At 41.7% G+C, this 549,304-nt stretch overlaps 2 protein-coding genes across 2 annotated transcripts; both read right to left on the bottom strand.

Annotated features, from left to right (window-relative positions):
- Window positions 1–71,468: 71,468 nt before the first annotated feature.
- LOC140198693 (uncharacterized) lies at window positions 71,469–73,132 on the bottom strand (the record flags this gene model as incomplete). The annotated part of the gene is made up of 1 exon (XM_072259709.1): window positions 71,469–73,132. A coding segment is annotated over one exon (1,356 nt), but the record flags the coding sequence as incomplete, so codon positions are not given.
- frmpd4 (FERM and PDZ domain containing 4) lies at window positions 73,080–545,368 on the bottom strand. The gene is made up of 17 exons (XM_072262320.1): window positions 544,836–545,368; window positions 415,982–416,098; window positions 235,801–235,961; window positions 234,213–234,315; window positions 193,516–193,561; window positions 179,159–179,263; window positions 174,039–174,146; window positions 126,112–126,243; window positions 115,921–116,040; window positions 113,742–113,878; window positions 101,040–101,166; window positions 100,094–100,183; window positions 96,480–96,662; window positions 95,726–95,864; window positions 75,526–76,593; window positions 73,921–75,231; window positions 73,080–73,139 (listed from the first exon to the last, which is right to left on the bottom strand). Exons 2-17 carry the CDS (start codon window positions 416,017–416,019, stop codon window positions 73,135–73,137), a joined length of 3,873 nt encoding a protein of 1,290 aa, XP_072118421.1. The 5' UTR covers window positions 416,020–416,098; window positions 544,836–545,368; the 3' UTR covers window positions 73,080–73,134.
- Window positions 545,369–549,304: the final 3,936 nt, after the last annotated feature.

Genomic DNA, 549,304 nt, shown 5'->3' with positions numbered 1-549,304 from the left:
TCAGTAAGGCATTTGATTAGGTCCCTTATTATAGATTGATTCAGAAGGTCAATATACATGAGATTTTTATTTACTGAGATACAGCACAGAGAAGGCCCTTCCAGTACTTCAAGCCAGATTGCGCAGCAATCCCCTGATTAATCTCAGTCTAATCATGGGGCAGTTCACACTGACCAGTTAACCTACCAACTGGTAGGTCTTTGGACTGTGGGAGGAAACCGGAGTACCTGGAGGGAACCCATGCAGTGACAGGGAAAACGTACAAACTCCTTACAGGAAGCGGTGGGAATTGAACCCACGTTGCCGGTACTGTAAAGCGTTGCGCTAACCACTATGCCACCAGGCTGTCCCAGGGTGAATTGCAAGTTTGGATTGAGAATTGGCTTGGCTATCGAAGACAGGGTGTGGGGATGGAAGGCTCTTACCAAATAAAGTGGCCATCTTATTCTACAAACGTATATTAATGATTTAAATGAAAATGTAGATAGGTGGATTAGCAAGTTTGTGGATGACACCAAGACTGGTGGAGTTATGGACAATGTAAAGAACTATCAAAGAATACTGTAGGATATAGATCAGTTGTAGATATGGACATAGAAGTGGCAGATAGAAGGAGAGGGTATACAGTTAATGGTAGACCCCTTAAAAGCAGCAAGGTACAGGAAGATCTTAGATTCTAGGTCCATATTTCACTGGAGATAGCTACGCAAGTAGATAAAGTGTTAAGGAAAGTGTACAGAGTGCTTGCACTGATTGGTAGGGGTGAAGAGTGTAAGAGTAAGTCATGGTGCAGTTACCTAAAACCTCAGTCATACTGCATTTGGAGTATTGTGTACAGGTTTGATCACAACATTATACGAAGAATGTGGAGAAGATTCAGAAGAAGTTTCTTTACCAAGATGCTACCTAGATTAAAGGGTACAAGGATCATCAGCAGCTGAAGGGAGATCTGACAGAGGTTTTTAAAATTACGTGGAGCATGGATAGTTGTAGACAGTCAGAACCTTTTCGACAGGGTAGAAATGTCAAACACCAGAGGACCTTTTTTAAAAGGTTAGAGTGGGAAATTTTAAAGGTGGCATGGGAGGTAAGTTTTTTTTTAATGCAGAGTGGTAGTTGCCTGGAATAGGTTACTGGGGTAGTAGTGGAAGTAGGCCGTTTGGTGGACTTTAAGAGGCTTTCTTATAGACACATAAATATAAAGGGAATGAAGGGATATGGAGTACACATGGGAGGAGAACACGGTATAAATTGGCATTTAGATCAGCACAACATTGTAAACTGAATGACTTGTCTAATTCTGTTCTATCTTCAATGTTCAAATACGAATCATCTTTGCCTCTCTGCTTAGCCATGCCCAAGTGCTCTGGACGACTTGCTTCATCTGTGGTTCTGCCAGTTCTGAGATAACTCATAGCATTGGTGCAGACTGTGTACAGATGTCAGATGATTTTGACAGATATCTGGATATTGGACTAGTTGTTTGGGAAAACCCTTGCTCCAACTGTGAGAGCCATGCAGCAAACCCTCTCCCGTATGAAACAGAGTTTACAACATTTGTCTCTGGAAACACATTCTATTTATCTGCTTCGTCCACACCACTACTTCTCATTGTCATTGGACAATCAGTATCAAGGGGGTGAGTTAACGGAGCTACCTTTTAACCAGGATGGCGGCTGTGATTTGAAAGACAGAGTTTCGCAGCAGTTTTTCTGAGTTGAGAAGTGACCAATCAGGAAGAGGCAGTGCATAAAAAAAGTTACCATTCAGTCAGGTCTGCGTTCAAAATTCAAAAAGCAGACTTTTTCAGCAGTTTCTCAGGGTTGGAGAGCAATATTCATTTATTTGAGGGGTCCAAAAAAATAACTCAAGTGCAAGCAGAACTGCCATTCTTTTGAGTGTGCCAGTTTTTAGACTAGCTTTGGCTCATCAGACCGAGATGAGATCAGGCTTGGGCGACATAAAGTATCTTGTAAGATTCTCTCTCTCTATTCTGAATTGTTCATTCCTCATCTGATAGTGCATTGTAGTTTAGTGTGAATGGCTCTGGGGCAGTGTTTTGTACTGTGTGTGGGATGTCTGCACCAGGTGCACCGAGTTGCAGCTCTTAAGAGAATGTACTAAGGAACTGGAGCTGCAGCTCCATGACCTTTGACCCAAATGGGAAAGTGAAGAGGTTATAGACTGGAACTACAGGGAGGTAGTTGCCCCTAGATTGCAGGAGACAGGTAACTGGGTGTCTGTGAGGAGGAGGGGAAGTGTACAGTCCATACAGAGTACACTTATGGCCGTTCTGCTCAGTAATAATTATACAACTTCAGATACTATGGAGGGGGACGACCTGCTGGGAGGTGGGGGGCACAGCGACCAGATATCTGGCATTCCAAAGGGCGAGGGTGAGCAGCCAGAAGTTTTGGTACCTATTGGCATCAGTGACATAGGTTGACAAGGGGAGGAGATTTTAGGGAGCTAGGTAGAAAGTTGAGAAACAGGACCTCCAGGGTAGTAATCTCTGGATTTCTGCCTATACCATATGAAAGTGAGGGTAAAAATAGGATGATTTGGCAGGTGAATGCGGGGCTGAAGAGCTGGTGCAGGGAGCAGGAGTTACAGATTTATGCATTATTGGGATCTCTTCTGCGGAAGGAACGGTCAGACAAAAAAAAATGGGTTACACCTGAATAGGAGGAGGTCCAATATCTTTGTGGACAGGTTGGCTGGAGTTGGTTAGGTGGGTTTAAGCTTATTTGGCAGGGGAATGGGAACTGGAGTGATAGTGCTGAAGATGAGGTAGCTGGTTCACAAAGACAAATAATCTGTAGGAAGACTCCTAGCAAGAAGCGGCTGATGATAACCCTAACCCTAACTCTAATGCAAAATTGCAGTCAACAGGATGAGTTGCAATGTAAAAGGCAGACAAGATCAAAAAGAGTGAATACAGGACTGAAGGTGTTGTATTTGAATGTGCACAGTATACAGAATAAAGCAGATAAACTTGTAGAACAGCTACAGATCGGCATGTATGATGTTGTAGGCATCATTGGATCATGGCTGAAAGATAATTATAGTGGGAGATTAATGTCCAACACTTAACATTGTATTGAAGGGACAGGCAGGAAGAAGGAAGGTGTGGCCTTGCTCTGTTGGTAAGAAATGAAATCAAATCATTAGAAAGAGGTGTCATGGTGTTGGAAGGTGTTGAGTTATTATAGGTAGATAGATAGATATACTTTATTAATCCCGAGGGAAATTTGGTTTCGTTGGGGATTGTGGATAGAGCTAAGGAAATGCAAAAGTAAAAACACACTGATGCGAATTATATACATACTCCCAAACAGTAGTGAGGATGTAGTCCACATATTATAACAGGAGATAGAAAATGCATGCCAAAAAGGCAATGGGAGATTTCAATATGCAGGTAGATTGGGAAAATCAGGTTGGTGCTGAATTCCAAGGGGGCAAATTTCTAGAATGCCTACAAGATGCCTTTTTAGAGCATCTGGTGGTTGAGCCCACTAGAGGTTCCATTATTCTGGACTGGGTGTTGTGCAATGAACTGGAATTGATTAGAGAGCTTAAAGTAAAAGAACCCTTAGGGAAAGTGATCATAATATGACCAAATTCACCCTGAAATTTGAGAAGAAGAAGCTAATGTAAGATATATCAGTACTACAGTAGAGTAAGATAGGTGGAGGGGCCAGTAGTGCTGAGGAAACAGAGAGTCTGCAGAGAGACTTGGATAGATTGGAAGAATGGGCAGAGAAGTGGCAAATGAAATACAATGTTGGAAAGTGTATGTTTATGCACTTTGGCAGAAGAAATAATTGGGCAGACTATTATTTAAGTGGGGAGAGAATTCAAAGTACTGAAGTGCAACAGGACTTGGGAGTCCTCGTACAGGATACCCTTAAGGTTAACCTCCAGGTTGAGTTGGTGGTGAAGAAGGTGAATGCAATGTTGGCATTCATTTCTAGAGGAATAGAGTATAGGAGCAGGGATGTGATGTTGAGGCTCTATAAGGCACTGGTAAGACCTCACTTGGAGTACTATGGGCAGTTTTGGGCTCCTTATTTAAGAAAGGATGTGCTGACTTTGGAGAGGGTTCAGAGAAAATTCACTAGAATGATTCCAGGAATGAGAGGGTTAACATATGAGGAATGTTTGTCCGCTATTGGACTGTATTCCTTGGAGTTTAGAAGAATGAGGGGGGACCTCATAGAAACATTTCAAATGTTGAAAGGCATGGACAGAGTGTATGTGGCAAAATTGTTCCCCATGATGGGGGAGTCCAGTACGAGAGGGCATGACTTAAGGATTGAAGGGTGCCCATTCAGAACAGAGATGCAGTAGGACTAAATGGGAGAATGGATCAGATCATGATAAAATGGTGGAGCAGACGCGGTAGGACGAATGGCCGACTTCTGCTCCTTTGTCTAATGGTAAAGGGAATTACAGTGGCATGAGAGAGGAGATGGCCAGAATAGATTGGAGAAGAAAACTGGCAGGGATGATGACAGAGGAACAATGGCTGGAATTTCTAGAAGCAATTCAATATACGTCGCAAAGAGGAAGAAGTATTCTACAAGTAAGATGACACAGCTGTGGCTAACAAGAGAAGTCAAAGCCAACATAAAAACTAAAGAGAGGCAATATAATAGAGCAAAAATTAGTGGGAAGTTAGAGGATTGGGAAACTTTTAAAAACCAAAAGAAGGCAACTACAAAATCATTAAGAAGGTAAAGATGGAATACAAAAATAAGCTAGCCAATAATATTAAAAAGGACACCAAAAGCTTCTTCAGATACATGAAGTGTAAAAGAGAGATGAGAGTGGATATCAGACCACTGGAAAACAATGCTGGAGAGGTAGTAATGGAGGACAAGGGAATGGCAGATGAACTGAATAAGTATTTTGCATCAGTCTTCACTGTGGAAGAAACTAGCAGTATGGTGGACATTCCAGGTATCAGTGATCATGAAGTGTGTGAAGTTACCATTACTAAGGAGAAAGTTCTTGAGAAATTGAGAGGTCTGAAGGTAAATAAGTCTCCTGGACCCAAGGTGACTGAAGAGATTGTGGAGGCATTAGTAATGATCCTTCAAGAGTCACTGGATTCTGAAATGGTTCTGGAAGAGTGGAAAATTGCAAATGTCACTCCACTCCTTGAGAAGGAAGAGAGACAGAAGAAAGGAAATTATAGGTCAGTTAGTGTGACCTCAATGGTTGTGAAGATATTGGAGTCAATTGTTAAGCACATAGTTTTGGCATATTTGGAGGGACATGATAAAATAAGCTGTAGTCAGCACAGTTTCCTCAAGGGAAGACCTTGTTTGACAAATCTGTTGGAATTCTTTGAAGAAATAACAAGCAGGATAGTCAAACCAGAATCAGTTGACGTTGTGTACTTGGATCCTCAGAAGGCTTTTGACAAGGTGCCACACATGATAAAAGCCCATGATATTACAGGAAAGATTCTAACATGGATAAAGCAGTGGTTGATGGGCAGGAGGCAAAGAGTGGGAATAAACAGACTTCTGGTTGGATGCTGGTCACTAGTGGTGTTCCACAGGGGTCTGCTTCTTTTTATATTAGATATTAATAATTTGGATGATGGAATTGATGGCTTTGTTGCAAAGTTTGCAGATGATACGAAGATAGGTGGAGGGGAAGGTTGTTTTGAGGAAGTAGAGAGGCTACAGAAGGACTTAGACAGATTAGGAGAATAGGAAATGAAGTGGCAGGTGGAACACAGTTTTGGCAAGTATCTGTTCGTGCACTTCGGTAGAAGAAATGAAAAGGTTGACTATTTTCTAAATGGAAGGAAAATACAAAAATCAGAGATGCAAAGGGACTTGGGAGTCCTTGTGCAAGATTCCCTAAAGGTTAATTTGCAGGTCGAGGAAGGCAAATGCAATGTTAGCATTTATTTCAAGAGGACAAGAATATAAAAGCAAAGATATAAAGTTGAGACTTTATAAAGCACTGGTGAGGCCTCACTTAGAGTACTATGAGCAGTTTTGGGCCTCTTATCTTAGAAAGGATGTGTTGAAACTGGATATGATTCAAAGGAGGTTCATAAAAATGATTCCACATTGGATGGCTTGTTGCATGAAGAGTGTTTGATGGCTCTGGACCTGCACTCACTGGAATCCAAAAGAATCAGGTATGACCTCATTGAAACCTACCACATGGTGAAGGGCCATGATAGGGTGGATGTGGAGAGGATGTTTTCTTCTGGAAGGAGAGTCTAAGACTAGCGGACACAGCCTCAGAATAGAGGGTGTGATTTTAGAATGAAAATGAAGGGGAATTTCTTTAGCCAGAGAGAGGTGAATCCGTGGAATCTTTGCCATAGTCAACTGTGGAGGCTAGGTCTTTATGTATATTTAAGGCAGAGATTGATAGATTCTTGATTGATCAGGGCATGAAGGGATATGGGGAGAAGGCAGGAGATTGGGGCTGAGAGAAAAATAGATCAGCCATGTTGAAATGGCAGAAAAGACTTGATGGGCCAAATAGACTAATTCTGCTCCTATATCTTATGGTCTCCTACCTTCCAATCCATTGTGGATTTTCCTTGCATTCTTTCTTCTTTTCTTGTTTGTCCCATACCTTAAAATTTGCTAGATCTCCTGGGGAATTAATTTCAGATAATTTTGGGGCTGTCACAATGGCGGGGGCATTGGGAGCAAGGGTGGACCCAAATGCAAGACACATCTTGTGAGGTTACTTAGATTTAGTTTATTGTTCGATACCAGGAGAGCTAGGCAGGAGCAGGAGTAGCGAACTGGACAAGGACTCAGGACTACTACTAGGCTGGGACTAGGGATCTGGGCTAGGACTCGGAATTGGATCCCAGAACTAGAGGACACATGAAGAGGCTAGGGTATGGACTCCGAGCCAGAGACTGGACAAGGACCCAGTACCTGGGTCTTGCCTCTGGTTTGGACCCCAGAACCAGTCAAGGACATGACATAGGCTAGGGAGAGGAGGAACATGGGAACACAGAGCCTCGGTCTCTGGAGAGCAGGTACATGGAACCATGGACACATACACAGAACACAGAGTCGGGACCCCTCCTTAGGTACAGGACATAGGGCCAGGACTCACACACAGAACAGAGAGCCGGGACCCCTCCTTGGGTACAGGACATAGGGCCAGGACTCATGACCCTCCGTGGGGCAACGGCAAGATGGCCAGACTTACCCCACGGAGGCAAGGACCAGACAGGACATGATCCCCCCGTGGGGCAACGGCAAGATGGCCTGACTTACCCCACAGAGGCGAGGACAAGACAAGACCAACACGAAAACACACCAGACAGTACCTATCTAGCTCCGGCGATAGAACTAGACCGAAGTGCAGGCGAGGGCTACAGATGAGGGCTAGAGGCGAGGGGGGCAGAGAAGGGATACAGACAGGGGGGATAGGTCAGGAATCACAGACCGCCAGGGCCAGGACTCGACTCAGAACTTGGATGCCGCCAGGGCCAGGACTCGACTCGGAACTTGGATGCCGCCGGAGCCAAGACTTGACTCCGTACTTGAATGCCACTGGAGCCAGGACTTCACTTGGAACCTCTGGGTAATGGCGAGCTCTCGACTCGGCCCGGGAACAGGAGACAGCGGTTCTTGATTCCCTCCGGCGGGTTAACTAACGGACCCATCTCCGTGAGGAAACTTTGCAGGCTCGCTTTGGTGAGGTAACTGGACAGGGTTGCTCCGGTGAGGAGAGGCGAATTACCGGCACTCGCTTCGGGCGGAGACTAGACTTGCTCCGGCCAGATGACATTGGCACACCGTACCTTTGGTGACTTTGCAGATGCTCCCGCCCGAACGACTGAAAGCTGGAGACTATAAACTACCGGTTCAGCCGAGTGTTAATTGCCTCTAATCACCAAAGCCGAGGGACACGGGAAAACAGGGAATCAATGGTCCGGATCGTAACATAAACAAGGTAAATTTAAAGGGACCCCGATCCGGACCATGACAGGGGTAGCACAGAGGTGGAGCTAGTAGAGGCGCTGCCTTACAACGTCACTGACCTCAAGTGTTGTCTCAGTGGAGACTGGACTTTCTTCCAGTGACTATGTGAATTTCTTGCAGATATTCTAGTTTTTTCCCACATCTCAAAAAGGACTGCTGATTGACCACTGCATATTGGCCCTGGTACAAGGGGGTTGTGGCATCTGGGGTAAGTTGAAGGGGAGAATGAAATGGGATTACTGTAAGTCTGGAGTAAATGGGTCCTTAATGCACAATGTTATATGATTCTCAGCCTGATGTTTCTTGTTGTGATGCCCTGCAATTGGCTATAACTATGAACTATTTCCTTTTCCACAGAAACTCACTGGACTTTTCAAATGACTTCTGTTTGCTACTCATTTCAGTTCAGTCCATTAATATTAAAAAATGTTTAACTTCCATATTGATGAATACTTTAAGGCATATAATATTATTCTTTCAAGAACATCAAGAAATAATTCACAAGGGATTGATGGACTGATCTGGACTTAGTTTACTTTGCCGGAAATGTCATGAACCAGGAGTCCGAGTCTAAAAGTAATGGGTCCAACATTCAGGAAGTGAGATGAACATAAAATTTCCTCAGCTATTGGATGGTGAATTGTTGGAATTTATTACCAAAGAGTGTCAATGCTGATTTTATTTAAGACAGATTGCTAGATTAGATCATCAAATGGCAGAGATTGTACAAGGAGCTGAATTGTCTGTTCCTGTTCTTATGTAAAATGGAACAGATATTTTGACTGAGCATTTGTGCTCTGTGGAACCTAACTTCTTCACTTAAGTCCCAAAGTCCACCACTAGCATGATTTAAGCCTGTAATGGCATCTTCTGCCTGAGTTGCTTTCTGCCCCTGTAGAATAGCTTGAATCAAATCAATTGCAATGGAATGATGTAATATTCCAGATCTCTTCAAAGGTCAAATGTCAAAGGTTCATTTATTATCAAAGTATACGATTCTGAAATTCTTCTTCTCCAGATAGCCACGGAACCAAGAAAGAAAAGAATGACAGCACAATCATCAACCCCCAAATCCCCCGTCCCTGCACAAAAAGAAAACAAAACTGGAACAGACACATCGACCCACAACTTCGATCGACCCATGTCTTTGATTACATCGACCCACAGTTTGATCGAGGCATGACTGCGCAAGCGCATGCATGTCAGCCAGTTTGAACAGCGAGAAGAATTTTAAAAGAAGACAGCTTTATAGAGCAGGTGTGAGAGTAGAGGGAGAAAGAGTAGGAGGGTTTTGGCTCAACAGGACTTCAGCAATAAAGGGTCGAGGCAAGGTAGGTTGCCTGTGTAGAATACAGACAGAAAGGATGTATGTGATACCGGTGTTCTGTACTGGGTGTCAGATGTGGGAAGTCCCAAAGACTCCCAGCCACACTGATGGCCACATCTGTGCCAGGTGCATCGAGCTGCAGCTCCTTAGGGGCCGGGTTAGGGAACTGGAAATGCAGCTCGCTGACCTTCATCTGGTCTGGGAAAGTGAGGAGGTGATAGGGAGGAACTACAGGCAAGTAGTCACACCGGGGCCTCGGGAGACAGATAAGTGGGTAACAGCCAGGAGAGGGTAGGACAAGAGTCAGATACTAGAGAGTACACCTGTGGCTGTCCCCCTTAACAATAAGTACTCCAGTTTGAGTACTACTTTGGGGGGGGGGGTAGTGACGGCCTACCTGGGGGAAGCAACAGTGGCCGCACCTCTGGTACGGAGTCTGGCCCTGTGGCTCAGAAGGGTAGGGTAAGGAAGAGGATGGCAGCAGTGATAGGGGACTCTATAGTTAGGGGTCAGACAGGCAATTCTGTGGACGCAGGAAAGAAACATGGATAGTAGTTTGCCTCCCAGGTGCAGGGGTCTGGGATGTTTTTTGATCGCGTCCACGATATCCTGAAGTGGGAGGGAGAACAGCCAGAGGTCATGGTACATATTGGTACCAACGACATAGGTAGGAAAAGGGAGAAGGTCCTGAAAAGCAGACTACAGGGAGTTAGGAAGGAAGTTGAGAAGCAGGACCTGAAAGGTAGTAATCTCGGGATTACTGCCTGTGCCACGTGACAGTGAGTATAGGAATAGAATGAGGTGGAGGATAAATGCGTGGCTGAGGGATTGGAGCAGGGGGCAGGGATTCAGATTTCTGGATCATTGGGACCTTTCTTGCGGCAGGTGTGACCTGTACAAAAAGGACGGGTTGCACTTGAATCCGAGGGGGACCAATATTCCCTCTGGGAGGTTTGATAAGGCTATTGGGCAGAGTTTAAACTAGAATTGCTGGGGGGTGGGAACCGAACTGAAGGAGGACGGGGTGGTTGGCTCACAAATAGAGAAAGCTTGTGGACAGTGTGAGAGAGAAAATAGGCAGGTGATAGAGAAGGAATGCGCTCAGACCTATGGTTTGATTTGTGTCTATTTTAATACAAGGATCATTATGAACAAAGTGGATGAGCTTATAGGGTGGATCAGCACTTGGAACGATGATGTTGTGGCCATTACAGAGACTTGGATGGCTCAGGGACAGGAATGGTTACTTAGACTGCCAGGCTTTAGATGTTACAGAAAGGACAGGGAGGGAGGCAAAAGAAGTGGGGGCATGGCACTGTTGATCAGAGATAATGTCATGGCTGCAGAAAAGGAGGAAGCCTCTGTGGGTGAAAGTTAGGAACAGGAAAGGGTCAATAACCCTACTGGGTGTTTTTTATAGACCACCCAATAGTAACAGGGACATCGAGGAGCAGATAGGGAGACAGATTCTGGAAAGGTGTAATAATAACAGGGTTGTTGTGGTGGGAGATTTTAATTTCCCAAATATTGATCTGCATCTCCCTGGAGCAAGGAGTTTAGATGGGGTGGAATTTGTTAGGTGTGTTCAGGAAGGTTTCTTGACACAATATGTAGATAAGCCTACAAGAGGATTCATCTGGTATTGGGAAATGAACCTGGTCAGGTGTCAGGTCTCTCAGTGGGAGAGAATTTTGGAGATAGTGATCACAATTCTATCTCCTTTGCCATAGCATTGGAGAAGATAGGAACAGACAAGTTAAGGAAATGTTTAATTGGAGTAAGGGGAAATATGAGACTATCAGGCAGGAACTTGGAAGCATATATTGGAAACAAATGTTCTCAGGGAAACGTATGGAAGAAATGTGGCAAATGTTCAGGGGATATTTCCGTGGGGTTCTGAGTAGGTACGTTCCAATGAGACATGGAAAGGATGGTAGGATACAAGATCCATGGTGTACAAAGGCTGTTGTAAATCTGGTCAAGAAAAAAAGAAAAGCTGATGAAAGGTTCAAAAAACTAGGTAATGATATGAAACTAGAAGATTATAAGGCTAGCAGGAAGGATCTTAAGAATAAAATTAGGAGAGTCAGAAGGGGCCATGAGAAGGCCTTGGTGAACAGGATTAAGGGAAACCCCCAGGCATTCTACAAGTATGTGAAGAACAAGAGGATAAGACGTGAGAGAATAGGACCAATCAAGTGTGACAGTGGAAAAATGTGTATGGAACTGGAAGAGATGGCAGAGGTATTTAATGAATACTTTGCTTCAGTATTCACTATGGAAAAGGATCTTGGCGATTGTAGAGATGACTTACAGCAGACTGAAAAGCTTGAGCATATAGATATTAAGAAAGAGGATGTGCTGCAACTTTTGGAAAGCTGGATAGGTCACCGGGACTGGACAAGATGTACCCCAGGCTACTCTGGGAGGTGAGGGAGGAGATTGCTGAGCCTCTGGCAATGATCTTTGCATCATCAATGGGGACAGAAGAGGTTCCGCAGGATTGGAGGGTTGCGAATGTTGTTTCCTTATTCAAGAAAGGGATAAATTATCCTTTGAAATGACCAAATTAGCAAAACATTGGGACAGGGCTGATGTTGATTTAGATGGGGTAACTGTAGAATGGAGCACGGCCGCACCATATTCTCCCCTAAACATCCTGCCACAACATGTGGAAAACAAGACTAATCTAAATCCTATACTATTGCACTCAAGGAGTGTGTGGAGTACAATTCATAAAGCTTGTAGAATTTAAAAACGCAAATACCAGGAAATCTGCAGATGCTGGAATTTCAAGCAACACACATAAAAGTTGCTGGTGAACACCCACGCTCTGTTCGCCAGGATCTCCCAGTGGCCACACATTTTAATTCCACGTACCATTCCCATTCTGATAGGTCTATCCACGGCCTCCTCTACTGTAAAGATGAAGCCACACTCAGGTTGGAGGAACAACACCTTATATTCCGTCTGGGTAGCTTCCAACCTGATGGCATGAACATTGACTTCTCTAACTTCCGTTAATGCCCCACCTCCCCCTCGTACCCCATCTGTTATTTATTTATATACACACATTCTTTTTCTCTCTCTCTTTTTTCTCCCTCTGTCCCTCTCACTATACCCCTTGCCCATCCTCTGGGTTTTTCCCCCCCTCCCCACTTTCTTTCTCCCTAGGCCTCCTGTGCCATGATCCTCTCATATCCCTTTTGCCAATCAACTGTCCAGCTCTTGGCTCCATCCCTCCCCCTCCTGTCTTCTCCTATCATTTCGGATCTCCCCCTCCCCCTCCCACTTTCAAATCTCTTACTAGCTCTTCTTTCAGTTAGTCCTGACGAAGGGTCTCGGCCTGAAACGTCGACTGTACCTCTTCCTAGAGACGCTGCCTGGCCTGCTGCGTTCACCAGCATCTTTTGTGTGTGAAACTTGTAGAATGTCACATTTAAACCAGTTATACTCCTCGCTCTGGAATAACCCTGAGATATGCATTGGGAAAAGAATGGGGTACTGGAATGAATGGAAGATTAAAGGTGTAAATACAGTAGGTGATCTCTATGAGAATGGGATTTTTATGTCATATGTGGATTTGCAAAGGAAATATAACTTTGTAGATAAAGGGAAATTTTGGAAAGATTTACAAATAAGACATTGCATTAGTAGCGTATACAAGAACGGTGATGCACAAATTAACCTTTTAACTGAATACTTCACATTACCATAGGAAGTTCATAAAGCATCAGTGTTTTATAAAATATTCAAGCGCTCTGGGTGAATCCTGTAACAATATCAAAGTAGTATGGCAGAAGGATCTTGGAAGCGATATTGAAGATAATGAGTGGTCAAATATTTTATCAAATTTGGGTAGACATGTTAAGGAAACGAGAGGGAAATTTATTCAGTTTAAGATAGTATACAGATATTGTTGGACACTAACTAGACTCTACAAAATGGGGATTGTTGATAATCATTTATGCTCGAAATGTAAAAATGAGGTGGGCACATGTTTTCACATGATTTGGGAGTGTTCCATGGTTTGTCCATTTTGGTGTAAAGTTCTTGATCTGCTGGGGAGTTGATCGGGTTCCACACTGCCCTTGTGACCATGGCTTTGTCTCCTGGGTGATAGGACAATGATACCTAATGTAAACAATGACAAATTTACTATTTTAAAGGTGAGTCTCATCACAGTTGCAAGAATTATGCTGCAAAACTGGAAAAAACCCAGATATCCCACTGTGAAGGAATGGACTGAGGAAATGATTAAGATTTCATCATATGAACACATGTTGGGAAGAATTAACAGTGAGGAAAAAGTGCAAGACGTGTGGGATCAATTTTGGTTGTACGTTAATTTAAACTTAAATTAGAACTTCTTTCTGATTCTAAGTTTTATTTGTTTTCCTGTCATGGGATGGCTGTGTAAATATGCTGTTCTGTATCTGCTCTATGATATGTTGTGCTGCTTTGTTAAATAAGAATAAATAATAATAAAAATTTGAATTACAAAAAAGAAAGGGAGTAAGGATAGCCCAGGAAATTATAGACCAGTGAGTCTTATTTCAGTGGTTGGTAAGTTGATAGAAAGATCCTGAGAGGCAGGACTTATGAACATTTGGAGAAGCATAATATGATTAGAAATAGACAGCATGGGTTTGTCAAAGGCAGGTCGTGCCTTATGAGCCTGATTAAATTTTTTTATGATGTGTCTAAACACATTGATGAGGGTAGAACAGTAGATGTAGTGTATATGGATTTCAGCAGGGCATTTAATAAGGTACCCCATACAAGGCTTATTGAGAAAATAAGGAGGCATGGGATCCAAGGGAACGTTGCTTTGTGGATTCAGAATTGGCTTGCCCACAGAAGGCAAAGAGTGATTGCAGAGAGGTCATGTACTGCGTGGAGGCCGGTGACCAGTGGTGTGCCACAGGGATCTGTTTTGCGACCCCTTCACATCGTGATTTTTATAAATGACCTGGATGAGGAAGAGGAGGGATGGGTTAGTAAATCTGCTGATGACACAAAGGTTGGGGGTGTTGTGGATCGTGAGGAGGGCTGTCAGAGGTTACAGTGGGACATTGATAGGATGCAAAACTGGGCTGAGAAATGGCAGATGGAGTTCGACCCAAATAAATGTGAGGTGGTTCATTTTGGTAGATTAAATATGATGACAGAATATAGCATTAATGATAAGACTCTTGGCAGTGTGGAGGATCAGTAGGATCTTGGGGTCTGAGTCCATAGGACACTGAAAGCTGTTACGCAGGTTGACTGTGTGGTTAAGAAGGCATATGGTGCATTGGCCTTCATCAATCGTGGGATTGAGTTTAACAGCCGAGAGGTAATGTTGCAGCTATATAAGACCCTGGTCAGACCCCACTTGGAGTACTGTGCTCAATTCTGGTCACCTCACTGCAGGAGGGATGTGGAAACCATAGAAAGGGTTCAGAGGAGATTTACAAGGATGTTGCCTTGATTGGGGAGCATGCCTTATGAGAATAGTTTGAGTGAACTAGGCCTTTTCTCCTTGGAGTGACAGAGGATGAGAGGTGACCTGATAGAGGTGTACAAGATGATGAGAGGCATTGATCGTGAGGATAGTCAGAGGCTTTTTCCCAGGGCTGAAATGGCTAACATGAGACGGCACAGTTTTAAGGTGTTTGGAAGTTGGTAGAGGGGAGATGTCAGGGGTAAGTTTTTTATGCAGAGAGTGGTGTGTGAGTGGAATGGGCTGCTGGCGACGGTGGTGGAGGTGGAAACAGTAGGGTCTTTTAAGAGACTCCTTGATAGGTACATGGAGCTTAGAAAAATAGAGGGCTATGTGTAACCCTAAGTAATTTCTAAAGTAAGTAGCTGTTCAGCACAGCATTGTGGACTGAAGGGCCTGTATTCTGCTGTAGGTCTTCTATGTTTTCTATGCCCCCGCACATAAAACAAGCAAGAAATATTGGGTGAAAAATGCAGGAATAAAAAACTATTAGACTGGAAAAAAGAAGTCCATAGTCCAAATCCATATCCAAAATGCAGAAAACTTGGGTAACATTCTCTGGGCAGAGCTGCAGTCTCTCCCCTCACTGGCAGCAGAGCGATCCCACCAGTGATCAACAGGCAGTCTCCCCTCTCCAGTAGCAGTGCGATCCTACCAGTGATCAACAGGCAGGCAGCTGGTGCTCATCTTCTGCATTTGCCTCAATGTTTCAATCTCCCTCTTTGCTTTAATCAGTGAACAATGGAAGCTTTAATCAATGAAGTGGATTCCAACGTTGGCTCGCGCTCATCCCACAGCCTTCTCGCCACGAAGTTTGTGCATGCTGCCCTGTGTCCCGAAATTCCCTTGGAGACTGCAGAGCTATGAAACACCCAAATGATCTCCTAACTGCAAATCACATGCTCCAACAGTTCCAGAATCACATTCGAGATGAAAAACAAACATAAAAGGCATAAAAGAAGTGAAGTACATGGCTTATCCAGAAGATGTTGACCATGAGAGTGTTCTACACAGGCTCCATTTTGACCAGAATTCTTGGCTCTGACACTGGAAAACGTGTCTGGTGTCCCATCTCAGGAATCTCACTGCATAGCTGGTTCATTAATATACCTCCTTCTGTCAGATGGTCAGAAGTGGAAATGCTTGTTGATTGCACTATGTTCCATTGCAATCATAAATTCTTAGCAAATAAAGTAGTCTTCACCTGTGTATAACCTGGCAGTGACAATTCCAAGCACAGGCTGATAGCACCAAATAACATTCAGAACTTAGAAGTCGCTAGCAATGATCATCTCCAATAATGAGTGAGTTTAACTAACTAACCTTGCTATCCACTGGTATTTATATTGACCAGTTTCTCACCATAAACATAGTGGTCACTGATAACTCAGCTGGACCAGCCAATTAAATATTGTGGCTACAAGAACACGTCAGAGGTCAGAGGCAGCAAGCGACTCATCTCCTGACTTTCCAACACCTTTCCACCATCTACAAAGCACAGGTCAGGAGCAGGACTGAATATTCTCTACTTGCCAAGATGATTACAGCTCCAACAATACTCAGGACACCTGACACCATCCAGAACATTGCAGCCCACTTAACTGGAATGACGGCAACAACTCTATATATTCATCCCTTTCGTCGTCATTGTACTATGGTTGACTGCTTACCATTTACTGTGATTACTCACCTAGGCTACTCTTACAGAGCCTCCCACATTCATGAGCTCTGTCAAGCTGGTTAACAAATTACACCATTATGTAGTAAAACAACTCAAATAATTTCTTCATCGCATCACCCAACAAAAATCAAATTTGATTCACGTATGGAGGTGCAAGAACCGATGACAAAAGACTTCGACAAAGAGGTTGTTCTTAAGGAGCATTGTAAAGGTGAGATAGAAATAGGAGAACAGAGAGATTTGGGGAGAGGTGCCAGAGCCTCTGTGACTCAGCAGTCAAAGGCAAGGCAGCCTGTGGTGAAGTAATTTAAATTTCAGATGGTTGGTTGGCTAGAATTAGACAAGCATAAATATCTTGTCATAGTGAAATTATATAGCCACTCATAAATATTATGTACAAGCCTGTCTCCCCACTAATAAAAAAATAAAGAGAATGCAATAAAAATTCACTCGATTGATTCCTGAATTTATGGACGTGGGGACTGAGAAGAGATTGAGCAGGCTCCCCTATACAGAGTAACACATACAAAACACTGGAGGAACTCAGCAGCATAAAAGGAATAAACAATCAATGTTTCAGGACGAGACCCTTCATCGGGAGAGGAAGAAGGTGGAGGGGCAAGCGATACAAGCTAGAAGGTGATAGGTGCCGCCAGGTGGGTTGGGAGAGGGGGGGATGAAGTGAGAAGCTGGCAGCTGATAGGTGGAAAAGGCTGTAGAAGGAGGAATCTGATAGGAGAGGAGAGTGGACCTTGGGAGAAAGGGAAGAAGGAGGGGCACCAGGTACAGTTATAGGTAGGTAAGGAGTAGAGAAGGGAAGAGAGGAGCCAGAGTGAGAAACAGAAGAGGAGGGCAGGGGTAGGAGCAACAATTACTGGAAGTTAGAAAAATCGATATTCAGGCCTTCAGGTTGATGGCTACCCAGACGAAGTGAGGTGTTGCTCTTCCAAGCTGAGAGTGGTCTCCTTGTGGGAGTAGAGGAGGCCATGATTTGACATGTTGAAATGGGAATGGGGATTGGAGTTAAAATGGTTGGCCACCAGGAAATCCTGCTTGTTGTAGCTGGAGTGAAGGGACTCGACAAAGCGGTCCCCCAATCTGCATCAAGTCTCATCAAAGTAGATCAGGTCACATTGGGAGCAACGGATACAGTAGATAGACCCTAAAAGATTCACCGTGGAAGTGTTGCCTCACCTGGAAGGACTGTTTGAGGCCTTGAATGGAGGTAAGGGAAGAGGTGAATGGGCAGGTGTAGCACTTCTGTTTGGAAAGATAAGTACCAGAAAGGAGATCAGTGGGAAGGGATGAGTGGACAAAGGAATCATGGACAGAGCGATCCCTGCAGAAAGCGAAGAGTAGGAGGGAAGTAGAGATGTGTTTGGTGGTAGGATCGTGTTGTAGGTGGCGGAAGTTGTGGAAACGATGTGCTGCATGTGGAGGCTCATGGAGTGGTAGATAAGGACAAAAGGAAGTCTATTCCTGCTGGGGTGGTGGGAAGATGGGGTGAGTGTGGATATCTTGGAAATGGAGGAGAAGCAGATGAGGGCAGCATCAATAGTGGAGGAAGGAGCACATTCTTTGAAGGAAGCTCTGCAAAGGAGAAGCCTCATCATGGGAACAGATGCAGCAGAGATGAAGGAACTGAGAAAATAGATTGGGATTTTTACAGGAGACAGGGTGGTAAGGGGGATAGTCAAGATAGTTGTGAAAGTTGCTAGGTTGATAAAAGATATCGGTAGATAGTTTGTCCCTAGAGATAGGGAAAGAGAGCTCAAGGAAAGGGAGGAACAGGTCAGAAATGGACCAAGTGAACTTAAGGGCTGTGTGGAATTTAGAGTAAAAGTTAATTAAATTAATCAGCTCAGCATGAGTACATGAAGAAGATTCATGTTGGCCCATGAGCTCAGTCACTCAGTGAAATCACTTTTTGAATGTCAAAGGATTTCACTCTATTATTACTGTATATACAGAAAAAACATGTGTAATGTATGGATCTATTTCTTTTAGGGTAATAATCCACCCTCCCCCCCACCTTAGCACTACATATTGATCTGTTGTCTGTGCATGGACATTGATCTGTTGTCTGAGCCTATCCTGTTGTCTAATCACACGCATTTCTCTCGCTCGCTGCAATGTGAATACACAGGTGAAAGCCATCTCCTGCATTTTATCTAATACATACATAGTTGTGCACAGACACAACAAATTGGCGATAATGGACGGATCTGAGCACCGCATGGCAAATCCTCCCATGATGTGATTGACTGTGGTTTCGAAGAAGAAGGAGGTGTATGGGCTGTCAGGGAGGGGTAGCATCTCTGGTGGGGGAACATGTCGTGTCCTTTTCAAGGCGGTTAGTCCTCCTTTGGTCCCCACCTGGCACTCAGCTCTCACCCGTGGCTCCTTGTAGCTGTTTGCATGCGACAGCGGCCACACCCCGGGCAACGGCTTCGACAAGCCAGCTAAACCAGGTGAGGGTAGCCAACGGGTCTCAAACCCTCAGTGAGATAGGAAGTTGTCTATCCCAGCATGTGAAAACAGACTCCGGTGGATTGAGTGGACGAGACCAATGGAAGGTCCAACGGTCAAGAAGGCGGTCTTTGTAAGTGTCGTGGAACGTGTAGAGAATGACAAGACATAGAAGACGTCCTGGTCGTCCACTGCACCTAGTTCCATCTCCAGCCGTCTCGACTCTTGTCTTGCCACTGGATCCAGATGGGAATTGGGAAGAGAGAGTGAGGCTGATGCTGCGCAACTCTCCCTCACTTAAATCCAAATTCAGGCATGAACATTGACTTCTCTAACTTCCACCAATGCCCCACCTCCCCCTTGTACCCCATCCGTTATTTATTTTTATACACATATTCTTTCTCTCACTCTCCTTTTTCTCCCTCTGTCCCTCTGACTATACCCCTTGCCCATCCTCTGGGTCCCCCCCCCCTTTTGTCTTTCTCCCTGGGCCTCCTATCCCATGATCCTCTCATATCCCCTTTCCCAATCACCTGTCCAGCTCTTGGCTCCATCCCTCCCCCTCCTGTCTTCTCCTATCATTTTGGATCTCCCCCTCCCCCTCCCACTTTCAAATCTCTTACTAGTTCTTCTTTCAGTTAGTCCTGACGAAGGGTCTCGGCCCAAAACGTCGACTGTACCTCTTCTTAGAGATGCTGCCTGGCCTGCTGCGTTCACCAGCAACTTTGATGTGTGGTGCCCTAAACATTGCCTGCTTCATTACACCCTGGTCAGTTTACCATGGCTGGCGGGGATCCTATCTTGGCGGTTGAACAAACACAGCAAAACGCAAGGTGACACCGCTCACCATTGGCACTTGGTACGTGCGCACGCTATTGGACAACCCTAAGGCAAACAGACTAGAGAGAAGAACAGCCTTAGTTGCCAGAGAGCCTGCAAGATACAACATTGACATTGCAGCCCTGAGTGAGACTACAGCTCATGACACTACAGCTTCCGCTACAGAACAGAGGTCAAGCCACCCTGATCAGCACCTATGCCCCCACAATGACCAACCCGGATGTGACAAAAGACAGTTTCTATGAAGAACTAGACGCCCTACTATCAGCAGTGAGCAGCACTGACAAGCTGATCTCGCTCGGCGATTTTAATGCAAGAGTAGGGTGCAACTCTGCAGCCTGGCAGGGAGTCGTTGGGAGTCATGGAGTGGGCAAATGTAACAGTAATAGCCTACCCTTACTGAAGACCTGTGCAGTACACGACCTCCTCATCACCGACACAACTTTCTGCCTGCCTACCTGTAACAAGACCTCCTGGATGCACCTCGGCTCTAAGCATTGGCATCTTATTGACTATGTCATTGTCAGGAGAAAAGACAGGCAAGATGTCAGAGTGACCAAGGCCATGTGTGGCGCTGACTGCTGGACAGATCACAGGCTCATCGTCTCCAAAATGAAGCTCCGCATCAGACCCAAGAGGCGATCACAAGGAAGCAAGGCTATGAAAAGAATCAATGTGGCCAGGCTGAAGAACCCCAGCATTGCTTCAGCACTGGTTGAAAGTTTAGAGACCAAGTTTGCTGACCTACACCTCTCAGGCAGTGCTGTGGACGACTGGGATCGCTTCAGGGATGCTGTCCATTCATCAGCACTGAAGATGCTAGGGCTCCCTACCCGCAAGCAGCATGACTGATTCGATGAGAATGATGAGGAGATACAGGCTCTACTTGTTGAAAAGCACCACCATCATCGTGCCCATCAGAACGACCCATCATCAGCTGCCAAGAAAAACGCCTTTACCAGTGCTCGCAGGCTAGTTCAGAATCAACTGCATAAAATGCAAGATGCCTGGCTAAGCGCCAAGGCAGATGAAATACAGGGATACGCTGACAGAAGTGACTTGAAGCGATTCTGTGAAGCTCTCAACACACTCTACGGACCTCAGTCTCTCAGGAGATCCCACCTCCTGAGTACAGATGGTACAACTCTCATTACAGAGAAGGCTCAGATCCTGCAGAGATGGGCTGAACACTTTGAAGCCGTCATCTATTAATGATGAGGCGATAGACAGGGTTCCCCAGGTTGACATCAATAGCGCCATGGATGACCCACCGGTAGTAGCTGAAGTCACAAAAGCTGTCAACCAGCTATACAGTGGCAAAGCCCCAGGGGCAGACGCCATACCTGCAGAGATCTACAAAGCCGGTGGTCCTGTACTTATAGAGAAGCTCACCAAGTTGTTCTAGTCTTTTTGGAAGCAAGGTTCCATGCCTCAGGAACTTAAATATGCATCCATCATACACCTCTACAAGAGGAAGGGCAATCGACAAGTATGCGACAACCACTGAGGAATCTCCCTGCTCTCCATCGCAGGAAAAACCCTTGCAAGAGTCCTGCTAAATCGTCTGGTCACTCAGCTGGAGCTGGGCCTGCTGCCAGAGTCACAGTGTGGCTTTTGCAAAGGTCGTGGGACTATTGACATGACTTTTGCCGCGCGCCAACTTCAGAAGAAGTGTCTGGAGCAGAATCGCAAACTCTACACAACTGTGTTGACCTCACGAAAGCCTTCGACACTGTCTGCCCTCCAGGCCTGTGGAGGATCATATCAAAGTTTGGCTGCCCCACCAATTTCATTTGGATAGTACGGCAGTTCCATGATGGCATGATGGCCAGAGTGCTGGACAGGGGAGAATCCTCTGAGGCGTTCCCAGTCACCAATGGCGTCAAACAGGGCTGTGTGCTCACATCCACACTGTTCAGCATGATGTTTTCTGCCATGCTGAATGATGTCTTCCAGGACAGTGATGCTGGAATCAGCCTCAAGTACAGAGTGGATGGGAAGCTCTTCAACCTGAGGAGACCTCAAGCTATTACCAAAGTGAAGGAGACTGTTCTGAGAGACTTCCTCTTTGCTGATGACTGCGCCCTGTATGCTGGCTCGGAGCCAGAGATGCAAGTCAATATGGACAAGTTCTCCATGGCTTGTGACAGCTTTGGACTCACCATCAACATCAAAAAGACCAAAGTCATGCACCAGCCTGCCCCTCATGCACCGTACATGGAACCGAAAATCACAATCAAAGGACAGAAACTACAGGCAGTGGACCAGTTTACCTACCTTGGCAGCACCCTCTCCCGAGCAGTGACTATTGATACAGAAGTTAACTGCAGAATAGCGAAGGCAAGTTCTGCTTTCGGTAGACTGCGCTTAACTGTATGGGAACACCGAGGAATCAGTCCAGCAACAAGATGGAAGGTCTATAGAGCTGTGGTACTCACTACCCTCCTGTATGCATGTGAAATGTGGACTGTGTATCGACGGCATGCAAGACAGCTCAGCCATTTCCACATGACTTGTCTTCGCAGAATATTAGGCATCAGATGGCTGATAAAGTACCAGTCACTGAAGTTCTCTCTAGAGCAAGTCCACCATCAGTCCACACACTGCTGATGAGAGCACAGACCCGGTGGGCAGGTCATGTCATCCGCATGCCGGACGAGCACATACCCAAGCAGCTCCTTTTTGGGGAAATCTCTGCTGGAAGACGCTGGCTTGGAGGACAAAAGAAACATTACAAAGACACACTAAAGGCCTCCTGAAGTCGCTTGACATAGACACGACCACCTGGGAAACGCTGGCACAAAACTGCCCTACCTGGCACAGCCTCATCCACAAGGGCTGTCAAGCTTATGAAGCAAGGCGCTTGCTGAAGCACAACATAAGCACGAGCTGCACAAGTCCAGAGCCACCAGCACAACAACTGCAGTGCCTACACATGTCTGCCCAACATGTGCCAGGACATTCCTTGCCTGAATTGGCCTGACCAGTCATATTCGGACACACCACATCCAGTCTCAAAGTGACTCATGGCGTCGAGGTCTTCATCGACGATGGACAAACAGCAACAGCAGCAAAGAAGAAGTCTGCAGGAAGTGTCACAGATAAGGTCATATAGAGAGAGTGAAAGGCAGGCAAAAAGCACAACCGAGTGAAAAGTCCCAAACAGAAAACTAAACAAATGCAAAAAGGTACTGAATGTAAAACAGAATCTGACAAAATAAGAGTCTGACAGGTGACCTGTTATGCCTATAAATGAAGCAGATCACAAAATCATCTGAAGCACCACAGATGTGCCTGGTGTAAAACTGAAAATGAAGCTGAATACAGGGTCATCTTTCACCATAATTCCAGAAGCAGGGATATTTTTGAAGATACCATTAGAGAAGACGTCAGTGGTCCCAAAGACTTACACAGGTGAAAAAGTGTCTCCCATTGGCAAACTGAAAGTAAAATATGATGTATGGAGACCCAACACAAGAATTAGAGCTTTATGTATTGAAAAGTGGTAGGCCAGCACTTTTTGGATGGAAATGGTTGAGAAAAATCCAACTAGACTGGTACTCAAAGCTCCCATCAAGAGGCAATGGTAGCCCAAATGGTAGCACTAAGCAGAGACTGTCACAGCTGCTTAATGCTAATAAGAACGTGTTTGAGAAGGGGATTGGTAAACTCAAAGGCATGAAGACCAGAATTGAACTGAATGAAGCAGCAACACCAAGATTCCATAAAAACATATCCAGTGGTTTATGCACTACATCCTAAAGTGGATGCTGAACTGCAGAGCTCGGAGACATCTGGAACTCTCTCCAAGGTTGAGTGGAGTGATTAGGGCATGTCCATTGTTCCAGTGATCAAGAAAGGGAAGGCCAGAGCCATTTGATGCTGCATACTGTGAATAGAAGATGTTGTTTCATCTTTGGCAGGTGGGGATTGGTTTACAAAGATTGACTTGTCATAAGCCTATCTACAAATAGAGATTGAAGAGTCAAGCAGGAAGTTCCTCACAGTCAACACTCACAAGGGACTGTTCCAGTATAATCATCTCATATTTGGTGTCGCATCAGCTCCAGCAATTTGGCAAAGAGCAATGGACCAAAGTGTTCTAAGATATCCCAGAACACAATGTTACCCTGATGACTTCATCGTGACTGGCAAAAATGATGAAGAGCACCTCCAGAACCTTGGTAAAATGCTTACCATGCTGAGTGAGTATGGTCTGCATACAAGGAGTGAGAAATATAAGTTTTTCAAGAATGAAATCTCATATTGTGGACATGTCATTGACAAGCATGGCTTATATAAGTCACAAGAGAAGAATGAAACAGTGCTACAGGCACCCAAACCGGAAAATGTATCACAGCTCAGGTCATACCACTGGTTTCTCCCAAACATTGCTACAGTGCTGCACCCATTGAACACACTGTTGCAGATGGGAGCAAAGTGGGAATGGTCAGAAAGATGTGAAAGAGCATTCAAAGAAACAAAGAGACGAATAACATCAGATGAATTGCTCACCTATTATAACCCATCGCTGCCCATCAGACTGGTGTATGATGTGTCCCCTTATGGCATTGGAACCGTTTTGTCACACATTATGAAAGATAGATCTGAATGCCCGATTGTGTTTGCTTCAAGATCACTGACGAGCACAGAACGCTACTATGACCCAGAGGCCCTTAGACAAGTATGGGGAATAAAGAAGTTCCATCACTACCTGTAAATAGTTTATGCTAGTTTGCACTAGTGACAGATCACCAGCCCCTTGTGTCCATTTTCAATCCCAGGAAGCGAATTCCAGTGATGACTACTACCCGGTTACAATGTTGGACACCGGACTCCTAGGAACCTGCTCTTATGACATAGAGTTCAAGGGCACCAAACAACACAGCAATGCTGACGGCTTGTCATATCTTCCACCATTGGCAGATGAAGAAGAAAAGTCTTCATACTCTGACCCAGCGAAAATGTTCCACACAGGATTGGTGGACCAGTTGCTGGCAGCAAATTCCGAAATTCAAAGGGAAACAAGGAATGACCTGACATTGTCAAAAGTCTATGAAATCACCATGCAAGGATGGCCAGCTCATGGTAACCCTATGTTTCCAGAGTTCTCAGTGAGACGAGACCAACTGTTGGTACGTTTAAGAATGCTGATTTGTGGACTTCGTCTTGTGGTTCCCTGTAAACTGCATACCAGAGTGTTAGCAAATCTGCATGAAAGATACCTGTGTACAGTCAAGATGAAGAGTTTTGCCCGGAACTACGTGTGTTGGCCGAAAATTGATAAACACATTGAAGATTTGTCCGAAAGCTGTTTGGGATGCCAAGAAGTTCAAAATGCACTCCCGCAGGCACCGTTATGCCTATGGAAGTGGCTGTCTTCAATATGGCAAAGAGTATATATTGACTTTGGGCCATTCATGGACTCCACGTTTCTGATTGCTGTGGATGCTAATTCGAAGTGGCTGGAGGTCATACCAATGAAGTCAACCACCTCAGCAAAGACTGTCTCCACCTTGAAGATTACCTTCACCAGTAATGGCTTTTCAAAACAAATTGTGAGTGACAACAGACCACAATGGATGTCAGAAGAATTCCGACTGTTCATGAAGAAAAATGGCATCAAACATTTCAAGTCAGCTTCTCACCAGCCAACAACGAATGGATTAGCTGAAAGGTTTATTCAGACCTTCAAGAAGTCCTTTAAAATGATGGACAAGGAAGACATTTCTGTACAGCATCTTCCTTTTTGTGTATCAGAACTGTTCATGCAATGACAAATCAAACATCTGCAATGCTGTTCATGAACAGGAATCTGAGATCTCGCACAGACCTCCTGAAACCAGACCTACGGAAGGAAGTGCTGAATAAATAGTTCAGCCAGTTTCCAAGTGAGGCAGCAAGGAGCTTCGAGATTGGGCAGGAAATTATAACGCGTGATTACCGAGAAGACAAGCGGACACCTGGTAGGTTAGCTGCACGAACTGGGTGACTGATGTAAACAGTCCTCCATACATGTGACATGTCCTGTCTATTGGAGCTGGGCTTTCAGGATCATGGGCTTGATGCTTCTGGTCTCCACTCTGTCAAAGTCTTCTGGGTTTATGATTCAGCCCTGCCAGTGGACACCTCAGATCAACCTCAGGCTATGCACATGGAAGCGCTCTAGCTGTTTGAGTTGTTTTCTGTAAACAGTCATGTTTCAGAGCCATAAAGGAGGCAGCTAACAATGACAGCATTGTACACCTTGACCTTCTTGGATAGTTGAATGTTGTGCTGCTTCAACACGTGTATGCAGGCAGCCCTGATTCTGGGTGGCATTGCAAATCCTGGGATTGACTTCCTTGGCCAGAGAGCCATCGTTAGAGATGATGTTGCCGAGTTTCAGTACCTGAACTCGTAGACCGTATTCAATATTGTTTCCTCAATGATGATGAAAGGAGGGGCAATAGCAGATCCAGGAGCAGGGTGAAATAGGACTTCCACTTTTACCAGTCAGATGGTGAGGCCAAAAAACTGTTGATAACGAGTTGGACATCAGACTCTGTGCGGGTTATGAGGGCACAGTTATTTGCATAAGACACTTCAAAGACAAACTTTTCAGTCTGGCATTCAGATAACGTAGGTCAAAGCAGTATCAACCAACCCTGTTTAAGGTCTGTGATGATATGGTTTAGCATGTGTGTGAAGAATACGTTAAAAATGCAGGGGCAAGCACACACCCTTGTTTCACACCATTTGAAATGTTGAAGGGTTCTGATACTTCTCCATCTTACAGGACAACGGAAGTCATATTGTCATGAAAGAGGCAAATGAGGTTGACAAATCTGCAGGGGTTCCCACGCACAGTGCTTGTCTGTTGACTGTGTGGGATGCTTTGGTTAGGACTATGATAATGGCATACATGTTTAAATTTATTCTATGCACTTTTTCTGAATCTGACAAACAGCAAAACCCATATCAATAGTGCTGCAACTCGAGTGAAAACCACACTGTGCAGTTGAGAATTATACGGGCCAGAACCTTCCCGACAATGGACAAGAGGGAGATGCCTTGGCAGTTACCACAGTCAGCTTTTCTTCCCTTGCTTTTGAAGTGCAGGACCATCATGGCATCCTTCATGTTTTCAGGCATGTCTCCTACTTCTCAGGTGCTCATAAGAATGCTATGGAAGGTTTTGATTGCAAATGGACCTGCTGACTTGAAGATCTCAATGTGTCCTGGCCAGGGTTTTTTTTTTCAGAACTTGTTTGAGCAGTGGCTTTCTTGACAAAAGATATCTGCAGGATCTGGTCAGATGTAGCCTGGTCTACTGTAAAAGGCCTTTTGAGCAGTTTGCTGAAATGGTCCTTCCACCTGGCATTGATGCTGCATTTCTTGAGCATGGTTGTGCTGTCTGATGACAGGAGACGCATGGTGCTTGGTGTACGCAGTCTGTAGATTGCCTGAACAGCACTAAAGAACAATATGACGTTCTTGGTGCCAGTGTAGGGCTGTACTTCTGCTTTCTTCTCCCACCGCTCATCCTGCATTTTAGCCAGGGCAGCCTGTGGCTGGCTCTGGAGGTGTCTGAAGTGATCACATTTTAATTTGGACGATATGTCATTCTGCTCTGAAGCGATCACATTTTAATTTGGAGAACATGTCATTCTGCCATGCGATGGAAGCCCTTTGCTTCACTGTCAGTATCTTGGTGATGCTTTCATCATTTTCATTGAGCCGGCCTTGGAGATACCTCCTTTTCAAACTGAGAGCGTGTATTGCTGATTCCGTCACCGCAGTTTTAAACAAGTCCCACTTTTGTGTTGTGCTTCCAGCGAGAGGTCCATGGGACGTCAGCTTGTCACTAAGGCTGGCTGCAAATTGCTCACGTTGTTCAATTTTCTTCAGCTTCCCAATGTTGAGAGACTGTCTAATGGTTTTTGGCTTCTTGTAACGCAATGGAACAATGTGTAGTGTGACGATGGATTTGACCAGTCGATGATCAGTTCAGCACTCCGCACCACACATAGTCCTAGTGATCTTGAAATCATAAAGGTCCCACTTGTGACTCATGATCTCATTGATCTAGTGCCACTGTTTCGGCCTGGGGTGCATCCATGCTGTTTTGTGTTTGTCGGCTTGCCTGAAGAATGTGTTTGTGACTGACAGGCTGGTTTCAGCACTAAAGCTTAGCAATAGCAGTCCATTGGTGTTCATTTTACCAATGCCATGATGACTAGAATGATGTTTTTGGGAGTCCTTGTGCAAAGGTTAACTTGGGGGTTGAGTCGGTGGTGAGGAAGGCAAATGCAATGTTAGCATTCATTTCAAGAGGTCTAGAATACAAAAGCAGGGATGTGATGCTGAAGGTTTATAAAGGCATTGGTGAGGCCTCACCTTGAATATTGTGAACAGTTTTGGGCTCCTTATTTAAGAAAAGATGTGCTGGCATTAGAGAGGGTTCAGAGGAGGTTCACAAGGATGATTCCAGGAATGGAAGTGTTATCAAATGAGGAACTTTTAATGGGTCTGGTTCTATACTCACTGGAATTTAGAACAATGAGGGAGGATCTCATTGAAACCTTTTGAACGTTGAAAGGCCTAGACAGAGTAGATGTGGAAAGGATGCTTCCGATGGTGGGGGATCCTAGGACAAGAGGGCACAAACTCAGGATAGAGAGGTGTCCATTTAAACAGAGATGCAGAGAAATTTCTTTAGCCAGAGGGTGGTGAATTTGTGGAATTTGTTATCACAAGCAGCTGTGGAGGCCAGACTATCGGGTGTATTTATGGCAGAGCCCGATAGGTTCTTGATTGGACTCAATATCAAAGGTTACAGGGAGAAGTCTGGGGAGTGGGGCTGAGGAGGGGAAAAAGGATCAGCGATGATTGAAAGGTGGAGCAGAATCAATGCGCCAAATGGCCTAATTCTGCTCCTATGTCCTATGGTTTCATGTTCTAATCTCTGAAGTCACTTAAAGTCACGTATCAGGAGAAGCTTGTCATCAGGCGGTATTGCTTTGATAATGCAGTCAAGATTGCTACAGAAGTTCTCTTTAGCTTTGTCACTACAGCTCATAGTAGGTGCATAAGCACTGATGAGCGTGACTTGATGAGAAGAATTAAGGGGAAAGTGAAGCTTAATTAGCCGTTCATTAATGCAGGTTGGAAGAATATGTATGGTGAAGTAGTGAATTTTTAAATAGCAAGACCAACTCCATGGGTTTGCTACTTTCTCTTTGCTTTTCCCTTCCAGAAAAAAAGCTTGTGCCTCGGAAATGGATTTTTCTTCTACGAGTCTGGTCTCACTCAGTGCAGTCAGATGTTGATGTTGTATTGCGCTGGCTCTCGTGTTGAGAGGGCTGTTCTCCTCTCAGGTCTCCTGCTGTTGTTGTTGTCCATGGTGGTTCAAACATTCCATGCTCTAAATATCATCATGCTGGCCAATTCTGGGACAAGCAATGCTTAGAACACTTTTTCTAATCCCTCCCCTCGTTAGAGTTTGAGCAGTGCTGATCCTGAAAAGGGCTGCTCAGTCACCTGGGATGTGCCAAACTCTTCTGTTGTCCCAGGGTCAGTGTTGGACAACCAATGTTCAAGGGCCGCCAATGTGCAGGATTGGAGCAGCGGTTATCTTCACCTGTTGTTCCACCCCTCCCCCACCACCTCAGGTCTTGACGAAATTAGGTGATAGCTACACAAGGAACTGGTGCAGGACAGCTTTAAAAGTGGAAATACTGGGGCAGTCCCAATCTCTTGACCTCAGAAGCCATGGTCCAGTGGTACAAAGAGTCAACATGACCTGGGACTTCCTTGGTTGTAGTGGATGGCCATGATGCTCTGTGTTCTTCATCGTACCCTACACTTTCCACAAGGTGTTGCAGGACCGCCTTCCTGGCCATTGGATCGCACTGTTGATCACCTGCAGCCTGTACACTGGAGATGACTTTACATTGCTTGGTTACTACAGTGATGAGGTCCCAGCTGCACGACCTGCCATGTTTGTTCAAGGAGTCACCTCTAGCCTTAGCACAATCAAGTACAATGTGCGAGGCAGCACGAGCAGATTGTAGCAGCAGGCTGCCAATTCTGAACTGGTATGGGAGCCGTTGACACAGAGAAACTGGCCCTCCACCCTCCGGATGTTGAAATTGAATCCTCATCCACCCCTTCTGCAGGCAGCTCTTTCCACATTCTCACCACTCTCTGAGTGAAGAAGTTCCCCCTCATGTTCCTCTTAAATATTTCACCTTTCACATTTAACCTGTGACCTTTAGTTTTGGCCTCACCCAACCTCAGTAGAAAAAGCCTGCTTCCATTTACCTTTTCTATACCTTCATAATTTCGCACACTTCTCCCCTCATTCTCCTACTCTCTAGGGAATAAAGGGGTAACCTCCAACATCCTAGTAAACTTTATCAGCACTTCTTCAATCTTATTGATACCTTTCCTGTAAGTAGGTGAAAGGAACTGCACACAATACTTTTCATGAGACCTCACCAATGCCTTATACAACTTTAAGATAACATCCAAAATCCCTTTACCTTGGCATCCTTGTCCTTCCTTCCTTCTTCTTCTGGTAAAGTTTAGTGGTGGCTGGCATTACCACTGCCTAGTGAGTTGGAGTGTGGAGCAAAGAGACAGGGAGTATGCCCACTAAATACCCCCTCCAAAAAAAAATCTCAAACATTATCAAAAAGTCTAATACTTTACAGAAAGTCAAATATACACTTACCTATATATATTGTGATTGCTGTGGTAGCCAAACAAACTTTGCATGTTAAATCATATCTGTCTCAAAGATCTCAATTTAGCCATTAGATGTTTCCTTTGCTCGTCATAGGAACTTCATTCAAACAATAAATGCGGCACCATCTTTTGACAAGTGCACTCCCTACAAAAGCCTGTATCATGCATATTAATTCTGAACAAGGAATTATTCAGCCGAGCATACCCAATACATAAATATTCACATATAACTACTTCTCTCCTTTTCGACCCATCTCCCAGTTGAGTTTCCATCATCCTCTGAAATTTATATTAATGCTGTCCTTTCTTTGTTTTATCCCAACTTTGTTGCCATAGTGATTAAATAGACTTTCTAATTATGGCTACCACCTTCCCTTTATGCAAAGGCACCACTATATTTACATCCTTAATTTTAAGTGATTGCTTCGTGAGAATGTCTGCCACCTCAATTCCTTCAACCACATAAGAACTGAATACACAAGCCTAGACTCCGCAGCCTCAAAGGATGTTGTCCAATCGCAAGAGAAGTATCCGGCTTACAATTCGATATACTTGTTTTAATAGATGTCAAAACTGAGAATGTAACAGAACACAGAAGTACATAATCAGGGTGTAGTTCTTTGATCCATTCCAAAGCTAAAATGATAACAGCCACCTCTGACGTGAACACTGATATGTTGTCTGATAGCTTTCTCTTATAGTCACCTGAAACTTTGGAACATAAATATAAACACCTGAATGACCTGTCACTGGATCTTCTGAATCACCTGTATAGATACTGTATGTAAAAATCCATGATATCTGCCTTGCATATTTGCTGAACATCCTGTGTCCAGTAGTAAACAATCACTCCTCATCCTGACCTTTTCCTGAAGGCTCAAATCCACTGCAGGCAAAGGGAAAATCATGGAAGAGCAACAGAAAGGCATACACTGGGACCATATTCCCCATTAAACGACCCAAGGTTTTGTGTTTCTTTATTTCCCACTCATCTAAAACTGAAAACTTTATGAATGCAATGTTCTCAACACTCTACTAATGTTGCCAATATTGGATGACCAGCTTTACATCGTTTTACATTAACCTAATAAACCATTGCTAACTGTACCCTACATAGCTGTAAAGGTACTTCACCAACTTCTACCAATAAAGCCAAAATTGAGGGTGATTTAATAGAACCACAATGTAATCACGATACTTGAACTTTACCTAGGGACTTTAAGACCACTGGTGAGGCTGACCTATATGCAACATATCCATAATCGAAGATAGATCTGATTAAAGCAATATATATTGTCCGTTCTCCTTACTGGCGAAACCCCTCTGGTTTTCTCACTTGCGTAAGTCTAGGGAAGACACACGCCAGCCCTGCCAAACCCATGAGGTTGAGTTGGCTCTCCTACCCCAAACACCGGTCTGTGCAGATGTTGTGTAATTTGCTACCCTATCACAAATTAGTGCCATGAAATAACAGACAGCACACTGCATACATTTAAAGCAATTATATTTATGAATTTGAACTTAACTAAAGGGTTCGTAAAGAAAAACAAAAAATAAAGGCCCATTAAAATTAAACAGTCAAATGTGCACAAGATGGATCTCAATGCTTCACTGATATTCACCGATCCTCAGTCGATCTCGGCACCTGGCTCCATCGAATCACAGTCTCCCTGCCAGGTCAAATCCTATGACCAGTTCTCTCCAGCGTCTTCTCTCTTCATCTCCTACCAAACAAAAAAAAACCAAGCCCAATCATAGTGTCCCTCACAAGACCTCTCCCCCTAGTGTTCTCTCGAACCTTCTCCCAGTTCCACCATCCTCATTCCTCATCATCCCGATTCTTCAACAATATCCCAAACAGGCTGAAAGCAGAACAGACTGCTCTTACAGAGCCGCTAAAGTTAAGTACCTATAGCATAGCAGTAAAAACGTGAACCAAGGTTTTATACTACAATATACCTGTCTTATACTTGGTGCAGTTGGTCTTTAAACACCTTCTAAATGTCAGGTGAGGACTTGCACAAAAACAGCTGCTGCCAATTAACTCTCTCTAATTCCCACCTAATACTCTCAAAATTTCTCTGATTTAACATTCTCGTACAAGGTCCATGCTTATCTTTATCTATAGCTATCTAAAACTTAAGGAGTTGAGATCTCTATTCCTTGACTGTTCTTCCACTGAAAGAAAGGTCAGTCACCTGGCAGGCACATTACCCAACACCAGGTCCAGTATGGCACCTCCATACATATCTTGTTGGTTACATATCTTGGATGCACCTAACAAATTCTGCCCCACCTAAACCTCTTGCACTTAGATGGCCGCAGTCTATATTGGGGAAGTTGAAGTCCAGCTTCCTGTTGTTTACAAATATAAATACACAATTTTTGATCTGATTCAATGAATGAATTGACTTTATTTCTTACATCCTTCACATACATAAGGAGTAAAAATCTTTACGTTACGTCTCCATCTAAGTGTGCAATCTGCAATCATAATAATTTATAATAAATAGAATAGTCTATAATAAATGCTTGTATCATTATCACCAGCAGTCTGAAGTTTCTTTTGTCAGAACTCTAATCTCACTTACTCTGAAAGTACTTCCATTAAAGGATAAATCCTCTAATGGTCATTTGTTGCACAATTTATTTTGGGACATAAAGTTTTGAGATTTGTTTTTATACCCTTCCTCCGCACTTCTTGAATCCCTTAAGGTACACTGGAGAAATTCCAAAGGAAGTGTAAATTGGTGCTTGGCTCTTCACGTGTTAGATAATGGAATTAGAAACAGGAGAGCATAGTAGGTTTCTACAGACAAGGATCAAATGTGTAGGGGAAGAGATGTGACTTCATATATTCATCTAGGGCTCTATTCTCATGTTATTAGACGTATTGCCTTAAGGTGGCCAAATGTTGTTAGTGCATTGGTTGCAGCTGAGTTGTTTTTGGATCCATTGTGCTACTATATTAATAATGAGAGAAATAGATTGTTTTCTCTGGAGTGATAAGATCTGATAGAAGTTTATACAATTATTCATGCTATAGACAAGGTAGATAGCCAGTATCTTTTTCCAAGGGTTGAAATATCTAATATTAGAGGCTTACAGTACATTTAAGATGAGAGGAAGTAAGTTCAAAGGGTATGTGCGGGGCATTTCTTTCCCTCCACAGATGTTGGTGGGTGCCTCGAATGGACATGGAGGCAAATACATTAGAGACATCCAAGAGGCTCTTAGAGAGACTCATGGACGTGCATGAAGTGGAAGAAGTAGGACATTGTGTAGGCAGAGGAATTAGTTTAATTGAGCATTTGATTACTTTTTTTACTTTGTTTGGCGCAGCATTGTAGCTCAAAAGACCTGTTCCTGTGCTGTACTGTTCTATGTTCTATGAATAGTTTTGCTGTTTAAATTCTTCTGCATTTAGCCTTGCCTAAGAAAAAGCAAATCTGGAACAAGTGCCAACCAATGATTTATTGGGAAGTCAGTGATATTCAGTAGATACACATATTCCTATTACTGAGGAATACTTTTGATGGAAAGCATTTCATCCATGGGTAGCATCATTGTGCAGCTGATAGAGCTGCTACCTCACTGCTACAGAGAGCCGGGTTCAATCCTAACCTCAGGTACTGCGTGTGTGGAACTTGCCTGTTCTTCCTGTGACCCCATTGGTTTCCTTTAGGTAATCTAGCTTCCTCACACATAAAAAGATATGCCAGTGATGTAATCAGCTGCTGTAAATTACTCTCAGTCTATAGGTAAGTGGTAGAATCTGGGGTGAGCTGGTGGGAATTTTGGGAGAATAAAAAACGGGTTAATGTAGGATTAGTGTAAAAGACATAGGATGCTTGATGGTTGGCACAGACTTGATGTTCAGGAGGGCCTGTACGCTTGCAATATCTCTCGGTCTCTGTCTATCAGTGACTTGTGAAGATGCCACCTCACTTCTCCCTGTTCTCTGTTTCCATTGTATCTGCGCTGACAATGATTTTCCATCTGTCTTCCTTCTACTCCTCTGTCATAGTTTACCACATCTCATCTACTTCCTGCACCTCTGCCCTTTCTCCTTCATCTCTAGAGCAGAATAAGTGTTGAGTTCCTCTGCTCCTTACTTTCCAATCCATTAGCCTCCACATTCAATTGATTGTCCTTCACAGTTTCTGTCAGGTATAACAAGATTCCACTACCAGACACATTTTCCTTTCTCCCTGCCCCCCTTTCCCCCTTTTCCTCCCCCTCCCCCTCCCCTCTCATTCCCCTCTCCCCCCCCCCCCCCAAGTGGATTGCAGGGCAGAGTGGCTCATTGGACCGGAAGGGACTATTACACACTGTATCTCTAAAATTTAAAAAAATGCCCTGCTTTCCCCCATCTCACTTGGATATAATTCCCAATGACTGCATTTATTTCTTTAACATAGCTTACTGCCATCTGGGTAGAGCCTATTGCAATGATCCAATTTAAATGAAACATCCACTTTCTACCTGTAGCCTTCTATTTAAATAAGGTTTGGGCTTTACATAGCTTCCTTTGCTTGCTGCCAGAATGCTGTGTGCTCCAAGAATTTACCTCAAAATAGCCACCCAACATCACAAGCATTGTGCAGCTTAAAGACAAGCCTAATTTTGAGATAAAATCCATACCCGTGTTAATCCATAAAATGAGCTCTGCACAATGAGAAAGCTAAAGATTTTTTTGTAAAATTTTGAGATTCCCTTATCTAAGTTAAAGGTATTGGCCTAGAATTCCTGAATGAGATTCTTTTACTTGAGTGAAAGTCATTGGCCTGGAATTCAGTATGAAATCCAGGGGAGACAAAGCTGACCTTGACAGTGTTTTGGATTCAGCTAACTGGACTACTGCGAGTGGAACACACAAAGGAAACCACCAGTGAGGGATACACCAGAGGATCACAGGAAGTTCACAAAAGGGATGGAGCTCAAGCACAATACAGGTATTTAAGTCTCCATGCAATTAAAGGATTAAGCAGGCTACTAGAACGAGCTTCTAACGTTTCAAATGTTCACAGTCCTGACGGAGGGTTCCGGCCGGAAACGTCGACCGATCTTTTCCACAGATGCTGCCCAACCTGCTGAATTCCTCCAGCGTGTTGTGAGTGTTGCTTTGACCCTAGCATCTGCAGATTATTTTATGTTAACGTTTCAGATGTTGTTGGCACCAAGTAGAGGCCTGCGTGATGTTATTATAGGAAACTAAGGAGGTGTTAGCTCCAGATGTGATTATCACTTGCACTCCTTAATAGTCCCTATCTAATTCTGCTGCTCCACATCCAAGAACTGCAATTACAGTGAAAGGGGGAGCTCATGGTCTGCCCACTGTTTGTGGGCTAACCATGCACATTACAGGATGTCAGGAGATTTCCATTATGCCCATCAGTAGAGGGATGTATAATTTTGCTCAGTAGGTGTGAGAAAGAGAACCAGGGTTCCAATGTTGTAATGAAAGAGATGTAGTGATCTCATAAGATCAGCAAGGGTAGAGAATTTATTGATGACAAGCAGCACATATATTTCATTGACAATAAAGTGTAGGCTCATTGACCATTTCCTTTGGCGTTAAGACTATCATGTGTGTTTTTAGTCCCAGAAGCATTGTTGCTTGGCAGAATTCAGTTTGAGACCCACAACTTCTAAAGTACTGAATTTTCTCTTTCTAGTCATTGTACCTAACAGCAACAGTGAAATGCAAGAGGGTAGATGAGAAGTTGGTATAACTCCATAATTATTCTATCTGAAAACTTAATAGGGCACTTTTTGTCGGATATCCTTATATGTGAAACCCCTCTTGATCAAGCTTCTCTAGAGATGTCGCTTACTAGCCCCTCAACCACCTTTTACAAACCTTGTACATCTAGAGTTGGTATGACTTGGGTATCACCAAAACTGGGAAACTGGGATGTCTCAAGTACCCAAAGCCTGATCTGTACAAATACTGCCCCCATGCAATTATCTATCGGCAAGAGTTAACAGATCGTACACTGCATACAATTATAAAGAAATTATATTTACAAATTTCAGCTTTATGGAACAATTAGTAGGAAAAAAAAATGGGCCCATTACAGTTAACCCAGTCCAAATGTGCACACAAGTTGGAGCTCATCTTGAAGTTGGCTTTAACTCGTGCACCAGACCCTTGGTTTGCGTGAAAGCACACAGCACCTTCTGAATGTAGCTCAAAATCCGTCTCGAACAAATATGCTCTCCAATGGGAGTATTGGTCCTTCCCTCTTGAAGCCATTCATCTGCACAAAGCACCTTGTACAACGGTGACAGCATCCTCAGCCATCTTGCCTCCTGTCTCTTCCCAAAAAGACCTCAACCTACGCTAGTGTCCATAACAAAAACCTTTCCCAATTCCACCATCCTGATTGGCTGAAACAACATTCCTAAGTTGACCAACATAGCCCCTTATCTCTAGCTCAAACCCAAACATGCTAAAAGCAGAACAGGCTGCTCTTACAGAACTGCAAAAATGAAATACCTGCAGCATAGCAGTAAAAATCTTAACCAAGGTGTTACATATATATCTAAGCGGTCAATTCATTCACTGCCAATATATTAAAATTTGCTTTTCTATAAGCTAGTTTTCAAGGCATAATAATTTCTTATCCTCATCTATCCAAGTTGTGTAAGATCTGGTGCTTTTTTTGATCCATCAGTTCCATTAATGATGACTGGCTCACCGTGACTGAATTGTACCAACACAAGTGTGTGTATTTTTTATTGGCAGCCGTTATGTGCAAAGACCAGGAAGAAAGACAGAGGTTTAGAAGATGTGAGACTTAAACTGAATTCTGATAATTCTGGGACAAACAACAGTGTGTGATTATCTTAATGCCAATGGTTAAATATGTGTCAAGGGAAACACCATGCACATTTCTTTGTCCATCAATTATATGTAACGCTGTTCATCAATAATACAATATGGGAGTGTATTATTTTCAAAGACTCACTGACTGCTTGTTCCAGCATTACTCCTGGGGCTTTAAGGCTCCAATTGATTTAAGTCTATCAAGGTGGAGCTGAAAAATCAAGATCAAGAGCCCAAAGCGTTGTTGAGGATCCGCTCCACCCATTCTACAATCTCCTTGACCCATTACCATCACTAAGGGGGTACAGGAACATCAGGACTAGGACCACCAGACTGTAACAACTTCTTCCCTCAGGCTGTGAGACTACTGAAAACCCAACCACTACTGAGATCTTGTCATGAGGACAGCAAGCTTTTTACTGTTTTCCTCTGCTGCACACTACCTGCACTTTGAATAATATTTTATTAATAATTTGTAGTAACATTTTGGTATGGGAACTGTACTTCCCTCAATCTCAGGGCTCTACAGAGAGTGGTGTGGACAGCCCAGCGCATCTGTAGGTGTGAACTTCCCTCTATTTAGGACATTTACAAAGGCAGGTGTGTAAAAAGGGCCCAAAAGATCATTAAGGACCTGTCACCCCAACCACAAACTGTTCTAGCTGCTACCATCAGGAAAATGGTACCGCAACATAGAAGCCAGGAACAACAGGCTTTTTCCACCGGCCATCAGACTGATTAATTCATGCTGATACAATTGTATTTCTATGTTATATTGACTGTCCTGTTAGACATACAATATACTGTAATTTACTATAAATTGCAGATTGCACATTTAGATAGAGACATAACATAAAGATTTTTACTCCTCATATATATAAAGGATTTAAGAAATAGTCAATTCAATTCAATTCAATGTGTTGTGTGTGATATATGTTTTGTGGTTCACCATAGTCCGGAGGAACGTTGTTTCATTTGGTTGTATATATGTACAGTCAGATTACAATAAGCTTGAACTTGAAACTTGGTACCACTATAGGCGAGTTGGTATGGCTGTGGGTTGCAGAAGTCCTATGGTAACCGTGGGCCATAACTACCAAATGGCCCAAAGCAAGGGAGCAAACTTGCTCCATCAGGACCCAAAGCAAGCTGTGAGAAATTTTTGAACTCACTTGGGTCTGCACGGTGCCATCTTCAATTCAAAATTATGATCAATTTTCTATTGATATTATCGGATTTTTGGTTTGCACATTAACAGTTGTTAACTTCCTTCACAAGGCAGACACTTTTGACTTTAGAAATGAGACTCCTTTCATTATACAGATCCTACTGCTAATGGTGCTGGGATTTTCGACTGAATTCCCCAACTTTTTGCATCATTTTTCACTGGGCTATTAAAACCTGACAATCTGAATTGAGGATTTTTAATACCAGATTATTGTTTTGTTTTTCTGAAATATGTTAAAATGTGTTCTACCAGAAAATTAATTCCACTAAAGAAATTGCTATCAATAAGGACATTATTTCAATATAGTAGCTTTTCCCAAGTTAACATGCAACAGGCTGGCATTCTACTATGTATGTAGCCTTGCTGGGAATTCTGGAGAAGTCACCCTCTGTCCAATTGTACCTTGAAACATAACTGCTGTAGAAGAATGGGATTAGTCTGTGTTGGTTCGGAGGTGGGGAGGAAGAACACAAACTCACCACATCAAGGAGAAGTTACTCTACAGCATAAGAGTGCTTGTCAGAAACCCTACTCCTCACCTTTTCATCTCCAGACCCGCTGAAGGGTCTCGGCCCAAATGTCGACTGTTTACTCTTTTCCATAGTTGCTGCCCGGCCTGCTGAGTTCCTTCAGCATTTTGTGTGTGCGTTGCTTGGATTTCCAGCATCTGCAGATTTTCTCTTGTTTGTGATTTGATTACTGAACTGCCTTTTTGCTGGGGCAGCAGAAACCTGATGTGTCGTGAGGGTGAATCTGTAGATCTAATTATCATGTGCTGTTGCGTTGTAGAGGTGGTGGGTGTTGCGTTCATTTTACGAAGTGTGGGCTACTAAGAACAAACCATATTCTGGAAGAATAAGAACTAGAACTTTTATTTACAACAGGAAACAGCAGCCACGTTTTCACCGTACAAGTTTCTCGATCATTCTGTGATTTCTGCGCATGCTCAGAACTCTGTCCAATCATGTTCTTACACGTGACACGTGATATCACAACATTTTCCTTTCCTTAAAAAGAAAAACAATTAACAACATTGATCAGAACAAATTCATATTTTAACATGCCTATCGGTCTCTCTGGGGGTTTAGGAACACGAATAGACCTTCTAAGTGGTTCACACTGTTCTTGTGTTTCGTTGTTATTTTCATTATTTTTTTCTAATATGTTTCTGCTTTACATCATCTACACAGCTCTCAATAAAAAGCTCTTTTGCCTGTGACATCACAGTTTCCAAAGCTTTGCACAGCCTCAAAGTTTTTTCCAGGTCGATGTCTTGTTCTCCTAACAGTCTTTCTCTCAGACCATTATCCAAAATGCCGCAAACAATTCCGTCTTTAACGAGAGAGTCTGTGAGCTCTACAAACTGGCAAGTTTTACTGTGGTGTCTCAACTCCGTAACAAACTGATCAATCGTTTGACCAGGTCTCTGCTGACATTTGGAAAATTTGTACCGTTCATACATCACATTGCATTTCGGTATACAAAATGTGTCAAATTTGTCCATTATCGCTTTTAGATTCAAATTATCTCCATTTTCAAAAGTAAAATGGTTATATACCTCAAATGCGTCATCACTCATTATGAGGAGTAGAATTGCAGCTTTCGTTTTTTCCATTTTTTCATCTGCTCCGATCGCCGATAAATAAATTTCAAAACGCTGTTTAAATCTTTTCCAGTTTTCAGCTATGTTTCCAGTCAGCCGAAGCGTTGATGGGGATTGAAAAACTTCCATTTTTTAAACTGTTAGTCCACCAAAACAATTCGCACTCTTTTTTTCCAATGATCTTCGCTTCTCCCATGTTAGCGGAACGCATTATTCTTCCAGACCGACTTCTGACATCATGTTGTGTTCTTTATATGTACCGTGGGTTACTAAGAACAAACCATATTCTGGAAGAATAAGAACTAGAAATTTTATTTACAACAGCAAACAGCAACCATGTTTTCACCATACAAGTTTCTAGATCATTCTGTCATTTCTGCGCATGCTCAGAACTCTGTCCAATCACGTTGTTACACGTGACACGTGATATCACCACAGTGGGGATGGACATTGCTAGTGGGTTGTCTTCTCCATCTGGTCGCCCGTCTTGCACAATACTGAACCTATTTACATGTTGCTGCCAGGATCAGTGTCCCCGGTAGCAAATCTGTTAACTCACCTCATGCAGTTGTACAGGAACAGTTGGAGTCCCACTTGTTTGCCTACAGGGTCAGCTTTGTATCAACATACTGAGAATTCTTATGGGGCAGCACAGTGACACAGGGACGAGTGCTCCATTCCTGATTCCAGGTGTTGCCTTTGTGAAGTTTGTACTTCATACTTTCTGCTGAGTGTTGTTAGGGTCACCCACTGTGAAATGCAACGGGTATCTAGTTTAGCAGAAGAACCTAGGAGATGTTTATGGGAACGGAGAGAGAATGAAACGGGATTAATTTCATTATTTCATTCTCCCAAAAATTCCCATCAATTTATTTAGCATTCTGCCACTAACCTCGAACCTCTTGCAAGATTGAAAAGAAGTTTTGTTCCCTATGCAGTCGCTCATAAATGGACATTTGTCACTAATCCAGCCACTTTGCTTTGTTCAATGGCTAACTGTATGGTATGCAGACTATTGCCAAACTGAAAAGCAACGTTTATGCTCAGGCAAGCCTGGAGGAGGAAGGAAGGAAGAGCTCTCCACCAAATGAGGAGAATAACGGAGCTAGAGATAACATGCAGAAAAAGCACATTGGGATACAAATGCTATACACCTTATACGTTCGCTTGTGAAAGACAGATTCTTATCTCATTCTACAATTGTTTTAATTTGATAAATGAAAGCACCTGCAGACTGATAATACAAATACCTTTGAAAGAATGCTGTTCATTGATGGCATTTAACACCATCGTTCCTACAGTCCTGATCAAAAAGATACAGAACCTGGACCTCTGTACCTCCCTCTAACTGGATCCTTGACTTCCTAACCAGAAGACCACAATCTGCGGGGGTTGGTAAGAACACTTCCACCTTGCTGATGATCAACATAGCCGCACATCAGGGATAGGGGTGTGTGATTAGCTCACTGCTCTACCCATGACTGTGTGGATAGGCATAGCTCAAATGCCATCTTAAATTTGCTGATGATACAACTGCTGTTGGCAGAACCTCAGATGGTGATGAGAGGGGGTGCTGGAGTGTGATATGCCGACTGGTGGAGTGGTGTCGCAGTAACAACCTTGCACTCAACATCAGAAAGACCAAAAAGCTGATTGTGGACTTCAGGAAGGGTAAGATGAGGGAACACAAACTGGGTGAAAATGTGTGGGGAAATCTTATGTCAGAGAAGGTAAAGTGCATATATTCCTAAGCAGAAGAGAAAGCTGTACCCATATTCATCCAGCACATCAGTGGAGGTTGAGGGGGTGTTTGAATGTGAAGTAAGTATTGGACACAGAACAGATCGGGCAGGGTTCATCATGATAGAAGGCAATGGTGAACCACACCTAGGTAGAGAAGCAGCTACAAAATTGGGCGTGTTAAAGATTGGAGGAAAGGTGTCAGTAATGACAGATGTTAAAGAGTCACGTAGGCTGCCGTACCCAGAAGTGTTTGATGGGGTAGGAAAGCTGAATCCTAAGCAGATCAGCCTGTACATTGATCCAAAGGTAAAGCCTGTGGCCCAGCCACTCAGACACAGGCCTTACAACTTAAGAGAGGCTGTTGTGAAAAAAATTGAATAGTTAATCAAAACGGACATTGTTGAGAAAAGTAATGTCCCAAAACTCTTGGGTTAACCTGGTAGTAACTTTACCAAACCTGACAACTATGTCAGAACATACCTGGACACGAGGAGGGCAAATGAAGCAATTGTGAGGGAGAGATATCCCATTCCAACTGTAGATGAGATACTACAGGGTATGAATGGAGCTGCAGTGTTTGGAAAACTAGACTTGAAATGGGGCTACCACCAGCTAGAACTAACTCCAGAATCTAGAGAGATAACCACATTTGCTGTGCATAATGGTGTGTATAGGTACAAGAGAGTGATATTTGGTGCATCATCAGCCAGTGAGCTGTACCAGCATGAGAGAGAAAATGCTTTAGCTGGAATCAAAGTAGTTGAGAACTTCTCAGATGATGTGATTGTACATGGGACTAACCAAAAACCGCAGGTCTCTTTAAGAGTGTGGACTGACACTGAACCTAGAGAAATGTCAGTTCAACGTGGACAAACTGGTTTTCATCCGAACTCTCTTGTCGCAGAAAGTCATCGGACCAACTGAGGAGAGAGTGCAGGCAGTAATGGAGGCTTGTAAACCACAAAACACAGCAGAAGTGAGGAGTTTCTTAGATCTTGTTGGCTACAGCAGCAGATTCATACCACAGTTTGCAACTTTGCCCGAACTACTGAGATGATAGACCAGGAAGGGCATCCAGTTCAAGTTTGGAGAACAGAAATAAACTTTCAAAGCTCTGAAAGTGGAGCTAGTACAGTGGCCTATTTTGATAAAGATGTGCCAACTAAGTAATAACAGATGTCAGCCCAGTCGGACTGGGGTCAGTACTCATACAAAAACAAAATGAAGAAATGTTTGCTATGTGAGCCGTAATCTCACAGACTGAACAAAAGTACTCAAGCAGAGCGGGAAGCATTAGCACTAATATGGGCCTGTGAAAGACTTCATCCTTATTTTGTATGGGAGAAAATTTGACCTGGTCACAGATCACAAACCTTTGGAGATGATTTATAGCCTAAGATCTAAACCATGCGCATGCACAGAGTGGTGGGTTTTGAAGTTGCAAACATATGAATACAGAGTCATACACGTGCCAGGAGAGCAGAACATTGCAGACCCACTGTCGAGGCCACTGAGAGAGACTGCTCAAAAACAGAGACACAAGCACGATTCAGAAGAATATGCCAGGGTCATAGCTATGAGTGCCACACCTAAAGTCCTGACAACACGAGAAGTAGAGAGAGCCTCAGCCCACAGATCCAGAGCTGCAGGAAGTGCGAAAAGCCATTAGGGATAGACACTTTGAGAACTGTAAGGCATATGCACCCATTGCAAATGAGCTGTGTGTAATGGGTCACCCAGCGGGAGGAGAGAGAGCAGCGTGCCACGTGTGCGCAGCCCTCCGGTGAAAAATGATATTGTATCCATTAAATAGCGGCCGTGGACAATTCTGATTTGATGGAGACAGCCGTGAAAGCACAGGGGAACATCTGGAGAAATTTCTGAAACACCAGTTCGCTGCTGTTGTTACTGCGCGGTCGGGAATCTTCTGGAGGAAGGCCTCAAAATCCCCGGCTTTGCCAGCTGTTGGCGACTGGGATTAAGGTCAAATCGTTCTGACAGAGATGGTGCTCAGTATTCGGTGTCGGCGAGCTGAGCGGAGGCTCGACGTTTTCGGATGGCTCAGAGTGCTCGGGCATGGCAGGGAGAGTTTTTCTTCCTTCTCCCGTCTGCGTGAGATGTGGGACATTTGAGAGACTTTGAACTTTTTACTGTGCTCATGGACTTCTTCATCAAGTTATGGTATTGTTGCACTGTTGTAACTATATGTTATAATTATGTGATTTTGTTAGTTTTTTCAGTCTTGGTCTGTCCTGTGTTTTGTGATATCACACCGGAGGAAATATTGTATCATTTCTTAATACATGCATTACTAGATGAAGATAAAAGAGGACTGCGTGTCTTCATAATTTAATCTAATCTTACCCTCAGAGGGACATTGATTGTGTTACCTTGCACACACAGGCACTCGCCTGAGCTTATGAAGGACACTTGGGAATAGTTGGTACAAAACAGCATCTCAAAACCAAGACTTGGTGGCCTGGTATGGATAAAGCAGCTCAGAAATACTGCAAAACTTGTACAGCTGCCAAACTATCTAGACCCGACCCTCCAGAACCACTAAAACTAACACAGTTACCAGATTTTTCTTGAAATTTAACCACTTAGCATTGAAGTAAAATTTTAAGTTGTGGGTTTTGAAACAATGAAAACTGTTGTAAGTTGAAAATGAAGTTTTCAGTTCCAGAGTTATCATTAAGTTGAAACAGAAAATGTGTTGGTTATAGTCATACTTATCAGAGAATATGTGTTGAATTGAAATGGTTAAATCTGTGAATTGAATGTGTTCTAAATCCTTGAAGTTCATTTCTCAGGAAAGAAGGGATGTCATATATTGAAATGGTCAGGTAGTTTGACACTCGTCAACTACGGTGATTTTGTCATCAGTCTGGGACAGAGCACATGCGATGTGAGGGAGCATGGAAGCGAGAATGAGAAATAAAGACACGTTCAGAACATGAAGCGTCAGTCATGATTTTTGCACTATCTAATTAAGTACCTAGGCTGCAAATACACAACATGAAGTATCCAAGACATCTTCAAGGGCAGTACCTTAGGAAGGTGGCTTCCATCATCAAGGACCCCCACCACCCCGGACATGCCCCCTTCGCATTGTTACCATTAGGTAGGAGGTACAGAAGCCTGAAGGCACACACTCAGCGATTCAGGAACAGCTTCTTCCCCTCTACCATCTGATTTTTAAATGGACATTAACATGGAATATATATACACACTTAATGTAATTCAGTTTTTTCTATACTTATCATTCATTGTACTGCCGTTGCAAAGTTAAAAAATTTCACGACATACGCTGGTGATATGAAATCTGACTCTGATTTTGACTCTGACATAAGACTGTAAGACCTAGGAGCTGAATTAGACTATTCAGCCCATCGAGTCTGCTCTGCTATTCCTTCATGACTAATTTATTTCCCCTCAACTCCATTCTCATGCCTTCTCCCTGTAGCCTTTGACATCCTTACTAATTGATAAGCTATCAACCTCTGCTTTTAATATACACAATGACTTGGTCTCTACAGCTGACTGTGGCAAAGAATTCCATAGATTCGCCACTCGCTGGCTAAAGAAATTCCTCCACATCTCTGTTCTAAAGGGACATCCTGCTATTCTTAGGATGTGCACTTTGCTTCGAGAATTCCCCAACTACAGGAAACATCCTCTCCACATCCACTCTGCCTAGGCCTTTCAATATTTGATAGGTTTCAATGAGATCCCACCTTATTCTTTTAAAGTCCTATGAATAAAAATGCAGAGCCATCAAATGTTCCTCATGTTAACCCTTTCATTCCCAGGATCATTCTCACAAACCTCCTCTGGACCCTCTCCAATGTCAGCACATCCTTTCTTAAATAAGGCGACCAAAACATGCTCACAATACTCCCTGTGTGGTCTGACCAGTGCCTTATTAAGCCCCAACACTACCTGCTTGTTTTTATAATCTAGTTCTCTCAAAATGAATGCTAATATTCCACTTACCTTCCTCACCACTGACTCAACCTGCAAATTAAACTTTAGAGAATCCTGCACGAGGACTCCCAAGTCATTTTGCATCTTTGCATTCTGAATCTTCCACCCATTTAAAAAAAATTTCCCCTTTATTTCTTCTACCAAAGTGCATCACCATACCCTTCCCTATATTATATCTCATCTCTTAGTTACCAAAATGAAATATTGTTGCAGAAATGAGTGTTGGATTGCAACACAGGATCAGATTAAATTTAGTTCAATGCAAAGTATTTCACAATTTTAAACATACACTCCCTTTACTAATAATATAAATTTAATCCTTGATTACATTTCTCAAACAAACTGTTTGAGAAATGTAATCAAGGTTAGCCTGCAGGGCTCTGTTAAGGGAAAGTCTGACTAATGGTTGAATTGTTTTGAGCAGGAAGCATGATTACTATGGTCCACTTAGATTTTAATAAAACATTAGACTACATCCTACATGGCAGATTAATCAAAAAATAAATAAAAGTTACTAATTTAGACTTTTCACAATAAAGGAATTTGTATTTGAAATTAAAATTGTTGGCGTTGTTGATTGAGTGGGGAGAGAAATTGTAAGCTGCAGAAAAATATCAATGTATTGGTCAAGTGTCAAATGTGGTGAAATGTGGTGAGGTCAGATATTTAGGCAGAAAAACAAGGCAAAGAGTTGCATGATTAACCATGGGTTAGTGAGAAATATAAAAGCAAGGGGGATCTTGAACGGCACAGAATAATAAGTAGAAATGGTGGCATGTAGAATATATGCACACAGGAGATTTGTCTAAACTTTATAAAACACAAACAGGCCCACGGGTTCTGTACAGTATACAGTTCTGAATCTGACAATACAAGAAGTAAGTGACTGCACCTGAAAGTACTCAGATTAGATTTGTGAGAATGTTGCCAGGACGGGATAATTTTTGTTCGGTTGGGATTGTTTATCTTTTGGAACAAAATTTGAGTGGAGATACAATTAAAAACTAACATTCTGGGGTCTATTTAGGAATGGGCACTTTTCACTTATGGAGAGAACAATGAATGAAGACATATTTAAGATAGTTAGTTGAAGGATTAGAGAATGTGTTGAGGAAAAACATTATTTCACCCAGGAACTGCTAACTATCTGAATCACCCTGCTTGCAAGAGTCGGGCAGACTTCAATTCTCCTCACAAAGTACCTGGAAGAACATTCAATATACATAATATACAAAATAAGTAGTAAGATCACTCCTTGTTTCGGCTGCCATATGATGTCTAGACCTCCTTCCATTCCATAAATTCCTATGAAACCCTTCTGAGTCTTTTATAACAGCAATAATGCAGTTCTTCAGTAAATGAACCATCTTTGATTTTCTGCCATACTCAGCTGTCCAATGGCATAGGCCAGTTTTCCAGACACAAAGCTATTGCCCATTCCGGAAAAAAAAGACTTGCTTTAGCCAGTGCTCATTCGGTCAACTTCCTCATTGACTGGGCACTTACTAAAATGTGCTGTCTCGCCCTCATGTGGTAAATTTAGGCACTGCAATAATTGTCAGCATTTGCACCAGTTAAACCAGTTTCAATACAAAAGTATCCACTGTCAATGTGTAGATCAGAAAGCAACTTTGGAGAAGTTGGTGTGAACTGCAAAACTTCATAAGTTACTGATGACTTGTGGTACTCCATGGAGATATTTCACTATTGATCACCCAGAAAAGTTTCGAGAACACAGCTACTCTCCAAGACTACCAATCTCTGGCCCAGAAAAAGACTAGTTAAACACATGGAATCTCATTCCACCGGGTGATAGCTTATTGTCTGAATTTTAGTGTGGATAAAGAAATCCACTGTCCGGCCTTGGTTGAATCTAGTTCACGATGGATTCTGCAAAGTTTCATTTGTTATGGATAGAGCTGGATCTGGCTGGCATTTGACTTGAAGGAGAATATTACAATATTCCAGTTATAGTGTAGGAAGTTGGAGACGGAAGAAGTCCAAGTGCTTATCTATTTTAATTCATCTTTGGGATCCGAATGTTGCCAGAAAAGCCAGCATTTAGTACCCACCCCTAACTGCTCTTGAGAAGGTGGCAGAGAGTCAGCTTCTTGAACTGTTTCAGTGCATCTGATGAAGATACTCCCACACAGTGCTGATGGAGAGAAGGTCCCAGGAGTCCGACCCATCAATGATAAGTGATTATATTTCCAAGTTGGCATGGTGCATGACATGCAGAGGAACTACAGGTGCACCCACTGCCTTATCGTGCTCGGCGGCCGAAGTTCTGGGAATGGCACGTGCTGATGGAGGGGGAGCTTGTGCAAGTAACAGCAGTCCACTGTGTAGGTGGCGCACGATGCAGCCGCAATGTATTGAAGACGGGAGAATTGAATGTTTAAGGCGATGGATGACTTGCTTTGTTTTGGGAGCTATTGATGCTGCACTCATCCAGGCACATTAAGAGCATTCCAACACTGGACCGTAATGCAGCTTTAGAAGGCAGTGAAGCTTTGAGGGGGATGTGGGAATAGGAAGGAATATTTCAGAGCAATGACAGTTACTATCTTCCTAATGGCTGCTAGCCTGTGGTGAGTATTACAAATATGGCCAGTGCTGTGCCCCTCATGTATATATACTTATTCCTGTTCATTTAACCCCTGTCTCTGGCTGTATGTCACCTGTCCTGCAATAGAGAGGGATATTGGCCACTGAGTCTACAACCTTCTGTTTGGATGAAGTGGCCTGTCAGGATTGCATGTGTGGCTTTTTGTGCTAGAGATTGGTGGGATTCCTGCAGTCACATTAACTGCGTGCACATGGGAATATTAGGTATTAGTCCTGACAGGGTTGGTATAGAAGTCATAGAGCACCACAATTCAGTAGCCCATCCAGTCCATGCCAAACTATTATGCTGCCTAATGCCATCAACCTGCAACCAGACCATAACCCTCCATACCCCTCCCTTCCATGTACCTATCCAAATTTCTCTTAAGTGTTGAAATTGAACTCGCATTCACTAGTTCTGCTGGCATCTCAGTCCACACTCACACCTACATCTGAGTGAAGGCGTTCATGTTCCCCTTAATCATTTTACCTGTCACCCTTAACCCATGACCTCTGGCTGTAGTTTCATCCAACCTCAGTGGAAAAAAGCCTGCTGGCATCTACCCTATCATAATATCTATAGCTTTAGCAAATCTCCTCTCATTCTCCCATGCTCCAGGGAATAGAATCCTAACCTATTTGACCTTTCTCTTTATCTGCAGTCCTCAAGTTCTGGCAATGTCCCTGTAAATTTTCTCTGCACTCTTTCAATTTTGTTGCTATCTTTCCTGTAGGCAAGTACCAGAATTACACACAATACTCCAAATTAGGTTTTACCAATGTCTTATACAACATCAACATAACATCCCAATTCCTGTACTCAGGACTCTGATTAATGAAGGCCGATATGCCAAAAGCTTTCTTTATGACCCTATCTATCTGCACTCCACTTTCAGGGAATCTATATTCCTACATTCCTACATCTCTCTGTTCTACCATAGTCCTCAATGCCCTACCGCTCACCATGCAAGTCCTACCCTGGTTTGATTTCCCAAAGTGAACTTGTCAGCAGTAAATTTTATCGGCCATTTTTCCATCTGGTCTAGAACCTGCTGCAAGCTTTGATACCTTCCTCACTGCCCATTATGCCTCCAAACTTGCTGATCCAGTTAACAGACAGTCCAAGCAGATGAAGCAGGATTTGAAGGTTAAAGCTGACAGTGGGAATTAATACCAATCAAATGTTATAGTCATTGTGTCCTCTTGCAGCATAGTGTTGATCAGGAACCATAATCTAGAAGTGCTACTGTAATTATCTTCATGCAGATTTCCATACTTGGAGTCTTACAGTTGGCTGATTTTTTAAATGCATATCAGATTTTGTACAAAGTTAATTTCTGAAAAAAAAGGGTAGTGTTTATATGGAATGAGCTCTGATTTCCTTTGGCAGATTATTCCAGATAACCACCATCCTTTGCATGAAAAAGTTGCCTCTCAGGTTCCTTTTAAATCTTCCACTTTTCTTTTTTTTTTCTTATCTCAACTCAGAATTCTCATAATTCAAAACTCAATCATTTCAAGTTGTCACTCATCCAGGAACTGAGTGAACTGAATAGAGAGTTCTGATTTATAAAATATATGTTCATATATATCTCACCATATAGTCCCTTCACAGAATGGCCATATTTAGACACACTCATCTGTTCAATACCTTTTCTCTTGGTCAACTCACCTGGCTAGAAAGCTGGCTTAGCTGTGCTCTCACAAAGTGTCAATCATCTCACCTTCCTCCACTGAACCTTTTTTCTGTGGTTCCCAGCATCATTCCTCTTCTCTCTTTGTAGCTCGAATAGTGTCCTTTCAGATCCCATTGAGACTCTTGACATCCTGTTTCTGGCCACAGATCAAATCCCACTGCTAAGACAGAAGCAAACTACCGTCCAGATGAAGGAACTTCACCTGAAGCATCAACTGTGCATTTCCTACTAAAGATCCACCTGATCTTCTGAATTCCTGCAGCATCATGTTCTTCTTTGTGATCCAGATTCCAGCGCCTGCAGTCTCCCGTTTCTTCATTTTGTTACTCCACTGTGATTTTTGTTCTCCTGTTCTCTGACTGTGTTCTCACCCAGACTTGCTTCTACACCCCTGTCTCCTTCCTCAGTACTTGCCTTTGCCACCATCTTGTCCTCCATGGTTTCCAGCTCCATTTCTAGCCCCCCCCCCCAGTTTGATCGCAGCCAGGATCTCACAGATTTACACCCTATTCATGCTTCATCCCTTTCTGCCATGCATTTTCAAGTAGTCCAGATGAAAAATCTTGACCCGAAACATTCATTATCCATTTCTCTCCACCAATCTGCCTGGCCTGGTGAGTTCCACCTGCAGTTTGCATTTTGTTTCTGATAATAAATGCCTACACTGCCCCATCCATTTCCTCTCTATCCATTCTGTTTGAGTCCAATCCGAAGTTCAGCTGGTGCAGGTCATTACTCCTGGCGGTTAACAAGTTATCACGATTATGAACTGTACTGATGGAATGTTACTCATCTGCTTTGCCATGATAAGCCTCGAACTGCCTGAACATACCGTTAATCACATGAGCATGTGATCATCAGTTTGAACCTGTAGCTCGATACAGATACTTACACTGATTTGTAGTCATACTTGTGAGTAACTGAATAAAATCCTAAGAGTAATTAGGCACAAGAATTTTCACAGAGAACCACAATGGGTGTATAAATGCATAGGCACTCTATCATATTTACTTGTTGTACCTATATAGGGCGGTTGTTGCTAGGCAACTCTGGCTGACAGCTAATTAAAATGGTTCACATGATTCTTGTAATGTTGATCTGTTTTACCCATTTCAGCCACATATTGCTGCAACTTCTGATTTAATACAGAATTGCATGTAGTTTGGTTTCCATAGTAACTTCGGCTTCTTCAGACTAAAGCACATACCTAAAATGTAAGGACAATATCCTAGCTTACTAAGATAGCAAATTCTTGGTACAATTAGATTATGCTTCATTAAAATTCAGGTTTAATTCTTTTCTCGTTAATCTACTGGTATTTGTGGAAACATAAAAAGGTTCCCAGAATTCTGTCAAACTCCCCTGCATTGTGTAGTTGATAAATAATGTTATTCTACTGAACAATTTGAAATTTCTTATTTCCTTGTGATACAGAAATGAGCTGTTGGCCCAGCTACTTGACAGATGAATCCCATTGATACATTAATTCTCTCACTGTAATCTCTTCTCCCCGCATTACCATTAATTCTCAGCTTCTATCATTCACCCGCATCCTAGGGGCAATTTAGGGTAAACATTGAACCTAACAACCTACACATCTTTGGGATGAGGGAGAAAACTGGAACACTTGGAGGAAACCCACATAGTTATATACATAATTGCAAACTCAACATTGGCAGCACCCAGGGTCAGGAATGAACCAGGGTCACTGGAGCTGTGAGACAGCCACTCTTCTACCTGCACCATCTCACTGCCCTTGGACTTTGAAGTTTCAGTTTTCATTTTTGGTTCAGTCCATTTTTATTCATATTTGTGAAAATTACTTAACCCCAGGTATCAAAAACTTCATTTAAGAGACACATCAGTTTTTGGTCTCAGTCTTCAAGTCTTCATTTCTCGAGTACAACGCATTGAGAAATCATCTCTAATATGCCATGTTGCTTGATAGTGAAAACTTTCTGTGTAAGTATTCCTTACATTCTTATTCTTGCCCTTGTAGAATATGAACATGATACTTCCAACTGCATTGCTGAATGTCTTATTGCTTTGACCAGGTGCAATGTTATTTTAACAAAAATACTTACCATCTTCACAAAGCACTGCAAATCATTTCTAAAGAATCAATTTTCATCAACTAGACAAGGATGTCCATTATCACCTGCTTTATTTGTATCGGCGATAGAACCATTAGCAGAATTAATTAGAATTGATTCAGATATTAAGGGTTTTAGAGTTAATCAAGAGAAATATAAGATTAATTTATTTGCTGATGATGTTTTGATTTATTTAACAAACCCTCTGCATTCGTTGCCTGAACTATCTTCTAGATTGGAAGAATATGGGAAAGTATCAGGGTATAAAATAAGCAACACACATCAAAGTTGCTGGTGAACGCAGCAGGCCAGGCAGCATCTCTAGGAAGAGGTACAGTCAATGTTTCAGGCCGAGACCTTTCGTCAGGACTAACTGAAGGAAGAGTTAGTAAGAGATTTGAAAGTGGGAGGGGGAGGGGGAGATCCAAAATGATAGGAGAAGACAGGAGGGGGAGGGATGGACCCAAGAGCTGGGCAGGTGATTGGCAAAGGGGATATGAGAGAATCATGGGACAGGAGGTCCATGGAGAAAGACGGGGGGGGGGAAACACGAGGATGAGCAAGGGGTATAGTCAGAGGGGCAGAGGGAGAAAAAGGAGAGTGAGAGAAAGAATTGTGTATAAAAATAAATAACGGATGGGGTACAAGGGGGAGGTGGGGCATTGGTGGAAGTTAGAGAAGTCAATGTTCATGCCATCAGGTTGGAGGCTGGTTCCCCCCCCCCCCCCTTGTCTTTCTCCCTGGGCCTCCTGTCCCATGATCCTCTCATATCCCCTTTGCCAATCACCTGTCCAGCTCTTGGCTCCATCCCTCCTCCTCCTGTCTTCTCCTATCATTTTGGATCTCCCCCTCCCCCTCCCACTTTCAAATCTCTTACTAACTCTTCCTTCAGTTAGTCCTGACGAAGGGTCTCGGCCTGAAACGTCGACTGTACCTCTTCCTAGAGATGCTGTCTGGCCTGCTGTGTTCACCAGCAACTTTGATGTGTGTTGCTTGAATTTCCAGCATCTGCAGAATTCCTGTTGTTTGTAGGGTATAAAATAAATTGGGATAAAGGTGAAATCTTACCCCTTACAAAAGGAGATTATAGTCGTTTAGCAACCCAATTTAGATGGCCGATAAATGGTATAAAGTATTTAGGTATAAGAGTTGATAATGATATAAAGAATATATATAAATTAAATTATTTATCACTATTGAAAAAATTTCAAGAAGATCTTGAGAAATGGATGATATTACCAATAACATTAGTGGGTAGAGTCAATGCTGTAAAAATGAATATATTTCCTAGATGACAGCATTTACTTCAAACACTACCAGCACAACTGCCGCAGAAATTTTTTCAAGAGTTAAATAAATGTGTGAGGAAATTTCTTTGGAAAGGTAAGATGTTAAGAACATCGTTGGAAAAATTGACATGGAAATTTGACTTAGGAGGGTTACAACTTCCAAATTTTAAGCATTATTATAAAGCAAATCAACTTAGATTTATTGCATCTTTTTTTGACGAACGAAAACCGGCATGGATTAGAATAGAATTAGATAAGATAGGAGAAAATACACCCGAAGATTTTATATATAAATGGGAATCTAAATGGCTACAGGAAAAGAAAGAATCTTCTATATTAAAACATTTGATTGATCTATGGAATAAGATAAATGTTGATAATGAAATAAAGAAATCTTTATTAGCAAGGAGACCTTTGAATCAAAACAGATTTATCCCTTTTACAACGGATAATCAACTTTTATATAATTGGTACCAAAAAGGGATTAGATGCATAGGAGACTGTTATGAAGGAGGTATATTGATGTCATTTGAACAATTAAAGAATAAATATAAAATATCAAATAACACTTCCTTTTATTACTTTCAATTAAGGGCTTATTTAAGAGATAAACTGGGTCAAACAATGTTATTGCTGAAACCTAATGAAATTGAAACTTTAATTCAAAAAAAAAATTAAAAAAAATATTTCTTTTATGTATAACCTGATTCAAAGACAGACACTTAAACAAGGAATCCATAAGTCAAGAGAAAAATGGGAAATGGATTTGAATATTAATATTGATGAAACAAGTTGGTCAAGACTATGTCTTGACAGTATGACAAATACAATAAATGTTCAACTCAGATTAGTACAATATAATTTTTTACATCAATTATATGTTACACCACAAAAAATAAATAGATTAAATTCAAACTTATCTGATCAATGTTTTCGGTGTAATCAAGAAATTGGTATTTTTTTACATTCAACTTGGTCCTGTTCCAAAATTCAACCTTTTTGGATAAATTTAAGAGTTTTATTGGAACAAATTATTGGAACTCAACTTCCACATAACCCTATATTATTTTTATTATGTGACATTGAAGGGATAAAACCAGAACTTAAATTGAATAAATATCAGAAAGAATTTATAAAAATTGCATTGGCAGTAGCCAAGAAGGCTATTGCAGTTACTTGGAAATCAGAATCGTATTTAAGTATGGATTGTTGGAATAATGAAATTTTTAGCTGTATTCCACTTGAAAAAATTGCTTATAATTTAAGAAATAAATATGATACATTTTTGAATATTTGGCACCCTTATTTACAAAAGATATGATTGTATATATAGGTGCTCTGATGATAAAGATGTTGGTCCTTTGGGGAAAGAAACAAATACATATATTAAATTTATTTCGAATCCCATGGAGCATGTGGAATCCTTCCAATATCCAGGCAGTCTTTCTGTCTTTTTTTTCTTTTTCTTTCTTTTCTTTTAGGTAGGGGTATGTATCCGGGGGAAGGGATAAGGGGAGGGGGGAGGGTAGATATTATTATTCCATGTAACCAAGTTTGAAAATTGAATTAAAAAATTATTTAAAAAAAGAATCAATTTTCTTGCTTCTTGGTTCTGGTTGCTTCTTTTTGTTTGTTATTTTGGGTGATTTTGTATCGGGGCAGCCTGTAGATAATGAACACTGAGCTGAACTGAAATATGCCTGGACTCTTTTTGATTTTGTTTTTTTATATTCCGTGTTTTTCACTCATTTTTTTGTTGCTATTTGCATATTTTTTTTGCATATATGGGGGTTTGATGCTTTTTTCTTTGTACGGGTTGCATGGTTTTCTTTTTTTGTAGCTGTCTGTGGGGACGACAAATCACAGGGTTGTATACTACATACATACTTTGATAATAAATGTACTTTGAATCTTTGCTCACCAAGAATTCTATGTGACCTTTAGGGACCTCTATTCTCTATCAAGATGACGAGGGACTTCTCTGCCTCATATTTCTTATGCAGTTTAGATTCAGCACCTTTTAGTGACGTCTACACTGTTCCAAAGGCTGAGATTGCTAGTTTAATATCAAGTATGATATACTGTGTGTGAATGCTCTGAAATCTGATTGCTGGTTGCACACAGAAATGACACTGTACAATGTTTACAGATTGGTTTAGGTTTTCCCATCATTATTTCCTTTAAAACATTTCTTTTCTTTCACATAATTGTACATACCTTAACTGGCCCCATTTCCACATGAGCATTCTTTCACCAGCATCAGATCATTGAGCAATGGATGACTCTACAGTGTAAGTACAAACGTTTGTACCATTTTGAAAGTCACTTTCAACACTGAAACCAAAAGGTATGTTCTGCATGGTTGACATTTATTGCCCTCACAGATTTTCACTGGAAAAAAAACAAACTTGACTTTAAAAATCAGAAAGTATTTTTTAACAGTTAAAACTTAAAAATTCAATGCTTTTTATACTCCTCACATTTTCCTCAGCTCTCTCAAAATTCTTCTCCTAACCTATACAGTAGGGTCAATTTTCAGTGACCAATTGTCAGGTCTTTGGGATGTGAGAGGGAACTGAAGCACCTGGTGGAAACTCATGTGGTCACAGGGAAAGAATGCAAATTTCACACAGACAGCGCCAGAGGTCAAGATTGTTCTGTTTTATCCTGCCATCCACCCATAGAAGCCTGACATGTTTAAGCAATATAATGATGTATTGTTCCATTGCCAAGAGTCCGAATCCGGAACCTTGTGAAACAAATCACAACTGACTGGTCATCAAAGTGTAAGCTGCTGATTTCACAGAATTTCTACAATTAATCACCAAATTAAAGTTGCTGTCTCCACATCATTTCTCTTATAAATACATACAAATAAAAAGTAGCTGCATTTAACCGAAGCAGGCAAGAACACAAATAACATATTATAACCTGAAATGCAAACACAGTTTCTTCTGCCAATAGCCTCCACCTGACTTTCTGATGATTTTCTGCATTTTCTGCTAAAACAGATTTTTAATAAGCACAGTATTTTGTTCTTGAAGGATGCTTATAAATTTGACTGAGGCGTATTCAGGTTAGAAAGAAATGAATATTTTGGCGGTGAAGGATAAGGTTGAACAAATGTAAGGCAAGTGGAGACAAAATATTCGCCGATTAGAAATTGAGAGCCATTTATATTGATGTTTTCTCAGAGGTGATGCTTGTCCATCTCTTTTCTGAGATGTGGCGATCACATTGTTTGATCAAAGGTTGACACATTTGATTACCATTTATTCTCCCTTGGCCTGGTGCTGCACATGCAATTTTTTGCAAAGGATCCTCTGCCTCAGTAGCTCAGGACTGTGCAGATGGCATAGCTGGCAGGAAAAGCCTGCATTGGATTCTGTTTCCTGGCACAGAACCTGATTGCTTGAAAACAGCAGGCTTATAGGCACAGCCAAGTGCTTAACTAATTCAACTGTAGGTAGTGTCTGAGGTCAACTCTTGATTTCTAACCTGGGCATTGCTTGCTTTATGATACTGCAGATAAATGTGTAGTTATGTATTTTATTGCTTCATCATGAGCATTGTTACTTCCTTATCTTTGTTACTTTACCATAGTTTCAGTTGTTGATCTGTTAGGACCATAAAGCCATAAGAGCAGAATTAGGCCACTCGGCCCATCTGGTCTGCTCCACCGTTCCATCATGGCTGACTTGTTATTCCTTTTCATTGCCCATTCTTCTGCCTTTTTCCCGTACTTCGACAACCTGTGCCATTGACCAATGCCTTACTAAAAGCCTCAACAACACATTCTTTCTCTTATATTCTAGTCCTCTTGAAATGAAAGCTGACATTGCATTTGCCTTCCCTACCACCAACTTAACCTGCAAGTTAACCTTTAGGGAATCCTGCACAGGGATTCCAAAGTTCCTCTGTATCTCTCATTTTTGAATTTTCTCCCCATTAAGAAAATAGTGTATGCCTTCATTCCTTCTACTTAGGTGCATGATCATACATTTCCTTATATTCCATCTGGCACTTCTTTGCCCATTCTCCCATTCTGTCTAAGTCCTTCTGCAGACTCCCTGCTTCCTGACCACTACCTGATCCCCATGGCCTGCCCCCCCCCCCAAACTTATATTTGTTTCGCTACAGAGTCGGCCACAAAGCCATCAACACCATCAAATCATCTTACAAATAGTTGACGTCTAACATGAAAAGAAATGGTTCCTTTTCTGGTTGGCTGCTGGTGACTAGTACATCATTAGTCACCAGCAACCAAGCAGAAAAGGATCCCTTTATTTTCATTCCTTGCTTCCTGCCAGTCAGCCAAACTGATATAAATGGTTGTATCTTTCCTGTAATACCATGGGCTCTTAGCTTCTTAAGCAGCCTCATGTGCAGCATGCTGACAAGGGCCTTCAGAAAATCCAAGTAAACAGCATCCATTGACTCTCCTTTGTCTATCCTGCCTGTTATTTCATCAAAGATTTCTAAAAGATCTGTCAGGCATGATTTCCTCTTTAGAAAGCCTTGCTGACCTTGATTTGTTTTATGATGTGTCTCTAAGTATACCAAAGCAACATCCTTAATAATGAACTCCAACATCTTCTCAAACACTGAAACCAGGCTAACTGGCCTACAATTTCCGTGCTTTGCCACCCACCCTTCTTAGAGGACTGAAGGTGTTATACTTGGATGCACACAGTATGCAGAATAAGGTAAATGAACTTGTAGCATAGTTACAGATTGGTATATATAATGTTGTTGGCATCACTGAATCATGGCTGAAAGAAGATTATAGCTGGGAGCTTAACATCCAAGGATACACATTGTATTGAAAGGACAGGCAGGAAGGTGGAGGGAGTGGTGTGGTTCTATTGGTAAAAACAAAATCAATTCTTTAGAAAGAGCTGACATAGGGTCATACGGTGTTGTATCATTGTGGGTAAAGGTAAGGAACTGCAAGAGTAAAAAGACCCTGATGGGAATTATATACAGAAATAAGGATGTGATCTACAAATTACAATGGGAGATAGAAAATACATGCCAGAAAGGCAACGTTACAATAGAAATGGGGCATTTCAATATGCAGGTAGATTGGGAAAATCAGGTTGGTGCTGCAACTCAAGAGGGAGAATTTCTAGAGTGCCTATGAGATGGCTTTTTAAAGTAGCTTGTGGCTGAGTCCACTAGGGCACCAGTTATTCTGGATTGGGTGCTGTGCAATGAACTGGAATTGATTAGAGAGCTTAAGGTAAAAGAACCCTTAGGAGAAAGTAATCATAATATGATCAAATTCATCCTGAAATTTGAGAGGGAGAAACTAAGGACAGATGTATCAGTATTACAGTGGATTAAAGGGAATTACAGAGCCACAAGAGTGGAGTTGGCCAGAATTGATTGGAGAAGAACACTGGCAGGGATGATGGCACAACAGCAATGTTCAGAACCTCTAGAAGCAAATCGGAAGGCACAGGATATACACATCCCAAAAGAAATATTCTAAAGGCAAGATGACACAGCCATGGCTAACAAGAGAAGTCAGAGCCAACATAAAAGCGAAAGAAAAGGCAAATAATAGTGCAAAAATTAGTGGGACATTAGAGGATTGGAAAGCTTTTAAAAACCAACAGAAGGCATTAAGAAGGAAAAGATGGCATATGAAAGTAAACTAACCAATAATATTAATGAGGTTACCAAATGTTTCTTCAGCTACACAAAGTGTAAAAGAGAGGCGAGAGTGGATATTGGATGGCTGGAAAATTATGTTGGAGATGTAGTAATTGGAAACAAGGAAATGGAGGAAAAACTGAGTAAGTATTTTGCATCAGTCTTCACTGTGGAAGAAAACGGTGGTATAATAGAAGTTGGAGAGTATTAGGGACAGAAGTGACTGCAGTCGCTATTACTAGGGAGAAGGTTCTTGGGAAACTGAAAGCTCTGAAGGTTGATAAGTCACCTGAAACAGATGGTGTACACCCCAGGGTTCTGAAAGAGGTGGCTGAAGAGATTGTGGAGGCATTAGTAATAATCATTTTGGAATGGTTCCGGAAGAGTGGAAAGTTGCAAATGTCACTTCACTTTTCAAGAAGGAAGAGAGGTAGAAGAAAGTAACTTATTACCAGACACTAGACATAAGAATACTACAGCACAGTACAGGCCTTTCACCCCTCAATGTTGTGCCGACCCATATATTCCTTAAAAAAAGTACTAAACCCACACTACCCCATAACCCCCTATTTCTCTTTTATCCATGTGCCCGTCCAAGAGGCTCTTAAATACCCTTAATGTGTCAGTTATATGTCAGTTAGCCTGACCTCAGTGGTTGGGAAGTTATTGGATTTGATTGTTAGGGATGTGGTTTTGGGGAACCTGGAGACACATGATAAAATGGGCTGTATCAGCATGAATTCCTCAAGGGAAAATCTTGCTTGACAGGCAAATGTGATGTTAGCATTCATTTCAATAGGACTAGAATACAAAAGCAAACATGTAATGTTGAGGCTTTATAAAGCGCTGGTGAGGCCGTACTTAGAGTATTGTGAGCAGTTTTGGGCCCCTCATCTTAGAAAGGATGCGCTGACGTTGGAGAGGGTTCAAAGGAGGTTGACAAAAATGATTCCGGAATTGAACAGCTTTTCATATGAAGAGCATTTGATGGTTCTGGGCCTCTATTCACTGGAATTCAGAAGAATGTGTACTGACCTTATTGAAACCTATCAAAAACCTCAATAGGGTGGATGTGGAGAGATGCTTCCTATGGTGAGGGACTCTAGGACCAGAGGACAGAGCCTCAGATTAGAGTGGTGTCCTTTTACAGCAGCTATGAGGAGGAATTTCTGTAGTCAGAGAGTGGTGAATCTGTATAATTCATTGCCACAAGAACCTATGGAAATCAAGTCTTTATGTATATTTAAAGCAGAGATTGACAGATTCTTGATTGGTCAGGGCATGAAGGGATTTGGGGAGAAGTCAGGAGAATGGGACTGAGAAGGAAATGGATTAGCCATGATGAAAAGGCAGAGCAGTCTCGATGGGCCAAATGGCCTAATTCTGCTACTATATCTTATGGTCTTATGGTTTTAAAGAGCAGAGGACCTTTGCAATTTTCCAGTCCTCTGGAGCCATTTCAAAACCTAGTGATTCTTGATAGATCACTACTAATGTCTCCACAATCTCTTCAGCTATCTCTTTCATAACCCTAGTTAACTAGCTACCCATCTAGCCCAGATAACTTACCTACCTTCAGACTGTTCAGCTTGCAATGTATCTTCTCCATAATAATAGCAAGTACACTCACTTCTGGCCTCTGACACACTCAAATTTCTGGCATACTACTAGTATCTTCCACAGTGAAGACTGATGCAAAATATTTATTAAATTTGTCCAGCGTAATTTTTCAGTAGTCAAATATCCACTCTTGCCTCTCTTTTACTCTTTACATATCTGAAAATATATTTTGTATTCTCTTTTATATTATTGGCTAGCTTACCTTCATATTTCATCTTTTCCCCACAAATGGTATTTGTAGTTGTCTTCTGTTTGTTTTTAAAAGCTTCCCAATCCTTTGACTTATCACTAATTTGTTCTATATTACATGTTCTCTCTTTTGTTTTTATAGGTCTTTGACTTTCCTTCTCAGCCATGGTTGCCCCATCCTCCCTTTAGAATACTTCTTCATTTTTTTTGGATATATCTACACTGTGCCTTCGAAATTGTTCCAGAAGCTCCAGGCATTGCTGTTCTGCCATCATTCCTGTTATTGTCCCCTTCCAATCAACTTTGGCCAGCTTCTCTCTCATGCATCCGTATTTCCCTTTACTCCACTGTAATACTGATATATCTGAGTTTATCTTCTCCCTTTCAAACTGCAGGGTGAATTCTATCATATTATGGTTACTGTCTCCTAAGGGTTCCTTTACCTTCAGCTCCCTAATCAAATCTGGTTCATTACACAGCACCCAATCCAGAATTATCTTTCTCCTAGTGGACTCAACCACAAGATGCTTCAAACAGCCATCTTGTAGGCATCCTACAAATCCCTCTCTTCAGATCCAGTACCAATCATATTTTCACAATCTACCTGTATATTGAAATTCTTTATCATAACATTGCCCTTATCATATGTTTTTTCTATCTCTCGTTGCAATTTGTATCAAACATCCTGGTTATTGTTTGGTGCCCAGTATATAATTCCCATCAGGGTCTTTTTACCCTTGCAGTTTCTCGACTCTACCCACAGGGTTTCAATATCTTCCGATCTTATGTCACTTTTTTCTCAGGATTTGATTTCATTTTTTACCAACAAAGCCATCACACCTCCTCTACCTACATGCCTGTCCTTTCAATACAAGGTGTATCCTTGGATGTTGAGCACCCAACTTTGATCATCTTTTAGGCACATCTCAGTGATGCCCACAATGTCATACCTGCCAATCTCTAACTGTGCTACAAGATAATCTACCTTATTCTGTACAGGTGGCCCCCATTTTCCGAATAGTTGCTTTATGACACCTTGCTGTTATGAAAGACCTACATTAGTTACCTGTTTTTGCTAACAGGAGGTGTTTTCACTGTTACGAAAAAAGAGAGCGCGCGAAAAAAGGCAGCGCATGCCCGAACAGCCAAACTCCTCCCCTGAACTGAATTCTAGCCACCATTGCTTAAACACGTGCTTTATCTCGATTTATTTTGTGCATCCGTTAGCAAGATGAGTTCGAAGGTATCGGAAAAGTCTAAAAGAGCTCGTAAGGGTGTTACACTTAGTGTAAAACTATTCATAATTAAGCATTTCGATCGTGGTGAACTAAGTAAGGACATTGTCTGTGCGTTGAACTTGCCTGTGTCCACCATTCGCACTACTTATACACAGAGGGGAAGAATTTTGAAAGCTGCCGATGTTACTGTTGGTGCTGCTCGTAGCAAAGTGGTCTCTCTTAGTTGGCATCCAATAATGGATAAAATGGAAAGTCTATTGCTTGAGTGGATTGGTGGGTGTACAAAGCGTGGTGTTCCGTTAAGTTTTCTTATACTTAAGGAGAAATCAGTCAGTCTTTTTAATAAACTGAAACAGAAAGCACTGGATGATGGTGATGAAAGTGTTGCGAGAGTGGAATTTAAAGGTAGTCATGGGTGGTTTGATCTGTTTCTGAGGTGAGGGCAGCTTCATAGTTTAATGTTTACCAGAGAGAGTGTTTCGGCTGATACTGAAGCTGCTGAACCAGAACTGAAGAAAATAATTACAGGAGTTGGTTATTCATATAAGCAAGTGTTTAACTGTGACGAAACTGCAAATTTATTGGAAAAAATTGCCGAGCAAGACATTTATTTCGATAGAAGAAAAACAGGCTAAGGGACACAAGGCATCGAAGGACAGGTTTACCCTAATGCCTATTATTAACACCACTGGTGATGCTGTCCTTAAGCCTCTACTAGTGTACCATTCAGAAAATCCGAGGGCACTTAAAGGCGTTGATAAGAAAACACTTCCCGTTGTGTTCTGTTCACATCCAAGTGGTTGGAATACCCAAGTGCTTTTTTCTGAGTACATGAGTGGATATGTTAGTCCCTTTGTTGAAAAATACTGTAGAGAAAATAACCTCAATAATAGGTGTCTTGTGATTGTCAATAATTGTGCTGCTCATCCACCTGGCATTACCGAGTATGGCGGTAATATTCGTGTTGCGTTCTTACCGCCAAATACAACATCGTTGCTGCAGCCGTGCAACCAAGGCCTAATAGCCACAATTAAGGCTTACTATATGCAAAATGTGATGCATTTTATTGTAAGTACCATTGACAGAGAGGGCAACTCTGAAGTGTCTTTGTGAGAGATCTGAAAAGAATACAATATAAAATTGGCAATCGCCAACATTGGAGATGCTCTCAATAGGCTAATAGTCTCGATGAGAAATGGCATTTGGAGGAAACTGTGTCCCGAAGCAGTGAACAATTTTAAAGGCTTCGAACCATCAACAATAAATACGGCAATAGTGAGTTTGGCTACTGTACATACATTATTTCTACTTTATATAGGCTGTGTATTTTTATGCATTATTTGGTATGATTTGGCAGCTTCATAACTTAAAGGTTACTGGAGAGAGTGTTTCTGCCGAGAGCACTTGCGCCGTGTTTCTGCCGAGAGCACTTCTGGAGTACCTGGAGGCACATGACAAGATAGGCAGAACTCAGCATGAAAGGAAAATCCTGCCTGACAAACCTATTACAATTTTTTTGAGGAAATTACAAATAGGCTAGACAATGGAGATGCAGTGGATGTTATATATTTGGATTTTCAGAAGGCCTTTGACAAGGTACCACACATGAGGCTGCTTAACGAGATAAGAGTCCATGGAATTACGGAAAAGTCACATACATGGATAGGGCATTGGCTGACTGGCAGGAAACAGAGAGTGGGAATAAAAGGATTCTATTCTGATTGGCTGCCGGTTACCAGTGGTGTTCCACAGGGGTCCGTGTTGGGGCCGCTTCTTTTTACATTGTACATCAACGATTTGGATTATGGAATAGATGGCTTTGTGTCTAAATTTGCTGATGATACAAAGATTGGTGGAGGGGCTGGTAGTGCTGAGGAAACTGCGAGTCTGCAGAGAGACTTGGATAGATTGGAAGAATGGACAAAGAAGTGGCAAATGAAACACAATGTTGGAAAGTGTATGGTTATGCACTTTGGCAGAAGAAATAAACGGGCAGACTATTATTTAAATGGGGAGAGAATTTAAAGTTCTGAGACGCAACGGGACTTGGGAATCCTCGTGCAGGATACCTTTAAGGTTAACCTCCAGGTTGAGTCGGTGGTGAAGAAGGCGAATGCAATGTTGGCATTCATTTCTAGAGGAATAGAGTATAGGAGCAGGGATGTGATGTTGAGGCTCTATAAAGTGCTGGTAAGACCTCATTTGGAGCACTGTGGGCAGATTTGGTCTCCTTATTTAAGAAAGGATGTGCTAACGTTGGAGAGGGTACAGAGAAGATTCACTAAAATGATTCCCGGAATGAGAGGGTTAACATATGAGGAACGTTTGTCCCCTCTTGGAGTGTATTCCTTGGAGTTTAGAAGAATGAGGGGGGGCATCATAGAAACATTTTGAATGCTGAAAGGCATGGACAGAGTGGATGTGGCAAAATTGTTTCCCATGATGGGGGAGTCTAGTACGAGAGGGCACGACTTAAGGATTGAAGGGCGCCCATTCAGAACAGGGATGCGAAGAAATTTTTTTAGCCAGAGGGTGGTGAATCTATGGAATTTGTTGCCACGGGTGGCAGTGGAGGCCAAGTCATTGGATGTATTTAAGGCAGAGATTGATAGGTATCTGAATAGCCAGGGCATCAGAGGTTATGGTGAGAAGGCAGGGGAGTGGGACTAAATGAGAGAATGGATCAGCTCAAGATAAAATTGTGGAGCAGACTCAATGGGCCGAATGGCTGACTTCTGCTCCTTTGTCTTATGGTCATTTCACCCCCCCTCCACAGCAGTATACAAAAGGGTTAAAGCTCTATCCAAAGTGCTCCTTTTCAGCAAAGTCACAAATGAGAGATTTCATAGGTTTCTGCTTGTCTGTATTTTTGTTAGATAATTTTATTTGGCCTTGAAGAGAAGAAGGGCAAGGAAGGATGCTATCTTCAAGGGAGGAGACTGTGAGAAGATTGAGTGGGATACTGGGTGTGCAGGAAGTTAAATTCAATATGGAATGTGTAGGAAGGAGCACGTGTCTGAGGGAACATCATGGATGCACCAAATGGAGGGAGGGAGGGAGGGAGGACATACATAATGGAGGGAGGGAGGCAGTGTATATAGGAAGGAGGAAGCATTTATGTTGAGGATCTGGGTGGGAATGATGGAAAATGAGTAGGCTCTTCCATTGGCTTCAGCTGAGAAAGAAAGAGAGAACATATGAAAGGGAGGAAGAAGACATACGAATAAGGGAAGACAAGCTGGAGGATGTGTCGAGACCTTGACATACATTCAGTTTATCTATTCTACAGCAATTCCATAGCACCATCTACATGAGCATTGAACCAGGTGATGGAATTTCTGACCCTTACACCAAGCAATATTTTGTTGGTTATTGCTACAGTGTTAGGTTGTCAATGGGCTAATTTCTGCTTTCAGCAACATGAATGATTCCACACACACTGTAATTCTGTCTCATATGTCGCCATCTTGCAAGAGTCCGAGATGAATTAAAGGACTGAAACCAGCATCCTCTTCCTTGGAACAAAAGTCCTGAGCTGAGATGAAGAGTTGAAAAAGTTCTTAATTTTGATTAAAAATATAAGTGAGTGAATTAGTTTGTTTTTGTTTTTCTACCAGTTCAATTTTATTACATTTTTAGTAAGAATATTTAACTGTATTTTTGATCCATTTTTAAATGCTTCTTGTCAAAGATGCTTACAAACATTTCAAAGGGTCATTCACTATAGAGACCAGTCAAAAAGCCATCGGGGCGTTACAGATTATAGCAGTGATGATTTCTGAATGGAAATGAAAATACCCCTGTTGGGAAGTTGGAACAGGCACTTCCACTTACAACTGACGTGAGCCTGCCTGACGTGCTTCTGGCATCAGGTAGACACCTCATGATATCCAAACACTGTCAGAGCATTCTAGGGCAGATGCTGCACCACTTGAGGTCCAGTCTGGTCCTCCTTGTAGGGGAGGCTACAGTTATATGTTCCCTTCTTTTCTGGTGTAAGTAAAAGTATTTCAGTGCAATCTGTAATCATTGTTAAATATTTAGAGTACAGCATTTATGTCTGTTTAAAGGAATTCTCTGTTTGAAGTGTCAGAAAGAACTGTGCCCTGTGTAAACAGCTTCCAATGTGTTCAGATTAATAGGGAATCCTTTTTTTCAGCATTTACCTGATGAGATTTTCATACCAGGGGTGCCTTTGTGATGACGCACTGACAACATCCTTGTATTCATTTTGGGCAGTTCAAGTGGATCAAGAATCCCCTGGAGGTGGTAAACCACCTGCTTCCTTGGGACCTTCTTGAACTCTCTGTCCTATCTGAACCTCCTGAATGAACTCGGTCACTGGCTCAGGTTTGCCAAAACTGTCAACAGTGAAGTGTGTGAAATACTGTGAAAGGTCTCCAACAGCTCTCTTTATATCTTTAATGTCCTTGCTAGAGTATCTTTCCAAGTGGCTGTCACAGACCTTTGGTTTGTCCCACAATGTGCTATTCAGCACTGGATGAGAGTAATCAGTCACGAAGGACACATGATGTATTCATCACAAAGGAGCCCAAACTGTCAGGTGTATTCTTAGCCAGAAGGAAACAGGTTCTGGAGGGAAATTACTGTCAGCAATTTCTTTATTCTTTGGACCAAGTTGCTGTTCTATCACTGTTGCTGAGTACCATTGCAACTGGAGAAACTTTAGTACACTGCTGATCTTCTGAAAGGGAGATCCCAGTGCATCAGACCAGGGAAACACTGCAGTACAAGCTTGGCAAGTGCAGAGAATTCTGTGCTGTGTGCTGTATCTCCTCTAGCCTAACGATACAAAGGCAGCAGCGTGTGTCAGAGGAAGAGTCGTCCTGTAGCCTTAACAACATGAGACGCGGCGGAAGAGCAACGGAAGCAGGAGGAGTAGACTACCGCGTGGAATCCCAGCAGACAGCATTCAGCCTCATATCCTAGAGTGTAGATATCATCTCATATTCCAGCCTTCCCAAGTCCCAGCAGAACCCCATTATCCTCATTTCTGCAGTGCAGGTAAGAGCTTCCCTGATAGAAAAAGGATCTTCATACAGAGCCTCCAAGATCATATGCTGCAACACCCAATCTCTGATCCTTCTCACCAACATGGTCAACCAATAATCAGCTGAAGAAGCCTCTGCTGACACAATAACAAGTTAAAATCAAAGTCAAACTATATTTATTCTCTATGTACATACTGTACATACAACCATACAGTACCTTGAAGCTTATTTTCTAACAGGCATTGACAGGAAATTAAAGAAATACAATAGAATTTATGGAAAACTACACAAAAGTAAACACTGACAACCAACCAATTTGTATAAGAAGACAAATTGTGCAACAAACAAACAAATAAATAAACAAGTAATTAACTAATTAATACTGAGAGCCGTGGGCTTGTAGAGTCCTTGAAATTGAGTCTGTGGGTTGGGGAGTCAATTAAAAGTTGAGGAGAGTGAAGTTATCTACACCGGTTCAGGAGCCTGTTGGCTGAAGAGTTATAACTGTTCCTGAACATGTTGTTACGTTCCTGTACCTTCTACCCAATGGTAGTAGTGAGAAGAGAGCGTGGCCTGAATGATGGATGCTGCTTTCTTGTGACAGCACTCTTTGTAAATGTGTTCAATGGTAGGTTGGGCTTTGCCTCGGATGGTCTGGGCTGCTACCGCCACATTTTGTGGACTTTTCCATTCCTGAGTACTTCTGTTTCCATACCAGGCATGATAAAACCAGGTATAAAACCCTCCAGTTTCTATCTATAGAAGTTTGTCAAAGTTTTAGATAATATTCCAATTCTACACCAACTTCTAAGGAAGTCGAGCCACTGTCATGCCTTCTTTGTAATGGCACTTACATGCTGATCTCAGGACAGATCCTCTGAAGTGATCACACCAAAAATTTAAAGCTACTGACCTTCTCCACTTCTGTTCTCCTAATGAGGACTAACTTATGGACCTCCAACTTCTTCATCCTGTGGAAAATAGTCAACTCTTTGGTTTTGCTGACATTGAGTGGGAGGTTGTTATCGTGCACCATTCAACCAGATTTTCAATTTCTCTCCTATATGCCAATTCATCACCATCTTTGATTTGGCCAACAACAGTGGTGACATCAGCAAACTTAAATATGGCATTGGAGCTGTACTTATCCACACGATTATAGTCATAAAATGAGTAGAGCAGCAGGCTAAGCACGCAGCCCTGTGGTGCACCTATGCTGGTGATGATTGTGGAGGAGATGCTGCTGCCAATCTAACTGACTGGGGTCAGCACATGAGGAAATCTGCATGAGAGGTATCGAAGCCCAGGTTTAGAAGGTTTTGGGCTAACAGTCTCAAACGGAATTAGCTTTGATGGGGCACCATGGTCGGCTTGCTGTATGAACTCTATGAGCCAAATTTCTCAGTAAGAGAGAAAAAACCTGAAAAGAAGAGAACCTTACCAAAGTTGTCAGATAAGCAATTCCTCAAGTGTCATTGTTAAGAGAATTGTGCTGTGCTAATGATTGAAAGTCATCTTTGGCTTTTGTCAACCAGAAACCTGCCTGAAAATGAAAGTGTAATTGAAAAATTTAGTACTGCACAGTTCTTCAGTTATATGAAAACATTATAATCATGCAATCATTTAAATGTTAACCCTTTGAGAGTGACTTTCATGGATATTTGTGACCTCAAAAATCAGCCAAGTAAACATCTGAGGAGAGGCACTGATTCTGTTGGAAATATTTGTAAGTGTGAGGCAAGAAATAGATCAGCCTACCTTAAAAAGCTGGAACTCCACAAGTGGTCAGATGATCCAGGTTAAAAACTGTTGATAAGTCATGTCTGAGGACACTGACTAACCTGTAACATTAACTCCGTTTCTCTCTACAATTCTGTGTTTTCCAGCATATTTTATTTCAGATTTGCAGCAGGTTGCTTTTATTGTGACAAATAATGAATATGCTAACATGGTATTTTTTGTATAGAAAATAATGAGTATTCCAGGCTTGCTGTGAGTCACTCCGTATGATTTCCCTAATGATTCACTATTGCTGTAACATAAGCATTGATTAATTGTCATAATTCCAAGTCAATGAACACTGGAGAATGAACAACTGTGGAAAACATAAATGATCATGGCTCAAAGCTCCCAAAAATAGAAAATCTTGGAAACAAAATGGTCACTTCACTTCTAAATAAATTACCAAAATACTTCTGTCTCTGAAAAGCAACCAAAGGGAAGTGGATTAGAGTGTATCAGCTACAAGGATAAGTTGGACAAACTTGGAAAGCTGTCTCTGGAACGTCTGAGGCCGAGGACCTGAGGGGAGTATATGAAGTCACGAGAAGCTTGGATTGGATAGAGAGTCTTTATCCAATGATGGAAATGTCTAATATTGGAAGGCATAGATTTAAGGTGAGAAGGGGAAGGTTTTAAGATTTGTGAGTTAAGTCTTTTTTACACAGAGAATGACAAGGCAGGTGGTGGAAACAGATATGCTAGTGATGGCTAAGAGGCATTTAGATAGACACATGAACAGACACCTAGAAAAGTAGAGAATGGAGAGGTAGAGATCATGTGCATGCAGATGAGATCAGTTAAAATTATCTTCACGGTTGGCACAGACATCGAGGGCCAAAGGGCCTGTTTCTAACCTTTACTGTTCCATGTTCTTTGTAAAATAAATGATTGATGATCTGTTTATTGATACTATTCACTGAAGAAATTATTTTAATCTTGTTAGTATGTCCTTTGAGATACTTCATGGCTATCTGAATAGGGCAGACATGAACCAATTTGCCTTATTACCTGAAGAAGTGTTGAGAATTGACTTAAGCATTCTTTTTACAGTTGTTTGACAGTTGTGCAATTTTAACAGTCTCAAAAGACCTTAAAATCAGGTTAATGGACATAAAACCCAACTATCCACCAAGCTGGCTGTTGCCAAAGTAATAGTGGTCTGCAAGTACTCTGCCTGCTTCAGCTAGCAGGCCTACTTCACTGTGCAACGCCAGCAGAAGCACACCAGTGCAAATAGCTTACAGGATGTCTTTCAGCAACTCACTCAGACTCCTGGAGACAACCTTACCTTACAAACCCACCAGCCTGAAGGACAAGGGCAGCAAGAGCACAGGAATACCACCCCATTGAAGTTGCCATCCAAGCCACAGGCCATCCTGAGATATCATCATTCCTTCATGGTCACTGGATGCAAGTTGTGGACTTTCTGCTGGGATCGCTGGTCTACGCACACATGAGGGATTTCAGCAGTACAAGTAAGTTACTCACACCACTTTTTCAGAGGCATTTAGGGGTGGGCACTAAAATGAATACCCAGCCTCCGAAGCCCATATTCCTTGAATGAATAAGAAGTGGGAGACGTTGGCACTGATTATTTCCACTGGTGATTGCATCAAAGAGCTCACATATGTTTGATATTTATTTTTCATTGAAAATCATTTGGATCATTGCCTCCTGAGGACATCTGCGATCCTATCCTGTTTCTGCATTAGCCTTAACTAATATCGTACAACCAAAAGCTGTCAAAATGAGACAAGTCGTGCAATATTAATGGATACCGGGACATCCTCTCCCTTTGTACAGTAAACACCTTGTCTTCCTTATTTGTTGCAGCTACTCTGCTGTATAAATTCCTGCCAAAGGGGAGGTTTTGACATGTCTGGAATGGAACAATTTACAATGGTTCAGCTGCTTAATAAAAATATAGCTAATTGCCCTTTATATGTCAGCTGACTTTCAAGAATAAGACAGGCCTTCAGCTAAAAATGAATTCTATGTAATTATGCATTTAAGTAAATCACAAAGTCTAAAAATATTTCCCCTAATTATGTAGTTTCAACATTCCTATTAGATGAGAATAATTCCCAATGATTCTTCTTGTAAGAAGTCAAAGGAAATGCCATTATATAAAAGTTCAAGATTTGTTCCCAACATCCCGCCCCAAAAATAAGACATAATGAATTGTTTTGTTTGTTTATTGTTTATATAGTTTGCATCAGTTAAAAAGCATACTTTAAAATTTTAGATAATACTTTATTATTTACAGAGTGATGCAGTATCACATGGGAGACCAGTATAGTTCTCCTCCCACCACCCTCAACCCTAACCCCTCCCCCCCAACCCACTCCATGGCAGTTACAGTTGTAGGGGACCTTGACACGTCTGATTTGGGCACTAAGTCATTCTGGAGTACGGGTATCATATGAAAAATAACTAAATTTTTTTACCATTGCTTTCTATATTTCCTTGCCATTACAAAGGGTTTTTCAATTGCATTTCAATCCTAATAGATAGAGCTGTATAACATCTTAATACTGTATCCCACAGGCTCATCGTATAAAACATACTGTATGTACACAAAACCAAGTTTCTTTAATAGCAGTTCCATGTGGTGTCCCACACTTACAGTAAACTCTATGTATGGCTTTACAAGGGTACATTTTAAAGTACAATTTGCATGTTATTTATTTAAAAGCGTTTTAAGTGAACGGGTTAGTGTGCTTACGATAGCTGTCATGGTATTTGAATGTCGTGCTAAAACCTTAACATGAGGGTCAATGGGGACTGCCCCAGATACTGCTTCAGCAGCTCTCAGTAGACAAATATAGTTCATTACAACTTCGTCTACCTTAGCAACGATTTCCTGTTGCTGTGTTTCAGAATTCATTACTTTAACTAATCGCATGCAGGCTTCTGTTAAGCAACACAGTACTTGAAAGCTGGAAGTCATAGCTAAGAGCATTTCCTCTGGACTCTTCTCCACTGCAGCCATTTTTCTGCAAGCACTTCCCAACTCTCTTGATTCAATTGACAACAGTTGCTTGTACTGGTTAAACCGAAGCTGGTAGTGGTCTGGTTTCGCCTGTTCTTTCTCCCCAATGCTTGCTTGCAGGAGAGACAGCAGCTCATTGGCATCTTTCTGCGCTGCCAGAAATCCACCTGGCATCGAGTACACCTTCTCCTTCAGGGTGTTAATTCTGGTGATCTTCCTGTCAAGTTCCACCTCACCAAGGCTGGCACCGTTCAGCTGAGGCTCTTTGTTGCTACCAGACTCCCCGTAAGGTGCGGCAGTCAGTCCCACATCTCTTCCAGCAATGGCAGGGCGAGAAGTGGTGCAGGTTTCTGTGGATGAACTGGGGTACTGGGGAGCTTGGTCGAAGTAAGTTAATTGGTCCTTACTGCTATAACCACCATCACCATCATCATCAGCATCAACGTCCTTATTGAGGAAACAGTAGGTGAAAGGCCCATGACACTTCCAGTTGCTCATCTCCACCTTCAGGAAAGGCAATTGTCTGGGCTGCCTTAAATCCTTTTGCACCGAAAATATCTGCGATGGTCTCCGACTCTCTTTTCTGTTTGCAGTGGTGGAACTGCATGATGAATTTGTTGTCACTGATCCTTGAGAGTGGCACTCGGATATGCTCTCACCCAGAGGAAGCTCTACTCTCTTCTGTACAAGCTGGGGATTGGGTACCTCGAGGAGATCGGAATATTGGAATCCTATGGAACTCCTTGATTTTTCTAGTTGGGTTTCTGCACTTCTCATTCGTGGTGTAATGCTACTGCTGCAACGCCTCAGAACCTTCTTTCTGGGAGGAATTTTAAGGCTTCCTCCTCTGCCCTCAAGGTTATTCCTATTAAGTGATGTTGAATGCCCTTGTCCTTCTTTGAGAAGATTAGGTGACTCTTGGCAGGTAGTTGGCACCTTTGTATCATTGCAAATGTTTGATGGCAGGGGAATGTTGTCGCCTTTGAACTGATTACTGAAAGCTGAAGTTGCACCTCCTCTTCCTCCTTGCTCAGGCTCTGTGCAAGCTACACTAGGGGTGGCAGAAAAACACAGAGAATCATTAAGCATCTCCTCGACAACATGCTGCAATTTACAATCTGGGTTGCACTGCTTGTCGTTAGCAGAGAGCTGCTTCTCCTGAAAACCTCCAGGCAGAGCTTTATCATTCTCACTGGCAGCTCCTTTACTCAGAATGGGACACTGCTCAGAATGCGGGTCTTGTCTTACCTGTCTCTTAGAACAGGCAACTTGTCTCCTTTCCTTGTTAATTCTTTCCTCCATCTCCCTATCCTTCTGAGTCCTCTGTTTAGCTAACTCATTGTCCCTCCTCAATTTGGATGGTAAAGATGCAAACAAAATATTTCTAAAGTTACATCGTGAACTTTTAAGTAACTTACTTTGACCCATTGTAAACAATTCCTGGTGTTTAAATTGATCTATGTCGTCTGACGCTGAGGCTAATAATGGAAATGTTAATGTGTTAGATCTACGAAGCTTAGAAAAATTCTGATTAACTTTAACACAGTTATTTTCATTTGGGAAAGTGATTGATGTGCTTTTAAGATGAGGAAATGTGCTGAAAGTAATTTCTTGAGATGAGTTACTACTGTCATCAACTTTGGGTTTACATGCCTCTTTCAGTACATCTTTATTACATTCTGCAGAGCTAACTTCATGAAATGGACCTGACAAAAGAGGACTGGCTTCTTGATCTTGAACATAATCATTTCCTTTACCCACTACCTTACTTTCAAAGCCAAAATTATTCAGTTCAACACCTGTGTAAATAATATCGCCGTTTACTGAGGTACCTGTGGTTTCTTTAATCTTGGGTACTCGGTGGCACCCGTCACGTATGGTACCAAATATAGGCTCAGCATTTGAAGGTGCATGCGTGTTATGGGTTGTTCTTCTGTGACACACGGCTTCAGCTTGGGGATGCAGGTCTTTATAGGACGTTCCATGGCTTTGAAGCAAAAGTGTTCGCTGATCTTCTGAAATGTAACCAAGACTTTTTAGAGAAGACTCTGATAGTATGTGTTTAATTTCAGTTGTACAATGGGGAGAGTCCACTGGGGTGGCGCATGTACTACTACTCGTACTGCAGGGTGCATCTACTGAAGAGCACTGGGAGCTCTGCAAAGAATAATGGCCCTCACTTTGTAAAGAAGACATTCTTTTTGTCATATGATATTCACAAAGTCGAGTCACACTCTGTTCAGCTTCGGGAAGCTCTGAAGAGTGATCGTCAGGGAAAAGCTCAGTATCTTCTGAATCAGTCAGGTGCTTGGCTGAAGACCCATAGGTGGTATCAGAAAGAAAGCTTTCATCACGCCCAAGCCCTGAAGTGCTGGCCAGGGAGCAGCGGTCATCCACTTCAGCATCAGATTCTTTCTCATCAAGTTCTGTTCTAGAAACTAGGCAAGCCTTGTGAAAGTTTTTACCATTAATTAACCCTGGGATGTGCTTATCATTCATTTTTTCTCCTGACACTTGAAACCACCTTTGTGTCTCTTTTCGGAAAGTAGTGCTCTCTAGGTCATAGGTGGTTGTGCGTTGGCTATTCTTTCCGACCAGCGTGTTGTACTTGCTGTTAGTTGACAAGTCGTCACCCACTTCCATCTTTTTGTTTCCATGTTGCCTCTTCATTGATACACTACCATCAACTGCTATCTTGATGCTAGTATCACCCACCTTGCACTTTTGCTTACTTGAACATGAGTACATCAGAGACCCCACCTGCAGCTTGCTGAAAAAGTCCGTGACAGATTTTGTCTCCATTGTTTCTGGTTCCATTTCGATTTCCTCGGAAGGAAGAATTTGCTTCGAAGGCACAGTTTTGGACTTTGCACTGCTTCCTCGCTGAGTGCTCAAGCAATGCGTGACTTTTGGAATCACTTTGGAAGTGGGCCCTATGTTCTCGTTCTGAGAAATCGGGAACTCAGTTTGCTCTTCTTGAAGTTGTTGATAGCCTTCGCTGGTGGCCACAAGCATGTGCATGGAACCCTCCGAGTGCTTCTGCGCTGAGGCTACCTCAGAGCTTTCAGTCATTTCAGAGGAGTTTGTTTCATTGCCAGAATCCGATGACGACTCAGGACTATAAGCTCTTAATATCACTACACCTGTATACCATAAGAGAATAAACAGTCAATTAATTACTTCATCATAGGCACTTTTGTAATCTCAATAAAACAGGTTTATTAAACAAAATGTTTAGTATTCTTAAATCTCTGTACATAATAATCACCCAGCACATGAAATATCAAACATGATTGCTCCATTAGCATGCCAGATCAGAAAATGGGATGACAAAAACTGATGATAAAATTTGTTCTGGAATGTTTCCAAGTTGTTAACAAGTTTACAGATGGAACATTATGACAGTCAATGAATAAATGTTACTATGGTGAAAGAACCTGAGCTGTCATCCGTTTGCTGAACAGACTGCTCCTCAGAAGCTGCCAGCTCCTCCAGGGCTTGCAAGGTTGAAAGCACAGCGTCATCCAGTGCCCGCTCACCGCTCTGCTCTTCAGCCTGTGTAGGAATGGCATCTATGAGTGACACAGGGATGTCATCGCTTGTGGAACATTGGCTTTGGCTATCATTTCCTGAGCTTTGCGCCGGCTGATGCTGGCTATCTTCTTCATCTGAGCTATTGTCTCTGAAGCCAGGAGGAGGGGCAGCTATTGCTACGTTCAGAGAATGCAGTAAAAAGTCATCTTCGTCGTCGTCATCACCCCCAGGGGGAGGGAGTGAAGTTAAGTCAATTATGTCATCACTTGATCCAGAAATATTCAGGATGTCCATTTTGTCCACCTCACCAAGAGGGATATCCTCCTCACAGCTGGCTTCATCTTCATCCTCAGCATCGTCTGTGGTCTCTGAGTAGCAGATGTCATGTAACAATGGTTCTTCAATGCTTTCTGCATTTGCAAACATTCTGCTGTCATTGATGTTTGCATACACAGCATTTGAATCAATGTTATCTACATCAATCCCTGGGAATGAGAACTCTTGGCATTTAATGTCGCTTGCATTGTTCAAGTACATCTGTTGATCCAAATTGCTGGGGCTATCATCCAGCAATCTTTCATAACCAAGGTTTCTTGGGTTAAAGATAGCAACATTGTGGTCCTCAAAGACAAAGGATACCTTAGCTCCTCTTGGCGTTTCCTGTACCGTTTTGGTAGACTCTTTCCCAGAGCGAGGCACCCTGTTGAAATTTTTATTTTCAACTTCCACAGCGTCCATGTATTCAGCACCTAGATGCCTATGGTCATTAACATCTGTAATTTCACTTATTAAAATCCCCCTCGAATCTTCATGGTAAATTGGACTATCTGAGAAATCTACATTTTCATGCTTTGTTTCTCTCATAGACGATGATTGCATATCTTCTTTCTTAGGCCTGTTATAGCATGAACTCTTCGGTAGATAGTTCCATTCTACATTGTGCATGTCATGTTTAGTCTTGTACTCTGGGCCTATTAAAAAAAAGATAAAAGAAGGGCAGTTATTCAAAAATATACATCCTTGCTAATTATCATGATCAATAAGGGATGTTTAACCATTAACAAATGGGCATTCTGCCTCACAAATTCATTCAATAAAAGTCAGTTAATTTCAGAAACAGAATACAAGACGCCACTGCTACCATACAGAATGTTTAGCATCACCAACAGTGGATCAACATCCGGGGCTGTAATGTTATCTGCATGATGCTTCTGTCTCTAGGAAAATAAATATTGTGCCATCCATTGGAATAAAAGTGCAAATTTAGGATATATTATCTGTATTGTATTCAATGAAATGCCACCTGATCTATGTCCAGATACCATTTTCCATCCGAATCTTAAGAAATTTGGTGAATAAATTCTTTAAATCCTCGATTGAAAATTAACATATGACTAAGCATCAATGGCCACTTGCACATGAGAGTTTTAGCTTTACCTGATGGTATCTTGCTAAGGGATTTAACAAATTCCTTTTGGAATTACATAACTAACATCTATTGACATTCCCCAACCCAAAACCCTGCGTCACACTCACTCAGCATGACTATCCTTCACTGGTTTACACTGGCTTTCTCTGCTCACTTGCTTGAAAATGGCAGCCATGCCATGGAAAGTTCCAGACCCTGAATATTTCCATGACCATATCTGTCAGACCAACTGGTCTGTAAGTCTTCATTTCCTCCCCTTTTCAAAGTGCAGAGTGATATACATCTGAGGTCAACAGAAATTTAAAGGAATATAGTTCGGGTATGTGCAATGCTCCTGTGGCCTCCATCACACCACTCCCACAGAACAATGACTGAAACTGTGAGCACACACAGGGACTCAAGTACTTGCACTCATGGCACTTTGTGCATTACTGTGAAGTTCTGGTGCTGCTGCTACTTATCTATTTAATACTGTTTTTCTATTACTGTCTTGTTTTTATCTACCGCTTTATTTAATTACCTGAGAGGAAGCCAAACAGACTGTCATTGTACCTCTGTATAATGACAATAAAGATCGTTCTATTCCATTCCATTCAATTCAATTCAATTCTTTTACAATCCAGAGATGGAAAATATTTGACCCCAAGGACCTGTTGCTCCTTCAGTGCCATTATGTTCTCCATAGACAATTTTGCATATACAAATTTTGGGTTACTTCCATCTCTGATTAGCTATTATTTCTTTTCGATTTCCAGTCAACTATGTGGGCAGAGCTATGGCAGTGCTTAACAGCGACTCCTTCCAGCTCTTCTGCAGAAACAGCTTAATTTCTACTTTTAATGTCTCTCTTTTTCCTTTTCAAGGTGGATGGGGTTTTGTCGGAGACCATCACCGAGAGTTATACTCAGATTTAAAGTTCTTTGCGGTGGTGGGACTTGCTTCTGGGGGTTCAAGACTGGCTGTTTTTCGATATCTCAAGGACATGGCCTAGAAGACGAGTGTGCCTTTGGGGTTTCGAGGCTTTGCAGACCTGTGGACGACTCCATGCTGGTGCTGCTGACTGAAGCATTGTGGGAGAAAACGGAACATCGGATTGGCTATCGGGGTCCCTGTACTAAGTGAATTGTGCACATTCTCTCTTTTGCTTGTGGGGGAGAGTCTGTTGCCAATTCTGGAGTCAGAGAACTCGGGGGAAAAAAAGTGATGCGGATGACTTTATCAGTAGACATCAGTGAGTTGTTTTGTTATGTCTCTCCTCTCGCTGTGAAAGGGTGACGCTTCTCTGTCTCTTTATTGGGGAGAGAGAGAGCGCCTGTGCTATGCCCTATTGATGGAGTGAACGATTAGTTTTTGTTGCACTGCAGATATTGGTCTCTCTTTCTGGCTTTGCTATTGCTTGCTTGCTGGGTGGAGGTTGCTGATGCTTTTTTGCTGAAGTAAGTGGGTGAGGGGGGAGCAGAGGCTTTGGGGTTCTAAAGTTTTTACTGTCACTCATTTTTTTGGGGTACTCTTCTGCTTTTGTGGATGTCTAGGAAGAATAAGAATTTCTGATTGTATATTGTATACATTCTCTGCTATTAAATGGAACTATTCAAATGTGCTTTTCTGTAAAAACTGATTCAACACATCCACTGATTATTCAACATAACCAGCCCAATTTGAACAATTATTTCTACCGCACTGAATACAAGGATTTCTAAACCGTAAATTCACACCAGCATCTACCCATTCTGTTCTCCGACCTCCTTAACTTATTTTCAATACAATCCTGGAAGAAGATTTTGTTTTCACTGTTTGCAGAAAACAAAACCAAACTTTCTTCATCTTTCTTCCTTAAACAAAAGTTGTAAAACATTATTCTTCACTTTCCTTCCTCCAGCCTCGCACTAATAACTATGATACATTAATCTAAAAAGGAAATTGCGATTTCAGTGGATAAAAGTTAGGCTTAAAGGTCTTTTGCTCAAGTAGTCAAATACCCAGGCATTGAATTTAAGAATTTCTAAGCTGGAAATTCTGCATCCATATCCGCTTAATTTCTTTTCAAGGTATCCCTGTTCAATTACTTCATCAGTATCTCGCTGTTTTATATCATGGCATAGGGGCTAAGTTACTGGACTATTGACCCAGAGAACTAAATCTGAATTCCACCTAACAGTGGTGAATATAAATTCACACACAGAAATAAAAATGAAATTGGAAGACAATATTAATAATGGCCAAGACTGAACTACCACATGGTTGTATAAAACCATTTGGTTCCCTGATGTTCTTCATGAAACAAAATTACAGGCTTGAACATGATCCCTCACCTACCAAAATAGTTGCTCTTAACCATCCATGTAATAGACCAGTAGGCTGAGCAAGTTCAGGAACCAGTTTAGGATTAACAGTAATTGTTAGCCTTGACACTAATGTAAGCATCCTCTTTTTAGCCAGGGCATCAAAGCGTATGGGTTGAAGGCAGGGGAGCGGGGATGACTGGAAGAATTGGATCAGCCTACGATTGGAATGGCGGAGCAGACTCGATGGGCCGAATGGCCTACTTCTGCTCCTATATCTTACGGTCTTATGGAAGAGGTGAATTTCATTTCTTTGTCCCATCCTTCTGCAGTTTTATACAATACTACTTCTTTGTCCATCATCTGTACTGTGGGGAAAAAAAAATGACTTTTTCAAGGGTGTGTAAACAGTTTCTCAACTATACAGCATGCCAATGGATTGGCACTGTTACTGTCATTAAAAAAATTAAAATAAACATAATCATGTACTGAATATGGTTGTTGAAGGCAAGGTCAACAATTATTTCTGATCCCTTAATTGGTATTGAACCATACCAATTAAGGTTGTGAGTTTACGGTCACTGATGGAATAGACTGTATGTTTTTCTACTTTAGAGAGCTGATGATTTTTTTCTGACAGTACAGAAATCTCACAGTCACCATTACCAACAAAACCTTCCATTTTATTATTGGTTGTTGTTATTGATTTATCTGAATTTAAATTCCCCAGCTCCCACGGTGGAAATTGAACTTATGGCTCCATCTCATTAGTCCAGGTCTTCCCAGTAACATAACTACTACCCCGCAGTCTCCTTGGTTAAGGCATGAAAATTAGCAGGATCCATTGCTGATGAAATAATAATGCAAGAAACTACTAAGATGTGTAAATATAATGAGTGGATTATTATGCACAAGGGGAAGGCAGTCAAACCCAGAGGAGTAGACTCACTTAGAATGTAAAATAAAAGCTGTGCTCTGAATTCACTTGCTTGATATAATGGTAGTCTTGACACAAAGAATTGTATTTTGTTTGCATTGCTACAGTCATTCATTCTCTATCATGGTCAAATCACTTCCAAAGAGCTGACTCCAGGCCAAAATAATGAGCCATAGACTCTAAGGATGTGGGCTTACTGTTGAATGATTTAAAATGAAAACAGGTCTTTGAATGCTACAGAAAATAAAAACAAATCAGATGCTGAAAATCTGAAATAAATGCAGAAAATGACACATATTCAACAGATTAGGTAGCTTCAGTAAAGAAACAAACAGAATAACAGCTCACTTGATCATTTATTAGAATGTGAATTCTCTTTCTTTCTTCAAAGAAACTCCGAGGATTTTTAATATTCTCTGTGTTTATTTCATTGACATTCTCTTTCCTTGCAATTATGAATGAAAACAACAGCCAGCGTAATGTAACTTCCAGGCATTTATTGGGTCTCAGCAGTGTTTGGGACTGATGTTTGTAGACTGTACACTAGAATTATAAAATCCTATTGCACAGAAGCAGGCTCTTTGGCTCACGGTCTGCTTGTAGATTTCTGTTCCATTTCTATTTCTATTCTTTTGAAAGCTAATAGCCTGCACTAGCCCTAAGTACAGGTTACAAGGAGATTCTATCAGAAAGAATACAAGTATTATATATCTTTCTGATAGAAATAATACACACCCACGAACCAGAAATTTTGGGTGCTAATCCTACTTAAGATGACAAGGCGATAACATATGCAACCGCATCTGTGATATGATGAAACTGCCATAGAAGAGGCTTGGTATGATTTATTCATTAATGCTAGTTGCATTTTGCTCTTAAGGGGATCTGTTTTTTATGGAGCATACATGTAATAAAACTAGATATGCAGAGAAATACTTAGCTTATTGAACTAGGGCTCCAGATAAAGGCATTCAGAGCCGCTCCGAACCATTAAGTGAACAGATATAAAAGTATAACCCTCAGGGAAAAGGTTAAGCCCCACCACACCAGCACTGGAAGGGCCTCCAAGATTCAAGGTAAAAGTTGAACAAAGTTATTTAATTCATACACAGAGTATGGAGGGTTTTGTTTTCTTTCATACATTGCAGGACGTACTACAGTTTAAGTTTTAGTTTTATATTTCCACCTTAATCTCAGGTTGTAAAGTTTCCAGTTTTAACAAGTAAGAATAAATAACAATGAGGAAAAATTCTCTTTTCTCTACCGATAAAATAACATGCTGGCAAAGAACACATTCCCTTTCATTTTCCTTTAAGAATGCTACACATAGTTTTCAAAATGCTCTTTTTTTGCCACTGACTAATCGTAATTAACTGTGAGACAAGTTAGTTTATTGTTGCGGAAATAATAAAAATTGCATAAGTGTGAGTGGAAAGACGGAACAAAAGGAAAGCCATCTGAATGATTATATGAAAGAAAGTGAAAACTTAGTCAAGAGATATTTAAGGTGTAACGCAGCCAATCCATAATAGTGATTTCTGGTTCTGATTCATTGAGGTGTAAAGTTAATGCATGAATAGTGTAAATTTTGATTAAAAAAAGCTAAACTGAAGCAAAAATGAAATCCAAAACTTTGGTGGCGAATGCAATATTGGCATTCATTTCTATACCATTTCTAGTGGTATAAAATATAAGTGCAGGGATGTGATGTTGAGGCTCTATAAGGCACTCGTGAGACCACACTTGGAGCATTGTGTGGAGTTTTAAGCTCCTTATTTTAGAAAGGATATACTGACATTGGAGAGGGTTCAGAGAAGATTCACGAGAATGACTCCAGGAATGAAAGGGTTACCGTATGAGGAACATCTGGCAGTTCTTGGACTCTATTCCCTGGAGTTCAGGAGAATGAGAAGGGATCTCATAGAAACATTCCGAATGTTAAGATGGCTGAACAGATTAGATATAGCCAAGTTATTTTCTGTAGTAGGGGAGTCTAGGACAAAAGGGAACGACTTCAGGATTGAAGGATATCCACTTAGAACAGAGAGGTGGAGAAATTACTTTAGTCAGAGGGTGGTAAATCTGTGGAATTTGTTGCTACGAGCGGTGGTGGAGGCCAAGTTATTGGGTGTGTTTAAGGCAGAGGTAGATAGGTTCTTGATTAGCCAGGGCATTAAAGGTTATAGGGAGAAGGCAGGGAAGTGGGGATGACTGGAAGAATTAGATCAACCCATGATTGAATGGCAGAGAAGACTCAATGGGCCAAATAGCCTACTTCTGCTCTATATCTTATCTTGTCTTAAAAATTGAACCTCCATTAGCAACCTATGAAATAAAACCAGTCTTAAAATGGCACCTTTAACAACATGTTAAAAGATTATCAATATATCTGTCATATTTGAAGAGGAATATTTGAAGAAATATTTGTGTTGCAGCAAATATGTAGTTATGAATTTAAAAATAAAATTTGGAGTGAATTACAAGAATTTTGTTTCCACCAGGAGAGATATGAGAGGAGGAAGTGCTGGGGAAATTAGATGGTATGGAGAAATATAGATGGATAATGATAAAATGAAGCAATCTTATATAGACCATCAATGGGACATCAAGATCAAGTGTGATGATAATGTTAAGCAAGTGGTGGTGACGTTTTGTAACACAGTGGTTGAATACTGCTCTGATAATTCAGAAGCCTTGACATCTGGTCTCAGGTGATGCTCAGAGCTGACTGGATCAGCTGTGGAATTTAAACTCAATTACCTAAACAACTCTATAATAAAAAGTTTGTGTCAAGACAATGACATAAAAAGTCCATCTGGTTTGCAAGTATTCTGGGGGAAGAATCAATGTTATCTTTGCCTTCTCACGTCTTGAGCTCACTTGAGGGAATTAAAACATATTTGCGAGGTCAGATAATCTCCTATTTGGCTAAGCTTAAGAAACAGACAAAAATGGAGTTAGATAAGATTTCAAAACAAATTAAAGACTTGGATAATATTTATGCAGTCTCTCCTAACATTGATTTATATAAAGAAAGGGTTGAATTTCAATCACAATATAATTTACTATTAACTTATCCTATTGAAAGAAATTTGCTTAAATTAAGTCAATTTTATATGTTTGGGGACAAAAATAATAAGCTATTAGCATCCCAATTAAAGGCAGCTGGAGCTAAAAGACAAATTTTAAAAATTTGTAAGGAAGATGGTAGTTCAGCTTGTAATTATGAAGACATTAATAAAATTTTTCAGGACTTTTACAGTGAACTCTATAAATCTCAGTCTCCAGCTGATCTTTCTAAAATGAATGCCTTTTTACAAAAGACGGATTTTCCTAGAATATCTGTTGAAGAGCAACAAACTCTTGATACTCCTATTACTGAAAATGAAATTCAGAAAGCTGTTCTTTCAGTGCAATCTGTTAAAGCTTCTAGATTGGATGGTTTTTCTGTAGGATTTTATTAAAAAATTTGAAGAATTGCTCTCTCCATATATGTTGGAAATGCTCAAAGATTCTTTTTTGATAGGCGAGTTACCTGCCATATTTTATGAGGCTTCTATTTCTTTAATTCTTAAGAAAGATAAAGACCCTACTGATTGCGCTTCATATAGACCTATTTCACTATTAAACGTGGATGCTAAAATGCTTTCAAAAATAATGGCTAATCAACTGGAGAATATTCAAGCTAAAATTATTTCTCAGGACCAAACAGGTTTTATAAAAGGCCGTTAATCCTTCTCTAATACTCGGAGACTGTTAAATGTTATGTACTCATCCCTTTCTGAGACTCCCCAATGTGTTGTTTCTCTTGATGCTGAAAAGGCATTTGATAGAGTTGAATGGAAATACTTATTTAACGTTTCAGAGAAATTCAACATTGGTACTAATTTTAATAAGTGGATTAGAATGTTATTAAAAGCCCTATTGCCACCGTTATTACTAATAATTGCAGATCTCCTTTTTTTCGACTTTTGTGGGGTATGAGACAATGATGTCCGTTAAGTCCCCTGTTATTTAATTTGATGTTGGAACCTTTGGCACTTCGTGAAGCTAAAGATATTCAAGGGATTTCCATAAATGGGACTATTCATAAGATCTCCCTTTATGCTGATGATCTCTTAGTTTATGTTCCAAATCCTGAAGAATCCATTCCTAGTTTATTGAAATTATTAAATGAGTTTGGAAAATTTTTGGGATATAAATTAAACTTTAATAAAAGTGAATTATTTCCTTTAAATGATTCTGCTTCTATATATGATGACATTCCTCTTAAAGTTATGGACTCTTTCAAATATTTAGGTACTATCATCACTAAAAATTATGGAGACCTTTACAGAGCTAATTTGGTTCCCTTAGTGGATTTTATGAAACAAATATTTTGTAGATGGAATCCACTTACACTTTCGTTAGCTGGCAGAATTTATGCAGTTAAAATGATGACTTTACCAAAATTTTTATATGTATTTCAATATATTCCTTTTTTTAAACTAAGGAGTTTTTTGATCAGGTTGATTCTATTATTTCATCTTTTGTTTGCAATAATAAAAGACCAAAGATCAAAAAAAGGATGGAGGTCTTGCTCTGCCTAATTTAAGAATGTATTATTGGGCGGTTAATATACGTTATACGTGCTCTTGGTTATATTGGACTGATAAAAATGAACGGCCACCTTGGGTTGATTTGGAATTAAAAGCTGTAAAACAATTTTACTTAACTTCATTATTAGGAGCCTCTTTACCTGTACAACTCGCCAAAATTTCGATTCTAAATTTATATCCTATGATTAAGCAGTCATTCCTAATTTGGTACAGTTTCGTAATTTTTTTAATCTTAAAAAATTTAACCTTCTTAGTTTAATTTATCGAAACTATTTATTTAAACCTTCACTTAGTGATCCTACCTTTTCTCTTTGGAGGAATAAAGGAGTTTATTCCTTCATGGATCTGCTTCAAGAAGGCCGATTGATGTCTTTTGAGAAATTAATAACTAAATACTCTCTCTTGCACTCATATTTCTTGCAATATCTTTAGGTCAGACATTTCTTACAAGAATATTTAAATAATTTTCCACATATACAAGATTCTGACCTGTTAGACTTTTGAAATTGGTTAACTCTTCTTCGATTTGTGCCAGTCACTCTCTAATTCAATTTAAAATTGTACATCATTACTATTTGACAAAGGAGAGACTGTCTAAAATATTTCCTAATGTTGATAGTCAATGTGATAGATGTAAAACTGAGACGGCTATATTGACACATATGTTTCAGTCGTGTTCTGTATTGAAACAGTTCTGGAAATCTATTTTCTCTATAATTTAAAAATTACTTTACGACCTAATAAATTGACAGTTTGGTTCGGTATAATTCCTCAATATAATTCCTCACAGTATTTCTATATCAGACCAACAAGTAATTGCATTTATCACATTATTGGCCAGAAGGGCTATTTTATTAAAATGGAAAGACGCCTCTGCTCCCACTTTGATACAATCATTCTCTCAGGTGATGTTCCGTCATAGTTTGGAGAAAGTTAGAAGTCGAACTTTTGATCCTCGATTTGACTTTGAGAAAAGGTGGGGTTCTTTTGCCCACTACTATCATTTAATTTGAGTTAATTAAGATGGTTCCCTTCTGATTCTTGTGTAATTGGATTTGGTTGGCAGATTGATGTTCCTCTTCTATGGAAGTTTGTACGGCGTATAGCTCCTGGGTTGTGCTTCCAATGGTTTTTTTCCCTCCTTTTTTTTTGGTTAGTAGGGTTTTTTTTTTGTTTTAGTTAGTAGGGGTTCTTTTTTCCTTCTTTCTTTTTTCAAAAAAAAAATAGTTTTAACATTTTGTTTTCTATTATTATTATTGGTATACTGTTTAGCTTGGTTAATCAGTTATTTGATAGCTTAACTCTTATTGTACATACGTTGATTTGACCACTTTAACGTATTTTTGTTGATTTTCAATAATAATTAATAAAAAGATTTAAAAATGAGATTCCAAGAGGGAGAATTTGTAGAGTGCCTATGAGGAGGCTTTTTAAGGAAGCTTGTGGTTGAGGCCACTAGGGATCAGTGATTCTAGATTGTGTGTTGTCTATTAAGGCTGAAAGATGTAGGAGTAGAATTAGGCCAGTTGGCCCATTGAGTCTGCTCTGCTATTCAATCATGGTTGATCCTTTTTTCCTCTCCTCAGCCCCTCTCCCCGTAACCCTTGATACTGTGTCCAATCAATCTCCTATCAAGCTCCACCTTAAATACACCCAAAATGACCTGGCCTCCACAGCTGCATGTGTTATCAAATTCCACAAATACACCACACCTGGCTAAAGAAATTTCACCACATCTCTGTTTTAAATAGACACCCCTCTGTCCTGAGGCTGTGCCCTCTTGTCATAGACTCCCCCACCATGGGAAACATCTGTCTAGGTCTTTCAACATTCAAAAGGTTTCAATGAGATCCCCCCTTATCCTTCTAAATTCCAGTGAGTACAAGCGCAAAACCATCAAATGTTCCTCATATCATATCCCTTTCGTTCCCAGAATCATCCTTGTGAATGTCCCCTGAACCCTCTCTAATGCTAGCACATCTTTTCTTAGATAAGGAGCCCAAAACTGTTCACAATACTCAAGGTGAGACCTCACTAGTGCCTTATAAAGTCTCAGTATCACATCCCTGCTCTTACATTCTAGACCTCTTGAAATGAATGCTAACATTGCATTTGCCTTCCTCACCACAGACCCAACCTGTAAGTTAACCTTCAGGGTGTTCTGCACAGTGACTCCCAAGTCCCTTTGCATCTCAGATTTTTGGATTTTATCCCTATTTAGAAAATAGTCTGCACATTTATTTCTTGACCATGCATTTTCCAACGTTGTGTTTCATGTGCCAATTCCTTGCCTATTCTTCGAATCTGTCTAAATCTTTCTGAAGCCTGCCCATTTCCTCAACACTGTCTCCCCCTCCACTAATCTTTGTATCATCTGCAAACTTGGCAACAAAGCCATCTATTTCATTATCTAAACCATTGACATACAGCATGAAAAGAAGCAGTCCCACCACTAAACCCCATGACACCACTAGTCACTGGCAGCCAACCAGACAAGGATCCTTTTATTCCCACTCACTGCCTCCCACCAATCAGCCAATGCTCTAACCATGTTAGTAACTTTCCTGTAATACCATGGGCTCGTAACTTGGTAAGCAGTCTCATGTGTGGCACCTTGTCAAAGGCCTTCTGAAAATCCAAATATACAACATCCACTACAGCCCCTTTATCTATCCTACTCATAATCTCCTCAAAGAATTCCAACAGGTTCATCAAGCAAGGTTTTTCCCTTAAGAAAACCATGCTGACTTTGTCCTATCTTGTCTTGTGTCACCAAGTACTCCATAACCTCATCCTTAATAATTGATTCTAACATATTCACAACCACTGAGGTCAGGCTAACTGGTCTATAATTTCCTTTCTGTTGCCTCCCTCTTTTCTTAAAGAGTGGAGTGACATTAGCAATTTTCCAGTCCTTTGCCACCATGCCAGAGTCCAATGATGTACTGCTGAGGCATTGGTGAAGCCTCACTTGGAATATTCTGAGTAGTTTTTGGCTCCTTACCTAAGAAAGGATGTGATGGTATTGGAGAAGGTTGAAAGGATATTCATGAAAATGATTTCGGGATTGAAAAGCTTATCATGTAAGGTAATGGAGAGAAGGCAGGAGAATGGCGTTGAGAGGGACATGGATCAGCCATGATCGAATGGCGGAGCAGACTCAATGGGCTGAATGGCCTAATTCTGCTCCAATGTCTAATGCCCTTATGGACTAGCAAATGTCCTTATCTGTTGCCAGGCAATACGCTTAGCTGTGCCAAACTATTAGCCAGCGAAGGAGAATCATTACCACAAAGAATATAGTGGTCAGGTAGGGAGGCAGGCAGTGGAGGATGAGAATTTTAACTGAGAGGCATGGGGTGAGGTGATCACAGAAGCAGAATGTGCTGGAGAAGAGGGAAAAAGCCAAGGTACAGTTGTGAAAGGGTTATTGCAGGCTGGCATAAGGTAGAGGCAAGCTGTGAGAAGCTTCATTTTGTTTCAAACTAGTGTGTTAAACAGTGCACATTTCAGAATTCCGGAAAAATCCACATGATAGGGTATGCAAAATTACATATGTCATGGGACTAGATGTTGAACTGCGTTGTAAATTTCTCTGAGCATGATTTGCTTGTGGGAGAGGCCAGTGACACTGTATCTGGACAAGAACAGCATGAAATCTATAGCAACATTTACCAGTGTACACTTCATAGAGTGTAAGAAGGGATGTGGCCAACAAAATAGCTGGGTGAAGTCAGCTGAAAGCAATATTATGATACAATCTTTTGCCGGGCACGTGCAATTGATTCAAAAGTTTGCAGAATGTATCCTCTATAAACAAAGTTGTCAGTTTAATATATTTTTAACTGGAAAACTTACCTCTAAGAAGTGATTTGGAGTTTGTTGTGCATTTTTTTGTAAATTCTTTTTGGCATTTTTTTAAATTTATAAAAATATTAAGTTGTTGACTTGTAAAACTGAATAGAAACTGCAAGTCTGTTAGAGAACTCCAATAATTGAGGTAGTGCTCATGTGTTTTAATTGTGCACTAGACAATATATTGAAATTCAGTTAAATACACAAAAGCAATGCAAACTGAGTACTTATCTAACTCCAGGGTGCATAGCTTTCAGGATCAGATAAGAACAGATCAATGATGAAATAAAGGTGGATGAAGGGAGGTCAGTGGACATTGTCTACATCGACTTTAGCAAGGCATTTGAGAGGCTGATTCACAAGGTTAGGTTGCTTACATTCAGGATAAAGCAGTCAATTGGATTCAACGTTGGCTTAGTGGGAGAAGCTAGAGAGTGGTAGTAGATGATCGTCACTCTGACTGGAAGCCCGTGACTATTGGAGTGCCACAGGGATTGCTGCTAGTTCCATTGTTATTTGCAATCTACAACAATGATCTGGATAACAATGTGGTAAACTGGATCAGTAAATTTGCAGATATCATCAAGATTGGGGGTATAGTGGATAGTCAGGAACACTATCAAAGCTTGCAAAGCAATCTGGACCAGAAGGGAAAATGGACTGCAAAATGACAGATGGAATATAATGCAGACCAGTGTGAAGGATGATAATCTAGGATCTGATCTATAGAGTAGTAGGACTCTGAGGTATGCAGTAGAACAGAGGGACTTGGGAATACAGATCCATAATCGTTTGAAAGTGGTATAACAGTTAGATGGGGTCATAGAAGACCCAAGTGACAGAGAAATGTTGAATAGGTTAGGATTTTATTCCTTGAGACACAGGAAAATGGGGGTGGGGTTGTAGGCCTTACAGAACTATATAAAATTATGAGGGGTATAGATAGAATGAATGCATGTAGGCTTTTCTCTCAGGTTGGGTGAGACTAGAAGCAAGGAATATTAGTTTATGATGAAAGGCAAAATATTTAACAGGAACTTCTTCACTCAGAGGGTGGGATGAGTGTGGAATGATCTGGCAGCAGAAGTGACAGATGCAAGTTCATTTAAAAGAAGTTTGGATATATACATGGATGAAAGGTTTATGGAGGGCTATGGTCAGAGTGTAGGTAGATAGGATGAGCAGAAGACCAGGCCAGTCTATTTCTGTGCTGAGGTGCTCTACGACTCTATGACTAAAGGAAGTATAGCGAACGTACAGATTTAAAATTAAATAATTCAACCGGGAATGATACTTATAATGGGAAGTTGTTCTGGGCTTTTAGTTACCTTTTGCTTTGCATTTGGCTAAGCGCCAAATGGTTAGTTGGTTGCTGTTGGGTTAATGAAATTAAACCTACTGTGTAATGTCTGGCTCAAAAATTAAATCTGTTAACTTCAGTTGAGTATGTGGAGGCACAGTTCAAAGCAACAAGCATATTTCGAGTTACCAATGAGGAACGAGCTCATGGACAAAAGCTGATTAGGCAAAACTTGAGTGATTTCAATTCTAGTATGTCAAAAATCACCAACTCACAAGTTTAATAATAACATCACCATAGAGAGTCATACACTCATTCACTATTTTCACTGAAGACAGTGCATGAGGAATATCACTTAATCTCTCAACCTCGGCATAAACCTCTCATGTAAACATCCATTGATGCCCTCCCATAATGTATCAAAAGATTATTAGATTATAAAACAGAGGAGCAGAATTAGGCCATCTGGCCCATCAAATCTGCTCCCACAGCTGATTTATTATCCCTCTCAACCCCATTCTGTTGCCTTTTCCCCATAATCATTAACACCCTAACTAACCAAGACTCTACCAACCTCTGATTTAAATGTACTCAATGACTTGGCCTCCACAGCTGATCATAGGAATCAATTCCACAGATTCACCACCCACTGGCTAAATAAATTACTTCTCATCTCTGTTCTGAATGGACATCTCTCTATTCTGAGACTGTGCCCTCTGGTCCTAGACTCTCCAACTTCAGGAAACATCTTCTCCACATCCACTCCGACTAGGCCTTTCAATATTTGATAGGTTTCAATGAGATCCCTCCTCATTCTTCTAAACTCCAGTGAGTACCAGCCTAGAACTATCAAACATTCTTCATAAATCAATGGAATTCCTGGAATCATTCTTGTGAACCTACTCTGGACCCTCTCCAATACCAACACATTTTTTTTCTCAGATAAGGGACCCAAAACTGATCACAATATTCAAATTATAGTCTGACCAATGTCTCATAAAGCCTCAGCATAACATCCTTGCTCTTATATTCGAGTCCTCTTGAAATGAATGCTACCATTGCACTTGCCATCCTTTACCATTGACCCAACTTGCAGGTTAACCATTAGGAAATCCTGCACAAGGACTCCTAAGACCCTTTGCATCTCTGATTTTTGAATTTTCTTCACATATAGAAAGTAGTCTGCTTTTATTCTTTCTACCAAAGTGCATGACCATACACTTCCTTACACTATATTCCATCTGCCACTTATTTACCCATTCTCCCAATCTGTTCAAGTCCCTCTGCAGACTCCCTGCTTCCTCATCATTACTTGCCCTTGCACCTATCTTTGTATCATCAGCAAACTTGGCCACAAAGCCATCAATTTCAGCACTCAAATTGTTGACATATAACATGAAAAGAAGGGGTTCCAATATCGAACACCACTTGTCATCGGCTGCCAGCCCAAAAAGACCCCCTTAATTCCCACTCTGCATACTGTCACTCAGCCAATCTTCAATTTCATATTTTTTTCTCCTGATGGCTTTCTTAGTTGCCCTTTGTTGGGTTTTAAAATCTTCCCGATCCTCTGCCTTCCCATTAATTTTTGCTATATTATTTGCCTTCTCTTTTGCTTTTATGTTGGTTTTGACTTCCCTTGTCAGCCACAGTTGCCTCATCCTCCCTTTAGAAATAGTACTTCTTCTTTAGGATCTATTGATCTTGTACCTTCCATATCCCCCCAGAAAATCCAGCCATTGCTGATCTGCCATCATCCCTGATAGTGTCCCCTTTCAAACAACTTTGGCCAGCTCCTCTCTCATGCTGTTGTAATTCCCTTTACTCAATTCTAAAATTAAAATCTCTGATTTTATCTTCTCTATCTCAAACTGCAAGATGAATTCTCTCATAAAATGATCACTGTCCCTTTACCTTAAACATGCTAATCAAATCCAGTTCATTACACAGCACCCAATTCAGAATTGCCTCGCCTCTATTGGACAAAAAACACCCATCTTGGAGGCATTCTACAAATTTCCTCTCTTCGGATCCAGCATCAACCTGATTTTCTGAATCTACATGCACATTGAAATCCTCCATGACTACCACAACATTGTCTTTACTACATGCCTTTTTCATCTCCCATTGTAATTTATATCCCAGATTCTAGCTACAGTTCAGAGGCCTGTATATAATTCCCATCAGGGTCCTTTTACACTTGCAGTTTCTTAACTCTACCCACAAGGATCTCACATCTTTCAATCTTATGTCACCTCTTTCTATGGATTTGATTTTTACCAACGAGCCACCCCACCCCCTCTACCTACCTGCCTGTCCTTTCAATATAAGCTGTATCCTTGTATGTTGGAAAAATGGGCCAGAAAATGGCAGATGGAATTTAATGCAGACAAGTGTGAGGTGTTGCATTTTGGAAGGACATATCAAGGTAGGACATACACAGTAAATGGTAGGGCACCGAGGAGTGCGGAGGAACAAAGGTATCTGGGAGTTCAGATACATCATTCCCTGAAAGTGGCATCACAGGTACTGTAGACAGGGTTGTAAAGAAGGCTTTTGGTATTCTGGTATTCATAAATCAAAGTATTGAGAATAGGAGTTGGGATGTTATGGTGAGGTTGTATAAGACATTGGTGAGGCCAAATTTGGAGTATTGTGTGCAGTTCTGGTCACCTAACTATAGGAAGGATATCAGTAAGATTGAAAGGGTTCAGAGAAGATTTACTAGATGCAAACAACAGGAATTCTGCAGATGCTGGAAATTCAAGCAACACACATCAAAGTTGCTGGTGAACGCAGCAGGCCAAGCAGCATCTGTAGGAGGAGGTGCAGTCGACATTTCAGGCCGAGACCCTTCGTCAGGACTAACTGAAGGAAGAGTGAGTAAGGGATTTGAAAGTTGGAGGGGGAGGGGGAGATCCAAAATGATAGGAGAAGACAGGAAGGGGAGGGCCAAAATGATAGGAGAAGACAGGAGGGGGAGGGACCAAAATAATGTTGGCCCCCACCACTTTATTTTCACCATGGATGTCCAGTCCTTATATACTTCCATCCCCCATCAGAAAGGTCTCAAAGCTCTACGCTTCTTTTTGGATTCCAGACCGAATCAATTTCCCTCTACCACCACTCTGCTCCGTCTAGCGGAATTAGTCCTCACTCTTAATAATTTCTCCTTTGGCTCCTCCCACTTCCTCCAAACTAAAGGTGTAGCTATGGGAACCCGTATGGGTCCTAGCTATGCCTGCCTTTTTGTTGGGTTTGTGGAACAATCTATGTTCTGTGCCTATTCTGGTATCTGTCCCTCACTTTTCCCTCGCTACATCGACGACTGCATTGGCGCTGCTTCCTGCACGCATGCAGAACTCGTTGACTTTATTAACTTTGCCTCCAACTTTCACCCTGCCCTCAAGTTTACCTGGTCCATTTCCGACACCTCCCTCCCCTTTCTAGATCTTTCTGTCTCTGTCTCTGGAGACAGCTTATCCACTGATGTGTACTATAAGCCTACTGACTCTCACAGCTATCTGGACTATTCCTCTTCTCATCCTGTCTCTTGCAAAAACGCCATCCCCTTCTCGCAATTCCTCCGTCTCCGCCGCATCTGCTCTCAGGATGAGGCTTTTCATTCTAGGACGAGGGAGATGTCTTCCTTTTTTAAAGAAAGGGGCTTCCCTTCCTCCACTATCAACTCTGCTCTTAAACGCATCTCCCCCATTTCACGTACATCTGCTCTCATTCCATCCTCCCGCCACCCCACTAGGAATAGGGCTCCCCTGGTCCTCACCTACCACCCCACCAGCCACCGGGTCCAACATATTATTCTCCGTAACTTCTGCCACCTCCAACGGGATCCCACCACTAAGCACATCTTTCCCTCCCCCCCTCTCTCTGCATTCCGCAAGGATCGCTCCCTACACAACTCCCTTGTCCATTCGTCCCCCCCATCCCTCCCCACTGATCTCCCTCTTGGCACTTATCCGTGTAAGCGGAACAAGTGCTACACATGCCCTTACACTTCCTCCCTTACCACCATTCAGGGCCCCAAACAGTCCTTCCAGGTGAGGCAACACTTCACTTGTGAGTCGACTGGGGTGATATACTGCGTCCGGTGCTCCTGATGTGGCCTTTTATATATTGGCGAGACCCGACGCATACTGGGAGACCGCTTTGCTGAACATCTACGCTCTGTCCGCCAGAGAAAGCAGGATCTCCCAGTGGCCACACATTTTAATTCCACATCCCATTCCCATTCTGACATATCTATCCACGGCCTCCTCTACTGTAAAGATGAAGCCACACTCAGGTTGGAGGAACAACACCTTATATTCCGTCTGAGTAGCCTCCAACCTGATGGCATGTACATTGACTTCTCTAACTTCTGCTAAGGCCCCACCTCCCCCTCGTACCCCATCTGTTACTCATTTTTATGCACACATTCTTTCTCTCACTCTCCTTTTTCTCCCTCTGTCCCTCTGAATATACCTCTTGCCCATCCTCTGGGTCCCCCCCCCCCCCCGTCTTTCTTCCCGGACCTCCTGTCCCATGATCCTCTCGTATCCCCTTTTGCCTATCACCTGTCCAGCTCTTGGCTCTATCCCTCCCCCTCCTGTCTTCTCCTATCATTTTGGATCTCCCCCTCCCCCTCCAACTTTCAAATCTCTAACTCACTCTTCCTTCAGTTAGTCCTGACGAAGGGTCTCGGCCTGAAACGTCGACTGCACCTCTTCCTACAGATGCTGCTTGGCCTGCTGCGTTCACTAGCAACTTTGATGTGTGTTGCTAAGATTTACTAGATGTTGCCAAGTCTTCACGAGTTGAGTTACAGGGAAAGATTGAACAGGTTAGGACTTTATTCCTTGGAGCGTAGAAGAATGGGAGGGGGATTTGATAGAGGTTTACAAAATTATGAGGGGTATAGACAGAGTAAATGCGAGTAGGAGAGATAAATGCAAGTAGGAGAAATAAATACGAGAGGACATGGCTTTAGGGTGAAAGGGGAAAGGTTTAGGGGGAACTTCTTCACTCAGAGTGGTGGGAGTGTGGAACGAGCTGCCATCTGATGTGGCAAATGCGGGCTCACTCTTAAGTTTTAAGAATAAGTTGGATAGATAAATGGATGGGAGAGGTCGGGAGGGTTATGGACTGGGTGCAGGTTAATGGGTCTAGCGGAATAAAGTTTTGGCACAGACTGGAAGGGCCGAATGGCCTGTTTACTGTGCTGCAGTGTTCTATGGTTCTATGGTTCTATGTTAAGCTGCTATGTTATGATCTTCTTTCAACTGTGATTCAGTGATGCTCACAACATTATAACTGCCAATCTCCACCTGCGCTACGAGATCATCTACCTTACACTGTATATTGCATGCATTTAGACATAACACCTTCAGTGCTGTACTCATCACCCTTTTCAATTTTGCCTGCATGTTACACTTCAGCTCATCACACATTGCAATTTTGCCCTATCATTCGCCTGTCCTTCCTCACCACACACTGCATCGACTTTATACCAACTGCTCCATCTTCAGCCCAATCACTCTGGTTTCCATTTCACTGCCAAATCAGTTGAAATCCTCCTCAACAGTTCCAGCTGTACCTAAAAATATTGCACATTCTGAGTGTACATGACACTCTGGTATTTGGACATAATAACAAGTGGCTTTGCAGTATCAAGTTTAGAAAGATTGCATGCTCACATTGAATACCTGATTCATTACTTGAAATGCATTTGCCATGAGCCATATTAAATATGGAGCGCCGAGAGTCCACCAACAGCCTGTAATATCCAGCTGTCAAACAGGCAAGGTTCATTGCATCTGTTGACTCCATTAATAATATAATGGGCTGAAAAAAAAGATAACGGTTTGAAAATCTTGTATTGCAGTGTGGAAAATACATTTCAGTTTGTCAAACCACCAAACCAGCCCTCGGTAACCATGAATTATGTAGTTCCATGAAGACGTCTGGCACCTGTAATGAACAGCAGTTAAAAAGAAATCTGATGCTGAAAACTTTAATCTGTAAACCTCCTTTAATATCAACAGAAACAATTTTTAGACTAGATCGGCATATTCGCTTGTTAAATTTTGTCCAGTTGGAATTGCCTGAAATTAAAGCAATTGAAGGTGAATAAAATTGTTAAACAAAATCTTCCATGAAGGTAAGTTAGGAAATCTAACAGTACTATCAAATCTGAGTTGCATGTCTAATTTAATGATGATAGTAGTTGCCCCCACTTTAGAAACTACTAACTGGCCCTAGAGTTTAAGAAATGGTATGAGAATTTTGTGAATTAATTTGTTGTGGAAAAACAGAGGATTTTGACTTATTTTCATTTCCCTCTGTTGATCAATTTTCCTCCCACTACATCTGCCTCAACCACTTGCTTTGTAAATCTGCTCCCTGCTCACTCATCTCACTGACCTTCCCGGCACTTCCCAATGAATGGTGTTTTCTTACCTTGACATCCAGCACATTCAGTTCAACTCTCACATTGTTTTCCTCTTCCGAGAACATCTCGATCTTATTCACATGGCTAAAGTCAGCCAGCAGGGCCACCAGATGTGTTTTTGCATTAATTACATGGCTTATTCCATATCTTGGTCCCACTAATAAGGTGACTTCAGAGTGCTTCTCCCCTTGCTGATTTATGTAATAAATAAAGACAAAATGAGGTCACACTTTCTTTTCAATACTTCTTCATTTGTAGTTTAATCATACTCCATAATAAGAATTATGAAAAAAAATCATACAATAATTTCCCACTTCAAGAGAACAAGAAAGCCTGTCACTTGACTGGAAGAAATGTTGCCTGCTGATAAATTCTGGTACATTTCAGTTCATTAGTTCTCATAATTGCGGGGAAGGTGTTGTGAATAACAACTGAGCGGAGAGTATGAATAATCAGCTTCAACGGGATGGCTGGTACTTTGCGTTACCTGTAGTCTGAAATTATTTTTTTTGCTCAAAATAACAACTGTTCTTTATCTTAACATGTATGTAACTGCTTAAATAAACAATAAATGCAACATAATCCAGGAGATATTACAGTAAAGTGAGCAACAGGGCAGTCAAAATGATCGAGCATGATTGCATTAAATATTCCCTCTTAAAATATAGTTGTTGATGATCCACTCTTATCTACGACCATAGTGCACATCTTGTAATATTCTAGTGGCATTTGCTAAGACAAACCCATGGTTATAAGTGGGACCAGGGGGATTCAAAAACAGAGCAACATAAGAATAACTGTACACTAGAAGGAACTGATGCCTCTATTCCCTGCACTATGATGGAGCCCCTGGAGTGAACCACTCTCAGACAGTGTTGAAACTAGAGTCTTTGAATATTTTTTTATGGCAGAATTAGAATCTATCTAAAGAATAGTGGAGTTAAAGCTTATTGTAGATAAGTGGGAATAGAGAGTTGAAGTTAAATCAGTTCAACCATGATCTTATTCAATGCTAAGACTGACCCAAATGTCTTACTCATGTTCCCAGCTCATATCTTTGCATGTTTGCATGGTTGAACAATGTGGGTTGTGAGCTTAATTACTTTTCGAGAGTTTAATTTTATTACTTATAGGAGCAACCTTCTGATGGTCTTGTCCTTTGTAGATTTCATCAGACATTGGTCAACCCTTGTAAAAGACAAATAGATCAGGATTGGTAAGGACTATGAATGCCTGGCCATTAATTATTTCATGTAGGTGTTACCTTGTTAATATAAACAGTTGATAACCTTACTTAAATAATGAATAAAAGAATTTTAAATCTGCTGACGTCTTGGTAGTAAGACACAGGAACATTTTGTCTGCCGAGTCATTATTTTGGTACCAAATTGAGAGAAATTCCCTGCAGGTTTTTATTGAAGTAGAACTTGCTGAGCTGCATGGCATTTCCACATTCAGTGCTTCTCCACCCACTATCCTCTGAGGAGTGATCCACAACGCAGTGATGCACACACACACATAGTGTCAACCTCTGAGAAGTTCTTACTCTATATACAGTCCCTTTCAAATTTTATCTGTGTTACGTACCCCGTAACTGGGTTGCCAAACCAGCAGAAATGGATCACTCAGTTGGAGTCTGGACTACTAGAACTAAGAAAGTTTTATTAAAGAAACAAGCAACACAGTAATCGAAAGGATAATAAATGCAACAGTTCAGCAATGATAACCACACATGTGCACAGAATTAAGATAACAGCATCAATCAAGCTCTATCGTTGTCTAGGGGTAAATGACCAATTTCAAAGTGACACAAAAGTCCAGTTCGATTTAATAGTTCAGTTCGCAGTAATCGTTGCCATGGCGATGGACAGCGTGGGGGGAGAGAGAGAGAGAACGGGAACGACTGATCATTCAGAAACGGCTTCCACTCACAGACCGGCGATATTGCTCACAAGCAGCTTTCAGGCGGGTCCTTGGTGATGTCACCTGAGGTCACCGGCTGTGACCCCTCCTCCAGATGCGGTCGATCCTCTGCAGTGAACCCGGCACCCAAGCGAGGGTAGACACACACCGGGTTCCCGCTGATCGTACCTTTCCACCCTGTGCATTGTCTGGTACTTCCCACCAACTCGTGAGAGGCGCACCGCTTCCAGGGTCTCGTTACCTCGGGAGTCGTGTGTGTCCTGCCTTAGCGAACCTGTCCCTTTTTATCCCCCTGCTGGGGTATCCCCTGTCCATCACTTCAAACAGTTCAGGGTTCAAAGGGGGAGCCGCTCCAGGCAGCTCTCTCTCCCGTCCCTTCATTACACATCTCCAGATCCTGTTTCGTTGTGTTCCTTATCTCTCTTTTGAAGACAGGTGGCAGACCAACTGCTGATCACACAGGACAGCTAACATCTTATCTGTGTGTATTCTTGTCACATCTGATAAAATTTTGGAATATTATAATGTCTTGGGATATTATAACGTTAAAAAATTGTCTTACTAGTTGATAAAGATGAATGCAATTTTATTATTGACTACGCTTCAAATTAGCTGCAATGGCTATAAAAAGCTTTGGAATATCTTGAAAGGGATATAAAACTGCTATGCATTTGAATGATTTTATTTTTTAATAAACACTGTGGTCTTCACAGACGCCTGAACAGAAGAACTAGTGACATTTACTTCAACCATGACCTCATTCCATTGTTTGTCTGTCTTTAGAAGTAAGGTAACTGTCTTTTAGTTCTTTGAAGCAAGAATCCAACACTTTTTATTGTTCAACATTCGGAGTAGCTGGTGAATTAAACCTTCTAAAGCAGGTCAGCAGTATGTCCTGATTTTCTCCAGATGGAAATGAATTTTACTCTTTAACAATATGAGGGCTGTCAACGAGGGGAGAGATGTCCTGTCACAGTCTATACAAGTCACATTAGTGACATGTCATAATCAAAGCTGCATTTCCCATTTTCACAAAAGTAATTTCTCAACAGTCTATAGAAAAGGCTATCAAACTCAGTGAGTAGTCAGCAGTCAGCAGAATGTTTTCCAGTATGGGTCTGGTCTGAGCCTTTCAATTTTATTTTGACCAGCAGAAAATGTGATGACCATGTTGTCAACCTGCATTGGAACCAATCTTTGACTTTCCAAAAGTTTTTAATGACGAATGGTGACTAATGCATAAAAATGAATATTCTCACCTGAACCTAATCATGCACTAACATGATTATGGTAACTCATGTCACAGGAAGTTTTCAACCTATTTTGAAGTGCAAATTCACAACTTAACTTAACATGGATTCTAAACATCTTTGAGTTAATTTTACCTGGCAATCAGTTTTCCTAAACTGTTGTGCAGTACACAAAGATGATTAAATCAAAATCAAGACTTGACATAACTGAATTGTTTAAATAGAACTCATATCAGTAGATTACAGCAAAGAGTCAATGAGGTCTGTTATTATGAGTAGAATTATCAGTTCAAGCCAATATATTATCAGTAATATTTTTCTTTGTGCCTAAAGCATGTTCTTCATGGGATTATAATTACTGACTTTTAAACAGCTCAGATGAACACAATATTTTTGTTGTGACATATATAGATATGTTAGAAGAAAGAGGAAAAAATAAGATATATTACCATCAGCATAGCTTTAAACACTCTGCCTCCATACAATCGCAGGTCACTGAGAAACTTTAAGTAGTGCACCTTGGCTTGTAATGCAGAGAGCTGCAATTGAAAGCAAGGTATGAATTAAGGTAAAACACCACTTAAACGGTGATGATAAATGGCTGCCACTGAATGGCACCAAAACAAAATTAACTGCTTAAAAATCAAGCCGTTTCCCTTTCAAATCAGGTATCCAGATGTTCACCTCAATATTGCAGTTTGCAGTTGGGTAAATGGACTCAGAATGGAAACACACTTATTTCACAGGAATTGACTGATCCAGAAGAAATTTTGCCAAAATATAGAATGAATGAGTTAGGGTTGAGTATGGAAGAATACAAAAGCAACTCCCAACTTTGAAACTATTCAGGAACTTCGTCAAAAAATGTCTGGTTCTTCACTGTCAAACATTGGTTTAGATATTAGCTAACATACGCTGGCAAAGATTTCCAGTGAGCAATAGCTGCTTCAAAGAACTGGAAACCGAGCCAGAAGACAATTCTAGTAATGTGAGGCAAGTGACTGCCAATTAACATAACAGATTTTTCATTCTCTCCTTCAGAGCACATCCGAATTCCATTATTGCTTTATTGCATACTTATTTCCCTTTAATTGAGAAATTTTATTTCCCAGTCAGTTATGTACTTAAAAAGGATTTAAAGGAGATTGACCAAGCAGTAATCCCTACTTCATATATCTACCAAAGCCAAGATGTAATATTTAATGCAAGGCAAAGCATTCTGCTAATGAAAAATTAATATTCCATTTCCACTATATTGGAGATAATTGTATTAACAGCAGGTTCTGTCTTTTGCACATGTATTATATACTAGCATCATTTGAAATAATAGCATCAGAGTTTATAAAGAGTTTCATCTTTAGTAAATAGTAGTTATAATTCATGGTGCAATGTTACCTTTTTGCCAGGAGGAACAAGATTTTGGTTTGTTTTCAGGATGTGGGTAAGTGCTTTCTTCACGTTCTTCTCTTTCATACTTTGTAAAACCATGGGAGGGAGGAAAGTGTCAAGGCCCCATTCTTTCCTGGAAGAGAACTGCATGTCAGACAGAGGGCAAGATTCGTTATTTCTGTTATCTCATTATTAATGTGTCAAATTATAGAAATGATGAGATTCCAAGATGGCTTTGGGATCCATGTCTATTGTAAAATCTTGTTCTTGCTTACTGCAGAAATAATCCAAGCACCAACAAAGGGAGCAAAATAGCACAGGTTTTGGAAATCTGAAAGCAATAATAGAAAGACTCATCAGATAGGACAGCATGAATGGGGAGAGAGACAGAATTAACATTTCAGTGGAACTAATTTAAGTGAAAAGCTAACACTCTGAAAAGTTAAATCTGCTTCTCTCTCCATAGGTGCTGCGTGACCTGTGAAATGTTTCTGGTAGATTCTGATTTCATTAAAACCTAACAAGAACTGGGTAGATAACGTGCCACTGGTAGGTTAAACATTGAGTGACTTAAACATACTTTTTACCAGTTTTGTTGTTATACACTTAGCCTGGAATTAAACCAGATTGTGCAATATGCCTAATACTTTAAGGAATCACTGGGCCCAATTCTGCAGTTGGTATAACTGTCATGAGGAAAATGTTAATAAGGTGGACATTTCTGGTAACTGGATAGATGAAAATCAGTATGCTGCTCTATGAAGTGGAAAGATTTGATGATACAGAGATGAAACTCTACCAGAGTGATAGAAAAGTACATCACAGAAACAGACCAGACCTTCAACCCATCTAGTCCATGCTGAACCATTTAAACTGCCTACTCTCATCGACCTGCACCCAGACCATAGCCATTCATACCCCTCTCATTCACGTACCCACCAAAACTTCTCTTAAACTTTTAAATTGAACACACATGCACCACTTGCACTGGCAGCTCATTCCACACTCTTACAATCCTCTGAGTGAAGAAGTTTTCCCTTGTGTTTCCTTTAAACGTTTCACCTTCCACCCTTAACCCATGATGTCTGGTTGTAGTTCCACCCAACCACAGTGGAAAAAGCCTGCTTGCATTTATCCTATCAATAACCCTCATAATTTTGTATACTTCTATCAAATCTCCTTTCAATCTTCTACATTTCAAGGAATGAAGTCCTAACCTATTCAATCTTTCCTTCTAACTCAGGTCCTCCAGATCCAGCAATATCTTTGTAAATTTTATTAGTGCTCTTTAAAGCTTGCTTACATCATTCTTGTAGATAGCTGACCAAAACTGCACACAATACTCCAAATTAGGCCTCACCAGCATCTTATACAACTTCAACATAACATCCCAACTCCTGTACTCAATACCAAATCAGAGAAAATATGCAGATGCTGGAAATCCAAGCAACACACACAAAATGCTGAAGGAACTCAGCAGGTCAGGCAGTATCTATGGAAAAGAGTAAGCAGATTAAGGGTCTCAGCCGGAAATGTCAACTGTTAACTCTTTTCCATACATATTGCCTAGCCTGCTGAGTTCCTCCAGCATTTTGTGCGTGTTTCTTGTACTCAATAATTTGACTTATGAAGGCCAAAGTGCCAAAAGCTTTTGTTACGACCCTATCTACCTGTGCCACTACTCGCAATGAATTATGGACCTGTATTCCCAGACCCCTTTGTTCTATCACACTCCACAGTTCACTGTGTAAGACCTACCCCGGTTGGTCCTACCAAAGTGCACCACCTCACACTTGTCTGCAATAAATTACACCTGCCACATTTCAGCCCATTTTTCCAGGTGATGCAGATCTGTTGAGAGCTCTGAAGCTCTTCCTCACTCTCCACCACAGCCCCCAATCTTGGTATCATCCATAAATTTGCTGATCCAGTTATCATCCAGATCATTGATACAGATGACAAACAACCACAGGTCCAGCACCGATCCCTGCGGCACACCACCAGTCACAGCCTTCCGGTCAGAGAGGAAACCCTTGACCGCCAGTCTCTGGCTTCTCCCACAAAACCACATCATCTCACCTTGAATGCCGAGTGACTGAGCCTCCTCCCATGCTTGGTATAGGATTATATATTTTATTTCGACTCTGAACTGCTGATAAGCCACTCACAGCTTCACAGATACAGGTGAGATAGATGCTTGCATTGTTCACACAGCTCGCAGGCTCCCTTCAAAAGAGTCCATGCTGTGCTGTTCCATTTTACAGTGTGTTCAGTAACAAGGCAGTGATCTTCACTATTTTTCAAGCAGGACCACTTTGGCTAAAAATCCTTCAATCTAAGAGCCACATTAACCACAAAACTAACATATTGCTTACTACTGAAATAATGAAAGCATTTTCTGAACAATTTGTATAAATAATTAAAGGGTGTTTGATTAATAAAACACACTCTCGGAGTAGAGGCACATCCATTTAGAATGGAGATGAGGAAGAATTTATTTAGCCAGAGAATGGTGAATCTGTGGAATTCATTGCCACAGATGGCTGTGGAGGCCAAGTCTTCAGGTATATTTAAGGCAGAGGTTGACAGATTTTTGATTGGTCAGGGCATGAAAGGATATGGGGAGAAGGCAGGGGATTGGGGCTGAGAGCAAAAATGGATTGGCCATGATGAAATGGTGGAGCAGACTTGATGGGCCAAATAATTGAATTCTCCTCCTATATCTTATGATCTTATGGTCTGAAAACAATACTGCCTTTATAAAAAGGGGAACTATCTGGAATTAGAAGTAATTATAAAATTAGCCTTTTAAAGAGTGATACTGCTTTTAATTAGATTTACTTATTGATGCACATTGCTGGTGGGGGAGGAGGGATTGTTACTTGCTGCCACTTATGTGCTGGGGGGGAGCTGGGGGGAGCTTTGGGGTTCTAACATTTAACTGTCATTCATTCTTTGTGGGCACTTCTCTGTTTTCATGGATGGTTGTGAAGAAAAAGCATTTCAAGATATATATTGTATACATTTCTCTGACATTAAATGTACCTTTGAAACTTTTGTGCCAATGTACAGGAATAAGTACACATACATGCACACATGTGCATGTCTACTGTACATACAAGCACACGTGATATGTTTGCTTGGACACGGGTGTTCATTGCTTTCAGCCCCTGACACCTGTTGAATCAAAAAATTGTTTGTTTTTGAGTAAGTTGAACTTCCACCCAATATTCTTTGTTCATCTACTTGTTGAAAACGGGAACCAGTCTTAAGTTCTTCATGAAAGTTGCAACCAATAATCAGTCTGAATTTAAAACAAACACCACTGTCTATAGAACACAATTGTTGGCTCACAGCATGAGGAGCTGACATTGCAAGAGAACCAGTGTAAGACAATGGTGTTATGCTAGCTGGCTCAAATCAAACCCAGACAACATTGGCTAAGTTATTTAGTTCAAGGAAGCTTGCAGACCAGATTTATACTATCCCTATCACATCATTTAGCTGATTCATTATTAGATGGATGGTATGTGTACTCAAAGAGTCAGCTTCACAGCACTAATTATGATTATGTGGGAACTGTGTCCCCAGACCTTTCCGGCCATTTGTGTGAAAAAGTGTGAAGTCACTCAAGTGGCAGAAAAACAGTATAAGAGCGCAGTCAGACTTTTTTTAGGAATGGAGTCCAGAAACACCAAGAAAAATGACAGAAAGATGGGATAAATTAGAATTTGTTCCTCTGTCTTTGATTTTCGCAATGGACTTGGTAACCTGCCTTAATGACTCTCATCCAGTAGCGCTTACATCCACTGTGAAGTGTTAAGAGAGGTTGTTAATGAAGCATTACAACTCCTGCTTGTGGAGCGATTCGGATCCACTCCAGTTTGCCTGCCATCACAACAGGTCAACATCAGATGCAATTTCTGTCCACTCAGCTCCGGATTACCTGGACAGTGAAGATGCATATATTAGGATGCTCTTCATTGACACAGCTCTCCATTCAATACTATTATCCCCTCAAAACTAATCAGTAAGATCTAAGTCTTGGGCCTCAATACTTCCTTATGCAATTGGATCTTCAATTTCCTCACTTGCAGACCCCAGTCAGTTTGGATTGGCAACAACATCTCCTCCACAATTTCCATCAGCACATGTGTCCCGCATGAGCTTAGCCCCTTGCTCTACTTGCTTTATATGCATGCCTGTGAGGCTACGTAAAGCTCCAATGCCATTTGTAAGTTTGCTGATGACACCATTGCCATAGGCAGAATCAAAGGTGGTGACAAATCAGCATATAGGAGGGAGATTGAGAATCTGGCTGAGAGGTGCCACAACAACAACATCTCATTCAATGTCAGCAAAACCAAAAAGCTAATTATTGTCTACAGGAGGATGAAACCAAAGGTCCATGAGCCAGTCCTCATCAGGAGTTCAGAGGTAGAGAGAGAGAGCAACTTTAAATTCCTCTGTGTTATCCTTACAGAGAACCTGTCCTGGGTCCAGCATGCAATTGCCATTCTTAGAAGTTTGTGCAGATTTAGCATGTCATCAAAAACTTTAACAAGTTTCTATAGTTACGCTGTGGAGACTATCCTGACTGGTTGCATAAGATCCTGTTGTTGATTAAACGGGGAAAAGAACTACAAACAATAGTGGGTATTTTCCAGTCCATCAGAGGTAAAACCTTCATCACCACAGAGCACATCTATAAGGAGGAAACCAGAATCTATCATCAAGGGCCCCACCATCCAGGCCATGCACTCTTCTCACTGCTGCCATTAGGAAGGAGGTACAGGAGGCTCAACCCCCATACCACCAGGTTCAGGAATTATCCCTCAACCATCAGGCTCTTAAACCAACGGGGATAACTTCAGTCACCCCAACACCGAACTGATTCCGTAACCAATGGACTATAAAATGGCTGACATCTTGGGTCCAGTAGTTGTGCAGGCAAATACTAGTTGATATTATAAATGTGTTAATAATATAGCAGAAAATACACCAATTCTTCTCAAATTGATGAATATTTTATTCTTCATCAGAGACTGTAATGATGAAGGAATTGAATATAGAGTAGGATGCAGATTAGACAGACCAAACCCTGAAGTATAATCCTCCCACTTTGATACAACTGCAGACATTTCATGCTAAATTCTGATATTATTCAAGACGATGAACCAGGGGGGTTGACATGGAAAATTAAAATTGTCGGCATACATGGAAACAAGGTCCAGTGCCCTACTATGGAGTTCCGGCACAGAAATAGAGGATGGGATTAAATCAACACTAGAAATAGCTGTAAAGTCTTTACACCAGCTTGCCCCAGATCGCACTAAACTAGCATTTCTAATAGGAACATTGAAAACTTCCCATTGGATTTGTACTATAACCAGACCAGCATCCAGGGCAACTGCACTGGGTGAATGAGACATACTGTACATATTCAGAAACAAGAAGACTATAATCAAGATAAAATGATCAGAGTGAAATTGAAATATATTTTACAAATATTATAACCATCTACAGCAACATCCTAACCACTATGTGATGGCTGCTATTGAGGGAAGCAATTCCTACAGGAAACTGTAGACTCCCTTAATAAACAAGGTGTTTGATAAAAGAACCATCTCTATTTAGCTGGCCCATGTTCAACGTAGCAAAGCCTGATGGACGATGGTGATTTGTCATTGACTACATCATCCAGAATAAACACACAGAACCTAATTCCGTCCAGCAACAGTCATTACAACAAATTCAGTAAGGATTGGATCATAAAAACATATAAATCTTGCAGAAATCTGGCCAATGGCATCTGGTTACATCCATTTCTCACAAGTGACAGACATTACACAGCCTTCGCAGCACCCAATGCCTCACAACATCAGTGGACCAGACTCACACCAGGTTTTCAGAATAGTCCATAGATACACTGCAAGAATCATTCAGACTCTACAAGGAATATCAGACTTTTGTGCATATGTTCATGATGTATACTGCATAGCCAACACACTGGGCGAGCATTTAGCACAGGTTGAGGAGATTATTTAAAGGCTGATAGAAAGAAACTATTCATCATTGTCATTATGTGCTGTATCATATGATGTGGTTGATTAAGGTCTTATGATCATGATTATTCTTGGCAATTTTTTCTACAGAAGTAGTTTGCCATTGCCTTCTTCTGGGCCGTGTCTTTACAAGATGGGTGAAAACCATTATCAATACACTTCAGCGGTTGCTTGCCTGGCATCAGTAGTTGCATAATCAGGACCTGCGATGTGCACCAGCTGCTCATACAACCTGCTCCCATGGCTTCACTTGATTCTGATTGTGGGGCTAAGCAGGTGCTGCACCTTGCCCAAGGGTGACCTGCAGGTGAGCGGAGGGAAGAAGCACCTTATACCTCCTTTGATAGAGATGTACCTCCACCCCGCCACCCACAAAGCTACATAATTTACATTAAGAAATCTCAGCTCTGTCATACAGTATAATATTTCCTAGGCATGAGAATTGCCATTCAGGTATATGGTTTAACTCCTGAATCTAGACCAAAGTTTCCTCCAGTAGAATATCCAAAGACCATAAAAACCTTACAATCAACCCTAGGCTTTTGAATTATACTAGAGTTTTCATATCTGACTACGCGTAATTGTCAAAACCGTTATATGACAGGTGTACACCGGAAAATGAAAAAACTTTTAATTTTACCCCAGAAGATTATGAGGCACCAGAGAAATTGGTGAATGCAGTTCGGCAAGCAATAGACCTTTGGACAAGAGACCTAACAAAATCTCTTGTTCTGCTAAATTTGTGCTTTTTTCAAAAATTGCTCTGTAGCTATTTGATATAATGGGTACATTATTGAAAAAAGAAACACAAACCCCCATACACTATGCCTCTTATAATTTCCAGCTCTTATACTCAATACTTTGATTAATAAAGGCCAATGTACCAAAACCTCTCTTTACGACCCTATCTACCTGTGACGCCACTTTTAGGGAATTTTGTATCTGTATTCCCTGATCTAATACAACCCTGATTGCTAACTCAGGCCAACAATGACCTACACCAGATAAAGCTCTCCTCAAGGAATTGAGACTGTATGGGAATTCAAGAGAAAGCAAAAGAACCTGACATGAAAGATTAGTCCTGACGAAGGGTCTCGGCCTGAAACGTCGACTGCACCTCTTCTTTGAGATGCTGCCTGGCCTGCTGCGTTCACCAGCAACTTTTATGTGTGTTGCATGAAATATTGGATCCCACAAAAAAAGGGACTAGGTCTTCGAAAAGAAATTCAATAAAAATAATTCTGACCCTATTTGATCCTAGATAGAAACCTCCTTGTCGTACAATCCAGTTTATCAGTGGTAGGGCTGTAGTAATCGAAACCGGGAGGGGAAACAAAACTGTCAGTAAAATTGTCTCCATTGATTACATCAAACCAGCCCCAGCAGGATTTATCCCCTAGAATGCGCAGAACCCTTATATTAGACCAGTATATGGGTCCACCACAGAACCCTTATATTAGACCAGTACATGGGTCCACTACAGAACCCTTATATTAGACCAGTATATGGGTCCACTACAGAACCTTTATATTAGACCAGTACATGGGTCCACTACAGAACCTTTATATTAGACCAGTACATGGGTCCACTACAGAACCCTTATATTAGACCAGTACATGGGTCCACTACAGAACCCTTATATTAGACCAGTACATGGGTCCACTACAGAACCCTTATATTAGACCAGTATATGGGTCCACCACAGAACCCTTATATTAGACCAGTACATGGGTCCACTACAGAACCCTTATATTAGACCAGTATATGGGTCCACCACAGAACCCTTATATTAGACCAGTATATGGGTCCAGTACAGAACCTTACATCCCAAGGGGAAGAGGGGTGAGATGTATTGAAAAGATAAAAACACATGTTTAGATCTAAATATAAACATAAATATTCTATTCACTTGACGACGATCTCTTAGGCATATTGCCCAAGGATAATATACCTAAGACACGTTTTCAGAGTAAGAAAGACTCAAACTCCAGAAAAAAATGTTGCTCTTGTTGTACTCTACTTTTAATATTTGTGCTTATAATAACATTATTCAGTGCTGCCTTACTTACCATTTGCTCTTTAGCAGAAGAGGTCGCATTTACTGTGCAAATTGTCTCACCTGGCTCGGTCACCTCAAAATTTATTGACTCTGAGAATATTAGATTAAGAAGACCTGTGAGCAATGATGATTCTAATTTAAATATCACCAAGTGGCCCATACCCCTTGGTCATTTGTGAACTACTATCCTGGAACCCTTAAAGCTTACCTCTGGCAAAGTGATTGTTTGCATCCACTTAAACATTCACTCTGACTGCATTGCAGACAAAATGAACATAGTGTAGATACTTGGGAAGGCAAATAATCACTCATGGAAATAATATTGACACCTCAACAAAACTGAAAGATTCCAGCCCAGATACTGATGGTAGAGGAATCCCTCTACACTCGAATGGTTCCACTCACGGAAATATGACATTGAGACGATTAGACTAGAAAATACATTGTGGGGAAAAGACATTTTTTTTAATGAAGACACTTCCACATGAGACTGATATCTCATTGCATTTTCCCTTTATGGCCAACATGCAATGTATATGAACATACTAAGCAGAGAGCAGATGATTGCTCTCAGGATGAGGCTTTTCATTCTAGGATGAGGGAGATGTCTTCCTTTTTTAAAGAAAGGGGCTTCCCTTCCTCCACTATCAACTCTGCTCTTAAACGCATCTCCCCCATTTCACGTACATCTGCTCTCACTCCATCCTCCCACCACCCCACTAGGAATAGGGTTCCCCTGGTCCTCACCTACCACCCCACCAGCCTCCGGGTCCAACATATTATTCTCCGTAACTTCCGCCACCTCCAACGGGATCCCACCACTAAGCACATCCGTCCCTCCCCCCCCTCTGCATTCTGCAGGGATCGCTCCCTACGCGACTCCCTTGTCCATTTGTCCCCCCCATTCCTCCCCACTGATCTCCCTCCTGGCACTTATCCGTGTAAGCGGAACAAGTGCTACACATGCCCTTAAACTTCCTCCCTTACCACCATTCAGGGCCCCAAACAGTCCTTCCAGGTGAGGCAACACTTCACCTGTGAGTCAGCTGGGGTGATATACTGCGTCCGGTGCTCCCGATGTGGCCTTTTATATATTGGCGAGACCCGACGCAGACTGGGAGACCGCTTTGCTGAACACCTATGCTCTGTCCGCCAGAGAAAGCAGGATCTCCCAGTGGCCACACATTTTAATTCCACATCCCATTCCCATTCTGACATGTCTATCCACGGCCTCCTCTACTGTAAAGATGAAGCCACACTCAGGTTGGAGGAACAACACCTTATATTCCGTCTGGGTAGCCTCCAACCTGATGGCATGAACATCGACTTCTCTAACTTCCGCTAGGCCCCACCTCCCCCTCGTACCCCATCTGTTACTTATTTTTATGCACACATTCTTTCTCTCACTCTCCTTTTTCTCCCTCTGTCCCTCTGAATATACCCCTTGCCCATCCTCTGGGTCACCCCCCCCCCTCGTCTTTCTTCCCGGACCTCCTGTCCCATGATCCTCTCATATCCCTTTTGCCTATCACCTGTCCAGCTCTTGGCTCCATCCCTCCCCCTCCTGTCTTCTCCTATCATTTTGGATCTCCCCCTCCCCCTCCCACTTTCAAATCCCTACTCACTCTTCCTTCAGTTAGTCCTGACGAAGGGTCTCGGCCTGAAACGTCGACTGCACCTCTTCCTACAGATGCTGCCTGGCCTGCTGCGTTCACCAGCAACTTTGAAGAATAGCAGCTAAGTACTTTGTTAACCACAGTTCTTCTGGCAAATGATCATCGCAAGTGATAGTCCATAACTTCCCTTTGGAGCTGGAGGCAATTCGATGTGGCAGAACCGAGGCAAGGAGAGGTGATGAGCCTGTTTCCAAGAGAGTGGAAGAGTGTGAAAGGTTGGGCACAGGCCGAATCAAAGCCATGGGGTCCAGGTCCCAAAGTGAATTGATGCGACTGAACGTGATGCTTGGACAGAGATCTACAGGCTGAATCGAGGCAGTGAAGTCCAGCGTATTCAACTGGAAGAACCCCCTGTTTGGATGGAGATTTAAGCGCCAGACCAGATTGAAAAGGTCAAGTATGATTGCTGCTCCACTATGTTTACATGGCTCTGTGTTGAACTATGGGTCTCCGACTCTCTTTGCGGGATTTCAGTTCAGAAGCAGTATTTGCCCGTGGTTACTGTTTGCATGATTTTTTTTATTGCACATTGAGTATTCGACGGTCTTTTTTATGGGTTATTTTATTCTTTTGTTATCTTATGGACATGTTTTTTTAATTTGCTGTACATTGGGTGTTAGATAGTCTTTTTTCATATATATGAGGTTTGTTTTCCATTTTCTGTTTTTCATGGCTGCCTGTTAGAGGGATCTCAAGGTTGTATAATGTATACATACTTTGAACTTTGCTTCTTCCGCCATATAACTGGTTAATTTTGTGACAGGATCACAGAAATCACTCTGGTAATCAGGACTGTTACACAGAGAATGCTCAACAAGAGGAGATCCACTCCATAAGAAACTGCAAGTTGGAAGTCTGACTGAGTATTCAGGCCCACAGATAGTTCAAGGAATTATGGAGTAAGGAATTGGTTTTTTAATGACTGTCTCCACAATCTAGACACTTCGATCTTTGGGAAATTTAGGTTTTGTTTCCATCGGCCAAATGTGTTGTTCCCCAATTATGATATTTCTATTATCTTATTACTCTACGTATCACTAATTTCAGTGCCTTTCTTGCTTTACAAGGCCATGTAATCCGCAATCTTGATACAGTTATCAAGCTCTTTCTTATAATTTATACCAGAGCAGCAAGCTGACAGACTGAATCTCTTTTATTGTATTAATTCTGCTGCTTAATTCATGCATAGATATAATTTATACATAAGCATAAATACACATCTGGTAATATTTCCAGCAAGACACATTTAAATATGCACCCCACACCATGGGAAATGAGTGGTCCTTGAAACGTAAATAATTCAGTATTAAAGAATACCAAACATCAATTGTGTTGCTTGCTATTAAGAAGGGAAATGGCTACTATATCTCTGAGATACAATGCTGACAATTATAATTATGGAGAATTGGTCAGAGCGAAATATATTTCTCTTGTTGGAACAAGAGAAATCCAACAAGAGAAATATATTTTGCTATGAACAATTCTCCAGAGAACTTGAAAAATCAGTACATCTGTTGCTATTTTCTGATGGAAATAAGAAGTAACATCCTGTTGATATTTGTTGCTTGATATGGTGAACTTTTGATGGAGTTGTGGATTACCATCAAAGATCACACATCACTAGAATTCTTATTTCAAATCAACTGCAGCATCTTGGGCAATGATATCATTATATATTTTTTTTGCCAAGGCTGATTTGACAATTTTGGCAGTTGATTTTTTCATCTATTTTTTTCTGTCTAGGGCCACATTGACAAATTTACATTTGACACAATCAGTGATATTTCACTGAGACGTACAATATACATAAAAAGGTTTATTAGATGCAGGGAGAGGATGTTTCCTCAGCTGAGGAATACAAAACTGGGTAACACACATCAAAGTTGCTGGTGAATACGGCAGGCCAGGCAGCACCTTTAGGAAGAGGTACAGTCGACGTTTCAGGCCGAGACCCTTCGTCAGGACTTCGTCAAAACTGGGTAACAGCATCAAAATAGGTGGTAGACCATTTAGATCTAAAATGGGGAGAACTTTCTTCACTCTAAGAGTGGTGAATCTTTGGTACTTAAAAACAGAAGAGTTAACAGCTGCATCCAAGCCAGACAATTATAGATATTTGGACTGCAAAGAAATCAAGGGATGTACAATTAGGAGAGGATAGTGCAGTAAAGAAATTACTGGAAGATTAGCCATGATCTTGTTGAAAGTGGGGAAGGCCTAAGGGTCTGAATAGCCAATTCTTGTTTCCATTTCTTGAATATGTCCTGACTGTGTGTGTAGTAGCTATCAGTACTAATTCGACAGAACCAATGCATTTTAATAGAGTAAATCTATTGCAGTTGAAACCTGCTATATGATTGTCAGTCTGAAGAAAGATAGGGGGTCACCACACTGACAGAATAGACTGTATAATCTGCTCATCAGTTTCAAGAAACCTCTATTAAAGTTAGATAAATATGAAACTACAGACGCTGGAATCTGGGGCAACAAGCGACCAGCTGGAAGAACTGAGCTGGTCTAGCAGTATCTGTGGGAAGGAAGTAATTGTTGATGTTTCAGGTTGAAACCCTGCATGCTGATGTAGTTTATGATGCAAAACATCAACAATTCCTTTCCTCCGACTGATGCTGCTTGATCCGTTGAGTTCTTCTGGCAGTTTGTTTGTTGCTCCATTAAAATTAGACTTGCTTCCAATACTTAAATGTTTTGCAAGTGATGGTCTGAACAGGAGGTAGAAATGACCAATTAAAAGAACAAGACATAGGTTATAAGACACAGGCAGTGAAAAGACATTTTAATTTCACTATAGTTACTTCCAATCATTCTCATTGATTGGTGTTCATTTACTATTCTCCCAGTACATTATGGAGTGCTTCAAATTGTTATCAACACCAATTTTATTACTTACTCTATGTATTTGAGAGAGACTTTCTGGGATTGCTTGGTACTGACAGTCAAGATGTACATCTGTAAAGCAGCCAGTCGGAGAGCCACATCGTACTTCAGCTCAGGCCCAAACCTCTCCTGCACCACATCATTGCAACTCTGCAGGAGAAACAGTAGGGGAAGAAATGTAACCAAGCAGTATGCCAATGAATCCCTTTAACTGCAATCTGACCGAGATAATAAGCATGCTTCAGGTCTGTGGGCTCTGATTTGTAGTACTATTGTAACTGCTATACTCTTCATGCTTGCAGCATTTATTTCATTACTTTTCTTCTTCTCCTTTAAAAAAAGATCTATTAAAGCAAATAAATGGTACAGAATGGTTATAGAATTTTACATGAAGATCACATATCATTCTAATTTAGAGTCACACATGTTACCCTGGTGTACAGTCTATAGCAGGAGTGTGGAAAGCTGTGAGAAGATCAATGTTTTGATCACCTTCTTGATTCTGCACAGTCCATGGACACAGTTTGGTTCTAATCTCCAGAATCAGGAACTCTGAAAGATCGGTTTTCTAACAGGAGCAATGGTTTCCACTTCCCTCTCTTTGCTTGCTCCGTTTGTCAGGAGAATTAAACAGAAACGTTTTTTGTGAGTGGATTCTAGTTAGTTGGGACACATCCATACCAATACATTTTGGTCCAATTAGCGGCTACCCCAATTAGTCGAAGTTTAGGAAATAGTTAAAGAGGTATAAAAAATAAAAACTACCATTTAACTGAGTAATAAATTATGTACTTAAGCAATATACAGAACAAATTAAAACACTATCAATACTGCTACAGTACAATAAAACTGTATATTATTTCCTAATTGTTATCACAAAGGAATTTATTCAGCGTACCTGTTCATTTGATTGACTGTGAATGAACAAAATCAGTGCAGGCACCTACACCTTCATATAGACCGCCTTCATACAATGCTGTCAATGATTGCATTCTCCAAATGTACATGTTCGTTGTAACATTCAAGATGATTGTCAATATCTTCAATTGTCAAGTCTCCACAGATGTTAACTTGTTGAAGTAGTGAAATAGTTTCATTTTTAGTCCAGGCTGTTTCTGGCATCTCCAAGCCTGAATGCTTGAAACTGCAGTGTGCAAAACAGTTCTGAATTGTCTTACTGCTTATTTCTCACTATCAGTGACAAAAATCACTACTTTTTGAACAAAAGCACACACAAATGATGCTATTTAAAAACTGTTCATTCTAAACACGGTATAGTGTCTCACAGCCACACAAGTGCACATATCTGACACTAATTGGAAACTGTTCAGGAAAAGTTCATTTATTTGGGACACTATGACACATAATTGGGACAGGAGGCTGCTCCTGAATAGTTTCTAACTTCAGTGGCATGCACATATGTAGTTGTTAGACACTACACTGTGCTTACAGCAAACAGTACAGAGTCGGTAGTGTGTGTTTCAGTTCAAAAGCAATGATTTTTATCACTGATAATTGGCAAGAAATAAGCAGCAAGGCAGTCCTGAACTGTTTTGCGGAATGTGGTTTCAAATATTTAGACTTGGAGATGCCAGAAATGGCCAGCAGTAAAAATGAAACAATTTCACTACTTCAACAAGTTAGAAACTACAAAGAATTTGAAGGTATCGACAATCATCTTGAATGTTATCATGAAGATGAAGATATAAGAACCCCCTAGTACCACCAAGAAGACCATCAAAAACTCGATTCCTTGTGCATTTATCAATATTTGTTCCCTGATCAATATCTCTAAAGCAAATTATTTGGCCAGAATCAAATTGCTATTTGTGGAAGCTTGCTGTGTGCAAACTGGCTGTCTTGTTTCTGTTATCACAACATTTTAAAAAGTGCTGCAAAGTGTTCTAAAAGTGAGACAAGACATACTGAATAACCACAGATCTCTCTTCCTCTGTCCTTTTCTCACTCTCTCTTTTTTCCTTCCTTAGTTCTGATAGTTAATGTTGTCAGTATCAGCTTTCTTTTATTTTGCAATTCTGAAACCTTACCCTGGCAGCTGACAACCAAAAAACGTTTAAATAATACTCTGGAAGAAGACACTAATGGACTCAGCACAAAGGGTGGAACCATGTAATACATCAGAAACTAGTAGTTCAGTATTAGAGTATGAATACACTGCATCGCACACTTACCTGAACATACAAATACTCAAAAGCAACTGCATCTCTCCGTAGCAAATCAATAGGATCCTTTGGGACAAAGCTGATCCGGAAAAGACACTTCATCTTGTGGGATCCTGGTCTCTGTGTTACCTAAAGCAAAGTAATAACAGATGAAGGCCCCCTAGACAGAGTCCCCATTGTTATCTTTAAGGCCTGATTGGGCCTGGGGTGAGGATCGCTGAAGCATCAAGGGCAGTTACCAATTATCTGTATCAGATATAAAGTTGACAGCTCAGTACTTTGAATCAGACAGAGATCTCAATGGCAGGGAAATGTTTCGTATCCGGTTTCATTTAAATCTAGGTAAATAACTGTAATTGAACTCTCCCTCCATTAATGTAATTCTTAAGTTTGGGCACTTGACACAGTCACTTTGTCAATTGGAGACAATACACTCAACCCAGTCATATCCCTGTAAATAACCAATGGTAACTTGAGCCATTCCAATGTTACTATGTGTTACTGTGCACATTCTTGAAGTACTACGACTTATCCCATAATTGTTCCTTGTGCACTTGGACAGGTGGAAAAAGGTGAAAAATGTTTTCAGTAAATGAACAAAAAGCTGCAGGTGCTTAAAAGTTGAAATATTAAGAGGAAGTGCTGGGAACACTCCAGTCAGAAGAATCCTTGTTAAATCCATTTCCCTTTTCACACCAGCTGTCTTGCCTGCTGGGTATTTCCAACAGGGTCTGTTTTCATATGAAAAATATTCTCTTTTGACATAAACTATTACATAACAAGTTTTGGCATTCTGCATGCAACATTCAGTACAGCCAACATTTATTAAGGCAACCAATCCACCGTTTGATCTGGTTCTGGGGCGATGCTGTTGGGGAAAGAAATGTGGTTTGATGTGCAGTGCTCGATCAGACGCCGAGCACAGTAATGTTTCTGAACGTGCAAACAGACCATATGCTGAAGAATCATTCCACTTTAAAAACAATTCAGACTGGACCAATCAAATCTTGCATGTAACCTTCATGCTGGTCATATACAGTTTTACTAATATTTATTTGAGATCCCACATTGTCAGTGATAACTCCAGGCATTTATAATAAGTTTTTTGTAATAAAGTGCCAAAGACACTTTGCAGGAACATTGTCAAACTAAGTTTGACAACAAGTCATAGGGGGATAATAGAGAAGATGACCAAAGATTTGGGCAAAGAGCCAGTTGTTAAGACAGTCTTAATGGACTGAAAAGTTATAGAGAGAAGAGGACCTTTAGAGAGGGTACTTGAAATTTGTGACTGAAATTATGGTGATGAATAGTGGAACGTTTGAATTTAGAAATGCACAGAATGAAGAATCTACAGCAGGAGGAGATTACAAAGGCAGAGTGAGTCAAGACCAGGGAGTGATACTACAATAAGTGAAAGAATTTTGCTTAACAAGGAGCCAATGCAGATCCAAGAGCACAAGGGTGATGGAAGTATTGACACTTGGAGCCAATTGGTCACATGCATTTGTCACATGTACATCGAAACATATAGTGAAATGAGTCATTTTGCATCAATGACCAAAACTGTCTGAGGATGTGCTGGGGGCAGCCCACAAGTGTTGCCATCCTTCCACACCTACATAGCATGCCTACAACTTGCTAACCCTTACCCATAGGTCTTCAGAATGTAGGAGGAAACCAGAAAATCTAGAGGGAACCCAGGTGGTCATGGGGAAGACATACAACTCTTTACTCACAGCAGTGTGAAATGAACTAGGTTGCTGGCACTGTGAAGCATTATGCTAACCACTGTGCTAGTGTGCCATTCTACGATGCTGCTATGACCCCCACTGATGCTGTGATTGACACCGTGAACCCCATCAATGGTGGAATGAACTCTTATTGATGGAGAGGAGCTTCAGCTGCTCGTGAAGTGGAGACAATGACAGAGTTGGTGGTGCTACTGAGGTGGAACTAGGCAGATTTAGTGATGGTGCAGTTAAGCAATCTGAAGTTCAGCTTGCAATCACGTGTAATACTGAGGCTGAGAGCAACCTGAATCAGTTCCAGTACTGCCCAGAATTTTACAGTTGCCTTCAAAGGCGTACTGAATGGTCATGGCTGAGATCTTTGGAGAGGGTCTTTGGCTAGTGGTGGTGGGAAAGGAACTAGGTGTGTATGGCAGAACAATGAATGGAGGATAGGGGTCTGGCAAGTGGTGGGCGTGGAGGATGAGAGGGTCTGTGTTCTTGGCACTTTCTCAAGCTTTACAGTTGCAATGGAAGCCTCCTTCTGTATGAGTAGCCAGGAAGCGGGCAAGTCATTCATTCACCACCGCAAGTCTGAGAAATGGCGTTGAGTAGTATGCTGGATATTGTTGCATGTCTACAGCCTCTTCTAAGTGCTAAGCATCATACTTACGGGGGAACTTAAATGGGACTCACACCCTTTATGATCCAATCATTAATCTTTCATTTAACCTTCATGTTTAATTGTTTGTAGAAATTAGATTGCAGTGCATTATAGTGAGACAGCAAGCCACTCTCTGGGCAAGTTTGAGCTGAAAAGTTGAGATTGCACTTTGAGACCAGGTGAACCCCGGGACCAACAGAGCTGCCATTAAACCTTAATGCTAGAACAGGATTTTTCAGAGATAACTTTCTCCACTCAGTTGTTACTTCACTAAAACGTAGAAACCATAATATTACGACTAAGTTTACCAAGTATAATGTCCATTGTTAACTAGGTGAAAGTTATTCTATTGATGCCCGACTTGGGCAGTACAGCCTTGTTATTTAGAATAGTGCACAACGATTGGAAGGACTGCATAGCAGTAAAAGGTGTAAACAATATTTTAAATACGCGCATTGCAAAAATATATTGGTTAGAGCAAGCTGAGTAAAAATCCACTGGACAACTGCTTTCAGGCCAATAACCAGCTAGGTGTAATGTTTTAGAAAATGCCACAGGAATTTACTGTTATTACACTTATTGGTTGATCACGTGTTCACGTGGCATTCCTACAACTGCAATTTTAATCTTGTTAAACAAGATCTAGTGCACAACTTACAGTAAATCATATACAAAGAGACATAAAGGATTTTAAGTGTTTGCCTGCTTAAGTACCAAAGGCACATTTGTTTTTAGAAAAACACTTTGTATTTTATTCAAAAGCATTACAGCTTACTCAACTGGTAATACTTTTTTTCTGAATGAAGTAGCTTGAGATTAATATGTGAGGGCAGAAGTTCCACAAGTGCTCTGTGTAATTTTAATAAAATGTTAATGAAATAAACGTAAAGGGAAAGGAGATTTTACTACAAGGTCCATGAACTTATACTTTATTGTCAGCAAACAATTGATACTAGAACGTACAATCATCACAGCGGTATTTGATTCTGCACTTCACACTCCCTGGAGTACAAATCGATAGTAAATATTAAAAATTTAAATTATAAATCATAAATAGAAAATAGAAAAGGGAAAGTAAGGTAGTGCAAAAAACTGAGAGGCAGGTCCAGATATTTGGAGGGTACGGCCCAGATCCGGGTCAGGATCCGTTCAGTAGTCTTATCACAGTTGGAAAGAAGCTGCTCCCAAATCTCGCCATACGAGTCTTCAAGCTCCTGAGCCTTCTCCCGGAGGGAAGAGGGATGAAAAGTGTGTCGGCTGGGTGGGTCGTGTCCTTGATTATCCTGGCAGCACTGCTTTGACAGCGTGCGGTGTAAAGTGAGTCCAAGGACAGAAGATTGGTTTGTGTGATGTGCTGGGCTGTGTTCACGATCTTCTGCAGCTTCTTACGGTTTTGGACAGGACAACTTCCATACCAGGTTGTGATGCACCCTAGAAGAATGCTTTCTACGGTGCATCTATAAAAATTAGTGAGGGTTTTAGGGGACAGGCCAAATTTCTTTAGTTTTCTCAGGAAGTAAAGGCACTGGTGGGCCTTCTTGGCAGTGGACTCTGCTTGGTTGGACCAAGTCAGGTCACTTGTGATATTGACCCCGAGGAACTTAAATCTTTTGACCTGTTCCACTTGCGCACCACCGATGTAAATGGGGTCATGCGGTCCGCTACTCCTTCTGAAGTCAAAAACCAATTCCTTCGTCTTGCTGACGTTGAGGGATAGGTTATTGTCTCCGCACCATGCCACCAGGTTCTTAATTTCCTCTCCGTACTCAAACTCATCATTACCCATGATACGGCCTACAATTGTGGTGTCATCAGTAAACTTATATATGAGCTTTGTGTTGCTCATACACAGAGGTACATGGACTTGCACATAAGCATGGCCTCTGGTTAGTGTTGGCCCCTCTGGCAAAGCAGGCCTTCAAAGCCACTGTGATGTCTGATTGTTTGTTACTAATGGGCAGTCAGCCTGATCCAGTTTTAGTACTGAGAAACAATCTCAGGTAAGTCCCCTTCAAACAGGCTAGATATCCCTTGCAAACGAAGGACTTTCAGAATACAAACCATACAATGCTCACTTTTTATGCATACTTGCGCCTCTTGTGATATAAAACTTTGAAGCAGCCGACCCAAACGAAGCTTCACGTAGTGCTCCTAAAGCTATTAATTAGTAAACTTGGGTGCGCAAGAGAAGGATAGCTCAACTTGTAGGGGAATCAAGAGCTAGGGTCAATGTTTAAAAGTAATTGCTGTATATTTAATGCAGAAAGGAGGTGTTTTTTTTTCTTTTAGTTGGTCTTGCGTCTTTGGAACTTCAGTTTACCATCACGAAAGCTACTGTTTACTGGGGCTGAGAAGGTTACATAATGGCAGGTTGAATAACTTGGTTATGGTGCTATATTTGGAAGATTAAGGAGTAAGTTAGGTGATAAAAATGTAGAAAATGCAAGTGGGGCAGATACACAAAATGCAAGTACATAATCAACATATGAGTGAGTCAATTAGTACTAATATCAGAAAATACTTCTTAATGTAACTGTTACAAGGGCAAATCACTACACAGATATTGGAAACCTGGATAATGGATGGAAACACAGAAATACAGGACCACTCTCCATTGCACATCAATGCCTCTGCCATGGAGAGAGTGAAGAGCACTTATGGATGATCTAGCCTGGACCCACTATGCCTCCTCATTAGTCAAGAAGGCACAGCAGTGTCTACACTTTCTGAGGAGATTGAAGTGTGCCAGGCTCTCTACCCCCATTCTAACATCTACAGGAGCACCATCGAGAGTGCCCTGTCCAGCTGCATCATTGTGTGGTATGGATGCTGGATAGAAAACCCTACAGAAGATAGTAAAAACTGCCGTGAGGATCACCAGGGTCTCCCTCCTCCCATTTGTGATATTTACTAGGAGTGTTGCAGATGAAAGGCCTGAAGCATTGTTGAGGATCCCTATCAACCATCTGACAATCTCTTTGACCCACTACCATCAGGAAAGAGGTACAAGAGCATCAGCGCTTGGACTGCCAGACTGGGTAGCAATTTCTTCCCTCAGGCTGTGAGACTAATGAATACACTGCCACCCCCGACGTCTCATCACTAGGGCACAATGAAAGGGATGATGGAAATCCAGTGTAGAAATTCATTCTCAATGTATTAAGCTGAAGGCACAATGGAGAAGTGGTTACATGGTACACAGTAGCTTGAAAAAGGGTTCAGCCGCCACAACTATTTTCACATTTTACTGTCTCAGTTTCTAAATTTAAAATATATTCAAGTAGGATTTGTAGAGCTAAATTACAGAACATTGTGCATCACATCAAGTCAAAAGAAAAGTGCTGAAACCTGTCAACAATTTACTAAAATTTAAAAACCAAAATTATGAGGCTGAAAAATTATTCATCCCCTTTGTAATTACTGCACTAACTTTCCTCAGGTGCAATACTATATTACCTTACCAAATAACATAATATGTTGGCGTAGAAAATTGGAGGTTCACCAGAATAACTATCTCCCTTCTCTCTCTGTAAGGTCCAACAGTCTGGAAGATTTTCAACAGACCAAATCAAAATGAAGACAAAAGAGTGTTCAAGGCAAGCCAGGGAAATGATAATAGAGAAGCACAAATCTAGGGAAGGGCACAAGACCATCTCAAAGGTATTGAGCATACCTCAGAGCTCAGTGCAGTCTATTGTGAAAAAGTGGAAAAAGTATGAAACCACAGCCTCTCTGCCTAGGTCAGCTCTTCCCTCTAAGCTTAGCCACTGGAGAAGAATGGCACTTTACTTTACTTTATACTTTATACTTTATTGTCGCCAAACAATTGATACTAGAACGTACAATCATCACAGCGGTATTTGATTCTGCGCTTCCCGCTCCCTGGATTCAAAATCGATAGTAAATATTAAAAATTTAAATTATAAATCATAAATAGAAAATAGAAAAATGGAAAGTAAGGTAGTGCAAAAAAACCGAGAGGCAGGTTCAGATATTTGGAGGTTACGGCCCAGATCCGGGTCAGGATTCGTTCAGCAGTCTTATCACAGTTGGAAAGAAGCTGTGCAAGTGCACTTGTAAAAGGCTACTGTGATGTCAACAGTCATTCTCAGTGAGCTGCAAAAGTAAGTGGCTGAAACTGGAGATGGAGATGAAGTTTTTCATGCTTTACCATTTTCCCTGTTTCTTTTGGGTTCTACTGTGAAGAATGTTGCAGGTGATGCACAAACCAAAATTCTCAGTTAAATTGATCAAAATCCCTGGTAGTAACACTCATTTATGTGAATACTGCATTGTTTACTGAGTATCGCTGTTTCGATTGACTTTATTCATGGATATTCATGTACGGTTGAATGTCAATTGAACTTGAAGAAAGGGTTGGAGGCTGAGTACTTTTACAACACATTATATTCTGCTAGTGAATTCAATTCTATGGTGGAATGAATTAGACGACAGAACATTCAGACTCGTGAACCAATGGTCTCTTTCATTCACCCTTCTGCACATACTCTCCACTCTACCTCCTCACTTATTCTGCTATTGTCAGTCTACTGATGACATTACAATCTCTACATGTGCTAATCATTGTATTTATTGTTGCATTTATTACTACCATTTATACTGTTTACTCCCTGTTACCAGCTATACTGTGATCTCATGCAAACAGGGAATTTCATTGTACCCTAGTGCATATGGTAATAAACAAGGCTACAATATGCAGTCTCAGTGCATGCTTGGTCCATGCAGCTGAAATCCAATTCCTACTTTTTTGAACATAGTTCATCAAAACCTATGGATATTTAAGCAGAGTAGATTTTTGTGTTTGTTAAGAATTTTAAATGGGGAGAGAACCAAATTGATGTATCTATAAGATCTGATGAAATGATAAAACAAGTTGAACTGTTGATCCAATATTCTTACTTCAGGTGTGATTTTCTCTGTTAAGATCCAAATAGCATGTGAGCTGGTAGTTAGTCTCTGTTATGATGAAAATGGGAAAATAGCTGTAAAGGATATGGTTCCAAGATATTCTATCCTGTTGATCCATGTAACAGCTGTGTTTCCAGTCAGCCACTTCTGATGTGATAGCGATGCTTCTCGCACATTTGCTATGACGAGGGTTTTCTAATATTAATCCTTACCTTTACAAAACAACGGTTAAGTTTTGTAACTTCAAAACATCAAACTAATTCAAAGGAAAACAGGAGGGCCAAGGGATGCGAGTCTTAGTTTACTTTAAGTGAGACGTGCACTTATCACGTGGTAGCATTATGATGTAGGCAGTTCACATATTTTTACCAATAATGCAGTTATATAAGCAACAAAGAATGCTTCATCACACAATATACTTACAATATTTCTCAAATATTACAGAAATATTAAATACACTACACTCCTCTCTGCTTAGCTATAAACTCCAACTCAATATAGAATGTATCTCAACTATATACACAGCATCTATATAATGCAACTACTATATACAGACATCCACAGCATAGAAAATTTTAAACTGTCTCATTCAGACCAGGCCTAAACATTTAATCGTTGTGGAGGTTTTCTTACTCTTGTGGGATAGCGTCCTTCCTGACTGCTTGGCAGGTGAGACTTGTGGCTGTGAAAACAATCTCAGGTTCTGGGGCCTCCTCCATGATTGTTGCAGTAGTTGATTCTGAGATGGCAGGAAGTGGTTCTGACAGCTTTGGACATCTTTATTCTCTTTCCTTATCCTTCTTCTAGTTGATGTATCTTGATCTTGAGAAGGTTTATTTAGTTCACCAGAGTATTCTCTTATTAATCCTTCTATTGCTCCCTTTATGATCTGATCTCTTCTCTTGGTTTCCTCATCCACAACATCATCTGACAAATCCTCTGTATTTGCATCTGCATTGTATCCCCTTTCTTTTTGTCCTTCCATTCATCCAGCTGGGCTTTGCTCTTTGCAGCTACTTATACAAGCAGCTTTTTTTGTCTCCCACTTGAAGTTCATGCAATAACCTGAATGCACGCAGAGTAGATTCTGGTTCTTTATACACACAAAGGACGAATGCTTGCAACTTTCCTGAAACTCCTTGAACTCTCTTCCAGCTTAAAACTATCCCCATTTTGCAAGCAACTGCCTGATTAACTTATCAGAAGCTTTCGCAGATATGTTGCCTACAAAAACTGCTGTAGTCAGTTCACGGCTTTTGTTATTTTCACACTTCCTCTGAGCAGCATGGCCCTTCCTTGGTCCGATATGCTTTCCAACCAGAGGCACAGAGTTTGGCATTAACACCTGTGAACTATCTGTTGGGAAATGGTTCATGGTGTTCGGCATGGAGACAGTTGTGGTATTATCCGGTACCTATTTAAAATTTGCTTTCAGACTCCACTTCTGGAGCTGTGGCATACGAATGATGGACAGATCTCCAATCAAGCTGTAGTTGTCTCAGCCTTTCAAGTCCCCACAAAGTTACCCCTCCTGTTTTTACCACATACAAACTCAATGTGGCTTGTTGGTTGTTGAATTTCACTGTCACGAATAGCATTCCCACAGAGTTTATCCCTTCTCCAGTGTAAATTTGTAGTTGGATATCTGCAGGCATCAGTTCAGTATCTTTGAAATGCTGTTCAAACTCATTTAGTGGAATGACTGAAACAGCCAAGTCAGTGTCAATTATTTTTTTAATAAATTTGCTGTTCATGTCTGGTAAGCCTTTTTGCTTGTCTATTGTTAGTTTTCACACTGTAAATCTTAAGGCTAGGCAGTCCTATGTCATTCTTAACATTATCAGAATTTTCCTCAATAGCATGTAGATTAGTGTTCTTTTTGAAACTGCGACTTCTCTTTTTATCTTTCTCTCTTCCCTGTGTAGACCACTTATTTTTGTCTGCCTGACATGCTCTTTGTGTGTGTCCTACTTTGCTGCATTTTCTGTAAGTTTCACCTTTAAATCTGTATTGATTGTGAGTCCCTTCCACAATGGTAACACTATTTGTTTAGCCATGTTAGTTTCTGTTTAGATGTTGCAATTTCATTCATACTCACTTTCATTCCTGAATGCAACTCAATTACGTCTCTGTCTGCTGTTTCCATTGATACAGTGACTTCAACTGCTCTTTTAAATGTAAGCTGTGCTTCAGTTAGGAGCCATTTTTGAATGCTTTCTTGTTAGATTCCACAGACTAAATATCTATCAGTGCATCCTTAAGCCCATCACTGAACTGACAATGCTCAGACAATTTCTTCAGTTAAACCAGGTATGTTGAAGTGGACTCCCCTTCTTTTTGATTCCGTGTATGAAATCTAAAGCACTCTGCAATCAACAATGACTTCAGTTATAAATGTTCCTGCATTACTTCCACCATATCAGCAAAGCTAATTTTTGTTGGTTTAGTTGGAGCAGTCAATCTTTGAAACAAACTGTATGACTTTAAACCCAATGCACTCAGCAAAATTGGTACTCATTTCTCATTGGCTATTTCATTTGCTTCAAAATACTGTTTAATTAGCTCAGTATACATGAGCCAGTTACCCAATGAGCAATTAAATGCGTCTATCTTTCATATGTAGCCAGCCATTTCTGCTCTTTTTTTATGACCATTATCACTCAGTGCTCACTGTTTATGAACTTATATATAACTCTGTGCTTTATTTTAAGCAAAGCACACACTTATCGTGTGGTAGTATTATGACGTATGCAATTCACACATTTTACATATAACCATATTGAGTTATGTAAACAACGAAGAATGCTTATCAAACAATATATTTACAAGACCATTCAAATGTTACTGAAATATTAGATACACATCAAGAGCATTTACCTGAGTAAGGGTCTCTTGATCATGAAGCAAAAGAAGTTTGTTTGATTCCCCTTCAATGCGCTGTTCCAGCATCAGTGAGAAATGCTCAATGCATTTGATGGACAGTTTCTCTTGAAGTGTCAGGATCACATCCTGTTAACACACACAAAAAACTACTTCAAAAACGACTCTGCTGAGCCACATAGCACCATATCATGAAATCAGTAAAGGTGAAGACCATTTGGTTCATTGCCCCCAGGCCGGTTCTCTACCAGAACAACTTTGCAGTTCCTCATACTAGCCCTTTCTTTGTAGCTTAGCAAATTGTTTTTCACCATATATTTATCCAATTGCTTTTTGAAGGCCACATCTGCCAGTATTACATGCTCATATACTGCATTAAAAATTGTTATGTCACCCTTTATTCTTTGACCCTTTATTCCAACTTGAGCAGCAGGAGCATGTCTGGGGTTCTCTTCGCCAAGCACAGTGGAGGCTAAGTCACTGGAGGCTTTTAAAGAGTATGCAGATTAGCCTTTGAAAGATTGGGAAATTCAGGGCAATGGAGAAGAGATGAAGCCCGGGTCAAATTAGCCACGATCAGAGTGACCAGACAGCCAGACCTGAGAGATCAGAAGGCCTGCTTCTTCTCCTCAACCCATCCAACAAACAGCCTCCCACAAACAATCAGGACTATCCTTCAGATACCTCCAACTAATCTCTACTTGTTCTTTCCTATCCATTCTTTCCATTGTATTCCCTCAGTTCAGGATTCATTCTTACAAGTCTTTTCTACGCCCTGTCTTCAACTTTGCTGATAACCCTGTTACACATCACCTTATCCGAAGTTTTCTGGAAGTGCCTTAATGCCGCTTTGACAGATTACATTCATCATCTCTATCCATTAGTACATCAAATATTCCGCAAAATTGGTGAAACGGAATTTGCCCTGAACAAATATATGTCACCTTGTCTAATTAATCAGTTTTCCTCTAGGTGACTACTAATCCCATCCAGATAAATGCTTCTGAAAGCTCTCCCACCATTGAGTTTAAGTGGACTGAGTGTACTTGCTTGTCTTATCCTTATTTCCATTTATAAACAGAAGATTAATATTCTTCCTGAATAGGTTAGGACTTTATTTATAGGAATGCAGAAGATTGAGGGGAGATTTGATAAAGGTATACAAAATTATGAGGGGTACAAATAGGGTAAATGCAAGCAGGCTTTTTTTCACTGAGGCTGGGTGAAACTACAATTAGAGGTCATGAGTTATGGGTGAAAGGTGAAAAGTTTAAGGGGAAACTGTGGGGAATGTTCTTCACTCAGAGGGTGGTGAGAGTGTGGAATGAGCTGCCAGCACAAGTGGTGCATGTAAGCTAGATTTCAACATTTAAGAGGAGTTTAGATAGGTACATGGATGGTAAGAGTATGGAGGGCTGTGGTGCCAGTACAGGTTGATGGTTGTTGGCAGTTTAATATGGTTCAGCACTGTGCTGTACTTTTCTATGACTCCATGACTCTATTGGCCACTCCTCAATCCATTGGTGCAAAGTCTGAATCTAAAGAGAATCTAACAGTATGAATCTAAAATTATAGATCTTGCTCCTGCAATTTGATTTGCTTGAAGTTTGAATGATATCAAATTGCTATCAAAACAAACCTTCCATTTAGAAATTACTGAAGGAAAACAAAAATTCAATTTGCTCTTAAGGCTCTCAAGGTAATGAAAGTTTTGATCACAGCAGAAGACAACTGCAGGCCTGATGATATGATCCTTTATTTCAAAGTTTATTCCTTAACAAGCACATCTAGGGCCTGTTTCTTATATAAGAAATCATTAGAATCTCTACCGTAAACTGCAGAGCCTTAGTCATTAAGTACATTTATGACAAAGATTTTTTAATTCCTAGATATTCAAGGAATAAAGGTGACTTTGTGGAAAGAAAGTAGTCCTGAGGTAAGCGATCACCCATGATGGGACAGGAGTGAGAAGCTGGGACAGCATGCTCTTAGTTCCTGTTCTTGCGTGTTTACTCACTTTAGTGTCTGCCCAGTGTCTCTTGACAACAACCAGTTGCCTTCCAGCTAAAGGCATGTTTTGGGAAGGACTGAGTGGTGGAGGTTATAGTGGTCTTTTCTCCTTCCTGACCCAGAGTCTAATCCTGCCCATTATGAGGTGATAAAGAACAGTTGCTTAGGTCTAAGGTGAAAACAGTTGGTGCTGTGAGTCGGCAAAAGCCTATACGATCAGCAATCAACACAGGTTGAAACATACGTCTCTCAAGTAGGAATATAAAGTTGATGAAGGCAAGGCAGTGGATGTTGTCTACATGGACTTTAGCAAGGCCTTTGCTAAGGTCCTGCATGGGAGGTTAGTCAAGAAGTTTCACTCATTTGGCATTGAGGATGAGGCAGTAAATTGGATTCGAGATTGGCTTTGTGGGAGAAGCCAGAAAGTGGTAGTAAATGGTTGTCTCTCTCACTGGAGGCCTGTGACTAGTTGTGTGCTGCAGGATCTATCAGAGACCTGGATGATAATAAGGTAGATCTATTTGCAGGATGCAAGATGACATTGAGATTGGGAGCGTAGTGGACAACAAGGAAGGTTATGAAAACTTGCAATGGGATTTGGACCAGTTGTAAAATTAGGCTGAAAAGTGGTTTGGCAGATAAGTGTGAGATGTTGCACTTTGGGAGGACAAACCAGGGTGGGACTTCCACAGTAAATGGAAGGGCACTGAGGAGCGCCATAGAACAGAGGGATCTGGGAATATAGATCTATCATTCCTTGAAAGTGATGTCACAGGTAGACAGGGTCATGAAGAAAGCTGTTGACACATTGGCCTTCATGAATCAAAGTACCGAATGCATGAGTTCAGATGTTTGTGGAAGTTGTTTCAAACATTGGTGAGGCCTAATTTGAAGCATTGTGTGCAGTTCTGGTCACCTAGTATGTACAGGAAAGATATCAATAATATTGAAAGAGAACAAAGAAATTTACAAGCATATTGACAAGACTTGAGGACCTGAGTTATAGGGAAAGGTCGAATAGGTTAGGATTATATTCCCTCAATTATAGGAGAATGAAGGGAGATTTGATAGAATATACAAAATTATGATGGGTATAGGTAGGGTAAATGCAAGCAGGCTTTATCCACTGAGATTGGGTAAGACTAGAACTAGAGGTCAAGAGTTAAGGGTGAAAGGTGAAATGATTAAGGGGAACGTGAGGCGGAACCTCTTCACTCAGAGGCTGGTGAGAGTGTGGAATGAGCTGCCAGTGGAAGTGGTGCATGTGTGTTTGGTTTCAACATTTCAGAGAAATTTGGATAAGTGCATGGATCAGAGGATTATGGAGAGCTATGATCCAGGTACTGGTCTATGGGACTGGACAAACTAATAGTTTGGCATGGATTATATAGGTCAAAGGGCCTGTTTCTGTGCTGCAGAGATCTATGACATTCTAAAGGTTGGAGGTATTGGAGATTTTGTAACAAAATGCATTGCCTGCAGTGCAATAGCTTATCAACACAATGTGTGACCTTGAGTGAAAGGATTTTCATTCTACATTTAAAGCTTACTGCAACAGAATAGAGCAGTGTTTAGTGCTGGTACAATCTGTCCAAAGTTGTTCTAATTAATATCAGATCATCAGAATAAGTAACACTTTTTGTAAAGTGAAACTGCAATACAAAAATCTGTTAATTTCAAAGTTCAAAGTAAACTTATTATAAAAGTACATACATGTCACCATATACAACCCTGAGATTCACTTTCTTGACTGCAATCACAGTAGATACAAGAGGCACAATAGAATCAATGAAAGACCACACCCAACAGGACAGACAACAATCAATGTGCAAAAAAAAACAAACTAAGCAAATACAAAAAGAAAGAGGAAAAAATAGAAATAATAACAATATTATTTTTCCATGGAAGTCATCCTCATGATCTGAGCAAGCTAGATGTCAACAAGGAAGCATTGAACGCCTGGCTCAGTGTTGGAAACCTTTTCCCAGAAACAGAGGCGTTCCTTGTGGCAATACTGGACCAGGTGGTTAACACAAAAAAAAATCAAAAATACATCTTAAAAGACTAATAAATTCAAGATGATAAATGAATAAAATGCGAAGGAAAACCAGAGACAATCTAACCCATTACAGGATTCAGTAGCAGCCTAACACAATCTGATTACTTACACAGGCACAATCAAGTGCCAAATATCATTCATTAAAATCTTGCTTTAAAAAACAAACTCATAAAAGAAATCATACCTTACTATAAATGAAAGCCTGATCCAGTTTTAGAGTCAGAATCTCACAAATTATATTATGACCAGTCTGTTATTACAGATAGAACAATCCATAATAATTGCCAGATATAATAATACAGGATAAACAAGCCAGAACAATCTATTTGATAGATATAGCCATTCTGAACACACAAAACTTACAGAAATCAATGTGAAAAACACCAGAAATATGCTGCATTAGAAAAGGAAATTGAAAGACTTTGAAACATGAATATCATTAAACAATTGGGGCTACACAGCAACACCTACAGTTTATAAACCTTCAGAAAGCCACAATATTGAACACCACTAAAATAGTCTGAAAGTTCCTAGCAATTGAGAAATGAGTGTGCTTGGCTATGCCCGTACATCAGGTTTTACCAGCCTGAACTGAGAAAAAATGTGTTTTTATATGTATGTAAGTAAATAAGTAACTAAGTAAGCAAGCAATAAATATTGAGAACGTGAGATGAAGAATCCCTGAATGTGAGTCCATAGTTTGTGGGAGCAGTTCAGTGATGGGGTGAGTGATATTGAAGTCATCCTTTATCATTCAAGAGTTTGAGGGTTGGGGGATATTAATTGTTCTGCAATCTGATGGTGCAGGTCCTAAGGCTCCCTCACCTTCTTTCTGATGGCAGCAGTGAGAAGAGGGCATTGCCTGGATGGTGTGGGTCCTTGATGATGGGTATATTTAAGGCAAATGTTTCCTGATGGGTCAGCCATGATAGTATGGCGGAGCAGACTTGACGGGCTGAATGGCATAATTCTACTCCTATGTCTTAAGGTCTTATGGTGGATGCTGCTTTCCTGCCATGGTGCCCCATGTAGATGTGCGCAATGGTGGGGATGACTTTAGCTGTGAAAGGCAGGGCTGCATCCACTACTTTTTGTAGGCTTTTTCATACTATGCCCTGATGTAACCTGTCAATATACTCTCCACTACACATCCATAGCAGTTTATCATGTTTTATATGACATGCCGAATCTTGCAAGTTTCTAAGAAAGCAGAGGCATGCCATGCTTTTTCATAATGGCAATTATGCGCTGGACCCAAGACAGGTCTTCTGAAATAATAACACCAAAGAATTTTACAGTTGCTGACTCTGTCTACCTCTGATCCCCCAATGAGAACTGGCTCATGGACCTCTGGACCTTTGATTACATCCTCCTGAAGTCAATAGTCATCTCCTTGGTCTTGCTTGCATTGAGTGAGAGGCTGTTGTTGTGGCATCACTCAGCCAGATTTTCAGTCTTCCTCCTATATGCTGATTCATCACCTCCATTGATTTGACCAATGGCAGTGGTATCGATGACAAACTTAAATACGGCATTGGAGCTGTGCTTAGCATCACAATCATAACTGTAAAGCGAATAGAGCAGGGGGCTAAGCACACAGCTTTGTCATGCATCTGTGTTGATGGAGATGGTGGAGGAGATGTTGTTGCCAATCTGAAATGTAAATGAGTAAATCAAGTTCGCAGTTGCAGAACTTAGACTTTTATTTACCTTTTGTGTTGGTTTCATTCAATTCTCTTGCTCCTTTCTCTGGTATTTTTGATAAAAACAATCCTTCAATTTAACTTCTGTCTCTTTCGGGCAGCTCACACCATTAAATCACAGTTATACACCAGTTATGTTACTGGGCTGGTAATCCAGCCATTGGGTCTAATGTTCTGTAGATACAAGTTCAAATCCCATGAGGGTTGTTGGTGGAATGAAGTTGCATGAATACACTTAATCTGGAATAATAATCTAGAACTGGTATGAAACCTGACCAACCATGAAGAACCAAAGTAGCCTTGGGAGGTGGACATGCACACACAGTGCTTTCCAAACTTCAAAGTCCTTCTCACAATCACCTTGAAATGTCAAAATTGGAAGAGCAAACCCGTAGACTTCTTCCCATTAGCAGAACAGATCCATCAGAGATGACAATATAGTCACAATGCGGATGGGAGGGAATTTGGTGCTTAACATTCAACAAAAGGAATCTTCATGATAGAAGCTCACATACAAGCAAGGAAGCCTCTGTGTGACTGATGATTATCAGCTGTCCTCACTAAGCACATGAATCACAAGTGCTCCAGCAAGAGAGAGTCTAACCATTTCATCATGACAGCAACGTCCTGAGATGTTGGGCATAGTCAATATTGACCTTCAAATTATCTGTACCAGTCATTAAACCCCTGTGGTGAGAGGGGTCAGTCAGATTCTTTGCATTCTGTGTCAAATTACTCATTTCTTGACTTTCCTAAGCCCTCTGTCATCTGCAGGCACAAATCAAGAGAGTGATGGGAGAAAAATCTACTTACTTGGATGGGTACAACTACAACAATACTCAAGAACTTGGCATCATTCATGTCAAAGCAGACCATTTGAACGGGCAATCGATCCACCACCTGAAATAGCCAAGCTCTTTGCCATCAGTGCAATGTGAAATATAGAGACTCTCCCACCATTTCTTAGTAGCACTGCATAAATCTGTGACACCTACACTGAGAAGGAAGCAGGCACCACATCCAAGTTCCCTTCCAAGTAGCAGAATGTCTTGATTTTGAAATACAGTGGATTCTGGGTAATTGGGACACATTGGGACAAGTATATTTTGGCTCAATTAACTGAAGTTTTATGGAAATAGTTAAAAAAAAGTATAAATAGACAAACTACTGTTTTACAGAGAAAGGTTGAACAAGTTGGGTCTTTATTCTTTGGAGTGTAGAAGGTTGAGGGGGGACTTGATAGAGGTATTTAAAATTATGAGGGGGAGAGATAGAGTTGATGTGGATAGGCTTTTTCCATTGAGAGTAGGGGAGATTCAAACAAGAGGACATGAGTTGAGAGTAAAGGGGCAAAAGTTTAGGGGTAACACGAGGGGGAACTTTACTCAGAGAGTGGTAGCTGTGTGGAACGAGCTTTCAGTAGATGGTAGAGGCAGGTTCGATTTTGTCATTTAAAAAAAATTGGATAGGTATATGGACAGGAAAGGAATGGAGGGTTATGGGCTGAATGCAGTTAGATGGGACTAGGTGAGAGTAAGCGTTCAGCACGGACTAGAAGGGCTGAGATGGCCTGTTTCGGTGCTGTAATTATTATATGGCTATATGGTTATATAGTTTAAATGAGTAACAATTTATGTATTTAACTGGAACAAATTAGAATACTTATAGTACTACAATAGTACTATAAAACTGTATTATTTCTTAATAGTTATTGATGGAGGAATTCATCAAGTGTATGCTGCTGTGTTCTTTTGATTGACTATATAAGAAACAAAATTAGTGCAGACTCCTAGTGCAGATAATGGACTACCTTCATCCAATACTTTCGAAGATTGCATCCTCAAATCTTCATTTTCATTATAGTAGTCAATATAATTGTCAATACCTTCAAATTTTTCATAGTTCCAAATCTGTTGAAGTAGTAAAATTCAAGCAACACACATCAAAGTTGCTGGTGAACGCGGCAGGCCAGGCAGCATCTGTAGGAAGAGGTGCAGTCGACGTTTCAGGCCGAGACACTTCGTCAGGACTAACTGAAGGAAAAGTGAGTAAGGGATTTGAAAGTTGGAGGGGGAGGGGGAGATCCAAAATGATAGGAGAAGAGAGGAGGGGGAGGGATGGAGCCAAGAGCTGGACAGGTGATAGGCAAAAGGGATATGAGAGGGTCATGGGACAGGAGGTCCGGGAAGAAAGACAAGGGGGGGGACCCAGAGGATGGGCAAGGGGTATATTCAGAGGGACAGAGGGAGAAAAAGGAGAGTGAGAGAAAGAATGTGTGTAAAAAAATAAGTAACAGATGGGGTACGAGGGGGAGGTGGGGCAGTAGCGGAAGTTAGAGAAGTCGATGTTCATGCCATCAGGTTGGAGGATACCCGGACAGAATATAAGGTGTTGTTCCTCCAACCTGAGTGTGGCTTCATCTTTACCGTAGAGGAGGCCGTGGATAGGCATGTCAGAATGGGAATGGGATGTGGAATTAAAATGTGTGGCCACTGGGAGATCCTGCTTTCTCTGGCGGACAGAGCGTAAGTGTTCAGCAAAGCGGTCTCCCAGTCTGTGTCGGGTCTCGCCAATATATAGAAGGCCACATCGGGAGCACCGGACGCAGTATATCACCCCAGCTGACTCACAGGTGAAGTGTAACCTCACCTGGAAGGACTGTTTGGGGCCCTGAATGGTGGTAAGGGGGGAAGTGTAAGGGCATGTGTAGCACTTGTTCCGCTTACACAGATAAGTGCCAGGAGGGAGATCAGTGGGGAGGTATGGGGGGGACGAATAGACAAGGGAGTCGCGTAGGGAGCGATCCCTGTGGAATGCGGGGGGGTGGGAGGGAAAGATGTGCTTAGTGGTGGGATCCCGTTGGAGGTGGCGGAAGTTACAGAGAATAATATATTGGACCTGGAGGCTGGTGGGGTGGTAGGTGAGGACCAGGGGAACCCTATTCCTAGTGGGGTGGTGGGATGATGGAGTGAGAGCAGATGTACGTGAAATGGGGGAGATGCGTTTAAGAGCAGAGTTGATAGTGGAGGAAGGGAAGCCCCTTTCTTTAAAAAAGGAAGATATCTCCCTCATCCTAGAATGAAAAGCCTTATCCTGAGAGCAGATGCGGCGGAGACGGAGGAATTGCGAGAAGGGGATGGCGTTTTTGCAAGAGACAGGGTGAGAAGAGGAATAGTCCAGATAGCTGTGAGAGTCAGTAGGCTTATAGTAGACATCAATGGATAAGCTGTCTCCAGAGAGAGAGACAGAAAGATCTAGAAAGGGGAGGGAGGTGTCAGAAATAGACCAGGTAAACTTGAGGGCAGGGTGAAAGTTGCAGGCAAAGTTAATAAAGTCAACGAGCTCTGCATGCGTGCAGGAAGCAGCGCCAATGCAGTCGTCGATGTAGCGAAGGAAAAGTGGGGGACAGATACCAGAATAGGCACGGAACATAGATTGTTCCACAAACCCAACAAAAAGGCAGGCATATCTAGGACCCATACGGGTGCCCATAGCTACACCTTTAGTTTGGAGGAAATGGGAGGAGCCAAAGGAGAAATTATTAAGAGTAAGGACTAATTTCCGCTAGACGGAGCAGAGTGGTGGTAGAGGGGAACTGATTAGGTCTGGAATCCAAAAAGAAGCGTAGAGCTTTGAGACCTTCCTGATGGGGGATGGAAGTATACAGGGACTGGACATCCATGGTGAAAATAAAGCGGTGGGGGCCAGGGAACTTAAAATCATCGAAAAGTTTAAGAGCGTGAGAAGTGTCACGAACATAGGTAGGAAGGGATTGAACAAGGGGGGATAAAACCGTGTCGAGGTATGCAGAAACAAGTTCGGTGGGGCAGGAGCAAGCTGAGACAATATGTCGGCCAGTACAGGTAGGTTTGTGGATCTTGGGTAGGAGGTAGAAATGGGAAGTGCGAGGTGTGGGAACTATAAGGTTGGTAGCAGTGGATGGGAGATCCCCTGAGCTGATAAAGTCGGTGATGGTGTGGGAGACAATGGCCTGGTGCTCTTTAGTGGGGTCACGATCGAGGGGTAAATAAGAGGAGGTATCTGCGAGTTCTTGTTGTTTGAAGTAGTAAAATTGTTTTGTTGTCACTTCTGACCGTTTCTAGCATCTCCAAGCCTGACTGCTTGAAATTGCAGTGAGCAGAATAGTTCTGAATTGTCTTACTGGAGCTGTACGGATTTGAACCTGAGACCCACTTGCCTCGAAATCCAGTGCAGCTGCCACTACACCACTAGCCGGGACAGTTAAGTGGCATAGTGTCCCAAATAAACAAAGGAAATCTCATCTATTTTCTCGATTAGATTTTGTTCTTTAAGAGTTGTCCCATATAAGCGGCTGCTCCAATTAATCGATAGCCCAATTAAACAAAATTCACTGTAATATCATTCCTGCATCATTGCTGGGTCAAAGTTCTGTGGCTGTCTTCCTAGCACACTAATTTGAGAGAAACTTTGTTGCAAATTAAACAATTGAAGATTACCACTATCTTCATGAGGCCAATTAGAAAGAAGCAGTAAGCGTTGGCTTTGACAGTGGCAGCCGTGTGTTGTGAATAAAAAAGTAATTTGCAAAAATAACATTCATGTAAACCCAATCAAATGTTATTGCACTCTTTATATTGGTACTATTCATTCCTAATTAAGGCATAACTCAATTTACAGTTTTTGCAGGAAAACTGAGCTTTGTACCTCATCCCATTTAATTACTGGTATATTTAAATTTTATTTTATCAAATTTGACCTTTAGCAAGATGTGATTTAACTTGAAAGATGTCTGAAATATCCAGTACTGATTATGCCCGTGCTCAAGGCAAGGTGAAAAAGAAAATTGCATTCACAGCTTTAATTGTGTTTGCAGGTTTTTGCAACACAGCTCTCCTGTGATACAGGAGGGATGCTTGTTTATGTGACCTTCTCTTGCCTTTCATCTCTAGCTTCTCAGAAATACCTCTCAGATATTTCTCTACTTGCAAATATTTGATTTATAATTATTTCCATTAATGCCACTGACTCTGTGGGCTATTATGTTTGACTTACAAAACAAGGTTTTACTGCAATGAATACCGGAACACCCACCATTTTATACTTTTCAACAATTTTATGAGATTTCAGTTTAATAAACTGTTTTTCAGGACTGTCCGCTTTGCAAATTGAGGAACGGCTGTATCCTCTATTTCATTGCCACAGAATGATGCCACATGGAAACGGCCCTTTGGCCGACCTACCTAGTCCATGCTGACCATCTAGCACCTCGTTCAGATCTGCTTCAACACACAAGACCTGTAGACCTCATAGGCATAAAGCACCCAGTGATATCAAAACATTGTTTGGTGTTGCTGCACCCACCCACTGCCCCCCATGTGTGTGTGAGTCACGTGCAAAGATGACCAGACATAACCTGGAGAAGTGGGGTTAATAAAAACAACACCAGTCAGCTGCAGAACAAAAGATTTTGTGTAATATTGTTAAATTTCTAACCACAGTTGTTAAATCTAATCTGGCCTCCTCTCAACTATTACATCTTCATTTCTCTCATTTTCCTCTGAATTTGTTCAGACCTTGCTGTTGCCCTGCATCATGAGCCTGGGCCCTTCGTGCTGGTTTTCTTTCCAATTTCAAACAAAATAGCACTGCCGTGGGGCCAGTATGATTGTGCTTCATATGATTTCAAACAAAATAGCACTGCCATGGGGCCAGTATGATTGTGCTTCATATGATTTCAAACAAAATAGCACTGCCATGGGGCCAGTATGATTGTGCTTCATATAAGCCCCGTCCTAACCCATTTCTTTCAAGTTGCATCACCACAATCACGTAACTGTCTGTCGTGTAGAATTGTAGAGTCATGGTATTGTAATGGAATAGCTGGAGACAATTTACTCCATCAAGTCTGTGCCAGCTCTTTGCATGGCAATCCAGTCAGTCACAGTCCCCTGCACTTTCACATAGTATCTATTCAATTACCTTTTGAAAGCAGCAATAATCTCTTTTCCCAGTACTCTAGGCCAGCAAGTTCCAGATCATAACCATTTGCACATAGCTGTTCCTCCAACACATTTGCATTTTCACATTAACCATTACACATCAGCATTGTAACCCAACGCCTAGGTATGAAGTTAAAACTTAATTGCATACAAAGAACAATTTGGACCTTGTCACACTTGGGTCAGAATGCCACTTCATCAGGCCTTCTCTGCTGTGACTTCAGAGACAGCCCAATATAAGCTCTGCCACCTGGAAGAAGCTCCAGTAAACACCCAAGAGCAGCCAGTACCCAAGAAATGTGTGGAGTGGGAGTAATCTTTGGAAAATTCCTGGAGGATAAAGTTGAATGTACAATCGAGAGATATATTTCAATCTAGTGATGGGAGGGGTGACATAATTTTTGCATAAAATATAAATGCATATGTCTATCACATTACCTGTTACAATTTAAATCCAATAACAATTTGTTACCACTTCCCATTATTTATTGTCTCTCTGGAGGTTCAACACAAGTTGCTGTCAGTAAAGATCCTCACACCCTTCATGCTAGTATACAAGCCAAAAATGGGCACGATTTAAGTTAAACATTTTAGTTATGTGTGATTAGCTTTACTTATCTGTAATACTGTTACGTCAGAAAGGAGAGGTACATGGATGAGAGGGGTTTGGAGGGATATGATCTGGGTGTAATCAGATGGGACTAGGTAGATCAGGCATGGATTTTATGGGCTGAAAGACATTGTATAGTTGTACTTTATGATTCAATTTAGCTTCACTCTCTCAAACTGCAGTGAGAATTCTGTCTCATTATGAACACTATCTCCCTATGGTCTACCACTACTACTACCTCGACTCAGGCCTAGGGGGCCTCTTTATGGTCCCTTCACCCCTGTTCAAGTCTGCCATATTACATACCAGCAAATTCAGAATTGTAGTTCCATAGTGGGCACTTTCACCAGCTGCTCTAAAAATCCATCTCCTAGATCAGGGGTAGGCAACCTACGGCCCGTGGGCCAGATCCGGCCCGCGAAGTTATTTTGACAGCCCGCGAGCGATTTTTCCTTATTCTGAGTGTTTCATGCGACCACACTGATGGACATGCATGGCGTCTTGTTACACTGGCCCCAGGTTCCGTTTTGTGCCAAACCAAACACTGGTATATACAAATGATGGGAAGGAAGAACACCTTATTAATATGTATTAGATACTGTCCGTACACGCACAGGTTTTCAGATGGGATCATTCAAATTTGTAAACAGAAACAACGTCACTGTGTTTTAACAAGAAATCCACGCTAAATATCCAGACATTTACATGTGCTACGATACTTGTTGAATAACTCGCGTTTCGAAATAAAATCAAAGAAAAAGATTCCAATGGCAATGAATGCAAAACGCAGGAAGGTAGATGCTGAGTGCCGAAAAAGCAGTGAAAATGAAGGAAATACTTGTGCCAGCTATGAAGTCTCAAAACGTATTGCAGAAAAGATGAAGCCTTTTACAAATGGAGAGTTTGTCAAAGAATGTTTACTGGCAGTGGTGGATATTGTTTGTCCTGAAAAGAAATCTTTATTTGCATCTATCAGCCTGTCAGCAAGAATGATCACACGGCGAGTTGAAGAAATGTCAGCAGATGTTAAAAGTTGTTTAAGGGATGCCTGCAACGAATTGCATTTTTTTTTCAATTGTGCTTGATGAGAGTATAGACTCGAGAGACACTGCTCAACTTGTGGTGTTTGTGCGAGGAGTGACCTCAACTTTTCAAATTTTTGAAGAGTTTATTCAATTAATTCCTATGAAGGACATGGTTACTGGAGCAGACAGTTTTGAAGCTTTGCTGAAAATGATGTCAGAAATGAAACTTAAAGTGTCGGAGCTAATTGGCATCACAACTGATGGGGCACCAGCAATGGTGGGACAGAAAAACTAAACTGAGTTCTTTGATTACTAATTGGCATCCTTAGTTAAGCACAAATGATTTTCTAGCATGTGTTATTCATTAATTTGAGGCAAATCATAACTAGATGTATTTAAATGGAAAATTCCCATATTTCAAGTTTTTTATGGCATTTATCTGGCTCACTGTCTGCTTATTAATACGCGATCCATCCCACAGAGGCAAAAAGGTTGCCGACCCCTGTCCTAGACATTGCACAAATTCCTTTACTTGCAGTCCACAACCAGCCTGATCAAGGTGGGTCAGTAAGTTCTTAGAAATACAAAGATTGGTAGTGTTGTGGAAAGTATAGAAGATTGCTGAAGGATACAGTGATCAATTGCAGATATGGGTGGAGAAATGGCAGATGGCAGACCTGTAAGTTCGTTACAGTGGGAACTTGGGGTCCAAGTTCACAGCTCTTTGAAAGTAACTGCACTGTTTGATAGGGTGTTAAAGAAGGCATATGGTATGTTTGTTTTTTATTTTTCAAAGCACTTTCAAGAATCAGAAATTTATGTTGAACCTTTCAAAAACTCTAGTCAGGCTGCTTCTGGTGTATTGCATTCAACACTGCTTGTCCCAGAGGTGTAAAGGTTTTGGAGAAGGTGCAGAAGAGGTTTTAGGGGATGTTGCCTGAGTTAGAGGGCATGTGTTGTACAGAAAGGTTGGACAAACTTGTGTTGTTTCCACCTGAGTAGTAGATGCTATAGAAGTTTATAAGATTGTGAGAGGCATGGATTCAGTAGACTGCTGGTATGTTTTTCAGAAGATTGAAATGTCTAATACTGGAGCATGTATTTAAGGTAAGAGGAAGTAAATTCAAAGGAGATGGTGGTTTTGTACGGTGTGCAATGAGTACTTGGAATATGTTGCCAGGGATGGTGTTGGAGGCAAATACAATAGAGGCATTTAAGAGGCTTTTAGAAAGGCACATTAATGTGCAGAGAATGGAAGGATACAGACATTGTACTTGTGTAAAGAGAAGGGATTGGTTAGGCATTTAATTACTAGTTCAATTGCCTGGGCACAACATTTTAGGCGAAAGGGCCTGTTCCTGTACTGTACATCCTGTTCTGTCCATCCATTCCTCTAAAATATACTACCTTTTCTAGGTATTACTTTAGTAAACATTGCCTGAATAGCGTCCACTTCATTAACCCATTTCCCTTAATAAGGAACCCGGTGCTATACACAGTACTCCAGATCTCATGGGTACCGATGTAACTAAAGCATAATCTTAGTATGCTTGCATACAGTTTCCCAAGCAATAGCCAAAACATTGTGAACTTTCACAACTACATTGTTTTTTCATCATTTGAATGTCCTTTCATACATCTTCTGCCATAAAAGAGTAATGTTACATTTCACACATAACTCTTCCCACATTTCTGCACAATTAAGTTTCACCTGACTCTTTTGCTAATTACTATAAAATCTGTTTCACTTTGTCACAATGTTTACGCCATTGGAAAAATGACTTTTATTCACTCCATCATGAATTTTATTACCGCTCACGTTTCCAGTTAAAGTCTTGGATTTGTTTTGATCAAGTTGAGGGAGTTGGTGTAGGGCTGATGGTTTGAATGAACACCTTCTGTAGGCAGGTGTTGGAAAATTGGGTAGCAAGAAAAGGATATTGATCAGATGGGAAGTTTGACAGAGCAGTGGCAGATGGAATTTAATCCCAACATCTGTGAGGCAGTACATTTGGGAAAGCAAACAAAGGGATACAACAAATAGTCTTTATCCCAGTGAGGGGTTACTAATAACAAGAGGACATCGGTTTAAGATCAGAGGCGAGCGATTTAAAAGGGACATCACCAGCAGCTACTTCAAGCAAATGGTGGTGTGTACTTGGAATGAGCTGTCGTAAGTATTGGTTGAGGCAGGCACATTAACAATGTGTAAAAGGCATCTAGATAAGTTTATGGGTAGGAGGGGTGTAGAGGGCCATGGCCAAATGCAAGCAGATGGGACCTGTTCACTGGACAATAGTGTTGGGATGGACGAGTTGGGCTGAAGGGCCTATTTTCCATGCAGTGTGACCTATGACTGTGATTCAAATATAAAGCACAGGAACCTTCTGCCACAGGCAGGCTGCTATTGCAGGAGTCAAAGAACATTGGGTCTAAGTATAGCACAGGGCGAAGCTCTTCAGCTCACAATGTTATGTTGAAGCAATTAAACTAATGGCATCTAATTGAACTAATCTCTTCTGCCTACACATTATACATACTTGGTGAATTTACTTAGTAAGTTAGGGCATATTGACACAACAATTTTCACCTTTAAGAGACAGTATCCAATCAATCTTGCAACATTTTTAGAGCTTCCTCTCAACTTCCACACCATCCATGCTTTGCACTACTTTAATAGGCTTCTAGTACAATGAACTAGACTGAGGTAGAACAAGTCCACTTCACACCAAGACTCCTGTACCACCAGAAGGATCTGCTTTTTAAGGAATGGCTGAATGTTATTTACCGATTCTAATAAATGTTACCTCCTTGAAATATTGATAACGCAACTAGGTTTTCCCCATTCGTCTAGACAGGTGGATCAATTTGTTAAATAAATATACACTATTTAAGCACTTCCTTTTTCCAGAAGATAGATTTCCAAGGTTACGGCAGTTCAAGGTCTTCAAGATTAAAAACAATTAAAACAATAATGCTATAGAGAGAGGGAGGATTATTGAGCCTGCAGTGGTCTTTGAGTGATGCTGTCCAGTTATCCCATATTTTCTTTCACACCCTTCTCCTTCCTCTTAACTCTTTACAAGTGCTTATCCAGTTCTCTACAACACGGATTAAAGTACAGCACTGAAACACGCCGTTTGGTCTATGATATTATGCCAGATTAATTAAACGAATTCCTTCTGCCCTCATTTGGTTCATATCCCTCCATTCTCTGCATAGCCCTGGGCATATCTAACAGTCTCTTAAATGCTTCAACCTACCACCACCACAACCCTTGGCAACACAATCCAGACAGCCACCACACTCTGTCTAAAAGTATGCCTTCCACATCTTATTTGAATCTTCCCCCCTCTCACCTTAAAGTCATGCCCTCGGGTATAAGACACTTCAATACTGATAAGGGTAGTTTGGCATTGCTAAGGCCCATCTTCCAAGTCTCTCACCATTATTTCCTCTTCCAAAAAGGTAGGGTAAATCCTCAATAGGAAACATGGTGAGTGAACAGGTTTGATGTACCAAAGCCAAACCTTAGAATCAAAGCTCTTGAAAGAGAGGAACAGGAGTGATCAAAAGCCAAAGAGAAAGGAAATGGTTTTATGTAGCTTATGATTAGAAATATTAAATAATCATCTTCTTTTCCATTTACACAAACTGTACAGGAGCCTGAAGACAGACACTCAATGATTCAGGAACAGCTTCTCCCCCTCTGCCATCCGATTTCTGAATGGACATTGAACCCATGAACGCTACCTTGCTACTTTCTTATTTCTATTTTTGGATTACTTATTTAATTTAACTATTATATATTCTTATTTATTTACTGTAATTCGCAGATTTTTCTCTCTATTATCATATATTGCTTTGAACTGCTGCTGCAAAGTTGGCAAGTTTCTCAACACACTCTATGCTGATGATATTAAACCTGAGTCTGATTCTGAAGGCTGGGTATATAGTGTTGAAACCTCATGATAATATTATTACCTTACACTGTAAAATTCTAAGCAAATCAATTTAAGGTTCTGTTAGGTGGAAAACTGCCCATAATGCAAATGCATCCTTTTTTTGTGATCTTCTCCACACATATCTTAGCAGCTCAGTTGGAAAATCTACACTGCTGCCTTTATTTCTGAAGGTTAAATAAAAGAAATACATTAACTTTTTATTGGCACATTTTTCTTGAAAAGTCCTGACAGAAATCAAAGTGCATCCAAAATGCAGGATCATTTCAAAGTATCATTATTAATCTCCCTGCCAATACATGTACTTCATTGCAATTACTGTGAACTGAGGTCTGACAGAAACTCTCTTTTAATTGAATTGATGCAATTTCTCTTGATGTGGCTGTAGATACATATGACAGAATGCTCCGATCACTGAGGATGGAGATGCAGTAGTGTCTTTGCTGGAGGCTGCTATCTGGGCAGGAAGCAGGATCTGCCTGTTTTTGGAACCAAGAATGAAACAAATGTGTTTTGTTTTGGGTAGGCATGACCACTTTCACTCTGCCTCTTTCTTCTAGCCTGTACCAATGATTAAGCTCCCCAAATTTTAAAGTAAATTTAACCCATGCGAAATCCAGCCATGCCGGGACATTTTGGATATAAAGGTGAAGTGGGGGTTTGGGTAATAAACCAGTGGTTTCATGGGTTTTATTTGATGCTCCTCCCACATCCCACATGTGCGAGTTGGTGGGTTTATTGACACATACATGACTTGCCCCGTAGAAGGGACGTAAGTAAAATCTGGGGGCGGGGAGGGGGTGTTGTTGTTGATGGGAATGTGAGGAGAATTAGTGTGGGATTTGCGTAAAAGCAATGCTTAATGGTCGGCATGGATTTGGTGGTGAGGGTGTGAGACTGAAGGACTTGTTTCCAAGCTGTATGACTCTATTGAATATGCCGACTTCCAACCTTCATAATAAACTAGAACTAGTCTGATAAAGACCAGAATTAATGCACCAGTCCTGGTCCCCTTGCTAACTGTCCATTGCTAGTAAGGGTATCAAAGGTTCTGGAGAGAAGGAAGGAGAACAGGGTTGAGAAGGAAAATAAATCAGCCGTGAAGAAATAGTGGAACAGACTTGATGTGCCAAGAGGCCTAATTCTGCTCCTATATCTTAAAATCTTATACTACATATCCACAAGGATTTGTCATTAATTATTGATTGTGGATTATCATTCATAAATCATCAGTCCACATTTCAAAGCAAAATATATAAAACATTTTCAACACACCTGCATCAATATAAGAAATGAATTTTGCATGCATGTACGTGTGTTTTTACAATTATAATTAAAACCAAACAAGTTGAAATCTTTGTTATGGTCTCCATTAATACCAATCATACTGCAAAGGTGATATTTCTGATTTCCTAACAGCATTAACATTCTCAAGTTTACGGATGAAAGGCAGCAGGATTTTAAAGTAGGCCACTGCATCACATCTGGGTGTGACAATCAGAGAGTCAGAGAATTGGCAGTTTGAAAAGTGATAATGTAGTCAATCGTGATCAGTGTAAACACTGCTCCCTGCTGATGTACTTTATTTAACAACACAGCACCCTTACAGATTATACTCACACTAACAGCTCTCTCATGATGTTGCTAATAGTCGCTCAGAGTACTTCACCCTTTCATAATAATACGAGTGATATTTTGGAAATATGATATCAGCTGCTGCTTCATTACTGAAGCCTTCTGGAGCTGTTGATGCTTTTCTTAAGTAACCCCTTGGGTTTGAGGGTGATTTGTTTCCTCTCCAGTTCTGTGAGTTGTAAAATGGCTGATGAAGCCAATCTGGGATATGCAAATTTTGACAGGTATGACAGCAGGTTCTTGATGGAATAATTTGAGAGCTGGTGTGTGTCTTCTGCTATTTAAACTGAGCTTCTATGTTTCTCTGGCAAAGAGTCTCAACACCATCTCAGATGCTCCTTTTCCATTTTGAGCAGTCATGGGATCCATTGGAATTCCCCCAAATCACAGTGGATGTTACATTTTTTTCCAAGGAGGTTTTGATAACATCATTGAACTTCTTCTGTACACCTGTAAGCTCTTGTTGTGACTAGGCTTGGAGTAGAGTCTTGTTTTGGGATCCAATCATGGGCAATACATGGCCACTCCTTTAGAGCTGACTGTGTGTAATTTAGCTTTGGTGGTGAGAAAGTTGGCTCTGGGGGGGATACTGTTGTTGGTTCACATCCTACCAGGACTTAGTGAAGATGACTTCATCAATGTCTTTCCAGTGTGCTGAAAATAGTGTAAGAGGGCAGGTCCCACTGCTGCTTAGTAGATCATGGGGCTTGAGCTCTTGGTGTTCAACCATCACTTTCCCCTGTCAGCTGACTTTTGTTGATGACGTCTGCCCTCAGTGAGCCATGGCTTCCATGATATGGAAAGTCAATCACCTTTGCCATGTTTTGCCTTGGATCATTATTGTCAGGAAACAGCTTTAGAAAATCTCTCAGAGGGGGTCATGGAGAGATCACTGCAGATGGCAGCTTTCCGACAATACGGACAACGGGACCAAGGGAGTGGTTTCTGATAGTATCATGCAACCAACTGAAATCTGCGATGGATAGGTAACAAACTTTCTCCTGGCTGGAGGACAGGGGCTGGAGAGTGGGGGAAGGTGGGGGAGAAGGGAGGGAGTAATGGCAGGAGTTGAGGGCAGATGGATGGGAAGAAAGGAGAGATAGATGGAGGACGAGTGGCAGAACAGAAGGCATAGAGAGGGGTGCCTGTTGAGTCATCTCTTCCATATTGTGAGCAATCTGATTCCTGTGTGGCAGATTTCTGTGCTTCTGTGCATTGATATGTTGATTTTTATACACTGGTAATTCTCTGAGAGTGCATCTTTTTTTCTCTCTCCCTCGCTCTCTCTTAGTCATGTGATTACCTTGGACTGCTCCTAGATAATCTGTCTTTGACTCTAGAAATCTATCTGCTTGTGTTTTGTTGTGTCCAATTCTGTGCTTTGTAAATTTATATTCTCAATCATGGTATTAAACCACACAAAAGCCCTACTGTGTCAATGCTGCCCATCCTGCCTCGACATGCTAACCCATTTGTCTGCATTAATTCCACATCTGCTGTATCCATACCCTGCTCATTCAGGTACTTGTCCAAATGACTTCCAAATGTTGTTCCTGTTCCTTTCTGTACCACTTGTCTAGCAGCTTATTCCACATGCGAACCAGAGATTGGATGAAAATGTTACTCTCTCAGATCCCCTTTAAACCTCTTCCCTTTCAACTTAAACTTATGCTTTCTATTTTAAGACACTCCTACTGTAGGAACTAGACTCTGGCTGCTAACACTGTTTTACATAATTACCTCTTTCATGTTGCTTCTCAGCTTCCTCGCTGTATGGGGTAAAAAAGTCTCCTTATAACTCAAGCCTTTCAATTCAATCCATGTGAATGTTTCCTGCACCAGATCTAACTTGCTCGTAATGTGGTGACCAGAACTGCACATAATACTTCAAATATATACTAACCAATATTTTGTACAACTGTAACATCCCAACTCTTGTACTCAATATCATCAATATCTCTCTGAAACAGTCCACATTTTCAACATTTCTCTTGAACTGTTCCCGAAGGCTTCAAGACAGCCACCATCATCCTGTTGCCCAAGAAGGTGACAGTTGTTGTTCTTTTTCATGCCTTGTGGTGCATCAGGTGGCATTTCTGCCATTGTATTTGACTATTTTTTTACGAGGCCGAGTTGCTAGCTAAATGCTCATCCCAGCATGCAGGGAGCTGGCCGGATTCAAACTCAGGACCATTTGCCCCAAAGTCCAGTGCTGATGCCGCTACACCACCGGCCAGCTAAGAAGGTGATAGTAACCTGCCTTAATGACTACTATCCAGTGGCATTGGCCTCAAAAATAATGAAGCGCTTTGAGTGATTGGTAATGGATTGCATTAAATTCCATTGCCCTGCTACACCGGACTCTTCCCAGCTCCCTTATCGGTGAAATCAGTCATAACTCCTGACTTGCACTCTGCCCTGCAAATGGTGCCTCATATGCCAGGATGCTATTTATTGTCTTCAGCTCAGTATTTAATATGATCATCCCTCAAAAGCTGGTGGACAAACAGTCTTTGTTAGGTCTCAACACATCTCTCTGGAATTGGATCTTGGACTTCTTGATAGAAAGGCCACAGTCAGTCCATGTTGGCAGCAACTTCTCTAGCTCCGTCATGTTGAGCTCTGCCACCACCCTCTCCACCACCCCAGAGCTGCGTGCTCAGTCCACTGCTACGTTCACACAATTGATGCATGACTATACTGCTAGATCCAGTTCTAACCAAATCACCAAGTTTACGGCTGACACAGCAGTAGTTGGCCTCATCAACAAAGATGACTAGACATACAAAGAAGGGGTAGAGCAGCTGGTAGAATGATGCAAACACAACAACTTGAGTGTCAATGTAGACAAGACTGAAGAGATATTTATAGTCTTTATGAAGGGGCAGGCTAACCACTCCTCACTGCACATAAAGGGTTGCTCTGTGGAGAGAGTTAGGAGCACTAAGTTTCCAGTGCACATAATTGGTGATTACACTTGGTTCCTCAACACCACCTCTTTAGTCAAGAAAGTACAGTAGAGTCTCCATATCCTGAGAAGGTTGAAAAAGTCTCTCTGCCACCTTTATTTTAAATCAATTTTTAAAAGAGTACAAGAGCACCATCGAGAGTGTCTCACATCATCATCTGGTATGGAAATTGCAAGGCATCCAACCACAAGTCCATACAAAGGATTGTGAGGACTGCTGAGGGAATCACTGGGGTCTCTCATCCACTCATTCAAGATACTGTGTACTCAAGGCCTTTAACGTTGTCAATAATATCTCCCATCCATCCAACATTCATTTTGACCCCCTACCAACAGGAAAAAGATTATTAGGATGGGAAACAGCTTCCTTACCCAGGCCAAGAGAGTACTGAACTCCCTGCCACCACACAGGTCTCAACAAGTATGAAGTGGCAATAAGTATCATTATACTGTTTACATTATAACTTGTAACATAAATGTACCTTATTATTTGTTAATTTATTTGTGTTGATAATCACTTTATGTGTTGCATGTGAGCTGTGCAATACATACTGAGTTGTGTGCCGTGGTCTGGAGGAACATTATTTCATTTGGCTCTTCACATGAGTAGGGTTGAAATGACAATAAATTTGAACTTGAGCGTGAAGACAAATGTGCCATATTCCTACTTCACCATCCTGGTCACCCTGTTGCCACTTTGAGGGACTCCAATATCCTCCCAACCTTTGATGTTAGGCTATAATTTTCTTTCTTCTGCCTCCCACCCTTCTTAAAAAAAATGGAGTGACATTTGTAGTTTTCCAGTCCTCTCAATCCATTCCAGAATCTAGTGATTCTTCAGCTACTTCCATTGGATGCTGGGGTGTAGTCCATCTAGTCCAGGTGACTTATCTTTCTTCAAACCTTTCAGTTTCTCAAGCACCTTCTCCTTAGTAATAATAACTTCACCCACTTCTGCCCTCTGACACTCAAATTTCTGGCCTACTGCTGATGTCTTCCACTTTGAAGACTGACTCTGTCACAACCACAGATTCGGCAGCACAGCAGATATGGCAAGTGTGCTCATGAATATGCACATGTCAGCTAATTATTATTTCATTGTGATAGTACTTAACTCTATTCGTTCCATTGTAGAGTTTGTACAGACTTGAACCCAGGACACAGCAACGCTTTGCTGCCTGCATTCTGCCTTGCCTGAGAAATTGGATAGTCAGGTCAACTGACTCTGAAGACTAGCAGTATTCGTTCAATGTTTAGATGCTTTTTGGAGCTCAGTGCTCGTCTGTGGATAGCCATCTGCATCCTTGTGCCTTTCTTTCCTGTTGCTTGACTCTGGCTGAGAGGAGTTACGACGTTAGGAGCTTCTGGCTGTCAGGGAGGCCCCTTAGGATTCCCCAGTCTCTGTCTGTTGGGGTTCCTAGGCCCCTCTCTCAAGTTCCTCAGGTCTCTAGAGTTTTCAGGTCTTCCTGGGCCATCAGTTGTCAGTTATGGGGGGATGGGGAGGGCTCCTGTAGTGACTTCTTCAGGCATGTGCAGGACATCAGAGCATTGGGCTCTGAGGTTTTTAGATCACATGAATTGGATAATTGTTGCTAACAGTTGGTTAACTGTTGGATAACAGTTAACGGTCTGAGTTCCTTGTGTTTTTCTTGAGCAACTCGCTTTGTAATGTGGTTTCCTGGTGCTTGCTGTTTAAGTTTAAGTTCATTTTGATAGGCTCAGGGATTCTGTGCTAGTTTTATTGTTGAAGCAGATGCCCAATTAGCTCCAATCAGAGGGTCCTCATTATGAGAATGATTTGTCTCACAGTGTCACTTGGTCAGGCTACCTCAGTATAAGCTCATGTTTCTGTCTCTACGCGGAAGTCTTTGGCTCTGATATTGGCAATGCACACCATGGCACTTATTACCAGCATCACTGAAGGACATCTTGGACAAGTCCCTCACCCGGGATTTCCAGCAGACACAGGCCTGTGGCACCTCAGGAGCTGTGCCTAGAGAGGAGGGCACTGTCACAACCACAGATTGGGCAGTGCAGCAGATCCGGCAATTGCACTCCTGAATATGCACGTCTCAGCTAATTAATACTTCATTGTGATAGTATTGAACTCCATTCGTTCTGTCGTAGTGTTTGTATAGACTTGAACTCAGGACACAGCAATGCTTTGCTGTCTGCATTCCACCTAGCCTGAGAAACTGGACAGACAGGTCAACTGACTCTGAAGACGAGCAATATTTGTTTTATTCTTAGCTGTTCTTTTCAGCCGCAGTATAAGCTTCGTTCACCATTTGAGAGTTTTAGCTAACGGTCCTGTTTGGCCTAGAGTTTATTGTTTTCTTTTCCCTTTAACACTTTTCACATTAAAGTCTGTGAAATATCTCAACCTGCTTCAGTGTTTCTCACTCTGCACTTGGGCCATATCCGAACCAGGTGACAGACTCAAAATGCTTATTACATTTGTCTACCATTTTTTTGCCCCAATTACTACTTCTCCAGTGTCATTTTTCAGTGGTTCAATATCCACTCTCACTTCTCTTTTACTCTTTATATATCCAAAAAAAGACTTCTGTTATTCTCTGATATTTTTGGCCAGCTTCGAATTTCATCTTTTCTCTTCTTATATTTTTTTTAGTTGCCTTCTGTTGGTTTTTAAAAGATTCCCAATCCTCTAACTTTCCACTAACTTTTGCTCTATTATATGCCCTCTCTTTTGCTTTTATACTGTCTTTGACTTCCCTTGTCAGCCATGGTGCATCAGCCTGCATTTAGAATACCTCATCTCTGGAATGTATCTATCCTGCGCCTTCCAAATTACCCATAGGAACTCCAGCCATTGCTGCTCTGCTGTCATCCCTGATAGCATCCCCATCTAATCAACTTTGGCCAGCTTCTCTCTTAGGCCTCTGTAAATCCTTTTACTCCACTGTAGTATGGATACATCTGACTTTATCTTCTCCTCCTCAAACTTCAGGGTGAATTCTATCATATTATGATCACACTCTCCCAAGGGTTCCTTTACCTTAAGCCCCCTAATCAAATCTGGTTCATTACACAGCACCCAATCCAGAATTGCCTCTCCCCTAGTGGGTTCAATGACAGACTGCTCTAAAAAGTCATCTCATAGGCATTCTATGAATTTCCTCTCTTGGGATCCAGCACCAACCTGATTTTCCCAATCTACCTGCATTTTGAAATCCCCCATGACTATAGTAACGGTGCTTTTATTACATGCCCTTTCTATTTCACTTTGAAATCTATATCCCACATCCTGACTACTGATTGAATCCCATTACCCTTGTAATTTCTTAACTCTAACCACAAGGATTACATCTTCCGATCCTAGGTCACCTCTTTCCAAGGATTTGATTTGATTTTTACCAACAGACCCATCCCTCTGCCTACCTGCCTGTTTTTTCAATACAAGGTGTATCGTTGGATGATCTTTCAGTCACATTTCAGCAATGCCTGCAACATCAAACCTGCTGATCTCTAACTGTGCTACAAGATCATCTACCTTATTTCACATACTGCATGCATTCAAATACAACACCTCCACTCCAGTATTCGTCACCCTTTTCAATTTTGCCCCAATGTTACGCCAGACCTCATTCCACTGACCACAATTTTGCCCTACCATCTGTCTGTCCATCCTCACAGTCACACTATACACTGCATCGACTTGTATACCAACTGCCCCATGTATACCAACTGCCCCATCCTCAGCCCTATCATTCTGATCCCCATCCCCCTGCCAACTTAGTTTAAACCCTCTGCAACAGCGCTAGCAAACTTATTCACAATGATATTGGTCCCTCTTTGGGTTCAGGTGTAACCTGCCCTTTTTTTTGGTATAGATCATATCTTTCTCAGAAGAAATCCCAATGATCCTGAAATCTGAAACCCCGCCCCCCTGCACCAGATCCTCAGTGACTCATTCATCTGTATCATCATCCTATTCCTGCCCTGACTAGCACCTGGCACTGGAAGTAATGCAGCAATGACTACTTTGGAGGTTCTGTTCTTCATCCTTTTCCTCAACTCTCTATACTCACTGCAAAGTACCTCTTCCCTCTTTCTACCTACCGTATGTCATTGGTGCCAATGTGCACTATGACCTCTGACTGCTCACCCTCTCTCGAGAATCTTCTGTAGCTGCTCTGAGACATCCTGGACCCTGGCACTTGGCAGGCAAAACACCATCGTGGCCACAGGTTCCCCTGCCCATCCCCCTCACTATCGAATCTCCAATCACTACCGCTCTGCCTGACTTTACACTTCCCTGCTGATCCTCAGAGCCAGCCACAGTCCCACTGGCCTGGCTGCTGCCTCTGGGTCCTGACAGGTCACAATCCCCCACCCCCTAGCAGTATCCAAACAGGTATACTTGTTGCTGAGAGGAATGGCCACTACCTGACTCATCTCTCAATGACTTTCAAATTCTTCTATACTTCCAATAGCTAGTTCCTCTGGGCTGGGTTAGTTATCCTTGTAGCTAAATTTAGAGAGAACACAGATTATCAATACATTTCAACTTCCGTTTTGCAGAGGAAGTTTAAATCAGTAATAACTCACACACATCAGGAATGTACCTTAATAACTGAGAATATAAATAGGCATTGAAAACGGTAAAAGGGCTCTTAAGATTCAACTGAAATTCCACTCCCCAAATGTTCACGCTCTTTGGCTTGAGACCTGGTGTATCTTAGGCTTTGTGATTATGTACTGTTCACATATTTGCTAAGGGGACCTACATTTGTTTTGGAGCAATCAGAGCAAATGCTCAAAGCCATCTCTGCAAGTGGTGAAAAGTAACTGACAGGTTAGGATCCTCTGTTCCCATAGAACTAGAGTCCTTCTCCAGACGGGTGGCACACACACCTGCCCTCCTGGTTGCTCTGGCTACTTCATGGTCATCTATTGCCCTTTATACTTCTGCTCTCCACAGTCACTATCAGCTTCAAGTTCCTGGCTGGCAACATCTCTGCGGACTTACTTTAAACGCAGCACATAGACACAACCATGAGTAAGGGGTACCGGTGTTTCTACTTTCTCGGAAGTTTAAGGAGATTTAGCAAATCATTGAAATTTCTGACAAACCTCTATAAACGAATAGATGAAAGCATTCTGATGGGTTACAATATGGCCTGGTGTGGTAACTCCAGTGAAGAGGAATGCAAGAGGCTACAGAGAGTGGTATATTTAGCCCATGCCATCACGGCTAAAACTTTACCCACAATCAGGAATATCTATAAATGGAAGGAAATATCTACAGTATTATTAAGGGCCCAACAGTCCAGGCCATAGCCTTTCCTCAATGCTGCCATCAGGCAAATGATACAGGACCCTGAAGAACTATACTCGAGGTTCAACAAAAGCTTCTTCCCTACTGTCATCAGGTTCTCAACCCAACCTGAAAAACCCTAACACTACCTGGGACTATACTTTTTTCTTCACTCTCTCTCAGCTTGCACAAAAATCATTTTTGTTCATTTAGTTGGATAACTTAAGATAATTTTTGTAATGTGCCATGCAGCTGCTGCAAAAAGCTGATTTTCATGGCATTCATACCCTGGGTATGTATGACAATATGACAGTAAACTTGATAAGAAACATGAACTTTGGTGTTCCCGAAATGTAACCAGGATTCCCCATACTCAGCAGGTGACATCAGAAATGCACTGTTCACAAACTCTGGTGTGCTAACTCTCATGAACAGAACATAATAGACATGTTTTTTTTTGGAATAACTGCTGCGGCCACTCACATCATTTGAAAATGATATGATCGCCACTTCCTTTCAGAAAAATCAGCAGTGTTAATTAATGTGAAATCTTCTTTGATAGCACTCTATATCAAAAAATTCCACACTAGCTCTACAGGCTTCAATGGTAAGTTAATTTCCCTTAGAACATGTCTATGGCATGCCTGTAAACAGGACCAGGAGAACATTAGCATGAGTCCATGAATAGATGAGGAGTGGAACTTAACTAAATGAGATACCAAGACGGAATTGCCTCCCTTCTATTTATGCCACTTTTTACATTAAAGATTTGTCGGAACATTGACTTCACTTCAGTTCTTTAAAGAAGAAAGCTTTATCAGATAGACACTAGCTTCCAAAACTCACACAAATTGTATGCAGATTTCTCTCCGGAGGAGGTTTAGGGGAAATTTAATAATGAAGCTGCAGATTATCATGCAGTGAACAAGGAGTACCTTGTTCCAGGAATAGGATTAGAGCCTGGTTTCAACAGTAGGATTGATACTCTATATCATAGAAACATAGAAAACATAGAAAACCTACAGCAAAACACAGGCCCTTTGGCCCACAATGTTGTGCCAAACATGTACTTACTTAGAAATTACCTAGGATTACCCATAGCCCTCTATTTCTCTAAGCTCAATGTGCCTCTCCAGGAGTCTCTTAAAATATCCTATCATATCCGCATCCACCACCGCCGCTGGCAGCCTTTCCCACTCACTCACCACTCTCTGCGTAAAAAACCTACCCCTGACATCTCCTCTGTACCTACTTCCAAGCACCTTAGAACTGTGCCCTCTCATGCTAGCCATTCAGCCTGGGGAAAAAGTCTATGATCAATGCCTCTTATCATCTTATACACCTCTATCAGGTCACCCCTCATCCTCTGTCACTCCAAGAAGAAAAGGCCGAGTTCACTCAACCTATTCTCATAAGGCATGCTCCCCAACCCAGGCAACATCCTTGTAACTCTCTTCTGCAACCTTTCCATGGTTTCCACATCCTTCCTGTAGTGAGGCAACCAGAACTGAGCACAGTACTCCGAGTGGGGTCTGACCAGGGTCCTATATAGCTGCAAAATTACCTCTCGGCTCCTAAACTCAATCCATTCAATGATGAAGGCCAATGCTCCGTATGCCTTCTTAACCACAGAGTTAACCTACGCAGCAGCTTTGAGCGTCCTATGGACTCGGACCCCAAGATCCCTCTGATCCTCCACACTGCCAAGAGTCTTACCATTAATACTATATTCTGCCATCATATCTGAACTACCAAAATGAACCACCTCACACTTATCTGGGTTGAACTCCATCTCCCAAGATGATCTATGGTCATTGCTCAACCAAACAGAAGGGAGAGATTGAGAAAAGGATTTACATAGAGTTATTATAATGTGGCGAGGACTACAAGATGTTGATGAAAGTAGATATAATAATAAATTTTGGATTTTTGATTATTAGATCTGTCTTTTAAACAGTAAGCGTAACTATGAGGAAACAAATGGGTTCCTTCTGTGCCCCCTTTGATTCCATAGAATACCATGGAAATGCACAGAAAATAATTAGACAGAAAGTATGCATTAGCAAATGAGAATTTTTAAGGGAGAGTAAAGGATTTCAGCTGATTGAAGTAGAATGTGACCCAGAACCATAACTTAGAAAGTGACACTTTGCTGTATCTAAACCATAATCTCTGTGGTTACACTCAGCAACTCTATTCTTGACAGATGCTGGAGAAAGCAAAACTTTCAAAATGGCAGAACGTTAAATAATTGGTGGTTGTAACATGGTTGATTCTATTGAGTAGCTGTGAACTTATCGCAGGAAATAATCCCAATGTTATCTCAAGGGTCAGCGTCTCACCTTCCAGCTTGGTACATTATAGCACTGGGGACCTAACACTAATTTGACAATTTAGATAACCAGCCTTTCCAGTTTGTGATGGGACCAGCTGGTTCTAATACCAGACTATCAACTTGTAGTGTAAACTCAGTTTTCCTTTGCTCAGAGATGCTGCCTGGCTGTTGGACATCTCCAGGAGCAGTGGGTAAAGAAAAACTGAGTTAACATGGCACGATGATGATGTTTCATCTCTGAGTCACAGATCTTGCTTTGTTTCTTTCTGTTCCCTACTATTTGCATCTCCTCCAGACAGATCAGCTGTATTTAACTTTTCTGCATCTCTCTGTCATGTGGCACCAATAGTTCTCTTTCACCAAGTCTCTCTTGGTCTCCATCCTGCCACTGACCATTTGTTCTTTCTTCTTTGTCCTCTCCATTCCTCTCTACTCTTTGTATCTTAAGACATGCTTGTTCTGCTTTCGATAAAATGTCATCAAGATAGAAGATAAACTCTTTCTCTCTCCATAAATACTGCCTGCTCTGGCCTGCCGAGCATTTCCAGCTCTTCCATTCCTATTGCAGAAAATATTAAGTTTTTGTTTCACTTTGACATTACATCTAACTCTGACACATTTACATTGATGACTGCGGAGCCATGGATGATCGCGGAGGTGCGTGCACTGCTGAGGACCCATGACTCCACCTTCAGAGCAGGCGACAAGGCAGTCCTAACAACAGCGAGGGCCAAACTGTCCCGGGCCATCAGAGAGGCAAAGACTGCACATGCCCAGCGAATCCACAGCCACTTCGAGGACAGCGGTGACATGCGGCACATGTGGAAGGGCATTCAGGACATCACTAACTACAGGACAACATCACCTGCCTGTGCTGGTGATGTCTCCCTCCCAGATGTGTTGAACAACTTCTATGCTCGTTTCGAGGCGGAAAATAATGTAGTGGCAAGGAAGACCACCTCTTCTCCCAATAACCAGGTACCGTGTCTTACCGTAGCCAATGTGAGGAAAACTCTATGCAGGGTCAACCCACGGAAGGCAGCTGGACCAGACAATATTCCTGGCAAAGTGCTCAGAGGATGTGCAGACCAGCTAGCAGATGTTCTCACTGACATCTTCAACATCTCCCTGAGCAATGTGCTTCAAGGCCACCACCATCGTCCCTGTGCCGAAGAAGTTTTCAGTGTCCTGCCTCAACAACTACCGTCCCATTGCTCTCACATCCATCATCATGAAATGTTTCAAGAGGCTCGTCATGAGGCACATCAAGACCCTGTTGCCCCCCTCATTGGCCCCCCTGCAGCTCACGTATCATCCCAACTGCTCAATAGACGATGCCATCACCACCACCATCCACCTGGCCCTCACCCACCTGGAAAAAAAAGACAAGTACGTTCGAATGCTGTTCATAGACTTCAGTTCAGCATTCAGCACCTAATTGGAAAGCTGAAACTGCTGGGCCTGAACACCTCCCTCTGCAACTGGATCCTAGACTTCCCGACCACTGAACATTGACGGTGCCTCCATTAATATCGTTAAGAGCACCAAATTTCTTGGTGTTCACCTGGCGGAGAATCTCACCTGGTCCCTCAACACCGGCTCCATTGCCAAGAAAGCCCAGCAGCGTCTCTACTTTCTGCGAAGGCTGAGAACAGTCCATCTTCCACCTCCCATCCTCACCACATTCTGCAGAGGATGTATCAAGAGCATGCTGAGCAACTGCATCACCACCTGGTTTGGGAATTGCACCGTCTCGGATCACAAGACCCTGCTGCAGATAGTGAGGTCAGCTGAGAAGATCATCGGGGTCTCTCTTCCTGCTATTACAGACATTTACACCACACGCTGCACCCACAAAGCAAACAGCATTATGAAGGACCCCACGCACCCCTCATACAAACTCTTCTCCCTCCTGCCATCTGGCAAAAGATACCAAAGCATTCGGGCTCTCACGACCAGACTGTGCAATAGTTTCTTCCCCCAGGCCATCAGACTCCTCAATACCCAGAGTCTAGACTGACATCTACATCATTTATTATTATATTGTAATTTGTCCTCTACTGTGCCTATTGTTTTGTTTATTAATTATTGTACTGCCCTGCACTGTTTTGTGCACTTTATGTAGTCCTCTGCAGGTCTGTAGTCTAATGCAATTTTTAGCAACGCACATAAAAATTGCTGGTGAACACAGCAGGCCAGGCAGCATCTATAGCAAGAGGTACAGTCGATGTTTCAGTCCAAGACCCTTCGTCAGGACTAACGGAAAGAAGAGATAGTAAGAGATTTGAAAGTGGGAGGGGGAGGGGGAGATCCGAAATGATAGGAGAAGACAGGAGGGGGGAGGGATGGAGCCAAGAGCTGGACAATTGATTGGCAAAAGGGATATGAGAGGATCATGGGATGGGAGGCCGAGGGAGAAAGAAAGGGGGAGGGGGGAAGCCCCGAGGATGGGCAAGGAGTATAGTGAGAGGGACAGAGAGAGAAAAAGGAGAGAGAGAGAAAAACAAAATATAATAATAAAAGATAAATAAATAACGGATGGGGTACGAAGGGGAGGTGGGGCGTTAACGAAAGTTACAGAAGTCAATGTTCATGCCATCAGGTTGGAGGTTACTCAGACGGAATATAAGGTGTTCTTCCTCCAACCTGAGTGTGGCTTCATCTTTACAGTAGAGGAGGCTGTGGATAGACATATCAGAATGGGAATGGGACGTGGAATTAAAATGTGTGGCCACTGGGAGATCCTGCTTTCTCTGGCGGACAGAGCGTAGGTGTTCAGCAAAGCGGTCTCCCAGCCTGTGTCGGGTCTCACCGATATATAGAAGGCCACATTGGGAGCACCCGACGCAGTATATCACCCCAGCCGACTCACAGGTGAAGTGTCGCCTCACCTGGAAGGGTTGTCTGGGGCCCTGAATGGTGGTGAGGGAGGAAGTGTAAGGGTATGTGTAGCACTTGTTTCATTTACAAGGATAAGTGCCTGGAGGGAGATCAGTGGGAAGGGATGGGAGGCACGAATGGACAAGGGAGTCGCGTAGGGAGCGATCCCTGCGGAAAGCAGAGAGGTGGGGAGGGAAAGATGTGCTTAGTGGTGGGATCCCATTGGAAGTGGTGGAAGTTATGGAGAATAATATATTGGACCCGGAGGCTGGTGGGATGGTAGGTGAGGACAAGGGGAACCCTATTCCTAGTGGGGTGGCGGTAGGATGGGGTCAGAGCAGATATGCGTGAAATGGGAGAGATGCGTTTGAGAGCAGAGTTGATGATGGAGGAAGGGAAGCCCTTTTCTTTAAAAAAGGAGGACACCTCCTTCATCCTGGAATGAAAAGCCTCATCCTGAGCATCCTGAGAGCAGATGTGGCGAAGATGGAAGAATTGCGAGAAGGGGATGGCATTTTTGCAAGAGACAGGGTGAGAAGAGGAATAGTCCAGGTAGCTGTGAGACTATAGTAGGCTTATAGTAGATATCAGTAGATAAGCTGTCTCCAGAGATAGAGACAGAAAGATCAAGAAAGGGGAGGGAGGTGTTGAAAATGGACCAGGTAAACTTGAGGGCAGGGTGAAAGTTGGAGGCAATGAAGTCAATGAGCTCAGCATGCGTGCAGGAAGCAGCGCCAATGCAGTCGTCGATGTAGCGAAGGAAAAGTGGGGGACAGATACCAGTATAGGCTTGGAACATGGATTGTTCCACAAAGCCAACAAAAAGGCAGGCATAGCTGGGACTCATACGGGTGCCCATGGCTACACCTTTAGTTTGGAAAAGATCGAAAAGCATCAAAAAGATTCAGAGCATGAGAAGTGTCACGAACATAGGTAGGAAGGGATTGAACAAAAGGGGGATAAAACAGTGTCATGGTATGCAGAAATGAGTTCGGTGGGGCAGGAGCAAACTGAGACAATGGGTCTACCTGGACAAGCAGGTTTGTGAATCTTGGGAACGTCGACTGTACCTCTTCCTATAGATGCTGCCTGGCCTGCTGCGTTCACCAGCAACTTTTATGTGTGTTGCTTGAAATTCCAGTATTTGCAGATTTCCTCGTGTAGTGCAGTTTTTATGTTGTTTTACGTAGTCTGGTGTAGCCTTGGGCTGTCTCACATAGTTTAGTGTAGTTTTGTGTTGTTTCATGTCACACCAGGGTCCTGGAGGAACATTGTTTCATTTTTACTGTGTACTGTACCAGCAGCTTATGGTCGAAATGACAATAAACTTGACTTGACATTTGTCTCCCATTCTCGCATCCCCATCAATGGATTCAGACTTGCATTTCAATTGTGACATTAAAATGACGACTGCTCCATGACATCCCGTCACTCTCCCCAATAACTTCACCAAGACTAATGAGTTCTTCCCATTCAGTGTTACAAATGACCTAACTGTGGTTCAGTGCTAGCTGTCTATACCCACTTCATACCTCCCACTCACCCAATGACTCTCATTGGTCATTCTGCATTAATTTCAAAATATTTGTTTGCAACAGCAAGACAGCACGTCATATACAGAAAATTTACACTGTCGTTTCACCTCTGGAGCCTGGATTGACTCCAGCCATTTTGTAGGGGGTCAACAACCTTATGTTTTTCAACCTACAGAGCTCTTGGCATGTCAATGCATCTCAATCAAGAGCATCAAAACCACCTCATGATTTAGTCTTAATTGGCAATTATATTTCTAATGCTCATGAAAATTTTATAATGTGGTAATGTCAACACAAGAACTAAGAACAGAAGCGTACATAGCCCTCAAGCCTGCTCATTATTTAGTAAGATCTTAGAAGAGCATAGCTTCTCTTTTATTCTTCTTTTCTGTCAGATCCGTTGTTTCTACAAGTCTATCCACTTTACCTCTGAGTGGAGATGATAACCCGGCTTCAACAGCTTTCTGAGGTAGAGAATTTCAAAGATTCACAATCCTCAACAAGAGGAAATTCCTCTTATTTTAGATTTATATGAGTGGCTCTGCACCCAGTGATTATCCGTCATGGAGTCAGTGAATAGTAGAGCACAGGAATGTGTTACTTTGCCCATCTACTCTGTGCCTGCCCGGTTTTCTGCCTAGTCACATCTACCTGCAATCAGACCATAGAACTCCATACTTCTCTCATCCACAAGCTTCTCCAAACTTCTCACTCTGGATTCACTCACCAAAGGAAATGTCCCCTCAGCATGTACTTAGTTAAATGCCACAGTGGCTTAACACTACAATTGCTCTGGAAGTGCCAAAGTGTATTTCATCACAGGGAGACCTGAAGTTCCAGGGAAGGATGTGAGGAGCAGATATCACTAAATTGAGCCAGACATCCAGTTAAATATGAGAGAGGATGGGAAAAGGTCAAAGTAAATTTATTATCAAAGCACATATATGTCACCATATGCCACCCCCAGATTCATTTTCTTGTGGACATTTGCAGTAAATACAAAGAAACACAGTAGAGTCTGTGAAAAATCGCACACAATAAGATGGACAAACAACCAATTTGCCAAAGATAGCAAACAGTGAAAATACAAAATGAAACAAAAACAAATAAAAAATAATAAATAAGCAATAAGTATAGATTTTCTCTCCATTTAGAAAATAGTCTGCACATTTAGTTCTACTACCGAAGTACATGACCATGTAATTTCCAACATTGCATTTCATTTGCCACTTTCTTGCCTATTCTCCTAATCAGTGTTCTGTAGCCTACCTGTTTCCTCAACACTACTTGCCCCTCCACCAATCTAGCTAGGGAAGACTCTGAATGATCTTGTGGGAGCACACTTGTGCATGATTGACTTTATAAAGTCCATAACAACCCTGGTGTATTCATTCGGATCCTCTGATGAGTCTTGAATATGGTGCAGTTCACTGTTTCGAAGCTCTTCCGCAACTGCTCCCCTGCCTCCCGCATCCAGCTCTACATTGCTTTTACTTCTGGAGCCTTGCTTTTTGGTCTTTGCCTGTATGTAAGTAGGACAGCCAGGTGATCAGATTTCACGAAATGCAGTCTAGAGATGGAATGATAGGCATTCCTTGTGGTGGCATAGCAGTGGTTGAGTGTGCTAGGATCCCTTTGGCTGCAGGTGTGATGTTGATGATAATTAGGCAGAAATTTCTTCAACCTAGCTTGATTGAAGTTCCCAGGAATGACTTGAAAGGCGTCTCACTAGGCTGTCTCTTGTTTGCTCATTCTGGCACTCAATATATCGAGTGTTTCCTTAACATCAGCCTTTAGCGGTATGTAAACTGTGGTCAGGATCATGGAGGAGAACTCTCTTTCCAAGTCGAGTGGATGTCACTTAATCATTAGATGTTACATGTTGGGATAACAAGAGTGTGACAAGACCACTATGTCTGAGCACCACGAAGAGTTTATCGTCAAACACAGACCCCCACCCTTTGCCCTCCTCAAATCAGTAGTACAGTCCAGCCGATGGATTGAGAACCCTTCTGTTGGGAGTACTGTATCTGGCATGTCTGAGGTGAGCCACGTCTCCATGAAACAGAGAATGCAGCAGTCCCTCATTTCCCTCAGATGCAGCAATTTTGCTCTTAGGTCCTCTGTCTTATTCTTCAGGGACTGTACTTTTGCTAACAAGATACTGGGTAAAGGAAGTATTACACCTCTCCATTTTTGTTTGGCTAGAGTCCTTCCCCTTTCCTCTCTTCCTGCCATGGCAATGTACCATCACTTAAAGGTGCCATAACTGCATTCCTGGGAGTTGAGTCTGCAGAGTCCTTTAGGATATTGCAAAATCACTGGTTTGTTAAGATGACTTAAAAGTACATTATTTAAAGGAAAATTAAAGGTTCCAGCTTGCAGTGGTAGTACTTCAGAAGTATCTCTATTAGTTTTGTCATCAGCCTGTTACCGTATATCGCCAACACCACGCTGACCATGCTTACCACTCTTGCCAAAGGATCTGATATGCAAAAAAATGTGCTGCAATTGCTTAGATCTGTTGCTATTCTTGAGGAAAATTGGCTAGAAGTTCATCCGGAAAGGAAGTATTAAACCTGCTGTGTAGCCATACCAGCAATTTAAATGAAACGGACCTCAGAGGAAGAGTACAACTCACTTGACTCTGCAGTTACATAATACTACAGACATGGAATGAAATTCATGGCAAATGTGTTTCAAAGTGCTACCTACAGTCAGATGTATTATATGTTTTAGCAACCATTTTCTGTCTGGTATTTTCCTACCATTTTGTAAATTGGTAGTTCTCTTTTATCTTCATGATAAATAACATTTCTGAAAGTTGCCATGGTGATTGCTAAGTCAAGTACAGCAAAACCTCACTTTCTGAATTACACAATGCAGTAAGCTGTCCTCTTCTGTATTCATATTAATGTCTTATTCACTTACACCAAGTATTAGCCGCAGACACCTACATCAGGCAAGTAGCTTGAGTCATTAATTGTCGCCTCAGAAAGCAATTACAATGGCACAAGCTTCAACAGCTCCGGTTAGCTTTCTATTTCTAGTAATTCTCTAAGCTATTCCTGCCTCATGTTTGTTCTTATTTTCCTTCAAAAATTCCTAAGTGCCTGTACCTCACTATATTTTCAGATTTCAGTGGCGTTTATAGGATTGACTTTGATGGCAGGAAGTGTTGTGGAGTTCTCTGATCAGTTGCTAGGCGACCCATCAGAACATGCCGCATAGCTCGATAGTGACAGCCTATGCCAACAAATTCATTGTCCATTAGAAAGGTCCAGCTTGAGTAGAATGTCTAAAGGTTCTGCAGGAGTACTTTATTAAACAATGGGCATATGCATGACTCTTTCCCCAAGATCCCTGACTCAGCCTGCATACATCCTCATGCTGATAGCAATACTTGCTGTCATGGTGTTTAGTTAGTGGTATCATTGCTGCAGAACCACTAACTGAGAATCTCTGTAGCTAAGTGCTGGACATTTGTAGCAAACTCCATAGATATAGAAGATGTTTCAAAGTTCAGTGCTTGAACTTTGAACTGGGCTTTGCAAAAATAGTAACATCATTAGGTAAAGGGTATATGCAAATGTGAATCACACCCAAGAGAGTTCAGTTTCATTATCTGTGAGATTTTACTCAAAAGTAATCACTTCTCTGGCTGTTCAGTTCATTCCTAATTCTCAAGGAGAAGTTCACCACTTCCCATAGCTTTGACAGAGTTTGGTTGTCCTTTCTAACATAACTCTTTTGGATCGGTAACTAATTTTAATGAAAGAGTTTTCTCTTTAAACCCTTTCTATGAGACAGGTACCGTATAAAAGTTGCACCTGGAACCTGCACTTTGAAGGATTTCACACTGCGGGACATTTTCAGCAGCAAGCAAGACCCAGGGAGGTTTACCCTGGATGATAAGGCAAGCTCTCTAGTGCCCTGGCTCCTTATTCCAATGACCCGTCCAATGATGAGTGTCGATATGAGAGCCACATTGGTACCCAGGCTTCAGTGTAAAATGCAGAAGGTACTTAATTAGCTCTGGGGCGCCTTGTGCCATGAGCCAAGCAGATGTGCAGACTGCATCAAATGTGCACCTTATGCTGCACAACCTTGCAGTGTAAGAGTAGTCAGTGCAATAAAGAGTCCTGGAGACTGAGGGACATGAAGCTAGAAAGCAGACAGAAGAACGGGAGCTGCGAAGGAAGATGACCAGATCGCTGATGTGCTTTTCAGCATCTTCAGCCTCGTCTCTCAGCTGACTGAATGAGTTAGCCATCAGTCGCATAGTACATAATGGTCTCTCTGGTGGAAGAAGCTATTTGAAGAAGAGGCCTATAGTAACATTTTACAAAAAAAACCAAGGGACTTTTTCCACTTTTCATCCTTAACATAAATATATTGCATCAATAAATTACAGTTGGCTGTGAGATATCCGCAAAGCACAAATTGTCTGTAAACTGCACTGAGTGAGAGGGGTTCCTTTCTAGTTTTTGGAAAAGGAAAGGAAAAAGAGATCAAAAGATAAATGTTACAGCAAGCCAAAACAATCAGCACCTTGTGGTCAACTGAAAGCAATCCCAGGCTTTCATTGATTGGTCGTAATCCCACTCAAGGAATCAGTTGTTCTGGGGTAAACTGTTTAAACAGGTGTACTGGGGAGTGTGAGTTTGAGCTGAGTTTTGAAACTGGTGTAGTTTTACTGAATAAAGGGTTATTTCGAATTTCAGCTTGCTCTATTTTCTGGCTTTGGGTCTCATCAGTAGTTATCGGCAAGTGAGCACAACAATAAAGTTCAGCAAATGAGAACTGAAAACCCACTCAGTGCCAGTTGGCCAAGTTACCAACATAATTCCTGACAGCATTCTGAAAACTTAAGTCACTTCAGATAATCAATGTTACATTAAATGACAAAAAGAAATCTTGTTTAATATTGATTGAGACTAGTTATTCAAATATTTCCAGGTTAGCAGCAAACAAAATTGATTGCCTTAACATCACTGTGTATTAAGTGGGTCCTCTGCAGTTGATACAGTAAATGATTGGCACACAGTTTGCTGGTTTTAGTTAATTAAGGCTATAAATTTAGGACCTTTGGCTTGATACATAGCGCCATGTATCAAAGTCAGTTGATGCTCAGTTGATGCAAAGTACAGAGAAAGAACTTGAATTTATGAAACAAATTACCACATGCTAAAGGAGTTAAGCAGTTTACAATAAAATATGAGGGGTGATTGATAAGTTTGTGGCCTAAGGTAGAAGGAGTCAATTTTAGAAAACCTAGCACATTTATTTTTCAGCATAGTCTCCTCCTACATTTACACACTTAGTCCAGCAGTTGTGGAGCATATGGATCCCTTCTTTGTAGAGGTTGGTGTCTTGGATCTCCAGGAGTGGTCCACAGCAGGGGTGACTGATAAGTTCGTGGCTTAAGGTAGAAGGCGATGAGTTATACAGCTCTTGTTACATACATGTGCAGTTCAATTCTGAGTGATTACCAGAAAATTTGAAGTTAATAATTCATCTCCTTCTACCTTAGGCCACAAACTTATCAGTCACTCCTGCTGTGGACCACTTCTGGAGGTCCAAGATGCCAACTTCTTCAAAGAAGGGATCCGTATGCTCCATGACCGCTGGACTAAGTGTGTAAATGTACGAAAAATAAATGTGCTAGGTTTTCTAAGGTTGACTCCTTCTACCTTAGGCCACGAACTTATCAATCACCCCTCGTACTTTTCAAGAATAATAACCATTTCATAGCCAAACATAAATGCCAATTTGCATGCAGCAAGTCCTAAAAACAATGATGAAATGGTTAATTAGTTCTTTAGCCTTATGTGATGCTGGTGAAGTGAGCATAATGACAGGAGTATTGGAAAAACCGAGATATTCTGTAAACACTACCAAGAAAGGGAGGCATCTACAAACTGACTGTGGTACAGGACACATGTAGAGTAAATCTGCTTCAACCTGCTTTGACATTCAGCATGGTACGTTGACTGCACTTTAATTCAATAATTCACTTGATAGAGTACCTTTGACAACGCTCTAGCCCTTCAACTGTGCACTAAGTTTTCAACCTTAAGTCGTGGGCTTGGGTTCCTAGTGAGATTGAATGCACAATCCTGCCTAAGAGCAAGAATGCTTCTCACCAAGCCAGATCAATGATGTTATCTGTCTAACTAAGAACATACAAAATAGGGGCAGAAGAAGGACATTACACACCTACCCATCTTCTCTGTCATCCACTCACATCATAGCTGATCTACAGCCTAATTCCACAAGCCAGCGATTTCCCCAAATCCCTTATTATCTTTGGATAACTAAAATTTATCAATCTAATGCTTCAAATTAATGACCAACCAAGCATTTACTGTAGTTTGTGAAACAGAGTTCCAAACTTCTATCACCTTCTGTGAATAGAAGCATAAACAAATCTCACGCTTAAGGCTTGGCTCGAATATTTATTCTACTTCCATGACATTGGACCCTTACCTGTTTACACAAAGCCCAAATTAGTCCACTGATGATGCCATAGCCTCCACCCTTCCCACCTGGACAATGGCGTTTCATGTGACAGAATGTCTTTGACTTCAGTTCTGCTTTCAATACAATCATTCCCCAGAAGCGGAAAGGAAAACTGTCCATGTTGTGTCTCAACATCTCCCTCTGTAACTAGATCTTGGAATTCCTGATGAAGACACCACAAACAGCCTGTATTGGCAGCAACATCTCTGGCTCCATCATCGGTGATCCCAGGGCTGTGTGCTCAGACTACTGCTGTTCACAATGCTAGCATACAAATGTACTGCCAAGTCCAAATCCAACTGTGTCGCCAGCGAACACATCATTAAGCTCACTGATGACACCTCAGTGGTTGGCCTCGTCAGCAGCAGTGAGGAAGCAAGCATACAGGGAGGAGGTGGGGCAGCTTGTGGACTGGTGTAATTATAACTAACTGAGATTCAATGTGGACAAGAGTAAGGAAGAGATTGCGACTTCAGGGAGGTGCAGGTTGATCACTCCCTGCTGCACATGAACAGCTTCTCCATGGAGAGAATCAGGTGCACCAAGATTCTTGGTGTGCACGTCACTGACAATCTCACCTGGTGCCTCAACACCCCATCTTTAGTCAAGAGGGCACAGCAATACCTACACTTCCTGATGAGACTGAGGCAAGGAAGGCTCTTCCCTCCCCCCTCTGCCCCCATTCTACTGGAGAGCCATCGAGTAGCCTGGTCAGCTGCATTACCATCTGGTAAAGAAATTGCAAAGCATCGGATCATAAGACACTGCAAAGGATAGTGAGAACTGCTGAAAACATCATCGAAGTCTCTTCTCCCCCATTCAGGACATATATCAGAAGCACTGTATATGCAGTGCCTCTAGCAATGTCAGAGAACCCTCCCATCCTTCCCATAATCTCTCTGACCTCCTGCCATCAGGAAGAAGGTACTACAGCAGAAGTAGAACTGTCAGGCTGGGTAACAGCTTCTTCCCCCAGGCTTCTCCACACCTTGGTATCATCCAGCACACATCTACACCCCCACATTCCACCCCCCGCCCACCACAGATACACTCTCGCCCTACTCTGGTCACCTTTCATCTTTTATCACTGCTGCATCACATATTTATACAACAATTTTTTTTGTTATAACAGTGCCAGTGTAGGGTAACGTACTTGGGAGAAATGTACATAATTCACAACGTCCAAGAATAAGTTGGGGTTTCGCTTCAAGAGGCTGGTCTGACGTGATGACGCTATTACATAAAGAATTTTCGCTTACTTTGATGTTTAGGTTTTGGAGATCATTAAAATGTGTTAAGGGTTTCATTAAACATAAAATGCCTCACTTTGTTTCATTTGCAAAAAACCTACACCAGTAACATTATGTCTTATATAAACTTGTATCTCGCACTTCATGTTAACCTGTGAACCTTCAGAACATGCCACTCAAGGACTTGTGCTAATGTCTACCTTGTGACTGTATGTACTGCGCTTTGCACCAGAATACCAGAAGAAGGATGCTTCATTCCACTGTACACATGTGTATAGTTGAATGACAATAAACTTGAAACGGAAGTCAAACTTATTCCTGTTTTCACTCAATTCTTCAGCCAATGAAAATGCTCACTTTCTACCCAACTGGTTCTACTTAATACTCTGAAAATTGCACCAAATCGTCTTCACTTACTCAATTCCACTGATGCAATTCCAGTTTGTACATCCTTACCTGATAATAACTCATAGAGTCAAGGTAATGTCTAACTCTACATTTTTAATACTTTTATCAGACATCCCACCTGCAAAAACTCATTTCAGGGAGGTAGCACCATCAATTTGTGGGAGACTCCCAGAACTTCCGGGAGAGGTGGGCTGTCTGCAATAGAGTAGCTCCTTAGCAGCTAGCCAGCTAGTTTAAATAATGTTAGCTATGCTAATGAACGAATGACACCAGTTAAACTCAGCTCAACATGTCTTTTACAATTAGGGTTGCTAACTTTGTCACTCTCAAATAAGGGACAAAAGTAGCAGTCAAATACGGGACACTTGTGTTTACCCCGAGAAAGACTACCATGACCATGAAGCCTTGTGCGGGCGCCTGTGTGAGCATGCGTGATGTGCCGATTTTTTTTCCACAAATCGGTTTTGGCTTAATCTTCCCAATTCTGTTAAGTGAAACTACACTGTACATACATTATTTCTATTTTATATAGGCTGTGTATTTATCATATCATTCCTGCTTTTACAATATGTTAGTGTTATTTTAGGTTTTATGTGTTATTTGGTATGATTTGGTAGGTTATTTTCTGGGTCTGAGAATGCTCAAAAATTTTTCCCATATAAATTAATAGTAATTGCTTCTTCGCTTTACACCATTTTGGCTTATGAACGGTTTCATAGGAATGCTCTACCTTAGCGGGGGGAATACAGAACAGGGGCGATCCCATATGGGACAAACCAATTTAGCCCAATATACGGGATGTCCCGGCTAATACGGGACAGTTGGCAACCCTATTTACAGCCTTAACCCACCGTGGGCAATAGAAAAGTCACCGTTGCAAACAGTGCAGCGAGCAACACTGTCATTATTTTTGACCCCTATTAGGCAGGGGTACACTTTAATGCAGTTTGGGGTGACATACATTTTATATTTTCTTTTTTTGGAACACTCTGCCAAGGCGCGCGCTCTCTGTCTCTCTTTCTCTCTCTCTCTCTCTCTCTCTCTCTTGCGCTCTCTCGCTTGCTCCCTCTCGAAAAAATTGATTTCCGGGACATTGTATATAATTTGAGGGCATCATGGAGCCACTATCAATATGCGGGAGACTCCCGGAACTTCTGGGGGGGGGGGGGATGTCTGTTTTATACGTGCCCAAGACAACTTAATGATCAACGTTTATGAACCCTATTAGACCTTCAGTGATTCCAGTCACACTCTCCATTTATAAAATAATCAGCCCTATCGTGTTGAGGTTCAAAGTAGATGACCTCACATTTGCCAACAGTGGAAAATCCACTTGCCACTGCTTTGCCTATCCATTCAATCTATTAATACCTCTATAACTGAATGCTGCTGTCTACACTGTTTACAGTGCTACCTATCTTTATCATGCCCAAGTCAATGAAGATTTATTATATTCACTTGCAGCTTTAGATACACAGAGGGAAGATGAATTCATGCTGCTGCTCCAGGTGGAGTGAACAAAGAAAAAGTCATGACTCATTTAGTTCGTAGCTAAAGATACTTGCTGGTAAGTCATCTCAGCAGTCTCTCTGATTTACTCTTTGCAAAAAAGCTTATTAGTTTACCCTTAAGTAAAATACCAACCAAATGTATGGTGGTGAGAAATGGGAGTGAGACTGGCAGTGTGCAATTAACCTGTACCAGTCTGTGCTGCTGTAGGTCATATGCAAAGCCTGGGCTATGACCTCATTAACGTGATTTCAGCAACCATACAGGGATAAGTACCATGTACTGTTTGTAGCCTCAGAGGATTCCCACAGGGCCCAATTTCATGAGTGGCCTGGAACAATTCATGCCAGTGAGTTTGCTGGAAGCAACGTATGATCAAAAAGAGATGCAGATTGCTTGACGTGCCAAATTCCACTTCTTGAGGCTTGGCTCTAATGCTTCAACCATTCAAATTTGCCCTCTATTTTAAAGGTGGTGAAAATAGTCACTTCCTGCACAACTGGTTTTACTTATTATCCTGAAAAACTGCATGGAATCACAACTGAGCGTTCTAAATTCCAGGGAATGCAAGGCTAGTTTGTACAACTCTGCATTATAACTTAACTCTTCAAGTCCTAGTAGCATTTCTTCAACTGTACTCTGCTCTTCTCTTGAGGCCTTAATAGGTCAGGTAGTCAGAGGGAGAAAAGTAACATCATAAATAGCTGAGATGATCCAGTCCCGAACGAGCAGAAAATCTCTTTTAAATACTTTGAAAGGGAGAAGAATACAATATCTGTGGGAATCCCAGCAGCATCTGAAAATCGTGTGATATAATTCGCAGAAGCTGCCATCAGAACATTCTTTAAGAGGGCAAACCCTTGCAAAGTGTTAGGACCCGATGGTATACCTGCAGGGCACTGAAAACCTGTGCCAACCACTGGTTGTAGTGTTCAAGGACAACTTGCTCACTGCAATCACCCAGCGTTTCAGTCAGAGGTTGCTACTTGCTTCAAAAAGCTATCAGTCAATCACACCAGTGCCCAAGAAGAGCAGGGTGAGCTGCCTCAATGACTATCACCCAGTGGCATTCACACCTACTGTGATGAAGTGCTTTTAAAGGTTGGCCATGACTAGAATTAACTCCTGCCTGAGCAAAGACCTGGCCTACCAAAACACCAGATCTACAATGGATGCAGTCTCACTGTCTGTTCACTCAGCTTTGGTACACCTGGTCAACATAATACCTGTGTCAGGTTGCTGTTTACCGAACCCAGCTCATCGTTAACCTCATCATCCCCATAATCAACAAGCTTCAAAACCCAGGCTTCTGCAACCCTGCCTGCAAATGGATCCTTGATTTCCTCATCAGGAAGCCACAGTCAGTTTGGATCGGAAATGACATCTCCTCGCTGACAGTTAACACACCTCAAAGAGTACTCACCCTACACTCACACCTGTGTGGCTAGGTACAGCTAAAACACCATCTATAATAAATTTGTCAATGACAGAAATATTGTTAGAAGAATTGCAGATGGTGACAAGGAGGCATACAAGAGCGAGATGAACCAATGGATTGACTGGTGTCTCAACGACATGGCGCTCAACGTCAGTAAGACCAAGGAATTGATTGTGGACTTCAGGAAGGGGAATTTGGGAGAACACACACCAGTCCAAATCGGGCAGGGAGGGGTGGGGGTGGTCAGCAGTGGGAAGAGTGAGCAGCAGCTTCAAGTTCCTGGGTATCAACATCTTTGAAGATCTATCCTGGGCCAAACACATTGATACAGTCTTGAAGAAGGCATGCCAATAGCTACATTTCAATATGAGATTAGGTATGACACCAAAGACACTAGTAAATTTCTACAGATGTAGTGTGGAGAGCATTCTGACTAGTTGCATCACCATTTGGTCTGGAGGCATCAATGCTTAAGCTCATAAAAAGCTGCAGAGCATTGCAAATGCAGCCAGCTCCATCCACCGGAATGAGCTTCCACACTGTCAAGGACATCTTCAAAGGAGGTGCCTCAAGAATGCGGCATCCATCATGAAGGGCCCCCCCCCCCACCATCAACGTCATGCTCTTTTCTCATTACTATCATTTAGGAGGAGGTCCAGGAACCTGAAGATGCACACTCAACATTTTAGGAATGGTTTCATTTTAGGAATGGCCATCAGATTTCTGAACGGTCTATGAACCCATGAGCACTACCTCATTTTTGGTCTCTTTTTTCGCACTATTAATTTATATTTTTATATAGCCTTAATGTAACTTATAATAATATTGCATTGTACTGCAGCCACAAAACACCAAATTTCATACATATATCAGTGATAGTAAACCTGATTCTAAGTTTTCCTCCCAGGCAGTATTTAGAGTTCTCCAGACACATGGGGAAGTGGTACTCGGACACAAAGCAGGGAGGTGAGATTCAGGACTGTAGAACCTCACATGCATGGCAAAGATCAACATTTATATCACCCAATCAACTGCACCATGAGCCTTATTCCTAACATCCTTCAACCTCTATCACAGAAGGATATTGTGGTCAGTCAAAGACAAATATTTAGGAATAAGTATATTTGATTGTTGTGTCATCATATGTTTAGTGTCAAACAAATCTTTTAGGACCATTTTTGCAACTGTTGACTTAAGTTGAATTCATTCCATTTGAATTGAATTGACTTTATTTCTTACATCCTTCAAATACATGAGGAGTAAAAGTCTTTATGTCTCCATCTAAATGTGCAATGCGCAATCATAGTAATGTATAATAAATAGAACAGTCAATGTAATATAGAGTACACTCAAATCAGCGTGAGTTCATTGGTCTGATGGCCTGGTGGAAGAAGCTGTCCCGGAATCTGTTGGTCCTGGCTTTTATGCTACAGTACGCTTCCTGGATGGTAGCAGCTGGAATAGATTGTGGTTGGGATGGCTTGGGTCCCCAATGATCCTATGGGCCCGTTTTACACACCTGTCTCTGTAAATGTCCTGAATAGTGGGAAGTTCACATCTACAGATGCACTGGGCTGTCTGCACCACTCTCTGCAGAATCCTGCGATTGCGGGAAGTACAGTTCCCATACCAGGCAGTGATGCAGCCAGTCAGGATGCTCTCAATTGTGTCCCTGTAGAAAGTTCTTAGGATCTGGGGACCCATACCAAACTTCCTCAACCGTCTGAGGTGAAAGTTTAAGTTCAAAATAATTGATAAAGTAGAATAATAAGATGAACTGTTGTTCAAAAATTTCCACTGGAAGTGTTAGGATAAGCAAGGCATCCTTCACCTGTGGCTCCATCAGGACACTCACTTCCAGGTCAGAAGATTTTGGGTTCAACCCTCATTTCAGAAACTTGATCACGAACACCTAGGCCAGTGCAGTGCCGAGAGAACAATATGCTGTTGGGTGCCTTGGGATTCTGAATAATAATGATCAGATTTATTTCACATGTACATCGAAACAGCAAAATGTATCATTTTGCATCAACAACCAACACAGTCCAAGGATTGTGCTGGGGCCAGCCTGCAAGTGTCACCATGATTCTGGCGCCAACATAGCGTGTCCACAACTCATTGTACTTCTTTGGAATGCTGGAGGAAACTGAAGCACCCAGAGCAAATCCACATCATCACAAGGGAAACATACAAGCTCCACACAGTGATCAGAATTGAACCCAACTGAAAAATGTTTGTACATACCATTACGCTACCATTCCACCCTTGAGACATGGACGTGAAGACCTGGTAAACTCAGTTCCTCTATGATCTCTCAAGTGTGTTTAAAAAAAAGCATGGCACCCCTCACACCACTTGTCTTGCCAGTGACACCTTGCTATTTCTGTGATCTTGTTGTTTGCAAAGTGGTTGCCATGCTTGCAACCTAGAACTGATTGAAGCTATGGAGTAATACATTGCTGCTCACGTAGCTGATATCCCTTTAAGAATGCAGAGAATAGAAACGAGTTCACCCTTGAACTCTTACAGTCAGAAGTAACTGAATTAACTCAGTTACTTCTCAGCACAAAGGCATACGCCACTTAAGGGATATTCAAATATTTCTGTGGATGCAGTTCATTTGAGAACTCCTGCAGTGTAGAACAACACAAGAAAATAATTTTGTAAAAAAGGTACTAAAACACAGGCCATACTGAATAAAAAAAAACAAGCATCTACCGTAAGTATACAGAATCAGTGAACTTCCATAGTTGCATCACTCCTGGATAGCAAAAACCTGACTGAACATGTTGTTCAGTTGGTCAAATACCCACCTTCATTGTTGTGCTATTGTCAAATCGAAATGATTTAGTTTGCCCATTCTCAAGATAAACTTTCAGAACATTCGGCATAAATAGGAGGGAATTATCTTTGACAGTCTCCTGTGAATAAAAAAAGCAGACATATTACAGTGTAACCTTTTCAAAGCTGCAGTGGCATTTCTGCAGCATACACAATTATATTCTCTCCTCATTAAATTCAGAGACCACATTGAGCTGTCAAATACTTCTAACACTAGACTACTTCGAGCTTGGAATATTCTTTCATCATAAATTTACATAAAATAATTTATGCAAGATATATTCAAGGGTTATCTTCAAGAAATCCTGTTATTTGAAAAACAGAAAATCTGATCTCTTTATTCAAAGTAAAATAAGAACATTGTCTATTGCCAGGTTTCCTTCCCACTTTAATATTTTCTCCATCCTCCTCTCCATCATTGCTTGTTTTTTCATTCTTTCAGGCTTATTTTCCCATTTGAGTCTTTCCTCTCTTAGTGGATTGTCATTTCCGTGATCTAACTCTTACTGTGACCGCTACTTTCCATTCTCAGCTCAGTTGTTTTCAACTGCGTCTTTACACAGCCTTTACAAATGTTCCATTCATGACAAGTGATGTTTTACCAACTGAACAGATGTGGCATGCGGTAATGTGAGAAGGGAAATGTCCCTGGCTGTTACTGGCCCAGCTAGATTATGGTATGGCATTCAAAGGTTAATTCAGAGAGTAGGCGTGGTACTGTGAAAGAGTAGGCAAGGCCCATAATCCTATGTTGAAGTGTGAGCCCCCGTTCAAGAGGGCAAAGATTGTAGCACACCTTAGATTAAGAAGGGGGGGGGGTTAAAAAAAGCCCTTCCTAAAACCTGAAATTGGACTGGGAGGAAGCAAGAGGACTCTATAGTCAGGAGGACAAACAGGCGATTCTGTGGACACAAAAAGGAAACACGGATGATAGTTTGCCTCCCGGGTGCCAGGGTCCGTGATATTTCTGAACACATCCACAATATCCTGAAAAGGGAGTGTGAGCAGCCAGAAGTCGTGTACATATTATTACCAATGACAACAGTAGAAAAAAGGGAGGAGGTCCTGAAAATAGAATACAGTGAGTTAGGAAAGAAGCTGAGAAGCAGGACCTCAAGGGTAGTAATCTTGGAATTGCTGCCTGTGTCTCGCAACAGTGAGGATAAGAATAAAATGAGGTGGTGGATAAATGTGTGGCTGAAGAATTGGAGCAGCAGGCAAGGATTCAGATTTCTGGATCATTGAGACCTCTTCTGGGGCAGGTGTGGCCTGCACAAAAGGAACGGATTGCACTTGAATCTGAGGGGGACCAATATCCTTGTGGGCAGGTTAGCTAGAGCTGTTGGGATGGTTTAAACTAATATGGCAGGGAGATGGGAACTAGTATGATTGAGCTGAGAATGAGCCGGCAGATTTACAAGTAGATGATGTAATATGTAAGATGAATGTAAGGAAGAACAAGCCAATGATTGGGTACAACTGCAGACAGAGCAAAGAGTTCAGTTGTACCACAGAGGCAAAATTTAAAAGAGTGAAGAGTGCAGGACTGAAGATGCTGTATGTAAATGTACGTAGCATTCGGAATAAGGTGGAAGAACGCGCGGTAGAGATTGGTCTGTATGACATTATTGTCATCACTGAGTCGTGGCTGAAAGAAGGCCACAGATGGGAACTTAATATCAAGGGATATAGTTTGTATCAGAAGGAGAGGCAGGAAGGTATAGGTAGTGGTGTGGCTATATTGGTAAGAGATGGAATTACGTCTTTAAAAGGTGTGCCATAGGGTCAGAGAATGTCAATTCTTTGTAAGTAGAGTTAAGAAACTACAAGGATAAAACAACCATTATGGGAATCATATATAGGCCTCCAAATAGTAGCCAAGATGTGGGGTTGAGATTGCAAAGGGAAATGGAAAAGGCATGTAATAAGGATAGTAATACAATTGTAATGGGGGACTTCAATATGCAAAGGGATTGGGAAAATCAGGTTGGTGTCAGATCACATGAGAGGGAACTTGTTGAACGCTAATGAGATGGCATTTTAGAGCAGCTTGTGCTGTAGCCTGCTAGGGGAAAGGCTATCTTAGATTGGGTGTTGTGTAATAACCCAGATCTTATTAAGGAGCTTAACGTAAATGATCCCTTAGGAGGCAGTGATCATAATATGATTGAATTCATACTGCAATTTGAGAGGGAGAAGCATAAGCCAGATGTATCAGAATTGCAATGGAACAAAGGAAATTACAGAAGCAATGAGAGAGGAGCTTGCTCAGGTGGATTGGAGGAGGATACTGACAGGGATGATGGCAGAGCAGAGTTGGCTGAAGTTTCTGAAATAGTTCACAAAGTGCAGGATAGAAGAGAAATGCTCAAATGGCAGGGCTAGGCAACTGTCGCTGACAAGCAAAATTAAGGACTGCAGAAAAGCCAAGGAAAGGGCATATAAGGTAGCAAAAGTGAGCGGGAGGTTGGATGATTGGGAAGCTTTTAAAATCAAACAAAAAGCACTAAAAAGGCTATAAGCAGGAAAAAGATGAAATATGAGGGCAGACTAGCTGATAATATAACACAGGATATTAAAAGTTTTTTCAGTTATATAAAGAATAAAAGGAAGGTAAGAGTTGATATTGGACTACTGGAAAATGATGTTGATGAGGTACTAATAGGGTCAAAGAAATAGCAGATGAATTTAGTAAGTATTTTCCTTCAGTCTTTACTGTGGAAGACACTAGCAGTGTGCCAGAGGTCCATGAGTGTAAGGGAGCAGCAGTGAGTGTCATTGCTATTACAAAGGAAAAAAGTGCTAGGCAAACTCAAAGGTCTTAAGGTGGATAAGTCACCTGGACCAGACAGACTACATCCCAGAGTCCTAAGGGAGGATGCTGAGGAGATAATGGATGCATTGGGCATGATCTTTCAAGAATCACTTGATTCTGGCATGGCTGCGGAGGACTGGAAAATTCCACTCATTAAGAAGGGAGGAAGACAAAAGAGAGAAAATTATAGGGCAGTTGGTGGTTGGGAAAGTGTTGCAGTCCATTTTTAAGGATGAGGTTTTGGGGTACATGGAGTCTAATGATAAAATAAATCAAAGACAGCATGGCTTCTGTAAAAGGAAATCTCGCCTGACAAATCTGTTAGAATTCTTCAAGGAAGTAACAAGCACTATAGACAAAGAAGAAGCAGTGGATGTCACTTACTTGGATTTTCAGAAGGCATTTGATAAGATGCCTCACATGAGGCTGCTTAATAAGATAAATTCCTATGGTGTTACAGGAGATATGCTGGCATGGATAGAGGAATGGCTGACAGGCAGGAGGCAGCAAGTGGGAATAAAGGGGGCCTTTTCTGGTTGGCTGCCAGTAACTAGTGGTGTTCCTTAAGGCTCAGTATTTGGACCACTATTTTTCACACTGTTTGTTAATGATTTAAATCATGGAATTGATGGCTTTGTAGCAAGGTTTGCGGATGATACAAAGATAGGTGGAGGAGTTGGTAGTACTGAGGAAGCAATACAATTGCAGCAGATCTTAGACAAATTGGAAGAATGGGTAAAAAATGCGTAGATGGAATACAGTGTTGGGAAATGTATGACAATGCATTTTGGTAAAAGGGACAATAGTGCATACTATTATCTAAATGGGGAGAAGATTGAAACATCAGAGGTGCAAAGGGACTTAGGATTATTCGTCCAAGACTCCCAGAAGGCTAATTCACAGGTTAAGTCTGTGGTAAAGAAGGCAATTTCATGTTGGCATTTATTTCAAGAAGAATAGAATATAAGAACAAGGAGATAACGCTGAAGCTTTATAAGTCTCTCATCAGGCCACACTTGGAGTATTGTAAGCGGTTTAGTGCCCCTTATCTCAGGAAGGATATGTTGTCATTGGAAAGAGTGCAGAGGAGGTTCACGAGGATGATTCCAGGAATGAAGGGGTTAACATATGAGGAGCATTTGGCAGCTTTGGGCCTGTACTCACTGGAATTTAGAAGAATGTGTGGGGATCTCATTGAAACCTATTGAATGTTGAAAGGACTAGATAAGGTGGATGTGGAGAAAATGTTTCCACTGGTGGGGCATCCAAAACTAGGGGGCACAGCCTCAAAATTGAGCAGCGACCTTTTAGAACAGAAGAAAGGTGGAATTTTCTTTAGCCGAAGAGTGCTGAATCTGTGGAATGCTCTGCCATAAACTGCAGTGGAGTTGATATATTACTAATTGGTCAGGGTATCAAAGGATATAGTGAGAGGGAAGGTATGTGGGGTTGAATAGTATCCAGGATCTGCCATGATGAAATGGCGGAGTGGACTTAATGGGTTAAATGGCCATATTATGCTCCAATGTCTTATGGTCTAAGATCCTGATACAGAAAGGCACTCATCTAGAAATTTTACATGGTGGATTTCTTTTAAATCTGCTACCAGTTTTTCTATTGTATCCTTTAGGCGTGGTACTCTGGGTCCGATAGATTATCAAAGTTAGCACTGAATGCCTCCTCCACTCCCCTCCCATTCCTCACCATCATCATTTAAGCTGTTGGCTTTCTGATACACAATATCAGTTCTATGTCAAAGTATTTATTAGAATTTGCTACCAAATGCATGCTGCACAATCTGCAGATCCGTGTCACCACTGTGAAATCATGTGGAAAGAATCTATTGATTGATGTTGAAGAACATATTTAGCTGATCTTTTCTTTAATATGCTGCAACAACATCTCAGATTCCAGGGAACTAAAACCACACTCCTATATTACTAGGCTACATATTTTATAGGGATTGCAAAATTTTCAAATGAGGACAAGGTGACAGGGGTAAGCCTTTGGGAGGAAGCCTCTGTGGAATATGAATATCTACATCTATCAGTTCCATTAAATGGTTTGCCATGTTAGTGTTTTGTTTCTCTATGCAACAAAAAGCTCTGTATTTTGAAAGAAGTAACCAATTCTTTATAAACCTGTTGCCTCAGTAACAGCCTGCGCTGGAATGAGATTCAAATTGACCACACGGCATCCTGTGCCATAAAGCTGGTCACCTAGAGGCCGATGTCAATGCTCTGCTGTCCATGAAAGGTAGTACGTGTCAACACTTACCGGGACCTGACCATTTATAATGACTTCCTCAGAGAAGCGTACTTTCACAGGATTGGATCTCAACTTTGCCTTCTTGGCAGCACTCATAAAAGCTGACTTGGGAGACTGAAAGAAAGAATAAGATTCAGGCATTATTAATGGTACCATTAGCTGGCTCAAGTAGTCAAAGTGATAGCAAGTTGTTCTTAACTGTTTTTATAGAGGAACTACTAAGTCCACAATGCATTATCAGAGAGTGCATCATAAATTTTAACTTTCTTTGTGGTTCAGCCCTTTTAATTGGCTAATAGGTTGGTCAAGTGATTTGAAGCAAGGTCTCTGAGGCAGACAGAAGCAATTTAATCACACCTGCAATTTCTACAATGCAGCCAAGCTCTGTGCACTACTTGCCACCTCTTGTAAGGAAGTACTTGACCTTAACTCAGCATCTGTGCAAAATGATCAAGATCAGAAGATCAATGAGATGTGAATAAGATTCCTTTTATCAGTTCCCAATCATACAAATGTTATGGAACAGAGAAGTGTATTTAACTGAACAAATTTCATGCTAACAATCTCATCGTCACTGTGCAATTTACTGGCTTAATCCACAGACTTGTTCTATGGTGACAATTATCGGTATGCTCTGGAAGAGAATTAAAGGATATTCTAAAATCTGCTATAGAAATGAAATAACCTACACATTTCTTACATTTGAAGATGGTGTTTACCGTAATTTATGTTTTCAAAACTTACACCTACCCTTTATCAATTCCTACTGATACTCAACAATTAGCCTATGACTTGCTAAATTCTTCTTTTGGCATTCTTCTAATTTTTAGCTTTTCTCAAAAAGATGTTCCACAATGTTTTCATGCTATTGAGCACATGACCTTCACAATATTTACCAATGCCAATTTCATTCATGTGACATTATTTTAGATACACAATCAGCATCAAGCGGATGTAACTGCAATCTGACAAGATTTGTGCTTGACAATTTCATCCAAAATAACAAAAGTATCGGAATAATCAGTTCCAAGTTATTGCAAGAAACATACTGTATATCAGTAATCAAGAACTTTGACTAGCTAATGAGGGCATCATTTCCACAATGAAATTTTGTCTTAAGAACAACATAACAGAGTCTGCTTCAAAATGTTTGAAAGTGAATGTGATCATAAAGTAAGAATGGATTTAACATATTTAGCATCCTCAAAAAGCTCCTGATCCAATGCCTTCATTAAGAATGACTTTCAACACAATTGTGTCTTTTCCCCATTTCAGTAAAATTTGTTGATTAAAATAATCTGGGATGTGAGCAGGGTGCAGAGGAGATGAAGGAGAATGGCAGATAGAAGGTGACATTGTTGGTGTGGCATTAAAGAAACAACAGTGGAGTCCTATTGTAATCTTGGGAGATTAAAAGGAACTGGTGTTTGAAAGGACCTGTGTGTTCTCACTCACAAGTCACTGAAAGATGATCTGGAATCAAGAGGGTAAGTGTTAGGTTTGTCTTCATGACAAATGGGTACAAGAGTAAAGAGTACTGAAATGATATAGTATCCAGCTGAGACCTGGAGCTCTGTGCACCAGTTTGGTCTCCTTACCAGAGGAACCATATACTTACTGCAGAGGGAGGGCACTGAAACCTTACCAAGGTGCATTTGTGATCATGGAACACAGAACAGTACAGCACAGGAAAAGGTTTATCAGTCCACAAAGTCTGTGTTGACCAGGATGTACTAATTTAAACTAATCCCATCTGCCTCCATGTCGGCTCAGTCCCTCCATTCTCTGTCTGGTCAGGCCTGACTGAACATCTCGTAAATATTGCTATTGTATCCACTTTCACCACTTCCCCTGGCAGTGCAGCTGAAGGCCCCTACCATTCTTTGTGTAAAAGAGGTGCCTCAGAGATCGCCTTTAAATTTCACTCCTTTCTCCTTAAAGCTATGCCTTCTAGTATTTGATATTTCTACCCTGGGGAGGGGGGGAACCAACTATCTTCTCTATCTCATAGTTTTAAATACTTGTATCAGGTCACCCCTCAGTCTCTGACATTCCAGGGGAAACAATCCAAGTTTATCCAGCCTCTGCTTAATACTTTCTATACTTTCTAATCCAGGCTTTACCCTGATGACCCTCTTCTACATGCTCCCCAAAGCTTCCACGTCTTTCCTCTAATGTGGCAACCAGAACTGCACACAATACCCCAAATGTGCCTCACCAAAGTCTTACACACCTGCAACATAACCTCCCGCTGTTTGCACTCATTGCCTTAACTGATGAATGCAAGTAGGTAGCATGTCTTCACTACCACCCTATCTACCTGTGTTGCCTCTTTCAGGAAGTTCTGCCCTTCAGGCAATTGGTTAGTTTTTCTACGTGATTAAGCACATTCAGCTTTTATTTTGAAATGAGCAGTTTCAGATCTGTATTTGGTCACTCCTGTGCAGTCAGGAAATAGTAAGGAGGAAAGCATATTGTCAGGCAGTAACCCTTAGGAGACAGTGATCATAATATGATTGAATTCATACTGCAATTTGAGAGGGAGAAGCAGAACTCACATGTATCAGTATTGTAATGGAATAAAGGGCATTACAGAGGTATGAGAGAGGAGCTTGCCCAGGTGGATTGGAGGAGGATACTGGTGGGGATGACGGCAGAGTGGAGGTGGCTGAAGTTTCTGAGAATAGTTCACAAGGCACAACATAGATACGTCCCAGAGGAAGAAGTTCTCAAATGACAGAGGTAGGCAGCCGTGGCTGACAAAGGAAGTTAATGACTGCGTAAAAGCATATAAGGTAGCCAAAGTGAGTGGGAAGTTAGATAATTGAGAAGCTTTTAAAATCCAACAAAAATCCAATGAAAAAGCTATAAGAAGGGAAAAGAGGAAATATGAGGGCTGATTAGACAATAATATAAAGCAGGATACCAGATTTTTTTTCAGTTATATAAATAGTAAAAGGGAAGTGAGAGTTGATATTGGACCACTGGAAAATGATGCTGGTGAGGTAATAATGTGGGATAAGGAAATATCAGATGAACTTAACAGGTACTTTGCATAAGTCTGCACTGTGGAAGACACTACTAATGTGCCAGAGGTCTGTGAGTGTCAGGGAGCAAGAGTGAATCCCATTGCTATTACAAAGGAAAAAGTGCTAGGCAAACTGAAAGTTCTTAAGGTGGATAAAATCACCTGGGTCAGATGGACTATATCCCCAGAGTCCTGAGAGAGGTTGCTGAAGAGATAACGGATACATTGGGCATGATCTTTCAAGAATCACTTGATTCTGGCATGGTCCCAGAGGACTGGAAGATTTCAAATGTCACTCCACTCTTGAAGAAGGGAAGAAGACAAAAGAGAGGAAATTATGGGCCAGTTAGCCTAACCTTAGTGGTTGGGAAAGTGTTGGAATCTATTATTAAGGATAAGGTTTCAAGGTACATCAATGATAAAATAAGTCAAAGTCAGCATGGTTTCTGTAAAGAGAAATATTGCCTGACAAATCTGTTAGAATTCTTCAAGGAATTAACAAGCAGGCTGGACAAAGGAGAGGTAGTGGATGTCATTTACTTGGATTTTCAGAAGGCATATGATAAGGTGCCACACATGAGGCTGCTTAACAAGATAAAAACCTATGGCGTTACAGGAAAGGTACTGGCATGGATAGCGGAATGGCTGACAGGCAGGAAGCAGCGAGTGGAAATAAAAGGGGTCTTTTCTGGTTGGTTGCCAGTGACTAGTGGTGTTCCTCAAGGGTCTGTATTGGGCCCGATGATTTTCACATTCTTTTTCAATCATATAGATAATGGAACTGATGACTTTGTGGCAAAGTTTGCAGATGATACAAAGATAGGTGGAGGGGTAGGTAGTGCTGAGGAAGCAATGCAATTGAGCAGATCTTAGACAAATTGGAAGAATGGGTAAAGAAGTGGCAGATGGAATACAGTGTTGGGAAATGTATGATAATGCATTTTGGTAAAAGGAACAATAGTGCGCACTGTCATCTAAATGGGGAGAAAGTTCCCCCACCTTTGTATCACCTCTGTCCTCATCCAAGATTCCCAGAAGGTTAATTTATAGTTTGAGTCTGTAGTAAAGAATGCAAATTCAATGTTTGAATTTATTTCAAAGGGAATAGAATATAAAAGCAACAAGATAATGCTGAGCCTTTATAAGACACTAGTCAGGCCACACTTGGAGTTTTGTCAACTGTTTTGGGCCCCCAGATCTCAGTAAGAATGTGTTGTCATTGGAGAGAGTCCAGAGGAGGTTCATGAGAATGATTCTGGGAATGAACGGGTTAACATATGAGGAGCATTTGGCAGCTTTGGGCCTGAACTCACTGGAATTTAGAAGAATGCAGGGGGATGTCATTGAAATCTACTAATTGTTGAAAGGACTAGATAGGGTGGATGTGGAAAAGATGGTTCCTGTGGTGGGGATATCCAGAACTAGAGCCATAGTCTCAAAATTGAGGGACAACACTTTAGAACAGAGAGGTAAGGAGGAATGTTTTTTAGCCAGAGAGTAGTAAATCTGTGGAATACACTGCCACAGACTGTGGTGGAGGCCAAGTCTGTAGGTATATTTAAGGCCGAAGTTGATCGTTTCCTGATCAGTCATGGCATCAAAGGATATGACGAGAAGGCAGGTGAATGGGGTTAAGTGGGATCTGGGATCAGCCATGATGGTGCAGCAGAGCTGACTCGATGGGCTGAATGGTCTGATTCTGCTCCTTTGTCTTATGGCCTTATGGTCAGAGGTTTATGTTAGGAGTTTAATAAGTTTCTATCAAAAGCCATCCTGTTGTTTCCCCAAAAGTTGATGTTATATTGTTTAGAAGTTAATCTAAAGGTATCAATAAGATTTTGCTGGAATAGAATGTTAGCTTGAGTTTATTGCACACTAAACTAGATGCTAATGGTTTACACATACAATTTACCTGTAGTATTTACTTGATGGAATTATATAATATTTATCTGCAGGAAAGTTAACTAAGTTCTTACTTACCTGTGTATGTGTATATTTACTTGTGTGAATGGAACAATGCAGTAATTGCACTCAATTGTGTTGTTTTTCAGATTCACTCCTTATTCACTCCGTGATGTCATTGAGTTTGCAATAAAACCAAGGAGCTAGGATGCTACACCCTGCGACAGAGAGTTCACTGACTCTTCCAAACCTGGCCTTTTGTGAATCCACATTTTCCCTCACTCCGCCAGGGTGTCATGGTATCATAGTGATTAACAAAATGGCTTGACAGCACCAGCGATCACCGATTGGGGTTTCATTTCCACCGCTATCTGTAAGGAATTTCTATGTTCTCCCTGTTAGCAGGTGGATTTCGTCTGGGTACTGTGGCTTCCTCCCACATTCCAAGGATAGTGGGATAATGAGTTGTGTGTATGCTATGTTGGCACCAGAAGTGTGGCAACAGTTAGCACAATCCTTAGGCTGTGTTGGTTGTTGATGCAAAATGACACATTTCACGGTATATGTTGATGTTTCGATGTAGTGCACCTGTTACTAATAAAGCTATTCTTCTCTTTAGTGGCCATTATTTCAGCTCTGGGATTCACTGCGTTAAACATATTGACAATGTTTTTCTACACTTCCCATCTTATCTCGTACTTTTTCTCTATTTTGCCTGAGGAAGCTCTCACATAGCATCTTGAGATATTTTTCACTATAAGACCACAAGACATAAGAGCAGAATTAGGCAATTCAGCACATTGACTCTGCTCCGCTATTCCATCCTGGCTGATCCATTTTCCCTCTCAACACCATTCTCCTGTCTTCTTCCCACAACCTTTGACTCCCTTACTAATCAAGAACCTATCAACCTCCACTTTAAATAGATCCAATGACTTAGCCTCCAATGCATTCCACAGAATCAACATTTTCTTGCTAAAGAAATTCCTCCTCATTTCTGTTCTAAAGGAATACCCATCTATTCTAAAGCTGTGCCCTTTGGTCCTAGATTTCCCCACTATAGGAGACATCCTCTCCATAGCCACTCTATCTAGGCCTTTTAATATTTAATAGGTTTCAGTGATATCCCTCCTCATTCTTCTAAACTCCAGCAAGGAAAAATATTCTAAACTGTTTTTAGCTTTGTGACTCAAGAGAAATTTTGCTGTGCTCTTATTGAGTTCCCTTGACCTTTTTGGTACACTTTCAATTCTACTTTTAGCATACTTGGTTTCATCAGTTAACTATCCTAATAAGCAGATTTTAGGACAATAATGTCCAAAAGGATTAATGGCACAGCTAACACAGATGTTGCCTCTTAGCTGCAGTGAACCAGACTCAAGCCTAGCCCTGTGTGCTGGACAGATGGAATCTGCATATTTGCCCAATAACCAAGTGAGTTTTCTTTGGATGCTGTTGTTTCCTCACACACCCCAAACATGTGTGGGTTGAGAGGCCATTATACATTGCCTTTAGTGTGTAGGTGGGTGATAGAATCTGACAGGAGTTGATGGGTATATAGGGAGAACAAACTTGACTAACGTAAATGGGTGCCTGATGGCCAGAACAGACTTTATAGAATAGATAGTACAGCACAGTACAGGCCCTTCCGCCCACAATGTTGTGCCAACCCTTAAGCCCTACCTCCCATGTAACCCCCCACCTTAAATTCCTCCAAATACCTGTCTAGCAGTCCCTTAAATTTCACGAGTGTATCTGCCTCCACCACTGACTTAGGCAGTACATTCTACGCACCAACCACTCTCTGAGTAAAAAACTTTCCTTAATATCCCCCTTGAACTTCCCACCCCTTACCTTAAAGCCATGTCATCTTGTGCTGAGCAGTGGTGCCCTGGGGAAGAGGCGCTGGCTGTCCACTCTATCTATTCCTCTTAATATCTTGTAAACCTCTATCATGTCTCCTCTCATCCTCCTTCTCTCCAGAGAGTGAAGCCCTAGCTCCCTTAATCTCTGATCATAATGCATACTCTCTAAACCAGGCAGCATCCAGGTAAATCTCCTCTGTATCCTTTCCAATGCTTCCACATCCTTCCTATAGTGAGGCAACCAGAACTGGACACAGTATTCCAAGTGTGGCCTAACCAGAGTTTTATAGAGCTGCACCATTACCCCACAACTCTTAAATTCTATCCCTCGACTTATGAAAGAAAACATCCCATAAACTTTCTTAACTTGGTGGATTGAAGGCCTGTTGCCATGCTGCATAACCCTTATGAGCCCAAATGAACCATTATCTACAGTGCCTATAAAATGTATTCACCCCCACCCCCCCAGAAGTTTTCATGTTTTATTATTTTACAACATTGAATCACAATGGATTTAATATGGCTCTTTTGACACTGATGAACAGAAAAAGACTTCTGTGTGAAAGTGAAAGCTGATCTCTACAAAGTGATCTAAATTAATTACAAATATAAAACATAAAATAATTGATTGAATAAGTATTCACCCCCTTCAATTCAGTATTTATTAGATGCACCTTTGGCAGCAATTACAGATTTGAGTCTGTGTGGATAGGTTTCTATCAGCTTTGCATAACAATGCAGTTTTTCACCATTCTTTACAAAACTGTTCAAACTCTGTCAGATTGCATGGGGATCATGAGTGATCAGCTTTTTTCAAGTCCAAACACAAATTCTCAATTGGATTGAGGTCTGGTCTCTGATTTGGCCACTTCCAGGACATAAACTTTGTTGTTTTTAAGCCATTCTTATGTTGCTTTGGCTTTATGTTTGAGGTAATGGTCTTGTTGGGAAACAAATCTTATTCCAAGTTGCAGTTGTCTTGCAGACCACATCAAGGTTTCCTCCAGGACTTCTCTGTATTTTGCAGCATTCATTTTACCCTCTACCTTCACAAGCCTTCCAGGGCCTGCTGCAGTGAAGCATCCCCACAGCATGATGCAGCCACCAACATACTTCATAGTAGGGATGGTGTGTTTTTGATGATGTGGGGTGTTTGGCTTACACCAAACATAGCATTTAGTCTAATGGCCAAAAAGCTCAATTTTGGTTTCATCAGACCATAGAACCTTCTTCCATCTGCTTCAGAGTTTCCCACATGCCTTCTGGTAAACTCTAGCTGAGATTTCATGTGTGTTTTTTTTCAACAGTGGCTTTCTCCTTGCCACTCTCCCATAAATCTGTGACTGGTGAATCACCCAGGCAACAGTTGTTGCATATGCAGTCTCTCCCATCTCAGCCACTGAAATTTGTAACTCTTCCAGAGTTGTCACAGGTCTCTTGGTGGTCTCCCTCACTAGTCCCCTTCTTGCCCGGTCACTTAGTTTTTGAGGACGGCCTGCTTTTGGCATATTTACAGCTGTGCCATATTCTTTCCATTTCTTGATGATTGACTTAACTGTGCTCCAAGGGATATTCAGGGACTTGGAAATTTTCTTGCATTCTTCTCCTTTCCTGTGCTTTTCAACAACCTTCAGTGGCTTGAAGTTTTTTTTTGTCTCCATGCTGTAGTTTCTGCCAGGATACTGACTCACCAGCAGTTGGACCTTCCAGATACAGGTGTATTTTTACTACAATCAACTGAAACACCTTGATTGCACACAGCGATCTCCATTTCACTAAATGTGACTTCTAAAACCAATTGGCTGCACCAATGACGATTTGGTGAGTCATATTTTGTGTTTTATATTTGTAATTAATTTAGATCACTTTGTAGAAATCTGTTTTCACTTTGACACGAACGAGTCTTTTTCTGTCATTCTGTGTCAAAAAAAGCCGAATTAAACTCACTGTGATTCAATACTGTAAAACAATAAAACATGAAAACTTCCAAGGGAAGTGAATACTTTTTATAGGCACTGTACAACCTGTCTCTGAATGTAAACAAAACAAAAGAGATGGTTGTTGACTTCAGGAGGACATGGAGTGACCACTCTCTGCTGAACATCGACGACTCCTCCATAGAGATCGTTAACAGCACCAAATTTCTTGGTGTTCACCTGGCGGAGAATCTCACCTGGTCCCTCAACACCAGCAAAGAAAGCCCCGCAGTGTCTCTACTTCCTGCAAAGACTGAGAAAAGTCCATCTCCCTCCTCCCATCCTCACCACATTCTACACACGTTGTATTGAGAGCATGCTGAGCAGCTGCATCACTGCCTGGTTTGGAAATTGTACCATCTCGGATTGCAAGACCCTGCAGCGGATAGTGAGGTGATCTGAGAAGGTCATTGGGGTCTCTCTTCCCTTATCACAGACATTTACACCACACGCTGCATCTGCAAACCAAACAGCATTATGAAGGACCCCATGCACCCCTCATACAAACTCTTCTCCCTCCTGCCATCTGGAAAAAGGCACCGAAGCATTCAGGCTCTCAAAACCAGACTATGTAACAGTTTCTTCCCCCAAGCCATCAGACTCCTCAATACCCAGAGCCTGGCTTGACACCAACCTACTATACCCTCTACTGTGTCTATTGTCTTGTTTATTATTTATTACTATTTATTGTAGTGCCTGCACTGTTTTGTGCACTTTATGCAGTCCTGGATAGGTCTGTAGTCTAGTGTAGTTTTTGTATTGTTTCATGTAACACCATGGTCCTGGAAAACATTGTCTCATTTTTACTATGTACCAGCAGTTATGGTTGAAATGACAATAAAAAGTGACTTGACTTGACTTGACTTGACTTGTACATGATGAATTGAAACCAATGCAACACTATATGCAGAGGAGCACAGTGCTGCAGTTCGTTATGGTTCACTACCATTCTCTATTGTGTATTCATCCAATACCTTATTAGGTGAGCCCCAAACATCCTTCCTCTTGACGTTCATTGATGAACAATCTGCCAATGCATCAGTCACCTTGTATTCTTAAACCCAACAGTCATTTCAAAATATAGTTTTCTGACTCTTAATAGAAGATCTGAAAATGAAGTAGCCAGCATTTTTTAAAATGTTATCTTTTTTTTCCCCACTTACATTTAATTCAGAAAATAAATCAAGAGACTTCTTATGCTTGTGGAAGTGATATTTTCCTTGGGCAAGTTTTAAGTATCCAGTCACCACTCCCTCAAGACAATCTTACATACACTAATGAAGAAGGCTGCTTTTGTGGCTAATTTACAGCTCACTTCCTGTTGTCTAGTGACTGCCTTGCTAAAAATGGAACCTCGATAGCACTTACAATTAATTGAGAAATCGTGGGTGATAATCTAAAGCCTAACTAATCAGAAGAATATGAATAAGCATTATTTGACAGGTTGCATTACATTTCTAAGGGCACATATACTTGGTAAAGCAAGTGCAAAATCTGAATGACATGAAATAAACACAATGAATGCAAGACGAGAGTTACACTGCTGGATACTAATGTTCAAGCACTTAAACGTGCTGGCCTGCAGAAATATTAACTTATTTGTAGCAGAGGTGTTAAGTAGCAGTGGGAGTCATTTCAGACCAACAAGTTAAATGATTATATATTATTAGTGCAAAAACTTCACATCAGCACCTTTGTGTTTTGGTAAGGAGATTAACTAAAGCCAAGGGTGTTGAATAAGTTTGGGGGTCTCTGGATGATCTCAGTGCAGATTAATATCTGAAGATTTTAAGTGCTTACACATCCAGTCACACCTCATATGACCAGAGCATGGATTATATGTTTTGCGAACTTCATTAAACAAATCAATATCACGCAACCAGTCCATGTACACTGCTGGGCTGCAGTTAACTTTGAAATGCAGTACCAAGAGCTTACATCTGCAGGTGTTGGTGCCAAGGATATAACGTTTACTTTAATCCAGGGACCTCAAGCATCTGTTACCTTACTGCAAAATTAAAGAATATTTCCAATGACAGAGAGTAAGATGACTTGTTACAATAGCATAGTGCTGTAAATATATGTTTTGGGATGGGATAATGGTTTACCAGGGAAAAACACGGTGAAAAAATATATACTGGCCCAACTTAATTGTGATATTAACTCTGTAGCACTCATTGTGACAAATCATGGACCGTGTTGTCAGACAGAGACCATGCTTGAGCATTCCTGGGGTAACGTGGTTTTCACAGTGCAGTGCCAGACTGGGACTTTCATGAGCGAAGCAAATAAAATATCATCAACCCTTGGCCCACAATGGCCTTACTGCAACACCCAGCCCTACACAGTGCACACAGCAGCTTTTGCTTGATTCTATGATTGCCTGTGTCTAGAACCCAACTTCGATCCTGCCAAACTGAGATCCCGTACCACCACACACAAATCCTCTTTGTCAATCGCGCAATAGTTCCCTCCACCATCCAGTCTTTGCCAACATCCTGACCACTTTCCTAACCATCCAAGTATTGCCATAAGACCACTAGCCATAGGAGCTGAATTAGGCCATCTGGTCCATCCAGTCTGCTCCGCCATTCAATCATGGCTGATCCTTTTATCCTATCTCCTCTTCAACACCAGTTCCTGGCTTTCTCCTCATAACTTTTGATGCCATGTCCAATCCAGGACCTTAAATCTCTACCTTAAATACACCCAACGACCTGGCCTCCACAGCTGCATGTGGCAACAAATTTCACGAATTCACCACCCTTTGGCTAAAGAAATTTCCCTGCATCTCTGTTTTGAAAGGACACCCCTCTATTCTGAGGTTGTGCCCTCTTGTCCTAGACTCTCTCACCACGGGAAACATCCTTTCCATATCTACTTTGTCTAGGCCCTTCAACATTTGAAAGGTTTCAATGAGATCCCCCTTCATCTTTCTGAATTCCAGTGAGTACAGACCCAGAGCCATCAAACGTTCCTCGTATGATAGCCCTTTCATTCCAGGAATCATCTTTGTGAACCTCCTCTGAACCCTCTCCAATGCCAGCATATCTTTTCCAAGATGGGAAGCCCAAAACTGTTCACAATATTCAATGTGAGGGCTCACCAGTGCCTTAAAGCCTCAGCATTACATCCTTGCTCTTGTATTCTAGTTCTCTTGAAATGAATGCTAACATTGCATTTGCCTTCCTCACCACCGGCTCAACCTGAAAGTTAACCTTCAGAATGTTCTGCACAAGAACTCCCAAGTTCCTCTGCATCTCAGATTGCATCAAACTATTGTGTGTAGTTCTGAAGTTCTGATCACCTACCTACAAGAAAGATATCAATAAAATTGAAAGAGCGCAGAGAAAATTTACAGGAATGTTTCCATGATTTGAGGACCTGAGCTATGGGGAAAGGTTGAATATGTTAGGAGTTTATTCGCTAGCATGTAAAAGAACAAGGGGAGTTTTGATAGAGGTATACCAAATTATGAAGGGCATAGATAGGGTAAATGCAAGCAGGCTTTTTCCATTGTGGTTGGGTGAGACTAGACTAGAGGCCATGGTTAACGATGAAAGGTGAACTGTTTAAGGGGAACATGATGGCGAACTTCTTCACTCAGAGGGTGGTGAGATTGGGGAATGAGGTGCCAGCCAGAGGAAATGCTGGATTTAGGTTCAATTTCAATGTTTAAGAGAAATTTGGATAGGTACATGTATTGGAAGCATATGGGGGCTATGGTTCAGGTGCAGGTTGATGGGAGAAGGCAGATTAATAGTTTGGCACAGACTAGATGGGCCAAATGGCCTGTTTCTATGACTCTATAACTACCTGCAGCCTTTCTATAAGCTCACCGTCCTCCTGGCAAAGACCAGCTTTCCACTGACAACACACTGTCCATCTCTCCAACATAAATACAAGAGATTCTGCTGATGCTAGAAATCCATTGTAACACACACAGAGCTCAGCAATTCAGGCAGCATCTACGGAAATGAATAAAAAGTCAGCGTGTTGGGCCAAGACCCTTCTTCAGGACTGGAAAGTAAGGGGGAAATTTTCAGAATATAAAGTTGGGGAGAGGGGAAGGAGGACTAGCTAGAAGGTGATGGCTGAAGCCAGGTGGGTGGGAAAGGTAAAGGGCTGGAGAAGAAGGAATCTGATGTGAGGAGAGTGGACCACAGGAGACAGGAAAGAAGGAGGGGCACCAGGGAGAGGTGATAGACAGGTAAGAAGAAGAGGGAAGAGGCCAGAGTGGGAAATACAAGAAGAGGGAAGGGAAGGGAAAGAAATTACTGGAAGGAGAAATCGATGTTCATGCCATCAGGTAGGAGGCTACCTAGGGACAATGTGAGGATTTGCATCTCCACCCTGAGAGTGGACTCATCGTAGCAAAAGAGGAGGCCACGGATCAACATGTTGGAATGGGAATGGGGATAGGAATTAAAATGATTGGGCACCGGGAAACTCTGCTTTTGGTGAATGGAGCAAAGGTGCTTGATAAAACGGACCCCAACTTGCATTGGGTCTCACCAGTGTGGAGGAGGCCACATCAAGAGTACTGGATGCAGCAAATGACCATAACAGATTCGCAAGTGAAGTGTTGCCTCATCTAGAAGGACTGAGGGAGGAGGTGAATTGGCAGGTGTAAAAATTCTACTGCATGCAGGGATAAGTGCGAGGAGAGAGATTATCTCTCTTCTCTCCATATTCATTTCTCCACCTTCCACACATAGTCTGACTCTCCAATGTCCACACATAACCCTCCCCCACCATCTACACACAATCCATCTCTCCACCAGCCACAGTCTATCTCTCCACCCTCCACACACAGACCATCTCTCCACCGTCTACATGCAATCTGTCTCACCACCATCCAAACACAGTCCATCTCTCCATAATTCACACACAGCCTATCTCTCTCCTCCATCCACACACAGTCTTTCTCTCGCTCTCCTCTTTCCACATGCGGTCCACCTCTCCATTGTCCACAAACAGAGTCCATCTCTTCCAACATCTTTGCCATGTTGACTTTACTCATTCCCTAACTACATAGCAAATAGTTATTTTTAATCATGAATCCCACCACGATCCCTCCACATCCCCTCTCTACAAACCCCAACCTTTCTCATCTATTACCCACTCTCTTCCTTTAATGAAACAGTACCATCCTTTCCTGAACCTCCTGCCTCACCTTGAAAATCCTAGGAGAGACAAATTTGTCCATGGATCAAATGTGATAAATAGTAGCATCCATGCAAAGGTTCGTAGTTTACATGAATTTACTTCTCAGTCATCATCACAAAAACATTTATCTGGTCATTTTCAGACTGTTTTTGGTAGCAGCCTATTATGTAGCTCAATTTGTTCCCTGCAATTCCTCAAGAGAAATAAATTATCTGTAAAGCTGTGAGATATCCGGATTGGTGAGAAGTGTTGAACAAATCACAGTGAAAGTTGTGACAAAGTTCCAATATATGCTAGGAAAGTATTAAAGATTAAAAAAAAACCAAAGTACCATATGTTATACTGAATTCTTGGAAAGATAAATCTGTATTCCTTCAGTGCCACAGAAATAATAAATAACAGACACTAAACAAAGTTTGTACTCACAGGATAGGGCTGAACAACTGTCAGGATGATTGATTCCTTGCAGCTCCTGTTGAGGAAAAGAAATGGGATTTTAGATTATCTTTATTTTTCACAATACATGTAACTTTCCAACCCATATCTAGAGGTAACTAATATTTACTTCTTTTCTGTGATTTGTAAGGAGGCCATCAGTTTGATAACAGCCTGCCCGCAGCAGCACACTCCATTCCCCCTTTCTTTATTTCTCTAATGCCCCACAACTTGGTAACTGGTTTATTATTGCCACATGTACCAAGGTGCAGTGCAAAAGGTTGTTTTGCACTCCTTCCAGACAAATCATTCCATCTGATCAGTAGATTGAGGTAGTACAAGTGAAAAGCAATAACAGAATATCGAGTTGGACTTACAGAAAAAGTGCAGTGCAGGCAGGCAATAAGATACAAAGTCCTTGATGAGGTAAATTGTGAGATTAAGCATCCATTTTCTCAAGAGCTTTATTCATTGGTCTTATAACAACAGGACAGAGGCTGTCCTTGAGCTTGATCGCACATGTTTACAGGCGTTCTGAATTTTCTCACATTCCCATTAACTCTCCTTAGATACATTTGGCACTTACCCACACTAAGGAATGATTTACAGTCACTAAATAACCTACAAGCACAACTATGGGATGTGGTCAGAAACCCGAGCATCTGGAGGAAATTCATGTGCTCACTGTAAGAACGGGTAACCACTGCGCAGGCAGCATCCAAGCACAAGATCAAATGCAGGTCCCTGGAGCTGTGTGGCAGCTGCACCTTTCTGCTGCCTCACCAATCGAAGCTCTATTATACCCATCTCGAAACATAATGAACAACTGGCTCTGACCTCTGTATGATAGAGGCAGTTGTGTTTTTTTGTTATATAAAGCTTTCAACAAAGGTACTTCAGTCAAACTTTTAAGAAAACCACAGTGTTTCTAAGAGTGACATCTATAATTAACAGTGCAGTCAGTTCTTGTGGCAACAGAAGATGCTGTTCCTTGATGGACATGTTTTTATTTGTGTCAACACTAATCCATTTCATTTTGACGCTTTGTAATTTTGATACATGCTGTTTGCCAAATGGCACTGGTAAATAAGCCATTGAAGCTTATTATTTACAATGTGCTGACATATAGAAATGACTGATATCGTCACAATAATGGAAGAGCTTATTTAAAAGGAAAAGCTAGTAAAACAGTGGTTTTTCTTGGCAAAAGTCACAGATGTTGTCTCCTAGCAACAGTTCTGTTCAGGGATCTGAAGGGGAATATTATCTGCCAGAATGAAAGAGTATACCAAGAGTGTGCCTTTGACCTATATTCGAGTAGATATACATCCTTCCCTTTCTCCTACCTCCCTTAAATGTGTAGCAACCCTCCCTACCACCTTTACATGTATTATCTGCAGCTTTTGCTCCACCCCTTTCCCATACCTTTTTACACTGACTATCTCCCTTCTTTTTTTTTCACTTCTGATAAAGAGTCCCACCTGAACCACTGTCAGTTCATTTACATCCACAGATGCTACCTGACCTGCTGAGTTCCTCTCATGTCAAGGAGTACTTCATAATAACATACACCTTTCTCTAAAACTAGAGTCTGTTGAATGGAAGGATGGAAGTATTGAAGGTAACATTGAAAAACGTAGGATAGATAAGTAAACACAAGAGATGCTGGAAATCCAGAACAACACTCACAAATTGCTGGAGGAACTCAGCAGGTCAGGCAGCATCTTATGGAAATGAATAAACAGTCGACATTTTGGGCCAAGAGCGTTCAGCCAGATAGATAAGTCCCTGGGGCGGAATGAGATATATCCCAGGTTACTACAGAAAATGAGGAGGAGATTGCTCTGCCTTTGCTGATAATCTTTGCATCCTCACTGACCACAGGAATAGTATCTGATTGCTGAAGGGTGGCAAATGCTATTCCTTTGTCCAAGAAAGGGAATAGAGATACCCTTGGGAATTATAGACCAGTGAGTCTCACTGGTGGGCAAATTGTTAAAGAAGATTCTTAGAGGCAGGATATAAGAGCATTTGGAGAAACGTAGTCTGAGTAAGGATAGTTATCATAGCTTTGTGAAAGGCAGGTCATACCTCACAACCATGATTGAAATATTTGAGGACTTTAGTAAGGTGTATGATAAGGCTCTCCATGTAGGCTCACTCAGAAATTCAAAAAGCATGGGAACTAGAGAAATTTGGCTTTGTAGATTCAGAATATGTTTGCTCATAGAAGGCAGAGGGTGATTGTAGATGGTGTGTATCTTACCTGGAGGTCAATGGCTATGCTGTTTCGCATGGGGCCTGTTCTGCAAACCCTGCTCTTTGTGAACTTTATAAATGACTTGGATAAGGAAGTGGAAGGATGGATTAGTAAGCTTGCAGATGACACAAAGGTTGGTGTTATGGATAGTTTGGAAGGTTGTTGCAGACAGGACATGGACAGGATGCAGAGCTGGGCTGAGAAGTAGCAGGTGGAGTTCAACTCAGAAAAGTGTGAAGTGATTCACTTTGAAAGGTTGAATTTGAAGGCAAAATACAGGGTTAATGGCAAGGTGGAGGAACGGAGGGATCTTGAGTTCCACATCCATAGGTCCCTCGAAGTTGCCACACAATTTTAATGGGATGCTAAGAAGGCGTATGGTGATGTTGGCTTTCCTTAGTCCAGGGCTTGATTGAGTTCAAGAGCAATGAGGTAATGTTGCAGCTCTATAAAACCCTGGTTAGATCGCACTTGGAATATTGTGTTCACTCCTGGTCGCATCATTACAGGAAGGAATTGGAAGCTTTAGAGAGGGTGCAGAGGAGATTTATCAGGATGCATTTTGGATTAGAAAGCATGTCTGATGAGGATAGGTTGAACCAGCTAGGGCTTTCCTCTTTGGAGTGAAGGAGGATGAGAGATGACATGATAGTGATGTACAGGATGATAAAAGGCAGAGATAGTGTAGATAGCCAAAAACTTTTTCCCAGGACAGAAACGTCTGATATGAAGGGGCATAATTTTAAGATGACTGGAGGAAAGTTGAGGGAGGGGATGTCAGAGATAAGTTTTTTTTTAACACAGACAGTGGTGCCAGGGGTGGTGATAGAGGCAGATGTATTAGAGACATTTAAGAAACTCATAGAGAGGCACATGGATGATAGAAAAATGGAGGGCTACATAGGAGGTAAAGGTTAGAATGATCTTAGGGTAGGTTAACCTGTTGACACAACATCATTAGCCAAAGTGTCTGTACTGTGCTGTAATGTTCTACATTTTATGTTCTAAGTAATAAAAGGATAGGTATAGAGGAGACAGGATTTTGGGGGTTGTAGGAAGAGGGTTGTTAAATTGTGGAGGAGTGTAATTTGTACTGACAGGGAATCCCAGAAATGTGAGAAATAGGAACATGCTGTTGAATTTACTGACACGTCAATGGTTCGATGTTGCTATTTATCTATTACATGTATGCTCATTTAGAGGAAGGAGTCTGATTAAGGACAGAATGTCCAGACTAACTTGCTTTCTCTCTTTCCCAATTCTGACTAAGTGTTTGGACTTGAAATGTTAAGTGTTGCTCTTTCCTGAGATGCTGCTTGATCTGCTGAGTTTCCAGCATTTTCATTTATGATTTGCAGTGTCTACAGACTTCCTGATTCTCAGAAATATAAAATGGTCACTAACAAATCTAATGGTGATTTCAGGAGACGCGCCTTTGCTACAAGGTGGAATTGAGTGACTATAGTAACTGGCTCTGATGCAGTTCAGGAGAGCTCTGATAAGTACAGGAAGGATAAGGACCAGGGTGCAATCATATGAGGAAGACACTCACAGGGTAGACTTTGGTTTAGATTGTTTTGACAAGACTCCTGCAGTTTCTTGTGGTTCATTTCTGTGCCATACTTTCTATGTTTATTTTTCAGCATTTAAAGGACCCAGATTTAGGTTCAGAAAAATTTGGTAAGATTACAGGAACACAGTTCTTGCTGTAGAAAAACAAATAAGTGTATTGGAGAAGAGCTTAGAAATCAACATCTGGCCATTTAACAAAGGCATAGTCATATTTTTGCCAAAACACAACAACAGATTGATATCTGAAAGGTGAAAAATTGTAATAAATTCTTTCAAACTGAAGAGTGAAAATACATACCCATAATATGCTTTGTCATAATTTATTCTGTTGAGAGTGAATGACTATCTGTCTAAAATACATCAATTATACAAATAAAGAAGTCTGCCTGTCCCTTTCAAGTAGTGTGACAACCTACATTAGTCTAGAAAGTTGCTAAGAATATTGACAATATTAGATAAATGTTCAACATTATCTGTAACTTCCAAATATTAACAAGTGATGTGCTTGTAATATAAACCAAAATTTTTAGGTCCTTGCTCTGAAAGTAATTTGTGTACCATGCAAACCATTTATTCCTAATCATTTCAATTATTTAGCCAATGCACACTTTTAGAGAATACACTCTGGCTTGTTAAAGGAAAGGTTAGTTTTTTATTCCTCTTTAATTCGTGGTTTTATTGTATGATGACAGTAGAAGAAAATATAAGTGCTCAATCATAAATGTAAGTCATGTTCAATATGTATTTCTTTTTGAAAGTGTTATGTAAAATATCACAATTAGAAAGGTTACTTGAACAAAAGGCTTCTGAAGGCAACATACATTCACTTTATTGAACTTGAATCTAACCTGTGGGGTACATTTTGACAAAATCACAAATTGAGGGTATAAAACTCGTAAGAGTTGTTTGCTCTTTACACTGTAAACAGGACCAGTGCCTAATGGAAGATAGAATCTAAAATTGTACAGCATAGGAACTGATCCTTTGGCTCAGGATGTTGTGCTGGACTATTGAAAGCAATGCCACCTAATCCCTTCTGCCTGCAGATGGTCCATATCACTCCATTCTCAGCATATTCATGTGCTTGCCCTAGAGCCTTTAAAATGCCTCCATCATATCTGCACCATCAGCAGTCCTGGCAGGATAGACCTTTGAATTTTTCACGTCTCACCTTAAATACATGTCCTCCAGTCTGAAGGGCATTTCAGGCTGATGATATGTGTCTGCAAAAGGGACACTAAACAACCTTCTATAACTACACAGCTCGTTTGCTGAGCTCAACAGCAACAGATCAATATTGTGACTGGCCAACACCAGTTAAAGCAAGTCTGTTCCTCTCAAAGGGGAGATGTATTTTGTGGCTGGAACAGATGCCGGCTCCCCCTCAGGAAGCTGACATTGAAACAAAGAACCCGGATGAGTTGTCGGGGAGATTTGCTAGGGTAGAAATTGCTGGCCAGTCACAGGCCATCAGACTGGGTAGTATTACAGAATGCCACAGAACAGAAACAGGCCATTCGGCCTATTAAGTCTATACCAACTATTTACTACCCATTTACTCTAATCCTTCATTCATCTCATTTTACATTCTGCCTTTATTCCCGTCACCTCCCTCCAGATTATATTCTTCAAGTACACACTGGGGTCATTTCACTGTGGGCAATCAACCTTTCAACCTGCACATCTGGAGATGTGGAGGAGACTAGAGCACCTGGGAGAACATGCAAACTCCACACTAGCAGCACCTGAGGTGAGGTTTGAACCTGCTCTCTGACACTATGAGGCAGTAGTTCTACTAACTAAGTGATTCTTCTCCAGCGAGGTTGCATGACTATGCAAACCGATGTCAAAGCACAAGCACCAGGTCCCTAAGGCCATGCCGTGAGAAGGTCACGCCCTCACGATGGTTGGAATTGGTGAATTCATCTTTAAGTGGCAGAATCTACCCCGAGGTGCCTCTAATCTCAGCAACTGTTCTATACCCAGCACTCACTTCAAAATGGTCATAATCAGTCAGGACCCATAGCTAAAATGCAGAATGTTCTTCTTCAAAATAACTCATGTAGCTGGAACTCTCACAACCATGCTATACATTGCCAACATTTGATTGCTTCATCTACATATTCCATAATATTCACCAGCAGACTTTTCTCTCTCTTGCATGAGAAGGTGGTGCACAGCATGAACCAGATGAAGAGGGGCACACGAACCTGTGCACCCTAACCCAGTGGAGGAGACGCCGGTGCCCACTACTGGAATGGCCACTGCTGAAGTCTTGGTTATTGGAGACACGGACACGCATTTCATTTACTCATTCCACTTGCCCTTCATTTCACCAAGTTCTTCTGCCTTGCAAGCTGCAAATGTTATAAGTGTGTATTTTTCCTACCCTTCACCCCCCCATGATCTTTGTAGCTTTTTAAATTTCAGACAATCAAGAAGAACAACACCATTCTGAAAAGGGCAGTGTGAACTCTTTGGAGAGAGACCCTTTGAGAAAATGGAGAATGCATCTCTGCCAAAAGTAGCATCAATTTTCTTATTTCAGAGACCAGTGGATATTTTATATATTTCACATTCTTTCTCTTTAGTTTTTTTATATAATTCTTACCATAGGGTATCATGTCCTATTGCTCACAAAAGTTAAAATAACAACTTGATAAAAAAATTACTGACGACAAGGGAACCTAGTTCCTAACTCCAACTTGAGCACACTAGATATATGACAAGCAGATGGGCAGCACGGATTGTGCTCTGAAAGGCTCTTCATTTCCTACCTCTTCGGTTTCAAGACAAATAAGTAGAAAATGAGAATAATCTGAGCAAATTTAATGCTATCCATTCAGCAGAATTGCAAACTTATACAGTTTTCAATCATGGAAATTGAAAATAAGTCATCACTTTTTTTTTAAAGATTCCTATTCATGTTTAGTTAAATAAAAAACAAAAATACGTCCATAAGTAATCCAGGAAAAAAATCATATCTGTGAATAAAGACTCACTTAGTTCCTACTCAATTCATATTTAAGTAATAATTTTTCCAATAATTCTCGATGAGGAGGCAGCTTAAACAACCCTTAACACTGTTGATGAGCAGAGAATCAGAATCAGGTTTATTATCACTGGCATATGACGCGAAATTTGTTAACTTAGCAGCAGCAGTTCAATGCAATACATAATCTAGCAGAGAGAGAGAAAAAAATAATAAATAAAATAAAACACAATAAATAAACAGGAAAATCAATTAAGAAATGTGCAAAAACAGAAATACTGTATATTAAAAAAAGTGAGGTAGTGTTCAAAGCTTCAGTGTCCATTTAGGAATCAGATGGCAGAGGGGAAGAAGCTGTTCCTGAATTCAGGCTTCTGTATCTCGGGGATTCAAGTATCTAGCTTCCTGAAAGTGGCTATACAGGCTGATAGGGTGGTTAAGAATCTTGCCTTTATAGTCAAGGCATTGAGTTCAAAAGTCGGGAAGTTATATTGCAGCTCTATAAAATTCTAGTTAAGCTGCATCTGGAGTATTGCATACAGTTGTAGTCAGCCCTCTATAGGAAGGAGGTCAAGACTTTGGAGAGGGTGCAGAAGAGGTTTATGAGGATGTTGCCCAGATTAGAGAGTATGTGCTATAACAAGGGGTTGGATAAACTTATACAATTATGAGAGGCATAGATAGAGTACACAGATAATATCTTTTTCCAAGAATTGAAATGTCTAATACTAGAGGGCATGCATTTAAGGTGGGAGGGGGTAATTTCAAAGGAGAAGTGGGAGGTAAGTTCTGTGGGTGCCTGGAACGTGCTGTCTTGTGTTATGGTAGAGGCAGAAACATTAGATGAGATGTTTAGATAGATACATTAATGTGAGAAAATGGAAGGACATGGACATTGTGCAGGCTGAAGAGTCTAGTTTATTTAGCCATTTGATTATTAATTTAATGGGTACAGCATGACATTATGGGCCAAATGGCCTGTTCCTTTGCAGTGCTGTCCTATGTTCTATAAAGTTCATAACGGGCTGGGATAGGTGTGGAGAGTGACAATTGTTTGGCAGATGTGGGATGGTTGCAGTGCTCGGGATATGTGGGGCAGGGAGATGATCAGGATTTTGCTCCTTGGTGCAAATGGTGAGCTATCATCCTACACTGGCATTTTGCTTAGCTTGAGCTCTTTGATGCCAAAAATTTTCTGTCTATGAGCAAGGTATCCTTTAATGTTAGAAGACATGCCATGGCCTTGTTCTCTTCTGTGTTAATAATCGTATCTTGATAGGGAAGATGCCCCAATTTTACCTCAATAATATGAACAAACAAAAATGCTGAGTTAAGACATAGCACATTCCTTGCCTCAGTTAAAGTCTTTCTAGAATATTCTCACTAAAATTGAAAGTGTCACAGCCATTTGGCTCCAGAATAGTTGCAATGTTCTTTAGAAAATGATCATTCTCTTAGTAAGTTTAACAGTTAAAACAAAGGCTTTTTTTATACCTTAGCAAAGAAATCTGGACATCATGTTGCAACCCATTTTTCTATTGTAACATGTGGAAACTATTAGGGCCATATTTTGATGAAAATCAGGCATAAGATTCTTGATTAGGTTTATGCTCTAATGCTGTCACTGTAATATCCAAAGTAATGAAATAGCTATGATACATTATGTGCTTACTTTTGTAGAAAATCTCAGTGGCAAGATACCTTTTGAAGTTGGAAATACCAGATTTTCCAGGCTTTGTCTTGTGAGTTCTCTGAAGATCTAGGATGGATGAGCTACAAAACTATTGGAAACATTCCAACACTTGTGACATTAGAAAACCAATAGGTTTTCGCAAATAAAATAAAGTGTGGTGTTTTATGTGTAATGAAACCCATAACACATTTTATTGAACTCCAAAACCAAAGCACAAAATTGCGCTAAAATTCTTCATGTAATAACATCATCACATCAGACCAGCCTCTTGAAGAGAGCCCCCAGTATTCACTGTGAGCCTGTCTGGAACTCGGACAAGCTACCTGGCTCGGGTCCTGTATTCCATGGATGGAGGAACAGCAGGTGCCTCTGGCTTGTCCAGAGGCGCATTGACAGGGTCATGTAGCACCAGGGGCATAGCAGTGGAATACTCCAAATCTTGGTGCGCTGGTGATCTACCGAAATACCTTCAGATTTACCCCTCTCATCTATGATGAACGTCTTCTCTCCCTGTTCCAAAACATCCAGAACAGGCCATCATAAAGGGACCTAAGGGAAAGCTGGCGTGCATCATGGCAGGTGAAAACAAATGAGGTGGAATGTAGGTTAACAGGACCCCAGGGGTGCTATGTGGGAGGTAGGAATAGGTGAAAAGGAATTGAATTTACTGAAGAGGGCAGAACACTGTTGAGAGGCCGACTAGGTGGCCATGGCATCAGGAATGAAATCACCTGGTACTTGTAATGGCTGCCCCTGTACCCGCTCTGCCACAGATGACTTCAGGTCTCCTTTGGAGCTGGACCCATGGAGATGATCAAGCCAACCCTCATCGGTCATGGAAGCCCTCAGAACAGCCTTTAAGGAGTGGTGAAAATGCTCACATAGGCCAGTGGACTGCCGGTGAAGTGCATGGTGTGATGTAGCCGAATGCTGAGGCTCTGGACCATCGCATCCCAGAGGTCTGAAATAAACTGGGACCGCAGTCAGAGCAAATATCAGTTGGGATGCCAAACCAAGCAACCCAGGTGCTGAAGAACACATGAGCTATATCTGCAGCCATCGTCAATGCTAGAGGGACGACCTCTGGCCACCTGGTGGTACAGTCCTTCATGATAAAGAGCTGCATGGAACTATGGAAGGCGAGAAGACCAATAAGGTCTATATTGATATGGTCAAACCGTCGTTCAGGGACCTCAAAAAGTGCCAATGGTGCCTGAACATGACGGTTAAATTTTGCCCAGTGGTACTCTGCACAAACTTCAATCCAATTGCGCACATCCCTTTTGAGGCAGTGCCACACAAACTGTAGGGTTACCAATTTCCATGAATTCTTCCAGCCCGGCTGTGCGAGGCCACGTATGGAGTCCAAAACAGTCCATCTCCAGCTTGTGAGCATGATGGGGTGAGGGTGACCGATTGAGACATCGGACAGGAGAAAACTCCAGCTTCCCCAAACTTAATGTCAGCCAACAGCAGGCCCATGACTGCTGTTCCATAAGGCTGGACCTCTGGGTCAGTAACGTAGTTGGCTGCCATGCCGGCATAGTCATCCCCTATGTTTACGGCCTCCATGGCTGGCTGCAATCAGCCACAGCATTATTTTCCCTGTGATATGTTATAGATCCATTGTGAACTTGAATATGTAGGCCAGGTGACATTGCTGCCTGTAGACCAGGGGCCTAATATTTTGGCCATCACATGCATGAGGGGTTTAAGGTCAATGAATGCTGTGAAATGGTGACACTGTAGAAAAAAACAAAAATGGAAGACAGCCAAACAGAGGCTGAGAAACTCACAATCAGACGTGCTGTACTGCCTTTCAGGGGGGACGGAGCGCCGGTTGAGGAGAGCGAGGGGCTGCCACACACCTCTGATCAACTGGAAGTGCACAGCACCCATGGCATAGTCTGAGCTGTCAGTAGCAATGGCTATAGGAGTGCAGGGGAGAGGGTGTGCTGGTATGGTTGCATTAGAAAGAGCTCGTTTGGTCATGTTTGCTGACCAGTCAAGCACTTGACTCGGGGCATTGTCTTTAAGCACACTGTACAGGGGAAACGAAGTTCAGCAGCTCACTGAATGAGGCGGTGATAGAAATTCACCGTGCCTAAAAACTCCTGTAGTATTGTTGCACTGTGGGGTGGTGGGGAATCCATAATAATGGATACTTTTGATGCGAGGGGTTTCACACCTTCTGTAGAGATGTGGTGGCCGAGAAAGTCAACGGTTGACAACCCACTCCGGCATTTAGCAGGGTTAATAATCAACCCGTGTTGGCTTAAGTGCTCAAAGTGTGCGGAGAGGAGAAACATGTTCAATTTGGATGCATTGGAGACAAGTGTCTCATGCAGGTAAACCAAAAGAAAATCTAAGTCTTTTAATATAGAGTTGATCAGCCATTGGAAAGCCTGAGCCGCAATTTTCAGCCTTAGAAACAGTATGCGCAGAAGCTCACAAAGGCCAAACAGGGTTATCACAGTCGTTTGGGAATGTCCTCTGAGCACTCGGGCACCTGATAGTAGCCCCCAACAAGATCAACTTTGGAAAAATTAACTTTTCAGCTAAACGTGCTGGAAAGGTTTGGATGCGTGGGACCGGGTAACAATCGGGGCGGGGGGGGGGCATGTAGCCTCGTTAAGGTGCCGGTAATTACCATGTGGGCGGCAGCCACCATTGGACTTAGGGACCTTATGGAGGGGTGAAACCCAGGGGCTATTCAATCAGCATACAATGACAAGTCTTTCCATGCCAACAAGCAGCCTTCATGGTTGCCAGCTTTTCTGGGTCTGGTCTATATGTGCAGGCGTGGACCAGTGGGCTAGTTGTCAAAACGTGGTGTTTGACCCCAATTTCTGTGACTGTAATCGAGAATGTGGGCTTGGTGAGGTCCAGGAATTCACCCAGCCCAGCAACTGAGTAAACTCACATGCTGAGGTGCATGTTCTTGACAGAGTCTTTGTGGGCAACTTACTTGGGGAGCAGAGTAATGACCCAAAGTCCTTGACATCCACAAGCTGCCTGTTTTTAAGATCGACTAACAGTGCTTGGGCACAAGGGAAATCTGCAGTGAGCAGAGGTCTAGCCACTTTAGCCAGGACGAAGTCCCATGTGTAATGTCACCCACTGAAGCAGAGCATCACACGTCGTGCCCCGTAAGTCTGGATCCTGCTACCAAAGGCAGCCTCCAGCGAGGTTTCGTTGCTCTGTGCCTTCTGACCAGTAGGTGGTGCTGGCAGCGCACTCAGCTGAACAGCTGTGTCACACAGGAAGTGTCACCCTGAAGGGTGACTGTAGTGAACAGTAGGCAACCCTGGCAGCTGGAACCCATGGTGTTCACAGACCTCTGATGTCCCAATGCATGGGCACTGCCAAAGCTGCAAGGCAGTCAGCACTTCCTAGTGTTCATACTAAAATGAGAATGGTAAAAATACAGGCCTGGCATCACCTGTTTCACAGCCGTGGGCTTCCTTATTTTGGGGGCCTTGCTGACTGGACTTTTAAAGCAGGGAAAAGAGGAGGAATTATGTATCTCTGTCTGGCTATCAGCCATTTTAGCAAGCTCCCTATAGTCCTTTCCGGGTGCATTAGTGAGGGCTCTGCCATCTTGATCAGGCATTTGCTGCATGAAGAGTTCTTTAAAAATAAAACCAGGATGGTGATTTCCCAGCAAATAAAATGAAGTGAGGCGTTTTATGTTGAATGAAACCCATAACACATTTTATTGAACTCCAAAACCTAAACACAAAAGCGTGCTTAAAGTCTTTATGTAATAACGCCATCACGTCAGACCAGCCTCTTAAAATGAAACCCTAACTCAATGTCGGTGTTTGTGAAGTCAGTACATTTCCCTCAGTTATGTCACCGTACAACACAATGCAAGAATTACCTATAAAAGCTGGTGCCATCATTTAAAAGTCAGCGGAGGAGACTGAGGATGCAATCTAATACATGAACACTAACCAAGATAATGTCCTGGTTAATAAGCAGCCCAGAACCCACTGAAAAGTTTAAAAAGTAGTTTTGTCCCATTTTCCTGCATTTCCAAGGGTGTTTAGGAGCAGAAGTCACCCCCTATTTTGACAGGCCTCCTAACCCCAACAGTCGCACTTGAACTGGCATTGATAGCCGATGTTCACAGAGGCTTAAGTAAATCTTTCTGCGCAGGGATTTTTTTTGTGCTGGAGATAAGCCAATTTTAGATTATAAAATCCAAATTGCATTTCCACCGTGAAAGAATTTTAATGTTTATCAAAGTCAACAGAAAACGACTCCACACAAAATACAGAAGCTGTATAATAATGGTCAATACATTTTTCAAAGCTGGTAACATATACCTCCATTATGTTAAGTTAGCAAACAGTTGCTGCTTCGTTAATTTTTAGTGGTCTATGGGACTATTACTGCATGCTGACATGGATAATGTAAGATCTGGCGTGAGTATGGGAGTGTAGTGAAGCTCTGTTGCCATCTGTATATGTCCTGAACAATCCTGTAAATTGCATCGTACTATGTACTGAACAATTGATTGCAAAAAAAAATGTCTTTTATATATTTGTTTATATATTCATATTTATTTTATTTAAATATATCTGTTCAGGTATTCTGGTTTTCCAGATTAGTACTGTAAATTCCTCATTATACAATGATAAACTGCCTTAAAGAAATTATTGCTAGTTTTATTGATTATAAAACTAACTTTTAAAAATAACTTCTCTCTTATAAATTCTCAACGCTATTGGTAAAAAAGTCTTAACTCAATTATATGCATTCATTGTGATTAATATCATGTTTATTGCCTGCCAGTTCTTTGAAATCGTTTACTCTCCAGGTGCTAAGATATTGGTCCTGACAGAAGCTATCCATAAGATCAGAGTTTCTGGAATTTCCTTCTTCCATCTGTTCAGTTTCACCTTCTCCTTGCTAATACTCAAACAATCGGTGAGAAAGGTGACCTCTCTTTATCTTCACCTGAATTAATGATTGTCCTTACATTGATATTTTCAATGTTACAGAACAAGTGATCTCTTAGGTGGAAGTTCTGGCCTAATTCATTATTATCAATATAGTTTTTGGCAAGGTTGTCATATTAGGGATGCCCTTTTGGTAAAGTGGACATTTTGACTTCCAAACAGTTTTCTGTCAATTGACCACCCATACCGCGATGCCCATGGCTGCCCTGTTAATTCTCAGGTTATTGTCCATGCTTTGACAATAGTGAATAATTCTTTGGAGATTTTGATTAACTCAAAGTTGCCCATGACTTTGCTCTGCTGTTCCTCTTTGTTTCTTTGCCATGTTAATACCTGCCACAATTCATCCCCCAGTCCCTTGTGTTCGGCCTAATACTCAGTTGCTCCATTCTACTGTGTCCTTTGTATTGCACAACTTTATTTCTGATAATCTTACCCATGAGTACTGGTAGAGTAGGGAAAATGAAGGATCTTAGCCTGATGAAGGGTCTTGGCCTAAAATGGGGGCTGTTTATTCCCCTCCAAAGCTTCTGCTGCATTTTTCCAGCATTTTGAGTGTGGTGCCCCAGAATTTGAAAGCTGGCTAATGCAGAAGTCAAAAATTCTATCATAGTGCTATGAACTGCTCCACGTTTTTAATTAGCAAACCTTCTTCTGAATTTTTAGGCAAGCTTGACACTTCGCCAATGTAGCCAACATTCTTGTCCTGGCCACCAATCAAGTTGTAGAACTCTAGATTTAATTTAGCATCATGAGTCTTGTCTGGTATCTTCTAGAACTCTGAAAGGTCCCATTTGAGAAATGTTCTTTTTATTTTTATTACCCCTTTCCATTGTTGATCATCTCCACTGCAGGCATCAGAACTTCATTTTGACTTCTCATATAAAACGTAAATTTACAATCCGTGGCCACTTTATTAGGTACACCAGTACACTTGCTCATTGATGCAAATATCTCATCAGCCAATCAACTGGCAGCAGCTTAGTGCATAAAAGCATGCAGACATGGTCAAGAGGTTCAGTTCTTGTTCAGGTAAAATATAGGAATGGGGAAGGAATGTGATCTAAGTGACTGACTGTGGAATAATTGTTGGTGATAGATAGGGTGGTCTGATTATCTCAGAATCTGCTGATCACCTAGATTTTCATGAACAATGATCTCCAGAGTGTCCAGAGAATAGTCAAAAAGCAAAAAATATCCAGTGAGTCGCAGTTCTGTGGGCAAAAATGCCTTGTTAATGGGAGAGAATGGCCAGACTGGTTCAAGCTGACAGGAAGGTGACAGTAACTCAAATAACCACATGTTACAACAGTGGTGTGCAGAAGAACATCTCTGGATGCACAGCATATTGAACCTTGAAGTGGATGGGCTACAGCAGCAGAAGACCACAAACAGACAGAAATAAACTCAGTGGCCACTTGGTTAGGTACTACCTCTTGGCCCCTGAGTGTATATTGCAATTGTATACAAAGATATTCACGCTGGGCTGACAGTATGCAATGTGCTACCCATAAAGGTTGCAAATAGTGTTGTAGAAACCACTGAATATGTGATTTCATTGAAATCAAAAATACTAAAAATAAGAGAACCTTCTATTAAAGGCAGCTGATTCATAACATCGGACATATACCCAGCTTAATGAAAAATATCTCAGCTTTCTCAGATGTCGAATATCTATTTTAAAAGTATCTGAAGATGACTGGCCCTAGAATTGTGCTTGAGTTGGCTATGAATGTATCCAGGATCTATGTCCATCTTGCTAAAGCTAACTACATTGGAAGTATACAGTGACAGGATTCTTGATTAATATCACTCCATTAATGTTCACTAATATTTTGACTTTTACTGTGACAGAATGGAAATGATACTTAATTTTTTATGAAGTTGGACCCTTTCCAGTATCATCAGTCTATTTACACAGAACGCTCAAAGCTAGAATAAAATTTGCACAGTAAAGTGTACAGGGCATCGTCGCACAATCAGTTTGGTAAATTCTAATATTTGCTCAACTTGATTCAGATTGACTTAAATACACTACCTGCCTTTGATCTGAGTGGATTCATTACTCTGACATCCTTTCCCGATTTTCATACAGTAGGCCAAATGAATATAACATATAACACATTATGAATTAATTACCTGGTTATAATGACACCGAGATCTGAACTGAGTTGTATATTTACTTACTGTACATTCATCCAGCTGTTTACACACTATGTCAGGACATCCTAATTCTTTCACCATTGGGATATGAAGCAGCCCACTATTTCAGATGATGGACACCAATTTGATATGCATGATGGTACAGCATTTAGTAATGCTGCCTAGCTTCTCCAGCGTCCCAGGTTTACTGCTGACCTTGGGTGCTGTCAGTGCATCCTCCCTGTGACAATGTGGCTTTCCTTTGGCTGTGCCAATTTCCACTCACAGCTCAAAGAGGTGCTGATGGGCTAATTGGCTGTAGTGAAGTAGATCAGTGGCCAAAAACTATTATGTTTAGGAACTTCAAAACAATCAGTTCTTTCAAAAGGACCCCAAAAATGTGAGTCGAACTTTGCGGTTACTTTAAGTGAGGCACGCACATATTATGTGATAGTGTGATGACGTATGCAATTCATGTATTTATGTATATAACTTGTAATTAATTATTTAATCAAACAAGAATGTTCAATCTACTTACAGACTAAAATATTACTTAAATATTAAATATATAAAACTCATCACTGCTTAACTATAAACTCCAACAATATAGAACGCATCTCAGCTATGTACACAGTATACTATATAATACAACTACATTATACAGCCATCCATAGCACTGTAATTTTTAAATTGCCCCATTCAGGCCTAAATATTTCATCACTATGGAGTATTTCTTACTCTTGTGGGAGAATGTCTTTCCTGACAAGGGGGATCACTCTGCGTGGCAGGTGAGACTTGTGACTCCGTGGTGATTGTAGGAATTGATTCTGAGACTGCAGTAAGTGGTTCTGACAACACTGGACATCTTTCCTCTCCTTCATTTTTCTTCTTCTAGTTTGTGCATCTTGATCTTGAGTAGGTGCATTTAGTTCACCAGAGTATTCTCTTATTAATCCTTCTATTGCTCCCTTTATGATCTGATTTCTCCTCTTGATTTCCTCATCCACAGCATCATCTGATGAATCCTTAGGTTTTGCACCTTGATTGACTTCTTTCTTTTTGTCTTTTCATTCATCTAGCTGGGCTTTAGTCTTTGCACCTACTTTTACAAGCAGCTTTTTCTCTCCCATTTGAAGTCCATGCAATAACCTTAACGTATACAGAGTAGATTCTGGTTCTTTATACTCACAAAGGCTGAATGCTTGCAATTTTCCTGAAGCTCCTTAAACTCTCCTCCAGCTTAAAACCAAGCCACATTGCACAAGTAACAGTCTGATTAATATACCAGAAACTTTCTCAGATATGTTGCCTAGAAAAACTGTTATAGTTGGACCATTGTTTTTGTTACTTTCATCATCCCTCTGAGCAGCATGGTCCTTCCTCGGTCCAATATGCCTTCCAACAAGAAGCACATTCTCCTTGCCACTGGGATGTCTTGTAACTTCAAAAGTTGAACTAATTCAAAGGTCCAAATTGTGAGTCTACCTTTGGGTTATTTAAGCAAGGCACACATGCATCACGTGGTAGTGCAATGATATATACAATTCATGTATTTATAATATAACTCGTAATTAGTTAAATGAACAAGAACGCTTAATCAACCAATATATACACAAGATTACTCAAGTATTACTTTAATATTAAATACACAACAAAAACCATCAGAAAGGGAAGTCGAAAGAGAGTAAGTTGCAGAGCTGAGGAGAATAAGAAGATGAGGAACTGGAGTGATAGGATTGCTCCGCAGGTTGATGGCATGGAGCCAATGGGCTGAATGGCCTCCTATTATATGTGAGTAAAGATTCCAATTTTCCTTTCAGGATATCACTCGCCTTAATGGCACCTTGAAGACTTCAACAACTTATACTGAGGGCACAGCTAAAGAGACCTCAAGTGGATCAGGAGCTTAACAGGTGAGGGATTAACCCCACATGTTCAAAGGAACCAGAGGCAATTCATTCAAACATGCCTCAAGTTCAGTTGATGGACTTGGTGAAGCACTAATGAGTGCCTGTGCCAGGAACAATGCTCAGAGAAGACCAGACACTCCTGAGAAAGCCACTAGGCTTGCACAGATCAGTGATTAATCACTGGTAAACTGAACAGAATTCCTAATGTTCCTTCAACCAAACCTTGCAAATAATGGAATATAAAAAGATTTGCTTGTCTTTTCAGGCTGTCATATCATGACTTGATCTGACTTTCATACGAAGCCTTCCTGTTGTGACTTTCATACGGAATTTTCCATTACCCATTCTCCTTTCATCACCAGGATGGCCTGCTGGTGCAGCAGTTGGTGCTGTTCCCTTGCACTTCCAGAGGCTTCAAACCTCCGCTCTGGTGACTGTGAGATTATCCCCGAGTGTACACCCCAAAGTAGCAAAAGAACTGAAGAGATTGGCATGTGATAGAGAATAGGTTGCAGAGAAATGAAGTGTGGGGGAATGCGGCAGATGGGATTGCAATGTTAGGAACCAACATGAACTCAAGAGTCTGAATGGCCTCTATCTGGGTGTGACAAGTAAGCATAATCACGTAAAAAATTCAATGAATTCAGGAAAACACTGAATAATTTCCTTTTAATCCTTGAATAGTATAAAGCTTTCTTTCTGAATGACAGCCCAAGGATCACTGGTGAATCACATTCACAGGCTTCTTGTGGTTGATTAACGTCACTTTGAAACTCAGTAGAGCTGAGCTTAAAGGAGACTATTCCTTGACAAGATGCTGATGGAATTTTTACAAGCATTGCGGGTACTGTGAAGGAGTGGCAATCCACATGATGTTTAACTAATGGTAGTCAGTGTTGAATGTAGAATCTCAATCCCTGCACTTGGGTTATATTCAAGCATAAACCAACATTGATAGCAGAAAGACAGATGAAATGTAAAGAAGCCACAGGACTCGATAGGTCTTGACGAATCTATGATATAGTAGTGAACCTTCAAATATACCATACCTTCAGAGCTAGAGATTGCAAACCCATCTGAAGGGGATCATTCATCGCACAAACAAGGCACAGAGAAACCAGGATCATTTTCATCACTGCAAAAATCTCGATAGAATATCCCATACATTTACTTTGACAAGTTTTGTATTCTAGTTAAACTCATCAGAGGATTAGCCAACAGTATTTTGTTTTTGCTGTCTGAGAACATGAGCAAATGAAATGAAAGTAAGAACAAACCATTCAGCCTCTCCCCACAGTTCTGTCATTCAGTGGTTCTATGGCTCAATTTAATATCAGAGAATGTATACAGTGTACAACCTGAAATGGCAGCATGACTGATCATTTATCTCAACCTAACTTTCCTATATTAACTCCATGCTACTTCAGACCCTCAATATCATAAGATCTATCAGTCTCTATCTGGAATGTATCCAACACTTGAGCCTCAAAAGCCTTCCGATGTGGAGAATTCCAAAGATTCACCACCTGGGTGAAAACTTCCTTCCCATCTCAGTCCTGAATGGGCGACCCATTATTCTGAGATTGTGACTCCTGGTTCCAGATATACCAGTCAGCTAAACATCAACCCCTACCAAGCACCAGGAGGAGTTTGTACACTTTAATGAGATCACCTCCCATTCTTCTAAACTGAAGATTCTGTAGGCTTAGTTTCTCCTTCTCTGACAAGCGCACCTTTTCAATGCACTTGACTGCATGCTAAGCCCGTTCATCCACCGGGAGAACTTGCAAACTCCAGACAGGCAGCACTACAGATCAGAATGGAAGCTGGCTGCTGGAGCCATGAGGCAGCAGTACTAACTGTTGCACCTCGCTGTCAGGAAAGGAATATCAAGGATCCGATGAGATCAAGGCACATTTTGATAAGACAAATCTACTTTCACCCAGTCACATTCCCTAGAAGATGACCAGGAATTTACTTCTGGCATAGCTTAACATGGCTGTGCAGGTTTGTGAATAAACAGAATAGTTTCAAAGCAGAATGAATCATGAAAATAATCGTGCATATGAATGAGGTATGACTGTGTTACTTGGAACCCTTATAGAGGCTACTGTAATCAGCACATCCCTCTTCAAGCTATATTTAAGGAACAAAATTATCTGTGGTTATCTATGGTTGATTCCACACAATCAACAACAATATTCAGTTTCTTTTATCTACTACCAGTATCTTTGGTTATTCCTTATCCTCAGGAAGTCTGTGTTGCTTTGATCATCTAGTAATATAACCAGTAAACTCCTATAAGTTAATTCTATTACTGTCATCAGATTGTATGACTACTTGCTAGATAATAACTTGGGCAGGCTAGACCCAAAGATCAGCTCTGTAGCTGAGCTAAACTGCACCCATCTCCTACTATACCTATGCCTGAACACCTAGCCCCCGATCTCCCCTCCTTTTGGGCTGCTTGTCCAATTTTAATTCAATAATTCAATAATGCATAATCAGCATTTGAATATGAGGTAAATGCTGAACTCAGTCCCTGATACGTCACCAAATCTACAAACCAACACTTTCAAGTTTTTGCCTGACTCCATTTCTACATCTAGCTGATTTGCACTTTACTCTCTATTGTGTCCAGCTCACCCATCATTCCTGCCCCATGGTCTCTGTCACAAACAGCTAAACTGAAGATAATAAGCAATCTTTAAGGATCTATTTTTCTCCATTCACAATTGTAATGGCTATAAACTTTCTTTTCAAATCTTTTTATTGTTATATTATACAGAAAAAATAACATTAGTACATTGAAGTAACAACACTTACAATGTCTCAAATAAGACATTATCTTAAAGACTGAAAAAAAATTGTGATAACAAAAAAAACCTACTAAGCAGAAAAGTGAGAAATAAAAAAGTACCCATTAGGTGTACAACCCCGGAGTCATGTGTCATACAAAAAGCTTCTAAAAATAAACATCAAACTGCCAGCAAGAAAAGAAAATATACTAAAAAATTTACAATTAGATCATGGAAAAATTATATCAATTAGCTCAAATGATAATAACGAGCAAATAAGTCCCATCTTTTCTCAAAATCAAATAAAGGTTCAAAGGTTCGACTTCTAATTTTCTCCAAACTAAGACATAGCATCACTTGAGAGAACCATTGTGACAAAGTGGGAGCTGATGTATCCTTCCACTTCAACAAAATAGCCCTCCTAACTATCAATGTAACAAATGCAATAACATGTTGGTCAGACACAGAAATACCATGAATATTTTGAGGAATTATTCCAAAAAGCACAGTTAATTTATTAGGTTGTAGATTAATTTTAAGTGCTTTAGAAATTGTTGAAAAAACCGACTTCCAGAACTGTTCCAATATAGAACAAGACCAAAACATATGTGTCAGTGTAGCTATCTCAGTTTTACATCTATCACAATGACTATCAACATTAGAAAAGACTTTAGAAAGTCTCTCCTTCGTCAAATGATAACGATGTACAATTTTAAATTGAATCAATGAATGGCTAGCACAAATTGAAGAAGAGTTAACCAACTTCAAAATCTGCATCTAATCCTCCGTCATAAAAGTCAAATTAAGTTCCTTTTCCTAATCCTGTTTAATTAATTGATAAATATTCTCTTTCATACTCACACTTTCTGCAATACCTTCAAGTTAGGCATTTTTTACAAAAATATTTAAGTCATTTTCCTTACATATTGGAGGCTGACCTGTTAGATACTATTATGAGTCTGAATCCTTTGATTAAGTGTTCTATTGGAAGAATTTATAATTTATTATTACAATGGGTAATGTCTATAAACCAAATACTCTGCAATCCAGCTCGCAAAATATCCTTGACTTTGCCAGAGAGTATCCAGCAAAATTAAAATGTGTCAAAGCCATAATATCTGCCAACACATAAATGGACCAGAGACTACTCACATATAAATGGATGAGCTCCTGACTCATAAGATCAATAGTGAAATCATTGGGCATGTTAACTGATATTACCAGCACTTGAATCACAAAACTTACATTATCAATATCATGTCTATATTGTTACATAACAGTAAGTTATCGCAATGGTAAAAAAATCAAAAATTAAAGTTTATTAATTAAAAGGTAAATTTAGAAAAAAAAGTCTACATAAAATAGTAGGAAGGATCTCTAACTGCTGCTGAAACAGGAACGTATGTGTGCAATTCCAGACAAGCATTTGCTGCAGGGACAGCAATCATTTTGTTACAGTGTAAACCAATCTTGCTCACATTTCTGTGAAAGTTAAGGCTAGTCATTAATAAATACGTCATCTCTTCTGTGTAAGGACTTCAAGCAGCCAGCCACTGTTTTTCTGGTCTCAGCTTGCCCAGATGAATTCACAATTACAGAATACCCAAGATCCATTTTCTCAATCCCTCTGACAGTGACGGCAATGAGAAGCACTGACTAGTTCTCCTTGGAGTGGATGATGATGCACTATACCTCAGTGACTTTGAGGCTCAGGGAGCTGTTGTTCTCAGTCACCTGCAGATAGCAATTCCAAATGCAGAAATGGTTGTCGGGAGACTAACAGTAGATGCAGCTAGCTGTTGATCTCCGGACAACTGAATTCTCACTAATTTCCCGAAACCCTTTAGCCTCTGAATATTTACTTACCTCTTGCATGTACTTTATCACCATATTATAATTTTCCAATGTTTTTATTTTGGGCACAACCATCAATAGCATGTTTCACAAGTGTACACAGGACTGTGCACCTTATATCCTAGATTTGTTGGTCTTCAGTGAAAATTGTTAATGGTGGTGGTGGTGTTAATAGGGGAGGGGTACTCCTTTAACTGATTTTTGTGTTCTTATGTCTTGTAAGTGAGTGAACTTTCTGTCTCCTTTAACAAGCAACGCCAATGGTAAACATTTTGCAGCTAATTACTGTATAACCAAGCTCATCAGATTAACACCACACAGAGAATTGAGGACACAGCTCAGCACATCACAGGAACCAACCACCCCTTCGTGAGCTCTGTCTGCACTTCTTTCTACTTCAGTAAACCAGTCAACATAATCAAAGACCTCTCTTGCTCCAGACTGACTCTCTTCTCCCTCTCCCATCAATCAGAAGATACAGAAGCATGAAAGCACATACCAACACTTACAAGGGCAGTTTTTATCCCTCTGTAGTAAGACTATTAAACTGTCCCCTGGTGTGATGAGATGCACTCTTGACCTCACAATCTCCCTCTTCGTGGCCTATGGACCATTGGAGAAAGGGAAGGAGGAGGGGACCCAGGTATGCCTCTTGTGCCAAATGAGGCCACCCTTAGGGTGGAGAAGCACCACCTTACATTCTGTCAGGGTACCCTCCAACCTGTTGGCATAAACATCTTCCAACTTCCTTCCCCATCCTGAAGATGGGTCTCAGCCTGAAACGTCAACTATCTCTTAATTTTCATAGATGCTGCCTGTCCTACTGAGTTTCTCCAACATGTCTGTGTGTTGCTTTGGATCTCCAGCATCTGTGTTTAGGTATGTGGCTGAGTTAGGTGAGGGATGTAGATCTGTACGATGTCGTGGTACAATAAGTCCAATAGCAATTCTTCTGTCTTCTACAAAGAAAGCAGAGTATTTGCAGTGTGCTCTTGGGGAAATGGCATAAAAAGTTGAGATCTTGGTATAGTGACGCTTTAACTAAAACAGTCGTTCTAAAAGCTGAATGGTGTCTGAAAATATGCAATGATGGGGCAGTGTGTGGCCGGCCAGCAGACTTGTTCTCCTGTTCACGCTGCAAAATGTGTGGGTGTATCTGCATTATAGAGGAGGCCTCATTCTCATGGGAAGGCATGCTTGAAAAAGAAAGGGTCTAACCATCGAAGTTGTGGATCTAGGCCACGTTGAAGGTGGGGTTCATGGCTGTTGTTGGTAGGGATCAGGCATCAAGGGTTGTGGAGGCAGAGATCTGTGGGAGAGTGAGGTGTTGGTGATTATTGGGTAGGGGGCAGATCACTGGAAATACTGGTGTTGGCTGAGGGTCAAAGTTTAGTATTAGACTGGTTTGTGAATTGGGAAGTTGAATGTTGCAGTGGGGCGAGGAGATCAGGGTCCCAGAAGACTCTGAAAGAGCTTTTACCTAAAATAGGTTGTATAACAAAGGGCCTCCGTAAACCCTTTAAATGACACTGACGCAGGCCAGGCATGCCTCGTGCTGTGTATTAGCTGGACTGGATTGATTCTAATGTGTGGGTTTCTCTGTTTATTCATGAATTAGAAGTATGCTGTTTTCCTTTTGAAAAAACAGAGGATTTCATGTCACTCTGCAATTTTACTCTGATAAATTTAAACTGCATTTGAATTAGATAGCGTTCCTCGGTTTTCCTGTGTTATACCTACAGAACTGCAATAAAATGTCAACAGACACATAACTAAGCCAACTCCACAAATTCTGGAACTGAGAAGAATTCTGTGCAGAACTACATATCAATTAAATAGAAGCACACACATGGGAGATGGCTTTAACTGGTGTATTCACATTGCAGTAAGAGAGAGAGAGAAAACAATACACACATGCAGACAACAGATTAATAGGTAGTGGCAGTGGGGGGGGGGGGTCATTGCTCTAAAAGAAATAGATCCATACATCACATTTCCTCCCTCTTTAGATTAACGCAAAATAAAATGGTGTATATACAAAACATTCAACTTGTGGATACAATATGGTTTTTTATGAGCCTTTTAGGTAGGAACATGGAACTTAGAAAAATAGAGGGTTATGCGCTAGGGAAATTCTAGACAGCTTTTAGAGTAGGTTACATGGTCAGTATAACATTGTGGGCTGAAGGGCGGTTAATGTGCTGAGGATTTCTATGTTCTATGTTCCCTTTTGTAAACCCATAGTCCAACTCTACTCCTCGTCTTTTTTTACTCCGGTCCTGCTGAAGGGTCTCAGCCTGAAACGTCGAGTGTACTCTTCTCCATAGATGCTGCCCAACCTGTTGAGTTCCTCCAGCAGTTTGTGTGTGTCACAGTTCTAAAGGTTCAGTCTTTTGAGTGGCACTTTGTTTCTTTCAGGATAGCACCTCCGGACCTGTGGAGTGTAATCAGGTTTGGAAGGTGTCTTGTCAACGATAATGTTCTCGTCGTGCCTCTGGACCTATGGGGTGGCATCAGGTTTAGCAGGTGTCTTGTTAACGATAATGTTCTTGTCGTGCCTCTGGACCTGTGGAGTGAAATCAGGTTTAGTAGGTGTCTTGTCTAAGACAACGTTCTCAGTTTCCGGTGACACGTTTCTGACAGTGGTATCATCACTGAGAGGTAAGTCCGGTGACTGTAATGTTTCCATCTTGTTGGATGCAGTCGACTCAGGTGTGTTCTTCAATTGAGAATCCAGTATCTGGTCCACATGACGTCTCCATGTCTGATCTCCAACATCCACTGTGTACTTCAGTGGTCCAGTTCTTGTAGCTATCCTACTGGGTGTCCACTTGTCTTCTCGGTAATCACGCACTAGGACTTCCTGTCCAATCTTGAAGCTCCTTGCTGCTTCACTTGGCAACTCGCTGAACTTTTAATTCTGTACTTCCCTCCATAGGTCTGGTCTTAGGAGGTCTATTTGAGATCTCAGATTCCTGCTCATGAAAAGCATTGCAGGTAGTTGATTTGTCATCGCATGAACAGAGCTCCAGTACACAAAAAGGAAATTGTCCACCTTGTGCAGTTAGAGGAATGTCCTCCTTGTCATTCACTTTAATGCACTTCTTGAAGGTTTGGATAAACCTTTCAGCTAACCCATTTGTTGTTGGGTGGTGAGGAGCTGACTTGAAATGTCTGATACCATTTTTCTTCATGAACAGTCGAAATTCTTCTGACGTACATTGTGGTCTGTTGTCACTCACAATTTGTTCTGGTAAGCCCTTTCTGATGAAGATAGTCCTCAGAGTGCAGACAGTCTTTGCTGAGGTGGTTGACTTCATTGGTATAACCTCTGGCCACTTCGACTGAGCATCCACAGCAATCAGAAACATGGAGATCATGAATGCCCCAACAAGTCAATATTCACTCTTTGCCATGGTGAAGACAGCCACTCCCATGGGTGTAATGGTACCTGTGGGGGAGCATTTTGAACTTCTTGGCATCCCAAACAGCTTTTGGCCAAGTCTTCAATCTGTTTACACACATTGCTCCAGGCAAGACTCTTCATCTTGTCTGTATCCAGGCGCCCTTCATGCAGTTTAGAGGGAACCACACACGAGATCCACAGATCAGTGTTGTTTGTCATACGTTGGCCCCATTTCACTGAGAACTCTGGAAACATAGGGTTACCATGAGCTGGCCATCCTTGCGTGGTGATTTCATAGACTTTTGACAAGGTGGGGTCATTCCTTATTTCCCTTTGTACTTCAGAATTTGTTACCAGCAACTGCTGCACCAATGCGGTGTGGAACACTCCTGCTGGGTCACAGTATGAAGACTTTTCTACTTCAGTTGCCAATTGTGGGAGAGATGACAAGCCATCAGTGTTGCTGTGTTGTTTAGTACCCATGAACTCTATGTCATAAGAGTGGGCTCCTAGGAATAATTCCCAATGTTGTAATCGGTTAGCAGTCATCACTGGAATTCACTTCCTGGGATTGAAAATAGACACAAGGATCTGGTGGTCTGTTACTAGAGTAAAAAATTGTCCGTAGAGGTAGTGGTGGGACTTCTTTATTCCCCATACTGGACTAAGGGCCTCTCGATCAATCTGTGTGTAGTTCCGATCTGTGCTCGTCACTGATCTTGAAGCAAACACAATCAGGCGTTCAGATCCATCTGTCAAAGTGTGAGACAAAATGGCTCCAATGTCTTAAAGGGACGCATCACACTGTTGGGCAGGGATGGGTCATAATCGGTGAGCAGTTCATCAGATATTATTAGTGTTCTGTTGCCTGATTCTGTTTTACATTCGGTAACTGATTTTTTTTAGATTATGAAGACACACAGTCCTCTTTTATTGTCATTTAGTAATGCATGCATTAAGAAATGATACAATATTTCCTCCGGTGTAATATCACAAAACACAGGACAGACCAAGACTGAAAAAAACTAACAAAACCACATAATTATAACATATAGTTACAACAGTGCAACAATACCATAACTTGATGAAGAACAGTCCATGAGCATAGTAAAAGTTCGAAGTCTCTCAAGTGTCCCACATCTCACGCAGATGGGAGAAGGAAGAAAAACTTTCCCTGCCACACCCGACCATGGTCCGACTCTGAGTCATCCGAAAACTTCGAGCTCTGATCAGCTCTCCGACACTGAGTACTGAGCGTCATCTCTATCACGTCCGTCTCCATCAAATCAGAATTGTCCATGGCCCCTATTTAACGTATACGATATCATTTTTCACCGGAGGTCTGCGCACGCGCGGCACGCTGCTCTCTCTCCTCCCACTTGCGTGGGTTTAATTGGCTCAGAAGGGTAGGGGAAGGTAGAGGATGGCAGCAATGATAGGGGACTCTATAGTTAAGCGGTCAGACAGGCGATTCTGTGGATGTAGGAAAGAAACGCGGATGGTAGTTTGCCTCCAAGGTGCCAGGGTCCGGGGTGTTTCTGATCACGCCCACAATACCTTGAAGTGGGAAGGAGAATAGCCAGAGGTCGTGGTACATATTTGTACCAACAACATAGGTAGGAAAAGGGAGGAGGTCCTGAAAACAGACTACAGGGAGTTAGGAAGGAAGTTGAGAAGCAGGACCTCAAATGTAGTAATCTTGGGATTGCTGCCTGTGCCACGTGACAGTGAGAATAGGAATAGAATGAGTTGGAGGATAAATGCATGGCTGAGGGATTGGAGCAGGGGGTAGGGATTCAGATTTCTGGATCATTGGGACTTCTTCTGGGGAAGGTGTTACCTGTACAAAAAGGATGGGTTGTACTTGAATCTGAGGGGGACCAATATTCTGGCGGGGAGGTTTGCAAAGGCTACTGGGGAGAGTTTAAACTAGAATTGCTGGGTGGTGGGAACTGTACTGAAGTGATGGAGGAAAGGGAGTTTGGCTCACAAATAGAGAAAACTTGGAGACAGTTCAAAAGGGAGGATAGGCAGTCGATAGAGAAGGGATGCACTCAGACCGACGGTTTGAGATGTGTCTATTTTAATATGAGGAGTATTATGAATAAAATGGATGAGCTTAGGGTGTAGATCAGCACTTGGAGCTATGATGTTGTGGCCATTACAGAGACTTGTATGGTGCAGGGGCAGGAATGGCTACTTCAAGTGCCAGGCTTCAGATGTTTCAGAAAGGACAGGGAGGGAGGGAAAGAGATGGGGGCATGGCACTGTTGATCAGAAATAGTGTCACGGCTGCAGAAAAGGAGGAAGCCATGGAGGGGTTGTCTATGGAGTCTCTGTGGGTGGAAGTTAGGAACAGGAAGGGGTCAATAACTCTACTGGGTGCTTTTTATAGACCATTCAGTAGTAACAGGGACATCGAGGAGCAGATAGGGAGACAGATTTTGGAAAGGAGTAATAATAACAGGGTTGTTATGGTGGGAAATTTTAATTTCCCAAATATTGATTGGCATCTCCCTAGAGTGAGGGGTTTAGATGGGGTAGAGTTTGTTAGGTGTGTTCAGGAAGGTTTCTTGACATAATATGTAGATAAGCCTACAAGAGGAGAGGCTGTACTTGATCTGGTGTTGGGAAATGAACCTGGTCAGGTGTCAGGACTCTCAGTGGGAGAGCATTTTGGAGACAGTGATCACAATTCTATCTCTTTTACCATAGCATTGGAGAGGGATAGGAACAGATAAGTTAGGGAAACATTTAATTGGAGTAAGGGGAATATGATGCTATCAGGCAGGAACTTGGAAGCATAAATTGGAAACAGATGTTCTCAGGGAAACATATAGAAGAAATGTGGCAAATGTTCAGGGAATATATGCGTGGGGTTCTGCATAGATACGTTCCAATGAGACAGGGAAAGAATGGCAGGGTTCAGGAACCGTGGTGTACAAAGGCTGTTGTAATTCTAGTCAGGAAGGAAAGAAGAGCTTACAAAAGGTTAAAAAAAAAACTAGGTAATGATAGAGATCTAGAAGATTATAAGGCTCGCACGAAGGAGCTTAAGAATTAAGTTAGGAGAGCCAGAAAGGGCCATGAGAAGGCCTTGGCGCACAGGATTAAGGAAAACTCCAAGGCATTCTACAAGTATGTGAAGAGCAGGAGGATAAGACGTGAGAGAATCGGAACAATCAAGTGTGACAGTGGAAAAGTGTGTAAGGAACCGAAGGAGATGGCAGAGGTACTTAATGAATGCTTTGCTTCAGTATTGACTACAAAAAAGGATCTTGGCGATTGTAGGGATGACTTGCAGCAGACCTAAAAGCTTGAACAGGTAGATATTAAGGAAGAGGATGTGCTGGAGCTTTTGGAAAGCACCAAGTCACTGGGTGTCATGGTCCAGTCTGTGAAGTCTGCATTCAGGTTCACGGTCCGGTCCATCGATCCGTATTCCGGGTTTTCCCTGTTTTTCCTTGGTCCATTGGGTGCCTTAATTGAGGCACCTGATTCTCGTTTTGGGCTGGCATATAAATCTCTCTCAAACCAAGGATTCCCTGCTGGACTGTTCCTTTCCCCTTCCTTCTGAAGCCTTGCCTGCATCTCTGTCAAGTTTAACTACTGGAGTGAGACTGGAGTCTTGCCACGCCAAGATAAGGAACTATCTATCATTGAGTTTAGAACTATCTCTTTGTGTCCCTGTGTTTAGTGTCCATGTTAAAGAGGAGTCCCGGCCCTAGGACCTGTTCCCAAGGACAGGTCCTGACTCTATGTAAAGCCCTGGCTCTAAGTTCTGTTCCCAAGGAGGGGTCCCGACTTTGTGTTCTGTGTTCCTGTGTTCCCAGTTCCAGGTGCCATGTTCCAGTCCTGTTCAAGTCAAGGCGTCGTGTTCTCGTCCTGTCCATGTTCCTCATCCAGCTCAGGAGTACCTCGGTGCTGGAGATTCCTCGTGCTGTTCTGGATCGTCCCCATCTGAATCCTTGGCAGAGTCCCCATCTGAATTCCCTTATTCAAGAAAAGGAGTAGGGATAGCCCAGTAAATTATAGACCAGTGAGTCTTACTTCAGTGGTTGGTAAGTTGATGGAGAAGATCCTGAGAGGCAGGATTTATGAACATTTGGAGAGGCATAATATGATTAGGAATAGTCAGCATGGCTTTGTCAAAGGCAGGTCATGCCTTACGAGTCTGATTGAATTTTTTGAGGATGTGACTAAACACATTGATGAGGATAGAGTAGTAGATGTAGTGTATATGGATTTTAGCAAGGCATTTGATAAGGTACCCCATGCAAGGCTTATTGAGAAAGTAAGGAGACATGGGATCCATGGGGACATTGCTTTGTGGATCCAGAACTGACTTGCCCACAGTAGGCAAAGGGTGGTTGTAGACAGGTCATATTCTGCATGGAGGTCGGTCACCAGTGGAGTGCCTCAGGGATCTGTTCTGGGACCCCTACTCTTTGTGATTTTTATAAATGACCTGGATGAGGAATTGGACGGATGGGTAAGTAAACATGCTGATGACAAAGGTTGGGGGTGTTGTGGACAGTGTGGAGGGTTGTCAGAGGTTACAGCGGGACATTGATAGGATGCAAAACTGGGCTGAGAAGTAGCAAATGGAGTTCAACCCAGATAAGTGTGAGGTGGTTCATTTTGGTAAGTCAAATTTGATGGCAGAATATAGCATTAATGGCAAGACTCTTGTTAGTGTAGAGGATCAGAGGGACCTTGGGGTCCGAGTCCATAGGACGCTCAAAGCTGCTGCGCAGGTTGACTCTGTGCTTAAGAAGGCATACGGAGCATTGGCCTTCATCAATCGTGGGATTGAGTTTAAGAGCCGAGAGTTAATGTTGCAGCTATATAGGACTCTGGTCAGACCCCGCTTGGAGTATTGTGCTCAATTCTGGTTTCCTCACTACAGGAAGGAAGTGGAAACCATAGAAAGGGTGCAGAGGAGATTTACGAGGATGTTGCCTGGATTGGGGAGCATGCCTTCTGAGAATAGGTTGAGTGAACTTGGTCTTTTTTCCTTGGAGCGATAGAGGATGAGAGGTGACCTGATAGATGTGTAGAAGATAATGAGAGGCATTGATCGTGTGGATAGTCAGAGGCTTTTTCCCAGGGCTGAAATGGCTAGCACGAGAGGGCATAGTTTTAAGGTGCTTGGAAGTAGGTACAGAGGAGATGCCAGGGGTAAGTTTTATGCAGAGAGTGGTGAGTGCATGGAATGGGCTGCTGGCGGTGGATACGATAGGGTCTTTTAAGAGACTCCTGAATGGCTACATGGAGCTTAGGAAAATAGAGGACTATGGGTAAAACCTAGGTAGTTCTAAGGTAAGGACATGTTCAGCACAGCTTTGTGGGCCGAAGTGCCTGTATTGTGTTGTAGGTTTTCTATGTTTCTATGTTTCAATTTACCTGATTGAAGCCATCGCCATGTTATTTTCACTTTAAATTCAGTGCATCTTTCACTGTTACTGTGTACTGTACTCATGCTTTTGTTACCATGTATGACGGCCTTCTCGGGCTGCTTATCTTGTGCTGTTTTGTCACGTAACTGTCGATGTAGTTCATGATATTCTCTGACATTCAGGTTCGTACTTGTTGCAAATTTGTTTTGCCTGTCCACAACTACATATCAATTAAATAAAAGCATGCACACGGGAGAAGGCTTTTACTGGTGTATTTAGATTGCAGCGAGAAAGAGAGGGTACAATGGACATGCGTAGACAACAGCACATGTGCAAACAACAGATCAATACATAGTGCTAAGGGGGTGGGTGCGGTCATTGCTCTAAAAGAAATAGACTCATACATTACAAGAGTGTCCAGGGGTGGTACATCTGCATCAAACTGTAGGCTTGAGTCTTGAATAATTCATGCCATGGGTCGATATGCTTCATTTTTAAATGGCTGCAGCATTTAGCTCAACTGAGGTCCATTAATGCACCATATAGAACTGTGGATGATTTCCCAAATGATATCAGCAAAATTCAAACCTCTTTGCAATAAGGAGTGTGCATGTGCCCAGTTCATTTTTAACTGTTGTACAAGGTGGTGGACTGACTCCATGTACTTTCCTAAAGTGCAGTATGTATCCAACTGAAGATCAGTTCTAAAATCAAAGGCAACCATGCATCATCATCATAAATTTCATGGTGGTGATTATTATGACACTGTTGGGACACAACCTGCTCAAGGAGGTGGGTTGTCCAAGTCAAACTACATCCTCACTCTGACATTCCTGTTCAGTGTTTCCAAATTCCTGCATGGCCTCACTGCTCATTATCTTTGCAATCCCCCTGCCCCGTTGAATACTTCACTTCTCCATATTCTCACATGTCACCTTGGGCAGCACTGCCTTCACCTAGCCAGGCTCAGTATACTAAAATTCCATCCCTGCCACTCCCCTGATCCTTTACAACACTCCTTCAAACACACCTCTCCATTAACGGTATTAGTCACCTGTCCTAACTCCCTCAATATTGAATGAGGTATTACAGGTTGAAAGTCTGTCATCTTGCATCCTTTGGTGCCAGTCCACGGAAAACTCTAACCACAGCAGTTGTTCCTAGTCTGAGCAGAAGAACTGATCTTTGATCTTTTTGAGTACAGGTCAGCCCTAGGTTGCAGCAGGGCATTCTATTGCTGTGAACTGTTCATAACACGATCAGTTTGCAAGTCAGAAATGTGATTGCCAATGGATTTCTCAGTTGGGAGAAGATGCCTGCAGTACTGAGACAGCAGGCAAATCCATACCACTGGTTCCCAAATTCTTGAACATATGTCCAAGCTGTACATAGATCAGACATTCATAAGCTGGGAAGGATCTGCTTAGACACTTTTTGGGTCATGAGTCCACAAACTGAAGTTACAGTAAATTAGAAACATTGTTGGCTGAGATTCAGAAAGCGAATTTATTTATTAATTTATTTAGCGATACAGTGTGGAGTGGGCCCTTCCAGTCCTGTGAGCCACGGCGCCCCAGCAACCACCAACAAACCTGATTAACCCTAACCCAGTCATGGCATAACTTACAATGACCTACCCAGTATGGCTTGGACTGTAGGAGTAAACTAGAGAATCTGGAGAAAACCCACACATTCCACAAACCCACACCAGAGGCTCCTTACAGAATGACACCGGAATTGAAGTCTGACCTCAGGAACGTTCCAAACTGTAATAGTGTCATGTTAACCACTACTCTACCGTGGCACCCACACTAGTTTCACTAGTAGTTTAAGTAGCTACTGATCATTACAGGTCTTAGCTAATTTTTACAGTACTGTGCAGAAGTTGGTCTCATGCTATCCATCTGAAGTAGGCTGCCGTGGGTTTATTGCGTTTACTTTCCAGAAGTGGCTGCGTGACCTTGGCTTCACTAGAAGAGAGGTCACGTCAACTAGCAGGGCTGTAGCTGAGGCAGCAGAGAAAGGATCAGCATGGGTGTGGACCAAGTATGTCCAGAGGGGCAGATAGTCAGACAATGTATACGTCTTTTGCAAACCTTTCAATAGTTGCATAGACACCTGAAGAGCAGACTATCTGTTGGATGGAAGTGATTGATAGAGGCAGATGCCAAGTTTTTAAGCTCACCAGTGGGAGGTGGTGCTTTAGCACTGCTGGCCCACCACCTCGAGGGAGTCTTGATCATAAGCGGGCCAAAGCTCCTGAAGACAGATGGCAGATCAACTGATGATCCCACTGGTGATAGCACAGTTAACATCTTAGTCCACGTGTATTTTCAATTCTCAATTATATATAGCTAGGGTGCTTAAGACTTTTGCACAGTACTGTAGATCTTAGTTAGAATTAGTAAATTAGTATAGTCCTGTACTATAGGCTCAAAACATACTGGATCATAGAAAATGCTGGACCACGGAATGCTGGACCTGGGAGTTTGACACATGACCTTTAATCTGTTAATGTTCCAGTGAATCACCCTGTAATATTCAGGTGCTTAAGTTGCTACTCAGAAGCACATTTTTAGATTTGCAAGCTCCATTCCCAAGTGATTGAACTGGTAGATAATGTTGTTGGAGTTGTTACTTAAGTGCAAAGTGGCACTGTTTTGGATTTACAGATATTCAGGATGCCATATGGGTACAGTTCTCAGCCAGGTAGCTAGCTGACTTCAGGCTATTTAAACCACAGTAAACAAAAAGCTTTGCAAACTTGGGTGGGGACAATAGGTTCAGAGCCACTGTCAATTCAAATCCATTATGGCACCAAAATGAGTACAGAAACCAACATCACCTCCTGTGTTATGACAGAAGGCATAAGTACCCTGGGGGATGAGACATCTGCTCGTGGCCCCGTGCCACCTATCCATCTTATGTTGCAATCGCTTGCTGGAAAAGTCGATGCATCATCTTCCTCTGGTAGCCATGGTAACAAACAACAGTGACAGAGACAACCAGCTGAGCGCACACCAAAAAGGGGCATGTGAGCATTGAGTGGTGATGTAGCTGAATGCATAAGTGTATCAAATATTGTGCTGATTGACCTGCTGTCCGAGGAACATTTCATACAGTTTGCCAAGACCACAGCAAACTATGAAGGTTAGAGTGCGGATCCACCTTCTGTGCACATCAACAATGCAAGCAGCATTGTGGGCAGTTCTTCAATGATTTTGATGGATATGCTAATATTCCCAACAAGGCACGCACAACATGATTACACTTCATAAACACAAGAGATTCTGCTGATGCTGGAAATCCAGAGCAACACACACAAAATGCTGGAGGAACTCAGCAAGTCAGGCAGCATCCATGGAAATGAACCAACAGCCGACGTTTCGGGCCAAGACCCTTCAGTTGTCTCCAGGTCATAAGCCTTACTGTGATACCTTGACCTCTCACTAACATATCACCTTCCTTACCAAATGATAGATGCTGAAGATCCCCAACTCATGGACATAGTGTGAAATTCAAAGGTCAGAAGCACAAGTGCAAAGAAAATGTTTGAAAATTCTCAGGTCAAGGGGAGAAAATCATCAGTGTTGATAATATTCTATCAGGTATCCTAACTTACCTCCAAACGGTCAACAAACTTGTCATAGGGTGCCTCAATGACCCAGAAAGCTATGTTGGCTGGAGACAGGACCTTGCGCTTTGACTCTTCATGGGGTCACTCATGCCAAGCACATCAAAGGGTTGAGGCCAGACTAATTGGTCCACCGATCCTCTAGGTTCAGTAGTTCAGCTCAGGGCTAAGAACCCTGATTGGTCAAAAAAAATATTGTCAGGGAAACTGCAAAGAGGAAAACCTTTTTTGCTACCCTGAATGCCAGCAGCATAATGGGCAATAAGTAAGGAAGTATCCTGATTCAGGCGTTCAGTCCAATACTTTCATTTGACAAAGTATTTTTTTTCCATCACTTCATAATTGGACATCTTTTTGATTATACCTTCAAAATTAGTTCAGTACGTTATCACTAGAGTATTGACAGTGCTGGTGCCCAAATGGGTAACCAGAATCTGAGGCTGATTGATCTCTAGGACAAAACTATTGATAATTATTCCACTGCTAACACTAGCTATTCCAGGAATAATCAACTAGTCCAGAGATAATCAAACACCAACTATGCAAATAGTGGTATTATATGGTCAATTTGGGCCATAAGGAAGGCCAGATTAATGGAACCCTTTCCTAGTATGGTGGGGTGGCGCTGGAGGGGAGAGGACCAACAACAAGACAGCAGTCTTTATCGGGAAGGAATGAACTTATAAAGCATTCCTTTATCAGGTTTCTCTTCATGGATATAAGGGAGGTTGTTTGTTAAGCCAGTGCATTTGCTGATAGTCCTGTGGACAAGTTTTCAGAAGGGCAAATCTCCCAGCTCCTGAGGTGGATTGGTAGGCAGAGAACCAACAGAAGAAGCCTGTCTCCTACGTACCTGGTCAGTGTTGTCCCGGAAGTCACAGATTGTGGGAATGTTTTCCACTCTAAGGAGAGTCAGAAATGGTGATTTAAGGAAATGATTCACCAAGCAATTCCCTGAATGACCATGCAGCAATGAGTGTACGCAACAGCTCTGATACAGTCGATGGGTAATAAAAATTATGTTCTCTTAGTAGGCTCTTGCATGAATGCTAAAATAGGTTTTTAAGAAGTGATAAGGGTTATATACTGTGGAAATTTCTGTGCCGTTTATCCACAAAATGAGCTTTTAATTGTTTCAGACATGGTTGTCATTGCTGATGTTTATGAACAAATTAAACAAGAAAACATTTTGTGGAATTGTCACGGATTCATAGTTTTTTTTTTGTTTCCAAGTAAAGTTGCATTAAGAGAACATGGGAGATTCATGTGAAGAAGTGTAGTGAGGATAAAGTCCTTTATCGCATGTAGAAGGGTTGATAAGCAATGGTTGAGGCTGCTGTGCAAGCATATTGCATTTGTCTTGAGTCGAAGCTCTTCTAGTCACTGTTTCTTCTGTTGCTCTCTTTTGCTTTAGATGACTTTCACGTTCCATTGTATCACCCATTCCATCTCGCTTCACCACCCAGTCGCTGGAAGAACCGCAGTGTTCTGAGAGTCAACATCAGCAACAGAAATTGAGATGGTATTTCAGATGTGGACACGGCCTACAGAGGACCCAGAAGTTCCTTTCAGCATTATTATTGCTCGTTGAATTTTGATTTTCCTTCACTGATGAGAGTCACTGCATCTCTGAATAGATGTGTAAATGATCCTGCAAAACCAATGGGCAAAGGAAAAAGGATAACCTTTGTTCCCAGGAGGGAGTGCAAGGACTGTGCTAAACTCTTAAACATAAAACCATAAGACCTAGGAGCAGAATTAGGCTATTCAGCCCATCAAGTCTGCTCCACCATTTCATCATGGCTGATTCCGGATCCCATTCAACCTCATACAACTGTCCTCTCACCATATTCCTTAATGCCCTGACAAATCAGAAATTTATCAATTTCCGCTTTAAATATACCCATGGACTTGGCCTCCACTGGAGTCTGTGGCAGAGCATTCCACGGATTCACCACTGTTTGGCTAAAAAAAATCCTCCTTACTTCTGTTTTAAAAGATTGCCCCTCAATGTTGAGGCTACGCCTTCTAGTTTTGAAAAACCCCACCATAGGAAACATCCTCTCCACATCCACCCTATCTTGTCCTTTCAACATTCAGTAGGTTTCAATGAAATCCCCATGCATTCTTCTAAATTCCAGTGAGTGCAGGCCCAAAGCTGCCAAAACGCTTCATATGTTAACCCTTTCATTCCCAGAATCATCCTCTCTGGACTATCTCCAATGACAATACATCCTTTCTGAGGTAATGGGCCCAAAACTGTTGACAATACTCCAAGTGCGGGATGACTAGTGTCGTATAAAGCTTTAGTATTATCTCCTTGTTTTTATATTCTATTCCCCTTGAAATAAATGCCAACCTTGCATTTGCCTTCTTTACCACAGACTCAACCTGTGAATTAACCTTCTGAGAGTCTTGGACGAGTACTCCTAAATCCCTTTGCACCTCTGATGTTTGAATTTTCTTCCCATTTAGTTAATAGTCCACACTTTTGCTCCTTTTACCAACATGCATTATCATATGCTTCCCAATTGTGTATTCCATCTGCCAGTTGTTTGCCCATTCTTCCAATTTGTCTAAGCCCTGCTGCAATTGCATTGCTTTCTCAGCACTACCAACCCTTTCATCTATCTTCATATCATCCATAAACTTTGCTACAAAGCCATCAATTCCATTATCTAAATCATTGACAAACAATGTGAAAAGTAGTGGTCCCAATACTGAGCCCTGAGGTTCACCACTACACACTGGCAGCCAACCAGAAAAGGCCCCCTTTATTCCTACTTGCTGCCTCCTGCCTATCAGCCATTCTTCTATACATGCTGATATCTTTCCTGTAACACCATTGGATTTTATCTTGTTAAGCAGCCTCATGTGAGGCACCTTATCAAATGCCTTCTGAAAATCCAAGTAAAGGACATCCATTGCCTCTCCTTTGTCCATCTGGCTTGTTACTTCCTTGAAGAATTCTAAGTGATTTGCCAGGCAAGATTTCTCTTCCTAGAAACATGCTGACTTTGACTTACTTTATCATTGGTCTCCAAGTACCCCGAAACCTCGTCCTTAATAATGGACTCCAACAATTGTCCAATCACTGAGGATAGGCTAACTGGCCTATAATGTCCTCTCTTTTGTCTTCCCCCCCTTATTAAAGAGTGGAGTGATATTTGCAATCTTCCAGTCCTCTGGGACCATGCCAGAATCAGGTGATTTTTGAAAGATCATGCCCAATGCACTCATGGACCTCTGGCATGCAGCTATTGTATGCCACAGTGAAGATTGAAGCAATGTACTTCTTAAGTTCATCTGTCATTTCTTTATCCCCCATTACTACCTCACCAACATCATCTTCCAGTGGTCCAATATCAACTCTCACCTCCCTTTTACTCTTTACATAACTGAAAAAAACCTATTTATTTGCCCTTTGTTCGATTTTAAAAGCTTCCCACTCACTTTTGCTACCTTATATGCAGTCTTACCTTATATGGCTTTTATGCCTCTTACCTTATAAGCTACCTTATATAGCTTTTATGCAGTCCTTAACTTCCCCTGTCAGCCATGGTTGCCTACCCCTGCCGTTTGAGAACAACTTCTTCTGTGGGACATATCTATCCTGTGCCTTGTGAACTATTCCCAGAAACTTCAGCCACCTCTGTTCTGCTGTCATCCTCGCCAGTATCACCCTCCAATCCATCTGGGCAAGCTCCTCTCTCATGTCTCTGTAATTCTATTATGATACTGATACGTCTGACTAATGCTTTTCCCTCTCAAATTGCACTATGATCGCTGCCGCCTAAGGGTTCCTTTATGTTAAGCTGATCAATAAAATCTGGGTTATTGCACAATACCCAATCTAAGAGAACGTTTACTCTAGTAAGCTCGAGCACAAGCTGCTCTAAAATTCCATCTCGTAGGCATCCAACGAATTCCTTCTCTTGTGATCCGACACCACCTTGATTTTCCCAATCACCTTGCATATTGAAGTCCCCCATTACAATTGTGACATTCCCCTAATTACATGTCCTTTCCAGCTCCATTTGCAATCTCAACTGCATAGCTTGGCTGCTTATGGCATCAAAGCTTGTCTGTTGTAGTGGAAATGAACTATGGTATTATAATACTGAGGTCAACTACAGAATGACAAAGGGGAGATGCTTCCTTTTGAGTGATGATGATAGTCTGAATGGATAGAACAGTGAGCGAGCAATTTTCTTCCCCACTTCCGTAGAAAAACAAATCGGTGTTTGATGTTCCCACAGTTCACCAATGTTTTTCTCGGGGGGGGGGTTAATTGAATTTATTTGTTGGGTTGATGGTTTTCTTCTTTGAATGAACTCCATGGTTTTCTTTATTTCATGGCTATCTAGGGAAGACAGATCCCAGAGTTGTATTCTGCATACGTACTTTGATAATAAATGAACCTTTGAACTTTTTGAACCTAAGGCACCAAAAACCTTCAGAAGCATGGCTACACTGAAGCTAGCTCAAGTTGATTAAGTGCCAAAAGCAAACCATTAGTCATTTACTGAGCAGTATTAGAAAATGAAAAATACTGAATCCTCCAAAATCTTTTGGATTAAACAACAACACAGCATTTGTGCTCCAAGTTACTGGATATGCTGTTCTCACAACAATTTTTCATTCCATATTTTATTAGCTGTCCCTCTCTCTTTCCCCTACTTAAACAGGCTTATTTATAACGTGAAGAAATAGCCGATATGTCAAGAAAAAAGCTCCGCTATTTAGATGCTTGCAATAATTAACTGGACAATTAACCAATTCAGATTATCTTGATACTGTGATGGTTTATTGATTATTTCTAAGGGTCTGCATGAAGCACAATCATCTACTCTTTGGTTTGATATCTGCTACTTCACTTTTAGGCCGGCTGGTGGCACAGTGACATCAGCACCAGACTACGGAGCGAAGGTTTCCGAGTTCGAAACCAGTCGGGCTGTTCCCGGGCACGCTTTCCATCCGTGCCAGGTTGAGTGTCGAGCTCGCAACTCGCCCTCGTAAAAAAAAACTACTCTGTGAGAAGGACGTGGGGGACCACTCACAGAATCTTTCCTCCAAGACAGCCACTTGAAAAGTGATCACCGAGGCTCTGGGAGAGTACGGCACACCAAAAAAAACTTCACTTTTACTGAGTTCCTGAAGGTTTCAAAGGTACACTTAATGTCAGAGAAATGTATACAATATACGTCCTGAAATTGTTTTTCTTTGCAACCATCCACAAAAACAGAGGAGTGCCCCAAGGAATGAATGACAGTTAAATGTTAGAACCCAAAAGCTCCCCCAGCACCCTCTCCCATGCATAAGCTGCAGCAAAGCAACAACCTCCCTCCCACCAGCAAAAAAAAGCATTTGCACCCTTCACCGAGCACTCAAGTGTGTAGCAAAGCATCAATAAAGACACAGACTTGCCGTACCCCAGTTGATACATAGTAGGTGGTTAGTAACTATGGTCATTATATTGGTGATCAGAATGTCTTTTAGTCATTCAAGAACTCGATAGTTACATCTGCACATTCATGTAGATTCCGTGGAGACAGGCATTAAAGATAATGGATGGGACGGAGACCTTCTTTACTAAAATGCAACTTTGAAACTGACCTACAATGCAAAGAATCACTCCTGCAGCATTGCAGTTTCTCTGTGACTCATGAAGGATGGCAGGTGGGAGGCCTTACTGTGTGCCATTCCCCTTCAGCAAGGAGCTTTTGCTCTTCGATAGCTAGTGCAGTTATTTCAGAATCTGGTGCAGTAAAGAATGAATTTCCAAATAACAAATGCTTGCGTGCCAGTGACTGATCTTTGATAAGTTATAATGCAGGCAAGTCACTATTTTTAGGCATGAATAGTTGAATAATTTGTCTATCCAAGTCAGCCACAGAAAGTAATAAAGAGAAACTTCCTTATTCATTCCAAACCTATTTCTGTTTTCCCCTATCAACACACAAATGTGTCAATCTCATACAGCAGTGCGAATCCCCTTACATCATTTCCTGATTTTGGTTGGCTAACGATCAGTGTCCATATGTAAATTAAAAGCCGTTACCTTACAAGGTCAATGACTCTCTCCCTAGGAGCTGTGTTGACAGGTTCGTCATTTATCTTTATTATTTGGTCTCCGGGTATCAGCTTGCCTTCAGATGGCCCACCTGGAAGAAAATGTTAGAAGTGACATGAGCTGCATTATCTATTGACTTCGAAAATAGCAGCTTGTTAAAGTGCCATAACTTAAATCAGCCCTGACTTTCCCTGACACTTGGTACTTAATCATTTCATTATTCATTGCACTGGCCAGAAATACCAAGTGGTGGAACTTTGTGACCATCTGCCAGTTAGGTCAGCCTCTAAGTAACCAGTCCGTGAAAGGGAAAGAATGACCAGCCTTTAGAATTCCCAATGAAATTGTTCAGACAATTTGCAAGAAAGATGAATTCAGTAATATTCCTGACGCTGGCAAACTCTTCAAGTGCAACGGTGGAAACTAGAAGGATTATAGCTAGTTCTTGGGAAGGCTAGGCTAAGTATTCAACAGTAAAACCCAAGCTGATCCCACCCTATTCACCTGTCTTTGCCTCATCACCCACATCATTTGATTGACAGAAGGATCAGAGGAGACTAAGGCTTGCTTATATCCTTCACTTTACCAAAGTGTGCTACTGATGAAAACAAGGACTAAAGCTAATGAAATAGACTAAAGGATTGGAAAAAATTACTTGGAGAATATGAGCTGCATTGTTTATATTACAAACAAGAGAAAATCTGAAGATGCTGGAAATCCAAGCAACACACACAAAATGCTGGGGAAACTCAGCAGGCCAGGCAGCATCTATGGAGAAGAGTAAGTAGTCGACGTTTCGGGAGGAGGTGTAGGGGCAGGTGTAGCATTTGTTCCTACAACCCTTCCCTCACTACCACTCAGGGCTCCAAACAGTGCTTCCAGGTGAGGCGACACTTCACTTGTGAGTTTGTTGTGATCATCTTCTATGTTTCGTAGCCTCCTGTATATCGGTATATCAATACACCCAACGTAGATTGCAAGACCGCTTCACTAAGCACCTACATTCCGTCTTTCAGAAAAAGCAGGATCTCCCAGTGGCCACCCATTTTAATTCCACTTCCCATTTCTGACATGTCAGCCCATGTCCTCCTCTACTGTTGCGATGAGGCCACACTCAGGTTGGAGGAGCAACACCTTATATTCCATCTGGGTAGCCTCCAAACTGATGGCATTAACGTCGATTTTTCAAACTTACAGTAATGCCCCTTTGGTTCACCATTCCCGATTCCCATTTCCCTCTCTCACCTTATCAGCTCCCTCTGGTGCTCCACCCCCCTTTTCTTTCCTCCATGGCCTTCTGCCCTCTCCTATCAGACTCACCCTTCTCCAGCTCTGTATCTCTTTCACCAATCAACTTCCCAGCTCTTTACTTCATCCTTCCCCCCTCCCGGTTTCACCCATCACCTGTGTTTCTTCCTCCACTCCCCCCATTCTTACTCTGACTTCTCGTCTTTTTCTCCAGGCCTGATGAAGGGTCTCGGCCTGAAGTGTCAAATGTTTATTCTTTCCTTTAGACGCTGCCTGGCCTGATGGGTCCCCCAGCATTTTGTGTGTTTTGCTTTGTTTATATCCTTACCTGGAGTTACAGACCGCACAACAACCGGCTTCTCGCTGCCCGCAACAAACCCAAAGCCCAGCACTGGATCCCGCTTCATCTCGATCCTCCGAGAAGTTGGCTGTACAACCTGGCTTCCCTCAAGTCGAGGGTCTTCAAAGCTCGTTGACTGGGTCACATGGCTGGAAAAGAACACATGGAGAGAATTCTTTTTGGTTGCTGCAGTTTTTCTGAGGTTGATAATTAGCATTGTGATATTAATACAGTGATGGCAAGACAGTCCAATCCAAACCCAAGCTAGAGTTCTCATAACTTATTTCTTACTGATATTAATATGTTTGAGGTTAAAACACCAAGTTTGATCAAGAACAGAATGCCAGCACTGTATTACAAATAAAATCATTCTGGCCTGGACAAATTACTGAACCAGGCTGACATGGAACAGCCTGACCCATCTAGAACTTGTTTTATTCCAATATAAAAATTATTTTAACCAGGTCCGACACTTCATCATGAACACAAGAGATTCTGCAGATGCTGGAAATGCAGAGTAGCAGCACACACAAACACACTCCTCAACTACAACCAACTACAAGGAAGAACTAGGGGCAGAAATGGCCATTCACCACCAAGCCTATTCTCCCATTCATCAAGATCACAGCTGATCGTCTGCCTCTGCTCTATTCACCGGCCCGAAACTCATTTTCTTATTGTCTACCTGCACTACACTTCCCCTGTGATGTCATACTTTTCTGTTATTGTTTTCTCTTGTTGTGTCTTGATGTACAGATGCGATTTAATGATCAGTATGGATGCCATGCAAAACAATATTTTTCCCTGTACATGTATCAATAACAATCCAATTTAACAACTTCGGCAGAAGTTGCCTGGAGCCTGTCCAATGCATTCTGAATGGGGCAATGGTTGGAAAGTGGCCCCACCAAGTGTCTGAAATGACAGCAGGGCCCACAGGAACAGGATCTGCAAAGCCATGCAGAGGGAAAAATCAGATGCACAACCAAATTTAATGTTTTCCATCGGGTTGGAATGAGTCTGGTGACTAAGTTATAGCCTTGGGCCAGAGGGTGGGGTGTCACAACATTCTGCCCACACATGATGTATTACAGGGGTAAATAGGCACAGGAAGCCCCTGTGATCCCATAAGGTGGCCCTGATGGCCCCCCCACCCATCTCTCTATCTATTAGGGTTCCACACTGCTTACAAGGCCAGACATTTGCTATTGTGATGTGGTCAGCCAAGTAATAGAACCAAGTATACAATGGAAATGCATCTAAAATGTCTGTAATAATGCCAAATTTGGACAGTTCTTGAAACTGTGTCTCCAAGCCCTTGAGTGTTGCTACACAGCACATTGCAGAAGGGGAGGAGATGAATCCACATCATTGCAATGGGGATGCAATGACTACTAACGGGGCTTATCTTGCCCTGATCCTGGCCTGGATACACCTGAAAACTGATGGAACGTTTACTGTAATCAATTGGTCTTATCATTTGCAGAAGACTTTGGAACTTGCATTGTCAACTAGCTCACCTCCTGAATGGCTGCATTTTGCAGTGCCTTTTTTTACCTCAGCCACTGTTCAAGAACTATTGTATTAGACTGGAATCAGTAATATCGCATTACCATTGACACTCCAGTGAAAGCAAAGCTCTTTAACTATTCTTGCATACAAGGAAAAGAAGGAAGATGAAGTCCCTGAATGCTCGAAAGCAATTTTCACCAACACTCTTGTCACTTTACACTACTAACTCAACCCAGACACACAATTGTCACCCTGTCAGTGTCTTGTCAGGCAAACTCGGTTGGGCAGTGTATCATGCAGCCAGTATATTAAATTCTGTTCCCTTCCTGTCAGAGGAAGTCCAGGAATTAGCTGCCCAGATGGTCAGAGACATCCAGTGAAGCATCCTGTGTAGTCATATTGTGCAGTTGCAACCTGTTCCTGTTGTTGCCTATGGTGATCTGCACCTGAGGCCCCTTACCTTACACATATTGCTGCTTTTATTACACATGATATGCATTAACTTGGGTGACAGGAGTTAGTTAGCCAATGTTATTTCTTTATTTATTTATTCATTCACCTATCTACCTATCTATCTATTTCTTTAGAGATACTGCTTGGAACAGACGCTTTCAGCCCTTCAAGCCACACCACCTGCAACTCCCAATTTAACCCTAGCCTAATCACAGGACAATTTACAATAAGCAATTAACCCTCTATCAGTGGGAGGAAACCAGAACACCTGGAGAAAATCCATGCATTGCACAGGGAGGATTTACGAACTCCTTACAGCCGATGCCGGGATTGAACTCTGAACTCTGACACCCCGAGCTAACATTGTGCTGACTGTTACGCTGCCATGGTGCCCAATTGTGATTACTGATGGAATAGAACTATTTCATGCTGCTATCATCTGCATGACATCGTTGGAGTTTTGCTTGGCTTTTGTTTCCTCCACCTGGACATCGAGGAACAGATAAATAATCAGATTAAGGAAATGTGTAAAAATAATAGGGGTATTGTAATGATTTCAATTTCCCTAATATAAACTGGGACCTTCTTAGTGCAAGGGGTTTAGATGGGGCAGAATTTGTTAAGTGTATCCAGGAAGGTTTCTTACATCAATATATAAATGATCCAACAAGAAGAGGTGCCGTACTGGACCTGGTGTTGGGTAATGATCCTGGCCAGGTGACTGACCTTTCACTGAGTGAACAGTTAGTGAACAGTGACCACAGGTCCTTAACTTTCAGGATAGTTATAGATAAAGATAGGTATGTTCCTTGTGGGAGAGTTTTAAATTGGAGTACGGCAAATCATGAGGGCAATAGGCAGGAACTAAGAAGCATTAATTGGGAACACCCTTTCTTTGGCAAGTCCACAGCAGACATGTGGAAGGAGTTTAAAGACAAATTGCATGGTGCACAGGAAAGGTATGTTCCCGTTAGAAAGATGAACAGGGATGGAAAGATGAGAGAACCTTGGATATCCAGAGTGTTGATGAATTTAGCCAAAAAGAAAAAGGAGGTCAGGATCAAATGAAGCACATGAGGTGTATAAAGAAGCCAGAAAAGAACTAAAGAAGGGAATTAGGAAAGCCAGAGGGGCATGAAAAGTCCATGGCAGGAAGGATTAAAGAGAATCCCAAGGCATTCGATACATACATCAAGAGCAAGAGGATAACTAGGGAGAGGGTGGGTCTGCTCAAGGATAAAGGGGGGAACATTTGCTTGGATGCAAAGAATGTGAGTGAGCTACTTAATAAATACTTTCCTTCAGTGTCTACCAAGGAAAAGGATATGGAGGACCAGGAGTTCAATGTTGAGTGTATAATTATATCAGGGCATTTAGAGGTCAAGGAGGAGGAAGTGTTGGCTCTTCTTGTGAGTATTAAGATGGATGTCCCCAGGACCTGATGGGATTTACACCAGGCTATTGATAGAGGCATGTGATGAGATTGCTGGGGCCTTGACCAGTGTCTTTGTGTCCTCTCTAGCCATAGGTGAGGTTCCAGAGGACTGGCGAATGGCTAATGCTGTACCTCTATTTAAGAAGAGAACAAGGAAAGATCATGGGAACTATAGACTGGTGAGTCTCACATCAGCTGTAGGGAAACTGCTGGAGAAAATTCTTAAGGATAAGATATATGAGCATTTGGAAACACAATGCCTAATTTGGGAGAGCCAGCATGGCTTTGTGAGTGGCAGGCCGTGTCTTACCAAATTGATTGAGTTTTTTTGACAAGGTGACGAGATTGATGTGGGTAGGGCGGTGGATGTTGCTACATGGATTTTAGTAAGGCGCTTGACAAAGTCCCTCATGGGAGGCTCATACAGGAAATTAAGGTGCATGGGATCCACAGTGAATTGGCTGTTTGGAATTAGAACTGGTTTGCGCATAGAGGACACAGGGTAGTAGTTGAAGGGACTTATTTGAGTTGAAGGTTTGTAAATAGTGAAGTTCCGCAGGGATCTGTGCTGGGACCTCTGCTGTTTGTAATGTATGTAAATGATCTGGATGAAAATGTAGATGGGTGGGTTAGTAGTTTTCCACATAATACCAAGATTGGTGGAGTTGTGGATAGTGTAGAAGACTGCCAAAGAATACAACATGATATATAGACCAGTTGCAGATATGGGCTGAGAAATGGCAGATGGAGTTTAACTCAAATAATTATGAAGTGTTGCACCTCGGTAGGGCAAACGCAAGGAGTCAGCACACTGTGGGTGGGCAAGGTCCTTAACAGTGTTGCTGAAAAGCAAGATGTTGGGATACATTCATAACTTTTTGAAAGTGGCTACACAGGTCGATAAGGTGGTTAAGATGGCTGATGGAATGCTTGCTTATATTAGTTGAGGCATTGTGTTCAAAAGTCAAGGGATTATGTTACAACTTTTAAAAACTCTTGTTAGGCCACATCTCGAATATTGCATACAATTCTGGTCACACCTCTGCAGGAAGGATATTGAGGGTTTGGAGAGGGTGCAGAAGAGATTTACCAGGATTCTGCCAGGATTAGAAGACCTGTGCTATCACAAGAGGCTGGATAAACTTGGTTTGTTTTCTCTGGAGCACTGGAGGCTGAGGAGAGATCTGACAGAGGTTTACAAGACTATGAGAGGTGTAGATAGAGTGGACAGAGAGTATCTGTTTTCCAAGGTTGAAATGTCTAATACCAGAGAGCATACATCAAAGGTGAGAGGGGGTAGGTTCAAAAGGGATGCGAGGGGTAGGATTTTTACTCAGTGAGTTGTGGATATCTGGTATGGAGGTAGAGGCAAATACATTAAAGCCTTTTAGGAGACATGGATGTAAGGAAGATGGAGGACTATGGACATGGTTTAGGCAGGAAGGACTTGTGTTTGGATATATTTGATTTGCTTTTTAGCTGGTTCAGCACAACACTGTGGGCAGAATGGCCTGTTTCTGTTCTGTACTCTTCTATGTTACATGTTTTCTTTCTCCAATGAAGGGCCAGACTCATTACTGGATGAGATGTTCAGTCAGTGCTGGGTGCCATCCACACTAATGTTGAGTAGTGTATGCACTGTTGAACATAGGGCAGCCTCTCTTCCCAAGAATCAATCTAGTAAACCCTTGTTGATTGTCTTTGACTCAAACATATTCTTCCTAGATAAGGAGAAAAATATTGCACAGCATAATAAATCATTGCAGGGTTCGACCAGAATCCTAACAGCCCTCACACGGCAAGAATGTTCCTGAAATCTACAGATATGGTTACATTCCGAGGACACTTCAAGGAGCTCTATCAATGTTTTTGCTTTATCTAGGTCACTGTTGGTGATAGCTCAAGGCTTTATTATTTCTTATTTTATTTGGTAATTCTGCAGAGGCATAGAAATTGCTTTGTACACTAAACCAGAAATGAGTGACAGCCAAATGCATGCACTGCATAGCATACCAGTCCCTAAGCATATTTTGTGTGCTAAAGGCCTTTCTTTACAGTCATGGGTGGTGTGCTGAGGGTTAAGTGGTGTGAGAGAAACTGGATTTTCAGTCCTTGGCAGGGTGAGAGGGGGACTGAAATGAGGATTTCAAGGGTTGGAGCAAACAGAGAGGTTAGAGGTAACCTGATGTAGATGGCTCCAAGCAGAACTCTTTGAAATCTTCCTGAGGTAGACCACACATATATTGTGAAAGCTACCTGTGCACAAGCCTTACATGCAGGATGGATCTCCAAACATGCTCCAGACATCCATGGGAAATGTTCTGCATTTTCAGGCATTACTGTTAACGCAGTGCAAGTTAAGTATGTAACCTGCAGGCTCATTCTGCATTGAGATCTCAGAACTTTTTACAGAGCAATTCAGTTTTCATCTCAGTTGCAGTGAATTCTCAATTTCTTAATGAGGGGCAACATGATAAAGTTCTGTCATAGAAACGTGCACCACATAAAATTTCTAGTCCAGGTCTTCACTGGTTTAAATGCACTCTGGAGGCCTGCTACAACAGGCTAATTATACATAAACTAGACAAAAGACTTTGCCACAACAATGCTTAATGACCTATCCACATTTTGTTTGGGTGTTGCAACATACAAAATATAAGACACAGGACATAATCTAGACGGGTGCTGGATTGGCAATGGAAGCTGAGAGGTTAATGTGAGGAGAAGAGCACTTGAGACTTGAGTGCAGTGGACAGTCTTACTCCCAGGCACCTTATGGTGTTCAGCCGTTCTTCTACCTGAGGTGAACTACTTGGTTTTTCACCTGACTCTAGTCTAAACGTGGACTATGTCCACCATTTGCTGGTTCAGGTCATATCATGGGAATGAGGCTAGTAGTTTTATATGCATAATTAACATTTTTCCCTTCTGTTAATTTGTAGGAACAATTTCCACTGTTGTCTAATTTTTGTACATCTCCTGCTTAATGTCAGGTCAAAGTGACAACAAGCTTGTAAGATCCCATCCCATGAATAAAAGGCATGCATAATTCACACATGCAAAAGCAGACACTCTCTGTATTTGTAATGTTCATTTATTCATAAAATTTATACAGCCAAAGTAATTCATCATTTATTTACTGGAGCAGGGCCAACTAAATATTATACAGAAACATAGAAAACTTACAGCACAATACAGGCCCTTCGGCCCACAAAGTTGTACCAAAAAATGCCCTTACCTGAGAAATTACTAGGGTTAGCCATAGCCCTCTATTTTTCTAAGCTCCATGTACCAATCCAAAAGTCTCTTAAAAGACCCTATCATATCCGCCTCCACCACTGTTGCTGGCAGCCCATTCCATGCACTCAGCACTCTCTGCGTAAAAAACCTACCCTTGACATCTCCTCTGTACCTACTCCCCAGCACCTTAAACCTGTGCCCTCTTGTGGCAGCCATTTCAGTCCTGGGAAAAAGCCTCTGACTATCCACATGATCAATGCCTCTCATCATCTTATACACTTCTATCAGGTCACCTCTCATCCTCCGTCGCTCCAAGGAGAAAAGGCCGAGTTCACTCAACCTGTTTTCATAAGGCATGCTCCCTAATCCAGGCAACATCCTTGTAAATCTCCTCTGCACCTAGAGAAATGGTCTAGTATCCATCTTGAAAGTGTCAGAAGCACTTAAGACAATATAGAAATAAAAGCAAAGTTGTGGAAAATACCCAGCAGTCTGGGAAGCATCAATGGGTTGAGAAATTGAAATTAATTTTCAGGTCAAATGACCTTTGTTAAAATGGCCATTCTGAATAAAACCGAATAATTACTGGAAATTTAACGGTCCTGATTATACTAGAAGACCTGGCTCCGTGTCTCCCATTACGGATGCTGAGTATTTCCAGTGTTTTCTGTTCCCATTACAGTTCTTCATCACCCATTTTTCTAAATAACATCCATGCAGACCAACATCATGACTGGCACAGTAAGATAACTGATTCTATCGATCTTCCTGTCCAAATCCTTGTTAGTTTTACAGCATAAAACAAGGTGGAAAACTCCTGTATAAAACTGTACAAAAGCTTTTTGGGGGGGGGGTGCGGTCACAGGAGAAAGTGGTTAAATTATTGGCCTAATACTCCAAAGCCAAGGCCATCAATCTAATGATTTGAGTACGAGTCCCATCATGGCTACCAGGGAAGTTAAATTCAAGCTATTAAGTGCAGTAATCTAATTTTTCAAAGAAATATTATGAAGCACCCAAATGATCTTTTTGCTATATGATATAATTCCAACCTCCAAGTTTAAACACCTACACCACCCCCCCTCAAAACCAAGGCATCCTTACTCCCTTTTTTGTCTTGGATCCTGCAAGCTACTGACATAAACCACTGTCCTGATGATCAGCACAAGACACCAGCGCAGATCAATGCGAAGTAGAGTAGTAGTGTGATCACTCGAGTCGAGGGGTTATTCCCTGTGCGTGACTTTGTTTAATGCAGGGAGGCTGAGGTACAGGCAGCCACCACACAATGTATGATAGATTTAGCTCAGGGTCCAGTGGAATGGCATGTAATATGTCTGGGGTCCCTTCACTGTCGCTGTGACGTGTCATCATCTTCCGCCAACTCTGCCATTGAGGTCTTGCTTAGATCGTTTCTTGTTCTGGAGCCTCTGCATTTACCTTTGCAGCATGGGTGACACTACCAGGCAGCATCGTTCTCGGGATGTCAGGATCTCACCACCTTTTCCATCATGACAAGGCGATGATCCTCAGAGAAGAAATTTAATAAAGTGCCAAACTTAATAATAAAATGTAAAATCACCAATTAAGTTGTTCTTTTAGTTAAAAAAAAAAGAATTAACCAAAATGCTTCTGTACAGGCAACATACTTCTCATATAAGATACATCCATAGAGAAACTGGTTATGTCTGGCTTTACAGCAACTTCATAATTCGGTGGCATCAAGTTTTCAGGAAATATTGCATCTTGCACTACATGGGGCTAGTACTCTACAAAACTAAAGCAATTCTTAGCTTTATGCCTACTCAGCAGTTTAGAATCTTTCTGCCTTGGCTCATACAACAACGGAAAACTTAATTTAACAGACTTAAGAAAATTACATACATGCAGTGAGGCCGTTTTGGCTCTTTGGACCTTTTCCTATCATAGAGTACATTTCTCTCACTTTGATAGAAATCATAATTGACATGTTTGAACAGTCTTATTACACATTGCTTTTTATCATTGATCATGTGGCTCCTAGATCAATTTTTGCAAAGGCAAGGTAAGACAGGTCTTAGTTAGAGAATGAACAATTAGCATAATGTGTGTTCATTGATATTTACGTACTAAAACTGTCCTGCAGGAACTAAATTCAGAATGAAATGTCATCGACTCTAAAACTCTTCATAGCCTCAGTGCATATTATCTTCTCCTACTGACCTTCTAACTCAGACCATATATTCGTCTCAGTTACAGATCCAAGCCTGGAGGACAAGCCTTCAGCTGTCTTAGCTTCCTCTCTGAAAACTTTCTTTACCTCCAAAAACTTTCTCAAAGTTCAATGTTTGACAAATGTTTTGAAATTGGAATTGGGTTATTATTGTTATATTGTGAGGCATGGTGAAAAATAAGGTTTTCCTTGCCATCTATACATTCCTTTGTGCTACCTTAATTCATTGTTGTAATGAATGCATTTTATTACAACAATGCATTGAACTTGTACAAGGGAAAACAATAATGAACTTCAGAATAAAGTGTCTCAGTTACAGAAGAAGTGCAGAGCAGGCAAACAATAAGGCACAAGGCAGAATTATGAGGTCAGATGTCTATCTTATCATACCAGGAGACTTTATCATAAAAGCAGGATAGAAGCTGTCCTTGAGCTTGGTGGTGCGTGCTTTCAGGTTTTTGTATCTTCTGACCAGCGGGCAATGTCCAATTAACCAAGTTTAAATTCCACAGCTCCCCACGTGGCAATTGAACACATGAGGTCATCCCTGGATTTCTCACCAATATTTTTGACCTGTTAGTTTGGCTCACACCAACTTCCCTACATTCAGGGAAGCCAATTCTAGCAATGGATCTTCTACTTGGAAGTAACAAGCACTGATAATAAAACCATCGAAAAGGGTGATGAATAAAGGTGTTATATTTTAGTGAACATAGTGTTTGGAATAAGACGGTGATCTGGTTGCATAGTTAGAGTTTGGCAGGTATGACATTGAGGGCATCACAGAGTCATGGCTAAAAGAAGACCATAATTGGGAACTTAACATCTAGGGATACACCCTGTATTGAAAGAACAGGTAGCTAGCAAACGGGGTGGGGGTAGCTCCATGGTAAAAAAATGAATTCAAACCCTGAAGAAGAGGTGACGTAGGATCGGAAGATGTAGAATCCTTGTGGATAGAGTTAAGAAATTGCAAGGGTAAAGAGATTCTGATGGGAGTTACGTACGTGCTCCCTGAACGGTAGCCAGGATTTCAATGGGAATTAGAAAAGGCATATAATAAGGGCAATGTTATGATAGTCATGTTGGATTTCAATATGATATGGAAAATCAGGTTGGTACTGGATCCCAAGAGAAGGAATTAGTAGAATGCCTACGAGATGGCTTTTTAGAGTAGCTTGTGGTTGAGCCAACGAGGGGAAAGCAATTCTAGAGTGGGTGTTGTGCAATGAACCAGATTCGATTAAGGAACTTAAGGTAAAGGAACCTTTGGAGGTAGTGGTCATATGATAGAATTCACACTGCAGTTCAAGAGGGAGAAGATGAAGTCAGATGTATCAGCATTACAGTGGAGTAAAGGGAATTAAAGAGGCATGAGAGAGGAGCTGGTCAAAGGTGATACTAGCAGGGATGATGGCAGAACATCAATGGCTGAAGTTTCTGGGGATGATTCAGAAGGGACAGGTTGGATACATTCCAAAGATGAAGAAGCACTTAAAGGGAGGATGAGGCAACTGTGGGTGACAAGGGAAGTTAAGGACACCATAAAAGCAAAAGAAGATTAGGACAATTTAAAACCAACAGAAGGCAACTGAAAAAAAAAACATAAGGAGAGAAAAGATGAAATATGAAGGTAAGCTAGTCAACAATATCAAAAAGGACACCAAAAGTTTTTATCAGATATATAAAGAGTAAAGAGAGGCAAGAATGGATATTGGACCACTGTAAAATGAGCTGCAGAGGTAGCATTGGGGAACAAAAAATGGCGAACGAACTTAATAAGTATTTTGCATCAGGCTTCTCTGTGAAACACACTAGCAGTATACCAGAAATTCAAGGGTGTCAGGGGCAGAAGTGAGTGTCATAGTTATTTCTAAGGAGAAGGTGCCTGGGAAGCTGAAAAGTCTGAAGGTGGATAAATCACCTGAACCAGATAGATTACACCCCAGGGTTCTGAAAGAGGTAGCTGAAGAGATTGTGGAGGCATTAGTAATGATCTTCCAAGAATCAGTATATTCAGGAATGGTTTCGGAGGAATGGAAAATTGCAAATGTCACTCCACTCTTTAAGAAGAGAGGGAGGCCGAAGAAAGGAAATTATAGGCCAGTTAGCCTGACACCAGTGGTTGAGAAGATGTTAGAGTCCATTATTATGGATGAGGCTTTGGGGTACTTGGCCAAAATCAGCATGTTTCCTTGAAGAGAAATTTTGCCTGATAAACCTGTTGGAATTCTTGGAGGAAATAACAGGCAGGATAGACAAAAGAGTGTCTGTGGACATTGTGTACTTGGATTTTCAGGAGGAAATGCACAGATGAGGCTACTTAACAAAAGCCTATGGTATTACAGGAAAGACACTAGCATGGATAGAATATTGGCTGATTGGCAGGAGGTAAAGAGTCAGAATAAAAGGGGTTGGCTATCAGTGTCTAGTGTTGTTCCACAGAAGTTGGCATTAGTACTGATTTTTTTCACATTATATATCAAAGATTTGGATAAGGATTTGCTGGCTTTGTGGTTAAGTTTGCAGATGATACAAAGATAGGTGGAGGGGCAGGTAGTGCTGAGGAAGCAGGGAGTCTGCAGAAGGACTTGAATAGATTAGGAGAATGGGCAAAGAAGTGGCAGATGGAGTATAGTGTATGGTCATGCACTTTGGAAGAAGGAATAAAGGCATAAACTAATTTTTTAAAAAGGGAGAAAATTCAAAAATCAGAGGTGCAAAGGGACTTGGGAGTCCTTGTGCAAGATTCCCTAAAGGTTAACTTGCAGGTTGAGTCAGTGGTAAGGAAGGCAAATGCAATGTTAGAATTCATTTCAAGAGAAATAGGATATAAGAGCAAGGATGTGATGCTGAAGCTTTATAAGGAATTGGTCAGACCGTACTTGGAGTATCGAGAGCTGTTTTGGGCCCCTTTTCTAAGAAAAGATGTGCTGGCATTGGAGAGGGTCCAGGTGAGGTCCATGAGAATGATTCTGGGAATGAAAAGGTTAACATACGAGGAGCATTTGATGGCATATGGCCTGTAATCACTGAAGTTTAGAAGAATGAGGGTGGATCTCATTGAAACCTATCAAATATTGAAAGGCCTAGTTAGAGTGGGTATTTCCTGTAGTGAGTAAGTCCAGGACTAGAGGGCACAGCCACAGAACAGAGAGATGCCCATTTAAAACAAAGATGAGAAGGAATTTTCTTAGCTACATGGCAGTGAATCTGTAGAATTCATTGCCACAGACAGCTGTGGAGGCCAAGTCATTAAGACGGAGGTTGATAGGTTCTTGGTAAATCAGGGTGTCAAAGGTTACAGTGAGAAAGTCGGTAAAAGGGGTTAAGAGGCATAATAAACCAGCCACAATGGAATGGCAGAGCAGACTCGATGGACTGAATGTCCTTATTCTGCTCTTATGTCTTGTGGTCCTATCAGGAACAAAGGTGCGAAATACTTCTAATAACCGGTGTAAGATCTATTCCAATGCCTTGACTGAAGCACCACGTTTTCTGGCCAGATGACTCAGAGAGTCAACAGGCTGTTCAACCACAGGAGTTACTGCATTTGAGCATTATACGCACATTTCCCGCCGGAGTTACGAAATAGCAATCTGGTAGTATGTCCAAGGTCTCCACTATATTAACTGTGGGGATTGATGCCAACTGCAACATTCATGTTCACAGCTCAGTTCATACAGGTTAACTCATTGTTGGAACCTCCAGCTCTTACCATCTCTACTGAGCAATCACATACGACTAAAAATTCATCCCATTCGGTAAGATGTTTACTGATGTCAGCTCATGGTACACTGCCTCTAAAAATCATCCCATTGATTTGTAGAGTATGAATAACAGAGAGAGGGGACAACATGCCTATGCTACTGTCCAATGTCTTAGCTGCATCAGAATCACAATCACAATCACGTTTAACATCACTGGGATGTGTCATGAAATTTGTTGTTTTTCAGGCAGCAGTACACTGCAATGGAAATAATAAAAACTGTGAATTACATTGAATGTGTATACAATATATAATATTTAAATTAAAGAAGTCATGCAAAAAAGTGGTGAGGTAGTGTTCATGGATACATTGTCCATTTAGGAATTTGATGGCGGAGGGGAAGAAGCTGTTCCTCAATCATTGAGTGTGTGCCTTCAGGCTCCTGTATCTCCTTCCTGATGGTAGCAATGAAAGGAGGGATGTCCTCGGTGATGCGGGTCCTTAATAATGGATGCCACTTTTTTGAAGCGTCGCCCCTTAGAGATGTCCTGGATGGTACGGACATGCCTATGATGGAGCTGACTGAGTTTACTACTTTTTGCAGCTTTTTTCAATCCTGTGCAGTAGCCCTCCCCTGTACCAGGCTGTGACAGAGCCAGTTAGAATACTCTCCACAATATATCTGTAGAAATCTGTGAATGTGTTTGCTGACATGCTAAATCTCAAACTCTTTATAGAATATAGCCACTGCATGCCTTCTTTGTAACTGCATCAACATGTTGGGCCCAGGATAGATCCTCAGATAGAACAGCTCCAATGGAATTCATCAATTATTCCCGTTTTAGACTGCTTCAACTGCATCAAGCAGGGATCTGTCTCCATTCATTTCTGCTATAACAAGTTGAGTATTTAGAAACATTCATGATTTGGGGTTACTTCTGTGCCCTTTACCTGGCAATGCTACTGCACCAATTGAGTGGGACAAAACTAACGTGCATTAAAATAAAGTCATTGAGACCGCGTTAAGGGCCCAGCTGTTCCCAATTTAGACGGGTCTTATTCCAGTGGCTAGCACCGCACAAAGAGTAGGCAGATGTTTCAATGTATTTAAACAAAGACAAGATGAAGGAGATACAAATCGAAAGGGTTTTGTGCCTTGCACCACTACCATTGCGTCTGCCTCATGCAGGGTGGTGGAGAGTATTCTAACTGGCTTCGAAAATGGGAAGAGCAGTGACATTATTTTAAGGGATTTTGAAGCCATCAAGAATTTCATAATATTCATTTGCTTGTTTTCTGGTGCCCTTTCCATTTCCCTGATTCATTCTTCCACCGTGATTCCCTAATATTTTTGTCCGTCCCCTTTAAAGGGCTACCTAAATTAATGAAAACATACCAGCCATACTTTCCTGCCTATGAGTTGTCTAATTAGCATTAAATAAGGCCTGGGTCCAAAACCTAAATACATGAAAGCAATCCTTTCCCCTCCATCACCACCTTCTTCCAATGTAATCAAAGAAAGAATTCAAACCCATGGGAACAGATTCAATGTGTGTAAAGTAGCCTCTGAATTTCCCTTTCTAAAAACAAAGTCCGCACCACAATTTTGCCTCATTGGCTCAACAGCACTATGATGAATGCTCAGTTCATGAAAGTCATTCTACAACCCTACGACACATAGCACAGTGGGCAGCACGCATAATTAATGCCTCACATATCCAACAACCCAGGGTTCAATCTTGTTTTGTTTGAGTGGTGCTTGCACATTCTCCCTATGTCTGTTAAAGTTTTCTCATGGTTCTCCAGTGTCCTTTCACGTCCCAAAGACATTTAGGTTGGCCGGTTAATTGTTCACTGTAAGTTGCCCAGTGAATGCAGGTGAGCAGCTGAACCTGGTGGGAACAGGAACAGAATAACATAGTGTTCCAGAGCAACAGGGACTTGATAGCTGGAATGGATTCAGTTAGCTGAGGGACCTGATTCCATGCTGTGCCACTCTGAATACTGTCATGTGCAGTAATTTCCTATGGAACACTGCCGTTGGATCTTTTACATCCACCAAGAAGACTGATAAGTTGCACTTGAACTTCAGCATCTCTGACAGTGCACCACTCCTCTACCCTGGAAAGTAACACTTGAACCCACAACTTTCTGACTCTGAATGCCACCCACTGAGCTCTAGCCATGAGTCATTACTTATGGTATGACAGCAAGGCATATTAACGGACTTGCTCTTGCGCTTCTTGGGCAAATGATTGCCACGAGAAACTAATTCATTCTGCTTCAAGCAAGATTAAAATAAGCAGGTTTGAAAAAAGAAGTTGTCTAATTTGAATGATCGATGAGTAACCATGCAGAATCATTCTTCGTACACTGCCGTAGTGTTCATGACTCACCTGTAGCTGATGCGTCATGTGCAGCTTCCCCCCGTCCATGCAGCATCCCTGGTTACTCACTAACCATTCTTAATTTACAATATTTCCTTTAGTAAAATGTATATTGTAACTAAGATATGAAGTCTTTAGCTTCAAATGGGTTCAAGTGTAATTAAAATCATAGTCAGAAAGATTTCATATGGATATATTAACAAATTTTTAGCAACTCATTCAGAGTCGAAGTAAATTACCAAAGTACATACATGTCACCATATACAACCCTGAGATTTATTTTCCTGTGGGCATATTCTGCAAATCGATAGAATAGCATGGCAAAGTTATTTCCCATAGTAGTGGGGTCTAGGACAAGAGGGCACGACTTCAGGATTGAAGGACGTCCATTTAGAACAGAGATACAGAGAAATTACCTTCGTCAGAGGGTGGTAATCTGTGGAATTTGTTGCCACGAGCGGCTGTGGAGGCCAAGTCATTGGGAGCATTTAAGGCAGATTAGCCAGGGTGTCAAAGGGTATGGGGAGAAGGCAGGGGAGTGGGGATGACTGGAAGAATTGGATCAGCCCATGATTGAATGGCAAAGCAGATTCGATGGGCCAAATAGTCTACTTCTGCTCCTACATCTTATAGAGTGCAGAAGACAGCAAACTGTGCAAATGCAAATATAAGTAGTTGTGTATGTGGCCTGTTTACACAACTGTATTATTAATAACAATGTTGGAGATGGGAACTAAGTTTCAAGGTTCTTTAGTGGTAGAGTCTGAACTTGACGCACACATACAGATCAATATGAACTTAATAGCGCATGCGACGATGTGTTACTACAACATAATGTAGACCCTTATTATAATGTAGGCTATACGGTACAATCCTCCCCTTTTATTTTAGTAGTGTATCAACTGCTTTATTTTACTGGGGCACCATGCTAAACAAATATGTTTACCCTTAACATACAAACGCCTATCATTTGTTTACAAATTATAACAAACTAACAATAATATCAAATTATAACAAGCCTTTGTTTTGTTTTGTTTTTACTTTTGGTCTAAGACCCATTTAGAACTGAAGCCTCTGGGGGGGTCTTCTCTGTGTCTCCGGGTAACGTCTGTCCTGAAACGTTTGCTTTGGGGAATGAGTCTCCACAGGTACATCAGGTGGGTCATCAGCACTGATGACAGGCTTATCTGTAGATGAGACTGATGTGGTCACATCAGGAGTGTTTGCTTCTATGTCAGGGGAGTCCAGGCAAGGTGTTGTTGTGTTTTTCACCTGAGCATCCAGGATTTGGTCCACATGACGTCTCCATACGTTCCCTCCCACCTTCACTGTATACATCAGTGGCCCGTCTATGGCAGAAATTGTACCCACCTGCCACTTTTCAGTCCGGTAATCATGTGCAAGAACTGATTGTCCCACACTGAAGCTCCGTGTTGACTTAGCATTCAAGTGTTTGAACTGTCTGTTCTCCACATCACGCTGTACATCAGGTTTGAGAAGATTCATGCAGGATCTCAGGTTCCTGTTCAGAAACATCATCGCTGGAGTCTGATTAGTGGTTGAATGTACTGCATTATGATAGGCAAGGAGGAAGTTGTCTATCTTGTGTTGCAGTGGTCGATTTTCGCTGTCCATTGCCTTGATGGCTTTCTTGAATGTCTGCACAAATCTTTCTACCAAGCCAGTTGTGGATGGATGGTAAGGGCAGATGTAAAGTGCTTGATTCCACTGTTCTTCAAAAAACTTTGGAATTCTTCAGGGACAAATTGTCATCCATTGTCTGTGCAGATTTGTTCTGGTATACCATTCCCAGTAAGCATGGTCCTCAGAAATGTAATGGTCTTTTCTGATGTGGTTGTCTTCATTTTGATGACCTCTGGCCATTTGGAATGTGCATTGACGGTGATTAAAAAGATAGAGTCTATGAATGGTCTAGCAAAGTCGATATGCACTCATTGCCATGGTGATGAGGGCCACTCCCATGGATGGAGGAGGTGGTGTGTTCTGGATCTTTTGACATCCAGAGCAGTTCTTGGTCAAGTCCTCAATCTGTTTATTGATTCCTGGCCACCTCTGTATTTATTGTCAGGTATTTCTTGGATGCATCATGGATTTAAATGCTGTTGGAGAGTGTCTACTATTTGCCTGAACATATTGTCAGCTGGCTTTTCAGAGGTTAACAAGCTCTGTAGCAGCCCGTATGTTTTTGCTCCCATAACACTGAGTAAGACGCCGGCTTTCTTTTCGCCATTAACACAGTTAACATCACAATATAACTCCACTCTTTCAATGTAAGTTACTCATAGAACCATAGAAACTACAGCACAGAAACAGGCCTTTTGGGCCCTTCTTGGCTGTGCTGAACCATTTTCTGCCTAGTCCCACTGACCTGCACACGGACCATATCCCTCCATACAACTCCCATCCATGTATCTGTCCAATTTATTCTTAAATGTTAAAAAAGAACCCACATTTACCACCTCATCTGGCAGTTCATTCCATACTCCCACCACTCTCTGTGTGAAGAAGTCTCCCCTAATGTTCCCTTTAAACTTTTCCCCCCTCACCCTTAACCCATGTCCTCTGGTTTTTTTCTCCCCTTGCCTCAGTGGAAAAAGCCTGCTTGCATTCACTCTATCTATACCCATCATAATTTTATATGCCTCTATCAATTCTCCCCTCATTCTTTTACGCTCCAGGGAATAAAGTCCTAACCTATTCAACCTTTCTCTGTAACTGAGTTTCTCAAGTCCTGGCAACATCCTTGTAAACCTTCTCTGCACTCTTTCAACCTTACTTATATCCTTGCTGTAATTTGGTGACCAAAACTGAACACAATACTCCAGATTCGGCCTCACCAATGCCTTATACAACCTCATCATAACATTCCAGCTCTTATACTCAATACTTTGATTAATAAAGGCCAATGTACCAAAAGCTCTCTTTATGACCCTATCTACCTGTGACGCCACTTTTAGGGAATTTTGTATTTGTATTCCCAGATCCCTCTGTTCTACTGCACTCCTCAGTGTCTTACCATTAACCCTATATGTTCTACGTTGGTTTGTCCTTCCAACGTGCAATACCTCACACTTGTCTGTATTAAACTCCATCTGCCATTTTTCAGCCCATTTTTCCAGCTGGTCCAAGTCCCTCTGCAGGCTCTGAAAACCTTCCTCACTGTCTACTACACCTCCAATCTTTGTATCATCAGCAAATTTACCCAGTTACCCAGTTTTCAATGCCACTATCAAATACTGTAATGGTTCCAATCTTAGCCATCTTTGTTATGTTAATTTAGCCCCATTTTTCCTTGTTGTCTTTTTAGCTAGCTCCTTGCAGTCACAGCACATTTCACTTGACTCACCTGTCCTTTTTGCTAGCATGATGAGCACACTCTGTCTAGATGCGTGTGTTGCTCCTTTTCATCTCCCTTCTCTCTCTTCTCCTCCGAGTTACATTATCAACTAAAACACGGCATTCTGGTAAGATGTAAGTTCATAATTCTTGTCACCAATTTGTTGTGTATGTGGTCTGTTTCCACAACTATATTATTAATAACAATGCTGGAGACGGGAACTAAGTTTCATGGTTCTTTACTGGTAGAGTCCGAACTTGACGCACACATACAGATCAATACGCCTAATAGCGCATGCAACAACGTGTTACTACAACATAAAGTAGCCCCTTACTATAATGTAGGCTATACAGTACATAAATAAATAGCAATAAATAATGAGAACATGAGATAATGAGATAAAGAGTTCTTAAAGTGAGATAATTGGTTGTGGAAACATCGCAATGGATGGGCAAGTGAGTGTAGTTATCTCCTTTTGTCCAAGGGAGGGATAGTAACTGTTTTTGACCCTGATGGTGTGAGTCCTGAGGCTCTTGTACCTTCTATCTGATGGCAATAGCAAGAAAAGAATGCGGCCTGGTGGTGGTGATCTTTGATGATGGATACTTCTTTCCCTTGACTCTCTTTGGCTTCTTAACAACTATTACACAGAATAGGCAGCAGCAGACTTTAATATGAGAGATTTAATTTAAACAGGCTTCCTTTGTTATGAAGGTTGCCTTTGGCCCTAGAGAAATAAACCTGCGCGGGGATATAGATGATGTTGTTGGCATCCTAATGACAATTAAGTATTCTCTCAAAGTAAGTTATTTGACCATCATAAGGAGATGTTACCACTTCATTTGACTCTCGAGGCCCAGCAACCATGCAGAATAGTTTAAGAATAGAAAAGATCTGCAGATATTTCCTTGATCCAACCCATTCTTCCCACCAGTAATCTTAAATTTAGCATTACATTTAATTTTAATCTCTCTTTTCTGGGTCTCAGGCTCTGAAACATTGACTCCGATTCACTTTCCACAGATGCTGCCTGACCAGCTGAGTGTTTCTAACATTTTCTATTTTTATTTCAGTACAGTTCTGGATCTGCTTGGAAAATTTAGATGCATGGTAGTCAAGCATAGGCTATTTGGATTAATTTTTCATCTGAAAAGGCGTCCAATGTGTGAGTGAACATAAAGGAAATAAGTTATGCCAAATTTTACCTTGGTGACGGCACTGGTGTCTGTACGGCTGACACCCAGCAGGGCTAAACAGAGTTGGGAGACGGACATCAGTCAGCATGTATTGGTGGTTTTAATAGCAGCCCTGGCATTTTGTAGATCAACACTCCAGTTAATGTCATCTCTCAGAGGCAGATTGAGCAATGGGACGGACCTCCACCAGCCCCAGTTAAACAGGCTGTTGCGTATTTTTCCAGGCTGTTGCTGAATGATTTATGCAGTGCTGTTACAATTGTAGAAACGTGTGGTGCTTTCTCAAACTCTTCAAACTTCTGACCAGTCAATCCATTGGGTTCATGTGGACTCCTAATGGAGCAAACCCACCTGTCCCATTACCACTCTACTTGTTTCTTGTAATCCTGCAACCTACTTTTTCTCAATCAAGCCTATTAACTCCCCTTTGTTTTTTTTTGCCATTAAGCCACACTAAAGGTAATTTATATTTGCAAATTAACCTGACCTGTATGTCTTTGGGACGTGGGAGGAGACACGGGTGGTCGAAGAGGAAGTTGAGAAAGCTGCACAGAGAGCTCCCAGGTCCCTGGATCTGTGAGTAGGCAGCAGTAACTCTGCATCACCATCCCCAGTTCCCCAGCCACCCACCTCCCCTTACTGTTCCCACTGCTGGAGCTGCTAAAGTCGACAGGGAGTAGCAAGTAGGGACTGACAGCTTTTGTCCTCACATCCTCATTGACATCTCCCACTTGCTGCAGCCACACTGTGCCCTCTCATTTAGCATGGGGATGTGCAGGTATCCCAACCCCAGGCACCCATATCTAATCCAATTTAAAAGGTAAGAGGTCATGGATGTCAGTGACAACCTGTTCAGCTTTCCATCCAAAAGTCACGTGTTCAGTTTGCTGCAGCCACTTCAGAGCGGGAGCTGCGTAAAGGAGACCACCGGCAAGCGATTACCAAATTTTATTGATCCACCATTCTATCTGGATGCACCATCAGTTGGCATGACAACTGCTCTGCGCACAACGGCAAGAAGCTGCAGAGAGTTGTGGACACGGCTCAGCACATCATGAAAACCGGCACCCCTCTATGGACTCTGTCTATACATCTCACTGCCTCAGTAAAACAGCCACCATATTCAAAGACACCTCCCAATCCCGGATATTCTCTTTCTCCCCCTCTCCCATCAGGGAGAAGACACGAAAGCCTGAAGGCACACAACCACCAGGCTTAAGGATAGCGTCTACCCTGCTGTTATCAGACTCTTCTACAATAAGATGGACTCTTGACCTCACATCTACTACCTCCTTATGACCTTGCACTCTAGTGTTTTCCTGTTGCTTTTACAATTTATTCTGCATTGTTACTGTTCTACATCAATGCACAGTGTATCGATCTGATCTGTACGAACAGTTCGTAAGACAAGCCTTTCAGTATGACAACAATAAACTGACACCAATTCCAATTAACTGGCACTGGACGTTGTTAATATCAAGGCATTTGCTGAGACATGTAGGCACACAACAATGTACAGTGGCTAACGCTGAATGCGGTTGACAATCCTGCTAATTAGTACCCAACACAAAGCCAGCAGATGTAAAGAGGCTAACTAATGCAACATCACTATTCCCTATCAACAGGAATTCTGCAGATGCTGGAAATTCAAGCAACATACATCAAAGTTGCTGGTGAACGCAGCAGGCCAGGCAGCATCTCTTGGAAGAGGTACAGTCGACGTTTCAGGCCGAGACCCTTCGTCAGAACTAACTGAAAGAAGTTAGTAAGAGACTTGAAAGTGGGAGGGGGAGGGGGAGATCCAAAATGATAGGAGAAGACAGGAGGGGGAGGGATGGAGCCAAGAGCTGGACAAGTGATTGGCAAAGGGGATATGAGAGGATCATGGGACAGGAGGCCCGGGGAGAAAGGATATAGTAGTTTACCTCTGGTAGGCCAAGTTACTGGAACAAATCTTAAGAAAGGGTCTCGAAGGGTCTCAAAGGGTCTCGGCCTGAAACGTCGACTGTACCTCTTCCTAGAGATGCTGTCTGGCCTGCTGCGTTCACCAGCAACTTTGATGTGAATCACTCTCCCCTAACTATTTCTTGGGTTTTTAATAAGCTTGGCTCCCAAGGTCATGAAGCCTGACTTCATCTTCGAAGGCAGTCCCTTGGGATCGAGAATGATTTGATCTGTGCATTCTCTGGTGTTCGATGAGGACAATTTGCACTTTCGGACTCTGCCACAGGTGGGGCAGGAGGTGTCTGATTGGACAAATGGGTGGCTAGTTTAGGGGGAGACACATCAGATTTCTGAATGGTCCATGAACACTACCTCATTATTCATTCTTTACATGGAGTTAAGATGGCACCAAGTGGCTGCCTCTTCGAGCTTAAATTTCCCTCTTTAATGTCTCTTTTTTTTTCTTGGGTAGGTGTTCTATCAGGGTCCTGATCTGCAACAGCGCTCAAACTATGCTTTTGTTTTGGAGGATGAATTCCCATTCCTGGACCTTCCAAAACATGCCTGACATTTTCCAGGCATGTTTTGGAAGATGTCTGGGGTGCGGCCCTGTGGGTGACTGATTCCAAACCAGTGAGGCATCGTGGAAGAAGGAGTATGAGGATTTCGCTGCGGCAGATGTTTGAACTGAGGTTTCTGTAGTCGAGCGGTCGCACTCTCTCTCTCTCTCTCTCTCGATGGGGGGCAGAGTTTGCTGCTGATTCTCAAGGTGGAGGATCTCAGAATAAAAAGTGACACAGCGGTAATATCGTAACAGTGACTGTCAGTTTCCCCTTTCACTCTGAAAATGGGTGAATACTCTCTGTCCCTTGTTAGTGAGAGCCTATGGCATGTCGAACTGTTGGGTAAACTATAGTTTTTGTTGACTGCAGATCATGGTCTCTCTTTGGGTGCTTTGTTGTTGCTTGATGGCTGGTGGGCACTGATGCTTTCTGCTGAAATGGGTGGAGGTGGAGGTTGATCTGTTGATGCTTGCTGCTGTTTGCGTGAGGAGGGAGAGGGGGCTTTGGGATTCTAACATTTTTCTGTTGTTCATTCTGTTTCCTGTGGACGCCTTTGAAGTCCAGTATTTCAGGTTGCATACTGTTTTCATTTTGTGATAATTGACGGAACCACTTACTTACTTTTTAAACTCGCGGTAATTTTATGCCTTGTGCAGTACTGCTCCCGCAAAACAATTTTTACAACAGACGTCAGTGATAATAAACCTGGTCTCGACTTTTGCTTCCTTCACCATTTTCAAAAGGCTTTTGTGTGCTCTCAACAAACGTGCAACAAAAAGTGACCAAGGAATGGGTCTGAGAGAGAACACAGCCAGTTGCTTGGCAGGGTTTGGCAGAGAGGATGTTACTGGTACTTTTACAGGCCTTGAGTTGCCTACAGTAGGTAGCCCACATCTCAGAAGAAAACTGGAATGCTATAGGGATGTACTGAATGAATTGGTGAATTTCATCTTTGCATCCGCCCTCATACAGAGATGTGTCCTGAGGTATGTAAAGTGGTACATTTTTCCAAGATCTTATCATGGAGCTTCATCTAATCATCATTCCTTGACATTCAGTGGCGTCACCATCACTGAATCCCCTACAATGAACATCCTGGGGGTTACCATTGATAAGAAACTGAATTGGTTTAGCCATGTAAACACCACAGCTACCAGAGCAGGTCAAAAGCTAGGAATCTTGTGGTGTGTAATTCACCGCCAGACTCCCCTAAGCCACCTACAAGGCTCAGGTCAGGAGTGTAATGGAATACTCGCCACTTGCCTGGATGAGTGCAGCTCCATCGACACTCAAAGAAGCTTGACAAGACAGCTCACTTGATTGGTACCTGAAGCACCTTCAATTACTCCAAAAGACTAAGGTTTGGTAAAATACTGAAAGGCTTTTATTCGCTGTACAATACGACCTCCACAGTGAGTGTCTGCCCCCAGACTGAGGGGCAAGGCGAACACCTTTATACAGGACTCTGTGGGAGGAGCCACAGGGGCAGTCAGCGGAGGGGTGTGTCCAGACAGGTAACCGAGTTACAACATATATACATGGTTTACCACAGTACCCCTTCCACAAGCAGCCAATCCCTCCATCGTCGATGTACAGTTTCAGCAGTGTGTACTATCTACAAGATGCACTGCGACAATACACCAAAGTTACTAAGGCAGCACCTTCTAGACCCATGACCACTACCATCGAGAAAGACAAGAACCGCAAGTACCTGGGAACACCACCACTTGGAAATCCCCCTCCAAGTCACTCACCATCCTGACTTGGAAACTTATCACCGCTCCTTCATTGTCGCTGGGTCAGAATCATGGAATTCCCTCCCTCACAGCACTGTGGGTGTACCTACATCTCAGGGACTGCAGTGGTTCAAGAAGGCAGCTCATCGCCACCTTCTCAAGGGCAACTGGGGATGGGCAATAAATGCCAGCTTATTTAGCAATGCCCACATCCCGTAAATGAATAATTTTTAAAAAAATCCTTGGAGAGAAGTATTATGTAGTTGAGACAGAATTGCTGTTTAGTGCAAGTCCATTCCTTTATAGGTTTCACTGAATGGGTCAATAATCATTGCAGCTCCAAGCAGCCAATGTGTGCACATGCAAGCTTTGCCTGCACACTACAGTTTGATGACCTGAGGCTGGAGCTACCTTAATTTTGGGATGAATCTGATATAGGTGATGAATAGTTTCCAATATTCTGAGCAGGTGATCTCCGCTCCAGTGGAAGCCTTGTTGGAAGTGCAAGAAAGACTAAAGGTTGGAGCAGGTATGAAAGTCTGAAAGAACTGTTGGGGCAATGTCACAGCCTTACCTGACTGGAATAAATGGCAAGCACAGAATTCGTTCATTAACTAATTTGTCTGTAACTATCTTAATGTGTGGCTTGCTAGATCCGCCATTTTTTGTTAAACAAATTGTTATTGATTTGTGAAAAAAGCTCAATAAATGAAAGCGTAAATGTTAAGGGGGATGTGGTAAACTGAGGCATAAAGCACAGTGAGAAGAGATTTCTTGGATGCATTAAGGTCTAATCAAATGTAAACGCTAAAAGCCAAACAGTACTCAACAGTAAATCAACTTAGCAGTGAAACCTCTAGCTCATTAAACCTCTTGCAGTTAACTGCATGTAATATTATTGGCTATAATAGTAATTATGTATGACTGATTCTTAGCTACACCAACAAAATAAGTTTGAATACAATTATTTTGGAGAAACAATCTCTTACAGATGGTATAGTCTGGTATAGCACAGCAACAGCCCCTTTGGACCACAATGTCCATACCAGATTTTCACCCAGCAACATTAATTTCATTTGACTTCACTAAATGTGTATCCTTGCCTACTTAAATGTCTGTTTCAATATCTATTAAACTTAACAATTGTATCTATTTCCACCACCTTCTCTAGCAATGAGTCCCAGATGGCCTATTCTTGGTCCTGTTATTTTCTTAAGTTAAATGTGGGCTAACCATTATTTTGTAAAGATAATATCCAAACTTTTACATTCAATTCCCTGATCTATGAAGGCAAGCATATTATATCTACTTGGCTTATAACTTTCAGGAAACTACGGACTTAAATTTCAATGATCCACTGCTTGTCAGTATGCCTTGGAACTTCACCATTTACTGTATAGGTCCTACCCCTATATGACTTCTCAAAATGCATCACCTTGCAATCGTTGGTATGAAATTCCACCTGCGAATAATCTGCTCAAATTTCCGCATGACCTATGTCATGCTGAAGACCTTGACAATATTCTTCATTATCCACAACATCACCAGTTTATGTATTCAAAAGTTCATTTATTATCAAAGTATACAATTCTGAAATTCTTCTTCTCCAGATAGCCACGGAACCAAGAAAAGAAAGGCAGCATAATCATCAACATCCAAATCCCTCCTCCTGGTACAAAAAACAAACCAAAAGAGAATAGACATATCAACCCTCCCCAAAATCCCTCTCCCCGGCATACAAAAAAATGGGAAAGATTGGGTGAAAAACACAGAATACAAAAAAAACTATACGACTGAAAAAAGGTGCACAGTCCAAGTCCAAATGCAAACGCGGAAAACCTGTGCAACATTCTGCCTCTCCGTAGAAGAGCGATCTCACCAGTCGTAAAAAGGTAGTCTCTATTCTCCAGCAGCAGAGTGATTCCCCCAGCCATAAAAAGGCAGGCAGCCAGCATTTAATCTCCCTTGTCACTCTAATTGGTGAACAATGGAAGCTTTAATCAGCAAAATGGGGTCAAATATCGGCTCGTAGGCTTCTTGCAGACAATGCCTCCTGGGAAGCCCTCAGAGACTGCAGAGTGCTAAAACACCCAGAAGATCTCCACTTTGCAAATCACAGGGTCTAAATTCCAGAATCACATTCAAGATGCAAAACAAATGTAAAAGACATGAAAGAAGTTAAATATATGGCTTCATTGTCTATCCAGAAGATGTCAACCGAAGGAGTGTTGTACACAGGTGCCATCTTGACTAGTAGTTCCCAAAATATGCCTGTAATATTCACAGACTTACTTTTGATTTCACATCCAAGTCATTGATGTACATGTTATTACCAGCAGGAAGGGTCCCAGCATCAACCACTGGAAAAAGACTTACAATCAGAAAACTATCCTTTCACCAATAGCACCAAAACGATTTTGTACCCAGTTAGCCAGCTCACTTTACATCTTATGTGTCGTCACATCCTGGGCCAGCCTACCACATGGGACTTTGTCAAATGCCTTACTAATGTTCATATAGACAACGTCTAACAATCTGCCTTCATCAGTCTTCTTAGTTACCTCCCACAAAACATTCAAGCAAATTACTGAGGCAGGATTTTTGCCACTTTGTTATGCTGACCATCCCTAATCAGTTCCTTTCTAAATGCATTTAAATCTTGTCCTTTAGGATTTTCTCCAATAATTTCTCTGCCACTAACCTAAGGCTCACTGGCTTTCTCATGCTATACTTGGAACATTAGTTATCCTCCAGTTTTGTGGTTTCTGGTCTGTGGTTAACAAAGATGCATAATCCCCTTCAGGACTCAAGTTATTTCCTCCCTACCTCTCCTTAGCTTTGGGGACAGATCAGCCCTAGTGCATTCCATGAAATCCAACATTTCCTTCTTCTTAATACCGATCTGCTCCCGATTATCCAAATGCCATCGGGCAGGATATATAGGTGCCTTAGGTCTCACACCACCAGGGTCAGGAACAGTTGTAAACTCCAGCCATCAGGCTCCTGAACCAGCAGGGATAATCTCACTCACCTCAATGCTGAACTGACTCCATGACCTATAGACCCACTATCAAGGACTATACAACTCACGTTCTCAATGTTATTTATTTACTCTTGATATCATTTGCACAGTCAGTCAGTCAGTCAGTGGGTGCCATCCCGAATCCGGGGTTGGTGGCTCTGCACCTCCATCTTCTTCGATCTTGCGACAGCACTGAGTACAGCCTCTCCTCCAGTTTGTTCTTGCTGGCTGCCTTGGCACCGCCCGCTGCCGTCCCACCGAGCTTGAGCCCGAGGCCACGTCAGCCTCCAGCTGCGGCTGATTCTTCAAGCTCTGCCCTTCCCTAGGCGGAGGCCTTGGGCAGGTCCAGGCACACGGTGCAGCGCCCAAGTACATCATGTCTCTTCTAACGAGGTGCATAGCATACGATTCATAGATACGTGGTGAGGCTTTAATCTCTTCCACGGAAGATGGCCGTCGGCTCACAAGGAGCTCATCTGCCCTTTGTCAGGTCTTGTTTTTTCAGTCCTGCTGGCTGTCCGCACACCCTCCTCACCTGACTAAGTCCAGTGGGGGAGCCGGCTCAAGTCACCGACCACTCGACCACGGCCCCCCGCCGGGTGACTGCCCCCCCCGCCCAATCTCTCCAAATGTCCGGCACCCGACCAAAAACCATGGTCGAGCGGCTGGCGACCAAACCAGAAATTAGACCCACTTTATTTGCACAATGTGTCTTTTTTTTACACTGGTTGTTCATCAGTCTTTGTTGTTTACAGACTTTTCATAAATCCCATTGTATTTCTTTATTTTCATGTAAATGCCTGCAAGAAAATTAATCCCAAGGTGACGTACAATATACGTACTCTGATATAAAAAAAATGCATTGAACTTTGAGCATACCCCTCCCAAATTCTTCTTGGTCAATACAAATGAGAAGCATTCATTTAGAATCTCACCCATATTGCTTGGCTCCACACATAGGTTACCAGTTTGGCCCCTAAATGATCCCTAAATAGATCCACCTTTATCCTGGCTACCCCCCTGATATACTTAAAGGATGTCTTGAGATTCTCCTTAATCTTCCAGCAAGGATATTTCATAGTAAAGTAACGACTGCAATGTTCAACAAGCAATGCTGATGCTGGCATTGTTGTTCCCTTTGAGATGTCACCAAGTCTTCTAAAACACTCACTCTTTGTCCTGTTATTGAGAGAAGTCACAATGGCTTTTAACTGATCTTCTTTCATGTTCTGGATGAGGACCCCATGTAGAGAATCTCAAAGCATTTACAAATGAAGTGTGTTAAATCAATGCGGACTTTAGGTCACCTCTGAGTACATGATGCCGCATTGATAGCTATTTTCAGGTATTGCCAGTGGAACGTATTTAAATGAGGCCATCAGACTGTCACTGACATTTACATTGTTGGGATGAATATGCAGGAATTAACCTGAGGCAGGAAGCATAATCTGTACTAATGTGAAACTGCACGACTTGCACAAAAAAAGCACAATAGCAGAACAAGTCACGGAACATCCAAAACAAAACTTAATACTTGTAGCAAGAATGGAGAAAGACAAAGGTTCTGGAGTATCCTTGTGGAAGCTTTGTACTTCAAATGACCTACGCCGCACCAGAACTCGCGTAAAAGCCAATGGACTGAGCAAAATCTCTCATTCCCCAGTCACGTCATCAATCAGGTTCCTCAAAGCAGACAGACAGAGCTACTTGCATCAACTATGAACAAGATCAGATGATGAACCAAATGTTTATAAAGACTGGCTGCAATAATTATTTGGGTCCTTCTCACTGGCATCCTAGAAACAGTTGTCTTATTTTTTTATCTAAAAATATAGCGCAGTAACATTCCCTTCTGGCCCATCGAGCCTACTTTGCCCAATTGCACACCTGTGACTAATTAACCTCTAACCTATCTGTTTTTGGAATGTGGGAGGAAACTGGAGCACCTGGAGGAAACCCACATGGTCACAGGGAGATTGTATAACTTGCAGACAGCAGCGGGTCACAGCAGGTGTAATATCGTTACGCTAACCACTACACTACGTGACACCCCTTGTGTATTAGTGAAGTCCAGAGCTGGGGTATTGTATATTCATAAAGGGTGATTTCTCTCTGGGAAAATTAACTTGGGGTTGACCAACAAGAAGTTAATAACTTGCTTAAATATGACAAAATAATTAGGAGGGAATAGGGAAAGTTACTGCTGACTGCTAAAACATGTTAATTTTTAAAGTGGATTGACCAGATGACACACTGTAATGTAGTAATATTCAATGTGTTAGATTCTGGAGTGGCAGGGCACAAAAAAATAGCCATTATTTCTCATGAGGTAAATCTCTGCACTTATAATGAAGAGGCAAGGTATGACAGAATGGGACAGCTACTTTGACAGTTGTGAGGGAGCTGGACCACCCTAGAATGCCCTGAGATGTCACAACCACAGATTCGGCAGCGCAGTGGATACGGCTTTTGCGGTTGTGAATATGCATGTGTCACATTATTGTTTCATTGTGATAGTATTTAACTCTATTCATTCCGTCTTAGTATTTGTCGAGACTTGGACACAGCATCGCTTCACTGCCTGCTTGCATTCTGCCTTGCCTGAGAAATTGGACTGTTGAGTCAACTGACTCTGAGGACTAGCTGGATTCATTTTATTCTTAGTTGTTCTTTTCAGCCACAGTATAGGCTTTGTTTTCTGTTTGAGGGTTTTAGTTAATGGCCCTGTTTGGCCTAGCATTTATTGTTTTCTTTTCTCTTTAACACTGTTTGCATTAAAATCTGTGAGCTATCAACCTGTTTCAGTGTCTCTCACTCCGCAATTGGGCCATATTCGCAAGGGGTGACATGAGACATCTCCCATTACCCAGATACGGAGACAGACAAAGGAAAGTTTATTAAAGGTCTATATCCCTTTAACAAGTTTGGAATGAAAGTGGAAATTAAAGCAATGGGGATGAAAGAAGACTCTGATGACTTGGTAATAAGGAGGATTACCTTTCTCCTCACCAGTCTTTGTACTACTTTCAAGCATTTGGAAGAAAAATGCTCATCGCTCGTAAGAGAAAAACATTTTCTCAAGGAAAGATCATTTTTAGTTTAGTTATAGATTCATGGATCTATATTACAATGACAATTCTTCAATCTGGTAATACTCCACAATCTGAATGGCATCTCCCAACAATGCAAACCATCTGTGAGCAAAATTGGAGGTTGGTGTGAATCCATTGGTAGTATCCCCTTTTATTAAGGTAACCCTTATAATGAGCCAGGCAAACATTATCATTGAAACCATATTTAGCTTACGGAGTTACTTATTAATGAGCACATGCATAGTCTGCAAATGCCAAATACACAGCAGTGTTTACCTCAGAACCGTCTTTTGGACTGTGTGCATTTTCCCTCCGCATAAATATTAAAGCTATTTCTATAAATTGTATTGTGAATTCAGCTATTATTTCCAAAGCCCAGTACTGCTAGATATTTTCTTCAGGTACTTTTGCTGCCATAAGTCCTGTAATTTTGAAACAAGGTTAACGGTGAATTAATCAAGTGGTCTCATTATGAATTCAGTTTGAAGCTTCAGCATTATATTCAAAGTACCAAGTCAGAATCGGCAGATTAAATCTATTGAAGCAATGAAAAAAATATCAAGGATATTCTTGGCAATGGAGTGAGGAACGGTGGCCCTCATCTTATGTAACAGAAGAGATTATCAGGACAGCTTGGACCTTCGCCTCTTTGCTGGTTCTGCCTAATCATTGGGTGACAGAAGGTTGGACAGAGACCTATGGACTTGATATAATTACCAGTTTCAGACAGTAACAATGTTCCATGATATATCCACGTTTCAAGTGATAACAAACACTAAAATTTCCATTATTTTCTTCAGTGATTGTTAATTATATAGAATCCATCTTTCAATAAAATCCTAGTTTTACAGAAAAACATTTGATGTTCCACATTTTCTTATGGCATAAAACTCAGCCACTTAGCCCATCAAGTCTATACTGGTTCACAGAATAACCTCATCAATCCAACTACTCCATGAATTGTCCCGGTAACCAATTCTCTCCACAGTCCTGTAAATAATATTTACACTAGGGGCAATTTTACAGTGGCTAATTAACCTGCCTGTTTGCATGGGTTTGGAATGCAGGTGATGCCAGATCACTTACAGATAACTCACACAGGCAAAGGGAGAACATGTGGACTCCACACAGACAGTACCGGAAGACAGGATGAAACCTGGCTCACTGGAGCTGCAAAGTGACAGCTCTGCTGGCTTCACTATTGCGGCATCCTTTCTGGAACCAGAAGAGAACAAACAATCAAAGTTCCCTTAGCACACTATTGGAGGCAACACTATGGCCTCAGGTGGGTAGCAAGCTTCATTTTAAGATAATATGCAGGCACCAAGTTCCTGCAACCAGTGTCCTTCCATCAACATAACAATCTTTCGAGTGCAAATAGAAATACCAATGGTATCCTACGCAAAATTCATAAATGAGGCAGACCTTGGGAATTTGCTCTTCTGCCTGGGATCAGTTGATTATGTGAGTTCCTCACTATGTTGATGATTCTGGACTCAAGAAAAGATGAGAGATGAAGAAAGCAATCAGGCTTGGGAATGAGAGAAGAGTTAAGTAACAGGAGGAGAGAGACCTGAATATGCTTTTATATCAGGAGCTTAAGTTGCAATGGAAATGTCCTAGTTTCTTAAGGCAATACTCGGGATTTTTAATGGAGCAATAAGACAAAAATGTAAGAAGAGAAAAATCTATATAAAGGCTGAAATTCAACGTCCCTAAACTTTGAATGTGCAGAGAAACAGAATGAGAGTGTGTTAAATGAAGGCTGTTTAAATATCACTGGTAGACTTCACATAGATTTCAGAGGCCAAAATACTCACTCCTCCTTCACACTCCTAAAGTATGAAGCATAGAAAAAATCTCAAATGGGTGCATAGTTTTCGGGATCCAGAATGTGTGATAGATGGCAGACAAGTGCAAGTAACCTTGATGAATCAGATAATCTACTCCCAGCTCTGTAGCACACACAAAATGCTGGAGGAACCCAGCAAGTCAGGCAGCATCTGTGCAGGGAAATGCATCTTTGGTGCTTCCGGCTGAGACCCTTCATTACCACTAGACAGAAAGGGGGCAGAAACTACAATAAAAAGGTAGGGGGAGAGGGAGGAACACAAACTGGCAGGATATGTGGGACACGCACAAAATGCCGGAGGAACTTAGCAGGACAGGCAGCATCTATGGAAAAGGGTAGTCAGTTGACACTTTGGGCTGAGTCCCTGCATCAGATTTCCAGCATCTGCAGATTTTCTCAAGATGATGAGTGAATCCGGCTGAGAAGGGCAGGTGGGCGATTGGAGAAGGAGGGGTGATGGGGAATGATGTGAGAAGCTCAGAAGTGAGGTGTAAGAGGAAAACGGAATCTGATTGGAGAAGTCAGTAGGCCATGGAATAAAGGGAAAATGAGATGGGGAACCAGAAAATGGACAGATCATGAGGGCAGGGGAGGGGAAGCGAAGAGGTGAGGGTGCCACAGGGATTAGGATAAATAGAATGGGTGAGGAAAAAGGAAAACAGAGGGGAGTGGTTACTAGAAGTTACAGAGATCAACACTGATGCCGTCAGGTTGGAGACTATGATGATGGGATAGGAGACGTTGTGCCTTCAACCTGCTAGCATCATTGCAGCAGAAGAGGAGGCTGTGGACAGACATGTCCATATAGGAATGTGAAGTGGAATTGAAATAGGTGACCACTGAGAGATCCTGGCAATTGTGGTGGATGGAGTGAAAGTAATCCCCCGATCTGCATCGGGTCTCTCTGATGTAGAGGAAGCTGCAGCGGAGCACTGGATGCAATAAGTAACACTGACAGTTTCACACGTGAAGAGCTGCCTCACCTGGAAGAACTGGTCCCGGAATGGTGGTGAGGGAGGAGGTGTAGGGGCAGGCGTAGTACTTAGCACGGTTGCGGGGATAAGTGCTGGGAGGGTAATCAATGGGGAGGGACAAGTGCACAAGGGAGTTACGGAGGGAGTGATCCATGTGGAAAACAGAGAGGAGAGGATGGGAGATGTGCTTGGCAATGGAATCCTGTTGGAGATAGTGGAAGCTGAGGAGAATGATTTGTTGGATGCAAAGACTTATAAGGTGGATGGTGAAGAGAAGGGGAACACTACCCCTGTTATGTCAGCTGGGGAGAGAACAGGGTTAGGACAGATATGTGAGAAATGGAGGAGATTCTGTGATTCCAAACTCTGTCACAAGATTACCAAGCACATGGAAGAAAGGACTCAAAAATATGCATAAAGCTCCTATGAAAAGATGTAATATACCCACTATCCCTTGGGAATGTCCATGAGTGTTTAAAGAGGAGAAGGAGCATTTGGAGAAGGAGTATTGAGAACTTGGAGATTATATGGTAGGAACATCAGGAGCCCAGCTAAATAGCAACACCATAGTACCTCACAACCTGCCCATCTGCTCAGTCTGTCAAGGTCTTCCTGCTCTATCTGTAGTTCCTATGTTGGCTCCATCGTTCACTTCAGAACTCAAGAGGAAATTATCTTCGACTACCAACAGACTCCTTACAAAAAGGTAGCAAATCTTCTCTCATCTTGCAAACTTCTAGTCAGCATGAAAGGATAATCCTGTATGGAGTCCTTACCTGTACCCCTATCCTTCTAAGGCAAGCATCTCCCATTATGCAAGACTCTTGGAAACTGGATGTGAGATTGGGATCTGGTACCTCCTTGCTCCAACTATTCCCCAGATCTGGTGCTGCATATTCACCCGTTACACAAGTGCATTCATAGGTTTGGGAACATAGATTTGACTGTGAAGAATTGGATGTGCAACAGCTGAAGTTCATTTTCCTTAGTTTTTACTGATTTGAAACCTGTATCAAGTTCTTTGGATCTAGTGCCTATCCTTTCCCAGCAATTGGATTTTTATCTTTTTAATATGCAGGGCTTTGTTGGACCTCCTTGTTTTACACTGTGTCTAAGGGAGAACCAGCTAATCCTATTCTTGTCTGAAGCACAAAGAACTGCACAGCAGAGGAGGATTGTGACTCACCTGCAAGTAACATATACATATTTTTAAATAAATATTATAAAAATGCTTTCAATTGACTGCACGCTCACAACTAAGTTTGGCATTATATTTATAATTATTTCCAGTGTTACTGAAGTATGTATTTATTTTCCTTTTAATTGCCCAATATTTCAATCCACAACTCTAACTAATGAAAGGAAAGCCTTCTATGCCTCAATGCCTTCTCTGGCTGCTATGATTGTCAAAACATGGAGGAATCGTCACAAACTCCCACCGCCCCCAAATGATCCTGTGATTTCAGTCTCTGAGAAGGGTAAACCCACAAGAAGCATCTCACCTAGAGTACCTGGCCAAGTACTAAAGACCTGTGCTGGAGCATTCACTCAGATCTTTAACCTCTCGCTTTGGCAGTCTGAGGTACTCTCCTGCTTCAAGCAGGCTTCAATCATACTGGTGCCTTAAAAGAACATGGTGACCTGCATCAGTTATCCAGAAGCACTTACATACAAAGTGATGAAGTGTTTTGAGAAGTTGGTGATTAAACATATCAACCATTGATTGACAGGTGATTTGGATCCACTCTAACTTGCCTCCTGGAGCAACAGGTCCAAAAGAGATGCCATCTCATTGGCTCTTCACTCAACCCTGGAGCATCTGGACTGCAAAGGTGCATACATTATAATGCTCTTTAGCAATTACACCTCAGCATTCAACATCATCATCCTCTCAAAACTAATCATAAGGCCCCTAAACCTTGGCATCAATACCTCCTTGTGCAATTGGGTCCTTGATTTCCTCACTTGCAGACCCCAGTGAGTTCAGATTGGCAACAACATTTCCTCCACAATTGCCATCAACACAGATGCACCACACGGCTGTGTGCTTAGCCCCCTGCTCTACTCGCTTTACACTACGTGGCTAAGTACACCTCCAAAACAATAGTCAAGTTTGCTGATGACAGCACTGTTGTAGGCTGAATCAAAGATGATGATGAATCAGCATATAGGAGGGAGACTGAAAATGTGGCTGAGTGTTGCCACAACAACAGCCTCTTACTTAATGTCAGCAAGACGAAGGAGTTGATTATTGACTACAGGAGAAGGAAACCAGAGGAAACCATGAGCCAGAGGTGGAGAGGGTCAGCAACTTTAAATTCTTCGGTGTAATCATCTTGGAGGATCTGTCCTGGGTCCAGCACATAAGTGCAATCACAAAGAAAGCACGGCTGTGCCTTTACTTCCTTAGGAGTTTACGAAGGTTTGGCATGACATCTAAAACTTTGATTAATTACTATAGATATGTAATGGAGAGTATATTGACTGGTTGCATCACAGCCTGGTATGGAACTACCAATTCCCTTGAATGGGAAATCCTCTAAAAAGTAGTGGATACGGCCCAGTCCATCACGGGTAAAGCCCTCCCGACCATCGAGCAAATCTACGCAAAACGCAGTGGCATGAAAGCAGCATCTATCATCAGAAACCTCCACCATTCAGGACATGCTTCCTTCTCTGCTGCCATCATGAAGAAGGCACAGGAGCCTCTAGACTCACACCATCAGGTTCAGAAACATTTATCACCCTCAACCATCAGGCTCATGAACCAAAGGGGATAACTTCATTCAATTTCACTTGCCCCATCATTGAAATGCTCCCACAGCCTATTGAGTCACTTTCAGGGACTCTTCATGTCATGTTCTTGATACTTATTGCTTGTTTATTTATTAATATTATTTCTTTCTTTTTGTATTTGCTCAATTTGTTGTCTTTTGCACATTGGTTGAATGCCCAAGTCAGTGCTATCTTTCAATGATTCTTTTATGGTTATTATCCTATGGATTTATTGAGTACGCCTGCAAGAAAACAGATTTCAGGGTTTCATAAGGTGCCATACATGCACTTTGATATAAACTTACTTCAAAATGAACTTTGAAAAAGTAGTAACTGGCTGAGTATTCTAATTTAAGTTGTGGCCCAGACGGACTGAATCTTTTACTAAACCATGCTTGTTGCACTGAAAAGTGTTGTCATTCCTGAAGATAACTTAAAATTAGATCTCCTTACAACTTCCACCTTTCTCAGAAAGGTATGTCTAGTTTTCTCTTTTTACCCATCATGCCACAAAACTCCCCATGTCTATTTCTCATAGTCCTTCAGAGACCTTGTATTGCTACGGAATATTGAGTAAGAGAATGGCACATTGTGTCCCAGATGGCAAATGGCAATGCAACAATACAACAATATTAAGTTTTGCATGCTAGCTTTTTGGCAAAGCTATTCAGCATCTGGCTTGTCTTTATTTACTGCAGTTTACCATCACATTGATAGTTTCACAGTCCCCAGATCAAATCTGAACACACATCGGCAATTTTCTTTCATATATACTCCTTTTACATTGTTTCGTGATGCCATACCTGTCTCATTGCCCTTCTTCATCCTGACTTACACAGTTACCTTGTGGTTGCAAATCCATTGGGATTTGATTATTTATTTGCCATTTTTTTTACGATGTTTGAAAAGTTGGAAATCTGTTTTATGACATTCTTTTCAAAGTTTTCAGTTGTATCTAAACATAAAGCATACAAATCCACATCCTTGAAGCTGACATCCATGAAATTCAAAAGGTAAATGGTGGATATGCTCAGAAGGTGATGGATTAAAATGTAATCTGCTACAAAAAAGTTTTCCTTTTTTTGTATTTGAAGGCATCAAGTCTCCAACAAATATTCAAAATAACTGAGGCTGTGACTTTATCATTGTAAATGAGGCAGCCTATTAATTAACATAGTAATAAGTAGCTATAAACAGACACACCATTGACAGTGAATGCAATTGTGCCAAAGATAATCCAGCCCTCCTCATCCACACCCCCCCAGCAATCTGTGTGAAGCTGTTGATATGGTTGATGGTTCTCTGCACCACACCATTCTCTTCAGTCAATACACTATAAATTTGCATCTAGGTCTTGTAATATATTTCTATGCTATTGAATAAATTTCTTTCTACCTCCTTCAATTACCTTCACTAAAACATATTCCACAGCTCTTACCAGCATTAGAAGGCAAATTGAATATCTGGCAGGGCATTCAATTTCTAATGTGTCCATCACCTCCCTGGCTAACTAGACTCCAATTCGCTCACTCCACACGTACCCACGCAGGAAAAGATGAATCTTCTTAACCTACTGATCAAGCTAGGCTCACAGAAGTCATGTAGGAACCAAGGTGGAATCAAAAAATATTTTGGTGAAATTGATCATGTTGATCAAATACAAGTGGTAGATATGAACTATATCTGGAATTTGGACCACATGATCTTGAAGCTGGTGTCTGAATTGGATCCAATATAAAGTAGGAAGTTCTAATTTAGAACCAAACAGTTTAAAAGTAGATTCAATGGCAGATCCTGTAAGAATAACAGGAAGACTCCAAAAACAGCAACTGCCTAGATTTATAATTGCTGTTCACTTAAAGAGAAAGCCAGCTCTGTATGAAATATCTATGCTGTCACTTTTATGTGTGTTGAAAGTGTAAAAGGGGTTTAGCCAAAATGCAGTTCTTTCAAAATAAAGAAAATACATTGCTTTCATATTTATGTGTGTATTCATACTGTGATCTTGATTTACAAGCTGGTTATGTGATGTATTTGTTTTATAATAATGTAACAAAAACACGACCATTCAATAGAACTATAGAATCATAGAACACCACAGCACAGGAAACAGGCCATTTGGCCCTTCTAGTCTGTGCGGAAACTTTATTCTGCTAGCCCCATTGACCTGCACCCAGTCCATAACCCTCCAGACCTCTCCCATCCATGTATCTATCCAATTTATTCTTAAAATTTAAGAGTGAGCCTGCATTTACCACGTCAGATGGCAGCTGGTTCCACACTCCCCCAATCTCTGAGTGAAGAAGTTCCCCCTAATGTTCCCCCTAAACCTTTCCCCTTTCACCCTAAAGCCATGTCCTCTCATACTTATCTCTCATAATCTAAGTGGAAAGAGCCTACTCACATCACTCTGTCTATACTCCTCATAATTTTGTAAACCTCTATCAAATCTCCCCTCATTCCTCCACACTCCAAGGAATCAAGTCCTAACCTGTTCAATCTTTCTCTGTAACTCAACTCCTGAAGACCCGGCAATATCCTAGTAAATCTTCTCTGCATTCTTTCAGTCTTACTGACATCCACAGCTTAAAGATTCAACATATAATTAGCTTAAGTGTTCTGCCTGGCAAATATATAACACTGTGCACATATGCTGTGTCTCAGTGCACTTGTGAAGTTATATATTCTCCACCACAGTATACCTTTCCAATTATTTCTCACTCAGGACTTTCACCAAAAGACCTCTCTTACAGCTTCCCTCAGAACTTCCAGAGTTCAGCTATTAAATCGGTGGTAACTCCTGAATTTCCTAGATGAAGTATGGGATTTCTTCACCATTTTGTAAGACCATATTTGTTTGGCATACAACAAGGCTAAGGTTTTATAAGGCGTTGGTCAGATCGCATTTAAGATATTGTGAGTGACTTTGGGCTTCGTTATCTAAGGAAGGATGTGCTGGCTCTGGAGAGGAGTTTCACAGAGTGATCCCTAGATTGAAAAGCTTAATGTATGAGGAACACTTACAGCTCTGGACCTAAACAATGGAGTTCAAAAGGATGAGGGGCGAATCTCACTGACACCTACTGGATAGTGAAAGATCTGGATAGAATGGATGTGGAGAGGATGCTTCCCTTAGTAGGACAGTTTAAGATCCAAGGGAACAGTCTCATAATAAGAGAAGGTCCCTTTAGAACAGAGGTGAAGAGGAATTTCTCCAGCTGGAGGATGGTGAATCTGCCGAATTTATTTCCATAGTGACTGGTGGAGGCCAAATTACTGGGTCAATTTAAGGCAGAAATTGAAAGGTTCTTGTTTGGTAATGGGGCTAACAATTATGGGAAGAAGATGAGAGAATGGGGTCAACTATAACTTAGAAAACATAGAAAACCTACAGTACAATACAGGCCCTTTGGCCCACAATGATGTGCCAAACATGTACCTACTTTAGAAATTACCTACAGTTACTCATAGCCCTCTATTTTTCTAAGCTCCATGTACCTATCCAGGATTCTCTTAAAAGATCCTATCGTATCCACCTCCACCACTGTCACCGGCAGCCCATTCCACACACTCACCACTCTCTGCGTTAAAAAACTTACCCCTAACATCTCCTCTGTACCAGCTTCCAAGCACCTTAAAACTGTGCCCACTCATGTTAGCCATTTCAGCCTTGGGAAAAAGCTTCTGACTATGCACACAATCAATGCCTTTCATCACCTTATACACGTCCAACAGGACATCTCTCATCCTCTGTCACCCCAAGGAAAAAAGGCCGAGTTCACTCAACCTATTCTCATAAGGCATACTCCCCAAACCAGGCAACATCCTTGTAAATCTCCAATGGACTCGGACCCCAAGATCCCTCTGATCCTCCACAATGCCAAGAGTCTTACCATTAATGCTATATTCTGCCATCATATTTGACCTACCAAAATGAACCACCTCACACTTATCTAGGTTGAACTCCATCTGCCACTTCTCAGCCCAGTTTTGCATCCTATCAATGTCCCGCTGTAACCTCTGACAGCTGTCCACACTATTCACAACACCCCAAACCTTTGTGTCATCAGCAGATTTACTAACCCTTCTCTCCCGTTCCTCATCCAGGATATCTATAAAAATCACAAAGAGAAGGGGTCCCAGAACAGATCCCTGATGCACACCACTGGTCACTGACCTCCATACAGAATATGACCTGTCTACAACCACTCTTTGCCTTCTGTGGGCAAGCCAATTCTGGATCCACAAAGCAATGTCCCCTTGGATCCCATGCCTCCTTACTTTCTCAATAACCCTTGCAATAACCTTATCAAATGCCTTGCTGAAATCCACATACACTTCTTCTACTGCTCTTCCTTCATCAATGTGTTTTGTCATATCCTCAAACAATTCAATCAGGTTCGTAAGGCAAAGCGATACTGACTATTCCTAATCATATTATGCCTCTCCAAATGTTCATAAATACTGCGTCTCAGGACCTTCTCCATCAACTACACGGGCTAAACGGCCTAATTCAGCTTCCATATCATATTGTTTAATGATTTGTTCACTCTGCCACTGGAGTCCTGTAGAGTTTAATGACTGACCCAAATCTTGTTGGGTCTCGCTAGAACTTCACTCCTGAGATGGTTCGAAACGCATGTCGGGGGCAGGTTCCAAGATCCACTGATTTCAACACAAACCGTAGGTTATAGTCTTAGAAGGTAATGAGGAAGCAAGTTATTCATTGCAAAAACTATTTTTCTTTAGTGTAATGTGTACATTTAGTCTTCTGTGCTTTAGTTAACATTAATCTATAAGTCAATGTTTTTTTAAATTACTTAATTTTTAATAGCTCAAATATCTCTGACAGTCAAGATGATTAAAGCTTGGTTAATGTGCTCAGAGGCTTTGCAGTTCTGTCCCCAGTTTCACCTGTGTTTGGCAAACGACTCGCCTGTGCTCCGATATTTGAGAATTTGTCGCCACCTGGACCATGTTACTGGATAGAGTGTAATGCAGAGTGTCAGTAAGATGAACACTTCGCATCCAGACCAAAATGTGTTTGGACAATGTCCACAATTCCGGTCCAGCACAAACCAGCCCATTTATACTTACCACCTCCTCTACTAATGTGGTAGTAGGCTTCCCAATCCATGTACCACAGACCATTCCTTTGGACATTTACCTGGAAAGTTTACATCATAACAGTGCCAATGAAAAGTCATCAGTCTAATATATCAAATAAGTTTTCTCTCCACTGCCAACTGTTGCCAGTGTTTTCCATTTTTATTCTAGATATCCTGCCTCCAACGTAATCTGTTGCTCCTGGTTTCGAGTTTACACTCTGATGTCTATCCACAACATTGGGGCAAATGCACCCATAATTAACTGCACTGGTATAGGGAAGCATGTCACTCCCCATTTCAAGTTTAAGTTCAAAACATATTTGAATATGGTCAGAATCTGCAGCAAATCATCAAAATGAGCCAATGATTTCAAACGTTTTTTTAAAGTAACGCTTCAAAAAGTATTCCTTGATATTTTTAATTCATATAATCTGATGTACTTGATTAATGCGGTTCCAAAGTTGGTTTATTACATGAGAAAACACTTTAATTAGTGCCTGGTCCAAAAGACATGGGAGGACAACATTTTAAATAATTGAAAATGACTATTGAATTATCACACTGAATCATTTGCAAGATAAATTTCTGTACAGTGGTCAGCTGCTTAGTAAATTAAGAAATATGTTTAACGGATTTTAAATTGCACTCAAAAATATTTAAATTTAAGAGTCTCCAGAAATTTCAACAAATGCACACAATTTAATGGAAATTCATGGGTGATGGATCTGGGGGAGCGGTCAGCATGCAGGAGCAGGTATCTTCCAGGATAATATATTGAATCAGCACTAGTGACTATAAAAGTGTGATTCATGTTGAATATAATTTGCACTTAACATCCACAATCTTTTCTGCTGATCTGGATGATGGACCATAAGAAGAGTTGCAAACCTATTTTTAAGGTTTGGCTAAACTTCATACTGGATTCCTTTGATTTCCTTAATACTTCCCCTCTGCTACTCAGCCCCATATCTACCATAGCCATCCATCTTGGAATGGCTCAACCAGCTTCATTTGATTTCTCTGGCTGAGATGTGCAGCTCACTTGTTAAAGGCTGACAGTTCTCAGTAACACCACACATAATAATCAATTTTAATTAGCAAGGATTGGCAGCTACCATGATATACATTTTTGTTCAACAGAGCTGTTCTCTCTGGTTTTCTGCAGCTTTCTACTGGACAATACCCGAAACATCAGCTGTGTTCTTTTCCTAAATGCTGCCTGGCCTGCTGAGTTCCACCAGCACTTTGTGCGCATGAATGTTGAATATCTGCCTGTTTGTGTACCTCACTGGCCAGCTCATGGGTTGAATTTACTTACTGTTTCTTTTACCAATTTGAAATCATACCTTGGTACCATACGTACATATCTTTGCTTCCAACTTGAAAACTTTGCTCCTGACTATATTACCTTCACCTCTGATTCCTGTAAATGTCTAATTCTGATTTGGTATTTTCACCAAACTATGACTCAGCTATGAATTCAAAACATGCAGAAACACATTAATCTTTTCTGTCTGTTCTTACAAGCTCACACATCTTGCTCTCAAATCTCATTACTCTTGTACGAGCAAGATCGGGATTCCATTCCTGCCACTGTCTGTAAGGAATTGTAGGTTCTCCCTGTGACCTGGTTGGTTTCCTAGGATCAATGAGTTGTGGGCATGCTGTGCTGGGTGCTGGAAACATGGCATTACTTGTACGCTGCCTTTCACAATCCTCGCTGATTTGATTTGAAGCAAAATGGCGTATGTCACTGTATGTTTCAATGTACGTGTGACAAATAAAACTAACCTTTCTTTCTAATTACCAGGTAAATTCCACAGCTTCCTCTACCATTCTGTATCTGACTTCATGAAGGTCGAATGCCAAGCACCTGAAGGTTTATCTCAATGTATCTTATAGAAGATAGATTTTCCTATTGTACATTTTTGATTTAATTCCTTTTTAAACCCAAATGCTCCCTTACTCCTTGATGTTCTTTCCAGTTGCTTCCCCCTTTTGGTGAAACTGTGGGAATTCTGTCCCAATTTTTTCCTTCTCTTTAATTTAATCTCAAAAGTGGCCCCTATTATTCTTAACATTATAAGCCGTCCCATTGTAAATAAACTTCTTCTCTTACTCCCTATCTCTAGACACTTAGACTTAGCTTATTTTGGAAACTTTGGACTTCACACTGTTTGGAGAATCAGTATATCTATAGGCTATGTAATTTTTGCTGCATTACCATAGGAACATCATAAAAGGAGTAGGAATAGGCTATCCCTTGAACCTGCTTTGCCATTCAACAACATCATGGGTAAAGCATTTTCCTCTCCTGACCCTGGATCTCATGATTCCTTTAAATCTAGCAAACGGTAATTTAAATAAACTCAGTGACAGTAACTCCACAGCCTCCTGGCCTATTTACTTCGACTCCCAGGTATCGATCCTAAGTCAAAGCAAACTTTCTCCGTGTATCTACCATGCTGAGCCCTCTTAACGATTTTGCATGTTTCAGCTGGATTATTTCTGATTCCTCCAAATGCTAGAATGAAGGTCAAACTCATTCAATTTCGCCACCTATGACCCAAGGTTATTAAAGTTCCTCGTATGACAGGTTCCTAGTCCCAGGAAACTACCAAGTGAACCCTCACTGCACTCCTTCAATAGGAATTGGGCTAAGGCATCTTACCCTTGTACTCAGTTCCTCTTCCAATACGAAATGTACATTTGCCTGTTGCATTGCCTGCTGCACCTGCACATTACTCTTCAGTGACTTGTATAGTAGGATGGTCAGATTGTGCTAAGCATTCACAACAAATTAGAAGGTGTTCAACATTTTTGTCTTTCCGATTAACCTCATGTCTTCTCCACACTTGATTCATTTGCCATGTCATTGGTTATTCATTCAACTTATTTGTATCTCTTTTGTTGCTCACAACACTCAGAATTCCATTTACAGTACCCTTGTGTCATTAGCAAATTGGAAACATTAAATATAGTCACTTCAGTTGAACCATTAATACAGATGGGTCCAAGTGTTGAAAGTTCCAAGTTCAAAGTACACATATGTCACCATATACAACACTGAGATTAATTTTCTTCAGTAAATTTAAGAAACACAATAGAATCAATGAAAGACCACAGCCCACAGGAAGGACAAACAACCAATGCGCAAAAGACAACAAACTGTGCAAATACAAAATGAAAAAGAAATAAATAATAATAAATAAATAAATAAATAAATAAGCAATAAATATCAAGAACATGAGATGAAGAGTCCTTGAAAGTGAGTCCATATGTTGTGGGAACTGTGCAGTGGTGGGGCAAGTGAAGTTATCTCCACTGATTCAAGAACTTGATGGTTGAGGGGTAATAACTCTTCATGAACCTGGTGGTATGAGTTCTGAGGCTCCTGCACCTTCATCCTGATTGCAGCAGTGAGCAGGGAGCATGGCCTGGCTTTTGGGGGTCCTTGATGAAGGATGCTGTTTTCCTGCAACAGCACTCCATGTGGATGTGCTCAATGGTGGGGAAGGCTTTACTCGTGATGGTCTGGGCCATATCCGCTACCTTTTGTAGGATTTTCCATTCAAGGGCATTGGTGTTTCCATACCTGGCTGTGGTAGAAACAGTCAATATACTCTCCACCATGCATCTATAGACGTTTATCAAAGTTAGAAGTCATGTCAAAGCTTCACAAATTTCTAAGGAAGTGGGGGTGAAATCGTACTTTCTTTGTAATTGTCCTTACATGCTGGGCCCAGGACAGATCCGCTGAAATGATAACGCCGAGGAATTTAAAGTTGCTGACCCTCTCCACCTCTGATCCCCCAGTGAGGACTGGCTCATGGACCTCTAGTTTCCTCCTCCTGTAGTCAATAATCAGCTCCTTGGTGTTGCTGATATTGAGTGAGAGGTTGTTGCTGTAAAGTTCCTGAAAGTTGGTTTGCAGGTTGTGGAATCAGTTTAGTTTTGGGGTGTGTGAAGGTATCCGCACTGGTTCAAGAGTCTGATGGATGTAGGGTAATAACTGTTTCTGAACCTGCACAGTTATCCTGGAGCTGACCAATGTAGAAAGCTGCATTTGAATTATTCAGCATCATCACACCCCAATGCTTAACAAGTTTTTGAAGAATCTGTGAGACTTCTTCAAAGGAACTGCCATGCTGATTGACCAGAAGTGGAACAACTTCATTCGGGAGGTCTCAAAGCACTTTAAAGCCAAATTCATTTTTTAAAAGCTTGTCACAGCTATATTGGAGGAAACATAGATACCTGTGCACAGAAATGTCCCTCAGACTGCAAGGTAATATTGATATATTAGAAAGCTCATCCTGGGATAAACCTTAGCAAGGATTTACGCCTCAGTCTTTATTTCAAATATCACTGGGATTATAGTGTTCACTTTAGGGTTTCATAAACTCCCGGTTGAATATTCTAATATTCACCCTCTACGCATTCCAATACTCCCTCAGTACTATATACTGTAGCATTGAGATTTGCGTGGTCAGGTCCCTGAATTAGTACTGATCCCACAATTTTAAGACTTGGAGGCAGAATTTCATGTACTGAACCAAGCTGTAATTCGCAGGCACTTTCAGATAATAAAGGAAGGTGTTTTTTCTCATTCAAATCAGATAAATACTTGAAGAGAATGCTTGAGAGTCAGGGAATAAAAACAACGGAAATTTACCAGCAAATGCTGTTAGGGATGTAATTTCCTATTCAAGAGACAATGCTGACACCTTCCATGTCTGTGCTAACCGCTTGCCCTGTTCCATCTTCCCACTTCTTTATACCGGTCACAAACCCACTATAGAAAATAAAACCTACCTTATTGAAGATACAAATTAAATTCTGTTCATTCTTGAAAGTGGTAAATTATTCCTCCTCATTCTTTCCACCCCATCTGTTTCCATCAACATGACTGTTTACACCCTCCTCCCGTACATCTCCTTTCCACTGTCCAGCAGGGGTTACTGAAATACGGATCTTCTCGGCTCTGATTATCTGTTGAATCAGAGGCAGTGAATCACCTGTAATTGCTTTTCCTTTCACTGCAACACCATTTCCCAGGTCAGTTCCCCTTCTAATTTATGGATTATGGAGGAAATTAGCAGAAATGAGTGACCGATAGTCAGCACCTACTCCAGCCTGAAGACCCTGCATGCATTCTGAAAGATCTCTCTCTCTCTCTCTCTCTCTCTCTCTCTCCCCTGTCTTATTCCTCTCTCATTCCTCTCTTTCTCTCGGTCTCTTTCCTTCTTCCTCTCTCTCCCCCTCTCTCTCAGCCACTCAGATCTGGGCTGATATATAGCAAGCAGAGCTGCCATCAATATGAGGATTTTGAAGCCCTCACCTTTAGTTCTAACTCAAACATGGTTGATAGTCACCAGTTCTATCCCACGAAAGTTGCCTTGTTAGGGAGGACCATGTACAACTTGGACATATTTACTCTCACTATAATGCCAAATGTGGATGATGATTGTTCACCATTCCTTCCCTAAAATTCTCAACTTTCCTATCTTTTTTTCTCATATTTAATATGCTACTTACAACCTGTCTCCCCAATCAAGCCTGTGGTCATGCCCTGGAATCACTGGATCAGCTTCAAAACTTTGGCAATTTGAAACTTGGTACTCTTAAGCAGAAGGAGACCTGTCATTCCATTAGTGATAAGAAATGAATTGAAGTTAATGGTTCTGCATGTTACGTGATTCTCTAACACCTTAAACAGGTCAGATTTACTCATGAGGAGCCTACTTAAAGGGAGCTGTAGTTAAAGTCTTAGATCTAATATAGAAATAAGGACTGAATTCTCAAGACACTGTCATTCTAAAGGTAGCAACAAAGCAGCAAATTCAGCAAGTGGGGTACAATTTAATCTGAAGTGAATTGGGATGGGTAGGGGACAGGATGAGTGTGGTGGTGGTAAAATGGTTTTGTTGTTGGATGCCAATAATCTCAGCATCAAGATATAATTTCATACACTCTCACCAATTTAATTGCTTCTCTATAAGGTTGGAAGTGAGACTGGCTTGCTGATAATTAAATCATTTGCAATTCTATAGATAATAAAAGCAGCAGGCCATGACCAACGCTAGTAAGGGAGAATCTGGCTACTCATTCTGACTTCCAATGGTATCGTCATCAGCATACCTCCCAGTAAATGGCACAGTCGTATCAATTACATTGCTAACATAAGCGTTCAGAGGTGGGAATTGTGCGGCAAATAGCTCACCTCTTGACCTCCCTAAACTTTGCCAAAACCTATGAAGCTGAGGTCAGGATGGGATACTCCCTGGTCACCTGGAAGGATGCAGTAGTGGCAATACTCAAGAAACTTCACACCAACCAGCACAAAGGAATTCATTTGATCAGCACCTCATCCAAAGCCTAAGCACCATCTCCTCCATAAAATGGGAAATGATGGCTGCAGTAGATGCCATCCACAGTGTACACCACAGCAACTTGCCCTAGAGGCCTTTCAGCTGAAAAAGTCAAGGCAAGGGTTACATAAGAATATCATTTCATTGATCCCTGCCCCAAATGCCATCCTGATTTTGACTGAGGTTTGTGTTCTTTCTTTCTCACTGAAACAAGATCCCTATCCGAGTGGGGACAATCACTCTACATGAGGTACAGCAGTTTAACAAGGTTCAGCACCAACTACAGATAGGTAATACATGATAGCCTTTGCCTGTGCTCCAAGAATCAACAATTTATCTTAAGGAAACAAGAATTAGCTGTCCTCTGAAATTCACCTCATAGTTGGGATCCCCACGACAAGGCTCCAACTCTTCCTCGGCGTATCCTACTGAGCAAGGCTTACAAACTCATTAAATACGCGGCTGAGGATTTATGTGTCAGGCAGTCTTGGGAACTCCAAATTGTACCCGAGGTATCAAACAGGAGAGCCCCAGTCTCTGGCTGAGAAGAAGAATAGCCCTTCCAGTATAAAACAAAAATCCATGCATTTGCAGCAAGTGCCTGATAAAAATTCAAAAGCATGCTACTAGAGCACTGTAACAGAGGCTGGGCAAAACACGATGGCAGACATGTTGGAGACAGAATAATTATTTGAGGCATTTAGTAACATATTTGGAGAGAAAACCTTACCTTTTATGGCCAGGTTTGGACTGTCAGCCACAGATCACGAGAAAGGTCGCTGTTCTGGGCAGTTTCTAATCCATTTCAACAGGAGAGAATGCAATCGAAGTCTGACACAGCTGTCAGGTGAAAATTTAACTGCACACAAGAAAGGCAGAAGGTGGAAGATGTGCGTTGTGTCTGTGATCAGGAGGTGGTACTGCAATCTATGCTGAATAAGTACAACTGTCTTAGCAACACTTCCAGAAGCCGCAGCTATAGGGCTCTGTGCCACTGAGAGGAGCTCAGCACCTTGCTTTTAACCCCTTCAAGAAAATTAAAATAAATATTCCATTGCAGCAAATCTTCAGCACAGCCTTGAAACATGATTCTTTATGTTTTTAGGGCGTTGAGAGATCTCCTGTGCATTCCCCACATTAAATCGGTTCCTGCAGAGAACGGTTTCATGCAGCTCCTGCTATGGTGAAAGCATTCCCTAATCTGAATGCAATGTCAGAGGCACAGCTTCAGATTGGTAAGATTCATCCGATGTGCGAGTGAAGGGTGAGCAGGCACAGAACGTGCATCAAGGCAGTTTTGGCACAACAGTCATTTGAGAGGATGGACAGCAAAGGTCATTGTTATTTCCCTTCAGTGAATGCAGAAAATAAGATTGTCTACTTTATGCTGTGTCCTCTGATTCTGTGAACAATAATGATTAGATGATAATATGCCAAAAGCACTGCTCAGCCAGCAAAGGTATATTGACAGGAGGTTCAAATATCTGGCAGGGTGGACTGGCTGCTTTACTACTGTGTGACCCTTGACACTTGAGTTTTCTCTGTGCTGCCCCAGGTGCAGAAGCAATGATATCTGCCTTGATAATGGCCAGGAACTAATCCACTGCACATGAGAAAGGAAGATTATTATCAGAAATGATAAAAACTTTAATGAATAGCTTTGCAATTTCGCATTTATTTTCATCTGAATGCATTGAACCTAACTAGGGAAAGCTAATATTACAAAGCCTGTTCAACATTACACGACCATTCAGTTAAAACCCGTAAATATAATAAGGAGGTGTCACTAATACCCATGAGGTCTTTGAGACACAGCTTACAATTAAAATAATATTAAAAGGTAAGAGAATAATGTGTGCCTGTTTCTTTGAATGGCTATTTGGCTTAGTTTTCAGACGTATCCAAGAATAATTTTGGGGCAGAGGTTCTGCCATAGTTCAAATTTTATCGATTAGACGTGCACTTAGAATGGATACTGGCAAATGAGAAGTATCGTAATGAGTAAATTTAAATTCAAAGTAAATTTATTATCAAAGTGTACAACCGTCAGCATGTACGATGCTGAGATTAATTTTCTTGCAGTCACTCACAGAGAAGCAATAGAATCACAATGAAATCAATGAAAAACTGCACACAAATAACCAATGTGCAAAAGATGTCAAACTGCAAATACAAAAAGAGAAACAAATAATAATTAAACAGATAGATAGATAGATAAATAATGTTGAGAACATGAGTTGTAGGGTCCTTGAAAGTGAGTCCATAGGTTGTGGATTCCATTCAGTGTTGAGGTGAGGGAAGTTATCTTCTCTGGTTTGGGAGCCTGATGGTTGAGGGGTAACAACTGTTCCTGAATCTGGTGGTGTGGGACCTAAGGCTCCTGTACCACCTGCCCGACGGCAGCAGCGAGAAGAGAGCATGGCCTGAATGGTGGGGGTTCTTGATGATGGATGCTGCTTTCTTGTGGCAGCGCTCCTCGCAGGTGCACTCGGAGATGGGTAAGGATTTTACTACAATGGACTGAGCTGGATCTACTACATTTTGTTGGCTTTTCCATTCATGGGCACTGGTGTTTCCATACAAGTCCATGATACAACCAGTCAGGATATTCCCCATTGTGCATCTAGCCCAAAGCAGGAAGTGGGTATTCCTGGGCTTTCAGATTAGTTTCCTCTTGTCCTGACTGCAGCAATTCTGTAGGAGGGTACCTGAAGTAAGCTGTGATGGATTTTGTATCGTCATTATTTTATGGCCTATGGGTTCCACTGTGCATCTAGCCCAAAGCTTACATGTGGTAATAGGTCTCATCATCGGGTTATTAAACACTATAGGTAGGTAATGTTTCATGTTATTTTAGACTAAGGGCATGAGTTCAAAAGAGATGGACTGGGATCATATGAGTTCTGGTCTGGAAAGAGATTTTATTTATTTATATTTATTGACATACGGCATGGAATAAGCCCTTCTGACTGTTCGAGTCACGATGCCCAACAATTCCTGATTTAACCTCGGCCTAGCCACGGGACAATTTACAATGATTGATTAACCTACAAAGCAGTACTGCTCGGAACGTGGGAGGAAACCGGAGCACCCGGAAGAAACCCACGCGGTCATGGGGAGAACGTGCGAACTCCTTGCAGGCAGCGGCGGGAATTGAACCCGGGTTGCTAGTCTTGTAAAGCACTGTGCTAACCACTACGCTACTGAGCCGCCCCAGACTTGGTGGAGGTGTTGAAGTCTGCTGGGCAACAGGCTTCCTAACTCCAGGCAAACATTAGCCATTCCAAAGAAGTGGAAGTACGCGTGCATAATGTGCTCATGCGCAAAGCACCACTTCATTTCTCCTTGCAGGCAGTAGTGAATGTCTGGAATCTGCACCTCAGTGAGTTGCAGGGATAGATCATTACAACTATTTAACTTGGAAGCAGACACATTTTTGAAGGGTTGTGGATTTGAGGGCGAGGGTGACCTGGCACCAAGGAGGAATTGAGGCCTGGGCTGATCAACCATGATCATTTTGACTGGCGGCTTGGATCTGAGGGACCAGCTGGCCCTCTCCTCCTCCTATTCACTAGTGTTGTGTTCAAAAGGGTGTAGCATTTAAATACCTGCATACCTCAGAGCTAATATTGCTGGTTTAGCATACTAAAGATTAGAGTCAAGATCACTTCTGTCTCAGAAATAAGGAGAAAAATATCATCTTAATTGATATCCTTTATCTTGACAGGAGGCATGTTAACTGGCAGGTACCTGTAAAGAAAATGGCTAAAACTGCACTCTGGGCTTCCTACCAGAATTCACCAATGAGGATTACTCCTTGAAAATTAAGAAGTGGGAAGACCAGATAACAGTGGGGGTGGGGGGGTGGTGAAGGCAAATACTGAAGAGTGGGTTATCCCACTGGGTAAAGCATGACTTTTAGCTAATGTTTTGAACATTTGCTTAATACTTAACCAATGATATGTAGATATTTGGTTTGTCACCTAAACACTTGAAAACTTCTACAGATATATTGTGGAGAACATTTGGACTAGCTGCATCTCCATTTGGTATGGTGGGGCGGAGCGGGGGGGTTACTGCACAGGATCAAAAGAAGCTACAGAGAGTTGTAAAGTTAGTCAGCTCCATCATGGGTACTAGCCTCTGTAGTATCCAAGACATTTTCAAGGAGCGGTGCCTTAGAAAGGCTGTGTCCATCATTAAGGACCCCCACCACATGCCTTCTTCTCATTGTTACCATCAGGTAGGAGGTACTGAAGCCTGAAGGCACACACTCAGTGATTCAGGAGCATCTTCTTCCCCTCTGTCATCTGATTCCTAAATGGACATTGAATCCATGAACACTACCTCACTAACACGAGAAAACCTGCAGATGCTGGAAAACCAGGCATCACACACAATATGCTGCAGGAACTCAACAGATCGATGGAAAAGAGTACAGTTGACGTTTCAGGTCAAGACCCTACCGCAGGACTTCCTCACTACCTTACTACTTTTAAGATTTTTAAATTTCTGTTTTTGCACTACTAATTTTAATTTAACAATTTAATATACATATAAATACTTACTGTAATCCAGTTTTTTTCTGTATTTATCTCGTGTTGCATTGCACTGCTGCTGCTAAGTTAACAAATTTCATGACATATGCCAGTGATAATAAACCTGATTCCGATTCTGAGATTTGGTGTCAGGTTTACCAGCACATGAAATCAATGTGCTTGGTAAAGGCACTGTTTTATTTGGTTTCCCATTAAACTAAAATAAATAGATACATTTATTTAAGTTTATGTAAGTAAGTGCATATATTCATGTCCACATCTCACTATATGTGCATGTGTATGTGGTGAGATATAGATTTTCATATTTAATTCCAACACTGCTATGTTTCATACACCATAGGAGTTTATATCTTTGTTGCTCTTTCTTAGAGCAAGTCAAATCTAATCCTGCACTTCCACACCTGCTCCACTTCCTTGCTTTTTTGCGCCTTAGCTCACTGATTCAATCATTAGTTCGGATGTTACTTACACAAGAAGGACAGTTGTTGAGATACCGAAGCCACATTCATGATAGCATTGGAGAAAGTTATAAGGTTATAACCTCTCCATTATCTCTGGTTCCACACACCAGCAAGAAGGACAATAGGGAGTTAAGTCAGTTTATTGTCACCAGAGGTGTGGTTCAGGAAGAAGAACTTCCAGTTCTGAAGGTACCTGGGCCAGTTCTAGGACAGTAGGGACCTGTTCAGGGAGGATCTGCTCAATGCCATTCTGGGAATTCCACAAATGTACTTGTGGAGTATTCTAATTTATTGGTGGAGCAGAAAACACAAATAAGGTGCACAAAAGAAGATGTCTGAGGCAGCATAAAAATTGGAAGCAGGATATTGATTACAGGCATAAATAGCCCAGATTGGGAAGCAACAACTGAAAAATAGATCAAGGATAGAAGTAGGCAGTTAATTTTCCTGTATGTGAGTATTTCAGAAAGATAGAGAACGAGGAGAAGGAGCTGGTGACGGGGTAGGTTAAAGAGGGTACAGTGAGTGTCTGAGAGAGATCTTTGGCACGCTAGGTGAGTGCTATCACATTACTGGGGACAAGGGGTGGGAGAGGGCAGGGGGCAGGCGGAAGGATAGGATGTATTCTAAATGCTCCCAAATATTAAGAGGGAGATACAGAATGAATTGGCTGGGAACTCATGGAATGATGTAGGACGGTGGAGTGGTGAAATTGGGAAGGGAGGAGGCTACTGTTGGTGGGGAATGAAGTGAGTCAAATAGTCAGTGCTGGTGGGGAAAACTTATGGGGAAATTATGTGGGCTAAACTTCTCATTTATAGGAGAGTTAAGCTTCGAGGCATTGAGGGAAAGCAAAGTTAAAATTCTAACAGAAGAGTGGCTGAGTGTTAACAACAATAAGGTACAAGGTAGAGACATTCAAGGATGAGAGTCAGGGACCAAAACTAGAGTGCCATGGGTGGCAAACATGATAGAAAATATGATGAAACAATTAAGTACTATAGTATATGATATATCCCTGGTGAATGCTTCAAATACAAGTGAAGTTTTATATTAGAAAAAGCTGGAAGAGAAGGTAGAATGATTGGAATGAGAGGAAATGAGAATAAAAGTGAATCTAAAAAACCCCTTCATGGACAAGTAAATTTTACAAGTGGGTAATAAGAGAAGGAGTGGTGTCAATCAGGGAAAGCATGGCAGTAGGGGCAATGAACATTTTGTACCAGCCTTTACCAAGATGTTGCCAAATGCATGTTATTCAAATGACAAGATTGCAGGACTCTGAGGTGCAAAGGGATATGTGAGCCTGGATAAATGGCTCGCAAGTGTGCAGCTAAAACAAATGATTAGGAAGCTAACATATTATTCACTGCTGGAGAAAGGAATACAAAATTAGGGAAGATAATATTTCAATTATGTGGGGCATTGCTATTACCACTTCAGATAGAGTGAACAGTGTTGATCTCCTCATAAGGAAGTAGGTTAATAAATTACAAGCATCTCAATTATGGTTTATTGGACTGTATGGAGAGACATTAGAAACACTAGACCAAGGAACGAAAATGAAACACTAGGGAAACTCAGAGAAGTTTAAGCTGATAAAGGAGAACAAAACAAGGATGTGATAGAGGCAATTTGATTTATTAAAATGGATTTTAGAGGAGGTAGTGGAGAAGGTTGATATAAGGGTTGTCGAAGCTCTAATCCATATCACAGTTTGGGATTGCTTTGAACAGAAAACAAGAGTTGTGATACTGGATTCACATAGAGTGAAAGAGTGATGCAGCACGGAATCAGTCCCGCTAGTACACTAAGACATTGCCAAGCAACAAAGACCTACTTTTTATTTCCAGTATTTATTGTCTTTGCACTGTCATCAGTTTCCCCCAGATTCCACCATTAACCTACACAATAGGTGCAATTTACACTGGCCAGTTAACCTACAAATCTACACTTCTCTGGGATATGTGAGGAATCAGGAGTACCTGGAAGACACTCAGGGAGAACCTACAAATTCTGCACAGATCGAATGCAAGGTACAAGATAGAGTTTAGATAGGACTGATACTGAGAAACCCTTCCCAGTAGTGGATAGGTCAAGAACTAGGAGATAAAGATTTAAAATTATGAACAAAATATGTTAGAGTTATATGTTATGACCTGCAATGTTTTTTCCTATAGGGTGGCAAAAACAGAGTCAATCAGGAGTTTTGAAAAAGAAATGAAATAGCCAATGAGGCAGATGTGGAAAAATTGCAAATTTTGCAGCAATATTTGGACAAATAGGACTGAAAAAAAATGCTTTACAACATTTCAATGCAGATATGATGGGATACATGATTTCCTGTACAGTAAAGATTTTACAATTCTGTTATTTTTAAAACATACTGTATAAACCTGTGCCAGGTGTAGTAGACATTGTCCAAATAACCGTCTGTAAAAAGTTACTTCTATCTTGTTATCCTTGTTCTTGTTCTTGTTCTTGTTCTCCTAGTGATAATTTAAGCAGTTAGCCCCTTTATCACTCAACCAATGGAATCTGCTTTCCCAATTCACTTTCCTACTTTAAAATCTCCAACAAATCTACTTCTAGATTTCTAAGTTGTGGTGTAACTTTTCTCTATCTTAATTCTCTCCTTACAATGTCAATTTTGCGTCCTGGCAACATTTTTTTACAGATTAGCCCGGGTGGAATAATCTCACTGAGACAAGAACCTATGAGTTTTTGTGGTCATGAATTAAATTCCTCCCAGAGGAAGTTATGAAATTCTGAGCTAGTAAGGAATAAGAGTATGACTATAAACTCTGCTGGAAGTTCTAAAAGCATAAGTGGAAACATAAACCCAATGGGACCGGAATCAGGAGTGGTTCCAGTCCAGTTGCTTGCACGTCTTTGAAAGAATCTATTAAGCTATTAAGATGCCAGGAAGATGTATGTGGGCAATAAATATTGTCTAATATTGACCTTTAGAGATCTTTGATATATTTTTATTCCTGCTTCCCTTTCATAGAGGTATGTATCCCATTAAAAATCACAAATCATTAATAAATGCCTTTTGTGGATCCGTCAGCTTTCATTTCTCCTTTCAAGATGAGTACTTATTTGAATATTTGAAATGTTCACTGTTCAATTTGCTTATCTGTGCTCTTCAGCATTCACTGTCTCAAAAGAAGCAAGTCATGGCTCCGATCATCAAATTGTCTCCCCTATTGGAAGCATTCTGAAAAGGACCGCTGGAAAAGTATAGAACATAAGGCCTTTACACGCATAACAATATTTCCATTTGTATAATACACCTGCATGTGTGAGTAGGTAGGGTACCTTGGGATATCCATATAGGCTATCAAATCACATTCCTTAAACACCAACAAAACTAAATCGGTTATTCTTTTCATTGGACACAGCTCAGTTGTGGTCATCAATTAACTTTGGAATAGTCCTTCATTCATTTAAGAGGAGAACATGTGGGACAATATAGTTTCAGATGCATATACCTGTAGGATTTGGCACATAGGTATTGCATCTAAAATCAATTGATGGAACCTGTGGCACTCAATTTTCAGGCACTTCTTTTTGTAATTTCCACCTGCTGTTGGACGATCCTTCTGTGATCAAATAAGTCACTTGTTTCTGCCGGAAGATGGAGCAGAAACATCCCGTCAACATCCTTTAGTCGCTATTTCATTGGACTCAACCAACCAAAACAAACACAAAAATACCTTTCATCCAGCTTCAAACTTGTCAACATACAGACCACGGATACTGGAAATATAACTGTGAGCGAATCCCAATTATATCCCCAGGTTTGTATAAGTACATAGATCAGAGAGGAATTGAGGGCATGATTCTGGTGTGGGTCCATGGGACTAGGCAGAATAATAGCTCAACATGGACTAGGTGGGCTGAAGGGCCTGCTTCTGTGCTGTTGTGACAGTATGACTCCATTTATGGTCAGGACCTGCGCCTGGCTTAAGTGGGGTCTATTGGGGAGATAATTGGTGACTAACGTCAGCCAACCCAACATCTCTGCTAAGAGGAAATTTTGGGTCACTGTCTCCATTAAAATAGTGTCAAGAATAATTGCATGCAACTGCCAGCCACGCCTCTCACTCCTGCATTCGAAATTTGTAGTCTGAAGTCCAATTTCAGATGCCGAAGCATTTAATCAAGGATTATAATTTGGTGCTGAGGGAAGAGTACTATCAGAGCAGCAGGCTTTTGGTTGAGGCATTATACCATATGGACCATCTATCCTCTGGCTGAGCTTCTATGTAATAATTTTGGATCGAGAACTTCTTGTGACTTTGGAAATTATTTCTTCTCTGTAAATCTCAGCTGCTCTAAATCATAGCCCCACCAGCTTGTGTAGGACTGGTTCGAAGAATTTCTTCTGAGTTGAAAGGAATTAGCTATCACAAGAAAAAAAAATTTTAAATTCAGGAAATTACTTTGATTGAACTTAAAGCTGTAGAATTCAAAGAGTCTTGTCCTGCTTTAATTTATACTAAGTCTCAATGCAATGACATGTGGTTAAGTAAAATATTTAACGGCATTATGAAATTATAGGTAGCCTGCTCTGGTTTTCGATTGATAGCAATTCAAAGCACTTTGATTGACTGAATAGTGTCAGCAGATTTTTATCCAGAATTTGCAAAGCATTTTCAGCATTCTCTGTTTTCATTTCAGATTTCCAGCATCTGCAGTTTCTCTTTGCTTTTCATTTGTAAAAGATCATACTGATACTGTGGCAAGCTCTGTACATTTTTAATATTTTTTGACAGGATACCAATTTAATATTAGAGAAACATCAAATATGCACATAGATCAATATCCACCACCTTATATATAGCATCAGCCCCATAAAATCTGATAAAAATATGTTTTAATAAAAATCCAGTTGCTTGCTTCATTGGGAGTGTTGAGTTTCACGGTAAACAGAGAAGCAAAGGTCTGGATAGCAAATCTACATCAGCCCAGAGTCTTCCGATCCGAATTTCAATCCTATACACTTGCTGACTGCAGAAGTGGAGGACTGAGGTTTTGGGTCTTAAATAATTAATTGTTTGGAAGCCTAACTTGTCACAAGTAAAAACTATTTGAAGAACTGCACACACAAAGTGCTAGACGAACTTAGCAGGCCAGGCAAGATCTATGGAAAAAAAGTTCAGTCGCCGTATCGGGCCGAAACCCTTCGGCAGGACTGGAGAAAAAAAGTTGAGGAGTAGATCTGAAAGGTGGGGGAGGGGAGAGAGAAACACCAGACGATAGGCGAAACTTGGAGGAGGAGGGATGAAGCAAAGAGCTTGGAAGTTGATTGGTGAAAGAGACAGAAGGCCATGGAATAAAGTAGAAAGGAGGGGGGAGGAGGAGCACCAGAGGGAGGGGATGGGTGGGCAAGGAGATAACATGAGAGAGGGACGAGGGGATGGGAAATGGTGAAGGGCGGGGATCGAAGGCACTACTGGAAGATTTTCTCTTGTTTGTGATTTTATTTAAAGAACTAGCTTGGATTTGTTTTAGGGTTGTTCACAATAGCTATTCAGGATTAGGATAACTATGGATAGATATTAACAGCGGGAACCCTCCTAGACAGGGATGCTAATAGCTAATTGGAACTTTTCTACGTTAACTTTGTTAATCAAGTCTACCCAATCAGCAGCAGCCTCTTCCTCCCCCACCCCTCCACCAACCACTGCTGTATTATTTTTTTGTTTTATTCTTCGGATATGTTGTTACATTTTCTTCTTTAAGAACTGTGTGGAATTCCTCTCTTTTCAGGTGTGTTTAGTTCTGAATTCTGCATAACTAATAACAGTAGTAAGGCCCTGCACATTGCCTCCTCCTCTTCCCACCCCAACTCTCCCCTCGACATCTCACAGGCGCATTTCTGCCCATCTCTCAACACCTTCTCCTTCAGTCACCTCCCCCCCCAGTTCCTAACCTCCTTTCATCCACCTCTTCCCTCCAACCCCTTCAATCTTCTTTCTTCTCTTGTGATCTGCCACCTTCCACTCTCCTTCCTTTTCTTCACCACACACCTCCTTCCCATTCCTTCATCTATAGGTCTCACAACCAACTCCCAATGGTGAAGAACACAACATACTAGCATGTAAGCTATTGCCCCAAATAATTGTTGTAACAAATTCTTTTAACTTACATTCAATAAGAAGGAACATATTAATTAACACATAAAGGTATAGTGCAGGAACAGTCCCTCCATCCCGTAATGTATGCAATAACAATGATGCCAGTCTAAAATAATCCATTATGCCTGTAAGTGATTCATATCCTTCTATTTACTGCCTAATCATGTGTCTATCTTAAACATCACTTTCATATCTGCTTCTACCACCTCAACTGGATATGCGTTCCAGACATCTGTCACTTTCTGTGTACAAAAACAACTTCCACTGCACATCCTTTGCATTTTTCCCCCTTCACCTTTTGCTAACATTTCCACCCTGGGGAAGATATAAACACTATCATAATGTTATATTCTTTCAGGTCACAGCATTTACTTATTTCTGAGACACAAACATTTTGTGAGTGCTGTTTCGCAAAAACCTGATGTTAAGATTTACAGTCTGTTATTTCTATAATTGATATTTAGTATATTGAGATGTTTCCTGGAAAAATTTAATAATTCAGTGATATTTTTACATTAATTTGTTGCCTACAAAGCCAACATTGAAATTGAACACTGGACAGTTGCTTACATTTCTAAATATTTTTCTAAATCTCCAAACTCTAAGGAAGTGTGCTAATTTTCTATTATCTGATACAGAGGAATGTGTGTGTTATTTCAGATATAAGGCAAACAAACACATCCTGCCCGCACAGCTGATAAAATGGCCATTGAGCTGTGAGTCAAGTTCATCATCTTAAGAAGTAACATGCAATTACTGTGTGAAACAATCCAGGTAGGAAGATTTTTTCAAGTATCTAGTGTTACATTGGTGAATCACTTAAGTTTTGTTCTTCTCATACCATCTAAATATTTGGATTCTTTTCAAAGTGTGCATTTTAAATGTAATTCATGTCATGCTGAATAGATAGTAATTCTATGGACCAACAGGAAAATTAAGTATGTTCTGTAAGGTGACTTCAGACCAGCAGGAACAGAATAGGTTGTGGGTAGTGGTGGTGGTGGTTATGTGGAAACTCAAAAGACTGGAGTTCCTCTTGACATGCAATTATAGCAGAGTGCAATTTTGCAGAGTGCCATAAAGAACTTTCGCACAAGGGGCTAATTTTAACTTCTATTGCCAGCTGTGAATTGGATGTTAAAGGGCTCAGAATGGAGTCAACAATCTTACAGCACAATTAACCTGACAATGAAGCTAACGTCCTTTTGAAAGACACTCTCTGCAGGCCACCAAGAGCCACTAGCTCCACTGATGTAACAGGTTCAGCCACAAGACTGTAGACAGAGGACTCTGTTGCCCCGAAGTGATCAGCCACTCCACACTCACTCTGCACCACATTGAATCCCAGTATTGACCAACTCTCCATGGGCACTACCTACAACGTACCCAGGTCATCTTTAGGGAGCGGCGTCTCAGAAAGGCAGTGTCCATTATTAAGGATGTCGAGCACCCAGGGCATGCCCTTTTCTCACTATCATTATCAGGTAGGAGGTACAGAAGTCTGAAGGCACCCACTCAGTCATTCAGGAACAACTTCTTCCCCTCTGCCATCCGATTCCTAAGTGGACGCTGAAGCTTTGGACACTACCTCACTTTTTAAAAAAAATATACAGTATTTCTGTTTTTGCACATTTTTAAAAATCTATTCAATACACATAATTGATTTACTTGTTTATTTATTATTATTTTTTCTCTCTCTGCTAGATTATGTATTGCATTGAACTGCTGCTGCTAAGTTAACAAATTTCATGTCACACGCCAGTGATAATAAACCTGTTTCTGATTCTGATAATTCTGATCATTTGCCCATTCTGTGTAATTGCTCTCCTACCTCAAAACCACAGCCCATGTCTTCACTGAAGTCATGGGTGTTTACTCTTGCCAATGGTCAAGTTCACTGCAAGGGCAGCACCAGAGTCTAACAACACCAAAATTTAACTTTGTGCAACTATGAGATAGCATTCCTTTTAAAATCAGAAAATTAAGATGTACTGAAATAGATTACCTGTGTGGTATGTTCCATTTTCATTGAGAATGTACACTATTTAACCTGAACGTGACACAGTTCATATGTGCATACCTCACACTCAATCATGGAACGGACAATTTGTCCTGCCTCTCCAGGTTCCACTCTTGGGAGATGAATGCTTGAAAGTTCCAGTGCCCATCAATCGTTGTTGATGTTTCTCAGCTCTAACAGGATAAATGCTTTAGCCTAAATGTAAGTAACCAAGCCTATGGAGGTTTCAGGAAATGATAAACTATCTGACTTCCTTCTGTTAGCTCAGTCATTTGTGAGATGTTAAGATGAATATTCCAATGGAACTGGGTCTTCTCCCAGTACACGTGCCACCAAGTGTGTTTGTGTCTGCCTGTACACGTGTTCTGAGCAAAGATTTCTGTCAAACATTTTATCATTGCTCCAACACTTTTCTTTATCTTTCTCACCTCCAGCAAATTTCCAAAAGATTAGAGCTAAACTTCAAAACTAATGGGAAACATTCAACCTACAATGGCAACATTTCAGAAGAAATGTCAGCCCAATTGCTACAGTTGAACAGCAGGATACAGGCAGTGCTAATATTTCATCAGTGCTACTTGGGCACTGATTCCAGACCATGGTTGACCCATTCACTAAAGCACACTCAGCTTCCACAAAGTGAAGGTGCTAGCTTAACCCTGCTGTGGCCAATAAAGGTTCATGGTGAGACACTGGAAAATTTGGGTCATTTTCCACATCTGGGGAGTCATTTCTTACTGAAAATAAAGATCAGTGAAGAATATCACTAAAGCCTTCAATAAGCTGGCACAAACTTTCTTCAGTTGAAGAGTCTTTGAAGATCAAGAGCTTAGAGCTGGGACAAAACACAGCAATGATCCCTGCCCATCTACATGCTTCTGAAACCAAAATTACACACAACAGACACTCCAAAGAACTGGAAAATTGCCAACAATGCTGCCTTTGAATTTACAGTAAAGACTACTTCTTCTTCTTTTGAGTTCATATAAAGAGGTTCTTCTTCCTGTGAATTCAAAGACAGAATTGACATGTTTCCAATACTTCTGGGTGCTTGCAGTATGTAATCTGTGTCTCAGAAGTAGGTAGATGGGCAAGCTTCAGGGACCAGATGGTCTCAGCAGCATGTAGACACCAGCTCAGCCAACATTACCAGCACTGAGACCCTTGTTGCACACATTTAGGCATGGTGGGGTGTCACGTTGTTAACAATACCAGCACAAGACTCCTGAAGCCATCGATTCTGAGCTTTACCATGGCCGGACAGAGAAAAAGATTCAAAGATGTGCTCAAAGGAATGTGACATCACCACCGACTCCTGGGAAACTCCAGCCCATGATGATAGACTAAGTAATAGACTGGGGCAACTGCGCTGCTCCAAACAGCGCTATATGAGGTCATTCTTACCCTTGGCCATTAGGCTCTATAATCAGTCAACCTATAGCTGGGGAAGTGATGACCCCCTCCTGTTAGACTGCTTGTTTTTTTTATTCTTTTTACTTCTCGTCCAATATTTAATCTGTACGCTTGTAAGGCTACTGTGACACTGTAATCTAACCTGATCCCAACATATCGATGTAGTTATAAAAAAGGCAAGACATCGGCTATACTTCATTAGGAGTTTGAAGAGATTTGGCATGTCAACAAATACACTCAAAAACTTCTATAGATGTATTGTGGAGAGCAGTCTGACAGGCTGCATCACTGTCTGGTATTGGAAGGGCGGGGGGAGGGGTGCTACTGCAGAGGACTGAAAGAAGCTGCAGGGGATTGTAAATCTAGTCAGCTCCATTGCAGGTACTAGCCTACAAAGTAATCAGGACATATTTAGGCAGTGGTGTCTCAGTAAGGCAGCGTCCATTATTAAAAAGACCTCCAGCACCCAGGGCATGCCCTTTTCTCACTGTTAACATCAGGTAGGAGGTACAGAAGCTGAAGGCACACACTCAGCGATTCAGGAACAGCTTCTTCTCCTCTGCCATCTGATTCCTAAATGGACATTGAAGCTTTGGACACTGCTTCACTTTTTTTAATATACAGTATTGCTGTTTTTTCATGTTTTTAAAATCTATTCAATATATGTATACTGTAATTGATTTACTTATTATTTATTATTATTATTCTTATTTCATATATTATTTATATTATTTTTTTCTGGATTATATATTGCATTGAACTGCTGCTGCTAAGTTAACAAACTTCACGTCACATGATAAACCTGATCTGATTCTGATTTTAATTCTAATTTCCTTTGGGATCAATAAAATATCTATCTACCTATCGATCTATCTATACAAAATGGTAAAGGAACATCCAGGACGTTATTGAGAACTTCAAGGCTGTGTTGGGAGCCCACAGCAGCATTGCCAAACGAGTGAAAGTAATGCACTGCCTCACAGTCTGCCTGTTTGCCCTCCTGCGATATATGTAGCAGTCTGCAGCTCCCATTTCAGCTTCATCAACCATCCAGACGCCGTTAATATTGGGGTCACACTCAGTCCTAAATGACTGCCTCATGGTGTGTGTGTGTGTGTGTGTGTGTGTGTGTGTGTGTGTGTGTTTGTGTGTGTGTGTGTTCCTATATTCAACAGCGGAGGCTTCAGAGACATTAATGGCAGCATACGTTTAAATTTACAATACAAATCATGTGAGAAAACAAATTATTTGTACAGCTTCCTTTAGCTAATGAGGTACTTTGTAAGCATTGTTACTGATTTACTGTGAAAAACATAGTAACCCTTTTGGTGATAACAAGCCCTTGCAAACAAGATGAAGGTGATAATTAGGTAACGTATTTTATTGAGGCTAATTGGGGACAAAACTTGAGATAAACCCCTTGCTCCTCTTTAAATTTACATTTACGTGAGAGAACCTCTGAGTTGTAAAATGACTCATTTAATAGTGCAGCATTCCCAAAGTATTGTATCAAAGTGTCCACCAATATTTACACTCAAGTCTTTGGTGACTCAGAAGTGAGTGCACTAGCAACTGAACCAAAATGTCTGCTAATGTCACCATTTACTGATTTACCTGGAGTAGAGCGGATTGTGGACAAGAGATATGAACAATTTACGAGATGTACTTGCAGACATCCCACCCTGCAAAAACTTATTTCAGGGAGATCTCAACCGGAAGTCTCAACCTCATAGCAGTCTGGGTCAATGAATTTGTTAATTTTGCAAGACATTGAATTCACAAGTGTTTTATGAGACAGCTGACTTCTGAATTCTGTCTTAATGTGCCGTGTTCACAATTGCTGCTGTCTTGGTTGATGCACAGGCATAGTTTTTTGCTATTTCTGAATCAGGAAACATTTTCCTGAATAGCTTGCCTGCACGCTTACACACCTGGAATGGCAGGTTATGCTCAACAACGAAAGATGTAAAGTACACCTCAGCTCTAGTGATCTTCTCTGTCAGACTTTGGTTTTCTGCTGAAAAGAACTATGAAATACTTGAGCAGCCTTCTCTGCGCTTAGCCTCCCTAATATGCTGCGGTCCCTAAAAGAAATAAAAGCATAAGGTGTATTCTTATTACAGGTGTGAGTCGCTTAACGTCCATTTGGACAACATCCGATGGCATATACGTCCGTCGGCTCTCTCTGTCTCATTCACACACACACACACACACACACACACACACACACTGCCTGCAATAGTCGGGATCAGACCATACTTTTCTACATTGAAATGGGGGATTTTAAATGAGTGATATGTTCGGCACAGCCAAGAAGGGCCAAAGGGCCTGTTTCTGTGCTGTAGTTTCTATGGTTCTATGGTTCTAAGTCTTGTACTTTCAAGTTCAAATTTATTGTCGTCTGGCTGATTGTCCACAAACGAAACAACCTCTGTCCGGACCACAGTGTAGCCACAATACATATATCATGCACACCACATAAAACAATATATTACCATATTATTTAATAAAGTGTAATTCAAAATGCATATAAAGTGCGCAGCACAGGTAAACAGTTTGCTGTCCTAATGATGAGACCTCGGTGGGGGCCGGGTATTTATTAAAATCGGTTTTTCTTCTGAAAACGGCTGCGCTTAAACCCAGTCCATCGCGGGCTTCTATGTACCTGTAAGTGGAAGTGTTTCAGGAAAAAAAACCCGAAGAATTTGCTTGCTGCGAGCACGTTTTTAAAGGCGATTTTGAAATTTCGCTCCAATTTAAAACCCGCTCTAATCCTCTTTAAGACACCAACGCGCCCCGCCCTTATAGGACAGCCTCTTGTAGTCAGTTTGTCACCACCAGCCTTGGGAATTTCTTCGCCAGGCTTTTGTACTTCATCACCAACAGTTGTCCGGATGATTTCAGTGTCATTACAGACGGCAGTAACGGAACTGATGGAATATGGAAGAGGGAGAGAGTTCAACTGTAAAGCCCACCCACAGAAAAAATTGATAGGTTTACTTAGCACAAAGAGAGATGAAGCAGGGTTCATTCATTTTCTTTATTTCTTTCTTTCTCCCTCTCCCTCTCCCTCTCTAAAAAATCGATTTCCAGGATATTGTATATAATTTGCAGGCATCAGGGAGCCGCTATCGATATGTGGGAGACTCCCGGAGCTCCGGGGAGAGGTGGGATGTCTGTACTTGTGCATCATTCACATTCATTTTCACAAGTGATTTTCAAAGTTACTACTGGTTAAGATGGTGAATGTCACTGCTACACCTAACTGGTCCAGGAGCAGATCCTGATGCTCGGCCAGTACTGCCCTTGCAGTTAGATCAATTAAATAGCATACATTCATCTTGCAACATATTTCCTCGATGGCCTTTGGCTTTCATGTACATCCTGTTCTGTTTTGTTAAAGTTTCAGTTGGAATGGTTTTCAGATTAATTCCTTTGAGATTACATGCCTTGGAGCTCTGCCTTTTTTTTTTGGAATATTAATTGGCTTCTCTTCTCCCTGAATGCTGTTGCTCATTGGCTTCCAATGAGAGGGAGCTGCTCGTTTTTCATTCCATGAGAAATGACCTGATGCTAACGAACGTAAGGAACACATGGGCCCGGATATCAGATTGAATTGTGCCGATCTTAAATGAAGAAAATAGCAACCTTCTACCAGGATATTGTGGACAGTATACCACTGTGGAAATCTTGTCCTCCCCTCAGACAAGCCCGGTGTTAGTCATAGTCATAGTCATACTTTATTGATCCCAGGGGATCAATTAGGACCACTACTGACTATTCAGAGGGCTATGGGCAGCTTTGAAGACCCTTATTTCAAAACAGTGCCGCCTCTTGCGGTGCTTGGCTCTCACTGTTCTCCTAACAGAGCCCATTACGTTTTCTCTGATTCTGTAAGTTATCTCAGGGCATAAACTCCAAGCAATGCCGATGGACAGGCTGTTCATTGCTTTAGGTATCTTTGGGAATTATGTACCTCTAACCTAAAACACTGAGAATATTGTGATGAGATGGGTCACCAGTAAGCCCAGCTCCTGTTACAAACATGTCTAAAAACATATGGCTTTCATTTTTGGCAAAATATTTTTTCTTATTCATACCTTAGATATTTTGTCCTTGGACGAAATCTGAAATTATCTAATACCTAGCAGCCGTCTCCCATCTTGGGTATTCTCAATTTCAGTCAGTAGCAGTCTAACATACAGGTACAAAATGTTTCACTAGAAACCACTTAGGAATTACAATTCCAACAGATCTCAATGCCATGGAAACCAGTGCATTAATATTGTAAGGCTTTTCAACACATTTGAACAAGCGCACATATGAAAATAAAGAAGAAAAAACTTACATAACACCTTTCCTGACCTGAAACACTTTCACCCAGTTCCTGGAATGAAGTAATTTCAGACTTAAAAATTACAGCAGCTAATTTGTGCCAAGCAAGTTCCCACTTACAACAGTGTGAAAATGCACAGGTAAGGTGGTTCAGCTGATCCAGGTTGAAAGATGAATATTGAACAGTATACGAGAGAACTGTGTTGCGCTTCTTCAGAATAATGCCCTGGAACCTTAAAATCTATCTAAGAAAGCAGTTTCAATAGACTGAGGGCACGTTAAACAGTGCAGTATCTCCTCAGTACTATATGGTATTGTTAAGTAGTTTTATTATTGTCAGATGTATTAAGATACAGTGAATAGACTTTGAATTGTGCACTATCCAGATAGATAATGTCATATATTATTATGCCGGGATAGTAAGAGGAAAACACAATGCAGTGTGCAGGTGGCTGAGCACTTTATATCTTCTGCCCAATGAGAGAGAGGAGAAAAGAGCATGGCCACAATAGCACGAGTCCTTGATTATGTGGTTATTTTCTTGAGACAGTAGAATGCGTAGATGGAGTCAGTGGAGGAGAGGTTCGTTTTGTGACCATTGGGCCATGGTCTGCTTCATTAGTTGATTGCAAACTTATATATATAATAGCTCAAAAAATCACTACAAATTTGGCTGAAACAACAGCATCCATTGCAATTATTTCCAGACTTTTGAGTCCAACTATCTCTTGAATTTGAGCTAATCAATTCATAGATTTAAATTTTGAATGTTTCATAGAAAAAGCTCTTTCACTAAAATAATTGGGGAAATTGAAACATCCACGTTTCAATACCTTTGAGAAAATACAATGCAAAGAAGGGAAATTACAGTTTGATTCCATCTGGATGACTCATAACTGGTTAAACAATTCAAATATTCAAAAGCAGAAATAATTATTTGCTGGCAGCAGAATGTATTGTTACAAAACTGGTTTAAATTTATCCGACACATCATGTGAGAGAAATATCCATAGATTGAACACTTGAACTCAATGATGCTTACTAGGGTTTTGGAGTCGAGCAGGTGAGGGGCATATAGACTTGTAATTTCTGTCTGTGAGAAATATTTTAATCAAGATTTCCTGCCACCTTTCATCTTCCTTGACATCTGTCAGATGTAAGGGACTCTAGAAAAGGTAGCAACTGTTTGGTTTTGGAGATGGGGGGGGAGAGATAGAGGGAAAAAGAGGGAAAGAGAGAAAGAGAGAAAGAGAGAGATGGAGAAAGTGAAAGAGAGAGAGAGAAAGAGGGAGAAAAAGTGAAAGAGAGAGAAAGGAAGCAAGTGTTTTTGAGTGTGTGTGTGTGTGTGTGTGTGTGTGTGTGGTGTGGGTGTGGGTGTGGGTGTGTGGTGTGTGTGTGTGGGGGGGTGGTGTGGTGTGTGTGTGTGTGTGTGTGTGTGTGTGTGGTGTGGTGTGTTTGTGTGTGTGTGTATGTGTGTGTGTGTGTGTGTGTGTGTGGTGTGGGTGTGGGTGTGTGGTGTGTGGTGGAGTGTGGTGTGTGTGTGGGTGTGTGTGTGTGGTGTGTGGTGTGTGTGTGTGGGGGGGGTGGTGTGTGGTGTGTGTGTGTGGGGGGGGTGTGGTGGGGTGTGTGTGTGTGGTGTGGTGGTGTGTGTGTGTGTGTGTGTGTGTGTGTGTGGTGTGGGGGTGTGTGTGTGTGTGTGTGTGTGTGTGTGTGTGTGTGAGAAAGAGATAAAATGGAAAGTGGTCAGAGGTGTTTGGGGACCAGGGTAATTCAGTGCAAGTTTCCTGGAGGGAAAGGAGTTAAAACAGCTTATTGTACAAGGAGAAACTCTTAGGCAGGGAGAGAAATGATAATAAGATTGAAAGGGCCATGGAGATGGTAATGTTCGTACGTGACAACAATGTTTCACTCTCAGCATGTTTCAATGCTTTTTATACTCGCTCTGACCAACAAAACATGGAGGCATGTTCACAAATTTCCACAGCCCCCAAAGACCCTGTGATTTCAGTCTCCGAGGCCGACATGAGAGCAGGAGGGTGAATCCACAGAAAGCTTCGGGCCCGGAAAGGGTACCTGGCCAATTACTGATGACCTGTACTGATCAACTGGCTGGATTGTTCACTGATATCTTTAACCTCTCTCATTGGCAGTTTGTGGTACCCACCTGCTTCAAGCAGGTTTCAGTTATACCAGTGCCTTAGAAGAACATGGTAACCTGCTTCGACAGCCATTGTTCAGTAGCACTTACATCCACAGTGAAGAAGTGTTTTCAGAGATTGGTGATGAAGCATATCAACTCCTGCCTGAGGAATGACTTGGATCTGCTCCAATTTGTCAACCATCATAACTGGTCTATATCTGATGTCATTTCATTGGCTCTTCATTCAAATCTGAAACATCTGAACAGTGAAGATGCATACATCAGGATGCTCTTCATTGACTACAGCTATGCACTCAGCATGATCTTCCTTTCAAAACTAATCAATAAGCTCCAAGCCCTTAGCCTCAATACCTTGTGCAACTGGATCCTCCATCTCCTCACTTGCAGAACTCAGTCAGTTTGGATTTGTAACGTCATCAGCACCACAATCTCCATCAACACAGGTGCACTAGAAAGCTCTGTGTTTCGTCCCCTGCTCTACTCGCTTTATACTGATGACAGTGTGGCTAAGTACATCTCCAGTGCCATAGTTAAGTTTGCTGATGATGCCACTGCTGTAGGTAGTGATGAATCAGCATATAGGGGGTAGCTTGAAAATCTGGCTGAGTGATGCCACAACAACAACCTCTCACCCAATGTCAACAAAACCAAAGAGCTGATTATTGACTTCAGGAGGAGGAAACCAGAGGTCCATGAACCAGACGTATCAGGGGATCAGAGGTGGAGAGAGTCAGCAACTTTAAATTCCTCAGTAATATCATTTCATAGGATCTGTCCTGGGTCTAGCACGTAGCTGCTATTAAAAATAAGGCACAGCAGAGCCTCTACTTTCTGAGAAGTTTGCATAGATTCAGCATGATATCTAAAGCTTTGACAAACTTCTCGAGATGTGTGGTGGAGAGTATACTGACTGGTTTCATCATGGCCTGGTATGGAAACACCAATGCCCTTGAATGGGAAATCCTACAAAAAGTAATGGATATGGCCTAGCCCATCACAGGAAAAGCCCTTCCCACAAAATCCTACAAAAGGTAATGGATATGGCCCAGTCCATCACAGGAAAATTCCTCTCCATCATTGAGCACATCTACAAGGAATGCAATTGCTGAAAGCAGCATCTATCATCAAGGATCCCCACCATCCAAGCCATTCTCTCTTCTCGCTGTTGCCATCAGGAGAGTAATACAGGAGTTTCAGGTCCCACACCACGAGGTTCAGGAACAGTTATTACCTCTCAACCATCAGGCTCTTGAACCAAAGGGGGTAACTTCACTCAACTTCACTTACCCCATCACTGAAATGATTCCACAACTTATGAACTCACCTAATAGGTTATCATTTCAACCAGTGTTCTACAACTCATGTTCTCAATATTTATTGTTCATTCCTTTATTATTATTATTGATCTATGAGGGCAAGCATGCTGCCTGCTTTCTTCACAAACCTGTGTTCAACACTTCCAGGAAGCTATGAACTCATCACCAAAATCACTCTTTTCATCAACAAACACCATACTATTCACTATGCATGTCCTATCTCTAAAGAGATTTAGTATGTCAACAAATACACTCAAAAACTTCCATAAATGTAACCATGAAGAGCATTCTGACAGGCTGCATCACTGTCTAGTATGGGGGGGGTGGGGGGGTGGGGTGCTACTGCACAGGACCGAAAGAAGCTGCAGAGGGTCGTAAGTTTAGTCACCTCCACCTTGGGTACTAGCCTACAAAGTACCCAGGACATCTTCAAGGAACAGTGTCTCAGAAAGGGAGCTTCCATTATTAAGGATCTCCAGCACCCAGGGCATGCCCTTTTTTTACTGTTACCATCAGGCAGGAGGTACAGAAGCCTGAAGGCACACACTCAGTGATTTAGGAACAGCTTCTTCCCCTCTACCACCCAATTCCTAAATGGACATTGAATTCTTGAACACCATCTTACTTTTTGATATACCTGTATATTATTTCTGGGTTTTGCACATTTTTAATCTATTCAATATATGTATACTGTAATTGATTTACTTAATTATTATTTTTTTCTTCTATATTATTATGTATTGCATTGAACTGCTGCTAAGTTAACATATTTCACGACTTACGCTGGTGATAATAAACCTGATTCTGATTCTGATTCTATCCCGATGTGACTTCCCAAAATACAAGATTAAAATCTCCTCTTATTCTTAAAAACTCTTGATAATACCAGTCCAATTAAAGCAATTTCTGCTCATAATACCAACCTGCCATCCTTGGAAGAAGTCTAGTGGATCTTCATTGCACTGCCTCAATGTTGAGGTTAAGTATGGAGATTAAACTCTGACACAATACTCCATGTGTCGTCTATCAATGTAACTGCATTAATTACTCCTGTATTCAAACTCTTATAATAAAGGCTAATATACCATTTGACCTAATGTGCATACTGCACCTACCCTTCAGCAACATGTACAAGCACATAGAAGTCCCTTTGAATATCAATGCTACCAAATATTTTATCATTTTACAAACATTCTGCTCCTGTGTAACATGCACTCATGTGGATAACTTTGACTTTCAACATTAGGTTCCACCTGCCTTGCTCTCACCCACTCTCTCAGCCTTGTGTCAGCTTATAATATTAACCTCCAAATTCAGAAATCATCTGTTTATTCTTGCCCTCTGTTTTCTGACTAATCACCTGTTAACAATCAGCATCAGTAGATAATCCCCATATTTAAATGGATGAACTCTGTTACCTAATCTCCTCTTGTAAAAAGTCTTTAACAGAACCAAGTATATGAAATTAGGGCATTCCCATTATTCTACAAACCATCAACTAAGAGCTCCAGTGGACTAACCAGACAAGATTTTTCCTTCATAAATCCACATTGGCTTTCTCCACCAAGTGTTCCATTCAGGGTGTTCTGTTACTGAATTCTTCATTGTAGATTCCAGCCGTTGATTGTGAGCCAACAGGTCAATGGTTCCCTGTGTTCTGTTTCTCACCTTTCTTAGTTGTTGCTGTTGTGTTTTGTTACCTCAAAACATAAAAGCCTCAGCAAAATAAAAACAATGGAATCCAGAATAATGTATCTAACATCATGTTTACTTTAAGTGAGGCACACACATTTCATGCACATATCGTGTGAGGACGTGTGCCATTTACAAACTTTTATAGACAGCCTGCAATGCATTATGCAAACAACAAAGAATGCTGAAACAACAATATACTCTATTTACAATAATACTCAAATATTAAGTACATAACATTCCTCCTTGCTTAGCTATAATCTTCAACTCAATAGAGAATGCTTCTCAACCATATACACAGTATATGATATAATATAACCATTATACAGACATCCAGAGCATAATAATTTTTAAAATTGTCCCATTCAGGCCTAAAGATTTAATCGCTGTTAGAGATTTCTTATTTGTTTGGAATAACATCTTTCCTGAGAAGTGGGATCACTCTGGTTAGCAGGTGAGACTTGTGGCTGTGAAAACAATCTCAGGTTCTGGGGCCGCCTCTGTGCTGGCTGTAGGAATTGACTCTGAGACTGCAGGAAATGATTCCGATGGCTCTGGACACCCTTTCTTCTCCTTCCTTTTTCTTCTTCTAGTTTGTGTATCTTAATCTTGGGAAGCTGCATGTGGCTCACTGGAGTGTTCTCTTATTAATCTTTCTATTGTTCCCTTTATGATCCGAACTCTCCTCTTGGTTTTTCTCATTCACAACATTATCTGACAAATCCTCTGTTTTTATATCTCTATTGACTCCTTTCTTTCTGACCTTCCATTCATCCAGCTGGGCTTTGGTTTTTGCATCTACTTTTACAAGCAGCTATTTTGTCTCCCACTTGAAGTTCATGCAATAACCTTAATGCACGCAGAGGGGATTCTGGTTCTTTATACTCACAAAAATCAAATGCTTGCAACTTTCCTGAAGCTCCTTGAACTCTTTTCCAGCTTAAAACCAAGCCATATTTTCCAAGGAACTGCCCAATTACAGACATCCCACCTGTCCTGGAAGTTCCGGGAGTCTCTCGCATATTAATAGTGGCTCCCTGATGCCCGCAAATTATATACAATATCACGGAAATCACTTTTTTTGAGAGCGAGTGAGCAAGAGAGCACGAGAGCCACCATGAGAGAGAGAGCGTGCGAGCGAGAGAGAAAGCAAGCGAGAATGCGAGAGAGCGCGTGAGCGAGAGCGCGCCATTGCAGAGTGTTCCAAAAAAAAGAAAATATAAAACGTACGTCACCTCAGACTACACTAAAGTGTACCCCTGCTTAATAGAGGTCAAAATAATGACAGTGTTGCTCGCTGCGCTGTTTGCAAAGGTGACTTTTCTATTGCCCATGATGGGTTAAGACTGTAAAAGACATGTTGAGGTGAGTTTAACAGGTGTCATTCATTTATTAGCATAGCTAACATTATTTAAACTAGCTGGCTAGCTGCTAAGGAGCTACTCTATTGCAGACATCCCACCTCTCCCGGAAGTTCCGGGAGTCTCCCACAAATTGATGGTGCTACCTCCCTGAAATGAGTTTTTGCAGGGTGGGATATCTGTGATTACCATATCAGAAGCTTTCTCAGGTATGTTGTCTGCATAAACCATTATAGTCGGACCACTGCTTTCATCACTTTCATATTCCCTCTGAGTAGCATGGTCCTTCCTTGGTCTAACACCAAGGCACAGAGATTGGCAGCAAATCCTTAGGGATTTCCCCAGTCCTCAAAGACTTTTGAAAAATACATGTTAGGGTTTTGTATACAAAATAACAGACCTCTTCAAGTCCCTTAGATATATGTTGTCTGGCCCTGGAGATTTATTAACTTTCATCCTTTCCAGCTGAAGCAGGACCTCATTTTCTAAGATCTCTGAGTCACTTAAAACACTATTTTAGTATCCGCACAGTTTGTGAGTTTTGCACACTGGTTAAATGTCCAGGTTGGTGTGATATTTCACTGATTCTGTTATGGTTAGTATTCTATTAAGGATTTACTGAGTAAGCCTGCAAGAAAATGAATTTCAGGGTTTTATATAGTGACATATATGTACTTTGAGAATAAATTTACTTTGAACTTTTTCTGTAAAAAGCCTATTCCTGCCTTCAGTATTTTTTCCTCTTTGCTTTCTGTTTGAAGCTCTTAACAGTCCACATTCACATTTCACTCCAGTCTGCTCTCTTATACTCTCAACCTTCTTTCTCAGTTCCTTGTTTTTCCTTTGCTTCATTCTAAAGTAATCCAACCCTCAGGCCCAGAGCTATTTCTGGCAATTTTATAAACTTACGTATTGGATTAAATATTATTTTTATTTTTCTCTTGTCAGCCTCGGATGAATCAATTTTAGTTTTGGGTTTTTGTACCTTGGAGGAATATATTTCTTTTGTAACCTGTGCATTTTTTCTTTAAATGCTAACTATTGCCTGCCTACTCTCATACCCTTCAATGCATTCTCCCCATGCTACACAGCCAACTCTCCCCTCATGCCTTCATAGCGTATGTAGATTTAAAACTCCAGCTTTCGATGATACTGCATTACTTTCAAGTTGATGGCATATTACCTCACATAAGGGGGAATGCCTGCAGAAGTCAACTATCTGGTCCCAGAGACATCATTTCATGGGTTCCTTGGGGCTGTAAACTGAGTCCAACCACCTTCATTAATAATTTTCGTAAGATCAGAAGTGGGGATATTCACCAATAACTGTATTAATCTTCAGTTTAATTCACAACTCCAGCAACTGCAACAACCCTTGCCTACATACTGCAGGATCCAGATAACAATTAGGGATGTACTGATAACTGGTTACAGGTAAAATTTGCATCACTAAAGAACCAGACACTCACCGTTTCCAAGGAGAACAGAACCAGGAGTATAGTCACATATCTTCAGATTCAGATTCATTTATTTATAATGTGTACATTGATACAGGCATTGAGATGCAACATTTTCATTAACAACCAACGCAACCTAAGGATGTGCTGGGGTCAACCCACAGTGTTGCCACACATTCCAGCACCAACCTGACCTGCCCACCTTGTTCAGCAGAACAACATAAGCAAGAATGACAACAATGCAACACAACAAAGCAAAAGAACAACAGATGAGCTCCATTCCCAACCTCTCAACCACACACACACACACACACACACACACACACACACACACACACACACACACACACACACACACACACAGCTTTCCAACTCAAGGACAGGCTGCCTCTAGTTCTCCAAACTCCAGTCATTGGCCCCGGTTTCTCAGACTTGCAGATAATGGGCCTCCAACATCTAGTCCCTGGCCCAGACTCCCAGAGCTCTGATCCCCTGACACAGATATATTAACAGTAAATTGGTGACTAGGGGGACCCCGGGGCCTCTTAAAGACCATCAGGGCTGCCTAAGTATGGAGCTGCAGGAGGTGACTGAGACTTTTAATGTCTACTTCTCTTCAGTGCTTACTAAGAATATTGTAGATGTCAAAGAAATGAGGGTAATAAATAGGTCTTGGGTCATATACATATTACAAGGGAGGAGGTATTTGCAACCTTGAAGCACATTAAGGTGAATACATCGCCAGTGACTGACCCAGTATGCTCCCCCAGACCATATGGGAGGCCAAGGAAGCAATCATTGAGCCCCCTTTGGATATATTTGCTTCATTGTTAGCCACGAGTAAAGTTCCAGCAGACTGGAGACCAGCTAATGTTGTTCCATTGTTCAAGAAGGGTAGCAACTACAGGCTAGTGAGTCTGAACTCAGTTGTAGGGAGGCTACTGGAGAGATTTCTGAGGGAGAAGATATACCATCACTTGGATAGTCAAGGTTTGATCAGGAATAGTCTGCATGGGATATCATGTCTGATGAATCTTTTGGACTTTTTTGAAGAGGTAATTAAGAGGATAGATGAAGGTAGGGCAGTGGAATTTACCTACATGGACAGCAGTAAGGTCTTTGACAAGATCCCACATGACAGGCCGGTCTAGAAGGTGAGGTTGCAAGAGATTCAGGGGGAGCTAGTGAAGTGGATTCAGAATTGGCCCAATGAAAGGAAGCAGAGAGTAATGGTTGAAGGGCAATTCTCTGACTGGAGGCCTGTGAGCAGAGGGCGCCCCAGCGGTCAGTGTCAGGATCTCCATTATTCATTATGTATGTAAATGATTTGGATATGAATCATTTACATGGCACAATTAACAAGATTGCTGATGATACTAAATTAGGGGTTCTTGTTGATAGTGAAGCAGGTTACAACAAGTTGCAAAGAGATTTTCATCAGTTAGGGAGACGAGCTAAGGAATGACAAATATATTTCAATTTGGACAGTCTTTGGACAGTCAAAACCAGGATAGGATCTATACAGTGAATTGCCAGGGCACTGATGAGTACAGTATTACAGGAGAGGGGAACCTGGGAGTGCATGTGTACAGTTTGCTGAAAGAGGGTGCACAAATAGAATGGTGACAAAGGCATCTAGCACGCTGGTCATTAACAGTCAGGGCATTGAGCTTAGGAGTGGAGACATTACGGTAGCACACACAAAATGCTGGAGGAACTCAGCAGGCCAGGCAGCATCTATGGAAAAGAGTACAGTCGACGTTTCGGGCCGAGACCCTTCAGCAGGACTGGAGAAAAAAGACGAGGAGTTAGAGTAAAAGGGTGGGGGTGGGGAGGGAGATACACAAGGTGATAGGTGAAACTGGGAGGGGGAGTGGTGAAGCAAAGAGCTGGGAAGTTGATTGATGAAAGAGATAAATGGCTGGAGAAGGAGGAGTCTAATAGGAGAGGACAGAAGGCCAGGGAAGAAAGAAAAAGAGGGAGGAGCACCAGGAGGAGGTGATGGGCAGGCAAGGAGATGGGTGAGAGAAGGAAATGGGAATGGGAAATAGAGAAAGGGGGGCAATTACTGGAAATGCTCAAAATCGATGTTCATACCATCAGGTTGGAGGCTACCCAAATGGAATACAAGGTGTTGCTCCTCCAACCTGAGTGTGGCCTCATTGCGACAGTAGATGAGGCCATGGATGGACATGTCAGAATGGGAATGGGAAGTGGAATTACAAAGGGTGGCCACTGACAGATCTCACTTTTTCTGTCAGATATTTTGGTGCAGTTTTATGAGTCACTGGTAAGGCCACACTTGGAGTATTATGTACAGTTTTTGTCATTGTGTTATAGGAAAGATATTATCAAACTAGAAAACGTGCAGTATAGACTTACGAGAATTCTACCTGGTCTAATTTGTAGGGAGAGATTGGCCATATTGGATCTTCATTCCTTGGAACATAGGCTAATGAGGGGTGACCTCATAGATGTTTTTAAATTCATGAGGGGTATCGATAAAGTGGACGGTCATAGTCTTTTCCCCAGAGAAGCGTGTTGATACATAGAGTGGAGAACTTGGAGGGTTATGGGGCAAACGCAGGCAGCTGGGACTAGCAGGGTGGATGCTGTGGCCAGTATGGCCAAATGGGATAAAGGGCCTGTTTTCCAGTTGTATTTCTCTACGACTCTGTGATTCTGTCTCCTGGGAATTCACAGGTACATTATCAATTGCCATATCCCTACTATCAATCAGAAGCTCAACTGAACCCCCACATAAGTTGCATGGTTATGGAAGCAGGTCAGAGGCCAGGGATCTTGTGATGAGATGCAATCATAGAGGAGTACAGCACAGATCCAGGCCTTTTCGACCAGCCAGCCCAGACTGACCATGAAGCTCACTCGCTAGATCTAAATTCCTGTGCTCCCTCTGAGACCCGCTCCTCCAGGTACCTACCCAAGTGTATCTAACTCAACCACTTCTCTAGTGGCTCCATTCCAGATACTCACCACCCTCTGCATAAAGAAGTTGCCCCTCAGGTCCCTCTTAAATCACCCCCCTCTCATGCCAAACTTATGCACCCTAGTTTTAGGATTCCCCTGGTCTGGGAAAAGACTTTTACCATCCACCTTATCTGTGCCTTCCTTAATTTTAAACGTTTTGATAAGGTCACCCTTCATTCTGCGATGTTCTTTTATTTTTATTTATTTATTGAGATACAGCACAGAATAGGTCCTTCTGGCCTTTCAGGCAAAACTGCCCAGCAACCCCCCAATTTAATCTTAGCCTAATCACAGGATAATTTACAATGACCAAGTACCTACCAGTGTTTGGGCTGTGGGAAGAATCCACACCACTGTTATAGGCAGTGGCAGAAAATGAACCAGATTCACTTGTACTGTAAAGTGCTGTCCTGACGGCTACGCTATCGTGCAACCCTGAAGGGTAAATGCAGGAGAATGTGCCTGGGGAATAAGAGTAGAGTGAATCACAGGGCATTTTATACATATGGTACGCACAGGAGGGTAAATAGGGACAGACTAGAGCCAGAGGAAATGGGTGAGAAATGGGCAAGTACTTACAATCAGTATTCACCAAGGACAAAGATGTGGATGACAGCAAGATGAGAGCATGCAGATATTGAGGAGAAGAAGATGGAACATCGATGCTGAGTCTCTTGAAGAAAATTAAAGCAGCTAAAGCCGCAGGATGAGAGAGTCAAGAGGGGAGACTGCTGGGGACTAGACAGAAATCATTGTATCTTATTCAGTGACTGGCAAGGTCACAGTAGACTAAAGAACAATATCTCATCATGAATCAATAACCTTAGTAGAAAATGGAGTAGTTGAGAGGAAAGATACATTCTTCCTTCTCTGAAATCTCTGGCTGAATCCAGCCTGGGTACTTGCTTCCCCACATATAATTTGCTAAGGGTAAATTGTGTTTGACTAAACTAATTGAATTTCTTTTCCTAGAATGACAGAGAATGTCAATGAAGGAATTGCAATTGATGTTGCCTTAATGGATTTTCAGAAAGTGTTTGATGAAGTCCCACACAAAAGGACAGTTAGCAAAACTGAGGTCCTTGGAGGTAAAGGGTTGAAAAGGAATTGGCTTAAAAGCAGAAAGCTAACTGATTGTTTGTGAGGCTAGAAAATAGTTGTCAGCAAAGATCAAAAGGAAATTTGATAGACAGAGAAAATAGAAGGAAGGTCTGTCATCTATATTACAGGTTGTCATAGTTACAGCTTACCTTAAATGTTTCTTAGCATTGGTAAGTTGGGTAAATTGGAAAATTGGTTATTATTGTCACTGGTAACAAGGAACAGTGAAAATCTTGCTTTGCATCCCGGCTATGCAGTCTAATTCATTATAACAGTTCATTGAGTAAGTACAAGATAAAACAATAAGAGTGTAGAATAAGGTGTTACCATTACAGCGCAGTGCAGGTAGATGGAAATCTTATAGAAAGTCACACCAGTGGCGAGCACTTGTGAAAGGGAGCCTGTCCCTGAGGTGGAAGGCAGGGGAGCAGTTTGGAACCCGCAGGAATGGAGAGCAGAATGTTATGCCGTGCATTATAATTTTGTGGTAGTGGTCGGGTAGTGCATTCCACAGCATTCCATTGAATCTCCTTTGGTTCCATCAATGTCTCAAAGCATGGAGTAAAGGCCTGCTTGTTGATACATAATCTCTCAGCAGGGAATTCCATGACAGAGGGGGAAGCAGAGTGGTCCATAGTTTGTACTGATTCTAATTAACGATTTCTCGTAATCTTACATTTTACATATTTCTCATTATCTTACATACAACTGTCATAATGTGGAGCTTGTACACACATGCAGGTGTGAATGAAACGCCCTATGTGCACAATGTAGTGGGTGTTGGGCTGTTTTAGTTCTGCAGTTGATTCAAGATATTTCTGACTGGAGGAAGTTTGACAGACGCACAAAACTCACTTTGTTATCCCCTGCATTCATCGATCACCATAATGAGGATACATGCACAAAATAGATGGATGGTGTGTCCGGTAGATTTAATGCTGTTAACAGCAAAATACATTACTATCTAAATTATCATTAGCACTAGTGACCAGTTCCCCTCCTAAACACCGCTTGAAAAGCCAACAAATAAAATCCAAAAGCAAGGAACATACTACTCCAACTGAAGGAAAAGCCACTTGGTGGTGTTAATATACTTTCATCAGCTTTAGGCAGGAAATCTTTCTTACTGCATTGAGCTCAGCACATAGACCAGTAAATGGGGAGGGGGAACAGGTCCTCTGGGGGCCCCCTTTCTCCAAAAAGGGGATGAACTCTCTTGCAGCCTCAGTTGATGGGGGTTCAGTATTGATCAGAATTTAGCCTGGGTTTGTTGCTACTCCTGTGACATGAGGAAAGGAAAATTTAACAGCAAAGGAAGAAAGTTATTTTACTCTCTTAATTTAGTTATTATTAACAAAGTGTCTCCCCAGTCAGATGAGAGGTGCACTATGCTTTTGGTTTGGGCAAATTTATTCGAGTTTCAGTGGTTAGAAGTCAACAACAGTCTGCATATCAAAGCTCTTGCTTTCATTGGTATTACATATCACCCTCTCTCCAAATTCCTTACATTTTTGAAAGTTGCTTCCTCATTTCCTTATGGCATTTTTATTTGATTGCTTACCCTGGGACTGTGTCCTTAATGGTAGTAATTCATATGCTAATTAAAGCCATACCAATCACAAGGCTAGTTGTAATTTATTTCTTTAATGATCATTTTAAACAGACTGGAAGAGCAGCAATTAATTTTTCTTGATTGATCAGAATCTTTGCCCATGGTATTGGGAGTTCTGGAGGAGATGTATTGGTGCTTGAAGCTAGTCAGCTAGGTGTACTTGATGAGATGACATTGGGTAAGAATGAAGTGTACCTTCAAATTGCCCACACCAAATTGCTGCTTTGAAGTTAAAAGTACTGCAATTTACTGGAACAAATTGATGAGTCACAACAATACTGAACTGTGTAAACTCAATGGAAGGGGAAAACACTTAGATTGTTTTGTAAACCAGGGGAAATCTGGAAGATGAAAGGCTATCCACCAAATCCATCTTCTTAAAAGGCACCATGTAAAATTTACCACTTTATCAACTGTGTTCCACATTTTCTCTTCTGTGAGTATAACAATATTAACTCTATGCACTCAGTAGAGTGTCAAGTGTATTATTCGTCTGTGGATTATTGTTCACAGAAGCCACTGCATCTCATTAACTGACCGTGATTTTCAATGGAAACAATCCAAGGACGCAATTTGCCTATCGCCACAATAGGTCTACAGCAGGTGCGATCTCACTGGCTCTTCATGCGGTCTTGGATCACCTCGACAATACTAATACTTAAGTCAAGTTGCTTAGCATTTAACACCATCATTCCTACGGTTCTGATCAAAAAGCTCCAGAACCTGGACCTCCGTACCTCCCTCTACAACTGGATCCTCAGCTTCCTCAACAGAAAACCACAGTCTGTGCCAATCAGAAATAACATCTCCTCCTCGCTGATGATCAACACTGGCACACCTGAAGGATGTGTGCTTAGCCCACTGCTCTACTCTCTCTACACACATGCCTGCGTAGTTAGGCACACCTCAATTGCCATCTTTAAACTTGCTGATGATACAAGTATTGTTGGCAGAATTTCAGATGTTATATACAGGAGTGAGAGAGATCAGCTGGTTGAGTGGTGTCACAGCAAGAATCTCGTACTCAATATCAGTAAGACCAAAGAAATGATAGTGGACTTCAGAAAGGGCACACACGCCAGTCTTCGTCAAAGGATTAGTCAGAATCAGAATCACAATCAGGTTTATTATCACCAGCATGTGACGTGAAATTTGTTAACTTAGCAGCAGCAGTGCAATGCAATACATAATATAGAAAAAAATAATAAATGAATTAAAATAATAAATACATACATTTCAATATATGCATATTGAATAGATTTTAAAAACGTGCAAAAAAACAGAAATACTGTATATTTTAAAAAAAGGTGAGGTAGTGTCCAAGGGTTCAATGTCCATTTAGGAATTGGATGGCAGAGGGGAAGAAACTGTTCCTGAATCACTGAGTGTGAGCCTTCAGCCTTCTGTACCTCCTAGTTGATGGTAAGGTTGACAAAAGGGCATGCGCTGGGTGTTGGAGGTCTTTAATAATGGACACTGCGTTTCTGAGACACTACTCCCTAAGATGTCCTGGGTACTTTGTAGGCTAGTACCCAAGATGGAGCTGGTTAGTGATGGAAAAGGTGAGCGATTTCAGCTTCCAAGGTGTTAGTAACTCTGAGGATCTATTCCGGCCCCAAAATATCGATGCAGCTACAAAGAAAGCACAACAACAGCTATAATTCATTAGGAGTTTGAGGAGATTTGGTATGTCGCCAAAGCCACTCGCAAATTTCTACAGATATATTGTGGGAAACATTCTAGCTGGCTGCATCATCATCTGGAATGGGGAGGGGGCACTCCGCAGGATTGAAAGAAGCTGCAGAAAGTTGTGAATTCAGTCAGCTCCATCGTGGGCACCAGCCTCGCCAGCATCCAGGACATCTTCAAGGAGCAATGCCTCAAAAAGACAGCATCCATCGTTAAGGACCCCCATCACCCAGGATATGCCCTCTTATTTCTACCGTCAGGAAGGAGGTACAGGAGACTGAAGGCACACACTCAATGATTCAGGAACAGTTCTTTCCCTCTGCCATCCAATTTCTGAGTGAACATTGAGCCCATGAACACTACCTCACCCTTTCTCTTTATGCACTATTTATTTAATTTAGGCTTTTAAGCATATATTTACTGTAATTTACAGCTTATTATTATATTTTGCAATGTATTGCTGCCGCATAACAACACATTTGCCGACATATTCCAGTGATATTAAACCCGATTCTGACAGGGTATAATGTTCCCATGACATTTCTCAGCTAAGTTACGTTGAAGAAAACAAGAAAGCTCCAGGCCTTCACCTCTAACTTAAGTTTCCTCACACCCGACGATCACATCCCTGGTACAGATACTGATCTTGTTCTATTGAGAAGGTGTTGGGAACTGAAACATCTTATGATGTAAAGTAAATTCTGTCCAAATGAGTACTCACTTGTTCTAGCTAACAGAATCAGAGCCCATAGAATAATAACATTAGGCCCTGCACATTTATTATTAGGACTCTTCTCCAAAGTGCAGCATTAGACCTATTGTACATCAATGATTTCAGAATATTAAAGCATTAATATTAAATGCTTTACTGCTGTCTTATTTTTAATGATATTAGAGTCATACATCACCTAAGGCCCATCAAGACCACATTGACCATCAAGCACCCAATTACACTTATTTCATTTTATTCCCTTCACTTTCCTTTCAACTCCCCCGGGAACAAATTACTCATGCGTGCACCAGGGGCAAAACAGTGGTAAATTAACCCATCAACCCATTTTTGGGTGTAAACCACAGCATCTGGAGAACGTACAGACTCTACGCAGACAGTGTCAGAGGTCAGAGGTAAACCCCAGTGCCGGAGTTATGAGGCGGCAGCTCTGCAAGCAGCGCCACGGTGCGACCTCAGCAAAAAGCCGACAACGCGTGCCTCCAACCGTGAAGAAATCTGCCTTCAAAAACCTACCAATTTCCAAATGGGTGCACCTAACAGCATTTCTTCTCTTGTTTGCCTAGGGTTCTGTGGACTTTGGCACCTACTGGCGTGTTTTATCATGAAAAGTATTTGAGATTGAAAAAAAAATCTGTTCTTAAGAAGCAAGCAATGGATGTTTGCCTGCATCATATAGACAATTAGATAATTGGATTTTAGAGTTATATTTGGAAACAAGGGATATTGGCTAAAGATAGAGTAAGCTTGTTTTTTAGTTTACGCTTTTCTAAGTGTTCTAAGAGGGATGCTGGAGCTGATGCTCCTGGGAGTACAAGTGCAAAATGTGGCAGGGCAGGTGAAAGGAGTGGGGAATAAGGCAAATGCAATTTCCAGGCTTTTAAAGACCATAAGACATAGGAGCATACTCAGGCCATTTGGCCCATCAGGTCTGCTCCACCATTTCATCAAGGCTGATTTATTATCCTTCTCAACCCCATTCTCATGATTTCTTCCCGTAACCCACAATATCCTCACTAATCAAGAACCTATCAACCTCCGCTTTCAGTATATTCAATGACAGCCTCCACAGGCTTCCGTGACAATCACTTCCACAGGTTCACCACTCCTCTGGCTAAAGAAATTCAGCCTCATTTTTGTTCTAAAGTGATGGCCCTCTATTCTGAGGCCAGGCCCTCTGGTCTGAGACTCTCCCACTAAAGGAAACATATTCTCCACATCCACTCTAACAAGGCCTTTCAATATTTGATAGGTTTTAATGAGATCCTTCCTCATTCTTCTAAGTTCCAGTGGGTACAGGCCCAGAGCCATCAAACGCTCTTCATACATTAACCCTTTTATTCCCAGCATCATTTTTGCAAAACTCCTCTGGACCCTTCCCAATACCAGCACATCTTTTTAGATATGGGCGCAAAACTACTCTCGATACTCCAAATATAGTCTAATCAATGTTTTATAAAGCCTCAGCATTACATCCCTGTTTTTGTATTCTAGTCCTCTTGAGCTGAATGATAACATTGCATTTGCCTTCCTTACTGCTGACTCAACCTGCAACCTAACCTTTAGGGAATCCTGCACAAGAACTTTCTGCATCTGATTCTTGGATTTTTTCCCTCATTTAGTAAATAGTTTATGCCTTTATTCCTTCTACCAAAGTGCATGACCATATACTATATTCCATCTGCCACTTTACCCATTCTCCTAATCCGTATAAGTCCTTCCGCAACTGCCTCTTCAAAACTACCCACCCCTCATCCTATTTTTGTATTATCTGCAGATCTGGCCACAAAGCATCACTTCCATCATCCAAATCGTTAAGACACATAATGTGTAAAGGAGTGGTCCCAACACCAATCCCTGTGTAACACTACTAGTCACCAGCAACCAATCGGAAAAGGCTCCCTTTATTCCCACTCTTTGCCTCCTGCCAATCAGTGAATCTTCTATCCATGCTAGTATCTTTTCTGTAATTCCATAGGCTCTTGTTAACCAACCACAAGTGGCACCTTGTTTAGGCCTTCTGAAAATCCAAGTAAATAAGATCCACTGACTCTCCTTTGTCAATCCGGCCTGTCATTTCCTCAAAGAATTTCAATAGATTTGTCAGGCAAGATTTCCCCTTGAGGAAACTAGGCTGACTTTCGCCTGTTTAACTTGTGCTTTCAAGTACCCTGAAACCTCATGCTTAATAATGAACTCCAACGTCTTTCCAACCACTGAAGTCAGGATAACTGGCTTATAATTTCATTTCTTCTGCCTCCCTCCATTTATAATGAATGGAGTGACATTTGCAGTTTTCCAATCCTTCCAAAACATTCCAGAATCTAGTGATTCTCGAAAGATCACTACTAATGCCTCCACGATCTCTTCAGCTACCTCTTTCAGAACCCCAGGGTGTAGTTCATCTAATCCAAGTGTACTTTCAGACCTTTCAGCTTCCCAAGCACCTTCCCCTTGATAATAGCAATAACATGCCAGTCCCCTGACATTGTTGAATTTCTAGCACACTGCTGGTGACTTCCACAGTGAAGACCGATGCAAAATACTTATGGAATTCATTTTCACTTCCAATGTCTCCCATTGCTACTTCTCCAATGTCATTTTCCTGCAGTCCAATATCCACTCTTGCCTTGCTTTTACTCTTTATATATCTGAAAAATCTTTTGGTATCGCCTATTGTAGTTTACCTTCATATCTCATCTTTTCTGTCCTTATTCTTTTTTAGTTGTCTTCTGTTAGTTTTTAAAAGCCTTTCAATCCTATAACTTCACATTAATGTTTGCTCTGCTATATGCCTTCTCTCTTGCTGTTATGCTGTCTTTGACCTCCCTTGTCAGCCACAGCTGCCTCATCCTCCCTTTGGAATACTACTTCATCTTTGGGATGTACCTATCCTGTGCCTTCCAAATTGCTCCAGCCATTGTTGTTCCGTCTTCATCCCTGCTCGTGTCTCCTTCCAATGAAGTCTGGCAAGCTCCTCTGTAATTTTCTTTACTCCCCTTTAATACTGATACGTCTTCTTTCAGCTTCTCCATCCCAATATGATGACTGTTTCTAAAGGTACCTTTACCTTAACCTCCTTAATCCAATCTGGTTCATTACACAGCACCCAATTCCTGAATTGCCTTTTCCCTTGTAGGCTCAACCACAAGCTGTACAAAGCCATTTTGTAGGCATTCTACAAACTTCCTTTCTTGAGATCCATCACCAGTTTGATTTTCCCAATCTATCAGCATATTGAAATCTCCTCTAACTAACATGACATTGCCCTCTTTACATGCCTTTTCTGTCTCTGTTGTAATTTGCACTCCATGTTCTGGCTACTGTTTGGAAGCCTCTATATAAATCCCATTAGCAGCTTTTTACCCTTTGGAGTTCCTTAACTCTACCCAAAGGATCCTACATCTTCCAATCCTATGTCATCTCCTTCTAAGAATTTGATTTCATTTTTTAGCAACAGAGCAATCCCACCCTCTCTGCCAGCCTGCCTCTCCTTTCAATGCAAGGTTTAACCTTGGATGTTATGCTCCCAACTATGACTAGGCGTACTGCGTTGTTTTTGTACAGGTCATATCGTCCCCAAAGTAGATCTCAATGATCCTGAAATCTGAACCCTGCCCCCTGCACCAATTCCTCAGCCACACATTTGTCTGAAATTCATCCTACTCTTATTCTCACCGGCGTGAGGCACAGGAAGTAATCCAGAGATTACTACTTTTGAGGTCCTGCTTTTCGACTTAACTCCTGATTTTCTCTCTTCAGGACATCTTCCCTTTTCCTACCTGTGTCATTGGTACCAATATGTACCATGACTTCCAGCTATTTTCCCTCCCCCCTTAGAATGCTGTGGATCCGATTCAAGACATTCCTGACTCAGGCACCTTGGAGCCAGCATACCATCCTCTTCCACAGAATCTCCAGTCTGCTCCTTTAACTATGGACTCCTCTATCACTACTACACTCCTCTTCTATCCCCCCCGCTTTGTTTCTGAGCCACCAAGCCAAACTCAGTACCAGAGACATGGTCGCTGCAGTTTCCTCCTGCTAGATCATTCTCCCCCCACCCCTCACCTCCACAAATGTATCCAAAGTGGCAAACTTGTTTAAGTATTAATTATCTAAACAGAGGTCTTAAAAACAGAGAGGTCATGCTAAACATTTCCAAAGCACTGGTCTGGCCTCAACTGTTCTGTTAATGTTAGGTAGCTCTTCTATGATTCTAAGATTCTTTCAGGGTTTTTCGGTGGAGAGGAGAATATGCCAAAACGTGTAGCCATTTTCCATTTCATACACAGAGCAGTAGGTATGCAAGTTCATCTGTAACCAGTCTGACTCCCAGAGCTGAAGGTTAACTCCTGAAACAGGGAAACTTGCAAGTCAGGTGGTTGCCAAATAGCCAGCCGGGATCAGGAACTTTGGAAAAGCTGTTGTGATGAGACACCCAGTCTTTGGTTCCATAAAAATAGAGAATCACCTCATTCTGTTTTGATATAATTATGCAATCTGCTTTCACCTCCGTTTCGGGCAGTGCATTCCAGATGCTGACAGCTCTCAGAGTAAGAAAATTCTCCTGATTTTTCCGCTGGTTACCAGCATAGTGTAGCCTGGTCCAACAGAAGTGATCATTTTCAATAATATATTAACTCACTTTTTACTCAAAACTAGAATTCATGGGTGAGAAATGGCTGAAATGTCAGTTTTATGTTGGATGGCAATCAACTAAAACTTTTTATAAATCTCTACGATCTGAAGTTTGGTTTTCTTACTAATCATTGGCTCACACTAACACACACAAAATCCTAGAGGAACTCAGCAGGTCATGTCCCTCCATAGATGCTGCCTGTCCTGCTGAGTTCCTCCAGAATTCTGTGTGTGTTGCTCAGCATATGCAGTATCTGCATAATCTCCCATAACACACATTACTTTCTTCCAGTCCACAAAGTTTGAACCCCCTGTGAATATAGAAACATAAAAAAGGACCAGAAATAGGCTATTCAGCCCATCAAGTTTGCTGTGCTGTCCAATATAATCATGGCTGGATGGAGCAGAAAAAATGTAGTAAGTCTGCTGCTTGATAAATATTCACTCCATCGTGAATAAAATTAATTTTGTATAGAAAATGTAGATCCAGCAATGAAGCAACAGATAACATCTTGAATAAATATTAAAGGAAATGACATGTTGCATACATTTTGAATCCTGAGACATCAGGCTCGACATTCTCCTGAATTTCACTACACTGACTTCAAGCTCTATACATCCTTCCTCACGTAGGGACACTAAAACTGAATGGAATACTCCAAATATGGTCTCGCCAAAGACCCTTGAGATAGAAATAACTTTTTTTGTAACACACGCAAAATGATGGAGGAAATCAGCAGACCAGGCAACATCTATGAAAAAGAGTGAACAGTAAACTTTTGGGCCTAGATCCTTCATCAGACCCAAAAGGTCCAGTTCACCCTTTTGCAAAGAGGATGCCTGGCCTGCTGAGTTCCTCAAGCATCTTGTGGGTGTTGCATCAGATTTCCAGCATCTGCAGATTTTGTCATGTATTTAACATTTCCTTGTATCTTTTCATTTTTATTTTTTTTTTTCTTTCTGAAGCTCCCAATTATATGGTTAGAAACTGTTGCCAGCTATATTCTTGGAAATTTTATCAAATCAACTCCTGCTTCAAAAAAGTTTGATATTTCCTGCTCTAATTTCTGTTTGTATTAAAAGGTAGTATTCAAGAGATTGGCTTTTTATTCACAAGATATTGCAGCCAACATGGGAACCACTGTGAATTGGCTATTTCTATTCATATTTGGCTTGGTCATGAAGACAGAGGTTATGGGACATTGTGGCTTGAGGTCAGTGACTAGTGGTGTACTGTAGGGACTGCACTGGGACCTCTGTAGTTTGTGATACATGGATATGACCTAGATGTAAACATAGATGGGTGGGTTAGTAAGTTTGAGGAAAATATGAAGATTGACGGTGTTGTGGGTAGATTGAAGATTGGCTGAGGATACAGTGGGATATAGAATCAGGATTTAAGATTGAAATAATGGCTCATTAAAAATCTGTACAGTGATTAATTATATAGTTGTTTATCTCTGTTTTGTGCTAGTCTTCCTTTACTGCAGGTGCTTTAGAGGTACAGGTGGTGTTTGAAAGGCAGATTGCGAGGACAGTTTAGACACTTCAGTGAAGTGTGGAAGATGCTTGAACTCATGTAAAAGTTTTTGGCATAACTGATTTGGTACCTTCAGTAACAGAATTTGGTCGGCAAGATTTTTCTGATTTGTTACTTAAATCAGTGGTCCTCAACCTCCGGGCCGTGAAGCATGCAGGGGTGCAGCGGTAGCCAGAACGCACCCAGCGCACCTTTAAGAAAAAAGCCGAAATAAACAAGCTAATTAATTAGGTGCCATCCGGCATGTAAATGTCCGCCCAGATCAGAGGCGATTGCCGATTTCACTTGCTCTACGCGATGTTCACTCCTCTTTCCAGGGCGCCGGAGCCTTTAGCTGTTCCATTGTTTGGTCAATTTAAATGCCAGCCCAGACAGGCTGAAAAGACAGGGCTGTCAGGACCGAGGTGACATGTTGAATCTGCACAAACTTCTCATAAAGTATAGGTGCTGCAGTGCTTTCTTTGTAATGACAGTTACGTGCTGGTCCCAGGACAGATCCTCTGACACTTTTCAGAGAGAGAAACGTCAATCCTTAATGCCGAAGAATTTAAAGTTATTGACCCTCTCCACCTCAGTTCCTCTAATGAAGACTGGCTTCTGGGCAGCACCTAGTTAATTGGCTTGCTTATTTCATTTTTTTCTTAAAGATGTACTGGGTGCACTCCAGCTACTACTGCACCCCTGCACGCTTCGAGGCCCGGTATCGCTCCGTGGCCCAGAGGTTGGGGACCACTGACTTAGATGATAGATATTGGAAATTTGTGTGGATCCTAGCCACCCAGAGCACACACTTTTTTTTTCAATTTTGCCACTTGTATTCTTTCATCTAATGCATCAAGTTGTACATTTTGACTAAGCTGCGATGTTCTTCTTTGGGAAGATAGAAATCAGCTTGTGTAGCTTTCCGTTCTGGATTCTTTTCCTTCAAAGGATATTACAATTATTTGAATTTCAGTATCAAGTAGGTCAGAGTCAAACTTGAGAAAATGACTTTAATTTTTGAAATAACCTGGCATTCTTGAGAATTGTGATTTATTGGTTAATATAATGGAGGGAGATAAATTGTGGAATAGACCCTTCCGTCCCTTTGAGCCACACCGCTCGGCAGACCCCAATAACCTCGATTTAACCCTAATCCAATCACAGGACAATTTACAATGACCACTTAACCAACCCAGTACATTTTTGGACTGTGGGAGGAAACTGAAACACCTGGGAAAAACACACGCATTCCACAGGAACGACATACGGAGACTACTTTCAGAGGTCGTTGAGATTGAACTCTGAATTCTGATGTCCCAAGCTGTAATAGCTGTGATACCGTGGCACCCTGTCCAGCTTTCTCTGTAATTTCATCAATATGTTGGGCCCAGGATAGATCTTCAGAGATGTTGTCACCCAGGAACCTGAAATTGCTCTTCCCTTGATAAGGATTGGTGTGTGTTCCCTGATCTATCTCACTCCTGTATGCCTCCTCTCTGAAATTCTGCCAACAATACTTGTATCATCAGCAAATTTATAGATGGGGTTTGAGCTGGCCAAGCCACACAGCTGAGTGTGTGGAGAGAGTAGAGCAGTAGGCTAAGCATGTATCTTTGAGGTGTGCCAGTGTGGATTGTCAGCGAGGAGGAGATGTTATTTCCAATCCACACTGACTGATCTCCCAATGAGGAAGTCAAGGGTCCAGTTGCAGAGGGATGTACAGAGGCCAAGGTTTTGGAGCTTGTTGATTAATATAGAAGGTATGATGGTGTTGAACACTGAGGTGTAATCAAAGAGCAGCCTGGTGTAGGTTTGCTATTGTCCAGGTGATCCAAGGCCAAATGGAGAACCAGTGAAATTGTATCCACTGTAGACTTATTGTGATGACTGACAAATGGCATCAGATCCATACCCTTGCTTAGTCAGGAGGAGGTACTGGCGCTTTTAAGGAATATAAAAGTGGATAAGTCTCCGGGTCCAGACAAGATATTCCCTAGGACCTTGAGGGAAGTTAGTGTGGAAATATCTGGGGCTCTGACAGAAATATTTCAAATGTCATTAGAAACGGGGATGGTGCCGGAGGATTGGCATATTGCTCATGTTGATCCATTGTTTAAAAAGGGTTCTAAGAGTAAACCTAGCAATTGTCGGCCTGTGAGTTTGACGTCTGTGGTGGGTAAATTGATGGAAAGTATTCTTAGAGATGGTATATATAATTATCTGGATAGACAGGGTCTGATTAGGAACAGTCAATATGGATTTGTGCGTGGAAGGTCATGTTTGACAAATCTTATTGAATTTTTTGAAGAGGTTACTAGGAAATTTGACGAGGGTAAAGCAGTGGATGTTGTTTATATGGACTTCAGTAAGGCCTTTGACAAGGCTCCACACAGAAGGTTAGTTAGGAAGGTTCAATCGTAAGGCATTAATATCAAAGTAGTAAAATGGATTCAGCAGTGGCTGGATGGGAGATGCCAGAGAGTAGTGGTGGATAACTGTGTGTCAGATTGGAGGCCGGTGACTAGTGGTGTGCCTCAAGGATCTGTACTGGGTCCAATGTTGTTTGTCATATATATTAATGATCTGGATGATGGGGTGGTAAATTGGATTAGTAAGTATGCAGATGATACTGAGATAGGAGGCGTTGTGGATAACGAAGTGGGTTTTCAAAGCTTGCAGAGAGATTTAGGACAGTTAGAAGAGTGGGCTGAAAGATGGCAGATGGAGTTTAATGCTGAAAAATGTGAGGTTCTATGTTTTGGTAGGACTAATCAAAATAGGACAAACAAGGTAAATGGTAGGGCATTGAAGAATGCAGTAGAACAGAGGGATCTAGGAATAATGGTGCATAGTTCCCTGAAGGTGGAATCTCATGTGGATAGGGTGGTGAAGAAAGCTTTTGGTATGCTGGCCTTTATTAATCAGAGCATTGAGTACAGGAGTTGGGATGTAATGTTGAAATTGTATAAGGCATTGGTGAGGCCAAATTTGGAGTATTGTGTACAGTTCTGGTCACCGAATTATAGGAAAGATGTCAATAAAATTGAGAGAGTACAGAGGAGATTTACTAAAATGTTGCCTGGGTTTCATTTCCTAAGTTACAGAGAAAGGTTGAACAAGTTAGGTCTTTATTCTTTAGAGCGTAGAAGGTTGAGGGGGAACTTGATAGAGGTATTTAAAATTATGAGGGGGATAGGTAGAGTTGACATGGATAGGCTTTTTCCATTGAGAGTTGGGGAGATTCAAACAAGAGGACATGAGTTGAGAGTTAAAGGGCAGAAGTTTAGGGGTAACATGATGGGGAACTTCTTTACTCAGAGAGTGGTAGCTGTGTGGAATGAGCTTCCAGTGGAAGTGGTTGAGGCAGGTTCGACGTTGTCATTTAAAGTTAACTTGGGTAGATGTATGGACAGGAAAGGAATGGAAGGTTATGGGTTGAGTTCAGGTCAGTGGCACTAGGTGAGAGTAAGAGTTCGGCACGGACTAGAAGGGCCGAGATGGCCTGTTTATGTGCTGTAATTGTTATATGGTTATATTCCAGCAATGACCAACCTCTCAAAGCACTTCATTACAGTAGGTGTGACTGCAGCTCCTTGGTAGTCATTGAGGCCTCTCACCCTGCTCTTCTTGGGCACTGATATGATTGCTGCCCTTTTGAAGCAGGTGGAAACCTCCAAATGCAGCAGTCAGAGATTCAAGATGTCCTTGAACATATCTGCCAGTAAGTTTGCAATGGTTTTCAGTGCCTTACCAGGTACATCATCAGGGCCTCAAAGTAGATAAGTCACCTGGACCAGATGGTGTAAACCCCAGGGTTCTGAAAGAGGTGGCTGGAGAGATTGTGGAGGCATTAGCAATGATCTGTCAAGAATCTTGAAAGGGATAGATAAGATAGAAATAGGAAAGTTGTTTCCATTGGTAGGTGAGACTAGAATTAGGGGACATTGCCTCAAGATTCAGTGGAGAAGATTTAGGATGGAGATGAGGAGAAACTGTTTTTCCCAGAGAGTGGTGAATCTGTGGAATTCTCTGCCCAGGGAAGTTAAGACTTCTTCACTAAATAGATTTAAGATATACTTAGATAGATTTTTACATAGTAGGGGAATTAAGGGTTATGGGGAAAAGGCAGGTAGATGGAGCTGAGTTTACGGACAGATCAGCCATGATTTTATTGAATGGCGGGGCAGGCTCGATGAGCTGGATGGCCTACTCCTGCTCCTATTTCTTAAGTTCTTATGTTCTTATGTAAAAATCACTAGATACTGGAATGCTTCTGGAAGACTAGAAAATTGGAAATGTCACTCCACTCTTTTCAGAAGCCCTTTGACAAGGTGACACACATGAGGCCGCTTAACAAGCTATGAGCCCATGGTATTACATGAAAAATACTAGCATAGATAAAGCTGTGGCTGACTGGTAGGAGGAAAAGACTGGGAATAAATGGAGCCTTTTCTGGTTGGCTGCCGGTGACTAGTGGTGTTCCACAGGGATCTGTGTTGAGACCAATTCTTTTTTAGTTATATATCAATGATTTTGATGATGAAATTGATAGCCTTGTTGCAAAGTTTGCAGAAGACAGAAAGATAGATGGAGGGGCAGTTGGTTTTGCGGAAATAGGGAGGCTACAGAGGACTTAGACAGATTAGGAGAATGGGCAAAGAAACAGCCGTTGGAATACAGTGTCAGGAAGTGTATGGTCATGCACTTTGGTAGAAGAAATGCAAGGGTTGACTATTTTCTAAATGGAGAGAAAATACAAAATTCCGAGGTGCAAAGGGATTTGGGAGTTCTTGTGCAGGATTCCGAAAGGTTAATTTGTAGGTTGAGTCTGTAGTGAGGAAGGCAAATACAATATTAGTATTCTTTTAAAGACTAGAATATAAGAGCAAGCATAAAGCGTTCAGTATTTATAAAGTGCTCTGAGGCCTCACCTGAAGTATTGTGAGCAGTTTTGGGCCCCTTATCATAGAACAGAGGTAAGGAGGAATTTTTTAAGACAGAGAACAGTGAACTTGTGGAATGCTCTACCACAAATCGCGGTGCAGGCCGAATCTGTGGGTACATTTAAGGCAGAAGTTAAATGTTTCCAGATTGGTCAGAGCATCAAAGGATATGGCAAGAAGGCAGGTGCACGGGGTTGTGTGGCATCCGGGATCAGCTATGATGGAATGGTGGAGCTGACTCGATGGGCTGAATGGCCTAATTCTGCTCCTTTGCCTTATGCTCTAATAGGGTCGCCATATGATGCCTGCTGTATCTTGTTTTGCTGAATAAAGAGGCTGCTTCATACTACCAGTACTTTTCTCCAGTGACTTCATTCATGCAACATTGGTGGTGGAGGCAAATCTGACAGGGGCATTCAAGAGCTGCTTACATAGGCACAGGAATGTACAGGAAACACGAGGATATGGGCATTGTGTGGTCAGAAGGGATTAGTTTAGTTGGGAGCTTGATTACTAATTGACATATTTCAGCACAACATCATGGATCAAAGGATATGTCCCTGGGCTGTACGGTACTGCTCTATGTTCTATATTCTATTGGGCAGCATGGTAGCGTAGTGCTTAGGATAATTCTGTTATAGTGCCAGCAACCTGTGTTCAATTCTGGTACTGGCTGTAAGGAGTTTGTTCATTATCCCCATGACTGCTTGGGTTTTCTTTGAATGCTCTGGTTTCCTCCAACAGTCCAAAAACTTGCAGGTTATTAGGTTAATTTTTTACGGGTATAACTGGGTGGCATGGGTGTGTAAGCTGGTAGGGACTGTCACTGTGCTGTATCTCGATTATATAAATAAAAATAAACAAAACCATTGACTCTTAACTAAGTAATTCCAAAGCAAATCATGTACTTTCACGGCCAGAAATTAAAGATGAAGGAAGAGAGACTCAAGAAAACAGAAGGATGTGAACTCAACCTGGTAAACCTTCAGCAAAAGCTTTTCTCAGAAATCTGAAACAATAACTTAAACATCAAAGTACTTGGAGTATAATGAGTAGGACTGTATTTTGCACTGAAGGGGAATGTTATCTTTTGACACTAAAAATAATTTGAGACAAACCCTTGGAATCAAGCAAGAAGATGTAATCTGAATATTATGAAAATGTGATATTCGAGTCAACAGCCACACAGCAATAATTAATGAGTTAGACAATTCACGTCATCACACAATGCAGTCTGTCAGAGTGGTTTAGAAAACTATTCAACATCAAATGAAGTCATTCCTCATCTTACAGCGAAAACTATTTAGTACCTTGCCATAGAATGGCTCAGTGAAAGGATCATTAGCTTTGTTCGTGAGTGGATTGGAGGTAATAGGCAACAAACATATTAAAAAGAACTTAAACCCAACTATTTAAAAAGCAGAAAAGGCAGCAACCTCTCCCAATTAAAACAGAGCAAACACCCAAGAAATATAGAGATTAAAATAGTATGTGAGGAGAATCAGTCTCAGTCACTACGGTAATGCGGGAACCAGGGTTGATTGATAGAGGCATAACCCAATTGTTGCCTCTCTTCACTGTCGAAGAATTGTCACTTTATATGCAGCTTATGAATTATACCCTATGTACAGTATGTGGTAAGTATAGCATGTTCTATTAAAGCAGTTTCTACAGGGTCAAACAAAGCTGTTATTTTCTTTTTTATATGTATTTTTTACAATCATGAGATCCTGCTGAACATTTAGAACTTAATGTACTGTAGGTCTACCTCTTCAGCGAGTTGCTCATTGGCGGAGAACCTGAAGGAACTGGACTTGGTGTGGAGCGTGCTGCTGCCCACATCAGAGAGGCTATGGAGGAGTTGGCGCGTTTAGAAAGTGTGCCGTCCAGCAGCGAGTGATCATCATAGTCACTGTTCCTGAGATTGCAAGACCCTGTTGGGCAATGGTGGTGTGGAATGTTGCAAGTCCAATTCACTGATTAATTGGCGGACAGCGGGTGAGCTGTTAAGTCGTAGGGAGGATGAGGCCTCAAGCTGCAACGCCGCCTGTTTACAGCTTCCCATGAGAGAGGCGTCAGAGTTGGTGCACTGCCCCGGAGGTGATGTGGTGCAGTGTTCAAGCTGGAGTCAATGCTATCTCCAGTACTTGATCGGCAGAAGACAAGCTGTATTGTGTTCGAGTGCGGGCTCCTGTAGCATTCATGAACTCATGGTCTTGGACTATATTGTTTTTTTGTGTGACTTTGTCTTACTGATATATTATATGTGCTTGCTATCTTATATGTGCGACATGTGTCTTGTGCTGTGTGTGACTGTTGGCATTGTATTCTGCACCTTGGCCCCTGAGTAACACTTTTGTTTGGCTATATTCATTGGCGTTCATGTATGATTGAATGACAGTTAAACTTGAACCTGAACTAGTTTAGAGGGTGCACTATATATTGTTTCAAGATATCCTCAGCCTATACCAGAAATAAAATTTATCTTTATTTGCTTGTTTTAACTTTGTAATATAGTAATAACTGCACTTTCTATCCTGCTTCTGAAAATTAATCATATTAAAATAAAAAAGTCAATAATTTTAGTCAATTTACTTGTGGTATAAGTGCTATAGAGCATAGAAGTCAGGAAGCCATGTTATAAAGACTTACTTAGGGCTTTGGAGTATTGTATTGTGTGCTGTTCTGATCTCCCCATTACATGAAGGATGTGAAAGGTTTGGAGAGGGTGCTGCACTGCTTTACTAGGATGCTGCTTGGATTAGAGGGTAGGAATAATAAGGAGAGGTTAGACAAACATGGACTGTTTTCTCTGGAGCATTGGATGATGAGGGGACACCTTATCAGTAGCATAGATAAGGTAGATAATCTAGACAATCTTTCTCGCAGGATAGAAATGATGGATAGTAGAGAATATAGTTTGAAAATGAGAGGGGGAAAGCTTAAAGGTGGTGTGTGGGGCACAGACAGTCAGGCACAATCTATGGAAAAAAAACACAGTCGACGTTTTGGGCTGAAACTCTTCGGCAGGACTGGAGAAAAAATGCTGAGGAGCAGATTTGAAAGGTGGGGGGAGGGGACAGAGAAACAACAGGCGATAGGTGAAACTTGGAGGGGGAGGGATGAAGCGAAGAGCTTGGAAGTTGATTGGTAAAAGAGACAGAAGGCCATGGAAGAAAGATAAAGAAGGGTGGGAGGAGCACGAGAGGGAGGCAATGGGTGGGCAAGGAGATAACATGAGAGAGGGAAAAGAGGATGGGAAATGGTGAAGCGGGGGGAAGGCATTACTAGAAGTTTGAGAAATCAATGTTCGTGTCACCAGGTTGGAGGCTACCTAAACGGAATATAAGGTGTTGTTCCAACCTAAGTGTGGCCTCATTATGACAGTGGGGAAGCCATAGATGGACATATCAGAATAGGAATAGGAAGTGGGTGGATACGGGGAGATCCTGCTTATTCTGGCAGACAGAGTGAAAATGCTCAGCAAGGCAGTCTCCCAATCTACATCGGGTCTCACCGATATACAGGAGGCCACACCGAGAGCACCGAACACAGGATATGACCCCAACAGACTCACAGGTGAAGTGTCGCCTCACCTAGAAGGACTGTTTGGGGCCTTGAATGGTAGTGAGGGAGGAGGTGCAGGGGCAGATGTAGCACTTGTTCTGCTTGAAAGGATAAGTGCCGGGAGGGAGATCAGTGGGAAGGGGCGAATGGACAAGGAAGTCGTGTAGGGAGCGATCCCTGCAGAAAGCAGAAAGTGGAGGGGAGGAGGAGGGAAAGATGTGCTTGGTGGTGGGATCCAGTTGCAGGTGGCGGAAGTTTCGGAGAATTATGTGCTGCACGCGGAGGCTGGTGGGGTAGTAGGCGAAGACAAGAGAAACCCTATCCTTGGTAGAGTGGCGGGAGGATGGGGCAAGAGCAGATGTGTGTGAAATGGAAGAGATGTGGTTGAGATCAGTATTGATGGTGGAGGAAGGGAAGCCCCTTTCGTTGAAAAAGGAGGACACCTCCTTCGTTCTAGAAAGAAAAACCTCAGCCTGAGAGCAGATGCGGCGGAGACGGAGGAATTGAGAGAAGGGCATGGCGTCTTTACAAGTAGCAGGATGGGGTGAGGTATAGTCCATGTAGCTGTGAGAGTCATTGGTTTGTAATAGACATCAAAACAGAGACAGTGAGATCAAGAAAGGGGAGGTATCAGAAATGGACCAGGTAAATTTGAGGTCCAGGTGGAAGTTGGAGGCAAAGTTGATGAAGTCGATGAGCTCAGCATGGGTACAGGAAGCAGCACCAATGCAGCCATCGATGTAGCATAGGAAAAGTGTGGGACGGTCACCAGTGTAGGCTTGGAACATAGACTGTTTCATGTAGTTGACAAACAGGCAGACATAGCTGGGACCCATGTGAGTGCCCATGGCTGCCCCTTTTGTTTGTAGGAAGTGGGAGAAGCCAAAGGAGAAATTATTTAGAGTGAGGACAAGTTCCGCTAGGCGGAGGAGAGTGGTGGTGGAGGGGAACTGGTTGGGTCTGGTGATGAGGCCGCACTTAGAATGAAGGAACAACACCAGTAATGCCTTCCTTCATCTCACTATTTCCCATCTTCTTTTCCCTCTCTCATGTTATCTCCTTGCCTAGCCATTGCCTCCCTCTGCTGCTCCCCCCCGCCATTTTCTTTCTTCCATGGTCTTCTGTCTCTTTCACTGATCAACTTCCTAGCTCTTTGCTTCATCCCTCCCCCTCCTTTCACCTCTTGCCTGGTGTTTCTCTCTCTCATCCCCCCAAATTTCAAATCTACTCCTCAGCTTTTTTTTCTCCAGGCCTGCTGAAGGGTTTCGGCCCGAAACATCAACTGTGCTCTTTTCCACAAATGCTGCCTGGCCTGCTGAGTTCCTCCAGCATTTTGTGTGTGTTCCTGGGATTTCCAGCATCTGCAGATTTTCTCTTGTTTGGGGCACAGAACGTGGCAGGTCCCTGAAATGCCTGGGCATGGGTGGTTGAAGATGTCAATACAAAAGTAGTGTTTTAGATAGGCAAATGAATATGCACTGAATGCAGTAATTGTAATCATGCGCAGGAGGAAGGGGCTGGTTTAATGCAGCGTCATGCTCAGCACAGACATCCTGGGCGATGGGATGTATTGCTCTGCCGTTCTCTTCCCTGTATCAGTTGTTTCCTCTCTTCACTTCGAGAATTTACTTCTGTTGTTCATGTTTAGATCAATGATAAGGCTAAATGGTTTTTAGAGAATTAAATATTGGTGAGCAGGTTATTTGTGAAAGGACTGCTGTTGATAGTCCTTTCGTTATCTCATCCTTGCCATAACTGCTTTAATTGCTACTGACAATGAATATCCTGACTCTTCTATAAGGTTGTGGTGGTGGAGTGAATTCAGGAGGCATCCTTCTTAGAAGATATATATCCCCCACAATGTACCTCCTGGTAGGAGACATTCTCTCCTTCCAGTCAGTAGCTTATTCTCCTCTGAGTACTTTCTTCTAGCAGGATCCCTTTATCATATTCCATAGAATTCTCTACAGCTTGGATAAGTATTGGAAATCACCAAATACTTCTTGTAGCAATAGCTAGGGGAAAAAAAATCACTGGACATTAAACAATAATGATCCCTTTAAGATAAGACTCATCAGGTGACCTTCTACTATGAAGCACAGGCTGTGCTTTGAGAAGTTCAGGGAAGGGCACACAGATTGCCTCGAAGTTTAACTGCTCCAACCAAACCATCTGAAACTAGCTTTGCTGATGTTATGAAAGTGATACAGGAACATTAGAACTGAACTGTTCTTGACTGCAAAACCCTTTAGGTTTCATAAGTTCAACCAAATGTGGCTGAATTGAAGAGATTGCCTGAGTATCGTCACTTCAATCATGGCTGAATGATGCACCGAGAGATTGTTTAGTTGTGGAATATTACAAGAAAATATTCAAAACGGATGTGAACTGAAGCATAACTTGCATTTAAAAAAGCAGTTGAAATTGCTGTATCAATAGAAATGCAGACAGAGACGCAAATGAGTCAGGAATGAAAGCGGGCGTGAACAAAATTGCAATATCTAAACAGAAACTGGCATGGTTGAGCAAATTGTGAAATTGTTGTGGCAGAGGCTCACATACACTAGACCAGTGCAGATGTAAAGGTGGTACTTGCAGAAAATGCCACATAGTAGGACACATACTAAGAACATGTTGGGAAGATAAAAATAGACTGCACGGGGAAGAGAAATATATAAAAAGTCAAATTGCAGTTCAAAAAAGAGTACTAACCTGCATGTTGATGATTTAAAATCTGGTAAGGATGGGAGTGACACAGGATGGCGTAGCCTTGAGATTTATAGCGTAAAAATTAACAAAAGACAAGCAATATGGATTACACCAGAAGTAAATGGCAAGCTAATTAAAATGGACTTGGACACTGGCTCAGCTGTTTCAGTCATTCCACAAAATGCTTTTCTATGGCATTTCAAAGATACTAAACTATTCTTGCAGTTATCCAACTAAGAACTGGAGAAAAAATAACTCCTGTGGGAATGACTTTACTAACAGTGAAATACAACATCCACAAGCCGCATTGAGCTTGTATCTGGTAAAAACAGGAGGGCCAGCGATGTGAGGTCTTGATTGACTGAGACAACTGCAACTTGATTGGAGAGCCACCCACTATTTGCATGCCAAATCCCCAGCAATAGTGTCAAATGAAAGCAAATTAAGAAAGTTACTGGATTATGCCACAATTGTCTCCATGCCGAAAACCATGAACTGTTACCCAACAGAGGACAAAGAGGTGTTGGTCGCAACCTCTGTGCCTCTGGTTGGAAAGCATATTGGACCAAGGAAAGACCATGCTGCTCAGAGGAATTGTGAAAGTAATGAAAGCAGTGATCTGACTACCACAGTTTTTGTGGGCAACATATCTGAGAAAGCTTCTAATATTTTAATTTAGGCAGTTACTTCCAAAATGTGGCTTGGTTTTAAGCTGGAAGAGATTTCAGGGAGCTTCAGGAAAGTTGCAAGCATTCATCTCCTGTGAGTATAAAGAACCAGAATCTACTCTGAGTTATTTTAGGAACTTCAAGTGGGAGACGAGGGCTGCTTGTTAAAGTAGATGCAAAGACCAAAGCCCAACTGGATGAATGGAAGCCAAAAAGCAAAGGAGTCAATGGAGGTACAAACACAGAGGATTCATCGGATGATGTTGTGGATGAGGAAACCAGGAGGAGAGATCAGATCATAAAGGGAGAAACGGAAAGATTAATAAGAAAATACTCAAGTGAACTAAATGCACCTTCCAAAGATCAAGATGCACAACTAGAAGAAGAAGGAAGGAGAAGAAAGGTGACCAGAGCTGTCAGAACCACTTCTTACAGTCTCAAAGTCAACTCCTACAACTACCACAGAGGAAGCCCCAGAACCTGTGATCATTTTCACAGCTTCAAGTCTCACCTCCCAAGCGAAGTGAACTCCCTTGTCAGGACAGGAATTATCCCACAAGGGTAATAACTCTTCCACAGTGATTAAATGCTTAGGCCAGATTGGGACAACTTAACATTTACTATGCTGTGGATGTCTGTTTAGTAGTTGTGTTATATAGTGCACTGTGTATATAGTTAAGATGCATTCTTTATTGAGTTGGAGTTTATAGCTAAGCAGGGAGGAGTGTAGTGTATTTAATATTTCATTAATATTTGAGTAATATTATAAATATATTGTGACTGATTAAGCCTTGTTTGTTTAAATAATTCATTACAAGTTACAAAACATAACACAATGACTTCCTTTATTATCTGCTTCCTCTTTGTCCATTCCAACAGACATTCACATTGTTCTTTGTAAAATCTTCATCAAGGTGGTATCGATCTCACGCTTGTTGAGATTATAAGGGCAGCCCCAGCCTTCAAAATTAACTTCACCCATTAACAAATTATACTGCCCGAATGTCACATTAAAACATCCTTTGGAGCAAGGGTAAGACAAAGTTAGGAATCAAAATGACACATTAGTCATTGTAGTCTGTAATGTTAATACGTAACTGGATCATCAGTCTGAATAAGCCAGAAAGTAGTTAATTAAATGTGCCAATGATATACCCTAAGCATGACTTACAGGCTGTAAATCTTAACAAGGAAAGCACTAAATTTATTTGCATAATTATTTGTTGCCAAGTGTAATTTTATGATAGGTATTCAGCAAGCACAGTGACAAATCTACTATAAAATGGCTCACAATGTGTCACAGGTACATTATTTATTCATGATATTAGCAGATGTAGAATGTGGATAGAGAAATATAAAGTTCAAAATCAATAGTATAATGTTTAAATTCTTTAAATATTAAAAGGATCAGCAAATTTAGATAATTTGTTTGAGATGTTGAGATTTTTAACGTTGACTAAATTATTGTGTGCAGACACACACTGGAGAGCATTAAATTAGACTTGTGTTATATGGTGCTATTACCACCAACCTTCTCATGTAGTTAGGCATGGGCGATAAATATTGTCAATGAACACACCCCACAGATGGATGGAAAATGGCAGAAAGGTGGTCTCACTAGTCAGGTCTTTGTGTGTTTGATCCAGCAATCCTTTGAACACTTTGTTCAATACATCCTGTAAGGCAAAATATTATCCCAGCACAAACTTACCCTCAAGATGGCTGTGGGGGAGGGGATGGGAAGAGATTGTTACCCATGTCTTTGTAGACTACGGATTTGCTAAGAGGATATGGACAAAGATGCAAGGGTCCATGTCTTGGTTCATCACCAGCCAGCTGAAGAGCAGAGGACTCTCTAATTTATAGGTTGTTCCCAGGGATACACATCCAGTAAACATCAAATGTTGCTGTAACGTCATCAAATCAGTGAAAGACACATTTTGGTCTGCACAAAATTCAATGTTCGCAATGGCATGCTGCTGACTGGCACGCTCGAAGCAGCCGGGGTACATGTTGAGGGATGCACTAAAGCTTGGTGCAGCCAATGCAATGCCAATCCTCTGTGAGGATGAATTATATTCTAGACTTCTTCCGCCAGTGCACGTGGAGGAAAGGAGTCAAGCTGTGATCCCCCAGAAATATTTAAAGTGTGTATTACCTCAGCAGACCACAGGAGTGGTAATGGTCCTATGGTTTTTAAAAATAAGTAAACAAGTTATAAATAAATAACTGAACTAAGTTCCTGAATGTCTTGACAATGAATGCAAAAGTTTTGCATTTTTTTACCTTTAAAATATAAAAAGGGCTGGCTGATCCTGCTTCTACCTAGTTGTTTTATCGCCGCAAGTATGAAGTCTGGGGGCTGGGTGGTTGGACTTTCAAGCCTTGCCCATTGTTTGATATTCTATATGATTCAACATTGGTTCCTTTGCCATCTCACCCTCTCAAATCACACAAATAGTTGTGAAAATATGAATGGAATATTTCATTGATGCTGGGTTACTGGAAATTTTTAACGGCAAAATTAATGGAGTGTCGTTGAACAATATGGAACAAAGACGGCTGTAGAGTTCAGTTACAGAAGGTTTACGAGATCAGGACTTAATCCAATTCCTCTGGCGTTGTGTTTGATACTTCATTACATTTACCTTTCCCTATTATTTTCCCAAGAGGTATTAGCTTCTAAAATAGCCAGTACCTTTTACCACTTTGAAAATTCTCCCACACAGGTTCCCTGTCACTGACAGACATGACAGACAGCCACCATCTTTCACCACATTTGCGCGGATAAAAATAATCACACAATATTTTCTCAACCCCAAATAATAGCAAACTGCAGGACAACAGAGCCATTTAACTCCAAGGGATGGAACAGAGCAAATTTCTTTAGTGGACCTAGTCTTATAGGTTCAATAACAGTACAACCTTGTTTGAAGGCTGGCTGTTCCCTGCACTTGATCAAATTTGTAGCACTTGACAAATGAGCTGAGGTATCACATACTAGGTGAGAAGATCCTTTGTAATAGACATAATGCCCTTTGTAGAAACATTAACTTTTCCTGGAAGTTGTGGTTAGAAGTTCTTTGGTACAGAATCAAACTAAAGTGGCCATGGCACCACTTGGAGCACTGCCTCTGTTCCTTCCAGGGATTCAGTAGAGATTTTTATCGACCCACAATATACAGTGGTTCACACATTTAAGTAACAAGAATCTTTGCACTTTGGTGCAGTTAGATACAGTATCTGAGTGTGATTTCAGGAATCGTCCCAACTTCTCCATGTAATCTCATGGAGTTTTCAATGGGAACTGCAGTTGTGAAAAGTGAGGCTGAATGGGTTAAGCAAATGCTAAAAGTGAAGGGAGGATTACAGGAGCATGCTGTTTTTCTACTAAATGACTGTATATTATGGTGCTGGAACTGGATGCCCTGGTTATGGATTGGAGCTGTCAGGGCTTCCATATAATTGCTGAGAGCAAAATTGAAAGGGATCTGGTGCAGAGAAGAATCCATTGTTGTCTTCTCCACAACAGGTAAGGATGGTCCCTTTAACTTGCACAGAAGCCGGGGTTGGTCCCATTACTCAGGCCTGCTTTCCTGGCTGAGGCCCATGCTGTTTAGTCATTGTCTATGCGTGCTTCAGTATTAAAACTGCAACATTAAATGCGTGCTGCATGCTGCTTGTTGTCACATACCCAGCAGCCTCTGTGCGTGGGTAGCTCACAGTTCTCTTTCCCTTTGTGTGCTCTGTGCATTTATCTGTCTGGATTTTACACCTCTATTCATTTGTGTAGTTTTTTTATATATAAAAAAGAGTCCTCTCTGCTGAATTCCTAGGTCACAGTCTTCATAATTTTGCTGCTGACTTATCTGGACCATTAAGTCCCACTTAATGATACCTCAGAGCTTTGGGGTATTGTGTTCCGTTAGAGACTAATTTCATGCACATTTGTATTAGTAGGAGGCATTTTCAGTTGACAGAAAAATTCCTTTCAGGCAAATGGAGCTCTGATTTACATGAGGTTCTGCTGTGTCTGCAGGTCTTTACCAGATATAGTCAATTTTGGTTTCTTGGGGAGCTGTTTATTTAAGATGAATAATTTAAAATGAAGAAGAATGCGCTTGCAGATCTCATGAGTGAGGAGTTTCTCCAGGCACACTACCTCAGCAGTACTGATTTGCACAACTTCTGCATCAGCATCCTTAACAAAAAAAAAGGCATAGTAAAATAATACCATTTACAGCATATCAAATCAAATTTCAGCCACCAAATTGGACTCTCTGCTACAAGGCAGGAAATACAGCAGTTATAAAGCATCATCGGGTTGTGTGACACAGAAACCGGCTCTTCTGCCCACTTGTCCTCATCGGTCTCTTCGCCTCTCTACACTAATCCAATTTGTGCACATTAGACTTGTTTTCTTTTATGTTTTGCTTGTCTAAATGTGTCTTAAATATGACTATTATATCCGACTCCACCATTCCTTCTGGCAGCAAGTTCTTGACATCAATCACTCCCTGTAAAAAGAATTTACCCCTCAAATCCCTTTGAAGGTCCTTCCCCTCACCTTAAATTTACACCAACTTGTTTTTGATACCATTCCCTGAGAAAAAAAGATTCTGCCTTCTATAATCACTATCAGGTCACCCACAGCCTATCTACTGTAGTTTCTCCCAGAACTAAAGTCCCCTAATTTAATCAACATCCTGGTAATTCTCCTCTTCACACATCCAGTGTGGCAACCAGAAATATATACATTACCAAAGAAGGGTTTTGGCCTGAAATGTAGACTGTTTATTCATTTCCACAGATATTGCCTGACCTGCTGGGTTCCTCCGGCAGTTTGTGTGTGCTGCTCTGGATTCCCAGCATCTACAGAATTTCTCACATTTAGACACTTAACCAAGGTTTTGGAAAACTGCCAGATAACATCACAGCTCTCATTCTGTGACCCCCACTACAGCAGTTTAGGCAGCAGAAATTCACCGATACGAGATTCACAAATCACAACCAAAAACAGAGTAAAGATCTGTTAACATTTTTCCCAGATTTCATTTCTTCATGCAGGCACAGATGATGTGGCTTCATCTTGTGAAAAATGGTGACACATTCAGGGACTGGGCCCTGTGCAGAAACCTCTAAAATACTCAACAAATGTGTTACTTAAGGAGGAAGCAGAAGGAGAGTAAAACACTTGAAGTGTTTTGAAACACAGTCAAATTTTGCGCAATTCCACTGAGGGATTGAATTATTTTAATAAAAATAACTAAGTCAAAATTTGGTGAGTTTCTACATCTCACTTGGCTTGTATGCATATGCCATGGACAAATTGTTTGGCTCTCCAATCACGGTGGGTAACATTTTACTTTATCAAGCAAAATCAAAATTCCACAGCTGGTGGAAATGTAAAATATGCTGGAAATGGTCGGCAGCGAGGGAAGAAATAGTTACTGTTCCAGCTCAATATTCAGCACTGAACGCATCATCAATGATTTTTGATCTGAAACAATAATTCTGTTTCTCTTTCCACGGATACTTCCTGATTTCTGGGTCCTCCCAGCATTTACTACTTCTATATTACTTCTTAAAATTGTATCCGTATTGTGATTCAAAACTACTGTTGTAGGAAGCAATTCACAGTAGGACAACTTTTACTGCTGCTTTATAAGACCATAATAAGACATAGGAGCAGAATTAGGCAATTCGTCCCATTGAGTCTGCTCTGCCATTCCATCATGGCTGATTTATTATCCCTCTCAACCCCATTTTTCTGCTTTCTTCCTGTAACTTTTGACACCCTAACTAACCTATCAACCTTTGCTTTAAAATATATCTAATGATTTGATCTCCACAGCCGTCTGTGGCAATGAATTTCACCTTCACCACCCTCTGACTAAAGAAATCCCTCCTTATCTCTGTTCTAAATAGACATCCCTCTATTCTGAGGCTGTGCCATCTGGTCCTAGGTTCCCCTACTATAGAAAACATTCTATATTTGGGCCTTTCAATATTCAATAGGTTTCAATGAGATCCTCTTTATTCTTCTGAACTCCACCAAGTACAGTCCGAGAGCCTTCAAACACTCCTGCGTTAACACTTTCATTCCCAGAATCACTCTCATGAACATCCTCTGGAACCTCTCTCATACCAGCACATCTTTCCTTAGATGAGGGGCTCAAAACTGCTCACGGTACTCCAAGTGTAAACTGGTCAACGTCTTATAAAGCTTCCGTATCACATCCTTGTTCTTATATTCAAGTCCTCTATAAATGAATGCTAACATTTGCCTTCATTACCACCCACACCACCTGCAAGTTAACTTTTGGAAGAGGGCTCCCAAGTCCCATTGCAGGTCTGATATTTGAATTTTCTACCTGTTTAGAAACATCTATACCTTTATTCATTCTACCAAACTGCATGATTATACACTTCCTTACATTAGAGCCCATCTGTCACTTCTCCTCTCCATTCTCCTAATCTGGCCAAGTCTTTCTGCGCACTCTTTGCTTCCTCAACACTACCTGCCTTTCCACCTGTCTTCATATCTTTCTCAAACTTGGCCACAAAGCCATCAGGTCCATCAACCAAATCATTGACATATAATGTAAAAAGAAGCGATCCCAACACCAATCCCTGCAGAATACCACTAGTCACTAATAGCCAAGCAGAACAGGCCCCCAGCTACAGATTGGAAAATTTGACATTGTGATCATCTCTGAAACTTGGCTAAAGGATAGCTGCCATTGGGAGATGAACGTGCAAGGATATACGGTATATCGGAAAGATAGACTAGGAGGCAGAAGGGTTGGTGTGGCTCTGTGTATAAGAAATAATATTAAATCATTGGAAAGAGATGACATAGGATTGGAAGGTGTAGAGTCTCTATGGGTTGAGTTAAGAAATGGCAAGGGTAAAAGGACCCTGATGGCGGTTGTATACAGGCCTCCAAACAGCAGCCGGGATGTGGTTTACAAATAACAGCAGGAGACAGAAAAAGTTTGTCAGAAAGGCAATGCCATGATAATCATTGGGGATTTTAACATGAAAGTGGATTGGGAAAACCAGGACCTCAAGAGAGAGAAATTGTAGAATGTCTAAGGGATGGCTTTTTAGAACAGCTTGTTATTGAGCCCACTGGGGATCAGCTGTGCTGGACTGGGTGTTGTACAACGATCTGGAGCTGATAAGAGACCTTAAGGTTAAGGAACCCTTAAGGAACAGTGATCACAACATGATCGAATTCACATTGAAACTTGAATGGGGAAAAATAAAATCCAATGTGTCGGTATTTCAGTGGAATAAAGGAAATTACAATGGCATGAGAGGGGAACTGGAAAGGGACATTTGCAGGAAAGACAGCAGAGCAGCAATGGCTGGAGTTTCTGTGAAAAATGAGGGAAGTACAAAACAGATGTAATCCAAATAAGAAGAATTTGTTCAGGAAAGTTTCCTAAATCAATATATAGAGGGACCAACTAGAGGGGATGAAATACTGGATCTCCTGTTAGGAAACGAGTTAGGACAAGTGATGGAAGTCTGTGTAGGGGAGCACTTTGGTTCCAATGATCATAACACCATTAGTTTCAACTTGATCATGGACAAGGATAGATCGGCACTAGGGTTGAGGTTCTGAACTGGAAGAAGGCCAAATTTGAAGGAATGAGAAAGGATCTAAAAAGCGTGGATTGGGACAGGTTGTTCTCTGGCAAAAGTGTGATCGGTAGGTGGGAAGCCTTCAAAGGAGAAATTTTGAGAGTGCAGAGTTTGTATGTTCCTGTCAGGATTAAAGGCAAAGTGAATAGGAATAAGGAACCTTGGTTCTCAAGGGATATTGCAACTCTGATAAAGAAGAAGAGGGAGTTGTATGACATGTATAGGAAACAGGGAGTAAATAAGGTGCTTGAGGAGTATAAGAAGTGCAAGAAAATACTTAAAAAAGAAATCAGAAGGGCTAAAAGAAGACATAAGGTTGCCTTGGCAGTCAAAGTGAAGGATAATCCAAAGAGCTTTTACAGGTATATTAAGAGCAAAAGGATTGTAAGGGATAAAATTGGCCCTCTTGAAGATCAGAGTGGTCGGCTATGTGCGGAACCAAAGGAAATGGGGGAGATCTTAAATAGGTTTTTTGCGTCTGTATTTACTAAGGAAACTGGCTTGAAGCCTATGGAGTTAAGGGAAACAAGTAGTGAGATCATGGAAACTGTACAGATTGAAAAGGAGGAGGTGCTTGCTGTCTTGAGGAAAATTAAAGTGGATAGATCCCCGGGACCTGACAGGGTGTTCCTTTGGACCTTGAAGGAGACTAGTGTTGAAATTGCGGGGGCCCTGGCAGAAATATCTAAAATGTCGCTGTCTAAAGGTGAGGTGCCGGAGGATTGGAGAGTGGCTCATGTTGTTCCGTTGTTTAAAAAAGTATCGAAAAGTAATCCGGGAAATTATAGGCCGGTAAGTTTAACGTCGGTAGTAGGTAAGTTATTGGAAGGAGTACTAAGAGACAGAATCTACAAGCATTTGGATAGACAGGGACTTATTAGGGAGAGTCAACATGGCTTTGTGCGTGGTAGGTCATGTTTGACCAACCTCTTGGAGTTTTTCGACGAGGTTACTAGGAAAGTGGATGAAGGGAAGGCAGTGGATATTGTCTACATGGACTTCAGTAAGGCCTTTGACAAGGTCCCGCATGGGAGGTTAGTTAGGAAAATTCAGTCGCTAGGCATACATGGAGAGGTGGTAAATTGGATTAGACATTGGCTCAATGGTAGAAGCCAAAGAGTGGTAGTAGAGAGTTACTTCTCCAAGTGGAAGCCTGTGACTAGTGGTGTGCCACAGGGATCAGTGCTGGGTCCATTTGTTATTTGTCATCTATATCAATGATCTGGATGATAATGTGGTAAATTGGATCAGCAAATTTGCTGATGATACAAAGATTGGAGGTGTAGTAGACAGTGAGGAAGGTTTTCAGCGCCTGCAGAGGGACTTGGACCAGCTGGAAAAATGGGCTGAAAAATGGCAGATGGAGTTTAATACAGACAAGTGTGAGGTATTGCAGCTTGGAAGGAAAAGCCAAGGTAGAACATATAGGGTTAATGGTAAGGCACTGAGGAGTGCAGTAGAACAGAGGGATCTGGGAATACAGATACAAAATTCCCTAAAAGTGGCGTCACAGGTAGATAGGGTCGTAAAGAGAGCCTTTGGTACATTGGCCTTTATTAATCAAAGTATTGAGTATAAGAGCTGGAATGTTATGATGAGGTTGTATAAGGCATTGGTGAGGCCGAATCTGGAGTATTGTGTTCAGTTTTGGTCACCAAATTACAAGAAGGATATAAATAAGGTTGAAAGAGTGCAGAGAAGGTTTACAAGGATGTTGCCAGGACTTGAGAAACTCAGTTACAGAGAAAGGTTGAATAGGTTAGGACTTTATTCCCTGGAGCATAGAAGAATGAGGGGAGATTTGATAGAGGTATATAAAATTATGATGGGTATAGATAGAGTGAATGCAAGCAGGCTTTTTCCACTGAGGCAAGGGGAGAAAAAAACCAGAGGACATGGGTTAAGGGTGAGGGGGGAAAAGTTTAAAGGGAACATTAGGAGGGGCTTCTTCACACAGAGAGTGGTGGGAGTATGGAATGAGCTGCCAGATGAGGTGGTAAATGCGGGTTCTTTTTTAACATTTAAGAATAAATTGGACAGATACATGGATGGGAGGTGTATGGAGGGATATGGTCCGTGTGCAGGTCAGTGGGACTAAGCAGAAAATGGTTCGGCACAGCCAAGAAGGGCCAAAAGGCCCGTTTCTGTGCTGTAGTTTTTCTATGGTTTCTATGGTTTCTAAATTTTCAAAGGGAAGAAGGACACTACCGTGGCTGACAAGTGAAGTCAGAGCCAAAGTAAAAGCAAAAGTGAGGGCATACAAGTAAGCCAGAGCTAGTGGGAAGATAGAGGATGGAAAGCTTTTAAAAACTTTCAGAAGGAAACTAAGAAGTTCATTCAGACCGAAAAGATGAATTATGAAAGGAAGCTGGCGACTAATATCAAAGAAGATACTAAAAGCTTTTTTAAGTATATAAAGTGTAAAAGAGAGTCAAGGGTATATATAGAACCAATACAAAATGATGCTGGAGATAGTGTAATGAGAGATGCAGAGATGGCAGAGGAAGTGAATGCATATTTTGCGTTAGTCTTCACAGTGGAAGATGCCTGCAGTATACCGGACATTCAAGAGTGTCAGGGAAGTGAAGTTTGTGCAGTGAAAATTACAACTGACAAGGTGCTCAGGAAGCTTAATGGTCTGGATAAGTCTCCAGGACCTGATTGAATCCACCCTCAGGTTCTGAAGGAAGTATCTGGACAGATTGCAGAGGCATTAATGATCTTTCAAGAATCGGTAGATTCTGGTATTGTACTGGCTGACTGGAAAATTGCAAATGTTAATCCGCTATTTAAGAAAGGTGGGCAAGCCAGTTCTGGATCCACAAAGCAATGTCCCCTTGGATCCCATGCCTCCTTACTTTCTCAATAAGCCTGGCATGGGGTACCTTGTCAAATGCCTTGCTGAAATCCATGTACACTACATCCACTACTCTACTTTCATCAATGTGTTTAGTCACATCCTCAAAAAATTCAAACAAGTTCGTAAGGCATGACCTGCCTTTCACAAAGCCATGCTGACCATTCCTAATCATATTATGCCTCTCCAAGTGTTCATAAATCCTGCTTCTCAGGATCTTTTCCATCAATTTACCAACAACTGAATTAAGACTTACTAGTCTATAATTTTCTGGGCTATCTCTACTCCCTTTCTTGAATAATGGAACAACATCCGCAACTCTCCAATCCTCCGGAACCTCTCCTGTCCCCATTGATGATGCAAAGACTATCATCAGAGGCTCAGCAATCTCCTCCCTCACCTCCCACAGTAGCCTAGGGTACATCTCGTCCGGACCCAGGTCATGCACTTTGGTGGAAGAAATAAACAGGCAGTCTATTATTTAGATGGGGAGAGAATTCAAAATGCAGAGATGTAAGGCGACTTGGGGGTCCTTGTGCAAGACACCCTAAAGGTTATCCTTCAGGTTGAGTTGGTTGTGAAGAAGGCGATGCAATTTTGGCATTAATTTCTAGAGGTATAGAATATAGAGCAGGGATGTGATGTTGAGTCTCTATAAGGCAATCGTGAAACCACACTTGGAGTATTGTGTGTAGTTTTGGGTTCCTTATTTTAGAAAGGATATACTGACGTTGGAGAGGGTTCAGAGACAATTTACGGGAATGACTTCAGGAATGAAAGGGTTACCATATGAGGAACATCTGGCAGCTCTTGGGCTGTATTCCCTGGAGTTCAGGAGAATGAGCGGGGATCTCATAGAAACATTCAGGCCTGAACAGATTAGATATGGCAATGTTATTTCCCATGGTAAGGGATTCTAGGACAAGAGGGCACGACTTCAGTATGTCCTTTTAGAATTGAGATGCAGAGAAATTACTTTAGTCAGAGGGTGATAAATCTGTAGAATTTGTTGCCACAAGTGGCTGTGGAGGCCAAGTCATTAGGTATATTTAAGGCAGAGATAGATAGATTCTTGATTAGCCAGAGAATCAAAGGGTACGGGGTGAAGGCAGGGGAGTTGGGATGACTGGAAGAATTGGATCAGCCCAAGTTTGAATGGTAGAGCAAACACGATGGCCCAAATGGCCAACTTCTGATCCTATATCTTATGGTCTTTATTCCCACTCTTTGCCTCCTGCCAGTTACGAACCTTCTATCCATGCTAGTATCTTTCCTGTATTACCATGGGCTCTTATCTTGTTAAGCAATTTCATGTGCGGCACCTTGTCAAAGGCTTTTGCAAATCCAAGTAAACTTCATCCATCGACTTTCCTTTGTCTTTCCTACCTGTTATCTCCTCAAAAAATTCCAATAGCTTTGTCAGTCAAGATTTCTCCTTGAAAAAAACGTACAGGCTTGGGCCTATTTTATCATGTGCCTCCAAGTACCCTTAAATCTCATTAAATAGTAATGGACTCCAACATCTTCCCAACCACTGAAGTCAGGCGAACTGGCCCATAATTTCCTTGTTAACGAGTGGAGTGAGATTTACAATTTCCAAGCCCTCCAGAACCATTCCAGAATCTAGTGATCTTTGAAAGATCACTGATCATGGCTCCTCAATTTCTTCAGCCACCTCTTTCAGAACCCTGAGGTGCAGTGTATCTGGTCCAGCTGACTGACTTTCAGCTTCACAGGAACCTTTTGCTTAGTAATAGTAACTACACTTACTTCTTCCCCTGACACTATAGAATTTCTGACATCTTGCTCATGTCTTCTACTGTGAAACTGATGCAAAATGTTTTTTAAGTTTGCCTGACATTTCTTTATCCTCCATTACTACCTCTCCAGCATCATTTTCCAGTGGTCCGATATCCACACTCACCTTCCTTTTACTCTTTATATCACTGAGAAAACTTCTTGTATCCTCTTTTATACAGTGCTTTGAAAAAGTATTCAGCCTCCAATTCTTTCGTTCACATAAATGAGTATTACAACCAGGGATTTTGATCAGCTTAACTTTGGGAGGCGGAGCAAAGTTAAGATGGCACTAAACGGAGGGGAGTTACACGCTGATTATGGTTCTTTGCGGGAATGGGACCCATTCTCAGGGTTCCATAACTGGCTGTTGTTTGGCACGCCAAGGGTTCGGCCTGAGCGCCCAGCTCAAAGTCAGAAACCTAAGATCTGGGTGCTCTGGAGACGGGCGGATCGGGGGTCGGTGTCACGGCAGGAGACCCGCGTGTCGTCAGGGGAGTTAGGGTATCTGCTATGAGCCCGAAGACCCAGGATCTTTGCGATCTTCAGGCACAGAGCTCGACAAAAGTGATGTAACAGACTTCTAACATCGTAAACCAGCGAGCTGTTTTTTTATGTCTCCCTGTTTGCTGGGGAAAAAATTGAGACACCTCCTTCTCCCTTATTAGGGAGAGAGGGAGCTTGTGGTATGTCGAATGCCAGGTGTAACGCGAAGTCTTTGTGGTAACTGTGTCTTTGCAATTGCTTTGCTCACTCCTGAGTGCTCGGTGATAGTGCCAACACTTGATTTTCTTTGCCGGTGGGGGGAGAGGGAGGATTGCTGCTCACTGCTGCTTACGTGTGGGAGGGAAGGGAGCTGGGGGGTGTGTACTTTGGGTTTCTTCCATTTATCTGTCATTTATTCTTTAGGACAAGTCTCTGCTTTTGTGGATGTTTGTGAAGAAAAAGCATTTCTGGATGTACATTGTATACATTTCTCTGACGTTAAATTGAACTTTTGAACCTTTGAGAATGTTTGTTTGTGAATCGCATGCTCCTTTTTGCACAGTGGAGCCCAAAAAAATGGAAAATTGTAAAGCATGAAAAACAGAATATTCAAAAAATGAAACGTCAGCAGTTCAAAAGTATTCATCCCCCTTTGCTCAGTACTTGGTTGAACCACCTCTCGCAGCTGTTACAGCCAGCACTCTTTTTGGATAAGTCTCTGTTAGCATTGCACAATGTGATAAAGCAAGATTTGCCCGTTCTTCCTTGCAAAATTGCTCAAGGTTAGTTGGGAAGCGGCAGTGGACAGCAATCTTGACGGTGGCCAGACATGTTCAATCAGGTTAAGGTCAGGAATCTGACTGGGCCACTCAAGGACATTGATTTTCATCATTTGTAATAATTTCATGGTTGCTCTGGTAGTGTGCTTTGTGCTGTATCCTGCTTAAAGACAAACTTCCTCCCCAGTTTAAATTTTCTGGCATCTTCGCATCAACCCTGACCAGATTTCCAGTTCCTGCTGCAGAAATGTATCCCCACAGCATGATGCTACCTCCACCATACTTTACAGTAAGGATACAGTATTAGATTTACGCTACACATACTGCTTAGTACTGCAGCCAAAAAGTTCCACTTTATTTTAATATGGCCATGAGACCTTCTTCCACATCTTTACAGTATCTTCTAAGTAACACTTTACAAAGTCTTTAATGGCAAAGATATGTTTTTTTTAGTGGTACATGTGATTTTCATAAATGACCTGGATGAAGAAGTGGAGGGATGAGTTAGTAAATTTGCTGATTGGGGTTGGGGGTGTTGTGGATAGTGTGGAGGACTGTCAGAGGTTGCAGTGGGACATCGATAGGATGCAAAACTGGGCTGAGAAGTGGCAGATGGAGTTCAAATGTGATAAGTGTGAGGTGGTTCATTTTGGTAGGTCAAGTATGATGGCAGAATATAGCATTAATGGGAAGACTCTTGGCAGTGTGGAGGATCAGAGGGATCTTGGGGTCTGAGTCCATAGGACACTCAAAGCTGCTGCGCAGGTTGACTCTGTGGTTAACAAGGCATACGATGCATTGGCCTTTATCGACTGTGGGAATGAGTTTAAGAGCTGAGAAGTAATGTTACAGCTATATAGGACCCTAGTCAGACCCCACTAGGAGTACTGTGCTCAGTTCTGGTCACCTCACTATAGGAAGGATGTGGAAACCATAGAAAGGGTGCAGAAAAGATCTACAAGGATGTTGCCTGGATTGGGGAGCATGCCTTATGAGAATAGGTTGAGTGAACTAGGCCTTTTCTCCTCAGAGCAATGGAGGATGAGAGGTGACCTGATAGAGGTGTATAAGATGATGAGAAGCATTGATCATGTGTATAGTCAGAGGCTTTTTCCCTGGGCTGAAATGGCTAACACGAGAGGGCACAGTTTTAAGGAGCTTGGAAGTAGGTACAGAGGAGATGTCAGGGTTAATCTTTTTTATGCAGAGATTGGTGAGTGCGCGATATGGGCTGCCGACAACGGTGGTGGAGGCAGATACGATAGGGTCTTTCAAGAGACTCCTGCATGGAGCTTAGAAAAATAGAGGGCTATGGGTAACCCTAGGTAATTTCTAAAGTAAGTACATGTTTGGCACAGCATTGTGGGCTGAAGGGCCTGTATTGTGCTGTAGGTTTTCTATGTTTTTATGTGGCTTAAGTCTAATACTGCGCATCAGCCAGGTAACAATATCCTTTCTGTAAAGGATGGGGATGCCTTTCAGCAACAGTGGCTTGAAAACCTGGTCTGGATTGACAGGAAGATGAATGCTGCTAAATAGAGAGATCCTGGATAAAAACCTGCTAGCCTCTGCTAGAAAGCTTAAACTGGGGAGGACATTCACCTTTCAGCAGATCAACAACCAAAAGCACACTGCCAGGGCTTACCACTGACCCTACATCCATCCTCAATGCAGTAGCTATGTACTAATAAAGAAAGAAAGAGAAAAAAAGAACTTACTAGGAATTTACGTCCTCCCCCTGTTTTCACTGAAGCCTCTTGAGCCACAGCCTCCTACTCTAACTCTGGCCCAATCCTACAATGACCCTTCCCAAATAGCCTCTCCACTAACACCCCACTTCTTTTTATTGGCCATTGCTAAGTTTATAATAACCTAAGAAATCTTCTGCTTGGCAGAAAAGTCCCAGTAGGCCTCACTTGTTTTTTAAATTTGGCCATAAGCTCCACAAGGAAATGTCTCCAACTCTTTCTGCAATCTCCCGTTTGACAGACAGAGAGACAACACGTCTGGTACCCTAATATCATCTATACTTTTTCCTTCACAGGGTATGGGATAGGATGTAATATGATTTTGAGGAAAAATTATTTTATATAAAGTTTTTTCAATGCAGTTTCCAGCTTCCATATAGAGAACTACTGAAATATAAGGACATAAATTTACTGATGTGTCATTAGGTTCTTAATAATAATTATAATCTTAGACGCACATCTTCTGATGCATGGTGGTATGCCAACAATCAAAAATATCAAGACAGTACCCTACCCAGCTAAAGCTATTTCAAATATTCATAAAGTCCAATGAAAGGCTACCTTGCTCACTTCATTCATAAATTGAATTCCTTGTTCATTGGGTAGTACAGGTTTGCATGTTTTTTTTGTCTGAAGGGACAGAAAGACTAGGAAGTTGCTCATTTTAAGTCATGTACTCCATCTAGTGGTTATGCATGCAATCAATGAAGACATGTAAGCATATCTAACCATGTGCTTTATAGTTTTTATAGCTGTTTTATAGCTGTTTCCAGAAAGTGGTCACGATACAAGCTTATACTCTCATCCTGTAACTAACATGGAGTTTGGGTCTGATTACAGGGGATAAAGGAAACACCTATCAGGACCATACATATTGATAACAAATACTTCATGCTATCAATGATTGATTCTGTGAGGATTAGCTATAGCAGACTAGCAAACCAAGGCACAGAATGATTCATATATAATTAAGTAAGTTTTGAGGCTTTCTGGATTTTAAGGAACACAAAAAAATTACAATTCATTTGTGAGAACTGTGCGCTACCGTTTTAACCCAACTTAAATATTTCCCTTGAACATTTAGAGACCACTTCTGCAGAACAGATAAGTTTGTCTTGTACGATGCTTCACTTTTTCATTTAATTTTTTCTGAACGAGAGTGTAGTTGCACTGGAAGGAGGAGTGTCCAGAATTGGGGATGAAAGCAGGGAGAATTCTCCTATATAGCTATCCAATGGAAGAAATGTACAAAGGATTAATAATAAACTGACTTCAGAATTGCTTTTGTCTACACTGAACCTTTAACTATCCAGAATGGAGTCCCAGCCATTCACAATTGACATCAATAATTTGGCAAAGAGAACTAAGTGTCAGATTTCCAAATTTATTGACGAAAGAATCCATGTATTCCGGCCAAACTCCGAGTTTACCAGTGCTGACGCAAGTCAGAATTAGCAATGGCATCTTCCACCTTGCCACCTGCACTCCGCTGGTTGACCCACAGAGTTCAAGGAGCCAGGATATTTTCAAAGATAATATTTTACAGTAAATACAACAGTACTCATCTTTCACTATAATCATTGTTACATCACTTCAATCCATCCTCTTGCAACCAGTCAATGCCACATATATTTTCTCCTACACTCAAGTAGCATCTCAGTGGTCCTTTCATGGAGCCCAGTCTCTCTGTGTCCAGGACCCTAGACTGTGGTCCTTCGCCACAGAGCGTCCCCGATGGCTGCACCAAACTTCAGTGCATCCCCCAGCATGCACTCCAGCAGCCTGGAACGTGCTTGTCAGTAGCATTTGCTTGTGGACTCCTTGCTGTATTGGAAGACAAATCGATTATAGCAGAGTAAAGTGCACTTTTCACTGAATTAACTTCAAACAGAACTGTTCAGTACAGTCAGGAACAAGCTTTTCAGCCATGATGTTGTACAGAACTAATTAAAGCTATTGACACCTCATCCTTTCAGTCCATGTCCTTCCATTCTCTGCACATTTATGTGCCTAGCTTAGAGTTTTTTAAATGCCCCTAACATTCCTGCCTTCATTACCAGCCCTGGCAATGCATTCCAGGCACCCACTACTCTGTGTAAGAAACTTGTCCCGCACATCTCCTTTGAACTTTCTCCCCTCTCCTTAAATACATGCCTTTGAGCATTAGACATTTTGACCCTGGGAAACAGATACCATCTGTCTACTCTACAGTGCCTATGAAAAGTATTCACCTCCCCGTGGAAGTTTTCCTGCTTTATTGTTTTACAAAATTGAATCACAGCAGATTTAATTTGGCTTTTTTTTGCTACTGATCAACAGAAAAAGACTTTTTCATGTCAAGTGAAAACAGATCTCTATAAAATGATCTAAATTAATTACCAAGATAAAACACAAAAAAACTGATTGCGTAGGTATTCATCCCCTTCAAGTGAGTATTGAGTAAATGCACTTTTGGCAGCAATTACAGCTTTGAGTCTGTCTGGATGGGTCTCTGTTAGCTTTGCACATCTGGACACTACAGTTTTTCCCCATCCTTCTTCACAAAGCAGCTCAAGCTCTGTCAAATTGCAAGGGGATCATGAGTGAACGGCCTTTTTCAAGTCTAGCCACAAATTCTCAGTTGGATTGAGGTCTGGACTCTGAATTGGGCACTCCAGGGAATTAAATTTGTTGTCTTTAAACCATTCCTGTGTAGCTTTGGCTTTATGTTTGGGGTCATTATCTTGCTGGAAAACAAATCTCCCAAGTTGCAGTTCTCTTGCAGACTGCATCAGGTTTTCTTCCAGGACTTCCCTGTATTTTGCTGCATTCATTTTACCCTCTACCTTCACAAGCCTTCCAGAGCATGCTCCAATGAAGCAACCCCACAGCATGATGCAGCCATCACCATGCTTCATGGTAAGGATGGTGTGTTTTTGATGATGAGCAGTTTTTGGCTTACGCCAAACATAGTGTTAGTCTGATGGCCAAAAAGCTCAATTGTGGTTTCATAAGACCACAGCAGACTTCAGAGTCTCCTATATGCCTGTTGGTAAACTCTAGTTGAGATTTCATGCAAGTTTTTTTTTTCCAACAGTGGCTTTTCTCTTTGCCTCTCTCCCATAAAGCTGTGACTGGTGAAGCATCTAGGCAACAGTTGTTGCACATGCAGTTTCTCTCATCTCAGTCACTAAAGCTTGTGCCTCCTCCAGGGTTGTCAAAGGTCTCTTGGTAGCCTCCCTCACTAGGCCCCTTCTTACCCAGTCACTCAGTTTTTGAGGATAGCCTGCTCTGGGCAGGTTTACAGCTGTGTCAAATTCTTTCCATTTCTTGATGATTGACTTAACTGTACTCCAGGGATATGCAAGGACTTGGAAATTTTCTTGTATCCATCTCCTGACTTGTGCTTTTCAATAACCTTTTTACAGCATTGCTTGGAGTTTTCTTTTGGCTTCATTGTGTAGTTTCTGCCAGGATACTGACTCACCAGCAGTTGGACCTTCCAGATACAGGTGTATTTTTACTACAATCAATTGAAACACCTTGACTGCACACAGTGATCTCTATTTAACTAATTATGTGACTTCTAAAACTAATTGGCTGCCAAAGTGATGATTTGGTGTGTCATATTAAAGAAGGTGAGTACTTATGCAATCAATTATTTTGTGTTTTATATTTGTAATAAAATTAGATCACATTGTAGAGATCCGTTTTCACTTTGACACAAAAGAGTCTTTTTCTGTCATTCAGTGTTTAAAAAAAGCCAAATTAAATCCATTGTGATTCAATGTTGTAAAACAATAAAACATGAAAACTTCCAAGGGGTGTGAATACTTTTTATAGGCACTCTATCTACTCTATGATTCTCATTATTCGATAAATTTCCATCAGGTGTTGTAGTGTATTTAATATTTGAGCAATATTTCAGAAATCTTGTGAATATATTGTGCGATTAAGCATTCTTTGTTGTTTATATAATTCATTATGGTTACATGTAAAAATATGTGAATTGTATCCATATATGACACTACCAAATGATATACACCCTTGCTTACAGTAAAGAACAAAGAGTTACATCTCCCAGCTCCTTGTTTTTCTTCTAATTAGTTTAATGTTTTGAAGTTTACAAAACCTAACAGCTGTCTTTTCTGTTTCCACAGCTCCAGAGAAACAGCTAAAGTCTACCTTACTTCTCGTTATAGCACATACCCTCAAATCTAAGCAGAATCCTACTAAACTTCTTGATGATTATCTTGATGATGAATCGAGGATCTTCCAACAGTAGAGGATGCTTGACTATGTGTCCCTGGGAGCAACCAAAGGTCACAGAGTCTTCTTTTATGCTGCTGCTCAGGGTGAACCACAAAAAGGACCACTTCATCTATTTCCAAATCTTCCCGAAAAATGCACTGTCACGAGGAGGTGAACGATCATCTTATCCTCAACCTGGCTGTCTCGAGGGGAGCTTTGGGAGTGGGACACTAACTACGCAGGAAGGATCTGATAAGGATGCCCGTCTCACTGCTAGTCAAGTGGGGTCTCGGCACTTGTTTGTGTGTTCTGACTATGAGTCATTCTGACAAGTATATTTTACAGCCTGCTTGGTTAAGTCGTCTAAATGGATCCACCAACTCCTTCTCCTGCAGGACATGATATACTGACTGACCACTGCCTGTTGAGGGTGCTTCCCTCAGGAACCCTACTAGAAAGGTTGTTCTGCAAGGTCCAAGTGGATGGAACGCTGAGCGACAATGCGGCCAGGTAAGATATTTTATTGCTCAGCATTCTATCCAGTTGGGCCTTGCAGATCATGAAGAACAGATAGAACATCAGAGTCCCACTCAGTTGGACCTTCGTAACTCTGGGCACTCAGAAACATGGTGACACCTGGAGACTGTGTACTCCAGCTCAGTGCAGAGCTTGATACCACCAACAACTGCACAACTCTGAGGTTGGGATATCTGCTCCTGAACTGGTGCTGAGTTAAAGCTATTTCAAGCACAGCAGTCTCTATTCACACAGAAAGGGAGACAGTAGAAAGATATATTATTACCCTTTAATTATTTATTTAAGACAGTTCTTAATGACTCAATTCACTTTTACTCCTATTAGTTTTATAAATGTTAAGAAAACATAATATTCCTTAGATTTTTCACAGAATATTTTACCTGATTGTGGCAGAACAAGTGTGGATGCCTTGGTGGCCTGAGTGTTTTCACAGATCCTTACCCTGGGTGGGGGCTTCACCAGCTGATAAAGCTGTTTTGTGAGTCAGCCGGCTGCCTGTGCTGCCACTTGCCCTGTTCCCTCACTGGGCCAAACTAATATCACGGGAGGCAGAGGACCCACAGCAAGTTGCCTGCTGGAGAAACTTCCACCCTGCCCTTAAACTTACTTCGTCCATTTCTGACACCTCTCTCCTCTTTCTCGATCTCTCTGTCTCCATCTCTGGAGATAAACTACCTACCAATATCCTTTAAAAACTTGCCAATTCCCATGGCTATTTTGATTATACCTCTTCCCACTTTGTCTCCTGCAAAAATGCAATTTCCCTTTTCTCTGTTCCTTTGTCTCTGCCATGTTTGTTCTCAGGATGAGGCATTCTGTTCCAGGACCTTATTCTTTAAAGAACAGAGTTTCTTTTCCTTCACCATTGATGCTGCCCTCATCTGCATCTCCTACACTTACTGGACATCCATGCTTACCCCATCTTCCCGCCACCTCAACAGTCATGGAGCTCCTCCTGACCTCATCTACCACCACATCAACCTCTGCATCCAACACATCATTCTCTGCAACCTCCGCCATCTGCGATGGAATCCTACCCAATAAACATATCTTTATCTCCTCCACCACTTCCTGCTTTCCACATGGATGTTCCCTTCAAGAATCTCTCGTCCATTCATCGCTCCCCACTAATCTCCCTCGTGGCATGTATCCCTGCAAGCTATGTTGCACCTGCTCATTCACCTCCTCCCTCACCCCAGACAGCCCTTCCAGGTGAGGCAGCACTTCACTTGCAAATCTGTTGGGGCCAGTTACCGTATCCGGTGTTCCTGATGCAGCCTCTTTTACATTGGTGAGACGCGACACAAATTGGGGAATGTTGAGCACCTTCGCTCCATCTGCAAAATGTGGAATTTCCCGGTGGCCAACCCCCTTTCATTCCTATCCCCATTCCTGTTCCAATGTATCGGTCCATGGCCTCCTCTTGTGCCAAGAGGAGAAACACTTCATGTTCCGTCTAGGCAGCCTCAAAGCTGACGGCGTGAACATCGATTCCTCCTTCTGGTACTTTTTTCCCCTTCTCCCTTCTCTCTTCTTCTATTCTCCCCTCTGGCCTCCTCAATTGCCCCATCACCTTCCCCTGGTTCCCCTCCTCCTTTCCTTCCTCCTATTGTCCACTCTCTTCTCCTATCAGGTTCTTTCTTCTCCAGACCTTTCCCTTTTCCCCCTATCACCTCCCAGCTTCTTACTGCACCACCCCTCCCCCACCCACCTGGCTTCACCAATCACCTTCTAGCTTGTCCCTCTTCCCCACCCCACATCTTCCCCTTCCCTTTCAATTCCTGATGAAGGGCCTTGGCCTGAAATGTTGCCTGTTCATTAACTTCCGTCGATGCTGCCTGACCTGCTGAGCTTCTGCAGCTTGTTGTGTGTGCTGAACTGGAGAAAGGGTCTGGCACAACAACAAGCAGCATTTCTTCAGTGGGGGGTGGGGGGAGGAGCTATCACTGCCTTGGATTAAAATCCTGTATTTTGAACAAAAATGTCAACAATTCCCTTCTCCCCACAAGCACTGATTTCCTCCAGGAGAATATTTATTGATCCAAATATGAGTCTTTGCAGTTTCTTCTACCTGCACCCACTTTGTGCCCATAATTGTAAAATAATAATAATAATCTCACCTAAGATGCTTGACTGGAAAGTTCTAAGCTCCCCCCAGAGGTTCATGCACTGTGCACTAGGTGCTATGATCACCCTCACAGTGGAGATGGGGCAGGAGCAATTAGGATTTCTCTCACAGTGACCCTACTCCCAAGGTTGCCATTGCCTGGACCCTGCTCACGCCTACTGTTACCACCCACAGCTGCTAACTCCTCTGACAAACCACTCACTCTCCAACACTGTCTGAAGTGATCACCAGACTTGAGCGTCTGCAGGGCAGACAGCATCCTGCAGTTATGCAGTGTGTAACTGGACACTTAGGGAAACAGCACGACCCCAATACAAAATGGAACCACGGATCTCTCTGCATTTATCTTGGGACAGTGCGGCTCAGTGGTGATGGCTACAAACTTTACATATTTAGCAGGATAAAATGCAACTACTTTCACCAGCTACTTCCCTTCTGTCTTGCCTGCTGTTTATAATGGAGTTAAATACCATAAGACCACAAGCCCATAAGATAAAGGAGCAGAATTAGGCCATTTGGCACATCAAGTCTGCCCTGCCATTTTATCATGGCCCATCCCATTTTTCTCTCAGGAAGTTACCCCACTCTCTTGTCTTCTCCCCATATCCCTTCATGCCCCGATCAATCAAGAATCTATCAACATCTGCCTTAATATACATAAAGACTTGAACCTCTACAGCTGCCTGTGGCAAAGAATTCCACAGATTCACCACTCTCTGGCCGAAGAAATTCCTCCTCATCTCTGTTCTAAAATGTTGCCCCTCTATTCTGAGGCTGTGTCCTCTGGTCTTAGACTCCCTCACCATAGGTAACATTTTTTCCATATCCACTCTATTGAGGCCTTTCAACATTCAATAGGTTTCAATTAGGTCACCCCTCATAAAGGCCCGGAGCCATCACACACTCCTCATATGACAAGCCTTTCAATCCCTGAATCATTTTTGTGAACTCCTTTGAACCCTCTCCGATGTCCTACACACTGTACCAAGCTACAACTAAGGGGCGTAGGTTGCTATGATAATTAGTTGCTGTAAACTGCTGCTCGTGTTGATAGCTGGCAGAGTCCGGGAGAAGGTAATGGGAATAGGTTGCAGGGAAAATTAGTTGGAAGCAATTGGTCTACTGGCTTGCCTAGATCCAATGGACCAAATTCCCTCCTTCTTCTATATGAGAAAATACTGAACATGGAGACATGGTTCAAGTGAATGTGCTTTCTATCCCAAGCAGCAAAGTCAGAGTATTAAGCTATTTAACTTCATATATGAATAGGGCATGAGGTCAATGCAAGTGATATATTTACAAACAGTTCTTGTCCCCCTGTGTGAAGATTAAGAAGACAGGTCTTTCATCATATGTAAACTTAATGAGCTCCATCATGAGCACTAGCCTCCCAGACATATTTGAGGAGTGGTGCCTCTAAAAGGCGACATCCATCATTGACAGCCCCATCACACAGGACATGCCTTCTTCTCGTTGTTACCATCAGGAAAGAGGTATAGATGTCTGAAGGCACACAGTCAACAATTCAGGAACAGCTTCTTCCCCTCTGCTATTTGATCTCTGAATGGACATTGAACCCATGAACACTACCTCACTACATTTTTTATTTCTATTTTTTTCACTACTTATTTAATTTAACCATTTAATATATATACCTAATTCACAGTTTTTTCTCTATTATTTTGTATTGCATTGTACTGCTGCCGCAAAGACAACAAATTTCACAACGTGTGCTGATGATATTAAATCTGATTCTGATGTCTATCAACGAATCGGATTTCCATTGGAAAGAACCCTCGATATGTTTAACCTTCTCACCCTTATGTTCTTCTCCTCCTACCTGGTCTCTGCCTTCACCATCATCTCCATAATGTGCCAATTATTCATAATTATGTAATGGTAGACCCTTGATTCAATAATTTCAATGGAGGAACACAAGCTAAGATACGGAAGTTTTAGGTTTTGAAGATTAAAGTAACAGAGCAGATTTCAGTGCAGAAATTTTATTTAAATAATACATACTTCAAGGAGTAGTTATATCTCATGAACTATTAGAGAATCTGGCTGCATTTCTGTTTTAAAAAACATTTGCCATTCATTCTTCCACTATAGTGTGGCAGTCTTCTCCCCTAATAAAGAAGACCTTCATGTCTTATAAATCAGTTACTGTATATGTTTAGCTGCAAAGTGAAAAGCAGAAACAAAACCAAGTACCAGTCATCCTTGGGTTATAAAAGCCTGATTTATCAACCCTCATACATATGAGAGAGCTTCCATAACATAATAAATGATATATATTTATGTTCGTTCCTACAAATGGCAGAATTAACTTCCTCTCTCTCTCCCTCTCCACTTTCAACAACTGATTTTTCTTCTTAGTCTTACGTGCTTTTGAGGCCATTCATTACAATACTGTGGAGAAACAGTTACCATATGTCACAAGGAAGGCGATCACTGGGACAATTGTCCTTGTATCAGTTTTTTGTTGGAGTTGTCCAACTTGTCTCATGCCTCTGACCCTCCAAGCTTTTGCTTATTAGCTATATATCAAGTTTCTTTCTACGAACGAAAACCACGTGTTGTCTCCATCACTTCTTCAAGCTGTAGATTCTAAATCATCATAAAGAAATAAAAAAATTTCTCATAAGCTACTGTTGCTCTTGGCCGCTCTAGTAATTATTGATCTTCCAGCCAGTTTCTCTTTCTTATCTACCCACATTTTAATAGAAAATATCATAAGTAATCATAATAATAGAAAATATCATAATGGTAAGACTCTTGGCAGTGTGGAGGATCAGAGGGATCTTGGGGTCCAAGTCCATTGGTGCTGCACAGGTTGTCTCTGTGGTTAAGACGGCATACAGTGCGTTGGCCTTCATCAACCGTGGGATTGAACTTAGGAGCTGAGAGACAATGTTGCAGCTATAGAGGACCCTGGTCAGACCCCACTTGGAGTACTGTGCTCAGTTCTGGTCACCTTACTACAGGAAGGACGTAGAAACTATAGAAAGGGTGCAGAGGAGATTTACACGGATGTTGCCTGGATTGGGGAGCATGCCTTATGAGAATAGGTTGAGTGAACTTGGCCTTTTCTCCTTGGAGCGATGGAGGATGAGAGGTGACCTGATAGAGGTGTATAAGATGATGAGAGGCGTTGATCATGTGGATAGTCAGAGGCTTTTTCCCAGCGCTGAAATGGCTAATACGAGAGAACACAGTTTTAAGGTGCTTGGAAGTAGGTACACAGGAGATATTGGGTAAGTTTTTTACGCAGAGGGTGGTGAATGCATGGAATGGGTGGCCAGCAATGGTGGTGGTGGTGGATACAATAGGATCTGATAAGAGACTCTTGGATAGGTACATGGAGTTTAGAAAAATAGAGGGCTATGGGTAACCCTAGGTAATTTCTAAAGTAAGTTTGTGTTCGGCAAAGCATCATGGGCCAAAGGGCCTGTATTGTACTGTAGGTTTTCTATGTTCTATGATAAAAACAAGGATGTAATGCTGAGACTTCATAAAGCACTGGTGAGGTCACACTTGGAGTCTTGTGAGAAGTTTTAGGCCCCTTATCGTACAAAGGATGTGCTAAAACCAGAGAGGTTCAAAGGAGGTTCATGAAAATGAATCCAGAATTGAATGGCTTGTCATATGAAGAGTGCTTGATGGCTCTGGGCCTGAATTCACTAGAACTCAGAAGAATGAGGGGTCACCTAATTGAAACTTATTGAATGTTGAAAGGCTTCAATAGAGTGGATGTGGAGGATGTTTCCGATGGTGGGGGAGTATAAGACCAGAGGACACAGCCTCAGAATAGAGGGGCAATCTTTTAGAATGGAGATGAGGAGAGTGGTGAATCTGTGGAATTCGTTGCCACAGCCAGCTGTGGAGTCCAAGACATTCGGTATATTTGAGACAGAGGTTGATAGATTCTTGATTAGTCAAGGCATGAAGGGATATGGGGAGAAGGTAGGAGATTGGGGCTGAGAGGGAAGCTATATCAGCCATGAGAAAATGGTGGAGCATACTCGATGGGCCAAATGGCCTAATTCTGCTCCTATACCTTATGATCTTGCGGTATTTGTTGTTCAAAGCTCCATTAGTATTCGGATACTGCAGGATCAGGAGAAGAGCTTGCAAATATGGTTTGATTGTAATACGTGTGGGCGATACTATGCTGCAAGTACAGGGACATTTTTAAAATATTTATGGTCATCTCTTTCTGGATTTATTAGGAGAATTGCAAACTGTATTTCGCTATGCAATGCGAATTGTCTAGAGGCTGCCAAAATCTGTTATTGTGATTTTTAACAATTACAGTACTTGAAGAGAGATCATAGCCTGATGGCTAAACTCAATTTCTCAGAACCAGAATCAGGTTTATTATCATCAGCATGTGTCGTGAAACTTGTTAACCTAGAGGAAGCAGTTCAATGCAGTACATGATATATAAGAAAAATATCAATCTATCAATTATAGTATACATGTATTGAATAGACCAAACATTCTGCAAAAACGTGATGTAGTGTTCATGGGTTCAATGTCCATTTAGGAATCAGATGATGGAGGGGAAGAAGCTGTTCCTGAATCGCTGAGTGTGTGCCTTCAGGCTTCTGTACCTCCTACCTGATGGTAACAGTGAGAAAAGGGCATGCCCTGGGTGCTGGAGATCCTTAATAATTGACACTGCCTTTCTGAGACACCGCTCCTTGAAGATGTCCTGGGTACTTTGTAGGCTAGTACCCAAGATGGAGCTGACTAAATTTACGACCCTCTGCAGCTTTTTTTGGTCCTGTGCAATAGCACCCCCCCCAATACCAGACAGTGATGCAGCCTGTCAGAATGCTCTGCACGGTACATCTATAGTTTATGAGTGTATTTGTTGACATACCAAATCTTTCAAACTCCTAATGAAATATGGTTGCTGTCTTGCCTTCTTTATAGCTGCATCAATATATTGGGACCAGACTAGGTCCTCAGAGATCTTGACACCCAGGAACTTGAAACCACTCATTCTCTCCACTATGGATCCCTCTATGAGGATTGGTATGTGTTCCTTCGTCTTACCCTTTCTGAAGTCCACAATCAGCTCTTTTGTCTTACTGACATTGAGTGCGAGGTTGTTGCTACAGCACCATTCCACTAGTTGGTATATCTCTATCCTGCACACTGTCTCATCTCCATCTGAGATTCTACCAACAATGGTTGCATTGTCAACAAATTTATAGATGGTATTTGAGCTATGCCTAGCCACACAGTCATGAGTATATAGAGAGTAGAGCAGTGGGCTAAGCACACAGCCCTGAGGTGCACCAGTGTTGATCATCAGCAAGGAGGAGATATTATCACCAATCTGCGTAGAGTGTGATCTTCTGGTTAGGAAGTCAAGGATCCAAATGCAGAGGGAGTGTAGAGGCCCAGGTTCTGTAACTTATCAAACTTTTCCTGAATATAAAAGCAGAGTCATTCTAAAGTCTGTTGCTAGTGCAATGTCACAGACATGATTTTCTGTGCACAGGTAATGGATAATGGCAACATTAATTTGGACCTATATCTTATGATGTGAGGGATATGGGAACTCACTGGAGCACTCATAGGAAATCCAGACTTCACTGGGTAAAAGCGTGGACCCAAGACCCAGGTCAGGATTGAACCTCAATCACCAGAGTTTTGAGAAAACAGTCCTACTAACAGTGCCACAGTTCTGCCATAGATTTACAAATGTATGTATTGTGTGTATGCTAAAGCATATACTACATGGTATGATAATACATTGCTTGCTTGTGAACTAAATGGTACAGGATGGAACATATGTATAAAGTATAAACATCAATAAACTGTTCTGAATACACAACTCCTTCAGTCCAAACATCACACCCTCCATGGTGATGTTTGTGAAAGAAAAATGTGCCCAACATTGCATTTGAATGAGGCCAGCTAGGATAAACACTAAATAAATAAATATATTTGTCAATAATTACAAATCTATTACATAAAACACAAGAAAAAGGCCTGATTGCAATAAGTGTGTCTGCAAAAATGTAGGTGCAATTACTAGCAGATATTGATTTAAAACTTGACCGGAAAGCGACTTGGAGCATGTCTGGAAATCCAATTGAGAGAACTGTGAGATAAGCTTTGGTATTATGTGTTCCTCACCATTTAAATGGTGTTCGAGGTCTGGAAAGTATTAAAAGGTTAGCTCAGTAAATCCTGATAACAGGAGCACTGTGCAGGCCAGGAATTTTCATTCACTGTCAGTGGGAGAAAATGCACAGGGTAAGGGGTAGGTGGGGGACAGTGAACCAAATCCTGTTGGAAACCATGAGTTGGGGATGGAGGAATACTTTTCTTAAGTTCAATTACAGAAAAGATAGAAATCAGAATTTAAAGCCTGCGAGGCCTTTACATTTTTGCATTGGTAATATATTAGTCTTTAACCAGCACTTTGAATCCAAAAGATAAGTTCACTGTGAAGGAAGAAATGGTCAACTTTCAATTTGGTAATGCCATGGCTAAAATAAATTGGTTTTGAAAACTGAAAGAATTTCAACTCTGAATCAGGACTACAACCATCCCCACTCATCCAATAACTTTAACGTAACTGTGACACAACGGCTTTGGTCGGTCCTTCCCAGGCCAGTCAAAGAGATGTTAATTTTTAATTCCTATTTTATTCCACTCCTCTGTACTTTTCAGATGAAAGGGCTTATTGAAAAAAAGACACTTTTCATGGGCAGAAGGTTATTGATGTAAATTCCATTCTATGAACTGAATGCGTAAACTAAACCAGTATGTGCAACAATGAATCTGGGTTGACTATTGGAGACACTATATTTTACAAGCAATATTAACCTAACAGTTGGCTTTTCAAAAGTAGGTACAATATGATTGAAGAGAAACTTTGGGCTGTCCAGTACAGGTAACACAATCATTTTGATTTGCTATCTGTTGGATACTTACTAAGTAGCCTTCTTTGTAAAAACAGCAATTACATTTAAGGAAATAATTCCTATACAATGAACTGGCTTGGGATCTAAACAAAGGAAGGCATTAATTCCCAGAGAATCTTTCAAATCCCAAAAGGCATCCAAGGCACTTTCCAGTCATTGAGTATATTTCAAATGCTGTCATGGTTGTCATGAATTGAAAGCTACTACATTATAAGTTGCTTCTTTCTTGAAGTATTTCGTGATATCAGCACCTAATCCTATAGTTTTGTTGCAGTCATCTTATGTACCTGAAATAAATTGAGTGAGTGCAGGTCGTTACAGAAGAATCAAATACCTAACTTTCATTAACAACTGAAAGGAATAGAACTTAAAAGACAAGAGCTCTCTTGGTTCCCCATGGATCTATGATAAATTTGTTCAAATCAAAGTAATGGAAATCTCAGTTCACTGCCAGATCATCTCAGGTAACGGGCAGAAACTGAGTCACCTCTGAAATCTAATCAGTCTTGTGCAGTTCTGCTGAACATGCTTTCGTTTCTGCAGATGGGATTATTCTTCCTGTCTGGCTACATTACTGGCTAGAGGTGACCTAGAGCAGGAAAAGGTGCACTCACTATTACAAGCGGTGATTGATAAGATCGTGGCCTAAGGTAGAAGGAGTCAATCTTGGAAAACCTAGCACATTTATTTTCCAACATAGTCCCCTCCTACATGTACACACTTAGTCCAGCGATCGTGGAGCATACGGATCCCTTCTTTGTGGAAGTGGTACACAGCAGGGGTGATTGATAAGTTTGTGGCCTAAGGTAGAAGGAGATGAGATATTAATTTTAACTTTCTGCATTACCACTCAAAGAGTTGAACTGCACGTGCTTGAAACAAGAGCGTCTTGGACCTCCAGGTGGTCCGTAGCAGGGGCGATTGATAAGTTCGTGGCCTACGGTAGAAGGAGATGAGTTATACCACTCTCGTTATATGCGCGTGCAGATCAACTCTTTGAGTGAAAATGCAGAAAGTTTGAAGTTAATAACTCATCTTCTTCTACTTTAGACCACAAGCTTATCAATCAGTCCTGCTGCGAGCCACTTCTGGAGGACCAAGACGCCAACTTCTACAAAGAAAGGATCCATATGCTCCATGACCACTGGACTAAGTGTGTAAATGTAGGAAAAATAAATGTGCTAGGTTTTATAAAATTGACTCCTTCTACCTTAGGCCACAAACTTATCAATCACCCCTCGTACTCTTTATTGCTGGTAAGTTAGCTATTTCCTGCAAGTAATTGCAGGAGATATTAAATTAAATGCACCACTACTGCTATATATTTTACAACCAGGAATAATAATGACTTTCTGAAAAATCTCTTCAGAAAAAAAACATCATGAATACATAGCTGCTGTAGGCACATGGACTAGGCATACTTTCAGTGTGCATTACCTCCTTCCGAAAATTAGTTCTATTGCTGTCAATCCAATCAAGGACAGATTTTCCAACAATGCTAATCAAAAATCTAAAGCAAATGTAATTACTTGAAACTACCTTTGCAGTAATCAAATAAAAATGTTAACAGACACACACACAAACACACAAACCAACACACACACACACACACACACACACACACACACACACACACACACACACACACACACACACACACACACACACACACACACACACACACACACACTCACTCTCAAAAGGACCACCCAATGATATGAGAGTATAAAGCCAATAATAGCACTCTCCTCACTACCTTGTTTCAAGTAACCAAAGGTCATGAACGTGAAGGCCATTCTGGTTTCTGTGCCTCAGTTATTCTCCATCTCAAACCCTATGTTGTAGTTTAGAATGTCCAATTCCCTGACCCTGAATGACATTGAAATCTGACTGGGCTTGAACCAAGAATTCTGCACATCAAGCATTCGCTTATGGTCGATCAGTTATTCCCAATTTAGTTCTCGCTCCAAACCAGCCCTGGGGCAAAAAATTCAATAAAAAGCAACGTGTCCAAGAACTGCAACGACACTCAGCAGTCCCATGACAAAACCATCAGGCAAAAAAATTAACTAGACAGAGTAATATATGGATCTATTTCTTTTGGAGTAAGATCCCCCCCCAACCCCAAACACTAAGTATTGATCTGTTGTCTGCACATGCGATGTTATCTATGCCTGCACATTGCTCTCTCTCTCTCTCTCTCTCTCTCATTGCAGTGTGAATACACCAGTTAAAGCCATCTCCCACATGCGTGCTTTTATTTAATTGATATGTAGTTGTGTACAGGCACAACAAATTGGTGACGAGTCCAAACCTGAATGTTAGAAAATAGCTACCACAGACGCTAACAAACATATGAGTACAGTGTGTAGTAACAACAAAAAATGCGCTGAATTTAAAGTGAAAATAGCATGCTGATGGCTTCAGTTGAGAAAGTTGATGGATTTGATAGCACTAATGAAAGGGTTGAACTGTATTGTCATGCCAACAAGGTGGAGGACCAAAAGAAAGCCCCTACTTTCTAATTGTGCCAAACACAACTGTTGGAGCTTTATGTATTGAAAAGTGGAGGGCCAGCACTTTTCAGATGTGAACGGTTGAGAAAAATCCAACTAGACTGGCACTCAATCAAAGCTCTCAGTGTGACAACGACAGGCAACAGCAGCCCAAATGGTAGTACTAACCAGAGGCTGGTACAGTTTCTTAACACTAACGCAAAGTTGTTTGAGAAGAGGATTGATAAATTCAAAGGCATGAAAGCTAGAATTGAACTGGATGAAACAGCAACACCAAGATTCCATAAAGCATGTCCAGTGCCTTACGTACTACGTCCTAAAGTCGATACTGAACTTCAGTGCTTGGAGGTGCCTTGAATTCTCTTCAAGGGTGAGTGAGCCATGCCCATTGTTCCAGTGATCAAGAAAGAAAAGGCCAGAGCTGTTTACATATGTAGGGATTTTAAAGTGAGCATCAACTACGTCTCACATACTGTGCAGTACCTCCTGCCACAAATAGTCTTCTTTTGCATCTGTGGCAGGCGGGGGGAGGTTTTCAAAGATTGACTTGTCACAGGCTTATCTGTCAATGGAAATTGATGAGTCAGGCAGGAAGTTACTCACAGTCAACACTCACAAGGGACTGTTCCAGTATAATTGTCTCGTCATTGGTGTCGCATCAGCTCCAGCAATTTGGCAAAGGGCAATGGACCAAGTGTTCCAAGATATCCCAGGAACACAATGTTACCTTGATGACATCATTGTGACTGGCAAAAGTAATGAAGAGCACCTCCAGAACCTTGGTAAGGTGCTTACCATGCTGAGTGAGTATGGTCTGAGTGTAAAGAGAGACAGACGTGAGTTTTTTCAAGAATGGAATCTCATATTGTGGACATGTCATTGACAAGCATGGCTTACATACGTCACAAGAAAAGACTGAAGCAGTGCTACAGACACCCAAACCAGAAAATGTGTCTCAACTGAGGTCATACTTGGGCCTTGTAAACTACTACCACCAGTTTCTCCCAAACATGGCTACAGTACTGCATCCATTGAACACACAGGAGCAAAGTGGGAATGGTCAGAAAGACGTGAAAGAGCATTCAAGGAAACAAAAAGACTAATAACATCTGATGAACTGCTCACCCATTATTATCCGTTACGGCCCATCAGACGGACGTGCGATGCATCCCCTTATGGTATTGGAGCCATTTTGTCACACATTTTGAAAGATGGATCTGAACACCCAATTGCGTTTGCTTCAAGATCACTGACAAGTGCAGAACACAACTACGTACAGATCCACCAACAGGCCCTTAGGCTAGTATGTGCAATAAAGAAGTTCCACCACGACCTCTACAGATAAAAGTTTACGCTAATGACAGGTCATTTTCAATCCCAGGAAGAGAATTCCAGTGACGACTGCTACCCAGTTACAACGTTGGGCACTATTCCTAGGAGCCCACTCTTATGACATGGAGTATATGGGTACCAAACAACACAGCAACACTGACGGCTTGTCATGGCTTCCACTGTTGACAACTGAAGAAGAAAAGTCTTCATAATGTGACCCAGCAGAAGCGTTCCACCCTGGATTGATGGACCGGATGCCGATAACAAATTCCAAAATACAAAGGGAAACAAGGAATGACCCGACATTGTCAAAAGTCTGAAATCTCCATGCATGATTGGCCAGTTCACGGTAACACTATGTTTCCAGAGTTCTCAGCAAAACAGGGCCAACGAATGTCAAAGAATACTGCTGTGTTGATCTTGTGTGTGGTTCCCTCTAAACTGCACACCAGAGAGTTAGAAAATCTGCATGAAGGACACCTGGGTACAGTCAAAATGAAGAGTCTCACCCAGAGTTACTTGTGGTGGCCAGGAATAGATAAACAGATTGAAGACTTGGCCAAAAGCTGTTTTGGAAGCCAAAAAGTTCAAAATATGCCCTCAATGGCACCATTACACCCGTGGGAGTGGTCATCATCATGGCAAAGAGTAAATGTTGACTTTGCTGGGCCATTCATGGACTCCATGTTTCTGATTGCTGTGGATGCTCATTCGAAGTGGCCTGAGGTTATACCAATGAAGTCAACCACATCAGCAAAGACTGTCTCCACCCTGAGGACTAACTTCGCCAGAAAAGGCTTACCGGAACAAATCGTGAATGACAATAGACCACAATTCATGTCAGAAGTATTCCAACTGTTCATGAAGAAAAACGGCCTCAAACATTTCAAGTCAGCTCCTCACTACCCAGCAACGAATGGGTTAGCTGAAAGGTTTATTCAGACCTTCAAGGAGTCCATGAAAGTGATGGACAACAAGGACATTTCTCTACAGCATCTTCCTTTTTGTTCATGCGACGACAAATCAAACACCTGCAATTCTCTTACAGGAATCTAAGATCTCGCATGGACCTCCGGAGTGAAGTTCAGAAGAAGCAGTTCAGACAGTTGCCAAGTGAAACAGCAAGGAGCTTTGAGATTGGCCAGGAAGTCCTAGCACGTAATTACCAAGAAGACAAGTGAACACCCAGTAGGATAGCTACAAGAACTGGACCACTGACGTACACAGTGAATATTGGAGATCAGACATGGAGACTTCAAGTGATGATGTCACTGTCAGCAAAGTAACACCAGAAACTGAGAAATTCATCTTAAACCAGACACCTGATGCCAATCCAGAGGTCCAGAGGCGCTATACAGAAAGAAACAGAGCGCCACCCAAAAGACTGAACCTTTAGAACTGTGAAGTTGTTATGGATTATTATTGTGAAAGCATGTTTATTTGGAACATGGGTCTATGAAAGGGAAATTGAATGCTCCCATGCCCCCCCCCCATTGATTGGTTATCTGTGCATGTGCTTTTGTCTGCTCACGTGCATTGTTCTCTCTCTTTCTGACTGCAATGTGAACACACCATTTAAAGCCATCTCCTGAGTGCGTTCTTTTATTTAATCGACATGTAGTTGCGCACAGACACAACGGACAGCAAAAAAATTTCCAATAATATTCAAAAATTTTTAGGTACAGATATTAAGGTGTAGCACAACAAAGCAAAGAGTGGAATATGTAAAGAGTATGTGTTTCACATGGATACAAAGGATACTGATTAAAAGAAGAATGCTTTCATGTGATAAAAATGTTTTCTGTCAAACTAACACACATCTGCTCACACTGCAGTGGGTATTCTACTAATGCCAGTGAGTTCTTTCAAATTTGGAACAGACTTTAGGCTACTAAAGGATTTAGTCTCCTAATCAGCTTTTTATTCTGATCAAATTGAAATTAAAAGCATTGCATAAATCACATCTGCACAGTGCATTACAAATTATTTGTGACTTCACTTAAACACTGGAAAATCTACAAACTAGACATTTAAAAGATTTAAACAATGCCTTCACCCAATATGACTCAATGGAGTACAAGGATACAGAACTGGAGGGTGAAAGACCTGCCTACAGGCCAAGCCTCCCTTGCTGAGTAGGCTGTTTAAGGGTGCATGGTTGCAGGTGGGGAGAGAAAGCAGAACAGAAAAAAAGTAGCGAAAGGGAATCTGTAAGGAGGAGGATAGGTTGCATCGTCTACAGCCAAGAGTGAGAATCGCAGATAATGTGTTGGCCTTAAGAATTATTGTGCATGACAGCTGAATGAGAAGCTTAGAGATGGATGAAGGAGGCAGTAAGTAAGAGAAACACGTAACACATGTAACTACAGGCACTGGAACCTGGATCAAAAAAACTCACCTCCCCTCCCCACAGATGCTGCTCAACCCAGTAGGTTTCTCCCAGCAGACTGTTTGTTGCTCTAGATTTCAAAGCCTCCAGTGTCTTTTGTCTCCATTTTACTAATGGAGTAAACTCAAAGTTTTCAGACCGACTCGAGAGTCGGCTGTGGTCGGGTGCTTCCAGGGTGCTGCATCGGCAAGTTTGCGGCACTGGAAGCTCATAGCAGGAAAAGAATTTCTCTTCCCTCTACCGTCTACGTGAGATGATGGGACTTTCGAGAGACTTTGAGACTTTTTTTTACCATGCCCATGGTCTGTTCTTCATCAAATTACAGTATTGCTTTGAACTGTTGTAACTATGTGTTATAATTATGTGGTTTTTGTCAGTTTTTTTAGTCTTGGTTTGTCTTGTGTTTCTGTGATATCTTTCTGGAGGAACATTGTATCATTTCTTAATGCATTCATTACTAAATGACAATAAAAGAGGACTGTGTGTCTTCATAATCTAATCTAATCTAATCTAATCTAATGGAAGAATTCAGAGGGTCAAGACCCTGCCATAGATCGCACCTGACCCAGTTATTACTGTTACGTTTTGTAACTTCAAAACATAAAACTAATTGAGGGGAAGACTGGGAAAAATGTGTACTCTTCATTTTTACTTTTAGCAAGGCATGCTCATGTAACGTGGTGGCGTAATGACGTGTGCCATTCACCTATTTTTACACTTAATCTGTAATGAATTATATAAACAGCCAAGAATGTTTAATCAAACAACATTTACGATATTACTCAAAAATTACTAAAATACTAAATACAAAATAGTCACTGTATACGTTGCTTTGGTAGATGTTCAGACTCATGAGGAATTGGGCTGTGGGTCGAAAAGCAGGATCTCAAAGTTTGGAATCTCCACGTTATTGCCTGTTCATAATGCAGGGATGTGACAAATTATCAGCATCAGCATGTTGCTGAAAGCTGACATAGGAAAGGGGAGGTTCCATTCAAAAAGCCACTGGCACAAGGAGGGAAACATTTCAATAGGACAGACTCGATCTGAACCAGGATGAAACTGGTATCCAAGCAAAAATGATAAAAAGGGAAGGGTAAAGTCTTTAGAGTCATGAAAAGGAATGCGTGAGAATCTGACTTTCACTCTACTTGAGGCCCCTGCAATTCTGTGACACAGACCTAAAAGGATAAAAGCTCCTTTGCCACTGCTTTTGGTGAACTTACTGTTCACGAAAACTATATTGAGATGAATTGTCATTGTGATGCATCCCTACAAAAGGTTTGTGAATTTTGCTCACTAGGTCATCGGGAAACATGAGGAGTGAACTTCAGTCAGTCTTATTCAAAATTCCCATATCTACTCACTCATCAGAGCTTTGCACAGTCTGCATTATGCAGAAAGGATCATCCATTTAACACTCAATTATACTGAAATATAGTTTAGAATATATCTTACTAACAATCTATTTCTGGAGACATTAGTAAAGGAACCAATAGATACTCTTAATAATTAAAGAAATATTAGCATCCTGTGTGACATGGATGGAATTCTCCAATGCTCTGGATTGTGAAGAAAAGAATAGTGGGAGATTAAAGGGAGATTCTGCAGCAGCTCAGTCTCCCTGAACTTGCAATATACGGCTGAATGCTGCAATTGCAAAGGTAAAGGGCTAACCAGTCCTGCCACAAGCTGCGTTCCTTTGCCACCGATTCCATCCATTTCCCTGAACACCATCACATGCAAAATCAGACTGTTTGAAACCACAGCATCATATTTCACCTGTTGCTCACTTCCTGGTATCACATCTTCTTTGGATCATAATGAGCTGGGAGGAAACCAAAGTGGGAGCCTGACAAGGAGACCAGGTTTGGGTGAGAGATGAGATGGAAGTGGGACTCTGCAGTCACAAACATGAACAGATAATGGGAATGAAATTAAAGGGTAAGATGGCAGAAGTTTCTGTCAGGTTTAGAACAGAGATCAAGCAGGCAGACAGAAGGGGGAGCCAGGGAACATATCTTTTCTTGGGTATGGCAGAAGGAAGTGGGGGAAAGAGGATCTTACTCAATATAACAAAAAAATCTAGCCACTCAATGTTATGGTTTGTAACTTCAAAACATTAAACTAATTCAAAGGAAGACATGGGAGTCTAGAAATGCAGGTCTAACTTTGTGTTCACTTCTTACTGAGGTGTCTACATATCCTGTGAGCATGATGCCATATGCTATTTAAATATTCATACATATAACTCATAATGTATTATTTAAATGAACAAGAATGCTTAATGAACCAATATATGTGAACCAATGCATAAACAGCCACAAGGCAGTGGGGCCGGACCGCATCCCCGGGCGAGTACACAAAATGTGTGTGGTACAGATGGCTGGTGTGTTCACATTTCTTAATCTTTCCCTCTCCCAGTGTGTAGTGCCCTCCTGCTTCAAAACATCCACCATTGTCCCTGTACCAAAGAAAACAAAGGTAGCATGTCAGAACGATTGATGTCCTGTCGCACTCCCCTCAATCATAAGCAAGCGCTTGGAGAGGCTGGTCAAAGACTACATCTGCAGCATGCTGCCTCCCACACTGGACCCCGACAATTCACTTACCGACACAACCAATCGACAGATGATGCTATAGCCACAGCTCTACACTGTCCTCTCTCATCTGAAGAAGAGAGGTCCCTATGTTAGAATGCTGTTCTTGGACTACAGTTCAGCAGTTCAGCACTACAATTCACCCCCAGCTCGACAAGAAGCTCAGGGTCCTTGACCTGCACCCCGCCTCGTGCGGCTGGATCCTGGACTTCCTGTCGAATCGCCGGCAAGTGGTAAGGATGGGGATCCCCACCTCTGCCCTTCTGCCCCTCAACACAGGAACCCCTAGGACTGTGTCCTGAATCTCCTTCTCTACTCCCTATACACCAATAACTGTGTTGCCATGCACAGCTTCAATCTGCTGATCAAATTTGTAAATGATACAATATTGATAGGCCTTGAGAGGGTGAGTAGTTTTGTGTTCCTCAGTGTACACATCACCAAGGAGCTCATGTAGTCTGTACATTCTGGCTGTGTGGTGAAAAAAGCACAACAGTGCCCAGGGGCGGCGCTAAGGTGGTGCTAGCTGGGGCTATAGCCTCAGCAGAAATTGCAATAGCATCACCATAGCACCACCAAGAAATTAATTGCAGCTGCTTTGTTTTCTCTGTATAGTTCTGAATACAGCTTGTTTCTCCAGTTGATCTAGTGAAACAGCGCCCCCAATTACCATAGCACCCACGCAGCAATAAAGTTATAAACTCTGTCAGATCCACTCTACACTTCTGGTTATTCGTTCGTTGTCAATGTCTTGCTGTCCACAGATCAGTTAGGCTGATCTAAGATCACTTAAGGTGGTGATGTCACTCACTCTCACTCACGCGAGAGATTGACAGTATACATCCAGGAGCAGATCTGTGGTCTTGCGAGACTAACGAATGCCACACGAGCACACACACAGTGCTTTTACAAGCGAGCGTGGGCCTGGCACGTGGATTATTTTGGCGGGTGTGAAAAATGAATCGATCTTTAGTCAGAAAGCGATCTCATCCAGAGGAATCAGTGGTGTCTCAGCCTGAGCATGTCGTAATTGAAAGTGACATGCAGAAAGAAGTAAGTGGAGGGTGAGGACGACAGCAGTTCATCGAAGGAGTCTGAGGGCGAAGTAGAGGAACAAGAAATGGAGCGGGATTCGGAAGAGAATGTGGATGAAGCTGCTCTTAGTGCGAGTGGGAATACTGTTAGCGATGTTAGTCAGCAGCCTGAGGAAGGACCCCGTTGGCCAGCATTGAAAAAGAACCCTTCGCAACAGTTTGGCAATCAGCAAAGGAGCTTTATTCGTGGCTGGTTTGACCTGTATTCCTGGCTGGAATATTCAATCATAAAAGATACTACGTTCTGCTTCGCATGCAGGCATTTCCTGTGTGGAGGATATGGGTTCCATTCTGAGTCTACCTTCACTGTCACCGGTTACCACAACCGGCAGAAAGCTACAACAGCTTTCAAAACCCACCATGTAAGTGCAGCTCATAAGTTTGCTATGGAGGCATGGGCCAAATTCAGATTGAGAAAACAAGACGGTTCAAGATTGGGAAATATGTTTGATAAAGGACATGCAAAGATTGTCCAAGAAAATTGTGAGTATATGAGAGCAGTGGTTGGGTCTCTACGCTATACTGCGTGCCAATGCATTGCCCAGCGAGGACACCGGGAGAATGATGGATCTGGCAATAGGGGAAACTTTGTTGAGTTGCTCAGTGTAATTGGGAAATTTGATAAGACTGTAGCTAAAAAAATAGAGGACGATCTTGGAAATGCAAAAAACACCCATCACAATATCCAAAATGAAATTATGGGTATTATGGCAGATATGGTCAGACGTCAAATAAGTGCAGGAATCAAGGAGGCTGGATATTTTGCCATCATGGTTGATGAAAGTAAAGACTTGAGTAAAAAGGAGCAAATATCAGTGGTGGTGCGGTATTTGAATAACGAAACAGTGCTTGAAGAATTCTTGCACTTCACTCCAGCAGAAGGGTTGGACGCAGAGTCGCTTCTTAAAAGCACTGAACAGACACTCGCCCAGTGTGTTATTGATAAGAATGCGTGTATAGGTCAGTGTTATGACGGGGCGGCAGTGATGTCCGGGTGCAATAACGGGGTACAAGAGAGGTTCAGGAAAGAGGTCCCACAGGCATTACTTATACACTGCCATGCTCACAGACTTAACCTTGTGTTAGTGGATGTTGTGAGCAATGTACCACAAGCGGGTGAGTTTTTTGAAACTGTGCAGCTGCCTTACAACTTCTTTTCAAACTCTGTTGCCCACGATCTTTTCATGAAGAAACAGAGAGAACTGGAATCAACTGCACAGCCCGTGGAGTTGAAGAAATTGTCAGATACACACTAGGCATGGCAGTATACAGCTTTGTGGGCTATAAGGAAATCACTCCCTGCCATTCTAGCTACACTACAGGATATTATGGGTCAAACAAATGCACGGAGAAAAATGGAGGCCAGAGCTGTAAATGGTCTGATTGACGAACAGTTTGCTTTACTTCTCACTCTGTTTGAGGATTTATTTCGAGTCACCAAGTTCATGTCAGACCAGCTACAATCTCCCAGTTTGGAGCTTTCATCCGCTGTGGACTTGGCTCAGTCTGTTATCGATGCACTCTCAGCAAAACGGGGAGAGGAATCATGGAGTGAAATTCAGGCAAGAGCTCGGGACCTGTGCATCAGGGCCGGTATACATAGCAGAACACATGAAAGGAGACAGGCCCAGCCACCCCACTGCCTACATGATTTTGTTGTTGAGGCCCAAACTGAACGCACACGTGTCACATCCTTTGATGTCCTTCGCAAGCACTGTTTCTATCCGGTTATAGACAGACTTCTGACCGGGATGAAAAGACAGTTCTCAATTGAGACTGGGGGTGTCTTGACTGGAGTCTCAGCATTGAGTCCCAAACACAAGTTCTTCCTAGACAAGAATTGTCTTTGGCCAATGGCCCAATACTATGGAGTGACTGAAGTGAACCTGACTGCAGAGCTACATCAGGTTCGGTGTCTGCTGGAAATAAAACAAAAGTAAGGACAGACAGTGAATGACACAGTAGAATTTCTAGCTCTAATGAGACCCTACCGCGATACATTTATAGATTTATACAAACTAATCTGCATATCACTGACTCTGCCTGTGACATTTGCCTCATGCGAACGGAGTTTCTCTTGCCTCAGATGCAACAAAAACTACTTAAGGAATAGCAGCGGTGATGCTCAGAATAGCAGCTTGGCCCTGTTGGCCATAAACAGCCAGAGGACCAAAGCACTTGACATCCAGAAAATCATTGAAGCTTTTGCTACCAATCACAACAACAGATAGATTGTGCTTCTCTGAAAACATTAATGGTGATTGCAGTTGATTTTTAAAATATTTGGGCCAAGACTAATGCTGATTATTATTATTATTTTGTGGTGGATACCCCATAGTCCTTCTGTTTCCTGCAAATCCGAAAATATCGCATTTACTGCTATTAAGCCTACTGGTTTTGCTTAGACTTCCAAGCAGTGATTCTGTTGATTTTTGTTTTAAGTTCAATAGCCGAATTAATTGAGGTATTGCATGGTCAGAGTATGATTTGTCCAACTCCTGGTAAAGCCTTGCATCTGTTGTTTGCCTTATTTGACTTTAATAACGGAGTATCTTTTGGCATTGCTGTCCATGTAATGCGAATAGCAGTGGTTCGTTTTGTGTTTTTCAGTTGAAAAGCACGCATTTGACACTGATTGCGGGATCGGTGCGTGATTCATGTTGTCCGTTGTTGCTCGGATGCCCTGTTTGTTTTTTTTGTTTATGCTCCATGTAGCCCAGGTTGTCTCCGATGCTGTTAACACTGTAACAGTTCACTTCTGTATTAGATCTGTCAATTGCTGTTGCTGGTGAATCAACAGAGGCATTTATAGTAGGCACATAATGCTTGAAACTGACTTTTTAACGCCTCGCGTCTGGCCTTGCGAATACATATTACCATACAGAGCATCCCTCAGCACCATCACTGAATAATTCAGCCCCTCCGTAGCACCAGCAAGAGAAAACCTCTGGCGCCGCCACTGACAGCGCCTCTTTCACCTGATGCGACGGAAGAAGTTCGGCATGAGTCCCTAAATCCTCAGGACTTTCTACAGGGGCACCATTGAGAGCATCCTGACTGGCTGTGTCACTGCCTGGTACGGGAACTGTACTACCCTTAATTGCAGGGCACTGCAGAGAGTGGTGCAGACAGCCCAGTGCATCTGTGGATGTAAATCTTCCTCTATTCAGGGCATTTACAGCAGCGGGTGTGTAAAAAGGGCCAGGAGTATCATCAAGGACTCCAGGCACAAACTGTTTCAACTGCTTCCATCTGGCAAACAGTACCACAGCATTAAGGCCAGGACCAATAGGATACAGGACAGCTTCTTTCACCAGACCATCAGATTTATCAATACACACTGATCTGGTGGTATATCCGACTGTACGTTGTATCTGACTGCACTTACATGTATACAAAACAATTATGTATACAGTCTTAGTGTTTGGGCAGTATTCTCCCACATTTCCATTCCTTATTGCTTGTGCATCACAACAGAGATGCAACATAAAGATTTTTATTCCATCACATTGTGAGATGGATGTAAGAAATAAAATTCCAATTCTAATTCTAATTCTAATTCTATATGCAAGATTACTGTAATATTAAATGCACAACACTGGAGGAATTTGACAGGTCAGGCAACACCTGTAGAGGGAACTGGACAGTCAATGTTTCACTCAGACTCCAGCAGTTAGGTTTTCCTTTTGCTCTACTTTCCAGTATCTGCAATCTCTTGTATCTCAGCTTATCCAGTGTACATGAGGACATTAGCAGCAGGCTGAATGGGAAAACTGAGGATAAAACAGTAAACTACTCAAGCATGATGGATACCCCAGAGTTCCCAGAAACAGCCTGGGTAGGGACAGTTCCTTAAAGTAGTGCAGAAGCAAGCAGATCCAAGGTTACAACCGTTCCATATTAAAGGCTCACAGTCTGTGATGTAAGAATCACTCCAGTGGCATCTGTTAAAAGCTATTTATGTTACTTAGTGTGTCCAGCAGTTTTGGATCAGAAGCACAGAGAAGAATGAAATACATCTAAAGGTACACGAGACACGCTGGTAAGCATTTAACTCCCAATTACGCTTTGCAACAGTTTCAGACAAAATTTTCTCCCATGTTCATAGACACATCATACAGCATGAAAGAGTTTCCAAACCAGAAATAACTTATTCAGGATTTACTAATCAGTACTAATAAGATATTTGTACGTTATATTGATACCTGTACATTTCCTCCCCAGATTGCGGCTGGGTTCCTTTCTTAAAAGCTGCTTGTAACCTAAGCAGTCAACAAGGAGGAAATGGAACTGTAAACTGAATTCCCACAGACAGCAGATGTCTTCCACCCTGCAGCTGCCAGTAAATTCATCCAGAAAGTCTCCAAAATGTTTGTTCGCCTTAAATATCATTCACAAGATATGCAGAGGCTTCTGATTTGAAAATTGCTGTCTTCTTTGGAATATGATTCGCTGACCAGTTGGGGGTACCCTTTCTTCTCCATCCTGTAATCCTGTAAAATTAATTTGCCTTGTGCTTTGTTGAGACTTTGCTTTTTGGAAGTTATTTTGCATTCGTTAAGGCACAAATATTCAGAATGTTTCACAAATCTATTGGAAGATGCAAATAAACCCTCTTAATATCTTCTATCGAGAAGAGTCTGCATTAGAGCAGAGACTCACTGTCAGTGATTGGATCATTTAAGCTGAGCATTATAGTAAATGATTTGAAGTATAAGATTTAGGCAGAATGGTGACCCAAGCAAGACTGACTTTGTGAGTAGCTGGATACATTTTCTTTAACTTGCTTTAGTATTACTAGGGTTCTTTGTGCTGCTTAGGAGTACTGATTTTTATCTTCAGTGCACTAAGAAAAGCTTTGATTAAAGGAAGGACAGGGGTTAGGATTTATTTAATCCAAATCTGAAGTCTTAAAGCACTTTGTAGTCAATTAAGTACAGTGGATTCTCGTTAACTGGGACATCCTGGGACCAGTACATTGTGGACCCGTTAGCCGGAAATAGCTAAAAAGGTATAAACAAAACCTACCATTTAACTGAGTAACAAATTATGCATTTAACTGAAACACAAAAACACTATCAATACTAGTGCAGTATTATGAAACTGTGTATTGTTTCCTAATAGTTATCGATGGAGGAATTCATCCAGCGAACACTGCTGTGTTCTTCTGTGTCACTGTAAATGAACAAAATCAGTGCAGACACCTGGCGTAGATAATGGACTGCCTTCATACAATCTTCAATGATTCCATCCTCCAAATCTTCACTTTCCTTGTAATATTCAAGATGATTGTCGATCCCTTCAAAGTCTTCATAGAGCCTAACTTGTTGAAGTAGTGAAATTGTTTCATTTCGACTCTCAGTTGATTCCGGCACTTTCAGGACTGAATGTTTAAAACCAGAGTGAGCAAAACAATTCCGAATTGTCTTACTGCTTATTTCTCGCTAGCCATCGGTGACAAAAATCACTGTTTTTTAAATATAAGCACAAGCTATTGACGCTATTTAAAAACTGTTCGCTTTATGTACGATGTAGTGTCCAATGACACCAGATGGAAAATGTTTGCCCCAATTAAGCAACATGGTGTCCCATATAAACGAAGGGAACCCCAGCTATTTTCTCAATTAGTTTCTGTTCTTTAAGAGTTGCTGCAAATAAGCAGCTGCCCAAAATAACCAACGGCCTGATTAACTGGAATCCACTGTACTTTTAAGGCTTGGCATAGACAGATCCTCAGAAAAATACAGGCAACCTTTTTCCTAAAATAAGATCTTTTTTATAAATAGCCAATCAACATTAATATGGCTGATTATGATCATAACTCAGCTCTGTTAATATTAAACATATGCTAAGTAAAATGAGTTATTTTAGGTTTGCATGTCACGCTTAAATATTTTAAAAGAGCAACAAAATTAAATTAGATTATAAAGATAATATTCAGATTCGCAACAGAACACAGAAGAGTTTTCACCTCCGTACAGTTTACGCTGAAGTATTTTTCAAACTATTTACACATGAAAAAATTTTTCATTTACTTTCACTCTGTTAGAAAATGTAAATCAAGGCGGCAATTACTAATCATCTGACCACACCGTCTTCCAAAGGTCACATACTAAGTATATTACGTTAAAACACAATCCAACCACAACTGACCCAAAGCTGACCAGAGCCCAAAGACTTACATTTTTTTTAATACATGATTTGAACCAGAACTAGGCTCATACAATAGCTCCTATCAGCCATGGGTGGGAAAGAAAGACTTAACATGAGGTAAGTTTGTAAAGTACTAATTGCTTTCTGTGTTTCCTAGACCCTTCCAGAGAGTTAGCTCTGTTATGTCCTGAGGCTTACCACTTCTATCTATACAGAACCAGCCTTATCCAATCCAACTTTTTTGGCTAGCATCCCATCAGCATAGTTTAAAAGACCAAGTTCAATCATATGCAACCTTTCCCCAAATATGCATCTTTGGAGTACCCCAAGACCCATAGAAACAGAGAGATAACATTACTTGAAGTATCACTCCACGTTTAACCCCAGTGCCTGGAGGCAAAATAATTCTCTTAACTTATGATTATCTAGTGATGTAGCTGGATCATAAGCTAGGACCAAACCGACTGGCCTGGGAAGCCCAGTCATCCCTGAACTAGCATAGAATGTGAAGACCAAAGTATTTTTTTACCTCTGGCTTTTGATTATTCATTCTATACATTTCCCAAAATAGACTTGAAAGAGTAACTGCTACCTTGTTTCATTGTGACTAATTTCTCTTAGTTTATATTTTATAAATTTTTCATTCTAGTCCATCCAGTATTTTAAATGTTGCTCCCTAACTTTAATACTCCAAATATTAAGATGCACATAATGATTGAAAGCCAAATTTCATTGGCTAAAATAATCAATTACAATCCAGACAAATAAATTGGACATAGGTACATCATGAATGCTGGTACACCTGTTTTGTCTCTAAAGGCATTTTTCTTTTCTAAACTGGAAGATCTGCTGGTGGTAAATATATCCACCACTCAATCACTCCTGGATGAATCTATCTCTCAAACATATACAAACTGATCCCACTTAGTAAAGCAAAGGCCTGAGAGTGTCAAGAACCTGCCTTTATCCCAACAATCTGAAATTTGTCAAAAGGGAAAAAGTTGTTCGAATGAATTCCAGTGCTTTACTATTCATTCATCACTTGCCTAGCTCAAAACAATTTCTTTTCATCTTTCCGTCTGGGTAGCCTCTAAATTGATGGCATGAATATTGATTTCTCCTTCCAGTTAAAAACCTTCCTCCCCCTCCCCTCTTCTTCCACTCCCCACTCTGGCCTCTTATCTCTTTTCTCCTGCCTATCACCTCCCCCTGGTCCCCTCCTCCTTCCCTTTCTCCTATGGTCCACTTGCCTCTCCTATCAGATTCCTTCCTCTCCAGCCCTGTACCTTTCCCACCCACCTGGTTTCATTTCTCGCCCTCTAGCCATCTTCTTTCCCCTCCCCCACCTTTTTATTCTGGCGACTTCCTCCTTCTTTTCCAGTCCTGAAGGAGGATCTCAGCCCGAAATGTCAGCTGCTTATTAATTTCCATAGTTGTTCCCTGGCCTGCTCGGTTCTTCCAGCATTTTGTGTGTGTTGCCATTATAGGCACAATCCTCCCCGCCATTGAAGACAGTTTCCAAAGGTGATGCCTCAGGAAGGAGGCTTCATTATTAAGGAACATCCATCTGGGACATGCCCCCTTCTCATCACCACCATCAGGGATGAGGTGCAGGAGCCTGGAAACCCACAATAAACATTCTAGGAATAGCTTATTCCCCTCTGCCATCAGATTTCTGAATGGCCCATGGAAACTGCCTTGCTATTCCTACATAGCACCATCTTTTAAAATTTATTTTTATTTGTACCTTATTGTCATGTTTTATGCTTTGCCACCAAACAACAAATTTCACACGTATGTCAGTGACAATAAACCTGATTCTGATTCTTATTCTTATTGTTCTTGCAAGGCTGGGTGGAGAAGTCTCACTGAGCACCTACATAAAGCATTCTGCCTCTCTGGAACGATAACATTCCACGGGATTAAAGAAGGCAATCGTATTGCAAAACCTTCGGATAGAAAATACAAGCCATGGCTGAAAACATGTTGCAGTTTAACCAGCATCTGTGCAGAACAAGACACACATTGACAACATTTCATCACAACTTGAATGAGTTAATGACAGATCTTTTTAAGCCACTCGTAGAATCAGAAAACATTGAATTCTGCAACTATCAAGACATCCTCTTGTACTAATAGTTGGTAATATTCTCCCTGTTATTAGATATAAAGACCTCACTACTATTTAAGGGACAAATAATATGATGATTGTTGCTTGTAAGAATTAGGAAAGGAGTAGGGAGAAAATTCCAAAACAAAATAAGTCACTTAGCAGGACTTATCATAGTGGTCAATATTGTAGGCAGCCCAAACCTGATTTACAAGAAAATCTGCATGTCATGAGAAGTTCTCATTTATTTCAAAGGAGTGATATGACTGGAGGCATAGAGCAGTATGTATTTGTCTGTTTTAATTGATCCTTGTTTTAAATGTTGTGGATTAAGGATGAGTACGATATCCTGCCCTATCTTTCATGTTGGCTTGTTGTATGATAGGAGGTAGAAGTAAGGTCACAGTAATGCACAACAGGGAAGAAGATTTAAATTCTACCAAGATTGTATGCATCAACTAAAGTCTGCAGAGACATTAATCGAACATGCATTGTAGCCAGATTCAGCTACTGATGGTTAGTAGCAATGTGGCGTAGCTATTGTACATAATACGTACATTCGACGACTGTGTGGCCAGATGCTGCTCTAATTCCATCGACAAGTTAGCGGATGAGACCACCACAGTCAGCTGCATTTCAAATAATGATGACTCGGAGTACAGGAAGGAGATTGAGAGCCTGGGGACATGGTGTCATGAAGACAACCTTTCCCTCAATGTCAGCAATACAAAAGAGTTGGTCATTGATTACAGGAAGGGGGTTGGTGCACACGTTCCTGTTTACATCAACAGTATTGAGGCTCAAGAGGGTTGAGCGTTTCAAGTTCCTCAGAATGGGCATCACTACTACCCTGTCCTGGCCCAACCATGCTGACGCCGTGGCTAAGAAAGCCCACCAGCACCTCTTCTTCCACAGGTGCAGAGGAAGTTTGGCATGTTCCCTGTAACTCTCACCAATGTTACTGATGCACCAAGAAAGCATCCTATCCAGATGGGATGCATCCATCCTGGTCTGATGCAGCAACTGCTCCACCCATGACCACAAGACACTGCAGAGTTGTGGACACAGCTCAGCACACCACGGAAACAAGTGCTCCCTCCATTGACCCTGTCCACACTTCATGCTGTATCATTAAAGTAGCCAACATAATTATAGATCTCACCTATCGTAGGCATTCGTTCTTCTCCCCCTCCAATCAGACAGAAGGTACAAAGTCCTAAAAGCACATACCATCTGCCTCAAGGACAGTTTCCATCTCATTGTGATAAGATTACTAAACACTTGCTAACACAATGAGACAGATCTTGATCTCACAATCTACCGGTTATAGCAGGGCACCTTACCCTGCACTACACTTGCTCTATAGCTGTTACACTTTATTCTGCACTCTTTTATTGTTTTACCTTGCACTACCTCAATGCACTGTTGTAATGAATTGATATAAGATCAGCTTTTCACTGTATCATGGTCCATATGACAACAATAAATCAATTTAGTAATTTAGGGTTCCTGTTCCTCCAAAGAAAACTTAATAAATGGTATGAAACTATGTTGAACTATGAAACTTTAGAACTCTTAGAAACTATGTTGAACCTGAATGAAAGGCAAATGTCTTAGGAGTCTGCAGAGATTTAGCATGGCATCTAAAACTTTGATAAACTTCTCTAGACGTGTAGTGGAGAGTATATTGACTGGCTGCATCACAGCCTGATATGGAAATATCAATGCCTTTGAATGTAAAATCCTGCAAAAGGTGATGGATTCAGCCCAGTACATCATGGGTAAAGCCCTCCCAACCATTCAGCACATCTACATGAAACGCTGTCATAAGAAAGCAGCATCCATCGTCAGAGATCCCCACCACCCAGGTCATGCTCTCTTCCCGCTGTGACCATCAGGTAGAATGTACAGGAGCCTCAGGACTCACACCACCAGGTTCAAGAACAGTTGCTACCCCTCAACCATTAGGTTCTTGAATGAAAGGGGATAACTACACTCACTTGCACCATTATTGAAATATTTCTACAACCAGTGACCTCATTTTAAGGACACTTTATCTCATTATCTCATGCTCTCATTAATTATTGCTATTTATTTATATTTTCATTTGCACAGTTTGTCTTCTGAACTCCAGTTAATTTTTCATTCATCCTGTTATAGTTACTGTTTTATAGATTTGCTGAGTATGCCCACAAGAAAATAAATCTCAGAGTTATGAATGGTGACCTATATATATATATACTTTAATAATAAAATTTACTTTGAACTTTGAATTGGCGGTCAAGAAGCTTACCTGGCTTTGTTTACTCTCTGATGACATAATTAATAATGAAATTTTGGTTCTCATAGGAAAAGCTGGCATAGCCTTTAGAAATATGTACTTGGAATACCCACTTATCATAACTTGAAAGTTTATCTGGTGGTCTCCAAAAATCATCTCCTGTACTGATGTGTAACACTGTGGAGATGTTACAACAGTTGGAAGAGTTTCACCAGGGATGCATCTGTACTTTACTTCATATTAGTTTGCAGGTAAACATCACAAATATAAATCAGTAGGACACACTGACAGCACCATCACTGATGCAATGATAATTAATACTTAGCACCATTGGGCTGGAAATTTTGGAATCAATGAGCGACAGTTGCTGGAACAAGAATTTCACGCAGGATTGAAGCTGGAAAAAGAAAACAGGATAGGCAGCAAAGCCTTTAAAAAATAAACTGAATGCTCCCTTAAAGTGTTGATAGTGTGGATTGCAAATATGTTCTGGCTCCTCACCCCAAAAAATTACTAAGCTACTGGTTCTCAGCGCGTGTGTTTACAGGAGAGAGGACATGAATAATGCTGGGAAAAGAAATTCCTTGGAGGTATCGAGATAAGATACAGGAAATGAAAGGATTACCAATGAGAGAATTAACTGGAAGCAAATCCCCAACTTCCACTTTAGAAAACATGGTTATGCAAGGTTTGTGATGCTGATTGCCATTTTATCTGCACTGTCACAGACCGATCTCTCCACAATGAGCAGTTGCTTTATTCTTTATGGACCATTAATCAGCCTTGAGTATAATGAATACAGCGGGAAATAAACTTCAAATGCCAGTCTGTTTCCCTGAGAGGTAATAAAGTTCTACATTTTTCTATATAAAGTTCATTAGATTGGCCTCTTGAGGAATATAAAGATAGCCAGGAAAGTGCTCTAGGAGGATATCGAGAAGCTCAAAACGGGGTGTGAAATGTTCTTGGTAAGCAGGGTCAAGGATAATCCTAAGGCATTTTGAACCTTCAGTATATTAAGAACTAGAGGAAAACTAAAGAGAGGGTAGTCCCACTCAAGGATAAAGGAAGGAATTTGTGTGTAGCCCCCCGGCCACCCTCAGGGTTGCTCGGCTTGCTGTCACCTAGGGAAACAGCCCTCGGCCCCGCCAAACTGGGTAATAGTTTGTGTGGATGCTGTGTGATGTACGCCACCCCGCCCAAATAACAGACAATACACCAGATACGATTAAATGCTTTACAGTTTATAGATATTACTGGAGCTATATAATTAATAGAAAATAAAATATAAAAGGAAAATAAAAGGCGCCACACTTATCAAAGTTCAATGTCTTCGTGCACAAACAGTTGGAGCTCAGGACCCTTGTTTTTCTGTGACCCCTCGGACCACCTCGACCGGCCGCCTGGGACCAACAACGGTGGTCGACCAGACGCTCCACATGAGTCCGTCTCTATCTCCTCTCCTCGTCGAACGCCCCGCTCAGGGTTCGACCTCGTTAGCAGACTCACAGCACCTGATCCATCCTCCATCTCTCTCTCCCGCCTTCTGCCCCAAATCCCCGCACATACAATATCTTCAGATACACCAAAAACACAACAACTATCCCAATTGGTTCGTAACTTCTTCTTATCAAAGCCTAACCCAAAACAAGCTACTAGCGCAAGAACTTTCTCAGGGTTTAACATAACAAAGAAGCATTTCCAAGTATAACATAACAAAGAAACCATTTTAATTAGCCTACGCAGTAACATAAAAGATGAAACCCCCTTACATGCATTTTGAGCCAGAGCAAATATTTGTGGTACTAAATGAGTACTTTGGTATTTTCTGAGAGAGATTGGAGGATAATGAAGACAGGGCGAGGCATGCTAATGTACCAGCACATTTTGAGATCAAAAAGGAGCTAGTGCTGGCTCCTCAGGAAAGCATTAAGCTGGATAAATCCTTGATGGCATATATCCCACAATATTGAAGGAAGCAAATGAGGCGCTTGCTAGGGTTTTGACAGGATCTTTGTACCCTCACTAGGAACAGGTGAAGTAGCAACTGGAGAGTAGCAAACATTGAGCCTTTGTTTAAGAAATGAGATGGGAATAATCCCAGTAATTATGGGCCAGTGAGATTCACATTAGTGGCAAGGAAGCTATAGGAGAGGATGCTAAAGAAAAGGATTTATACATGTTTGGAAATGCATGACCTGCTTAGGGACAGTCACATAGCTTTGTGTGAAATAAGTCCTACGATATGAACAACTGAAGTTTTCTGAGGAGGTGACAAAGAGGCTTGATGAGGGTAAGGCAGTGGACTCTTGTAAGGCATTTGACAAGATCCTTTAGGAGAGGGTCATTCATAAGATCCAGGGTGAATTGTAAGTTTGGATTCAGAACTGGAATGCCCACAGATGACAGAGAGTAAAGGTGGAAGTCATGCTGGATGTCCCTGACCAGTGATGCTCTGCAAAGATCAGTTCTGGGACCTCTGTTTGTGATACAATGCCTCCAAAAAGTATTCATTTCTCAACCCTTTGTTCACATAAATGAATATTATAATCAGGGATTTTGATCAATTTAACTGAGAAATTTTATTTGTGAATTATATGCTCCTTTTTTCTCACAGTAGAACCCAAAAGATAGGGAAAATAGTAAAGCATGAAAAACTAAAAATTCAAGAAGTGAAATGTCAACAGTTCAATAGTATTCATCCCCCTTTGCTCAGTATTAGCTGAACCACTTCTTTCAACAGATACAGCCAGTAATCTTTTTAGATAAGTCTCTTTTAGCTTGGCCCTATGTGATGGAGCAAGATTTGTCCATTCCTCTTTGCTAAATTGCTTAAGTTTTCCCGGCATATTTGAGAAGGGGTGGTGGACAGTGACCTTGAGATCTTGTCAGAGATGTTTGAACGGGTTAAGGTTAGGACTCAAGGACATCAATTTTCTTTAGTTGAATCCATTCCGTGGCTCCTCTGACAGTGTGATTTGGGTCACTGTCCTGCTGAAAGACGAACTTCCTCCCGAGTTAGGTAAAAGATTAGATGTGTGCCATATGTACCGCTTAGTGTTGAGGCCAAAATGTTCCACTTTAGTCCCATCCAATCACAAAACCTTCTTCCATATCTTTACAGTATCTTCCAAGTGACGCCTTGTGAAGTCTTTAAGGGCAAGGATTTTTTTTTAGCAGTACATGTTTCTAATACAGCACATCAGCCTGATAAGACCATCCCTACTGTAAAGTATGGTGGAGGTAGCATCATGCCATGGGGATGCTTTTCAGCAGCAGGGCCTGGAAATCTGATCAGGATTGATGGGAAGATGAATGCTGTTAAATACAGAGAGTTCTTGGATAAAAACCTGCTAGCCTCTGCCAGAAAGCTTAAACCGGGGAAGAAGTTTGTCTTTCATCAGGACAATGCCTGAAAGCTCACTGCCAAAGCAACCATGGATTAGCTTCAAAAGAAAATTAATGCCTTTGAGTGGCCTAACCAGCGTCCTGACTTTAAATTGATCGAATATCTCTGGCAAGACCTCAACATTGCTGTCCACTGCTGCTTCCCAACCAACCAGACACAGCTTGAGCAATTTTGCAAGGAGGAATAGGTAAATCTTGTTTTATCACATTGTGAAAAACTAACAGAGACTCATCCAAAAAGATTACTGGCTGCAATAGCGGTGAGAAATGGTTCAATTAAGTACTGAGCAAAAGGGGATGAATAATTTTGAACTGTTGATATTACAGCTATTGATTTTTTAGTTTATCACGCTCTACAATTTTCCCTTTTTTGTGCTCTACTGTGAAAAGTGGAGTATATGATTTACAAATAAAAATTATCAGTTAAATTGATCAAAATCCCTGGTTGTAAAACTCATTTATGTGAACAAAAGGTTGGGGCTGAATACTTTTTCAAGGCACATTGATACAGTTTATACTGTATCAATGATTGGAATGAAAATCTAGATGGGTGAATTAGTAGGTTTGCAGATGACACCAAGATTGGTGGAGTTGTGAACAGTGTAAAGGACTATCAAAGAATATAGTGGGAAATGGTGGTGTAGTTGGGAGCTGAATGTCCATGGTTACACGTTGTATTGGAAGAATAGGAAGGTAGGCAGAGGGGGTGGTGTGGCTCTGCTGGTAAAGAATGGCATCAAATCAGCAGAAAGATGTGACATAGGATTGGGAGATGTTGAATCCTTGTAGGTTGAGTTAAGAAGCTACAAGGGTAAAAGGACCCTGATGGCAATTACATACAGACCTCCTAACAGTAGCTGGGCTGTGGACCACAGATTACAACAGGAAGTAGAAAAGGCATGTCAGAAGGGCAGTGTTATGGTAGTCATAGGAGATTTTAACATGCAGGTCAATTGGGAAAATCAGGTTGGTAATAGATCTTAAGAGAGTGAGTTTGTTGAATGTGTAAGAAGTAGTTTTTCAGAGCAGTTTGATGTTGAGCCTACTAGGGGTTTAGCTTTACTGGATTGGGTGTTATGTAATGAACTGGAGGCCATTAGGGAGCTTAAGGTAAAAGAACCCTTAGGAACCAGTGATCACAATATGATTGCGTTCAACTTGAAATTTGATAGGTAGAAAGTAAAGTCTGATGCAGCAGCATTTCAGTTGAACAAGGGAAATTACAGTGGTATGAGAGAGGAGCTGGCCAAAGTAAATTGGAAAGATCTGCTGGCAGGGATGTCAGCAGAGCAGTAATGGTGTGTTTCTGGGAAAAATGAGGAAGGTGCAGGACACATGTATTTCAAAAATGAAGAAATATTCAAATGGTAAATAGTACAACCATGGCTGGCAACGGAAGACAAAGCTATTGTAAAAGCAAAAGAAAGGGCGTACGACTAAACAAAAATTAGTGGGGAGGGAGAGGATTGGGAAGTTTTTAAAAACTGACAGAGCAACTAAAAAAATCATTAGAAGGGAAAAGATGAAATATGAAAGCAAGCAGCAAATAATATCAAAATGGATAGTAAAATTTTTCTTCAAGTGTGTTAAAAATAAAAGAGAAATGAGAGTGGATATAGGACCGCTAGAAAATGAGGCAGGAGAAATAACAAAACGGGGGCAAGGAGATGGCAGAAGAACTAAATGAGTATTTTGTGTCAGTCTTCACTAGGGAAGACACCAGCGGTATGTCTGATGTTGTAGTGTGTGAAGGAAGAGAAGTGGGTACAGTTACTGTTACAAGAGAGAAGGTGCTCAAAAAGCTGAAAGACATAAAGGTACATAAGTCACCCAGACCAGAGGAACTGCACCCTAGGGTTCTGAAAAGGGTAGCGTTAGAGATTGTCGTGGCAGTGGAAATGATCTTTCAATATCATTGGACTCTGGCATGGTGCCAGTGGACTGCAAAATTTGAGATGTCACTCCACTCTTTAAGAAAGGGGGGAAGGCAGCAGAAAAGAAATTTATAGACCGGTTATTGAACATGGCATCAAAGGTTACCGGGAGAAGTCCAGGAACTGGGGGTGAGGAGGAGATATTAAAAAAAAAGGATCAGCCATGACTGAATGGTGGAACAGACTCGATGGGTCAGATGGCTTAATACTGCTCCTATGTCTTATGGTCTTATGGAAATAGATCTGTAACCAATTATGGAAAGGAAAACGGCAGATGGAGTCTAATCTGGGCAAGTGTGAGGCGATGCACTTTGGGAGGTCATGTGGAAGGTGAAATTATACAGTTAATGGTAGTCCTTTTGAATAGCGTTGAGGTACGGAGGGACCTTGGGGTCTAGGTCCATAGTTCATTGAAAGTGGCTACACAAGCAGCAAGATGGTGTCAGTGAACCACTGAGAATATCTAAACAAAGCGTTGTCACAGGAAAGCAGCATCCATCATCAAGGACCCCCACCACTCAAGTCATGCTCTCTCCTCACTGCTGCCATCAGGAGGAAGGGATAGGAGCCTCAGCACTCAACTGCCTGGTTTAGGAACAGTCATTGCCACTCAACCACCAGGCTCTTGAACCAAAGTGGGTAACATCAGTCAACTTCACTTGCCCCATCATTGAATGCTCTCACAAACTATGAACTCACTTTCAAGGACTCTTCCTGTCATGTTCTTGATCTGTATTGCTTATTTATTACTATTATTTCTTTCTTTTTGTATTTGCACAGTTTGTTGTCTATTGCACACTGGTGGAACACTCATGTTGGTGCAGTGTTCCATTGGTTCTATTATTAATAGTGTTCTATTGACTTACCAAGTATGCCCACAAGAAAATGGATCTCCGGGTTGTATATGGTGACTTTGAACTTTGAACTTTGGTGGGGGTAAGATGGTAAAGAAGTAAATGGAATGCTCGCTCTCTTTGGTAGGGGTGCTGAGTCTAAGGCCATTCCATTATAGGAGGGATTTGGAAACTGCGGAAAATGTGCAGAAGCAGGTTACAAGGAAGCTGCCTGAATTAGAGGGCATGAACTTTAAGGACAGCATGGTCACTCTTGGGTTGTTCGCCTTTGTGTGTCAAAGGCTGTGAGGAGACCCGATAAAAGTTGTCAGACTAATGAGAGGCATTGATAGTGTGAACAGTCAGAATCTGTTCCCCGGGTAAGAAATGTCAAACAACAGATGTTGGAGAGGTGATTTGAAATATGACATCAGGGGCCAGTCCTACACAGGGAGTGGTAGGGGGCTGGAAGTGGTGGTTGCTTGGGATGACAGTGGAAGCCGGCAATTTGATGGAGTTTGAGAGGCTTTTAGATCGACAAACAAATATCAAATGAGTGGGAGGCCATGGATGATATGTGTGAAGAGAACATTTAGTATGAGTCAGCACCAAGATCAGCACAGCATTGTGGACTGAATGGTCAGACCAAGCTGTATTTTTTTACATTCTGTATTAATGGATGTTTATAATATTGCTTTTTCATGAGAGATTTAATTAATCACTAAGAAAGCGGCAATAATTTACTGAAAATCAATTCATGATTACAGCAACAAGCTGGTACATTTCCTTCATAAATGAAAAGGCTGAAGCAGCCTGTCTGATTTACTGCAGCATGTTTGAAATTTCTAAATTTTCCTAATCACTCATAGCTCCAGTAAATTTGGAATGTAGAAGCCAACTGATGTATGTTGTCCTTTAGTATCAGCCATTCCTTATCCTCAATACAATAGGGTAAAATAAATCAACATCAAGCAAATGGTTTCAATAGAAAATGCTGATTACTTGGCTTGCTTCATTCATTAGTTAACCATGCTCTGTTCATGGGATATAACAATAATTAGAGGTAGATGAAATAATGAGTTAATGTTCACATTTACCCGTTCGCCAGTTTTTCTGCTAATACCTGATTTGCAACAATCAATTATTCAGCTTTATTGAACTCTGCTTAAAAATTAGAACCAGAAACGCCAATCTGATTTTTCTTCTGGCTGCGGCATTATCTGCTGCACGTCTTCAGATATGCAACATGCATGCAGAGTCTTGCTTCTTTACTTATCAAGACAGATTGACTGGGATAACTCAGCAGATGCGGACAATAGTTTTTAACCATCAAGAATATTCCAAAGATAGATTTCAACCAAGTTAAAACCATTTCTCGAAAGCCTTTCCACATCAATACTTCAAAACAAATGCAGAACTGTTTGATAACCTACAAACCAAGAGGAGGTTTCAAGCAAAACACACAAAATGCAAGAGGAACTCAGCAGGCCAGGCAGCATCTATGGAAAAAAGTACAGTCAACATGTTGGGCCAAGGCCCTTCAGCAGGACTGGAAAGCGGCCAGTGCGTGAGTGGGCCAGTGAAGGAGTGGAGCTTTGAGGCTTTGACTTGAGAGATTCTGGCAGTCTTGGCAGTTGGTCTGTGCAATCAAGTCAATCAAGATTTGAATAGATCAGCAGTAAGCGGTTAATTAGACAATCAAGATTTGAATAGCTCAGACTCAGCAGAAAGCAGCTGATTGGGCAGTCGAGGTCAGGTGACCAAACATTTTGAAAAGCTCAAATAGATAAATAGAGGGATAGCTCAAGCAAAGCGGCAGAGTGTGAGTGGGCCACTGAAGGAGTGGAGGTTTGAGGCTTTGACGAGAAGAGGCGGAGGACAAGCTAGCTCGCAATTAGTTTTTACAATGTCCCCTGAGACGGTGATGTGCCTCTCATGTGAGATGTGGCAGTCTTGGGGGAACGCCCTTCTCCCGCAGAGTCACATCTGCCAGAAGTGCATACGGCTGGGCGATCTGGAAGACCGTGTACGGAATCTGGAGCAGCAGCTGGATGACCTTCAACTCATAAGGGAGAATGAGGCAGTCATAGATGAGAGCTACAGGGAGGTAGTCACACCTAGGCTGTCGGAAGTGGGTCGTTGGGTGACAGTCAGAGGGGGGAAAGCGAAGGTGAGCAGACAGGTTGTGCAGAGCACCCCTGTAGCCATTCCCCTGAATAATAAGTTTACCGTCCTGGATACTGTCGGCGGGGACGACCAACCGGGTGTGAGCCACGGTGGCAGGGCCTCCGGCACTGAGTCTGACCCTGTGGTGCAGAAGGGTGGGACGGAGAAGAGGAGAGCTGTCGTCATTGGAGACTCTATAGTCAGGGGAACAAACAGGAGATTTTGTGGACGTGAGAAGGACACCCGCATGGTTTGTTGCCTCCCGGGTGCCAGGGTCCGGGATGTCTCTGACCGGGTGCACGACATCCTGGTATGAGAGGGAAAGCAAACAAAAGTCGTGATAAATGTTGGGACCAACGACATAGGCAGGAAGAGGGATGAGGTCCTGAAGTGTGAGTTTCGGGAATTAGGCAGAAGGCTGAAGAACAGGACCTCAAGGGTGGCGTTCTCAGGATTGCTGCCAGTGCTACATGACAGTGATGGTAAGAATTGGAGGAGATGGCAGTTGAATGTGTGGCTGAGGAGTTGGTGCAGGGAGCAGGGTTTTAGATTTTTAGATTATTGGGATCTCTTCTGGGGAAGGTGGGAGCTGTACAGATTGGATGGGTTGCACCTGAACTCGAGGGGGAGCAATATCCTTGCAGGTAGGTTTGCTAGCATGGTTCGGGAGGGTTTATACTAATTTGCGAGGGGGATGGGACCCAGAGCGATAGAGCAGTGAAAGAAGTGCATGGAGTAAAGCCAGATCTAACATACAGAGAGGCTTTGAGGAAAGAGAAGCAGAATAAACGGTGTAAAGACAGTAAGGTAGAAGGGCTGAAATGTGTGTACCTCAATGCAAGAAGCATCAGGAACAAAGGTGATGAACTGAGAGCTTGGATACATACATGGAATTATGATGTAGTGGCCATTACAGAGACTTGGCTGGCACCAGGGCAGGAATGGATTCTCAATATTCCTGGCTTTCAGTGCTTTAAAAGGGATAGAGAGGGCGGAAAAAGGGAAGGAGGGGTGGCATTACTGGTCGGGGATACTATTACAGCTACAGAAAGGGTGGGTAATGTAGCAGGATCCTCTTTTGAGTCAATATGGGTGGAAGTCAGGAACAGGAAGGGAGCACTTACTCTACTGAGGGTATTCTATAGGCCCCCGGTAGCAGCAGAGATACAGAGGAGCAGATTGGGAGGCAGATTTTGGAAAGGTGCAAAAATAACAGGGTTGTTACCATGGGTGACTTTAACTTCCCTAATATTGATTGGCACCTGATTAGTTCCAAGGGTTTAGATGGGGCAGAATTTGTTAAGTGTGTCCAGGATGGATTCCTGTCACAGTATGTTGACAGGCCAACAAGGGGGAATGCCATACTAGATCTAGTACTAGGTAATGAACCGGGTCAGGTCACAGATCTCTCAGTGGGTGAGCATTTGGGGGACAGTGACCACCGTTCCCTGGCCTCTATAATTATCATGGAAAAGGATAGAATCAAAGAGGACAGGAAAATTTTTAATTGGGGAAAGGCAAATTATGAGGCTATAAGGCTAGAACTTGCGGATGTGAATTGGGATGTTGTTTTTGCAGGGAAATGTACTATGGACATGTGGTCGATGTTTAGAGATCTCTTGTGGGATGTAAGGGATAAATTTGTCCCGGTGAGGAAGATAAAGAATGGTAGGGTGAAGGAACCATGGGTGACAAGTGAGGTGGAAAATCTAGTCAGGTGGAAAAAGGCAGCATACATGATGTTTAGGAAGCAAGGATCAGATGGGTCTATTGAGGAATATAGGGAAGCAAGAAAGGAGCTTAAGAAGGGGCTGAGAAGAGCAAGAAGGGGGCATGAGAAGACCTTGGCGAGTAGGGTAAAGGAAAACCCCAAGGCATTCTTCAATTATGTGAAGAAAAAAAGGATGACAGGAGTGAAGGTAGGACCGATTAGAGATAAAGGTGGGAAGATATGCCTGGAGGCTGTGGAAGTGAGCAAGGTCCTCAATGAATACTTCTCTTCGGTATTCACCAATGAGAGGGAACTTGATGATGGTGAGGACAATATGAGTGAGGTTGATGTTCTGGAGCATGCTGATATTAAGGGAGAGGAGGTGTGGGAGTTGTTAAAATACATTAGGACAGATAAGTCCCCGGGGCCTGACGGAATATTCCCCAGGCTGCTCCACGAGGCGAGAGAAGAGATTGCTGAGCCTCTGGCTAGTATCTTTATGTCCTCGTTGTCCACGGGAATGGTACCGGAGGATTGGAGGGAGGCGAATGTTGTTCACTTGTTCAAAAAAGATAGTAGGGATAGCCCGGGTAATTATAGACCAGTGAACCTTACGTCTGTGGTGGGAAAGCTGATGGAAAAGATTCTTAGAGATAGGATCTATAGGCACTTAGAGAATCATGGTCTGATCAGGGACGGTCAGCATGGCTTTGTGAAGGGCAGATCGTGTCTAACAAGCCTGATAGAGTTCTTTGAGGAGGTGACCAGGCATATAGATGAGGGTAGTGCAGTGGATGTGATCTATATGGATTTTAGTAAGGCATCTGACAAGGTTCCACATGGTAGGCTTATTCAGAAAGTTAGAAGGCATGGGATCCAGGGAAGTTTGGCCAGGTGGATTCAGAATTGGCTTGCCTGCAGAAGACAGAGGGTGGTGGTGGAGGGAGTACATTCAGATTGGAGGATTGTGACTAGTGGTGTCCCACAAGGATCTGTTCCGGGACCTCTACTTTTCGTGATTTTTATTAACGACCTGGATGTGGGGGTAGAAGGGTGGGTTGGCAAATTTGCAGACGACACAAAGGTTGGTGGTGTTGTAGATAGTGTAGAGGATTGTCAAAGATTGCAGAGAGACATTGATAGGATGCAGAAGTGGGCTGAGAAGTGGCAGATGGAGTCCAACCCGGAGAAGTGTGAGGTGGTACACTTTGGAAGGACAAACTCCAAGGCAGCGTACAAAGTAAATGGCAGGATACTTGGTAGTGTGGAGGAGCAGAGGGATCTGGGGGTACATGTCCACAGATCCCTGAAAGTTGCCTCACAGGTGGATAGGGAAGTTAATAAAGCTTATGGGGTGTTAGCTTTCATAAGTCAAGGGATAGAGTTTAAGAGTCGCGATGTAATGATGCAGCTCTATAAAACTCTGGTTAGGCCACACTTGGAGTATTGTGTCCAGTTCTGGTCACCTCACTATAGGAAGGATGTGGAAGCATTGGAAAGGGTACAGAGGAGATTTACCAGAATGCTGCCTGGTTTAGAGAGTATGGATTATGATCAGAGATTAAGGGAGCTAGGGCTTTACTCTTTGGAGAGAAGGAGGATGAGAGGAGACATGATAGAGGTGTACAAGATAATAAGAGGAATGGATAGAGTGGATAGCCAGCACCTCTTCCCCAGGGCACCACTGCTCAATACAAGAGGACATGGCTTTAAGGTAAGGGGTGGGAAGTTCAAGCCGGATATTAGAGGAAGGTTTTTTCACTCAGAGAGTGGTTGTTGCATGGAATGTACTGCCTGAGTCAGTGGTGGAGGCAGATACACTAGTGAGGTTTAAGAGATTACTAGACAGGTATATAGAGGAATTTAAGATGGGGGTTTATATGGAAGGGTCGGCACAACATTGTGGGCCGAAGGGCCTGTACTGTGCTGTACTATTCTATGTTCTATGTCCAACAGCTCTAATATACCTGCCCGCTGGAATATAGGTCCACCTTGGACTCAGGAACAACTCTTCCCTTTTGAACAGGTCATACCTCCCCAAAAGAGATCCAATGATCCAAAAACCTGAAGCCCTGCCCCCTACACCAGCTTCCCAGCCACGCATTTATCTGCCAAATCATCCTGTTTCTACCCTCACTGGTGCGTGGCACAGGCAGCAATCCAGAAATTACTATCCAGGAGGTCCTGCTTCTCAGCTTCCTACCTAGCTCTCTAAATTCTTTCTTCAGAACCTCATTGCTTTTCCTTCCTATGTCATTGGCACCAATATGTATCAAGATATCTGGCTGCTCTCCCTCCCTCTCCAAAATGCTGTGGATGTGATCTGAGACGACCCTGACCCTGGCACCTATGGGGCAGCATGCCATCTGGGTGCCCAGTTCACATCCACAGAATCGCCTGTCTGTTCCTCTGACTATTCAGCCACCTATCACTACCTCTCCCCTCTTCTCCCTCTTTCCCTTCTGCACTACGGATCCATGCTCAGTTCCAGTAACCTGGTCTCCATGGCATTCCCCTGGGGGGGTACTTATATACTTATTGCATATCTTTAAATTAGCAAGAAACCTAACATTGCCTTCCTGCATTGCAAGGGTGATTACACTCCATCCTATGATAGGCATATAAAGACTGAAACAGGACCGCCAGACTGCCATGCCAATGCTAACCATCTTTCCAGTTGATGGACATGACTTTCATAATTAACCATGTTTGCCTTTTGATCCTGCTTTGTTTTAATATAATTATATTACAACTTCATCCCTTAAAGCTTGGCCATTTCTCTAGGCTTAGCCAAATCACACTGTTTTATCCTTTTCTGTCTTCACACCCCATATCCCTACATCATTGGAAGCGTCAAACAAGCTCTTTATCACTCAGCTTAGAGTCAATTATTTCTACTCTTTCTCTCCAGCCTATTACTCTTCATACTTCAGTGTAGGTATTGACATACCTCTGGCATTTGGCCAAATTTACATTTTGGCATATTTGATTTTAGGTGATTAATTTCCACTGACTGCAGTATTCCTTTACTAATGCAGCCAATTACCTGTGAAAGATTTGACTCCCCTCCTTGGCTGGGACTTGGAAGTTTGTCAAATCTCCACTATCATGACACAAAGTGTTTTATCAGCAATCAAACGAATGTGAATGCCCCAATTGCATATCAATTTATTCATGTTGTCATTCAATTGTTACAATCCAATGCTGGTCCCTCAGCTTCTTCCATTGATCCAGACACTTTTGCTAAATGTTAATCAATATGATATTAAACACATCCCTTTGTCTATTATTCTATACATCTACCTTAGCAATAGTGTACTTCTTGGCTGTGAAGTGAGCTGAGGCAATGAAAGGCATGACATAAAGGTGGTCTGTCTTTGAAGCAATTACCCACACCCCCTAATAGAATTAAAGTGCTCACTGTAGTACAGACTCAGTCGAATTCAGTTAAAAAGCAGCCCCATTGGGACCAAGAGTATTTTATTATTTACTGATTATTGAAATCTGAAGTGATAAGATCTCAATACTTCTTGATGATTATCTCTAAACTTCATTGTAACCCCCTACAAGAGAAACACGCGCACACACACACACACACACACACACACACACACACACACACACACCAAAATGATGGAGGAACTCAGCAGGCCAGGCAGCATCTATGGCAAAGAGCACAGTCGACATTTCAGGCTGAAACCCTTCGGCAGGACTGGAAAAAAAAGCTGAGGAGTAGATTCTCTTCCTCCAGCATCAACACTGCCCTTCAGTGGAGTAAAGGAAATTACAATGGGATGAGAGAGGACAGTAAATCAGAAAGAACTACTGGCAGGGATGACGGCAGTGCAGCAATGGCGTGAGTTTCTGGGAAAAATGAGGAAGGTGCAGGACTGATGTATTCCAACAACAAGGAAATACTCAAATGGCATAATAGTATAACAGTGGCTGACAAGGGAAGTCAAAGCTAATGTAATAGCAAAAGAGAGGGCATACAAAAGAGGGCGATAAGATAGAGGATTGGGAAGCTTTAAAAACCTACAGAAAACAACTAAAAGAATCAGTAGAAGGGAAAAGATAAAATATGAAAGCAAGCTAGCAAACAATATCAAAGGGGATAGTAAAAGATTTTTCAAATATGTAAAAAATAAAAGAGAAATGGGAGTGGATATAGGACCAGTAGAACATGAGGCCAGAGAAATGATTACGGTGGATGAAAGAAAAATAGAGGGTTACGGGGTAGTACATTTTAGTACATTTAGTACATTTTTTTATGGAATATATGGGTCGGCACAACATCGAGGGCCGAAAGGCCTGTACTGTGCAGTAGTATTCTAGTATCTAGTGGATAATGAGATGGCAGATGGCAGATGAACTAAATGAGTATTTTGCATCAGCCTTCACTGTAGAAGACACTACCAGTGTGCCAGGTGTTGAAGGGTGTGAGGGAAGAGAAGTGAATGCAGTTACTATTACAAGAGAGAAGGTGCTCAAAAATCCGAAAGACCTAAGGGGACATAAGTTAGCTGGACCAGATGAACTGCACCCTAGTGTTCTGAAAGAGGTAGCATTAGAGGTTGTGGCAGCACTATCAATGATCTTTCAAAAATCATTGGACTCTGACCTGGTGCCAGAGGACTGGAAAATTGCAAATGTTACTCCACTCTTTAAGAAAGGAGAAAGGCAACAGAAAGGAAATTATAGACTAGTTAGCCTGACCTCAGTAGTTGGGAAGATGTTAGAGTCGATTACTAAGGATGAGGTTATGGAGTTCTCGGTGACACAGGACAAGATAGAACATCATGTTTTCCTTAAGGGAAAATCTTAACTGATAAACCTGTTGGAATTTTTTGAGGAGATTACAAATAGGATAGATAAAGGGGATGCAGTGGATGTTGTATATTTGGACTTTCAGAATGCCTTTGAGGCAACTTACCAAGTTAAGAGCCCAAGGTATTGCAGGAAAGTTACTAACACAGTTAGAGCATTGGCTGATTGGTAGGAGGCAGCTAGTGGGAATAAAAGGATCCTTTCCTGGTTGACTGCCAGTGACTAGTGGTGTTCGCAGGGGTCAGTTTTGTGACCACTTCTTTTTGTGCTGTAAATAAATGATATAGATTATGGAATAGATGGCTGTGTTGCCAAGTTTGCAGATGATATGAAGATTAGTGGAGGGGCAGGTAGTATTGAGGAATCAGGTAGGCTGCAGAAGGACTTAGACAGATTAGGAGAATGGGTAAGAAAGTGACAAATGAAATACAATATTGGAAAATGCATGGCTATGCACTTTGGTTGTAGAAATAAATTTGCAGTCAATTTTCTAAATGGGGAGAAAATCCAAAAATCTAGGATGCAAAGGAATTTGGGAATCCTTATGCAGAACACTCTAAAGGTTAATTTGCAGGTAGAGTTGGTGGTAAGGAAATCAAATGCAATGTTAGCATTTATCTCAAGACGTCTTGAATACAAGGCTTTATAAGCTACTGGTGAGGTTTCACCTTGAGTATTGTGAACAGTTTTGGGCTCCTCATCTGAGAAAAAATGTGCTGGCATTGGAGAGGGTCCAGAGGCAGTTCACAAGGATGATTCGGGGAATGAGAGGGTTATCATACGAGGAAAGTTTGATGGCTCTGGGTCTGCATTCGCTGGAATTTAGAAGGATGGGGGGAGGGATGTCTCATTGAAACCCTTTGAATGTTGGAAGGCCTAGACAGAGTAGCTGTGGAAAGAATGTTTCCCATGGTGGGGGAGTCTAGGACAAAGGGGCACAGCCTCAGGATTAAGGGGCGTCCATTTAAAACAGAGATGCTGAGAAATTTCTTTAGCCAGAGGATGGTGAATTTGTGGAAATTGTTACCACAGGCAGCTGTGGAGGCCAGGTCATTGGGTGTATTTGATAGGTTCTTGATTGGACATAGCATCAAATGCTACAGGGAGAAGGCCGGGGAATGTGGTTGAGGAAAGGGAAAAAGGATCAGACATGATTGAATGGTGGAGCAGACTTGATGGGCAAAATGGCCTAATTCTGTTCCTATGTCTTATGGTCTTTTTTGTAAAGAATGACAATAAGTACAAACTGGAACATGTGGAAATGATGAGCCTGATGCCAGTAGTGGATAAGTTATTGGAAGGTATTCTAAGGGATCAGATATATACAGAATGTATTTGGCTAGATAGGGACTGCCTAGGGATAGTCGGCATGGCTTGGTTCATGGTAGGCCGTATCTAACCAATCTTACAGAGATTTTTCCAAGGAGGTTAGCAGGAAAGCTACAGTCTTGGTTGTAGTCTACATGAACTTTAATGGACAGCGAGGAAGGCTATCAAAGCTTGCAGAGGGATCTGGGCCAGCTGGCAAAATGGGCTGAAAGATGGCAGGTGGAATTTAAGCAGACAAATGTGAAATGTTATACTTTGGCAGGACAAAACAGAGTAGAACTTACACAGTGAAAGGCAGGCTACTGAAGAGTACAGTACAACAGAGGATATGGCAATACAGATCTGTAATTCCTTGAAAGTAGTGACACAGGTAGATGAGGATATAAATAGAGCTTTCGGCAAGTTGGCCTTCATAAATTGAAGTACTGACTACAGGAGTTGGGATGATATGCTGACGTTACATAGGACATTGGTGAGGTGTGTTGGGCATGTGGACAAGTGGTTAAGGCGTTCGTCTAGCGATCTGAAGGTCGCTAGTTCGAGCCTCAGCTGTGGCAGCATGTTTGTGTCCTTGAGCAAGGCACTTAACCACACATTGCTCTAGTGTCTGTGCGAGGAGTGGCGCCCCACACAGACTTCCAATCTGCACCTTGTGAGGCATAAAAATGCCCGATGCAGGCCTCTCTTGGTCTGAGTCGACGTTCCCTCCCTCCCCTCGGTGAGGTCTAATTTGGAGTATTGTGTGCAGTTCTGCTCACCTACCTACAGGAAGGACATCAATAAGATTGACAGAGTACGTGGATGCTATATAGTCTCCTCCCTGATGGGACAAACAGTCCATGAGCAGGGTGGGTGGGACCCTTCATGGTGTAAATGGCCCTTTTCCAGCATCTTTCTGTATATATGTGGACAGACTGGTGCGACTGCTGTGTTGGGCAGTGTTGATTACTCATTGTAGAGTCTTCTTTTTGGTCGCCAGTTTCCATAGCATGCAGTAATGCAGCATGTTAGGATGCTCTCCACTACGCATCTGAAGGAGGATATGAGGTAAATGTGCAGAGTCCAGCTCTCTTCAGCCTCCTCTGGAATTAAAGGCATTGTGGTGCTTTTCTGACTGCACAGGGTTTGTTCTGGGATCACGTGAGGTTGTGTGAGGTGCGCACTCCCAGGAGTGTAGAGCTGCTCGCGGTTTCCACTGCTGTGCTTCTGATGTGAAGGGAGGGGGGGGGGTGGCAGTGATTTGAGTTCTCCTGAAGTTGATAACCATCTCCTTTGCACCAGCTCGCAAGCTCTTCCGCCTCCTCTCCGTAGGCCGTCTCATTGTTGTTGGTGGTGAGCTGCATCACTGTCATCAATAACCTCATGTTACATCAAGACTGAGTCAGGAGGTTGTTTTCAATTGAATGAGATTAAGTAAATGTATCATCTCCCACTGTAAACGCAGCTCTCAGCATTTGCTTGCACAGCTTTCTGGCCTAGCCCGATCATGCTTTCAGCTCTGTTTCATCCACAGCTGATTTTCAGACTCATAGCATCTTGTAGCAGTTGTCCAATTTTCTGGGAAGCGGTGGTGTAGCTGGTCTAGACCACTGACCTAGGGACAAGAGCTCATATCCCACCATGACAGCTGGACAATTTAAATAGGTCTGGGATTAAAAAGCTGGTCCCAGTGACAAATAAAAAAACAACTGAACTGTTGCTTAAAAACCATCTTGGGTCACTAATGCCCTTCAGAGAAAGAAATTTGCCATTCTTGTCTGACCTTTTAGTGACACGTGCCTTGAAAAAGTATTCGGCCCCTAACCCTTTGTTCACATAAATGAGTATTACAAACAGGAATTTTGATCAACTTAATTGAATATTTTTATTTGTGAATCACGTGCTCCTTTCCTTATGCTAAAAAAACTTATCCTTGCCTGTAAATACTTTGTGAAGTGGCACTTAGAAGATACTGTAAAGATTTGGAAGAAGGTGTTGTGGTCGGATGAGACAAAAGTGGAACTTCCTGGCCTCAGCACTAAGGGGTACGTTTGGTGTAAATCCAATACTACACATCATCTAGATAACACCATCCCTACTGTAAAGTATGGTGGAGGTAGCATCATGCTATGAGGATGCTTTTCAGCAGCAGGCAAGGGAAATCTGGTCAGGGTTGCTGGGACTTTGAACGCTGCTAAATGCAGAGAGATTCTGGATAAAGGCTGCGGGTCTCTGCCAGAAAGTTTAAACCATGGAAGAAGCTTGTCTTTCTGCAGGACAATGACTGAAAGCACATTGCCTGAGCAACCATGGAGTGGCTTCAAATGAAGAAAATTCATGCTCGTCAGTGGCCCAGTCAGAATCCTGACTTTAACTTGATCGAGTATCTCTGGCAAGACCTCAAGATTACTGTCCATTGCTGCTCCCCAACCAACCAGACACAGCTTGAGCAATTTTGCAAGGAGGAACAGGTACATTTTGCTTTATCACATTGTGCAGAAATCAAGGCTCGGATTTGCAGAGCTCTGGACTTTGATCTTTGGTTTTGCTGTCTGGACCTGGCCGAGCTCTGGGTATTGATCCTAAGAACTCACCATTGATGGGCAGACCTTCGGGTTTTGACGAAACCAACCTCCAGGATCATTGACCTTTGATCACGGAGCACTTCAGGCCTTGACTTCTGGATGCACAGACCTCTGATCCCAGTGACTGGGTGGAGCTGTTACTGTTCACATGACTCCTGCCCGTAGAGACCTCTGACTCACGACTCGCAGACCCAAGGATCACTCTTCTCCGCAATGCCCGTTGACCCGACCCCAGGGATCATCGATCTTCAACCTTGCCACATTCCAACCTAGAACCCGAACAATACTCCTGACCTTGACTCTTCATTCTCCCTTATCCCTATCCCTAAACCCTAATCTGACACCTAATTCACCACCTGGTGCACAAAACCATCCCTCAAAGCTAACCAAGACTCTTCTCCTTGACAACAGGAATTCTGCAGATGCTGGAAATTCAAGCAACACACATCAAAGTTGCTGGTGAATGCAGCAGGCCAGGCTGCATCTCTAGGAAGAGGTGCAGTCGACGTTTCAGGCCAAGACCCTTCGTCAGTTAGTCCTGACGAAGGGTCTCGGCCTGAAACGTCAACTGCACCTCTTCCTAGAGATGCTGCCTGGCCTGCTGCGTTCACCAGCAACTTTGATGTGTGTTGCTCTTCTCCTTGAGCTCACCTCCATATGGAATTTCCATGCCAGGTCAAAATGGAATTTAATAGCAAGTAATAATATTCCATGCAAAAGTTAGGGAATCATGCACGGTCAGTTAAATCATTTTTTCATGCATGGTGGCCGGTACACAGATTGCTGTGGACTGGAAAATCAGCTGGAGAAGGACCTAGACACGATGTCTTTTCCTACTTTCCCTGTAGCCATCCGATACAAGAGACCAAAATAAAACACTTTTAAACGCTTAAGGCACTTCTCTACATAAGCACTGTGTTCCTCGAATAAGTAAGTAAGTAAATGGGGAAGTCTTCACCTGTGCATTCTGTTCTCTCTTCTGTTGAGGTAGAATCAATGTCCATCTCCAGTCACTTACCTTCCAGATTCTGATAAAATAACCAGAGCAGTGAAGTGAGCAATTATAAATGTCCGAGATGGATCACTGTGATTTGTAACCACACAACTATTTCCACTTGAGTGAATCTTTCTGTTAGACGAGAAGCCTGAGGAGAGTACTGTCAGTGTATGAAATATTTCTTCCATCTGTGTGATTAAAATAGTTTACCCTCCCATGGAGTCTAGAATTCATGTTGCCCCTCCAGCTCAGAGTCACTTTAGAGGAATGTTGCTTCTTACAGTGTTTCTGCTGATAAAATAGCTTCCTAGTTCTTCAAAATGTTTTGGATAATAATTCAGCAATGATTATAAGTTTGAATTACACAGTGTGTATTCTTGTTTTAAGGCTACAGGCAAAGTACAAAGGGTAACTTTGCAAACTTTTTCTCGGGAGATTAAATGATTTGTGGAGAGACGTAATAAAGGTGATCATATGAGGTGTCTGGAAGCTATGTCCTGTAAAGGATGAATAACCTTCTCTTGTCAGTTAAGTATTTTTTTAAGCAACTGCAAAGGGAACATCCTAAGGCTTTGCTACCTGTGCTCATTGCAAATTCTGAGCTGTAGGTTCACTAATTTCATCTTTGTACTCATCTTGAATTGATACACTTTTTATTCCAATTGCATATTTTAAGACAGCTGCAGCTCATATCAGGAACTGGTGTTGGACTCTTATTATTTCAACCTGCAAAAACAACATAACATATAAACCAATAAAATGTTTCCATTTCATAAGAAAATTCGTCCCAATATATTGCTAGGGATTCCTGAAAAGATACAAACTTTTGAGAATCTTCTGTGTCGACATCATTTTCCAGGCTGACATTTTAAAACTATCTGCTCAGGTTTGATTGAGTGCAATGTTTTATTCATTGTTTAGATATTAATGCAGAAGTACTAATAGGTTCTGGGGAGTCTAGTTACTTCACTTATGCCAAATAATTCATTATGTTTCTGCAACATGCACCTTTCTGTCATAGAAAAATCATAAGACCATACGACCACACAGCACGGGAGCAGAAACAGGCTAATCAGCCCATCCAGTCTGCTCCGCCATTCCATCATGGCTGATTTATTGTTATCTCTCAACCCCATACCACTGCCTTCTCCCTGTAACTTTGACAGCCTGATTAATCAAGAACCAATCAACTCCACTGTAAATATACTCAAAGGCTCGGTCTCCACAGGCATCTGTGGCCATGAATTCCACAGACTCACTTTGATTTTGATACAAAGATCCACTTATCTTTGTATCATCTGCAAACTTGGTCACAAAGCCATCAATTCCGACATCCAAATCATTGGCCTATAACATGAAGAGAAGTAGTCCCAACACCGACTCCTGTGGACCAGCACTGGTCACCGGCAGCTGTTCAGCACCAATAACTTCTGCTGCCACGCAGCCAATGTTCCTTCTAACACACATATTTTAATACTAGCGCACCAAAGGTTGTCACCCCCTCCTTTGCGGGCATGTTAAGTATATTTCGCGATCGTGCGCAATCACATTTCTGAGGGCCTCTAACATACTGGGTGGCAGGAGAATGGGGTGGGGGGGGGGTTGATGCCAAACATGTGGGGAAGAATAGGCCTCAAGGGGAATTGGACTGATGAGGTTGCTCTTTGAGCTGGGATGGACCAAATGCCCTCCATTTATGGGGTAAAAAAATTTGTTTAGACAGCCATAAACTGTCCATGAATGCAGCTAACAAATGGAACAATGAAGTAGATTATAAAGGTATCTAATAAATTGTGAATCAGTTAACAGGGTGTAGCATTCTGAGTTGGTAGTTTCAGTGCTTCTGCTGTTATGGAAAAATTTACTCCCTCAGGAGATGGCACAGAATTGAGTAATGATCGATTGGTCCTACTCACTGTGGAGGGCTGCAGGTACTTTCAATAGTGGGGCTGAGGGTGCTTTAGAAAGAGGAAAACAATGTAATGAGGTCACAGTATCGTTGTTCCTATTCTTATTCTCAGACTTGATATTGAAAGCAAACAGCAATTAAACAGCATTCATCTGGGCAGATCAGCTGAAGTTGGTCCCTTTCACTGAAACTCTACAGATGGGTGGGAAAACTTATCACTCGTCTGCTGGGTTCCTTACAATGGATTATAAAATCAGCAGCATTGACCAATATTCCAATGATCCTGCTGTATTCTCTTTGTATATGCCTCTGTCCTTCGAGAATAATCTAAAAATGATTGGGTAACTAAATGCATTACTAAATGACAATAAAAGAGGACTACGTGTCTTCATAATCATAACTGACTGACAGTCCCAAATGTAGACTTTTCATTTCATTTAGGGCCAAAAGGTTTGAACTGACATAATCTTCTTTATGGATACTTAACTCAAGTGAGGTGCTTTTTTTCACCTACCGGTTGCTTAGTTCAATAGTGAATGTGAGCTGCCTCAATATCAAACTCAAGATTGCTGTCCTTTCAACCAAACTGTGGGAGGAATGACTTTGGAATACTTAAGACTCTTTCGATTTCTTCATGGGATTTTGACATTGCTAACAGTTCATTGCCTTGAAAAAGTATTCAGTCCCCAACCATTTGTTCACGTAAATATTACAACCAAGTATTTTAATCAATTTAACTGAGAATTTTTATTTGTGAATCACATTCTCCTTTCTTCACAGCCGAGCCCAAAAAAAACCAGGGAAAGTTGTAAAGCATGAAAGCTATGCAGCTCGGGGCATCGGAGTTGGGAGTTCAATTCCAAAGTCATCTGCAAGGTGTCTGTACGTCTTCCTCGTGGAATGCGTGGGTTTTCTCCGAGTGTTCGGGTTTTCTTTCACAGTCCAAAAATGTTCCAGTTAGCAGGTTAGTTGGTCATTGTAAACTGTCCCGTGATTAGGCCAGTGTTAAATCTGTGGTTGCTGGGCAGGCGGCTTAAAGAGCTAGAAGGGCCTACTCTGCTTCTCTTTCCAATAAATAAATAAAATAATTAAATTAATGAATGAATGAATGCCTCAGTTCAGGGTCAAACAGCAAGTCAGGATTTCAAACAATTTTGTTTAGCTTCATCTAATGTCCAGTTGGAAGTGTTGCGTTAGCAGAAAAGGAACAGAGTTTGCGGCTCAAACGAAGGTCAATAGCTTCCATCATCAGAATATTTAACTTGAACATATTTCTGCACTTCCTGTATTGAGCACAAGGAAAACAAAATGGCAGTTCGAGGACACAAAGGGGCCAAGGGAGATGAGACAGTGAAGAAGGTTAGTTGTGCGTATTCAGTGAACACATTGAAATTGGGTTCTGGATGATGTTTCCAAGAGTTGCTATACACGAATGTTCCGGATGGCTCTTGACGTGAGTTGGCAACAGCACATGACGAATGTTGAGCTCTATAACAACCTACCAATGCTCTCCACTAAAATCGAGGCAAGAAGACTGCAACTAGCGGGGCACTGTCTACGCCACGCCGAGCTACCTGCCAGCCTAGTCGTCATATGGGAGCCCAAGCACGGGAGGATGAGCCCTGGGCACCCTCCCAGGACTATGGTCAACACGCTCCTAGAAGACAGCGGCGTGGCTAATGTAAATGAACTGAACACACTGCTGAGGGAGAGGGAGAAGTAGAGAGTCCGTCATCATGCCCAACGCCGGCCCCCTAGGCCTGAGTTGATGTAGTAGTAGTAGGTTCCAAGAGGCTGTACATAGATGATCATAGCACTGGGCCCTTGGAACGTCAGATGGGTGGAACGTTAGAATGCTGACAGAAACATTCCAGTAAGATGGCAGTGACCTTGATTGCAGCAGCTTCTACTGGGTCAACCAAATGCATCACTGTCCTTTTTAAATGTATTTTTTTATGATCGCAAGAATCTGCTGGACTCAAAGTGTGGCAGGTCTGCCCCATCAGCAAGTTGCTCATTGGCAGAGAAACTGAAGGAGCAGGTCCCGGTATGGATCATGTGGCTGCCTGCATCAGAGAGGCGTCAGAGGAGTCGGCGTATGAAGGAGGTGTGCTGTCTGACAGCGAGTGATCACCTTGGTTGCTTTTCTTGTAATTGCAAGATCCTGTAGGACAATGTTGTTGTGGAATGCTGCAAGTCCAACTCACTGATTTATTTGGCATTAGGTGTGGAGGCTGCGTGGCTTCGGTCGTAGCGAGGACAAGCCATGTTATTGCCTTTACTGCTGTCCAGGAGAGAGGCATCAGAGTTGATGTGGTCCACTGGGGTCGGTGTGGCATGGGTTCCAAACTAGAATCTGTGCTGCCCCCTAGAGTTCACTTAGCAGAAGACAAGCCATGTTGTGTTCCACTGCAGATTTCTGCGACATTCATGGACTCAGTGTCTTCAATGGCATTTTTTTGTGTGACTGTATTTTACTGATATCTCATATATGTTGCGATCTTATGTGCACTATATGTGCTTTGTGCTGTGTGTGACGGTTGGCACTGTGTTTTGCACCTTGGCCCCATATAATGCTGTTTCATTCGGTTGTTTTCGTGGGTATTCACATATGGTTGAGTGACAATTAAATTTGAACTAAAACCACTGACACGATGGACAAGAATTAGTCTTGATGAATGCAGTCTTTCCCGATGAGATGAAAGTGGAGAAGCACCAGAGGAGATTGGATTGGACCACTTTGAAAAGGCTGCAGTCCAGGTGAGGACGATGTGCAGTGATAGTTAAACACAGCTGTAGTCACATAAGCTGGCACTGGTAACTTTGAAAAGTTGCTTCATTGCTTTGACAAGGGATGAATTCCGAATGCTGGTGTTCAGAGCACTTCAGAAAATGGCATCCATTTCAGACATAACAGACTATTAGAGTAAATTTGGAAGGAAAGGGTTATGGGCATAAGGGGGCTGTGTACAAAAAATTATCATTCAAAAGTATAATTTCTGAGGAGTAAGATGAGTAAACGGCAGCAGATTTACTTTGAAGGGGAAAACAATCGAGGAGAGGCAAACAAGCAAAATTATCTCTCATAGGGTTAGAAGGGGAAGCTGGATGGTCATCATTTTGGTGAGAGTTGAGGTCAAGGGAGGAGGTGACAGTTGCAAAGACATGTTGAGGTCATGGCAGGATGATAAAAAGAAATTCAGAGACCAGGATGAAGGAAGAGAAAATGCATCATCCCTGTGGACAAGAGGAAATAGAGAGCGATAGAGTATCAAGGGGTGAGCTGATCTGTTAGTCTTGATTTTAGTCAAGAAATTCATCAAATTTAGGAGCTCCATTAAGATATTGTTGAAGGTGAGAGTGCAGGGTGGACAGGGAAAGAGTGAGAGAAAGATGGGCATGAGGGCAGTAGCAAGGGGATGGATTGATCTTTGAAGAAGATCTTGAAATACCAAACAATTAGGGTCATAGAATTGTTTAGCGTGGAGAAAGGTCACTTGGCCCAAATTGTCATGCCAACTAGCTACTGCCCTTTTCTATCAATCCATCTCTCACCACTTGATCACTAGCTTTCTGTTTCCATGTGCTCATCTAGACCCTTTTAGCATTTTGTCAGTGATCCGGCTTCAACCACTCACTCAGGCAGTGCAGTCCAGGTATTTACCACTCTCAAGGTGCTCCTCGTATCCCCTCCACATCCCTTCCCCCTTGCCCTAAATCTATATCCTCCAGTTTAATCAGCCTTTGATATGGGGAAATGTTTCACAGAACATAGATCAGTACAGCACTGGATAGTCTACTTAGCCCGTGATGCCATTTTAAACCAGATGTCCTTCTCCTGTGTATCATCCACATCCCTCCATTCCATTCCCTGCATATTGACGTGTCTACCCAAAAGCCTCTCATTCTCCACCAAACTGCAACCGCTGGTAACTCATTCGAGGAACCTACCACGCTCTGTATAAAAAATCAGCTTGCCTCTCACAGCATCTTTAAACTTCTCCCTTCCAACATTAAAAACATGTCCTCTGGCATTTCCACCCTGGAGAAAAAGTTAATATCTACCCTATCTATACCACATAATTTTTAAAACCCTTATGTCTCCCTCAGCTTCTGATGCACTTGGGAGAACAACCCAAGTTTGTCCAGCCTGTCTTTATAGCTCACAGCCCCCAATTCAAGCAGTTTTAGGTGAATGATTTCTATGGTTATTCCCCAATCTCTGCATCCTACCTATAATGTTACTGTATACAATATTCCATGCGTAGTCTTAAGTGGAAAGGTGAATAGCCAGAGGTCATGGTCCATGTAGGTACTAATGACATGGGTAGGATAGGTGACAGGGATCTGCATAGGGAGTTCAGGGCATTAGGTGCTAAGTTAAAGGTTCTCCAGGGTTATGATCTCAGGATTGCTACCCGTGCCATGGCCTAGTGAGGCCAGAACTAGGAAGATTATACAGTTTAATACATGGCCAAGGAGTTGGTGTAGGCAAGAGGGCATAAGATTTTTAGATCATTGGGCTCTGTTCCAGGGAATCTGGTACCTGTACAGAATGGAGAGCTTGCACCTGCACTGGAGGGGAACTAATGTCCTAGTGAAAAGGTTTGTTAATGCTGCACGGTGGGGTTTAAACTAGAGTTACAGGGGTGGCAGGTGGGAACCAGAGTGCCAGAAGAATTAGTGAAGAGGTAACAGAGGCAGATGTTGGTAAGACCTCAGACAAAGTCAGGAATCTAAAGGTTGAGCATGGTGCGACTAGTGTCCTGAGCTGCCTATATTTCAATGCAAGAATAGTCGTAGGAAAGGCGGATAATAGTGCTGAAGATGAGGTAGCTGGTTTACAAACAGAGGCAATGTGTAGTGAGGAGAGGCTGTTGATAGTGCAACATTGCAGTCAACAGGATGAGTTGCAATATTAAAGGCGGACAAAATCAAAAAGGGTGAATGCAGGACAGAAGGTGTTATATCTGAATGCATGCAGTACAGAAAATAAGGAGATGAACTTGTAGCACAGTTATAGCAACAGTCACAGTTGGCAGGTATGATGTTGTAGGCATCACTGAATTATGGCTGAAAGATTATAGCTGGGAGGTTAATGTCCAAGGATACACATTGCATCAAAAGGTTAGGCAGGAAGGCAGAGGGGACGGCATTGCTCTGTTGGTAAAAAATGAAATCAAGTCATTAGAAAGAGGTGACATAGGGTTAGAAGGTGTTGAATCATTGTGGGTAGTGTGAAGGAACTGCAAAGGTAAAAAGACCCTGATGGGAGTTCCATACAGACATCCAAACAATGGTAAGGATGTGGCCTACAAAATACAACAGGAGGTAGAAAACGCCTGTCATAAGGGCAATGTTACAATAGCCATGTAGGACCTCAAAGGAAGTTCACAAAGATGATTTCAGGATTGAATGGCATGCCATATGAAGAGTGTTTGATGGCTCTGGGCCTGTATTCACTCGAATTCAGAAGAGTGAGGAGTGACCTCATCGGAATCCTATCAAATGGTGAAACGCCTTGATAGAGTGGATGTGGAGAGGATGTTTCCTATGGTGGGAGAGTCTAAGACCAGGGGACACAGCCTCAGAATAGAGAGGTGTCCTTTTAAAATGGAGATGAGGAGGAATTTCTTTAGCCAAAGAGTAGTGAACCTGTGGAATTCATTGCTACAGACAACTATGGAGGCCAAATCTTTATGTATATTTAAGACAGAGGTTGACAGATTCTTGATTGGTCTGAGCATGCAGGGACATGGGGAGAAGGCAGGAGTCTGGGGCTGAGAGGAAAATTTGATCAACCATGATGAAATGGTGAAGCAGACTCAATGGGCCAAGTGGTTTAATTCTGGTCCAATATCGAATGGTCTTGTGGCCTAGGAAGCAATGGAGGAATCTAAGGGGTATGGATCAAAAGCGGTAAAATAAGATTAACAGGAAATAAAGCAACACACACAAAATGCTGGTGTGTCTGACAGAATTGGAAGCTGCTGAATTTATCAGTTTGCTCTGCCACTAGATTCAACAATGAGACTTGGGATGCAGCCCATTCTGAATCAGGTCCTCTAGCATTAATTCAAAATTAATTACCAGTCACCGTAGGCTTTAGAAACCCATAGATGCTGGAAGTAGGAGACAGCAGAAAGAGGTCATAAGTTTTGCATTAGGAAAGAACAGAGATGGGAGAAGGAGGAGGAATAAAGTGGACTGATAGTGTTGGACACAAAATCTGTCCACATTCCTGTATTACAGATCGGACAAAGCAACCTTGCCTGTTCACTGGTATGACCTCAGTGGCAACAGGGACACTGCCACTGCAAGATGGCAAAGCTGAATAGGGCTTAACCAGCTGTAAATCCTGTCATTGGCTTTGACATTCAGAGACAAAAAGTATTAAAATAGAAGCAATTAAAACAAAAACAACAAACTTTATTCCTTGGAATGGAGGAGATTGAGGGATGCCCATATAGAGGTGTATAAAATTATTAAGAGTGAACACACAGTGTACTTTTCCTGGGGAAAGGGAACTAAAAACTAGGGGCTGTAGGCTAAAGGGGAAAGGTGAAGGAATTAAAAGGGACCTGGGGGGCAACAGCTTCTCACAGAGGGTGGTGTGTTTGTGGAACCAGCTGCCAAGAGGTTGAGGTAGCTGCAATATCAACATTTAAAAGATATTTGGATAAGCACGTGGATGGGAGGTGCTTAGAGAGATATTGGTAAAATGCAGACAAACGGGGCTGGCTTGGGGGGGACACAATGGTTAGCATGGATGAGTTGAGCTGAAGAGCCTGTTTCCGTGCTCTATTACCAATGATTCTGACTACAATAGACAAAAATAAGAAAAAACATCAAAAGAAAGCAAAATATTAAACCAAGCTCCCTTATCTGGTGCTTTTTACATCAGGGAAGATACCTCTTGTACCTAATAAGGAATCTGAATCAGGTTTATGATCACCGGCAGATCTCATGAAATTTGTTAATTTTGTGGCAGCAGTACAACACAATACATGATGATAGAGAGAAAATACATAGTAAATATATATATATATTAAATAGTTGAAGTGCAAGAAAGATAGAAATAAAAACTGGTCAGTTGTGTTCATGGGTTCAATGTCCATTCAGTCATCAGATGGCAGAGGGGAAGAAGCTGTTCCTGAACCATTGAGTCCTTAAAGAGGCCACTGCGTGTTTGCTTGTGGTCATTTGCTGCTGTAGCCCATCCACTTCAAGGATCGACATGATGTACATTCTGCAATGCTCTTCTGCACACCACTGTTGTAATGCATGATTATTTAAGGTACTGTCATCTTGAACCAGTCTGTCTATTCTCTTCTGGTTTCTCTCGCTAACAAGGCATTTTTGCTCACAGAACTGCCACTCACTGGATTTTTTTTTTGTTTTTCACACTATTCTACATGTACAGTACTCCATTGCGTGAAAGTCACAGAACATCAGCAGTTTCTGAGACAACCAAACCATCCTATCTAGCACCAATAGTCATTCCACAGTCAAAGTTACTTTGATCACATTTTCTCCCCATTCTGATGTTGAACAACATATGAACCTAATGACCATAAATCAGCCTCATTTATGCATTGAGTTGCTGTCACACAATTGGCTGATTAGACATCTGCATTCACGAGCAAGTGTACGGCATACATAATAAAGTATATATCTTGACATTTAAATATTTGATTTACAAACATTTGTACATTGTAGATATTTAAAAAGATATCACTCAAGATCAGACAGTCAGTGCTAAAATCAGACAGGTTATTTTTACAGACAGGATATTACTTCTGACATCTGCAGTGCATGAAATGTTAACATCCCTATTTATCGTTGAATTGCTGCTGTGGAGTCAAACATAGGCCAATTCTGATAAGATGATAAACATCATTTCCACAGTGAACGGTAGGTTCTTTGGCTGCCTGGTAGTTTCATGGTTGTCATTACCAATACTTCTCTTTAACTGCAGACTTACTTAGTTACCTCAGTTGAAATTTCCCCAGCTGCCAGGGTTAAGGTGGTACTAGTGTCTCTGGCTGAGTGGCTCAGACCTTTGTATACCTGTCCAGTAGCTGAATCCCTTTGTTGGGTTACCCCGCGGCTGGTATGGTGTTGCATTGTTGTTAAACTGAAAATTTATATGTTATTATGGTTGGATATTGGTCTTCATTAATAAACAACTACCCTTCACTAAATTCAAAGATGTTGCTTAATTCTTTGATGTAGTACTAATTCGAGCAAACTGAAAACAAGAATAATAATCTCAATGAGCTCAATACTCTTATTAATCCATCTCCCCAACACACCTACCCCTCCCAACACCACTGCCATGTGGCCCAAACTCGTGACCTCCACCACCCAGGAGAGTAGGAGCAGAAGGCACCAGCACCTACATTCTCTTTACACAAGTCGCCATCTCCCATCCATTGGGGAGTTCTGACTTTGAAACAAATCACTGACCTTCCACCATCACTGGATCCAAATCCTGGGACTCCGGACAAAACAGCACTGAGAAAGTACCCTGACCGGAAAGATTGCAATAATTCAAGGCAGTGGCTCACCACCAGTTTCTCAAGGGCTATAATGTATGTCTTTGCCATGGCATCCAGACTCTGAATAATGAATACTGCTTTTTAAAAAAAATTTAGAAAACAAAGTCAGAAAATGTATGTTTTTCTACTGTTGATGATGGGCTCCAAGTCATGGAGGAATGAGTTCAAAGTTTCCAATATTTTGTCGATCGGGTCTAACTGCAATTACCTTTGCATAGCGAGAAAGAATGCACCAACCAAACAAAAGGCTTTAAACCTACTTGATGTAGTAACTTCTGCCGTCCTTATTAGTCGCCATCTCCCATCCATAGGGAAACCCCTGAGAACAGTTCCAGCTGGGCGAAGAAGGTAACCAGCCTGAAGACTTGCTTCTGTGGCTAGAAATTTTAAAAAAAAGTTTAAGTTTAAATATCAATCTTATTCACTGGTGATTTCACTCAACAATGGCCATGAAAAAGCCTAATGTAATGATCATTATAAGCTAAAACATACTGATATAATTAAGTGGCAGAATAACATCAGTTCTCTCCTTAGAGAATATCATTGAATAATCTCAACAAACTTTCCGGTGAGCATAAAACTGATGCTTATCTAAAAAGTCCAGAATTTCCAAGTTTATTCAAATACAGAATGCCATACAGCAGAACTAATTGCAAAAATTTTTTCACCATTACATGAAATTACATTACATTTCAAAAATACTTCATTGGTTGTTAATTACTCTAGGATGGCCTCAAGCTGTAAGTACCATATCTAAATGCAAGACATTTCTTTCCTTTGAAAAACTTTATCAAAAATATTTCAGAATGTTTAACTACTTCGGTTATTTTTAATAAAGAAAATACCATCTTTTCCAAACCAAATTTATTTTCTTATTATATGATTTCATTAACTTTTTATTACAATGTTGCTTCATAAACATAAGTTCACATCCTTCAAACATAATGGAGATCAATGCATTTATCTAATAGGATTAAAATGTTTCAGTGGAATTATATGCACAATTGAGAATGATTAATATGTTTGCTTTCAACTTTACAAACCATTACAAGCTATTAATCAAGCACAGCTTTACTATGCCTTTATGTTATTCCATAGAACTTGATCAGTGTTGGCAGCAACAACCAAATTTCCAGTTTCAACCTCCTTATAAAAATGCTTATGTTAATTTTTGTTTAATTATTATGCAGCTACTATAACAGATAGAATGAATCTTCGTTCATTATTGGTGTTTGTTATGGGTTTGTGCTGAGGCAGGTTTTAAAATTTGCTCACCATCAGCAGCTGCCTCTAATATTCTTTTTCTATATTATCATGATTGCGTAGGATAACTATATTGTATTAAACAATTAATGATATATACTGCAGTTTAAAATGAATACATTCTACGAATAAAATGTGAATTGATATAAAATGCTCAAAAAGGCAAAATCCATCATTAAAGATCGCCACCATCTGGGCCATGCCATCTTCTCACAGCTACAATTGGGCACAAAGTACAGAAGCCTGAACTACCACAGCAACAAGTTCAAAGTTCAAAGGAAATTTTTATCAAAGTACATATATGATGCCATATACCACCTTGACAACACACTCAAAATGCTGGAGGAACTCAGAAACCCAGGCAGCATCTGTGGAAGAGAGTACATTTGACGTTTTGGGTCAAGACCCTTCAGCAGGTCCTGCTGAAGAGTCTCAGTCCAAAACGACGACTGTTCACCCAACAGTCACCAAACCTAAAAACAAGGTTGGAGCTGTACTTGGTCATACATATATAATTATAAAGTGACAAACACAGAGGGCTAAGCACACAGCCTTGTGTGCTGATGGTGAGTGTGGAGGAGATGTTGCCAATTCATACTGACTGGAGTCTGCCGGAGAGGAAATCAAGGAACAGTTGTACAGGGGGATAGTAAGACCCAGGTCTTGGAAATTAGTGATGAGTTTTGTGGGAAAGATGGTGTTGAATGTTGAAAGCTGTAGTCAATGAAGAATATTCTGATGTATGCACCTTCATTGTCCAGGTGTTCCAGAACAGAGTGAAGAGCCAAGGCATTTGCTGTTGACTTGTTATGATAGTAGGCACATTAGAATGAATCCCTGTCAGGAGCTGCATGCTTCATGACCGACCATTTGAAGCACCTTATCAAGTTCAAACTACTTCTACGACTACGTCAACTCAGGCCTAGGGGGCCGGCGTCGGGCAAACACAGAGGGCTAAGCACACAGTCTTGTGGTGCACCAAGCTACTTCCCTTACAAGTATTCAGTTCTTGAAGCAACCCACGCATCCCTAACCACTACCTCAGTACAGCAGTGCTGTCACCACTTCGCACTGCAATGGACGAATTATGTTCTTCTTGTGCATATTATTTTTTTGTTTAGTGTTAGACATGATCAAATGGCACAGTGGACTCAGTGGGCTGAATAGCATAATTCTGCTCCTATGCCTTAAGGATTTATAGTCTAATGTCTTGTCTCTGATGCTATATGCTGGTGGTGTCATTGCAATTAGGTTTTTTTACGCTTTTGCATACTGTACTTGTGCATATGACAATAAACTTGATTTTGACTTTGAACATAAACTAACCACAAGGCACGATGGGATACATGACAAAAAAAAGTTTAATATTTCAGGTATGCTTATAGAAAATGTAGTAGAAAGCATAGTATTCAGCGAGTTAAAATATTGATAGGGGAGATAAGGGTGGAACATATAGGATGTCTTAGAAACGTAGAAACGTAAAAAACCTACAGCACAATACAGGCCCTTTGGCCCACATGCTGTGCCAAACATGTACTTTAGAAATTACCTAGGGTTACCCAAAGCTCTCCATTTTTCTAAGCTCCATGTATCTATCCAAGAGTCTCAGAAGACCCTGTTTTATCTGCTTCCACCACCGTTGCCAGCAGCCCATTCTACGCACTTACTTCTCTCTACATAAAAGCTGTACCCCTGACATCTCTCCTGTACCTACTTCCAAGCACTTTGAAACTGTGCCCTCTTGTGTTAGCCATTTCAGCCTGGGGGAAAGCTTCTGACTATCCACATAATCAATGCCTCTCATTATCTTATACACAGTGAAAGGATCTAGTAGTGTTACTATAGAGAATAAAGGCCTCCTGTTTTAGTCAATCTGAGGTTTTTGATATCATGGAAGGCTAGTAAGAAGGGCTAAGGTGGTCATCTGTTGACCAACAGTACTCCGCTTGTTCACATCAGTATTAACTATGTTTAACTGGTGTTTGCCAGACAGAAGAAAGACATAAGAAGGCATCTATCCTAATATGGGCAGGTTGGGATAGTGTAAATAGGCACAGAGGTTGGTATGCACATGATGGATCAAAAGGACCATTTCTGTGTTGTATGACCTACATCTCTCTGGCTCAGTTATGGAATTAAATCAGAGCATTGTAAAAACTCACAGATCCTCCATTGCATGCTTTTGTCTATGTGATAAATACTTGTTGTATTTTTACCTCTGAACTCTAAATGGAATCTGCTCCACAACACTAGTAAGAAATCAAAGTAAAATAAATGCTGAAAACCCAACAAGTCAGGCAGCATTTGCAGAAAGCGAAACAGTAACGTTTCGGTCAACAACCCTTTGTTCGAAATGGACTGGGGAAAAAAAAGAGAATAAATAGTCTCACATTGATGGTGGGGTGATATAGACAGGACATATGTCAGCAAATGCATGGGAGACTTCACCAGAGTTGCATTTGGTGAGCCAACTTGGAGCTGAATGACCTAGCAAAGAATCAGGTGCATAAGACACCTTCCAGTATTCTAACTGGTAAATTACTAAAATTGACCATTTTACCAAAGTATTCAGCCAGAACAATACCATATCCTAAGATGATTTTTACATTATGCTAAAATCAAAAGAGTTAGGTAAAGAGATGACAATAAATGGTACACTTTTCTAATTAGCATTTTGAACTCTATTTTCTTTAGAAGGCACATCAGATCTTTGGGACAAGACTTGCTGGTCTAGTCCCGAAGAAGAGTCTCTGCCTGAAACGTCGACTGTTTGTTCATTTCCACAGATGCTCTCTGACCTGCTGAGCTCCTCCAGAACGTCATGTGTGTGCCTATAATCCTCATGTTTTACTAGCTTGGAGGTGGAAGGCCAACCTCACTGGCCATCTGCATCCTGAAGAGCTATCATGTGATTTCAATGGCACCATGGGCTCAGCCATGTCATGTTGTGTACAGCCTTTGACAGCCAGCAAAGTTGTGTTGGAGTTCTACCAAATACTTGAGCAGCAACTGATTCAAGTAGATTTTAGAATATCTTTTGCATGCAGGACTTACAAGGTTAAACCAAAATTTAAAAAAAACACTTATAACATATGTAGTTAAACCATAAAGGTAATATGAAATGATATTATAAAATAAACCTTTGTTTTCTACTTCCCATTGAAATCAACAGATCCTGTGCCTCATCTTGCCAATGCGGGATTTAAGAGGCAAAGTGCTGGGGAATCCCGGCATGAGTAAGCCTGCCACTGGGCTCCATGTGCAGTACACTGAGCGACTGAACTGACAGAACTGGGATATCACACTTGTCAGTCAGAACCAGGACATTACATCTGACAGCACGTGCACATAGGTTTATAACGTACTTCAGTTTTAATATCTGAAGGCCAAGCTTGAAAAAGCACTGTGATCTGGTCTTGTGAATTTCCAACCACTAACCAATAAACAGGCCATTTTAATTTCTTATTGAGTGTTAACATATTTCATATGGGTTTCTGTATACTCCTTACCAGACATTTTCTTTTAGCAAGAGCTTCCCAGGTTGTTAAATTACCCCTTGAACTGAAGTTTGTATCACTGTGCTTGGGCTAATGAAGTCCATTTCTAACAATTAATTTGCGATAATCATTGCTTCCTTAACAATAGGTAGAGTGGCACCACCTTCTGTTCGGCAACATGAATATGCAAGCAACAACACAGAGCTGAGTATTCTGGCATTCAGCTTTGATCATGGTGAAGTTGCACATTAACCCTATTCACTTTAGTTTCATTTTGCTCCTGTGTTCATTTCATATTAGGTCAGAATAAGATCAGATAAAACTTTATTTATCCCAAAGGAAATTATTACTGCAAGGTTGCTCGGTCAGAAATATATACTTTAAAGTACAAATTGTAAACATTGAGGCATGAAAAAGAATATAAAATGAGCATTAACTGTGAAATAAGATTAACGTAAAATGTGAGTAAGACTAACTGATTAGATTTCAGTGGTATTGACAGGATCTTCAAATGTCCAGAATAGACAAAACTTAATTGTGATAGAGGAGAAAACAAACTGGACAGTTAAAAAAAACAAATACAGTGGATTCCAGTTAATTGGGACACGTCGGGACCAGTACATCTTGGTCCAATTAAGCCACTGCCCTAATTAGCTGATGTTTCATGAAGATAGTTAAAAAGGTATAAAAAAGACAAGCTACCATCTAGCTGAGTAATGAATTATGTATTCAAATGTAATACAGGATAAATTAAAACACTACCAAAACTACTACAGTGCTATAAAATTATGTATTAGTTCCTAATAGTTATTGAGGAAAGAATTCATCCAGTGTACCCTGCCGTGTTCTTTCGATTGACTTTAAATGAACAAAATCAGTGCAGGCACCTAGTGCAGAGAGTGGACTGCCTTCAAACAATGTTTTTTATGATTGCATCCACCAAATCTTCATTTTAATTGCAATATTCAACATAACTGTTGATGCCTACAAATTCTTCATAGTTCCTAACCTGTAACTCCTGTTACTCATCATGTAACTCATCAGTTAATAACTCATCAGGGGTGATTGATAAGTTTGCGGCCTAAGGTAGTAGGAGATGAGTTATTAACCTCAAACTTTCTGCATAATCACTCAAAGAGTTGACTTGCATGTACATGTAATGAGAGCTGTATAACTCATCTCCTTCTACCTATATCACCTCTGTTGTGGACACTTTCTGGAGGTCCAAGATCCATATGCTCCACCACCGCTGGACTAAGTGTGTAAATGTAGGAGGGGACTATGTTGAAAAATAAATCTGCTAGGTTTTCTAAAATTGTCTCCTTCTACCTTAGGCCACAAACTTATCAATCGTCCCTCGTTCTTATCAAATTTTTCCTTAAACGTACCCATGTTCTTCTTCACCCTGACTTGGGCTTATATTGCCCATCATTGATTGCTCTTGGGTCTGATTGCAAAGTGGGACTAATTTCAGCAGAAGGACAACAGCTGGCTAAGAGGGTAGCTCACCGTAGCCAACTCAAGGGCAGTTGGGGAAAAGCTGTTTGCATCAGTCACTCAATTGTCAAGAGCCCTGTGGCCTCTGTAGCTTGCCGCAGAGCATCGAGCTTCCACGTTCCTGAGCACGTGTATTTACTAATCATTACCCTAACTGGAGTTGATAAGCCTTTGTGCTTTTGGATTAATCTTGTCAAGTTAATTGTGACTGCCACGTGTTACCTGCAGTCTTGATTATTTAAAGAGGACTCTCGTTCAGTGCCTCAGCGGAGTTATTTTATTGGAGGGAATGAATTGTCTCATGGTGTTTCTCAGTCTCTCTTTCAGGACTTTTTTGGTATTCCAATATCAAACCTCTTGCTTCCATCTCTTCCTGCCATTCCTCCGCTCCTGGGTCGAATTGCGATGCTGTCACCCACAGCTCCTAGGTTCGAGTAGTCAGTGCTTCGTGTGACTGAGAGCTTCTGTTCCCCTGCACTTGGGTCCAGACCTGTCCTCTGAGAGCACACCATGACATCAATATGATGGCAGATTTTGCATTCTCACCACTCTAAGGCTCTCCTCAATTCCTCATTTGATTCATACTTGTGACCTCCATTTTTGGATGTTACAACTGATCTAAAGTGGAAATATGATGATAGAGAGCCTGGTCTTCAGTAAACTGCAAAATATCCCTGTCTGGTTGGCCCAATGCCTTGCTGTCGTCAATGAATACACTGTACATCAATATAGAGTCTCTCTTCCATTAACTCCGTCTACACTTCCTGTTGCCTATGGAAAGCAGTTAACGCAGTGAAGGACCCTATTGTGAACCCGATGATTCTCTCTTCTGCCCTCTTCCATCAGGTAGAAGACAGAAAACCTTGAGAGCAAGCACCATCAAACTCAGAGTCAATGTCTATCGCACAGTTAGAAGATTCTTGAGTGGAACTACCATATGCTAAGAGAGGAGCTCTCAGTCTCCCAGTTATCTCGTCATGACTCTTGCACTTTATTTGTTTACCTACACAACATTCTTCTGCAACTATAATACTGTACTCTGCATTCTGTTCCCTTCCATTACATTGATGTAAACATGCATGGCACAATCAGTCTGGATAGATGCAAAACAAAGCTTTTCACTGTTCCTTGGTACACACCTATATAACCTATAGTTATACAAATACCAAAGCCACTGTCATGCATAGAACAACCAAGTGTGCTTAATATTCCCAATAGTTGACTCCGAAGAAATATATTATCAAAATCACAAAGCGGTCCCATCACAAATAAAAGAAACAAAAAAAGAATGTCTCACTCTGGGATTGCTGCCTTGTATCATGCCAGTGCAGGTTAGTTCCTAATCTGTTTTTCTTTCACAGACCAGCTGTTATTAGCTTCCAACTCATATGTGACATTGAGTGACAGGAGGCACTGAACACATCATTGGTCTTGGATTAGCAAGAGGATATAATATACTTTCATATCTGGAACTTGTTATTTGAAAAATCAGACCATACTTCGGAAACATTACTGCCCTGATTTCTTATGAAGGCAGAAAACAATAACGTAAACCTAAATAAATCTCAAACAGACTAAAATTACATCTCAAGGGGAGTGCAGAATCAATGTGAGTATAAAACCCGCCCAGAGAGGAAGTAGATTTTTTTTTGTGCCCAACAAATTAAACAGCTATACATTTAACCTATTTCCAGAGTTTGGAGATCAACGATTCTCATAATCTGGCATGAATCTATTACATAAATCTCGGAATTACTTTGGTTTTAGCAGTGGACTTTAATGGCTTCGCATTCATTACACTGTCGGCTATTTTAATGGTGTCATCAATCTACATTTTATAAATGAGGTAAAGCGTTCACTGAACTAGGACACAAAAGATAGCCATGTTCGTGCACTGATCCTGTGATCCATTGTTACCACCAGATGCGTGTTTTGTGCTAGAAGAACGGCTGATGAGGGAAGAAGTTTATAGTGGCACCTTTCCAGAGAACAAATGTAATTATTGAAGCACAAGTGCTTCCAGTTGAAACACTACCAGGCTCGGGGCCATTTGGTTTTGTAAAGAATGCAGCATAAACACGCCTGCCACAAGAACATTGCTGTGCCACCTTCCCCAACCTTAACTTTGTCACACTTGATGCCTGGATGGAAATTTCAAAGGCCGCTGAAGCCATAGTTTTCTTTTGTCAAGAACTGTTGTAACCTTGTCATTGGTCACTGATTGGTTCCTCCAGCCTGCAGATTCTTTCCATTCTTATAGTTATTCTTGACTCTAGGTTGTCCACTTCAGAATCAGAAGCAGTTTTACTATCACTGCCATTCAGTCTGTCATGAAGTTTGTTGTTTTATGGACACAGTACAGTGCAATACATATTCATAAAAACTATAAAATACATGAAGTATATATACTGACATTGAGGACACAGTTGTTGCTGCGACACCACTCAACCAGCACTTCTGTATGCCTCCTCATTGCTATTTGAAGTCCTGCCAACAATAATTGTGTCATGGGCAAATTTATAGATGGCACTAGAGCTGAGCCTAGCCACACCACTACGGGCATCGAAAGAGTAGAACAGTAGGCTAAGTACGCATCCTTGAGGTGTTGATTGCCAGCGAGGAGGAGGTGTTATTTTCCCTATAATTACTTCCCACTTCCATCTAACAGAAAAGCTTGCCCTGGATCCTATCTTATTCCAACCATTCTTGGAACTTTATTGGACCATCACTGTAATTCTGCAGACTACATAGCCAACACCATAGATCAGACAGAGAATCTTCAGCTTCATCTACCAATTCCTTCATCTCCAACCAATGTGGATGCACTTCAACACTCCTCCCTAATAGTGCCTATGCCCTGCTCTTGGGCAACCTTTGCATCACATTCAGCCACTGCAGCTTCAACCTGTGGAATTCTCACCAGAAACACATTTGACTCTGGACCTGTCAACCAGCCAAGTAGTAGTTGCCTTATAACACACCTCCTTTTAACTAATATTTCTACCAGGCCTCCAGGAAAGGCCAATCCGTAGTTTATTTCCTCCACTGAAATGCATTGGGCTGCACAAGTCTTGATATCCTGAAGTATAGATTGAAGCTAAGAGGCATGAAGATTTAGAACACTGTTATAATTTATTCATCCTATTGAGGTCTCAGATTCTATAAGTCAAATAAATTGTTTTTGAAAACATACAAGCAATTTTCAGATCACAATGAAAAGTGACTAATACTAATCTGGCAGGATTAGTTCGAAGCTACAGGTTCACAGCTTTTACATAATATGATAGTAGCTGAATTTTGAACTCAGGAAATCTGAAACTGACATAGAACATTCACAGAATTGAAACTGGAGATAAAACCAAGATCATAAATATGTTATGGCTATTATACACTAATGCATGGATGGATAGGGTAACAGCGAACAGCATAATTTACTATTGTTGTTCAACTTCTTTTAGAATAAAAGCACAATAACTAAGCACCCCTTTTACCCAGTTTTAGCCTCTCCACGAATGGATTAATTGATGCAAATTATAACTTGCAGATATGTTTTTTATATCTGGATATTAACAACCTAACCTGAACCTCTTCCTTCATTCCCTAGCTTACCCTTATTTGCCTCACCTGCCTATCACTTCCCCCTGGTGCCTCTCCCCTCTCCTTTTCTCCCATGTTCCACTCTCCTCTCCCATCTACTCCAGCTCTTTACCTTTCTCACCTATTACCTCCAGTTACTTACTTGATCCCCCCCCTCCATCTACTTGCCTGTACTCCTTCCCCTCTCGCCACCTCCTTTTTCGGATGTCTTCTCCCTTCCTTTCCACTCCTGATGAAGGGTCTCAGCCCAAAACATTGACTGTTCATTCTTTTCCATAGATGCTGCCTGACCTGCTGAGTTCCTCCAGCATTTTGTGTGTGCAGTCTGAATTTCCAACATGTTTATTGACAACCTCACCCAACAATGCGGGGTTGGGATTCCTGCATAAATATTTAAGTCACAAACCCTCTGCCTGTACTTAGCCAGGGATTTTCTGACTCTGGAATCCAGGAGTAGGGTAGAAATGTGCAAATATTCCCCAACCATCAGTTTCAGGAATCTGCCTATGGTATCTTCACCAGGCACACTGAATCCATTCATTGTAATACTGTGAGACAGCGAGTAAATGCAAAGTAATTTAATTTTTGAATTAATTGAGTTTGCTTAATGGTTTTAATTTTTAAAAAGTGCTTTTAAGATTTTATCAATTCATTTTAAAATAGTTATTAATGTTTCAAACACATTTAGAAACATTCTGTGACATCATTGATGTCACACTCCCTTTGACAGCTGGCAAAGCCTGGGGCCTGGCTACGTCAGCTGTCACAGCTTTCTCCAAATGTGCACAGTGTGATGCCAAACCAAGCTATCAGACGATTGATGCTAATGAGAGAGATAAACATAGAAACATAGAAAATAGGTGCAGGAGTAGGCCATTCGGCCCTTCGAGCCTGCACCGCCATTTATTATGATCATGGCTGATCATCCAACTCAGAACCCCGTCCCAGCCTTCCCTCCATACCCCCTGATCCCCGTAGCCACAAGGGCCATATCTAACTCCCTCTTAAATATAGCCAATGAACTGGCCTCAACTGCTTCCTGTGGCAGAGAATTCCACAGATTCACCACTCTCTGTGTGAAGAAGTTTTTCCTAATCTCGGTCCTAAAAGGCTTCCCCTTTATCCTCAAACTGTGACCCCTCGTTCTGGACTTCCCCAACATCGGGAACAATCTTCCTGCATCTAGCCTGTCCAATCCCTTTAGGATTTTATACGTTTCAATAAGATCCCCCCTCAATCTTCTAAATTCCAACGAGTACAAGCCCAGTTCATCCAGTCTTTCTTCATATGAAAGTCCTGCCATCCCAGGAATCAATCTGGTGAACCTTCTTTGTACTCCCTCTATGGCAAGGATGTCTTTCCTCAGATTAGGGGACCAAAACTGCACACAATACTCCAGGTGTGGTCTCACCAAGGCCTTGTACAACTGCAATAGTACCTCCCTGCTCCTGTACTCGAATCCTCTCGCTATAAATGCCAGCATACCATTCGTCTTTTTCACTGCCTGCTGTACCTGCATGCCCACTTTCAATGACTGGTGTATAATGACACCCAGGTCTCGTTGCACCTCCCTTTTTCCTAATCGGCCACCATTCAGATAATAACCTGTTTTCCTATTTTTGCCACCAAAGTGGATAACTTCACATTTATCCACATTAAATTGCATCTGCTATGAATTTGCCCACTCACCCAACCTATCCAAGTCACCCTGCATCCTCTTAGCATCCTCCTCACAGCTAACACTGCCACCCAGCTTGGTGTCATCCGCAAACTTGGAGATGCTGCATTTAATTCCCTCATCCAAGTCATTAATATATATTGTAAACAACTGGGGTCCCAGCACTGAGCCTTGCGGTACTCCACTACTCACCGCCTGCCATTCTGAAAAGGTCCCGTTTATTCCCACTCTTTGCTTCCTGTCTGCTAACCAATTCTCCATCCACATCAATACCTTACCCCCAATACTGTGTGCTTTAAGTTTGCACACTAATCTCCTGTGTGGGACCTTGTCAAAAGCCTTTTGAAAATCCAAATATACCACATCCACTGGTTCTCCCCTATCCACTCTACTAGTTACATCCTCAAAAAATTCTATGAGATTCGTCAGACATGATTTTCCTTTCACAAAACTATGCTGACTTTGTCCGATCATTTCACCGCTTTCCAAATGTGCTGTTATCACATCTTTGATAACTGACTCCAGCAGTTTCCCCACCACCGACGTTAGGCTAACCGGTCTATAATTCCCCGGTTTCTCTCTCCCTCCTTTTTTAAAAAGTGAAGTTACATTAGCCACCCTCCAATCCTCAGGAACTAGTCCAGAATCTAACGAGTTTTGAAAAATTATCACTAATGCATCCACTATTTCTTGGGCTACTTCCTTAAGCACTCTGGGATGCAGACCATCTGGCCCTGGGGATTTATCTGCCTTCAATCCCTTCAATTTACCTAACACCACTTCCCTACTAACATGTATTTCGCTCAGTTCCTCCATCTCACTGGACCCCCTGTCCCCTACTATTTCTGGAAGATTATTTATGTCCTCCTTAGTGAAGACAGAACCAAAGTAATTATTCAATTGGTCTGCCATGTCCTTGATCCCCATAATCAATTCACCTGTTTCTGTCTGTAGGGGACCTACATTTGTCTTTACCAGTCTTTTCCTTTTTACATATCTATAAAAGCTTTTACAGTCAGTTTTTATGTTCCCTGCCAGTTTTCTCTCATAATCTTTTTTCCCCTTCCTAATTAAGCCCTTTGTCCTCCTCTGCTGAACTCTGAATTTCTCCCAGTCCTCAGGTGAGCCACTTTCTCTGGCTAATTTGTATGCTTCTTCTTTGGAATTGATACTATCCCTAATTTCTCTTGTCAGCCATGGGTGCACTACCTTCCTTGATTTATTCTTTTGCCAAACTGGGGTGAACAATTGTTGTAGTTTATCCATGCAACCTTCAAATGCTTGCCATTGCATATCCACTGTCAATCCTTTAAGTGTCATTTGCCAGACTATCTTAGCTAATTCACGTCTCATACCTTCAAAGTTACCCTTCTTTAAGTTCAGAACCTTTGTTTCTGAATTAACTATGTCACTCTCCATCTTAATGAAGAATTCCACCATATTATGGTCACTCTTACCCAAGGGACCTCTCACGACAAGATTGCTAATTAACCCTTCCTCATTGCTCAAAACCCAGTCTAGAATAGCCTGCTCTCTAGTTGGTTCCTCGACATGTTGGTTCAAAAAACCATCCCGCATACATTCCAAGAAATCCTCTTCCTCAGCACCTTTACCAATTTGGTTCACTCAATCTACATGTAGATTGAAATCACCCATTATAACTGCTGTTCCTTTATTGCACACATTTCTAATTTCTAATAAGAGAGACAATGGAGAAACATTCAAAATGCTAATAAGAGAGGAGAGAGGGATTAACGGAAAAGAAACACAATTCAGAATATTGACAGACCGGTTGCTTTGAACTTGAACTGTTTGAAGTTTGATGGACAGGTGATACCTCAGCAGGGGGATAAAAAGAGCAGGTTCACTAAGGCACGAGACACCACGAGACCACGAGACAACGAGACCCTGGAAAGAGCAGTGTGCCCCCACAAGGAGGTCCGGTTTGCGGGAACCGACAATAGGCTCACAGGGTGTAAAGGTACGATCGGTGGGAACCTGGTCTGTGTGTCTGCCCTTGCCTGGGTGCCGGGTTCACCGCAGAAGAACGATTGTATCCAGAACGGAGGGGTCATAGTCGGTGACCACAGCGGGATAGAAGACATCAAAAAGGGTCTGCCCGAAACCAACTGCGAAGACATCAAAGGTCTGCCTGAACCAAATTGCATTCCCCCCCCCCCAACGGTACAACAGCGATTACTGCGAACTGCACTAAGCTGACATGAACTCTGCGTCACTGTAAGACTGATCATTTTACCCCTAGACTGCGATAGAGCTTGGTTGGTTCCTATTACCCTAATTCCGTGTATATGTGTGTATTATCATTGCTAACCTGTTACATTCATATCCTTACGGTTAAAGTATTTGTTTCTTTCATAAAACTTTATTAGTTCCTAGTAATCCAGACTCCAACGAGTGTTCCATTTCTGCTGGTTTGGCAACCCAGTTACGGGGTACGTAACACAAGTGGGGATCTCATCCGGGATTTTGAATGCCAAATTTGGGACTGGGTAAATTGATTGGGTTAAAATTCCCAAAAGAAAGAAAGGACAAACAGCAGAAATGGAGATTGAGGAATTTCTAAAGGCACCAACCTTGGATGCATTACAGGATGCCAGGAAATCAGATTTGGCGACTGTTGCCAAACGGCTGAATCTTTTTAAAGGGAAGCCGACAATGAGGAGAGCAGAGATGCATAGAGCTATCGTTGAGCATTATGTATCTAAAGGTGTGTTTCCCCAAGGGGAGCTGGAGGTGGTGTCTATGAGCAAACCTGGTGGAGAAGCAGTGCAGCTGCAGATGGAAAAATTGAGACTCGAGCACGAGTTCCTGGTAAAGCAGCTGGAACAAGAAGACAGAGACAGGCAGTTAGAACGAGAATTTTGAGAGAAGCAAAGGGACAGGAAATTTGAGCTGGAGAAGTTAAGGATGACGCTAGTGCAGGGCTCCATGCCGAACCAAGGTGGAGGTTTCAGGGCAACCCAGGAGGTTAGGCTGGTTCCCCGATTTGAGGATGCCGATGTTGATCAGTACTTTCTACATTTTGAAAAAGTCGCTGCAATTCAGGACTGGCTGAGGGTTAAGTGGGTTGTTTGCTTCAGAGCGTACCTAAAGGGAAGGCTCAGCAAGCTTGCTGTGCATTGTCCGCAGAAGATGCCCAGAGGTATGATGTGATGAAAGAGGCGATACTCAGGATTTATGTGTTGGTCCTGGAGGCATACCGGCAGAGGTTCCGGAATGTGAGGAAGCAGTGGGGCCGCATGTATTTAGAGTTTGCCCGTGAGATGCAGATGTATTGTGAGTGTTGGTGCACCTCGAAAGGGGTCAGTGGGGATTATGACAGACTGCTACAGCTAATACTGATTGAGCAGTTTAAAGGTTGTGTCTCTGAAGGTATGAGGCCCTACCTAGAAGAGAAAGAGGCAGAGACCTTAGCCGCAACTGCTAAGTTAGCGGATGAGTACACGTTAACACACAAAGTAAAGTTTACCCCGAGTAAAAGCTACCAGAAGGGTAGTTGAGAGGGTGGAGAGAGTCCACCAGAAAAGCCAGAAAGTAAGCCGGGGACTAGTGAGAAGGATACGGAAGACAGGAAGCAGTTTGATAGGAAGTCTCCTGGGGTCATATGCTATAATTGTGGGAAAGCCAGTCACTTTGCGTCCAGGTGCTTTGCCCCAAAGAAGGAGACGGGGAAAGGAAAATTGACAACTCCGAATGGCCGTATTGAGCCGGCAAACAAACCGCTAGGGGAGAAGAGGTCTGATAGAGTTCAGGAAGGGCGCGAGAAGTTTATTTCAGCCGGACTGGTGTCGGTGAAGGAGGGGTCAAACCCAGTTCCCGTACAAATCTGGAGGAACATTGGGGCTTGTCAGCCATTGATCTTAAGGAGTGTGTTAGACTTTAGTTCAGAGACCGAGACTGGGGAGGTCAGTGTGATAAAAGGCATTGGGAAAGGGACTGAAGCAGTACCTTTGCACCAGATACACCTAAAAAGCGACTTAGTCTCCAGACCGGTCACGATAGGGGTGAGACCCGAACTACCGATGGAAGACATGGAGGTCTTATTCGGTAATGACCTTGCAGGCGGAGAGGTGTACCCAGCAGTAAAGCTGACAAGCAAGCCTGCCAGGATTGAAGACCCGCCCGTGGACTCATAGGTTTATCCCGTTTGCGCAGTGACTCGGCGCATGTCCAGAAAGGCTGCCGAAGCGAATGTAGATATAGTGGAGACGTTTTTAACCAGCCTTGTACCGGGGGGGTTAGAAAGTGAGAAGAAGGAGCATAGTAGAGTGGAAGGAAGTGAGGGAGTTGAGGTAGACTTATCATTAGCAAGAAAGGAATTTATACAGGCACAGGAATGAGACGAGGAGCTGATGGTTTTGACGGAGACAGCTCTCTCCAAGGCAGAATTAAAAAGGGAGCCAGTGAGCTATTATGTGAAGGAGGGAGTACTAATGAGGAAATGGAGACCAAGTACCGTGCCCGCAGATGAGGAATGGGGGGTGGTACACCAGGTGGTAGTGCCGAAAATTTATAGGGATGAGATTTTTAACCTGGCTCACAAGATACCCCTCGGTGGACATTTTGGGGTGAGGAAGACAGTCGATAGAATTGTGAAAGAGTTTTACTGGCCGAACATGAGGAAGGATATTATTGAGTATTGTAGACATGAGCCGATGCAGTTACAGCCTATTAATATGTTAACCGCTTACCACGATAAGGAAGCAGACCTAGTCGGTGTTATCACGAAAATTAATGAGGCTAGGGTACCACCTGATAAGGGGAAAACCCATTTTGAAAAGACAAGTATGGTGCCGACTAGATTGGAGAACTCTATTGTTTTGGCCAACTTTGCTGATAAGGTCTCTCACTTAACCCCCGAACAGAGCGAGCCACTGATAAAGCTAATTAACCGGCACGCAGACGTGTGTCCGGATGTCCCGAGGCGATGCAAAGGGAAAGTACATGATGTTGTTGTCACATTAGGTCAGCCTAGTAAGCAAAACCCCTATAGGATGATTAATTCAGTGACAAAAGGGCTAAAGAACGCAGAAGCGTATATTGACGATTTAGTGGTCTGGAGTGACACGTGGGTGGAGCACGTTGTGGCGGTAGAGGAACTGTTTAAATGGCTGTCTGAAGCCACCCTGACAGTGAACCTCACAAGAAGTGAATTCGGCCACGCTAAGGTCACTTATCTGGGATTTGTGGTAGGACGGGGGCAGCTGGCAGCGATGCAGGCTAAGGTGCAGGCTATCTCTGAAGTCCCCATCCCGACAGACAAGAGAGCCCTGAGAAGGTTCTTGGGGATGGTGGGGTACTATTGGAAGTTTTGCAAAAACTTTGCGGATATTACCCTCCCTCTTACTAAGCTCTTGCCAAAGAATGCGAAGTTTGTGTGGGACGACCTTTGTCAACAGACCTTCGAGAGTCTGAAGGTGATTCTGTGTTACCATCCTGTGTTGAATGCGCCTGACTTTTCAAAACCCTTCTCCCTAGCAACAGATGTTAGCGATGAAGCAGCCGGGGCGGTGCTGTTGCAGACAGACAAAGAGGAGTTTGACCACCCAGTGGCTTATCTTTCTAAGAAATTTAATGTCCATCAGAGAAATTATTCCACTGTGGAGAAGGAAGTACTGGCAATCATACTAGCATTACAACACTTTGAGGTTTATATTTGTCCGGCACGGAAACCACTGATAATTTACACTGATCACAACCCATTAGTGTTTTTGGCCACTATGAAGGATAAAAACAAAAGGTTACTAAGTTGGAGCCTGGTCTTACAGGAATTTGATATTAAAATGAAACATATAAAAGGAACGGGCAATGTGATTGCTGACTGTCTGTCAAGGTGTTGAAACTTAAAGTTCTCTGTATTAGCCGAATAGCTGACGACCCTGTATATTAGTGTGTATCTAATAATGTACATTCATGCCCATGATTTTTACCCTGGTAAAAATTCTTTGAAGGGTAGGGGTGTGATGCCAAACCAAGCTATTGGACGATTGATGCTAATGAGAGAGATAAGAGAGACAATGGCGAAACATTCAAAATGTTAATAAGAGAGGAGAGAGGGATTAACGGAAAAGAAACACAATTCAGAATATTGACAGACTGGTTGCTTTGAACCTGAACTGTTTGAAGTTTGATGGACAGGTGATACCTCAGCAGGGGGATAAAAAGAGCAGGTTCACTAAGGCACGTGACACACCATTACACCACGAGACAATGAGACCCTGGAGAGAGCGGTGTGCCCCCACAAGTGGAGGGAGTTTGGAGGTCCGGTTCACGGGAACCGACCATAGGCTCACAGGGTGTAAGGGTACGATCGGTGGGAACCTGGTGTGTGTGTCCGCCCTTGCCTGGGTGCCGGGTTCACCGCGGAAGAACGATCGTATCCGGAATGGAGGGGTCACAGTCGGTGACCACAGCGGGATAGAAGACATCAAAAAGTGTCTGCCCGAAACCAACTGCAAAGACAGCAAAGATCTGCCTGAACCAAATTGCATCCCTCCCCCTCTCCAATGGCACAACAGTGATTACTGCGAACTGCACTAAGCTGACATGAACTCTGCGTCACTGTAAGACTGATCATTTTACCCCTAGACTGCGATAGAGCTTAGTTGATTCTTATTACCCTAGTTCTGTGTATAGGTGTGTATTATCATTGCTAACCTGTTACGTTTGTATCCTTACGATTAAAGTACTGTATTATTTGTTTCTTTAACAAAACTTTATTAGTTCCTAGTAATCCAGACTCCAACGAGTGTTCCATTTCTGCTGGTTTGGCAACCCAGTTACGGGGTACGTAACAACAGGAACACAGAAAATTACCTCACTGCTGTTCCCAGAACACAAACACTGAAATGTAGAATTCTAACAGTGCAACCAATTCAATGTCATCTCCTCATTTATGTCTTTCTCATTTTACACTGGGCCTGATTTTATCTTGATTGACCATCAAAAATAACTAACCTTCCTGACCAATGTCAGGTCAACTCCCTGCCCCAAAACAGCGAGTCACATGAGGTTACTTGCAGGTCACATGAGTGCAAGTGGGGGAATGCACTCAGGGAGTAGGCAGTCCAGAGTTGGGGGAGGAGAGATGAAACTTCTCCTAGTCCAAGCCCTACAATTTAAAGTTATCATCACTGTCTCTCTTTGCCACACTCACCAGTGCGGATGTGTGTGACCACACTTAGCATTTTAAATGATGCTTGCAATTGCTTCAGCTACAAAGAATAAGCTTGTTTTACATTCTCAGCGACTGGATTGGAAATTCTGTTGGACTACATGCACTACGTCACCACCTTAACAGTGATATTGCCTATTTCCACCAGTGAGTCAGGTTGAAGTCTACCCACTGTAAATGCTTTCATTCGCCAGTGCGCCAGATTTGATAAGTTATCGACTAAGTGGTTTGTCTCTAATCTGTCCAGATCCAACAGTTCACGAGGTATTCAATGAGATAAGTAGGCCTGCAAATGCTCTTAAAACCAGACAATGAAATCTGAAAGGAAAGAGCAATGCGCAATCTTATTTCCATTTATTGTTCATGCGCTTAACGAAGTTCTGAGTCACTCAGGAAGTGATGTAATGTGAACAGAAGTAACTGAGGCAAACATTTGGAAGTTGTAACTTTGACTCAAACTCTTGTGAGAAGCATGGACTATTGCGGAATGCTCTACACAGAATTAATACAGATATCCGAAGTGTACTGAGAATGCCTTTAACAAGCAATCTAGAAAATATCCTAAGGGATAATAAATACTGAAACAAAATGCCCAAACTGGTTCACTGCTACTGTTTGTAATAGCCTACCAGGGATTTTAGCTACTCTGTGAAAAATAAATTAGTAACATTAATCTCACCCGTCAAATTATATCCATTTGGAGCGCCTCTTCAATGAAACAAAATCTAAAGTATGTGTGAGCATCTCAAGATCCATTTTCAATTTTAAACATAATTAGTTTCTAGGTAATTATGTTTGAATTGGAGTGACTGTCACCATGTTGTGACTATTATTTCATATGAAATGCATTAAAAGAAGTAATCCTGCTCATTTCTTTTTCCTTCCATCCTTTGTTGGATACACTGCTAAGGTCACCAGTATCCAATGAAATAGTCCATAAGCTTGATAAGAGTTAACCAGGGAGACTGATATAGAAAGCACTGAAATCAAATAATCACTTTCCAATTTTCCCCTAAAAAATTCCAGTTTAGCTATCAGGAGGATCTATCAGATTTTCCATAACCATTGCCAAATAGATTTTTTAAATCACAATTGTTTTGGAGGCAAAATTAACCAACTCAGAAATGGAAACAAACAAGAAACTTTCATGATCATTATGATTCAGAATACACTCACTCAGTGACCACTTGATTAGGTACACCTGTTCGCTAATGGAAATATCTAATCAGCCAATCATGTGGCAGTAACTTAATGCATCAAAGCATAAGGCATGGCCAAGTAATAATTGTTGGTGCCAGACTGGGTGGTTTGAGTATCTCAGAAACTGCTGATCTTCGGGAATTTTCATGCACAACGATCTCTTCAGTCTACAGAGAATGATGCTAAAATTAAAAAAAAAACATCCAGTAAGCAGCAGTTCTGTGGGCAAAAATGCCTTGTTAAAGAGAAAAGGTCAGAGGAGAATGGCCAGACTGGTTCAAGCTACATGAAGGCGATAGTAACTCAAATAACCAAGTGTTACAACAGTGCTGTGCAGAAGAGAATCTATGAAGTGGATGGGCTTCAGCAGTAGAAGATCACACCGGTTTCTAAGGTGTATCCAATAATGTGGCCGAGTGTATATGGAATTTAGTGAGGCTTTGATGGGCCAGAAAAATAACTGGGACACCTCTTCTTTCTTCAATACACTGTACCAAACAGGCAGACAGAAACAGAATCCCTGCCTCATTTTATCCAGGGTTGGTGAGCTGCAAGGAAAATAATAACCCAGATTTTCATGAAAAATGACTGACACCGTGAGTCAATGCTACTCATTTTTATTCAGTATGGAGTAAGATAAAAGGAAAATAAATGCAAGTGTAAACTAGCCAATGAAAGTCATTAGTTTTTCACTATCCTATCTAACAAATATAATGTGACTGTCAATAAAAACAATTATTTAGCTTGAATTGGCTACTACTGCAAGAAAAGTGTGTTTAATCCAATAAATGTTGTAACCATCAATTCTGAAACTGCACCTTTCAGCATTTTACAATTGATGAAGGCAAAACAATTGAACAGCAGCAAATCTAAAAATAATAATAACACTTGTTGGAATAATGCAAAATAAAGTCAGATATTTGAGTGTTGATTTAAAACCTAATACTCAATCTTACCATGTATTTTCTGAATGGATTTTGTTTAATCCTACAAAAAAAAACACTTCTAGTACCTTTTATTTTGCCCGACAAATTGAAAATTAAATTAATTACATACCCAGTGTTCACTGAATTGGGTTAGGTCAGTCTAATTTGATGAATAGCCAAGATATTTTGAGTTTGACTTGGCCTATTCTTGATGCTATTCTCCTAACAGCACCATGGCATGATCTGAATGTGAAGCTCAAGATAAAAGTAACAAAGGATAATCTGAAAAATGTTTATACATATGAGTGCAATCACTTGGGAAAGGCAAGGATCTTCATTCATGGAAGAGGGAATACAGAGAAAGAAATCTTCAGAAGAGAACCTGAGAGGAGTGATCCAAAAAAAAACCCAAACCAATCAACTTTACAGAATCTTAATACAAAAAGAATAGTCAAGTATAAAAACCAGAGGTGACTGATACCTGTTTATGTTGCCTGCATGTTCTTTTTTGATTAACATATCATTTATGAATTCATAACATATCCATTTATGAATTGCTCAATTTCGATAAGGTGAATGCGCATGGACCTGTTCCCAAAGAAAAGGACACGAAAGCTGGAGAAGGCAGAGGTTGAAGGTGAGAGGGGAAAAGTTTAAAAGAGATCTGAGGGATAACTTCTTCATGCAGAAGGTGATGCATATATTAAATGAGCTCCCATATGAAGAGGTGACAATAACAACACGAAATACACTGGGACAGATACATGGATTGGTAAGGTTCAGTGGGAAATGGACCAAACGTGAGCGAATAAGCCTAACTTAGATGGGTATTCTGGTTGACCTGGCTGAACTGAACCAAACACCTGTGTCCATACAGTATTATTTTATGACTCTGACTGAACAAGTCACACTGAAAATCAGAATGAAGTTTGCCACATATCTCACCTTTCACTTCTCATGACAGAAATTTTCAGACAAATTCTCATATGGATACAACTCTTCACAAATATCCTTTTGAAAGGGACTTTTTTGACTTCTGTATAGTCTGGCTTACATTAGATGATTAGATTAGATTAGATTCAACTTTATTGTCATGGTGCCAAGTACAGATACAAAGCCAATGAAATACAGTTAGTGTCTAACCAGAAATGCAAAGAATAGCGTTATTTACAAAATAACTGCGAATAAAAAGTAAGTGCTACAGCACACAAATATAAAACTACTGAGACAGTACAATATGGGTGCAATACTGCTTAGCACTGTGATGTGAGGTTCAGCAGGGTCGCAGCCTCAGGGAAGAAGCTCTTCCTGTGCCTGCTGGTGCAGGAGCGGAGGCTCCTGTAGCGCCTACCGGATGGGAAGAGAGTAAAAAGTCCATGGTTAGGGTGAGATGCATCCTTGATAATGCTTTTCGCCCTGCCTAGGCAGCGTTTATGGTAGATGTTTTCAATGGTGGGCAATTGGGTACCGATAATCCGCTGGGCAGTTTTCACCACAGGCTGGGGCGCTTTGTGGTCCGATACAGGACAATTGCCATACCACACTGAGATGCAGTTGGTGAGTATGCTCTCAATGGTATAGTGGTAAAAGTCTGTCAGTATCCTGGGACAGAGGCGAGCTTTCTTGATGCTCCGCAGGAAATAAAGGCACTGTTACACCTTTTTGATCAGGATGGAGGAGTTCAGGGACCAGGTGAGATCCTTGGAAATGTGGACACCAAGGAATCGGAAGCTTGATACACGCTCCACGACAGTTCCGTGGGTGTAGATGGGGACGTGAGTGTGGCTCCTAGCATGCCTGAAGTCCACAATGATCTTCTTCGTCTTCTGGGTGTTAAGGTCCAGGTTGTTGTTGGCACACCACGCGGCCAGGTGCTGGACCTCATCCCTGTAGGCCATCTCGTCATCCCCTCTGATCAGGCCAACCACCGCGGTGTGGGCTGCAAACTTGATTATGGAGTTAGAACCATGTACAGGAACGCAGTCATAGGTGAAAAGGGAGTACAGAAGAGGGCTCAGCACACAGCCTTGAGGCACGCCGGTGTTCAGGGTGAGAGTGGAAGAGGAGAGGTTGTCTAAGTTAACTGATTAAGGCTGTTAGTCAGAAAGTCCAAGGTCCAATTGCAGAGGGATGAGCTGATACTAAGCTGGCAAAGTTTGGCGATCAGCTTGCAGGGGATCACAGTATTGAATGCCGAACTAAAGTCAATGAACAGCATGCTGCTTATGTTAAATTTAAGTGATAAATTCTTAACCATCCAGCAAACTGCTCAATTATAAAAACCATTCAGTTCTGAGAGAAATTCTTCAAAGGACGACCTAGGATATGTATTAACATGGACTTGCCAACACTCTTCATATCCTGAGAGTAAACAAATATCATTGTTTGCTTATTATTTTAAGGAAGAACAGAAAAAGAGTCAGGCCAGGGGGTACTTCAAGCCTCATCAAAATGGTCATCATTTTCCAGTACCATTCCATATCACTTAATTCCCTAAATGCCCAGAAACGTATCAACCTCCATACTGAATGAACTCAATAACTGAGGCTCCATAGGACTCTGCGGAAAGGAGTTTCAAAGGTTCACCCACCCCCCAAATGAAGAAATTCCACCCCTTCTTAGTCCAAGGACAAAGATTCCTTTGGACATTAACGTTCCCCAGTCACTCAGCGTGCAACTAATAACCTGGTTTTCTGTTATGTCCATCTTTCACATTCTCACACATGTACTCAGCTGGCCTATATCCCACCAAAGCCTCTTTACACCCTCCTCTGTGCTCAGAATCCCACCTGGTTTGGCAGTGTCAGCAAATCAGGAAGTATTACATTTTTTGCCCTCAGTCAATCGCTAATACAGATCATACATTACTAGACCTTATAGTATTGTACTAGTCGCAGCTTGCCAAACTCAGAACAATAAAGCATATTTTCTTAGGTCATAAAACTCTAGTTGTGGTCTCCCCAAGGCCTTATATATGAGCATGACACCCTTGTTTCAGTATTCTAAAACTCTTACATTGAAGGCCAACAAAACACTTGCTTTTCTTCTCGTCTGCTTAACCATCTGTTTGCTTCACTTGCATGTGTTTCTAGTGTCTGGTGTACAAAGACAGCCAAGCTGCCTTTTCACATTGACATTATATTAGCATTTTGTTTTGGATTATCTTTCTATTTTACTGAGGGCATGAACAAGAGTAACCTGTAAGTCAGAGCAAGTAGAGATGGAACAAAACTTTTGCTTACAGGTCTGAATTTCAAAGGTTTCAAAGATACATTTAATGTATGGAAGTGTATAAAATATACATCCTGAAATACTTTTTCTTCACAACCATTTATGAAAACAGAGGAGCGCCCCCAAAGGACGGACGACAGTTAAATGTTAGAATCCCAAAGTCCCCCCAGCTTCCCTCTCTCCCGCGTGTAAGCGGCAGCGAGCAACAATTCCCCCCTCCCCCCCATCGACAAAAAACATCGGCGCCCGCCACTGAGCACTCAAGCGTGAGCAAGGCAATAGCAAAGACACAGACTTGCAATACCCTAAAGATTATTTGTTCACCAGGTATTTGACATACCACAGGCTCTCTCTCTCTCCCTAATATGGGAGAAAGAGATGTCTCCGTTTCACAGCAAGAAGGGTAACAACTCTCTGGTTTATGGTGTTCAAAGCCCCTTGCATCGCCTTTTCCAAGCTCTGTGCCCAAAGATCTCGGGTCTCTGGGCACACAGTCAGAGACCTTCCGTCTCCAATGACACACCAATCTCCTGCAGAAGCATCGACCTCCAATCCTCCCGTCTCCAGAGCCATGAGATCCTGGGCCTCCAAAGGCCAGTGGAACTCTTAGGCCAGGCCCTTGGCGTGCCGAACAACAGCCAGTTGGGAAACCCCGAGAGTGGGTCCCATTCCCGCAAAGAACCGCAGTCAGCGTGTAACTCCAGGTCAGAGTCTTTAATTATCACCTTGAAATTAAACCCCTATTATCTGGAATGATTTTTATTACAAACATCAGTTCTATGCCTAATTTTCTAAATTGAAACTATATCAGAAACCCATCACACAGCTATTCGACTGATGCATAGTCCTGCATGATTTTCTTAAAGGGTTTCTACTCCTAAGGAGCTTGTGAGCTGGTGTTTTCAGAGGGTTGGATAGGATTCTGATGCCTTTTTGCATGAAACAGGAAGAATAGTGGTAAGAATGTGCTGAGAGGCACTTCAATGAAATCTGAGCTCCAGAAGAGTGGATGAGGAATGATTTCTGTAACTGAACAACTAAACCTCAAGCCATCAGGAGAGACTGGGCAAAGTTGGGTTGTCTTCTCTGGGCTGTTGGAGGCTGAGTGCTGACCTGATAGAGGTTTCTAAAACTGGGAAAGGCATAGTTAAGGCAGACAGGTAGAATGTTTTTCCTAGTATAGAAATGCCCAGTACTAGAGGGCATCCTTTTCGGGTGAGGGGGGGAAGGTCAAAAGAGATGGGCAGAGCAGATTCTTTACACTGAGAGTGGCATATGCTTGGAATGTGCTTCCTGTGGGAGCAATGAATAAGAGGCTGCTAGATAGACACATAACTGTGCAGAGAATGGAGTAATATACATCATGTAGAGGCAGGAGAGATTAATTAAGTGTTTGGCACAGGCATTATGAGCCAAAAAGCCTGTTCTTGGGCTATATCGTTCTTTGTTCATTGTTCCAATCTTTAGTTCAGGCATGAGTGAAGTCTTTAAACATTTCTGAAGTCAGACAAGGACAATTCATTCAAACAACAGGAAGTGAGGATTAAAGGATATTATAGGCAATGCAGCTTTCAGCCCCTTGCACTAGATAACTCATAACATCTGCCTGGCTGCAGCTCAGGAACATAAGAATAAAAGAAGTTGAAGTCAAACCCTGACCCTGGTTGCCTCAAGCCTGGTCCAGCACTCAGTAAGATTGTGTGGATTCTGTACATTGCTCTTCTTCAGATTGGGTCACCAAATCCTCTAGTTACTCTCACCCAGAAAATTCAGCATGGAATATACTCTGCAAGTGAGCAGGGGTACAGCATCCATAAAGCATAACATCGTTGCTACTGGAATTTTTCAATTAAATCAGAAAATGCTGGAGATTTTCAGCAGAAAAGGCAGCATTCGTGGAGAAAGAAACAACTAATATTTCAAGTCTATAACCTTTTTTTGAGACTGGGGAAAGATCATCAAAATGACACGCCACTTGTGGATTGAGATACAGATTCACAATTTCAAGGTGATTGACTGGAAGCAATAATTTTCTCTCATCATAGAACCTACCTGACTTGATGAGTAGTTTCTTTTGTTAAAGAGATTCCTAAATAGTAACACTCTCGAGCAATTTTGCTCTCTCTGATCTCAATCCAGATGGCTAATCCCCCACCTGAGACAATAGCCTAACTTCTACATTCTTCCACTATTCAACATTGACGTACCCAATCCCACTACATTGAATGTGAGGCTTTGGGTTGTACTTAATCTGGTTGGAACAACACAAGACAACCGTATTTGTCTCTTCCACAAAAGAGAAAAAACACTAAATAATAAACTGTGATATATTTATCACAATTCAAGACATACGCACACAGGAGGCACCATATATCTCGTGCAACTGAAGAGGCACAATTCTGATATAACACTTTACTGATAGTGTTTCACCTGAATAGAAAACAGTATTGAGCTCACGAAAATTTCAACCAACCTACAAGTTGCATTGCTTTTCCCCCTAACACTTACTTCCCATCATCCAAACGGCTTATTCTCAACTAAACAATAGTAGAAACCCTAGATCCCAGGGATATGGGCACCATTTACTGTTGGCCACCCTTTATTCTGTCCCTCTTTCCCTTTAAAAAATAACTAGAAACAACACCTTATACTCTGTCTGGGTAGCCTCCGACCTGATGGCATGAACATTGACTTCTCTAACTTCCGCTAATGCCCCACCTCCCCCTCGTACCCCATCTGTTATTTATTTATATACACACATTCTTTCTCTCTCTCTCCATTTTCTCCCTCTTTCCCTCCGACTATACCCCTTGCCCATCTTCTGGGTTTTTCACCCCCCTCCCCCTTTCCCTTCTCCCTGGGCCTCCTGTCCCATTATCCTTTCATATCCCTTTTGCCAATCACCTGTCCAACTCTTGGCTCCATTCTTCCCCCTCCGGTCTTCTCCTATCATTTTGGGTCTCCCCCTCCCCCTCCCACTTTCAAATCTCTTACTAGCTCTTCCTTCAGTTAGTCCTGATGAAGGGTCTTGGCCCAAAATGTCAACTATACCTCTTTGGGAATAGGCACATGGAGTAAATGAGCGTAATTATGTGACCCTTTGAATGTGTCCATTTATATGCAGGCATAATAGAGCATGGTCGAAGGCAGTGTAATGGTATTTGGTATAATGTTTATGCATAGCTGGTAAGAAGGTGAGTCATTTCCAAACTGCGAGGGGGAGATTATTGCAGATGTAAATCATACTGATCAGTGTGTTTCCATACAAGCTGCTACAGCTGCCTTTCATCCTCCCTCCCCTGCTGAAGTCACTATAGTACAAGCCTTGGCCTTCCCCCAGTGGGGAATTGTACGTGAGCAAATATCCATGAGCGTGCCTGTGACTGCTGTTGGTTCATGAATCGCTCCATCAGAGGTATTGCGACCACCAGCCCATTGTAATGCGTTCATGTTAAATTATTTTGTTTGCAATAGAAGTAAAGGAAATTATTGAGAACAACAATGTTTTATCAGGAATAACTACATTTATTCAAATTTCATGCAGTTCTAATTTTCTCTTCCCATTCATCAGCTTGTAAGTCCTTTCCCTGCAACACTTGCTTGCATTTTCTGTGAATAAGGACTGCGTTTTTGTCCTGATGAAAGGTCTCGGCCTGAAACATCCACTGCTTACACTTTTCCATTGATGCTGCCTGGCCTGCTGACTTCCTCCAGCATTTTGTGTGTGTTGAATGGATCGCCAGTATCTGCAGGTTTTCTCATATCTGTGTTTTTGTTCAATGGGTTTTGAATATGTTACCAGCATCATATTTGGAAGCACATTTCCATTTTTAGTCATCAATTCTGCTTCAGTGATTTGAGCTCAAGGTTGACTATATTTTCACTTTTGATTGTCCTGGTCATCATTTCAGAGACAAGTGAAGGGAAGGCTATTTTCCATTTCAAAATTTTACAGGCTTCGTTTTAAAGTCATAGAAGATCCTTGGTTCTCTATATTATATTATATTATATTTAATTGTTGATTCTACTTTGGAGATGTACTATCCATAAATTGGTTGTAGTGAGGGTTTAGAATCAGAACCATGCAGTATGGAAACAGGCACTTTGTCCCATTGAGTCTAAGCTCACCCTCAAACAGCCAGTTACATTAAAAGAGTCATAAGTTACACAGAAGCAGATCCATCGGTCAAATTGGTCTCTGCCAACAGAGTTGACCACCTGAGCTAGCCTGTATTTGGCCCACATCCCTCTAAATCTTTAGTGTCTAATCTGTATAATCTTAGACATCCCATTTTTTAAACTTTCCTCTCACTCCCATCCACTTACCTACACACTAGGGGCAATTAATAGTGATCAATTAACCTGACCACCGACCGGTCTTTGAGGTGTGGGAGGAAATCCCAGAGGAAATCCATGGGGGGGGGTGGTCACAGAGTGAAACATACAAACTGCACACAGACAGCAACCAACGCCAGGATTGCTGGAGTTATGGGGGAGCTCTACAAGTCATGACACTGTGTGGGCTTGTTCCAGCCGGGGAGAGGAAAACCACGCTGCTGTTCAGTTAGCTTTTCAAATGGCACATTTTGCAAGGTCCAATAATAAAATTCCTGCTGGACGGGGTTACAAACATGAGAAAAAGAAAACAAAAAGAAATCATTGGTCTGCAGTACAACAGGGGGGTTCAGTTGCAATTTCACAGTCATTCAAAACCTGGTCAAGATTCAAGATTCAGGACTGTTTCTTGTCATTCTTCAGTATACAAGTGTAAAGAGGAACAAAATGATTGGTCAATGCAGCATAGAAAAAGAAACAATAAGGTTGAAGAACACATTAAAAAAACAACAACACAGTAAATATTCCCACACTCAGGTTGGAGGAACAACATCTTATATTCTGTCTGGGTAGCCTCCAACCTGATGGCATGAACACTGACTTCTCAAACTTCCACTAATGCCCCACCTCCCCCTCGTATCCCATCCATTATTGATTTATTTATTTATAAACACACATTCTTTCTCTCTCTCTCCTTTTTCTCCCTCTGTCCCTCTGACTACACCCCTTGCCCATCCTCTAGGCTTCCCCCCCCCCTTGTCTTTCTCCCTGGGCCTCCTGTCCCATGATCCTCTCATATCCCCTTTGCCTATCACCTGTCCAGCTCTTGGCTCCATCCCTCCCCCTCCTGTCTTCTCCTATCATTTTGGATCTCCCCCTCCCCCTCCCACTTTCAAATCTCTTACTAGCTCTTCCTTCAGTTAGTCCTGACAAAGGGTCTCGGCCTGAAACGTCGACTGCACCTCTTCCTAGAGATGCTGCCTGGCCTGCTGCATTCACCAGCAATTTTTATGTCTGTTACACAATAAATATAATAGCAATGCTACAAAACAGATTGGTTATATACATAGACATGGTCTGTACACAATGTGACACCAGGTGATGTATATATAGTGGTGGTGGGGTATGGAGGACTGAGTTAATGGGTGGAAGTGTTGATCAACCTGACAGTTTGGAGTAAGTAACTGTTTTTGAGTCTGGTGGTCCTGGTGTGGATGCCGCGCCACCTCCTCCCTGTTGGGGGTGGGACAAGCATTCCATAAGTAGGGAGGGTCAATCGTTCAGGATATTGCTGGCTCTTTTCTGGGATCTTTCTGCATATATGTCATCATGCCAATTGCAAGAAACTATGTTTGATTCATATATTGATGTTTGATGTATAGAATTTGCAGTGCCCCAATGTGGATGCTTGAGAATTTGAGCAAATGAATATGTTTAATGAACAGCCTGACAAACTTGCTGTTGGTGGAGCAGAGAAACATAATGTGGTTCCAAGGGCTCGTCAGAGGAGAGACTTTCCTCTGTCCATTGTTCATGGTGGAAAGGCTTTTGATATTTTGGTGCAGTCTACTTGGTACCAACACCCTCCACTTGTCCGGATGAGTTGTCTTCCCAAATAACACTCAAGATGCTGACCAACAACTGGGGCAAAATTGGCCACTTGTTTGACATCCTCCACCAGGCCACCATAACCGCTGCATACACAATTGATTGAGCTGACCCTCCACACCCAGCAGATATCTGACAAGGTGGAGTAAGGCTTCAGCCCATGTAGGTCTCAGGGGGTAAGCTGCAAAATGAACTGTGGCAACTGCACCCTTTAACCCTTCTCTCATCTCCCCCATTCCCCCAACACTCTCTTCCAGCTAGTAGAGAGAGGAAATGTGATAGGCATGACATGGTTTCCCCCGCTCCGCTAACAAACCACTGTGACACGGAAATACAATGCTATTTCCTCATTGATGCTAATTTGAAATCCAGAAATCCTCTATCCAACAACACAAGTGGGCAGTGTATTCCTTAGAACTGCTACTATTCAAGAAAGCAGAACACCATCAAATTTCCAATATCATGTAGAATGAGCATTAAATGCTGCATACACAACAAAAGCCAACATCAGAGCATAATAAAAGCATAGGAGATGCTGGGCTTTGCAAAATTTTTTTTAGTTGTACAAGAATGTGCTTTTATTTTAACCAGCTCACATTGCAAAATTTAAATGAATAAGACTGAAAACACAGAAAGGACAAGCAGTAGCTACAGAATTAAATTTTAACATTTTGGAGATTGGAAATGAAATTCCAACTGCCTGCTGTTCTAACCAAACCTCATGGAACAGATTTTATTTCCAACTGGTCAGCATGGTAGCTCAGAAAGAACAAGAGAAGAAAGGAATCTAGTTTACTGCATACTTCATCCTCATGATTACCAAATCTGATTTATCCTTGCTGTTGCCTTATTATCTTTCTGCAAGAACCATGGCATCATTGTCATTAAATACTTAAAATCCAAATCTCACAAGGCTTTGTTCCAATTGTTTAGATGTAGCCAAGATATTAGTCTCTCAATGTCCCAAACCTGGGGATGTTATCATCTCCATGGCTGAGGTAAATTTATTAATGTTCACATGAACTCTGATCACAATGTTGGAAAACATGAGGCTCTTCCCATCTGTCACTTAGGAATACATCACAGTTTTAAGATCAAGTGTAGTATCTACATAATCAGAAATTCGGAGCCTTCAGAGTAATTGGAAGAAACTTATATAAGTGGGAAATCTGTTCATTGCTGTCTCAATGCCACTTTGTCTAGTTCTGCAGAGAACACTCAGTTAGACAGTTTGCTGGCACCATTTCTTTGCAAAAGAAACATAATAATCTTCGAGTAATATTGCCCATCTCACCAAAATTGACCCAAGTCAGGGTATTTGCCTTGGCTTTGCTGATAATGAACATCGTGTTGTTTTGTTATTCATTCCATTACTTTCAACTCGCCATTAACCAGGACACATTGAAAGAATTATCCCTATGTGTTTTGTTCATTGATAGATTCTATTAGCAGAAAATTGGAGGAGGGAATTTTTACTTCATCTGAACTTTGTTCATATTGCATATGCGCTTAGGTATTTTGAGAAATGAATTGATTTAGTTCATTCAGGTGCCGTATTTATTAGCAAAATATCATTAATTCTATGCCATGGAACATCATTTGCAATGATTTTTCTTAAGTGGGGAATTGCTTGTTAATGACCCATTTATGAGATTCACTTTCTCAAGATGAAACAGCATGGCAAGCTGTGATTTACTTTTCCATTAACTTTGATTTTTTTTCCCTCCATCTGGTCAATTAATTTGCATTAATTATGACAGCCAAGCAATGATCATCTAGGGTTAAAACCTGTTTAAGATAACAATACCGTATTTCTCCTGTTGACATAATAGGATTCTGCGTATTTTACTCAAACACAATACTTCATTTTGAATGTCCTGTATATTAGGTCCAAATTTATTTTGCCATTATCCATTACTTGTGCACAGAAAGTCGTATCTGTGACATTGCGCTAGCAACAGAGGGTATAATGACTCCCTTTTATATCCAGGAAAAGAAACTGAGTTTAACAATCAGGCTATGGTCTCTCTTCAATACTGCAATTGCTAAAAATCACAATAACAGATCTTAGCAGCCTCTGGACAATTTGCAATGGATACCAAAATGCAGTCTGCAATTCTCCTAATAAATCCAAAAAACAATGACCTTAAATATTTAAAAAATGTTCCTATACTTGCAGCATAGTATTGCCCACATACATTACAAGCAAAGCAAATTTACAAGCTCTTCTCCAGCTCTTCCAGTTTATCCATTACTAATGGCGCTTTGAAGAAGTAAGCAATTCCTAAGCCTGTATTGTGAGTAATATGGACACAGACATACAACTGTCTTTTTGATGACAGCTGCCTTGGGTGGTCCCGTAGTTAGAGGAGCAAAGATCGGAGCAAATAAAATCATATCTGTGACTGATCTCAACATGTGGCAGGTGGTATTGTAAATGGGCTCCAAGAATACTTTGCATTGAACCAAGCCTCCTCATCTCCTGGATTTTATATTTTTACCATTATTTTATTACTTAAAATAATAAACAGAAGCTGGAAAATAGCACCTGACTTACATTATGCCCTCTAGATATTGATCATACATCGAGATCTAGATATATAATCTCTATATAAATATTCATGTTTATATATAACACAGAAGAGACCACTAAGTTTAGGCCAGTTCTCAGAACAATCCAATCAATCCTATTGTTATTTTTCCACCTGCAGCCTTCTCTCTCTCTCCTATAATCCTGATTCTCCTACCTTTACTCAGGAAGGCCAACAGGATGTGGGAGGAGGCCAGAACATTCAAGGGGAACTCATTTGGGCACAGTGCACAGGTGCAATCTTGAAAAGAATAGCAAAAGTATTTAAGTGTTGTTATTCCTTTCACAGGAAGAAAATATGTTTTATTTAAGCCATCTTAGTGGTTATAATAAAACGGTAAAGCATAGGAACAGAAATAGGCCATTCAGCTCATTGTGTCTGGTCCACCACTCAATTGTAGCTGATTTATTTTCCCTCTCAAATCCATTCTCCTGCCTTCTCCCTGTAGCTCTTGCCGCCCTTGCTAATTAACTACCTATCATCCTCCACTTAAAATAAACCCAATGACTTGACCTTAAGAGCCATCAGTGGCAACGCACAGATTCCACACTCTGGCTGAAGATGCTGATGCCCATGTCTCCATCTCAGGCAGCAGTCAACATGGCCAAAAACACCAAACTGAAGAGAATTGTTGCCCAGATGCCACCCTGCTCAACCCAATTTGATACAGGGAAGGAATCGGATGTTTCACCATTGTCCTGAACTTTAGCTTGCATGCCATCTTGGAACTGTTGCACCATGGGGATGAGTTTCCATGGGAATCTGTACTTTGCCATGATCTTGCACTGACCATCTCTGCTAACAGTGTTGAAGGCCTTTGTCAGATCGACATAGGGGAACAGGTCAGAGGTTTGTTCCTGACTCTTTTTTTTGCAGCTGCCTTGCAGCAAACACCATGTCGATAGTCTCACGCTCATTTGCAATCCACTCTGGCTCTTCGGAAAGAATGCCTGGTCAAGGTGTGATGTGAGGTCATTGAAAAGAAGCCTAGTGAAGATCTTGCCTGCGACGGACAGCAAGGACATTCCCTGATAGTTGTAACAGGACTGTCGGTTCCCCTTTCGCTGAGGTGGATGATGGATGCATCTTTAAATTCCTGTGGAATTATCTCCTGCTTCCACATGAATTGGAAGAGCTGATGGAGCTTTTCTATTAGCACTGTACCATCTTCCTTGTAGATTTCAGCTGGTATTGCATCTGATCCTCTAGAGAGCTTTCTGGATCTTGGCTAGGGTTGGTGGAACATCCTGTGCTTCATTGACAAGTACTTGGGCAGGCAATCAAGGGCCTCGTCATTTATAGTCAAAAAAATTCAGTACACTCTTAAAGTGCTCTGATCACTTATGAAGGATTTTCTCTTTGTCCAAGATCAGCTCTAAGGAGAGGGGATAATCCTGATGATGTGGGGCCATAAACTTCTTTTAGTGCAGCGTAGAAGTTCTTTAAATCATACCTATCTGAATATGCCTGGATCTCATCAGCTTCATTATTCAGCCAGGAATCCTGCATCTCGTGCAGTTCGTGTTGCATGGCCTTCGTATGTTATTGAAGGCATTTTTCCTTGAGATAAGTTTTGTGGAGACAATGTTTCTCATCCAGCAGTGTTCTTTTGATTGACTGTAAATGAGCGCAGACACCTAGTGCAGATAAAGGACTGCCTTCATACAACACTTTCCACAATTGCACCCTCCAAAACCTCATTTTCATTGTCATATTCAAGATCGTTGTCAATGTGCCTTCAAATTCTTCAATATTTCCTAATTTGTTGAAATAGTGAAATCGATTTGTTTTCACTCACAGCCATTTCTGGCATCTCTGAGCCTGAATGCTTGAAACTGCAGTGAGCAAAACGGTTCTGAATTGTCGTACTGCTTAATTTTCACCAACCATCAGTGACAAAAATCATTGCTTTGTAAACAGAAACACACACATCTGACACTATTTAAAAATTGTTCACTCTAACACAGTGTAGCGTCTAATGGCCACACAAGTGCACATGACTGATGCTAGTTAGAAACTGTTTGGTATTCCTCTTGCCCCAATTAAGTGGTGTTGCATCCAAATGAATGAAGGGAATCCCGGTAATTTTTCAATTAGTTTTTGTTCTTTAAGAGTTATCTAAAATGAAGGGCAGCATGATAACATAGTGGTTAGCACAATGCTTAACAGTACAAGTCACCCAGATTCAATTCCCACTGCTGCATGTAAGGAGTTTGTATGTTCTCTCTGTGACCACATGAGTTTCCTACAGGTGTTCCGGTTTCCTCCCACAATCCAAAGAGGTACTGGTTGGAGGTTAATTGGTGAATGTAAATTGTCTCGTGATTAGGCTAGGGTTAAATTTAGGGGATTGCTGGGCAGTGAGTCTCAAAGGGACCGTAGGGCCTATTCTGCACTCTATCTCAATAAATAGATAAATAAGCCGCTGCCCCGAATAACCAATGGCCCAATTAACTGGCATACAATGTATAATATACAGAAGTATTTCCTTGTGCTTTAGTTGTGACAAAACTGACTGCAGAAGTTGTCCTGTTAGTGATTTTCCACACAAGACCTGAGTTGCACACGAAGCTATGATCAACTGCGTGATTAGGTCATCTCCAGCTAATTCCCTGTAATCACTACACTGCTCTTTGTCAGATCCACAGTCATTCCTACTCAATTTGACACATAGTATCTCATGCTTGAACTCAGAGTAAGAAAAATATGACCACTGAATTCAAAAGTGATTGAGTACATTTGTTCGTTCTTTCTTCACAAAAAAAACTATTGTGACAGTACATTAAGGCAATTTTCATCTTTCTTATCAGGTAAAAATAGTCAATTCTTTGTTTCCATAGCACTGCCCTGACTCCACATTTTAACTTGTAAATATGTAAGAGAAGAATCTCACTTTACATCAACAAAACATGCTCTATATAAAGTTCGTTCCTGGTTTGATGTCAAAATTATCAGAACATCAAAATTAATTCATAATTGTCTTTCTCACAGAAGGCTGAAGGTAGTAGTTGATGGAGTGTATTCTGCCAGGAGGTCAGTGACCAGTGGTGTTCTGTCGGGGTCTGTTCTGGGACCTTTCTCTTTTTGATTTTTATATATGAATTGGATGAGACACTGGTAGGGTCGGTTAGCAAGTATGCAAAAGACACAAAGGTTGGTGGAGTTGTGGAGAGTGTGTAACTTATTTGTCATAATTTACGACAGGACGTAGAGCTGGGCTGAGAAGTGGCAGATGAAGTTCAACCATCAAAAGAAGGAAGTGATTTACTTTATAGGGTTGAACTTGAAGGCAGAATACAGGGTTAATGCCAGGAGTTTTAGCAATGTGAAGGGACAGGCACCTTGAGCTCCATACCTATAGATTCCACAAAGATGACACGCAAGTTGATTCAGTGGTTGGAAAGGTGCATGCTGTGCTGGCCTTCATTAGTTGCATGATTGATTTCATGAGTGTGAGGTATTGTTGCAGCTCTATAAGACTCTGGCTAGTTAACACGGAGTATTATGCTCAGTTCTGTTTGTTTCATTTTAAGAAGGATGTGGAAGCTTTAGAGAGGATACCAAGGAGATTTATCAGGATGCTGCTTGGATTAGTGAGTGTATATTATGAGGAAAGATTGCGCAATCTAGGCCTTTTCTCTTTGGAGCAACGTAGGATGAGATGTGACTTGATAGAGGTGTATAAGATGATAAGAGACATTAATCATGCACAGCCAGTGCTCTTTTCCGGGGCACAAATGGCTAGTATGAAAGTGCTTAACTTTAAGGTGATTGGAAAAAAGTACAGGTGGAATACCAGAGGTGGGTTTTCTACACAGAGAGTGGTGGGTGCATGGAATGTGCTGAAAGTGTGGAGGTAGAAACAGGTACATTAGACACATTTAAGAAACTCTCAGATAGACACATGGATGAAAAAAATGGAAGGTTATGCAGTAAGAAAGACTTGATTGATCTTGGAGTAGGTTAAAAAGTTGGCACACATTGTGGGCCAAAGGGCCTGTACTGTGCTGTACTTTACTACATTCAGTGATCATATTATCAGGTACCTCCTATATTTAATATTGTGGCCACTGAGTGCATGTTCATGGTCTTCTGCAGCTGTGGTCCATCCATGTTGATGCTCTTCTGCCCACCACTGCTGTAACATGTTGTTATTTCAGTTATGGTTGCCTTCCTGTTAGCTTGAAGCATTCTGGCCATTCTCCTCTGCATGTTGACCACTGACTGGATGTTTTTTTTGTTTGTTGTACCATTCTCTGTAAACTCTAGCGACTGTTGTGGGTGCAAATCCCAGGAGATTAGCAGTTTATGAGATACTCAAACCACCCCATCTGGCACCGACATTTATTCCACGGCTAAAGTCACTTAGATCTCATTTCTTTTCCATTCTGATGTTTGGTCTGACAACAACTGAACCTCTTGACTGTGTCTGCATGTTTTTATGTACTGAGTTGCTGTCGCATGATTGGCTGATTAGATATTTGCATTAATAAACAAGTGTTTTGATGTACCTAATAAAGCAGCCACTGAGTGTATATTCTGTGTCAGGTTAGCAGCTTTGACATTGACCTACAAATCGGCGTGCTATCCAAGCTAAAATGACTTTTGTTGGAAGTATATCTTTGATTAATTATGTGGAGGCTTTAAAAACAGAGGTATTGTCACTTCTTCAACCTGTGCTGAGTGGCAATGAGTGTCATGCTGACTCATAGGAAGTGAAAAGCACCAAGTTTGCTTCAGTTATCAAACTTCAGTTTTATCTGTGTGAAATGTGAGGCAGGCCCAAAGAACACATGGAGGAGTACTTTGCTTCCACAATCTCTGACTATATCAGAGTTATTGTGATAGGAACCTTCAGGGCAACAGCTCTCAGAAGCATCATTTCATTACAAGAAGGGAGGGGAAGATTTTGCCTTGTGTGGCAGAGGGGTGGTATGGTTTTGCTAAGACTGCAAGATGATGACCCCACAAAAACGAAGAACAAGAAGCAAGAACCAGGCCTCTTACAGGAACCTCCACTGCCATGTTCCTAACAGTGGCCCCTAACAGATGTAGAAGCAATTCATCATCTCCAACTTAAAAATGACAGATCTGATGTCGATCATGCACTGCATACAAACACACCACTTAATACGCATGGGCGACAATGACACCTTCAAGTAACCCTAGACAAAATAAATAAAACTTGTGTTCTGCTTGCTTTTGCAGTCTGGCAGTCAGGATCACTGTTACTTCATGTGGCTGAAATTCTGCATCCAAAGCAATATCATATCACTCTGAATGGAATGAGATGATGACAGTCTCTTGCAAGGTTTGGATGGAGAATGGCAGTCCTGCTCCTCAATGGAAACGTAAGTTCCAGGAAAAGACAGTTCTGTGGATTAAACCACACAGTCTGGGTAACAACCATGGAATGGGAGCATGCTGGTTCTGTAACCAAGCAAGTGATTTGGGGCCTGGACACTGATCCAGTCATACAAATTTGTATTTGCCAACAGTATCTCAAAAGCTTAAAATCTATTGGTAGAATAAATCTAATTTTAAAATTAGCGTAAGAAACAATGACAATGTGACCACCATTAGTTGTGTAAAGGAAAGAATCTCAACAACCTCACTAGCATGTGGGATTGCCTTGAATAAATGCCCTTGGAACTCACTGAGGAGGTCACTCAGTTACATCAGTCGAACAGTGTTGAAAAGAAGGACGGACAGTTCATAAGAGCATGCTCAGCTCAGCTATCCCAACCTAGCCTTCCTCGCCAGATCTGGGGTTTACTACCTAAACTGGGAGAGTTCAGACACAGTCTGTACATGCAACAGCCTGACAATTAATGCCTTTCCATCAATGTCCTGGAGCCTGCTATTCTCATCCTTGAAGATGTCCTATTCCATTAGTGACGCACGCTCACCTGAAATAGTGATGTACTATTTTATAGGAGCAAGTACCTCTAGATTTCATGAGGTTTCTTGGTAACAAATTAAACATGAACAACTAGCAGTATATCTGCACATTGAAATCCACTTAGATAAAGCTGGAAGAGCAAAGTGTGGACTCTTTATTTCAACATCCATTGCCAAGAGTGTACAGAAAGCTTCACTTTTGACAGTACTAATATTGTGTGAGCTTTAGTTTTCTTCATATCTGAACACTAACTTTAGATATCTGTCTACATGCACACAAAATATCTTTAGTCTTACACTGCTCCTAGCTATTCACCACTTAAATAATGTATAGTCAATCCAAGGACACGTCCTTGTACAACATCACAAGACAATTCCAGTCCAAGTGCATTCACATTGTCCCCTCTCCATCTTCCACTGTTTTGTTAACTGCTTGATTCACTCAGTAATTTATCTTCAGTTCTCTTTCATGGAACTTTATCTTTTCTGGGAGCCCACATAACATCATTAGATATTTTCCTGTCTATTAATTCTTCCAAACGTTCCGAATAGGGTCATTAAATATGATCTTTCATTTGGAAATGGACGATGACTCTCACTGTACAGCCCTTTGAATCAGCGTCTTATTAAAAGGTCCAAAAGAACATTTTTAGATGATGAGTTGGTAGAAATGTTTTCTTTTCTCCTTCCCTGTTACCTCATCGCTGTTAGCAGATACCCTCCATATCCAACTCATAAAGTAGCAAGATATTGAACATCAACGTATTTAGCAAGCAACCAGCATTGACAAGCAAGTGTTGCTCAACAGCGTTCAGAATTTAAAAAACGACAGTTGTTCTTTCCCACTCTAGCACAGGGGTGAGAAAGATGGTTGGGAGCAGCACCAGTATCTGCAATTCCCTCAGCAGAGAACTGGCCTTGAACTCAAAACTTGATAGTTCAGTTACAAATTGTTTTAATCAAGGAAGCAATTGGGAACCAAATGTGAGGCAATAACCATCTACTCCATGTGGCTACAAAGCAGAAATTTTTTAGTTTGCTTGGATTTCACTGTAATTGCAGTTGACATTTGGCCGTTCAGATATCTGTCATGTGCTTAAAGAAGAAAAATAGTTGAGTGACTGTGCTTTTCATTTTACATTGAATAGATTGACTAATGCCTTGTTATCCTGAGGGCTAACAAAAGTAGAATTGCAGATAGGAATAATACCAGACAACATATAGAGCAATCTTAAAAATAATACATTTCTATGTATCCAAATTAGCTGCGTTGCCACCAGGATGTTTATCTTAGGAAAGGTTATGGTTTAGTAAGTATTTTATTCCGATAATAAATACACATGGTTTCAAATGTTACTGACATAGTCAGAAACTAAATATACCAAAGTGGAATAAAGGTTTAAAGGGGAAAGTCTTGAAAAAAGACTTTTATGGTCGACTTTTTCTGAACCCAGCTGGTAGTTGTAGTCAAGCTGCATTATATTTTACTTTTGCCAGTTCTTGGTGTATAAAGTGTTAATGAAAACCAAGAGAGATTGTTCCAAAGACTTTGCTGACAGTTCTGTGCTTTAAAGCACAGGGGGGAAAAAAATCAGCAAGTCAATTTTCTGTGGATTCAGCTGTAACAAAAAACGAAAATCATGGGAGCAATTTCTGTTTTATTCAATCATTCACCTGCTGCATCGAATCAATAGTTTTCCGAGATTACAAAGTCATCATTTCATGAATGAAACTAGATAAGCTAAAGCTGAACAGCCTGATAGCTAAGAATAGGCGCAACACAGAGAAATAAGCAATCTGGGAAGAGCTACATTACAAATTGACAGTAACCTTTAAACGTCTGGGTAATGCTCTTGCAACACATACAAAATGCTGGTGGAACGCAGCAGGCCGGCCAGCATCCATAGGAAGAAGTAGACGTTTCAGGCCGAGACGCCTACTTCTTCCTATAGATGTTGCCTGGCCTGCTGCGTTCCACCAGCATTTTGTGTGTGTTGCTTGAACTTCCAGCATCTGCAGATTTCCTCGTGTGTGGTAATGCTCTTGATGTTTTTGCTTCTTCTACTCACAGGCTTGAGAATGACACTTTTTCCACTGAGTAACAAAGCCAGGCAGGCGGAAGCAGGCATTTCAGCCCAGCCATGTCCATGCTGATCATTCAGTGCCGTTGACCAGCCAGTGGTCTGCAGCCTCCTATACCTTGAATCCTGTGTTTATCCAGATGCTTCATGAGAAGCTTTGAGTACCTGCTTCCCCGTTTTCTCCCCCGACAGTATATTCTAGAGTGGAATAACCCTATGGGTAAAAACATTTTCAGATCCTCTCTAAATGCTCACCATAAACCTATGCTTTTCAGCTTTGGATGTTGCTGAATGAGGAAATGTTTTTCACCATTCATCATGTCTTTGCCCTAATTATTTTATATAGCTCTGCCTGGTCCCTTCAGCGTCCTCCACTCGAAATAAATCAAACCCAGCCTATCCAATCTTTCTTCATCACTGAGAAGTTCTACTCCTGGAAACATTGTTGTAATTCTCCTCCACAGTTGCTCTACTGCAATCACGTTGTGCTTATATTGAGCAAGTGCAGCAGGCAGTGAAGAAGGCTAATGGAATGTTGGCCTTTATTACAAAGGGAATTGAGTACAAGAACAAGGAAATCCTTTTGCATTTGTACAGGGCCCTGGTGAGACCACACCTGGATTATTGTGTGCAGTTTTGGTCTCCAGGGTTAAGGAAGGGCATCCTAGCTGTGGAGGAGGTGCAGCGTAGATTCACTAGGTTAATTCCTGGGATGTCTGAACTGTCTTACGCAGAGAGGTTAGAGAGACTGGGCTTGTACACGCTGGAATTAAGGAGATTGAGGGGGGATCTGACTGAGACATATAAGATTATTAAAGGATTGGACAAGATAGAGGCAGCAAATATGTTCCAGATGCTGGGACAGTCCAGTACCAGAGGGCATGGTTTAAGGATAAGGGGTAGGTCATTTAGGACAGAGTTGAGGAGGAACTTCTTCTCCCAGAGAGTTGTGGAGGTGTGGAACGCGCTGCCTCAGAAAGCAGTGGAGGCCAATTCTCTGGATGCTTTCAAGAAGGAGCTAGATAGGTATCTTATGGATAGGGAAATCAAGGGTTATGGGGACAAGGCAGGAACCGGGTATTGATAGTAGATGATCAGCCATGATCTCAGAATGGCGATGCAGGCTCAAAGGGCTGAATGGTCTACTTCTGCACCTATTGTCTATTGTCTATTGTCTATATTGTGGCGCCCACAAGTGCACACGGTACTTCAGCATGCCCTAACCCAAGTTTTATAAAGCTGAGCCACAGCGCCATGCTCTCATACGCCAGGCTCTGCCCAAGGAAGGCAAGCAGTCTTGTTCAATACATTTTCCACTTTTAGGGATCTATAGATTGTGCACCAAGGTCCCTCTCTTCCTCAACACTCTTGAGAGTATGGTGTTGTATGTCCCACCTTCCCAAAATGCATTACCTTGCACTTTTTGGGATTAAACTGCGTCTGCCATTGCTCAGTTCACTCACCAGCTGATCAATATTATTCTGTAACCTACGAATACCCTCCTCATGATCAACACCACCACCGATTTTTGGATCTTCCAACTTGTAATCTGTACAAGGAAGCCTCCTGCATTCATGACTAAATAGTATATAACAAGTAGTAAGGGTGATAGCAGCAATCCCCTTGGGACACCCTAGCTCACAGGCGTCCAGTCACAAAAGTAGTCCTCCACCATCATCCCCTGGATACAGAGAAGACTATTTGCAACTTGCTTTGGATCTCTTGGGTTTTAAATGTTCGTAAGCCACACATATGGTAGCCTGTCAAAAGCACTACAGAAGCCCGTACGGACTGTATCAACTGCACTGTTCTCCTCAATATATTTTGTTGCTTATTGAAAAAAGTTCTATCAAATTATTTTAACCCAGATCACTCATCAGCTGAGCCATGCTGGTGACCCTAGACGATCAGACGTAGGAGCAGAATTAGGCCATCCGGCCCATCGAGTCTGCTCTGCCATTCAACCATGGCTGATCCTTTTTTTTTCTCCTCCTCAAACCCAGTTCCCAGCCTTCTCCCCGTAAACTTTGATGCCATGTCCAATCGAGAAATTATCAATCTCTGTCTTAAATACACCCAATGACCTGGCCTCCTCAGCTGCATGTGGCAACAATTTTCCTCAAATTCACTACCCTCTGGCTAAAGAAATTTTTCCACATCTCTGTTTGAAAGGGTGCCCCCTATCCAGTGGCTGTGCCCTCTTATTCTACACTCACCCACCATGGGAATCATCCTTTCCACACCTACTCTGTCTAGGCCTTTCAACATTTGAAAGGTTTCAATGAGATCCCCCCTCATCCTTCTGAATTCCAGTGAGTACAGACCCAGAGCCATCAAACGTTCCTTGTATGATAACCGGTAATTCGCGGTAAGATGACAGCATACTTGAACACTGTGGTCTCACCAGGGCCAACTAAGGATATATTTTTTTAATGTCTTTTTTTTTTACAATTGCAAGACATCATTGGGCATTAAGAACTTCAGGTACTGCAGGTCTACCCAGTCAGCAAGTTGCTTGATAGTGAGGGAGCGGGAGGAGCTGGGCTCATTGTGGACCGTGTTGCTACCTAATACTGAAGGACATCACAGCTGGTGTGCAAAGGTGGTGAGCAGTCTAACAGTCACCATACACTATTGCGGGTCTCACCGAAGACCAATGGAGTAGAAATACAACATCCCTACATTCATATTACATCATTCCTGAAACAAAGCTCAGATTATATCCTAATTAATCACTGTACCTGCATGATAACCTTGTGTCTCCTGTCTCAGGTCATCCAAATCCATTTATACAGCAAATGAAGGCCAAGACACCCAGCAAAGCCAGTCCCATTTGCAGATATTTAACTCATATCTCTCGAAAACTTTCCTATCCATGTAATGTCCTGTCCAAATGTCTTTTATTCATTGTTACTGAACCTGCTTCAAACATTTCCTCTGGGGTATCATTCTCTTTGCATACAATCCTCTGTGGCAAGAATTTGCCCCTCAGGTCCCTTTGAAATTCCCCCCATCACCCTTAAACTTTGTCATCTAGTTATCGATACTATTTGCCTGTGAAAATGACTATATGCATTCCCCCTATCTATGCCCCTTAAAATGATACCTCGATAAGGTCACGCCTCAGACTCCTATCTCCAATAAATAAAGTCATCACCTGCCCAAAGTCTCTCCTATAACTCAGGCCCTCAAGTCCTGGCGACAATCTCGTAGATTTTCTTTCCGCTCTTTCCAGCTTAGTGACATCTTTCCTCTAAGAGGGGAATCAAAACTGTACACAATGCTTCAGGTGTGCCCTCATCAGCATCTTGTAGAACTCCAGCTCCCAACATGCGTACTTGATGCCTTGACTGATGAAGGCCAGAGTATCAAATGCTTTCTTCAACACCCTGCCCATCTGTGACACCATTTTCAAGGAACTACAGTATGCACTTGTGCACCGAGAGACCCTCTGTTTTACAATAGACCCCAGGGTCCTACCCATCATTATGAAAATCCTACCCCGGATTTACTTCCCAAAATGTAACACCTTGTACTTGCTTGGATTGAACGCCATTTACCATGTGTCAGCCCACTTATGTCTAGCTGATCAAGAGACCCTTGTAATTTTTGATTACCTTCATTCTTATCTATTTTAGTGTCATCTACAAACTTAATTAACCATGTCTCATACATTCTCATCAAAATTGTTAATGTAAATGATAAACTCCAATGGGCCCAGCAGTGATCCCTATAGCACACTGCTAGTCAAAGGCTTCCAATCCAAAAAATAACTTTCGAGCATCACTCTCTGCCTTCTACCGTCAAACCAATGATGGTACATCCACTTAGCTCACTCTAGATCTCAGACTAGCCTTCCATTGTGGAATTTGCCAAAGGCCTTTTTTGAAGTACATACGGACAATTTCCACCACCCTGTCCTCATCAATCTTCTAGATTACTTCTTCAAAGAGGCTCCAACAGAATTGTGAGATAGTTGTCTTCACAACGTTCCACCCAATTTTGTCTCTTCAGCAAACTGCAACACACTATTTAAGATAGATTGCAAATAGTTATGATCTGTATTCCCTGAGCTCTGTTCTCTGTAACTGAACCAACCCTAACCTGCTCTGTGGCATCATACTGAATGCCTTCTATAAATCCAATTCTAAATATGAGGCAGGATAAGTACACAGGTACTGATACTATACTGACTGACTGAAGGAATCTGTTCAGTTATGACCTCATTTTCATACAATCATAAAACAACAAGTCTAATTTCTACCTCATTCAACCAATGCTTAATGTAGTTCTAATAAACCCAAAACTGGAAGTGTTCTGTACTTCAGGCAGTTTCTGCGGAGAGTGCAAAAATATTAACATTACAGGTAAAGATATTCTAAGCAGGAGCAAAACTCAAACTGCTAGAGAAACTCAGTAGGTCACAGATCATCTTCTGAGGCACAGGAATGGTTGACATCGCATTCTGACCCAAAATGTTAACCATGCTCTGTCTCCACAGAAGCTGACTGTTCCGGTGAGTCCCTCCAGTAGCGATTTTGCTTAACATTAAAGGTTACAATCGCTTGGACTGCTGAAGATAACTCGAGTTTTCTGCATTTGTACAACTTTCTTGCATCTGCAGTAATCTAGTTCTGACCTACCTGCATTTGTTCAACTTAAAATCAATAATAAACCACACCCACTGTGCTCTTTCTTTGCAAGGAATCACCTCTTTTCATCCTCACTTTTCTTTTGGTCAGTGCTACTGTTTCTCAAGCCTTAGCATTGAGTTGCCAGTTTTATTTCAGTTATATTTTCTCAAATTTATCAAATCAAAGTTTAAACTAGCATTGAAAATAATTATGACAAGCAACACTAAAAATTTAGTACTTCCATAATTGATCAATTGTCTTAATTGGGAACATTAGCCCAGATTTTGAAAAACTAATGGCTTAACAGAAAAAAAATCTTAATTCATGTCACTCCTCAAATCTGTCAGTAAAAAATTCAATTAATGCTTCAGTGAACACCTACACCCCTATCAACTGCCTAGGCCCTTGTATTGCTACAATGCTTTAAGGTTAATTTGAAATAAGAGGCAAAGCGGTCTCTTAATTTATGTAATGTCACTCAAATCCAAGGCCAAAAAAATCCAGGAGAAGGGTTATCGAAATTACATGTAATTTCTCTATTTTTTATATATTATTCACAAATGCAAAAATATTGGCAATTGTGCATTAATCTAAGTGCATTGCTGATATGTGATATTCTTAATCCACAACATAAACAGTTTTCATGTCATCTATAAACTTAATAATCATACCTCCTACATTCACATCCAAGTGTTAATATATATTACACATGTCAAGGGCCCCAGCATGAATCCCTGATGTACATCACTTTTCACAGACTTCTAATCAGACCAGCACCCATTCACCATTACCCTCCTATCACCAAGCCAATTTTGTATCGATTTGCCAGGTCACATTGGATCCTGTATGTGTTAACCTTCTGTGCTAGCCTGCATGACCTTGTCAATGCCTTACTAATATTCATATAGATAATTCTACCATCCTGCCTTCATCAGTCTCCTCAAAATGTTCAGTCAAATTAGTGAAGCACGATTTTCCCTGCATAAAGTCATGATGGCAGTCGCTAATCAGTCCCTGTCTTTTGAAATGGAACTTAGAACGTTCTTCATTGAGGTAAGGTTCACTGGTGTATAGTAGCCTGATTTGCAAGGCAGTCTCAATTTAAGAAACAATCTGAAATTCTACCAGTTTTACAAGTCCCTGGAGAGTCACTCGAACATGGTATTGATCATTTTTAGTTGATCAAGCTTTCAGTTTTTCCTGTTTCTAAAATCCTCTGGGAATTTCTCCTGTGCTTGAATTGTTCAGAAACTCTTTGAAAAAATTTTGTGAAGAAGGTAATGATCTAACTTTTGGAAAGAACAACAAATTATCTTTGAACTAATAAAGAAATTCAGATCTAATACAAGATCTGAATTATTTTTCAGCTTCACTAAAGTAATTGATGCAACCTTGGCAAAGATGTAAACGGGAGCAGAAGCTTTTGGGAAACATGAAACTCCCGGGAGTGTGATTAATGTCAGCAGGTTTGCCCTTGCATCAAGCTCCACTGCTGAAATAGTGTCAGATCCTGCAGCAAACGAAGCTTTCTGCTTGCAAAAGTCAGTTTGAATGTCTGATGTGCAGGGCTGGTTCACTAGAATTTACCTGTCATTTATAACTTCAGATAGCACAAATCTTTGAAATGGGCTTAATTGTTGCCAATTCCTCTCATTTTGTTTCTTGTACAATTGTATGTTTCTGCCACATGTGAATTACTCTCCTGCCATCATCTGGATAGTAACACTGCTCATCTGACACCAGAGCGATCAATGTCACCCTTGAGGCCTAAACATAGGCACAGGGATGTGATAGGCCACAGATCTCTATCCATTGATTGCAAAGCAGGTAGTGTGCCAGCTTGTTTCATTTTCTAGTTTAAACCAACTGGTCTGCAGTTGTTTGGTTTACCCTTCTTCCCTCTTCTATCAGGAGAATACTATTGTCGGCAGGAGAAAGGACCTTGGAGTCTCCGTCTTTTATTTCCCCATTTCAACTATCTGGGATGTAGCTCATTCATCACACCACCTCAAACATTGTAGAAGACACACTTTCACTATTCCCAGACATTGCCAGGAACCGGGATTTAATACAATGTAGTAGAAGGATTAGGGAGTTGGGGAGAAAGGGGCCAAAGGACTAAAAAGATCTGGAACTCACTTCTTGAAAGAATGGTTAAGGCAGAAATCATTATTGTACATAAAATGTAGTTGGATGGGACAATGGGCCAATTGTGGGAAAAAGGAACTGAGCCGATTTCGCTCTTTGGACCAGGAGAAAAATGGGTCAGGTAGTCTCCTTCTATATGATGACCAGATTTGGACTCCAATTACATTAGAACAGCACTGAGTTGTAACACAAGGAAGAATCTTTAACCATGTACTTCTGACATTTAAAGAAATTATGATTGCTGAAACCTTTGCCATCAGAGCATAGCAGAGACCATCAGTCTAATAAGGAAAATGTAGTAGGTGCAGAAACAAGTCAGAGGCTTGGTGTCCTGTAGTGAGCGACTCAAGTTCAGATGCCCAAAAACACTTCTGTCATCTATAAGGTGTAAGTGGGAAGTGTGATGACCATGCTCTCTACCAGCCTCGATGAATGCAACTCTAGAAGACTTCAGAACCCCAGCACCATCCAGCAGTGCGGTTGATGTCTTCCATCAACCCACCCAAACATTCCTTCTCTCTATCACCAACCCACAGGCTGTAGTGCTTGTTTACAAAATGCCCTGCTACTTCACCATTATCTCCCAAATTTGTGCCATCTACCGACTAGGACAAGGGCATAGATTTCTTTGGGTTTAACTCCTGGACCTCGTGAGCCAACCATACTGTCAGTACCTCCACAGTAAGGACAGTAGCAATTCAAGATATCAGTTCACCACAATCTTCTCAAGAGGAGTTAGGGATGGGGAATAAATATGCCCTTGCCAACTATGCCTGCATCCCAAAGGTATTAAAATATTTTGTTTTGTGTGTTAGAGTGAATAAATTACTTTTATCTACCTTGATTGTGGCTCATTGATAAAATATACTTTTTTAAAAAACTGCAGGTGTTGCAAATCGGTGCTAAAAAAATTGTGAACTCAAGGCATGTCAGACAACATGCCTGGAAAGAGAACAGTGTTAATATTTCAGATGTGAGAGCTTTTGTTGAATGTGCGTTTTCCAACTCAATGGTAGAATGCTTGCCCCTGGAAACAGAAGATCATGGATTCAAGTTCCCTTCCAGAGACTTGACCCCTAAATCTAAGAGATGCATTTTTTTCCCACAGTAACCTTTCAAACTATTATTGCACAAACTGCCCCAAGTTTGCTTTTGCCCAGATGTCACTTGAAATTGGGAATATTTTTCATTTCAGTAACACACACAAAATGCAAGAGAAACACACCAGGTCAGGCAACATCTATGCAGGGAAGCAAACAGCCTCTTTTTTACCTCCCTGGATGCTGCTTGATCTGCTGAGTTCCTCCAGTATTTTGTGCGTCTTGTTCTAGATTTTAGCATCTGCAGAATCTCTTAACCCAGGCAACCTGTTCATATTCTATACCTTCACGGTATGGTCGGGGTTAAATTTGATGCAGCTCAAGAACCCCTCATAACAAGTGTCTATACCAAATTGTGAACCACAGATCTATATAGAATGTATAAGTAGCCTAGCTAACATTAATAAATGGGCAATTAATCCTTAATTAATGTTTCAGAGATCTAAAATCCATTTCAATAGATTTGGGTCAAACTTGACCTGGAACAGCCTCAAAGTACAGAAATTTGTAGCACCTGTACAGAAGTATAAAATTTTTAAATATTTTTATTTTTGCGCATTTTAGGTCACTTTAGGAAAAGTCATTAAATTTCTGCTAAAAAAATGGCATTTAGGGTGTTTTTACTGCTGTCAAATGTCAAAACGGGTAAAATTTGACCCGAACAGTATGTAAGAGTTAAGTCTATATTTTTCATTTCGGTATTATTCTCTTGAAATACATTACACATTTTAATATGGGCAATTTGACAACACTTACAGATTTAAAACAATTGATGTTATTTTATGGAGTAACATGTACCACTGAACCAAAGATAAAAGAATTCCAGTTAATGTTGAAATATATACAGAGATAAGAAAATGGGCCATTATTTGGGAAACTTGAAAAACCATATGATAACCCATTTCTCTCTTCTCCGTCACGTTCTCCCTTTTACACAGTCCTTTGGAATAGAAAACAACCTGATACCACTCTAGTTTGCTGGTTCTGATGTGCTGATGAAGCCAATGTGAGAAACACAGATACTTCAATTGAACAGGACCAGTTAATGGGACAGCAGAGTGGGTAATTTCAGTGATGGGCAGCAGAGTGGATAATTTCACTGATGGGCAGCAGAGTGGGTAATTTCAGTGATGGGCAGCAGAGTGAATAATTTCACTGATGGGTAGCAGAGTGGGTGATTTCAGTGATGGGCAGCAGAGGGAGTAATTTCACTGATGGGCAGCAGAGTGGGTAATTTCAGTGATGGGGCAGCAGAGTGGGTAATTTCAGTGATTGGGCAGCAGAGTGGGTAATTTCAGTGAATGGGCAGCAGAGTGGGTAATTTCAGTGATGGGCAGCAGAGTGGGTAATTTCAGTGATGGTTAGCAGAGTGGGTAATTTCAGTGACGGGGCAGCAGAGTGGGTAATTTCAGTTCTGGGGCAGCAGAGTGGGTAATATCACTGATGGGCAGCAGAGTGGGTAATTTCAGTGATGGGGCAGCAGAGTGGGTAATTTCACTGATGGGCAGCAGAGTGGGTAATTTCAGTGATGGGGACCAGAGTGGATAATTTCAATGATGGGGAGCAGAGTGGGTAATTTCAGTTATGGACAGCAGAGTGGGTAATTTCAGTGATGGTTAGCAGAGTGGGTAATTTCTGTTCTGGGGCAGCAGAGTGGGGAATTTCACTGATGGGCAGCAGAGGGTGTAATTTCAGTGATGGGGCAGCAGAGTGGGTAATTTCAGTGATTGGGAGCAGAGTGGGTAATTTCAGTGATGGGCAGCAGAGTGGGTAATTTCAGTGATGGGGCAGCAGAGGGTGTAATTTCAGTGATGGGGCAGCAGAGTGGGTAATTTCACTGATGGGCGGCAGAGTGGGTAATTTCACTGATGGGCAGCAGAGTGGGTAATTTCAGCGATGGGGAGCAGAGTGGGCAATTTCAGTGAATGGGCAGCAGAGCGGGTAATTTCAGTGACTGGGAGCAGAGTGGGTAATTTCAGTGATAGGGCAGCAGAGTGGGTAATTTCAGTGTTGGGGCAGCAGAGGGTGTAATTTCAGTGATGGGCAGCAGAGTGGGTAATTTCACTGATGGGGAGCAGAGTGGGTAATTTCAGTGATGGGTAACAGAGTGGGTAATTTCAGTGATGGGCAGCAGAGTGAATAATTTCACTGATGGGTAGCAGAGTGGGTGATTTCAGTGATGGGCAGCAGAGGGAGTAATTTCACTGATGGGCAGCAGAGTGGGTAATTTCAGTGATGGGGCAGCAGAGTGGGTAATTTCAGTGATTGGGCAGCAGAGTGGGTAATTTCAGTGAATGGGCAGCAGAGTGGGTAATTTCAGTGATGGGCAGCAGAGTGGGTAATTTCAGTGATGGTTAGCAGAGTGGGTAATTTCAGTGACGGGGCAGCAGAGTGGGTAATTTCAGTTCTGGGGCAGCAGAGTGGGTAATATCACTGATGGGCAGCAGAGTGGGTAATTTCAGTGATGGGGCAGCAGAGTGGGTAATTTCACTGATGGGCAGCGGAGTGGGTAATTTCAGTGATGGGGACCAGAGTGGGTAATTTCAATGATGGGGAGCAGAGTGGGTAATTTCAGTTATGGACAGCAGAGTGGGTAATTTCAGTGATGGTTAGCAGAGTGGGTAATTTCTGTTCTGGGGCAGCAGAGTGGGGAATTTCACTGATGGGCAGCAGAGGGTGTAATTTCAGTGATGGGGCAGCAGAGTGGGTAATTTCAGTGATTGGGAGCAGAGTGGGTAATTTCAGTGATGGGCAGCAGAGTGGGTAATTTCACTGATGGGCGGCAGAGTGGGTAATTTCACTGATGGGCAGCAGAGTGGGTAATTTCAGCGATGGGGAGCAGAGTGGGCAATTTCAGTGAATGGGCAGCAGAGCGGGTAATTTCAGTGACTGGGAGCAGAGTGGGTAATTTCAGTGATAGGGCAGCAGAGTGGGTAATTTCAGTGTTGGGGCAGCAGAGGGTGTAATTTCAGTGATGGGCAGCAGAGTGGGTAATTTCACTGATGGGGAGCAGAGTGGGTAATTTCAGTGATGGGTAACAGAGGGGGTAATTTCAGTGATTGGGAGCAGAGTGGGTAATTTCAGTGATGGGCAGTAGAGTGGGTAATTTCAGTGATTGGGAACAGAGTGGGTAATTTCAGTGATGGGGCAGCAGAGTGGGTATTTTCACTGATGGGCAGCAGAGTGGGTAATTTCACTGATGGGCAGCAGAGTGGGTAATTTCACTGATGGGCAGCAGAGGGTGTAATTTCAGTGACGGCAGCAGAGTGGGTAATTTCACTGATGGGCAGCAGAGTGGGTAATTTCAGTGATGGGGCAGCAGAGGGTGTAATTTCAGTGATGGTTAGCAGAGTGGGTAATTTCACTGATGGGCAGCAGAGTGGGTAATTTCAGTGATTGGGAGCAGAGTGGGTAATTTCACTGATGGGCAGCAGAGTGGGTAATTTCAGTGATTGGGAGCAGAGTGGGTAATTTCACTGATGGGCAGCAGAGTGGGTAATTTCAGTGACAGGGTAACAGAGAGGGTAATTGCAGTGATGGGCAGCAGAGGGTGTAATTTCAGTGACAGGGTAACAGAGAGGGTAATGTCAGTGATGGGGCAGCAGAGTGGGTAATTTCACTGATGGGCAGCAGAGTGGGTAATTTCAGTGATTGGGAGCAGAGTGGGTAATTTCACTGATGGGCAGCAGAGTGGGTAATTTCAGTGACAGGGTAACAGAGAGGGTAATTGCAGTGATGGGGCAGCAGAGGGTGTAATTTCAGTGACAGGGTAACAGAGAGGGTAATTTCAGTGATGGGGCAGCAGAGTGGGTAATTTCACTGATGGGCAGCAGAGTGGGTAATTTCAGTGATTGGGAGCAGAGTGGGTAATTTCACTGATGGGCAGCAGAGTGGGTAATTTCACTGATGGGCAGCAGAGTACGTAATTTCACTGATGGGCAGCAGAGTGGGTAATTTCAGTGATTGGGAGCAGAGTGGGTAATTACAGGGATGGAACTTTGTTTTCTATTTATGGAGGGTTTATGTGCACACCAGGTGTATGTCCCTTTTATTATCCCCAATGCTCCTTCAGTTTATTGAGCCAGAGTTCCCCACTTTTTCAGGGAAGCTTTGAGCACATTTTTGAAATCTTTCTCTGTGGCTCCCTGGCAATCTCCTTGCAGGACAGAGCCTGGAAAACATTGCTGCTTCAGGAGACTGATGTTGGACATACAATCAATATGGCCAGTTTAACTTGTAGTTGAACAAAGGAAAGGCAATTGTCTGAATCTGAGCGTGACTGAGCTCAGGGAAGCATATGGAAATGATTTGCATTTCTTGTTTGTTTTCATTTATTCCCATGAAGTCCCATGAAAACATCACCTTTTCCAAAACTATTGTAATTAATCTTTCATAAACATTCAGCGGGCCTAATGTGGATCCATTTTTAAAGGAAACTCAAATCATGGTTTGAGAGGCCATGATTGAAATCAATGTTGAAAGGCATGGACAGAGTGGATGTGGCAAAGTTGTTTCCCATGATAGGGGAGTCTAGTACGAGAGGGCATGACTTAAGGATTGAAGGGCGCCCATTCAGAACAGAAATGCGAAGAAATTTTTTTAGTCAGAGGGTGGTGAATCTATGGAATTTGTTGCCACGGGCAGCAGTGGAGGCCAAGTCATTGGGTGTATTTAAGGTGCAGATTGATAGTTATCTGGGTAGCCAGGGCATCAAAGGTTATGGTGAGAAGGCGGGGGAGTGGGACTGAATGGGAGAATGGATCAGCTCATCATAAAATGGCGGAGCAGACTCGATGGGCCGAATGGCCTACTTCTACTCCTTTGTCTTATGGTCTTATCTGATCCAAAATTCCTTCCAATGCAGCTTACCATGGGATGTGTTGAATTTATTCGCATGAATTGATGAATGATTCCTCTAGATTTTGATTTCTGCACCTCTCGTATCCCACAATGAATTCCGGGATTAGTAAACTGAACAAACTGAAGCGATTGATGTGTTTTCCTGCCTTTGGTTAACAATATTACCCTGGGGTCACACTGATGAAATATTCTGAGAACAGCTAATGTTCTCTCATTTATTGTTGCCAGGAAGTCAGACGGATCAAGTAAATCCCTGAAAAATATTGAGTAAATAAAATTAAATGTATCTGCAGTCGTTTTGCCAGGTTTTTTTTAAAGTAGGAGATTACTTGAAAAAAGTGATAAACAAAATCAGGGTAAAATGTTGGTGATTTTTCTAATTTTTAATGTGTCTTAAATGTATTAATTAATATGTAAATTGGTGATTTAGTTGCAAGAGTTTGTTTTAAGATATATTAACAATTTTCAAAGGAACAAATAAATATATAATGAAAGAAAATGTACTACTGAGGGAAAAGGAAGAGGCATTAGTGAAGTATGAAGCTGTTGGGAGTGCGGTGGAAAGGGTCAGTCTGAGTTCTGGCCAGATCCATGCTTTTACTTATTCACTCTGAATTGAAATTGGAAAGGAGTGGTGAACGTGAGATGTTCCTGTATATTGTTGGGACTATTCAGGAAAATGGAACTAACAGGAATTTAGTTTTTGATTCCCCCATTGTGGTAAATGGCAGCTTGCTCAATAAGGGTTGTCTACAGCTGCAGGAGATGGTTATCCAGCTCAGTGGCATTACCATCTCAGAGGCAAGTTGAGTGACTTATGGCCAAAACCAATCTTTGGGCAGATTGTGCAATGAGGGCTTGACCAGCTGGCGTGGAAGGACTCCATCAAATGGAGGGACCTCATCTCTAGAGTGGGACATGAACCCAAGATCTTTTGATTCCAGTTGCAAGTATTCTACCAATAACTGGAAACATTGACTAAAATCATTCAACACAATGTTTCTGACTTGAGATGTTAACTCTTTCTCTCTTTTGATAGATGCTACCCAACTTGTTGAAAGCTTACAGTATTTTCTATTTTTATTTCCTATCTCCTGCATCTGCAGCTGTTTTGGTCTTCTACCGATCTTTATACCTTTTATGAATACACGTCAATCTGACACCCAGTAAAAATTGGAGAAGGTGAAGTAGAAGAGTGCCCAAAATGCCATTTTGATGCTTGGCCAACTTGACTTGTTTTAATGGGGAAATTCATACCTCCTTAGGAACTGCTGTAAACAGCCTTGGTCACAGCCTGGGAGAAAGGTGGCCTCTAGCCCAAGTGCCAGAATTTACAAGTGAATGCATTTTGGTAAATATGAAATTACAGTAGCATCTCCACTTCCTGAGGAGAGTGGAGCAAGTGAGCCTCTCCCCGCACCGCCCCCCCCCATCACCATTCTATTCGATTTTTGCAGAAGCAATATTAAGAGTGTTCTGACAAGCTGACCATCATCATCATCAGGTACAGGAATTACAAGCCATCTGATCTCAAGATCCAACAAAGGATTGTGAGGGCTGCTGAGAGGATCATTGGGGTCTCTCTTCCAGCCATCCAAGATATTGCTCAGGAGAGCTGCATACGCAGGACACGTGGCATTGCCAAGGATCGCCTCCCATCTATCCCACAATCTCTTTGGGATAGGAGGTACCATTGCAATCAGGCAGGAGGTACCATTGCAATTGGCCAAGGACTGGTAGGATGGAAACAGCTTTTTCCCCCAAGTAGTAAGACTACTGAACTCCCTGCTACCACCCAGATCTCATCACTTATGAAGCGCCAATAGTGTTATAGTGTTTACTTTTTAATTTGAGTCATAAATACAGCTTATGCTAATTTTTAATCTTCTGTAATATAGTTTATTATTTATTAATTTATTTGTGGTAATATTACTTTATGTGCTGCATTTGAGTTATATTGCAGTCTTGTGCACCTTGATCCAGAGGAGGGTTGTTTTGTTTGGGAGTATATATGGTATGTTAAGTGGCCAGTGGTGTAGTGGCATCCACACTGGACTTCGAGGTGAATGGTCCTGGGTTCGAATCTGGCCACCTTCTTGCACACTTTCCATCTGTGCTGAGTTGAGCGTTGATCTAGCAATTAGGCCTCGTAAAAAAAAAAGCAACAGACAGAAATTCAAAAAAAAAGGAGCAAGGTTGCTGTTTGATGCTGCACAAGGCACGGAAAGGAAAAACAACAATATATGGCATGCATGGTAGCATGAGGAGATGAGAGATGAAGACTTGTCATTATAAAATTCAATTTAATATACACTTATAGTGCTTAATGTTCTGAGTCAGAAATGCAAAAGACTTTCCAGAAAGTTTTTGAAGATAATTCATAGAAGGGATATTTGGAATTTACACAAGCATCTTCACTGTTTCCCTGTTAAGATTTTGTGATGTGATTGTTTCAGGTCTTTGACAATAAAATGAGCATCCACCAGCACAGTTGAATGTTTAGTGAGTTTTTAATGTTATCAATCAGTTACTCAACCATTGTGGAGTATCATCTCCCAAGTGAAGAGGAGAAACAGATGGCTTTTTTTGATTAGTGACATGTTCCTTAAAAATTATTTAATTATGCCTGCCTGCGGAGGATTGTTACACGGGCTAATTTTTCATTTTGATTTCCAGAGTGAAGATGCATTTAATAGGGTTTAAATCTTGCTTAATTGTTTCTGAAGAACCGTGGGATGAATGATCTTGGTGTTTTGTATAAGACACACAAGATGCTGGAGGAACTCAGCGTGCCAGGCAGCATCTAGGAGAAGAGTACCGTCACGTTTTGGGCCGAAACCCTTCAGTGTTTGTGTGTTGTATGATGGTATTGGATTCACCGTCCACAAAGCCCCAAACACAAAAGGAGGTTTTAAGCCTATCTGATACAGGCATCTGCAGATACCCTCACTACAGGGAGGTCATACTGTATGAACCTACTCTTCAAAGACTAGCCTACTTCCCTGTCTAGTACCTATGGTGAGATCTAGCTGCCAATACCCACTATTTGAGTGGTGGCTCCCCCCCACCAAGGAGGAGCTACTTCCAGCTAACAATGGAGTTTAAACAGTTTATTTTATTTTTAATGACATGCATTGAAATTTCAACAAATTGTTCCTTGCACACATATAGCACCCACAGAGCTTTTCTGATTTATAAAAGATATCAAAATTACAAAAGATTTATAAACTTCAAAACGATTTCCAAATACAGGCATAATTCTTGTGAACTTAAAGAACATACTAACAAGTTGCAGACAAACAAGTCGTCTATTGCAGTAACTGAAGGTTGAGGAATAAATTCTATTTCTTCTTTCTGTCATTCTCCTTGTCATTCCGAACAATCGCCAATACTTTCTAACACTTACACCCTTTTGTTACTAGTTGACATTATCTGCATGTGATTTAACTTGCTGAGACAAAGTAATTCACACAGATGGTCTAAAAGCTTCTGGGGACACAGATCCCAGATACTAAAAATTAATGCTCTAAGTCACAAAAAAACTCAACCATTGATTGATCAGCTATAATTGTTACCAGCTTTGATATGTAAGTGACAAAATCAGTCTGATCTGCAAACTTCCTTGAACTCACTCATAATGGTACAAATAACTTAGCCAATGTTGTCCGGTTTGATGCAAGCCAATTAACATAACCTCATTTTTTATGTTGATTAAACATGGCCCTACAAAATCTCACTGCTTATTTGTTTATAACAGGAATCTGTGAAAACAATATTGGTTAGAATTTTAACTTTGTCACATCAACTCTAACCCTTTTGAAAGGTCATGTTGCAGTACATTCAGCCAGAGACTCATTCCACCGAGATGCAGCACAGAGCGTCATAGGAAGTCATTTCTGCCTGTGGCCATCAAACTTTACAACTCCTTCCTTGGAGGGTCAGACACCTTGAGCTGATAGGCTGGTCATGGACTTATTTCATAATTTACCGGCGCAATTTACATATTACTATTTAACTATTTATGGTTCTATTACTATTTATTATTTATGGAGCAACTGTAACGAAAACCAATTTCCCCTGGGATTAATAAAGTATGACTATGACTATGTGCTAGAAAGCTGAAGTTGGCAATAACTCCTTAGGCCCTGGAAAGTGAATATCCATCACATTTGATGATGACGGTTAAAAATTCCATTCATACGCATCAGTGGGGTTTGCAACAAACATCTGCTTAAGCTGTGCCAGAAAAGTTGCAAGGCATCTTAAAGCCCCTATGTAATTTGCTATATTGTGGTGTATGGAGTTTCATACATAGCCTCCTCTGCTCTGCCATCTTCTAAAGCCAGGTTACTGGAAAATAGCATCTATTTGTTTTAACCTGATGGTATCTTGATACCGTAAGTCTATGGCACACCATACAATCCACTGTAACACCTCTGCTCTAAAATAAGAGACAGTGGTTGATTGCAAAAGGAAGTATGGCCCACTCTTGCCACTGCCCAGTGTGTGCTGCCTCTCTGAAGAACTTGGAACTGGAGGCATGCCTTCCAGATTTAGACTCCAACAGGTCCACAAAACAAATGAAAGTTTGCGAAGACTTTCAGACATTGAGAACATTGCCTGTGTGAAGATTTCTCTGTGTATGTGTGGTGCTGGAAGGACTGCCTCTGCATTGGTATCTAAATCAATAAATAAATGATTATAGTCACTTAAAGTGGAACATAATTGGTAGATCAAGTTAACATTCGTCCATCCAACTGTTTGACAATGGTACAACTCATAGAGAGTTTCCGCACAGTTCCACTGATTGCTGTCTGTGTGGAGTTTATACCTTCCTGCTTTGAACATGTGGATTCCCCCCAAGTGCCTGAATTTCCTCTCATTTCACAAATATGTGTTGATTGGTAGGCTAATTGGCCCCAGTGCGTTGTTCCAAAAGCAGAGGTGAAAGTAGCATTAGGGAATGCTGGGAGAAATAAAATGGCAATAGTGTAGGTTATTCCATGTGGGTACTTGATAGCTGCACAGACTGAGTTGTTCTGAAGGGTCTGTCTCCATACTGTGTGACACTATGGCCTGGGCAATAGGAATTGTGCATGAGAAAATTCGGAACAGCTCCTGTTGCAGATTACTGAACACCCAGAGCAAAGTCAGGTTAGAATCTCCTGAAGAGAACAGGTCCAGCCTCGAGAATCAACACATTTATAAATCTGGAGCTCTGGTTCAGGAAGCCATCCAAAAACAATTAACAAAAAGCATCCGGTGAGTGGCAGTTCTGTGGGCAAAAATACTTTGTTAATGAGAGTCCTGATGAAGCGCCTCGGCCTGAAACGTCGACTGTTTACTCTTTTCCATAGATGCTGCCTAACTAGCTGAATTCCTCTGGCATTTTGTGGGTGTTGCTTTAGACTTCCAGCATCTGCAGATTTTCACATGTTGTTATTGAGGGAGATCAGAGGCGAATGGCCAGAGCTTCAAGCAGACAGGAAGGTGACAGTAACTCAAATAGTCACTCATTGCAACAGTGGTGTGCAGAAGAGCATCTCTGAATGCACACCATATTGAACCTTAAAGTGGAGGGGCTACAGAGGCAGAAGGCGACGAACATACGTACACAGAGTGGCCACTTTATTAGGAATTGTTGCATCTACTATCACCCTCTGCTGTCTGTGGGCGTCAGCTCTGAATCCACACAATCAAGTTTCCCTGGATCCCATCCATGTCTTCTGATTTTCTAAATGAGCGTACTGTGGAGAACCTTAATGCTGCGAACAAGATGTTACTTATTGAAATTCTCATACAATTGTTTCCTTATTTGAGCAAAAATCTTATGTTGTGTGCAAGATTTCAAAAATCAATGATCAAAAGTAACACGATATATCACTGATTAGGCTGTGTATACTAAGTTCTGCATAAATGAGCATTCTGATTTTGAGAAACAACTTCTGGCTCTCAGTTAGTGATAATCTGGGGAAAATCTCCTTGACCTCTGCTTGTACTAATTGTAGACAGACTCTGTTAAGACATTTCATGAGGAAAGAACCTTCAATAGATTTTTGAAGGAAATAATACTGTAACAAACATAACGCTTTAAGAGCAAAGCCGGCTAAAATAAAAGAAATGCACATTGCATTAGCTCCTGATTTTAGGAGACTGTTGAAGAGCATGGTTTGAGCATTGAAGTGTTGAAATGTCACATTGCGTCTGGAAACATCAACGAAGCAAAGGGAATTCTATCCAAATTGGTGATTTTAAACATTTAGAACAACATGGTTACATAAGAAAGTCAATTATTCTTGTGAAAGGATTACCTAGTGGCAAATCTGTAACAAATTTTGATATTATGCTTTTTATTTTATGTGCATAAACATTCTTTAATGTAAATTAATAAATTAGGAATTAATTCCACAAAGGAATGCAGCAGGAAATAAGCATAATACAAAATCCAGAGAGCAACTGCTATAAGCATTATAGTTAATGGCTTGGAGTTGGGCATTCAATTAATCCCACATGAGCAGTGTATCTTTATATCCACTTAAATCTTCTTTTATTTTTTGATTACAGTACAAGAAAAGATTTGTCATTTTGTCCATTTTGTGTAACTGACTTCTTGCTAAAATGCGTGGTCACCATTTTAAGAATTTAATTACCAGGAAAAATGAAGCAATAAGACCTGGGAAGTAGGGTACAACGTGCTGGTATGACAACATAACATACCTATTGACTGAATTTTTAGACAAACAGATCTCTAACAGACCAAAAAGAGCCCGTGTCTCACTCAGTCCCTCTGTGGATCCAACCACTCTGCTGAACAAACCATATTGACTTGCCAGCTAGCTAGCTCCGTACTTAAACACATTGGTTATTTCCTATCAGAAGTCAGCAAACTTCAATGGTTATGGCATGATTCACTGACAAAATCTGCTGCTTTTTTTCACCAATACAACCTGAAACCTATTTTTGACATGCTTAAAATTACCTCATCTTTTTTTTAAACCTAAGTCATTGGGAGATTCAAATGAAGAGTATTAATTCCAAATAAAAAAAGTAAATAATCTTAATGCAGTATGCAGGTCATTCAAGTTATACCTATAGCCATAAAACTATTTTAATAAGTGCAGCTACTCTTCTAATCAAACAGAAAATAAAGACTTCACAACTGCCAACACGACAGCAGCTTGATGCAGAGTGAACAACAGGTCGAAACTGTTGTGCAAAGTGAGGCTTGGTAATAAATTTAAAGGATGGCACTGTTGTCTTTTACTGGGTTTGACTGAAGAATCTAAAACCAAAGAACGGGAAACGCATAGCTTTTCACTTTGCTCTCTTAATTGCAATCTGTGATTAGTAACTCCTCTCAAATGTACTGGCTGGAAGTCCTAAAGGGCATTGTAAAACTTCCCCAACTGTTCCAACTTAACTCTGGCTTTTGTGATCAGTTCCATCAATCACTATAAACATTTTAGAATAGTCATCAAAATAACTGCAGCACTTACATTATTACTTCCTGCTGAGGAAAGAGCCGGATTTTCAGTATCTGTTTTATGCACACTATCACATCTTCAGTTCAATATAGGCCAGACTCTTTGACCTTGTGACCTGACCTTTCTCTTCATGCAAGTTGCCACTTAATGATAAGTATTAGTAAAGACAGAATAGTGGATTTCGCAGAGGAATTAGCTTGTCCAAAGCAGAGACAGAACTAGGATCCAGATACAAGCCTGAATAATTAATTGCTTCAGTGTCATATCAGCCAGTAAATAATTGATGACCAGTTCCACTGCAGAAAATTAATGACTGGGATACATAGAAGGATGATAGTGACTATAGGCTGAATGAAATGAAATTATTTCATAAACCCTTAAATATGATTTGAAATTCTCTGAAGATCTAACCTGGTCCCAACATATCAATGTAGTTATAAAGAAGGCAAGAAAGTGGCTATACTTCATTAGGAGTTTGAAGAGATTTGGTATGTCAACAAATACACTCAAAAACTTCTATAGATGTACTGTGGAGAGCATTCTGACAGGCTGTATCACTGTCTGGTATGGTGGCGGTGGGGGGGTTGGTTGCTACCGCACGAGACTGAAAGAAGCAGCAGAGGGTTGTAACTTTAGTCACTTCCATCTTGGGTACTAGCCTACAAAGCAACCAGGAAATCATCAAGGAGCGGTATCTCAGAAAGGCAGCGTCCATTACTACGGACCTCCAGCACCCAGGGCATGCCCTTTTCTCACTGTTACCATCAGGGAGGAGGTACAGGAGCCTGAAGGCACACACTCAGCGATTCAGGAACAACTTCTTCCCCTCTGCCATCTGATTCCTAAATGGACATTGAACCCTTGAACACTACCTCACTTTTTTAAGATATATTATTTCTGATTCTGCAAGATTTATATGTATACTGTAATTGATTTATTTATCATTATTATTATTATTTTTCTCTTCTATATTATGTATTGCATCAAACTGCTGCTGCTAAGTTAACAAATTTCAATCACGTGCTGGTGACAATAAACCTGAATCTCATTCTGATTCTGAAATTAAGGAAAGAAGATTAGCAGCGCTGTAGTGAAGAAACTGATAAAGCCCCTGCTTCACATCTCCAGTGACCGCGTTCCATCTTGTCCTTATGTATTAGTGTGGAGATTGTGGGTTCTGCTTGTGACCAATGAGTCTCCTCTGGGTATGCTGGGTTGGCCATGCTGTAAATTGCCCCTGATGCAATTTGTGAGCACCATAATTAGATTGGTGTAAATGGATGATGGGTGTGGATTTGGTAGGTCAAAGGGCATGTTTAACTGTTGTATTTCTCTCTGGCTGCATGACAAATTAGGCCTATGCTCCAACAAAAATCAGGGCTGGATTTTCAGAATCAGAATCAGAATCAGGTTTAATATCAACAGCATATGTCATGAAATTTGCTGATTTTGTGGCATCTGTAAAATGCAATACATAACAATAATACTGTGAATTACAGTAAATATATATATATAATAAGTAAATCAAATAAGTAGTGAGGCAGTGTCACGCAACACACATCAAAGTTGCTGGTGAACGCAGCAGGCCAGGCAGCATCTCTAGGAAGAGGTGCAGTCGACGTTTCAGGCCGAGACCCTTCGTCAGGACTAGTCTGCATCTGCAGAATTCTTGTTGTTAGTGAGGTAGTGTCCATGGGTTCAACGCCCACCCAGAAATCTGATGGCAGAAGGAGAGAAGCCACTGTGACGGGGTCCTGAATTACCCCTATGAACTGTGCTTTTGAAAAGAGAGAGAGAGAGAGAGAGAGAGAGAGAGGTATTTAACACTGACATCTGGTTTTGAAAAGAGAGAGAGAGAGAGAGACGAAGACTGACTTTTGGACTGTCACTTTAAGGCACGAGGAGGAACTCAGACTAATTCTTCTGCTAAGTCAGAGAGAGAGAGCACCGAGCAGCTCATAAGTCGCTATGGTGACTGAGGGTGGCGTTATTTGATGGACAATCGATGTTATGATTTTTCAGCAGCGTGTTTGTACTTCCCAAGGACATGGCCTGCTAGTGCATTTCTTACACAGACAAAGGAAGGAAGAGTTATTTGAGAGACAGTTGGTACTCAGTATGGTGAGATAAATAGGAGGTCAGATGATAGACCTCAGGCACATGTTTTTGGACACCGAATGAGCTTTGTTGTGCCCACAGAAAAAGTGGGTTTTTGGAGGATCGATCAGTGGCTCTTGCAGTGAGGTAAATGAGTGACCGGTGGGGGGTTGTCCATGTGTCCACCCTTGCCTGGGTTGATAGCTCCACCACAGAAAACCGGTCCCCTTTGTTGTGGTCACAGTCGGTGACTTTTAAGGGATTTCGGAGGACAACAGGAAGGTCGACACTGTCTGCTCACCTGAAGACTCAAATCTCTCCCTCTCTGTCTCTCCATCACTACTCAATATCACAAACTGAATTGAATTTTACTCATTATCGTAAGGCTATCTATTTACCCCTAGACTTGAAGAAGTTTGGTTCTCATATATATTTCCACACTTAATGATTCACTTACTTATATATAATCATTGCCAACCTGTTTGACTTACCTACATTTATATTACGTATTGCATAGTTACTAATAAATATTATGAGTTAATAGCAATACTGGACTCCAAATTTCTGCTGGTTCTTTAACCCGTCACGGGGTACGTGACACCACTCTTAAATTACAGAGTGTGTGCTTTCAGGCTCCTGCATCTCCCTCCCGATGGCAGCAATGAGAAGAGAGCATGCCCTAGGTGACGGGCATCCCCAAAGATGGATGCTACTCTTCCACACTTACCGCTTACCCATGCCCGTTAACATATTTTCTTGGCATAGAGGATCCTGCAGCCTAGCCATGATGCCCTGAGTGGAAGCTAGGTCTCCAGTGACGCACCTGAGTGACAGGGACAGGACACTACAGCCCCACCCACAAAACTGCTCTACAAGCTCTGCGCTTAGCTTTGTTGGATCAAAGCCTTTCTGTGTTTCTGCTGAGAAATCTCAGTAAGTTTCTGTTCTTCCATCATACTGTCCAGGCACAGCAGAGCTGAGAATGTGCCTTGAGACAGATTAGTAAGTGTGGGTGAACCACATTCATGAACTGCACAGAGCTGCTGGCAAACCAGCAAGCTCCGGGCCATTGTGCCAGAAACAACTGAGTCAAATTTTAAATGTTGTAACATGCTCTGAATGGTAAACTGTCATAGTATAACAACATTCTTGCATGAGAGACTTCTATCTTGCATATTTGGGATTCATTTGGTTTGCTGTACTATTAAGACCTATAATGCTGAAAGAGAGAACTTCTATGTAATTCAGTCTGCAAGCAGATGCTTGAAAAATACCTGCCAAAGTTGCATGCAATTATACCTAAAAGAAAAACAAAATAGACTTTGAAATACTGAAGCAAAAAATTGCAGATACTGAATATTTTTAACAAAACTGATAGAAATACTTTGCAGGTCAGTCAGCATCTAGGGCAAGAGAAACAGTGTTAATGTTTTGGATCAAAGACTACTTGCCAGAAATAGAGAAATGAGAAACACTGGGTTTTAAATCATAGAGAGGCAAAGTAGATGAGGAGACTAAAGGCATATGATATGGTGGTGTTGGAATTGTTTGTCTTTTTTTAATACTTTTATAAAATATTGGTTGAATTAATGCAGGACTGAAATCGTAGTTTTAATGATAGCTTCTATTACTGCATAATTTGTATTTTTAGCAATCTGTACCTTTAAAGGTTTCATGTATTTTTCACAGTATGTCCCCACTTACTGGCAGAAGGCAGCATTGAAATCCCATGCGGTTTATTACCCTTTTCATTTTTTTAATTGGATAAATGTTAGCACGTTTCCCATGTGCTATGATTGTGCAACCATTTCTTGGTTTATTCTTATCCAAGGAATTTCTGTTATTTGGGTTATAAAGGTGTTAGGTTTTTCAAAAGTGGCATATTGAATCTATTGAATATATTGAAACTCTTTAATCCCTGCTTTGCTTCTCGGCTCTTCCCTTTGTGTCAAATGCTTCGTATCTTTGTTTAAACTTAAGAATAAATGATCATGAAGAATCAATACATCAAACTTTTTCGCTCATTCCCTGAACTCCACAAAGAACCCTGCAATCGAAAATAACTGAGATCCAACAGTAGAGATCAAGGTTCTTCAAGTTTTCTAAACTTCCCTACCTTTCAACATAAAATATGCTTGTTTTGTCACTTCTCCAGTTCTCTTGAATACTTGATCACCTGGAACATGAATTCTGTTTCTCCAACCAGAGATCAGCTGATTCCTTCTGGCACTATTTCACCTTCTCATACACAGTTTAGAGTAGCTAACAAGCAGCCTTTGTAACCCCTGACTGGAAAAATGCACTAGTCCCTCAACGAGATCAGGTGGAGTTTGAATTTCCCAATGACCTGGGTAAGAAAAATGGTGAGGTAATTTTAAGCACGTCAGAAATAGGTTTCAAGTTGTATTGGTAGAACTTGTGAAAAAAAACAGTAGTCAGATTTTGTCAGTGAACCATGGTAATGCTCCCTACTCCCACACATCCTAAACCAGAAAGCTAGCCATGTTTTATTGTCATGATAAAGTGGCCAGGGAGAACAAATAGCTCCCTTGCTCTTTTTTTGCTTATGTCAAGCCAAGTGCAGTGCTATAATCACCACAAACTTTGTGGCTGATTATTAAAGAAATACTGCTGCAAATCTGAAATTATGAAGAAATATGCCGGAAACATTCAGCAGGTCAGTTATCTGTGAAAGTGAAATAGAATTAATGTTCCTACATTGAAGACATATTATCATCATAGGAAAGCGAATATGATTAGTTTGAGGTTGCAAGGAGGGTGAGGGAGAATGAATAGGACAAAGGGAATGTCACAAAGTCTGAAAATCTTACTGAATAGAAACTGTTCACCAACAAATGAACATTACTTCTTCAAGTTCTTAGCTTTCTCTTTCATCCAATTAAAAATAGTGAAAGCAATTTTTTCATTCAAAGTTCAAAGTTTCAGAAGTTATGAAATGCCTCAAAAAATATTGGGAATGACCTGTGAATTTTCTTTCCCTGTTTGCTTGGGGAAATGTTAGTTAATACCTTGAAATTGTATATGATTTTCTGCATCAAGGCCCCTGATGACCAGTTGAATAAACAGAGTGAAATTAAATTTGCAAAACAGTTGTGATGCATTAATCAAGGGCAATCCCAAATCTGTGTGCAACAGAGCCAACAACTGTAGCCCAATGCTGCAATAGTTCTGACTCTGATGAAGTGGAAACATTCCTCTGTCACTTCTAAGTGATGACTAGTTCTTCACACAGCAGGTATGATGACCCTATGTTCACCTCAGCTTATGAATGCAGCTTTCAAAGACTGTTAACTGTCTGAGAGTTCAATGTGAATTCTCACAACAATGCAGAACAGCCCCAGACTGGAACACTGCAACAACTTCAGCAGCCAGAGGTGAAATATTCGCAATAGCATGTTTAGGAATTTAAATTTGGTCACTTCTGATGGGCAACTTAAACATAGACATGAAACATTCAGTGATTGATTTGGAGTGTTGTGGGAGTGGCATTGTTTTTCCCATCAACACTGTCGTAGAACATTCACACAGTCCCTGCAGAACATTTTCTAGAACATAATGTTTCTCCAAAGGAAAATTGGCTAGTTGGAGGAAGGCCAAATTCAATGGGATGAGAGTTAGATCTGACCCAGATATACTGGAACCAAAAACTGACAGGCAAAATAGTTTAATAGTTGTTCAAATAGTTCAGGTGGAGGCAACCCTTATGTTTCAGCAGCATTCAATCCCTGAGAACTGTTGATAAACCAAGCTGTTTGTAAGTCAGAGATGCCTCAGGATCAGCTGTGATGGGAGACCAAGTAGGCATGGCAGGAATGGCCGTCAGCTGGCTTCACTCACTCACTGATCAAGGGAGTGAGTTTTCTCAGCACTCCCAACGCTGCTCAGCTTGACCCAGCCTCTGATTGTTCCCACCAAGCAGAGGATACCTCTAGCTATCCCATTAATCCCGCTGGTCTCCTAAGTGCTTGCTCATATGCACGGTCTGCCTTCAAGTCAGGCATTTGTAACTGGGGAGGATCTGTAGAGCTCGGGAACAATCCCACTGAAGGCACAGGAAGAATAAACAAGTCCAAAGCTCCCTGGATGATGAGAGAGAGACAGAGGATGCTAAAACCATAAAAAGGCTAGAAAATCTGCGGATGCTAGAAATCCAAGCACCACACACAATGCTGGAGGAACTCAGCAGGCCAGGTAGCACCTGTGGAAAAGAGTAAACTGTCAATGTTTCGGGCCAAGATCCTTCATTAGGAAGGGTCCTGATGACACTGACTGTTTACTCTTTTCCATTAATGCTGCCTGGCCTGCTGAGTTCCTCCAGCATTGTGTGTCTGTGTGTGTGTGTGTGTGTGTGTGTGTGTGTGTGTGTGTGTGTGTGTGTGTGTGTGTGTGTGTGTGTGTGCGTGTGTGTGTGTGTGTGTCCAATAAAAAGGCTGTTTATGGCAACAGTTGTGTTGTAAATATCAGCAAGAAGCAAGCTGATTAATATAAGAAATGCAAAGAGAAGATGAGAAAAATTAGCTGACAAAATGAATGGGAATCCGGAAGTATTAGCAGCGATCCCCAACCACCAGGCCGCGGACTGATACCGGGCCGCAAAGCATGTGCTACTGGGCCGCGAGGTAACGATATGAGTCAGCCGCATATTTTCTCATTCCCTGTCACGCACTGTTGAACTTGAACATAGGGTTGCCAACTGTCCCGTATTTGCCGGGACATCCCGTATATTGGGCTAAATTGGTTTGTCCCGTACGGGACCGCCCTTGTCCTGTACTTCCCCCGCTAAGGTAGAGGGTTCCTATGAAACCGTTTGTGCTGAAAAGGCATAAAGCAAAGAAGCAATTACCATTAATTTATATGGGAAAAAATTTTGAGCGTTCCCAGACCCAAAAAATAACCTAACAAATCATACCAAATAACACATAAAACCGAAAGTAAATAACACTAACATATAGTAAAAGCAGGAATGATATGATAAATACACAGCCTATATAAAGTAGAAATAATGTATGTACAGTGTAGTCGAGAAGATGAAGGCAAAACTGATTTGCGGGGAAAAAATCGGCACGTACATGCATGCACACATCACATGCGCACGTCACACATGCGCACACAGGTGCCTGCGCAAGGCTTCATGGTCATTGTAGTCTTTCCTGGGGTAAAGTGTCCCGGGATTTGACTGCTACTTTTGTCCCTTATTTGGAAGTGAGAAAGTTGGCAACCTTAACTGTAAAAGACATGTTGAGGTGAGTTTAACCCCACTTAAACACCACGCACACCCCCCCCCCCCACCGGGTCGGTCAGTCCGCAAGAATATTGTCAATACTAAACCATCCGCAATGCAAAAAAGGTTGGGGACCCCTGTTCTAGAGGTATGTCAAGAGTAAAAGGGGAGTAAGTGGAGGAATGAGGCCTGCCATGGGCGAACGTCGGAATGTACGTGGATGCCAAGTGACGTGCTAAGCTAGTCTGTGACACTTTGCATTTGCTTTCATCAGAGAAGTTGTTGCTTCCAAGGTGATAGTGAAGAGGGAGATAGTTGAGACAATGAATTTGTTAAATACTGGAGGTAAAAGCCCAAAGGTTGAGGAGTAAAATCTGCGAGTCGTGAGGTGGAGGCTCAAAGGTTGAAGCCCCTAGGTCAGCTTGTCCAGAAGTCAGAGGCCTGATGTCTGCAGGTCTGAGAATCTAGGGCCAAGGGCTTTAGGCCCGGACGTGGCCCGGCCTGGAGTTGGAGGCTTGTTTGTCTGTGAGAGAGAGGGTGTGTCGGAGGGTAGGAAATGAACTTGCTTTGCTTTTGCTGTCTTGTTTTATTTTGTTGCTGCTGCTTGTGTTGTTCTGTTTAACATGGCGGGCATGCTACGTTGGTGCTGGATTGTGTGGTAACATTTGCAGGCCGCCCCCAGCACAGTCTTGTGCTTAGGGGAGGATGACTTTCCCAGGCAATGATGTTTGGGCCTTTTCTTTCTTTGATCTATATTAATGATCTAGAGAGCAAACTACAATTTCCTAATCTGCAAAGAAAAAAGCAACAAGCATTAGGATATAAATATGTTAGTAGAATAGGTACCTGGTGGCAGATGAAGCTAAATGCAGAGAAATTGGATGCAGTGTATTTGCATTTTGGTCGGAAGAACGAGAGGATAAAGCATATTGTTTTTAAAAAGCAGAGGAACCTGGGGATAGGCATGCATTCGTTACTGAATGTGATGGGGCATGTTGAGAAAGTAGTCAAAAAGGAATAGAGGCAACCCCCCGGCTACAGAGGGCAGGGGAGGGGCAGGTGGCAGGGGTATAGGGTATAGAAAACAGCCTATGTCACATTTTTCTCTAACATTAGGCCGTCTCATCAGGAAATGTGGGTTGAAAAATAAATTAATTTTTTGTTGATGTAGCCAAGTATTTTCCACACAAAATTTAGGAGAGTATATTTTATTCTGTACTTCAAATTTTTGGATGGTGATCCATTATACAGGGAACACCTGTACACAGTTTTGGGCTTTGTCAATAAGGCATGGAGTATAGAAACAGAGAAGTTATGCTGAACCTTTACAAAATACTGGTGCAATCTCAACTAGAACATTGTGTTCAATTCTGGACACTGCACCATACGAAAGCCTTAGACAGAACCTAGAAAAGTTTTCCAAGAATGGTCCCTGGGATAGACACTAAAATTATAAAGTTAGACTGGAAAGGCTAGAGATGTTCCCATGGAGAAAGGACTGAAGAGATTTGATGGGAGACTATAGCATGAGGAGAGGAATGGAGAAAGTGGATAGTGCAAGACTGTTGTCATTGGTGGTGGATCAAGGATTAGATGTCATGGGTACAAAATAAAAGGGAAGCTAATGAAGAACGATATAAGGAAATAAGGGACATAAATTGCACAGCCTACAGAAGTGGTGGAGGCTGGTTCCATTCATGCTTTAAGGAGATATTGAATAAATGCTGGAGATCAACATGCAAGGCCAGGGAGAAAGGACAGATGAATGAAACTAGAAACTTGATCTGGTAGAGACCTGGTGAACACAGAATGAGCTGAATGACCTCTTTCTTTCTGTGGTGTGAATATTCCCTGATTATGGAATTCAGTGGAAAAAAAAACATTATTAACTTCAAACACACGACGGTGGACCAACGGCCATTTCAAGAGGAGTTATCCAAGGGGAGTTACCTTAAATTTGGCCATTGGTGATTGTGGACTCAAGGACAATGGAAAAAGGATGAAGCAATAAATTATAATAGGAAATTGTCTCAAGATTAGGGCTTGTTGACAGAGATATATGCAAAACTGTCAAAAGAATAATATAGTGGATTCTTTGTGACGGGAACAGGATTTAAAACACCTTTTAAACCCATTGGAAGGCAGGTGGTCACAAAAGGCCAATGCAAATTTAAGCAGGATTATATGTGTTTAGATTCAGGAAATGGTAGTTGTTGTAAATCTATTCTTTATTTCAATCTTTATAAAAAATGACTTTTAGATTACATAACATGCATGGTGGGGTGGTGATACATCTCTATCAAAGGAGGTGTACACACTCCTTTGCTCCGCTAGCCTGCAGGTCAAACCTAGTGCAAAGTGTAGCACTTGATTAGCCCCAATCGGGGTCACATGAAGCCATGGGATCAGGTGGTAGATGGTCGTATGAGCAACTGGGTGCACATCGCAAGTCCTGGTTGTGCAACTACTGTCACCAGGCAGACAATCTCTGTACAGTATTGATAATAGCTGGGGTCACCCATCTCGTAAAGACACTGCCCAGGTGAAGGCAATGACAAGCCAGTTCTGTAGAAAAATTTGTCAAGAACAATCATTGTTCAAAGATGGTGACCATCCACGTCATATGACACGTCATATAATGATGATGATGAACTTTGATCTGAGATTTTTAGATCATATGTCAAAAGCATTTATGGCATATGCATATAACCTCAGGATTTTTTTGATAGTGAACCATTGCGGCATGCAATGGGAGAATTCTCTCAGCCCTTCATAATACAAATATTCAAGTGAGATAACTCCAGGTATCTGTGAGAGAAAGGGAGCGAGGAGAGGCAAAGGGAAGGAAAGACTATGAATTGGGAGCCAGAGTAGCCACTTGGGTCTTGAGTCATGATTAATCTGACTGTAAACTTAATTCCACATTCTCAGTCTACGAATAGTAACCTTTTGGCTCCTTACCAGTCAGGAATATATCTGCTTCCCTTAAACGAGTGACCACATACTTTAAAGTAAATAACTTCTAGCTTTAGATTCCCCCACAACATGAAACAAATCCCTTTCACTCACCCCATCAGTATCCTCCAACTCCTATAGCCTAGCCTGTCCACCTTTCCTCACAAGACCACATCCACATTCAAGGTACCAGTACAGTTTTGTCATTAGATGGACAATTGTACTAATTAACTTTAAACCTGAAAAGTGACAAAGAATAACCCACATAAGCCACACACAAGAAGGAGAAGATTGTTTGTTGGGTAAAACAGGAATGCGTAGATCTAAAATTGATAATCAGTGGACAACAAAGATTTTGCTTCCTGAATACTTTTGGGTGTACCTCATGGATTTTTGGCTGCAGATTTTAAAAATCAGCATGAAATTTCCATATCACACACCACAGTTTGAAATCGCCTACATTTGTTATTTCAATTCATAATTCAAGTCAATTAAGATATTGCTCACAGTGTAAGCTGAGAAGTTTTCTTTCTTGTCCAGGTATGCCTGTACAGGGCGGATGCTGCATGGCAGGATAGGTTTAGAAAGGCTATAAAAGCATCATGCACACACCGTTCTATGTATTGTACTTGCATGAATATCGGTTTGTGATCACGTTTATGCGCATGATCTACACACAGAGCACATTGTGTGTACCCATTATAATAAGTCATTGTACTTTCAAGGGTATTTGTAATAGCAAACTGTCTCTCCAATGTTGGAACAGCTGCGATACTTTCTGTTATATTTGTGGCGAGTTTATGCTTAAATCTCAAAGATAGAGCATGACTCCAAGAAGATTTGACGCAATACTTTGGTCAGTACTCTGAACAGCTTTGGGTTGCCAGTATGACCCACAACAATGGTGTCTTGTTATTGACTCTTCAGTGTTCAGCCTGAAAGCTCTGCTGTTATACAACGGCAGTGCCCACCCTTCAATACCAATTCGCTATGCAGTACACATGAAATAAAACTATCGAGATTTGGAAGTCTTGCTGAAACACATACAGTACAGCAACAACTGGAACATCTGTGGGGATCTGAAAGTCATAGTGCTGCTGCTAGGAATGCAGCTCGGATACACCAAACTACTGTTGTTTCATTTGGGAATGGGACAGCATGCTAAAGAATCTCATTACATTAAAGAGAATTGGTTACTCTGTAAGCAGTTGGTTCTAGGGCAGAAGAGTATGGTACATAAGGCTCTGTAGACCCAACAATGATATCTTTGCCCCCTCTTCATATATAAAACTGGGGCTTATGAAAAATTTTGTGAAAGTGATGAACAAGGAAGTTCAAGGATTTTGAAATTTGAGACAGGTGTTTCCCTGAATAACCGATGCCATGATCAAGGAAAGCATTTTTGGTGGTTCACAAATCAAACAGGTCATCAATGACAGGCAATTTGAAGAACTACTAGTGGAACTGAAGAAAACTGCATGGAAGGCATTCAAGGATGTTGTTGAAAATTTTCCTCTCATCTGCAGAGCACCAAACAATGTGCAGCTGATTGGCAACATGCTTCAAGCATACAAAACCATGAAGTGCAACATGTCACTAAGGATTCATTTTCTGCATTCCCAGTTTGACTTCTTCCCTGCAAATCTTGGTGCTGTCAGTGATGAGCACAATGAAAGGTTTCACCAGGACATTGAAGTCAGGAAAAAATGGTATCAGGGCAATTGGAAACCACCAATGCTGGATTATTGTTGGACACTTAAGCTAAAAGTCTTAGACACTGAGTACAAATGAAAATCATCAACAAAACATTTTTAGCTTAGTTAAATTATTGCAAAGCATCAACATCATTATGCAATTAAATGCATTATATTCAAGAAAGGTTAATTTCTTGTTTCTCTAAATCCTTATGTGATATAAGTAGTCTGAAACTAGATTTATATTCAAGCCTTCTATCATAACTCCAAAAGATTTCTAAGGAAGCAACACCACTGAAGATAGTAACTGCAGTCCAATATAACGTAACAGATAAAGTGAGGCAGATGTTTAAGCATTAACAAGATGCTCTCAACACCATAGAACAACTGTGTAATCAGATACTGTACATCCTAATAACAATGTTAGAAAATTAGAGAAATGTACTTAATTTACATCAGAGTTAAAAATACACAGCGATACACAACTGACAAGTCAGTGATCCAATAGAACCACTGAATAGAAGAGCAGGAATAAGCTATTCTCCTCTACCAGTCAATACAATCATTGCCTATCCTATGTCTTTATATCATTTCCCATGCTTTTATTTATTTACTTATTTATTTATTCAGAGATACAGTGCAGATCAGGCCCTTCGAGCTGCACTGCCGATTTAATCCTAGCCTAATCATGGGGCAATTTACAATGGCCAATTAACTTAACAACTGTTACGTGTTGGAATGTGGACGGAAATCAGAGTAAGCCCCACAACAGAAAGAACGTTCAAACTCCTTACAGGCAGTGGCAGGAATTGAACCCAAGTCGATGGTACTGTAAAGTGTTGTGCTAACCACTACACTAACTTGCCATCCTACATATCCTTTGAATTGTTTTGTTTCTAGAAATGTATCTACCTCCTCCTTAAACATATTCAATGATTTGGCCTCCATGATGTCTGTGGAAGATAATTCTACAAGCTCACTACCCTCTGAGTTAAGAAGCTTTTCTTCATCCTAATCTTCAATGTTTTAGGCACATTCTAAGATTGTGCCCCCCACCCCTTCTAGAACCCTGCTCCCAGCAAAGAAAAGAAACATCCTACTCTGTCAGATTTTTTCAAGTTATAAAGAGATCCATTCTCATTTTTCTCAGATTTGGTAAATAACGACTAAGTCAGCCCAATCTCTCCTCACAAGACAGTCATCCAGGAATCAGTCAACCTTCATTACCCTGCCTCTGTAACAAGTATGTTCATTTTTACATAAGACGACCAAAACTTCACACAATACTCCAGGTATGATCTCAACAGGATGTCCTGTATGTCCTACAAGAGACCTTTACTCCTAAAGTGAAAAATCTTGTAATGAAGGCCAACATACCATTTGGCTTCTCCTCAAGCAGAGAGGCATTTTCCCAGGCTGCAGTCACTGTCTTTTGCAAATGATATTCCAAGAAAAGTAAAATTATTTTCTTGATTCATTATGCTCAGTGCAATTCTAAGCTTATAACTCCAATAAATTTCTTTCCACAATGAATCATCAGTCAACAGATTTATTTGCTCAGACTTGAAGTGTACAGTACATTCCTTACTCATATTTGCAAGCACACGAGTTTGTCCCAGTGGAACTCAAGAACTCATTTCAATATAGTAGAAGTGCAATTTACTTAGAAAATTACATTTTGTGTATACAATGACTAGTTCAGGATTAAGTACAGCATCTTATTGGCACTAACAGGATTCCTGTAGGCCCTGATTAATGAGATGTCAAAAAGATTCATTTTGTTTAAAAGTGAGGATGCTAATATTTATAAAGGTGAGCTGGAGCACCATTAATCTGCTGCTTAATTATGCTTCATAAATGGACAGCAAACTGACTCTGTACAGAGAGAAACTGAACTAGTTTCATGGGATACAAGGGAGAATCATACTGCACAAAGGGAGCAAGTCACCCTATCACTTTTGTGAAGGATATTTCAAGGAGCTATTGAATTTACTCTGCTCTCCTGCTCTTTCCCCTTAATGCTGCTATAATTCCTGTGAATAGAAAAGTGGAACTAATGCTTCTGGTGGAAGACCCCCCTCCCCCAATGAAGAATCTTCAATTTGAAACATTGGCTTTATTTTTCATTCCACAGTTGGTGCACAACTAAGTGTTTCAACTTCAAATTCACTAACTGCTTTTTCCACTCAAAGATGATGACAAATATGAGGAAACCGCAGTTCGAAACTTTCTAGAAAGTGCAACAACTTCCCAAAACATCCAGAGTGGAAAGAATTCCAAGACTATAATCAATAATCAGCAATCACTAACATTGGAGAGCAATCCATGTAATTACAAGCATCATGAGTTCAGACAGAAAGAAATTGCAATTAATATAAAACAGTTGAAACAGGAAGCATGGCTTCATTTTGTCCTCACAAACGGTCAGATTTGAAATGTTGACCCATTTTCTCTTGTAGCTGGCAATCGACTGGCTGTGCATTTCCAACATTTTCTGTTTATGCTTCAATGTGAAGGTCAATACTCATGATTTGCTTTTCTGCTCTGCAATGATATTGAATATCGCCACAGCTCACAAGTTCCTCCTGTCCTGCCAAAGCAAAGTCATGCCCTCTCTATCCCTTTGCTTACATAAATTGCAGCTCTACAAACTGTCAGGAGGTTACCTTTACGTCAGTATTGTTGAAATTGCCTGAAAATCATGTAACCATCATATTGATGGAAAACCATTTTATATTATTTGCGCAATATCAAATGGCTGATCTTTAGAAAAGAAAACATTGTATTTTTAAAAGTCTTCAGATGTTTATATCTTCAAATAGGCACCATAAAATAAATTATCATGATTGTTCATTCTTATAACTTACTCCACTCTGCATAGTGGATACAATATGAAGACTCATTAGCATAAGATTTACACCCCGAGTAAAGTGTAAAACATTTTTTAGGAGCCATAAAAACTGAGCATTAATTCCACCAAAAGAGAGAAGCATATTATTTACTCAAAACACGCTGGAGGAACTCAGCAGGTCGGGCAGCATCCGTAAAAAAGATCGGTTGACGTTTCGGGCTGGAATCCTTTGACCCCAGCATCTGCAGAGTATTTTGTGTTATTATTTATTCAAAACCAATTGATTACACCACTTTATGCATTATCGAGACATCTAAGGGAAAACCGATTATTAACCGTACCATACTTTGGTGGAAGACCTCCTCGATGAAGAATCCTCAATTTGATACGTTGACTTTATTTTTCTTTCCACAGGTGGTGGGCAACCAACTAGCCAAGCGTTTCTGGGAGACTTTCTGCTTTTACTTTGAGTTTCCAGCATCTGCAATTTTATTTCTTTTATTCTGTTACTATATGCATACTAACAAGGTTTGGGCACTCATTTAAAACTGAGGTGCTGGGGACTTTAAATGCAGATTTGGTGAATATAAGGGTGTTCTCTACCTAGAGGGTTGTGGTGACTGGATCACTGGGGGAATTTAAAGAGGAAGTAGATAATGTTTTGAAACGTTGGAGATTTGAGGGTAACATGTACAAAATGCTGAAGGAAATCAGCAGGTCAGCCTCATGTTGGAGGATGAACACCTCATATTCCATCTGGGTAGCCTCAGGCATGATGGCATGAACATTGATTTCTCTAATTTCTGACAATTTTCCTTCTCCTTCCCTCTTCTTCCAGTCCCCACTTTGGCTTCACCTTACCCTTTCTCTGCTCCTCACATGCCTTTCATCTCCCCCTGGTGCTCCTCCCCTTACCCCCATGGTCCTCCCTCCTCTCCTAATACACTCCTTCTTCTTTGGCCCTTTGCCTTTTCCACCAATCACCTCCCAGCTTCTTACTTCATACCCTGCTCCGTCATCCAGCTGTCTTCACCTCTCACCTTTCAGCTTGTGCTCTTCCCCTCCTCCCACTTCTTTCCCTCTTCATGTCCAGTCCTAATGAAGGGTCTCAGCCCAAAATATCAACTGTTCATTCATTTCCATAGATTCTGCCTGGCCTGCTTAGATCCTCCAGCACCTTGTACACATCATAGCTAGGGCTGGGAGAAATAGAAGAAACAATTTCAGTTGTCAGGATTTGTTATGCTTATTTTGGAGATTTGAGGGTTTTGGTAACTGGCACACAAGAGGAAATGAGGCCATGTCATATTAACTAGCTAAGCAATTTTGAGAGGCTGAGTGAGCAACCCTTGCATTTTTTATGATCATGTGTTCTATTTCAGACTTAAAGCACCTGCATTTTGATAGTTTTCAATTATAGGACACTTGTTTCCTAATGTATTATCTTAATGCACAGTTAAATGAAACAGGTTGTAAAATGAAAAGGTATGAGAATTTGTTCTGACATCTGCTATTGTCTTGTGGAAATGACACCCCAAGGACCTTAGGAACACACTCATTGATAGACAAAATGCTCAGTGTGGTTCAGAATTTACAATTGTAAGAATGCAGGTCATCTTCATTGGGTATAATTCTGCACTCCAGCAGTTACCTGACGAGGAGTGACGTGCTGGTGATGGTAAGTCAGATCCATTACAAAAAACTTGCTATACCAAAAGAAAATCATTTCATAAAAGATGTAAGCCACAGTGTAACCCTAAAAATGAACAAATAAATAGTTGAAAACATAAGTTTAATGGAATGTTATTTTCATTAAAAGGTCATATTTACTGAATTAAACACCACAAGTATAAGTCTTAACAAGCTGTATTTATAAATAAACATTTAGCATTCCTTCAACAAAACAAATGTGCCTATTAGTCCTAGCTAATGAGTAACCATTATAATTAATGATCTTAAACTCAGAACTCAAACAACTTTGTCAGGGTACATCTGCCTGCTTGATTAAGGTGTCTTCTAATCTTTTGATTCCTTAAGGTTGCTATAGCCGGTGGGGTGTGGTGGGGGGAAGTAATGGGGACAAGCTCCCACTACCCATTAAATGCTCCCAATAGCATACATCTCAAAATGTCTCTGACAACCAAATCCAGTTCTTGATCTTCATGTGTGGCTTAGCTACTAAGCTCAATGGAACTGTTTCTACTGAAAGGAGAAGGGGCAAAGGTGGGTTAAAACCAGTCACTTCAGACAGGAGGGGCTCATGTGCCGTGGTTGGCAGTTCATCCAGAAGGAAAACTCTGATCTTAAACTTCCGCTGCCTTGCAGTTATACCCACTCACAGGGAAGGCTTCAGGAGTGAACCCCACAGAAAAACCTGGAGTTGGAGTCCCTAATGCAGTCCTACATTGAGTTCAACACTGACTGACAACTCCTGCAATGCTGCTGGTGCCAAACTGTATCAGTCTCTGCCATTCCTTTGGATTCGTCATCTGTGTGGAGAAGGGGAGCCTGCTACATGGGCAATAGCTTACCCTCCATTTCGTAATTGCCTGGTTTGTGTATCATGTAGAGAACTAGGATACAACATTCATAGTTGACCTCAATCAACACAGGGCTTCAATCTAACCTTTTACAAAATGATTTATAACGTCCTCTGCCTTCTCAATCCCCTACCCAAAACCTTCAGCAATCCTTATCTTTTCTTCTAGTAGTTTCCTAGTCTGGGCTCCCTCTTTGGTTTCTGCTCCTTCTGACATTCAAGGATGCACTTGCTGCATCCTTGAAAACAGCACCCCTACTCTTTTGCTGAACCTCACCATATAGCTCACAGGTTTAGCGCTAACCTTTCCAAACCAGTTCCAGTCCAACTCACACCAGCCAGTAACAGCCCTGTGGATCCTGCCAGTAGGTCAGCTCTTGACATCGTTCTTTGTATCTCCTTCCAGATTGTCCATTAACTCTGTGACCCGCTTGTGGATATCCGCATTATGAAGAGAAGGTGACCAAACTATGAAGACAGTTTCCCCATAAAAGATGCCTTTCTATAAGTTCTGCCATTTGCCCCATGTCATGGCAGCAATGTGGCTTTTACTTATCATACCCTGCTCTTTCCGTCCTCCTCCTCTATGGATCTCATCCTCTCACAGCCTTCTTGCCTCTCATTGAAAGTCCTCCGAGAGCACCCAAACTTACACATTTACTCACCAACACACCTTCATTACTGTTGTTTCTCATTCTCTGAGCAATTTCTGACCTTCACTACTCTCTCCCTCCACATCATCAAGTTATCTCACAGCTCCCATCATGTTGGTGTCACCTGAGGCATTTTCTGACCACTGAAATTGTTTCTTCTATTTCTCCCAGCCCTAGCGATGACGTCACCCTTCTCTGCTTTCCCTCACATCTCCATTTGCATCCCTCCCCCGCCCCCCCCCAAGCTCATCTAGTCCATGACACACATTCCCTGCTCAATTACTTAATACCAGATCTGAAAAGGCCATCCTTGGAACCAATAAACTTTTCCAGTTCTTCCTGCCATGAGATACAATTCAGGAATTGGTTGAAAACAAAAGGATTCAGATTGTAGTAACAATCATTAGGCCATTTGAAACAGAAACAGAATTAGGCCATTCTGCCCATCAAGTCTGCTCCACCACTTCATCATGGCTGATCCATTTTCCCTCTCATCCCCATTCTCCTGCCATCTCTCCATAACCTTTCACATTCTGAATAGTCTCGAATAATCAGTGGAGAAAAATCACTGAAATTGCCACCCAGGCCGAAAAGATAGGTGTAACTTTCAGATGAAACATTCATAAATAAGCTCAAAAACTCAACACAAGTAACTTTATATCCTAAACAAAGCAAATATAAGAGCTAATTTACTGCAAATTAAGATCCGATAAGATTAGTTATGCTTGACACCAGTGATAAACCAATAAGATGTATTTGAATACCTAATAAGAAACAAACAATCAAACCTACACAACTCCTGTAATTATTGTCTCAGATAAAACAAACAGGAATACAACTGTCATACTGTTATTTTTTTCAAGAATGCAATTGATTCACGTCACCAAATCTGCTCACAATACACCAATCATACTTAAACTTATAGTTGAAAGAAACAAGTCCTTTTTTATGTACAGTTGCTATCACATTGGCCTGGACTTTATTGAGTGAGTGGGACCCACGACCTGCGCTCATTGCTGTTGATAGTGAACTCTGCTTCGTCCATATCAGGAAAGGAAATCTTGCTTCCTGAAGCCTTACAGCAAGACCTTCATGGTGCCAGGACGTCAGCCGGTATAACCAGGTCATGTGGCAGGCCGCAATGAACTGGCCCACATTTTCTTCTGAAAATGACTGACGGCAAAGTCATACGTGCACCATTGCACATCAAAGCTGTCAGAGGTTTTCAACACTCTTGAATGCCATTCAGAAGCATTCATACAAATGAATGTAAGTTGAAATCACATAAACACCTGAATACTTAAATTGTTAAATAGTTAAAGAAGTTACTACAAAAGCAAATGATTAAAATAAATTAATTTACCTGATCTTTTTCTCAGCAGTAAAATCTACATTCAAGAGCATAACAAAAATGGAAAATGCTGGTAGTTCTCAACAGGTCAGGCTGCATCCGTAAGAGGAGAAAATGAGGTAACATTTCAGGTTAGAGACTTTTGTTAGAATCAAAAATCATTTTGTGTCTCATTTTCAGTTCCAGCAAAGAGACTTGCACCTAAAATATTGACTCTATTTAATTTCCTGCAGATGCGACCTGATTTGCTGAGCATTTTTAGCATTTTCTGCTTTTGTTTTAGATTTCCAGTATCTGCAGTTTTCTCTTCAGTTTAATTCTTCAACCAAGCGTCTGTGCTCACAGACCCCTTATCAAATCTAAGAGCAGATTTCCCAGTGTAACGACTGAAGAATTCAAGCACTCTTCTGCTTCACTGCCAGAATCCATACAGAGTCTCACAGTGAAATGCAATCAACTAACTGAGGACTCAGACAGCAAGATCAGGACTTCTATATTCAAATCCGAGGACACTTCTGAGGGTAAATGCTGGCATCTTACCAGGTTGCTGCTTGGATTTAGAGGGCATACACTATGAGGAGAGGCTGGACCAACTTGGGTTGTTTTCTGTAGAGCTGCAGAGACTAAGGAGAGTTCTAATATACATTGATAAGATTATGAGGGGAGTAGATAGAGTGGACAGGCAGCATCTTTATCCCAGGGATGAAATGTCTAATACTACAGGCATTTAAGGGACTCTAAGACAGGCACATGAATGTGCAGAGAATGGGCATTGTGTAGGCAGAAAGGATTTAGTTTAGTCAGCATTTAATTTCTAGTTTAATTAGCTAAGCACAATATTGGGGGCTGAAAGGTCTGTCCGTGTGCTGTACTGTCCCATATACTGTTACTTTGCAGAACTGTTGGTGATATTCTGGCAAATGCTTTATCCTAATGTGCTTTGCAGGTCAGGCTGCTCAGAAGCATAACCCAGGGCTCGAGCTTCCACTATCTTTCTCAATGCAGTTTAATTCCTGGTCACAAAGGATAAATGGAACACATATTGAATTATTACCCCACACCAGTATGTTCACAAAATAAAGAACATTCCTCCCACATAAAGGAAAGAGGCCAATTTAGTTTAGTCAGATCTGGACAGGGGTACTGCTTGGAGACATTTTTTCAAACAATATGAAGAGATTAACTCAGTTACACACATGCAAAGAATGCTGCACATTGCCAGTAGGGATTGTTACTGTATTAAGTCTTGCCAATTCACATTAGACAGCCTCAACACCTGGATAAGAATCAAAGGGAAGATTCCTATATGATAATAGTGATCACGAAATACCAATTATATACACAAACGCTTCAGCACAGGTCTTAGGCAGATGTTTTGAAACAGTGGATTTCAGTCTCTTCATATCAATATCATATTTCTCCTTGTTGCTACAGTATTGAAAAGGCATTCTGCCCATCTGCTCAGTGTATTTGTATTGATCCCATTCCCTGACTTCCTTTTAATCTATTCTCTCTCACACATGACCACCAACTCCCCCCCGATCCTCCTGCCAGCCGCCTAAACCAGAGACAATCTATCGTATCCAATTAATCCCCTAGCGTGTGTTTGAGATGAAGAACCCGGGAGGTCCAGAGAGAACACATACATTCGCAGGGAGAACATTCAATTTCTGCAGAAGTGATATCTGAAAACAGGATTGAATCTGGGTCACCAGAGCTGTAAAACTGTGTAAACAATTTACCAACCTTTTCCACTCTTTAGCTGAGTGCTTCTGTTAGAGTTGGCTGCAACCTTCCTTTGCACTTAATTTTCTGGCAAGAATACCATAAAAGATGACAACCAGCAGTTTAATTTTATGGTAGCAAAATTACTGGTGTAAAATTTGCCAGTAACATGTTTCATCTTGTCTAAATCCTGAACTAGCGACTGCTTTAAATGAAAGACAAAGCCACTGTTCCATTGCATGGAAAGAACAAAAGCAGGGACCGAGCATTCAGGTCTAAAAATCACAAAATGACAGAAATACAAAATACTCACAAGATGCCGCAAGATACTTCAAGTTCGAAGTTCAAAAGTACAAAGTAAACTTATTGATTTACTGAGATACAGTGCATAATAGGCTCTTCTGACCCTTCGAGTCGTGCTGCCAATTTAATCCTAGCCTAATCACAGGGCGATTTACAATGACCAATTAACCTACAAACCAGTATGCCTTTGGAAGGTGGGAGGAAACCGGGGCACCCGGAAGAAACCCACGCGGTCACAGGGAGAAACTCCTACAAACTCCTTATGGGCAGGGGTGGGAAATGAACCCAGGTCACTGGTACTGTTAAGCATTGTGCTAACAACTACACCACCATGCCGCCCCAAATTATCCCCTTTTATTCAACAGCCCGATGGTTGAGGGGTAGCAACTGTTCTTGAACCTAGTGGTGTGAATCCTGAGGCTCTTGTGCCTTCTAGCTGATGGTAACAGTGTGAAGAGAGCGTGGCCTATGTGGTGGTGCTGCCTTCCTATGATAGCACTTCATGTAGAGGGCTGTACCTGTGACGTGCTGGCCCAAATCCAATACCTTTTGTAGGATCTTCCATTCAAAGACATTGGTGTTTCTATGCCAGGCCATAATGCAACCAGTCAAAACACTATTTCCTACATAGCTATAGAAGTTTGCCAAAGTTTTAGATGACATGCCAAATCTCCACAGATTCCTAAGGAAGTAGAGGAAATATCAAGCTTTCTTCCCATTGCACTTAACTTGTTGGGACCAGGACAGATTCTCTGAAATAGTGACACCCAGGAATTTAAAGTTGCTGACCCTCTCCATCTCTGATCCTCCAATAAGGACTGGCTTATAGATTTCTGGTTTTTCTCTCCTGAAGTCTACAATCACTTCATTAGGCTTACTGACATTAAGTGGGAGGTTGTTGTAATGACAACACACAGCCAAATTTTGAGTCTCCCTCTTGTATGCTGATACATCACATAAGCAAAAGGAAGTACATAAAGCAACTAATGCTATTTGCTGCAGTGTTTGGGGGTCAATCTTATTTTGTATTGTGATTCTGATCTTAAAGAGCAGGATTAAAAGTAACTGTGCATTTAATGCACAATAATGTAATTCCACATGTGCAAACGTCAACAATTGTTCATAGGTGGATTTCCACATGGCATGGTTAACTAGCGTAAAGATCTAAAAAAAACTATATTATTTGAAATCTAAAATATAAACAGGAAGTGCTGAAAATACTCAGCTGAGCAAGTGGGAAGTGAATTCTGATTCTCTTTCCACAGATGCGTCCTGACCCGATTAGCTCATCAATTTTCTCACTGTGTCAATCTACTATTACTATTTTATTGAATTATATTTATTTAAAACCACAGTGACTCAGTCACCAAAAGCTACTTCTGCAGAGTTGTTTAGGACTAGTTCAAGCTCAAACTTAAGTTCAAGTTTAACAGTCATTCAACCATACAGACGAATGCAGCCAAACAAAACGTCATTCCTCAAGACCAACACACAGCACACAGTACACATAGCACAGTAACAAAAAAGGTATATAAAAAATAATAAAAATAGCCAAAGTTCCTGAGTGTATGATCTATGGATCGATGGTGCATGGATGTTATCCTGGAGCCATGCTTCTGCAAGTACAAGGCTGCAGCAATTCCTCATCTCACGCCAGTGCAGCTGCAGATAAACATGATCCAGCTTGTCTTCCGCCAAATGAACACTGGAGGGCAGCCCCGACCCAGCACAGAATTCAGTGGCACACAGCTAGCTCCGGTGTCTCCAACTCTGATAGCCGCAGCAAGTGACCCCAAGGCTTGTTTCGTGCGAGAACTGAGGCCACGTATCTCCCAAACACCGTCAGTCTTGCCAATGATTCAGAGAATCGGACTTGCTTTATTCTGCACTACCAATGTCCAAAAGGGTCTTGCGATTGCAATAAGATCTATTTGTTGAACCGCGCACAACCTCCGTGCTCTACCTCTGCACCTCCTTCCTTGAGAGGCTGAAACAGCCTGCGACACAGTGCACAACAAGACCAGCTCCACCGCTATCAAGCAACTCGCTGATGGGATAGACCTGCAATACTTAATGTTCTAAATATCCAGCAGACTCTTGCAATTGTAGAAAAGACATAAAGGAGAAACAATTACAAATAAATCAAATTTTCATGAAAAAATTGCACTGGAATTTCAAATACCAGGGCAGAACTGCAAGTGATGTAATTAATGCCATCTGATCAGATTTTAGCATTTCCCTGAATAATTAAGTAATGAAATTCTCTCCTGATATGTACATTTATGAAAATGAATACACATACATTTTTCCTGATACTAATTGGCAGAACATAGTCAGCTGGTGAACAATTGCTGCTAAATGGGTTAATTTAGATGGGTACTTGATGATTGGCTCAGACATGATGGAACACAGGGCCTTCTTCTGTGTTGTATGAATCTATGATTTGCCTTACAAATCTAGAAGGTGGCCATTGAGCCCGTCAAGTCAATGGTGGCTCTCCAAGGAATACAATCCCCAAATTATTGTCTTACCCTGTATCCTCTCATATCTGCTCATCAAATCCCCTCAATTATTCCACCAGACACCAATATTAGGGGTAGTTTACAGTGGCCAATTAATCGATCAATCATCATGTCATTGTGTTGTGGGAGGACACTACAACACTGAGGAGAAAGCTCCACGTAGTCAGCACTGGAAGTCAGGACTGAAGCCAGGTCGCTGGAGTTCTGGGGCAGTCCTATCTGTTGTTCCACTTCTGTGTTATGGTACAGCTTTTCAAGAGTGAGGGCTCAAGAAATAGAGATTACTATGATTTTAGTACAGTATTTGTTTTATTTAGGACCAAAGAGCACTCCCATTATACCAGTATTTAGCCTTTTCTATTTGCCTTGACAGGACTTGGAGTCTACAGCATAGTGCATGGCTGGAAACCAACTTACATTCCCTTCCCTGTTAGATATAAGTGATGAATTTTGAGCTGGTAACAAAACTGCAGCTTTTAAATTCCCATTTTTTTTTACTATTTGTCCATATATTACCAGATTTACTATATTTAGTTTCATAATTCTCATAAATCCCTTGCAGCAAGATCTGAACTGATAAAATCTAGCTTACTGATCCTGCATCATAACCTCTGAACTGACATATGCAGACAGAGAATTTTCATAAAATTGTATTTATATTTCATGTGCAAAGTATATTCAGCAACTTACTCAATTAAAAAACTTTCTTGCTTTTCTAAACCACAAATGCTCAAACTTATAACAGTGTGAAGTAATTTACAGAGACTTTTATTTATTAATACGACAATGACTGAGTTCTTAATGGATGAATATTATTCTTTAGCAAATCCAGCATTGATACAATATCCTTTTATTAACTCAGAGTAGATTTATGAATTTTTGCTGTAATGCCACTGACTCTTTGTGCTTTATCTCTATCTTAATTTTTTAATTTATGAAAATTCACCACTCTCTGGTCAATGGAATAGACTATTAAAACACATAACTCATTTAGCCTAGCCTTTTCAATTTATGATATCTCACCTAATGAAATGTAACACTGAACGAACATATCATGACACTCTGTGACATTTTCAATTATTTCTATTTGGGTGAGACATAATTTTAGGCTCAGAATCTCAATTAGCTCAGGAAAAAGATCTATAATTTATAATGTGAAGAACTACACCATCTTTCAACAAAAGAAGTTCCTGAAAATGCACAAAGTAGAGGAGGGATACATGCAAATTATATAGAAATAAAAAACAAAGTCAACTTTCAGTCCTACAATCTCAGACATTGAAATTGCCTATTTATTCTGGTGGGAAATATCATTGTCATAAATGGCAAACTTTTCTGCAATGGTACTTCTTTGAAATGAACTTTTGAAATTACAGAGTTTGGTGTAAAATTTTTGCTTGGGATTCGGGAATACATCAAAATTCCCATAAGTCCCAAAGAGGGAGAACTTGGTTAGGGTAGGTAGAAGACTCTGTGTGCTAGGTTGCCACAAATGATATTAAAACAAAAGCTAATCATAATTCAGTCAGCAGGCAGCTCCTTATTGAAACACCGTTTGGAAATGTTTTAGTTTTTATTTTCCATATCTTTTCTTGTGAATGTAGGATTCCTAAATATCCCTCTGCACCGATTCAAAAGATTTATCAACTGTGCTCCCAAGTTGGACTCATTTTGGAGACAAAGATTGGAATGACAACTTCTTGATGCGTACACTGCTGGTCCATTTAACAAAAATGATTCAGGTCAGACCTGATACAGGAACAATAACCAAGGAATCCCAGAGATTAAGTCACACAGATATTAGGCAAACTTTAAAATGTCTACACCAGATGTCCAGATTAAAGCATATGGAATTGGTAGACTTAGACACTCAATGAAAGCAGATCAGTTAGAAGTAAATTAAGCTCTATTGATTGAGGGAAAAAATCTACTTCCATTTAACCTAAAAGGATCATGTGTACACCTTTGTGGAAAATTTGCTTTTTCCAACTACTTGCACTGAGCAATTCTTTGGCAGTCTGGAGCCACCACCTAACACTTTAATTGCTACTTTGCATAGGTTGAATCTGGAAACGTAGAGCAAAATCTATCCAGAGTTTTTTTGAAGGTGTACCCCTGCAGACACCTAGATATGAGTATTTTCTGTTAAAGAGAAAGGATCAGGATTTAAGTCAGAAATTAATGAAATTCTTGTTGAGTGAGACAAACGTTGAGCTATGGAAAAGATCTCTGAAGATATCAAAGCTGCTGCTCATTAATTATCAGGCTGCATGTAAAAACATAACTTTGGAGATGATGAGTTGAATATATATTGGCTGTGATATACTTAGATGCGTGCTATATTCATATATGCCTCCACTCTCAATATGCTGATTAAAAGACACAGATGAATAGATTAAAAATCAAACCTTTGCCAGTGCTAAAATAAATATTCTTCAAGTACACTGCACATGAGAGCCAGCAAACTGACTGATGTCTGAACCGCATCACATTTGGTGCTCCCAACACACATAGTATCTGCAACACTTTCAAAATTTCTTAATAAAACTTCAAATATCACCACTGTCATACTGCAAAAGGTCGGTATGTGCTAATTATCAAGGCTGAGTTCATCGAACGAATTATGAATTGCATCGCCAAATATGACAGAAATCAAAATCTGTAGCAGTTCCTTTTTTTCAGGTTGTTAGGGATCCTGCTAATGTTAAACATAGAACAGGACAGCAGTGGACAGCTCACTCAGAGCACAATACGTTTCAAATTCTGATGTCAATTTATACCAAATGTCTTTCTCCTTTGTATTATCCATATCCCCATCCCATTTACTTCATATTCAAGTTCTATCTAAGATCTTCTTGATTCCACTACAACCCTTGGTAACCCTTGCCAGCACCTTCCACATTCTGTCTAAAATAAAACTTGCTCCTCATCTCACCTTTAAACTTCCCCACTTTATATTTAAAAGATGTCCTCAGATGTCTGACATTTCAACCACGAGAAACAGATTCAGAATGTCTACTCTATTTACGTCTTTCATAATTTTAAAAAAAACCTTTATCAGGTGCCCCCTCAGCCTCTGACACTCCAGGGAAATGGTCCTCAAACTGGGGTCACGACCCCTGGGTTAGTAGTAAGGGTCCATGGCATAAAAATAGTTAGAAACACCTGCTCTGGGGCCAACAACCCATGTTTGTCCAAACTGTCCTTACATCTCATACCCTCTAATCCAGGCAGCATCCTCTTCTGCATCTGTTCCACAACCTTCACATCCTTTCTATAATGGGATAACCAGAACGACACATAAAACTCTAAGTTTAGTCACAGAGTCATAGAGCAAAACAGACTCTTCAGCCCAAAGAATCTACACCAACCACAGTTATCACCCAGCTAATCCCAATTTGGTGCATTCATTCCATATCCCTTTAAGCCCCCCCCCCACCCTTCCACATGCCTATTCAAGCCCCACTTCTACATGTACCTGTTCAAGTGCTTCTTCACTGATACTGTTGGACCTGAATCAACCACTTGCTAAGGTTCAGTAGCTCTTTCCGAATACTCACCCACCACCTTCTGTGTGAAAATATTGCCCATCATTTCACTTTTAAGTCTTTCCTCTCCGACATTAAATTGGTGTCTCTGATGTTTGGACTCACCTATACTGGGGAAAAGACTGTTAGCATCCACTTTATTGCTGCCTCTCACAATTTTAAACATTGGTTGACCCCTTATTCTCCTATGTTCCAAGAAATAAATTCCTAGGTTCGCCAACCTCTCCCTAATAACTTCGGCCCTCTTGTCTTGGCAATATCCTTATAGAATTCTGCAGTCTTTCCAGCTTTCCCGTGGCTTTCCTATAACTAGGTAACCAAAACTGTTCACAGAACTCCAAGTGTGGCCTCATCAACTTATACAACTACAAGAAAATGTCCCAACTTCTGTACTCAAAGCCATGACTAATGAAGGGCAGTGTGCTCAGCTCCTTTTTACCACTCTGTGTACCTGTGATGTTGCTTTCAATGAACTATGCACTTGTACTCCTTGGTCCTTCTGTTCCATTACACTCCAAAGTCAAACCAATGCAGGATTTATACTGTCTAACTAAAGTTTTATGATGTGCAATATGAGTCCTGAAGAAGCATTTTGGCACAAAAAGTTAACTGTTTACTCTTTTCCATTGATGCTGCCTGGAGTTCCTCCAGCATTTTGTGTGTGTTGCTTTGGATTTCCAAATGAATATGATTTCCTTACTCTTATACTCAATACCCCCTCCACTGGGGGCAAGAATTCCAAATGCCTTCTTCACTACCTTATCCACTTGTAAGCACCATCAGAGAAACTTCTATCGATGCACAGTGGAAAGTCTCCTAACAAGTTGTATCACAGCCTAGTATGGAAACGCCAATGCCTTGGAACAGAAAAGACAATAGAAAGTGATGGATACAGCCCAGTCTATCACAGTCAATACCCTCCCCACCATTGAGTACATTTACATGGAGCGCTGCCACAAGGAAGCAGCATCCACCATCAAAGACCCCTACCATCCAGGCTATACTGTCTTCTTGCTTCTACCATCAGGTTGGAGGTACTGAATCCATAGGTCCCACATTCATTGGTTCTGGAAAAGTTATTACTCTGCAACCATCAGGCTCCGGAATTGGTGTGGATAACTTCATTCGCTACAACCCTGAACAGATTCTATAACCTCCAGACTCACTTTCAAGGACTCTTTAACACTCATGTTCTCAGTATTATATATTTGTTTTATTTACACAGTTTGTCTTCTTTTGCACATTTGTTGTAAATATTTATGTATGTTATTTATAGATTCTATTGTATTTCTTTACTTTTCCTGTGTATGCCTGCAGGAAAACAAATCTCAAGGTAGGAAAAGGTATTTACGTACTTTAGTATAAATTTATTTCGAACTTTAAACCTGCAAAGCCAGTTTCAATGAACTATGGACTTGAATTTCATGATTACTCTCTACTTTAATGTTATTAAGAGGCCTACCGTTAACTGTATATTCTCCTTCCATTTGACCCTCCAAAGTGCAACACCTCACACTTACCAAGATAACATCCATCTGCTACTTCTCTGCTTTTATCTGTAACTGATTGATATTCCGCTGCATTCTTTGACAGTCCTTTCCAGTTCCACCAATTTTGGTGTCATCCATAAAGTTGCTAAATCCACCCATCTACACTTTTATTCAAATCATTGATATATTTCACAAACAACAGAGGGCCCAGCACCGTTCCTTGTGGAACATTATTGGTCACGGACTTCCACACAGAATAATAGATTTCCACACCTATCCACTGTTTTCTGTAGGTGTCCATTCAAAATCCAAACTTGCAATTTACCCTGGATCCCATGCATCTCTCCCTTCTCAATCAACCTACTTTGAGGGATCTTGTCAATTGCCTTACTAAGGTCAATGTAGATAATGTCCTGTGCCTTACCCTCATCAAGCACCTTTGCCTCCTCCTCAAAAGCTTCAATCAAGTCTGTAAGCAATGATCTACCCCAAACAAAGCCACGTCTTTTCAAATATGCATAACAACTAATCTCAATAACCTCTCCAATAGCTTCCCTACCATTGACATGAAGCCCACTGGCCTGTGATTATCTGGGTTACCCCTATTTACCTCCTTCAACAAGATTTCCTACTCTCCAATACACTGACATCTTGCCTATTGCTAGTGCGGAAATAAAAATCCTTGTCAAAGCCTCGACAATCTCCTCACTTACTTCTTTCAATATTGTGGGATTTATGCCATTGGACCCTAGAATCTACCTCAATGATTTTCAGAAGACCAGCACTACCTTCTCCTTAATGTTAAAATGTCCCAGCACATTAGTATGACAACTCAGTTTTCAATAACTTCCAATTCTCTCTCCTCCATAAATACCAACATAAGGTACTCATTTCGTACCTCAGCCACTTGCTCTGATTGCAAGCAGAAATTCTTTCCTTTATGCTGAGTGGACATACCCTCTAATTATCAATCATCTTTCTCCTACTATAAGTATAAAATGGTTTGAGTTTATCCTTGACCCTGCTTGCCAAGGGCATTCCATGGCCTCTTTTGGCCTTCCTAATTGCTTGCTTGGACACTTTCCTGTTTATCTTTATAGTCCACAAGGGCTTAGTCTGATTTTTCTAAACATTACAGATGCTTCCCTTTCCTTCTTGAATAAAGTTAGGACCTCTTGGGTCATCCAAGGTCCCTTTACCTTACCATCCTTGTCCTTGCTCTTCACTAGAACATGCCAATCCTGAACTCTGATCAACTGGTTTTTAAACAACTCCCACATGTTAGATGTGGACTCGTCCAAGAGCAGCTCCTCCCAATCAGTGCCCCTTAGCTCCTGTCTTAACCTGAAGTGCCTTCCCACAAAATCTGATTTTATCCTTACTCATAACCATCTTAAAACATAATGAGTTCTAGTCACTTTTCCCAAAATTTCACTCACTATCAGGTCTGTCACTTGGCTCCGCTCATTTTCCAAAACAAGACCCAGTGGGACTCTCCACATGCTGTTGCAAGAACCCCATATGGGTGCACTGAAGAAGTACCTCACCATCTAAGCATGCCATATTAAGGAAGTTTCATTCAATGCTGGAGAAGTTAAAGTCCTCAACTATGAAAACGCTGTTGTTTCTGACCCTTTCCATATTCAGTCTATGTATCTGCTACTCCCCTTGTCCTCTCGCTATAATGTCAGGAATGCTGAGCTGCCAGTCTTGCTCTCACACACCCAGGTTTCTGTGACAGTAACAACACCATAATTCCATGTAACAATCCAGGCTCTAAGTTCATTCTTCTAACCCATAAAATTCCTAGAGTTCTAATGAAATCATTTTAGTCCATCCATCCCTCCATACGGTATATATTAGCCTACCTTTTGCTGTCCATCCTTTCAACCCGAGTGTTCAAGCCATCTTTCTTGCCCTCAACCCTACCCCCTGTTGTGGTTGCCATTCCCTGCCACTCTCAGTTAAACCCTCCTGGGTAGCACTGGCAAACCGTGGCACAATATAAAATGCATTGGCTTGTTAAGTAGAAATGACAGCTGAGTTATTTCATTAAAAACTATCAGCAACAAGAAATTGTTGGTAATCTACCCAATTGCTTTTACTGCATAGTGATACTGAAATGTATTAATTTGCATTCCAGTCAGCAGCAAACTCTCATCAGCTAGACTCACAGATCACTGCATTATCTGCATCTTACGTATCAGCCATTCTCATTATTACTGCAATATTTTGCAGGAGTAAAAAGCTCTTTTCACAAACACAAACCAATCAGTCAAAATGAGGTGCAAGGCACAAGTGGTAATGTGGAATGGATAGTTGGAAAAAAAGTAGTTGATCTTAAATGCAGCCGTGGAGGAATTATCAATGAACATGTTCCTGCTTTTGGTTGCTTCACATTTAAACCAAACTTGCTGAGGTAATGACTGCTCAATAAGTAGCTGTTGTTAGACCAAATCAAAACCAAACCTATACTTAAAATAATGGGGTATATCTTCTGGCCAGAGACTAGCGTTTCTGTCAGTCTTACCTGTGTTTGTCCATCGGGATCCTCAAGTCCAAGCTGACGTCAACACATTCTGTCTCATGCTGCCCACTGCCCCAAAAATACTCCCTGTGGAACCTAGTAGTGCAGTGCAAACTCCTGCAAGAGGATTTCAGTCTTCAGGCGAGGAGATATGTCCACTGAGCATCTGCCAGGTTAAACCAAGCGTGTGAGTTTGTGTGAAAGTGAGTGTTTTATTTTCTTTACTTGAGAACATAGAACAATACTGTACAGAAATACCCTCTTCAACCCATGATGTTTGGGTGAAACGTCGGCAGGGTGAAAGTTGGAGGCAAAGTTAATGAAGTCAACGAGCTCAGCATGCGTGCAGGAAGCAGTGCCAATGCAGTCGTCAATGTAGCGAAGGAATAGTGGGGGACAGATACCAGTATAGGCTTGGAACGTGGATTGTTCCACAAAGCCAACAAAAAGGCAGGCATAGCTGGGACCCATATGGGTGCCCGTGGCTACACCTTTAGTATGGAGGAAGTGGGAGGAACCAAAGGAGAAATTATTAAGAATAAGGACTAATTCCGCTAGACGGAGCAGAGTGGTGGTAGAGGGTAACTGGTTAGGTCTGGAATCCAAGAAGAAGCGGAGAGCTTTGAGACCTTCCTGGTGGGGAATGGAAGTATATAGGGACTGGACATCTATGGTGAAAATAAAGTGGTGGGGGGCCAGGGAACTCAAAATCATCGAAAAATTTCAGAGCGTGAGAAGTGTCATGAACATAGGTAGGAAGGGATTGAACAAGGGGGTATAAGACAGTGTCAAGGTATGCAGAAATGAGTTCGATGGGGCAGGAGCAAGCTGAGACAATGGGTCTACCTGGACAGGCACTACGCGACTCCCTTGTCCATTCGTCCCCCTCATCCCTTCCCACCGATCTCCCTCCCGGCACTTATCCTTGTAAGCAGAAAAAGTGTTACACATGCCCTTACACTTCCTCCCTCACCACTATTCAGGGCCCCAGACAGTCCCTCCAGGTGAGGTGATACTTCACCTGTGAGTTGGCTGGGGTGATATACTGAGTCTGGTGCTCCCGATGCGGCCTTCTATATATTGGGGTGACCCAACACAGGCTGGGAGACCGTTTCACTGAACACCTACGCTCTGTCCACCAGAGAAAGCAGGATCTCCCAGTGGCCACACATTTTAATTCCTCATCCAATTCCCATTCTGATATGTCAAGCCACGACCTCCTCTACTGTCAAGATGAAGCCACACTCAGGTTGGAGGAACAACACCTTATATTCCGGCTGGGTAACCTCCAACCTGATGGCATGAACATTGACTTCTCTAACTTCCACTAATGCCCCACCTCCCCCTCATACCCCATCCATTATTTATTTATTATTATTATTTTTTTTCTATCTCCTTTTTCTCCCTCTGACCCTCTCACTATACTCCCTGGCCATCCTCTGGGCTTCCCCCCTCCCCCTTTCTTTCTCTCTAGGCCTTCCATCCCATGATCCTCTCATATCCCTTTTGCCAATCAACTTTCCAGCTCTTGGCTCCGTCCCTCCCCCTCCTGTCTTCTCCTATCATTTTGGATCTCCCCCTCCCCCTCCCACTTTCAAATCTCTTACTATCTCTTCTTTCAATTAGTCTTGATGAAGGGTCTCGGCCTGAAACGTCAACTGTACCTCTTCCTATAGATGCTGCCTGGCCTGCTGTGTTCACCAGCAATTTTTATGTGTTTTGCTTGAAATTCCAGCATCTGCAGATTTCCTCTTGTCCACAATGTTTGTGTTGACTGTAATGACAAATTAAGATGAGCCTTTGCCTGTACATGGTCCATATTCCTCCACTCCCTACATGTTCACGTGACTGTCTAAATGCTTCTTAAACACCACTGAAATGTCCCCTTCTACCATCATCCTGGCAGCCTGCTCCACGCACTTACTGCTCTATGTGTATAAAAACTCGACCTACACACTTCCTTTAAAGTTTCCCTCCTAACCTTAAAACTCTGCCCTCCAGTATTTGACATTGGAGAAACCTCAGCCTTGACTGTGTACTTTCTCTATGCCTCCAGTATAAGTATATAATTTTATATACTTCCTCCAGGTTGCCCCTCTTCCTCTGACAATCCGAGTTTGTAAAACCTCTTCTTAAAGCTAATTTTCTCCCATACAGGCAGCATCCTGGTAAAACCCTTCTGCACCCTCTCCAAAAGTGTCCACATCCTTCCTGTCAAGCAATACTCCAGATGTGACCTAGCTAAAGATTTATACCAATGCACCAGTATAATGTTGCTTTGGTTTTTTTTTGGATAGGCCAAGCAAAACTCATAGAACATAAAACGCAAAATCAAAATAGTCCGGGCGTATTCAGTTCAGTCGAGTTCAGATCAATCTAACATGAGTCGTTCATTATCCATAGGCAGCCCCAAACAAAGTAGTCCAAGATAGCAACAGAAAAAAAGGAGCGACCAGAAACCAGAAACACATCATAACACGAACTACAGAGCCCAATCCACAAACCGCATCGACCTTACCTGAGACCCAGAACTCCAGCATCCTTTAATTTAAGCTTTTCTGGAGGATGTTGTGTCTCTGATGCTGTTGCAAATTGTGCTTGTGTATACATATACTTGTACACATAACAATAAACTCAACATTGACTTTTAGGCTACGTCCAAGGATGTCTGTTGTCATACGCACATGGAATGAAATACACACTCGCAGCAGCTTCGCATAGTAATAGAGCTACAACATTTAGAATAAAATCATAAATTACAGAAACTTATACAAAACTTGTACAGGAACACTATTCGGACCAAAAATGCAACAAGCAAAGTGAAAAGTGGTTAAAGAGGTCATAATGTTGCTACACTGAGGTTTTATTCATATAATAATCAAACCAGTCAATAAATCAAACATTGGCCGGTGAGTAATTTCATGAACTCCACCAATGCTATTCATTGTAAAATCGATGTCAAATTAATAGTACTGTTAATGTTAGTGTAAGAAATAAACTCATAATATTAATGTTTCTTTTAACATTTAAACTAATGGAACCACAATGCCTTCCACAGGCTTGGCACCATTAAATCTTACAACTCCACCTGCCTGAAGTTTTCAATTATCTTTTCATCCTTCGAGGCAGATTAAAAATTCATTTATTTTATTTCACTAATCCACAGCCTTGTGGAACTGCTAAATAGGATGACCCAAGCACATAAAGTATAGGCAGCGGGGCTTGATTTTGCATTAATGAAACTGATGAGTAAGCCCATTAAAAACAGATCCCAAAGCTTTAACCACAGTATATTTCAGAAATTAGAACTGGATTCCGGATATTATTGCTCGATGAATTAATCCAGGTCAGCAAATGCCTCCAGCTGTCTACCATCAGCAGCATGATAGAATTACATTGCAAACTGAGAGACTAAAATATAACATTACATTATTTTATTGTTCAATGTGAATCACTAAGTGAGTGAACCACAGAGATTTATAATTTAAACAGGGGCCCTTCAGCCTTCTCCCACCATAAATGCTGGTCGAACACGAGTCTCTTCGGGTTGCTGTAATCCCAATTCTTGGCCTTTAAGGCTGCAGTTCATTGACTCACCTTTTTTAAGTTGTGGTGAGCTTTGCTGTTTCCGTCTCCCTTGAAGAGCTGCACATTTCCGCCTCTCTTCTGGGGGAGAAAGTTTAGTCCTTATTTTCCCCAAACCCCACCCCCTCCCACGCTCAAGTGTACAATTTCATTATCCCACACGAAGTAATCGAGTCATTTGTGCTGATATCCTGGCTATTACTTATCCCTCAACTGTCCACCAAAAATGACCACTCAAAGCTTGATGACCCAGATTATCATCGTCTCGCTAATCGCACTGTGGGCAGATCTGGCAATGGCTCATATGGCTCATCTTCGATCGGGACAAGGAAAATCAAGATGGCAGAATGAAACCTATACCTTAACAGTGTGGTTTCATGATATCTCTGGCATCTAAAGCAAATGAAAGAGGCCAGTGAATGATAGACTATTTTCCATTGGGAAATTGCTACACTATTTAATACAGGTTTGATCAGATCAAATCAGAAGCAACCAGCAAGAATGCAGATTCACAGCTGATAGACCTGAATGAATTTTTGGGAATGGTAGCCAAAGCAATGGTGAGAGAGACCTCCATGGATGATATTTCAACGGAATTCTAGAGAATATTCTACGATGTCACACTTAAGACTTGTTATCCAAAACTGAAACCAAGTTATTGACTGGGTTGAGTGACAGCAGCCAGAATAAGAAATATGAAGTGTAAGACTGTAGCAAATGGATTTCATTGTGTGCAATTGTAGTCATCTAGTTTTTAATTATGAAAGGGTAGTGTGGGATTATTTGCTAAATAGTGACTAGTTTAAGGACTGGGGATTGACAAGAGAGCAGGCACACAAGATCAATGCATCTTCAGACAAACATACAAAAATAAATTCTAAAGCAACACACACAAAAAATGCTGGAGGAACTCAGCAGGTCAGGCAGCATCTTTGGAAATAAATAAGCAAATGATGTTTCAGGCTGAGACCCTTCTTCAGGACTGGAAAGGAAGGGGGAAAACACCTGAATAAAAAGGTGGGGGTAGGGGAAGGAGGATTAGCTAGAAGGTGATAGGTGAGGCAAGGTGGGTGGGAAAGGTTAAGGGCTGGAGAGAAAGGAATCTGATAGGAGAGGAGAGTGGACAGTGGGAGAAAGGGAAGACAATGGTGCTAAGCAAGTAAGGAGAGAAGGTAAGAGACTGGAGTGGGGAATAGAAGGGGCAAGGAGAAGGGAAAAAATACTGGTAAGAGAAATTAATGTTCAAGCCATCAGGTTGGAGGCTACTAAGACACAATATGAGGCACTGCTCCTCCATCCTGAGAGTGGTTTCATCATGGCAGAAAAGGAGGCTATGGACTAACATGTCGGAATAGGAATAGGGATAGGAATTAATTTGGATGGCCACCAGTAAATTCCCCTTTTGGCGGATGGAGTAGAGGTGTTCAATGAGGTTTACGTTGGGTCTCACCAATGTAGAGGAGACTACTGTAAAATACTGGCTAAGGACCTGAATGCAAGGAGCAATGATACAATACAGTTATGAAAATCTATGGCTAGACTATATGTGGAAGGCTGTGATCTAGTTACCATGTTACCACATGTTGGGAGGCATGGCACAACCTTGGCAGAGTGCAACATTGATTTACCAGAATACCTGAATCAAGTGACAAATGTTAGCATTTAGAAGTTTAAGGGATGATTTGATTATAGTGGTCAAAATGTTAAAGGGGAAGAGATTTCAAAGAGATAAACGAGATCCTTTGGAAAAGTCCAAAAACTAAGAAGCATATCTATAAATGTGAATAACATTTCCAGAATGATTAGAAAAAAAATCCTCCACAGCAATTGATACTGGATAATTTGTTAATTTTAAGTTGAGACTGACTTATTAACCAACATTTTGATTTTGTAAGACACGGGCAGAGAGATGGATACATGGAGTTACGTTGCAGAGCTTCCATGTTCTGAATGAACACTGAAAAAGCCTTGAACATGAACAACTCTTCTCATTCCCACTTTGAAATGGGTGAAACCTCGACCAACTAAAATTTGTCAAAGTTCCATAAAATCCTATCATATAAATCATCTGTAATAGATTAAACATTTACTATGCCATCTCTATAAATTCTGCAAACACTTGATAAGGACACTTATCCTATCACAAAGGATATTTTCAATATAACAGTCTCATTACTTTAAAAATGTTAACATCAATATTTTTATTCACAAGCAAGCAGTCGTCATGTGTTCTCATTAGGCATAAATTTGTTTCAAATTGATTAAGTTTTGCATAGCTGAAATAAAAAGAAGTGCCCACATAAAATGCCAGAATTGAAATTACTTTCTTTAATTACAAATCTTCCTTACGACCAGGGAAGGTCAAAGGAAAGCAAAATGATTTGATATTTTTGGGTGGCAGACTTATTTTACATTCAGCTAACTAAAACAGAAAACAATCATAATCAATACCCCACTAAGGGCATGGGATCTGGGAATATGCTGTGGTAGCATGTTATATGTATTGTATGAATAAAAAAAGAAATTTCTAGCTACAATGGGACCAACATGTTAAATTAATTTCTTCTCCCAGGGTGTGGGGCCTGCTTTCCTTAATCATGCAAATGATTACTTCATGCAAATTATCTGTAGCTGTTGTTTTTGTGGCTTCCTCGCCTGCTTGGAGAAGAGTGAGATCTGGAGAAGTTGCAAGGTGATCAATACTTGAGCTGGCAATGAAAAGGCTACTCCTCCCAGAGTCTTAGGCATCATTATTTGCAGACTCACAACCAGGTGAGGGGGCACTCACTTTACCAAATACTAATGCTCAGAACCCACAAGCACCGAAATATCTTATCACCAATAGATTACTTTTAAGGTTTTACAAACATTTGTGTGGTTAATCATGCTGGTTACCTGAAACGCCCAACAAATTAATGGGCAACTCAATAGTCTGGTTTGCTTATCTACTGAGTGAAGAATTTTTGCCAGGATACTTGCAAGGGCTACATGTGGCCATGGGATCCTCTTCATCCTCCTTGGTCCAACATTGTCTGCTGGATTGGACGATCAACCAAGTTAACATATTCAAATCCAAATGGGGATGAGCTCACATTTTGTTGGCTCAAAAGGCTATTATACAACACACTGAGGCACTCTTAGTGGGAGATTTACATTTCTCACATGCACGAATCAGTGATAACGTCTCACATTTCCCATGTGCTTATTCAAACTCCCACCTGTGGCTTTAACAAAAAAAAAACTGAGGTATGTAACCCGGTATTACGCCTGCCTCCAGTGACAAATCACTCAGCAACTGCACAACACACCAGGATAAGAAACAAAGGAAACACAGGATGAAGAGAGTAAAATGATATACTTCTGCAGGGAAGCAACGTTTGTCTCATCTGTTTTCCTTAACACAAACATTGTCAAAGTATATTCTACTCCTCGTCACATAAAGCCCAGTCAGAGGGTTAAGTGTCCAGCTCTTCTAATGGAGACCAGAACAAGACTGGAGATTAGAACACAGCACTTTGGGTTTGTACGCTAGTGCAGCTCTGAGCTAACACTGTCTTGTCAGAAGCTTTGGCTCATGCTGTTAAACACCCTGTCTGCTCTCTGGGTGAAAAATATCTCTAAGAATAAATATTATCTCTAAGAAGAACCAGCGTGTCCCCCCTATTTATCCTTCCAGAGCTTCTGTCATGATCACATTCCATGTGGACATTGGCTGAGGTGTTCGCTGCACTGCAGGGATGACCTCATTGCCTGCAGAGGATAGTCTATAGCTCTGCAAGGTACAACAGATACATCTGCTGTCACTCCGAGACTGCTTCAGGCAAGTTTCACGGGCTTCCTTCCCCAGTGCAATGGGCTATTGACTATCCTACACTCCGGCCATGATAGCCTGGTGGTTAGGTAGGCCACTGCCCAAACTCAGTTCATATCAGAAACATGCAAGGAGCATGGAATACTTTCTCTAGCTGGGGAGACATCTCTCAGAGAAGGCAGATATCTATGGTGGATTTCGCCAGCATTTCCAATTCACCAGTATAGCTTTCAGCCGACAGAAGGAGACTGTTCAAAGACCAGGACTTTAAACTCGGCATCAAGCTGATCATCTGCTGAGGAGCAGGGATCTGCTTTCTGTTTTGGAGACATCATCAACCTAACACATGTTCAGGGTAGGTACTTACATAACAGCATCCTCTCCGGGATAAATTTGCTGACAAATAAAATCTAATTACACTCAAAAAAATGTCATGGATGGCCCATATCACCCACATGCCAGACATCAGAAGTAAGCTCTTTACTCTGAGCTCTCTCATTGCAAGACAAGGCAAAGGAAACACTTCAACCATGCTCCCAAAACCAACTTGAAAAAAGCTGCAGCAATACCTTCATTGACCCATGGGAATCCTGGTCACAAACTGCAAAAAAAAAATGCAAAGGAACAAAATGAAAGGCCGTGAGCTCCTCTCCTGGATAGGATCATGCGAGGGTCAGACTGAACAGAGGAATAAGCGCACAATATTCCAAGCAACATCAAGCTTCACTTATGACAAATACTGCGATTCCAGCATAGGATTCTTCAACCACTTCGGAATTCATGGAACAGGAGTGGAATCATTACCCTTGACTCCAAGGAACTGCCTTGTTCATTTAACAGATCAACAGACTGCATTTAGTAAGGATAGGCAGTAATACCTCTACCACAGTTATTCTGAACTTTGGTGATCCTGCACAAGGATCTGACTGTGTGGTCAGATTCTGCGCTAACTCCATCTACAAGTTTGCAAATATTAGTGGGCCACATTTCAAAAACGTTGATTCAGAGTACAGAAAGGAGATAAAAAGCTCAGTAACATGGGTTCATAACAAACTATCCCTCAATGTCAGCAGAACAAAAGACTGGTCATTGACTTCAGGAAGGGAAGTGGTGCCCATGTTCCTGTCTACATCAAAGGTGTTGAGGTTAAGAAGATTGAGAGCTTTAACTTGCTAGAGTGAATATCATCAAAGGCCTGCCCACAGTCAAGAAAACTCACCAATGCCTCTACTTCTTCAGGAGGTTAAAATATATTTGACATGTCCCCATCAACCCTCACCAATTCGTACCGATGCGCCGTAGAAAACATCCTATTTTGGAATCATAATGGTTTGGTATGGTAAATGCTCTGCCCCTGACCACAAGAAGCTGCGAGGAATTGTGGACCCAGCTCAGAGCATCATGGGAACCATCCTCCCTTTTATAAACTCTGACAATTCTTCTTGCTGCCTCAGTAAAGCAGTCAACATAATCAAAAGATTCAATTCACCCAGACATTCTCTCTTCACCCCCCCCCCCATCAGGCAGAAGTCACGAAAGCCTGAAAACACATGCCACCAGGCTCATGAGCAACTTCTGTCCTGCTGCTAGAAGACTATAAAGAGTTCTTTAGTATAATGAAATGGTGTCTTGATCTTGCTCCTATTATTTACCTGCATTGTACTTTCGCTGCAGCTGTTACACATTATTATGCATTATTATTGCTCTAATTTGTTTTGTCTCAATGCACTGTGTAATCATTCTATCTGTATGAACAATATGCAAAAGCAAATTTTCACTGTATCTCAGTACATCTGACAGTAATAAACCAATTCCAATTCTAATTCCTTTAACTTTGCTTTGTGTAAACATTAATAATCCCCATGGCTGAGTTACTATCTCACTCTGTCTTAAAAGGAATTATGAATTCCATTCAATAATTGTTGGCAACAAGACATTGAACATTCAAAATTTAATGTCACTTGATAATGATTGTGTAAACTTTTTTGAACATCTTCCAACATACTTTCATGCATTTCACCCACTTCAGATGAAGAGAATCAAATTAAAAGAATCAGAAACCCTCAAATGGTAATCTTCCTGCTTCATTGACCTTCTCAGTCACAATTGGAAATGGAAAATCACAGAAAGAGTATTTTCCAAAGTCTTAGCCAGTAGACTTGAGACGGTAGTTGGGAAAATAATTAGCCCAGATCAAACGGACTTTATCAGGGGATGTCTTGCATCTGATAATATTCACCGGCTCTTACATGTACTGAGTGCAACACATAAAATCCCACCTGCCTGTGGCCTGCTATTTCTAGATGCTGAAAAAGTGTTCGATCGCCTTAAATGGCCATATCTTTGGAGAGTTCTAAAATAATTTAAGTTCAGCGATAAATTTATCAATATGATTCAAACACTGTATGCTAACCCTACAGCCCGGGTATGTGTGGGAGGAGGTTTCTCAGAGTTATTTGACATAGGACAGGGCACACATCTCCTTTAATTTTTACTGTATCTATTGAACCGCTTGCACATTTAATTAGAAACTCTCCTACAATAGGTACAACATCACATTCGATATAATTTTACACGGACGACACACTAGTTTATAAGGCAAATGTTCAACAAACTCTCCCCTATGTTTTAAAAACACTGGAGCAATTTAGATTTCTTTCAGAATACAAAGTTAATTTGTCAAAATCAGCACTGATGCTGATTAATACGGATAAAAGTAAGGTGTCTCTCCCTCTCCAGATTAAGATTACAAATGAGGTCCTCGACTTGGGTATTAAAGTTAATACTTCCCTGTTGTCTGTGGCTAAAAAAAATTACTCTTTAATTTTGAAAAGTATAGAAGAAGATATTAATAGATGGAGACACCTGCCAGCATCAGTCCCAGCCCGTATATCAGTCATTAAAATGAACATCTTACCCCGCCTTAATTTTATCAGCTCAATGATTTCACTTGCACCTCCAGCAGGATATTGTCAAAAACTAGACTCCTTACTACGATGCTATGTTTGGAACGGTAAACGACCCAATATAAAATGGTCAGCTCTACAATTCAAAAAGTTGGATGGGGGATTGGCATGTCCGAATTTTAAATTGTATCACTGGGCATTTGTATTAAAGAGTCTTAGTTATTGGATGGAGGAGGATAAAGTTTTGTCATGGAAAAATATAGAACAAGAGCTAATAGCACCAATAAGGTTGAAGGACTTTCTCCTTATAGGTATGGCTACCTAAAAACTGTGATTTGTATTATGGTCCGATTTTAACCCATATACTACAAGTGTTTAGAGCAGCAGAAAAATTCCTAAAATTTAAAAGTGTATGGTGCAAATGATATTCATTATGGAACAATAATCATCTTCTATCTGGTGGGAAACCTTTCACTAACAGAATTTGGGAGGATAAAGATATTACTACTCTTCAAAATATTAATGGGGCAAGTACTAACCTTAGCTTTCAAGAACTGGTATCTCAATATAATATTGATAAACACTCTCTTTTCTTCCACTTTATCAGTTGTGACGACAAACCAAGTTATCAGATCATTGATGCTAATGAGAGAGATAAGGGAGACAATGGAGAAATGTTCAAAATGTTAATGAGAGAGGAGAGAGAGATAACGGAAAAGAAACACAATTCAGAGTATTGACAGACCGGTTGCTTTGAACCTGAACTGTTTGAAGTTTGATGGACAGGCGATACCCCAGCAGGGGAATAAAAAGAACAGGTTCGCTAAGGTACGGCACACCACGAGATCATGAGATAACGAGACCCTGGAAGAGCAGTGTGCCCCCACAAGCGGTGGGAGTTTGGAGGTCCGGTTCACGGGAACTGACCATAGGCTCACAGGCTGTAAAGGTACGATCGGTGGGAACCTGGTGTGTGTGTCCGCCCTTGCCTGGGTGCCGGGTTCACTGCGGAAGAACGGTCGTATCCGGAACGGAGGGGTCACAGTCGGTGACCACAGCGGGATAGAAGACATAAAAGGGTCCGCCCGAAACCACTTGTGAAGATATCAAAGGTCTGCCTGAATCAAATTGCATCTCTCTCTCTCTCTCTCTCTCTCTCTCTCTCTCTCTCTCTCTCTCCCCCCCCCCAACGGCACAACAGCGATTACTGCGAAGTGTACCAAGCTGAACTGAACTCTGCGTCACTTAGGACTGATCATTTTACCCCTAGACTGCGATAGAGCTTGGTTGATTCCTATTACCCTAGTTCTGTGTACATGTGTGTATTAACATTGCCAACCTGTTGCATTTATATCCTTACGTTTAGAGTACTGTGTTACTTACTTCTTTAATAAAACTTTATTAGCTCCTAGTAATCCAAACTCCAACGAGTGGTCCATTTCTGCTGGTTTGGCAACCCAGTTACAGAGTATGTAACACAGTACGGTCACATTTCTGCTCACCAGACCTGGAATATCTAGCAGTAAAGTGCCAACCTTTTTACCTGCCACAGGAGTGCTCCGGGGTTATTCTGGTAGCAATTTACATTCTACCTCAGGCCAATGTCAATCAGGCTTTAGATGATCTGAGCAATGGAATCAACATACACGAAACAGCGCACCCTAATGCCTTCACCATTGTTTTGAGAGAGTTTAACAAGGCCAGCAAGGCCAGTCTGAAAAAAATCACTAAACAATTACCATCAGCAGATCACTTGCAATACCAGAGGAAACAACACACTGGACCACTGTTACACCATCATCAAGAATGCCTACCGTGCTACTCCATGCACTCACTTCGGGAAGTCTGATCACCTAACTGTACTTCTACTGCCTGAGTATAGGCAGAGACTGAAGACTGCAGCACCAGCAGTGACGATCAAGAACGTATGGACAAGGGAAGCACAGGAGCGCCTATAGGACTGCTTTGAATCAATGGACTGGACTGTATTCAGGGATTCGTCTTTGAATCTGGATGAGTGTGCTGCAGTTGTTAGAGACTTCATTAAAACCTGTGCGGATGAGCGTGTGCCCATAAAGACTTACTGTACATTCCGAAACTAAAAGCCATGGATGAACCAGGAGGTACGTCGTCTGCTGAAGGCTAGATTTGTGCCATTTAAGTCTGGCGACCCAGGCCTATACCAGAAAACCAGGTATAATTGCAGAGGGTTATTTCAAGTGTGAAGAGACAATTTCGAACAAGGTTGGAGGCCACATCGGATGCACGGCAACTCTGGCAGGGTCTGCAAGACATTACTTCCTACAAAGTAAACCCAATAGCATGAATGGCAGCGATGCTTCACTACCAGATGAACTCAATATCTCCTATGCCTGCTTTGAAAGGGAGAACACAGCTACAGCTGTGAAGATCCCTGCTGCACCTGATGACCCTGTGATTTCTGTCTCAGAGGCTGATGTTAGGTTGTCTTTAAAGAGAGTGAACCCTCGCAAGGTGGAAGGTCCTGATGGAGTACCTGGTAAGGCTCTGAAAACCTGTGCAAACCAACTAGTGGGAGCATTCAAGTACATTTTCAACCTCTCACTGCTACGGGCGGAGGTTCCCACTTGCTTTAAAAAGGCAACAATTATACCAATGCCTAAAAAGAATAAGTAACACCCACAAAATGGTAGTGGAACGCAGCAGGCCAGGCAGCATCTATAGGAAGAAGTACAGTCGACGTTACGGGTGGAGACCCTTCGTCAGGACTAACGGAAAAAAGAGATAGTAAGAGATTTGAAAGTGGGAGGGAGAGGGGGAGACCTAAATGACAGGAGAAGACGGGAGGGGGAGGGATGAAGCCAAGAACTGGGAAGGTGATTGGCAAAAGGGAATCAAGGCAGAAGAAGGGAGAGGATCATGGGACCGAAGGCCTTGGAAGAAAGAAAGGGGGAGGGAAGCACCAGAGGAAGATCGAGAACTGGCAAGGAGTTATTCTGAGAGGGAAAGAGAGGAATAAATAAATAAATAAATAACTTAGGGATGGGGTAAGAAGGAGAAGAGGGGCATTAATGGAAGTTAGAGAAATCAATGTTCATGCCATCAGGTTGGAGGCTACCCAGATGGAATATAAGGTGGTGTTCCTCCAACCTGAGTTTAGCTTTATCTCAACAGTAGAGGAGGCCATGGATTGACATATCAGAATGGGAATGGGACGTGGAATTAAAATGTGTGGCCACTGGGAGATCCTGCTTCCTCTGGCAGACAGAGCGTAGGTGTTCAGCGAAGCGGTCTCCAAATCTGCGTCTGGTCTCACCAATATATAGAAGGCCACACCAGGAGCACCGGACACAGTATATCACACCAGCAGACTCACAGGTGAAGTGTTGCCTCACCTGGAAGGACTGTCTGGGTCCTTCTAAGAAGAATAATGTGGGCTGCTTTAATGACTATCGACCGGTAGCACTCACATTGACAGTGATGAAATGCACTCAATAACTTCTATAGCTGTACCGCATTCTGACAGGCTGCATCACTCTTTAGTATGGAGGGGCTACTGCACAGGACCGAAAGAAGCTGCAGAAGGTTGTAAATCTAGTCAGTTCCACCTTAGGTACTAGCCTACAAAGACCCAGGACATCTTCAAGGAGCAGTGTCTCAGAAAGGCAGCGTCCATTATTAAGGACCTCCAGCACCCAGGGCATGCCCTTTTCTCACTGTTACCATCAGGTAGGAGGTACAGAAGCCTGAAGACACACACTCAGCGATTCAGAAACAGCTTCTTCCGCTCTGCCATCCGATTCCTAAATGGACATTGAATCTTCAGACACTACCTCACTTTTTTTTTAAGATACAGTATTTCTGTTTTTGCACATTTTTTTAATCTATTCAATATATGCATACTGTAATTGATTTACTTAATTATTATCATTATTTTTATTTTATTTATTGTAATTTTTTTCTCTCTCTGCTGGATTATGTATTGCATTGAACTGTTGCTGCTAAGTTAACAAATTTCACGTCACATGCCCGTGATAATAAACCTGATTCTGATTCTATTCTGGTTGGTCTCTTACAATTTCAAATAGCTTGAAAATACATTGAAATGGGTTTCCAAAGCACGCTCATTAACACAGAACTGAAGGTATCTGGTTCAGTCCGGAATTCATCACATCAGCTTACTTCATTGACAGGATGCAGGTGTCAAAGTCAGTTTTTATTTCTTGTCCTTAGTTGCCCCCAGGATGGTGGTGGGCTGCCTTCTTGAAATTCAATCCCTGTTTTCTTCGTAGCCTGATGAGTGGGTCATCATCTGGAACTGTAACTCTTCTTTCTCCAGAGTTACCATCCAAATAACCTGGTATTTCTAGCATTGCCATTTCAGATTCTGAACTTCTGTAATGTGTTGCTCTTGCGCCTTGTAATCACTGGTTACAACAGTGTGGTTTGTCAGACCAGTTGATCGTATTTCAGAATCAATCACATCACTATGTAGTCATACATTAAACCACACCAAGAGAAACCTCCTTTCTTAAAGGACTCAACTGAACCAGTTAAATTTTTATGACATCTGTAACGGAAAGAACTCTTTTATTCACTTCTCTTAAACAGTTTATCTCCAATTCCCATACTGACATGGTGGGTTTTGAAATCTCACTCTATGAATTATTAGCTCGGAAACACAATCACTCCATCACCATACTGTTAACAGTTTTAGTACTCTGAGAGTTACACAGGTCATCTTGAAATATATCTTGAGATTAACTGCATCTATAAAGTTACAAATAGGCATATGATAACAAACTACATTTGTGGAACTTTGAGGATGTTCAGTTTCCTTTGACCAGTTCTCACTTCCAAAGTAATTCTGTATGAGGTGCTTTTCAGTGCAATGCTGTGTAAGCACAATTATTATTGTTACATTTATAAGTATTCACATCCAATCTCAGTTCATTTAAAATACAGTGAAAACCTTAGGGTTATTTCTCCACTGTATTATATAGACCATCATTTCTATTTAAGTAAATATTCTTGGCATGTTTATATACTCAGAAAAGGTATAATCTGATTGCTGGTAAAGTTATTTGATAATAATTCACACCTAAATTGCAACATAAGCCATTGTAGGATAATGTAATGGGAGGAAACACATACAACTATTGACATTGAGTTGGGGTTCACTTTAAGAGATTGGTCTGACGTAATGATGTTAAATTTATTTTTAACGTGCTTTATGTCCTGTGTTTGGGGGGACAATAAAGGAGTTGTTACCGTTTACCTTAAACTTTAAAACACCTCTGCCATTTTATTTGTGAAAACCTAGACAATCACCTGACAAACAATCTACGTCCTTCAGAAGAGTGATAGAGAATGAATGAACTATTGCTGCCTCCATGGTCCACAACGTGGGCACTAATATAAAATTTCTGTAAGAAATCAGTTCATCCAATGGTCCTTTAATAAGTAACATTCTTTCCACTTCCATTCCCCAGAGAGCATATGTGCCGAGTGTTCTAAGAACAAATGTTTGATAAATAAAGAGTAGTTTAAAACTGCCACAAAATCAGCAACATATTGTTATTGAGAAACACAGTACAAATCCAGGCTCCTTACCACAACAAACTCACTCATTTATACCAAACCTATTTTCTATTTTCCCCACATTCATGACAAATTCTCATCTATTCTACCTCTCTGCCAAGCACAGAGGGGAATGCCTCTGGTTGCTCCAGTTTTCTACCTCATCACAAAGCAGGTGAATTGGCCAAGGCAGATTAATTGTGACACAGGCAGCACTGGAAATTAGAAGTGGACCCAGAGTACTGATTGCATTTCTGGTTATGACACTATTAGAAATTTGTGATTGTGCTGGAAAGATTGCAGAGGAGATTCACCTGGGTGTTGTCTCAATGCATGACTTTACATTTGGGGGACCATATTGGATAAGTTGGGTTGTTTTTCCTGGAGTGAAGGGGGCTGAGGGGGTGATTTAACAGTAGTGCCTAAGATAATGAAAGATGTACTATAGAAAGGGCTGCTGGTGATTTGAAACTTCAGATCTATTAGCTACATCACTATGCCATCCCAATTGTTCTTGATACACTTTAAAAAAAACATCTGCTGATCAAAATCAACAGCAAACTTGGCAAAGGTAGAATATATTTCTTTACATTTGCTATAAATATCAGCAACAAAGGAACACTAAGGAGAGGTGAAGCTAAATATAAAACATTGTGTGACCCAAGCAGCCAAAGGAGTGTCTGGACGTCAAGGGGAGGTAGAGAACAGCTCCTATATCCTCATACAATATACCTCCCACTGATCCCACAAGAAGACTGTCACATTTGCTAATGATATGCTAATACTAATATTGTATCATTTCTTAATGCATGCATTACTAAATGACAATAAAAGAGGACTGTGTGTCCTCATAATCTAATCTAATCTAATGATGGGTAAAATTGCAATGGGAGGAATGAGCGTTTCTTGGTGATGTTATTTAGTATAGATAAATGAGAATGTAAATTAATAAGGTTTGCACCATGCTGCACTGGAACTGAAGAAAAATGCGTAGAAAAATACCTACATGCCACAGTATGTGATTTTCTAAAGGCTAACAACCACTGCAGGACTGCAAGCACCCAGAAAGTGTATGTCTAGATTTCCAAGAATCAAGCACTATTAAATTTCTGCAAAATATTAAATTAATCTCAGCTGTAATCTCATATTCTGCTTTGGTCCCTGGACATAGTAAATTATGGTGGGTGGCACCAGATTGAAATCCAACCTAAATTCCTTAATTACCTTGATACATGTAGAATGGCAAGTTTATTTACTCTAGAAACACATGGAACTCACAAATAAAACCAGATTTGTTGCCTTTCTGTTGGGACTATCTGAATTATTTAGGGAGGGATAACAAAAGAAATGGGAGCACGTTACACACAAAGGAAATGAGATTAAATGTAAGGAGGTCACTCTGAACCATTGGCCCTTTTAATCAAGCTGTTGATTCCTCCAGCAAGTGTAGATGTGTGATTAACATTCAGCGGAGTAGGTACAAAAGGTAGGTGAAATATATTATTGGGGGTGGGGGTGGTTCTTCAGGTTTTCTCTTTCACTGACATAACCTAGAGATTTAATCCCCTTTTACGCCACTTTGGTTTTTGACGGCTAGCTGAGAAGTTTTGGGTTTCCGTGCATAATGATTGAGTAGAACATGCTGACCTCTTCTTGTCATTTAAAACAACTCTGTATAACAAAACGATCAAGTTCAAATTTTAATTGTCATTCAACTATTCACATGTAACAGCTAAATGAAACCTTGTTCCTCTGGGTCCAAGATGCAAGACTCGATGCCTACAGTCACACAGCTCACAACATATAGCTAAAATGGCACATACAGTCACAACAGAAATAGTATTAGCCAAAGTCCCTGAGTGTCATGGCCCGAAGATTGATGGTGCATGGGATGTTGTCCTGGAGCCATGTTTCCGCAAGAACAAGAACGCAGCAGTTCCTCAACACGGGCTTGTGCAGCTGCAGACGAATGTCATCAGGCTTATCTTGTGAGCAAGCAGTGCAGGGCAGCCCCCTGGCCAGCACAGACTCCAGCACGCCTGCTCTGTCCCACACTGCCACTGGCGTCTCCTCCCCTAGGCAGCTGCAACAGGCAATGCTGCAGCATGAGGACATGGTCCATGCAACAACTGTAGCCATGCAGCCCCGCCACCATCAGTCTTGCCAACCACTGATACTACCTATAGATGCAAGATGAGGGAAATTTCCAGTCATAAAATATAATTTTTTAAAACCTACTAAGAAAAGATTAAATTGAAAAACAACAAACTCTGATCAAAATCTCTTGGTAACCACTTCTAATATCATCTCGTCTGTGAATTCAGTTGTTCAGCTGAGCTAAATTAAAAGCTGTGTGACCTTTAAGACTCACACAAAGGTCAATATTTCAAAGGTCTAATAACACATAATATTCACAGAGAAAAGGTGTTGCGTTTATAATAATTAGGCAGCCAAAGACAGGAAAGGAAAAACAGAGTTTGGAAAAGAGGTTATTTTAAAGTTGAACTAATTAATGATGATCATTGTGTTTCAATGCATTGAAAGTTTTATCAATCACTGAACCTTCAGACCTGTACAGGGAGTTAGCATTATCATCCTTTCACAGAAGCTCCTGAAGAAATGGATGAGAAATTGCATTGAGTTAGGATGTAAATTGGCTAACAGCTGAAGAAAATTCAGGCTTGTGCTGAGTTTCTCCACCATAAATCTGTATTATACAAACCACAAAGTTTGCAAAAGCAGTAAAGTGCAGATGCCGGAAGAACATAGTTCTCTGATCCAAGCCTAATGGGACCTCACTGTACAGACTCACAGAGTCATACTGTACAGCACAAAAAGAGGCACTTTGGCCTAAGCTGTCCACATTGACCAAGATGCTCACCTAAACCAGTACCATTTGCCCACTTCTGACTCACATCCTTCCACGTTTTTCTTATCTATGTACTTGTCCAAATATCTTTTAAATGTGGTTACCGTGCATGCCAACTTCAGGTTGGATATAGATTTCGATGAAGACATTAGGGTTGTGGCAGTCTCACCCAATGTTATGCCCAGATTAAGGGGACTTGCTTTTTGTGAACACCATGTTTAAGAACAGCTCTATTCATAGTTCTGACTGTGTTGCATGCGGAAAGAAAACTGCATATGCAAGTGGTTGAGACAGATGTGCATAGACTAAAGACAGGTTAGGCTTTAACTTTATACCCTGAGCAGATACTGACACACCAGTAGGATTGCTGCCGTTGGATTAACAACTCTGGTCAAGGAGGAGGCACTGCTGTATCTCATCTGCCAAGCCCCTTGGGAGCTGCAAGAATCCTCATAGACAGAGAACATTTAAAGTACTTCCTGGCTCATATTGTTCTACACCAAGAGGGACATGGGCAAAATACATCTTAGGAACTTCATTTAGCAAGGAGGAAAAGGGAACATTTTAGAATCTGACTGAATAGTCAGAGATAATGATTTTTTTATATTTATATACAGTGCAGAAAAGGCCTACCAGCCCTTCAAGCTGTACCAGCCCAGCAATTCCCAATTTAATCCTAGCCTAATTATGGGACAATTTACAATAACCAATTAACCTGTACATCTTTGGATCATGGGTGGAAATCAGAGCATCTGGAGGAAACCCATGCGGCCACGGGGAGACCATACAAACTCCTCACAAGCAGTGGTGAGAATTGAACCCAGGTCGCCTGTACTGTAAAGCATTGTGCTAACCACAATGCTACTGTGTCACCTGTTGTAGAACAGAGAACAACCATCTGAGGCATTACTTGGTAATGACAGCAAAGTTACAGAATGATTGATTTGGAATGAGAGTTTGAAACTTTGACAGTAACAAAACACAAGCTCCTAGAAAATGAATATATATCAGTGGCCATTTTTATTAGGAAAACTGTACAGCTGCTCATTAATGTTCAGCCAATCACATGACAGCTGCTCAATGTATTAGAACATGCAGACATGGACAAGAAGTTCAATTTTTGTTTGGACCAAGCGTCAGAATGAGGAAGAAATGTGATATAGGTAACTTTACCGTGGAATGATTGTTGGTGCCAGAAGGGTTGGTCAGAGTATTTTAGAAACTACTGATCTCCTGGGATTTTCACACACAACAATCTCTAGAGTTTACAGGGAATGGTTCCACAAACAAAGGAACATCTAGTGAGCAGCAGCTCTGTGGGTGAAAATGCCTTGTTAATGAGAGCGGTCAGAGGAGAATGGCCAGACTCGTTTAAGCTGACAGGAAGGTGACAGTAACTCAAGTAACCACATGTTACCACAGTGGTACGCAGGAGAGCATCTCTGAACACAGCAGCAGAAGACCACAAGCATGCACTCTGTGGCCATTACCATTTTATTAGTTACAGGAGGTATGTAATAAATATATTATATATACACACACACACACATATATATATATATATATATATACATACATACACACACATATATACATACAGACACACATACATACACACACAATTGGTGGCATCTGTTAGTCTCGCGAGACCATGGATCTGTACCTGGAAAGGTTTTCTGGGGCGCAGGCCTGGGCAAGGTTTTATGGAAGACCGGCAGTTGCCCATGCAGCAAGTCTCCCCTCTCCACGACACTGATGTTGTCCAAGGGAAGGGCAAGGGCTGATACAGATTGGCACCAGTGACGTCGCAGGAGTTGCCAGAACGAGGTTGAAGGCAACGTCGGACTGCCTTAGGGACTCCAGCTCCACATTTGTCCTCAGGGTTTACTCCCAAAGCCTCTCCCATGAGTGGTTTGAAATCAGAGTTTTCCCTCTCTTAGATGGACTGCCTTCCCAGGCTGATGAAATATACACATTAAGCTTAAAGTTCACAATGTATCTGTTATCAACCGCCATGCTCCGTGCTTCTACTACCCGCAGTATGCAGAATGCTTTGTAACTTCGCTCCTGAATGGCCTGCCTCTAAACTCTAGAGCATGCCTCATAGCGCAAGGATCTCCACCTTCCCAGCTACCTTATCATCTACTCTTTATATTTTGAAAACTTTAACCAATTCACCTTCTTAATGTTCTGAGCTCCTGGGAAGATAGCAGCAGCTTATACAATCACCTCTTCTGATGAAGCTTCATATTCCGTTGCCATTCTGGCAAACCTACACTGCCTCTCTCCGCGGCCAATATGCCTATCCCACGGTAAATGATACAAAAATGAAATGCTTCTAGACTTTCATGTGGGGGGTTGTACCTTTGTGTAGGTCTGGTACCCAGTAAAGTTTATAATATTCCATGTGTGATCTAAACAGGGATTTGGACAGTTGTGCCGTTGCTTCAATCCCAATGCTCTCAAAATCTCAAGATCAGCATTCCATTATCCTTTCATTGTTTTCTGCACTGGTCCACAGAATTCTAATTACCTAAATAAATGTGTCCCCAGTCTACTGGTCCTCCACTGTTTCCAGCCTTCCACCATCTAAATAGAACCTTGATTCATCCCTTTTTAGATACTTCGTGGGACAATAGTGCAGCTGTCTCACAGGTGTGATGACCCAAATTTAATACCGACCTCCCCACTTTGGCATGTGTCCTTGTAATGCAGCTGTTTGGGTTAAGCCTAGAAAAGGACCTTGGCATCCTTCTCCAATCTTTCTTTGGCAATATACAATCCACAAAGAGGTGAGCAACTATCTCACCCACTTGCATCTGTCTCAAGGAGAGAGTCCATTGGGAGCGAGATTCGAATTGTACAGGGAAGATCTGATGCGGTCAGTCAAACGAGGTCTTAACACTTTGCTCAGAGAACCATCCTATAGGAGTCCTTTGCCTGCAGAGCCTTCAGATGTTCTGTGTTGGCTAGTGTCTCACGGATTTGTGGTCAAAGGTGTTTTTTTTTCTGTGGAAAATTTTAAATACAGGGCAGGAAGTGTGACATGTTCAGCTGAATGGAACATTGTATGGCAGTGAGGCCAGGCCCATCCTTAACAGCACCAGGGACAGGTCGGAGCTCAGCACATGGTGACGTGCATCACAGTCCATCAGTCATTCTCCATCTTGGACCTCCAGATAATTCAGAAGATGGCTCAGGTGACTGCCACATCGTAGCAGCAGTTGATGGGCCATGTACCAAGAACACCTTACACCCAATGACCAGGTTCTTGCTTGCCATCAAAGAAGGAGTACTGCTCCCATGTCCTTGATTTTTCTTGGCTCATGTCTATCTTCAAGTTTATTTTGTATTCCTTACATGAAGGGAGAATAATTACTTGGTTATGTATTGCTTCTCTTTTTTCTTTTAAAATCCTTTCCAGTTGCCAGTTATTTGGCATCAGTTTCTGCATTTGATATTATTGATTTTACTTTTGCATTATTGACTTCCTTTGCTGCTTTTTTTTATTGGTATGTAAAGCTTTTGCTTCTTGAGGTTATAATCTGCCTCTGCCAAATCATGAACCTTCTTGAACACCTCTCACTGAGCAGCTGTCATTTTTTCCTTCAGTTGTACACTCCACATCATATCTATTTCATACACAGAGGTCAGTCCTTCCCAAATTCAGAATCATTCTGTTCTATGTCTCACCATTTCAAATTCCATATAGAGAATTTGCTCAATAATGATTGAATAATTGTTAGATTGATCTGAATTCAGTGTATTAGGGCATCATAGGAAATGAGCACCACTTGGCCAACCAATACCCTGTCAACTATCAAGCTCATGGTTACACTAACCCTATTTATGTTCTACTCACAGACCCATAAACTCCTCCCAGATTCTGCCACTCAGCTACTTAGAGGGGGTCTAAGACCAGAACAGAGGACACAGCCTTAGAATGAAATGAGAAGAAATTTCTTTAGCTTCTGTGGAATTTGTTGTCACAGGCAGTTGCGGATGCCAAGTCTTTGGGTATACTTAAGGAAGAGGTTGATAGGTTCTTGATTAGTCGAGGAATGAAGGGATATGGGGGGAAGGCAAGAGATTGGGGTCGAGTGGGAAAACGGATCAGCCATGATGAAATGGTGGTGCAGACTCGATGGGCCAAATGGCCTAATTCTGCTCCTACATCTTATGGCCTTGTGTTGGGATAATTAAAAGTGGCCCATTATCTACCAACCTGAAGGTTTTTGGAATGTGAGAGGAAACCTGGAGGAGACCCATCTGCTCAACAGGAGAACCTGCAAATCCTGGGATCAGGATTGAACTGTGGGATTGTAGAGCTGAAGCTGTGTTACAGTGCCACACCAAGCAACAATTAACTGCTGAACAGATCCAGTGCTTTACTCATTACTAAATCCAAAGTGACCAGCCATCCGAAGCCTTATGGTGCAGAAAATCATCCTGAACACAGTATTGAATATTGCTATCCTTCAGATACAAAGCAATTCTTTGTCCTCCACTAAACTACGTGAAAACTAAATACCTCATTAAAATCATTTTGCTCTTGTGACACGTTTGTCTCATAATGCATTTTAAGGATACCAACATTGGACACATACACTTGTCTCTTAATTCCTTGCCTATTTCTTAATTCCATTCATAATGTCTGCAGTGTCTACTTATATCTTACCATGCAGCATCTGTAGGAAGAGGTGCAGTCGACGTTTCAGGCCGAGACCCTTCGTCAGGACTAACTGAAGGAAGAGTGAGTAAGAGATTTGAAAGTTGGAGGGGGAGGGGGAGATCCAAAATGATAGGAGAAGACAGGAGGGGGAGGGATAGAGGCAAGAGCTGGACAACTGATAGGCAAAAGGGAATACGAGAGGATCATGGGACAGGATGTCCGGGAAGAAAGACAAGGGGGGGGGACCCAGAGGATGGGCAAGAGGTATATTCAGAGGGACAGAGGGAGAAAAAGGAGAGTGAGAGAAAGAATGTGTGCATAAAAATGAGTAACAGATGGGGTATGAGGGGGAGGTGGGGCCTTAGTGGAAGTTAGAGAAGTCGATGTTCATGCCATCAGGTTGGAGGACACCCAGACGGAATATAAGGTGTTGTTCCTCCAACCTGAGTGTGGCTTCATCTTTACAGTAGAGGAGGCCGTGGATAGACATGTCAGAATGGGAATGGGATGTGGAATTAAAATGTGTGGCCACTGGGAGATCCTACTTTCTCTGACAGACAGAGCGTAGATGTTCAGCAAAGCGGTCTCCCAGTCTGCGTCGGGTCTCACCAATATATAAAAGGCCATATCGGGAGCACCGGACGCAGTATATCACCCCAGTCGACTCACAGGTGAAGTGTTGCCTCACCTGGAAGGACTGTTTGGGGCCCTGAATGGTGGTAAGGGAGGAAGTGTAAGGGCATGTGTAGCACTTGTTCCGCTTACACGGATAAGTGCCAGGAGGGAGATCAGTGGGGAGGGATGGGGGGGGACGAATAGACAAGGGAGTTGTGTAGGGAGTGATCCCTGCGGAATGCAGAGAGAGGCGGGGAGGGAAAGATGTGCTTAGTGGTGGGATCCCATTGGAGGTGGCGGAAGTTACGGAGAATAATATGTTGGACCCGGAGGCTGGTGGGGTGGTAGGTGAGGACCAGGGGAACCCTATTCCTAGTGGGGTGGCGGGAGGATGGAGTGAGAGCAGATGTACGTGAAATGGGGGAGATGCTTTTAAGAGCAGAGTTGATAGTGGAGGAAGGGAAGCCCCTTTCTTTAAAAAAGGAAGACATCTCCCTCATCCTAGAATGAAAAGCCTCATCCTGAGCGCAGATGCGGCGGAGACGGAGGAATTGTGAGAAGGGGATGGCGTTTTTGCAAGAGACAGGGTGAGAAGAGGAATAGTCCAGATAGCTGTGAGAGTCAGTAGGCTTATAGTAGACATCAGTGGATAAGCTGTCTCAAGAGACAGAGACAGAAAGATCTAGAAAGGGGAGGGAGGTGTCGGAAATGGACCAGGTAAACTTGAGGGCAGGGTGAAAGCTGGAGGCAAAGTTAATAAAGTCAACGAGTTCTGCATGCGTGCAGGAAGCAGCGCCAATGCAGTCGTCGATGTAGCGAAGGAAAAGTGGGGGACAGATACTAGAATAGGCACGGAACATAGATTGTTCCACAAACCCAACAAAAAGGCAGGCATAGCTAGGACCCATACGGGTGCCCATAGTTACACCTTTAGTTTGGAGGAAGTGGGAGGAGCCAAAGGAGAAATTATTAAGAGTAAGGACTAATTCCGCTAGACGGAGCAGAGTGCTGGTAGAGGGGAACTGATTAGGTCTGGAATCCAAAAAGAAGCGTAGAGCTTTGAGACCTTCCCGATGGGGGATGGAAGTATATAAGGACTGGACATCCATGGTGAAAATAAAGCGGCGGGGGCCAGGGAACTTAAAATCATCGAAAAGTTTAAGAGCGTGAGAAGTGTCACGAACATAGGTCAGAAGGGATTGAACAAGGGGTGATAAAACAGTGTCGAGGTATGCAGAAATGAGTTCGGTGGGGCAGGAGCAAGCTGAGACAATAGGTCAGCCAGGACAGGCAGGTTTGTGGATCTTGGGTAGGAGGTAGAAACGGGAAGTGCGGGGTGTGGGAACTATAAGGTTGGTAGCAGTGGATGGGAGATCCCCTGAGCGGATAAAGTCAGTGATGGTGTGGGAGACAATGGCCTGGTGCTCCTTAGTGGGGTCACGATCTAGGGGTAAATAAGAGGAGGTATCCGCGAGTTGTCGCTGTGCCTCGGCAAGGTAGAGGTCAGTACGCCAGACTACAACAGCACCCCTCTTATCGGCGGGTTTAATAAGGTTAGGATTAGCGCGGAGGGAGTGGAGAGCAGAGCGTTCCGAAGGAGTGAGGTTGGAATGGGGACAAGGTGCGGTGAAGTCGAGACGGTTGATGTCCCGTTGGCAGTTAGCAATAAAGAGATCCAGAGCAGGCAGAAGACCAGAGCGGGGTGCCCATGAAGAAGAGGAGGGTTGAAGATGGGAGAGGGGGTCATCGGTGGGGGTGGAAGAGTCCTTGCCGAAGAAGTAGGCTCGGAGACGGAGACGGCGGAAGAAAAGTTCCACGTCATGGCGAACACGGAACTCGCTAAGGTGTGGGCGAAGGGGGACAAACATGAGGCCCTTACTGAGAACAGAGCGTTCTGCCTCCGACAGTTGAAGGTCGGAGGGGATGGTAAAGACCCGGCACGGATGAGAGCTGCGATCAGAGGGGGGAGGGGGGAGGCTGGGGGTGTCAATGGAGAGGGGAGGGTTGGGGTGAGAGGAAGATGGAGCCTCTGAGGGCCCAGGATTATGAGACCCGACGCAGACTGGGAGACTGCTTTGCTGAACATCTACGCTCTGTCCGCCAGAGAAAGCAGGATCTCCCAGTGGCCACACATTTTAATTCCACATCCCATTCCCATTCTGACATGTCTATCCACGGCCTCCTCTGCTGTAAAGATGAAGCCACACTCAGGTTGGAGGAACAACACCTTATATTCTGTCTGGGTAGCCTCCAACCTGATGGCATGAACATCGACTTCTCTAACTTCCGCTAAGGCCCCACCTCCCCCTCGTACCCCATCTGTTACTCATTTTTATGCACACATTCTTTCTCTCACTCTCCTTTTTCTCCCTCTGTCCCTCTGAATATACCTCTTGCCCATCCTCTGGGTCCTCCCCCCCCATCTTTCTTCCCGGACCTCCTGTCCCATGATCCTCTCGTATCCCCTTTTGCCAATCACCTGTCCAGCTCTTGGCTCCATCCCTCCCCCTCCTGTCTTCTCCTATCATTTTGGATCTCCCCCTCCCCCTCCAACTTTCAAATCCCTTACTCACTCTTCCTTCAGTTAGTCCTGATGAAGGGTCTCGGCCTGAAACGTCGACTGTACCTCTTCCTGGAGATGCTGCTTGGCCTGCTGCCCTCACCAGCAACTTTGATGTGTGTTGCTTGAATTTCCAGCATCTGCAGAATTCCTGTTGTTTATATCTTACCATATCAGCTTACTCCTCATCACTAGAATGACCTTATCTGTACTCACTAAGCTTTTTCTGTCTTGTTACTATTTTCTTTAACTTTTCTTCAGATATAACTTGATATCTTCACTTCCCAGTCCTGCCATGCAATGGCTAGAAATACACTGTGGCTCAGGTAACACCCGAGGAAAGATAAAACAGTGCCAACAGTCCAAAGTGTCCTAACTTTCTGTCAGCCATTCAATAAAAAAACTGCCAGCATCAGCCTCTTTGCAAATCAGCTCATCTCTGACTTCCATGCCTGTGCCTTGTAACATGGAAGACCAAGAACTGTTCAACCTGCCACTCTATCATTTTTATACACATTTTGAAAGCAAACAACAATCATGATAAAAATAAATACAAAAGAAGGAACAGCATACACTCTTACATTTATGGTTATTACATTCAGTAGTGTTAACTTAATTTTTTAATAGCACCACTTTCACTTACAAGGGCCCTTGGGGGTGATACACCCCTTCATTGTTTGAGGGACTTCCCCACCTGACTCAACCCCTCCGTGCGCAGTAAAGAAAAGCTGCTAAACTGTAGTCTTTCCCCACAGAGCCTCAGCGTGGGCTACACCATGCTCCAGTGCACCCCTCAGCACATACCTCTGCGGCGTAGACTGTGCCAGTTGGCAGTGTTCCCTTCCAGACATCAAGCTTTGGCAGACCAAAGGGCAGCTTCTCCCAAGCTGATGGCCTTCCAGCAGTAGATAGTATCTGTCTCAGTGCATGCTCTTGTGGACAGCCTGTCAATCAGTGTCTTCTGTTTCACAGCTGCTGGGGATGAACCGAAACTAGGGGCTTTGTATCCTTCCCCATATCCTCTTAGTAAATCCATAGTCTACAGAGAGATGGGTCTCCTTGGATTCAACACCTGATACAGGCCACAACATAATTTCCTGAGTTGAAGTACTGTACGTACTCTGTACCTCGCTCCTCTGCTTCACAAGAAGGACGACTTGCAAAATAAGGCAAGCAGAGTGTTATGATACATGGGTTTGACTAAAGGAAAAAAAATCTGCAGTTGCTTAGCACTTTTGTGCAAGGGTGTTTATTCAGTGCGTCAAAAGTCAAACCTAGAAAAATTAGTGAAAAGGAAACTGCCAATATTATCAAAAAGATACCTACCAGAAAGCACCATGATAGCTTCATACGATCGTGCCCAGTGTGAACTCCCGCCAGCTCGATCTCTCTCTGCTTACTGACAGCAAACCACCCCATTTTTCAGGCACCAGGACATACCATCTTTAATGACCAACTAACTTAGCTTAAGGCCACACATGAATCAGAATACGATGCTCCCACAGTGTAGTTACAATCATATCACAAAATAAAAAGTAGCATCTTCCTTAAATACAGAAAACATATGACATATACACATCAGGCGACCCAGGCGCATTTCTCAACGCTGCTTGTAAGGAGTTTGTACGTTTTCTCCATGACCAAGTGGCTTTCTTCTGTGTGCTACGGTTTCCTCCCACAGTCCAAAGACATACCAGTTGGTAGGTGAATTAGTCTTTGTAAATTGCACTGTGGTAAGGCTAGGATTAAAATGGGAGATGGCTGGGTGGTTTGGCTCGAAGAGCTGAAAGGGCCTATTCTGCGCTGTAACTCAATAAATAAATAAATATAACAAATCATTTACACATCACCATTACTAAAGAAATGGAATATTCCACTATATGGTGGGAAAGGCACCATAAAGCCAATCTCTTTAGGGCCCATGAGTAGAATATACCGGGGGGGGGGGGGAGACATTGAAATGCACTCACACAGCGCAGCAACACAGAATGACAAGGCAATGTGTGAGAGTGAGAGTGAGAAATTGTGCCTATCTACAGAATTACCGAGCGTTCTCTGTCACACAGTTACATGGTTTCTTTTCTCTTAATATTATTTAATATTAGTAATTAATTTGAAGTCCCTTAAGGTGTGAGATGCTTTAAGTAAGCTTTTAATTATTTATGTTTTTAATTATTCAAATACACTTAAATTGTTTTAAGTCTCTGTATTGATCAGAGTCTCTGAATAATTGATCAAAGATTTTTGACAGTAGTGAGTTGTCGAAAGGGCAACCTAACAGTCCAGGGTTAGAATTTTACCAGAGACCAAATCATCACTTGTGGATCACCGTGCTTCACCAGAAGATCAGGACACAGTGATCTCCAGATAGATCAGTTCCAGAGGTTTGCAGAATTAAGTGGAGCTGCACAGGGGTTGATTATGCTAGGCAGGTAAGACTGCAAACAAAATGGTCAGCAGGTTAATCTATTTTTGTTTAATTCTCTTCAAATGCCTCCTGACCGGAAGAGCATTGTCAGCATTTTGTTTTAATTTTTAGTTCATAAGACCATTGAATAAGATATTGGAATAGAATTAGGTCATCCAGTCCCATCGTGTCTGTTCCACCACTCAATCATGGCTATTTTTTTTTCTAAATCCCATTCTCCCAGTAACCCTTAACTCCTTACGCAGTCGAGAACCTGTCAATGTCCACCTTAAATACACCCCGTCACTAGGCCTCCACAGCTGTCAGAGACACTGAATTCCACAGATTCACCCCCCTCTGGCTGAAGAAATTCATTCTCAACTCAGTTCTAAAGGGATGTCCAGTGATGGCCATCGTGTCACTGTCTTCAGTGTTCAGCAGAAAACACTGCAAAATAAAGTAGAAAAGCAGCATCTGTATGCAACAAATTTGCTGTATCATTAAGCCAAATGATTAAAGTTTTCTTGAAACATCTGAATGTGATTTCAATCACTATTTTACATAGCTTTATGTTAAATCCTAAGATGCCTCAACGTGATGATTCTGGATAATAGGCATTTAAAATCTGAAGGGTATTTAAATTTACCGTCTGGTAAAACGTTGAAGGTTAAAGGCAAGTTTGGAAATACAAAGAGTGACTAAGTGCTTTACCTTGCAATAATGGAAGGCAACTTCTATTTCTTTACAATGCAGTGCCATATTTACAACATAGATGATGAGGCAAAGGGAAGGTGGCTAAATGTAGCAGAGGGAACTTGTATAATGTCAAAGTATTTCTTAGAGCGAACATCTCAAGTCCATGCCAGAAGGAGATAAGAATCACACAGCCCAGATGAAAATGAAAAAAGATGTTGTAGATGTTGAAAATCTAAAATAAAACAGAAAATGCTGCAAATATCCAGAAGATCAGTTTGCATCTACGGGAAGACAAACAGTGAGTTTCACTTCCATAGCTATTTCTTCTTCCTTTGCCTCCGATTCCAACTTATTCCATGTCAAACCTTTTCTGGAGCTGATGTCCGTGGCCCCCCCAGATTTTCCCTATCAGAGACATCCTCTTCCCTCAGCTTTACAAGCTTCTATCTCCTCCTCAATTCTGATGAGGGATCGCCAGCCTGAAACATTGACTCATACAGCCTAATGCCACCTTTCACCACTCAATCCATAGCCTTGCAGGTGATGCTTCTTCAGGTTAATTTTATTAAAAGGTGGTGATTTTGCCTCTGCCACCCTTTTATGCAGAGAGTTCCACAGTATTTCTGCTCTTTGGGTGAAAAAAAATCCTTATCTCTTTAATCATCAATCAATTTCTGATTGATTGCTCTAATCAAGAGTAACACACCTTTCTTATTTGCTGTGCTTAAGTTACTCAGAAGTTTAATGCATCTCAGTTTAAGTTTTTCTTTCCAAGGATGACATCACCAGGCGCCCGGTTTTCTCATATTTCCAGTCTTAGTGAGATAATTGTCTTGAAAATATGCTCCCTGAAGTACGAAAGAAATTAAGTTTTGGACCCACTGGATAACAAAAAAAAAATCATTTAGAAATCAAAGCTTTGACTGCAAGCTTAAAGAAACACAATTAGAGCAAGACATGATGAGCCATTTCTTAGGAATTAAGGCTCTTGAAGATGATCGTGGAAAGGGATCTGGAAGCAATTCGGACACATTCCCTCCATTTCTGAACAATGCAGCAAGCCATTCAATCAGCTCACAGTGTGCATCAATACAGCCCGAACAGCAGAGAACAAGCCTTCAGAGTTACATCGTCCGAAGTTAGATTGCATTCAGAATGAAATGAAATGCAAGCTTTACAAATGCAAACCCTGCGTTTGCAGGAGGGTCAGGAGGTGCTCACACTTTCTTTCTCCAAACTTTCTGCAGAACTAGTGGTAGTTCCACGCAAAAGTGGAAGAACTGGTCCAGAAAACCTGTACTTTGCTGAAGGCAGGAGTCTGGTAATTCGACTCAGCTGACTACCATAGGCTTTGCTATGGCACTCCGTCACCAGAATACTCGTGGGGTCCCGGGAGGGAGCGTGAAAGTCTACAGAATCCGCACCAAGTGGGGCCAGTGACCAGCAAATAAAGCTGCAGATTCTGGAAGTCTTAAATTTAAAAAAAACACAAACACACAGCAAATCAGGCAGGCCTGTGCATAGAGACACTGGGTTAATGCTTAGGGCTGGAGACCCTTTGTAAAACTGGGAAAGGGAAACGTTTTAAGTTGCAGACCAGCTTCTGGGGGATGGATAGGGATTTTCAATTTCAGAGGTTTTTCAAACTTGCGACTCGTCGGAGCAGATAAATCCCTCCCCCACCCTCTATGCAACTCAAAACGAACTTGTTTTCTCACTTTGGCAATACTGCTTAAGACTATTTGGCCTGAAATGTTAAATGTTTCTCTTTCCATGGATGTTGCCTGAGCTGCTGAGTGTTTTGGGCTAATTATAAGTCCTGGGAACCTATTGATTTCAATAGGGAAGATTAGATGCAAGGGATAGGAGTGACTCAGAGATCTCTTATTAAACTTACATGAGAAAAAGTGCATTTAACTGCTATCAATAAATTGTTTTGCCTTTTATTTTTAATTTTAAACGCTTCTAGCATTCAGTATTGAAAATCGTAAAAATATTGGCATTTTCAATCTCTTTAATAAGGGGTTTGGAATGGGGAAATGGTTTAAACAAGCTGTCGATGCAATTCTGTGGACTTGGCTTACCAGCTCCTAACAAAAAGACGCACCGCTCAGATCGGGCTCTCAGAACTAGTTGAGAGGTAGCTACCCGAACGTTTGTGCCAAGGGACTTGCTCAGACAGACAATTGGCTCATTATTCAGTGGAAGATCTGGACCAATATATTAAATACATTCCCAGTTATCCTGCCGTGGGGGTTCAACGCGCCAAGATCTACAACACGTGCATTTATTTACACAATAGGCAGTATAATGTTGAGCGCGCCGCTTTTTCCTTCAGCTTTTCGTAACTTTTGCTCAAATAAATTTAAAAGAAACTGGAGGAGCAACACAAGTTGATAAACAAAAGCAGCAGAAAATCTGTCCAGCTTTTTGTGCGTGTTGACAATTTGATGGATGTGAGTCTCAGAAACACATTGTACTGAGGTATATTGACAGCGCTATCCTGTCGCCATCGTATCACTCGGTAAGACAGTGGTGCCAAAGGTTCCCACACTGCTGGGAGCTCACAGTACCCTGACCATGAATATGAGCAGCAACGCTTAATGTTCGCTTATATCCAATGAAAGTGCAGCAAATGTGTTACAGACTGGAGGGAGGAGAACGGCCATTCAGTGAACTAGGAGAGAATGACGCAGAAGATATCAGTGCCCAGAGATAGCAGTGGGGAACTTGCTGAGAATCTGTTCCAGCCACGCTGATCATTGATCGGATCTGCCCGCCAGCTCCGATGGCTCCCGTTGGTCGCTTGATGACAGAGAAGCCGTCCCAGGAATTTGCTTCACCAGAATCTCCACCTGCAGCCTGCATTAATAGGAAAGATAATCTGAACAGGCCCAGGCAATAGAGCACTCAGACCTCTGCCCTTTGTAGCAAGGGGCTATTTTCAAAGTGCTGCAACCTTCCCGGTAGAAGAGGTGACAGTACTGGTGTCAAAGCCTCCAACAACACCCCAGTCAGTCCCCACTGACCCTCTCCTCTACCCCAGTCACTGACCCTCTCCTATATCCCAGTCACTGACCCTCTCCTATACCCAGTCACTGACTCTCTCCCATACCCCAGTCATTGATTCTCTCCTATACCCCAGTCACTGACCCTCCCCTCTACCCCAGTCACTGACCCTCTCCTCTACCCCAGACACTGAACCTCTCCTCTACCCCAGTCACTGATCCTCTCCTATACCCCAGTCATTGACTCTCGCCTATACCCCAGTCACTGACCCTCTCCTCTACCCCAGTCACTGACCCTCTCCTCTACCCCAGACACTGACCCTCTCCTCTACCCCAGACACTGATCCTCTCTTATACCCTAGTCATTGACTCTCTCCTATACCCCAGTCATTGACTCTCTCCTCTACCCCAGTCACCGACTCTCTCCCATACCCCTGTCACTGACCCTCTCCTCTACCCCAGTCACTGACTCTCTCTTATACCCCAGTCATTGACTCTCTCCTCTACCCCAGTCACTGACTCTCTCCTCTACCCCAGTCACTGACTCTCTCCTATACCCCAGTCACTGACCCTCTCCTCTACCCCAGTCACTGATCCTCTCCTATACCCCAGTCATTGACTCTCTCCTATACCCCAGTCACTGACCCTCTCCTCTACCCCAGTCACTGACCCTCTCCTCTACCCCAGACACTGACCCTCTCCTCTACCCCAGACACTGATCCTCTCTTATACCCTAGTCATTGACTCTCTCCTATACCCCAGTCATTGACTCTCTCCTCTACCCCAGTCACCGACTCTCTCCCATACCCCTGTCACTGACCCTCTCCTCTACCCCAGTCACTGACTCTCTCTTATACCCCAGTCATTGACTCTCTCCTATACCCGTCATTGACTCTCTCCTCTACCCCAGTCACTGACTCTCTCCCATACCCCTCTCACTGACCCTTTCCTCTACCCCAGACACTGATCCTCTCTTATACCCCAGTCACTGATCCTCTCCTCTACCCCAGTCACTGACTCTCTCCTATACCCCAGTCACTGACTCTCTCCTATACCCCAGTCATTGACTCTCTCCTATGCCCCAGTCACTGACTCTCTCCCATACCCCAGTCACTGACCCTCTCCTCTACCCCAGTCACTGACCCTCTCCTCTACCCCAGTCACTGACCCTCTCCTCTACCCCAGACATTGATCCTCTCCTATACCCCAGTCATTGACTCTCTCCTATACCCCAGTCATTGACTCTCTCCTATGCCCCAGTCACTGACTCTCTCCCATACCCCAGTCACTGACCCTCTCCTCTACCCCAGTCACTGACCCTCTCCTCTACCCCAGTCACTGACTCTCTCCCATACCCCTGTCACTGACCCTCTCCTCTACCCCAGACACTGATCCTCTCTTATACCCCAGTCACTGACCCTCTCCTCTACCCCAGTCACTGACTCTCTCCTATGCCCCAGTCACTGACCCTCTCCTCTACCCCAGTCACTGACCCTCTCCTCTACCTCAGACACTGACCTTCTCCTATACCTCAGACACTGATCCTCTCCTATACCCCAGTCACTGATCCTCTCCTCTACCCCAGTCACTGACTCTCTCCTATACCCCAGTCACTGACCCTCTCCTCTACCCCAGACATTGATCCTCTCCTATACCCCAGTCATTGACTCTCTCCTATACCCCAGTCATTGACTCTCTCCTATGCCCCAGTCACTGACTCTCTCCCATACCCCAGTCACTGACCCTCTCCTCTACCCCAGTCACTGACTCTCTCCCATACCCCTGTCACTGACCCTCTCCTCTACCCCAGACACTGATCCTCTCTTATACCCCAGTCACTGATCCTCTCCTCTACCCCAGTCACTGACTCTCTCCTATACCCCAGTCACTGATCCTCTCCTCTACCCCAGTCACTGACTCTCTCCTCTACCCCAGTCACTGACTCTCTCCTATACCCCAGTCACTGACCCTCTCCTCTACCCCAGTCACTGACCCTCTCCTCTACCCCAGTCACTGACTCTCTCCTATACCCAAGTCACTGACCCTCTCCTCTACCCCAGTCACTGACTCTCTCCTATGCCCCAGTCACTGACCCTCTCCTCTACCCCAGTCACTGATCCTCTCTTATACCCCAGTCACTGATCCTCTCCTATACCCCAGTCACTGACCCTCTCCTCTACCCCAGTTATTGACTCTCTCCTATCCTCACTGAACCCTCCCAATCCGCCGGCGTTGATCGTAATTGAACCTCCATTTCCCTAATGTCACTCCCCAATGGACCCCTCCTATCCCCCAGTGTCGATCCCTACTGACACTCTTCCTCCCAATATGTGCCTCCACTGACCTCTTCCCCTCCCACAGACCCTCTCCTGACACCCCCTCCCTCTCCCAGTAAAGAGTACCTACTTGCCCTCACCTCCTCCTGATCACAGTCAGAACCCTTTTCCTCAGAGGGACTCACTTCCATGTCAGTCTCAGCACTCATTTTGGGACAGGAACATCCAGAACCCATCTACTTCTGACTCTTCTTCTTCCTCGGCCTCCTTCCCATGCTCAGAGACAGGCCTCCCCTCTCTCCTTTAGCCCCTCGTACCTCTACCTCACAACCTTAGAACAGGCCTATCTCCCCTCAGCTCCCCTCCACCATGAACATTCTCCCAACTACACCTCAGCGTCTGCTCCGGCTCCAGCCCCTCTCCTGGCCCATCCTTGTGCCTTCTCCCTCTACCCAGCACTTCTTTATTCCTCCCTTCTCGAATTTCTTGACCACTATAGACCCCACTCCCTCCTCTCTCTGGCCCCTCCGGTTTACAACTCGTACCCTTCCCCTCCCTTTAACTCCGCCCGCCCCCAAGCCTCGCCGCGTCCCCTCCACTCCTCCCTTTGTCCCCAATCTGTCTCGCCAGCCTCCTGGAGATTTTGCTCAATATCTTGGTGACCCAAGACGTTCTTGCGCGAGAAATGGAATTATTCCGAGCACCGGTCGGTGTGGCGATGTGCTCTGAGTAAGAGAGTCGGTCATCAGAGCGCGTAACTGAACTGTAACAAGCATCTCGGTTTTTTCCAGGAGTGAAGGTAAAAAGGGTAAAAAAAAACGCATAACTACTTCAACTTTTCACTGCTGGGAAAGAAGAGAGTTGACGGGCAGAAAATCGATCTGTCGATGTATGACTGTCTGAGCAAGATAATCATTTCACAGGATGCCGAGAAAGTGTTACACGCACAAGTAGATTCAGATCCTGTCACTACATCTCAAGCACACCCCGGCTCCTCTCCACTCATTCCTTCAGTTCCTCTCCCCACCCCTCTAATCTCCCTCCTTGTCGCAAGCCTCTATTAGCTCTCCCTCCAGACCTTCTCCAGCCACCCTCTCCATCACCTTTCCCTCTACTGATAGAAGTTCTTCCGTAACTCCTGCCTGTCTCGCGGGTCACCAGCCGGACGAGTCTCTATCGCCCGGACTCCCCGGAACCCATGTGTGATGGGCGGGTTTACAGATGACCCCTTCCCAGCTGCCGGCGGGAAATGGAGCAAAGTTAGAAACCAGATCCCCATCCGCACTCACAGTTGACCTGCTTCTGCGAGTTGCGCTACTCAGAGTTGGGGACTTGGAATCATTTTGTCTCTCTCAGCCAGACAGGGAGCAGCTCTTTGGACAGCGAAATGTGCGTGCGGAGCGCTCGAGATTCCGCCCGGTGAGTTCCCGTACTGAGTTCCAGCAACAGGCAGCGAACCCGGAGAGACGTCTGATTCCCCGATGGTAAACACATGCATGAAATGCTGGAAGAGTATACAGTAGATGGAAGCACCCACACACAATTCACTCTCTGTTTCAAATGACTTTTCCCCACTCAGACAAATATACCTTACAAAGACCCAAGGGAGTTAAATGTCACCGCCGCAGACTGTGACACACACACACACAATTACTTTCAACTTTTCTGGCAGCAGTACCATCAGATTCCGAGCACCCACTAAAATTCCAGTGAGCTCAGACTGCTGAATGGAATTTTGAGCATATGCGAAAGAAGTCGCATTCAGCATTCCAGTGTTAGCACCAGCAGCTCCTTTCTCCGTGCGGGGACAAGCGAGAAATGCCTTACCTTTGTTCCGCCGCCTTTTTCCTTACAAGGCAGCACTACAATGGGATCTCAGCGACAATTCCTTGGCCATTGAACCTGCGCTCCCTCAAGTTCTGAAACTGAACCCGATTATTGTCAACCGAATTCAACGCCGCTCGGTAGAGCTCTGCCCATTTTGTGCCCGGGGCCGCTCCGGCGGACGTTTGGAACTGAGCAGCAAGCGGAGAGAGGCTTGACTTTTGAAGCCACTGGCGAGTAACGTACCAATCACTGCTGGGCGAAAGCCGCACCATCCCACGGTATCTGAGAGGCACCTCTCACTGCTCGTGGCATCACAGTGGAACAGCAGCTGACACAGCTGTGCTACAACGGCTCAGGAGTTGCTCCGAGGAAACATCCAAAAAGAGTTTCCGACCAGCCAGTCGCCAATGTTTTCACTGAAGCCGCTGCCTTTCCTCGTGTGGCTGGTTGTAGTGGCGGGGAGTACACCGGCCAAAATGCCTTAGCTCTTCCTCGCCGTCCGTGGTCAGATGCGAGTCGTTCTCCCCGTTCACTGCTAGACCTTTCACGGTGCCACTGTCTGAGCGAGATTGGATTGCGAAAAAAGGGAGCGAACGCACACTCGCAGCCCAGCCCCTACAGAGAGTAGGATGCATTAGTCGGAAATCTGAGCTTTGTTACCACGAGAAGCTGCCCCAAATCCCCGTTGAATTGTAACACAACCCCAAGGTAATATTAAAAAGAAACAATAACTGGAAGAAATAAGATAACAACAATTTACAAACGTTCTATTATTCTCAGAAATGACGATTAAGAATGTTTTTTTTTGGATTAATAAGCAGTCAAGTATTCTGGGTCAAAGTTGCTAATTATGTCCACTCCCCCATACTCGATGTTTTTGTCATTAGTCTGCTGAAAATAGTTTGTAATTATTGATTAACCTCTTTCTGCCCCAGGCTGGTCGTTATCCACCCCCGAATTGAACATTCCGACTGAACTGATTCTGTAAAGTGCAATGTACTATCGGCTTATTTATTGATCTCTCTCCGCCATGGAATGAATAATGGCACGATTAATTACTTCAGCTCATCATTTATTATTTAAAGGAGCAGCTGTATCATCAGCCGCTTTTGAAAACATAAAGTAAGCTACCCTCCTCATTGAAGTGCCAACACATGATAGATTTACAGCATAGGTACGTCCTGTCCGAAGAACGCCACGCTTTCATTAATCCTTTTGCTGTTTGTGCGTTATCTTTTCATAAAACATGCCTCTTTCATTTTTTTTATATCGAGTTCACACCATGACCCGTTCTGAACTTATATAATAACTTCAAACAACACAATCACTCACACATTATTCCATGGGGGCCTCATTATGAATTAGTGTGAGGAGTCCAATCAATGCCACATCTATGTTAACATAAAGCAGCATTTTTCCAGTTGATCTTTGAATTACAACATAGATTGTACATGTATCTGTCAGAAGTACAAATCAGAGAACACAAGTGCTGCAGAGAATCAGCTTGGTAGATTCTAAACATGGCACTGAGAGGCTTCAGGAGAAGGCAATGGCACCTCACTGTGGACACTGCAGTACATCTAAAAGTGCAAAGTTATCCAAGTAAGAGCCCGACGTAATAAAAAAAATACACCTACTTTACATTTTAATGTTAATTGTTGTATAATATATGCAAAACTGTAAGGAGAAGGTCAGATTTTATGGCAGGAGATAATGTCCACATGGTGTCTTTGTTTTTGTCATCTTCAGGAGTTGGAGTTACTAGCATTTGAGGAGGCAGGTGTATAAGGTTGCAAAGCAGGTAAGAAAAACATAGACAGCAGTTCACACAAGATGCTGGAGGGACTCAGCAGGTCAGGCAGCATCTGTAGACATGTCGACATTTCGGGCTGAGACCCTTCTTCAGGACTGAAAGGCAAGGGGGAAGATGCCAGAATAAAAAAAATGTCGGGGGAGGTGAAGAAGGTTAGCTGGAAGGTGACAGGTGAAGCCAGGTGGGTGGGAAAGGTCAAGGGCTGGAGAATGAGGAATCTGCTATGAGAGGAGAGTGGACCATGGAAGAAAGGGAAGGAAAAGGGGGACCCAGGGGGAAGTAATAGGTGGGTGAGAAGAGGGGAAAGGCCAGAGTGGGAAACAGAGGGAGGGAGATATCAATATTTGTGCCATCAGATAGAATACAAGGTGTTGTTCCTCCACCCTGAGGGTGGCCTCATCTTGGCACAAGAGGAAGCCATGGACCAACATATTGGAAGGGGAGCGGAGTTAAAATGTTTGGGCACCATGAAGTCCCACTTGTTCATTCATTTTAGTAGTTATTCAACCACAGCAGCAGAGGCAACTGTAACAGGAAATGACAATTGACACAACAGAGACAGGTGATCAGAATTAAACAATAATTAAATTGAGCAAACATATGAGAAAAACAAATGTAAAGTAAGCAAAAATATTCCATCATCCTAGCTTAATGATCTTTTAAAGTTTTATCTCCTATATCTGGAATTGTCACCGGAGGCACCACTACCGATTTAACGTCATAGGAAAACATTTTTTCAATAAAAGTCTGTGTTCCATGTGTGATTGAATATTATTTGATGCTTACCAGCTTTGGCCCTTTATCAGCCTTCCTGCGTAGAGAATAGTCAATTTCCTGTGATGTATTCAGCATGTTTTCATAGGTTATCCTTACCATTGGAAGGGTCAGGCTAAAAGTAATCGGTAATGACACAGCAGGTGATAAGGACATATTGCTCCCTGAAAACGATCTGGCATCAAAAATTTTAAACACACTTGGCTGCAATTAAATAGCAGCAATAGATTGATAAAGCAACAGAATTATTAAACTGTGTTCTAACTCAGGAGCATATTGCTGTTTCTTTGTTTCTTTACACTTCAAACATGCTGAACGTTTTTAAACACAAGAGTCTTGGCAGAGCAACACACACAAAATACTGGAGGAACTCAGCAGGTCAGGCAGCATCCGTGCAAATGATCAAACTGTCAAAGATTCAGGCCAAGACCCTTTATCAGGAACTGAATATTTTTATTCAATTTTTGTCTTTCTGGAAATTTGAATCCAGAACCAAGCAATATTACCAGTTATAGAGGCAAATCTGTGAAAAAGTAGCTGATTAATTAAAATAATAGCTTTATAGAAAAGGCTTTCCAAAGTCTTCAAAATCAACTCGAGTTTTTGCTCTTTCCAATGATGTCTCCAACTTATCAAAGAATAGTTTTTAAAAAAAAAGTCTTTTTGGCCTCAAGACTGATTTCTGAGATCCGGTCACACACAATGATGAAGGAACTAACTCTGCCATAGGATGACACAACTGAAGTAACTCAATGCAACACTACTTGCTTGTAAACAACTTGGAGTTAAGTACATAAGTATGGATTTATGAAATTATATTCTGTTAATGAAAGGCTTCTTAACTCTTGCACAAAGGATTTTTTTTTTCAAATGAGAACATGGATGATGAGCTTTAGATAGGTATTTAGTTATATGCACATGAGCTTAATGCTATGCCACCTTTCACACATGAGAAATCTCCCCTCTCCAAGCAAATTTGTGTATAGATTTCAGATAGAATTTTCAAACTCCAGGTATAAAGTGGATCTTTGAAACAGTGACAGAGTGTGCATATTTTCAAAGTATCAATGTTTCATCCTGTACAAGCAGAAATTATTGCATTATCCTCCTCATTTGGTGCAAAGATTTCAGAATTGCTCTACTGCATAAACATAGAGGAACATCATTATGAATTAAATATTTGACTCTAATCTTTTAAACATGACAAATGCAGATGGATAATGCTTGTTCAAAGTGACCTAATTCCACAATTAATCCATCACTCTGTTCTCAGCCTTTACTGTACAAGAGAGGCTTCATCTAGCACAATGACACAATTGATCATAGATCAACATTTCTTGGCAAGTTTTCTGTGTGCAATTAATTAAGAATGATTAAAGAAGGTCCTGATGCATCTAAGCAGTGCATGCAGACATATCTTTGTCTAATTGAAGGTCATTTAATTTGATTTAATTCACACAAAAAGAAAACAGCACTGATGTGACACCTTTGCGGAGGAGAAATTATATGAAGATACTTCAAAGAAAAGAAAAGTCATTCACTAACTTCATTATTTCATCGAGATAGGTTGGCTTTGCTGCCTCATATCCTTGGTTCATTTCTGATGCTGGGTGCAATTTGAATGGAGTGTGAATGTTCTCCCAGTAGGTCTCCTCTGGGCACCCTGGTTACTTCTCATATCATAAAGATGTAATTCTTGGTAGGCTAATTGGCTGCTGTAAAATATTCCTCATGCAGTCAGGTAATGGTAGTGGCAGTGATGAAAAGACAGAACATAGAACGTAGAAATCTACAGCACATTACAGGCCCTTCGGCCCACAATGTTGTGCTGACCATGCAACCTACTCTAGAAACTGCCTAGAATTTCCCTAGCACATAGCTC

This window comes from Mobula birostris, chromosome 6 (assembly GCF_030028105.1).
Source record: "Mobula birostris isolate sMobBir1 chromosome 6, sMobBir1.hap1, whole genome shotgun sequence".
Taxonomy (NCBI): Eukaryota; Metazoa; Chordata; class Chondrichthyes; order Myliobatiformes; family Myliobatidae; genus Mobula; species Mobula birostris.
This window is presented reverse-complemented; position numbering and strand designations above follow the sequence as displayed.

Coding starts and splice junctions, on each gene's coding strand:
- frmpd4 (XM_072262320.1), bottom strand. CDS start 416,019: ATGGCGACTAATAAGGACGGCAGAAGTTACTACATCAA. Junction 113,879..115,920: donor TTGAGTATTTGTATGTTCAG/GTAAGTGTGCGA, acceptor TTTCTCCTGCAG/AGTTGCAATGATGTGGTGCA. Junction 76,594..95,725: donor CATTTCAAGTAATGAATCAG/GTATTCAATGTG, acceptor TTTTTTTAATAG/GCCCAGAGTACAAGACTAAA.